This window comes from Podarcis raffonei, chromosome 1, assembly GCF_027172205.1.
Source record: "Podarcis raffonei isolate rPodRaf1 chromosome 1, rPodRaf1.pri, whole genome shotgun sequence".
NCBI lineage: Eukaryota > Metazoa > Chordata > Lepidosauria > Squamata > Lacertidae > Podarcis > Podarcis raffonei.
In genome coordinates, this window is record NC_070602.1 from 88,627,175 (window position 1) to 89,203,890 (window position 576,716).

Consider the following 576,716-nt stretch of genomic DNA (forward strand, 5'->3'; position numbering starts at 1 on the left):
CCTACTCCAAGTCCAACTAATCTTTTAAATTTCTCATCAGATCAGACTGGCAATTGTTCCTGATAAGGGCAGGATATTGGGATATTGCTGTTTCCTCTTTTGCATAGCTTGGCTGACTTAAGAAAGAAGACAGATGCATTTTATTCGAGAACAAGATTTCACCACCATTTGATGTGTCTCATGAGGCTCAAATCAGGTGCCATTTCACAAGGGGACTGAATTAGCAGATAGATGATAGATAGATTGATAGATAGATGATTGATGATAGATAGATAGATGATAGATACATAGATGATAGATATAGATAGATAGATGATAGATAGATAGATAGATAGATAGATAGATAGATAGATAGATGATAGATAGATAGATAGATAGATGAAAGATAGATAGATGATAGATGATAGATAGATAGATGATAGATAGATAGATAGATAGATAGATGATAGATAGATAGATAGATGATAGATAGATAGATGATAGGTAGATATAGATGATAGATAACTAGGGCAAATTGAGTGGTACATTTTGCCCTGCAACAATCAATTGACATGAATAAAGGAGGATACCTACCTACTATTGAGTTAGCATGGAATCATCTTATTTTTTTATTCTCACTGGCTGTTTTTTAAAGTGCAACCTCCCCTCTGAAGCCAAAATCACATTGCATGACCACACTATGAAAACATTTTTGCTCCCTCTTATCTTCCTGCCGCTCTTTCTAGGAACCTGCACTAGTTAGTCAAATATTTGTTACTTTGATACATTTTGTCAATCACAGACTTCAACCTGGCTTCCATTGCTCACTTTTGAGGGCAGGGCACTGTTACTGTCTTGATAAAGGATCTGTGTTACCCTTGGCTCTCTGGGTTTTTTGGTTAAAGGTTCTGAGCCAGTTTTACCAGATAGGCAGCAGCTTCTCCTTTGGAATAGAACCTGGCCCACAGAGAGACATGCTTCCCTTAGACTGGGTGTGTGTGTCACCAACTCTGTGCCACATGGGTAACAGGGCACCCACAAAGGTATTGGGGGGCCCAGCAGAGCCCCAATAGTTTTCACCAGTTTCCTTCCCCCCTAGCAATGAGGATACATCCTTTCTGTGGTGGGTTCATCTAAGATCAGGTGATCATCTTCTGCTAATTCTGTGACATAATGTGGGTGGATGGATGTTGAAGAATCCACCCTAAAGGCAGATGTGAAACCTTTGCAAATAAGCTTTGCAGTGCAATGGCATATATGTCTACTCAGAAATAAGGCTTACTCCCAGCTGTATGACAGACAAAACTTCAACAGTGTTAGGGGTTTTATGGTGAAAAATGATTGTGTAGAACCATAAACTCACTTCAGATAATAAAAACCATAGACACCCTTCCTAATGCAAAATCAGTGCCAATTCAGACTGTGCTATAGCCTCTTCAAAGAATTTGTCTCAAGACATGCCCATCCCCTTGGTCAAATTATATTGTCTTCTTAAATTCCTGACCTGTGGAATACATCTGACTTAACATGACATCAAAATTGCTGTACCTGTGTGTGCCTCCCACACCATGGTCATGAAAAGAAAGTCATTCTTCTAATCTACACTTAAACAATGGGTTTGTGGTAGAAAAATAATGAGCCACACAGTTTGAAATGTCAAAAGCATTAATACAGGCTCATCTGAGAATGAATGCTAATTTATACTTATTACTGAGGCACATGGTGTGGTAGGAGCAGGTGACAAGCACTGAGTAGAGAAATAGACAAACATAATATTTGTCAAGAAGCACCTCTCTCTCTCTCTCTCTCTCTCTCTCTCTCTCTCTCTCTCACACACACACACACACACACACACACACAGAGCTTGTGTATATCAAGTGGGACTAAGCCAGAATTTCCCAGAAAATACAGTTCTGAAGAATTAGCTGAGAATTTTCTCTTGGAAAAACCGCTGGAGAATTTCAAGCTGCCTTGGAGAATATGGGTTGTATCCTACAATGTATCCTGTCCATGCAATGCCTTCCACCTATACAATGAAACCGTCCCCTCAGTGGCGTAGCGTGGGTTGTCAGCACCCGGGGCAAGGCAAGTAATTTGCGCCCCCTAACCCGTGGATTTGCGCCCCCTAACCCGTGGATTTGCGCCTCCTAACCCTACCCCCCCAGATGTTGCACCCGGTGCGGCCGGCCCCCCTGAACCCCCCACACTACGCCACTGCCTACCAGGAGTATCTGTACAAATTCCATTAGGAAGCACCCTTGTATACCAGGTACAGCTGACCCTATCATCTGGACGCAGCTGGCCCTACGTCACACACCCTTGTTATCCACTGAGGAGAAAAGAACCTTGTCCAAAGGACAGATCTGGCTATATTAGGTTATTAGGGATCTTTGTTGAATCTGAACTTTGGCTCCACACAATACTAGCATCATCCAAGCTTGGAGGGCAGCCATGCATCCTCTTAAGTTTGACAAGGCACGGCAGGGAGTGAGTTGCTTAGTGAAAACTTCATTCTGGCCCAAGTGGGTGGAATAACATTCCCATAGCGCAAAGAGGTTTGATTCTCCCTAGTTCTACAGAGATGATGGTGCCCACCTCTCTGTTCTGGGTTGTGACATTTTTTAGAGGATCTGCAAAGAGCTCTCTATGAAATCTTGTTTGTTTGGGGATGGAGGCAAACTTGTTAGGGTTGATAGCCACATGTGGCATTTGGTCCAGGCAAGCAGAACTGGTTGGTTAAACATCTGATGCATTATTGGGTTAAGGGCACTCTTTATTCACCTTCCACTTCCTTTGGCATGGGAGGCAGTGGCGTAGCGTGGGTTGTCAGCACCCGGGGCAAGGCAAGTAATTTGTGCCCCCTAACCTGTGGATTTTAGCACTTGAGTGCGAGCGCACCCCCCCCAGATGTTGCGCCCCGTGCGGCCAGCACCCCTGGGGCTGGGGGCGAGCGAAGGAGCCAAGGACCCCCCCCAAAGGCTCAGCAGGAATTTATTAAATTTATTATTTGCGGAGCCCCCACGGGCCGAGGCAGCCGAAGCCCCCTCCCCTCGGGCGCCTCCACGCCCCCTCCTCTCCTTGGGCTGTAGGTGGAGTCCGCGCTCCGAGGCGCTCCAGATCCGGGCTTGGCAAGCGCCTCTCCTCCTCCTGGCCAGGTCCGGGGGCTTCCAGCTGCGCTCCGTCCTCGCCAGCCCCCCCCCGCGCCTGAGACTTGCGCTGAGAGCCGGAGCCAGCGGCGCCCCCTTCCGCCGGGAGACCCTCGCCCGCCCGCCGGCTTCCTCTCGGAGGGTTTTGGGGAGCGCAGAGCGCGGCGAGGCCCCTTGGAGCTCTCCTCCCTCCCAGTCGGCAGAAGCAGCCGCCGCCTGTGGCTGGGCCGAGGGGGTGGCATCGGCGTCGGAGTGCGGAGGCTGCCCATGCCCGGCCAGGCGTTGGTGGCGGCGTCGGCGCTGCTGCAGCGGCTGCTCCTCCTGCGAGCAGTGAGTGGAGCGCAGCCGCAGCAGTGGCGGGGGGGCGCGCGCGCGCTAGGGCGCAAGGCTGGCGGTGGCGGCGGGGAGCCCGGCGGAGGAAGGAACTTGTCCCTTCCCTCTGGACTCGCGCCCCCCCAGATGTTGCGCCCGGTGCGGCCGGCACCCCTGGCACCCCCCACGCTACGCCACTGCGTCCCCTCCCCACAATCTGTTATTGGGTTTCCCCCAATCCTCTGGATCAGATTTGTAGGATGTCTATGAGGCACACAGGGAGAGGAAAGGGTGGTGAAGTTCTATTCTTCAAGTGTAAATCATAGGGCAAAGGTATATGGTTATGGCAAAGGCTGTACACAACAAAAAGGAATTCCAGCCTCTCTAGCTTGTCCAAGAAATCGTCCCCTTTCTTCATTGCCTCCATTGCTGCTTTCTTCCTTTGTCAACTTGAAACTGATCCAATGCAGCCCTCTGTAATATTCACTTGCACAATAGGATCCTTTCTTTCTGGCTCCACCACAATGCTTTAGTTTGTATGCTAACCTTCAAATTACTGCTAGGCTGATCAAACAGCTTCCCCACAGCTCTGCATGCAATTTTCTCAGAGATGACTGCAGAGTGGTACACAGCACCTCTGTCCTCAGATCAAGTTGTCACCTCTCTCGCACAGGGGAGAAGCTTAGACATTAAAAGGCTAGTGAAAAGGAGACCTTGCCCAAGCAACAATGCACATAATCAATCTACCTTCTTATCCTCACTGCTCCAAATTACTCAATCAAAAAACAACAAATACATTTCAGGCTGTGACAGATATAATTTAGGCAACACTTTATTTTAGCATCATCCTCATAAAGTTTCTTTCAGGATGTTTAAATTGTCATTCTCTGTATATTAAATCCCCCTCCCTCAATAAAGTGAAATACAACTTTGCCCATTCCTTTTACAGCAGATTTGTTTATCTCTATGAGGAATGGGGGACTATTTTGCTAAGACCATTAATTTTATGACGCTTGTGTTTCCAAAGAAATGCAGTACGCTATTTAGGTTGTTGTATTAATGCCTAGCTATGCCCAAACTATAAACCTTAAACTTTAAGTGTGTTTACTATTCTTCTCCAAATATAATTCATGGCTCAGAACAGTTATTTATGCCAGGTGTTCATATATTCTCCTGTGGTTGCATTGGATAGATAATTCCACTACCCTCCAAGTGAATTCACATATGCCTCAAGATACCTGACACTTTGCTTATTGTCTTATAAAGTCATACTGAATTCTATAATAATAAAAAGTCGGGTGTGGGACTTTGAATGCATCACGCGACAACATTTTCCAGGAACAGACCACTCTCCTTTGGGGAAAAACTCTTGCAGGCCCTTGATACAAATGAAAAGCACAGCGTAAGTCAATGTGGTGACCTTCAGATGTTGGTGAACTACATCCTCCTTCATCTCTTGCCATTGGCCATTTGGGCTGTTGCAAATGGAAATTGGAGCCCACCAATATCTTGGGCTACCATAAGTTATACGGGTCTATAACAGCTTGGAAATTTGAATTCTGGTGGCTAATTCAGATAACTTAAATAACCTGTATAGTGTACAGGCTAGACTAATAACAGGAGATTTAATGATTAGTAATGTAATCTGAAAGGGACTCAGGTGCCATAGATATGCTGTACTAGAGCATATTCTCTGCCCAACAAGCAGGGCTAGCCACTCTTCTAATGCCTAATTTGTGGCCTCAAAGCAACTTGGTACAACAAGCTAGTTTTATTTATCTCAAATTATACTATAACATCCTGGCACAAATACAATACCGCCCCCCGAGACATTAATTTGTGAATGCATACCTGTCAACAAAAGTGTGATCTTGTTTTTTCTCCTTCCCTCTCAACTAACTGTGCATGTTAATATCTTTCAGAATTGGTTTTCCATATATATATTGTCAGGAAGATCTAAGAAAGAAAGAAAGAATCAGCCATGAAGCATTGGCAGCAGTCTGTGGAGAGCCAGGAGCAATATAAAAGCTAGTAAGGTAAAGGTAAAGGGACCCCTGACCATTAGGTCCAGTGTGGCCAACTCTGGGGTTGCAGAGCTCATCTTGCTTTATTGGCCGAGGAAGCCGGTGTACAGCTTCCAGATCATGTGGCCAGCATGACTAAGCCGCTTCTGGCAAACCAGAGCAGCACACGGAAACGCCGTTTACCTTCCCGCCGGAGCGGTACCTATTTATCTACTTGCACTTTGACGTGCTTTCGAACTGCTAGGTTGGCAGGAGCAGGGACCGAGCAACGGGAGCTCACCCCGTTGCGGGGATTCGAACCGCCGACCTTCTGATCAGCAAGTCCTAGGCTCTGTGGTTTAACCCACAGCGCCACCTCGATCCCTATAAAAGCTAGTAATCAAGACTAAAGAGCAACTCAGGATTGAAGGACATGCCGAGGGATACAGGGACATGCCAGAGCTTGGGGAGACCAATGGAAGGTTTACTAGGACAAGGAAACCTCTTATAGTCCTTTGAGTTCAGGAGGACCCAATAGGCAGTCTGGGGTCAGTCCAGTGCTTCAGGAGGATATGAAACAGCCTAGGGCTAAAGCATGCACTTTGCTTTTTCACCACAAGGGGCAGTCACACACAAAACTAAAGTCTCAAGAGTTCAAGAAAGAAAATTAACATATTCTAGTTCTCTATTTCTACCATGAATTAAGTGGGGGGAAATAACAAGTTTTATGGGAAAATGGTGATTGCCAAGTGATGGTGATTAATAAAGGAAGAAACCTTGAGTGGAAACCATTACGTACTTAATGTCCTTGTGTTTTATCTGTTTGTATTTATATTTTGCCTCTTTTCCAAAGAGCTGATATCAGGATGCATATCTGGAAGCCGTAGATTACATCATACCAGTCATACATCTGAAAGCATTTGTCACTGTGAGACAAACATTCAAGCTCCAAGAAGTTCAAACCTACAGTCAAAACACTGTAGGTTTGGAACAAGCCAAAGTTGAGTCATAACAACATTTTCATAGGCACAAGCGCCTACCTTGAATGCTTTCTATATTCCAGATGGAATAAATCATACTAAACTAGCCATGTTTCCACATCTCTGGTCCTTGTTCTTACATAGTTCCCTTGAAAGGTTAATTGTCAATCTTGGGTCTGCAATAATGCTCTTCCCAAGCTCCCAAACTCGACTACTGGCATAAAAAAGATGGGTGATAAAAAGGACTGTTTTTCATTATTTGGGGAAAGGTCAAGTCCATATAATTATTCATGACTGAGTAAACAGTATTTTATTACACATGACCAGAAGGACTATAAATATGAGTCTGCTGGTTTTTAAAGCCCTGATTCTAAATTCAGTGGCCGTGATCTTAGATAAAGGCTAGCCTAGGACTGAGTTCCAGTGAAAGGGGACTTAAGGAATGAGAGAGTACTTGATTTCATTGGGTCTTAACCATAGCTAATGTTTGTGGGTTGGGCCACAGAAAACAGATAAAAATACAGATCATATTGACTTCTATAAGCCACAATTCTGTACAAAGTTAGACATCTGTAACGATTAAGGGCTCTAGCCTGGCCCCATTCATTGGTCAAAGAAGAGAAAGGTTCAGGGAGCTTCCTGACTCCCCTGCCAAAACAGTTCAGTTTCACTCATTACTCCCAGGAAAATGGATATGGCATTGCCACCTAAATATTTCTGCCTTGGAGGTATGGATCAGGTCAGTTTGTATCTGAATTCAAACTGGTTGTATTCCGCAGACATCCCTCTAAATAAAAAGGAAGGTGATTGTAGAAGTTGAATCATCAGTAGTGCTTTGTCCTGCTTTCCCTCAAAACAGAGGGTTCTGGAGAGATATGTTGACTGGATATTTCTGTAAAAAAATTTCTGCTATCTGAGTGTACAGATGAGGTTCTATTTTCAGGGAACAAGGCAGGCTAAAACATCCTTTTTTAAAATAGTGCTCTGAAGATCATTCTGGAGAGACTTATAACCTTCATAAAGCTGAAGAAGGACAAACACTGTTGCTTTAAAACCCCTTTAGGAATTGATCATTTTTTTTTATTCTCTATCCCCACCCCAGACGGTTATAATAAATCCCTTTTTCCGTAGCAAGATTCCCCGATAAACCTTTCCTCAGCACCTAAGAGTGAGTGGTATATGAATAACAGATAGGGAAATAGATAAATAGTTATAGATAATCACGCCTCGTATTTAAAGGCATGTTGCCATTTTACTGTGTGCTACTATGGCTCTAAGGGATGATTCTCAGAAAACGTTATCACTACATGCAGTGTGGCAAAACATGCACATAATATTAATTTAGACAGAACTTCTCCACAGGTTGCATGGGTGATGTCTCATATTAGCAATACTGTACAGAGACTAATCTCTTTTTTTAGTTTTGTGTTTATTAGGGATGTGCATTGGCTCTGTGGTGATTTGGGGAAGGTTTTGGCATTTCCAAATCACATCACACTGTCAGCAAAGTATGTCTCATGTTCAGGGGTTTGCTAAACTTCCAAGTGACTTTACGCCTTTGACTCTCCCCAGAAAGGATGACCATTTATTTGTTTATTTTCCTAAGAAACAACACCAAGCTGACTGAGGGAATGCCCAGAGTTTGCGAGGGGAGGGGGAAGTGAGGGGATTTATGACTGATAGGTCTAGCTAATAACAACAGCAAATCATTTTCCAACCACAATCTGATCAGAGGGATTTGGGGGAGGGATTAACAATTGTGCTCATTTTTTCACAATTTTATGCCTGCTTCTATGAAAGTGAATGGAGAAGTCTCCATTACATTCCCACCTATTAAAAACAAAGAATGTGGAAGTGGGGAAGGAACCCCACTTCCCACTAATCACCTTTGGGGGTAATTGGGTCATTGCTGGGGGGGGGGGACATAGAATGGCCCCCAGTGCTGACTCCTGTTGCCTTCACTTCCAAGTTACCCCTCTGTGCCAGGAAATGATTGAGAGACCACTTTCCCAACCTAATATAGTGGTGCTGCTGCCCTTTGAGTTCAAACATTTTTGTCTGAAAGCCATCACCCTGGAGGGGGATCATAGTTGCAGAAGTTCCACCAGAAAGCATGTTGTGTAGGGCTGTCTTAAACCTAGGACCAGACCTATGGCTGAGAAAGAATGACTGACATGGACAGACACACAAAACTGGCTAACAGCAGGCTTCAAATAATGAGATGTGCAAGATGCCCCGAATGTGTAAAATACCTTATCAAAGCAGCTGCAGTGCTATGCTGATGCTGTAACAAGAAAGTGAATTGGAATTAAGCCACAAAGTGTTTCCTAAAGTGAAATGACAGGTACTTTGGGCAGGTACTGGCTTCAAACTTCTCTTTTGCTTTCTTGACGAGTAGGTAGGGGTAGCTCATCAGTATTAAGGCTTTGTGGTGCTTCTGCAGTTCCAGAAGAACCTGGCCTAATGTGCTGTGTACTTCCAATGGGACCCATCAATCGTGCAGTTCTCCCAACATTAAAGCCACAGCTTTTGTAAAGTAAAATAACACCTGACAAACAGCTATGCTTGTTATTGCAAAAATGAAAGCGAACCAGCAGCTGCTGGGGAAAATTGTGGGTTTTCTCATCCTTAACCAAAAGCAAACAGCAAGCAATCTCACCAAAGATCTGTTGCTGGGCCCAAGGTTGCTCTTAACTGCCCAGCCTGCAGACATGAAATACACCACGGAGAATGGCTCCTGTTTAGAATGTCCTGGAGACATCCTTTTGCCCTGCTGCTCTGTTGAATAGCCCCATGAGATAGGACTTGGCCTTGTGTGTTGTGATGGTGCACTTGAATAATAATAAAAAAGAGGCCTTTCCGGTGCAGCAGATTATGTGTCGGCTTCATTAGAGATGAATCTCTTCTTTCAACATGCTTGCTAACACAGATGCTGAGCAGAGCAGAGCAGGCAAAAATGCTGCCTCCTCTGAAACAGCTGGAAAACTCTTCCATCAGCTTCAAAAGGCATCAGGCAATTATAGCCTTGCAGGAGTTGCTTAGTTCACGAGCCACAAACTATCTCCCCCAAAGGCTCTTTGTGCTCAAACAGGCCTACAAATGGAGGGTGGTGATGTCATAAGAACATAAAATGAGCCTGCTGGGTCAGGCCACGACTGTCTAGTCCAGCATCCTGTTCTCACAGTGGCCAATCAGGTGCCTGCAAGCAAGATCTGAGTGCAGCAACACTCTGCTCTCCTCTGGTTCCCAGAAACTGATGTTCAGAGGAATAATGCCACAGGCTGATGGGAACTCATCACCTCAGTGTACATAGGCTCAGACCCTCAGAGCAAGGGGTGTGATGTGGTGGTGGCTGAGTACAAATTGTGGATTGTGTGCAGACAATCCTTCTAGAAGTTCTATTCTCCAATGGCCATAGCAAAGTGATCTATGTTCAAAAATGAGTTCTGGGCACTATGGGCAAGGTAGGTATCTAGTTGTTCACTGAAACTAAAATGGCTCTATCCCCCCCCCTAATATCTATGAGGCATGGGGAAAGTGCATTCAACCTTATGTTCAGGTTCTTCCTTATTTGGGGCAGTAAGGACACCATTTCTAGAGACATTGTATAGTTCAGAATAAAGTGTGGAAATTGCCATTGCTCAAATGTTCACTTATTGTCAGGACCTGATCAACTTCATGCAAATGTCAGTGGCAGTTGTTGACATCAAATTTCAAAGCTGCAATAATTTGCATCCAAGTAATGTTAGTTGGAGGCCAGCTCCATTAAGTCCTGTGAACCTTACATCCAATTCTATCCCCCCCCCCCCGTGAATCTGTATCCACATGAGAATTTACGAGAAGCCTTTCCAATCATATTGCTACTTGCTTGTTTTTTCCTTCAGAGAACATCCAAAGTGACATTTGTCTCCCCCCTTCCCATTTGTATTACGCTTTCAAGAAATGCACTTTACCATGAACTCTTTTGCTATGCAAGCATCAGGGTGAGCAATGGGAAAATAATGATACATTAGTCATTGGGGAAGCAAGGAGCCCATGGTTTTCACATTGAAGCTCTGACTATTTTTCTGCATGCTTTTAAGACTGGGATGTGTTCTCATCATGTACATAATACAATGAATGCTTGAATGGTTCTTTTTTATTATTATTATTAAGAGATATCTTTCAGAAGCATTCAAAAGCTCTTCGTTCAAAGCCATTGTTCGCAATGCAGGTTGGTTTCCCATTGCTCAGCTAAAAAAAAAGCATGGTCCTGTGTAATTCATGCTCGCTTTTGTGCTTTCTCATCTGGCATTCAGAGGTTAATTAGCAGCAGCTAATTAAAAAAGGTAACATTCCTGGACTGTTGTGAAAGTGATAATGGTCCAGGGATAAGGACAAATAAAAGGTAAGTTCATTAAGGTTGAAGAGAGTTAATGAGAGTGAGAATTAAACTAGTCACAAGAATTGGGAAGGAGTTTCCTTCCCTTTTCACTATAGAGTAAAGATAATCAACCAAGGGCAAATTATTCCCATCCCTTAAACTCAAAAGAGCCAGATTCATTTAGGTTTGTCTCAGATGGCAGATACCTCAGTTCCAGAACCTTTTAGATGTCCTTTTCTGTAACTTTCCCAATCCTGAGCAGCCTCTTTGCCTCTGGAATGATGGCTACAACATTTGTATGTTCCTATTTGAATACCCCTTTAAAAAAAACCAAAAAACCTCCTTCTGCAAACCTCAGGGATTTCCTGATGCTTCCCTTTTGTCATGAACTGGCAGGACAACAGGGAGGAGGAAGGGGATCCCAGCGAGGGCTGTAGCCGGGACTGGAACACACTGGGGCAAGTTGGGGTTGGGGAAGGAGAGGTTGCTGTAGGAAGTACTCACAGGGTGACAGAAGATGATGAGCGGCTGGGGGTCAGTGCACAGGAACCAGAGCAGCAGGACCCATCACCAGAGCCATAGAGGCCCCTGTCTCCACAAACACAGCAGGTTCTGAGGCATAGAAGCAGCAGGTGTGGTGCTGCAGGAGGTTGAGGCAGGCAAAGGCCCACAGCTCAGATCACTAGCTGGCCAGGTGGGGCTTGCTAGCTCTGGGAGGAGGTGTGTGATTCCTCAGCTGGAGTAGACTCAGGGCAGGTGAGGGTCACATGCTTCATCAAGTCTCATCAAGCCCAGATGCTGTAATCAGCAGACAAAGTATTACAGGGCAGCAGGGCTGAGGTACTGTGTCTGCTCAACTGCCCATGTAAATAGACTTTAACACTCCTGAACCTCAATGGGATTGTGCTTCTGGGTTGTCTCCTCACTGCTGGACTTTGGACTTGGACTGGCCCTGAACCTCGTTTCCTGTCCCTTGGACTCGACATACTGACTTGCTACCAGGTAGGCCAGGGGTTCAGGACACCTTTTGTGCATGGAAAGCTACAGAAGTGTTAACACTCACGAGCTGGAGATGGGAACTAGTCTTAAGTCGGAGATTCTGACTAAACCTCAGGAAGAACATTCTAACTGTAGAAGCTGTTCAACAGTGGGACAGACTCCCCCAGAAGGTGGTGGACTCTCCTTTATTGGAGGCTTTTAAGCAGAGGTTGGATGGCCATCAGTCATGGATGCTTTGGTTGAGATGGGTGGGATATAAATAATAAAATTATTTATTTATTTATTTTTCCTGCATTGCAGGGGGTTGGGCTAGATGACCTTAAAATGCTAGGTCCCTTCAAATGCTATGATGGTGGTGGTGGTGGTGATGATGATGATCTGTTGTTGAGGAATAGACTGAGTTTAAGTCAAAATAATTTTCTGAACTGTTTCTTTAATTGCATCTACAGTGGTACCTCGGGTTAAGAACTTAATTCGTTGTGGAGGTCCGTTCTTAACCTGAGGTACCACTTTAGCTAATGGGGCCTCCCGCTGCTGCCGCACTGCTGGCATGTGATTTCTGTTCTCATCCTGAGGTAAAGTTCTTAACCCGAGGTACTATTTCTGGGTTAGCAGAGTCTGTAACCTGAAGCGTCTGTAACCCAAGGTACCACTGTATTTAAATGTAATCAATCCAAGCCCTGTTCCTTCAGTTTAGGGTGGCTCTTAGAGGTTGGGTGGGTACATTGCATGTTGTGCTATTCCTCTGCTTAGTTTTGCTATGAGATTGCAAATGTGAGATCTGAAACATTGCTGAGTAGTGTCCTGAAAAAAAAGGAAAACAACTTAAGCTTGCAGGGAGATTAAATTATCCATGTAAAAATAATGGGTGGACTTTGTTGTGTGCGTCCCTTGTCTTAATGGCTGATTTCCTGTTCACCTGGAAAGTATCACAGTGAAAAATCAAGTTGCCAGCCTTTCTCCAGAACATTTGCCATGCACCATATTGTGTGGTGTGCAGTACTTCCTGAGGGTCTTATCTTGTACATGCTTCTTTATGCATTGCTTTGAGCCAGGGCTTAAAGTCTGGAAGAGGTTGAACTATAGCTACTTAGAACTAAACATGGGCTTGATATGATGATCAAAAGATAAAGTCGAATGGAATGTGTGCATAAGCTGTGGTACACTTCCTTTGGCAAAGAATGTGTGAAAAAACTACTACAGGAGATTATGTGAAGGTAAAGCATCTTAGACCTACTTTGTATACTTACCCTTTCTGCCACCCTGTAATAACTGCAATAAATAATATATTTGTGTACAATACATTCTCCTGGGGAGGTTAATCAAAAGATGCTCAAAGAACTCTCAGTAACACTGTGGGATTTGGTGCTGTGTCTTTCCAACTCCAGGATGTCCAGATTTAGCACCGGAGAGCAGTGGCAGTGAATGAGTCTGCATTTATGGCTCCAGTGTGCATCTCACTGACCGCTGCTGAAAAGGAAATAGTGGAGTGAGCACATTTAAGGCTTAGAGCATTAAAAAGTCATTTACATTATCACTTAATACACTGGGAGAGAGAAAGCCCTCCATTTTAGAGGCTTTAAAAGACAGCTGTGCTAAATTGGATTTGCCTCTGGGAAGCAGCAGGAGATGTACCAGAACCACAACACTGTTCTTGAATTTGATTGCTCCTTTTGCAACACCATATTTTTGGGGAAGGGAATGCATTAATGTTTACTATTGCAATAACATACTAGCTAAGGTATTCAAATGCCGTTTGACCCATTATCTATTGCTGAGGTTTACCACATTCTCTTTCTGCACCAGACGAGTGTTTTGTGCTCTTTAATATGACGGGGGGCAATGATTGGTGATATTAAAATTTATTTCTTGCCTACTTGATTTGGCAGCGGGTCTTACTGCAGGGAAGGACAAGCTGGAACCATCCAGATGGTGCTGGATTCTAACTCCCATCAGCCCCACTCAGCATGGCCAATGGTCAATGTTGTGAACTGTAGTCATTATCTGGAAAGCCACAGGCTCCCCACCAGTGTCTTACTGAATTCATGTAAACCTGCTTCAGAGTGTACATGCAAGAGATCAGGGTTCCTGTTGCATTCCATTGCTTACAATGGACTGAAGCTTACTGCTTCTACTTCTCTCTTGTCCAATCTCTTCTTTACAGGTTCCCCTGTCTCTGATTCTGATTAGTCTAATCATCTGCTTGCCATCTTGTGCTGATCTCCACCACCATCCTGCCCAGATTCAACCTTCCCCTGCCTTTTCTTACATCTCATCTCTGGCTGCCGAGCCATCCTCCTCCTCCTTCTCCTCCTTGATAAGACTTTCTCTCAGTATCACTGGAAGCTGTTGAGTACTGAGACAATAAGCACACTGAAGAGTTGGAGGCGCTATGGACCATGGAACTGACTGCGTGAGCCACTTCCACAAGGTTTCTTGACAATCAGGCAGCAATGACCTGATCAGAGGTGGAGCTAGCTGCTCTGGCACCTGGAGTGGCGCACATGCTGTGCACCCTGGGGTGGGGCTAGCCACCTGTAGCAAGCAGCGAGCGTCCCATGGCGATCGGCAAGCATCCCATGGTGTGTGCCACCCATGGCGAGTGTCCCAGGGGGTGGCACAGCAATGTCACCCCCCTCAGGGATGATACCCAGGGCAGACTATACCCACCGCACCCCCTTCCTCCACCACTGGACCCGATCAATGTTTTCTTTGTTATAACGTTTTCAGCTGTTTCCCACTCAAATCTCCACGTGCTTCCTTCACATTCTTGCTTTCTCCTGTCTACCTGCTGCAGGCGCAAAACTCTTAGGCAAACTATCATGGTTCCCTGTTACCAGTAAAAAACGGCATTTCTTGCTGAGCAGGAAGAAGTCATTATTCGCATGTACCTGAGTGTTTACTGTTCTCCTGGGTGAAATTAGGAAAGAGGAAAAACTTTTAAAGAGAGAATTCTGAGAGTGGTACAAGAGAATGAATCACTTTGCTGTCTCTGGAGCCAGGTGGAAATGTTAAGTAAAAATAATTAAGTCAAACAAAACAAGCTAATTATGTAAATACACACTAATAATTTTATTGTAGTGAGATTCTAAGCAAAGACCGCTGAAAGGAAGGTGTTACTTAACAATAAAAAAACAAGCACAAAGAGTTTGTTCTCCCATTAGAGGAGCATATGAACTGTGGTGTCCCAACTGCTTTTTCACTTATAATGATCATTAAGGTGGTCATTTTTGCTGATGACACCAAATTACTTAAGGCCACCAAACAAGAAACACAGTTCCAAAAGGATATCTAAAAAATACACTTCAGTGTAAGCAAGTGAAAATTAAGCACACTGAGGCAAAATATACTCACCTTGCTTATATGTTAACTGATGGTGAAGGTACCAGGAAAGAGATCTTAGGATCATGGAGGGCTATAGTTGGAATGGGTGGGCCATAGCTCAGTGGTAGAGCACATGGTTTGCATCCAAAATGTCCCAGTTGAATCTCCAGGTAGGAGTGGGAATATCTACTATCTAAAACTCTGAAGAGTGACTGCCAATCAGTGTTGGCAGTGCTGCACTAGATGGACCAATGATCTCAATATTGTGGTCAACAAAAGCATCAATCACTTAAAGCAAAACAGAAAAACTTCTTAGCATCTCCAGGTCTTTCTGGAGAGAGTATTTAGAGTATCTGAAATTTTCTATTGTGCAGACGGACTGACCAACTGATTAGACTGACACACACCCCCCCTAGATACTTTCTCTAATACACACTCACACCCATCACAGCTATGTCCTTTTTTGCCAATAGCTTCTCTCTAAAAGGTTACCTAGTTCTTCCTATGAGTCCACTATTGTTGTTGGCATCTGTCTGTCTTGGGACACAATGGAGGAGTGCGCCTTTGGGGATGAAATTGAACTGTTGGAAGGTTGCAGCACCTTCTGTGGTTGTAACGATAGATACAGGAGAGACATGTTTTGTTGCAGCTGGGACAGATGAAGGCAGTTGTGCTACTGCAGATGCACCATGGTGTTTCTTCTCCCTATACTCCTTCCAGTCATCATTCCTCCTCTGATCACTGCTATGGATACACAACCTGATTCCAGGCACTGTGGTTGCCTGCAAGGGATTCCCACATGGTGGGGTTGCTGTTGGCAGCCTTCATGTCTGGTTTGCAGACATCTTTGTAACACAGAGATACCTGATACTTGATACCTGAAGCCAGCTCCCCATACAGCATGTCCTTGGGGATCCTGCCATCTTCCATTATGTGGACATGAGCAAGCCAGCATAGATGCTGCTGGGATGGTAGTGTGAACATGTTAGGAGTGTGGATTTGGGAGAGGACACCTTTGTTTGAGACTCTGTCCTGCCATGTGATGCCCCCAAATCTTCCTGATGCAGCATATGCAGAAGGTGTTAAGGGGTCATGGGTATAAATTGCCCATAACTCACTTTGATAAAGCAGCACGTTCGGCATGCAAGCCTGGTAGACCTTCATATTGGTATTGATTGTTAGCATCACATTTTCCCATACCCATTTGGAGAGGCAAGCCATTGCCGTAGTTGCCTTGCCAAAATGCTTGTCCAGCTCAGCATTGATGGAGAGCTTGTTGGTTATGGTGGAACCCAGGTAGACAAAATCACCTACCACCTCAATGTTAGATGCTGATGTGTGGAGTGCTGGAAACATCCTGAGTCAACACCTCATCAGTCTTTGGTCTTCATCAGTCTTTGGTTGAACTGAAGGCATATGAGAGCACCAGAGAGAAAGATGAATATGCTAAAGAGAGTCAGATGAGAACACAGCCCTGTTACACACTGTTCTTTATAGGAAAAGCATCTGAAGATGTGCCATCATACTGGACAGTGCTGCACATGTTCTCATGGAAGACCCACTAAATATTGTAGTTTTCTCAGGTTCTCTGTGGACAAATGATAGCTAGAGCAAGTTCCAGAGACAGAAGAGCTGTTTCAGAAGTCTTTAGCTCTCCCCACTGACTATCAGCAAATCAGTAACTTGGATCAAAACTATCACAGATTTGAACCCTAAATAAGGAAACTTGTGGGAAACAAGGCAGTTTGTTATTCTGAGGATCTCTGATAAGTGAATTGGATAGCAGCAGCAATGAGGTTTAGATCTTGATCCCCTGGGTGAACAATGTTAATGGCAAGAGAGACTTGTTCTGGAGTAAACTCCCTAATTGGCATGGCAACCTGCATCACTTTTATTATTTGGTTGATAAAAATATAAACAGCTAATTAACTCTTTTGGGATTTGGTGGGATATGGATGGAGGAACAGGTAGGCTTCTTCATGTAGTGGAAAATGACACTCGTGAGGGAGAAAGAATCTTTATTTGATCTGAAATGTTTGAGACACAAAACACAGCTTGATTTTTAGCAGAACTGAAATAAACAAATTGTATCTGGATGTCTCAAACATACTCTGGTAAGCAGCAAAAGTGAGAGCAAGTGACATTGGGATTTACAACAGGGATGGGGAACCTGTAGACCTCCACATGTTTTTGGACTCCAAGCCCAATAGCCACAACCATCATTGGCCAATGGTCAGGGATGATAGGAATTGTAGTCTAGCCACACCAGGTAGGCCACAAGTCCCACATTCCTGATTTAGAGAGATGAAGAACCATGAGTAGTCCATATGCATAGATAAATGAACATAACTTTGCTCCTCACAAGTCTTTGTTGCAGGCAAGTTTGGGAGTAAGGCACAGTCTTAGAGGGTCTTTGTGACTGGAGCAGGGGAAATGGAATCATAGAAATCTAGATTTGGAAGAGATCCTAAGGATTACTTAGTCCAACCTGCTGTAATACAGGAATAGCCAGGTGTTATGTACTGAGTTGAATAGGATCCAAAAGGCAGCAGTCTGATAGGTCCTAGAACAATAGGATCCAAAAGGCAGCAGTTGGATTGGTCCTAGAACAATAGGATTCTGAATGCAGCAGTATGATTGGTCTGCAGGAGCCACCCAATCCAGCTCCAGATGGAAGTGAATCCACAATCTGATTGGCCTACAGGAGAATTCCGGAATTAGCCAATCACGTGCAGCCCATTGTGTAAATAATGTATATAAAGCAGATACTTTGGGGGGACTTCCATTCCTCCTCAGCACTATGAGCTGAATTAAGCGCATGAAATCCACTCTCGACTCAGAGTATATTTCACCAGGTATGGCTCTACCATTTCACAGGATGAGGCAGCATGCAAGCATTAACCTCTCTCTTCTTTGAGGCCTTAGTGCAGGCCTTGGAGCTGAGGATGCCTATTAAAACTGAGGCAATGTGTTTGTTCTCTCAGGTGTGCCTCATAGTATTTTATGAGTTGCTGTTTATTATCTTTTGAAGAAAGAAGGGCTGCTATTGTTGAAGTCGTTGGGGTGCTCCACTGAACCAGTGGTGCTTGCTTCTGTCTGCACAGGTTCAACTTGAAAAGCACAAAAGATCTTCATACAGTTGAAATGCAACCTCCAGCTTTTAATTAGAAATGCATGCTAAGAAATAGTACCAACTTTGGTTGCTAGGAATTCCATCAAAGGAAATGAAAGAAGTATTGAGACTCCACTTGATAATTCTTCACATTCTCACATCTCCTATGTGAATCTGTTACAATCAAACCTGAAAGACTTGCTATCGCCTCATTTGCTTACAGAGCCAGGTGACTCCAACACAGGAGCCAGATATATGGAGAAACGTGACTCAAAGAAGTAGGAGGCCCAGGGTTCGCTCTGATTGTTTAGAAATACGCAATCGCTTTGAGGTCCTTTCCCCTAGCATGGAAGACGAAGAGCAGACTCCATTTGAGGATCTCTCCCTCATTACAGTCGATCAGGTATATGAAGACGAGCAGCAAAGGCAGTCTTCAGGGAATGTGCAGGCGACCTTGGAACGGACAGCTCACGGAAGAACCCCGACCAGACCTAAGAGGAGGCGTGTAGTGGTGATAGGGGATTCCCTACTGAGGGGAACAGAAGCAGTGATCTGTGGGCCTGACAAGATGTCTCGGGAAGTGTGCTGTCTCCCCGGGGCTAAGATCCAAGATGTAACTGAACGACTGCAAGGAATCATAAAACCCACTGACAAATACCCCTTCCTCTTGGTTCATGTGGGAACCAATGACACTGCAAGCAATAGCCTCCAGAAGATCAAAAGAGATTACGAGGCTCTGGGCAGGAAATTGAAGCAATTAAATGCACAAATTGTCATCTCATCTGTCCTCCCAGTTGAACGACGTGGCCCAGGGAGAGAGGGAAAAATAGTGGAAGTGAACAACTGGCTTCGCAAATGGTGTAAACAGGAACGGTTTGGATTCTTAGATCACGGAATGCAGTTTCTTGAAGATGGACTTCTGGCAAGCGATGGGCTGCACCTCACAACGGTTGGTAGGAATGTTTTTGCAAAAAATCTCAGAAACCTCATCAGGAGGGCTTTAAACTGACTAATGTGGGGGAGGGAGACAGTGCTCCTGAAGGTAGGAGTCTATCAATTGATGAAGATGATCATCCAAATGTCATAGACCGAATGGAGCAAACAGCACGCAGACCTAGTGGTGGGAGGAAAAAATCCTTAAATAAGAGACACGGGGGAATGATTAATGGACTTCAATGTCTGTACACTAATGCGCAAAGTATGGGAAATAAACAAGATGAGCTTGAGCTCTTGGTACAGCAAACTAAATATGACATAATAGGCATCACTGAAACCTGGTGGGATAAGTCCCACGATTGGAATGTAATAATGGAGGGATACAATCTATTTCAGAGAAACAGACCAGACAAGAAAGGAGGAGGAGTGGCGTTATATGTCAGGGATGTGTATACCTGTGAAGAGATCCAAGATTTAGAACCTCAAAGCCAAAGTGAGAGCATTTGGGTCAAAATTAAGGGAGAGAAGAATAACAGTGACCTCATTGTGGGAGTTTACTATAGATCCCCAAGCCAAACGGAGGACATAGATGATGCCTTCCTGGAACAGATGGCCAAGCATGCAAAAGGAAGGGAGATAGTAGTAATGGGGGACTTCAATTACCCGGATATTTGTTGGATGTCAAACTCAGCCAAGAGCATAAGGTCAAACAGATTCCTCACTGGCCTTGCAGACAACTTCATTGTCCAGAAAGTGGGAGAAGCTACAAGAGGAACAGCCATTTTAGATCTGGTCCTAACCAATGTTGATGACCTGGTTAGTGGGGTAGAAGTGGAAGGATCATTAGGCGCGAGTGATCATGCTCTTCTGAAGTTTACTATACAGCGGAAAGGAGCAGCCAAGCATACTAGGACTCAATTTCTCGACTTTAAGAAAGCCGACTTCATAAAACTTAGGGAAGTGCTGGGTGAGATCCCATGGACAGTAATACTAAAAGGAAAGGGAGTTCATGATGGCTGGGAGTTTGTTAAGAGGGAGATAGTAAAAGCACAACTTCAGGCAATACCAATGAGACGGAAACATGGAAGGTGCCTAAAGAAGCCAGGGTGGCTATCTAAAGAACTTTTAACTGAGTTAAGATTAAAAAAGGATGTGTACAAAAAATGGAAAAGGGGGGAAACCACCAAAGAGGAATTCAAACAAATAGCCAGCACGTGTAGACACAAAGTCAGAAAAGCTAAAGCACAGAATGAACTCAGGCCTGCTAGAGAGGTTAAAAGCAACAAAAAAGGCTTTTATGGGTATGTTCGTAGCAAAAGGAAGAACAAAGAAACAGTGGGGTCACTCAGAGGAGAAGATGGTGAAATGCAAACAGGGGACACAGAAAGGGCTGAACTCCTCAATGCCTTCTTTTTTTTTTTTTCATAAAGATTTTTATTGGAGTTTTACAGAAAAGAGAGATAAAAATTCACAGAATAAAAAACCCTAGATTACAAAAAAAAGAAAGAAACACCAAAAATACAAAAAGAAAGCACAACTAATTAAGAAAAATTAAATTTAAACATAAAAAAGTTAAAACCAATCCATTTTTCAAATAACCTCAATTTCATATGCTTATGTTCTTGACCTCCTCACGCCTCCCCCCTTTTGTATTCCCATTCAAATATTTAGTTCAGCAAATTCTTACCCTTTTTCAAATGTTAAACTTTATACCATAACATATACTATATCCATATTTTCAAGCATATCAATACCTATTTTTTTTTGCATAATCTTATTAACTTTTATCACTAATTACCACTTATTGCCAATCCAAGCACAATTTTAGCATTCATTAATTTTATAATATTTCTGAAGATAGTCTTTGAATTTCTTCCAGTCTTCTTCCACCAACTCTTCTCCCAGGTCTCGGATTCTGCCAGTCATTTCCGCCAGTTCCATATACTCTATCAACTTCATCTGCCACTCTTCCAGGGTGGGTAGCTCTTGTGTCTTCCAATACTTTGCGATGAGAATTCTTGCCGCTGTTGTTGCGTACATAAAGAAATTTCTGTCTTTCTTTGGCACCAATTGGCCCACCATGCCCAAGAGAAAGGCCTCTGGCTTCTTAAGGAATGTATATTTAAATATTTTTTTCATTTCATTATATATCATCTCCCAGAAAGCCTTAATCTTTGGGCATGTCCACCAAAGGTGAAAGAATGTTCCTTCACTTTCTTTACACTTCCAACATTTATTGTCAGGCAAGTGGTAGATTTTTGCAAGCTTGACTGGTGTCATGTACCACCTGTATATCATTTTCATAATATTCTCTCTTAGGGCATTACATGCCGTAAATTTCATACCTGTGGTCCACAACCATTCCCAGTCAGCAAACATGATGTTATGACCAACATCTTGTGCCCATTTAATCATAGCAGATTTAACTGTTTCATCCTGTGTATTCCATTTTAGCAGCAAGTTATACATTCTTGAAAGTGTTTTAGTTTTGGATTCTAACAACTCAGTTTCCAATTTAGATTTTTCCACCTGGAAGCCTATTTTTTTATCCAAGTTATAGACTTCTCTTATTTGAAAATAGTGCAGCCAATCTCGCACCTTATCTTTTAATTTCTCAAAACTCTGCAGTTTCAGTTTATCTCCTTCTTGTTCCAATATTTCCCAATATTTCGGCCATTTGGCCTCCATATTGGACTTTTTCAAAGCCTTTGCTTCCATTGGTGACAGCCACCTTGGGGTTTTATTCTCCAGTAAGTCTTTATATCTTAACCAGACATTAAACAATGCTTTCCTGACAATATGATTTTTAAATGCCTTATGAGCTTTAACCTTGTCGTACCACAAGTATGCATGCCACCCAAAAACATTGTTAAAACCTTCTAAGTCCAAAATGTCTGTGTTTTCAAGAAGCAGCCATTCTTTCAGCCAGCAAAATGCGGCCGATTCATAATAAAGTTTCAGGTCTGGCAGGGCAAAACCACCTCTTTCTTTAACATCAGTTAGTATTTTAAATTTTATTCTGGGCTTCTTGCCCTGCCAGACAAATCTAGAAATATCTCTCTGCCACTTCTTGAAACAGTCCATCTTGTCCAAAATTTGCAAAGATTGAAACAGAAATAACATCCTTGGCAGTACATTCATCTTTATAGCCGCAATTCTACCCAACAAGGAAAGCTTCAAGTTTGACCATATCTCTAGATCTTTCTTCACTTCTAACCAACATTTCTCATAGTTATCTTTAAATAAGTTTAGGTTCTTAGCTGTCATATTAACCCCCAAATATTTAACTTTCTTTACTATTGTTAGGCCTGTCTCCTTCTGAAACCTATCTTTCTCAATCGGTGTTAAATTTTTCTCAAGAACTTTAGTTTTAGACTTATTCAACTTAAAACCAGCCATCTTCCCAAATTCTTGAATCACTTCCAAAACTCTTTTCGAACTAGATTCTGGCTCCTGTAATGTTAGAACTAAATCGTCTGCAAATGCTTTCAGTTTATATTGCTTAGCTCCGACCTGAATACCTTTTATCAAACGGTCCCTTCTAATCATATTCAATAATACCTCCAGGACAGTGATGAATAACAATGGGGAAATTGGGCAGCCTTGTCGTGTGCCTTTCTCTATCTTAAATCCCTCTGTCACCATATTATTCACAATTAATTTAGCCTTTTGTTCTGAGTAAATTGCACTTATACCATTTTCAAACCCTTGGCCCACCCCCATCCCCTGAAGATTTTTCTTCATAAAATTCCAAGAAATATTGTCAAAGGCCTTCTCCGCATCTATAAAAATTAAAACTGCTTTAGTGTTTATATTCACTTGCAGCTTCTCCAAAATGTTAATTATATTCCTCGTATTGTCCGACAAGTGTCTACCCGGGAGAAAGCCAGCTTGGTCCTTATGAATCTCTTCCAATAGTACTTTCTTTAATCTATTTGCCAAAATGTCCGCAAATATTTTGTAATCCACATTAAGAAGGGATATGGGGCGGTAGTTCTTAAGTTGCGTCTTTTCAGACTCAGTTTTTGGTATAAGTGTAATATATGCTTCCTGCCACGACTCCGGCGCCTTTTTCCCCTCTAATATCTCATTGCACACCTCCGTTAGTGGTCGAATTAACCAATCTTTCAAAACTCTGTAGTATTTGGAGGTTAAACCGTCTGGTCCTGGAGATTTGCCCAGCTGCATATTCCGAATGGCGCCCTCCACTTCCTGTTCTGTAATTTTGTCACTCAACATTGTCCTCTTTTCTTGAGAAATTTTTTGTAGTCCATTTTTCCTCAGAAATTGGTCTAACTCAGCCTCTTTCTGTGGCCCTTGTGTATAAAGTTGTTTGAAAAATCTCTGGAAGCAGTTTCTAATTTCCAATGGGTTCTGTATAATCTTTCCATTTACCTCCAAACTTGTAATAGTATTTAATTTCTGTCTTTTCTTCATCTGCCATGCAAGCAGTTTCCCACATTTGTTAGCCGATTCGAAAGACTTTTGTCTCATCTGTTTAATTTTCCATTCCACTTCCTGGTTTATCATTCTCATATATTGTACTTGATATAACTTAATTTCCCTCAGAATTTCTTGGGATTTTGGTTTCGCTCTTAATCTCTTCTCTCCTTCTTTTATTTTTTCCAAGATTTTATCTTTTTTCTCATTTTGGATTCTCTTCTTTATTGCATTCTGTTGAATCAGAAACCCTCTCATGACCGCTTTACCTGCGTCCCAGATTGTTCTTTTTTCCACCATAGTGTTTAAATTTATCTCAAAATAATCTTTCAATGTTTTTTGGGCCTTCTTAATCACCTCCTGGTCTCTAAACAGGGCGTCATTCATCCTCCATCTGAAGGAGCCGATTAACGTTAGTTTCATCTCCATCTTTACTGCATTGTGGTCGGAGCAAGTTTTAGGGCAGATTTCCACTTTTCGAATCTTAGGTGCCAGTCCTCTAGTTATCCATATTTGATCAATTCTTGTCCATGTCATGTTGGCTTCAGAGAAGAATGTTCCCTCTCTTCCAAGGGGGTTCTTAGTTCTCCAAGTGTCAATCAGATCCATATTGTCAGTCAATTCAAAAAATGTTTTTGGTAGTCTTCCATCTTTAGTTATCACCTGTCTTTGCGACTTATCCATATTAGTAGATACCACTCCATTCATATCTCCCATCAAAATGATGTTATAGTCCATGTAGTCCAACAATGTCTCATGCAATTTCTTAAAAAATTCAGATTTCCCCTCATTTGGTGCATATACTCCTAGAATCAGATATTTTTCACCTTGTAGTTGAATCTCAATTGCGATAAACCTTCCTTGTTCATCTTTAAAAACAAATTTCGGTGATAGGCTCTCTTTAGCGTATATAACAACTCCTCTCTTTTTAACTTTATCAGATGAAATAAATTCTTGACCCAACCTTTTGTTGATAAGAACTTTCCTATGGAGCCTTACCACATGAGTTTCCTGCAAGCAAATTAAATCCAATTGTTCCTTTTTCAATATATGAAATACTTTCCTCCTCTTCTCCGGAGAATTCAAACCGTGAATGTTCCAACTTAGTAATTGCAGAGACATAATGTATTTATTTTAGTTTCCTCCTGCCGCTCCCAAAAGCTCGTCAAGTTCTTGCGGTGGTATCTTCTTTTTTTTTGTCAAATCCCAAAGGTGGTGGTGCTATGTCAACTCCTGGTCTCAAGGCTTTTGGCAAATCTGTCGCTTCCTTTTGTAGATCTTCTTCAAAATCTCTCAGAAATTTTTCCTTGTCTTCCACTGATCTAATCCTGTACTTTTTCCCCTTAAACGTAAAGGACAGTCCCTGGGGGAACTCCCATCTGAAAGCAATAGTGTTCCTTCTCAACAGGGCCACCAAGTCTCCGTAATTGGTTCTCAAATCCAGAAGGTGTTTCGGAATATCTTTAAAAATCTCCACTCTGGACTCGTTAATCTCTAAGGTCTTCTGAAAGTGAGCACTCAATATTTTGTCTCGTTCCTCTTTCGATCGGAGGGTCACCAAACAGTCTCTCACCCTGTTTTTCCTCCCTCCTCTTCCAAGTCTGAAGGCGCTCACTATCTTAAAATCTTTGTCCAGCTCCAAATTCCAAAATTTCTGAAATTCCTGTGAGAGATAGTCATTCAGGTTGTCTTTCTCAAGTTCTGGCACCGCCCTGATCCTCAGGTTCGTCTGCCTCTCTCTCAATTCAACCATAGACAATAAGGCCTGGTGGTCCCCAATCTGTTTACGTATTGGTTTAATTTCTTCCTCCACAGCCACGGCTTTTTCCTTTGCCTCCTCAGCTATTTTCCTGGTAGTCGCAGATTCCTCCAACAATTTTTCTATAGCTTTAGTATTTGAATTGATACTAGCTGTGTTCCCTTTAATTTCAGCTGACTGATCTAAGACCTGTTTACTTAGGCCTTCCAATTTTTCATAGATTTTATTCAACACAGATGTAAATTCCCCTTCTGAGGCCATTCCTTTTGGCTCAATTTGCCCTGGGTCTTCCTCCTGAGTCACAGGGAGGCCAGGCACAGATGCCCTGCGTTGCTGGGAGACTGAAGCAGATTGTTGCACTTTGACCTTGGATCTTGTTGCTCTTTGGTCAGTCATTCCCCTTTATCTTCAGTCAAGGTCAATTCCCACAGTCAAGCCTTACAGTGGAAAGTCCCCAAAGTTAGCAGTGGAAAATTCCTCCAGTCAGATACTAACTTCAATAGTCCTCTAGGGGGACACAGTAGCCACCATAAAGTTCTCAGTAGCCAAACAACAAAGTCTTTTGTAACTTTCCGTGTCCCCTCTTTAATTGAAACTAAGTATTCAGCCCAAATAGAACTCAAAATGCAACTTTTTGCAGAGTTAGATCTTAAATATTTACTGTATCCACAGTCAGTGCGAGCTCAAATGTAGCAATCCTCTTTAATCTGACAGTCCGTTCCCATGAGAGTTCGAAAAAAGTCTATTTAAATTCCCAGAAGATCCCCAGAAGAAATACAGTCACTTTCTTAACTTCCCCCCTCTCCACTAACGGGGGAGTTCTTTCTTTTGGTGCTTTAGAGTTGAAGTTTTACAGTCCGCATTAAAGTAATAGCACAAAAAGGTCTTTGCTTTAATCTTTTACAAAACGGAAAGACGGACTTCCTTTTTACACCTTTCCGCTTCGGAGCCCAAATTCACAGATTTTTTGTTCTCAAATCCAAGTTTCTTAAATCCCCCTACTCACGGGTGTTCTTTTTTAAAGCCGAATTTCAAAGGAAGAAGGTCAGCGCTCTCCGGCAACAGCTACGCGGCTTCGCTCTGTAGACGCAGCAATCGACCCGTAGCACCGCGCCGCTCCCGCTGCACACCAGAGCCCCTTGCGGGGCTCCCTCGCAGAAAACGGGGGGCGCAAAAGGTGCCTGCTGGGTCCCACGCTCGCAGGCTCTTTCTGCCTGCGATTTCAAGTCGGGTCCCCGCTTCGCCGTAGCGGGACAGACCCTCTTTCTACTGAGCTTCTCCTCCTACTCAGAAGGAGACCGCCATTGCCGTTGGCGCCGCCTCCGGAAGAACTCCTCAATGCCTTCTTTGCCTCAGTCTTCTCCGATAAAGAAAACAATGCCCGACCTGAAGAATTTGGAGCAAATGATTCAGCAGAGGAAACACAGCCCAGAATAACTAAGGAGATAGTACAAGAATACTTGGCTAGTCTAGATGTATTCAAGTCTCCAGGGCCAGATGAACCGCATCTAAGAGTATTAAAAGAACTGGCAGATGTGATTTCAGAACCACTGGCAGTCATCTTTGAGAATTCCTGGAGAACAGGCGAAGTCCCGGCAGACTGGAGGAGGGCAAATGTTGTCCCTATTTTCAAAAAGGGGAAAAGAGAGGACCCAAATAATTACCGCCCAGTCAGTCTGACATCAATACCAGGGAAGATTCTGGAGCAGATCATTAAGCAAACAGTCTGTGAGCACCTGGAAAGGAATGCTGTGATCACCAATAGTCAGCATGGATTTCTGAAAAATAAGTCATGTCAGACTAACCTGATCTCGTTTTTTGACAGAATTACAAGCCTGGTAGATGAAGGGAACGCAGTGGATGTAGCCTACCTTGATTTCAGCAAGGCATTTGACAAGGTGCCCCATGATATTCTTGTAAAGAAGCTGGTAAAATGCGGTCTTGACTATGCTACCACTCAGTGGATTTGTAACTGGCTGACTGACCGAACCCAAAGGGTGCTCATCAATGGTTCCTCTTCATCCTGGAGAAGAGTGACTAGTGGGGTGCCACAGGGTTCTGTCTTGGGCCCGGTCTTATTCAACATCTTTATCAACGACTTGGATGATGGACTCAAGGGCATCCTGATCAAATTTGCAGATGACACCAAACTGGGAGGGGTGGCTAACACCCCAGAGGACAGGAACACACTTCAAAACGACCTTGACAGATTAGAGAACTGGGCCAAAACAAACAAGATGAATTTTAACAGGGAGAAATGTAAAGTATTGCACTTGGGCAAAAAAAATGAGAGGCACAAATACAAGATGGGTGACACCTGGCTTGAGAGCACTACATGTGAAAAGGATCTAGGAGTCTTGGTTGACCACAAACTTGACATGAGCCAACAGTGTGACGCGGCAGCTAAAAAAGCCAATGCAATTCTGGGCTGCATCAATAGGAGTATAGCATCTAGATCAAGGGAAGTAATAGTGCCACTGTATTCTGCTCTGGTCAGACCTCACCTGGAGTACTGTGTCCAGTTCTGGGCACCACAGTTCAAGAAGGACATTGACAAACTGGAACGTGTCCAGAGGAGGGCAACCAAAATGGTCAAAGGCCTGGAAACGATGCCTTATGAGGAACGGCTAAGGGAGCTGGGCATGTTTAGCCTGGAGAAGAGGAGGTTAAGGGGTGATATGATAGCCATGTTCAAATATATAAAAGGATGTCACATAGAGGAGGGAGAAAGGTTGTTTTCTGCTGCTCCAGAGAAGCGGACACGGAGCAATGGATCCAAACTACAAGAAAGAAGATTCCACCTAAACATTAGGAAGAACTTCCTGACAGTAAGAGCTGTTCGACAGTGGAATTTGCTGCCAAGGAGTGTGGTGGAGTCTCCTTCTTTGGAGGTCTTTAAGCAGAGGCTTGACAACCATATGTCAGGAGTGCTCTGATGGTGTTTCCTGCTTGGCAGGGGGTTGGACTCGATGGCCCTTGTGGTCTCTTCCAACTCTATGATTCTATGATTCTATGATTCTATGATTCTATGATTCTATGAGCCCTGGAACTGGGTTTTACCTCTGTTGCACCTTCTCATTTCCCCTCTTGCCTTTTCACTTTCATCAAGAGAGACATGGACTTTTGAGCTGAGATTTCTACAGTAGTAGCTGGGGCACATTGGGACTGGTAGAGTGGAAGGGAGGGAGGCCAGCAGTAGTTGGAGCCAGAACCAAGAATTGGCAACGTGAATGCTTTTTAGTTTTGTCCCCACCCTCCTTACTGAGTTCTACAAGAGCATAGCTGAGACCTAGGAGGAGGAAGGTGAGAGCTAGTGCCACACCCTAGACTAGCTGTCAGTAAGAAGTCAGGCAGGCAGGTGAGAATTGACTGAAGGCAAATTGAGGTTGGTGGAGCAATGCCCCATTTGTCCTAATGGAGAAGACTTTACTGGATTTCTGAATGGCACCTTTCACCAAAATGTTTTCTGTTGCAGGCTCAATCCACTACCCTGACTATCATACAAACATAGGCAACCAATTGGTTGGTTGGTGTTATTTTGAAACAAGTACTCTGAAGAGCCAGGTGCAAATATATTTTAATAGATTGCACATGGCTGCTTCCCCTTGGCAAAACCTATTGGTGTTTTGCAACTTTCTGACTAGTTGCAGGGCCTTAGCCAGACCTAGCAGAGTAAACGCAGAATCCACGGAAGCAATTGGCGACTTGGCTGCAGACAGGATAGACGAAGCAGGAACCGGGAACTTGTAGTTAGGTGCTTATTATATTTACAGGAACAGAACACGGATCTTTAGCTAGCTCTCTCTGACACGACTCACAACTCCTACACTCACTGACACACTGAACCACTGAACACCTGAACTCCAAACACTGAACTAACACATTCCAGTTAGTAGGCCATTAATTATCACTTCCTTGAGAGAGCTTGACCAATAAGGGAGCTGTCTCTATGCCTCTGTTACCACCAGGCAGACTTACTCCTTCACATGACCTTCTGGCTGTCTGCCAAAGCTTAATTGACTCTGTGTGAGTAGCTGCACGTACACAGTTTCCCAGCACAATCCACTACCCTGACTATCATACAAACGTAGGCTACCAATTGTTTGGTTGCTGTTATTTTCAAACAAGTACTCTAAAGAGCCAGGCGCAAATATATTTTAATAGATTGCACATGGCTGCTTCCCCTTGTTTTTCTAAGAGGTCACTAAACATATTCTGTTCAAGGTATCTCTATTAAAATGCTACAGACCTGCTCTGCTTGCCTGCTGAGTCCATCCTGTTTGTTCCTTCCAAGCTTCCTATCGGAAAACAATAGCCCCAAAGCAGACTACTGGGAGATGTTTTATTTTTGTGTCCTAAGAGAGCTGTAACTTTAAAAGACTTAAGCACAATAAATAGGGTGCTTTCTGCAATCTATCTACTTCTACTGCAGTATCTGTTGAAAGCTTGTGGGTGAGACTTTTTAGTTCTTCTCACTGATCCCTTTCTGCAAGGTACAGGAAAATGTGGTTCTTAACAACTTTCTATCTCCCCAGGAATCCATTTTAGAATTATACAACTGAAGGGCTAGAAGAGAACTTAATAGATTGTGACATGATATATCTCCTTGTTGGCAACTGATTTAAACAGCAGCTACACAGATTTAGGGTTTAATATCATACCAGGTAAGGAAATTCTGTAAGAACAGTTTGGTAGTGGAGTAGTTTTTGTGAAAAATATATTGACATTCCTTTTGTAGGTTAGAGCCAAAGCTCATTCAGAAATGCATATGCATGATTCAGTGCCTGGTCACTAAATGACATTGCAGCCGTACTTGCTACTGAGCATGTGAATTACCAGTGCTGAAATGCATTAAATTTGAGATGATGTTAGAGGACAGGAAGTTTCTTTCTAAGGGGTAGTCCACATTCATATATGCATTATCTGACTTGATTTCTTGATTCACTAGCAGCTGAGTATGTAAATGGTTTCTACCAGTGGCGTAGCGTGCGTTGTCAGCACCCGGGGCAAGGCAAGTAATTTGCGCCCCCTAGCCCGTGGATTTGCGCCCCCTAACCCCCAAATGTTGCGCCCAGTGCGGCCGGCCCCCCTGCACCCCCCACGCTACGCCACTGCTGGTGAAGGCGCTGCAATTGTGCGTAATTGCGCGGCGAGGTAAAACCAGAGTCCCGAGAACAATAAGCGAGGCTGCCACAAACCCCCGAGGGGTATTTAGCTGGAGGGTCGCCGCCGCCCGAAAGAGAAGCAGCCGGAGGGCCCTGGAAGAACCCGGCTCGGAAGAATCCTCGCCACAGAAGGGCGACTGGCGATTAGGAACTGCGCTAGAGGGAGCGTGACTATCTCTCCAGAGGGAAAGGCCGCAAAGGGCGCCCCACATGCCGGTCAAGGAAGGCTCCCCTCCTCCAAAGCAGACCCGATCCAGGCGGCTCCATAAAGCTCCTGGAGAGAGGCGGGGGGGGCGCGGAGAGACAATGCCAAAACTCAGGGGGCTCCTTGAGCAGAGACACTTGCAGCAGCTTAAGACAATTGCCAGAGATGAGCCCCGCAGGGGGAGGCAGGGTCCTCTATCGCCCACCCCAGCTGCCCTTCTTGTATCTACAGCCAGTTTGGCAGGGGGCGGTGGAAGGGTCTGGAAGGAGCGGGGACCACCGCGGAGCACACATACCGGGAGCTGGAGAGGCGAGGCCCAGCGTGATAAGCCGAGAAGGGGCCAGTCCGGAAGGCGCAGCTTCACAGCCGAAGCTGTCCTCGGCTTGGGGAGCCGGAGAAGCTGTCGGGTCAGGGCCCTGTCGCAGGCCTAGCCGCTCCCGGGATCGGGGCCGCCAGCTCAGCGCTGGAGCCGAGGGAGCCCCCAGGCAGGCCTGCGAGCAAAGGCAGAGCCGCCGGGCGGTGGCCGCTTCTGCAAGGCGGCCGGAGAAGCGGGGACCCCTCCCCTCCCCGCGTCCCCCCCACTCGCTCCCCCCTCTGAAACTTTGCTAACACTTCCGCGCTGAGCCTCTGACAATATGGGCGGGCCGAGGGCACGACGCGGCTGGGCCCTCTGGACTCGCGCCCCCCCCAGATGTTGCGCCCGGTGCGGCCGGCACCCCTGGCACCCCCCACGCTACGCCACTGGTTTCTACTAAAAGTGTTGGCTGTATTTAATACCCAACACAATTAGAATCACATGAGGGAGGCTTCTAACTTCAGAGGTTATTCCTTCAACTCATGAATGGAGAAAGGTGGTGGAGCTTTCTACCACTCTTCTATCACTTGATGGCACTGGGCTCAGGGGCTATGTCAACTCCAGGTTGGTGTAGTCCAGAGCAAGCTTTTGCCAGCTCCCATGACTTCCACCCAGTGGTGCGAGCAATGAAGAAGAGGAGTTTGGATTTGATATCCCACTTTATCACTACCCTAAGGAGTCTCAAAGTGGCTAACAATCTCCTTTCCCTTCCTCCCCCACAACAAACACTCTGTGAGGTGAGTGAGGCTGAGAGACTTCAGAGAAGTGTGACTGGCCCAAGGTCACCCAGCAGCTGCATGTGGAGGAGCGGAGACGCGAACCCGGTTCACCAGATTATGAGTCTACCGCTCTTAACACCACATTGGCTCTCAGGGACTTGGATGTGGTGGTGACTCTGGTGCTTTGTCATGTCCTGCCATTGCTCCACTGGGATTTGGATGCTTTTCCATACTCATCCAAGAACAATGTCTCAGAACCACATCTAAGGAATAAGCAGCCAGAGAGGGGAGTTGTAGAATTCTGAAAAGTGGAGGGTAAGGCAGGATTCAGCATTCCTCAATTCTGCCTATGTCTGTCCTGTATGTCACAGTTTTGTATATTGAAAGCATAGTCTGGATTGGGAATACTGTGAACATATAGTTCTATTTTATATTATAGTGCTGCAGTGGAGGGATTTGGGCCTGATTGCTCTAAACGGCAATTCCAGCCTCCTGACTGCTATAGGCTGGTTTATTGTGATTGCTTATTGAGGGGAATTAGCTATAATGTTTGTTTGTACTCAAAACTGTCCAATGAATTTAGGTACAATAAGTGTTGTTGTTGTTATTAAAATTACTCTGACATGGAATCATAAAGACAGCACAATGAATGGTAGATAATTGGGAAATGCCATAAAGGAGGTAGAGATGACAGGTTTTCTTCTCCAGATAAATTTACTGATGCTAACCAGTGCCTTATAAATACAGATACTATCACATCTCCATAATAATAAACAATGGGTAGCAAATTTAAGTCAGGAGTCATAGTCTTGTTAGAAGAGAAGGACATGGTTTTGATCAATGGAGAAATAAGGTTGTTCTTAAAAGTCAAGGCTTGTGGGTTCAACAAAATGAATCTTGCATCTGATTGACTGAAGCTTTATTACTGCTCAGTGTTATTAGTGAAGGTTTAATATTGCCTGGTAGTTAAAAGATGACACTTGCAGTCTCCCTGAGCCCGGATAATAAACATCCTGCATTTAATTCCTCTTCCTGGAAGCTAGTGTGAAGGTGAATCAAAGTGTTGTGATACTGTAATCAGGCAAGATTGAAGTGCTTGTAAACTGTGGCAGGTTGTATAGAAATTCATTCAAGTTTCCATGCTAAAGAAGAATTTGGTGTGGTTCATACACGCTGCAGAGTGTGTTGCATTGGTCCTCATGGCAGAATTTCTTTATTTTGTCCATAAAACAAAGCCTAGTGTGTCCAGTGTCCTGTTTGTTCGGTGTCGTCCTGGAAATGCTTCTAAACCTCAGACACTAATATCAAAATTGAATAGCCATTCCTAGAAAGGCCTTACCTACTCTAGTGCCATCCAGTGACTATGAAGTGCACAGGTAATCCCTCATCCCAGGGGAAAGGTTTGACAAGGATATTGGTTGGACTGAGCACTACTTGATTCTCCTCCTCTCCCTACTTTTCTTTTGAACCCCTCTCTTGACCAGTTTCCCCACATCTGGGATTCAGAGTCAGAGACATTTGGCATCACACTGCCTATGCATTTCTCATTGAGCCCCCGCTCCATAATACTTAATATATCCAACTTTTCCAGGTTAAAAAAAATCCCCAGAAAACCAGTAATGTGGGAAGAGGAGAGTAGCATGTCTGGGAAGAAGCAGGACAGAAACAACACCCTAGAATGGATAATCAAGAGAGGATACCTGGAATTAGTCAGAAAAGCTACACGAACAGTGAGGGAGATGAAAGGCAGGAACATATATAATGGTCTGCTGAAGAAGTCACAAATAGAGGGGAGAAGATGCTAAGGTGTCAAACACAGCCCATGAAGGAAACAGCAGTGACCAATCAAAGCTAAGTGAGTCAGGTGTAATCAGGAGCGAGTAGCCAGAGCTTCAAATGAGAAGAGAGGTCTGAGCAGCTTTGCAGTTCTTGTTGCCTTAATTTTTTTCCTGGTCCTTTTCTAATATTGCAGCATATTTTAGGTTCTGATGTGAACCCCTGTATGTGTTTTGGCCAACGGTGGAAGGCTGAGGGTGGGGGAATGACCCTTTATAAATTTTCAAGAAGTAGGGCTGATTCTACCATTTGAAACTGAGACACCAAATCCTGTGCTGCAGTGCAACTTGCTTCTGGAGAACATACTGAATCTCAAGTGCCTTTGCTTACCTTGCTGTGCAGATTTCTTCCTGGTAGCTGGCAGTTGGGTACAAAAATGAATGCCACGTCTTGCTTAACCCTTGGTAATTGTCCTTAGAAGGGGTGTGGCCCTAAGCCACTGCCCATTCCCTGATGATAGTTTATTAATTTGTAGTACAGTGGTACCTTGGTTCTCAAATTTAATCCATTCCGGGAGTCCATTCAAAAACCAAAGTGAGGCCTCCAATTGGCTGCAGGAGATTCCTGCACTCATTCGGAAGCTACGGAAGCCATGTGGGATGTTTGGCTTCCGAAAAACATTTGCAAACTGGAACACTTACTTCTGGGTTTGTGGTGTTCGGGAGTCGATTTGTTTGGGAGCCAAGCTGTTCGACTACCAAGGTACCACTGTATAATGAAAATATGTGCCTATGAGACAGAAATCATAGAATAGTGAAGGGTTGTGGTTCGAGGACCCGACCCCCGCGATGTGGAAAGAATACACAAGGACACGTTATATAAGGTTAATGGGCAATGAAAGGCCACAACTTTATTGATTACAGCAGTGAAAAGGTATTGGCTTAGGCATTGGATCTCTCAAGCAAGTGGGTTTATTCACCAGTAGGTGGAGCCTGTTGATGCTAATCCAACTATAGGCTCTCCCCTGATGTCACCGAGGGTCGTGCCATGGCCTCCCGCCAAGCAGGCATCGGACAGAATACACGACCGCCAGATTCCTTTAACGGAATACCCAAAAATTGAAGGCACAGGCGATGGCCACACCTAGCTCTTCGACACACCACAACACATTATTCCAATGCCTAACCTACCCACCAATACCACGAAAGTTGTGACGATTGCTACGAGGTAGGCGAAAAAACCAAAAAGCCTAATGCGAAATTGAAAAACTCCTTCCAGGCCCCCTAGACAACCAGGGCGACCAACCTAAGGTCCATAGCAAGGCCAATGACCTAAGCCCTAACTCAAAGGGAGTGGAGGGTGGGTGACTCGCAGCGAGACGACAAAGAATGAGGCCGGGGAGAGGCTGGCGCCACAGCAAAAGGCTGCTGAACACGCCCCCTCTCAGGCACCTGGTTGGATGCCTGCCGAGGGGCGTGGGTGCCAGCCAGGTGAGATAGAGGCAGGGGGCTAATGCCCCCTGCTAGGGGCGGTGCTCGGCTCCCGCCCACAACCACTCCCCTCTCTTGCAGGGAGGAGAGTCTTTGTAGCTCAACAATGCAGAAAGTCGCAGGTTCAATTTCTGGCATCTCTTGTTAGGGCTGGGAGAGAACCCTATCTGAAATATGGGAGAACCACTGCCAGTCAGCCTAGCCTGTACATAGCTTGATGGATCAATGGTCTGACTTGGTTATAAGGCAGCTTTCTATGTGTGATACTGAACATTCTTCACACAAGAGTGTGGCAAGTGAAAGCAAGTGGAAGTGTCACACAGAGAGACACCAAGTCTGGAGAGCAGCTCTTGTTTTGTGCTCCAGGAGGTGCCTTGCAATCAGACCCCAAACAGATCTCCCGATGTGACTTTTATCAAGTCGACACATTTGCCCTCATGCACTTCAGAGGCAGGTGCTGCAAACCATGATTAGTTACTGGAGTCAGGAATGCTGTGCAGTGATCAAATGTCCTGTGACAGCACTTTTAGCAGTGTTTGAAATCAATAAATCTGAGTTGTGGGAGCATCACATTTTATTACTGTCCACAACATTGCTCCTGCTGCAATAATTAATTGCCTGCAAGAACAGAATGAAACCACTTTTCAGGATTAGCCCCCCCTCCCCCCTGCTTTATATATGAAAAAGAATCATGGCATGAGGCGCTGGTCTTCCACACAAAATCATACAAAAGGCTCTCTTTATTAAATATACATTATTTACAGTTTAAGTCTTTCTTCTATACAACAAGAACCATAGAAAAAAAAAGCTAAGGCTATTTTTTTAATCCCCATACAGTGTATTAAGACATGGTACATGGTCTACAAAACTGACTTGGACTGAGGCAACATCCTAGGGGATTTCTACCTTGAAAAGCAGACAGTGGGAAAAGAGTTAGTTGCATTTTGGTTTCATATATTTTAGTGTAACTGAAAGACTATTTTGCATGTGCTGTGTATTTTTAATGTGCTTTTTAGTGTGGCTTTGGACAGTCGGCAATTCAGAGGAAATGGGAAGCACAGCATCCTTAAGCTTCCTGTTCTCTGGGCACTTCTGTACCATGCAAGCTTCAACCTTCATATCTCATCCTGCCACAAGATAGGCAAACTGTCATTTTCTTGGGAATTTGCACATCTTGCAATCTGGAATATGAAGTTATGTGTTGGAAAATACATGAAGGGAAGCACAGGACAGGAAGCATTAGGTGTTTGTGTTCCCTGCTTTGTTAGCTTCACCTAATGCCCAAAGTGACTCTTCTTTTGCTGTTGTCTCAGATGATGTTTGTTGTTCCTTCGTTGAAATCAGATACTTGGAAAACCAAAAACAAAATTTCAGAATTTGGCAATAGATTCAGAATTCAACATCAGTTTTACAAAAAAAAAAAAAAAGCAATCTAGACAAAGAAGACACTCCTGGTGGGCCCCAGTGCAGCAGATAATAGTAAAATGTAATGATATGGAAGATTTGCAACCACCAATCTGTGTTAGATAGATGTGTCAACAATTCAATAGGTTTAAGGTCTAGGATAAGCACTTGACTAAGCTTGTAATTTTTTCAGCTATGCTAGAAAAAATTGAGCCAGAAAAGAAAACTGGGTATCCTTCCTTACTAGTAGCAGTTCAGGCATGTGAGAGCCAGATACAGATTTTAAAAAACAACACCTAAACTGAGACAAGCAGTTGATTTTCAGCATCCAATTGCTTTGTTTCTGTGGTAGCAGATTCTGCAATATATGGATTCATTTCTGTTCTTATTAATGCAAACCTATAACAGGAATGGGGGAAACTGTGCTCCTTCCATATGTCTTTAGACTCTAACTCTCATCTGCCACAGCCAGCATGGCCAGTAGTAAGAAATGATGGGAGCTGTAGTCCAGCAACAGTAGACTACAGTTCAGGTTGGGTTCTCAGTTGGGACTGAGAAAATACACACGCAAATTCATTCATAGATGTGACTACAAGATTACAAAATCTTCCCTAGCTCTCCAGTCGCACGACTGGTTTGAGAACTGCTGATGGCATAAAGTTTCATGAGCTGATGAGTCTGACAAGTCTGCTCAGCCTCTTGGTGAGGAGGTGTTGCAAGACAGCGGGGGCACCTCCAAAGTCCCCAACGAAGGTGGCTCAGGATCGATGCCCAGTCTGGATGGGCGGTGGGGGCATAAGCCTGCATCAACTATCAGGAGCCAACCCTGCACCAACCCTGCACCCAGGCTTGACAAATGGGAGTGCAGGTTTGGATGTGGGCTGGCAGAGCAGGAGGGCTTCCCTTAGGTCCTTGCCTACGCCATTTAAGCAGCCAGTCTCTGGGGTCCTTACCTGGGAAAGTCTGAACATACACCACTGTACTACCCACATAATGTGACACCTGAAATATTTTGCTTTCAGTAATTTTTGCATTCTGATTCAAATGGAGCAACGGAATAGCATGACTGAGTTTCCCCTCTAGCTGGATCTCATGTGTCTCTGGTAATGGCTGGATTCCTTGATTTGTTAGTTTGCTGTAGATTCCTTTCGGTGTATCATGGGATATAAATAAAAAGAAATGACCTGGGCTGCAAGTCTTGCACATGTTTACTGGGAACTAACTACCATTGAACTGAGCAGAACTTGTGGGGATTTTGTTACATATCCTGTGGAATTGCTAAAACTCATGGATGCAATCTATGTTTTCACTAGGAAACTATCCATGTCAGCATATCTCTGGCTACCAGATATTGAGATCAAACATCATTCTCTGCTTGTAAGTTTCTAAGATGCATCAGAGTGGCCACTCTTAGATACAAAATGCTAGACTAGGTGGACTTTTATGTTCTTATTATCTTATTATAAAAATGGCCCTAGGACTCTCAAGTGCTTATAAGGATAACCTATATCAATGTCCTTTTAGGAATGAGTCATGGAAATCTGTATTAGTTTCAAATCCTCAAGCTGCTTTCTCTGGTTTGATGCCTGTGAGATTTTAGAAAAAATACCTTTAAACTGTAGCATGAAGAGATGTATCCAAACATTACTGTCAATAAAAAAACACACAGATGTGTTTGGATTCATGGATCTCTAGCTCTGTCTCATACACGCCCCAGCTATAGAGAGTTACAACATCAGCCCCAAGACAGTAACAAACACTTTGCCACAACAGTACCACCATTCTTACTTCGCACTGAGTACCCAAGAAGATCAGAGGCAACGTGTGAGAATTCTGAATTTACATGCAACCTCTTAACTTATTCAAGGTTAAGGGATCCGCACACCCACATGACCAGCACCGTGACTATGTCAAATATTTTGAAATGGAACTCACAGCCTCTGTATAATACAGTGGCACCTCGGTTTACGAAATTAATCCATTCTGGAAGTCCATTCTTAAACTGAAACCGTTCTTAAACCGAGGTGCGCTTTCCCTAATGAAGCCTCCTGCCTCCGTTGCCCTTCCACCCTTCGGATTCCATTCTTAGACTGAGGTAAAGTTCTCAAACCAGGACACTACTTCCAGTTTTGCGGAGTTCATAAACCAAATCGTTTGTAAACAGGGCTGTTCTTAAACCGAGGTACCACTGTATGTGGCACAAAGAGCTAGGTTATTTCCATGTTGGATTTATAAAGCTCTCCCCCCCCCTCACTGATTCCTCAGTGAAGCCCAACAGTTGCTGGACCAGCTTGTAGTTTTATTTCCTGACCTGCAAAGAGTTGCTAGGATGATAACTGGGAATCTGTGTCTCTGTGGGCAGCTGCCTTGTGTGGCGAGTCACCAGGGAAATGGGTTTACACAGCTCCCTTTGCATGAAAGGGTCCAGCTGAGAGTGGCTTCACCCATCAAGACTGGTTATTGGTTCTCCTTAGCAGGAAGGCATATAAAGGCTTCCTTTCCTGACTCTGCCAACCCCCATGAAATCCCCTCTAAACGCTGACCTCTGGCATGGTTCCTGGATCCCACTTGACAGTTGCAAGTGGCTCAGCCCACTTTCCCTTGCTGAAGACACTTCTGTGCCTTTGGGCGAGGACCTTGCTAGTCAAATTAATAGTGTAGCTGCATCCTTAACCGTAGTTCACTGGGAAAATACTCTGCTATGCAATATTGGGTTGTTTTTCTTTTATGACAAAAGTTAACTTAAACTGTTTGGTTTTTGATTTTGACAGTGTGTTTGCTATAATAAATAATTGTTTGGGGTCTGGGGAAACTCTCCATTACAGAAGAGGAGCTGAATAAAGAAGATTAGTCTGCAGGGAACTTCAAGAGAGATGCCCTGTAAAATGATCACTCTTTAGAGTCAATGTAATTTACAAATTACAGCTGTTTTTCAGGCAGTGTGCTCCTTTTTGTTTAATTCTCACTGCTTTGGGGCAGAATTCACAAAGAATCTATTTAGCCAAATGCTAAAATAATCTTGTCTTGCTATCCCTTCTTCACAGTGATCAAGAGGAAAGGAAATAATTTAACCCTTCTGTCTCTGCTGTTTGAGGTGAATAGCAAACTGTGCCATTTTACTGAGATGGCAAGCTTTGAAAATAAACCTTATAGCTGCAAAACTAATGGGAATTTTAAAAGAAAGCAAGAACAATAGAAGCGACCCAGCTGACAATAAATTTCCATAAATTTTTGTATAAGTACATTAATGGGAACTGGATCAGGCAACCTAAAGTCTCAAAGGAAGCAGATACTTTACACGGAACCTAAGAAAAGTCCTGCTGTATTAGACCCAAGACCACATCTCAACTAGCATTGCATCCAGCATCCTTGTTTTTCACAGTGGTCAACTAGATGCTCACAAACAATAGCATTTCCCCACTGTTGTTCCCTAGTGACCAGTAGTTAGATCCTGCCAACTTACAGGCACCATGATGACAAACGCTGCATAGCCTTATCCTCTCTGAATTTGTCTAACTGCTCTTTAAAGCATCTATGTTGGTAGGCAATGGTTACAACCCGTGACAGCAAATTCCATAGTTTAACTATGCACTGTGTAAATAAGTATCTCTCTTTCATTTTTTTTTTAATCTTCCAACATTCAGCTTCATGGGATAACACTAAGTTGTATTATTATTATAAGATGGGAAGAAAAACTCTCTCTAGCCTCTTTCTCCACACTATGCATAATTTTATGCATCTCTATCATATTCCCCCAAATTGGCTCTTTTTTTCCAGGCTAAGACCTTTTCTCCAGGGGGTCTTGCTCTGCTGCTGCACCTGTTCCTGGTCCATTTTGAGGTATGACGGCCAGAATTATGCATAGCTTTCTAAGTATCGCAATACATTTTTATAATGGCATCATGGTTTTGGAAGTCCTATTTTTGATCCCTTTTCCTAATGCTTCCTGCATGACCTGCAGCATGAAGAAGATGTACACGTCCAAGTACTTTCATAGATTTCTTATTACTTGTTAACTGGCAGCAAGGTCTGCAAATTGGTTCTGTTGAAAAGGACTGCATTGGAGGTGACATCAAGTGATTTAACTTCTGCCATTGGTTATAAATCACAACCCCCATCTGCAACCCGTCACTTGATGTCTTCAGCATCAATATTCATTTATGAACCAGGCTCTTGTTAAACTGAATAGATGTAGTTCAGTGAACATATATATAAGGGCCAATTTTACCAGAGTTATACTCAAATTTCATTTTTTTGACCATTTGCTGTGTGGGTGAGAAATATGCCAGCCCAAAAATTTTGTGTGTTGAGAAAAAATTATCTGAATATTTTGAAAGAAGATTGCACCTTACCTTAACTTTATGAAGTGAGCATAAAGTTTGCTTTTTAAACTTAAACTTCCTGCTATATGAACATATTGGAATGCTTTGAGAGTGACACCGCATCAGGTTCTGCCATGTTGCTTCCAAGGCATGCTGGGAAGTGTGGCTGGTGGGGAGTGATGTTAGGCTATCTCTCTGAGGCTTCTCACTGGCCTCAGTTCTTGGCAAGACTCAGTGAGGTCAGTGGCAGTCCCTTTACAAAAACTTCAGAGAAGTCCCCCCCCCCCATCAATGAAAACAGCGGAAAACAGACCTGATTTTTGAGTGGAGACAATATTTTGGGGAAAGTGGGAAGGAAATTCAGTCTTACTGTATGGTTTACATTATTGCAGAATAAGTGGCTGGCCACTTAATTTTTTAGTCTAAATTGCAGCGGGGTCATCAATTTGTATTGTGACTTATACCCATGTGAATGTGCCTGAACTCTGAGATCAGTTGCAGAGGCCCTTTTCTCTGGTTGGCTGTTAGGAGCTATGATGTTGGAAGGGGCATTTTCAATTGTAGCCTCACATCTTTCAGATTCCTCTCCTGAGAACTGTCTATGGCTCTTGCATTAGCAATTGTTATGCAGACCTTAAAACTTACTCTTAGCTCGGCTTTTCATTGAACTACGGTGTTTTCATGCTGGCTTGACTTTTTAACTGCTTTTTAACTTTTTAAAAATTGTTATAGATTCTCTAGGGAGGCTGTTTTAATTACTTTTTAAAATCTGACATATTGTACCATTTGAGATGCTGTTGTTAGCTGCCTTATGAAGGTTTACCCTGGAAAGCTAAGTATAAAAGCATAAAAGCATAAAAACAATAAATTAGAACAAGTATCTAGAGCTTGACTATGCACCCACATTGTGACAGGGAATGTCATTGTACGGTTTCCAAAATATGAGTTAAATTCACAAAACTAAAGGGTGAGTTTATGATGGTGATGTTGAAAACTCTTTTCGCCTCGAGCAAGCTCAAAAAAAGTTATATACTAACTGGCTTTCTGGATCAGCCTACGTTCCTTTGAACAACTTCAGAGGTTCTTTAAATCATTTTAGTTAAGGACAGCACCCCAAAATGGCATGAAGACTGGTATGCACCAAGGAGATTCATGAGAACTGAATGGAGTTTCTACAAGGCATTCAACTAGTAATGGATGAGGGGTTGGGGTGGGGTGGCAGCGCTCACCTGACCTTCCTACTAGTTGCTCTTGCATACCACAACGGGGAGGGAGAGGGCCAAGTTGGAGCAAAGTTCACTGCTCCTTATATCCTCCTCCTTGGTATGTTGCAGTGATGCAGGCAACTGGAGGTCAGGTGAGCATCACTGTTCCACCCTGCTGTCCACTACAGGGCAGAACCTTTGGTGCACAAGGACGTAATGCAGTTCACAACTCCTGTGTTGTGGTGTGATAGATGCTTGATGTGCTCAGTTCCTACACACACCCATTTTTGCAGGCAACAAAGCAAGAGGACCGCCAATGTGTGACTATTCATCTACACCATGGGCCTGAAGGAAAAGCACTTAACATTTTAAGGCATCAGTTTGCAAGCTTCAAGAGCTCTCTTGTGAACCAAAGGATTCTCCTGGAGAGGTTTGCCTGCTCTGGGTGGACAGCTTGATTCAAAAAAGCATTTGAACTTAAATACGTAAAGGGGTTGTGGCCCAGGTATCTTTTAACAGCAGAGATGAGACTAGTGAGGGAAGATGAGAACATCATCTGGAGAGTCACAGGTTCTTCATTCCTGCCATACAGTTAAACGTGCTAAAATTGTTCAACTAAACTAAAATTGTTTAATATCCCCATTCCTGATGTAAATGTTGATTTGCTTCACATATGAATGAGGGCCCAAGTCTCTTTCGTGTCAAACATATGAACTAGCAAGCCTACAGGCATAAGGTGGAAGCAGATTTCAAGCTGTCTCTAGTAACATTAGGATCATTTGTCTGTCTAGTGATACCAATGAACAAACAGGAGGTATACCGCCCTTTAGTGAAATGGGCAACTGATCTATAGCTCAGCTAAGTGAAACTAGGGTTACTAAGATTTATACTGATTTAATTCTATTGATTTCAGTAGGGCTAATTAAACTTGAATCCAAGTGCTTCTGCTTAACTGAGTTGTGTATTGGGCTGTAAGTTGCTTTCCTATACAAGAACACCTGCAATTAACAACACAAAAACCACAATTTTATAGTGAGCAAATTAAGATAAGCAGGTATGAGGGGGAAACCCAGTCAAATTTAAATATATGTGCATATAATCTTGTTCCCTTAAAAGCCAGGATTCAGTTCTGTTTGTAAAGGAAATGCAGTCAAATAGGCAGTTAAGGACCCTAAAAGCTGATTTAACAGACTGCTTGAATGCTTATTTGGAAGGAAGGCACTGTGTTCAATAGGGCTTACTTCCTAGTAAGTGTATGATTTGGGCCCAAGTTGTTCATTTGTTCTGGAACTCTTGGTAATTTCGAGGGCTCTTTAATCTTCAGACAGAGCAAGCCAACCCTGTTTTGCGCCTGACTGGGGGTGGATGGCTTAACTGGGTGGAAGTGTCCCTCCATCAGCCCTGTTGACCTATCAGCTGCTGCCTGAGGAGTGACACTAGTGTCTCTTTGATGGTACTGAGCATCCCCTTCTTTTCACTGAATGTCCAGGGGGATGGAAGCACCACTGGTGGAATCCCTGCTGGTAAAAGCCTGTGGAAAGCCCTGAAATGGTGTTTTCAGGGGCCGGAAAAGGGGCAGGGCTGTGCAGGCCCAGGATCCACTGGATCTCAAGGTGGTCCAGCTGCTGTCCTCAGGCTGCCCCCACCCCACTTGCACCCTGACAGCTGTGTGTGGCAAAACTGTGGATGTAGTAGCAGCCCTGGAGCTTCAAGAATCCAGTCAGATTTGGAGGGAAGATTGAATTGCTCCCCAAATCAAGTATACATAGAATGGGATGGCAACATGTTTTCACCCATTCACAAAGCAAGCAAACAAAAAAACTTCCAAATTTGTCAATTAGAAACCACAAACTCTGTGACTGAAATGGACAGAAAAAGTAGTATTCATGTACTCATGTCTCAATCCAGCAATGGAGATCTGCATACTTGAAGCAGCCTTCCATTCACATATCTGGTGTGGATGTCAGCTGTCCTATTGACACCAGGGGTCTTTTGCTATTGTGTGGGAATGTGTGCTCTAACCATTTTTTGCCAAGACTAGCTGTTCATAACTAGGGCATCAGTGGGTGCTGTTTTCCTAAGGCTAACAGGAGAGTGGGGACAGTTTTCACTGCTATTATGGTTGGGGATGGAAGGGGTTAAAGCTCCCCTCCCCATGTGCTGCAGTTCCAGCAAAAAATTGTCCCCTTGTCTTTTTTATATATATATTAAAAAAAACTTTACATGCTTTCTAATGACACTTCACCCCAATTTCTTTCTTTTCCTCAAGTTTTTGTTTTTAACTGATAAAGCTTAATATTTTTGGCAAGAATGAGACCCCTGATTTCCTATATAGCGAAAAGCAGCCCATACCCTGCATAATGATTCAGCTCTGCTTTATTCCCCAAACCCTCTCTTTTCATCCCATTAGTGTATCTGCTTGGGGCTAAATTTGCTACACTTTAGGCTGACTTTTATATTGAGATGAAGAAAAGAATATGTAGTAGAGCAAAGTGGTGATTTATAACAGCTGTGTTGAGTAACGGGAAAATATGGCACAATAATTTATAGGGAGCAAAGTTATTGAAATAAAAATGTGAATTCCACTGCCTTGCCTTTCCCCTTTTCAGAATGCAATTAAACAGGTTACGAATGAATGGCTCCCTGTTAGCAAAATCATATAAAATAAGATGACTCGGCCAAAGAACAGTCAAAATAATGAGGAAAAATGTGGAGTCCTTAGACAGAGAAAAGGACTCATTAATTACTGGATTGTTTGGGTCGCTCTCCCTCTCCTTCCCTTCAAAAAATTACTCAGAATGCAATACAGAGAAGTTTTATTTGGGAGGGGGAGGAAACTGTTGGTGGAAAATCTCATTGGCAAGAGGGACACTTTAAAAAGGCATAAGTGCCTCTGTTGAGTGTCATCAGAACCACTCCTGTCATGCTAAAGAAACTTCTAATAATCAAAGATCAGAGAAACAAAAAGGATAAAGGTTGTTGCTTGTAAGGAGCTAATCATTAGGTTCAATTGAATGTGCTTTGTAAAGTTGAGTGGTTGGTGCACAGATCATTCAGCAGGATTAAGGCTGGAGAACTTCCTTTCTAATTATGGTCAAGGACAAAAGGGTGATTTTTCAGAACTCTGAGCATCAGGCCCAAAATGCCTTTCAGTTCTCCTCCTAGCATGTATCTATGAGTTCAGTGCATCTACTGTGAATTCCACCTCTCAGTATAAGTAAGGCATACTTAGAAGCCCTATTTGATCACTGCCATCTGCAACAAATTATTGGAAAGTTCATATGACCATTGACCTAGGCTGTGATAAGAGTCCTAAGTCAGTGGGTTCTATGTTTCACTTTTGGGAAGAACAATCTTTGCTGCTTAAACCATAGAGGAATAATGTGGAACTGAAGCACGTAATGTGAGGGAACCTGCCTGATTTGAAAGATCTGATTACCTAAAGAATGACAGCAGAACAGAAAGGGAAATGCATGCAGTAACAACACCACAATCATCGCTATAAGGAGATATTAATAGAATAAAGAGCTCAAATTCAGTTCTGTTGTTCAGGGAGGGGAACAGTGCTGCTGAAGATGACAGCAGGAAGGGAAAGAAATTATCAATCAAATTAAAACATCACATTAGAGTCTTGCCCATCCTGTGTAGAGTAATTTGGTCAAACTTGGACTGTGTAGCTCATTAGAGCAGACCCAATGAGCAAACCCACCTTCAGAGATTTACTATATCACAGGATACTGCAGATCCTCCTGGGCTATAATATATATCACTTACCCCAGACAAAACCCAAACTTTCCCAAAACCTTCAGGTGGAGTACAAAATGCCTGCCTGCTCTCTATTGGAAATCGCATTAGTGATTGTTTCTATCCTATTGCTGTTTCTTGGTTGTCATTCTTGAGATGTCAGTGGATGTAAGAGTGAATTGGGAGCAAAAGGACACAGCCCTACAGTTTTTCCTGTGATGGAAAGGAACAGTCTTAATGTGCCAAGCTGAAATTCTAGATTAATTGGAAGGAAAAAATGCAGCACCAGTTTCCTGCATCATCTACTTTTCTGTTTCAAGCCCAGTCTTTTGCTTAATTTCATACAGAATTGGCTTTAAGTGAATAGATACAAAGTAATGGTTGATCCCACTACTTTTAATGCTTTGCCACTAGATTATGACTAAGTATCAATTCTAAACAGCTCCAGTCAGGGTTTATGGGGCGCCCTAACATGTAGCAGGCACCTAAACCATTGAAACCTAAAAACTGCTCGTTTTCATGCTTCACTTAGTGTTATATTCCCATAGAAGGTACTGATTTTAGCCAACCCTATGTGATGGAAGTTGCAGTTGAAGTATAAGCTTTGGAGTAAATTGTGCCCCAAAAATAAAATGTAATTGTAATGTTTTTCAGGGGGTGAGGGGGGCTGCTATGATAAAAACAAGGATTTAGAGGGTTTCCATCTTTTATGAAAGTTTTGCCACTACTTCAAGTGGTAAGGTATCTGCAATACGCAGCAGCCTGGCACCATTCCTTATTGCAAACAAAAAAGTACATTAGGTATAACTATGTCATAAAGTGCATATGAAGAGCCCTGATGGATCAGAACAAAGGACTATATAATTCAGCATCTTGTCTCCCATAGTGGCCAACCAGATGCCCATGGGAAGCCCATGAGCAAGTTATGAACGCAATAGTCTTCTCTAGCTTGCCATCCCCAACAACTGGTATTCAGAGCATGATGCCCCATTGTTAGCATGATCCTCTATGAATATGTCTAACCCACTTTTAAAGCCAGTCAAGTGGGCAGCCATCACTACAACTTACGTTTGTCACTTCCATAGTTTAACTATGTACAGATAAAATAGTACTAATTATTGTATGTCCTGACTCTCCCACCATTCAGTTTCATTGGTTGACCCCAGATCCTAGTACTATGAGGGAGGGGGGGAAATTTAGGGGGAGGGAGAGAAAATGGCCAACTGCCTCTAGGCAGTTTTATAGATTATTTCTGTAAAAAAGAAAGTCTGGAACCCTCTGGCATCTAGTCACTATCATGGTAAGACACTCCACAACTACAAATATTAGTTTTTTTCTACTGCCCAAAGATTGCAAAAAATCTGCAGAGGCCATTTTCACTCTTCCCCCTGACAGTGACAAAATTCACTGGGCATAATACTTGGCCCAGGAATTATTTTTGTAATTGTTCATTGCTGTTGTTTAATCAAGGTTGGTACCTTAAAAATGAGAATATTGTAGTCAAAAAGTTACAATAAAATAACAGGGACGCAAAGGTAGGGTTAAAAGATATGGAGAAGGGGCAAAATCATTCCAGATCCTCAGCTTGCAAAATCAACACAGCACCACCAACATGAAACAGAATTATTATGCCAATTTGCAAAAGACAGGAGGATTTGTCCCCTTTTAAACACACAATTAAAGATATGAGATAATTTGGTCTTAGTCTTTCCCACTACCTTGTTGCAATAGCTGTGATGCTACATAGTTAGCTTGTACACTTTACCTCTAGTATATATCGCTCAGGTCCGACATGAAATGGCAAGTTAAATGGGTCCAGAAAACAACATTTCAGAAATCCAGGAAACAAACAGTCAACCATGCATGTTATGTGGAACTTAGGTAGAATGTATAGTTGCTTGAACTGTTAGGCGTTAACTGTGGTGGGTTTCACAAAGAGAGTGAGGCACTGCCATTGCTGCCAATCTCCTCTGTGCAAAGTGGGTTCTTTCCAAAAGGGTGGGGAAATTCAAAAGAAATGGATGGGTGAGAAAATAATAATAATAATAACCATCATAATCAAAGAAATGCCAAAGTGTAACATGGAGCTGGAGAGTCTGTCAGATGAAATATTCTCGTTTGCACTCGCTCACTGTGTTCTGCAAGTCAACATCAGTCTTAAAAGAACTGTCAAGGTGCTCTGGATATTCCTTTTCCTTTGTCTGGCTGCTCCGATGTGTCTGTTTGTGCTGGTAAAGGAATCTGCTCATAATAGCCACAATGCAAAAGATGATGAAGATCACAACTGCTATAACACCTGAGGAAGAGGGGAAAGAAGCACAATTATAAAGGGAGAAGCAGCAGCGGCTAGTGCTTCTTGGGGCTGGCACTGCAGAAAATAAGCAGGCCAACAGTAATTGGAACGAGAGCTAATGACAGGCAGAGCCAACTAATTCCAGGTTCATCCTCTTCTCTATTGAGCTGCACAAGGACAAGAGCAAAACTGAGATAGAATAGAAGGAAGCTGACTGTCAGGGCCACCCTTTGACTGGTAAGAAGGCAGGCAGGTGAGGGATGGGTGGTGACAGATTGAAATCAAAGGAACCAGCCTCCACTGAGGAAAAGCAGAGTGCTGTAGTTGTTCAACAACACAGAGATCAGTCAGGAGCAAGTCATAGCACACAGCACAGCTCATGGAGGTTTTCAAACTCCAGATTTTGCTTATAACTGCACAGTTCTGCAGCACTTGAAATTCATGGTGCCTGATCTCATTGCACTGCACCTGGTATTATGGCCATATCAGCAAATAGTGCTGATGCACAACACACATCATTGGGGAAGATTTCACTGCTGTTTCACCAGATAAATTATTGAATATCTATAGCCCTTTTCCTTCTGTTGGGGGTAAACTGTCCTGTATCCATTATGAGACTTGAACACAAATCATTAATGCTTTTGTTTTAGGGACGCAGGTGGCGCTGTGGTCTAAATCACTGAGCCTCTTGGGCTTGCTAGTCGGAAGGTCTGCGGTTCAAATCCATGTGGCGGGGTGAGCTCCCATTGCTCTGTCCCAGCTTCTGCCAACTTAGCAGTTCAAAAGCACACCTGTGCAAGTAGATAGATAGGTACTGCTGTGGTGGGAAGGTAAACGGTGTTTCCTTGCGCTCTGGCTTCCGTCACAGTGTTCCGTTGCAACAGAAGAGGTTTAGTCATGCTGGCCACATGACCCAGAGAGCTGTCTGTGGACAAACGGCGGCTCCCTCAGCCTGAAGTGAGATGAGCGCCACACCCCATAGTCACCTTTGACTGGACTTAACCTTACAGGAGTCCTTTACTTGTTTACCTTTTCATGCTTTTGTGTTCCTAGAGTAGCAAGTGGTAGCTGCCACGTGGTTTGGGCTGTCAAGCACTGCAATGGTTTTGGTTTTGGTTGGTTTAGCTAATCAGGGCGGTTCACAACATAGCAACATTACTAGAAGCCACCACAGTCCAAATGAGAACTCTCCCCTCTGTTTTACCAAAATAGGCACTTGTCAGCAGATCTCTCTAAGTTGTGGAACAGTTTTTGGACCAAAATATAGGGGAAACCCCTAGAAAAGGCTCAACTGAGGCAAATTCAGCAAAATCTCTATGAAAGGAAGGAATTAAGACTTTCATGCTTTCATGTTTTTCTAGCTGCAAGTGGGTGCCTAATCCACTGGATTGGGACTGTCACATTTAATGGATACGGTTCTAATTTAATTATTCTTTCATGGGTATTGTAATTCTTGTTTCTTAATTACGAAGACCATTGGGTCATAAAGTTTGATGACTTTTAACATTGTTAAGTTGTGTTGAGATAGGGCTGGGCTGAGACAAAGCTGATGATTTCTCAAGAAACCCATAAGACTATTCAAATGGCTAGACCTGTATATCTACCTCCTTGGTTTTACCCTATATAAGACAATAAAGAAATGGAAAAGTATTCTAAGACTGGGCAGATGGTAGCTTGATAATGTTGAACTGTAATTGCCTTTCTCTGTTAGGACCAATCCCTTTCTTAATAATTTTTGAAAATTTTGTCTTTTTCACTGACACAGTGCACTGAAGATGTCACTGAGCTTTCTCAAGCTCTCTTTCCTGGACAGCTCAGGCCCATCCCACCCATATATCAGAATCATTTTGGAGTCTTTCCTATTTCCAATTCTAGGCTTCTTCATCTAATTTTGGGGCTTCTGTTGCTTCTTCTCTTGCCATGTCAGAAGAGAGAGGGATTGATTCCCCTGAGCAAGATCTCCATTTGACTTCTAGTCAGCCAGCACCAATCTCAGGGCTTTCTAGCAGCTTTAAATATAGGTGCAGGCATATCTAGGACTCCATGCAGCTACTCTGGAAAAATAATCTACACAAGTTAATCCGATTTTGTTTTTCCACTGGATTCATCTGCAAGTATTAGCTACCGGGCTAAGTTCAAGGTTTTTGTTTTGGTGTATAAAGCCCCATTCAGCTTGAGATAAGGAGACCTGAAAAATTCTCTCATGTCATATACAACCAACTTCTTTGTATGTTTTGTAATCCTCCTTTAAGTGACTATAGAAGTCAAAGCCTATCAAATTGTTCTGTTTTTTATAACTCCCTGATGAAGACTTTGTCAAAGCTTATTTGGCCAATATTGTTACACGACTTATTAGTACTGGATTATTGAGGATTTATTACTAGAGAGTTTATTACAATGGGTAGCATTAAAAAAGTTTTGTCCCCAAATCTGTTCTAGAGGTTGGGAGAGTCCCCAGAACAGATTTAGGAGGTCAATGGGGGAGGACGTTTCATTGTGCAAGGATTTCTCCTTGCACAATGAAACATTCAGCTTAGTGCTATATTGTATACAACCCAGTGTTAATTTTAATAAAGAACTTTGTATTTTATTCACATATATTTCCCTTAACATTTTTTCTTAAGAGTTTCTTGCTCAGTTTGTTTGTTTGTTTTTTAAAGAAAAAAATAGGTTACCTCCAATGACAGCTGAATCACTCCTGACTGCATTGGTGAGTGGCTCTCTCTCATCTGCCTTCCCAAATGGATCTGAAATTCATTAAGGATAAAAGAATCATTTTTTATATGCAACGGGCTGGACTCAGCAAATGGGTCCCACTAGCAGAAGCCCAAGCAAGGACTTCTCCTGGTCCAATGGGCTAAAAATATCCAGAATTTCTGGTGACACAGCAAATGACTAGACCAGCAACACCATAATTTCCTGCTCCTGAGTTTTAATATGTGAAGGTAACAAAGACAAATGTGCAACTTGCTGGAAAGAGAGAAAGGAAATACTGAAAGAGATTCCATTAAAAAGAATACCCTAGTGTCAGCAAAATACATACAATTAGACTGCAAATTGATTAGAACACATTACAGTTCTTGGGACAAAACCCCATTTAACACAGTGAGATTGACTTATGATTCATGCAAAGGATTACACTTTTAGACAATATGCTGTTTATAAAAACGTTCCTGCCAGTTTTTAGTGACATGTATTTGGATACATACCAGTTTCATAAAACTGAAGGCTGAATAGCAGATAGTTGTAACTGTGTGTTACCTTGTAATATAATGAATTCTGTTGGCTTAGCTAGGATTATGACAGTTTGGTTCTTTACTTGTGGGGGTGGAATTATTTGGTTATAAAATGTTGGATGTGTATTCTCTTCAGTATTATTGTATTAGAAGTTATGGAGTGGTGACACAAAATGGGAGCGGGGACAGAGAATGATAGATTTCTAGTGGGAATAGTCTTAATTTGAGCACTTAGTGACCAGAAGAAAATCTGTCCATAGATGGAAAGTACAGTGAGGGTCAAAGAAAGAAAAATTCTGGGGTGTGTCCCACCCACCCCAAATCTGCTCCAGAGGATATGAGGAAACAGTATAGCAGATTTGGGTGTGCACAGTGGGAGGAAGTTTCATTGGGCAAGTGTAAATGCTTGCACAGATGGAACAAGTTACTTAGTGCTACACTAGATCCAACCCCTGGTCATTTTTCCCCTCTTCGTAACAATATGTTGTCTTCTTACTGCAAACAACATTAGCTTTCTATTTTCTACCTGTGAACTTTTTGCTACACCAACAATGATCAAATGAGAAGTCTTGCAAATCGAGACAAGCTGTGTTTAGACACTTCTTCAAGCTGGGTTACTGTCATTCACCGCACCATTCACTGATCATCTGGGCATGAGACGAGTCCAGTTGCAAAGGGACTTGAGGATGGGAAAGGATCAACTAGTTTCAACCCCAGCTCCAAAACGTTCAAGAACTGAGGATCAAAGGGCTGTCAGCTAGTTCCATGGGGGAAAAAAGAGAAATGTGGCTCGGAAGCTGTTCGACTTCCAAGGCGCATTTGAAAACAGAAGCATTCACTTCCAGGTTTTTGGCGAAATGTTCGGCAGCCAAGACGTGCGAAAACCAAGGTCTGATTGTATTTCAAGGTGCTTTAAACATTTATTCCTTTGAATATTTTAATGCAGTTATCTATATGTATTTAAATATATGTAACTTTGAATCATTTTTATGTAGCTTGTTTAAAAAGGCAGTTGAGATGCCTGTGTTTAGAATTTTGGCTGACAAGCTTTAACATTTCTTGGGGTTATGATTCACTCAGTTAAAAATGAGATTAGGGAAGCACAAAGAAGTGTTTGCTGCTGAGAAGCAGATGGTAAGTAACAAAAGGCACTTCCCCAGTAGAGCCCAGGGAAATTCTGAAGTCAAGGAAATGAACAGTTTCACATAAGACTTTAGTAGAATGCTCTTCTTAAAATAGATATTACTTCCCAAGATGATTTTACCAAAGGTCACCATAAGGGACTGTATTCTATATTTCAAAGACTGCTCTAACACAAGTAATAGGTACTTGACTTTAATGATGGACAGGCTGGCTGAATGGAGTATGCTATTGACGAAGGGTTGTCACCAGCTGACTCAGAGTAAGCCATAGAAACCAGAATTAACTTGTCCACTGCTTTCAGTGGGTCCCCCTCTGAGTATATGTTAGTCAGCTTCATTCAACCTGTGTGTGTCAATGCCATCCTGCTGTTCCTCTCAAAGCAAATTGTCATTAATAAAACAATACGATGCAGTGAATCTATGCTGATTGCTGAATATCCACCACTATCACCCCTTCTCCTATGCAAGGCAATAGAGATCTCTCCTCCCCCTCTCTCGCAGTGAGAAGGACGTGTATCACCAATAGGCTGTGGTGGTGGACAGAAGGTCACATCCACTAATGACCCTTGTGGTAACAGACTCCTTGTTGGAAAGGTGGCATTCACCGCCCCCTAATGTTTCCTGGACATTTGTGCTCTTTTCCCACATTCCATCCCTCTATACAAGTCAATTGAGAGATCTCTTTCACTCCCAGGGAGAAGAGGATGCACCCCCATAAATCTGTGATGGTGAGGAGAAGCCCATCCACAGCAGTGACCCTTGGGGTAACAGGGTGCACACTGGGAAGTGTGAAATTTTCCCCAACCTAGTCTTTCCTAGGGATCCATGTTCTATTTCGCTCCTACCCCCTGAGTACTATTGTACTCATCACAAAAGAGCAAAGTGTGTCCTTGGAGAACTACTGTAGCTATGGTTCTGATATTTGGTAGGCTTCATCCCCAAAGAAGAGGTGCCCATGCCTACAAAATTTGGCAAAAAAATAAGAAACCTTTTATTTTTATAATTGATATATATCAAGCCTTTACACAGAAACCCCTATTATAGTGATTTGGAAGCCTGCATTTTGTTTTGAAAAGATCTGCTTCAGTCCCAGATAATGAATCAAATTGGAAGACATAAGAGTGGTTTTGAAATAGACTGGGCTGCTGCCCAGTGCTGTGTTTACAAGTCAAATGTTGCGGCCAATGCGCTTTCTCTCTCAGCTGTCATGTCAGCTGATATCTTCTGACCATATAATCTTAGCATTTTCTTTATCATCTATGATGTAAGCAAGCAAGAGCAGACTTAGGAGAGAGAATGAATGTTTTATTTACACAAGCCCAGAAAAGCACTCAGTGATGCTGCCAGTGCGTCAATGCAAGATATGCTTCCCCAGTAAGTCACAGCTGAAACAAGGCAATATGGACATTAAAAGCAGCACATAAAGAGGAACATATTCACCAAAGGGGAAGTGATTCATAATTTGTTTTCACTTTGCAGGGTGTGAATAACATTGCTTTTTTCCTGAGGAATGTCTCAGGTACAAGACACGATAAAATGGGGATCTGGTGCAAATGCAAATAGTGTTGAAATAAAATAATCTAGGAAATATTATTAAATTGCTATTTCCAAAGTGTGGACAATTTGCATGCAAATCTATTATGTGGAGAGCCAAATAACAACCAACTGCTAGATGAATTGTGGTGTTTAGCTGTATTCTGTTCAGCTGGTTTTCTCATATATAATTTCAAATCTTGGTTGTTGTTTTTAGATCATTTGAAAAATTGCCAACCATGACATTAATATTTGTAATATTTTCTGTATGACAGTGATCTAGGAGCAGCCATTTTCATCCCTCCATCTATGGTGATACAAATACTAGCTTCACAATGTGTTTTCCTTCCCAACATACAAAACACTTAAGATTCCCAGGGGGCTATTTAATGACTGCAGGCAAGAAATGAACTGCGGGGATCATCATCAGCAAGTAATATGACTCTCTTTAAAACCAGAGAGGATAAGAGACAAGCAGAGAACAAAATGCACACCCACACATAACACAATGTCTTGAATCAATGTGGCCACCAGTCTACAATCTTTCCACTCCTTCTCACCATTATTTTGCCAGGACCTGACAATACCTGAAATGCATTTGGCTTTTTCCAGTGGGTGTACCAAGGGTTTGAAAGCCCCTCCCTAAGGCTTTTGACCAGCTTTGGTGACTGCTGTTGTTTTATGGATGGGTGCTTTTTGGTTTTGATCATTGATCCAATATTGTACTGTTACTTTGTTAAGGCACCTTGAATGCCTAATTTGAGAAGGTGAGTGTGTGTGGTTAATCTCATAGAAATAAATAGTTTAAAAAACCTGCTGCACATTCAATTCTATTTCAGCTCTCGTGGCAATCTCTGCACTGTAATCCAGGCCCTTTCCAGTATGAATACGCCCCATCAATTTCATTCTCCTCCATTTCTCAGGGTATATATTAGCAGTCATTTCTTACTGTTAAATTTTATTTTTATGCTTATAATTAAACTCCTGTTCTGAACATTGGCAGCATGAGAGATGTTATTCCTGTGTTCTGCAGAAGTGTCCAAAAAACACAGCACACGTGTATTTATTTCTCTGCCACAAGGACCAGGAGCACAAGGGAATGGCTTACTGATTGCTCCTCAGGGCTACAGCCATACAAATAGTGAGAAGAGGTCATTGCTTTCAGAGCTGCTAATATCACATAAGTAGTGGACCTGCATATGGAGGCAGCAGTGATATCATTTTCTCCCTATTTCATTGGGAGAAGGCAAGTTGGGTGCAATTTCTCATAGGTAGAGCAAGCCCAAAGCTATTTCTTCTTCTTCTGACCTTCCAGACAGTAACCCTCCTATCTCAGCTCCAGTAAAACGGTTCATGGACAAATCAACTGGGAATTCAATGAAATGTTTCTGATTACTCTTGCACATGTTCATGAAACCTGCAGAAATTTCATTTCCATTTCCTAATCTCAGCCAGTCACTTACAATAGTGTGAAGTTAGCCTGCATGAATCCACTGGTAAGATATGAAGGACTTCAACTAGTATAAATCTAGTTGCATGCTTCAGATTTACTGAGCTGGATGATACTGGGGTCCCCTAGTCTCAACCAAGGGAAACTAATACCCCTTTCTTTCTTTTTGTTACACAGCTCAACATTTTCTAATTAAAAGTAGAACCATCAAACAGGCATGCTATTGAACAAACATCCTGAACAGTTTGTTGAACATACCTGATGAAGAGTATATCGTAGTTGCTGTATTTACATCGACTTCAACCAAAGATCTACAGTTTGATTCGGACAAGGAACCAACGACTGTCACAGGTGCTATGCTGGGATGCCGTAAAGCAGCTTTCAGGGGAGCTATGTTGTTGTACTGGACAGATGACATGCATCCTATGAACCCAAAGGAGTTTGCTTTGGAGACTTCTGGATCTAGTCCCTGACTATCTGTAAAATACAAAGAAAACTGAGGTTATTTTGCTTGCTTTTTGTATATAAAAGAAAAGAAAAAGCATTTATGATAAGTGAGTTTAACCACATCCAGTGCTATTTTTCTGGAAAAAGAGGTTCGTGAGTTCAGCATCAACACCTCCCTTGTTCTCTGATAATGCCAGTGGTACCCACCTGAGAGGTGCCAGAACTGAGCTGGCGAGTTCCAGCTGAAAAAAAGCACTGACCACATCTGCTATCATAAGGAGTTCTACTTTTTGATAGTCACCACTTCTGCTTAGAGAAATAGCACAGCTAGCCTTTCTCCTTGGGTGCGGGGATGTGCAAAACAATCAACATGAATGCATAATGTAAAACCTGGAATAATGCTTCTAGTTCCCCAAATTAGGACTATATGAGCATAATCAGTTGGAGAATCCTGAAGTTAAGTTTCATATGACCAAACATCAGCAGTCTGGGATACCCAGTGAAGGGCCCTCCAGATGTTGTGGAGCCATCAGCCCCCATGGTCAGTGATCAGGAATGATGCCTGTTCTAGATGTGTTTTCCGTGGCAGCTGCTGACTCTGGAATGAAGGAATGGGTTTTTACATAACCTATCCTTGATGTCTCTGATAACGGCTATACTTTCCTCCTGCTGATTCACGGCTATGCTCCTGCTTGTGCTATTATGGCTGTCCCTATTATTTAAGACAGGATGTAAGTGAAAAAGGAAACCTTCACTCTTGAAAGATCTGGAAAAGGGAAATACACTTTAAAAACTAAGCTGTAAAGCTCAAAATGGGCCATGCTATTTTTCAAAATAATACTAGTCTTCTACAGCACCTCTGGACTATTTTTTCTCTCATTTCTCTTGGGGAGCCAATCTCTTGTTCACCACTCTTACAGCACTATCCTATGCATGTTTACTTTGAAACACAAAATCAAAGAAATCTCTTGGAGGTGGTGACTCTGTAAGATAACTTATAGATGCAAGAGAGCATTGACACTTGCAAAGTGCAGTGCTCCAATAATGAAGGTGCCACCTTGGATGAAGATGGTGTTATTATCACTGGGACTCCAAAGCCACTGACCTTTCCTTTTGCAATAACCCATTCCAGGATATTTAATAACCATAAGTTTTCAGGGGGCTAAAGTTTTACATATTAATTCAAATTCAGCACCTCTGGCTGCATGGTGCCCTATAAGAGAATACCAATGGCAAAGAGGTGAAAATGCCACTGCCTAAGATGTCATGTTCATTTGCTGCTACAGCCTGGGGGTGTGCGAAGCATTAATCATTCACACCCCATTCTTATTAATCACTCACAAACTCACTGACCTCACTGCCCTTATGCAATCACAGAACATTGCAGCTGTAGGCTGGACCACTGGAGGGAGAAAGCCCAGGCAGAATCCGCTTTCTAAAGACACACACAAAAAGTATCTTAAAGACCAACAGATTTGTTGCGGCACCAGCTTTATATTGTGCTTATTTTTATAATGTTATGTTACTATAAATCTGTTTGTTTTTAATGTGGCACACGACTCTTCTATAGTTTGTTGCAACAAGCTAGCATTGCTGAAGTTTTTGAAGGATTTCATCTCTTTTGGTGGCCCTTCCTTATCAGAATGTTGCTACATATGTCTCTAAACATGGGACGCGGGTGGCGCTGTGGGTAAAACCTCAGCACCTAGGACTTGCCAATCGCATGGTCGGCAGTTCGAATCCCCGCGGCGGGGTGCGCTCCCGTCGTTCGGTCCCAGCGCCTGCCAACCTAGCAGTTCAAAAGCACCTTCGGGTGCAAGTAGATAAATAGGGACCGCTTACCAGCGGGAAGGTAAACGGTGTTCCGTGTGCTGCGCTGGCTCGCCAGATGCAGCTTGTCACGCTGGCCATGTGACCCGGAAGTGTCTGTGGACAGCTCTGGCTCCCGGCCTATAGAGTGAGATGAGCGCACAACCCTAGAGTCTGGCAAGACTGGCCCGAACGGGCAGGGGTACGTTTACCTTTACTATGCCTCTAAACAGATTTAAATAGGATGTTTCTTTAGATAAACCATTTTTAAAAGTATACTGAGGGCTACTTACCACATCGTAAGCAAACATTAAAGCTCAGGAGCATGAATACAGGAAATGTGTGTGTTGTTTAGACTGATAATGGGCATGACTGATAAAGGTAAAGGACGGTTAAGTCCAGTCAAAGGTGACTATGGGGTTGCGGCACTCATCTCGCTTTCAGGCAGAGTGATCCGGCGTTTGTCCACAGACAGCTTTCTGGGTCATGTGACCAGCTAAGCTACTTCTGGCACAACGTAACACTGTGTTGGAAACCAGACTGCACAGAAACACCATTTAGCTTTCCACCACAGTGGTACCTATTTATCTACTTGCACTGGCATGCTTTCGCACTGCTAGGTAGGCAGGAGCTGGGACAGAGCAATGGGAGCTCACCCCGTTGTTCAGATTCAAACCGCTGACCTTCTGATTGGCAAGCCCAAGAGGCTCAGTGATTTAGACCACAGCGCCACCTGCATACCCTTGCCTGAACATGACCCACACTAAGGAGCACTGACAGGAGCCTTAACCATCTAGTCACTTCACATTCTTCCCAAGCCTTTTGTAGGAAGTTTGAGCATTGACTGAAATCAGACTAGAAGCACTTTCCATAGTTCCTTATTGGGAAAGCTGTATGCCTAGCAGAATGAAGTTCCAGTGCAAATAGTAGGTTTGGTATGCCCACCCAATACAATTTAATAATATAATAGCTAGACTTCATACTGCCCTTTCCAACTGGTGACTGCAGATCCCTGCCTGGCTCACTCACAAATTAGAAGAGAGAGGCATAGTAATTAGCAATGAATTTCTGCACTGGAGCACACAAGCCAGGCAGACAATCAGCCTCAGGCATACTTGCTTCCGAGCACAGCCACTAAACATAAAATTGGGTCCTTGGGGCTCTGTGGGAAGTGAGTCTGCAATTAGAAGGCACACTGGCCATATCCTCAGCACCGCTGTGGGGAGCAAAAATACAAATGGTTCTGAGTTTGTTCCTCATTCTTTAAAGGTGGGTGCAGACTAGGGCAGGGCAAATTGGTCACTTTTAGTTTCTCTCAATTTCTCATTGTTTCAGTCTTAACTTCAGACTTCCACATTGCATTAGCAATGCAATTTAAAAACAAAAAGTCCTCGTGAAAATTTATCCCAATACACACATTTTTTGCAAGGAATTTTCCCCAGTTCATTTTTTTCTCTTTGTTATTTTCACCAATATCTTTATGCACATTTAACCATAGTAAATACAGTTTGTACACACTACATGGCTGGAGGACAGCACTGCAAAATCTGGAGAAGTGCAAATTTTGAAGGATGGCTATGTTTCAGAATAAGTTCACCTTTAAATGTGAACCAAATTTCTCCCTCATCACTAAGTCAGTGCAGCATCTTTCTATGAAAACTGATTCCAGTTATATGTGAATGAGGCACAATTATGTACACATGTGTGCATTAAACCCACACAGAGATAAGATGCTTCTCAGAAGAGGGAAAAAGACTCAGAGTCATCAGCTTTCCTGGAAAGTGCTGCAATGGAGCCACAGCTACAAAATGCCCGTCTAAGAATCACAAAACTGACAGCTCACGAGGAGATTTGCTTTGCCTATCTAGTTTTAGCACTTCCCCTTTTTAGTGTGAAATCGTATACCTCTGAATGTACTTAGGTTTCATGATGCCAGGTTTCCTTGTTAAACTGTACACAAAAGCCACACATTCCTTGTGGCCTTTTAAACTGTGGGTGGGGGTACTGTTTTTATTTGTTACTATGTTATGTATTTTTGAGCTTTTATACAGTAAACCACCCTGTGACCCTCAGATTAAGGGTGGTATAGAAATTTAATAAATAAATAAAATTAAACAAATCACTATCAAGTCAATCTCTTTCAACTCTACAATTCAATGATTCTATGAAACCAGCATAAGATTTCAATGTTAGCGTGTTTCTGCACCCTTAAAAAGGCAAGTTGATGTGTGTGTGTGTGGGGGGGGGGAGAATAGGCATAAAATAAGTTGGTGCTAGCATCATATCCGCCTGGTGCCTCTGAAGTGGAAGCAGTTAGTTGTCTTTCCTGCCCTCACTAAGAAACCGTATTTCTCTGGGCAAAATCAAAATGGTCTTTTGCTCTCAGGCATAATCACTTGTCTGCCCCAAAAGAAGGTGTGAGTCACATTCCAGATATAGCTTAATAAGTCGTTGATGAAGATCAGGCTACACCAAACTTACTGAAATTAACTGAAATTAGCAGCCCTTTGAACAGTAAAGTAACATGCTCCAAGTATAGTATTTGGGCTTTTATCACACATCACCATCACTTCACAAAAACTCTTGACAAGTTTCTGCTGAGTATAATGCGCACATGCGAACACTCATTTTTGCCCACACATTTCTTGAACATCCTGGGAGAATGGGTGTTTTAAAGTCTAAAGATGACAGTGCTATGAAGAGGGAACTTGAAAATTTTTGTTCAAACTCAAAAGTCATCCGTGCAACCCTTGCAAAGCAAAGTGTCACAACATGACCGCTCCCATTTTATTTTCATTTTGTTTTTTTAATCACCATGTGGAATACTGTAATAAGAAAAGACTTGATGGATGCAACATAATGGGGAGCTGTAGATGCCAAACAAAGGAATACAAGATTCTTTTGATAGCAGACAGCTGCAGTCAATTGAGAGAGCAACTTTTCAGGCTAAAAATAAAGCTGCAAGAGAGAATCTCAAGGGGGAAGAGGGCGGAGACTTTGCAACCTTCCATTTTGACAATGTTCCCTAAAGAGATCCTATAGATGCTCTCTGGAGAGTAACACAAGACACAGCAATTAAGTAATATTACTGTGCAAACTCTATTTCTGAAAATAGTAGCAATCTCCAGAGGTGGATGTAGAATGTTTTTCTCTCAACGTTAAGTGACTTTCCCCCCACTCAGCTCATGCCGAGATCCATGTAGGTTTGTGCTATGGAGAATGAACTTTGCCAGGAAGCTGGCTAAGGTCTAGCTTGTCATGTTCTCTGAGCAAACCAGGACTGGTAAGCCAGGAACAAACCTTGGGTTCTGCTTGTGGTTTGCTTGGAGAGAAGCAAACCAAAAGCCAGAGACTGGATGACAAGAAAGCCCTAGGACCACATCAGCAGGAGGAAGGATGCCACAGGAACTTTTGAACAACATGTACCAATATAAACTATGGTTTAATGTGATGCACAAACCACAAGCTGGAACTCAAAAAACAAAGGGCACCATGAGTAATTCTTTGTTTCTGGGTGGGCAAGGAAAGTGTGTCAAGGGTAGGGAATCAATTAAAAACAATCTGCATCTTTACGCGTTTGTGATAAAAAGCAGCCTATCTTCCTTGACATGATACTGATTTTGAAGAGTGAAGAAAGTAATAGTTCCTCAAGGTGAGAGAACAAAGAGTTGAAAGGAAAGAAAGTTATGTTTTCCTCTGTTTTATAGAAAAATAAATAGATAATCTATGTATAAGCAAGCAAACTGAGCCCTGGGCCAGTTCAACACACAAATGTGCTACAACTATCTGCCTTCCTCTGCTGCCTTTCTGCAGAATATGGGAGGACAGGTGGGAAAAGAAGAAAAAGTGGTTGGGCCCGCTGGTGAACCTACCAAGTACTTCTTTGAAGTGGAATTCTTAAAAAGACAGAAGACTGTGCTGCTGCCATGTAAGCACATGGATTAGTCTTTCATAGGGCCATGAATGATGAAAAACTGCCAAGAATGTTCAAACACAACAAAACAATTCCTTGAATCCACAGCTTAGAGAGCCCTGCAAAGATAGTCTGAAAACAAGAAGCCAGAATGCTTTAAGCACTAACAAGCATTTAACAGCTCAGCTTTTTAAAGACAGAGCATACTTGAGGTCATACATAGATAGAAAAGGGAAAGAGATCTTTAGAGGAAAAAAGAACTACTTTTGAATTTATAAGGTCCAGATTAGGTAAGATTAGAAAACTGATACCTGTACAATGACATGCTTCCAAGCAAAAAGGATATTAGGAAGAATATGTTGGAACTGCATGGGTTATGTTTGCATATATCTGTGTAAACATTTAATATGTAACACTCCATCTGAGGTCTGAAGTGGTATAGTACAGTAGCAGATACATCGTGCAAAATTGCTGATCATGTGCTTCAGTACTTGGGATGAGGTTAAGATTATTATAGGGGGGGGGGGGTAGAATGTAAAATGTTCCATGAAATTAGAAAACTTTACAGCTCCTTTCAATTTCTTCACTAAAGTCAGCCACCCAAACTCTGAAAAGCCAAAAACACAAACTGCACCATTAGAATATACAATGGGAAACAGAACAAAATGTTAATAAGGAATATTAAAGGAAATAAACATGATGTGTTCTTTAGCCCTTCTTGGGATCACAGGTGTACTTCAAACCGTCATCCATTTAATGAGAGTGTAGGGATGTGAGATCACAACCAAGGGCAGTCGCTGAATTGCAATGACAGCAATTCAGAAATCAACACATGGTCTTTTGAATAAGGAAAGTGCTTCTGTAGGAACTCAGCTCTGTAATTTCAAAATCTGTTATTTCATCAATACTGTTATTTTGGAGATTTTAGGTCATGCTTAAACAGCTACCAGAGAAATATCTGTGATTAGGGTTGTTTTATTTTATTCTAGCTAGGGTGGACAGATTTTTCCCTAGCTTATTTTCTTAAGTCTTTCACAGTTTGGCAGTGGCTTGTGTTCCATTCCATCCATTCTCTGATTTTCTTCATGAGAATTTCTGTAATTGATTTCAAAATAAGCTTCTATTCATTCAGTGAACCTTTCCCTCGCAGGTAAGCTATGCACATGACTGACTGTGCACATTAAAAACCACCCCTTTATTATTGAATGGAAAGCACAGTAGTTTAAAACTAAGCTCTTTTACCGTCCTTAAAAATTCCCAGATGAGAAATGCAAACGAAGGGAAAACAGATTGCCCGGAAGGAATGTAATTAATTTGAGGAAAAAGCCAGGCCGGTTTCATAAGTTTCACCCCAATCCAGATAAGTAGAGCCACATCTTGAATGTGCATCCAAGAGTGGCTATAGATTTTAAAGCACTGAACAATGCCTGCCTGTTAACTTCAGCTTAATGGAGCCTCCAGCTAATCTATCAAGTGCTTTAACTAAAAGAAATGGTGCTGCATCGTGCACATAATTGCATGATTAAACAGAAGTGTGGGAAACTGTGTGGAAATTTTATCATTCTTTTACATGTTTAAAGATATGGAAATCACATGGGATGGCCTTGTGTTCCTTACTGGAACAGAATAGCGAGCTTTCTGCAGTCAGGGTCAGGAGTGTCTTAAGCTGGGGTGCAAAGATCCGCCCAATGCCCCCCCTCAGGTTGCCCAGAGTTGTCAACCTTTTTTTAGGGGGGGGGAGACCCCAAAGTTTCTGACCTTTTTTAAGGGCAGGCCAGCAAAGCGCGCATGGCAGAGTTGGCCTAGCTGGCCACCTCAGCCACAGCAGAAGAGTATGAGGTGGTGGCAGCAGAAGCAGAACAAGGCCAGGACCAGGCACCTGGGGAGGGAGCAAGCAGAGCCCAGCGCAACAACAGTTGAGCCCGAGGTGGTGCTGGCAGTTACTGAGCAAAGCCGGGTGCCTCGTGTGAGCAGCATGCACTCACTGGACCTCTCGACGGCCCACCAATCCCAGGCGTGCAAGAGGGAAGAGCTGGCTGGCCGCCTCAGCACCTCAATCGCCTGCAGTAGAAGAGCTGAGGTGCTCCGAAGGGCTCTGCTGTGCCCGGCAGCAGCTGTCGGCTCTTCCCAATTCCCAAACTCCAAATCTCAGCCCCAGACTCATGGCCTGGCACCCCTGAGAGCCCAGCACCCGGGGCCCCTGCTCCCCTAGAGCCTATGGGTAAGACGGCCCTGGTCAGGGTCAAAATATGAAACCAGCCATCCTTTTCTAGCATTAACTTCTTCACTGCCCATGTGATCTATTTTACCTTACATGAATTAACCTTTAATGCACGAAGTGAGAGAGAGTGCATTTTACTGTGCACAATGGCTTATGTGCTTGGCTTACCTGCAAAATCAGGAGGAAATTGACAGAAATTAATGACAGAAGAGATCAAGCTGTATTCTTGGAAATGCAGACTGAAGGAATGGTGAAAATGGAACCCATCACTGTGGATCTGTGACCAGGCCCAGATAATTTAGAGACCCCAGATCCAAGGTGGAATTTAGAGGAAAGGAATTTCAGAAGCATCTTAATTTGAGCCAGCATGCTGCAGAGGACTAAGTGTCAGACTACAATGGTTCCAAACCACAAGGCTAACTGGATGGCTTTGGACCAGTCCCATCTCTCAGCCTTACCTACCTCAAATGGTTGTTATGGGTAGGGTGGAGGTGGAGTACAACATATGCCACCTTGAATTCCATGAGAAGAAAGGCGTTTTATGAATGCAATCATTAATAAAATGAATGAATGGCTAACAGTCAGAAATGCAAGAGGAGATGTGCAAAGGTGGCTCCAATGGTTATACAGAGATGAATGGTTATACAGAGATAGATAGATAATTTGCACAAAACATTCTTGTGTCGAAAAGAATAAAAATGGATAGAATCAAATACAAAAATAGAACTGGAGCCCTTCTGATGCAGCAATGTAACCTGCAATTCTGTCGGCTTTTTAAAAGAGTGTTTTTGCAATCATTATTTGTCTGTTCTAAAATTAGCAATAATCACAACTTCCCAAGAGGATCTGTGAGCCCAAGAAGATTGGCAAACTATGGATTTAATTCTTGCACTTCTTTAAAGGTCACAGGACACATAGCAATGGATTAAGGGCATTACTGAGCACGATACACATCCTGTGCAGCTTCACTGAAGCAAGGATGTGCCACAGCTGTTGGACCAGTTCACTTTCAAGGCAGTTCCATGAACTAATTCGACAATTTATAGCACAGAATGTTGAAAACACAGGGAAGGGGTGGGAGTGACTTTATCACTGTAGTTCTATATAGTATTTCACAGTTTTCATTAGTCTAGCCTCAAGGAAACCTAACACCTTTCTCTGAAAGATAAACTAGATGTATGCATAAGAAGTGCACATCATAATTCCAGAAAAATATCCTAAATCTCTTAGCAGTGTGTATATGAACATACATGACTGCTGGCTGCACACAGGTGAGTCCAGGTTCACATTTGTAACCTGCCAAAGTATGGGCTAGCCCACATAAACTCATGCCTAAATACATCTGTTAGGCTGCAGTTCTCTAAAGGATTGCTCTAATCTTGTTGTTTTTGCATATATATATATCCATAAATTGTCAGCATCCTACACACAAGTAGGAACCTGGCAGAGACACATGCCCGGCTGGCATGTTCTTTCCTTCCTGGACAGTTGTTCAGGAGCTTCAAAAGCTTTCTTCAGCTCGAACATCACAGCGACTGATACCAAGAGGCATCAGAACACTTAAGGATTCTGCAGAGTATTGGCAGTTCACGTGACAGACTCAGTAGCACAACTTTTTGGCTAAACTACGTTTATTTATATATAATACACTCAGAGCATCTTGACTCAGCTCCTTCCTCTTCAGCATCAAACAGCAAAGAGAAAGAACAAAGGAACAAACGCCCTACATCACGGAAGCACAGTCATACAAACATCCTGTCTCTGTCACTTCCCACTATGTGGAATGAAAACATACATTGTCATGTGATAAAAAACAATCCCATGACTGCAAGCACGGGGCAAGAATCCTAACACACACACACACACACACACACACACACACACACACACACAAACACAGAGTGTTTGTCTTGCAACCTGGGTGGAATCTACACCCATATAAAAAAAACATTCTGAAAATGCTTTTTTTAAAGTGGTTTTTTTTAAAAAAAATACATTGAATTTTCTATTAGGCTCACCATCACCATCTAGTGTCACATTGTATACATTGCACTTTAAACATTTTGTTTGCAGCTGTATAGCTGAGTCCCTGGTTCCCAGTTTGTATGCCAGTGAGTGACTTCCCCCAATATAGACACAGGTCTGCAGCCCAAAAACCCCCTCATGTTTCCCTAGCCCTTCCCCAAGCAGCTTCCTTGTATGCTATCATCCCTAATTGCCACCCAACACCTTTTTATGAGGTTGTTTTTTCCTCTTTCACAGCAACATCTCTGAACCTGTGTTATTTTTGCTAATACTTGGCTCAGACAAAACAGTGTCTCATCGCTCAGCAAGGGGTCCTGTATTTAGCTCTCATTGCTAGACATCTCTGAGACGTAAGCAGCATCTCTGCTAAGCACAGCTCAGCTACAAAGAGACAGGCTGAAAATAGGGCAAGGCCACGTGTTACCCCAAACAATACACTTTGCATGCACAGTGTTGCCACTGACAAATCAGAAAGCCATCAGCGGTGCCTACCTGTGACTTTCCCCAAGGTCAGAGATTTGATGGCTCTGAAATCCGCCTCCGAGGAAAAGTTGTGCTTGACTTTGAGAACCTGGTCAATCTGAAAGGGAGGGGATCAATAAAAGTGATTCCATTATTACAGCACACAGAGAGACCTCTGATGAATCTATAGCACTAGCTCTGCTGCCAGAACACAAGTAATATCTGTCTCTGCTGGGTATCAGTTTCCATGGACAGCAAAATAAATGCACCTTAATTCTACAGGAAAAGCTAAAAGGCATGACAAGGTGTCGTTACAGCAGGGTTTTCAAGAGAACTTCCCTGCGGGAATCTGTGTATAATATCTGACAAGTGGTTTCACCCCCGCAGAGAACTCAGAATGATTAATCTCTGATTGCAATGAGAACAACAAAAAGAACTTTGGGTAGATGTTTCTCATCCAGGTTTAGCCCCATTGGGGGAAAGGTATAACGGTGGATATAAGATTGAAATGTGACATGAAGTTTTGTCTGTAAGTTCAGAAAAAAAGCTGGCCCATCTAGTGTATAACATTAACTTTGTTTACACTGGTATGAGCCCAGTGGTGAGATGGATGAGAATGTGGAGCTTGACTCAAAAATCTCCAAAAGGGCTTCTTTTTAGTGCCTATGATATGATCTTATAAACAGCAAAACTGGATTAACCCAACACGGGGTTCCTCTGACGCAAACTTTCCAAATTTATGACAACAACAAGACTTTAAGAGCAGCTCACCGGCTCATAGGACTTCCCTCCACCTGGCATTTTTATAATTCATTTGCCAGGTGGCTTTGAGAAGCTGCAGATCAGCCATCTCGTGGCTGGATTTAATCTGGAGTCCTAAACTATTTGATGTTTTTTTTAAATGGTTATTTTATAGTAGGGTATTTCTACATCATACACCACAATGAATGTTTCATAGAACAGCAGCCCATATATACAAGAAAATAAAGACATACATGATACATATTGTGTCAGAATTCAGAGCTTGATTACAGTTCATCAGTCTTCCCTTTTGTTTATATCCAAACAAGGAATCATTATAACAGCAGCTCACAATTAGTTTTGCTAATTACAAATTCTCTAATTTGCAATTAAGGGAACTAAAGCACAAGCATTGTATTTTGAGGAAGTGGGTTCAAAAGTTCTTAGCACAAATCTGAACAGAACTCATATCTATTGAATTGTGCTTACTCTCTGAGCCCAGGATTCTTCAAATGCAATGTGAACCTTCTTACAGAGGTAGGAAATGGCTCATCAGAGGGGTAAACTCGTTTCTGATTTCCCTACTCTGCCCACAACTTCTGTAGGATTTAAATGAGCCATGAAGCTAATTGTTCCTACCTTTCCTATATTTGGGCACATCTATCTACACTGATCTATGATATGGGGTGTTTGTTTCTTCCTGAATGTTTTGCTTGACCTGCTCTTTGGTCTCTCCTGTATCTGTAATCAAGTCATGCACAATGTAGCCCTGCTCAAACTTGGGCAAGAGCTCAGTAGTCCTTGCCTTAGTCATACTTCAAATCATGTCCATTCCTTCTTACGAAGAAGCTGGAAAACACGTTTAATGTATTATGTTTCATCAAGTTTGACAGGTGAGGGAGGAAAAGAGAAAGAAAGTAAGTTGCAATCCTTCCCCCAACTCCACTTTCCTTTCTCTCCATCTTCAACCTCCATTCCATCACTGATGCTATTGCCTCATACACAGCAAGAGAGAGGCTTGGCCTTCTTCAAAGAGGTCCTTGCCATCTGCTCTCAACCTTTTTATTTTAGAAGGAGAGGGAATGTACTGGAGCTCTCATTAGGAGAGGGAGGAGGTGCAGTTAGCCTCTCTTCCACAGGATACATGTTGGTGGTGACCAGGTCACCCATTATCTTAGGGAGGGACAGGATTTGCCCTTACAAATGAACATCTCCCTCTGTTGGAATGATTGACAATAGCCCTCTTCAGGTTACCCACCCCACCCCACCCTGCATGGGTGGTCCCAATCCCTCTCTCATGTCACTGCCACCTGTCCTGTAGTCCAGGTGACCACCCTACACATGTTGAAGTGACTTTGCTGAACCTTTTAAGTCAGTGTATGTGTGGGAAGCCTTCTAGAACCCTATCTACACTGTCTTGGTTCCCACAGAAGAAAGTTGGGGTGTGAATGAATGAAACAACAGAGAAACAACAACAAAATCTCCCCTGTTCATGCTATAGCGTGACAGAATGATGAGACTTAATGTTGAGAATTTGCTTTTTCGAAACACGGACAGATTGTCATAAATTATGCTCCTCCTTTCCCCACTGGGAAGAAGACAGTCAAACTGCAGGAAGATGGTGGATTGTAAAATATGGTGGGCAAATTTGGATACCTGAATAGTCAGCTCTCTTCCATCTCTATTTAGCTTCACATGGTGTAGCTCTCGGTTAGCAAAGTTTCCAGAATCAATAGTGAATATAAGGGATCTGTCCTTACTCAGTCTGTATCGGACTTGCAAGCTTCCTTAAAGAAGAAGAAGAAAAAAGGCAGGGAGAGAAAGATTTTGATCTTAAAAAGCACCCATAACTAAAACCATTTAACAAATTGCTATGAGGAAGCACAGAATAAATACAGACCACAGAAAGCTCCTGTGGAGAAAAAAGGACATTGGGCAAGAAGAAATAAGGTAGTTTGTGCACCAGTCAAAGAGCTGCAGGTCTTGAAGGCTTCCGATGGAACTTCTACCAAACCCTCCCTTCAACAGAACCAAAGAGTTGGAAGTCTGAAGTAAAACCTTTAAATCAAGAATCCTCACAGATTCTAAGCATCTGCATAAAGGTTTGCAATTGATCAATGGACAAGATCAAACACCACACCAGCAGGCACAGATTACCCTATCTAACATTTCCTTTGCAGCACCTCTGATCTGCTTTGAAAGGTCCCTCAACCTTCCAGAGCTTACCCATCTCCTGGATCCAGTTCCACCCCTCAGAAAACAGTGGGTTAGACTTGTGAGTTGTGGTGTTAAACTATGAATGAAACCATATAAATCCAGCAGCTCCTGGAATCCTGTGACTTTCAGCGTTGCAATAAACCAAGTCAGCTTGCCTTGGCCAAATTTATACCTTTGGTTCATTATGTTGTACAAAGTTACAATCCCATTTAAACCATCATGATAAATATGATCCTTTTAGCTATCTTAGAACAATTCAGTATGCACTTAGAGGGGAAAACTTGCAGAATTTAATTGTTTCATTTAAATACGAGACAGAAAGAGAAATGCATACACAAGGACTCTTTTGTGTATTCTTGGATTTAGATTTTCTAGTTGATTTGAGTTCTATGCCACATTATGCCTCCAATAAGTGTATGTGTGCAATCTATTTTATTTTAATTTCTGTATAATTTCTGTCTCATAATTGTAATTAAAGCAATCACCAAATTATGGTTCTGGGAGCTTTATTACAGTCATGGGTTGCTTTGTCATCCTGTCTTTGGCTTTGTATATCAGCACACATGCAAGACACGGGATATTGCTTAAGCTATGTCTTGCTGCCAAGTTATTACCAAGCCAATTTCAGAAAATCGCTACCAGCTTATTTTGTAGCTCTACTAATTAAATATGAAACCAAGAAGTGTATTTCAAGATCATCAAAGCAGGGCTGGGCAAGTAGCTGCCTAGGGGCTGATTCTGACCTGCACAGCTTTTTAATCCGACTATGGGGATGTTCTACTCTCTTGCTTCAGCTATATGAAGGTGCTGGCCTGGGGTCTGAAGGCAGGGAAGAGCTGGATGGAGGCTAGTAAGCTGAGGCTGAATCCCGATAAGATTGAAGTGCTGTGGGTGGGCAGCTCCCATGTCTGGGAAGTAAATGTGCAACCTTTACTGGGAGGGGGTGAACAGGTGCATAGTCTGGAAGTACTCATGGATTCCAGCTTATGACCAGGAGTACTTACACCAGTTTAGGTTGATTAGACAGCTAGAACTGTTCCTAAGATTGGAGTGGCCTGGGCTGGGTTGTCCATGCTGTGGTGACCTCCCATCTGGACTACTGCAATATGCTGCATGTGGGGCTGCCCTTGAAGATGGTTTGGAGGCTGCTTGCTCATCTGGTAAGTGGGGCAGCCTGATAGGACCATGCGCCACCTGTCCAGAAAGCACTGCACTGGTTGCCAGTGAGCTACTGGGCCAAATTCAAGGTGCTAGTGTATAGAACCCTAAACAGCTTGTAACCCAACTGCCTAAAAGTGGCTTTCCCAGTATCGACCACCTTGGACCTACAATCAGCAGGTGAGGCCTTGTTGGTGTTGAATTATACCAAATACATGAAAGTCACAATAAAATGCCACTAACAGTGAATACAAAAATATATGGGGAGCTTAGAAGTGAGCAGTAGACCTGATGCATACAGAAAGCAAGATCAGCTTGGATCAAGTCCCTTCAGTGAACTCAGCTGGAGAAACACATGCAGGAAATTTGTTTGTCTCTCTGTTTTGGTCATGTAGAAACTGGGCCTGATAAAGCATAGGAGAGTGAAAGGTGTTACATACCTAAGTTTTAGAGGGCCAAATTACCTGCTGGTCAGGAGTGGAAATACTTTATATGCCATCTCAGCACTCCAGTGCACAACCATCAGATACTTTAGCAGCTTATTAAAAGAGTGACCACACTTTCACATCACATCATCACACATGTGTGAGTGATCATTAAAGAGGAGAAAATAATTAGTGGAGGTGTTGATTGAAGGAGGAAAGATAACATCAGTAAGGTAATTATTAACACTGCACACTCCATATGTGCCATTAAAAATATGCATGGCAAGTATTTTGTGATGATTTATTGTGGACAGGAATACAGAGAGAGAGAATATTTGCTGTGTTAACTCTAGATCATGTCCTGATGGACACAACCAGTTATTACCAGTGCCATTCAGCATGCATTATGTTCCTGGGTGACCACTGAGGTCTCGTACTACAGCATCGTTCCTTTATAGCTTGGATATTTTAAAAAGGTCTGCCTCTTTCTGTGAGAACAGCTGGTTGAAAAATCTGCTCCTTAATTAGCCGCCCATTCCCTGGGGTCTCATGATCTGTAAATTTACTCTTCAGAGAGTGTAGCAGCTACTACTGTGGAATAATGGGACCAATCTTCTGTTTTATTTTTGCAGAACTATACTCAAAGCAAATTAGGATGATAGTTTGTTGTAGTGAGAGTTTTGTTTTGTTTTGTTTTGAAGCTCAGGGCAGATTCAGAAAACCCAATGCACTTTGAGATTATGGATAGGAGAACTGAATTTCTGAATACTTACCTGGGCACATGTATTTCATGCACGTTCATAACCAGCCAAGCCCAAGCCCTCCCTGAAGTTTAGGTTTGGTTTGTCATAGGCTTTGTGCCAGCTCTTGCATTAGCTCTCCCTGCTGCAGTCCTTCCCTTACTCACTCAAACTTAGCACTGGTTATTAAGGATTCTGTAATCTTGGGAAACTTCATTTTCCAAGGATGTTAGTGTCCAAGATGCTGTTCTGAGCATGCTTACAGCACCCTGGGTATGAGGATAACTGGCAATGTAGTTTCCTAGGGCTTCCAGATCCTTCTTAGGAACTTAGGGTATTTGGGGAAAGTATTTTTCCTTAGAGGTACTGGTATATGGAATGTTGTGGCAGCACTGTTCTTGGAAATAATGGGGGCCTCAACACTAACCTTCCTCATTGCAGCCGTGACTCCCAGGGAAATTCAGGAAAAGGGGAAGAAGCAATGTTGGGCTCAGGGACTTTAGAAAAGTTGATGAGGACACATGAGGAACATTGGGAGAGGGTACTTCGATGCCGCTGTGTCTTGTTCTTGATGAGGCCCACTATTTGGAATGTGATTGGATATACAGTACAGTGGTACCTCAGGTTACATACGCTTCAGGTTATAGAATCCGTTAACCCAGAAATATTACCTCAGGTTAAGAACTTTGCTTCAGGATGAGAACAGAAATCATGCTCCGGCAGTGTCGCGGCAGCAGGAGGCCCCATTAGATAAAGTGGTCTTCCGGTTAAGAACAGTTTCAGGTTAAGAACAGACCTCCAGAACGAATTAAGTACTTAACCCAAGGTACCACTGTAATACATTTTATTTATTGGAGGTGTGCAGTGAGAAAGGGAATGGTTTGTTTTAGATGTCACCTGTCACTAGCTAGCAGTAAGTCTATTGTCTTTCTGGAGCAAAAGTCTTTGAGAGCTTGAGAAGAGGGACAATGATAAGTGGTTATGATCACAGATGTCTGGGAGGGTGTGTGTGATACACTATATAAAATTAACTCTAAACCACATGGTTTGGCCACTGGTAAGGCCTAATGCCATTGCTTTGGGTTTTGAGTTTGAGCAGGTGGGGGTCAAATTTGTCACCTCCATTAGAATGCATCATGCTAATCAGCCCTGAATGCTTCCCAAATACCACTTCCCAAATGTTGTAGTTCCAGCTTTAGTCTTTTGGTCTTGTTTGTCAAAATTCTTCTCTGTGTCTCTGTTTATTCTCTTCCTGTGTGTCTGTGTATTCCTTCTATCTCTCTTTTACATTTTAAAGTCTTGTGTTAATACTCTCCATTCAGGTTCATAGTCAAGCTCATTTGTATGAATGAAAGCAGGAATGCTAAACCATGCTTAGTTGATGTGACTGGAAAGAAGAGGAAGAGGAAGAGGAAGAGGAAGAATTAATCTGGAGCACAAGGATATGATTTGTTGTGTATGATATTTAGAAGTAATTCATTACTTTAAAAAAAATAAAAAGAAAAATAATAAGTTTTATTTAAGCTAAGTGCAAGGCTTGCTTGTCATCCTGGATCTGCACACCAAACTTTTACAAATCTCGCCACAAACATGCTTCGGAAACAGCTTTTAATAGTCTCTGAACATGCACAACCAAGATCAATTAATATGGATGAGTTACCCTCCATATGCCTTAATTACTTTAGTTAAGCACACAATCAGGACCACTGCAAAAACTATCAGAGTGGACTCTTCTCTTTACCCACACTTTAAAAGTAACACATTATGTGTCACAAAAATCAGTGTCCTGGCTGGGCTGCCAGGATTCTGTATACAGATTAGTCACAGAACACTAGAATTGCTTTTTCCTTTCTCTCTCTAATCCAAGCAGAGCCTCATGGCTGCTGAGTTTGGTTCTCTTGAGCATCTATTGGCCTTTCACCAGCCTGCAGTGCCCTAAATATATATATATATATATATATATATATATATATATATATATATATATGGGGGCCTCTAGGAATTCAGCTAATGAAGAAGGCACCTTTCAGCTCTTTCCCATCATCTGTACAGCAGCAGATACAGATATCTGCCAAGCAGCATCCTTGACTGAGGCTTGGCCTGCTTCGCCTCCAACTTGCATACTCAGGGATTCAGGCTGCTAGCTACTAAAATTAGAGATGCTCCAAAAGATTTAGGCACACTCTTCTTAGCTTTGGATTTTACACATTTTTCACAGGTTCCCACTTTAATCCTTATAAGTTTTTAATATTAGCAGCAGCAGTTGAACATTGCAATAAATACCAGCTTCCTAATGAGAGTCAGAAAATAAACAGTAATTTCACCATACACTCTGGGCCAGTGCAAGACAGGCATAATGTCCCTGATTATAATCAGGAGCATATTGCAGAAACCATAAGCTTTCTTTTCCCACCTGGGGTGAACATGTGAAAAAGCAGAAACACTTCTCTTGCACCTTTTAATAGTTGTAGATTGACATGCAATTTAGTGTAAATGGTCATGCAACTACCAGTTAGCTCAACTGGTTACAGCATGGTGCTGATAATGCCAAGGTCACATATTCCTTCATTGTACGGGGTTGGTCTCAGGGTCCCTTCCAGCTCTGTGATTCTGTTATACATGCAGCAGCCCTGTTCTCTTTTCATCTGGCCCCTCTGCTCCTGCTATTTCCCTTTTATAGTACCCTAACAATGTTTATGATCATAGTCCTGCAATCACAACAAATCTCAATAATTTTTTGAGTAGACAGGTATATGTTTGCACTGCATGTGTTTTATATTATCTACAATATAAGAATGAGAAATCCTCAATCAGCATTTGAAATCAGAGGTTGTAGCTAACTGAAAACTCCGATTAAGCGGGGACTCTGGTTAGCTGTAAATAATTTTTAATCACTGTTTTGGAGGGTGAAGAAACACATTCTCATGCTCCAGTCACAGCACTGCTCAGAGGGATCCATCCAGATCTCTGGTTGTTTTGCACAGCTAATAACACATGAACAGAACCAGATCATGACTAATATTCAGCAATATTTCCCATGGCCAGTGCAGACCTTCTTCTTTAAGGAGTCTTGGCTTTAGCTAATAAGCAGTTGTCTCAATGAATTGGCCCTCATCCAAAGACTTATTAGCAGCAAGTGTATATGTGTACTACAGTGTGCTCAGAGAACAAATAAGGATATGCATTCCTATCCAAAGATGGATGGGGCTGGGAATGTGATCTTTTAACTTCTCTATTCAATATTTTTAATTGCATTTAAATATAGGTAGTTACGCAACTGGAGCTTTCAGAAAGAGGTGAAATATATTTGAACAAGTAAATAAAATTGTGGAGAACTAATTAAAATGGCAAGAAGGAAAGTGATGCAGCGTACACATTTTAATCTATGCATGTTTGTGTGTGTGTTTATGTGAGTGTGCCAATATTTATTTTAAGATGACTCCCCCCGCCCCACAACATCCTTTTCAAATTAATAGAGATTATTTTCTCATTTGGGGCTTTGGCTATGTTCATTGTAAGTACATTTATTTAAATGCCTCCAGTACTTGCTTAAGTTCAAATTTTCATAGAATTGTAGAATTGTAGAGTTGAAAGGGACCCTGAGGATCCATTGCAATGCCAGAATATGCAGCTGTCCCATACAGGGATCAAACCTGCAATCTTAATGCTATCTATGCAGTATTTTTACGGGATGGGTCACATTTTGGTCATGCTTGCTTCAACAGCACATGAAAATGGGAGTTTCATGTTTGGACTGCAAACACTGCTGACAACGTAATGACGCAGGGTGCTTAGTCTGACAGAGGGACTATAGTTTGCAGGGCTATACTGGGAAATCTCAGCTTTAACCTCCTTCTCCCATTTCTTTTTCTCTCCAAACACTCTGTGCTCACTCTCTCCACTGCTTATTCTCTCATTTCTCTCTCTCTCTCTCTCTCTCTCTCTCTCTCTCTCTCTCTCTCTCTCTCCATCTCTTTCACACACACTCACCATGCCATACTATACTATACAATGCACCAAGACCATTCCATATTATCCCTCAAACAATTCTATAACATGAGAATGGGCTACTGCTGGATGTATATAACATACAGCTTTCACAGGGAAAGAACTTTGGAAGGTTCTTAATTGCCAACCAACAAAAGCTACCTACTTTTAACTATGCACCTCCGTTTACCACTCTGGCAAAGAAACAAGGCATTTTCCAATGAGGGCAAAACATGTTGTTTCCATGGAACATTGCAATCTTCTGAAAACATCCCAAAGGAACTAGTAATACCTTTCATTATCACCTTTACTACTAGTGTATATGCATTACTATTCATAGTCTGCTTTGTGTTATAACAGCAAGCATAAACTGGCAGCATAAGGGAAAGCAGCACATCAGAAGGCTGCTTTAAATTTAAATAACTTCCCTTTCAATGAGACTAAGAGGGGGGAAATGGAGCAAAGTTAGAACTGACAAAGTCATGAGGAAATTACAGACAGCTGGGAAAGAAATGTTGGCAATGCAACCAGCGGTGTAGCTAGCTGCTTGAGCACCCGGGGTGGTGCAAAAGCCCTGCACGTTGCCGTTTTGGGCAGTGCAGAGCCTGCAGGTGCCTGAGCCACCGCGTCACTCCCCAGGAGAGATGTGTGGCTCAGGCACGCTGTAGGCCAGGCCCCGCGGTCACCCTCCTCAGTGATGACAGCCACACACAGCACACACCCCTTCCTATGCCACCGAATGCAACCTACTCCATGATGCATCCTCTAAAAGTGACTCTGAAATAGTTGTGAGTGTGAGAGTGTGCGTTTTAAGACAAGTGGAAGTGCATATCTGCTGGATAAGCTGAATTTTACTGATTCAAAGGACCCAATTACTGATACAAAGTCTTGCCTGACGTTTTGCAGGCTTCACAAATAAAATTCTAGTGAACGTTTACACGGCAAAATTACCCGAAGAGCCCAAAAGGAAGTAATAGGCTGCCATCTCTTCAAACAAAACATTTCCTATTCTAATTAGTTCATTTCACATGTGAGCATTCAGATTTTCTCTCCCTTCTGCTCTACATTGCTCACATGGGGAGGGGGCACCACTGCTACTTAGTTATGATGACAGTTTTTTTCCATTCCATGCTACTTCACAGCCATCATTTAAAATAATAATAAATGAAATGCCCTTTTCAAGGCTGCATATTCTCCCATCTAAAAATGAAAAATTCAAACATGGCAGTGGTGGCTTCTAAGCACTGGAGGGAGGGACCCAAGATCTATGCTAATACTCATGCAAATAGGGCATTTAATTTTAGCCCTTCTTACACATGGGGCTTATCCACATTTAACTTTCCTCCATGTTTTCCAGGCATGACCTTGAAGCTCCATGTCTGAGCATCTTGTGTGGAGCTGAAGAGGTGAAAAGTAAAACTGATCAGTCAAAGAATGAACATTTTTGACAGCAGATGGCAGTAGCCCTACAAACTAAGCACATGTGCATGCACACACACACCATTTCACTACTGTAGCCTTAGAAACTTCTTATGCAGCTGCACTGTCAAGGGACCTTTGGCTTTGCACTCTCACTTACCATTCTTGGAAAGAATAACAGCTAAATAGTCGTGAGAGGAAGCATTGATGTAGAACAGGAGGCTTGGAGCATGTGTTGTCAGGAACGTAAAGGCAATGTTTTCTTTCGATGTCGAAGTATCTGCATATATGGCTGAGGATGTTGTACTTGCATTTTTGGTCACAGGATAAGGCTCCTGGAAAATGTAGGTAATGGAAGTGCCAGCTTCAAAAAGTGCAGAGACATCTAAAAATACAAAGAAAAAGCAAGAGAACATAAGACAAGCCCTGCTGGATCAGACACAAGTTGGTCCAGCCTTCTGATTCCAACAGTAATCAACCAGATAGCTAAGGGGAGCCCATAAGGGGAGCCCATGCAACAGATATTCAAAAGGAAAACATCAGGAAAGAGTCTGACTCAGAATACTAGATCAGAAATCACTGGAAATGTGGAGCATTCAGCCATAAATATCTGCTTGCTGTCTCAAGCTTGTTTGCATGTGTGCGCACACTGTACATTTTTGCTTATCTACAGTAAGACGAGAACACAATATAGGCAATATAGAGCCAACTGCAGGTCAGCTCTGGAGTCGGCCTATAGATGTGTCTTTATGGAAGCTTTCTTCATTTTATAGTTGGTAATTTTTTTTAAACGATTTAATGTATTTCTATTAAAGATTTTCTAGATTTACAAAGGTATGTGCAATGTCTCCCTCAATTTTTCCCCCCATGTAACAGTTTTAAAAACAAATCGGTTTCATTTGTTGCAACATTAGGAAGAAAAGGGGGAAAGAGGTGGAGAGGGGAAGATGAGTGGGGGTGGGGTGGGGTGGGGTGGCAATGTTTTATTTTACTTAATATATGTGGGGTTTTGTGTCAGCGTTGCTTGTGCAGGTTCTCTGCTGTTCACTTGTGTTCCTTTGGTGGTGAGAGAGGTTGGGCTTGGCCTAGGGTGTGGCTGTTCATTTGTGGTTGGCTGTGGTGGTCTTTGTTTTCATGTGTGAGTGGGGTGGGTGGGTGTTTTGGATCAGGTTAGTCATATTGATTTGTATGCTGCTGGTGGATTTTTGTCATTTGGTATTTAAATGTCAAACAAGATGCTTAAAATATGTCTCTCCCTAAGGAAGATACAGTATGACACCAGGCAACTGGGCCAAAATGAAGCATTATAGTGAACATGCAGGGCATCTTCACTGATTTGCTGTTGCATCATGGGCTGCATAGATGGTCAGGGACCAGTCTGGAGTAAAGAATGGGGAGGATGGTGGAGGGCATACATGGATGAGATAGAAGGAGAAGTAGAAGAAGAAGAAGAAGAAGAAGAAGAAGAAGAAGAAGAAGAAGAAGAAGAAGAAGAAGAAAGAGTCAAGTGGACAAGTAGGTTCTTGAACTAGGACAAAATCCCAGATGGCCATGCTTTGGAGTAAAAGCTAATGGGAAGATTACCTCCAATGCATCATTTTTCATATGGCTAAGAATGAGCAGCAAAATTTCAAATAGTTAAAGGGCAGCATGATATATTCACTACCAACAGTGAAAGCAGCAACGTAAGTTATCTTTGTGTGCCTTTTACCATCTGAGTCCCTACCTATCCTGAGTCATGCATTTCAAATTCCAGATTAGCAATATCTAAGGAAAGTTAAGAAAATATGTATTAATGTGAGTAATTCCAATAAATGGTTCTTTGTTGACTTCTGATTACAGGCTTCTTTAAATTTCACTGTACAAATTTCTGCTAACACAAACATGTTGTTTTCATTGTCCCTTCTTCAGGCAGGTCCTGAGTATTTTATTTGATGCACTTCCAGCAATTTTAATCAGCCCAAGCTCCACTGACTTCATTGGGACGCTGCCAGTTTTACAGCAGGTAGGTTCTGTTCCCCTGCCTATTGGCCAGGCATTTGTAATGCAAGAGTAGCGGCTAAAACGGAAATGTTCAAACGGATCCCGGCTGTGATGTTAAGATAGAATAAGATTACGGGGGATTATCAGGACATTCCCCAAAGAGCTTCTCATCTAAAATATGTGTTCTTTTCTCTCCTTTCGTATAGGAAACATCTGTTGAGAAATGGCTAAGAGGCTATTGTCTTCAGTCCCATGAAAACCATTCCATGCCTTTTCCTATCTCATTTTACTCACAATTGCCTGACTGCTGAATATTGATTTCCTAGGCTGCTCCCAAGGTGAATGATAAGATGAATCTCTGACTCACAGAGTTGTCCTGTTTGAGCTTGGCAAATAATTAGAGCTTGATGGAATGTTCTGCCGAAGCTGCAACTTCAATAAAATACGGGATTTTGCACGTCCCAAATAATTCATGTGTGACCCAGGTCTGAAATTCTAGGCTGATTGCAACAGCCTGTGCAGCTTCCTCTAATCCACTTTGGGACTCTGGAATTTAATTATATACTGTTGTCCTGCAACCTACTATGTATCTGAGGAAGGAGGCAAGGAGCAAAACCTCCTCTTTAAATGTCATGGGGCAAGTGTATGCATTTATTTAGATCTAGAACCTCCATACATTCAGCACCACAGTGGCATTCCAAGGACTGCTTACAATCTCATGGTAAAATGCAATTCAATGAACTCAGACCAAAACCTCCACCCCACCCCAAACAAGCAACAATAGTCATATTACAACTTTATAGTATAAGGTAGAGTGTCAGATGACTATCTCAGTATATGAGTACATAGAGATAGGAGCAAATAGCCATGGAGCAGCCATTTTTTTCCCCAACACAGTGTTACTGGGAAGCATGCTATGCCATCATAAAGTTCCCAGTACTATTTGTAAGAAACATTCGACTGCTCATTTCAGCAACATTCTTTTTATGCTAAAATAAAGGCAGTGGGGGAGAGATGGAACAACCACAAGGCCAAACTGTAAGCATTCTTCTGCCTCATATTTGTCACCCACCGGCTGAATGACTATCTTCCTATCCAATTTTTTTTGGGGGGGGTTCCCCACCCCACTCTCTGTGACCCCACAATGCCTAGAAATTCAGATTACCATATCAGCCCTGGTCTTGACCATTCTCAGATTACCTGTTGACATAGTGTTGGACTAAAAATAGCAGTTACGTTCTGGAGCAGGAGACAATTAACACTCCTCCTTTCCCCCCAATATTGGTTCTAAATTCCAAAGACACCTTCTTAAAATGGATGCCTCTGCATTTCGAGCTTCTTGATTCCAAGTGAGTTCTATTTAACTATTCCAAAACTAAAAATTAAATGGGGAAAAACTTAATTATACAAAATTTGCCAAGAGGTTTTAATCAGTGGAAAGTGACATTAAAAAATCAGCATTTCCCCACAGTGCAGTAATAGTTTCCATCCAATTTCTTTGTATAATGAATTCTGATCAACTTTCACTTCATGGGGGGAAATATAAGAACCTGCTACACAGCCATACCTTCTCTGCAGAATGGTCCTTCATATGGAGAGCTGGTGCAGTCACACAGGTAGCCATTTAACTTCTCCACACATTTACCTCCATTTTGGCAAAGGTTACCATAACTGCTGCAATGCCCAGGGCATCCAGGTTTCACACCAGGGGTGACTTTGGCCCTCTCTTCAAGATCAAGTTTCTGCCCATTTAGGTGAAGAGAACGAATACACCCCACAAAGCCCTTCTGTCTGGAAGCAGTTGCTCCTAGTACAAAGGAGACATAAAACACACCATGCTTTTATTTTCAACACCAACCCTTTACCAAAGCAAAGCCCTTATTAAATGTTTTCTTAAAAGGGGCTGTGAGAAGCCAGTTCAAAGACTGTAAAATATGATGTCCAGTGATGCCATATTGATGTGCATGAACACTCAGCCTTATGGAGGGTGAAGGACACATGCAATCTTGGCCTCATATATCTAATGGGCTTCCCTTTCAGCAGTCTGGTGAGAGTCCAAGCTGCAGGGACAGCAAAAGTGGAGACTTGTTAAACCTAACGTGGACAATAGCTTTGGGGGCTGAATATATTTGTTCATGAAATCTTAGAACTGTTTCATACATTCCAAATTAAAAGCAAGTATTCTTGCAAGTCTCTACAGTGTCTGAAAAATGTGATCTGGGAAGCCTAAAACACCTGTAATAAGGATTTTACAGTACTTGCGTTATACCCAGAGCTAATTACAGTCTCCTTTGCATGCTAGATTTTGAGATATTGAAGTGACTTTCTTATGATCTCTGTTTCATTAAGTCGTAACACTGGGTGGTGACTGGCGGGGTGGGGGGTAGTCCAACTCATGTTGCCATCATAAATCAATGTATGCTTTGCTATTTTAAAGCCCTTAGCTTAATCTTTACCATAGGTGATCTAAGGTAGCAGATGAGCAAAGACTTTAGTTGCAGAGTTCTGTATAGCCCTAATAGTCAAGGCAATGTTCATTTTGTAAGCATAGATACATTTCTGTCCAACACTGGAAATGCTTCTATTCCAAGAATTGTGAAAGGCTACTCATTGGTCAAGTGATATCTGTGACTTATCCCATTTCCTATTCTGATAAGAAGCTTAGACAATTGCAAATAATGTTCATCAGAAACAAATCATGGTAGCCAAGGTCATCCATCTAATCTATTTAGAACTATTTGAAAATTATGGATAGACATCGTATCCAACCACTCTGAAAAATCTAAACAGGGAAATGTGCTATTGCGTTGGAAGGACCATCCTGTCCTCAGAGATGTAGTTATGGAAGGGTAAACCAGGCGCTAGCGCAGGGCACAAAATGTAAGGAAACAGTGGTGGGTGCTACTGGGCATTTTGGGGATTAGGAACTTCCTTTTTGATGGTGTGATATGAGTTGGTTAGTTAGTTAGTTTTTTTGCAGGTATAGAAAAGGGAAGAAAGCATCTATAAACATCACTTAACTGTCCCTACCTATAAACAGTTGACTATTGAGCTGCAATCGGAAATGTCCTTCAGCTGGGGCCTCCAGAATCTTCTTTGGAAAGTCATCCACCCGAAGAGACGTTTCCTTGAGATTCCGTTCAGCATGTACATAATGCCACTGGTTGTCATTCAGGGCTGCAGGAGACTGGACGGTGATGCCTACTGGACCATTTCCAACATCTACTGTGAAGGTAATCTCTTTAGGAGCTGGAAATAATAAGGTGAACTATGTGACTTTCTGCTGTGTGAAATAATATGAATCACAGGACCATTAATTGATTTTGGTTGGCTGGTTGGTGGTGGTGGTTTGCAAATAAACAACCACATGATATGGTTCACTTCTACTCTCCATTATAGAATCCTTGCTTATAAATCAGATGACTGGTAAACTATTTGCATTTCATGAATTTTAATGTACTGTGTTGCTGCTCATCTCTCTGTGTTATTAATTAGTGCACATGGTGCACAGTCACTACTGTAGGAACAAATATTGGATGGAAGAATAACCATAAGGGCTATGAGAGGGAGGGGGGAGGGAGGGAGGGGGGTGAAGCCTCACAAAGATTTGGAGGCCCACAATTAAATCTAGCATAGATGCTACTGCTTCCAGATTGTTCTAGGTTTGAAAAAAAAGCAAGATGAAAATCAGGTGATATCATGAATAAGCATAGCTATAGAGTAGGAGCAGAAAGAGTGTGAAGGAGGCTAGTCTTAATGGCCACTCAATCATCATTTAATGTATATTAATGCAATATCAATAAAGATTGAACTACAAATGAAAATTTCCAGGATCAGTTGGTTTTCAGGGGTCCAAATTATTTCCTGAAACTCATTGCAGAGTGCCTACTCTGAGAGCCAGTGTGGTGTAGTGGTTAAGAGCGGTAGACTCGTAATCTGGTGAACCGGGTTCGCGTGTCCGCTCCTCCACATGCAGCTGCTGGGTGACCTTGGGGTAGTCACACTTCTTTGAATTCTCTCAGCCCCACTCACTTCACCGAGTGTTTGTTGTGGGGGAGGAAGGGAAAGGAGAATGTTAGCCGCTTTGAGACTCCTTTGGGTAGTGATAAAGCGGGATATCAAATCCAAACTCCTCTTCTTCTTCTACTCTTGCATTTTTCCCAGTGTCTAAAGTACTGACTTCCCTTCTCTAGAGCTAGTTTGGGGCATTTTGTTACCACCCACTTTTCTTTCCAGCATGGTCCTTCCTTCCTGAATAATAAATGGAATGGATTGATAGCTTAGTAGCAGAGCACATGGTCCGAATGTAGAAAGCCCCAAGTTCAATCACTGACCTCTCTGGCTAAATGAACTCTGGAAACAGGAGTAGGAAATGCCATTCTCTGCGGTCCTAGAGATTCACCTCCAATCATAGTAGACAATAATTGGCTAGATGCATTATGACTCTAACTCAATATATTCAGTATTTGTTGATGTCACTGTGGTATGCAGCTGTTCAAACTCAGTTATGAGATATGATGTAAGCAATTCAGAACAAGGGCAGGAGACATTGGCCTCACTCTGAATTGACTTTTGCAAGAACAGCAACATAGCTATTTTGCCTTCCCTATGCAATGACATCATATAGTCAGTTCAGAGTGATGTTGTGCTTCCTATCTTCCCACACAAAAAAAATATTGAAAGGGAGGAAGTTTTTCCAGCAATAAAAGCAAGCATTTTAGATGCCCTAGATTTTTGCAATTGATTGTCATTTCATATTAATGTCAAACTATTTTTTTATATTTTTAGAATTATTAATAGTGTGCTAATATATATTAGCTAGGGATGTGGAAAAATAAATTATTGAATATTTGCAATCTTTGAAACAGTGTGAAGGTCTAAGATCCATTCAAATCTGCTAAAACACTAACCACTTAAAATGTCACACTTAAATTTTCCTCTTTAAAATATACCGTACCTCTTTAAAAATATACATCCTTTTTAAAATAAACTCAGTGGGTTCTCACCCTTAAAAAGAAGTGAAATAAATTTAGGGATTTTTTTAAAGAGGTATAATCAATACATGAATTATTCTGCTTATTAAATCACTAGTGGATGCTTGAAGCTGCACAACCCAACTTGGTAAAAACTGAACAGAATGAAAGGAGGTTATAGAAACTTTGTATTCCAAGCCAAAGCAGAGAATCTTACAAGTTAGTTAAGAGAAGATGTGCTCCTCAAAAGATTTATTCCACAAAATAAATCTGGAACATATGGCTCATAGAAAAAAACTTAGCTACAGAAATAAAAGAAACTAAAAGAACTGAGAACGACAACAATGCTCTTCTCACATATCTCTTGATAAAACATAAACTTGCTTGAAGTGCCTCAGGATTTCTTTTGTATTCTTATTAAACTAGGTCTGCTCCCATTTGGGAACACTTGTTAGCACCACTCACATCTTTTCTGGGTTGTCTGCAGTGAGTCATCTGGTGGGTGAACCATGTCTGCAGGATCAGGGCCTGGGATGTAGGTTTCATCAGCATCAGATTTGGGGGTACAATCAAATCCAGTGCTGAGTGAATAGGGATTGAACAGGCAGCGTGGCGGCAGAAGTCAGCTGTAACCCTGTCCAAAAATGGATAGGCACAGCAGGCTCAGAAAGCAAAGCTGAGCCAAGCCTGCTACTCCCTCCCAGAAACAATAACCTCCCTCTGACATACTTCCTTTATGGGAGAGCCTGAAGTGAGTTCGGTCAGGGAACCGAAATTAGTCTCAGCATGGCCTCATTATCAGTTATTGGGATAAGACTGAGCCATGAGTCCTGGCATGGCTACCTCTGTTAAAGCACCGTCTCTGCAGTAATTGGCTCCTCTGTTCATATAAATGGGAGAGGGCTTCCATCAACTTGCCCTCCTTCTGCAGCTCCACACACCATATCCCACCTAATTTCCAAGAGTCTCTCTAGCAGCAGATGGGGAGATGGACAGAAAAGAGATTGAAGAAGGAAGAGGGAGGCAGGAAAACTCCAGACCATTAATGAGAACAGCTAGGATTTAAGCCATGGATTTTAATAAGCAGAGGCATGTCTAACTCTGAATTGGTTCAGGGTGTATACTTGAACCCTCAGCAGCTGATCTGGGGACTACACACCAAATATGGCTATTCAGCTGCAATATTTATTAGCTCAAAGAAGCTGACAATCTATCTTCTAATGAAATCACTGGTTCCATATTTGCCCACATTTTACACCAGCTGATTCGTTATTCTTTCATCAAAGTGCATGCTAAACTATAATATTGATGGATTGCATTATTTTGACATCGTTTTATGTCAAAGCCTTGCATTTTTTGTAAAAAAAAAAAATGGCCCTTGAGAATGAAATATAGTACACTGAAGTATCAACCAAATAGGACTTTGATGTGCAATTAACACTAAAGCATACCTCATTACCTAGTGATAATGCACCTCGGCATTTACCATGGGTTTAATGAATCAAAAGGCCTTGGGGGCCTTATTTTATTAAATTTTATGTTGAAGTTATTATAACCATATTATGGAATGATGGCACTTCATTCCACGTTTGTTCAGCCTGATGGAATTTGGAACAGAATGGCCTTATTGCACTCCAAAGTCACAACACTGTTCTCCCCACATCCATTTCCATTAATAGGCTAAACCAGCAGAATAAAAGATAAGGTAAAACTACCAATAAGGTATTTTTCTCTTTTTAACGTGCTGGGCAGTAATTGCAAGTCAGTCCCCAAGTGAGGCTGTGTGATTGACAAGTGACGAAAAGAACCATTATGACCGTCTGTGTGTTTTGGATCCCTCTCACTTCATGTTCATTTGCATGCCAACTACTGTCCAAAGGCATCTTGCATAAGTACTGTTTGTCATTGGCCAAAACCATCTAATACCAAGAGCAACTGATAACTGAGCTGATGAATTTTTTCTTCCCCTGACTATGGAGAATTGAAGCATTGCACACACACATACAGAGAGAATGAAAGAGCACCTACACACTTTTAAAATGACTACATAAGGAAGTTTCTGAGAAGCCCCCTCCTGCTACTGCTGTAACTGATGCCTTGATCTCATATGTGCTCATCAACTAAACAGCTATTTTGCCAATACATCATATATGACATACTTTCCTCCCAATATTTTACTAATAATGCCATGACAACATAAAATTCATTTGCTGGACCAGTGGCCCATCTGGTCCAAATGCCCCCCAGTTATTGTGTGCAGAGAGGCAGTTAAGGGTAACTATGTCTGAAAGGAGGCCTTGTTCAAGCGATTGTCCCAAAGTCCACCATGAAACATGTTCATATGTGACCAGTTTTTACTTATTCCCTGGTGATGCTTTAGTGCACATGAATAAGATTATGCATACTCATACTAGTGTGTGTTCATTCTGCTTCTTTGTATAATGGTGAATTTATAAGCAAATGTAACAAACAAACAAAATCCATTTTGTAACACAGAGAACTTTACATGCAGCTGCTTGCCTCCTGCTCCCATTAATGAGATTTTTAACTGGCTGCAATTATTATACTTCTTACTTCATTTTGCATTGCTATTTTGTTGTATTTTATTATCATTTTATTGCTTTTTCTTTACCGCTGTTAGCTACCTTGAGCACCATTTGCTGGAAAGAAGGGGTACATATGCAACAATGAAATAACAAATAAATAATATTTGACAGTCAGCCAGAAGAATGATCAATTCTCAAGGTGCTGCCAGCTGTAAAACTGAAATCATTCTCAATTCTTGCTTATCCCACCCAGTCCTTAGAACATTTCTCCTAGAGTTCGGACCTCTGCAGTTTTGAAAACCTAATTCCAATCTCTAAAATACCACCACCACCTTTGTTGTTGTTAAACACACCTTAATTCCTACATATTTTTTTTAAAAAAGAATTCAATGCATTCAATTGCAAATTAAAATATAATTCAATATATAAAAGGATGTAAACCAGCAATAACAGACATCAGTTCCCAAGCCAAGAAAATAACTCACTAGAAATATTAAACAAATGGGCAATTGCACACACCCATTCTCTGATGGTTAGTATGAATATTGTACCATGATATCAGAGTACACACTCACAGCTTATTTCAACTCGGATAAAGTCTTTCATCCCCAGATTTTCCAAGAAGACCCCGGACACAGCTGTCGTCTTGAAGAAGAAGGAAATGTCTGCACTGAATTCTGCGTGGAAGGTGGGGAACAGGAGGTAGGATGCCTCAGTGTTGAAAGAGGCTGCATTCCAGAACTGTCCTGCAAATAGCAACAACCTTCTCTATAGTTAACCGTAAGCAGATAGTGGACAAAAATGCAACAACAACAACAACCCAAAGGCGCATCCTTTTAGCTCATCATAAAAAGACATAGCCTACAGAAATGAAGCCAGCTGTACTAAAGGAAAGAAAACACAAAATACACAGAAAAATGAAAAGCTATGGATGATACCCAGCCATTGTGCTAGCAGGAGCCTGTTCTTAGTGGAGCACAACAGCTGAAGGCATTGGGTCTCTTTCATTTTGCTGAAGATGCTACATGACTACTGTTATCATTATGCACAGTGACAGGTAAAACTTGGCACGCAATCACCTGCCACAATGTCAGCTCTCCGAGTTCTTGTCTTAATGTTATGTTGGATGTCATCCAATGGATGCACAAGTAATATACTGTATATGCCGCACACAAACTTATACACAAACCCCAACTTTTTTTAAAAAAAAGTACTAACAACAAGTTTCTTTTAAAATGGTCTAACACGTGCCTTTAAACAAGCCGGACAGTGATATTATTTTTAAGAGTCTGGTTTTTTAAAGTGGAATTTATATTCAAAGGAATCACACATAGGTCTTGTGCAGCCAGGAAATGGATACTGAAAAGGGCTCGTACTCACTATCTCCATAGCAACGCAAAGGGCCAATTCTCCACACAGCTTCAGAATTAGGTCTATTTGTGTCGGTGACAACAATCTGGTTCACAGGCAAGTGTTCTTTGAAGGAAAGGAAGCCAGTATCATTGGTCCTGGATATATATATGTATATATAAAAAGGCATATGAATAGAAGCTGAAATAGTTGTTTAATTATTACTTTGATTTCTAAAAGCATGTCCAGTGGATTTGAAGTGTATGTAGATAAAATGCATGTAATAGCTAATTAACACATGGATAAGCAGTTAAAATATCTGACATCTGACATCTACTCACTACTCCCTCCACCTCCATTTTTATTTTTGCAAACAGTCTGATTAACCAGAGTAGAAATTGGATATGGGAATTCTGTATAAATGCCCATTTTTGGTTCCCTGGAGATGTTTCAGGATCCCAAGCAAAACCACTGTAGATGACTCTAGCCTGTGTAAATGTCAGGGTAGAAGTACTCTTTAGCGGCTTGCTCCTATTAGCCATGGTGTCTCTGCAACAGCATAGAGGAATAGAAATCATAAAGCAAATGCAGTGCCAGCTCTCATGGTATTCCACCATAAAGTAATAAGCAACACACAACCTGAAACAACCATTGGCAGGGTTAGAATTCCAAACAGGTAGCTGAATCTGCAGTAACCAATTTGCAGCATGCAATATAATAAGGGGTCAATACATAAGGCTTTTCCTTAGCACAAAAGAGAACCAAGCAGCTCTTCCCCATTTGCCTGGAACAGGGTGCTATTTCAGCAATGATGGCACAAGTAATTGATGCTACAGGCAGCAATCATTTAATGCATGTCCGATTGATGCACAGTCATGCACACACTCATTGCTGTCAGCCTGGAAGTGACCCTAAAACAGGGCAGAATGGGGTGGAACGGGACAAGGCTTATGTACACTCAGGGATCAGGAATGGAACCTTCATGCAGAATGGTTGCCGCTTGTACTTCAGTGGTGTTACACAATTGCTCTGTAATTCCACACCTTGAACTGTTGAAACCAATTTAATGTAATGTTCAAACACCTGCACCAGCTGAAACTCACAAATGGTTTTCAAACATTGCCAAAGAGGATTCATTTCAATCAAAATTATGTGTGATGCCTTTCAGTGATGATTCTGTGTGATAACATATCCACATATAGTAAATGGCAACCTTTGTTGTAGGGTAGATGGCCAACTCATGTCCCACAATTCTGGCCTTTGAATTGTGCTTCCCCATGCTGTATGGTAGAACTGGTGCTCAGAATTACTTGGTTCCAGCATCCAGCTAAATATTTGTATGCTGGAAAGCATCAGTGAACCTATGTTGTGCACTCCAGATCGGGAGAAGGAAAATGCACATCCTTCTGTTGTTGTTTTTTTTAATGACACAACATAAAATAAATCTTCAACAAATGAATTACTAAATATTTGACCACAACTCAGAAGGAGTGAGAGTGGAGCTTCTGTTTGAGTTTGCTACATTTGGGGGGAACAAGCTGGGGTTATCTACATTTTAAAAAATGGTGGAGAAGAAAACTTTCAAGAATTATATTTTTTAAAACAACAAAACATCCAAAATGCCATCACCAACATTGCCTATGATGTAGGTGGTAGGATATGCACACACACACACACACACACACACACACACTCCATAGCAATGAACACTCAGTCTGGTATACACCAAGTATGAGGAACACATATACCTGAAACAGAGGTGCAACCTTGAGTTAACATGTGAAGATCATGGTGAGGAAATGAGAAACAAACAGGAATTTATTATGCAATAAAGTATTTATGTGAAAAGGCCCTTAGAGGACATTATACTCCTTAATGCTATCCCATATAATTTGATGTTAGCATGTCTCTCATCTGGCATTTAGATAAGATCTACAAAGTTTTAAACTGCACATGGAACTCTAATGAGAATTCAACACCCATTCAACTATTTTAAGCACCTGGGAAGTCAGAAGAAAACAAAATAGGTTGTTACAGTGCACATGAAATTTGTGTATGAATTACACAAATGGAAGTCCCCCGTGCTAGGTTTGGGACAGACTAAGGAGCGGCGGAGGGAAAAGAGCCAAAATGACAGCAATGCAAGCAGATAGTTTTAGAAAGCAGAAGCCTTTCTGCTATATTCTATGATATTTGTGTGTGTATCAAAGTCTTTATAACTCAAGGTAGCATACCTGCTGTTCCAGTCTCTTGTCCCTTACTAGCCATAGACCTGCTTTGTTTCAGCAAGGTTAATGTATCATGTGCTTTCAGACAGCACCTTGTCCATGCACACCCAGAACTATGTGCGACATCCAAATGGTAAGGAAATTAACTAGTCTACTGGGCTGAACTCATTACATGTTTCAAATGTGACCCACTATTTCAGATTTGCATTAAGCAACTGAATAAGCAACAACAGAGTTATTAAATGACAAGTAAGAAATTGGGCAGCATCCTTACAGAACTATTTTTTCCCCTTCTATGTTGATATTCAGAAAAGCTCATTCTCTGTATTCCAAGTTTCTGCAGTATTATAAACTGGTCATGTCTCTAGATGTGATATTCACAGTCTCTCCCCTCCTGCCCAACAGATGGTAGGGTAGTGGTGTCATTAAATATAATTTCATCCCTTATGGTACCCCTATTGGTATATCTTCTCCTTTTGCATTAATGAAACCTCTAGTGGGTAGCTAGGCTCAGTGGCATAGATATTTAATGAAATTTGTGAAAGATACAGTACACTTGGAAAATATGTACTATCAGCAGATGTCTGCAGCTATGTAAATGGGAAACAAGCCAATAAAACAAATCCTGAAAGTTTGAGACCAGCACACTATAGATGATTAAAAATGCAATGGAAGATAGCTTAATGAGATTCTTCCATGCACCCTGTAGCCATGGAAGCTTCTGAAAGTTCAACAAGCATTATAGTAAACAGGATGCTATAGTTAATAATGGAATAACTGTGGTGTTAGAAGGTTAATAACATTAAGGTCAGGCTTATCTAGAAAGCTCAATAATCCCAAATGGTGGCTAGCATGTTATCCTCCATATGTTGGTTGACTTAAACTCCCATCAGCCCTGGCCAGCACAGATTATCAGAGTTGGAGTTCAGTCACATTGGTGATTCACAGGTTGCCCATTCGTATTCTAGCTCAAGACCCTCTTGTATCTGACAGAAGCGAACACAAAAACACTAAAAGGTCTATCAGTGCAGGTTGGTATAACAATGCAATTGCTGCTTATTTACTTTGTTACCCACCTTAGTGTCCTGATCAGAAACAGCCCTACCAGTAGTGGAATGCATTCTAATAAAATAATAGTAATTCTGAACATCAATTCTATCATACTAGGGAAGCACAGTTCAAAGGACACATGATTGTAACAAAAGCAGGACATGAGCCTGGGCTCTCACTTGACTTCCAGAGTGACAAGGGGTCCTTTGCAAACATATGGCCAAACAAGATACGTTGGTAACTGAGTGATTGTTTTATGGAATTAAATTCCAGATGCTGGAGCTCCTGAAGTAGCTGAGTGGGAGGGCAACTGCCTTGCATGCAGAAGGTCCCACGTTCTATCCTTGGCATCCCTCCTGATAGGACTAGAAGTGAGTCTGTCTGAAACTCTAGAGAGAAATTGTCATTGTAGACAATACTGAGTTAGATGAACCAATGAATGGTCAGAATCAGGGCTTGTCCATACTTCCATTTGTCCCACCACTCTTCCCCGGGAAAACCCAATCTTTACCACTGAATCGGAGCAAACCTCAATCAGCTTTTCTCCGGATTGGTGTCTGCTCTGATTTAGCGCTACATGGTGGGTTTTCTGGGGGGAAGTGGCAGGGGGAAATGAAAAACTGCTCAGGCCCATGCCCAGAAAGGATGGGACAAGTGGAAAATCACTCAGACCCGTGCTTTCTAGGCACAGAGCAAGCACCCATCTGGACAAGCTCTCTGTATAACACCACTTCTTGCATACATCTCTTCCTAGATCAGAACCATGTTGTGGGGGAGGGAGCTTTAACATTTTGCCTCCACTATATTTCTGATATGGATCTCTCTCCCCTGTGCACCTATTGCTGCTTATCTGCACAGGAGAGAAGCTTGTATTGGTGCCAACAGTGAGTATGCTTTGAGAGTCTGCTGTCTTGCAAGGCTGGCTTCACATGTATATGCATGCCTTAAATCCTCTGCGACTCCACAGGGATTCCTGTGATGCACTTTCCATCTAGGAGAACTCTTGCTGATTTCTGTCTCAAGCAATGTTAAAGAAGGAAAAGGTGAACGTGTCTTGTTCACTGCTCATCTTTGGATATCCATTTATGCCTACTCTCTGTTTCCTGTTTCTAAACCAGTCACTGATCCATAAGAGGACCTCTCCTCTTAATCCATGTATGCTAAGTTTACTCAGGAGCCTTTGGTGAGGTACACTGTCAAAAGCTTTTTGAAAGTTTAAGTACACAGTGTCAATTGGATCACCTCTATCAGTATGCTGGTTGACACTCTCAAAAGACTCTAATAGGGTAGTGAGAGAAGATATGCCTTTGTACAAGTCATTCTGCTTCAGGAAGACTTGTTAATTAAACTTTTAACCATGCTTTCCACCACTGCAACACTGAGCTCGTTCCCTTATAAAGGAAGAAATCCTGCCAGGGTGGCTTGAGGAATTCAATTTCTGTGCATTCTGATGTATATTGACCTGATAAACACCTCCCAGACTAATGTGCAGGTCAAATTGCAATTATCTCTTGGATTTTGTAAGCAAATGTGTACATTAGAATAAAATATATTTAAAAACACATACATGGGGATATATTCTTGTGCAGATTTTTTAATAAAATATTTCAGACTAATGTGGAAGCCAGACAGAACAGACACATGCAAAACTGACACTGATTGATATAGATGGCAAATTATATCAGTGCAGCATAAATCTGTGGTGAACTAAAAAGGGGGGATATTGCAGAAATAGACAATGAACAAAGCACCACAGTCAAAATTATCTGTGATATAGAATGGCTTCTATGGTAGAAGAAAGAGATAGATGGTAGCTATTCTATATATCACAAATAATTTTAACTGTGTGGTTTTTTAAATTCATTTTCCAGTTCTACAAAATCTATTTCCCCCCAACTTTACCATTTTCTTACTGCATTATAATTTTTCTGTAATATAGGTCAGGTGTCAAAACTGAAGAATTTTTATTCTTCAAAGTGTAACAATTTGAAGATGGGAGAGTTTCTACTTGTTATGTGCTGTTTTTCAGCTTTCTTCCCTTCCAAAAATTCCAAACCAAATACTGTATAAATTATTTAACTGAAGGTAATGTGCAGAAACTTATACTTTGTGGAACTGCTTTGCTCAAGAGAATTATATATTTACTGCAGACAGGTGCACGAAACCAGAAATGAAAATGCATTCATACAGTATATACACAAGGGTCATTCCCACACATGGAGCTCTTCATTCAATTCAGTGAAGGAGACCAATCTGCATTTCAGGCAGAAGAGCTGGCAAACCCAAAGGTATATACTTTCCCCAGAAGGTGTTGGTGTTCAGGTCTTGGCTTGCCTCTGGGGGTAGAAATTCTACATAGTTTGGGAATGCCCATCAAGAATGTCGTATATGCCTTTGTAGTCCTAGTTTGATGCAAGAGTGGTAAAAAAAGTGCTCTTGGTCAACCTTCTGGAAATTAACTGATATAGAGCTGGATGCAGACTAAAAAAATACTGTACTGAAACCTTAGGCCATAAAATTGTATACAACTCTCTCTGAAGGTCTTCTGGGTTAGTACCAGCACTGCAATTTCAAAGCAATCACAATGGAGACCCCAAAATGGGAAGCACAGAATCCACCCTCTTTTATTCCTACTAAACTTGCACAACCCTTTTCATAAGTTTATGCATTAATTTATTCACTTCTGTTTTATTGGTGTAGGGCAAATCTCCATAGTTACCATTCGTCCTTATCTGCATCACAGTTACAGAAGTATCTCAGATCCAGGCAGCTTTCCTCCAGTCCACATGCACAGCGCTGGGCTCCAGGAGGAGACCCTCCCCAGTAAGGATGCTTCTCATTGGCTCGACCAACCCACCAAACAAATGGCATTCCATCTGGGGAAACAGAAAGAGCAGAACTGCCATAAGAAATCTGAAGTCAGAGAAATCTGTCGTCAGAAAAATCTGAATCGAGAAAAGATGTAAGAAGTTCTTGTTCTTGCTACAGCTGGGATGGGATATCATTCTGCATCTGATTTAAAATAAACATTGGAAATCTGAAGGTCAGCATATTGAATCCAATGTTTCAAATTTACATATTCAGCCATACCTAATATGTTTTTGTACATCCTGATCTTAACTAAGAGAGTGGTGATTTCAAAGCATCCCGTGTTTTAAAATATATTTAAATGAATGATATCACCAAACTACATCCCGTGTTTTAAAATATATTGAAATGAATGATATCACCAAACTACAGTGGAACCTCGGGTTACATACCATCCTACTTACAAATGCTTCGGGTAACGAGCTCCACTAACCCAGAAGTAAATGCCCCTTTGTTGCGACCTTTGCCCCAGGATGCAAGCAGAAGTTGTGCACCGGCGGCATGGCAGTAGCAGGAGGCCCCATTTGCAAAAGTGCACCTCATATTAAGAACGGTTTCGGCTTAAGAACGGACCTCCGGAACGAATTAAGTTCGTAACTGGAGGTACCACTGTATTCTCTAAAATGGGAAAGTTACTCGTTGTATCACAGAGGTATATAAAACCATTTAGTTCCCAGAACAATTTGAGGAAGCGCCAAAAACAGGCATGGCAAACGTGGTGCTCTACAGGTGTGGTCGGACTCCAACTCCCATCAGCCAACATGTCCAATGGCCAGGTTGGAAGTACCATGTTGGCTAAACTCTGGTCTACAGGAGATGAAAATATTTGTAAGGGTAGAGTTGATAATCAAACACTGCATTTTTAGAAACCTATATAAAAAAAAGAATAACTGCACATTCATTATGCACATTAACAGAAAGCCAAAGTGGCAACCCAGTCAGATGGGTGGCATCTACAAAAATAAAGTTGCTGTTATTAGTAGTGTAAAGTTCCGCCAGGCTTCCTTAACTATGCTGACAACTGATGGAAGTAGGTAGAAGGAAAGTTTGAAAGTAACTGCAGGACTTCATTTGAGACTTCATTTTGGTAAGGCTAAGTTTCAATGTTGACTATGGCCAATTCTAAATTGTGTAGGGTGCCTATGTTAGTACAATTGGCTCCCTGCATCAGATGTTTGCTCTCCAATGTGTGGGACTGCCATGGACAGTGCTATGACAAACAGATCAGAGCTAGAGGCTCCGTCCCTCATTGAGTGAGCAGCATAAATATTACCAGATCTACTTGTGTATCTATGTACACATCTATACAATGTGTTGTGTTAAACACATGTTCACAGAGCTCCAAATATGAGGATCTTTATTTAAAATATTTTGCACACCAGACACTATTGCAATGGTCATGAATACTATTAGAATAATAGAATTGGAAAGGACCCCAAGGGTCATTTAGTCCAACCCCATGCAATACAGGGATCTCCTTTCTTGAAACACCTGTATTACATTTTGGAGACATTTAGCAATGGCCAATAAATACCAATATAAACTTGCTTGATTTTAACTTGACTAACATAGAATAAAAAATGGCTTCTACAGCTTATGCTGCCAACACATGAATATAAAATAATACAATCAGTGCTTTTTTCCCTAAAAAAATGTTTAGGGGTACTCTCATTTTCCTACTCATATTGAAATACAGTCCTCGATGAGGTCAAACTTAGATTTATAAAATATTTAGGGGTATGCGTCCCCCTGCGTCCCCCCAGAAAAAAATCACTGAATACAATTATTAGTTGTACATTACACAGCCCCATGTTGCCCAGAGTATGCACAGTTCCTAGAAGAGATATAGACATAGGCAGAGATATACCTTATACGGAGTTTTGCGACAAACTTTGCAGAATGAAAATAAGACTAAATAAATCACGAAAGGTAAATAGCTGGAGTTTGGGCCTTGGGGGACTGTAGGTGAGTGAGATCCATGAAATAAAAAAGGCAGAAAGAAACCCAAAGCCGTTGAATGAAAATTTTCCAAAGATTAACATTTCGAAATAGAACTTTCTGATCTCTACTCCTCAATTCATTTATCAGCTATAAATGTAGCTAGGTATTGATACATGAAAAATAAAAGAACTGGCATGCAAAAATGATTTGAATTTTATGCAGGCTAGCTTCTAGTCTATTGAAAATGTTAGCAAGAGCTAATTGCATTATATGTATTCAAAACAACATTTTAAAATAATAATAAAAAACATGAAACATGAAACGAGGTTAATTACTAATTGCAGTGGACTAATTAAGAGAAGCTTCAGCAAACCGCTCAGTCAGGTTTGCATTGCCCACTGCTTTCCCACAGATCCTATTGCTTTCAAATTTCAGTATTGCAAACAATGAAACAAAGAGAGAATAATGATTATCAGGTCATCACAAATTAGGAAACAAGGGCTTTGCCTAATGCCCAATGGTACTCATTATAAAAACAGAAAAGACGACAATATGAATTCCCCTAGCATATATCTTTCAGTTTTGCATTTTTCGAACTTGTGAATACAAGTTGGAATATTAATGTGTATTACTGTCAACACGTTCTTTTAAAATTATTGTTGCATACAATTACAGCACAGAGAGAGAGAGATGATGGTATGCAAGTGGATGGCAAACTATGATACCTTCCTATCCCTTTCTATGCTGGAAACCAATCATCCAGCTAGCAGGGGTGCGCATCAGAGTAAGAAGAATCTTACTCTGGAGCAAAATGGGAAACCTCAGAGGTATTTTGGGCTTGCCAGAGGCAAAGTGGAATCTCTATGAGATGGTAAAATTCAAAGGGAGGAACCCTGAAGTGTTCCATGGCACCTCATCAATCCAGACATACACAGGCACAGGCACACATACAAAATGCTGCAGAAAAGCAGTTGCTGAAAGTGAATGTATTGTGTTTAAGCTTACTATAACACCAGAATAGAATAATGAGGGAAGGGAGAGCAGACACCAGTGTGGGGAAAAGGTATAGAGGGAGAGGTCTTTTGTGACAGATCAGTACATTGTGAAATCAAAGGCAATTTTACTGACTAGTGCTCTCTAATCCCAGTGCTTTCAGGAAGGGAATAGCTTTGCAAGAGCAAATCTTATGTCTCTAAGTTTATGGATGATGTCAGGATGGGAATGAAGAAGGTTGAGAGGAAGAGTTCCTCTGTGACTAATCAGAAGGAATTGTTTTACTCAAAAAGTAAACCCATTATTTCTTCTCACCACAAAATAATATTTAAAGGAATAATAATAATAATAATAATAATAATAATAATAATAATAATATAATTTATTTTCCCCCAACCACTCTGGGCGGCTCCCAACAGAATATAAAAAACACGATAAAACATCAAACATTAAAAGCTTCCCTAAAAAGGGCTGCCTTCAGATGTCTTCTAAAAGTCAGATAGTTGTTTATTTCCTTGACATCTGATGGGAGGGCGTTCCACAGGGCAGGGCCACTACCAAGAAGGCCCTCTCCCTGTAACCTTACTTCTCACAGTGAGGGAACCACCAGAAGGTCCTCGGAGCTGGACCTCAGTGTCCGGGCTGAACAATGGGGGTGGAGACGCCTGCACAAATGGCCCAGGACCAATTCATCTGCAGTCTGGCAGGTTTCTTACTCAAGGAAACTTTTCTCAGGCATATTGCTTACAGAACACTTGGGGAGATTAAGGAATTTCCATCCTAAAACTGTGATGGCTGCCCTTGTGGGACAAGTACTGCAAATATTCTTCTGGAAATTGGAGGAGCCATGCCTCAGAAGGGACAAATTTTAACCAATCCTGCCCCATATTAAAAAGTTATAGATCCTGTTCTTTTTTAAAGCAAACCAACTTTAACGACAGCCAGCACGAAAGCCTCTGGACATATTTGGCAAGTTTTATTCACTTTGAAAAGGCTTCTAGACCTGCAAATTCCATCCACGTCTGTCAAAAAAGCCCCAAATAGCTATAGCCATGGACTCAGACCCTTGAGACAAACTGGGCATCTTCTCAGTTAGTATCAGCTGCAATGGGCTGTTTATGTCTATATGCTGAATTAGGGTTTAAGCCAAACATTGTGGTTGGGGCACACTCCTAATTTATACCTACTAGTGCTACCTAGTTTTGGAACCAATTGATATTCTATAAGATGAGTCTTTCTTTTCCTTGAAGGGCTAACGGGGGGGGGGGGGGAAGTGCACCAGATCCTGCCTAATCAACTGTTTGCTATGCCTTTTATAGAAATTGCAGGAACATCCAAGTGTATTTAGGATTAGCAATCTAATTTAACTGACAATTTAAATAGACACGACAGAAGTTATCTGCCTAATTAAAAATGTGCTAATTCGGGGGAAGACAATATTTAGCTTTAAAATACAACTTTGTGTGGCTATTAGGAAATAATGGTGAACATTAATCAAAGTCAAGCTGCATATTATTGCCTCTTGGATAGGATCATTAAACTAGAGCATAATCATATGATAAACAGCCATCGCTAGGGTATTAAGAATGAACAGTTTTATAACGTCTTCTCTGTGTTTGACTATATCTATTTTATTGTACTAAACCAACCAAAAGATATATGAAAGTCTTTGATAGTAGTAGACTTGCAAAGCTTGAGTCATTTAAAACCAGGCTAAATAGAGAACTTGCTAATACACTGGAGGGAACTATCTGACAAAGGATAGGGAATAGACTTCTATGGTCTAATGTATCTTTTTAAGTATCTCTTGTAGCATCTGATTCTGCCACTAAGAAATGAAATAGTAACTCACTTGAACTGCAATAAAGAGAGGAATGAGGGTCATAGAGACCCTCATATAGGTTCAACGAAGAACTTTAACACATGCTTTAGAAGGATTTAATTATGCTATTCCTTGAGTGTATTTGCTTAACATGCTGTTCAGAAGCAATATAATTATACTGTTATGTTTTTGTTGCTCCACAGTGTGCCCTCATATATGCTTACCACAAACACCTTAAGTGGACCAAAATAAAAACAAAAGCTCCAGCAAAAAGGGTCTGTTCTAAGGCACTGGCTCTCAATGGCAAAAGATACAACACACATGCCACCTACCTTTTGCGTAGACCTTAGTAAAGCATGATTCAATTTATTTAACACAAGATAGCTACCCAACATATATGTATTTACTATATGTATTTACTTTTACATGCTTGGAATTTGCCAATGCTGTGTGTAGACATAACAAGTTTCAAATTCAAATTCTTAGAACAGTTATAACACAATTAACATCTTGGAGATTTCTCCTCAAAGATGGCGTTTTCAAGGATCCACAATCCCTTCACTGCTAAAAAAAAAAAGTGGCATCTGAACTCATAGCAAAAAGGGATAAACCTTTGAGACATTAGGGAAATTTCCTTTAGTCAAGAGAAGAATAAATAATTTTCCTAGCTGACTTATTTTAAAAGTCTATTACCTATGCTTTATACACTATTGCAGGGGAAGCCCGATATGCTCAAGATCAGGCATAGGCCAACTCAGCCCTCTAGATGTTTTGGGACTACAATTCCCATCATCCCTAGCTAACAGGACCAGAGGTCAGGGATGATGGGAGTTGTAGTCCCAAAACATCTGGAGGGCCAAGTTTGCCTATGCCTGCTCTAAATGTTGTTGCATTCCAATTCCCATCAGCCTCAGCCAGCATATTTAATGGTCAGGGATGATGGACTCTGGAGCACGGGGGCGTGCATGCACACACACACACACACACACACACACACACACACACACGACAACCTCTACACCACTCCCTCAGGCCCATACTGTAGGGTTGTGTGTTGGATTCAGCCAAAGCCTGAGTTTTGTACCAAAGTTGGCTGATTTGGGGGAACCTGGGCATCAGTTGACTTGGGTTAAGATAGCCCCAGTTCACCACAGGATGGCACAAAGTGATTCAGGGCTGTCAGGGCATAGGAAGGAGAGGCCAGAATGGACAAAAATAAGTAGAAACCATGAAAAAGAGGGACCTCCAAGGCTACCATGTCTTCATGGGACAAGGTAAGGGTGAGGATGAGTGGATACCTTTCCTGCACAACCTCTACCTCTTCCTGCCAAGCCTTTCCTTGTCTCCTCCACCTGAACCACCACCACACAACGAGGCCACTTGTGAAGGAGCAGCACCACCCAGGATATAACCCCATTTAGTACATGAAAGGATTCAGTCCTGCACAGCATGAGTTGCTATTCAGAAGGAAGAAGCACTCTGCAGGATCAGACCTGCCTGCTCTTGGTCAGGAACAGGCGAGTAGGAGATGCAGCACAACCATAAATAATACTTGTATTTGTCTTACTCCCTCATTCTCAATTTTAAAGCACTGGGTTGAATTTGAAAGAAACAAATCACCTTCTCTTCACTGAAAGTTCAAAGATATTTCTTTCTTCATGAAGAGCACATTAAGTTCTGCAAGCCACCCATGGTCTCGCACAGCAGGAATTTAACTTTACGTGTCTATGAATAAAAAACCACTTGTGGCAAAGCACTGCAGCTTGATTCAATGTTCATGTTATTTTCTGTAACATATTTATTTTGTCCAAAATAGCAGATGGAAACCAATTGCACCGATAAGCACATTAAGAGTTGTTATATCTCTCCCCCCCTCCCAATTCCCATTCTATAAGACAGAGAATTCACTCATAATAGACCCATTAGGGTTTTTATATCAGGCGCAGCAAAGAGAGAACTGGGCTCAGAAAAAAGAAAGCGAAGGGGATGGGAAGAAAAGAAAGCTGATACAAAAAGCAGAACAGCTATGGAGAGTTTGTTTCAACAAATGCTGTTCCACACAAGCTCTGTAGTCATCAACCCCCCCTCATCCAATACAGTTTGATAGAAGATACATAACTGTCAACCCCTGACCTCTTTATTTAATTCCTGCACATGAGGAAAGATGTATGGCTGCTGCAGCAAAAATAAAGCTGCCCTAGATCTATCTTTCTTCTCTGTAACATTTAGTAACTGAAAAGCTGTATGTGATATTGTCAGACTTCTGAGTTTTCATATTTCTATAAATATTAGTCACTGAAGTGGTGTAAGAGGCTAGACATTTGGATTGCAATGACACTGTCATGTTTTTACTTGCTAGATGGTGTGCGGGAGAATGGGGGGGGGGAGAGATGCTATTTTTGTCACTATTCCTGACACATTTTTGATAAGCATTTATTTTTCATTTATGTATACCCTACCTGACAAAATAGAAGAGTATAGAAAAATACGAAAATTGCAAGCCAGCTTGCAAAGTCACATTTTGCTATCATCTATTAGACTAACAGAATCCCTAACATGGCAATCTTGTACATATCCTCTCAGAGGTAAAATCCATTGAGTTCAATGGAGATTATTCTCAAGTAAATGGTACAGTGGGACTGCAGCCTCAAAGACCAAAGATTTTCATTTCCAGAAAAGCAACAGCTGTGGAAGGCAATCCTCCTATCATTGACTAAGGTAGTCCAGTTCATCTTGCCTGTTGTCAATGATGAGCCATCTTTCCAGCCAAACTTTGAAATTTGGTGTGCTAGAGCTGAAGTCCTTGGGATTGTTGGTATACCAACAGCTATAGAAAACATATTTTGAGAAAATATTGTTGAGCTATACAGCTTGGCTGCATAATGACAACATTTAAGAATGGTGTGTTACCTTAACTAGTACTGTGATAATGCCATCTTATATTTAGTATATATATTTAGGCTATATGCATTTTGATTAACCTCTTGATGTTACAATTTATTATTATTGGGCAATGAACACAAAATTTGCCTTGTTTTTGTACCTGTGCTTTTTTGGGGGGGATGATATGGGTGGAATTCAATGCAGTGCTAATGGGGTATGCATGTGAGGAATGAGGTCCTCTCCTATAATAGGACTTTCCCTTTCTCCTCCCCTTGTGCACCCCAAAACCTGCTCAGGAGGCTCATCCAGCTCTACAGAGCAAATTTATAGGGTATAGCAAGGTATAGGGGGAGAAGAGGTGAGAAAGACCCATGGCATGAGCAGACCTTGTTCTGTGCATGCAACAACTTAGCTGAATCCTACACCACACATTCTTTGTGAACTTTCTGCTTTGAACTGCAACTAGCATTCCAACCAACAGAGTAGAATACCAGCTCTGCTGTCCCCATTCTCTATAATGGGAAATCTAATCAGCAAAGTAGGTGAAATTTTCAGAGCACAAGAGTCTCCCTGATTGTATTAAATCTACCAAATTGCAAGAAAATGGGGCCAGTAGCTTTTTGTCGGGGAAGTAAAAGAGATTCACTTTCCTCCACAATCTCTTGAGGGAGCAGATGTGTCCACTGCTTTCATAAACACATAGAACTGTAGAGCTGGAAGAGACCCTGAGGGTCATCTAGTCCAACCCCCTGCAATGCAGGAATCCCAACTAAAGCATCCATGACAGATGGCCACCCAACCTCTACCTTCCAAGGGAGTCCGTTCTACTATCAAACAGCAATTACCATCATAAAGTTCTGCTTGATGTTTAGTCAGAATCTCCTTTCTTGTAACTTGAATATACTGGTTTGGGTCTTATCCTTCAGAGCAGGAGAAAGCAAGCGTGCTCCATCTTCCGTGTGACAGCCCTTTAGATAGTTGAAGATGTCTATTGGTTCCTCTTTTCCAGGCTAAACATACCCAACTCCTTCAGATATTTCTCATAAGGCTGTTATGGGCCCTCATACCCTCCAAATGTCCCACTTTAAGTGGGGCACCCTGGAATGACATAAGCCACCCCAGCTTTTGATCCCAATACCAGATGTCCCATTTTGGCTTCTTTGGTATGGTCACACCAAAGCGCAGGACCAACAGATGTACTTTTTTGGTTCTGCGCTGTGGGTGCGAGTCAGTTGGCTCACACCAGAGTGCAGGACCAAAAAATGAAAGGAAAAATTACTTTGACCTGCACTTCGCTACTCTTTTCCCTCATTCTGTCATGGCACTTTCAGAAGTATTTCTGCTATGCTGGCGAACGAGGAGGAGGCTACATTTGCTGGTGCAGAATCTCCTGATGCCACTTAGGCAGCCTCCCTGTGGACACAGTACTCCTGGTGGGGTCTGACCAAGGCAGACTAGAGCAGTACTATTACTTCCCTTGATCGGTCCACTATAGTTCTGCTGATGCAGCTTAGAATAGCACTAGCTGTTTTTTACTGCCGTATCACTGTTGACTCATGTTAAACTAAGACCCCTGGATCCTTTCCCCATGTACTACTTGCCAGCCAAGTGTCTCCCATCTCATAATTGTGCATCTGGTTCTGTTTGCCTGACTGTAGAACTTGAAATTCATTTTGTTTGTTTGGGCCCAGTTCTCCAATCTGTCTTCAGATTCTGTCTTCAGTGGCGTTAGCTACCCCTTCCAATTTAGCGTCATCTGCAAATTTGAGGAGCATCCTCTCAATTCTTTCATCCAAGTTGTTTACAAAGATGTTCAAATGGAAGGGGCACAGGAAAGAACCCTGTGGCATTCCACTTGCAACTTTTTTCCCAGGATGATGAGGAACCATTAGTGAGCACCCTCTTTGGTTTCGGTTAGTCAAACAGGTACAAATCCACCTAACAGTAACCTCACCCAGCCCAGATTTTACCAGCATCTCTGCAAAAATAACTTACCTCAAAATAATGAAGAGGTGGCCAGTTGGTGTATTTTTTTTAAAAAAAAAACACAAAACAAAACAACTTTGCAGCTTCCCATCATCTTTTCTTCTACTGAGCTCGTTTTCATCTTCTGATAGGCCTTATAAGAATCCAACAGGTTCCCAATAGGTCTAACATCATGAAGCTGTCTAGAATGCTGCCTGCTGAGTTCTGAAGATCTCTGGTGTTTTGTTTTGTTAACGCAGAGAAATGCAGGATTTTTTTGAAAAAATACCACACAAACAAACCTTAAACAAAGCTTTTAAGTTTAAAAACTATCCTCCACTGCTGTGTTTAACAAAAACAAAAATCCAGAGCTTTTCACTGCTTTGCCAGCAACATTTGAAGCAGCCTAATTTAAGCCAATGGACTTAGATCACAAGAAAACAGAGAGCTATTCCATTCAGAAACATATATAGACAACAGGCCAACAGAGTTACACATGAATTTGTGGGTGGGGTATTGACATCACATTTTGACATAGGAGGGTAACATGATCAATTCACCCTGCTATTCAACCTACACACTGAGCCAATGTTCACTACCATTTATAGTATGAATATAAATCTGGCATGGCTCACATGGAATTACTTTCAATTTAGGTAGCAAGAACATAATTTTGTAGTTAGCTTTCAATGTTACACAGTTAGAAATAAACAGGAACTCTATATTTTTAGTAGTGCTATATTCAGAATATTTGTCAAGATTGCTTTGAAAGATTCTCTAGAGAGTCTTCTGATGCTGTTTCAGACAGCGGAGTGAAGGAAATTTGAGAGAAACTGAATCTAGCATTAAGCTCCCTGGCTCTTTGATAATTGGGCACCATAAAGCAGGCAGAAACCTAAGAACTCTCAGTCAATTGGTACAAGTAAATTAAAGGTGTTTTTCACTGATGCAGAAAATTAACACATTGTTAACCCCCTGCTACAGTATATAAGGGACCTGTAAAAATGAGCTTCTTTTGACATGAATAGTCTTAATGGCAAGGCTAGGAAGGTTGCTGAGGCTGCTGTTCATTGACCAAATGAACAAATGATCTGATTCAGTATAAGGCAATATTAGCAGATCACTAGGCACCCCCTGCATGTTTTTACACAGCTGCATCTCACAGTAATCAATAACAGGTCATACGGGAAAGGATGAAGGCTAGGAGAGATGGTGCCCCAGAAGACTCAAGCAGTGGTGTAGTGGAACTGGAATTGGAATACAACACAATTCCACCCCCCCAATAGGTTTGCTGTGCTATACAAAGTTTTCAGGAGTTGGAAAAATAACCCCTCATCAACATCAGTAAGCTGTTGGCACTGTTTTAAGAAACTGTCAGACACCTTAGCACTGAAAAATAACAGAATACTTTGAACTGCATGAAGAATAGAAGGGTCACTGATTCTTTTCTGCAGGCTCCATTAAGATAAAAACCACAGTGAAATTCAACATGCAGGGGTTTGCTGTGACTGAAGAATGAGAGTGCATTTATTCCCTACTCAAAACAAACATAACTGCTCCAACATGGATTGGAATATCTAAAGCATTGGCTATGCTTAGAACTGTCAAGCCCCCAAAAGCTGTGTTAAGGTAAGTGGCTACTAAATGTCTACTTTCTGGATTCTTTTAAAGAGCTCTTTGCAACTATACAAAAGTGTATATTCACTCCTCAATGAGTATCTTCCATTTTGTTCCATTTTGTACATTTTGATGACCAAGATGGACATAAGCCTGGTCCCACAGATGGAGGCTGGCTTACCTTTAAAAACAAAAACAAAAAAACCCTTCTCTTTCATATTATTTGTGTCCTGCAACATATTGACTTAGACATGACTTTTGGAGGGATAGCCAATGCTTCCAGGGGTTGTTGGGTTCCAGCTCCCATCTGCCCCAATCTGCATGGCCAGTGATCAGAAATGATGGGAGAGAGCTGTCTTCCAATAACATCCAGATAGCACCATACTAGCTACACTGAGGTTCTCCTTAGGATATTTTTCACATTGTTGATATTTACAGTAAGTCCAAACTACACATCTCTCTGCCCCAAACCATCTATCTTTTCACATATCATGCCTCCTATGGGAATGCCACTGTTTAACATTAAAAGTTTAAAGTTAGACAGACTTCTCCCCTGCCCACACTATTGCTCTCCACTCTTCAATTTACCCAGATGATGACTGGACCCCACTGTAACTTAATTCCTTCACCTGCAACCTAGTGACTTTATTTCATAATACCAATATCTCTTGAATGGTCCAACCTCTTTGGAATCTTAAGGCAAACTCTACCACAGACCACAGTGGTCTACTGTGTATAAGGAAGTATCTCAAGTAACATTGTCCTGAGCTGTATATTTACTCTGTGCTAGGAGTAATGACTGGTTTATACTACAAATGGGATAGATAATCACATTTAAACAAAGGATACATACTATTGGCAGTGGATGAGCAATCACAATTTGCTCGCTACCCCCTGAAGTGCAGAAACAGGCTTATTATGCTTCTACTAGGTCTATCTGAAGACTCTGCTTCATATGCCTCAATTTCCAAAAAGTATAAATGTGGATAAAGTCAACACACATGCAGATATTTAGCTTTTTGCTGAAATGTTTTCTTGCGAGGCTAGCAATCTTTGTACTATGCAACCAGCAGTGTTGTAATGCACAAAGAAAAGAGAGATACATTATTTCATCACCATTCCTGGAAAAAGAGCTAGGAGTCAAATCCATTTTCTAATGTGCAATCCATTTGGAAAATTGGTCTAAATGTACATTATAGTTGTGCATTTCCTTGTAGTATGCTGGTTGAATTTAATAAATACCCTTTGTCCATGGGATTGAGACCAAGCAGTGATTCAAAACAATGATTCCATCCCCCTAAACCACCATTGCTAGAGGGAGCTCCACTGACTATAAAAATATATCCCTGCAATCCATGTTGTGAGGGCTGGAGTTAAAATGTCTGTTCTCCCACATAGTAGCAAATAGGTGCATTAGAGAAAGAACCACTCTTCTATACTCATGTTCTTCAGGTCCTTCCCCTTTTCACTCACCTTGTGTTTATATGAGCTGACCATTATTTCTATCTTGGCCATTATATATCATAAGGGCAGGAAAAGAAAGCAAGACTACTTTGTTTCCTATTTGACATGTACTTAAGGAACACGAACTCTTCCCACCCACTTACTTGACCTTCAAAGTTATATATAACTTTGCTCCACCCATGCATTCTGATAGCATGGAACATTCTGGGGAACTTTTCTCATTCGTTCTTTAAAAATAAACCCACCAGTATTCCCTAAATTTTGCACCCACCAATTTTGCTCAGAACAATAAACCACCCCAAATGAAATGCCAGCATCAAAAATGGAGAAGGTTCTTATTTACCCTTGTTTTTGTCCCAACAAAGGAATTGCGTCCCATACTTGGTGAGTCACCAAAAGTGTTAATACCTCTCATTAAACTTCTTTATAGTCTAATGTGTTAAAATACATTAAAGAGCAACTGTAAATAAATAATTGCTGATTCAACACAGCTGTCAGCCTCTGAGTAATTCCAGCACTGGAAAAGTTACAATTAATGTCAGTAGTTAATGTTCTAAGTGGTGGAAAGGGGAATCATGCTGCAATAAACAAATGCAGTCAATTACAACTTAAGGGCATATACAAACCACTGCACCATCACGACTCAGCTGTCCTACTCACAACCTGCAATTATGTCTCTGTTGGTCAAAGCAGCAGGGATGTCATTTGTCATCCCAGGGTGTGCTCAAGGGCTGCAAGATTGTGCAGTTTGGAAAAATGCAGCTGTAGCAGAACATATGTATAGGCAGCACCATGAAATGAACTGGCTATAAGCCAGCATGCTAGGATAAAAAAAAAAATGCCAAGAGAATAGAAATGAGAAAATTCATAGAATACTCTACCCAGCAGACTCTTGGCAATACATCCTGACCAATTTTAAAGGTCAGCATGACAATAACCCATCTTCTTTATGGAGCATCTTAATCAGTTTTGAAATGTTTTTCTTACCTAGTGAATAATGAATTTTCTAGCACCCATCTTTTCTACTTAATATATGTTACTGGTCTTTGCATCCCAGCTTTAAAAGAGGCCATAACCATGTGCTGTATGGATCCATTCCACATACATGGAAAGGAATTGGAGTTCATATGTGCCTGCTCAGTACTAGAGAGAATCCAGTTTCACTTCTTCTTTTCTTCTTTTTTGACACATTCTGTGTAAAAGGGTTATCACATTTTCAATGTTTGCACAATTATTAATTCCAGCTTATGGCTCTGCATAAATCATCCAACATGTGGGGGTTTCTTTTACTCATTTTCTTCCAAAACCTCATTCCCCAACATAGCAAATTCAGCTCCACTTCATGTGGCATTCACCATTATCCATCAAAAATGAAGTATTTTCTGATTAAAATTAGGAGGAGGAGCTAATGATTTTGTTGGCTATTCAATTAACAAAGAAATTCCATGTATATTTACTCAGAAGTGAAGATGGAGGATCTTCCTTTTTAAAGTAAACAAACCAAATTTGCATGCCTCAAGCTAATACATGGATAAGAACATAATCGTCCCTTGGGTTTTGCACTTCTCCGAATTTTGCAATATGGTTTTCAGCAAAAACCAAAAACTGTCAAAAGTATCAACGTGCATATTGTTAAGTACAGGTAGGGTGCAAGGATGTGGTAAAAACAAGGAGTCAGCACTATACAGGCAGTTTCTGCATCTTCAAGGCTTCTCTGATAAGAGGACAAAGTGGCCTTTAAGTACACAGCTTTGCATTTAGGCAGAATACATCAATGACTCTCAAACAGCTGGTCCACTTAACAGTCCCATGTAAAACATCTGCTTATATTCATGCATACAAATGAGACTGTCAGCTGGAAAGCCTCTGTGGACTGCTTTGGACAGTACATTTTTGTACTCAAAACTTGTTTACACAAACAGAATTACGTTTCAGTGGAACACGTGGGTACAAAGCTGTGACTTCTGCCGCTCATCTTGTACTGGGAAAGTGTGTTGACTTCATCCAATTCTCTCCTACAACCTGGGTCCCCATGGTTACCTTCAAGTTTCTACTACGTGCTCTGATAATGACACCAGTAGAAGAAAGACTTGGGTTGCCCTGTGCCCTGTTAGATACACAATTCACCCACACCTTCTCAAATTCAGCTGAACTTTCCTTTTACAGCCAATAGAACAGGTAAGCTCAAACTCCACAAAATGTCAACTCCCTAAATAAAGACACTTAAATAAAGGCATCTGATGGATTAGCCACTGTCTCGTAAGACATCCAAAAAAATGCTGCCCAGAGAGATTTCCTTTGGCTGTCACACCTTATTGCAAAGTCAAAGGAAGAAAGCTAAGGTTACTGTTGTCTCTCTGAAGATGCAATATGCTGAAAAAGCTTGTTATTCCCTAGACTTGCAGCTTTACTCTGGTTTTAATACACAGTTAAGGTCATCATATGTCAAGCCAGCTTGGCCTTTTGTAGCAATTTTTTACCTTCCATTTGAAACAGCCTTAGGCTCCTTTTTCTAACCAATATAGCCCAAAGATTTGTTTATTTCTTTTTTAAAAGGCAGCATGTCAGTCTAGGCAAAAAGCTGTCTGCCAAAACAAAACAAACATGTGCTATGTTCTAGGCTGTTCTTTAAAAACACACATAGATCTTATTTGAACTTTATATAGCCTCACTTTTTGGTGGGGGAAAAAATACATGCAGCTTGCAAGCTTGCAAAGGCTCTACTGACAGTGATATCAACATACCATCTGTTTGCTACCTCTTCCTTTCTTTCATAGGAGGTGTTATAGGTCAGTCATAAGGAAGGATTTATGGCATTGGTTTGCGACCATTCTTCAGACAGTCAAGCAACATTTCCCTAGGGATCAAACACCTAAATATTTTTAAATATTCACAACTACCAATTTAATTACTAATGGGTGATAGATAATACCTTAGATAAGTTTAAACATACCTAATTGCTCACCAGCCTAACATTGTCCACACTTTTAATCAATGACTGTCTTTGCTTTCTTTCTTTGCTTCCAGAGCAAATATCACTTTCTTTTGCTTTACTTAATCTGAATGCTAGTGAGGCAATGTAAAAACAAAACAAAAACTAAATCTAAGAATGCATTTTATCTTTGCAAATGCCAGTGTGAGTTGACCTGATGCACAGCTCCAAAATTAATATGCAGTTCAAAACTTTGTTGTCTGCTGGCTTTCAGAGTTCCCAATTGTTCTAATGCAGTTTTCAGTTCAAAATCCATATCAAAGTGTTTTTAAAAATGTGTATCATTGGGTCCCTCAGTCTATAGTAAAAGGGAGAACAACTGTGTTGTTGTCCCCCAAAACTGACTGAGCCAGGACCCTACCTGAAGGAGCATCTCAACCCCATATTTCAGCCCAGACACTGAGGGCCTTCTGGCGGTTCCCTCACTGAGAGAAGTGAGGTTACACGGAACCAGGCAGAGGGCCTTCTTGGTAGTGGCACCCCCCCTCCCATCAGATGTCAAGGAAATAAACAACTATCTGACGTTTAGAAGACATCTGAAGGCAGCCCTGTTTAGGGAAGTTTTTAATAACTGATGTTTTAATGTATTTTTTATCTTTTGTTGGAAGCTGCCCAAACTGGCTGGGGAAACCCAGCCAGATGGGCGGGGTATAAATAATAAATTATTATTATTTTATATGAATCAACTGGCCCACTTCTCTCCAGCCCCACTTAGGATTGTCCGGTAAGACTGCAGGATATACTTACTTTTCTGGGAGTAAGTCCTATTAATCTAAATGTGTTTTACTTACAAATAAACATGTGCATGAGAATTGGAAAATTGACTATTGAACAATAAACCACCTGGTCATTTTCAGCCCACTCTCAGTTTAACATATTTAATGATGATGATTGATGATGAAGATGATGATGATGATTTGTATCCCAGCCACTCTGGGTGGCTTCCAGCAGAATAACACACACACACACACACACACACACACTCACACACACCCCCAAAACATCAAACATTATTCGGAATGTTGTTATATGTTTCTGAATGAATTCCAATTTCTCAAATTTTTGAAAGTCAAATCCAAGTGACTTATGTTTGTCCAGCTGGGAGGCAGGTAATGTCTAAATGTGTTATGAGTATGATGATGATTTAAAAAAAAAAGTAAAGCAATTATTTCTTATGCCTTGGGAAGAATGCATTCAATGGCATTGCTCAAATGGGAATTTATCTTTTGTTTCCTTTGAAAGAAGAGCATCAAACTATGGTTTCATGGTTGCTTTAATGGAGAACAAGACAATGGCTAAAAGGAGAATAAAACCAGCATGTTGTCCTTTTGTATTAAACTGGTAGAAAAAGAGTGTAAAACATTTTAATATGGCTTTGAATGTACAAATGTCATTTTTGTCACCTAACTAGTGTTGCAGTTAAGGGGCCATAATTGTCCTTTGGCTATTATCTTAAATACATGAGGAATGAATTTGAATGTTTTCACCACATTATATCCGGGACATTTTTTATAGCTAATTTCTGGGTCTGTGAATTATTCATAATACATTTCAAACTGGCTCTCTTGGATAACGTAATTGACCTTGTCTGTATGAAGCACCAAGTGCCTTGCTCTGGGATAATTAAATCTGTGATGTGGTCCATTATTTAATGAAAATGTCTTTTCATTAGCTTAGGTGATATATTATTGCTTAAGCTGGTCACCTAACTCTGCAATTAGGACCTGCACATTCTCCCAGTTTTGCAAAGAGCTATGTACATTCAGTTCAGCAACAACTTTGTGCTAAGCAGCTTGTGAAAGACCTTCTGTACAGTATAAACACCAAAAGTCTGCAGCCAAATTAAACTGCAATGCAATAATAGGTTAGAACTATATAGCTATCTTCTGTATTGCAGGGGGTTGGACACAGATGACCCTTAAGGTACCTGGAATCCAGATTCTTATGTTTTACTTATTTTAAAACATTTATTTCCCAGTTCAGTAAAGTTTTATGGCACTAGCCAAAGGCATTTATTTCCTGCTATATATTTCAAAAATCTCTAAGTCAAAAAAATAAACAAAATATATTGATAAAGTGTGTTCTCCTTCATGGAGAGCACGTGTTGTGGTGGGGGCTGCCAGGACACTCCAAAGTTGTGGGGCGGGCTAATTGATCGTTGGCCACTGATGCGATTGGGCTTCCCTTGTTGTTGGGAAGAAGTTAATGTTGCCATTTGTTGATTGACAGCCAGAAATGCTAAAACTCCTTGCACGAGGCTAGGGCTTCCTCTTTTTGCCCGTGCATCGGATTGCCCATCCCCCCCTCCCTAGAATTAGGGTTGTTCTCTTAGACCTTGCTATGCCTTTCATGGGGTTGTCTGCTCTTGGGGCAGGGGCCTGATAGGAATTTTGTCCATCTGGTTGATTGGCTGGGGCCATTTGGTTTTTGCCTACTGCGTAGCAAATCGTCACAACTTGTAAGGTTGTGGTTAGGCATTGGTCTATGGTTTGGTTGGTTGAGGGGCATGGATTGGCTGTGCCTGCCCCTCTAATGCTGCTGCTGCTGCAATGGATTCCGTTAAACGAATCGAGGGCTAACTATTGCTTGTCCACCCTGTCAAGGGGGCTCAGGCCACTGCAAGAGCTCCTGGCTGCATTTGGGGTGGGCTGAGGTCAGGTTCCCTGCTCCGTCACTACCCCCAAGTGTATTCTCCTTTTCTGACTTTCGCAGGCGTGTGGAATGTCAATCTGTCCCCCACGGTGGGGGCAGGTAGTCACAACCAATGCCTAAGCAACCACTCACATGTTTGTAATTTAATAAAGTTGTGGCCAAAATTATGCCAAAAACCTTAAACAAAAATTCTGTGTCATGTGTGAGTTATTGGGGTGGCCCTGGGGACCTTGACACGCAAAACATGAAAACAAAATGAGTTGAACAGCAATTTAGAAACACACATAATCATATAAAACAGAAATTCAGAAGATGCAGACATCTTTTTAAGTCTTATCCAATCAGTGTATATGCTAAAATGTCCAACAAAGGAGTAAGGATGCCAGCTTTCCCAGTGGACAAACCAGCCAAGGGAAATAATTTGTGCTAGTCCTAGAGCTGACTCTTATTTATTTGCATTTGCCTACTGCATCATAATGTAAGTTCTCAGCACATCACTCATGTCTTTTCTTCCCAGATTTGTAACAGGTGCTAGATTTATGCAGCCTGCTATACCTGGACTCTAGCATAAGTCCTCACTCAGGCTAAAAGAATCCCCACCCCCTAGATAAGACCACTACTTGGGACAAAAACATTCTTCCACTTGATCTATCTTTATTACACTTAATAGTGTTTGTTTCTTTTAGACTTTGGATTTAAAACTGTTATACTTAGCAATCTTATACTTGGCAATTATATATTTATATTGCTTATATATCATTTATGAACATGCTAATAGTAGGGGGAAGTGGGACAGATTGATGCAGAAAAATTCAATCTCATATTTTATGTAACAAAAAAGAGTAAAAAAATGCTTTACGCATGGCATAACTAATCAATATTATAATAGCAATCAAAAGAACCATTGTGGTTAGAAGATAATGAGAATATAATGACTTGAGTAAAAAATGGGTTTTGGATCACTCTGACCCACCTACAAGGCACTTTGATACATTGGATGGGGCACTTTGATACAAAGCTTAAATTTTATGAGAATAGTAACTATTTACAAAAAAAAAATGGAAAAAAAACAGTTTTTAATGTGAGAGATCATAAACAGCCTTGCAATTTGCTACTTAAAATCTAAATAATGTATCAAAACTAACAGTATTCCACACATATCATAGACTTTATGGCAGGTTTTCTTAACAAAACATAAAAACATATTAATCTTTCCTCAAACGCATATCCATTTAAGAAAAAACTTTGGAAAAACTTTAAAAGGTATAAGAACCCCCATTAGGTAGTTAAAAATAGTAATTTAAACAAAATGCTTAGAACAAATAAGATAATTACTTAACGTTTAGCTTCTATTGCACATTATATCCACTGAAGTCGATAGAAAAAGTATAAAGAGATGATGTTCAATATGTGCCCTTTGAGAAATTTGGTTTTGGCAACTGCAAAACAACATCCTTAAAATCAACACTTGCCTTATGTTCCCAATCCTGGGGAACACAATCCTGGAAATACAATCACACAAGATAGTATCCCCCCCCCCCGAGATATGGCACTTGATAATCAGTCATATTATATTTAGAAATGACTTAGGCCACGTAGTAAACAACAGTTTTTTCTTTTCAAATTTAATGAGTAGGAAATTTCCAACATTTATATTCTCAGGTTTGGGAACATCAAAATTTATATCCTCATCTTCTGGATCAGATGCAACTACAAAATCTTTGTCATATCAATGTGCTTGGTGTATCAAAGTGCCCCAACGGACATTTAAAAAAAACTAACACTTATTAATAAAACCACTGAACTTATTTAAAAATCACATGTAATCCTGATTACTGAGTGGAATAACTTACCTTCGGTATTTTTAAATCTTAACTAAATGATGTAAAACAGCGTTGGAACACACACATTTCACATAATTTTTTTAGCTGGCCTCACTAAAAACACACCTACTCTCGTCAAACGCCAATGGCTAACTGGCGGGCGATGCAGTCACAACTGTTGTACTCACACATGTATAGACATGTTTTAGTGATGTCACGACACAAATAACGTTTCTCAAAATTGAAATATTGTTGGGGTATCAATGTGCCCCTTGCATCAATGTACCCCGCCTCCCCCTATTTATTATATCCTTTTTGTTTCCTTGACACTTTAGTGGATATCCTAGAAAAAAGTAACTTTTACTGGGGCTATATAGTGTGTATTGATTTCAAGTCCCTGTGCAGAAATTAATTTAACTTATGAACTCCAGTTTTAGAACATTTACTAGCTTTGCTTGAGGAAACATAGATAGGGACAAAATAGTCGTACTTCACGCCATTGCAGGGCTGTTACAATGCATTTAAAATGGCCTGTTCCCTGGTGTTCTTTTAGCCATTAATCTTTGCAAAGGTGTATGTTACATAGACCATAAATTTCATCCACAGGAATCATGGCAGTCTTCTGAACAATATGGCTGGGGACCTCCCTGTCTTGTAGAAAGATGAGATAAATTGCCAGGGGTCAATTTTTGGAGGCGGAAGACAGTCTCTCCCTTTGGAAACATCAGTTGCAGATAAGGTGATTTTTTCCTGACACAGAGAGGTGTGATTACTTTGTCTATAAAATTCTGACCTACTTAGAGTCTGCTTATGTTCTGAAGACTGATTGGAATCCTGCCTAATCAGTCTACATCGAAGAAGCAATTTTCTGATTTCTGAAATCAAACTGTATATAACCAAGCAGGAATCAAGTAAGCTGGACATTTTATGCTCTGCTTTAGAGCTGATGGCTTACCAGAAATAATATTGACACACTCTGGGGAAGCAACAGCAGGAGCAGCAGCCTTCACCATTTATAGTAAAGCAAGCAAGGATGGTAAGCAGCTAATATTCAAATATGCTGCTTTTGCTACCCCGCTGAGGAAAGCTTTCCTCATTCAAAAATAATTGTAGCCATGGACTTTAACTCCTCTATAAATGGCGAAGCTCACCGACAGAAGGGGCTACAATCCAGTGCAGACTTCTGATTCTCCTGACAGCTTCCCAAGACACTGTTGTCACATGCAGTTATTGATTCACGCTTGCATGCAAGAAAGGGTTAACTTTGGGACTACACTGGTACCTTGGGTTACATACGCTTCAGGTTACATACTCCGCTAACCCAGAAATAGTGCTTCAGGTTAAGAACTTTGCTTCAGGATGAGAACAGAAATCGTGCTCCGGCGGCGCGGCAGCAGCAGGAGGCCCCATTAGCTAAAGTGGTGCTTCAGGTTAAGAACAGTTTCAAGTTATGTACGGACCTCTGGAATGAATTACGTACCTAACCTGAGGTACCACTGTAGTAACTAGTGGGAACTAGTTACAAACAAACAAACCAGAATGTTGAACCTTAGTGTTACTGGCTAGAACACATTGCTGCAGCCCAACAAAGCGGGATAAAATATCTTCCCTCTGCTTGTGACTAATTAAACTCAGACTTTGTCCCAAGCTCACTTTTATAGTCAAAAATTAAGGTGCCAAGATGAATATCACCAAGGGAAAAGAGAGTTCTGACAGTACAAGACAGCTTCATGTGTAAGAAAATACATTGGCTATTTCCTTTCGCATGCATTATGCTGATTTTTCTGAAGGTTACTTTCTCAGTCTGGGTGTCCCTCTGAAGACCTGATTTCATCGGTAAGCAAAACTTGTCAGAGCAGCTTTCAGCTGAAGGAACAGATGATAGTAGAAGGGAGGAGAAATAGTGTACAACCCAGGAACCATTATCGTCTTTGCTATTCCATCAGCAAACTGCCACAGCTAACATTATGGCCTCAATTAACTGACATAGGCTGAATAGAAAGAAAAATTGGGGTGTGTTGGGAACACTTGCCTACTGCAGACAAAACCACCAAGAACCCTTTTCATGCAGTATTAATGTGAATGTGGAGGAAGTGCTGAAGCTTGTTAATTGAATGCATAATGTCTAACCTTCAGGTAAACTGTCACTTTTGGAGAAGTGAGGATGAGAAAGTAAATGCCTCAGCCATGATAAGGAGACAGGTAGTGCATGATGTGATCTGGTGGCCTTTCAATACATGGTACAGTTTCAGGAAGGATAGCTCAGTCTTTGGGCCTGACAGGTGTTTGGATATTGTGTGTAATATTCAAAACTGTCAATTAATGAAATGTTCAGATATACCAACCCGCCCCAACCTAGTGCCCTCCAAATACGATGCACTACATGACTGGGAATAAGAAAATGTCATTTGATTCTGCTGCTAAGAGAAATTATCACTCCCATTTGAGCCACAGGCTTTTCCAAAATCTATCTAGCTGTTTTCTTAAATCAATCTTTAGTTTTAAGTATCACATGCTAGAGAGACTGAAGTAAATGGAGAGAGAAAACTCTCCCCATTGTTTTCTGTGGTTTGTGGGGGGTCAGGCTCTATCGGAACACATAGCACTTCCTGAAGAAATGCTACTTCTTGGCCACTTTTCACAAATAATTCATGGCAGGGTATTGTCAAGCCTCAACAAAGTAAAAATCATCTGGTATATACATTTCTTCAAGATCATATCATGTTTATAGAATATATTTTGGTAGAGGATAATGTTAAAATACTTTAGTGTTAACTGACTATAAGGATGTAATAGAAGATACATTATACCTCTGCTCTGGTCTAATGGAACTAGGCAGAAGTAGTGTTCTAATCAACCCCCTTAAGTATAAGTCCACTTGACTCAGGAGTCCACCTAGTTCAGTATCCTGTTCTCATGGTGGCCTACTAGATGCCTATGAGAAGTCATCAAAGCAAGCTATGACTGCAACAAAACTCTCCCCACTTCTTTCCAAAGTCCTGGGACCAACCTGAATCACCTCAGACCACTGCAGACTGGATCACTTTGGAAGCTAACCCACAGGACCATGATTTGCACAATTAAGCAAAACAGAGGAGTAAATGCCCCATATAATAGTTCCTGCAGAAATATTTTTCACTTGGCAGAATAAAATGAGAGTGACTGTCCTTGGTGCTACTGCTGTAGAGGTCTACTTATCTTAGGATGGAAGACCCCCATGGCTAAATGTTTCTACATTAAGATTTCAATCCCTCTTGAATCAAAGAGTTTTGAAACAGACCCAAACTCCAAAGTTGTTCCTTGTTTTCATCCTTCAATCTGCCCAGTCTTGCATACATTAAACAAAAATCTCTAAGGGACTTGTGATATATATATATATATATATATATATATATATATATATGAATGATCCGTTTTGTTTCAGATCACCAAAGACTTTCCTTGGCAGGACTCAATCAGATCATTCCAAAATCAATTTGAAAAAAGTGAATTTCTTTTATTGATTTTTTAAAAATACTTCATGAAAGTCAAATAAAGTTTCCACAAATTGCTGCAAGGCACTTTCTGTGCAGTGGTACTGTCTACTCCTTAGTTTCACAAATATTTAAAACAAGACAGAAAAAAAAGATGAAAAGCGCCTTTTAAATAAAGTTTGCATATCATTACATATAAAAGATCTCCAAGACACACAAACTCAAAAAGGTGGCCAAGTCATAACAGTTCTGATAAATTTAGTGCTGTATCTGCCAAAGCAGTTTGTCCATTTTGCTTTTTCTCTCTTGAGAAAAGAAAATTCTCAGACTATTGCAGTGATAAGCATATTGCAGTTAGAGACTTGACAAAATCACAGTTGAGTTCTTGAGAGGAAACCTTGGATTCTGTAGGGAGTGACTGATCACATTTGTAACCCATTGTCTCTTTTCTTATTCAAAGGGCAAGGATGAACTACTCCTCATGTCCAATTACATACCTTATAGTCACTTTTTCTGTAGATATTTGTGATATCTTAAAAGTGCACGAGAGTATGCAACTGGACATCTGGTGCAATGGGAAATTAATATTACTTAGCAGGGAAGGATGTTAAATGTGCACTTCAAAACGCTTACTGAAATGGTCAGATAAAAACCACAGGCACACACACACACACACACACACACACTTACTTTGATTTACATACATTGCATGTTAAGAGATTTTGTGAGCCAGACATGTTTCAAATATGATACACTGATGTTTCTGATTTTTAAACTAATCTTAAATTGGTCAGAGTTATAACTCCTTGCCTTCAGATTTGCATCATTCTGCCTCATCTGGTGAGCCAGTTGGGGCTACAAGTTGGTGGATTCCTTGGGCTGTAGTGCACCATCATAGACTGATTTTGTCCACTCAGGCACTTGCTCTCTTAACTGTCTATGGCCCAGCATCATGGCAAATGTGGAGACTGTTGGCAAAATAATGAATCAACTCCCTCCAGTCCTCCCTCCTGGTGCTACTATTTGTGAAAGTTCAAAGATGACAGTGAAATGCAATCTCACATCTCCATCTTCATGTCTAGTTCTGCACTCTATTAGCTGGCTTGGCAGTGGGGAAGAGCAAGAATATTGGTGTGACAAAATTGCATTTGATTGTACATAAAGTCATAACAGCTCTTGCAAATAGAAAGAAGAGGAGAGGGTAATATTAGGGGTTGAATGCTCCTGCAACCTGTCCCAGTAATAATAATAATAATAATAATAATAATAATAATAATAATAATAATAATTTATTATTTGTACCCCTGGCTGGGTTTCCCCAGCCACTCTGGGTGGTTTTCAACAAAGATTAAAAATACATTAAAATGTCACACATTAAAAACTTCCCTGATGTCTTCTAAATGTCAGGTAGTTGTTTATCTCTTTGACATCTGATAGGAGGGCGTTCCACAGGGCGGGCACCACTACCGAGAAGGCCCTCTGCCTGGTTCCCCATAGCTTTGCTTCTCACAGTGAGGAAACCACAAGAAAGCCCTCAGCACTGGATCTTAGCGTCCGGGCAGAACGGTGGTGGTGGAGACACTCCTTCTGTTAACAGACCAAGGCAGCTCCTCTTTCCTTGCCTCAATTTGTATCAAATGTTCTGAGTCTCCTGACTATTTCCCTAAGCACAACCTAGCTGTTCCCTCTTTAATTCTGCAACCCTTTCCTACAGGGAGCTGAAATTAGCACTTCACTGCTTACTTTTCTAACAATACTCCATAAGACAATATGGCTTCTAACATGCATCTTGTTGGCTGCTATGAGGAGGAAGAGATGCAGGACTATGGGCATTTGGACTGATTCATGACGTCTTCTCCTACATTTCTACATTATTGCTTAGGAAGGTTTAAGAAAAAAGTGGCAGCTTCTCTCCCTGGAACCCCCTAGGCCCTTGCCATCAGGGGATTATTTCCACAGGACACATTGGCCATAGACATGACCTTGACTTTTGTCTGACACTTAGGTGCAGTTGATTTAAAGGTTAAGCTATCTAATTCACACATTCCAAAACTATACACAAAAACCAAAATGGACACCATCCTTCAAAATTCACACTTCTGCAAAATTTGTAAGGCAGTTCTCAGGCCAAGTAATGTGTACAAAAATGCATACGGTAGGATAAAGAGTGTTACAAGTGTATATATTTCTAAAGTTATAATATACATTACATAAGGGAAAACCACTTTGCAAAAGTGTTATATTAGGCAAAATTGCATACAAAGATGTGTGTATTAGGATAAATTTACACAAAAATGCTGCTGAATTTTCAGGTGGACTTGATTTTTTTAATTAAAAAAAATGCAAACTGATGTGAAAATCAAGAACAGGAAAAATGAGAAATTGAGAGAAACAAAAAATGACAAATTCATCCATCCCTAGTTGTATCTCAGCAACATTGGGTTGGCCATCAGCTTCCCACCCCTGCACTTAGTAAAGGTCAAGGGATTTCAAGTCATGATACTTTCTAGGTTTAACTGACTTCCCCCACCATTTCCATTTCTTTCTTTTTTTCCTGTAAAGTATCAGGATTGTGTGCAGGTTGCACATTGCGAAAGATTCTTTCCATGTATAGTCAAACTCTCCAGATTTATTTGCCTTAAGGGATCCTCCACATTTATTTTCTGAGTATATTCTGTCACCAGCAACGCCATATATCAAAGACTGCAATTTCTGGAGGCTTCTCAGACCAGATGAAAATATCACCCGGGAGCAAACAAATGAGATACTTGAAGCAGAGCATTTAACCACTGCAAGGCATTTTCCTAGGGAGCCTTCCCTTGAGAAATGATAAAAACATGTACCTATCTATGGATCACCTTGTTGGTGAGAGCTCTTTTTAAAAACCTCACCCATTTTACACACACACTTAAAGCTAATTGATCTTTGGGACGCGGGTGGCGCTGTGGGTAAAACCTCAGCGCCTAGGACTTGCCAATTGCATGGTCAGCGGTTCGAATCCCCGCGGCGGGATGCGCTCCCGTCGTTCGGTCCCAGCGCCTGCCAACCTAGCAGTTCGAAAGCACCTCCGGGTGCAAGTAGATAAATAGGGACCCGCTTACCAGCGGGAAGGTAAACGGCATTCCGTGTCCTGCGCTGGCTCTCCAGATGCAGCTTGTCACACTGGCCACGTGACCCGGAAGTGTCTGCGGACAGCGCTGGCTCCCGGCCTATAGAGTGAGATGAGCGCACAACCCTAGAGTCTGTCAAGACTGGCCCGTACGGGTAGGGGTACCTTTAGTTTTTTAAGCACACACTGTTCTTAAATAAAATAGTTATTGGCTACTCCTTGAGAAATGCTTTAATTTTAACCATCAGGACAGCGAAGAACAAGCAACACTTGTTCATTCAGGACATTCTTGTAAATGGATAACACCCAGAGAAAAAGTTTGATTAACTAATCAGATCTTTGTGAATTCTAACCTGCTTCATGCCAATGTGTAGACAGGAACTTAGACATCTCCTGTTGTTGTCGTTAAACCTTCTGTGTGTTATCTGTCCAAACTAAACCCAATTGTGTTCAATGGTGCATGTTCCCAAGTGAGTGTATTTAGAATTGCTGTTTTAGAAATGTGAATTTTTTTGTTTACATTATATATGTATGTATTATTTAAATGAATATTTTCCTGTAGATTAGAAAAAAATCAACAGATTAATGCCGAAATCATACAGGACAGTCTTATGAATATGGAAGGATGCTTTGAGTTTCTTGGTTTCTCATTTTCTCAGTCTTAAAATTCACATTTCTGCATCAGTTTGCAATTAAAAAAAAATATTCACGATTTTTAAAAAAATATATTTTAGTGCACAGACATACACACATATTTTTGCAAGCAATTTCTCCAGATATCACATTTCTGCATCATTTCCACCAATATAGGCACTTGTATGCACACTTCCCCTAATATAATCATTCATGTACACATTTTGTTTTGTTGGAGAACTGTTTTACCAAAGTGTGAAGGTGCATTTCAGAGTTTGCATATTGTTTCAGGAAATGCAAATTAGGTGGGTTCTCTTTAAAATGTGAAGAGAACCATATTTATTCTCCATCGCCACTTATGAATGAGCATATGTGAAAGAGGCATGGATTGGAAAGAGACTGATTTGTTCATCCCTTTTTATATTAAGTGCTAAATTTTCTCATTTCCCACTCACCCCATAAGAAACAGCTCTTTGGCAAAACACTTGTGGGAAAATGTGTGAATCCCCACTGTTGGACAGAAAGGTTCACTCCACACTGAGAAACACAAACACTGCTGGGCTGCCTGCCTTGAACACATTTTTATTTTATTTTAGGTACTATAAGCACTCTGCCTCACTCGTCTCTCTCTTTCAGATGGCCTAACTTGTGATGTGCACCACAGCTTCTGCCAAATGACTCACTTCACAAAATAATTGCCACATGGTAGATCAAATACCAGGGACACTCAGAGCTGGAGTGAAGCCATACGTATTCTTCTCTCACAGCATGCATGCTGAAAAAAGATCTTCTTCACATGTCCCAGGAACCAATTTTATCACAACTGTTTATTTTAGGACGGCATGCATGTGCAGGACAGAATATGCCTTTATTTTGCTCATGCTATGTGTGTGTGTGTGTGTGTGTGTGTGTGTGTGTGGTTACACATAAGCCCTATTCAGAGAAGACCCACAAAAAGTAAACTGATGTAACTAACTTCAGTGCATTGATTTCAGGACTGTCAGTCTAGCATCCTTTTTCTAACAGTAGTTAGCTGTCAGCCAATAGGACCATTAAAAAAGAAGAAGAACTGCCTCCTCATTTCTGGTTGTTGGATATTTAGCATGAAGGATCAGCACTAATATACATTACTAGGACTATGTTTGCCAGCTGCTATTTAAATTTTTTTTTTTCACTTTTTAATGAAAAAAAACAATCTTACAGTATATATCAGGTATGTACATTGGCTTTGTGTGGATCCCAAATAATGAGGCAAATTGGGGTGATCTGAGATAGTCTTTTGCAGAGCTATTTTTATAGAAACAGAGGTCATAGCTGTCAACTTACAGATTTGAAAATAAGGGACCAGCAGCCTCGAAAATAAGAGATCAGCAGCCAAAATAAGGGATTTTGCTTAGCTTATACAGAAATCCAGCACTCATGGAGCCATGCTGCTTTAGCTGCGACTGACTGTGTTTTCAGTGGCGTAGCATGGGTTGTCAGCACCCGGGGCAAGGCAAGTAATTTGTGCCCCCTAACCTGTGGATTTGCGCCCCTTAACCCATGGATTTACGCCCCCTAACCCTAACCCCCAGATGTTGCGCCCGGTGCGGCCAGCCCCCCCTGCACCCCCCACGCTACGCCACTGTGTGTTTTGCAGGGGGTTGGACTAGATGATCCTAAGGGGCAAAGCTTACAGGCAGAATTAGAAACCAGGAAGAGGACCTCTTTAATAAAGAAGGGAGAAAGTTTATAATTTATTTGAAAAGCTATTGTAAAGAGTTACATACATTGGTAGGATTGACAGAAAACTTGTAGTAAAAATGTGAACTATGGATGGACAAATGATTTATAAAAATAGAGTTATGAAAGGGATGCAGAGGGGGAAATCACTACATTAAGATGCTGCACTGGTTGGAGGGTATGCTTAGCAGCACGTCGGGGCTGCCGTCGTCCTGGTGTGAGGAGTTCCATTGGTCCTTCCTCGCCCGAGACAGAGGAAGGGAGGGAGAGAGACTCTCGCCCACACCGCCTGTGAACCCAGCATGAGGCAGTTGCAGTGCTGCCGCGGCCGCTGAAGCGCTGCCCTTCTGCGTCCCTCCCCATCCCCTCCTCTTCCTCCTCCCTCAGGCCGCTTCCTCAGCCGCCGCTGCCTCCGGCTTCCCCTGGCAGCGCGGCGGAAGTCTTGCAAGAGAGGGACTGCCTGCCCGCCTGCCGCCACCCATCTCCTCATGACGCACCCTTGAGGGGGAAAAGGGAGAGACGGAGATGGTGGAGGACCCCGAGCCGCTGCTTCCCTCCCAAGCCGGGCGGGCATGAAACCCCAGAAATTTAAGGGACATCATCAATCCGGGACAGCAGCGGAAAACGGCGCTGGGATAAGGGAGTTTCCTGCCAAATAAGGGACGGTTGACAGCTATGACAGAGGTGCCGGAACTCACTATGAATGCCTCCTTTGTTCTCTTAGAATGGCAATGAGGCCCACCTGAGAGGTTCCAACCTGCTAAGTTGTTCTGCTTCTTCAGTGTTTCCAAAATTTGGACCACATGATTTTTATTCTGTACCCCCAAAGTGGTAATATCTTTCCATGTGGGAATCGCTTCACTTATCTGCCTAAAATTTGACAGTTTTCATGCCCTCAAAAGGGGTAGAGCATGCCTGCAATTTTCATTCAAATTTGGTGGGGGGGGGAATAGTCTTTTTCCACTGCATGTTTAGTTCAATCTACTGTGCATAACTAAAGAGGGGTATACTGAAAATCCAGTATTTTAACAGGAGTGTATTATAAAAAACGGGACACTAGAATAATAGCAAAACTGTTTGGATACAAGACGGAAGGTAGGCCTTGGACAAATTTGTAGGAAAAATGAGCTCTATTTATTTTTTGAACAATAACAGAGATATATGGTTAGAGACATATATTGGTCCACATATATTGTTTCAATTTGATTAGATTGTGAGTACTTTATGTGAATGGGGGGGGGGGAGAAAATCAATAAAGTAAACCTTGAAGTATGTCTTGGGAAGTTCCTACTTTATTTGACAAATTGATAGAATTGCAATATAAATTTGAAGTTATCAATTAATTTTACATCCAGCAACAGAGGAATGGCAAGCAGCTTTATGCCAACAGTCTAATCAGACATTTCTGTGTCACACCTGCAGCAGCAGGGCAAAGTCATATCAAGAATGAATAAATACAGAAAGCAAACCAAAGTGAAGACTTAAGCCATGCATGCATATAGAATGGTAGGTAGAAGCAGAGGAAAGCAGCAGTCTTGGCGAGCAAAGAGAAAAGATGTATCAGGAAGCTGTAGATCTAAGGAAGAAAAAGATGGTGGAAAGGACTTCTAGAAGGAAGGCTACAGTAAATGATAGACTTCCTAGAACAAGCGTAGTCACATAGTGCCTGTCGGATGTTGTTGGTCAACTATGACCACTAGTCATGCTAGTCCAACAATATCTAGAGGACTTTGTTCACTCTTTGTTCATGCCATACCTCATTCTGGAAGACACTATCTAATACAGGGGTCAGCAAACTTTTTCAGCAGGGGGCTGGTCCACTGTCCCTCAGACCTTGTGGGGGGCCAGACTAGATTTTTTGGGGGAGGGAATGAACAAATTCCTATGCCCCACAAATAACCCAGAGATGCATTTTAAGTAAAAGGACTCATTCTACTCTTGTAAAAACACGCTGATTCCCGGACTGTCCGCGGACCGGATTTAGAAGGCAATTGGGCCAGATCTGGTCCCCGGGCCTTAGCTTGCCTACCCATGATCTGATACACAGTGCAAGATATGGAGTGTTATGCAAGAATAGACAGCATTGACTAGATGGATTTTAAATCTCTATAACCTCAGAATTTTTGGAACAGTCAATTGCATTTTCTTATGTAGGTACAAACGTTCCTTCTTGTACCCCACTGCTGGAAGCTTTTCATCATGGAATGACACCTGTGCTTCAATTATCCTTGTCCTGAATGTTCTAAATATAGAATGGTGCTGTGGTTTTTAACCCAAGGAAGCATCAACATTGCGATTCTGACTAGTGGAAGAAATGAGGCAGCATCATAGGATAACAAATTCCTAGTCAATCAGTCTCAGAATGAAGATTCTAATTATCCGGGTAACAATAACAGTGCAGAAGAGGTACCTGACATTCACAAACCATTCTCAGAAGACAGGAGACCAAGGTCCTTATTGCTTTATATGGCAATGGCATGACTTTTGATAGTGGCAACTGACGCATCTAGATTGATAACGTGGAGATTACATTTTGAAGCAGACCCTAAAGCAATAATAAAATTACTATTTACTGTTTTTTTGTTTGTTTTTTGTTTTGTATGTGTATGCTTTCATGCCACATCCATGATAAAAGACGGATGGAAGAATGGTTTCATTTTGCCCTGTGAAACGCATTATTCTAAAAATTCACAGGCCAGCAAAAAGAGAAGAGGAACAAAGTTGTTGGCATTTAAGCAGATACAGTGGTACCTTGGGTTAAGCAGATACAGTGGTACCTTGGGTTAAGAACTTAATTTGAAACTGTTCTTAACCTGAAGCACCACTTTAGCTAATGAGGCCTCCTGCTGCTGCCGCACCACCGAAGCACGATTTCTGTTCTTATCCTGAAGCAAAGTTGTTAATCTGAAGCACTATTTCTGGGTTAGCGGAGTCTGTAGCCTCAAGCATCTGCAACCTGAAGCATCTGTAACCTGAGGTACCACTGTATAGCAGTCCAAGCACCTGTGCAATGTCCCATCTTCATCTGTGGTCACCTTCTATACTGCAGAGAATACTATATTTTCTTTCATTCCTTGCGCCAGTCCCATTCCTCCTGCTCTTCCCTTTCTTATGTGGATATTTGTGAATTTATGTTAGTATGTATTGTTGAAGTTGCTTAATATTTTTTTTAAAAAAAAAAAGAGAGAGGGGAAAAAGAAGGCAAAAAGCTACTACACCACATGAAGGGAGGAAACAGTGCCTGATTCCAGCAGGCAAACTTTGAAGCAGTGTAATTTAAAATGGATATATACACCCGTTCACAGATATTTCCAGCTTTGTCTTGAAGACATAATCCTCATCTTTTTATTCTCCCCCAACTGCTAATTACCTGCTAATTAGTAGAAACTGTGATGACTGTTAGTAGTCTGGGATTTTCTCTACTAAACTGGAGTTCTGTTGCCACCCACAATTACTAGGTGTTCTGCACTGTTGATGAGTAAGAATGAGCTTTCACTTTTTCCTCCACTACCAACATTAGTAACATGAAGACTACACAGTTCTTAGAGCAGGGCCTGATTGAATGGGTTCTGTTGTCGCATGAATATTGTGAAGTACTTCTACAGCACCTGGGGCCTTTATCATCAAGGGTATCTGAGCTTTCAGTTTTTAAAGTAAACTGCTAGACCTTACATTTCAAGAGCAGGTTTGAAAGCATCATGCCACTATGTGGTAAAGGCGGAGAGAAAAGCAAGGGTCTGGTTGTTTGTTAGACAATGGGCTGTTTTCATTATGCTTTCAAATATTGGTGTACTTTCAATTTTGGGGAGAAGTTATGAGAATTTACTTCAATATATTTCAGATTATACATTGATAAAGGATAAAGAAAAATTCATAACAAAAATATTATAAATTAAGTGCACTATGTAAGCTATTTTTTTTTTAACTGACCTAATTTGGAAAAAAGAAAAAGCATCTTATATCCATTATATACCGGTACTTAATTGCTTGTGAACCCTTGATTCATTATGTATTTTCAATGTGACCACTAGCGCTAAATAAATATATTGGAATCTTGGCTTACAGAAGGCATTAGTTTAATCAAATACATGTGCTGTTCAACATGGGTTCACATGGGTTCACATGGCCAGTTTGTAAGATAATTGCAGAAAAAGCAATTTTCAGCTTCCAGGTGCTTAATTACACACTGGCTTGTGTGGGGAAAATGAGTCCACTTGACAGCACTCTAAAAGTCTTGTAGGACCAGGTTACAACAATGATATCTGAGCATGATGCTTAAAAGCAATTTACATATTAATATAATGAATGATGAGCTGAAACTCCCTGATTCAAATTCCAGCTGAGCCACAAACTCAGTGGTGGCTACTCTCCGCCACTGTCTTCTCTTTGCTACTGGTTTAACTGAAACCTTCATCCCCTTCATTAGTTACCCATGTGAACAGATCTCCATGGACAGAAGAGTTGATCAAATACAGTAATCACACACAGAAGCTTAAGTGCATAGAGTCCCACCTTTAGCAACATTGAAAACAAGAGAGGTGTGAAAAAATGGTCTACTTGGATTAAAGAGTAACATTCCATAAGTTTCTTATTGTGTGACCTGTGGACATACAGTATGACTATGATCCTCTGTGTATTTGGCAGCCATGTAAACAGACCCTCTGCATACTGACATACATGCATAAGCTCCCTCCACACATGAGGGAATCGCACCAGTGATTGTCAGAGATAGGCAGAGTAACTTGCAACTCACTAACATGGTTTCTGTGCTGGAGGTGGATAATGCAAGCTCTTCTATACATCACTTGATCAGGAGTGAGGAACCATAGAACTCAGGGCCAAATATGACTGTTCAGGTCTCTGTTCTGTCTGGCCTTGGTATTCTCCTCTTCCATCTCCAGGCCACACCTCTCACTGGCCTGGCTCTACATTTTGAACCCCGTGGAAAATATTGGAAAAGAGGAAGCATGGTGATAGCAGGTTCTGACAATGAGCAAGAAAATGCTTTCCTGATTGTGGAAAGGGCCAAATAGGGGCAGGATCGGCTTGTCACACCAATAACCCACAAGAGTCCCCCCTGAGATCCATCAGAACCAATCTCTTTCCAAAAGGAGAAGGACAAAGTGAAAACAAAATGGTGGCCTCCCTCTTTGCAGGAAACAGAAGACCATCTCATCCCATCCCTTTTAGTGGGAATGGCAACTCAACCGAATAGCAGCGATTTATATAAGTATTCTCCAGGAGATATTTCTCGTTGCCCTTGGAAAATCCTGAGCCCTCATGTTCCTAAACAGTCCATCCAATATCGAATTAGTTACTCCACTGAACATGAGTACAAATGGTTCCAAGCTAGAAGGCATTAAAATGATTCAAGTAATGTTGTCTAGAATATGAATGACTAATGGCCAATTTGGTTTCACCTTTCTGGAGAAGTAGGTAGGAAAAGGGTAATGGTACAAGTTTCTGTGTGGTCCAAAAAGCCTGGTCTGTACAGACAGAAAAGCTAACTGAAGACAAGTAGGGCATCCCAATGGGCATCCCATGAAGAAAAACAGTGCTTAGCCTCTGCCCCTCAGGTCCTGCAATGCTATTGGCCTGGCCCTTAAATTCATGTGTTACGCAGATACCCTGCCTGACTCTCCATCACCGTCTGGTCCTATAGCCCTGCGAGTGACAGAAACCCAGGGAACTGGTGTGGAGGCCTCAAATCTCAAGGCAGGGATGTCCAGATCTGACAGCTCCTAGGGGTGTGGAGATCTGGAATCCTGGTTCTCCTACTGCTTTGAGCAGACCCCAAGTTAGAGATCTGGGCAGCACTGGTTTTGTGTGTGTGTGTTTTAGTTAAAAAAGCAAGAGATAGAAAAGGAACCCTAGCCATTCCAAAAGGCTTAGCAGCAGCTTTTTCATAAAACATTTGGAGAAATTTATTGCCCCCACCAAGCTAATGAATGGTCAAAAAAGAATTCTTTGAAATTTCTAGCACATCTCTACTTCTTGCATTCTTGTGGTCTCTGAAAGTTTTTGATTCATCTAATGGAATACTTGAAGGAACCAATACATTTCTGAGGAAAGCACCGAACTGCCTGCTGATCTCTAAAGTCAACAACAGAGGGCAACTGGAAACAATCCTAAGAGGTCTGCAACAGTTTATGGCATGGATTCCATAAGCACAGGTTTCCTTTGAAAGATTATAGAATGATAGAATTGTGACCTCAAAGGTCACTTTGTCCAACCCTCTGCAATGCAGGAGATGAGGCGATCTTAGAGAAGCTAATCTATATATGGAAGCAGAAATCAAAATTAAGTTAAAATATTTCTCAGAAAATACATTGCAACCTAACAGAAGTTGGCCAGGAAAAAGACCATACACAACTAAGACTATTTTACAATGCTGTAATATTAGGGATTTGAAGACAGACTTTTTCCTCTTTACTTAACCGCTGAATGCAACAATGCATTCTAATCATGGACATGCACAATGCTCCAGGGTTTCTCTTTAATTTAAAGGCCTCTTGCACACAACTGAGGACAAGCTGTCTCAGATACCTTGCAATTTCCCACAGTTCACATGGCTTATTTATGTGCATATTCCATATCTTTCTAACTTCCATTGCCCTGGGCTAAACATAATTAAACACACAAGGAGGGGGCATAAACAAAAATGGATTTGGTTGGGGAAATTGGTCGCATCACTAATGTGTTGGTTGTGTTCTCACAAAATACACCTGCTTCTCTGATTCATCATATAAACAAGAGTTACTGGAGGAGACTAACCCTTTCCAGATCATCAGCAAACTAAGAATGAGCAGCATATTTGAGTTTTGTGTCCGTTTCACATACACCCAATCAGAGCACATTTCCCTTTTTGTGGGTTTTTAAAAAATGCACTAAAATGCATTTAAACTGTATGCATTTTGCACACATTTTGTAAATATTTCCCTAAAAACACATCTCTGTATGTTTTCCAATGCATTTCCACCTAAAATATATATATATACACACACTCATCATTTGGTGTTAACAACAATAACATCTGTGCTAATTGCAACATGAAGTGGCTAGGGAAGTAAAATATGTTAGCAAATTCAACAGTGCTTAGTTTGCTTTTGGTTGTTAGTTTGTTAATGCTGCTAATATTGTTCCGTGGATTATGAATGCTGTAATGCTTTGTGAATTTTATAATATGACTTTTCTTGTGGCTGTGCTGTTTAGCCTATTTCTTAAGTTGTTTTGTTAATAGTGCTTTATAGAAGGTGTCTGTTTCGCTGATGATTTGTAATTGTTTTACTGATGATTTGTTAATTATTTTATCATTTATGCTGTAACTGTGATGTTCTACTGTGCTATTATTTATTGTATGTAAGCTGCTTTGTGACTCATGTGGCTGAAAAGTAGCAAAGAAATATAATAAATGAAAGGAATGAAGAATTCCAAACTGTATTTGTTACCACCAGTGCTGTTTCTGTTCTGCTGCAGTTCAGTTTTTGCCAAATACTATGCTGTTCATCTTATTGCCCGATATTTAATGAAGGTTGATTAACTTCCATAACAATTTATGTAACTTGCATTCATTTCAATGTTTAAAAAAATGTGGAAATTATTTAAAATAAAGTAACTAATTATGTATTGTTTCTGGACAATGATGTGAACAAATTGATTTCTGTTCCTGACCACAGATGAACACATGAACTGCAGCTTCCTTCTCCAATTTTGTCAGAATTCTCTGACATCCACAGATGTGGCGAACAAGGATACATCATGCCATGATCTCTTTGCAGATATTTTTCTACCACAGATGTGCTGCATCTCTTTCTGTAGTATAGCCATACATGGTGGTACTCTGCTTCTTTTCAAATGGAAATATCCAGTATAACACTAGCCTGTGTGTGCATAAGAAAGCAGAGAGGAACCTGACTTTGTGTTCTACTTCTCTTCTGATTTTCTTCTTCTCTTTTTCTTTTTTACTGTAGCACTGTCAAATCTTAACTGTGCAAGCACCAGTAGCTAAAGAGGAAACATTTCACTTTATGACACTTACTTGGAGTGTTGAGCAGACGTGACTTTTTGCAGTGGTAAGCTGTCTCCTGTTCACAGTATTCGGCACTATTTATCATGGCCTCCAGCTGCTCCATGCTGCTGTTGTAGTTGAAGCTCATGGCATATGGTTTCTCGGGATCTGCCCCATGGACTCGAGTCAGCTCAGTATTGTTGTGCTGGACTACAGTCCAGATCTTATCTTCTGTTAAGTGAAACAAAATGAGGGAAAGATGAGAAAAGAGGGAAAAGTCAACAACAGCATCTGGTGCATTTCCCTATAGATACTGGAGTGTGTGTGTGTGTGTGTGTGTGTGTGTGTATTCCAAAAAGGGTACTTTTAAACAATGAGACATATACCAAACTGGTGCTGAGGACAATGTAGGCTTCAACTGCTACCATAAGCGAGACAGATGCAATTCTGATGTTTTCCAATTATGGCTAAGAAGCAGGTATGGCAACAATCCTCCCTAGAATTTGGTTTGCTGGCATTACTTGCAAAATTCCCAGTCTTCACACTTTCTGAGTCAACATGGGTCAACAAAGCACACGAGTTGTTTATCCATCCAGATAAGTGATATCACTGGACTAAAGATAGTACTGTTGTCTGGGCACCAGCACTGCAATCCTCCAGAACGACAGAACTCTCAAAACTGCTAGATACTAAGGCAGATTCTCTGCTATTAAGTGCTGACCTTGAAGAAACATGCCTGATGGAGAGGCAAAATTGGCCTTCTATTTTAGTGCAGTGTAAAGCCGATAGCCCTTTCTTTTATTTTAAGCATAAAACAGAACTGATTTAGCTACTTTTTAGCTACCAGCTTCTTGAATAGGGTAAAAGGAAACTTTTAAAAAAGGCTCTGCAACAAAGTATTGTGCCTTTCCTTACAACTAAGGAAAGAGAAGGAAAAGAACAACTGTGCAGAGATGGCCAGCAATTAAATTTGCTACAGGGTTGAGCTTTGAACTATTATGGAGACCAAAGGTTAGTCACAAACACCATCCAAACACACCAAACTCCTGTGCTTTAATAGCTAGCACATTATCAAATAATGAAACCAACACATGCTTATCTTGCGGGGAGGACAGAAAACAGGAAGGGATGGAGACATTGCAGAAAATACACCTCTTTCTCTATATAAACCAAGCTTTTCAGTGCAAACGAGGAAATAAGAACATAAGAAGAACCATGCTAGATCAAATCAAAGGGCTATTTACAGTAGCATCCTGTTTCACACAATGGCAAACCATTATGGCTATGGAAGTCTGGAACCGGAGATGAACTCAATAGTCTTTTCCTGTTCATGTTTGCCAGCAATTGGCATCTTGCCTCTATCTGGAAGTTCCATGTCACCATCATCACCAGCAGTTATTGATGGCATTATCCTCCATGAATTTGTCTATCCCCACTTAAAAACCACCTAAGATACACTTTATAAAACTATCTAAGATGCCCCCCCCCACTGTTTAGATTTTTGATTTTAAACAGCAAGAAAATATTGGTGTGAGGCAGCTCTCAGGGCGGCCATGACAGGAAAGAGCTCTCCTTCCTTCTCCCTCCCTTTGGTGCTGCCTCTGGCCAAGCAGCAGCCAGCCTCCAATTCAATCATCTCATCATAAAAGTGATAGAATACTTTACAGCTGTGACACTTTTATCCTATACACCCTTTAAAGACTTACCATACCATTGACTGCACAGATGCATGGATACTACTCTCCTTCATCTGCACCTTGTAAATGTTCACTAGTTATGGTTACTTCCTACTGTTACTATTACAGCTGCATTAGGCTCACTCCCCGTGAGATCTGAATTCTGATGCAGAAAGCCTTCTTTCTAACCTTCTGCCTCCCCCAACCCAATTAGGTCTTTTTTGGCGGTGGCAAATTTAGTACAAGTTGCACATTACAGGTTTAGAACGAAAAAGCTGGCCTGATGGTTGCCAGTATTTTTCTATAATTGGGTTCTGTAGCGCTTTGAAAGGGGATGAAGGAGGGGAGGCGAAGCAAATGCACGCTAACTTTTAAAAGGAGTTTGCTAATCCACTAAAGTGCCTCTGACAACACACTGCATTTTAGCAGTGGGAGTTGCAGCTTGCTGTGCCACTTGAAAGACTCTTGCTGAGCCTTCCCTCTTTAAGCCACAGAGATTTGCCACCCTGCGTGTCACTAAAACTGCTCATAAAAAGTTTTGTGTAAGAAAGGGAAAACAAAACAACCCACAGTAAATCACACGGATAACATGCTAACTCTGGATGAAATGGATCTGCTGATGGGTACAAATTATCATTCTCTTTCACTCCCAAAAGAGATGCTTCCCCCCCCCCCCGGGCTCATATGCTGTGTGCACTTAACGAAAAATGTGTTTGGAACTGCAGCCTATGTTTTTTACAATTGTCTAAAATATAAAGAGAATCTTGCTGTGAAAAAAAAGGAGAAGATAGACAGAAAGGGAGGAAGGGAAAGAGTGCTTTTTAAATGGGCTGGTTTCACAGAAGTCCAAAGAAAAAGACATGGAATAATATACCAAAAGAAACAAGGAGGAAATGGAGTGGGAGTATCAGAGGGTGGTGGTTTTGGTTTGGTTTTTTTGAGGAGGGTTCTGTAATCATAATGTGCCTTCCTTCCAACAGACTGTCTCAACTAGAAACTGGCTACAACTTTCACAAAACAAAAGTTAACCCTGTGCTGGACTGGCTGGACTAGATGGGGAGCATTCACTAAAAGCACAGTGGATGGGATTGAACCAATGAATCTCATCAGCAGAAGCCTCAAAGGCTTCTGCTTGTGGATTGGGGTTTTTCTCCCCTCCCCCTCCCTCGTGCCTCCTGAAATTGGCTTGGGGTGGAGTGGGATTGGGAGAACCCCTGGAACAGTGTACAGAGAGAGGAAGGTGGATCATTCTGACTGGCAAGCAGGAGAGCACAGCACTCCAAATGAAAGGCATTACCAGCTCTGGAGGAAAGACAACAGCTAAGGCTCTGGAAGTGAGGAAGTCAGTACACAGCAACAAAATGAAATATGCACTGGGTTGGGGAACCAGTGTGAGGGCAGAGAAGGGGGGGAGTACATTGTGGGGCCTTGCAAAATTTAAGGCATTAAGGAATTCTATGATGCAGTATTTGAACACACACAGAGAGAGCACAACTGCTTGATAAAAATGTAGGTGCTTTTGAACATTTGTTGTCACTGTTAACATGTGAAATTTGGTTGGTGTGTGAAAGTGTAGCATTGTAGCAACTCAAAGGACCTGCAACCTCCTCTGTCTGCTTGGAGATGTAATCCCCGATCTCAGCAGTGGTAGAGTACTTCTTTGCAAAGGAATTAATTGGCTATTATGGGACTGCAGGTGCTGCCTCAGTTGAATTGCATGCTTCCTTGCATTGTACCTCTGCTTCAGAAATAATTGTGGAAAGGGCCCAGCCGGACAGGCTGCGATTCGTAGACTATGTAAACAGGCCTTGCTCGCTTTCCTCATTGCAACACAGAATAACATTAACACATCCATGTCCTATTTTCCACCTCTCTCTCTTTAATTAATTAGGTCTCCCTGGAATTGTATGTGTGTGGAGTGAATGAGGAAACAGTTCTCCCACAAGCTCTCCCTTCATCTCCCTCCCAACACACACAGCTTTATTATTTCATTACACTCTTGGATAAGTTTCAGACCAAGCTGAGGTAGAGCAGCTGAAGGACAACTAATGTTCCTTGCATTACATTAACCTGGAAAAAAGTTAATTTAAGCCAGCAAAAGCCAAATATCCTAAGAGCTCGTTAAATTGTTTTGCAATGTATTAGTGACAATGCTTCACTTCCAAGCTAATTTTGCAGCCTTACAACTTAGCAGCCATTTAATGGCTCCATTTATAAAAGAGTTGCGGTGGGCAGACACCTCTGAGGGATAGTTTTAGAAGTTAGGGATGGGGAAGAAATTCAGTTTCATTCATGTTTTGAACTTAAAGGTAAAGGTAAAGGACCCCTGACAGTTAAGTCCAGTCACAAATGACTCTGGGGTTGCGGCGCTCATCTCGCTTTACTAGCCGAAGGGAGCTGGTGTTTGTCCGCAGACAGTTTTTCCGGGTCATGTGGCCAGCATGACTAAGCCGCTTCTGGCGAACCAGACCAGCGCACGGAAATGCTGTTTACCTTCCCGCCAGAGCGGTACCTATTTATCTACTTGCACTTTGGTGTGCTTTCAAACTGCTAGGTTGGCAGGAGCAGGGACCGAGCAACGGGAGCTCACCCCATTGTGGGGATTTGAACTGCCGACCTTCCGATCGGCAAACCCTAGGCTCAATGGTTTAGGCCACAGTGGCACCTGTGTTGTGCTCTTTCTGGATTTGAACTTACATAATGTGCAAATCCAGAAAGAGCATTTGAACCTAAAACAGCTAAACTTTGAAATTCAGTCTTCTTCAAATTTTGCAATTTAGTTATGCACCCAAAAGATGAAGGGGAAAGGGTGCCTTAAAATGCATATAATAGTGAAGATAAACACATGGAAGTGCACATTAGGGGAAACTTGCAAAAAAATGTGTACATTCGGCAGAACTGCATGTAAAATCCATAGATTAGGAAAAATGTCCACTAAAATGATGATTATTTTTCATTAGGACTTAAAAAAGAAATACAAACTGATACAGAAACATAAACTGAACATAAGGTTGGAAAAAAGGAGAACTTGAAGTATCCTTTTTTTATATCTCATATGCAAAAGCCTATTTCTTACATTATGTAAAGGTTAGCCAAAGTGGTGCGTACCCTCCAAGTTTCCCAGGTTTCCAGGGATAGTCCTGGAATTATAGAAGCCATTCCAGTTTCTGATTTGATTCCAGAATGTTCCAGTTTTCCTGTTTCCTCCCCTCCATGTCTTGGAGGACAATTAAAAGTGGTGGAGAGATCAGACCCTCCACATCCTGTCCTTTTCGGAAAGATGAGCCTTTGCTGTGTTTGTGTGTGTAGGTGCAAAAAACGGAGTCCTGTTTACACAGAAAACAAAACAACTGCACCAAACGAAAGAAATGGTGAAGCTGACATACAAAGCCCTTTCTATAATTCTGAAGAAAAATGTAACCAATTCGCTTTAAATTCTTTAATTACAATGCTTCAGCAGCCAACCATTTTTGTCTTATTTTTTAGGAAACACATGGATTGTTTATTCCTTTATTGTTAATTGAGTCTTACGCTGTCTGCTCAGAAGTAAGCCCCATTGTTTTCAATAGAGTTTGCTCCCAGGTAATTGGGTATAGACTGTGCAGCCTTACACTGCAATCCTAAACATTTTTACTCAGAAGTAAGTCCCACTGAGTTCAATAGGATTTACTCTTTGATATATTCCTGACCATTCTCACATTATTATTATTTTTATTATTGTGATTATTTCCCGCCTTCTTTCCTGACAGGGACTCAAAGTTTAATTGGTTCAAGGTGACAGATGTATATGCGCAAATGTGTGAGGTGAGAGCAAACACTGGAGAAGCTTCCTGATTTTGAACAGAATATCCCTTTTTTCATCTGAGAAATGTTGAATGCTTTGGTGATGCTCTTCAGATGCAGCTGGACACCAGCTCTCATAAGCGGCAGGCAGAATGGGCACTAGTTAGAAATGACAGGAGTTGTAGTCCTAAGAAATCTGGCATCATGTTGCTGCATCATGTGTTGCCAGGGGACGGGACAGAACAATTCCTCTCTTTTTTGTGCCTTTCCTAATTTTTCCTTCGCTCTTCAAGCTGATGAAGCTTCTCTTTCCCCTCCATTCTGTACTCAGCGTGGGATAGGATAACCAGCATTTGCAAGGAGCTAGCTGCTTTCTGCATTCTAGGCACATATGGTGTGTGCTCAAATGCTGTCTTTTTAAAAACATGAGAACTGCTCTCATGAATAAATTTGCATAGCCCAAGACTGCAGAGAGACACAATCGGGGAGCAAATAATAAATACTATCAAGCTGCCAGTACCAGGGTGTCGCCTAAAAACAAGCAAAAGTTTCCAGAAAACTCAGAGAGGTCTAAGAATCCGGCCTGGATTCTTGAATCTGTATTTAGCTCAGTGAGCAGAAGGTGTTTCTACAAGCATAAAGCAGGTTAAAAAAAGATAGTCTGTACAGTTTTATTTAGACGGCAAGATATAGCAAAAACAACAAAAAAAACCAAACCAAAAATTATTCTGTCTCATGAGCTTAAGATATTGATTATCGCCAAATTGATCTTGGTGAGTAGCTTGCAAAGATTCAGCTAGACTGGTAAAGAAAAAGTGATTTACATATATGTGATACAATATCGTGCCACCAGACGGCAATGGGGAGTCCTGTTTTTCTCTACCTGTTTTCCCTGTTTAAATTTACAATGCTTTGAACTGAAACGCCCAAGTTTCTACTGGTCTTGGATTCAGGACAATCTCAAAGATTAGAGATGCCATTGTTCCAAAATTAAGCCTGCAAATAATCTACATATAGACTTCCTGATCAATGGCCATGCTGGCTGGGACTGATGAGAGCTGTAGTTGCTGTTGCACTGTGTGGGTCACATAATTCCCATCCCCTACAATGCTTTCCAAAACTTCTACCGGAATCAACCTTACCAGGGGCTGGAAGAAGTCGTGAATGCCTTACACAGCTGCTCCTGCCAGGGGCAAAACTAGGCTTTATTTCACCCAGGTCAAAGACCCAGTTTGGCACCCCTCCCCCCCACATTTGTGTACACACATACACACATACACACACAGTGCAAATCTCAATGGCACCCCTCTGGAGGCTTCACCCAGGCAAAAAAACCTGATGGGACAAATTCCTGAATTGCAGGGAATTGGACTAGTCGACCCTTGGGGTTACTTCCGACTCTGAAATTCTATGATAAATTAGATTACAGAAGAAACTCAAGGCTGACTAGAGAATGAATGCGCCACCTCTTAGAATATAATCGCTTTGAAAGTGTAAGTCAAAGTTATTTATCTCTGGGCAGCCAAGTGATTGCTTCTTTTACATGTGACAATATTTCAAGAACAAAGACTCTAAAATGTAGGGCAGGCCCCCACTTGGGTGGCATGAAAAAGCTGAAAGGGAGGGGCACATCTCATGGAAGAACAGCCCAGGCAAGATACATGGGCACATTTAATACCCTCAAGAAAAGGATTATAATTTATTCCCACTGGATTTGTGGAAGTGACTGCTCTCTCATTTTTTTCCATCTTTGTGATGAACTGCTACTTGGTTCTATTATGTTTTCCATGTGTGTTAGTTTAGGATGTCTTGTTCTATTCTAATTTCCCATGCCCAAGTTAAATGAATACTCCAGTTTACAGAATTTTTCAGAGAGCTGTAGGTTGCATATACATGGCTGTATTCAATACTTTTTGCACACATTGCAGTGTGGACCCAGTGGCTGGGGGTGCTAGAAGGCAGATTGAGTCTAGAAGGGTGAAAAAGCTCACAAAATTGGTAAAGCAGGGAATCCACTTTGCTCTTGGCAGGACAATCTATGCCCAGGAAAACCAAATTCATGAGGATATAACCTCCCAAAACTGTAGGTATGAGAGGAGGAAAAAGAAATAGAAGAACACACCAAATAATATCTATATATATGAGTGCTTACATATTCTCTAAAACAGGAAGATACCTTAAATCTTTCCACGGTTCCATCATGTTCTGAATAGCCTGCATTGACTCTGACAGCATATAAATTAAACCAGGCAAAAAATAAGAGAATTTTGTCCCACCCAACCGCAGAAGTTCCCATCTAGTTCTCATTTTTTATTTGTCTAGTTTGAAATATCCCTATGGAGAATGATTTGCTCCTGGAAACAAAATCATTTTCCTGTGATTTAGGATGTTTGTCACTGAACAAGATTATTCAGACTGATTAAATTTCAAACAAGCCAAACATATGGTAAGTACTACAGGAGCAAGAGGAAAAAAGTGCTCTGTGAGCTGATGCAGCACATTTGTTCCATGGTGCCTAGCAATGCTGCCCAGGTCTTCTCCTTATAGAGGTTTGTGACTGGGCATACAGCAAACACTCTGATGTGATAATGAGCTGCCAGCTACAAAATCAAGGTACTGTGGAAAAAGCATGGGAGTGCAGAGAGATGGGGGGAAAGACCAGAACCTCATCATGTCAGCTTCAGTTTCCTGCAATTACTCACTTTCCCCATTTAGCTTAGGTATGGTTACATAAGACAGATGTTGTACTAGAAGCAGGAAAACCTGGGTTCAAATCGTCATTCAGTCCTGTAGCTCACTGGGCAACCTTGGTCTAGTCATTGTCTCTCAGCATGACTTCCTATCTCACATGTTTTTGAGAACTATGTATGCCATTGTTGCAAGCCTTTTTCCACCTGGTCTGGGAGGACGGAGCTCTGACTGACTCCAGCTACAAAAGCTGGAACAGACTCTTGGGCTGGGGGTGTGTTATTGGGGAAGGTGTTGTTGCTGCCATTGTTTTTGTATATTTATTTTAGATTTTGTTATGATTTATGTGGAAATTGTTCAGTTTGGTTGCATATTTTTATTTATTGTTTATTTGTGCATGTGTGTTGATATATATATATATATATCCATGTTGTAAGCCTCCCTTAGTATGGTTTGGACTGTGGATAGGCAGCATTCAAATATGCATGGCCAATGGCCAATGATGTTCAAGTCTAGCAACCTATTACTACTCCTGATGTGAATGTCTCTGGAGGAAGGGTAATAAAAAATAGTCATTTGTATAATATATTTCTCCCAAACCGTAGTGGGCAGTGCCACTTACATGACCTCTAGTTGGTTGTATCACTGCTGCCTTCTGGGAGTACAGGGGCAGGGACAGGGGTGAGGGGCAAGCGAGGTCATCATGGTGGAAACCAGTGCTTCTGCCAGTGTGTTTGTATTATATCAACCTCCACACTCCTTCCCTCCCTGCATCACTCAGTAAATAGCAGCAGTGAGGCAACCAACCAGGGTCAGGTGAGCAGCAGTGCCCCTCCATGCTGTCCACTATGGCTCTCAAACCAGTACTTCAAGTAGGAAACTCTCCAGATAGAGAGTTACATTCTGTTGGTTCGTTTATTTCCAGCAAACAGCCTACATGTTCCATTGGTCAGTAAGAACATGAAAGGATGTACTGTCTTATATACAGAGGCTGGCAGAGGAGGATTCCTTAATGAACTGAACTTCTGTACCAGGATCAGGAGCTTCTGGGGGTTGGCGCTGGAAGAGAGTGTTTCCACACCTCTATTTGGTCCCAAAACACTGTGGTGAAAAATTGCCCAAATACGTCTACTATTCATTATGTGCTGCTGTTAACTTCTTTTGCTGAATAAGTCTGCTGCTCAAATTGCCAGGTAGGACAAAGAAATGTCCTAGAAAGAACAAGCTGAATGACAGCAGAGTCCCTATTATTTGCCAGAATGTTGATGAAACATATTGCTGACTCACATTGCATCTTTCTCAACAGCAGCCAAGTACTGCGTAAACTAAGATAGCATCTCAGCCTCTTCCTTTCGCCCTTTTCGTTCACTGGTTTCATTCAACTTCATTCATTCTCCTTTAAATATATAGCCCCTTTAAATGAGCCACTTGGGTAAATGAAATCCAAGTACCGTATTTTTTGCACCATAACACTCACTTTTTTCCTCCTAAAAAGTAAAGGGAAATGTCTGTGCGTGTTATGGAGGGAATGCCTACAGGTGGCATGCCTACGGATTTTCCTCCTCTAAAAACTACGTGCGTGTTATGGTCGGGTGCGTGTTATAGAGCGAAAAATACGGTAAATTCTGGGATGTGTGATTTATATAAAAAAGGTCCGGAGACCTCCCCCCTTTGTCTATCAGCCTTCACCAATATAGTGCCCTCCAGCTGTTTAGGATGGCAAATTCCATCAGCTCCAGATGGCACAGCTGTGACGGCTGAGGCCGATGGGAGTTATCATCCAAGACTTCTGAAAAGCAACAGGAGGGTGAAGGCTGCTGGAGATGGAATATGTGCTCTTCTTGTATCCCTAAATGGTAAATTTAGCCTTACTTTTAATGGATTCATACCCAGTGGGAATTTAAGCACTGTTCTGATCACACATGATTCCACCTGGGACACACCTGTACACAGCATTCACAAGGCCCATTCATTTTATTGCCCAGCTTTGATGTTTCACACACAACTATTTTATGTGGATTATTTCTGCTTTCCTTGGAAAATAAGGAAAAGAGGACCACCATTGGCACTACAGTCCACTAAATAGAAAGCTCACACCAAGAGAGCTTTCTATTATGAGGTAAGAGACCTCATAAGTCAGTTCTTATTCTCTTTATGGTGGTGGTACTCTCCAAACAGACTTTTTGATCACTGGCAGTTGCAAAAGAAAAAAGGATCCGCATTGCTCCCGCTCTCAACTTTCTCAAAGACAACAACAACAACAAGGCTTTCAATAATGGATAAATACCTGGCCAAGTTAAAATTAAGCATTGATCTTGTCATACCAACTTCTAAGTGCTATTGATTTTTTGGCCTGGGGTCTGAGAGTATGACAAAACTGCAACACTGGGAGAAACATAGCAGCAGAATGACTTTGGGTATTGTAACCAAATAGTTCAGACACTGAGGTTAAAACATAGTCCCCTTGGGGTGTGTGGAAGGTTCATTTTAAACATTCTTCAGTATATAGTAGCAGTTAACAAGCCAGTGCAAGACATGGAGTGAAGGGCTATAGATTTAGTAATAAGCCAAATTATCAGTAGCATCCCTGAAGTTCTAAACACAGAGGGAACAATCCATATCATATTAGGCTGACCCAAAGGTCGCTTTTGTATTAATGCTTACCAACATTATTGTTTGCCTTGCTGCAACTGGATGTGTTTGCTGTCTATTCAATTGTCTATTACACATTTTTGGGATACAAGTGAATGCCTCATTCCAGCCCACTCCATCTGTGAAGGGGTCTTCAGAGAAGATAACAGAGATCTGTATTCTCCACCTCACCTCCACAATTCCTTGCTCCTCAAGCACCAGGCCATTACAAGATATGAATGGCCATGTGTGCTTCCCATATCCTGTCCTGCCCTTTCCCTCTGCTCCATCAAGGAATGCAGGCCTGCATTCTTTGACTGAGCACAGGGAAGAATGGACAGCAATATGAGATGGGAGCACTCTGCACCTCCACATAATGGGCTGAAATGCACCATGTGCACAATCTGCTGGGAAAGGGAGGGAGAACAGGGCTCTACTTTACCCTAGGAGAATCCCTTCCAGCTGTTGTGCATGTATACATGGGTTAAGAAATAAGTCTACTGACCCTAACCTCTGCTTAAAAAAAAAATTGGGTTAAAGTTTTTTATTGTGTGCCTCAATTTTCTCTCTCCCTAAACTCCACCTTGAATCTAGGGGTAAAGAAAAGGAAACATAGGAAGTAGGGAGGGAAAAGAGACTAGAAAAAAACCAAGGGAAAGAAGGTATGATAATCTCTTACCACATATTTTCCTTACAAGTGAAACTATAAACAAAGCTTTTACCACACCTTTAAGTCAAATAAGACTGAGTAAGTTGTGCTTACAATTCTGTGTGCGAAGTTTGGTGCAACAAATCCAGACAACATCTGAAGCTCGTTTCAGAAGAGAAAAGACCTAAAACTGCACTTTGCTTATGACAACTCTTTCATGGTGTGTGTGTGTGTGTGTGTGTCACATTTGAAGCTCCAATAAATTTTAGGCCACATATTTTATAACGAAAAGATTATAATTATAATTATGACCAGTGCTAAATGCAGATGAGATGATGTGATGTTCTTACCAGTTATATTACAGTAGACTAAAAGCGGTGGAAGTGGACCACTTGCATCAGAATCTATGTGGAAGAAACCAGACGTTTTCCCTTGGTGCCGATAGGCTTCACATGACTTCTCATAAATAGCTGAAAGGAAGAGAAATAGATATTTGCAGTATACACATCAAAATAATAGCTCAGGTAGTTTGGGACAATTTAGTGCTGTGCAGCAACTGCCTATCTCACTGCATGGCAGCTGAAACTATGCAGGGAGCTGGTTATCTGTAGTGGAAGCCTAAGGAGTAAAGCTGACCTGACAGTACTCAGATTCACTGTGAATTAGCTAGCAAGGGTATGGCAACTACATGCCCATTCAGTATACAAATCTGTCTTCATACACAGAAGTGGCTGTCGCACAGTGAGATTATAAGCAACCACCAAGCATTTCTGTGCCATTTTAAACTACCCACAGATTGTCCTGTTTAAGTGGAAGCAAACTCAACAGTCTTTAATTGGGCTCTGTTTGCTGGAGATCTTCAGTAGGAATGCAGCCCTCACAGAGAAACTGGCTGTGTTGTTTTCTTTCATTAAATCAAGATGCTATCATTCAAGAGCAGTCAATTTTTGTCACATATAATAATCCTGAAGATGGTGCTAGAATTTGAAAAGGGAGACGGATGAGGAGAAACTGTTAGGAAACAAGCAGGAGTCAATTAAGGCTTCAATCCTATACCAATTTAATTCAATTTGGGTTGCCATGTTTCAAAAAGTGAGGTTGTTGACCTTTTTTTTGCAAGATCTCCCTCCAAAATTCAAAATTAAGCAAACAAAAACAAACAAAAAATTTGTTTGTTTAAAAAATTGGAAAATTTAATAAATATCTTTTTTTTAAAAAATCAAAATTAAGTCACCAAAAACTCAACACTTCCAGGAATTCCCCCCCCAAAAAACATTTTTGCCAATCTTCAGAAATTCCACCCGGATGCTATTTCTGATGGGCAAATCCCAGATATGTCTGGGAAATTCTGGACTTACTCCTGAGTAGACATTATTTAGATTACATAGTAAATAATGGTTTAAGAGATAAAGTCCTTGAGTACAAGCTAAAAGTGATGGACAGTAAACTGCTATATACTGGAATATTGATGTATTTCCTTTTTCTGATCCATGGATTCTGTGCATTGTCTCCTTTCACCAATCCAAAATTCCAACTCTGCCTACATATATTATATACATATGTCCCTTGATTCCACATAACTAAGATGAAATCAGTTGTTACCATACTATATTAATTTGATTTCATTAGCCATAATAGCATGCTTCCTATATTTCCCCCTAGTTAAATGCTAAAATGCACACACTGCCACACATAGCGAATTGATCAAGATGTTTTCCTTCCATAGGAGATGAAAATATTTTGGAAACGTCTTGCAAGAATGAAAGCAAACACAGATGCTTGCCCTCTTGTAATAAAAAGAATAAAAGCTTATTGGTGCTAATTACGACATATAACATTTGCATTGGGGGTCATTATTGGATGTTTCAATGTCAAATTTCTTCTCTGCAATTTTCCACATTTCACATCCAACAGTCATACTAGAACTTTGTGTAGAAGTTGCATGCTAGCACAGATTATGAGAGGCTAGTGGGACATCATAAGATTCCCATTTATTTTGCTCCTGGCTCCAAAAATGCAGTGATTCCCCTGGCTATCAAAATCATGCAGTTAATAGATTAGCTGCTTCATACCATAATATTGTGGTGGTGGCGGCTTTCATTTGTGTAGTAATTTTGACTGGGAAAAATGATAAGATGTTTACACACAAATCCCCAGGATTTTACTGGTGTAGCATGTCTGGCGAAACATAAACCCCTCGAGGTATACTATGCTACTTTTCCTAGTAGCTTTCTTTCTGTGTAACTGAAGTAAACAGGTCTTTTCAAATAGATGATCAAATCTAAATAACACTGCTAAATGGTTAAAGAATGTTAGTAATGAACAGTCCTGCTTTTCACTAACCAACTAATGATTTTGTAGTGTTTATACACACACACACACACACACACACACACACACACACAGTGGTACCTTGGGTTAAGTACTTCATTCATTCCGGAGGTCCGTACTTAACCTGAAACTGTTCTTAACCTGAAGCACCACTTTAGCTAATGGGGCCTCCTGCTGCTGCCACACCGCCGGAGCACGATTTCTGTTCTCATCCTGAAGCAAAGTTCTTAACCTGAAGCACTATTTCTGGGTTAGCGGAGTCTGTAACCTGAAGTGTATGTAACCCGAGGTACCACTGTATATGCTTCCTGATCTTATGGAACTGGTTCAGCAAAGAGAGCAATTTTGCTTGACACAGTAGTTGGGACAAAATCATTTACAGTCAGCATATTAACTGGAAGCATCAGGGTTCGATTTACTTCATGTATGTTTTTGAATCAAAAGATGACCTTTAGTCAGGGTCATCCTGCTGTGTCCCAAGTCGGTTTTTTCCTGTGGCTACCACTGATTTCTTCAAAATTAAGCATCACTGGCTTTAAGGTATGAGCCTGCTTATCTAGGGAGCCCTTCCTAGATGTCCCAAATTCCCCAGAAAAGTGTACAGTTGGCAACATGGAGCAGACCTTCCATGTGGTTTATGCCTATGTTCTGGACCTCCCTTTGAAGGAAAGACCAGCTTACTGCTTCATTCATGTCCTTTCAGAAGTTGGTTCAAGACTACATCTTTAGGAAACCATTTTCATTTGTAATTCTGGGTTTTAACATCTGGTTGTTTTTTTTGCAGTCGTATTTTTATTTCCTTCTGCATTGGTGCTACATTTTAAATAATGTGTTTAATTGTTAATACATGGCTTTATTGTTGTGGTTAGCAGCCTTGAGGCAAGAAATGCTAAAAACAAATTTGGAAATTAGCACACAGTGGAGAATTGTTTACACTGCTAGATGTGGCGGTTTGGGGATTGGAGGGAGACATAAAACGAGTCATCAATGAGATAGGAAGAGTTGTAAGTTCAGAGGAACTTGAGGCTCAAGGAAAATAGCAACATTTAGTTCTGTCTCACCACTTGCTCTAATGAAGCTTCACATGGCAAAAGAAAGAACTAATCTGGTAGTAGCATTTTCATACCTTCCAACATTTCTCTGATGGAAATTATCAACAGCAGCAGCAACAACAATTTTATTATTTATACCCCACCTATCTGTCTAGACCCAGCCAGTCTAGACGGCTTCAAAACATATATAAAAACATAATAAAACTATACAGGGCTGCCTTCAGATGTCTTCCAAAGGTTGTACCGTGGTGCCCTGCAAGACGAATGCCTCACAAGACGGAAAACCCGCTAGACGAAAGGGTTTTCCGTTTTGGAGGTGCTTCGCAAAACGAATTTCCTATGGGCTTGCTTCGCAAGACGAAAATGTCTTGCGAGTTCCTGCGGGTTTTTTCCCCTTCCCCCCCCCTTTTCCCAAGCCGCTAAGCTGCTTATCAGCTGATCCGCTAAGCCGCTTAACAGCTGATCCGCTAAGCCGCTTATCAGCTGATCCGCTAAGCCGCTTAACAGCTGATCCGCTAAGCCGCTAAGCCGCTTAACAGCTGATCCGCTAAGCCGCTAAGCCACTTATCAGCTGATCCGCTAAGCCGCTAATAGGGCTAATCCGCTAAGCCGCTAATGGGCTTGATTCGCAAGATGAAAAAACCGCAAGACGAAGAGACTCGCGGAACGGATTCTTTTCGTCTTGCGAGGCACCACTGTATAGTTACTTATCTCATTGGCTTGGGGGTTGCATAACTCCATACCTTACAAAATTTCTCAGAGGGAAACAAGGACGTCCTAAGGAAATATGGGACATTCTGGGATTAAATCAGAAACCAAGAAGGCTTCCGTAAATCTGGGTTAAATCTGGACATATGAAGCTGCCAGATCAATTAGTCCTTCTGTCTTGGTGTAGCAAGTTTATACCAACTGGCTGCAGCACTCCAGGTCTTCAGACATGTCTCTTTCCTACCTCTACTGAGAGATGCTGAAGTTTGATCATAGGACCTTTTCCATGCACAGCATGTACTCTGGCAATGATCTATGGCTCTTTCCCACACACAGAGGGGATGTACATCAGAGAGAGAGTGGTGGGAAGTATGTAAAATTGGCAATTCTCATACAGTTCACTTATTGAATCTGTGAATGTTTTCACTAAAGGACACCTTATGTTGCCACTTAGGGGCCTTGTTAAATATACCTCTTATATTGCATTGACAGATACAGGGCAGAAAAATAATTAAACAGAAATGTATATACTGAATTGGCTGTGGGTTATGGATGTTTCTAGAACCTGCTCTACATCACTGGCCTATTAATAATTTTTGCTTGCTAGAGCAAAATCATATGATTTCTTTGAAATATGAATGAAAGATGTGAAGTCACTCATTAGGAATGCAGGCAGATGGTATAATGAAGCATTATTGCCAACAAGAGTCCTTTGGAGGCTATCACACAAACCAACGGTGGGGGAATCCACATCCTGAAAACCAAAGCAGAGTGTAACGTACGCACTGGGCTTAAAATGGCATAACACTCTCCCAGAGAAACATAATTGTTTTCAAAGAGATAAAAACAGAGATGAAATGAAGGAACTGATCCCTTTTCATGTTGTTGTTTTTTTAAAATATTCACACTCTCAAAATATAACATTGTGGGCCCATATTTCACTTCCTTATCTTTGATTTCCTTAATTAGTTTTCTGGCACCAGAAATACAGTATCATGTGGCTATGATAGCCAGAGGCAATGAGAATGTGTGGTTTAGGATGTTTTTTCAGAGCCATTCAGGAATAACATGTGGTCCCTCCCACACGTCAGTATGTGGGTGGCTGCCATGCTAAAACAAGAGATTCAGGACTTTACACCTGCGGTAGTAACACAATGTGTGAACAATACCCAATTTTCTTTGTGAATGTCTAAACTTCCTCTTAATCTTCTTCTGTCTCTTTTTTCTTTTTTCTTTCTTTTTTTGTTTGTCGGAGCTACAACTTATTTTTTCCAGTGGTGTAGATAGCATCTGGTTGTTAAAATTTGAAATTTGGCTCTTCTTCACTGTATTGATTATGATTATTGATCTATCAATCACCTTATAAACCACCATTTTGTGCTGATTTCCACATATTTATTTTTTTAAGCACACACAAAAAATGCATTGAAAACAAAACTCAAACCCTAACAAGCAGAATCTTGTGGCAAAGACCCCTTTATCCAGCTGGGAAAGCCTGTTTGAAGAAAAATGTCTTCAATTGTTTCTGGAAAGTGAAGATAGTGGGCACCTTCATATCTCAATAGAAACACTATGCCACAGAACAGGGACTTCTGATCTTTTTCAAGCTTGCAGGAGAAACCCTTCCCCAGAACACAGTGATCTATTGGGTGTTTAAGGGATAAGGCTTAGTAACTTGGTCAGAAGTTGTATAGAGTTGTATAGGGACATATAAGTTAGTAGCAATACCTTGGACTTGGAGTCCAGGAGCAGAATGACAGCCAGTGCAAATACCGGAAGCAGGATATTATATGCTGGCAGTAATTCTGCCTCCACAAGCAGGCTAGTCACTGAATTTTGCACCAGATAGGGCCTCCAGAACTAACCTTCATTCCATCAGTGATGGTCAAGCAATGCAACAGGGTATATCCAACTAAGTCATATTCAGAGTAAATACAGTGAAAATAATAAACATGAGTAATATAAAGCTATTTATTTAAACTGATATATTTTATGTATTATTTAATTGGGCATAACCCATTAATAAGATACTGGGTTGCAATCATGTAAGCCAATCAGTGCTAGGGAAGGGATGAAGGAAAATATAAGAGAGACATCTGTGACAGCATTGCAATAAGGTGTGGAACAAGAAAGAAATACTCAGCAGAGGGTGACAATTTGTCAACACCATTAGCTCAGTAGTGATGCCTACCCAACAGCAATAGCTCATTTAAAATGTCATTTTCACCATAAACCAGTGACAGTATTCTGAGGGCTGAATGGGATTGGCAAACTCACAGTTTGTGACATTCTCACATTTCTCCCCTGAGCATGCTGCTCCTCATATACTCTCGATTTCCCTGAATGACATCGTGACCCACCTTCTAGGTTAGGCTCAAAGCACTGGCCAGGTGTTTGTCTCCTCCCTCTCAGTTTCTCCTCATATTTGGTCCCACATGCTACTTCTTCCTACACAACAAGATTACAAAGCTAGAAATCTTCATCTGCACCTTGCTGCTGCTGTTGCTGAGAAAACTCTAACACTTTGGTCATCTCCTGCTTGAGTACCGCAACTGTCTCCTCTATGGCCTTCCACTGACAAACATGCCCAGCCTTCTCACTACCACCATTCACTTCACTGTTCAGCTTATGTAATACCTTTCATTAAGTCCTTACACGACATTCATGCTAGCTTGTGAATCCAGTGCAGAAATTCCCCATTATTTCAAAGCCCTTCATGCCCATGTCCCCTTATTTCTCTGCCCGGGGTTCCTTACATCCAGATAGATTCCTTCCCCTGTGGCTGAATGTCACTGACAATGTTTATCTGCCTACTCTGACAGGCATAATCAGGCATCTTTGTAATAATGGGTGCTGGATGAAATGCCATTTTCAGTAACAACAAATAAAGGAATAAGGAGTGGAAGGAAGGTTTCTCCCTCCCTTCTTGTTGCTCTCATAGCAGAACCATTAAAAGGCAGGCGGTGAACTTAACAGAAGTGACTGTCATGCTCACCCTCCTAATACAATTGTCATGTTAAATGCCAAAAAGAAATGAAATCTGTGCTATTGAAGAACTGAATTTGACAGGCCCCACTGTTGACAGACTAATAAAGTCCCTGCTGTGGTGTTCTGGGATGACAGATGGCTCATTTTCCTCTTGTTAAAAATACATATTTACTGATATGGTACCAAAAGAAAAGAATACTACAGTTTTTCTTGTGTGCAAATATAGCTTTTTTAAAAAAAAATCAAGAAATTTAGAGCCTAAAGTTGACTGTACATGAAGGGTTGTTTTGATTACATTATTATCTTTCCAGAAGGCCAGTTCTTTTAGTGTGATGCAGAAAACACAGGGAAGAGTCTTATGGCACCTAAAAACATTATTGGTGCAAAAGCTTTAATGGGCTTTTAGAATGCCATCTTGGGCCCTGGTGGATAAGGGAAATGGTTCATATCCTAGAGTTCCATTTCCATTTTTTGTCTCTTTCTCATCACAAGAAAGATGCAGAGAAAGTTGAGTTTGGGGCAAAGAGTCGAACCCCCTTCCCTCTGGTGTAATAAAACCTAACAAAGAAGGAACAATGAACACTGAAAGAGAAAGAGCTCATATACAAATATTATTTTTAAGGGACGCTTTTGTGATTGGTGTGTGTGTGAGAGAGATGCTTTTTTGACACTTGAAAAACAAATCCACAAATTCAAAACCTGAGTTTCAGATTTCAGACTTTGATACAACTTCTGGCCCTTTTTGCAACCATTTTTTTCTAGTCCAATCAAATTTTGTGTTAAAAGTTTTCAGTATCGATGTCATAGTCATTTCAGCTTTTAACAGTGCACAGATCCTGCTAGTACATATTTGAAACACCCAGTAGCGGCATAGCTAGCCGCTTGGGTGCCTGGGTGGAGTGTACGTGCCATGTAAAGGGGGGGGCAAGGGGCCTGTAGGGCGGGATAGGGCAGGGTGTGCCAGAATCCCAGCGCCTAAGCCCCATTCCACTCCACGGCTCTGCAGGCCTGTGTTGCTTTTTCGAGCAGTGCAGAGCCTCCAAGGAGTCCACACGCTGTCTCCCCCATAGCTGTTGAGCTGTTCAGGGGGAGGTGGCTGGCAGACGCAAGCCCCACGCTGCCCAGTGCCCCCTGCCCACACCCAAGTTAAGGCTCTGACACCCAGGATATGTTTTAATATTTACCTAGGGTGCCACTGAACAGATTCAGATGAGTTAATGGCTGTGCATATGTGTGTGCGCCCACATGAGTGTGCGCATATATATATATATATATATATATATATATATATATATATATGAGAGAGAAGGGGAGAGGGAGAGAAAAGGGAAACCAAGGTAATTCATTTTTCTTGTCTTCTTTTCAAGGCATAGAATGTGTTTACTTCATTTTGACATTTCCCCTTCCAGTGAGATGGCAGCCATTTGGAGTATTATTCACACAGGTAGAAGCAAGGCTTCATGTTTCAAGCTGGGTTTCAAAAAATCCACATATGCTTTATTGATTGGGAATAAAGGGTGATGGGAAACAAAACTAGCCAAGCACAGCTGGCTCAGCAGCACTTGTCAGTGTGAGAAATTCAAAAATTATTCAAGAGCAAAAGTAATAGAATACAAAAAGAAGAAGAAAAATCAGGAAAAGAGGGGGGGAAGCTTACTTTGGGTGAGGGGATTCTTAAAGGTTGAAATCCTATACATATGTTCAATGGGACATACTGAATAGAAATGCATAGGGTTACACAGCATATATCATGTGGCCCTTTGCAGAGCCAAAAGTACATCTCTAGTGTATCCCTTGTTTGAAACATGAGAAGCAAAAACACAGAGAAATGCACAGTCACAGTGAGAAACTTGGCAAGTAATTAATAGTAGAGATAAACATATAGGATTTAGATGGCATCAAAATTACTTAATGGTCAAGTGTCTCAAATGGGAATTATTTCAAAATCCATTATGGAATTAAGAGTCCCAATTTGTTCTGTTCCAGATGATGGTTGCACAGAAATATTGAGTGGTAGCAAGAGTCCAGATCTAGGATAGCTCCAACTGGAGCTCAGGTTGGAGAGTCACATACAAGCACAGCAGACTCAAATGATGCTTCAGCCACAGATAACTTACTGAAGCATAAACAAAGCAGCAGCTGACTATGGGTGGCTAGATCCAACTCCACAGAAGGAAGATCTATTAACTATTGGCGCCAATGACACCAGGGGAACTGTGGTTCTGTTATGGCTTCCAGGCTAGAGTCCTTGGTCTCTGAAGATTATGCTAACAGAACACAAGCTTATCATGTTGTGGAGATGTTTGGAAGCTGACCTCCCTGTACATTTGGGCATCTGTGGGAGTGAAGTCACCTAGAGTTGATGTTGAGGCTAAAACCCTTCCCTACTGCATCTCCTCAGAGTTGATAACTTCACCCCTCAAATATTGCACAAACGAGTTGCCAAGGTTACAGTGGGCCATGATGTGGGCTGCGGGGGGAAATGTGAGTGCTTTGCAATAGGCTTGGAAAACAAAGGTCGCCTGGGTGACAGTGGCCAATGCAGAAAGTGAAAGGGGGGAGTTGTTTCTGCAAGTGGTGCTGGGAAGAAGGAGGAAGTGGGCAGAATGTCATGTGGCACTGAAAAAGAAGACATCTTCACCATGAGGCAGAGGCAGCATGGCTGATTCATCTGCTTGTGGGTCTGAGCTGGTTACTCTTTGGAGGACAACAAATGACTCTCCTGTGATATGAATTCCCTGAACCCTCTCCATCTAGATGCAGGTTTAAATATGTGTAAATAATCTATATTTCATAAAGACAATGCAGTCTCTGCTGTGCCTAATTTCTGACGGAAACACAAACCCTACATGAGTGCCTGGAACCCCCTGGAATCTTTCTACCACTTGGGGGTGATTGGGTGTGGCATGTAACCATACCATCCCTTCTTAAATTGGTACTTCACAAGTGACTAAAAGGCATACCTAATGGTCTATACATGGCAGCCACTAAAACTGTTTGTTCCATTAGGGAATTATGGTCTGCCTACTGTTGGATGTATCTTCTCACAGCAGTCAAGTACCCCATTAAGATGAGACATTATCAAGACATGATAGCAAGAGAGGCACTTGCTGACACTATGTCGCTAAACAATGTAATAGCAACTTAGTAAGCACACACTGTTCTTAAATAAAATAGTTATTGGCTACTCCTTGAGAAATGCTTTGATTTTAACCATCAGGACATTAAAAAATATAAGGAATGTAAATTATACCACATGTAGTTAACACACACACACACCTTTCTTTGGGTCAATGTGGTTCCTGTTTCATGGAAACAATCAAGATATCCCAATCAAATTTATTCCAGTTAGAAATGTCATTTTAGTGAGAGAAAATAAGCCAGGTTTTCATGGTGGCTGGGTGGGGGAAAGTATTCATCTATCAAATGACACTTACCAAAGCAGAACGTTCAGTCTACCTGAATATTGGTACATCTGAGTATTTCATTTCAACGTAGAGCCAAAATGAATGTTGAAATGTTGGCATTTCCTGTGGGATGAAATTTCCATTTATGGAGCTGTGTTAATATTCTGCATATGTTATATTGGAAATTGTCTGACATTTCCTTTTCTTTTTCTTTTGGTAGAGAACATCCCTCTGGCAGCAAAGGAAACTTGTTAAGAGACCTTTTTTGTATGTATAAGATTAGCATGTACTGATTCAAATATCAGGGACTGTAATAATTTTTGTTAAATATCTCATAGCATGATGTTTGGACATGCTGACATCTTTCAGAACATAAGGGAGAAGTTATTTCTGTTACATCACCAAGGAAATATATAATCTATGGATGGCAGGATGAACTCCAGAGTGGAGAGATGAATGTCAGTAGTGACAGTGGAAGAAAGGAAAAACAAGAATTTGTGTTTCAGGAAGCAAGGGTGGAGATAGGATGGAGAAGGAAAAGCCTAAAAAGAAAAGGGCAGAAAGCTAGGCTCTATAGACAAGACTTGCCACTCTAACTTAGGACATGCCATGGGAGGAAGGAAAAGGTGATTTCAGGGCTAGCCAACCCAGTGACAAATCATGGAGAGGAAGGGTTAATTGAAGATCTGTTCAAAAGTGGAATGGACTCTCTAGGGTTGTTGTGGACTCTCCTTCTTTGGAGAATTTAAACCAGAGGTTGGATGGTCCTCTGTCATTGATGTTTTAGCTGAGTTTCCTGCATTGCAGGGGGTTATACTAGGGTCCCTTCCAACTCTACAATTCTATGATTCTATGAAGGAATAGAGGATTAATGGGGAAGCAAGACTGTTTAAATAAACAGATCTCAAGAGGGCTCTGAGAATAAGAAAAGCTCAGAATTCATCCAAGTGGAGAGCTTACAAGGTGGTTTCTAATAGCAAGAGAACCCTGAGGCTCTGAAGACTCCTGTGATCTGTAGTGGGAAAGTGGAAGATTTCACAATGTTGAATATAATGCAGAAGAAAACATTTCTATAGTCAGCCAGTGTTAGGGATTGAATTTTCTGAAAATCATAATGTCAGACTTATCTGTACAGTATTCCCCCCCCCCAATCCCATTTCACTCCTTGATCTTAATGAGACTTGAGCTATTGGCTTTATTGGTTCCATTACAAATACCAACATTTATTTCATATTATATGCATTATTATGCACTTAATGATGGTGAGGATTCCAGTTTGCTCCACGTTTTGGAGAGCACATATTCATTTCACCAGTCTTGGATCAGTGTGCAGATCAGGATGTTGAACTGTGGATCAAGCTGCACACTTGACAAACAGATCTTGGGGAAAAACAAATGTCAAGGAAAAAATGCAGAAAAATTGACTTGACTTTAAATTAGTCCATTCCGCATGTGCATTTTACTTTGTCCTTCTCCAGGTGCTTCACCAAACTTTAGCACCTGAGAAAATGGAACTAGCAACCATTAACAAAAACAGAAAAAAACCAAAAATGCTTCAGACTCCATGAGGACAATAAGAGCCAATGCTCCAGTTTAGGCTTCTGAGAGACTATTCAGAGCATCAGTTACCATATGTCTTTGTAGTGCTACTGATTCTCCTCCCTACACACAAAGAGGACAGTTTCATAAAATGAAAGCATATCTTGGAGTTGGCAAAAATTGAATTGCCGTGATCTTCATTTCAAAAGTGCTGCTCTGAAACATGCCTATGTTTCTAATAAAACAAAATTGCATTGCTATGTGAAAGTTCAAGTCTGAAACACTGCAACCCAGGTCTCGTTCAAGCGCAGCTCACCACAGATTGCTTTCAAAAGCCAGAACAAAAATACTTTTCAGAATCATTACATGGTTCATGCAGCATGTAAAGTGGGAAATGAGTATTTTTAAAAACTCAAACATCCATACCTAGAAATATGTCAATTTAGTACAAATGTTCTGTTGGGTAAGTACATTTTCATCTATTTCTGTGAAACAAATACCTTCAGCTATTGTTCATGTTGAAATCTGCCAAAAAGAACCCTATCATCCAAGCTCTCGGGGTTCACCTGTACTGAATGCAATAAAGGAACACCACCGCAAAAGAAAAGAAAATGAAAAAGTGCCTCCATCTAGCAGAGTACAATGGGCAAATGAATTGCAGTTAGAGCCACGGGGGGGGGGGGGGGGAGGCAGGCCACTCAGGGATGGGACATGTGGATACACACCATGTTGATTTCTATCCCACCCTTCCTATGTAGCAATGTGATATTAGCTAGATACCAACTATGTGACCAAACAGGAATGTTCTCCATATATGCCAGTTAGCTGGGGTGCATGTTGTTGTTAGGGATGCGGGTGGCGCAGCAGGTTAAACCACAGAGCCTAGGACTTGCCAATCAGAAGGTCAGCGATTCGAATCCCCACGATGGGGTGAGCTCCTGTTGCTCGGTCCCTGCTCCTGCCAGCCTAGCAGTTCGGAAGCACATCAAAGTGCAAGTAGATAAATAGGTACCGCTCTGGCGGGAAGGTAAACGGCGTTTCCGTGCGCTGCTCTGGTTCGCCAGAAGCGGCTTAGTCCTGCTGGCCACATGACCCAGAAGCTGTATGCCAGCTTCCTTGGCCAGTAAAGCGAGATGAGCGCCGCAACCCCAGAGTTGACCACGACTGGATCTAATGGTCAGGGGTCCCTTTACCTTTACTATGTTGTTGCTAATTATTGCATTTGTTAGCTGCGTTTCACACTACTGTATACTGCAGGCCATGGAAAGAATAGTCAGATGGGGTGCTGTGATTCTCAGGTTAATTTGATTTGGTCTCTTTCAGCAGGAAATGAAGCAGGTACGAAGGAGATTTGTTTCCATCTCAAAGCCATTGCCTGCAGCCCACTAATTTTATGCAACACCTTCTGCCTCTCCCTGTAATTATTTAGACAGTGAGGAAATGAGGCCGTGCCTGTTGCCTTCTTTCCCCAGCTGCTCATGTTATGTGGCTTTTGATAGTGGCCTCCATTTTGTCCTCAGAATTCAGCCAAAGATATGTTTGACTGAAGTGGATGAACATAGGAAATGACACTCCTCGCCCTGCTTTGGTTCTATAACATAACCAACCTTGTAATTAATTTCTCTATGCTTGGCCTTCTGACTAGGGAGGTCATGAGGATCCAATAAGTTATTTCCTCCTCAGGAAGCTAGCTTGCAAAAATGATTATTTTTGTTATAGTTGGAGCACTCCCCAATCAGCACCCTATGGAAACAACCACCCACCCCCAACTTGGACAGCCACTCCAAAGGGACCCGGCTGAAATGGATCTAGAAAATCAGTTTCCTTCCAAAGTGCCTGAGAATCTGGTTTGCCGCCACCTGCTCAAGAACCTTGCCCAAGAAGGGGCAAGTGAGATAATGAGATAATTGATTTATAAACAAAACGATACTATGCTACAGGATTTTGAAATCCTGAAGACTCTAGTTTAGACAGAGATAGGATCCTTCAACCAATTCAGAATTGCAAAACACAACAACAACAACAACAACAAATGACACTTCCAGGATAAGCTAAAAACCTCAAGTGATATAACTTGTTCTCAAAAGGCAAATCCATTCAGGAAGGCCATTCTTCTAGGTCAACCTTCTAGATCGACTACCAGCATCCTTCCAATTTAACTACCTATATCTTTGTTTGAATACCTGCTCAAATCTACTAATCACTAGAAGTTTCCCCGACTTTACTCAATCCATTTTTGTTCTGATGCCTTCTCATTGGTCATTTTTTTTCAATTCCCCTTTACACACTTTTGGATTCCCTACCAATCTTTCAAAGATCAGGTTTTAATTTTATTTTGGTTTCTTCTTTGCTTGCTCTCCTCTCCCTGAGCACCCCTTGCAAGACTCTTTCAATATTATCTCTACTCACCCCATCCAGGCATTATCCAAGTGCACGCCAGGAACATGCTTAACTTGCCTCTAGACTTCAGGCTTGGTGAACGATCAAGGTCTGTCATCTTTTAACAAATATTTGAAATTACTGTGGGCATAGATGTTTAAGCTCAGTGTCTGGGCCCCAGCTTTGTATACCTACTTACAAGTAGGTCTCATTGCATTTTGTGATTTATTTTTTTCTAATGTAGGACTGGGGTGTGGATTAACTTCCAAACGTTCCATTTCTTGAGCCTGTGTAACAGAAACACTTTGCATTTTTGCTAAATGATAAATTCCCCTCTGTGCTTTTACGCTACAGTCATTTAGATTGTGATCCACTTACAATTATGACAGGTTGTTCCTGTGTAGCCAGTTTCACCACAATCACAATGGAATGTTGTCCAGGATTGGGAGCATTCTCCTCCATGTTCACAGTAGTCTGGTAGACACCTGGGTGAGGAGGATGAGAAAGGACAGTTCAGCAAGAGCAACAACAAAGGTATTAGTTGCTTTTAACCAGATTACATATGCAATGAAATGTGCAACATATTGCCCTTTGCATAACTTTCCCTATCCCACTATGTTTCCTATGACTACAAACATTGGTGCATAGATGGAAACCATTCCTAGGTTTTCTGCTTAGCTTGAAACAAAGGTGTTCAAAAGAATAGCTTGCACTGAACAGAATGAATTCAAAACCAAGTCAAAATTAACACCAAAAAGAGGTTAGCTTTGTGTTCTTTCTGTGTCTAGGCAACATAAAATGTATGTTTTATTCTGGCCTCCGATAAGGAGTAGTAATGTAAGATGAACAGAGATGCAAAACTTTCATCATGTTTTCCTTCCAGTAGCACCTTAAAGACCAACTAAGTTAGTTCTTGGTATGAGCTTTCGTGTGCATGCACACTTCTTCAGATACACTGAAATAGAAGTTGCCAGATCCTTCTATATAGTGAGAAGGTGGGGAGGGGTATTACTCAGAAGGGTGGTGGGAATAGGTGATTGGCAGATAGCTGTGATGAGCCTGTTGACGATTCTTAACGACTGCAATAGGTCTTACAGGAAAAAGCAAGGGGTGAGAAGGTGAAAAATGGCTTTGTCATGTATAATGAGATAAGAATCCAATGTCTTTGTTCAGACCAGGTCTCTCCATGGTTTTAAGTTTGGTAATGAGTTGCAATTCAGCAGCTTCTCTTTCCAGTCTATTTCTGAAATTCCTTTGTAGTAAAACAGCTACTTTGAGATCTTGTATAGAATGTCCTGGGAGATTGAAGTGTTCTCCTACTGGTTGTTGCCATCAAATGCCAACAGTGTCCTTCAGCTCTCTATATTGGACAAACAGGCCAAACCTTACGCCAAAGAATAAACGGACATAAATCGGACATCAAGAATCACAAGACAGAGAAACCAGTAGGAGAACACTTCTGTTTTACTACAAAGGAATTTCAGAAATAGACTGGAAAGAGAAGCTGCTGAATTGCAACTCATTACCAAACTTAAAACCATGGAGAGACCTGGTCTGAACAAAGACATTGGATTCTTATCTCATTATACATGACAAAGCCATTTTTCACCTTCTCACCCCTTGCTTTTTCCTGTAAGACCTATTGCAATCGTTAAGAGTTGTCAACAGGCTCATCACAGCTATCTAGTGTATCTGAAGAAGTGTGCATGCACACGAAAGCTCATACCAAGAACTAACTTAGTTGGTCTTTAAGGTGCTACTGGAAAGAAAAAAAGAAAAAAAAATGTTTTGACTATGGCAGACCAACACGGCTACCTTTCTGTAACCACAGCTATCTGCCAATCACCCATTCCCACCACCCTTCTGAGTAATACCCCTCCCCACCTTCTCACTATATAGAAGGATCTGGCAACTTCTATTTCAGTGTATCTGAAGAAGTGTGCATGCACACGAAAGCTCATACCAAGAACTAACTTAGTTGGTCTTTAAGGTGCTACTGGAAGGAAAAAAATTTTTTGTTTTGACTATGGCAGACCAACACGGCTACCTATCTGTAATCATGTTTTCCTGTTTGCACTGACATTTCGGGTGCTAAACTGAGTATCTGGCTATACTAGGTTCAAGGATATATGAGTAAAGAGAGCTATTAAAAATAAAAATAAAAAGAGAATGGGTTGTGAATAATATACTTTATGCTCTCCCCCTCACTCTCACCAGAGCTCTGATACCAAGTACTAGTGAAATGAAGAAAGCAACATGAACTGCAGTAAAGCACAGTCAGTCAACAGAAGTGGGAACAGTGGGCGGTGGACCCAACCTGAGAGCTCCTTTCAAAGCCTTAGTTATGCAGACATAAATGCAGAATCAGCTTTGCTGGTACTCTTGAGGGCTAGGTTCCCCCTCAGAATAGAACTTAAAGCAGATTTCTCCCAGGTACTACACTTTAAATATTTATGAAATTTTATTGGGACAAAGAAAAAGGCTGTTTGGAGTTTTTCAGACTCTGGCTCACTCACTTGGGAGGAAGATCCAGTCTGAACTCCTGGCATCATTCCCATGTTAAAATGATATCACGTGACTCCAGGGCCCTGGTGATTAAGATCCTCTCCTGGAACATAGCAGGCTGGAGAGGAAAGGCCAATGACCCTGAAGACATTTGTTTTATCAAGTTATTTGACATCATCTTATCACAAGAAACCTGGGCTCACTATGAAATAAGCTTGGAGGAGTTCAATTCGTACTCCCTCCTAGCTCATAAATCCAACATCATGGGCCGATATAAAGCGGGACTAACCCTTCTCTGCACTCAGCAGCCTAATCTTGAGATCATTTCCCTCCAGCCATGAAATCATTTCCCTCTAGCCACATGACAACATTGCCCAGACGTTCTTATTGAGATATTCAAACTTGGTTCTAATTATAATCAACGTTTATATCCCCCCTTGTCCTGACAAGCAGACATTGATGGGCTATTGGAACCAACTCACATCATTTTTGGAAAAACTGGAGACCAAATTCCCCAACATTTATCTGCTAATTGCAGGTGACTTCAATGCAAGAGTGGGTAAAGACAATTTTGAGCTTGTGAGAGAGATGGGTTTCAACAATGAGGATCCCCTGCCCGAGCTTCTCTCTGTCATGTGACATTCCAGAGACACCCATATAAATGAAGCTGGAGTTTGCCTTGCCAAGTTGTGTGTGCATTTCGACAGAGTGATCCTGAATGGTTCATTACCAGGTGACCTGCTAGGAGAGTTCATGTTCATCTCCAGGAGAGGAAATAGAGTGATCTACTACATCTTAGGCTCTTCTGCTCTGTCAAACCAGGTTTAAACCTTTCAGGTGGGCGACCGCATTGAGAGCAATCACCTTCCTGTGATTCTAACTATTAACTTCCCCATCCCCATGCATCCTCTGCAAGAACCCCCTGCCAACAGAACTGATCCAGCTCGAGCCATGAACTTTATGGTGAGCAACTGCACCCCTGGTGATTATTCATCTTTGACTCTGGCCACCAAATTTAACAATCCCGTGCTCACATCTGCATTGCCTCTGACTCCTGATGCAAGCAAAGATTTCCTGCTTAGAGTCCCTTGGACCACAGACTCACTTCACAAACTGTTCCAAACAGAGTTCATGTTGGAACATAGAGCTTCTATAATTAACTTGGTAATCCCCAAAGAAGCTATTGAATGATTTGAAATCCTAATAACATCTCTGAATGAGTTTTCAAAACAACAATTCAAAGGGTGAAAACAACCCAAGGAGCCCTTTGCTGTGATCTGGTTTGATAAGGAATGCAGCGATCTCAAAGAACACATCCAGAATATCTTCCGACAACACCATAAGGAAAAAGCCACTGCCCTACCCCCAGAATATTTCAACTATAAAAACTTACCGCAGCATCTTATTTTGAAAAAAGAGGTTGAATCTTATTTTGAAAAAAGAGATCTGAACATGCCAACAAACAATGGAAACATCTCCACTATGCCATAACCTCAAACAATGAAAGTTGATTCTCGTCCTTAGTTTCTGGGGCATTTAACATCAATCTCCTCTCCACCTATTTCGCCTAATGGTTGGTACCACTACTTTTCAAGTGCCTTGCATGAAGATCTTTCCAGTGGGACAGCTTGTCATCATTCTATGCAAATTGATGCCCCAGAGTGGCCTCCAGTTTCATCAGATGAAATAAAAATGTTAATAGGGCAGTTAAAGCAAGCAGAAGCTGCTGGCCCAGATAGGATAGGTCCTAATGTTCCCCACTGAGGTTGGGAATTCCACCCTTGTTTGGCCAGGACACTCCATATTTACACCAGCTTTATGATCCCCACCTACACAGAGCTCTTTCCCTCGCAAGATTTAACGTCTTACCGTCTGCGGTTTTGCAAGGTAGATTCTCAAAAATCCCATACTCTGAAAGATACTGCCCTTGTGGCACAAAACAGGTTGAATCCATCACACACATTCTATTTTATTGCCCATTTTATGCAAAAATAATAATAAAAATGATAAGTATTTGGCCCTCTTATTGAAGGTGGGGATTAATCGCACTGACTCTTCCAGGGTGTCTCATGTGTTGAACAATTGTAGTAATGACGTTGTGGAGAATGTGGCAAGATTTTTGAGTGACGCTATGGAATTATGTCACCATAGGTCCTAAGGGCCATCTTCGTACCTCATGATGTCTGGACAGTTTTATCCTAAAGTATCTCGTACTATATTTCATTAATTGTGTTGTGTTCTGATCCATGTATACAATGCACTTTTTTAATGCCAATAAAGGAGATTGATTGATGATTGAATGTTATCAGAATAGCAAGGATGAAGTGCTACTGCTCACAGTAGATTGTACTGAGCTACATGGAGCTACGTTTGGTTTCCATGAAAAACAACTTTGTAATTTGTCCTGCACAGCATCACATCAAGGTATTTTTCACTGCCCCTTGCAGTCCCTTTTCTCTCCCCACCCCATTCATTTTCAAAATGTAGGTTGAAATCTTTTTTTTTAATGCCCTTAAGAAGGATTTAACTTATTTTGTTTATTCAGAAACAAGCTGACTTTGCTTATGATTTTAGTCAGATAACTAACACTTCTTTTTTTAAAAAAGGAATTTTGTGCTATGTGATTCTACTGAGGGACACAGTACTATAGTTAGCATTGTGAGGTTATTGTATCTAATTAGCTAACAATTATTTGTCTAATTACCTCATAATTATTTATCAGAATTAGCCTAGCAGAGATATTACCCACACTAAATATATAATCAAGGGCTTGATATCCTGTTGTGCATTTGCTTTCACCACCTTTACTGTGTGTTACTCATGCAGAAACAGGGCCAACTCCACATATTTTTCTGCCTAAGCCAAAGGACAAGATGGTGTATATCCACTCCACCCAAAATTCATGTGCAGAAGCCTAAAAGCCTGACAACTGAATTTTTCTTCTCACTAGCTTAGGAGGTGCAGGTCAGGAATACACAGCTCTATCCAATCCCTGCCTCTCATTATCTGCCACCTGAGGCTGCTACCTAATGGTAGTGCTGGCCCTGCCCAGAAATGTAGCTTTGTTTAAAGCTATAGCTAAAGTACAATTCCACACCTTGACAGGGAAAACTTTGATTATAAGTGAGATGAATAAGGATCTATTTATTCGCATTGTTGAAAGGCATAACCCACAGTTAATATGTATCTCACTCTGTGTAGTATAGATATTATGTGTGTGTGTGTGTTTGTGTATGTGTGTAGTCTTTGGTTTTGTGACCACTTGATCCTTAGAGGAAATGAAAAAATGACCTATACAAAAATAGTAAATCCAGATGAGTTTCTTATCTGGCAGGGCCAATAGTTTTGGAATACAAGTTATCTCTCTCTCTCTCTCTCTCTCTCTCTCTCTCTCTCTCTCTCTCTCACACACACACACACACACACACACACACACACACACACACATATATATGAGATAACTTGTATTCCAAAACTTTTGGCCCTGCCTGATAAGAAACTTATCTGGATGTACTGTTTCAGTATAGGTCATTTATATCCCCTGTGAACAAAATTAATAACAATTATCTCACACGACACATATTTTTGACATAAATATCAATTTATGTGTGTGATAGCGACAGCACAAACATGCTTGGGTTTTCAACCCCTCCACAGTGGCCTTGTAACAATACTGTGTTATAGAGAAGTGTCTCAATGAAATTGCCTCTGTTACTTATGTCTTAGATTCTGTTTTATAAATTCTGCTTTCAGGCAGGAACTAGCTGCTGCTGGCATCGTCACCTCCTGGACACAGGCATCCAAGCTATGTCCAAGGACAGGTCCAAAGAGACAAAATGAGGATACTGGACTGTAGTTTGAGAGTCCTGGATTCTTCCAGAGAGTTTATCTGGGCAAATAAATGAGGAATGTCTCTGATTGCTTGTGCTTTCTGGATAACAGTCCTATTCCTACAGTAGTATCCTAGGAAGAGGGGGCTGGGAATAATAAAAGGAATAATCAAAACTATGGGGCCGTGACCCATGGCATTATCCCTCTTTCTGTCCATGGGAGTTATCAGAGAAAGTGGCTTCCTGCTGTGGCTCCTTCCCCAGCTTGTTCTGGCTTGATTGCCTAATTTCACACTGTCCTTGCTCCTGACAAATAATAAACAAACTCTTGCCAGATAATTATCACAGAAGGAGTTCTCGGCTCTCTGAGAGCTGGCAATGCCATTTCTCAGTTTTATTATGCCTCCCTGTCAGGCATACTTGAGGAACAATCAGATAGGGAAACCCAGCCATCTCCAACTGCATGATCAAGCCTCTATATAAACATGGCACTGCACAACAAAGGAACCTGGGCTACAAAAAAATGAATGCTTAATTTTAGTCTAGCTTATCTGAAAATTCCATTATAGGAACATGGGAAGCTGCCTTGGTCCATTCTCATGATGGTCTACACTGACCGGCAGCCGCTCTCTAGAGTTTCAGCCAGGAGTTTTCCCCAGTCCTGCCTGGAAAGCAGGGGTGCGGATTTCAACAAATGCATTCTCCAAAATTCTCCAATAATTTGGGGGAGAAGTCAGAATAAGAAACTGGACGAGTTTTTGGAAGATTCTTGTCCAGAGAAACTGGTTCAGGTTTATTGTCTATGGTTCAGTCCCTGCCATCTTCAGCTATACATAGCAGTTCAGGCAACAGTGTTGGATTAAAAAATAGCTGTGCAATCCTATGTATGCCTACTCAAAATTAAATGGGGATTCCTGTATATGACTGTAGCATTGTTCACTGAATTGTGAAGTTGCCAGACATAAGTTGACTGACATAAGGCAGCTCCATATGGTCATATGTCCATCCCATCCATCTCACTTGACAGTTGCAGGACATGGCAGCTTGTTTACTTGCCTGTGCTTCACTCAAGAACAGCCCATGCATAGCTCAAGGGAGCCATTCAGGCCCTTCTAGCATCAGGGCCGGTTACCCTGTTACATTTAATTCCAAGGCAATCCACTGATCATGAGAGAGCGGTTATGCAAACAGTGTCAACGCTGGAAATTGTGTACTGTCAGGAAGGGAAAGGTGAGTGCACAATGAAAGTTCAGGATCCCCAAAGACAGGGTGTTAAAGGTAGTGAAGGAAGGAGTGCAAAGCAATGTCTTCTCTCGACAACTTTTTCTAGCTCACTGCAGGTTAATTATTCCAGGGCAAAGACAATATTAAATATTTGCTTCTTCAGTCCCAGCAAGGGAATTTGATTTCACTATAAAACAAATAAAGTTGAAACACACAGGGCATAATTAGAAAGAAGATTCTCCAGTTTCCATGGCCAGTTTTAAAGAGAAAGAATTCATAAGTTGAGATCAGCTGTATCCCACAAATTAAATGTTAAAGAGCTTGCATGTGCAAAAACAACCCCCTGTTTTCATTTTTTCCTCTCCTTTTCATTTCTCTCTCTTTCTTTTCTTAGCCTGCAATAGGATGTAATTTCCCACTGGATGCTTTCTATAATACAACACGCACAATTTTGAGCAGAAAATGCTAAGTCTGAAATTAAATTTCCAAGCATAAATTCAGGTTGGTTTAAGAACATCAGGGCAGGCAGAAAGGAGAATCATCTATTTTAAAAGCAATCTCTGATTAGGAGGAGTGCTCTGCCAAAAATAATTTCCCTTTTTTGGTGTTTTGTTTGTTTGGTTGGTTGGTTTTGCATTATTCATCATTTAGTGAGGAACAGAATGCACTTGAAAATTATCAAACCGGGGAGAAAGTTCAGTGAGATTAACATGGGTGGGGTTCTGTTTGGATTGAACATCAGGGCAACAAATAGCTGGACCTGAATTCTTTTATCTGTATATATTAGAAAGTGTTTTGTCTGTTCATTTATTTGTTCTCTATAGGGTTAGCTGCTTCTCAATATATTGCCACCAAATATGACATAAGGGTTTGTGAGGTGGAGGTGGCAGACTTCATCACTGTTTGGATACTGGGAGCCATTTAGAATCAATGTGGTGGTCCGAAATGTCAGTTTGACCTGACTTTGCCTGTTTTTTGACATAGATTTGGCTGCCACTAAAATATTAAACTCAGAATGAGAGTCTGGGGTGGAGGTGGGGCATCTTCATTGACATTTGAATGCCAGCTGCCATTCTGAATCAAGAGGGTAGACTAAGACAAGACTTTAGTGTTACTTCACCCAATTTATGGTGGGCCCAAACTAAAAAAAACCACACCATATATATACAAATCACAATTTTTGGGGTTTCCAAAAAATTCTGAACAGCAGAAGGGAGTGAGTTATTTGAGAGTGGGTAAAAATAGGTCGCTGTTCAAGAACAATGGGAAAAACAATAAAAGGTATGAAAAGACATGGGTAAGGAAGGGGGGAATGAGGCAAATTACAATTACATGAGGACTGAGGGGATAGGCAATACATCACAAACATCCCAATTCAGATTTCTGGGATTCATTGCAGAACTTCATTTTTTACCATTACAGGAAAAGATGGATTATATTTAATTAACCATGTTACAACCCACCCACCCCCTGCCTGTCTGTGACCTATGATCTTTGTACTTGAAACCAATGATGACAAACTAATAGGAAAGTAGTGAGACTTCCCAGAGCCATTTCCCCCAAAATTTGTCCTTCTGTATTTTCATCTATTTGCTGTTAATTGGTTTCACCTAGATTTCCACAGAGGCTGTGATGATAGCGTCCATCACCCAGTAATCCACCAAGTCCCTTTGAAACCTTCTGAAATTGCTTTTGTAAACTTAGTGCCTTTCCATAGAACCTGTGGTGCTTAAAATATCCGTTACGTGTTCATCAAAGTCATCCGTGTGCTCGACAGAAATTTCATTATCCTTATTGTGGTTTCTGGTAGAAAATAGAGAGATAAAATTCCTCTTCACTGAAAAGCTGGATCATTCTATTCATCTATTTTATCAGCCAACCAGCGACAGAGCTGAGATTTACTGCCGAAGAATTTCACAACTTCAACAAGGTAATTTTACAGAGGTTTTCAGTTGTAAGCACTGGGGATGCTTTTCAAAGAGGTTGAAATAACACATACAGAACACCGCAGTACAGAATGATGGACTCTGGGGCTCTCATTACATTAATTATTTGGTGACTGGTATTCTAGATATATTCTTGTGGAATCATAGTGTATACTTCTTTAATGCAAAATGTAAAACTCGAAGTACAAAAAAAGCAGGTACTGTACAGTGTTGCAGTGTGGTTTTGTTTCTGTTTTCACTGCGTAGATGCCAGTATCTGTGCTGATCCTGAAAGTAAGTGTAGACCAGATAAGCTTTAGAGAGTCCCCCCCCCCCACTGGAGTGGTGTAGGAATGGAGTGGGCAGATATCCAGTCTTTGTGAATTCTGATATTAATTCAGGGGTGTGGAACATGTGGCCCTCCAGATGTTGCAGAGCTACAACTCCCATAATCTCTGAGCATTGGCCATGCTGACTTGTGCTGATGGAAGCTGAAATATGTCTTCAGGGCCAACGTCCTCCTGACTTGATCTGTGCCTGGATTAAGTACAGATCTTCACGAAGAGGGAGGAGGAGGAGGAGGAGAATATAGCTATCCATGGGACTTTACACTTCTCCCAATATTGCAATACAGCTCTTGGCTCAAAGAAACATGTCAAAATCCACGTAATTTTTAAAGAGATAGAACATATACCAAAATAGTATTTAAATATGGATTTGCATGCAGTTTTTTATGTAGATCTTTTTTAAAAAAATAATTTGCAGGTGAGTGTAGAAATGGAACAGAATGGACCTATGAATGAACACATGCTGCAAACAGGAAACAGACAGGTTCATCCATCCCTAAGGGTCAGATTAGTATGATGGCACATACGCTGGGGTTAGCTGGAACCCCTGAACCCCACCCAGGTTTATACCATTTATTTTAACAAAAGTATTAGTTTCTTTATCATTTATTTGATCACCCTTCAAGTATGCATGAAACCCATGAAGCCATGTCTGTCAGGTTCCCTGACATCCAGGAATACATATTTAAGAACCCACATTTGTCTTTCATAACATACGATGTGACCCAGAGAACTACAGCTCGTGTAATTTGGATGTTACACTATTTGTTTCTCCAGCTTCAACAGTAATGTCAAAAGTGGGTCAGATTGCATGTATGGTGAAATGTATGGTGAGTTGTCATCTGGGGGTTCACCTGATTATCAGCATTCCAAGTTCTGTGCTATCTGTATCTTAGCTAGAAGGTAACACGGGAACAATATAGGTAGAATTTTTCTAGGCTTTGTAACTGAGTACTATTGCAGATATGACTAAGTGAATGAAATGCTTGGGAATCTGTGTCATTCTCCCACAGCAGAAGTGGTAGTTATGCCTGCATCACTGACTCAGAAATAAGAGCCTCGGAAGCTTGCAGGGGGAAAGATCACTGGAGCAGCAGGAAGGTAAGCAGGAAAGTGATCCTCTTGCATTTGGTTTTTCCTCATTTTAAAAGGGAAAGGTCCCTGCCCTTGATTTCTTGAAGAAAGCCTGAAAAAAGTAGGATGCTTTCAGAGACAAGTTCACTCATCTTTAGTTAGACTAACTGAACTAATATCCATTTTAGATATTTAATAAAACTGTGTCCTAATTTATTTTAATTGTGGCCTCTTTCATTCCTTCTGGCATATGGGAGCAAGGACTTTACAGAAACAAAGTCTTTTCACCTAGCTCTGAACACTGCCTCTACACATACACACACCTCCCACATCCATCCCCAAACCAAGAAATTAATTGGGAGCTTAAAGCTCAAACTAAAAATAAGCAAGATATATTCTGAAAATTCAGGATATATTCATAATGAGGTACAATTGAAAAGCACAGATTCACATATATGACCTCTTCCGCCCCCTCCACTGAGAGACTTTTGCAACTCGAACATAGATTAATTCCTCACTTAGTGTGAAAACTGGCAAACAAGACCACAAAATATTACAAGCTCATAAGCACTTTTACTAAGCCACACAGTTCACTTCTTTTTTAACCCACTCTTCATACACGCAGTCTCAGGGTGGGGTATATATTAAAGTACAAATTCAAACAGTACAGTAATTCCAAGAAAAACATTAAAATCAATCATCATAATTTCTACATCCCTATTTTATAGTGCAAATTAATGCATGCCTATTCAGAAGCAAGGTTCATCAATTACCAGAGGACATGCTAATAATAATACAGTGGTACCTCAGGTTACATACACTTCAGGTTACATACACTTCAGGTTATAGTCTCCGCTAACCCAGAAATAGTACCTCGGGTTAAGAACTTGGCTTAGGATGAGAACAGAAATCGCGTGGCAGTGGTGCGGTAGCAGCAGGAGGCCCCATTAGCTAAAGTGGTGCTTCAGGTTAAGAACAGTTTCAGGTTAAGAATGGACCTCCGGAACTAATTAAGTACGTAGTCAGAGGTACCACTGTAGCTATGCCTGCAGAGCTTCTTTTCCTGGTCATCTGAAGTGAACTCATCACTAGCAACTTGGAAACTGGATAAGGGGGAAATCACACTTTGGTACAACAGGCTAGTTTTCAAGTTACTTCCTAAAATTCTGAAATTTCCACAACATGAATTGGGAGGGGGGTATTTTATTTTTAACTATGCTTCTAAAAACTGCTACGGTGTGCACTAACCTGCAACCTGTAAAGGATTCCATTTAAGCAAAACAGAAAGTGTGATAAGGCAATGACATGTTTTGATCATTCAAACATCTCCTTTTCTTTACCATCCCTTTACAACTTCAAAGCTATCAAATTCTGTTTGTGCATAAAATTTAATCTTTGCACAAATCTGCAGCTTGATTTAATTTGCATACTCCATCTCCCACAAACTAATATGGAGGGGGGAGAGAGAGAGAGAGAAGGAGAGAGTGAGTGGAAGAGATGATGCTTCGTGCAACTCCAAATTCTTCCCAGCAATACTTTTTCCAGTTACTCTATTTCACCTAATGTTGGAGGATTAGAATTTTCACTTACAGCAAACTGTACTTATAAGCCACTTGGCTGAAAGAAAACAAAACACACAAGAAGAAGAGAGAATAATTACCTGTCTTTGATGCCACAGAGATCAATGCGCAAATCACTAAAATTCCCCAGGGAACCTTGCTGAACTAAAATGAGGTCCTTGGGCTGGTTATCAATAAAGATGAGTCTCATGCAGCCTTGAAAAGCCGTAATGGGATTTAAACATTTTGAATCGGTAAAATTGTCAGGGCACCCTGTGGGACAGAGAGGGGAGAAAAGAGTGAGATGAAGAATACTTAAATGATAATTTATTTCCTTGGGGGTTCACTGATGGAAGGTCTAATTATTCCTAGTGTTCTCATTGCCTGCTCGATGTGAGCAAGTTACAAATTCTATGGCAATAAATAAAAATTAAAGAAAGAAAGCAGGCAATAATGCTGACAGAATACAGATACTTGGAGAAGCTCAAAGTTTTTGCTTGTCTTTTTTTAAAGCTACAAAGTGCAGTCAAGATTCAGTAAAAGAGTTGCCACTGTTTTCAACTGGATGTTTGAGGATTGGATCTGAAGGGCAGAACCTACCAGCAGTGGCGTAGCGTGGGTTGTCAGCACCCGGGGCAAGGCAAGTAATTTGTGCCCCCTAACCCGTGGATTTGCGCCCCCTAACCCTAACCCCCAGATGTTGCGCCCGGTGCGGCCGGCCCCCCTGAACCCCCCACGCTACGCCACTGCCTACCAGGAGTATCTGTACAAATTCCATTAGGAAGCACCCTTGTATACCAGGTACAGCTAACCCTATCATCTGGACGCAGCTGGCCCTACGTCACACACCCTTGTTATCCACTGAGGAGAAAAGAACCTTGTCCAAAGGACAGATCTGGCTATATTAGGTTATTAGGGATCTTTGTTGAATCTGAACTTTGGCTCCACACAATACTAGCATCATCCAAGCTTGGAGGGCAGCCATGCATCCTCTTAAGGTTGACAAGGCACGGCAGGGAGTGAGTTGATTAGTGAAAACTTCATTCTGGCCCAAGTGGGTGGAATAACATTCCCATAGCGCAAAGAGGTTTGATTCTCCCTAGTTCTACAGAGATGATGGTGCCCACCTCTCTGTTCTGGGTTGTGACATTTTTTAGAGGATCTGCAAAGAGCTCTCTATGAAATCTTGTTTGTTTGAGGATGGAGGCAAACTTGTTAGGGTTGATAGCCACATGTGGCATTTGGTTCAGGCAAGCAGAACTGGTTGGTTAAACATCTGATGCATTATTGGGTTAAGGGCACTCTTTATTCACCTTCCACTTCCTTTGGCTTGGGAGGGGAGGTCTTTGTGGGGGTGCTTTAGGCATTGCATGCACACCTTATTGAATTCTGGATAGCAGAGCCATGGTGTGCTTGTTGAGTCTGAAAAACCCAAGGTTCATGTTGCAAGGAGGGAGAATGACTTTCCAATCCTTTGTTGTGTGGCCATAGATTGTACAGTAGTATCTCTGGTTACAAACTTAATTCGTTCCGGAGGTCCGTTCTTAAGCTGAAATCATTCTTATCCTGAGGTGCGCTTTTGCTAATGGGGCCTCCAGCGCACAATTTCCGTTCGCATCCTGGGGCAAAGTTCGCAGCTTCTTCTGGGTTAGCGGAGCTTGTAACACTGAAGTGTTTGCAACCAGAAGTGTTTGTAACCAGAGGTACCACTGTAACTGTAAACATGCCCAGGAGATGGGAGGGGTCCAATCTTTCCTTATCAAGAACTCACCTACTCAGACTCCTATGATTTGACCCAGGAATAGGCAAACTCAGCCCTCCAAATGTTTTGGGACTACAACTCCCATCATCCCTAGCTAACAGGACCAGTGGTCAGGGATGATGGGAATTGTAGTCCCAAAACATCTGGAGGGCTGAGTTTGCCTATGCCTGAATGTGGTTAATTGTGGCTTGTTTGTTTTTTGTTTTTGCAGATCCTCCAGTTTCACACACATTTTGCATCTTGAGCCTTCTTTATGTGCTTACAAATATTGTCCCCATCTCTCAGCATCTCAGGCCTGATATGATGAGATTCTGCCAGGTTATGCTTTCCACACTTTTCACAGTGAGTCCATCTCTCTGAATCCAGGACTTCTTAGTGTTATCATAGAATAGGAAGACCTAATCCGTTATAAGCTTCCATTTCCCTTGTTGCGCTCGTTCTGGTTAAGCCCTTGCAGCCCACTAAAATGTACCAAGACTGATTTTGCACATTTCCCTGCCAAAATGGGGAGACTGTCAAGTCAGTGACAAATTATAATATATGACGGGTGGCTCATTTGGGCTTGCTGGGTCACAGATTGTGCAGGTCCATCCAGGAATCAGTTCCACAGCACTTGAGCAAGCAAACTGACACAGGAATAGAATTAAAGGTTCTATATGCCTGGCTAAGCCATGGAATGACCATCGGCTAATACAATTAGGTAATAGTAGCAATGAATTGACAGTTGGCAGATGTCTAAGTATTGGCTCCATGCTGCCTGCTGATAAGGTATGCCCTAGAAACCCTATGCCACCTTTTTCCATATGGCATTTAAATTGCGCTGAGCTTTACACCAGCTTGCTAGGGTCATGTCAGCATCTGGGCTAAGAGTACTGCTACGCTGAGGGAGAATTGGAGAGGGGAAATGAAAATGTCATCTGAAAGCAGTTTGCACTCCAGATATAATCGAGGAGCACAGAGTAAACTCTGTGAAATATCATAGGTGCAAAAGTCAAACCAAAAAGAAGTCTTTAATCCCACCACATCCTGCACAAAGGTTAGCAACAGAAGCGTTGCCACAATATAAAAGCAGTCATCATAGCCAAACAGGGTTAAACTGAGGCAAATGTTGTCCTACCCTTCACAGCATAGTGGGTGGGTGGGTGAAGGGGGGTTAAGACAATGTTGCTGTTGTTATTTTTAAAAGATGCACGCAGCCCATCTTTAAACAGAAGGAAGGAAGGAAGGAAGGAAGGAAGGAAGGAAGGAAGGAAGGAAGGATTTTTTAAAAAAAAAACTTTCAATTTAAAACTGGAATGCAACACTTCATAGTTATAAAGAAAACTGCTAATTTTTGCGTTCTATGGGTTGATGTTTTCAAAGAGTTTATAACACACATCAATTTTGAAGTATATACATTTGTAAGTATTTTATATTCAAATGCAAGTACCACTTATGGTGATTCTAAAATATTATATTTGGCAGTATAATAGTGCAGAAGAACAATTATTTTATTGTGATGCTGCCTTGTCTGAACAAGCAATATGTGACTGGCTCATAGACAAACATATTTGAAAATATGGGAGCAAGCAGTGTCTCCTACAAGCCAAAATTCTGGAGCCTTAGCTAATGTCACACAAATAGAGTTTTTGTGCCCACAGTGATCAGTAGCCAAAACGAGGGAATTACATAATGACCAGCCAAACCTCCCAGAAACCTCTTATATGCTGCTAGACTAGAACAGACCATATGATATATACAATGTGTACACATCATACCTTTAAAGCATATTTCAATCGCATTCATTCCCTCAAAGAATTCTGGACAGTGCAGCTTACCTCTCATAGAATTGCATTTCCCAGAAAACGCTTAAAAAACTATAGGGCTCAAAGTTCCTTGAGGGAAAGAATGTCCTTCAAATGCCATTTAAAGGTATAGTGTATATGCAATCATAGACTCATGTTTGTAAAAGCTTCTAGATCAGATTTTCTTTGGTCTGAACAATTCAGGTTTCTACTATCCCAGGGTATCCCTTTAGATATTTTCTCCCTGGATCCAATCTCCACTTCATTAACAGCAGCTCAGCTAAACAAAGGATGATTGTTAGAGGGCCTTCATCCAGAAAGTGATAAACTGTCCTCAGGTTTATAGGTCCAAATCCAGAGATTCCTACTAAACAGATACAAGGGAGTGTGTGCATAGTATTTCTGGGTCAGGTGTGTGTTGCCAAACAATTAATTGGCACTATCTACTCTAATTATGGGACATGGGTGGTGCTGTGGGTTAAACCACAGAGCCTAGGACTTGCCGATCAGAAGGTCAGCGATTCGAATCCCTGTGATGGGGTGAGCTCCCATTGTTCGGTCCCTGCTCCTGCCAACCTAGCAGTTCGAAAGCACATCAAAGTGCAAGTAGATAAATAGGTACCGCTCCGGAAGGGAAGGTAAACGGTGTTTCCCTGTGCTGCTCTGGTTCGCCAGAAGTGACTTAGTCATGCTGGCCACATGACCCGGAAGCTGTACACCAGCTCCCTCGGCCAATAAAGCAAGATGAGTGCCGGAACCCCAGAGTCAGTCATGACCGGACCTAATGGTCAGGGGTCCCTTTACCTTTACCTTACTTGGATTATGTTGTTGTTTTATTAATTAAATTAGTATACCACCCTTTAGGTAAATAGGTAAAGGACCCCTAGATGGTTAAGTCCAGTCAAAGGAGAATATGGGGCTGTGGCGCCCATCTCGCTTCAGGCCGAGGGAGCCGGTGTTTATCCACAGACAGTTTTCTGGGTCATGTGGCCAGCATGACTATACCACTTCAGGTGCAATGGGACACCGTGATGGAAGCCAGAGCACACAGAAATGCCATTTACCTTCCCACCGCAGTGGTACCGATTTATCTACTTGCAATGGTGTGCTTTCGAACTGCTAGGTTGGCAGAAGCTGGGAAAGAGCAACAGGAGCTCACCCTGTCAAGCAGATTTGAACTGCTGACCTTCCAATCAGCAAGCCCAAGAGGCTCAGTGGTTTAGACCACAGCGCCATCCAGGTCCCTACCACGCTATTACTCACAAGTCTCGGGGTGGTTACAACATAAAATCACAGTATAAAAACACAAATTATGTAATTAAAACAAAAAAAACCCAGTAACCCCCTCCTTCAAAACACATTTGAAAAGGGCCTTGGACATCAAACAGTCAAAAGCCTGGTTAAAGAGGAACATTTTTGCCTGGCACCTAGAGGTGTATAATGAGGGCACCGGGACTAGAGCATTGAATCAAGGCATCGTATTTCCTCCTGAAGCAGGCAGTCCGTATTGAAGCTGAATGTTAGAAGATTCAGGGCAGATAAAATATAAGGGCCACAAATATATGGAGGCGAAGGCTATCCATGGCTACTAGTCACAATGGCCATGTTCCACTTCCACTGGGTAGGCCTTTGAATACCAACTGCTTGGAATCAGAGGTGAGGGGAGTCCTGCTTGTGTGCTTCTCAAAGGCATCTGGTTGGTCACTGTGAGAACATGATGCTGGGCCATTGACCAGCAGGCTGTTCTTATGCTCTTACATTTCCCCCCAAAGAAAGTGCACACACTCAAATGAGCACATGCATGCGCACACATTGTCCCCACCACCACCTTTTGTGTCCATATGTGAGCTCAAATAGTGGCAGATATACAGATGATATGAAGATTGAAGAAAGTGAAGAGGACATACTCTCCTCTGGTATTTCTCCTTCTCCAGCAATGTAAAACTAAGTCGAGGTCACTCACCGAAACAAACAAAAGAAAACTTATCACATGGTCTGGAGATCATTTACAGGAAATGTTTAAAGTGCAATCCAGAGCAGTTTAGGTATGATTAGTTCTGACTGAAAGTAATGAAAAAATAAGCACTTATCCCTGCACTTCTCCTCTGTGGATTTCAATTGGAACTCAGCATGACAAAACCCTGTATAGATACATCCATCATTGACGTGAAAAGGTGTGATCCACTCCTAACCATTATTATCTGCCTTCCCAAAACTTTCTACCATCTTACTTATATCAAATTCATCAGGCTGCATACAAAGCTGACACATTTTCATTTCAGAGGCGTCTGTGTATTTTGGTTTCTCAGTATATTGTGACTTATCTATTTTGACAGCTAACCCCAAAAACATGTAGCTTTCCAATGGTTTGGGAGACATGTGATGATTGTTTACTAACAGATCCTCTTTTTAAAATAAAATGCATACAAACATACATACATAAAATGTAATAGATAACAACATTGGTTCTTTTAAGAAAAACAACTAACCAAAATGGACATCATTTTTAGTCACCACAACAGCACTGGAAAGCAACGTACCTCCAAAATAGTAGCTGTGCCCTGAATAAATCTGTGAAACAGTGGTTGCATGAACTGTAGATGCTACATCATTATCGAGAGTTAGGGTGATGCGATGTCTTCTAGCATTGATGTTAACTGCATGCCACAGACCATCATACAGATTGCTGCCTGGGAAACAAGGAGTGGAAAAGAGATCAGCTACTCATGGGGGACAAGAAGGAAGTGGAGGAGGAGGGGAAGCTTGTGAGTAATTACTGTCCTTTAGGGAAATAACAAAACTGTCACTCAGGCAATGTCAGGGGGAGCACACACACACACCAGGTATAAACAAGCTAACATTAATGAAACTTGTCCCCAGAGCCAGAGTCCTCATGCACTACATGAAGCTGTTACATATATAAATATCTCTATTCATTTCAATGAAGGGGATGGATACCAGTGTATATCCTTGCACCCCACTGAACTAAAGAAGGAAGCCTTTGATTTAGAGGCGCTGTAAATCCTCTGTTCCCTCTTTGTCCCACTAAAGAATTGTTGAATTTTAGACTTTTGTCTTCTGCTTTGGGTTCCCAGTTGTTGTTGGACTACAACTTCCATCATTCCTAGCTAGCAGGACCAGCAGCCAGGGATGATGGGAGTTGTAGTCCAATAGCAGTTGGGGACCCCAGTTTGAGAAACACTGTTCTAAATGCATGCTGAGGAGAAGCATTCCCCAAGCTGTACTGAAGCTCCCATCAGCCCCAGCCAAGTTAGAGAAGGCGGATCATGTCCTTTGTTGGAAACGACTCAATTTCTTTAAACCCTTCCACCAGTCTATGTGACTGCATAAAGCAGGCTGGGGTTTATAAGCTTGAATATAACTATTACAAGGACAAAAGGATAAAAAATGGGGGGGTGTTACTTACCAGAACAAGGAGAGCAAAAGCTAAAAGGATTTTGGTTTGGCTCTACTTAGGATTTCTGCCAAATAATTCTATGGCATCTTAAAGACTACTTATTTTCCTTTGTATTGTAAACTTACTCCATTGGATGCAAGGAAGTTCGTGCATATAAATGCTTATCTTGTTCATAGAACTTTGTCTATTTTTGCTGCAGCAGTTGCTGCTCTAGATTTTAAGGGGCTAGATTTGTTGTTGTGCTTTTACTACTTCTTGTCTTTTGAGTTGCTATATCAGCATGCAATAACCTTCACACTATTATCAAGCCAAGGGCATGCTGTCATGTCAACTACAAACCAGCATACTGTTGAAATTTTCCCTCTCGCTAGATTTGGCAGAGGGAATAAAAGATGGTTCTTCTAAGCTTGAGTTGCCCAATTTTCACTTCCCTTTAAAACAAAGGATACTGTTTTGATGTCATGTTTCATGTTGGAAAGCCAGGGACTGGCCACCTATAAGGCCTACAAGATCTGTTCCCTGCTTCTCTCTCTGGCTCCTTTCCACCTGACCTGGGTGGGTGGCACCCTGTCTGACTCCAGTTATAAAGGCTGCTGAAAGATGTTTGTAAAGCACTAGTCCATTTGGTGCATAATGGGGAGAATTTGGCATGGACGGGAGATTAACACACCTCTGTTTTCTGCAGCATTCTACAACACTTCTGCTGTGATACTTCAGTTAAGGTGATACTTGAATTTAACTGGTTTGAAATGAAACAGTTTGATATTGATGTAGTTTTCTGTTACTGATCTTACTGAAGAGTTTATTAAATAGAATGGTATTTTTGGAGACTGTATTTATTATTCATTCATTCATCCCCCCCAAAAAAAAAACCCTATACCACCAATGTGGGAGGTTTTTAGACAGAGGATGGATGGCCACCTGTTGTGGATTCTTTAGCTGTGCTTCCTGCATTGCAAGGTGTTGGACTTGATGACCCTTGGGGTCCTTCCAAGCTCAGCAATTCTATGATTCTATGCAGTGCTTTTCCCCCCTTAAAAATGTTTAGGGGTACTGTCATTTTCCTACTCATATTGAAATACTGCTCCTCAATGAGACCAAACTTAGATTCACAAAATGTTTAGAGTTTGGATTTGATATCCCGCCTTTCACTCCCCTTCAGGAGTCTCAAAGCGGCTAACATTCTCCTTTCCCTTCCTCCCCCACAACAAACACTCTGTGAGGTGAGTGAGGCTGAGAGACTTCAGAGAAGTGTGACTGGCCCAAGGTCACCCAGCAGCTGCATGTGGAGGAGCGGAGACGTGAACCCGGTTCCCCAGATTACGAGACTACCGCTCTTAACCACTACACCACACTGGCTCTCATGGTATGCCTACCCCTTACACTGGTATGCCTACCCCTGCATGCCCCCAGAAAAAAGCACTCATTCTATGATTTTTTAAATGCATCAACAGCACTGTATCAAGGAAACCCTGGGTGAACAGATGACTTTCAAACAGGCATCTAAACGTCAACATGGTAGGAACCGGCTGACTTTCACTGTGAACTCATTCCAAAGGGCAAATCATGTGTTTAGAGGAACTTTAATTGTGATGTTTTTTGTTAGCTTCCTAATGTGGATCCAAACACTTGTATCATGGCATGTGTTTGATAAATCTATGGCTATGTTTTCATTGTATGTAGGTACAATAACATATTGATTTGTTTACTGTTCTTTTGAGCTGCTTGGAGCTTAATTTGGAAAGCCAGTATAGAAACAAAGAATCCGAAAGAAAGTAAATGTTTCTATTAGATGTGCAATACCTGCACTAACTCCTACATATTTCTCTGTTCCTTTCTGGATGATGAGCGACATCCTTCCATGCTGGAGGTATAACAAGAGTAAACCGGAATCTTCTGACAGCTCCGTGGATAGCAGCAAACCATCCTTGTTCCACGTCCGAAACTGGAAGCTAACTGACAAGCCATCAAGCTGGGGAGTGCCTGGTAACAGCAAGTAACTGTTGTTGGAGCTGTCAAAGGTGATGGGAGTGATTTGTGGTTCTGAGCAGGCAAAAGTCACATTACCCTGGAAAGTAATAAAAACAAGGGGAGGGTGAGGAGGGGAAGGAGACAATGACAGGCAACCATCAAGCTCTTTTCCCATTCAGTGGCTCTGAATATGCTGCAGTTATCACAACAGGAGGACAGGAATATCATGTACCTTTAGGATTGTGTGTACGTGTGTGTGCAACATATAGAACCAGACAGTTTCTCAGTTATACACTTCCTTGCTGATTTCCATCCTATTGGTGTGGAGAATGAGTGCTTTGCTGCAGTTTTAAACAGGAATAGGAGTGCATTTGCACATTCATGCCCTGGGCCAAGGAAATACACATACACATACACATACATAGTGTTGCACTGGCTGGAAAACAGAGCTTAGACTTGGCAGTGGGGTGAGGGGGACATCCTTCTACAAGCCTTGACTGGGTTGGTGGCCATAGAACAGCAGCCGAATCCATGCTTTGCATAGAAAAGATACCAAGGTCAGGGTCATTTAACAACAGGGTTGGGAAATATCTCTACATGAGACCCTGGGTCACCACAGCCAGCATCTTTACTGGACTTGATGGACCTGCAGCCCAGTAAACCATGAGAATAAAAAGTCTTCACAACTTAAGAGGGAGGAGGGGAAAAATTTGCTGGGACCATTGGCTAGGTTTCCCGGGGCTGAAGAGCCAACTGTTCCCTACCTCCTGATGTATAGGAGTCCAATGCTAGTCCTATATGCTGCCCTACACAGCATGTGCCTCCATCAAGCTCAGTGGGGCAGGATGATCACAGCATTGTGGAGGTGTATCCACATTAACTTTGTATATGAATCTTCTTGGTGAGTCAGTTTGGTTTATTGTGTTTAGCAAACAGCCCTTACACACAGAAAATAACAACAACATGAATTAGGGTTGCCTTATTTCAAAAAGTGAAAATCTGGACAGAAAAATTGTTGAGCTGTTGTTGGCCAAAGTTGTTGAACTATTTTTTGCAAAATCTCACAAAAAGACATTTTTGAGCTATTTTTAAAGGAAATCTCCAAAAAAAGACACTGTCAACATGGGTTGCCATACGTATGGATTTCTTTGGACGTTTAAGTGATTTCCTTCCAGACACTCTTTACGACTGCCAATTGCTGGCTATGTCCAGGAAATTCCAGACGTATGGCAAACCTAACAGGAATACTGCTACTATTAATGGTTTACATTTCTACTCCCTTACCCCTAGTGGATAAATCATTTTCTGTTCCCCCCTCAAATTTTGTTACAAGAAATTTAGATGTTCTAAAGGATATCTCTATCTCGACGCTGGGCAGCAAAAACAAGTCTTTAATCTTTACCTTGAACTGATATTTGTTCACTTTCACTTCAAAACCAAAACTAAACAAACTCTCACTTCCAGAACACACTGCTTCCAGATGACTTTAAGTTTAGTGTGGTGGGACAAATCCTACCATTTATTTTTCTGACTAACTTTCTGACGACTTCTATTCCAGTGAGTGTCGGAGCTCTCTGAGCTTGATCTCAACATTGGTTCAGATCTAAACGCTCTCCTGAATGGCAGCTGGACTCCCAGTGCCTTTATTCTTGGCAATTCCATTGTAAATTAATTCAAGCAAGGAATATATCAAGCAATCAAGAATAAAGGAAGAGAAGTGCATTCACAGCTTTCAAAGATAGTACACAGGGTTTTGTGGACAGGGGGAGAGCTGCAACTCACTTGCTTTTGAACCAAGGCACTTTGTGAAATATCAACTGAAATCTGATAAACCCATTCAAGTAAAAGGCCTTCCGTGTGGTGCGGTCTCTCATTAGAAATTATATCTCATTCTAACAGTATTATTAGAATGAACAAAAGATGAGTGATTTGCAGGAAGCTATACGGCGCTTGGGGATTCCCTTATTGAAAAGCTAGGACAAAATGATGGAATAGCTTCTTATCACTTTCAATAGCTTTGAACAATTCTTAGTTGACAAGGGGAAATTAAACAAAGTTCTGGAAAGATGTTTAATTTGCTGCTAACTGAAACAAAAGCTTCAATGGGATCTTTCTCTCTTTTCCTAGATTACAAGACAAAAGTACACTGGAACAAGGAATAAATGCATTTCAATAAGTCCAGTTTGAATGACTTCTTATCTTTAACACCTCCAAAATGATTTCAGCCAGAAGGTGGAGTGAAAACCTAATCAAAAACCATATAAATGCCAAACTATGCCAAACATTTTCTCAATAAAACATCTGCCACATTTGTAGGGAGTGGGAAGGGTGGAACTGGGGGGAGGACCTTGGTGGGGCAAGGGTATTCTCAATACATTTAAGGGACTTTCAAGTGTGGGGGCTTTACAGTGAGTGTATTCAGAAATAATATTTTGTGGGTGACTTTCCCATGCTTGTTGAATGAGTTTCAAAGTTGTATTCACACCATTGTGATTTTCCATTGCAATGTCCACAAGAACCACACCTCAAGGTGTGGGAATGGCTTGATGATTACATATCTGAAAGTTTCTTACTCCTTTCCCTCTTGACCACACCACACTCCTCCCCTCACCCCAGTCGCTCATTCTACACATGCATACCGTCTTCCACAGTTGAATAAAGGCTAGTTGTTGTGCAATCCTAATTATGTCCACTCAGAAGTAAGCCCAAGTGATTTCAGTGCTACTCACTCCCAGCCAAGTGAAGTTAGGATTGCAAGCTTTGGTCTGTAGCATTCTCCATCCCGTCAGAAACCTCTATATTGTCACCCAAAACACCCACAAGTTTTATAAACTTGTGTGTGTGTGTGTGTGTGTGTGTGTGTGTCTTAGTTCTTAGTGGAGAAGATCCAAGAGGAGGAGACAAGGCTTTCTGCATAACCTGTGAGGCAATCCTGGCCATGTGTGTCCTTCCAGACCTGGAATAACCCAACCCCATTCCCACAATATATTGGATGTTATTTGTCAGGGACCGTGCTGAGAAGGGCTTCACTGAGGAAGAATGATGGGAGCCACCCCCTCCTCCTGATGCCGAATCTTCCCAGGAGCCAGAGGACAGTATAGATTTGGAACAGTGGTTTGCAGAGGGGCATAGTTCAGAAGGCAGAAGCTGGGAAATACTGGATGGGGAACAGCTAGCAGAAGAAACACTAGAAGAGAGAGAGAGTTAACAGATTCACAGTCTCTGGATAGTATCCATTCCTGTCTCCCAAAGTCCAGGAGAGCTCAGAAAATGGCAGAACAGAAAAAACAGCAGCTCAGATTAAAAAACATAGGAGTGACGTAGATTAATAGGGACAGGAGAGGGTGTGATTCTTAATTGGGAGCACCGCCATTTCTAGGAGAGATGTTCTTTGTTCTCTCACTGCGATTATTAAAGTTTCTAACTGGTAAGAAGACACATTTTCCTTGGTTCTGCTTATTTACTGCCACGTTGGCGGGAGGGACGGGGAGCTGATTCCCTGAAGCCTGACATTATTAGATGTTAATCAGCCAACAGCCTGGGTGAAGAGAAATGTTTTCATCTGAAGCCTAAAGGTGTGCGATGAAGGTGTCAGCTGAACCTCCCCCTGCCCCCCCCCAAGCTAGTGATTCTTGAGCTGCTAAAGATTTAAGTTCTCCATTTGTTCCCTGCTCACACAAGTCATAAAAGCATGTTAAGTCTTCCCTGGAGTGTGCAGAAAGCACAGAACATTCACAGCCCAATAATGGGGCTCTGAAGGTTGTGAGGCAATTTCAAAATTGACCCTTAAAAATATGATTGCTTTATTGTTTCATCTGATGAGAAGATGCCATGGGCACTGCTTCACTTTATCATAATCCAATCCTGGCTGAGGTCCAGATAAGATTGCCAGATGTCACTTATTGAATGTGATGGTTGTTTAGTGCAAAGACTGTCTTTTGTTCCAGTACATCCAGCCTTGCAGAACATGATATTCATTCCATATGTCAGAACGGCAAGAACTCTGTTAAAGTTCGTACAACAGATGGCCAAATTGCTACTGTGGGCTTCCCCCACTTTTTCTTATTTTGGGAATTTTGATGTATCATGTCAAGATGCGGAGTCAACACAAATCTGAAGTGAATAGGGTAGTGATAGGGCAGTTGATAGCAGCCATGGCTCCCAGTACGATTCTGAGCACAATTCAAAGTGTTGGTGCTGACCATTAAAGCCCTAAATGGCCTCAGCCCAGTATACCTAAAGGAGCGTCTCCACCCCCATCATTCAGCCCAAACATTGAGGTCAAGCACTGAGGGCCTTCTGGCAGTTCCCTCACTGTGAGAAGTGAGGTTACAGGAAACCAGGGCCTTCTCGGTAGTGGCGCCGCCCTGTGGAACGCCCTCCAATCAGATGCCAAAGAAATAAACAACTATCTCACTTTTAGAAGACATTTGAAGGCAGCCCTGTTTAGGGAAGTTTTTAATGTTTGATGTTTTATCATGCTTTTAATATTCTGTTGGGAGCCACCCACAGTGGCTGGGGAGGCCCGGCTAGATGAGTGGGGTATAAATAATAATATATTATCATTATCATTATCATTATTCATCTCCCTGGATCTGGATCCTAAAGGAACATGGTTGTGGTAAGCAGACAGATTCTTCATTTGTAGATCTGACTTACAAGATTTCACTGTTTGTCTGATATCACTGTTTGGTAACACTTTATACACCCTCATTCTTCATAACTGAATTTTGCTTTCTTTGGAATTTGGGAGTGCAGATGGTTATCCTGCAGCCATTGCAGGTTTGTGCCAGCAGAGGGTCTATGAAGCTCTTAGAATGAACATCACCAGGCACATCTGGACTGAGCTGGTCAGCCTCTTTCCTAGCAATCTTCCTTAATAATAGTGTGCAACCAAACATGGCAGGGGTAGATGTTTCCAGGGCTAGTCTTGAGGCTTAACAACTTTGCCTATCAACTTAATGCCCCATTTTGGTTCTGGATGGCAGATATATTGTGGCCAGTTCTCAGTTCAGGAGGTTGCACAATGGAATGGCAAGTAGTTTGTCGTCTATGTGGGTAATTTAGTGACCTTGGTCTTTGCTACAGGTTACTGAACATTCCCTAAATGAATGTTCAAAAACTGTTGACTTTCCTTTTTCTAAGGAACAAAGTAAAGATACAGGAACTTTGTCCTCCTTTTTATCTGGTAACTAATTGTGCAACCCTACTGGTACGTTTGCACACCCATATCCAAGACAGATGAATTTTTTGAGGTGACTGGATGTATATGATAAATGGAATACAGTACAGCCACTGCTTCTGCGCAATTGAATACATACAGTAGGGGCCGTGCTGGCTAGCCAGCTTCCTTTTCAGCACTTCTCACTGATGGATTTGGTGAGATTAGCATGAATGAGGGTCAAAACCACGTGAAAAAATGACACTAGATCTTAGCTTGTCCCTAGTGCCTTCCCTGGAACAGTTGCTATTACAGCTGAACTCACTTTAACTGTAAAAGAAAAGGATAAAAAAACCCCTCAAACTTTTCCCTAACTGTGAAATAGAATAAGAAGTTTCTATCCTCCAGAGGGAAACTAGAAGATCAGACATGTCTAGCTGCTAAAAACTCCATCTAGCACTCATCTGGCATTTACGAACTCCATCGAGTCCAATGTTTCCAGTCTGATTAACGATTCCTTTAACAGGTACTGAAATGTACTCCAAAGGGGCTTCTGCTGCTGTTATTACAATGTGAACTTCCTAAATTCAGGCAATTAAACAGAGATATTTAACATTTCCTTGGTAGATACTGCCTTGACCCTCATCCACTTGGGAAAGAGGTCTGTCACTATCTATTTTCAGGGGTAACATGGCAAGCAAGGGAATTTCCTTTGTTGCAAACAGGCCATTGTAGAAGCTATCAAAGCAGATACAAATTGTTTAGTTAAAAACATTAAACGAGAGGCAGTGCATATTTGGAGCATGTCTTGGCATGCAATATCGCCTTTAAAAAGAAATCACCTAACAGAACCCTAAGGAAAAGGAAAGAGGAGGTCTTAGCATTCATCCCGAGACTGTGTATAGCATCAATGAGTGAAACTTAATTCTCTATTTCTTGCCTATTTTGCTGATTACTCAAGTGTGGATTACTATTTTATCAGAAGAAAGTTGAAGTCTGTGAGTGCGGGTGATGAGGATAATTAAATTCCAGCAGTTACAAACCCAGGAGACATAAAAGTAATCTCTCAGCTCAGTGTCCCATCCTACGCTGATGCTTCTAGATTTAACACCCGGGTGAGTGCTGAGGGTGCCTTTCAGTTAGTCTGGATCTTCAGCTCCTTAACCTTATCATCTTGGGTCTTCCAGAAGGAAGCATTTCTAAGCATATTAATAAAAAGTGTATGGATAATACAAGCATTGTGTTGGAATACCACAGTTAGGATGCCACAGAAATTCTTTGTGTGAAGTCTCATGCACAGCATTCATTTAAAGCACACTGCTTCCTCCCCAAAATCATGGGAACTACAGTTTAAGGGTGATGGGGATTGTAGCACCATGGCACATAAACTACAGCTGCCATATTTCTTTGAGGGAAGCCATGTGCTTCAGATTTGCTGAAAGTGAAAGGTGAAGCACAAGGCCTCCAGTTAACCCAAATAAAGTTGAAGCAGGGTTGGGATTTCTTAACTATAATACTTTTTGTATGCACATACGTCCATATTGGAGCAGTTATGAAGGGTGCTCACATGTAAAAATACCATTTCCTTCTTTAAAATATTTGGGAGAAATGGTCATTTCTTTCTTGGCCTCGAATTACTCAAACTTTGATAGGAAAGGCCACAATTGATATGCAAAAGTCCTCTCCATAAGTGATGAGATACACACATGCATTTTTCATTCAGTATCTGAGTACCTGAGTATGTAACGATTTCATAAGAAATAATCATGATGCTCTCATTATGCAGGCAAAAAGTGAAGAAGAATGTAGCTATTCATGCTGATTATTAGAAATTGTTTCAGAGATAATTTTTAGCCTTGCTTTGAGAGTAGAAGTCAGAGGAGAAGAAGAAAAATCGCCTTAAGGAAGGCCTGTACTTACTTAATGGTCATATAAAGAGGATAATGGGGTCTTTTGTCAGCAGAGAGGACACTTCAATTATTGGGATGCTCTTAATACAGAAGCTCTACTGTACATAACTAAGCTAATATTTTCAGGAGAAAAGAGGTGAAGTCACTGAATGTCATTAAAGAGCAGAGGTTCTCATATACTTGAATTCCTTTCTTGGGAAACTTTTATGTCCCTGCTCAGAAAAGTATCAGATAACAGAACTGAAAGGGCTCAACAGAATGATATTTCATCCCTTTGAGAGACTTTGAGGATCATATGCTTGGCTAAGCAATTCTGAATTTTCTTTATCTGAGTCTCCTAAGCTTTTAGGTCACTGGCCAACAGCGCAACAAAAGATTTTACTGCCTTCACGCTTGCAGTAACCGAGCATTATCACTTCATTACCTGGTCCAGTAGCTGAGATGCAACTGCAGAGGACAGCAGCAGCCAATTTTAAAAATCATAAATCATTCTACTAAGAAACAAAGGTAAAAACAGAAAAGGGAATAATAGACAAACATAATATAGATAGCTTGATATTTCCCTCTTTTCAATAGAGAAGGAAGCAGAACCAAAGGCTTGTCTTTCAAATTCACCTTGCCAGACAGGACAACTAAAAGTGGTGAAATAGCACAAAGGCAGATTTAATACTTTGTGCCGAGTCAGGGGTATAGTGGCCTAAAACCTATCCAGTTTTATTCACTAGGACTAAAATGTTTTAATACTTTCATTAAAACACATCATTAAAATGGAATGCACTAGGGCTGCATTCATACCAGACATTTAAAACACATTTTCCCCACAGAAAGAATCTTAGGAACCAGAGTTTGTTATGGGTGCTGGGAACTGTAGCTCTGTGGAGTGGGCTAAACCACAGTTCCCAGGTTTCTTTGGAAGGGGTGTTTTAAATATGCTTTAAATGTGTGGTGTGTATGCAGCCTTGAATTCTGTTTGCCTTCCATGTTCATTTCTGAAAACCAGTCCTTTTCAGATGATTGGGATCTGCCTTTTACATCCTACTGGGCATTCTCAAGTCACTGGGTGTAGCTCATTGGGTCATGGCCACAGATGGCTGGTTTACAGAATGCAAAAGTAAAGTAGAATATATTACTATGGACTGCAGGTAGAGGACGCCTTTTTTTTTAAATAATCCCTGCAAGCAATACCCCAGCACACCAGTCTTCCTGTGCTACTTTTCTACTTGAACAGAATTGGACTTGGGGGATGCAATTACATTTTTAAGTTAGAGGACTTGAATAGCTGTGAGGCTTGCCATTCAACTGTCCATTGACTTTTATTTGCATTCTTCTGTTAGAATTAATTGTCTTTTGTACTGTTAGGAGAGATAAAAGGTGTTCAATAGCTTTTTTAAAAACTGGGGGAGTGTTTGTGAAGAAAATCAAAGCTGAAACATGACTGGAGTTAATAAGAAGTAAATGTTTTTGTTGCCATGTTAAATAGCTCTGAATGTGCTATAAAGATATAGGATTTGGTTTGACCTCACCAACCTCTGCATCTGGCTATAGAAAAATAGACCCTGGCAGCTTTCTAATGGGGTAATGGGTCATCAGCCCACCAAAGATTCCCCACCAGATCATAAATGAACAATAATTCAGCAGATCAGCATTCTGTCCCATTATCCAAAAATAAACATCAACGTTCAGTCAATTTCTTAGCTTCATCAGTGGCCAACGACTAGGAAAGTTTTCTGCCAGTGTCTGTTCAGCAACGCATACCGCAACCACTTCCAGACATAGCTGGTTATATTTTAAGCCTGTCTGACTCCAGGCAAAAGGGAATGAATTGAATAGTCTCCTTCCATTCATAGAAGAATATTTGATCTAGGAGAAGATTCCACTAACGGAAGAGTAGGCAATTTCTGAGGATAACCCCTGCACCCTTGAATACTTGCTCCAGAGGGTTGCACGGCATGGAAGATTTAGCATCCTCCACTGGAGCAAATACTCTTTCGCAACCAGAATGATTCCTCCTGTTGAAAAAACTGGCACCATTGGATACAGCCCCCAACCTTTTGTTTCCTTGCCTCTGACCTGAAAAAGTCCTCTGTGTACTGCTATCCATCTGACGTGCTTTGATAATAATAAGGGTTTTGAGATCAAAGGTACTCAATATTTCCTTAAAAGTGAGATTAACATCTACGTGAGATTTAATGTGGTTCAAAGCACTTTACTGATGGTGTTTAGAATTCACAGAAAGAGAATGCATTATTAGCTTAAATTCAGCTGTCACTGAGAATTTTTCTTTACGCTTTTGATACTACCCATTTTGGTTCATTTCCCCAGACAGCCCGTTTTGTTGCCAAAATGACCCATTATTCAGAATTGTCATTCCCACAGTCTGCACTGGCGCCTGACCCTGAAGCCTCAACGTTGCATGAGGGAAAAACACATGCCTGCTTGTTAAAGAAAACAAAAAGTCCTTTCATTTTGCTGTTAGATCTCACCAACACCTGAAGCTCTCCCTGGCATTTCAAAATTCAAGCTAAGTGGTAGAAGAAGAAGAAGAAGAAGAAGAAGAAGAAGAAGAAGAAGAAGAAGGGAAGAAACCTTGAAAGGTCTCAAGAATCTTTTTATGTTGGTGGTATATTTGTAAATTGCATAAAAGCCTATTTATTGATTAAATAATAACAACAATAACAACATAATGTAAAATATCTAAAGTGGTGTACATAATGCTGCTGTGCTTATATTATCAGGATAACAACTTATTTCAGATAGGGCCGGCCTACCTATGAGGCGAACTAAGGCAGCTGCCTTGGGCAGCAGAATCCCATGGGGGTCCCCAATGGAGAAGTGAGGAGAAGCTGGTGCATGATCCAGGTAAGCAAGACTTTGGCAGAGAGGTGGTGGAAGGGGACAGCACCTTGTTGTTTTACCTCAGGCGGTGAAATAGGATGGGCCATCCCTGATTTCAGAGGTTGCCAACCTAGTGCCCATGGGCACCATGACACCCATGAAGGCTTCCAGTGGTTCTCCAGGGTAGGTACTCCAGACTCTGAGCTTTCATTTAATACATAAAGAGTCTCTATCTCTCCCAGAAAGGAAGTTAGGTGGCAAAATCATTCTAAGTGATTTATGTGAAATAAATGGTGCAGCTACCTTGTATCTTTTTCTGGGGGAAAGCTCTGTTTTGTTATTATCCAACAATTGTAAATGTGTGTGTGTGTGTGTGTGTGTGTGTGAGAGAGAGAGAGAGAGAGAGAGAGAGAGAGAGAGAGAGAGAGAGAGAGAGAGAGATATCCATAATTAGGACCAGCATGACAAGGCTGACTTCCCACGTAAAACATAAAGTTGTCAGCAGTGGTTATCTATTTTTGTGTTGCAGACATTTTGGTTTATGCCACACCCGCTCCATGGCAGCCTTTATGTGACTGGCACCCCTAACACTCTCTCAGTTTCTGCATCTGAAAGGTACCCTCTAGTCCATAAAGATTGGTGACCCCAGCCTTATTTTGAAAGAAAGAAAGAAAGAAAGAAAGAAAGAAAGAAAGAAAGAAAGAAAGAAAGAATACACTACTTTGAAATTTCATAGCAGTTTCCAAATTAAAAACACATACAGGAGTACCAGTTACATGATACAACAACAACAAGGCAGAAACTAAAATGATTTAGGGTATAAAGAGATGCAGTAATGGCCAGTAAACAAAGCAAAGCATACAACACAGCAATGGCTGGTTTTCAAGGGGAATTTTTTAGCCAACTTTGAAAGGGTAGCAGGGAAGAGGCAGCACAATCTTTCCTGCAGAGGGCTCCTGCCCCTGGTGGATGCTCATCTAGCATCCCCCTAAAATAGGATCTGTAGCAGGACCTTGTCAGATTATCTTTAGTGGCAAGATGACCAAAGCCTCATATGGGAGGAGGCATTCCCTGAGATTGTCATATATATTGGAAGCATGTTTTTTTCACAGAAAGAGCTGGAACCATTCCAAGCCTATGAACCTATTCTTTTTATAGCTGCATATGCAGATTGTGAGATTTCCGCCATAAGATAGTAGGAAGCTATTGGGTTTGAATTCTTGCTAGAACTTTGAATTTGGTTGGCCACTGTTAGAATGGGATGCTGGACTAGGAAAGGGCAGAGTCAAGGGATAAGTTTAGAAAATTATGATCCTATACACATTAGCCTAGGAGTAAATGCCATTGAACTCAATGGGACTTGGTGAGCTCCATTGAAAATGGGACTTACTTATCAGTGGACATGCAGAGGAATACACCATTAGGCAATCTGTGTATGAGAGAGAACCTGAAACTCAGGAGGCAATCCAATGCATTAACCATGGACCTGAAAATCCATTTTCAAAAAGTTTTTCTCAGAATCTTATCTTTTTTATGGCATGTAGTACCTATGATTATAAACCTTCTTCCCCCCTTCTATTCCCTCCATCTTGTGTAGCTTCCTCTAACAATTCTGAGTCCACTTAAATCGGGATCCCTGAAGCTTTCAAACATGCCTTTCAATAACTCTTAGCTTTGCCCCAGCCTTCAAGCACATCTTTTGAAGAAGCAAATTGTGTGCATGACTTGCCAGATGTAAGATAAGAGCCTTTTGCTTGGTAGAGCAAGCAGTACCTGTCAACAGCGACAATTTCAAGAAAAGAACAAGTCAGCAAATATGTATTGGGTTCTTACCACGATGTAGATCTGTGGCTTTCGCCTTTTCGCCAGGTCAATGATATTGACTCCATTGTAATAAAGGTTCTCAATGCAGCCATGGAAATTTTTCTTCAGAAACGTTCCTGGTTTGCCTGGGACTGGGATTCCTCCAAAACTGAGCTTTGGGACAAGAACAAATTCAACACTCTTATAAAAAAAACTCTAATAGCCATAACATGGAGAAAGAGAGAGGGAGGGAGAGAGAGAAAGTTCTTGCTTGTGAGTACACAGGGAAAAACAGACCATAGAAAACAGAATAAAGAAGTTGTTTCATTGCAATATCCTTCATTGTCAAATACTAAATGACAAAAAGAGGACAAAATTTAGAAGGACAAATTTCATTAGATGAAGACTTTTCATTGCCTACCACACTTATATGGTGTATTTATTTTGCAGCTTTTCTGTAAAGCAACTTCATGCTCAGAAAGAAGTTTGGCTAATCATCAGTATGCCTGATAGGACAGGATGAATCCTAAAATAAAATTAAGAACCAGACTGGCAATGACAAGCAATACTGGAGAATGTTTGGAGTGAAATTCATTTAGAAGACATCTGAAGGCTGCCCTGTTTAGGGAAGATTTAATGTGTGACATTTTAACGTGTTTTTAATCTTTGTTGGAAGCTGCCCAGAGTGGCTGGGGAAACCCAGCCAGCCACGCTGGGTACAAATAAATTATTATTATTATTAATTATTATTATTATTATTCCCCCACAAGAGAATTCTAAATTTGCTGGTCATTGCTGTACCCAAACCTTTGATGCAGTGTCCCCTTCTTTCTCCACCCCTAACTGTTTAATAAGGTTTCAAAAACCCAATTAAACATTAGTCCTGATCCCCAAATTGACCCAGGGCTGGATCTGGGGTTAGATGGCACAGAGCAGGTTTGCCTCATCCAGTAGTGTTTGTTTGCAGGGGTAGGGAGGTCTTTGCACAGGTCTACTTCTGAGTAGAATTGAGAATTCCAGTTCTGCAGCAGCCATGATGAAACCTTGAACCAAGTGGTCTTCATGCTGGTTTAATTAATCCCCCCCCACTAGCTTCATCAGCTGTGGCTCTGCCCATTGCCAGCAACCAGCAACCCTGACAGAAAAAAGGGAAGGTGTATGGTTCAGTAGAAGATTATCTGCTTTACAAGCAGAAGGTCCCAGGTTCATTCTCTGTCATCTCCTGGTACAGCTAGGAGAGACTCCCTGGAGGAAACCTTCAGCAGCCACTTCCAAGTCAATGTAGACAATATTGAACTAGAGAGATGGACCGATTTGGACTTCCGGTCGGCGCCAGCGTCTAATGGCTGCCTCCTGCTGAGCTCCGCTCCAGGAGGCTGCTTCGCGAGTTCGGGTCTGACCGCTACGGCGAAGCGGGGACCCCTAAAATCTCAGGCGCAGAAGCCTGGGAGCAAGGAGGCTCGGTGGGTACCTTAAGCGCCCCCCCCTCACTGCAAAGGAGTCTTTTTAAAGGCTCCGGAGCGGCATCGGGGAGCGCGGTACTGAGAGCCGCTACCCAGCCCGCGAAGTGAAGCCGTGCTGCCATTGGACGGAGAGCGTCGATTCCTTCCTGACATTCGGAACGTAATTGGATTATCCGTGAGTAAGAAGGAACAAAATTTTAAAAGGAAATATAGAAATTGGCTGAAAACGGAGAAGGCAAAAAATAAGGAAGTCTGCCTTCCTCGGACTGCATGTAACCAAAGCAACGAAACAGGAGGCTGCAATTTGACAGGAAGCAGCTTTAAAAATTGACGGACTCGAACATTGGACTTAATCCCCCCTTTTAGCAGGCAGGAGCAGGGGGGGAAGACTTTTGATTTATCTTTCCTGCATGGAGAAAGTACAGAAGGGGAAATTTCTGCCGTCTTGAGCCCTTGGGGAGGGCTGCCTGGAAAGTGAGTCACCGGGACTGAGAGCTGTCACTGGAGGATGCTACAAAGTTACAAAGTTGGTGCTTTGCCCATTTACAATAAGTAAAGACTTTACTGGTGGCAAGTCTGGTACTCTGGAAAGTTACAATTTGCCATTATTTGGATACAATTAACAATTGGTTATTACTTTTGTTGCCTTTGAAGGGAGCTTCTGCTGTTTTGCAATAGGAACTTTGGACTGCTCCCTCTAGAGGCTGCAGGGAAATTGTTATTATCTTTATTGCAAGGAATAGACTTGTGGAATTTTCCAACTGAAAGTAATTCCCGTGGGAACGACCTTGGGATGAGTGGCCCAACAGAAGAGAGAATAACAACAAGAGCTAAGAGTAAAGTTGAACTCAAAAGAAGGGGGTCAATTTCAAATCCAGCTGCAGCTGCTACAACTCCCTCTATGGATACAGTGACAGTGACAAGGGCATTAGTAAAAATAAATGAATCTCTGGAAGCGCTCACAAAGCAGAGCACTGAAAATTCCAAACAGCTGTCTGAACTGTCAACAAAATTGGATTTAAATACAGAGACAATAAATAAATTAGTTAAAGAAAATGAAATAACTAGAAAAATTGCGGAGGAGGCTAAAACTTCTGCAGAAGAGGCAAAAAATTCTGTAGAAAATGTACAGGAAAAATTGGTACCGGTCAGTAAAAAGCTGGATGAACATGAAGCGGCCCTCTCTTTAATGGAACTACAGAGGAAAAATAGAAATTTGAGACTGAGATCAATTCCTCATCTGTCTGCCAGGTAGGAAACCTGCTTGGTCCTTATGTATAATATCCTTTAATTCTCTTTTCATCCTTTTCGCCAAAATACTCGCAAATATTTTATAGTCTGTGTTGAGTAACGAAATAGGCCTATAGTTTTTTACTTGTGTTAGATCAGAATCTTGTTTGGGAATAAATGTGATAAATGCTTCCTTCCATGTTTCCGGGATTTCTTTTTCTTTAAGAATATTGTCCATAACTTCTTTTAAAGGCAACGACAGGATGTGTTTCATCTCTTTATAATATCTTGCTGTAAATCCATCCGGACCTGGAGCTTTCCCTTTTTTAAGTTCTTTTATAGCCTCTTTTATTTCATCTAATTCAATTGGGGTATTCAGCCTTTCTCTTTTTTCTGTCGGGATCTTCTGCACCATTTTTTCTTTTAAATATCTCTCTATTTTCCTCAAATTATTTTTTTCTGTTCTTTTATATAGATGTCTGTAAAAGTCCAAGAATCCTTTTCTAATGCCTTTTGGGCTGTCAATTTCTTCTCCCTCCACGGTGATTTTATTAACTGTGCTTTGTTCTTTTCTTTTTTTGATTTGCCAAGCTAGCCATTTTCCTGATTTATTCGCCGATTCAAAATTCCTTTGTCTCATTTTTTTTATATTCCATTCCACCTCTTTGTTGATTATCATCGCAAATTGTGCTTGTAACACCTTTATGTTCTGTTTTATTTTCACATTATTCGGTTTGTTGACCAATTTTTGTTCATTGTCCATTATTTGTCTTAAGATTTCTTTCTTTCCTTTCTCTCTATTTTTGTTTTTGATGGAATTCTGCTGGATAAAGAATCCTCTCATAACCGCCTTGCTAGCGTCCCATACTGTATTGATTTTCGTACCTTTGTTGAAGTTATTAGCAAAATAGTCCGTCAAAGATTTTTGAGCTTTCTCCACAATTTTTTGATCATCTAGAAGGCAATCATTCATTCTCCATCTGAATGTTCTTTCTTCGTATCCTTGTAATTCTAGTTTTATTGGACTGTGATCTGATATTACTCTTGGTTGAATTTCTATTTGCTTGATTCTTGGAGTTAATTCATTTGAGACCCAAATTTGATCAATTCTTGACATTGACTGGTTCGGATCCGAATAAAATGTAAATTGTTTTTCCAGCGGGTGTCTCAATCTCCAAATGTCTATTAAGTTGCAGCATTTTACCAGTGAGAAAAATGTTTTTGGAAGTTTTCCTTCTTTACTAGTTCCTGCTGCTCTTAGTCTGTCCATTTCCAATGACACCACTCCATTCATATCACCCAGTACAATTATCTTTTGGTCTACATATTCGAACAGCTTTTCTTCCAAATTTTTGAAAAAATCTACCTTATTTCCATTTGGTGCGTAGATCCCGACAATTATTATTTTTTCGCCTTGCCATTTGATCTGTACCGCGATAATTCTTCCTTCTTCATCTTTAAAGATTTGCTGGGCATCGATTTTACTCCTCACGTAAATTACCACTCCTCTCTTCTTACTTTTATCAGAAGAAATGAACTCATTCCCGAATCTTCTATTGATCAAGACTTTTCTATGTTTTTTTGCCACATGCGTTTCTTGTAAACAAATTATGTCCAAATTTTCCTTTTTTAAATGCTGTTCAATTTTGTTCCTTTTTTTCCTGTCATTCATTCCATTAATATTCCAATTCCAAATTTTTAATGCCATTTTTGCTTCTTAAATTAAATATAATCTTTTTTTTCCCCTCTAATTTTATTGTTCCTCTACTTCTCCTTCTTCCTCTTCTTCTTCCTCGTCTTCTCCTTCTTCCTCTTCCTCGTCTGTTTTCTTTCTTCTCTCCTCTTTTTCTTCACCTGCTCTTGTGACCAGTCCTCCTAATGCTGTTCCTCCTACAGCTCCTTTTTCTTCCTCTTCTTCTATTCTTAATTCTTTATATTTTCTCTGGAACTTACTTGTCTCTTCTGGACTGGTCAGTCTATGTTTCTTGCTTTTGTAAAAGAATGAGATTCCTTCAGGAAATTCCCATCTGAATTCAATTTATATTATATTCAATTAGGAATATAATTAATATTTTGGAATATCTGACTGCCAGAAATGAGAAACAAGCGATGTTAATATTTGTTGATGCGGAAAAGGCCTTTGATAACATATCTTGGGATTTTATGTTGAAAAGTTTAGAATATATGGAAGTAGGGGCGGAATTTCTCAATGGAATTAAAGCAATATATACGGAGCAGAAAGCTAAATTAATTGTAAATAATGTGATTACCGAGGAAATTGGGATATCTAAAGGCACACGACAAGGGTGTCCACTTTCACCATTGTTATTCATCATGGTACTGGAGGTCTTTCTAAAATCATTAAGAGAAAATGAGGCAATAAAAGGGGTTGAAGTAGGCCGGAATGAGTATAAAGTGAAGGCCTTTGCCGATGATCTGGTTATAACGGTAGAAGACCCTTTAGAAAGTATGAGAAATATACTTATAGAGATAGAGAGATTTGGACAAGTGGCAGGATTTATATTGAATAAGAAAAAAACCAAAATAATTGTTAAGAATATGGACTTAGATAAAATTGAAGAGATACAGCAGCAAGCAGGTATAGAAGTGGTGAAAAAAGTGAAATATTTAGGTATATGGATAACCCCCAAGAATATAGATTTATATCAGAATAATTACATACCAGTGTGGAACGGGATAAAAAAAGACTTGGATACGTGGGGACGAATGAAATTATCATTCTGGGGAAGGATTTCAACGATAAAGATGAGCGTGCTACCAAAACTACTGTTTCTATATCAAACAATTCCGATAATCAGGGGGACTGGGGTCTTTAAAGATTGGCAAAGAACAATCTCAAGATATATCTGGCAAGGAAAGAAGCCAAGAATTCAATTTAAGTTATTAACTGATGCAAAAGAAAGAGGAGGCTTTGCCTTGCCAGACTTGAAATTGTATTATGAAGCCTCAGGTCTCTGTTGGTTAAAGGAATGGATAAAATTAGAAAATACAGAACTGTTGGACTTAGAAGGATTTGACAACAGATTTGGATGGCACGCGTACTTATGGGCTGGAAAGAAGAAAATCCATAGAGGTTTTGGAAATCACATCTTCAGAGGATCATTAATAGAAATATGGGAGCGGTATAAAAATCTACTGGAAGCAAAAACTCCACACTGGTTGTCGCCATTAGAGGTTATGGCTGTTAAAAAAACTAATATGAGAAAGAATTGGATTACATATGGAAATTTGATTATTAAAGAAGGGGGGAAATGGAAAATGAAACCATATGAAGAAGTGAAAGAATTTATGTATGATTGGTTACATTATTTTCAAACAAATGAAATGTTTAAGAAAGATCTCAAAGAATATGGATATATAGAAAAAGATTCTAGATTTCAAATAGAAATAATTAACAATGAACATAAAAACTTATCCAAAATGTACAAAATATTGTTGGAATGGCATACAAAAGATGAAGAAGTTAAATCAGTTATGATAAAATGGGCCAGGGATATCGGACATAATATACAATTTGATGACTGGATAAAACTTTGGAAGGATGGTATTAAATTTACTGCATGCACTGCATTAAAGGAAAATGTTATGAAAATGATATATAGATGGTACATTACACCAGTAAAATTAGCAAAAATGTACAAAACATGTAAGAAATGTTGGAAATGTAAAGAAAAGGACGGTACATTTTTTCATATGTGGTGGGAATGTAAGAAAGTGAAAAGCTTCTGGGAGATGATATATAATGAGCTGAAAAAAATGTTGAAATATACATTTGTTAAAAAACCAGAGGCTTTTCTTTTAGGAATAATAGGAAATGAAATAAATAGAAAGGACTACAAAATTTTCCTGTATGCAGTGACAGCGGCAAGAATATTATTGGCCCAGAATTGGAAACAAGAACAAATACCAACGTTGGAGGAATGGAGAACAAAGCTGACGGACTATGCAGAACTTGATAAGCTGACAGGGAAGATTAGATATCAGCGAGATCAAAGTTTCATCGAGGATTGGAAAAAATTAACAGATTATTGGGAAAGTATAAGTGATAACGAAATAACGTTAGTGGCATTTAAAGAAGCTCTGTAATAGATTAAGAAATATTGCAAAAAAGCAGAATATAAGATGGGGGTAAGCATAAAGGTAATATTGAAATTGGGAAATGTGTATTAAAAAATTAGAATTCGAATGATTATCAGAGAAGCAGAAGGAAGTCAAAAAATTGGAAATGTATCACAATTTGTTAATGCGAAATGATTGTATGGAAAAATTAATAAAATATATTTAAAAAAAAAAAAAGAGACTGAGATCAATTCCAGAAAATGAAAAAGACAATCTGATAGAATTTCTTACAAAAGAATTTCTGGAATTTTGGCAGGACGATTTGAAAGAAGAGGAATTTAAAATAATAACTGCTTTTAGACTAGGCAGGAGACAAAACAGAAAGAGTCCAAGAGACTGCTTGATAACCTTGAGATCTCAGGAAGAGAGAGACAAGATACTAAACTTACATTTTCAAAGACCCCTTGAGATTGAAGATTTTCATGTGCAGATTTTTAAAGACATTCCTAAATACATTTTGGAAGTGAGGACTTACTACAAGGATTTGGTCACCTTATTAAGAAAGAACAACATACTATTCAGATGGGAGTTTCCACAAGGCCTGTCTTTCAACTATAAGGGAAAGAAAACCAAGATAAAATCAGTGCAAGATAAAGAACAATTTTTGGCAAGGAACCAGGAGGACCTTTCGAAGGGAACGGTGGAACCCACGGACTTAACAGAAGTACCAGACATTTCAAACTTATCCTTCGGGATTAAAACACCAACAGAAGAAGACATGCTGGGAGCAGCTGGGGGAGTAACTAAATAAATAACAAGATGTCTCTGCAAATTTTAAGCTGGAATTGTAATGGACTGAACCTCCCTAGAAAAAGACGTGAGGTTTTTCATATTTTGAAAAAAGAACAATTGGACTTGATTTGTTTACAAGAAACTCATGTGACCAGAGTTCACCGAAAACTACTTATTAACAAAAGATTAGGACAAGAATTTGTTTCATCGGACAAAGTGAAGAAAAGAGGTGTGGTGATTTATGCAAAGGAAAAGTTGGTTCCTAAATTTGTATTTAAAGATGAACAAGGAAGATATTTGGCAATTGAAATTCAAGTTCAAGGAGAAAAACTATTGATTATAGGAGTTTATGCACCGAATGAAGGGAAGTCAGAATTTTTTAAGAAATTGCATGAGACATTAATGGACTATAACATGATTAGAGGGGACCAGCTGGTTAAAGGGGTCCAGGTCGGAGCTAAACAGTACAAACTGAGAGCATTTGCAGATGATCTAGTTTTAACCTTACAAGAGCCAGACACTAGTACGAGAAGAGTCTTAGAGTTAATACAAGTATTTGGTCAAGTAGCAGGCTTTAAGCTGAACAAACAGAAAACGAAAGTATTGGATAACAATTTAACAAGTGCAGAAAGAGAGAAATTCCAGAATGATACTGGTTTATTGATAGCAAAGAAGGTGAAATACCTGGGGATAAATCTGACATCTAAGAATGTGAACCTATTTAAAGATAATTATGAGAAATGTTGAAGTGAAAAAAGATTTAGAAATATGGTCAAGTTTGAGACTTTCCTTGTTAGGCCGAATTGCTGTTATTAAGATGAATGTTTTGCCGAGAATGTTATTTTTGTTTCAAACATTGCAGATTGTGGACAAAATGGATTGTTTCAAGAGGTGGCAAAAAGATATATCTAGATTTGTCTGGCAGGGCAAAAAGCCCAGAATAAAATTTAAGATACTAACTGACGCAAAAGAAAGAGGGGGGCTTGCCCTGCCGGACTTAAAATTGTACTATGAATCAGCAGCTTTTTGCTGGCTGAAAAACTGGCTGCTTCTTGAAAATACAGACATTTTGGACTTGGAAGGGTTTAATAATAGATTTGGCTGGCATGCATATATATGGTACGACAAGGTTAAGATCCACCAAGGTTTCAAAAATCATATTGTTAGAAAAGCCCTATATAATGTATGGATCAGATATAAAGACTTGCTGGAAAACAAAACACCCAGGTGGTTGTCACCGATGGAAGCTAAGGAAGTGAAAAAATTAAACATGGAATCTAAATGGCCGAAATATTGGGAAATTATAGAGTATGAGGAGGGAAAAGTTAAATTGCAAAGTTATGAGAAACTGAAGTTCAAAGTAAGAGATTGGCTCCATTATTACCAGATAAACGAAGTTTTTAAACAGGACAGGAAAATTGGCTTTCAGGTGGAGAGGTCGAAATTAGAAACAGAGCTTTTGGAACCCAGTACTAAGAATTTGTCAAGAATGTATAACTTGCTGTTGAAATGGAACACACAGGATGAGATGGTTAAATCAGCTATGATTAAATGGGCACAGGACATTGGACATGACATTATGTTTGCTGACTGGGAACAGTTATGGACCACCGGTATAAAGTTTACGGCATGTAATGCCTTAAGAGAGAATATTATGAAAATGATTTATAGGTGGTACATGACCCCAGTCAAGCTTGCAAAAATTTATCATTTGCCCAATAACAAATGCTGGAAATGTAATGAAACTGAAGGTACTTTTTATCACCTTTGGTGGACGTGCCCAAAGATTAAGGCTTTCTGGGAAAGGATTTATAATGAAATGAAAAAGGTGCTTAAATGCACTTTTGTGAAGAAACCAGAAGCCTTTCTCCTGGGCATGGCAGGCCAATTGGTGTCAAAGAAGGATAGGACGTTTTTTATGTATGCGACAACAGCAGCAAGAGTACTTTTAGCAAAGTACTGGAAGACACAAGAACTACCCACACTGGAAGAATGGCAGACGAAGGTGATCGACTACATGGGACTGGCCGAGATGACTGGCAGAATCCGAGACCAAGGGAAAGAGACGGTGGAAGAAGACTGGAAGAAATTTAAAGTTTACCTTAAGAACTATTGTAAAATTAACGAGTGCTAAAATGTTTTGAGTAATGTAAAATAGAATTGCAGCGACAAACAATTGGACATGGGAATAAGGATTTAAAGGAAGTGCCATAAGTAAATAAAATTAGAGGTTGTTGGAAAAATTTTAAAACAAGGATGCAGAAAAAGGAGGTATGGGGAAGTCGCTGAAAGAAGGTTTAAGGAAAAGAAGGTTAAGAAACTATACATGTTTATATGTGTGTTTGTTTTTGTTTTGTTTTGTATTGTTATTTAATATGTGTTGGAAAATCAATAAAAATTTATTTTAAAAAAAAAAAAGAGAGAGATGGACCGATTTGGTACCAGGCAGTTCCCTACAATGCTTTAGTGGGGGATGAAATTCTATCTAGCACAAGGTAAACACTGCTACCTGGACAGGCAAGCCACCTACTTGTTTGGTCTGAACTTCAATTTACTGACCCTCAAGCAGTAAATGACCAAGCTTTAAGCTGGTTCAATAATTCTACTTCATCACCTGAATCAGATTTAAAAGGTAAACAGAGCTGGATGACATATTGACGACACCTCACCCCAAATCTCCAAATGAGTTCACTGTCTTCATATATTAAATAGTGGGGGTGGGAAAGATGGGATCCTGTGGCACACCACAGCAGAGAAACCAAAACAGAGCTAAGCAGTAGTCCCCCAGCATCAACTTTTGGAAGTTTTCATCCAGTGGGAATAGCTTTCCAAGATGGATACCATGACTGATAGTAGCAGAAACTGCTGAGAGGCTTGGGGGTGATACAGCCTCACCCCAAACACCCACACCCACATATTTCTTTTGGCATAGGTCAGAGGGTCCAGTCTTCTTATGTTCAGTGCCCAAGTCTGAAACTCATTTGAAATGCATACGGTAAGGTCATATTTGAGGAAGAAGGCAACAAAACCTTGTTTCAAGTACCTCTGCACTATGATAGTCATGTGTAATTTTAAGGCCCATATTAAATGTAGTACTGTCAGAAGGAATTCTATTTAAAGACTAGCTCTTTAGCTGGGGCTCATTATTTCTTGCTTCAGACACTTTGCAACCTCTGCTCTTTCTTCCTGAGGGTTTATTATTATTATTATTTTTAAAAAGTCTCTAGCTCAGGGATCCCTTTCTCTGGATTTTTTTAAAACAAGAAACCAAAAAACCAGGGCAATCAATATCAATCACACTGCACCTTATTGGAAAAAAACAGTTTCCTTAGTGATCAGTAATATTTTTAATTACCAGACTAATTGTTTTAGTTCCCTTAGCTAGGTCTTTAATCCCTTAAGTGTGCTAAGATAAAGTTTCATTAGTGTAGTAGTTGCTGGGGTGAAGCAATGGAGATATTAAAGCTAAGGAACAAACCTAGTTTCTTTTTCTGAACTGGTCTTTAGGTATAAATTGGCCTGATGCATACTGGGATCAAACTGATTTGTATTATGCTTGGAACTTAACTCAAAGAAATTCATGGGAGAAATTCTACGGACTGCAATAAGGATGGGTGCATTTCCATGTCACTTCCATATGTGTTCACTCTTGTCTGTTCCTTTCCCATTTCTGCATTAATATTTAAATATATAATATTATGGAAATTCATAATTTAAATAAGCACTTCTAAACATATTTCTCCCATAGCGTGTATGCAAAATATATTGTGATACATTCTTTGAATGAAGAACTGTGTTTGAAAATTTTTGAAGCATGAAAGTACATTGATAGCAGACCAAGTTAGTTCAAATTAGATTTTTTCAAGCACCCGTGAAACAGAATAAATCAAAGTATATCACCGTTGCAAAGTTACACATGGTCAAGTTCCACCGAATCAGTGGAGCTTCACTATGACCCAGTTCACATGTAATACCAAATGATGGTTTTATGTTGCATGAGTGAGAGTCATGTATTCAAGCCTAACTTGTCAAATGTTCTAACTCAAGGGCAAAAATGGAAAAAAAGTTAGCTAAAGGGGGTGGAGAGAAAGAGAGAGGTGAAGAGAGTGTGAGCTTGAGAGCTGTATAATCCTCCTAAAATGGTACACATTTCTGTTCCAAGGCAGGGATCCATCTTGGCGCAGAATGATGCAATTCACACCTTTGCTGTGTTGCATTTGGTTGCTCATGTCTGCCAAGCCTCTTGGACTAATGAGATTCCTCTGTATGTGTAGGCTGCTTGCTTTCCTCTTTCTCTGCCCCCTTTCCTAGCAGTTTAGATAAGTCTGCTGCTCCTTCTGCTGTGCTTTTGCTAAGTAGGTTTTGTGAGGAGTCACGTTAAGCAAGCATGATGTTCCTTGGATGCTTCGATCCTGTAGCCAAATGCTGATGTTGCTTGATGTTGTGAAGAGAGAGCAGGGGGCGGACTTTCAATCCACACTTTTGGCTCCTTTCCTCTTTAAAGGATTTGTTCCCGGTTCACTTTTAATTCAAGAGCAGATGGCTTACCAGTGGCAAATTACAGGTGCTTGGCTGACCTTGGCTGTCATCCTGTGCACATTGTGAGGATGGCAACCCCCACACCCTAACACTGCAGCAAGGAAGGGAGCTGTTCCTATCTTCTAGCAGTAATTAATAACTGAACTGCATCATACCAGATGTGGTGTTTAGGGGAGTTTAACCCCCCCCTTCAATGTGGCTTGGAGACAGTGCAAGACTTGCTATTTTTGTGTGCGATTAGCTTTCTTGGCACAAACTTTCAGGATAGGAGAATAGAAAACTGCCTTATACTGAGTCAATCTATTGGTTCATCTAGTTCAGTAGAAGAAGAAGAGCTTGGATTTGATATCCCGCTTTATCACTACCCGAAGGAGTCTCAAAGCGGCTAACATTCTCCTTTCCCTTCCTCCCCCACAACAAACACTCTGTGAGGTGAGTGGGGCTGAGAGACTTCAGAGAAGTGTGACTAGCCCAAGGTCACCCAGTAGCTGCATGTGGAGGAGCGGAGACGCGAACCCGGTTCCCCAGATTACGAGTCTACCGCTCTTAATCACTACACCACACTAGCTCTCTGTTTGCATTGACTGTTTGCATTGACTGGCATCAGCTTTCTCTGGTTACAGGCAGTGGACACTCTAGGGCAGGCATCTCCAAACTCGGCCCTCCAGATGCTTTGGGACTACAACTCCCATCATCCCTAGCTAACAGGACCAGTGGTCAGGGATGATGGGATTATAGTCCCAAAACATCTGGAGGGCCGAGTTTGGGGATGCCCGCTCTAGGGTCTTCTGCATGGAAAGCAACTGAGCTACAGCCCTTCCTCTAATTTCATGTGTGCACTCCTTCTGCAGTAATGGAGTAAGTAAATCATTGTTTGATAAAATAGCATCCCTGCTATCACTAAAAAAGCCAGGTTGGATTGGAAAGCACATCTCCCTGCATCATTTCTCTTAGGACAGCATACGCTACACAAAAAAAGTCTGACACACCTCATAATCAATGTTCAAGTCATCTGAATCTCCCTTGGTTCGGAAATGCTGCATATACTTGTCCACCGTGAAGTTCACCTGCTTATTGAATCGCTCGATGAGGACCGAGTGCCAGTGCTGGTCATCCAGGAGACTGCCCAAGGTGACGGACGTGTGACTGTTGCTGAAACGCAGCTTGGCATCTCCTGCAGGGGCAGCGAAAAGACACAAATTGCAACTGATCCATCGATTCTAAGTCTCCGGTACCATGCTCCCGAAATGATTAGCAGCTAATACGTTTTGACTGGTGTATGTATGCAGCCTTGACTTGGCCACCACCCCTTGCAGAGAAGCAGCAGCAATACCGTTATCAAGAGCACAAGATAATATCACCAAGGCAACAATCGGTAAACAGACAATAAACATCTATAAAAATGGCAAAAGTAGTTTCTTTCCAAAATAGGTTTTATCTTAAACAATTGCAAATGCAGTAATAAAGAGTCCACTTGTGATATACCCCATCTTTGTTCTAAAATAGTGTTCAGGGCACCTTACAAAAATTCCACTCATGCCTACAATATATGCGCGCGTGCACACACACACACACACACACGGAGAACATAAAACTGTATTTTAAGAAGTAGCCGATAATCAAAAGAACCATTACAGAAGGATTAAAATGATCATGTAGTGCAGAAATCATGGGTGACTAGACTGGTTGGGTCCCCATGACTTCTTGGAAAAGTGTGCCATTTTCTCTCACATGGTAGGACCCTACAAGCAGATTAGCATAGGGGAATAAGTCCTTTGGGTATTCCAGCCCCAAATCATGTACAGTTTTATAGGCCAATCTAGAGCTTTTATTATAGTGACAAACATACTGGCAGCCAGTAGAGATCTTGAAGAACCAGCAAAATATGATTACTATGGTCAGTCCCCATCAATAAATTGACCATGTATATTGGTTCTGTTGTGACAAGCCAATCAGCATTCTATTTTGTACTCCCTCACCATCACTGTTACATGCTTTACATTGCTTCCACATTCCTGACACGTAAGAGCAAAAAAGCAGAGTGACCCGGTGCTGCCGCAGGACTAAGGAATGGGAAACAAACCCTAATTCACACTTTCTGAACCAATATGTGTCGTGAAATGTTCAACATGTTTTGCATCACAAACACACACACAGAGCTGATAGAGAAATTACAAAACTTAGCGTTGTATTCAATGTAGCTGTATGGTTGGGGTATGTATGTGCAGTCCCTGGGCACTTTTCTTCCAAGGAAATATTGGTGGCTCTTGACTTCAAAATGTTTGTCCATTCCTTCAGTCCTAATGCATAGAACTTCAGCCTAAATGGCCTCCCTCTCTTTGTAATATCAATGGGATATTCTGAACTCTCTCATGAAAAGCAGAGTGACTAATAGTGTCAAAGAACTCTGTTTAAAACTTCCTTTCAACAATGGATATTTTACAATTGTAATGCACTAATCTCCTTTAGGTATAGGAATAATAGGCATAATTTCCAATGAAAAAATAAGAAAGAAAGAGATTAGCTGAGGACAAAGCATGTTAATGGGTTTATGTAACAAGGGGAAAGCTCTCGAAAGTTGTCACAAACATAATTAATCAGAAAAGGGAAGATGAGAAAAGGCTTTAAAAAAACTAATTCTCCTTTTAATGCTTTTAGCTCAGTATCTTCAGATGAAAATAAAATCTACTTAAATATAGCACATATCAACTGATCATAGAATCAGATGTCACCTCATTTTAACCTAGACTAGGGTTGCAATCCTACACACACTAGCTGTGAGTCAGTCACTCTGAATGGGATGTGTTAGATTGCATCTAAAGGTTCAAATCTTATATACACAACTGGAGTAAGCCACACTGAACATAGTGGAACTCATTTCTGAGTAAATATACACAAGTATAGATCAGGGTGGGCATAGGGTAGACTGTGGTCCATTGATGAACCATTAACCAATTTCTGGTAGACTACATACCATATTTATGCAAATTCAATGCACCATTGAATCTAATGCACACCTCAATTTTCAAAACCTTGAAACCAAAAAAGTATTTTCTGGCACCATCAAATCCAATACACACCCTAATTTTCCAGATATAATTTGGCCAAAAAAGGAATGCATTACATTTGAGTAAATACGGTAGTTGTTGAGTTTATTGCAAATAATGCTAGTTGAGGTGGCAAAACAATTAATGTTCTCAAACTAGAGACCATTTTCAGGATACTTAAATGGAGTTGGCCTGTTAATCCCCTCTTTAAAGATTTAATAAACTTTGGTACCTATTGGGATTCTATTTCTTTTAAGTGCCCACTATGAACTTTATTGAATTTAAGAGTGTGCTGCAGGCATCCCCAACCTGCAGCCCTCCAGATGCTTTGGCCTACAACTCCCATGATCCCTAGCTAACGGGACCAGTGGTCAGGAATGATGGGAATTGTAGTCCAAAACATCTGGAGTGCCAAAGGTTGGGGATGCCTGGTTTACCATCTTTGCAAATCTTCACACTAGGGCAAGGATGCTTGCAAGGTCAATTTGGAAGGATATTTGCAGATCAATCTGACCTGGTTCTCTGTGATGGAATATCGTAGATGCTAATTCATACACGGATTATCTTCTCTCAAATCAAAGCATTGTTGCAGTTTTGCTATTACTACTGTTTGAGAATTGAAAATGCCTGTTTTTTATGTTTTTGTTTTGTCTGTTGTTTCTTTTGCTTAACATGAAATTTCACAGAAAACTATTAGACTCTTTCTTAAGCAAAACATCTGAACAATTTCATGAGAAATAATTGGAACTTTGAGAAGAAATTTCTAGTGGTGGGATGATAGGTTACATGTGCCCATGCTGTTGGTGAAGCATTCCCCATTAATTTATAAGTGGCAAAATGTTAATGTACATAAAAAAGGCCCCAGAGCAGGCCTTCAGAGCTTGTAGCCTACTATGCTAAACTGCAGAAGTAAAACTGCAAAAGGAAAAGCCTTGTTCTGCTGTCTACCTGCCAAATTGGAGAAGTAGGCACTGGGGGCTATCAAGCACTCAACAGGTCACAACACAAGGTTGGTGGACTGCATGTGGCTGTATGAATCACTAGTTATGTAGGCATGCCTAAAATTCACCCATCTAAAAATACAGATTGAGAAATATTATTAGTTGCTGCCTTAACTTTAGCAAGCTTGTCACTATGCAAGATGTGTGTCTTCCGGTAAGGAAACTTCTTATGAGAAAGCACTATTGTGCAGAAGAACTAATATGATGAAATTCATTTTGTTATTTTCAAATGTCTCTCTAACATATACTGCCTTGGTTCTTGCTATGTATTGTTACAATCTGTCTAGTGCTCTTTTGCCACCCACAATCTTCCTCCTACTTGCCTGATGCCCCTTATTCATTTTGTCATTTTAGAATTTGATCTGTTTTCTCAGGAGAGAGAGAGAGAGAGAGAGAGAGAGAGAGAGAGAGAGAGAGATCGCTATGCAATGATGTTTTAAAATAATTTCCATCCATGTCTCTGATTAAGGGAATTTTAGGCCTGGGGGTCAAATGCATCCTTAATGGACCTTGGGACTCTCCTCAGGTCACACTCCCTCTTCTCTGAGCCATATCCCTCACTAGCCCTGCTTTGCATCCTGAGTTTTTTGGGGGTTTCTTTTGCCAGGCTGTCCTTGAGCTCTGATAACACTTCTCGCTTGCCTGGATAGAAGATAGATAGGGATGTGTCAGTGTGAAGAAACTAGTCTATTTCAAAGATGTTAAATTCGCATTTGTTATTATGCCAACTTTTGCCTCTGATCCCACCCACCAATGGTTTGTACACAAACACACACACACACACACAGAGAGAGAGAGAGAGAGAGAGAGAGAGAGAGAGAGAGAGAGAGAGAGAGAAAAGCAAATGAGGCCCTCAGCCTGAAAAATGTTTCCTGCCCCTGGGATATAGTATAGCAGATCAGGGAAACCATTGCAGAAGACAAAATCCTTTATTTCTGAAGTAGGAGAATGTGGCTCAGGAAATATCACATGATACTGAATTATTATGATTTAACCACAAGAGACAGCTCTCTTAGCTGACAATAATGAACAGTTGCACTAGGTTTACATTTCAAAAGGAAGGAAGAAACAAGAACCAGAAATAGGAAAATAGGAAGGGTTTATTATTGTTGTTATTGTTACTGTTTCTCCTTGGGGAACCTGATGCTGTCTTTATGCTTCACATGAACTCTTTTTCTATACACTCCAGACATTTACTCCAGGCTTTCTTATTTTCCTTGCTTGATTGCATACCGATAGCTGAATGCGGCACACACAGCTAACGCACCTCACCCAAGGCAGGGGTTCAATTACAGGGAATCAAAGACCTGTTTTCTGCGTGGACAGAGATGACCCAGTGGAGTGAAGAGCTGCAGCAGCTGTGAAATGAAACCTTGAAGTGGACAGATGGGCAGGAGCACAACCTCTGAAATGATCATCTGAAAAAGAATCATCTTCTAACCAAAAGGAGGGAGGGAAGGAAAAAGCTTTGGTAGGCAACACAATTGAATCCTTGCAAACTTGTCTATTTTAAAGAGTAGGGAACAGAAGCAAGTTTACCAGCTGTTAGTGGCTTTAGTTCATTAACTATTTGTCTCTTAACAGATTAATCTGATAGCTAATTCATGAGAATAAATAAGAGTTGCCCAAACCTGACTCTAAGAATATATAACAAATAGATCTGGATGAATACCAAACACAAGGAATCACCAATTATGGCTATTCAACCACATCTGTAGCAGGAGGAATGCTCTATACAGGCAACTCCCAATTTATGCGGAGGGTTACGTTCCAAGGCACTGTGCGTTTAAGTGAAATTGTGTATATTTGAAACATCTTTGAAAAAACACCCCATTCCACCCTCTTCCCCATTCTGCCCCTTTTGGTGATGTTTTTGGGTCACTTACAAGTTTGGCACGATTTGAGCATGCACAGTTGTGCACATATTGGACACACCAAAAATGGTTGCTTTTTGGTCTCCCTTGTCCTTCCCAGTAAGCAACAGTGCCCCTTCTGCTGCAAAGCTAGCATTGCATTTCTGCCACACCAGGAGAGCCACTTTGGGGTGCGGCATATTCCAGTTGATGTCCTTGGAAGTATGACATCATTCGGGAGAAATGCCTTCCTGTCATCTATTACCTAAATTCGGCAAAATGTCCAGGAATATCTGGACGTATGGCAGCCCAAGTCAGCAGTGTCGTTCTTGCTGATTTACCTTAAAAATAGCTAAGAAACTTTTTTTGTGATTTTGGCAAAAAGCTCAACAAGTTTGGGCAAAACTAAAAAAAAAAGAAGACAACCCTACTATTACCTCCTTACATCCTTGGCACCACCTAGTCCCTAGACATAATTTTCTATATATGCCTAAGCACACTGAGGTGATGGAGAAATTACATTGTGGTTCGAGGACCCGATCCCCGCTTTGAGGAATAAAGGCACGTGGACACAGTGTATAAGGTTAATGGGCAAGAAAAGGCCACAACTTTATTGATTACAGCAAGTGAGAAGGTATTGGCTTAGGCATTGGACCACGGAAGATTGACTCCACCCACTCGGAGAGGGGTGAGCCAAAAGAGGGGTTATCTACCAGTAGGGGGAGCCTGTTGATGCTAATACAACTATAAGCTCTCCCCTGATGTCACCGAGGGTCGTGCCATGGCTCCCCGCCACACAGGCATCAGACAGGATCCACGACCACCGGATTCCTTTAATGGAATACCCAAATTTGAAGGGGTAGGCAATGGCCACACCTTGCCCTTCCATACACCAACAACACATTCCAATGCCTAACCATCACCCGAGCCCAAGAGGCTCACCGCCAATACCCTCACAGCTGTAACCAATCCCTAATACTGCTGACGATGTTACCTAGCCAAATGTCATTCCCCCGATCTGAAAGATGAACCCCGTCATCCCGGAACAAGGCCTGATCGCCTATCCGGATACCATCATGAGAGATAACTAGGCCATTCATAAAACGCACTTTGTGGGCAATCACACGATTTAAGAGTTTCCTGGATTTCTCAAAGGCCATAATGCCATTTGGCACCGCGCCAAACCATTCTCTTTAGGAGCGAAGACCAGAACAAGGTTGTTCTGGGACATAAAACAACAAGTTTGTCCAAGTCTTTTTTCATGTTCCACAACAAGTCCACATTCTTTCTGCTGACGAGGTCATTCTCCCCCAGCTGAAGGATAAGGATGTCAGGGGGACGAAACACAGCAACTCTTTCTTTCGGCAATGGCATGAGTTCCTCATATTGTTAATCAAATGACTGTGGCATGCATACTTTTTATTGAAATCTTTGGGATTTCTAAAGGCAAGGCTAGAATGAGGTTCCACTGCAAATTTTAGAGAGGGAAAACTGATCCTATTGAATAAATAATACTGCTATTGCCCCAAGAATGTCACATAAATCATTATTGCCTTTCTAAAATACTAGTTTCTCTGTGCTTCTGCTGTTTGCAGAACAATCTCAAAATGAATCAAATGATCAAAGCCTTAAAGAAATCATATTTCCTAACAAGCTGACAGGCTAACAAGCCAATTTTTATTGATTTTCTGTAATGAACATACGCTGAAGCAGACCATGTATAAAAGCAGCTAAGGAGATTTGCAATGATACAATCTAAGCAAATCAACCTGCATCAAAGAGAAAGCATACCACATGTAGGTTAAGAAGCAGCGAATAGGTAAGGAAGCAGCCAGGTACCTATGGAGAAGGCACAGCTAAGTGGAGTCAAATGAAATCTGTGTCTGCCTCCAGATTAATGTCATTCAGGCAGCAGGACTGAAAGGAAAACACCTCTAAATAGGTAATCCAGTGCATAGTTAAGCACATTTAAGGTTGCCGTCTTTGAGCAGCGGGATTCAATCTCATGGAACTGTTGAATAAACATGCTTTAGGACTGTGCTCCATGTCACACTGAGTAAAAGAGATCTCGCAATCCGCAACTGTGTGCTGGATTTTCCCAGAAACTACTTGTCATGCACTTGTTATCTGTTCTTCCAAGGCTGAAGTCCTATGCACACTTATTTCGGAGAAAGCGAGGGGTATAACTGCCTTAATTTGCTCATGTCTATTTCACACACAACCCTCTGAAAACCTGTTAATTCCCCATTTGCAACTTAATGTGTGATTTAAACAAACACATACACAATTTCATTTTAAAAACTGCTTACAATTTCATACAGTGGTCCTAGGGCTGCTTTTTATTTTGTATTTATCTTTCGGTTTGTGGTTTCCATGCTTAGAGCAGCTAGAAAGCAGGTTGAAAATTGCTCCTAAAATGGTCTAGGAAGTAAGCATACATCCTTGCATGCTTTGGCTTAGTAGATGGCCACAACCATCTTTTCCCCCATAGGCATTATTTAGTAAATTTGTATCCAACTTTTCTATCCAAAGGCTCCCAGGGGCAGCAAACACAAACATGATAAAATGCAATTAAAAAGCCACACAAACTTATTTAAAATATTCAGAGACAATTAAAAGCATCTAAAAAAAATCACATACTCCTGGCAGCTGAAAATGTCAAGGGACAGCACATATCTGTCATTTAATGCCTAGGTAAACATTAATGTTTTACCACCACCCAGAAGGCTCTATCATGAGCCTTTGCCACCAACAGTCACAAGACCCAAGATGTTTAATATTGGAAAAAAAGTAGTTTCTTAGGCTGGTGTGTCTAGAGCTGTTTAGAGCTTTACACACAATGACTAAGATACTGAGTTGGGTCAGGTCACTTCTGGCAGCCAGTGCAATACTTCCATACTTATCAATTAGAATGACATGCGGTCTCTTCTTGGACCACTGAACTGCACTAAAGTCACTGTGCTTTTTGGTTGCATCTAGCAGCTGGGAAATGGTAAAGTTAACAGAAATAATAAAGAGCAGATCACATCATTCATATTCTGAAGGGGTATAGATTCTGGAGCATGCCACCCCACACATTGCTTCAGGAAGTATGGACTTGGCAGCTTAGTTCCAGATTTCATAGCATACCACCCTCAAATCCTGCCCCCATCCCTAAGTGAATAGGGATACTTATTTCAGAGTATTACATTAACATACTGCTCATCTTACTGATTTCCATGGGACACCAACTACACAATCAGGCAAAGAACTTCAGCCAAGGAATTTGATTTGAACATAGCACATAGATTGATGAGAACTTCTTGAAGATATCAGAAATAACTGATGGCCAGAACATTGCAGGTTATTTGCAAACGTTAGTTCTAGGTAGTTAACATGCAAGTTATGTTCATGGGCATAAACAGATGTCAAAATGCAGTAGGCTAACACAGCACACCCAAAAGCTCAATTAATGGCAGCTGTAGTATTATTTTATAGCATCTGCAGAGTGCAGATCATGTAGGGAGCCAATAGATGTATAACTTGTAAAGAACCGGCTCTGTGCTGAAGCTCAGGGGGCTGGGTCAGCTAGCATGTTACCTGCCACAGTGCTTATGTATAGATATGCCATCTATACAGCAAGAGTGCTTAGGACATACTCCTTCAAAACTCAGAACCATATTTTAACAAATTATTTAATAAACAACAACATAATATGTATGCTAATAGATTACTCAACTTCTCCCAACTCTTTTTGACCAACCTGTCCTTAGAATTGGCAGATTTAAGGAAAGGATGATGAAGAAGATGATAACAACAACCGCCATGCTGAAAAATATGCCGAAATGTTTGAACATACCCAGGTTGATGTGCAAAGAGAGCTTCCCTTTCTGCAGCTCCAGTGTAATATAATCTCCACGCTGCCCTTCTCCATGAAATAGGACCCCATCTCCTTGCATGCTCTTGAACTTGAGGGAAACAACATCTTTGAAGGTGCTCATCAGTTTTTGGTTGAACCTGTAAAGGAGGGAGCTCCTCCCATCAAAGTCGGCAATATCCGATTCTACAGGGGAAAGAAAGCAAGTAAACATTAAACAGGAAGGATCAATATTTATGTACAGGTGTCCAGAACAAAGCCCTCCCCTGGCAGCTTGCAAAAGATAATTAAAAACTTTAAATCAATGTTTGAAATGCAAATGAAATGAACCAGTTGAAAAAAAGAAAAAGACTCACAGCATTTGTAGCAAAACGTAATTTGAAACAAAGTCATTTAAAAGAATTAGGCCATGTGTACTTATTTTGGGAGGGGCGTGGGAAGCGCTGTGGGTTAAACCACAGAGCCTAGGGCTTGCCGATCAGAAGGTTGGCGGTTCAAATCCCCGTGACAGGGTGAGCTCGGTCCCTGCTCCTGCCAACCTAGCAGTTCGAAAGCACGTCAAAGTACAAGTAGATGAATAGGTATTGCTCCGGCGGGAAGGTAAACGGCATTTCTGTGTGCTGCTCTGGTTTGCCAGAAGCGGCTTAGTCATGCTGGCCACATGACCCAGAAGCTCCCTTGGACAGTAAAACGAGATGAGCGCTGCAACCCCAGAGTCGTCCACGACTGGACCTAACGGTCAGGAGTCCCTTTACCTTTACTTATTTTGGGAGAGAGCTCCAAAGCTGAGGCCACTTGCGTGTTGAGTCCCACAATACCACCCCCCAAAAATTCACACTTCACACATCAATTTTTTGTTTAAGGTTTTTGGCATAATTTTGGCCACAACTTTATTCAAAATACAAAAAATGTGAGTGGTTGCTTAGGCATTGGTTATGACTATCTGTCCTTGCCCTCAAGGACAGAGCTGGCACTTCCGGACACCAATGGAAGCCAGCGTGGGAAACAAGTATTGGGGAAGAAAATGAAGCTGGGCAACAGTCCCTCACTTCTCACCCTCATGTTCCTGTGGGGCTTGCACGGCCCAAGTCCGATGCCAGGGACAAGGACAAAAAGAATGGCAAGCCCCTGGATTCCTTTAACGGAATTCCCTTTCCGCATCATTTGGAGGGGTAGGCACTTACCCCTCCAAGCACCAATTTAACCAATGCCTAACCGCCAACCTTACAAGTTGTGACGATTTGCTACGCAGTAGGCAAAAACCAAATGGCACCAGCCAATCAGCCAGATGGCAAAATTCCTACCAGGCCCCCGCACCAAGGCGGACGACCCCATGACAGGCATAGCAAGGTCAAGCGATCAAGAAAAAACCACCCTATTAAAGGGAGGGAGGGCGGGTGATCCGATGCAAAACGGCCAAGAGGACGTCCAACGTCTGGCCCCTGTATTTAAAGACTCTGACCCCTCCTCCAAATTGGCAACAATCAAAACTCCCCAGCAACCCAATTTAACCACTTAAAGGCTTGGGTTCCTCACCAAATCTGCCTAGTCATGGGAGGGTGGTTTGTTCCCCCAACCGCAACACGTGCTCTCTGTTAGGGAGAACACGCTTTCTGAAAAGTCTCCCTAGCACCTGTCTCTCTAATGCATTTTGATGGTGGACTGATGAGGAGAAGCTCAGAGGCACGTTTCCATGGGTGTAGGTAGTTTGTCAAACACCCTGTTCAAGCCATTTGCAGAGAGATGTTAAAAATCCTTGTCAGAACCCCTGCTAGTTGATCGGCACAGTTGTTTACCACAATCCCCAGCACCCCATCTGGACCAGGGGCTTTACTGGGATTCACCGCCCTCAATGCAGCTTTCACTTTATGGTCATATAGAATGAATGGCTGAGAGTTTATAGGCTGGAGGGCAGGAGCTACTATACCTGATCTTTTAACCTCATAGCGGGAGAAGAAAATATTCAGCTCCTCTGCCGACGAGTCATCAGCCTTAACTGTGTTCCTCGTATTGCCCTTATAGTTGGTTAGGTGCTGCAGTCCCTGCCACACTTGTTTTATGTTGTTATCGGCTAAGCAATTCTCCACTTGAAGCTTGTGTTGTTGTTTTGCCACCTTAATGCCTTTCCTGAGCTTTGTTCTTGCCCCTCTGTATATATCTATGTTCCCTGCCTTAAAGGCAGAGTCGCGGGCTTTCAAGAGTGACCTTACTTCAGCAGTCATCCAGGGTTTACAGTTCCCATACAAAACAGGTCTCAAAAGCAACTCAACAGAATAAAATACAGATAAAATATACAAAATAATACAATGTGAAGCCATGTAGAATAACAGAATTCCAAAAATGTTTCCCCAACAGCAAAAATAATGACAAGTTCTACTGCACCCCATAATGAGATGAGCACCAAAGTATAGGCTACCGTAACTACCAAATGCCTGAATAAGTAAAAACATATTTTAACCTGGTGTCTAATTGCAACAATGATGGCACCAGACATGTTTTCCTTGGGTCAGTAATCCACAAAACTATTGTATGATGTTTATATGTCTCTTCAAGTTGAAGCCAATGGCTTCAAGTTACAAGAAAGGAGTTTCCAGCTAAACATCAGGAATAACTTTCTGATGGTAAGATCTGATCAACAGTGGACCGACTCCCCTTTTTGGGAGGTTTTAAAGCAGAGGTTGGATGGCCATCTGTCATGGATGCTCTAGCTGAGATTCCTGCATTACAGGATGTTGGACTACATGATACTAGGGTCCCTTCCAACTCAATGATTCTATTATTGTTCTAGGCATCCCTTTCAAAAAAAAGGTTGTTACCTGAGCCACATATAGATAATGAATCTTAATCTGAGCCATATATCATTAGGTTAACATTTGAGAACATTTCCTTTACACAAAGTGAGCTGTTAGGGGTGCTGGGACATCTCCTAGCATAGCCTAATTAGAGTGTGAATCATGTTGGAAGATTCCAGTTAGACAAAAGGAAATACTACTTCACGTACCGCATACTTAACCTACAGAATCTGCTACCACAAAGCGTAGTGATGACCAATAAAATATAATTGGAAAAACCCCTTAGTGATGACCACTGACTTGGATGGCTTTAAAAGGGGATTGGACAAAGCAATGGAAGACAACGATATCAATGTCATACAATATTGTAGGAAGTATAAGAGAGAGAGAAAAGGATGCTGAGTGTTTGGTCTGATCCAGCAGGGCTCTTGTATGTTCATTAATATCGTACCTTGGTTCTCGAACACCTTGGTACTCAGATGTTTTGGCTTTTGAAAGCCGAAAACCCAGAAGTAAGCTGGTTTTCGAACACAGCTTCCGATTGAGTGCAGGAAGCTCCTGCAGCCAATCAGAAGCCACACCTTGGTTTTCAAATGGTTTCAAGAGTTGAACAGACTCCGGGAATGGATTAAGTTCAAGAACCAAGGTTCCACTGTAGTTCTTAAGTAAGGAATCCCTAAATTAAAATCTTGCCTGTCCACCAACTTAATACATAGCCTTAGGCAACATGCTACCTCTCACTCCCAGTCCCAATGTGCAGTATGTGGACTTCTCTTGCCTTTCTCATGTATAGATCATGAGCTCATGTTTGGCAAAGGTCTTTGAATACTCTACAATGCTAAAAATCAGTATCCTCACATGGGTGATTTGTTAATGCACAAATTGGACAGGTCATGTCTTCACCAACTTTTTCTTCTGATGTTTGTGGTGGCATGTGCAAAACTGTGTGAACTTCTGCACAAAAGCATTTCTTTGCAATGATAGCTGCAGCCACATCAAGCCACATAATGCCCCAGCCTTCTCCCTTTAGCAGCTATATTTGACATCAACTTCTCAGAATTCATAAAGATACAAAACCTTGATCCTATTATCTGATTTAGTAGAACTGAGGCACAGCAGCCATCTAGAATAAAATAATTTCAATACTACATTGTCAAGCCTACAAATCTTTAGGGATTTTGTAGTCTTTGAAAATATTTGTGCATTCAAGTTCAGTGTCAAATCAGTATATTCCGCTGCCTGAAGCAGAGACCAAATGGTGACCATCCCTCGATCTCTTTAAAAAGTCATCCTGCACCATTCAGATACAAATTCTGGCCTTTTTTTATTCCCCACTCATGGTGGCACCTGAATCAGGATGCATCCTCCCCTCACATGGCAGGTCTTACCCAGCCTATGACTGTGTAAATACTGTACCTTTAAAACACACTTGAAGCATATTACTTCCCTCAGTGAGTTCTGGGTCAGTAGTTACAGTTCCCAGCAACGCTTAAACCACGGTGTCCCAGATTCTTGAGGGAATGAGGGCTGTGAATGTGCTTTAAAGGCGCACACAATCTAAATTCTTACTGCTTTGAAACAATACATCCACATCTTTTTTTTCAGACTGCCTTCTTGCTCTTCTAAGATGCAATTGTGATATTAACCAGTACAATCTTTGTGCTTTTTGCATCACATTCAATCTTCTGGTGCTTATTCCCTATTTGTTTTTCTTAACACTCTGCTTACCCAACCCCTCACGCCAGCAAAAAGATAAAATAAAATCCATCAGTTGGTGACTGGTTATTTCCAAATGAGAGGGAAAATGAAAATAATCCCCCTGATACTGACAAGGAATAAGTTGTGGTTTTCCTGGACCATACCAGTGAGAATTGCCTTTTTTTCATTTCATGGCAGAGAAAGGGTTTTAGTGAGCCGATTCTGATTCAAAATAAGGTGAATGGCACCAGCCTGACTTACTGCGGGAGAAATTCAATTCACATTTAAAGGTGAGCTTACCTAAACTGACCATGTGTACCAAAACACAACCACCCCTTGAAATTTGCACTTCTGCAAGTTTCGCAACACAGTTTTCCAGCCAAATAATGTCTTCGTACAACTAGGGCAGGGGTCAGCAAACTTTTTCAGCAGAGGACCAGTCCACTGTCGCTCAGACCTTGTGGGGGGCTGGACTATATTTTGTGGGGGGAAATTGAACGAATTCCTATGCCCCATAAATAACATTTTAAATAAAACCACACATTCTACTCATGTAAAAACACGCTGATTCTCGGACTGTCCGCGGGCTGGATTTAGAAAGTGATTGGGCCAGATCTGGCCCCCGGGCCTTAGCTTGCCTACCCATGCTAGCTAAACAGGGCTGCCTTCAGCTGTCTTCTAAAAGTCAGATAGTTGTTTATTTCCTTGACATCTGATGGAAGGGTGTTCCACAGGGCGGGCGCCACTACCGAGAAGGCCCTCTATCTGGTTCCCTGTGGCTTCACTTCTCGCAGTGAGGGAAGGCCATCGGAGCTGGACCTCAGTGTCCAGGCTGCACGATGGGGGTCCAAGTGTTGTTGTTGTTATCATTGTTGTTTGTCCCAGTAATTTCTCTGGGAAAACCCATTTTTTATTGCTGAATCAGAGGAAATGACAATCCACAGAAAATCCAATTGCTGTTTGCTCTGATTCAGTGGTAAAATATGGGGTTTCCCAGGGAAAGTGCCAGGACAAAACGAAAAAAACCAAAACATTCAGACACTCAGCTTTAAATCCTGGACCTGTGCCTAGAAACGTGGCACAAAAGGCAGTCTGGATGAGCCCTGAGAGAAACCAAAACTGGCCAATTTGCCCATCCCTACGAAGGGGTAGTGGGAATTAAATGCAGAAATGCAATGTCTGCCCAATGACAAGGCAGAGAAGAGCTTCCTATAAACCAAAGTTGGAGTGGGGTTAACTCTACTACAAGTATTAATGGTTTGTTGTTACTTGGCAACGGCATATTGTGTATGTTCTCATCCTTCTGTATACATGGATTCAGTAGAGCAGCATTGTCGTGTGGTGGGGGAGTACATTATGTCAGACTTCTGCTCCACTGTTGACATGAAATCTGTGGGGGAATGAAGAACCCTAAGCAAAACAAACAGATGACACCTACAAAGCTAGCACTCGTGACATTCAGAAGTCATCAGTGACAGTTTGCATGACAACAAATCACTGGCTTCTACTTAAACATAATAAGAACTTCTTACATGTCAAAAACCATACACTTCATGCAGTTTGGAGATGAAGCAAAGCTTAAAAAGATGACTTTCTGAAAAGAAAAAAAATGGCATCAACTCCCATTAAGGGAGTGGAAATCAGAAATTTATTGTGACAAAGCGGGGAGGACCATTGGAACACTTAGGCAAAGTGTACAGAAGTAGAAACAAGTGTGACCTGCAAGATATATGTGTGTGTGTGTGTGTGTGTGTGTGTGTCAGAATATACTCACCTCCTAGCCGGAGTGTTCCTGTTCAGGTTGACAGCCAGCCAATTGTGCCTTCCTCACAGATATTATAAGCTCTTCTAGTCCCCCTTCCCTAATTTTTATTTTCCAACTGGAGCTCAACATTTTGTGGCCACTGAGGATGCTCAGACCTCGCTGGGGATTTTTGGGTGTGGAGTGGGGAGTTCCCCTCAGGCTTTTCAGACCTAGCATTAGCAGCCAACATGGTGGGATGATCACAGGTCTCAGGAGTTCTACTGCAACTAAGGCATGACTTTGATACTAACGATGGTCTGTGATATTTTGTCAATCCCCCCACAAAGTAGCTGAACCTGATGAACACTCCAGGTCACACTCCAGGATCCCTGCAATGTCACAGAGGATACTCAGATTTCTGGCATCCCTAAAGGTATTGCCATAGGTTTCTTGTTCAACCAGGCTAATCCCAATAGTTACTTTATCCATTTTCTCTTACTCTGCTATGAAGACTTCAGCTATCACTGCTTTCAGTTCATAAGCATTTCTCTCCAGTACATTAATTTTATCTTATGGCATGAAAGACACAATCAGTGCAGGAAAAGAAGAGGTAGGATAAGGGAGGTTTGCACAATCATTTTCTCCAAAAGCATAATATGAAAGCACAAGGTGAAGTCAGGCTTCCTAACTTCTGAAAGCAAAGAGTTTCCTGCAGTCCTTGAATTGTAATGCTCTTCCCCTCCCCTTCTCTTTCTCTCTCTCCCTTACATACACTTCTTCCTAGTCAGTTAGCAGAATTTATGCTGGATTGTGCTGATGCTTTTAGACTACTATGTAAATTGTAGAATACAATCAGCATTTGAAGTGTGGCCATCAATCTCTTCCCATTAAAAAAAAATGCTGCCATTGGTCAGCAGAATTTGCCAGTGATAAAGCTAACAAGACCTTTCTGAAATGTAATGATAACCTGTTTTCCCTCCAGGCATCCCAAACAATCAGCTTGCCATTTGTCTCCACTTGTCCTCTGATATAACTCTGGCTGTTTGTCTTGTCATCATGATCAGATTGCTGTTTGGGATTAGGGAGTAAATGGTTTCTGCATTTGTTCTGTATATAGTCTTGTTGGCCAGGTTTTCTTTTCTTTTCTTTTCTTTTTACTTTAACACAGAAAACAAAATGATATGTTATCCTGGAAAATCTATAGCCTTGTTCAGGCAATTCAAGATTGTATGGAGCAATGAATAGAGTGCATGCAAGGCACGCTGGCCCCACCCCAAAAGTTCTGCCAGCCCTCCTCCCGCATTATCCATCTGCTGTCAATAAATGGGAAGCCTCTTGAATGCATGCAGGCTCCCCTGTGAACCAAAATAACAAGGAGAGTATTGGGGCCACGGTGAGTGGGTAGACCTAGTGCATATGGCTTCCCTCTCTCTTTAGTTAATCTTAATTGAGTGTTGGAAATAACACCAAAGGGTGTTGCAGAAAGAAAGAAAGAAAGAAAGAAAGAAAGAAAGAAAGAAAGAAAAGCAACATGAGCAAATTTTGCAACTGTCCCTGAGATAAGCAGCTGAACTCTGGATGATATGCTCCATTCTAAGACAACTATAGTGCAATACTACTGCTGCTGCTACTACTACTGCATTATCCTTATTATACTTATTGTAATACTTATTATTATTATTGCAGCACCATCTGTGTACATGACACTTTACAAAAAACTGATTTGAAAGGTTCATGTTGCAAGGAGCCTACAACCTAACAACGAATATAGGAAAAGACAGGAAAGGGAGGGGAAGGAGAAGAACACATAATTATATCAACTGTATGTATTTACTCTTACTGGCAGATTGGTGTTTGAACCAAGTAACCAAAAGCTCCATTGAAAAAAAGTAAGCGTTGAAGAAGCATTTGAAGGAAATAAGGGGAACAATTGCACGGAGGGCTTGTGAGAAACAATTTCATGCATAAGGGCAGAGTTTGTTTCATGAGACCCTAGGGGAACTGATAGAGTTGGATGGATGAAAGTAATAGGGAGATAATGTTGGGGATGTGGTTTAAGTGCAGAGAGTAAAGGGGGGCAAGACCACAGAGAGTTTGACAGAGGAAGCCTGCGTACATTTTTAAAGAAAGGGTGTCATGTGGTCAGAACAATGGGAGAGGTCCACAATTTTTGCATGGAACTGTTGAAAACAGGCGAGTAAGCAGATCAAGGTGAGATAATGGGAGACTAGGAAGAAAAAATGTCAGAAGGCTAAAAAGACATTGGTGGTAGTTTTGCTGAGAGAACAGAGAGGAGAGCTACATTTTTGTAATAGAAGTAATGTGATTTGGTAATGGTCGTAATATGGAAGAAAAGGAGAGAAAGGATACAAGCAAGGCTTCGTGCCTGATTAACAAAGTGGGTGGTGATGTTGCCAATGGTTGAAGAGAGTGAATAAGAAAATGAAAGCTTGGAAGGAAATATTATAATTTTGGTGTTGGGCATATTGATCTTGAGATTCCGATGACACATCCGTGCAAAAATGTCAGATCAATACTTGTGGTTTCGATCACTGTTTATCTTGATCAATACATTTCAATACATTTCAGATTGGTTGTCTACTGCATAAGTATATAGGGCTTTTTAAGCAAAATGACATGACATGATCAGGAGAGGGTGCATCTAATGAAACACATGCTTTGATTTTACCCTTGGTGTTCTAATGAGACACTTAACTCAAAGCCCTGTTCTCCTGGCTTTGCTCCTAAACAAACGGTAACAGCTTGGCATTCACCCAACTGCTCTTCTAATTAATTCACAATCAGGTTCCCTTTTATTCCCTTGTCCAGCTCATCACTTTTCATTTTCTGTGCACTTGAGATTTAAAGAAAGGAAAAAGCCAGCAGACTCTGAAATATCTCTAGTGGGAGAGACCTCACAGTTCCTGCAGTCCATACTAGGGTTATGTCCAGTTTTGTCACAATTGCTCTCTAGATATAGAAAAGGTTTTGGCCATGTTATAGAGCAGGGGTGGGGAATATCTTCCAACTACCCCTATCCACTACCACCCTGTGGGCTATTTTGATAGGCGAACAAAGCTGTCAGCCACCTGACAGCACAATGGTGCCCAAAGTATTTTTTCCCCTCTTTGTAGATGCTGCTTGAGGGGAACAACTTTTGTATTGTTGGCTTGTAAACACCAATCCCAGTCTGCTTTTTGTTAGCACTGATCAGCTATGGGTGCTGAGATCAAGCCCACTTTAGGTAGTGAGTGGCTGCACTATGCAGTTCACCATCAGGAACTCATTTGCAGAGATGATTCCAGAGACTTGTTGGTGCCAATCAGCTGACTGGTGTTGACAGCAAGTCCTGCTTGCCAGGAAGGAATCAGGAGTGTGCTAAGACTCTGATTGTTCCTTGACAGTCATGTCCATACTTGCCCAAACCAGACAAACCTGTCTAGACCCTGAGGAGTAGTTGCAGCAACAGGAGATATCTACCCCCTGATGTTTTATATACCCTTCCCTGACTTCTCCTGCTCGGAAGTCACTGCTGCTATTCCTGCTTCAAGCTCCTCCTGGTTCTAGGGGACAGTAGGGAGGAGGATGTGGGGAGTGTACTGACCCATCTGCAGGCTGAAAAGCCTCTTCTTCTGCCACATCTAGAGCGTCTTCCTCCATCTCAAACTGACCTGACTCTTTCTCCCCAACCCTGTCCTGGCTCCTGCCTTGAGAGCGGCATCAAACCCCATAAATTGTTGGTTCCCTCTCTTGGGTCACTCTCCTGGTCCCCTGCCCCCACCACGCACTTCAGAATCCTGTTAGTCTCTGACAACATCAGACACTTTTTTGGGTGGGAACAGCATGGGTCACCTTAAAAAAGAGAGAGAGAGGCACTTTGATGCACTAGATATGTCACTAGTCCTGTTCTACCAGGAAACACTGGAATACAGAAAGATTCTAGATGTACTTCCAGCTTGCCTCCAGCCAAAGGACTTACTTCTATTATTACTGGGGGGTTTTTTGCAAAGCTTTCCTCAAACCTTTCACCTCCTGCCAATGTTACCAAATATTTGCACTCTGCAGTAATATTATTTGCTCATCCACAATCCTTCTGCCCTTGTTTCCCCTTCTATTTCCTCTTCTTTGACAACATTAGGCTGTCAGATACAAGACTTTCCTCTTATTTTAGCCCTGAAAGCAACAATAAAGAATATGTGGAGATCAAGAATCATTAGTCCTCTAAGTTAAAAAAAAAATACCTATCCCTTTAGCATAGCCTGACTGACCTTTTGTAAAAATCCTTCCTTTGAAGAAGGCAAAGAGGAAAGGGAACCGGCAATAGGAGTACGTTGAAGCAGATTATTCTCTGCTGCTCAGCACAACACAGTCTCTTCACAAAAAAAGCAGGACATAAAAGGATCATATAAAGAGTTGGATCAGGACAATGTAAACTGACCTGAGACCTGGGGGTATAGAGCAGTATACAAATTTTAATCTTAATCATCAACATCTAGTACAGCATCCTGTTCTCACAGTGGCCAACCTGATGCCTGCAGGAAACCTGCACGGAGAGTCTAAGCATGAGAGCCCTCTCTCCTCCTGGGGCTTTCAAGAAACTGGTTTTCAGAAACATTACTGCCTCTAACCATGGAGGCAGGGCATAACCATCATGGCTAGTAGTCAATGATGGCCATAGCCTCTGTGAATTTGTCTAATCCTCTTTTAAAACTGTTCAAGTTGGCTTCCCTACACCCCTCACATGCACACTTGGTACAGTGCAGTCTTTCCCTTCCCAAAGAGCCTGTCAACAATGGACCCTGGGGGAGACAAGAACTCAAGACTACTAAGGCATTTTCATAACCTATTCAGGAAGCTGCTTTTTCTCCCAGGCCCAGTTTTTAAGAGCTGATGGTGACTGACCCCCCCCCCCCGCAGTTTGTACCACTTCCCCTTGTTCATCTGTCACTTCTGAGTACAGAGCAAAGGTAACTGAAACCATTTCTATGTGCTGAGCACATAGAAATATATATAAATATATGAGAGGGAAACATACATTATTTCACCACTGGCCACAATGGCTCTATTCAGGTGTTCAAGGTGAACAGGCGTGATCTTAGAGGAGGGAGAGGGTTGCAAACACTTCCACAAGCCTTGCTCACAATATCCTAGAATGTACCAACTCCACTTCAACCTTCTCACATTCAGAAGAATGGATTTTATGTGCATTCAGGTTAACATACTAAGAATCCCCAGTGAAATTTTGAACCTTTTAATTATACAGTGGTACCTCAGGTTAATTACTTAATTCGTTCCAGAGGTCTGTTCTTAACCTGAAACTGTTCTTAAAATGAAGCACCACTTTAGCTAATGGGGCCTCCTGCTGCCACTGCGCCGCCAGAGCACGATTTCTGTTCTCATCCTGAAGCAAATTTCTTAACCTGAGGTACTATTTCTGGGTTAGCGGAGTCTGTAACCTGAAGCGTATGTAACCTGAAACGTATGTAACCTGAGGTACCACTGTACAAGATAATAGTTAAACTTTCACATTATTTGATAAGAGTTAAACTTTCATATTATTTGACTTTCATATTTACATACCTTTCCCCAACTCAGGGCACTCCTAACTAAATGGTATTTCTGTTTTTCCCAGTCTTTGGGACCCTCAAAACTTTCATCTTCATCTGGCATTTTAATGGGCATCTATCTTAAAGCTCCAGCTTCTACAATACGCTTATGCAAATAAAACTTCAGTTGATTGCTTATTAAGAAAACATTTCTTTCTAGAATAAAACTATTTCAGTAACAACTTGCTACGCTGGCATTTTGCTGTGTTTTTAAATAGTCATGACTAGGATATAATAAAAGGCAATCACAGGCACATGTTTCTCCATTATTAAAAATTAATTTAAGGCTGATTCGCCCATCTGCAGCAGAAGAAATTAAACTTTTAAAATGGTTGTGCTTGCATATATTATAATTCCGCAACATTGTAGGCCATTCCGCACATTGCTAAAAGGGCAAATGAGACAAGCAGCTGTTTTGCGGGTGGCATTACACTGTTTGTCAGAGAGTGGCAGTGACTACAGTTTCCTACTGAGTATACATCTGGTGATGAGTTCAGTTTGTAGCTATGCAGTGAGTGCAATGGTCTAGCAACAGAGGTTGTAAACAGAGGGAAGTTTACAATGTGGTACCCAGCAGTTCAGTAGAAATGTGGCATTTCTGCCAAATCATAGGAAATACTTACTGTATGTACACCCAAAAACTTCAACCCGCAGGCCAATATTCCCACTTGGACTCCATTTCAAAGGAATGAAGCGCACAAAACGAGCTTTCACTGAGTGCAGAAACTTATGCTGCATGACACTGTCAGCATTGCTGTTCCCTTGGAAGACCTGCAAAGAAATAAAATTGGTTAAGTTATGGGTTTTTCCCTTATTTAAAACATTTATCTACCATCCTTCGCCTTTGGGGGATTTCAGGGTAATGTACAAGCCAACTTCATATTATATATTTTAAAAAAAAAAAACACCAAGGGAGTATATTAAAAACAAAACTAAGAATTACAGCAGATTAAAATTCCTGGGTAAAAAAGAAATCTTGTGATGTAGCTGCCAGAGGGGAATATTCATGGAGGGTCTTCCACAATACGGACCCTACTAGTAACTACTGACCAGTCAATATCAGGAAAGGTCCTAGGACATATAACTAAATGGTCAGCCTGTCAGCACTAAGAAAAGGATGCTTTGATTACTAAGACCCAGCATGGGTTTCTAAAAAATAAGTCATGCTGATACATGTGAAAAGGATCTAGGGATCTCAGTAGACCACAAGGTTAACATGAGCCTACAGTGTGACATAGCAGCAAAAGAAGCTAATGCTATTCTAGGCTGCATCAACAAAAGTATAGTGTCCCGATCAAGGGAAGCAATAGTACCACTCTAGTCTGCCTTGGTCACCTGGAGTACTGTCTCCAGTTCTGTGAACCACAATTTAAGAAGGATTTTGACAAGCTGGAACATGTGCAGATAAGGGGTCTAGAAACCAAGCCTTATGAAGAATTGTTGAAGGAGCTGGGTATTTGTAACCTGGAAGAGAGGAGATTGAGAGGAGATATGACAGCTGTCTTCAAACATCTAAAGGGCTGTCACAAGGAAGGTGGAGCTTCAAGTTACAAGAAAGGAGATTCTGACTAAACACCAGGAAGAACTTTCTGACAGTAAGAACTGTTGTGTGGAATGGAATCACTCAGAATGTGATGAACTCTTCTTCCTTAGAGGTTTTTAAGCAGAGGTTGGATGGTGATCTGTCATGGATGCTTTTGTTGTGATTTTTACATTGCAGGGGCTTAGATTAGATGACTCTCAGGATCCCTTCCAACTCTACAATTATATGGTTCTGTGATTGCTTCATTTGGAAGTTACATAATATGGCTAGACTACATATTTATCTAAAATTGAAGATGGCAGGTAGATAGACTTATGCCTATGGCAATACTCTCAAGGTAATATATAGCCTTGCCCCACACAATAGTTGTGATCACAAGTCAAAAGCTACTAAAATCTAGGATGCTGTTCATTTAGCTGCACTTTAACCTGTTAATATCAGAATCCATTAAAAGGGGGTGTGCTGCTGTGTGAAACATTTTTGTCTTTAAACTGGGATTAATGTGTGTCTGCAGTGATGCTGATAGGAAACAGACAATCTCCTCAATTCCTCAACCTTTGGCAAAGCATCTGTAAAAAGCAGAAAGAACATTGCAGCTACACATGAGAGGAGAAAAGGTTCCCTTGGAAAAAAAGACTGTCCACTCATCAAGGCATAATAAATTAAGTGGCAGCATCAGGCACTGGCTGATGTGTCTATCTCACTTGATAGCACAAGCCCCAGGATGCCAAAGTCATAGCATCTTCACAGATCTGCACAAGCTGGCTACCATAATGACTATGGCGATTATCTTCCCTCTCACTTTATTAGGCAAGTAATGGGACAGGTCTGAACTGTAAATGGAAGGAAGGAGAGTTGGCACACCAACACGAACGGTGCGTCAACAGACTGGAGGTTAACTGCTTTCCCAGGGAGTTATTTCAAGTGGCTGCTAATGCTTTCTCTCCTGCCAAAGTCACAGAGCTGAGCTGAACCGAAGGAAAAGGAAAGACTAGGGAGGTGCAGATCCCCACATCACAGATGTTTTTTTAATTTGCACTGTTGCATTCCTAATGCAAGAAAGTGCAGAGGCATAACTCTGCCCACTGCCTTCCACTGAACAAACAGGCCACTTCACACCCACTAATTGAGGCTGAAATGCTGCACATGAAAAGTGTAATTAATTCCAATGAGATTTAGTGCATATGCAAAATTCTACGATCCATTTGACTATGCTGGGATCATTGACTTTAAGAAGCAGGCCTACCAAACTCTTTGCACCTTGTGAAGTAGTATATTTGGTTTATTACTTCATATCTTACAGCTATATAACTCTAAGACAAAGCTGGCTACAGGCTCAGGGCTTTAAAGGCAGAATGGTGACACCCTGAGTTCAGAATCACTTTCCCAGCAAGGCTGGATGGATACTGATAAATATCCTGAGCTTCAGCAAAGGTATTGGACAGGGTGGGGTGGGGTATGGAAAGGCAGATAGGAATGATAAATAATTTCTGAGCTCAAATTCTTATCTTTTATTTTTTAAAAAAAACACTAAGTGCCTACAAGGTTTAGAAAAAGTTAAAAAAGAAAAATGCATTTTTTTTCTTGCAATTCTTGCAATTTCTGCAAAATGAGCCAGCCTGGCTGCTCTGTGTTTATAGTCATTGAGTGAATTCAGAGCTGTGATTGATGATGAGTGGGCACCAGGAATCCTTAATGCTGACAGTCATGATCTGTCATCTACCTAGGTATAAAAGTCTGGGATTTCTTGGGACTTCTTATCATCCAAGCAAGTCACATTGTTTAATTCTGAACATTGCTGCCTCGCCTTTTCTTCCCCTCTAACGTTGCTACAGGCCTATCCCTCCAACACTCAGGCCCTGGTAGGGGCCAGTTTGAAGAGTTCCTAATCTGATGTGACCCTGAAAAGGTGCCTCAGCCAGCCATGATGACCACAAGTAGGATGAACAGAGGCAAAGGAGGACACAACTCGTGTAACTTTCATATTTCTGAAGAAGATTTTTCATGCTAGCAGGTCAAGATGTTCCCCTTCTTAAAAAGCAAGCTATTCCTGCTTAAGTTACACCTGCTTTTAAGCTTTAGCTTTATCATACAGGATAATCCTAAAAACAGAGGTGGCGAACCTCAGGCCCAGGGGCCAACTATAATCATCCAAGCTTCTCTACCCAGTGGCGTAGCAAGGTCAGGTGGTACCTGGTGCAAAAAAATTATTGTCCCCCCCCCCCATTGATTTATTTTTATTTTTATTTTGCCTGCAAAAATGGTTTGACTTGCTTTCATTTTGGGGGGAAGCCAGAGTGGTTGACATTTTTTTGCGGAGATTGCATGCCTTGTGATAAGGCAGGTGGACTGTTTTGGCAGTGGGAAGCCAAACCACACTGTCTCTCACAGACGTTGACTGCTGCACAGCATTTTGTCACCCCTCTCAGAGGTGACACCCAGGGCAGACAGCACCCACCTTGCTCCACCCCGTCTCTACCTTTCCCTTAGGACTCTCTCTCCAAGCCACACAACTTCTTCAGCCACACCCTCTTTTTCTATGCCTCATATCTCATTGGCCTCAACTTCCCATTCTCCATGGCTGAAATGTGCCCTTGAGCTTTGATATAGACTCTTTGTTTCCTAGACAGAATACAGTGGTGTGGGTGTGTAGAATAGCTTACTATATAACAGTAACATTTATAGTCATTGCTCCACCCACATTTGTCTCTGTCCCTGCCAGCAATTGACATGTGGCTCTGAAATCTTACTTGGAAGAGAATGTGTCCTGCATGCTGTTAATAGTCCCCCTCTCTGAGATGGAGGATCCTGGGCCTCTTACCATTCTATGGAAATGTATGTGAAGCAAGAAAGAGATATATGGATTGGGGGAAAGATATGGAAATTAAGTATGCCAAAAGCTATGCTCTATTTTCCTGCAGCTATGTTCCTCGCAACTTTAGGCATAATTCTTGGTCTTTGGAGACATCTGTCAGGACCTCATCCTACACTCGAGTAGGACCCTGGGAATAATGCTCCCTGACATTTTATATACATTCTTATAAGACTGTGAGAAAGAACCTGCCAAATTATCTAATCTACACTAAAATGAAAATATTCTCCTTCCTCCTACCCAAATTCTGTCAAAAATATCATGCAATACAGATAATGTAATTAAAACCACAACAACCCACCACTAAATAGCATTGAATAACAAGCTTAGTATATCATTTATTTTTTTAAAAAACACACACAAAAACCTTTGTTGTTTGGAAAGCTTGCCAAAAATATGTAGCTGTTAAATTAGTTAATTAGGTTGTTTATTTGGAGCCATACGTATAGGTCTGGCCATTTTAAAGACGTAAGCAGAGAAAATGGAGTATTTTCCCCAGTTGACAAGGTTACACTAAGATACTACCCTCCATCTCAATGTGTTTTGATTACATGATTCACTCAAGCAGAAACACCCATTATGAGCTGCTAAATAACACAAGTTCTCTGCTTCAAATCCCAAGCAAAATACTAACAATGTAAGTTTTTGCTGCAAAGCAAATTCTCTTTAGCACCACCAAAGTTTGTAATACTCATATGAAATCATTATTTTTTAATTTAAAACAAAAAAAATTTTTTCCTTCCAGTAGCACCTTAAAGACCAACTAAGTTAGTTCTTGGTATGAGCTTTCGTGTGCATGCACACTTCTTCAGAAGTGCATGCACACGAAAGCTCATACCAAGAACTAACTTAGTTGGTCTTTAAGGTGCTACTGGAAGGAAAAAATTTTTTTTGTTTTGACTATGGCAGACCAACACGGCTATTTTTTAATTTGTTATGATACCCAGGCATCGATTGCATGACCACAGATTTAGACTGAAATTCCAGAATGTACTTTGCTGGAAGTAAACTGTATTGAAATTAATGGAACATGGTTTCAAGCAATCATGGCTGAGAGCACTTTGTGTGATCTCAGAGTGCAACTCAGATTAAGCAGAATATTCCACCTTGACTTGGTGGCCCAGACAGCTAGGCTTCTCAGCTGGCTTCAGCTCTTACTTTGAGTTTACAAACTAGCAGGGCAGGTGCTTAGTTGGAGACAGACATTCATCCTTTGCTTAGTAGTCAAGCATCTGCTTTGAATACAGAGAGTTCAGGTTCAATCCCTGACATCTTCAGGTGGAGTGGGTAAGGTCTGCTGTCTGAGACCCCGGAAAGCCACTGTCAATACTACTGAGCTAAATAGATTGACCAATGGCCTGACTTGGTTTAAAACAGCTTCCCATATTAAAGGACTGGACTCAGGCTATTCTCAATCTAAAGGTAAAGGTAAAGGTACCTCTGCCCGTACGGGCCAGTTGTGTCCGACTCTGGGGTTGCGTGCTCATCTCGCTTAAGAGGCCGGGAGCCAGCGCTGTCCGGAGACACTTCCGGGTCACGTGGCCAGCGTGACGAAGCTGCTCTGGCGAGCCAGCACCAGTGCAGAGCACGGAAACACCGTTTCCTTCCCGCTAGAAAGCGGTACCTATTTATCTACTTGCACTTGGGGGTGCTTTCGAACTGCTAGGTGGGCAGGAGCTGGGACCGAACGATGGGAGCTCACCCCGCTGCGGGGATTCGAACCGCCGACCATGCGATCGGCAAGTCCTAGGCACTGAGGTTTTACCCACAGCGCCATCCGCGTCCCCCCGTTCTCAATCTAGGTCTGGCCTATTATAATACATTAACACCACATTCACCTTTACCAGCAACATTTGTGCCATCAGTGCCTTAAGAATGGTCAGAGCACACACATAATATTTAGGGGGATCACTCAATCAAGCCATAGGTTCATTCTTAGGTACTCACAAAGGGTGCCTTACACAGTTGCAAAAACATGATATCAGTAGCATAGCTAGTATGTTAGTGGGGCTGGTGGTGGAACACTATCAGGAACCCCTTAACACATTTTTGGGAGCTAAGAGGCTATTTGAGTGCCCCCCAACTTATTGTTACATTGTGTAAACAAGACAAGGCAGGTCTCTGTCTATACATAAACCTTGTGTGAGCCAATTGTATTCTTAAGAATGCGGTGAATATGTTTAGTGTCTAGCAGTGGGGAGCAATGCTTAAAGCCTTTGCATATTAGTCTCATCAGTAAGAGGTTAACCAGCTACCACTGTAGTTCTTATTCCTATACTTTTAAATTAATTGGCCAGCTTTGTCCAATGAGATGACCCCAGGGAGATCTCTCTTATTCCACACTATAGTGAATTCAAATGAGAAAAAAATATGATTTCATTATCTTACTGCATTTCACAGGTAACAGTATGATAGCACCTCTAGTCAGACCTCTAAAGTAACACCATAGCAGTGGATATGGGGTAGAAGGGTCAATTTCCCTCAGGAGAATCCATCTCTACTTAATGAGCTAAAATCCTTGGCATTCTAAATTCTCTTTAAGAAAACGGAATTATAATGAAGTGCTTATGAAATATTTTGACCCCAGAAGAAATCTCATTTTCACCTTATATATGTTCATTGGGGGGGGGGGCAATAAGAAGTTGTGTTTTGGACTTCCATGGGTGGGGGTACATCCAAAGACCCCTCTGTTCATTCCCACCACCTTCCTCTCCCTTTGCACAAGTGGCCACAGCCACTGGGATGTTCAATTCCCATTTTATATTAGGGATTAAGTCAGTGCTACAGCACACTCTTCATTACCCCCAACAATGACAAAGATGCCTCTCTCTGTGCAGTAAGGCAGCCTTCCTGGATTCACAGACAATACCCCACAACAGTGAGCCAGTGGTCCCACTCAAGAGCACCTTGGTACAGAATGAATAGTCCAGCAGTTTATTCTGGCAACTTTACGTCAACCTTCTTGCAGGAGTTTAAAATATATTGTTCTTCCCTTCCAGAAACATCCTGCTTCCCTGGGTGTTGAGGCGACAGAGTCCACTCAATAAGGTCTAAGTCCCAGGCAGTGCTTATGCAGCCTTTCAGGGACTCAGGAGGACTTCCTGTTACACGGGAGGGAACTGCCACATGGATGAGCCTGAGTTGGAAGTTCTTTGTGTTATAACAAATACCATAAGCAATAAAATCCTGTGTTAAGTACATTGTATGGTATTAAAGACTGAAGTACTCCTATTTAAGATGGCATGTGGGCACATTTTCTTCTCCAGACTCTTTCCCTCTTGAATTATTTTAAGCTTTGTTGCTTCCTTCCATCTGCACAGTTTTAATTACGTAACCACCAGGCATCAACACAAAACCTTGCAAGGTGCCTATTGATGCCTGTCAATAGCTGAATTTTTAACAACAGGAAGCTGTGTAGAAGTTTTCAGACAATCTTTTTAAAATGAGAAATGTCCGTTTCTCATTATGCTCCTAAGCGTAAGTGAGAGTGGGAGACATGTGAAGTGGGATCTACAAATGACATTTGGCTAACGGAAAAAAGAGAAGCAGGTATAACACAACACTTTCAAGAGGCGTTAGAAAAGCTGTCTTCAGCATTTCCGCAGGTAATAATCTCAGCAAAAGCTCCCTTGAAATATGACTTTGTGGATATTACCTCTTTAAGATGGTTGTATTTTACTGTGTAAACCAAGAGAGACTCTCAGTTGGAGCTGAGTTTACAGAATAAGCAGTCACTTACATGCTTTCTCTCCATACAATACTTATAACTTGTTTTAATAGTTATAAATCATTGTAAATAGGTTTTAGATATTGACAAGTAGGACCACCAACAAAATGCTGCAGTATACCCCCCACAAAAACCTTGTGCTCAGTTCCTCTTTACTCTGGATTCCAGGATTAGAAACTCTTCCCCTTCAGTTGGGAAGAGAGAAGAGGTGCAAAAAGCTTACCTCTGTGAGTGAGTGTGGTGGTGGGGGGGGTGATATAGGTTCTTTTCAGCACACAGATAGGGTTCCTGGTGAGGTAACGTATGTACACTGTTTTGCTGTCCCCACAGTAGCCATTTTGTGTTATGCCCCATACCCATGACGGCCATTTTATGACTGGTGCCCACATAACTTTCACAATATTCCGAATGTACCCACTGGCCCCCGAAGGTTGATGACTCCTGGGGCTCAAGCAAGCTGATTCACTCTCTTTCCTTCATTTTATCCCCCCCCCACACACACTCACAATCATGTGGCTTCTAGTTACCACTGAGAATACTAAGTCCTCGTTGGATAGTTGTTTTTGAGGTGGCTGGCCCTTTTTAGCTTTTAAAAGATATTTCAAACTTCTAGAAATGTCAGGGATCCCTGGAACATTCTGATAACACCCTATTGTTTTGGCTCAGTTCCTGCTGGTTATTCAGAGTAGATAGGTCCAAAGATCCATTAATTTTAATAGGTCTAATCTGGGTAAAACTTAGTTGTAGACCTTTCTAAGTTTGTTATTAGAATGAGAGAGTTACAAATGTTTGTTTTCTGCAAGTTGTTTTGGGCAACTTGGATCCTGAGATCCAAGGATCTTGGGTCCTTAGCAAAATATGATAGCATGGCATTATCAAATGGATAGCTGATGTAAGTCCAGCACAGGTTAGAGTAATTGCACTGAGTATCAAGGAAAGTTGGAATGGAGAAAAAGTTTGCAGGAGAAATACTGTCAAATGAAACCAGCTGGGACAGCTCAGTCTTCCAGTACTCTTCACTGTATTCAAATATCCAGTAGATAACTGAAAAAGATTTAGATTAGAATTTGATCTCTTTATGAAACCAAGTGTAGCTACAAAGGTAGAAAGGGAGGTTATGTGTCTTTTTCAAAGTGTTAAAATTATGCATGGTGTGGAGAAAGCAGATAAATAACAGTTTTTCTCCATCTCTCATTACACTAAAGATTAATACTAATGGATCTATGCCATTGTTGCACTGTGATTCCACCATAACCATGACCCCAACTTGACAACCGCTGATACAAAGCTAAAAATAAAGGAGAAGGGTAGATTGCAAACACAAGTTTTCTCACAATCTCCTATAGGCATGAGACCACAGGACTCCACTGACTAACACTCCTAATGAAACTCAGCACCACTGCTGCTACTTAAGGCACCACACACAACCTGCAAAAACAAGGCACACTATCCAGGTAATCAAGGAGGACCAGTGACCGTGCCCATTTTATTAATTTATTTATACACCACTTTTCATATTAAAACATTGTACCCTCCTTTGAGCCCCAGCCAATCAAACCTCACTAGGTCATGCTACTGTTGGGAGCAATTCACTGGTAGATCACACTGACCTGGACAGATTATATGGGGAAAGGCAGTCTCAGAGATAACCCAATCCCAAACTCTCTAGAGATTTATAGGTCTAAAAACCAACAGCTTAACCTTGACTAATCAGCAGCCATTGCCGATCCTCACCACCAGCAATATGCGGGTGCGTAGGAAGTCCCACATGGCTGCATCATCCTGCGCTACCAGTGGCTTCTAGTCATCCAATTATAAAATTGCCAACAATAGCTTGGCCAGAGCTGGAAGTAAGTTCTCCTTGTCACTTGGGTCACTAGAGCTTCCATTGACAAAGACAGACCCAAGAGCACCCAAACTTGCCTTTTGAGAGAGAGTGCAACCACATTCTGAATTCCCTGTTCCCAGACCCAGGAATTTCTCACTCACAGTGCCTGCCTTATCAGGATTCAACTTCAGTTTATTTTGCACCCCTTTGCACAGGCAACTCAAGGAACTAGCCTTGGTTTGTAAGTCTGAGCAATGGAGCTATGCTTCTCCATTATTCCTGTTTTACGCAGAGCACCTATTTTTTGTAGTTACTTGATAAATAAAATCACAATTAATAGTCTCTTCCTATTCAACTAGTTGTTGATGATAACATGGATGCTGCTTTTGTCACTGAAGGGGACAATTTTGTCATGTTATTAAATTGTCATGCATCAAACAAGGATTCACACCTAGAATCCATTTGATGCTGTGCTTTTCTCAAGACTCCTAAACTTCCATCACCCACAGCCATCTCTTAGCATTTAAATCAATATGTTTTGTGTTCTCTCTGCCCCGCCCCATCTCTCTCCCCTGTACTTAAAGCTAACAAGTGATAGTGCTTGACTTTTGGGAGGGAGAGTGGGGAAGTGTGATTTTTAACAGGATGCAGATTTCTATTTTGAGCTTCCCCCACCCCCGCCAATTTGAAGGGAAGCCAAAGCAAACCTTACAAATGCAGAATGATTCACTAGGGATCTTTACAACAAGAACAACATGATGCCGACAAGCTGGGGTGGGGAACTTCCAGTCTGTGGGCCAGGCATTTTCAGGGAAGCCACATCCACCTGCCCTTTACCTGATGCCATACATGATATTGGGGTGAGCAAATAAGGGCAGGGCTTTAAAGGAACAACCAGGAGCTGAAAGTGGACTCCTGGTTATTCATTTGCTGTTAGCTGCCCATCTGCTGATAGGCAGTAGGAGTGTGCCTTGCTCAAAGAGGGGGGAAATGGCTCCCATTGAATGGAATGTGCTTCTCCCTCCCACCTCTGATTTTTTAAGCTGCCCCATGTGTCTCCCTTCTACCACCAACATAGGAGATAGAAAGGAGCGCCCCCCGTGCCCTGTGGAATGCTTGCAAAACCTTTTGCTACCCTCCCTGTGCTTTTCTTTGCTCCTCTGACACTGGGCAGGATCACAAAACCCCTTCCAATCTGCAACACAGGAAAGTTGAAAGGAAGGTTGCAGGGCAGGCATGGGGTTGGTTGATTTTCTGTTCCCCTTCACCATCCCCCTGTCACCACCACCATTGCTGTCAGAAAGAAGAGAAAGAAACCAACGTTTTAAAATGATCAGGAGGGACACCAAATGCAGGATTGCCAGCTAGCCACATTTTGATGTACGCAAAGAAATACTTTTTGCCATCTAAAAATGGAGCCTGCAAGATCCTCTAAAGTTGCCTATCTGCACCGCTACTGAAGGGTGCATAACAGAGTCTTCCTAAGATGGCAATGCTGAACTATTCTACAGAGTGCATACAGATTTGTGAAGTGGGAAGTGACATATGGTATAATTTGGAAGGGCTTGCTGGAAGGCAGTTAAATTGTGAGCTAGTGATAGATAGAGGAGTTGGGGATCTTTCATCAATGCCAGGCTGTCAGCTTTGTAGGCAAAGTGGCCCCACTGAGAAGCAAAACTATCTCTGCATACTCAGCTGAACCCAGATGTTTACAGAACTACAAAAAAATTAAAAGGTGCCCACAAAAATCTGTGCATGTATACACTCATGTGGCAGAGGAAAGTAAGCTGCAGGGAGGAGTCATTCAAGCAACCTCCTCCCTCCCCCTGAATGAACCTGGAGATTACCAGAGTGTGTGTGTCCATGGCTTGGCTCTCCCTGTCCATAAATGGTGAACCAACCAAAGGAAAGCATAGGCGCTCCTGCCACAGAGACCACGTCTTTCATCAAAAATTATATTTGTTCTTAATGGAGCCCCTCTCAATATCTGTTGCAAGATGGGAGATGGAGGAGATCATTAAGCAAGGACAAGAGGGGGAGACAAAAGTAGCAGAATAAACAACAGAACACGGGGTGGGGGAGAGAAGAATATCAGATCCAGCAGCACATTATGGACACAGCTCAGCATGTTGTTATAGATCTCACTTGCAGAGACTAATAGTGTTACTCAGGGAGTCAAGAACAAAACTCTGCCACACAAAAGTAAGGTAAAGGCTTCCTTAGCTATAGGTTTAGCCAGTGCACTGCATTTCATCTGAAGATCATAGGGTGGCTTCCAACACAAATTACAAAATGTGAACAAAAAAGACATAAAAAAGAAAAAAAACTAACTTCCCCCCACAAGCACATTTAAAAGGACATAAAATGTTCATCAGCCCAAGGCCTGGTTAAAAAGAAACATTTTCCCTTGGCACCTCAAGATATGCAATGAAGGTGCCAGGCGAGCCTTCCTGGGGAAAGCATTCCACAGAGGTGGAGCCACCATAGAAAAGGCCTGTTTTCATATTGCCACCCTCCAGACCTCTCTGATGTCGATTGCTTTCCTCTTCCCTTCCCATTTTGTTTTTCTTTTATATCTTGTCTATTAGATTGTGAACCTTATCTTTTAATGAATGTGCAGAGCACAGATATTTCTAGGTGCTGTTTAATAATGACCACTCCCCACATCAAATGGGGGGCATACTTTGTGTGGACGTGCACAGCACCCCTGATCCTACATGGCTCCTAACAGTATTGCCTGGCATGCCCCGCCCCCGGCTGGGTACCTCGAGGTTCCCACCCAACCTTGGACCGATCCCAGAGGGGGAGGCATTGCCAGGGGAGTTGGCCAGTTGGGGGTGGGACTTCCCTACCCACACAATAGACGGTGGAACTTACCTGGGGGATCACAGTCGGCTCCATAGCTTCTCCCACCCCACCCTCCCTCAGTTAAGCTTTCCTTTGCAGGTTAACTTCTTCTTCACAGGTGTGCTGGCGCTGCTATGTATTGGTCACTGTTAAAGGGCCGGAAAGGAATTTTCCTGCATTGGCAGGTTTTACCTTCCCCATAGCAAAATGTCACAACTTTGGCGGTTTCTGGACTTGGGTGGAATCCTTTAGTCTTTCTTCCCTAAAATGGGGGAGGGGGACCATGAAGCAGTGACCCACGCCTCCCCCCTGCGGTGGCAATCCCAGGGTTCCCCGTTAAAGGGGTTGTTCTGAGGGGAGTCATTGGCCATACGCCGAGAGGCTGTCATTGGTCTCCCCCACGTTGCGGTGAATTGGGGGGCGGGCTCTCTCCTTGAACAGACGTTCTTCAGAGCCAGTCCAATCCCCACTCAATCTGGATAACCCTGATGTCTCCCAGGCCCCCGGCTGGGGACTGGGAGGGATAAACGCCCAAGGCCTAAGCCAAGGTCTCTCTATACCTGAATCTTAAATAAAGTTGTGGCCAATTTTCATCCCATAACACAGTGTCGTGTGTCTTTATTCCATGTGGGAGCCAGCCTTGGGTTGGGGGGGTCTCCGCCTGTCTACGCAATGATAATAACAGTAATACTAATAACAGTGCATTAAATAATAATAATAATGGTAATATTGCAAACTGATCAATGCCAACCCAAAATACAGTCATTTTTGCACTCCCCCTTCACAATTCCCTTGGCACCCACCTAATTTAATTGAAAAGCACATTGATTCTTTTCGGGCACACAGACTGACATGACCTTAAAACTGAAGCGTGGCTCATTATATGGTAACAATTGTTCTTGATACAGTTTTTTCTCTTCACCACCCACATTCACAGCAGCACAAAGAACGATCTGGGCCCAGTACTTTGCATCCAGACCATTGTGCTTTCCCCCTTATTAATTTGACACAGACAGCAAACTTCCTCGGGCTGCAATCGTTAACTCTCTCTCTGACATTTGTGGTTACAGATGCACGCAGTCAGAGAAATGGCACTGCAATTAAATAACTACTAACCAATGCAAACACATCATATAACACCAGGCTATGATGCAAATGTTCTTGGTTTCTATTTTAATAAGACCAGTGACACTGCCGGTTAACAATGAAGGCAATAGGCACATTATAAGCTGGCAGGCAGACATTAGGTAACACAGAATTCACAGCCTAGGTCTCTGTAATGAATGCGCTAAAGGAAAGCATCTGAAGTGTACTCTTCTTAATATGCTTTGTCTCTTTTTCACTTGAAAGCCGGTAGAAGGAAGCCAGATTAGTTTACAGGGTTCTCCCCCTCCTCCCGTAATACGGAATAGTAGGCTTGGGGGTGTAATTTACTTGCTCCTGAAATAAATAGTAACATAGGTACAGTTCTTAAGGTGGTATAGTCACACAGAGTGCCTATTCAACACACCAGCAGAGTGTGCCAATGGAACAGAAATACACCAGACAGTTCTAGGTTTACTTGCACTGTAATGCAGTTGCACTGCTTATAAATTACATACGGTTGTAACATACAGACCTTCTAGGAGCATACAGTCTCCTGGCAATGTTTGAACACATACTAGGCTCAGGGCAAGGGCCAGGAGCAAACTTGCTTCAAATTGTATTTATACTTTAGATTGTGCTGAGTCACTCTCGCATGCTTAATTAGCTGCAGGTGCAGGACAAACACACCCCAAATTAAGCAGCACACCTAGTTTAACCCTTTCTTGTCTCCCCCTTGCATACATAAACCCTTACACACTAACATACAGTGGTACCTTGGTTCTCGAGCAACTTAGTTGTCAAACAAATCGGCTCCTGAACACCGCAAACTCGGAAGTAAGTGTTCTGGTTTGCAAATGTTTTTCGGAAGCCGAACGTCCGACGTGGCTTCCACTTGAGTGCAGGAAGGTGCTGCAGCCAATTGAAAGCTGTGCCTTGGTTTTCGAATGGTTTTGGGAGTCAAACAGACTCCCAGAATGGATTAAGTTCAAAAACCAGGGTACCACTGTATTTGTCATAGGGCAGTTGATGGCCCTGTGTGGGGAGGGGATAGTCTAGTTGGAACAGAATTAATATACTGCTATTATATTGGCTACAGCAGAGAGGACACCATAAATAAATAAATAAATAAATAAATAAATAAATAAATAAATAGACAGACAGACAGACAGACAGACAGACAGACAGACAAACTTTGCTGTCTCTACCTCACCACCCTGCTGCCTGGGAGTCGTACAGGGAGGGGCTGCTGAAATTTATGGACCTGTGCCAGCAGACCAGAGGTTCCACTCCACTCCTATAGATTGCAAGGAAGCCATCCCCCTTCTGGTTGTGGGTGTCAGGGGCACTGATATCAATCTTATGTGCCCACCAGCTCCTGATCCTCTTCCAGGTCCTCTGCCAGCCTGCTTCTACACACTGTCATTTTACCTGTGGAATTTTAAAGGATTTCAGTGTAGGATGGCAAAAACATTCTGAGAGATGCTAGAGGTAAAGAAAGCCATAGATGAGCACTCAGATTATCCTGGCCTCTGCAGCATAGATTGTTTAATAGAATGGGGCAGTGCAGCACTTTTAAAACCTTAACCGCTCTGGCTATAAAATACAACTCCACTGGGCTCTTCTTTTAGAAGAGTTATGACAAGTATAATCAATAAGGCTTGTTAGCATATGGTGTGAAAGGGTCCAGAGGACTCCTTCAACTCCCTGGGTGCATCATTTGAAAGGGCAATAGGGATATATCACTGCACTGTGCAAGACAATAATTCCATTCAAAGTCCCAGGTTCCGAATGTTTCATATGAAAACATTAAATATTGTCAGAAATTCTCTGTCTTTCCATTGTAACATTGGTCTTCACAACAGGACATAAATTCAGCGCTGATTTAAAACTGATATAAAACTGCAAGATGTTTCAATGAATTGTTGCCATTCATTAATCACCTATCCATATGTTTTTGTTGACTGGAACATATAATAGCCTAGCATACTAGAAAGCAGAGGCTTCTGAGATCTGATATTTTCAGTTTAGACATTAAGGGCTGCTCTTCACTAGAGCACTCTTCACATGATCATTGTGTGGCCAGCTTCCATGCACAGGGATCATACACGCAGCTTGCATGCAAAGGGACAGGAGTGGGGCTTTCCATCCCACTTCAGTGTTCGAAACTCCCACTGTTCTAGGCACATTTTGCGACAGGGAATTTCATTAGTGCAAGCAGTTTCTGAGCTCTAGGCGCAGTAGTGCGCCTAAGATTTCAGATTAAAACTGCAGAGTAGAAGGAAAGGATGACCTTTTTCTGCCTCCCCACTTCCAGCTACTCTGTGAAGACAGGAGAAGAGACCTTCTGAAGAATATTAGGGGCCTGGGCAGGGGAAGGACTAGACTGGCCACCCCCAAACTCACCCCTCCAGATGTTTTGGGACTACAGTTCCCATCATCCCTGACCACTGGTCCTGTTAGCTAGGGATAATGGGAGTTTTAGTCCCAAAACATCTGGAGGGCCAAGTTTGGGGATATCTGGACTAGACCATGTGAAAAATGAACATAATATTTTAGCTGCAGTTCATTCATTTCCAGCTTTGTATTCTTGTTATAAAAAAGTACACCTAGGCTTTCCATTGTTATACCCATAACCTAGGTTTAAGGTACCATTTAGCTCCTAGCTTTCATATCTCAGTTTCTCCCACTTCCAATTCAATGCCCATATGAAAAGCCATATTTACATGCAGGGAGGAACCTAGGACAATCCTTGGGTAGCAGCCTAACCTTTCTTGTGTGTGCTCATCATGTATAAGACTATATGTTGTGGAATACATTGTATACACATCTTAAACATAGAATCTATGGGACCCCCCCCCCCCGCATGTCAACTTGGATAGCTCAGTTGGTTAGAGTGTGGTGCTGATAATCCCAAGGTTGCAAGATTGATTCCTGTGTGGGACAGCTGCATATTCCTGCATTGCAAGGACAGATAGACAGACCTCAGGATGGCTTCCAGCTCTACAGTTCTATGTAAAGTTGCCCTACGTTTGGACCTTGCTTTGTGTTTTCTTTCCATGTAGAAATCCCTTTCCACATGGATCCTATCCAGTATTTTCAAAATATCACCTGGCAATTGGAAGAAGCAACCTAGTGTTAACAAAAACTCTGGATGACTTCTTAAAGTAATCAGCAACCCTCCTGTTGCAACATTGCCCCTGCCTCCAAATCCATGCAGATTAGTAGTGAAAACTGTAGCCAGACCACCAATCAGCAATCTCTGAATCATATACCTATGAACCAATCACTGAATTGCCTCTGTTGATCTCATGGAGGCTGTTACAGTAAAGTCTGTCAATCCTGAAGGTATCAAACAAAAGCATGCAATGTCCAATTGAGCACAAATGGACAGGGGGCCACATTCACTCAGCATGTGGGTAAAACAACAACTGACCTATGCACAAACATTTTAAGAACCATAAATCCACAAGACTGGCAATCAATCAATCAATCAATCAATCAATGGAACTACTGGTTGCAAAACACTTTAATTTAGATAATAACAGTCCATCTGATTGAACAATTATTGCAATAAATATGCAATCTGATCCAAGAACATTGGTAACAAGAAAAACCATCTATTTTATTGATTTATCTGGTTATAAAAGTATTAGATACTGCTAATTTGTACAATACAACATGACAGTGTACGACAATATATACAATAAAACATCATTAAAACAGTACAAAACAGTCTGCATATATACTACAGCAAATACATCTAAATATTCCCTCCTCACTGCACCATTTGATTCACATCAGAGCAGCTAAAGAAGGTGGAAGCCTTAAGAATATATATGTTTTCCTTTTCAAATATATCTCTGTTTTATTAGTCAATGCAATAAATGTTTAGTTTTAGTGGTTAACAGCATCCTTCCAAGATCCAGAGCAAACATGCCTGAAGTGCTGTTTGATGCTTTAAAAATACTCTCTCGTGTGTGTGTGTGCGTGTGTGTGTGTGTGTGAGAGAGAGAGAGAGAGAGAGAGAAACATTCTTGTAATGCCCTGGAAGATATCTGTCATAAAGACATTGCAGATGTTCCTAGTATGCTTGACACCACAAAAAAATGCATCTGTTAACACACAGCTTCTTTTATGTCCCATAAAGATACATTTTGCAGTCCTCTTTTCTGTCCTATGTCCTTGCACCTCCAAAGCATGAATATGGAGAAGCAACAACCAAAGCTGCCTTCAGACCCTGTTTGAACTTCATTCATTTAAAGCAGGGATGGGGAACTTCCAGCTCATGAGCCAAACTAGCCTCACCAAGTTTTCTAATTAGACCTGTGAGGCAATATTTCCCTGACAGGCCTATAAGAACTGCTGCAGCTGCTACCACCCAGGAGGACTCCCCTGCTCAGCGCCTGAGGGCCCCAGTCCTGCCACTCACAACCTGGCTCAGGGCGGGGCCTGATGGGCTCTATAAAGGACTGCTGCCACTGCTGCTGCTGGGCAGAGAGGGCTCCATTTTGTTTTATTTTTGTTTTTTGTTTAAATTGCTGTTATTTTTTACCTATGTCATTTTAAACTGATATTAATGCTGTATTCTTAGTTTTAGATTTTGATTTATGTGGATATTGTTTCCCATTTGGTTGCGCATTTTTTTAATGTGGTTTATTTATTGTTTATGACTTTTGTAATTATGTAACTCTTTTTATGCTGTAAGCTGCCTTGAGCATTGTTTTTTAACTGTGGAAAGGCAGCATACAAATAAAAAATGATGATGATGATGCCACAGTCACCTGCCCCACACCTGTTGACGTAAGATGACCAGTGTGAGGCAGCCGAGGATGCCACAAAATTCTAATTCAGAGGGCCAGGCCCCCCAACTTATATGGCAGCCACGCACACATGCCACAGGGCATGCTGACATCATGTGCACATGCTGCGGGGCATGCACGCAGGGCACACTGACAACACACAGCCCCAAACTCCCTAAATCATGGGGGCAAGGTAGCGCATGTGGAGGCAGGTAAAATCACAGCTGTAGGGGAACACCTCTAAACCTTAGAATGTATTCCTCTGCAAGCAGGGCTTGCATTCAGTGCCTTTTAAATTTGCAAGTGCAAATCCTGCTGGAATAAGTTCCACACAGGAGCTCCTGATCAGAGTGTGGCCAAATCCCTGTCAAATGCCAAGCCAAGGTGGTTTTAAATTGAGTGCCAAATACACAGCTCACTAGGATCTGAGCTTCTGCGCAAAGCAAATCCCTGATTAGAGTAGGGGTTTCATTTAACAATGAATTTTAGTGCTGCTTTCTGATGGAATTTTTGCAGCTGTAGCTTGAATTCAACATTTGGTTGAAAAGGAAGAATTAGGGATGCACTTTGAATGTGTGACTGATTCTTTCTTTGATTTTTGAATCAATTGCAGCCATACAATGTCAGGTGACTGAGAAGCTGATGGCCCCATACACCTGTCAGAAGCGTCCCATGTCTGCTTTAAAGGCATGTCTAAACTTAAAATGTTAACCACAGTTTTCATTGCTTCCTGCTAAAATATCCCGAGAATTGTAACTCTTGTGAGGAGATTTCTACCAAATAAGTTTTAGCACCTACAGAAAACTATAATTCTTTGGTAGAAGATACACTATCTCCTCCCAAACCAAATAGTCTTAATGTCTTCGACTTTTCATTGTATGACTTACTGCCTAGTTCCGCATAACTGCCACCGCCATTCCATTCTTAGGTATCCCTGTACTTCTTGAACCCAAAAATGAAGCACCCTAGGCTCGATTCCGTACTTGCCAGGCCTCATCTCAGATTTGGAACAGGATTGCACTGTTGTTTCCTATGCCTTAAATATTAACTTCCTCCCAGGAATACAAGTCTATGAAATGGTATATTGAGCAGAAACCAAATCAAGGCAAATAGTATCTTCTCAAACAAAACAAAGGTGACTCAAATGAGCACAGAGATAAATATATCACAAATGAAAGGAGAGAAAGTTCTCAAAGGAGATGAATCCAATTCTAAAAGTAACATAAAAGAAATAAATAGTCGCTTTTTAATTTGCAAATTGGAAACAACCCCCCATTCAAGTTGTGCCTTATAGAAGAAACATTTGAAGAACTCTTGGTGCTCTGGTTATTTTACATAGATGATTAATCTGGTTGAAAATTCTTAAGGCTGCATTCTCAGCCCAAGGGATATTCAGCCATCCCCTTTAATAATCTATTCTAGAAGGCTTCATCCTCTTATCACTTTCCTGATTTGCTTTCTGTCTCCAGAGGTCTGTAATATATACAAGTATTACCTAAATCCAAAAGCTAAAACTGATTGAATTTTATAGCACTGTGTTATACACTGACGAAAACAAAACAGCGCATGAAAACTGTACTGGGACTTGGGATGAAATTTTCATTTCTATTTTTGTTCAAGCATATCCCCCCACTTTCTTAATATACAGGTAAATTTGTAAAGAAATGCTTCAAACAATAGCAGCCGAATGGATATGCAAGCTTAATATGTCATTATTTTTAAATACTTTAAGAACCTAACTGTAGTGGAATGAAAGCTGAGAAATAAAGCTGCTACCTTCAGCAAGATGAAGCTGCATGGAATACTGGTACTGGCTATGGATGGTCACCCCTCAGTTTCCCATCTGATGGTAGGACCCCACATCCCTCAGCATGGGTGTAAGGTCAGTTCCCACTGGTCCTCTGCAACATTGAGTTGGGTGAATGAAATCAAGTGCCTACAATTACAAATGCATAGATGCTCCACACAGTTAAGAGCTCTGCATGATCAAGGGGCACAACAGCAACTGCATTCGTGCCTGTGCTCTTTTTGATACATTCTGCTCAATGTGCAGGCATTGATTGATACACCAATGTCAGGCACAAAGGCAGCAGGCTGAGGTCCGCTCGATTCACACAGTTAATATATATTGGATGAAAACATGGAAAGGCATTCAGAGTGCATCAAAGAGGGTGGGTGCTCTAGTATACAAACAACTGGAAGCTGACTTGAAAAAGGCTTCCAAATAACTTTGGAAAACCCATGCAGATGGGAAGGGAAGGGAAGGGAAGAGATGGGAAGGGAGGGAAGGAGGAGGAATGTCTGGGGTTCAGGCAATCAGCCGCTGCTCTGAATACCTAAGCATACTGATGATTACCTAGAGTACAGAGACTGCTCCTGGACAAAAAGGCAATTCATTGGAGCCTACTAATTTCTGTCCTTCACTACAAGAAGAAACAGATGTGGATAGCATCACCGTCTTGCCAGTAGATGGCGGGAAGTGTGTCCTCACTTTCCTGCTTAGTAGGAAGGGACACTCCATCAAAATATTGAAATACCTGTCTCCGCCTTTTGTTTTGCCCAACAGAATTTTGGTGGATCTTGGAGCAGTTGGAAAAGCAGAAGGCAGGCAGAGGGAGTGTTCTCATGTGTTTTGCATGCACCAACTCCAAACATATCAAAAACATAAAGCTCCAACACAGGGATGCTTGTATATTTATACACACTCACCTGATATTCTTTTCTCATGTTAAAATATGTTATCACTGATATTTTGTTTTTGCATCTGCTTTATATTGCTGGTTTTAAAGTTTTTGCACTGATTTAGGTGTTTTAATATATTTTTAAGTACTGCCCTTAGTTGAGGAGGAGGAGGAGGAGAAGAAGAAGAAGAAGAAGAAGCAGCAGCAGCAGCAGCAGCAGCAGCTGTGTAAGGCTGTACAGCTCTCAGTACTGGAAGTTTGATATACATAACAGGGAGTGGACATTACATTCTCCTTTGTCAGTTTCCAAGAGCATTCAAAGGAAGACTTGCTTCCACCATGGACTTCCATCAAAAGCGCTCAGTGGGAACTAGTGTCTGGGATCTTCTGACTAACAATAAAGGAAGATGTGGCTTCATCCTGGGCTGAGTGAAGTCCACACCACCCCCACCCCACTTGCCTCCCAGGTCCTTATTGGGTCTCTCACCTTACAACCCAAGGAAGACCAAGAATGTGGGGGGAATGCTGCCCAAATTCATATTTCACATGTTATTTCTGATTATATGTGAATATATTTTTTAAACTTGATTGTTTTAGGCATACAACAGCTTTTATAAGCTGTTCTGAAAGCATATTGGGGATATAGAGTGGGTTAAAATATTCTAAATAGACAAATCTGGCTGCATTGTTGAAGGAAGAATGTCATTATCCTCCGGAGTTTGATCAGCTAAAGCAAACTTATTCTTTTATTCTTAAGCCAAATACGACCTTGCCAGTTCTCCATCTCCCACAGCACTTTCTCACTCGGAAGAAGTTCGGAAAAGGGCAACCAAAATGATCAAGGGAATGGAACAAGTCCCATGTGAGCGAAAGCTTTGGGGCATTTTAGTTGAGAGAAACGACAAGTAAGAGGTGACTTGACGGCGGTGTGTGAAATTATGCATGGCATGAAGAAAGTTGACAGAGAAAAGTTTCTCTTCCTTTTTCATAATACTAGAACTTGGAGATATCCAATTAAGTTGAACACTGAAAGATACAAGCCAGGCAAACTAAAGTATTTCTTCACTCAGCATGTATTTAAACTATCGTATTCACTCCCACAAGAAGTAATGATGGGCACCAACTTGGATGGCCTTAAAAGAGGATTGGACAAATTCATGAATGATGAAGTTATCAGTGGCTACTAACTCTGATGGAGATGTTCTGCCTCCACGGCTGGAATCAGTAGGCTTCTGCATACCGCTTGCCGGGAATCACAAGTGGGAAAGTGCTGGCCCGGTTTTTAGTTTTTCCATAGGCATTTGGGTGGCCACTGTGAGAGCAGAATGCTGAACTAGATGGGCCATTGACCTGATCCAGTAGGCTTTCCTTACATTCAGACAATCAGCCCACCTTCTGCCCTCAATAACTGCCTCTAGTCAGTCACTGAGTAGCTGATCTAGTACAGTGGTACCTCAGGTTACAAACACCTCGGGTTACAAACACTTGGGGTTACAGACTCTGCTAACCCAGAAATAGTACCTCAGGTTAAGAACTTTGCTTCAGGATGAGAACAGAAATCGTGCTCTGGTGGCGCAGCAGCAGCAGGAGGCCCCATTAGCTAAAGTGGTGCTTCAGGTTAAGAACAGTTTCAGGTTAAGAACGGACCCCTGGAAAGAATTAAGTACTTAACCCAAGGTACCACTGTACAGTGGTACCTCGGGTTACAAATACTTCGGGTTATAGACTTCCACTAACCCGGAAGTAGTACCTCGGGTTAAGAACTTTGCCCCAGAATGAGAACGGAAATCGCATGGCAGCGGGAGGCCCCATCAGCTAAAGTGGTACCTCAGGTTAGCAATGGACCTCTGGAATGAATTAAGTTCATAACCAGAGATACCACTGTAGAAACAGCAGAGTCCTCACTTTATGAGTCAACAAGTGACCTGTGGGACTTCGGGGTTGGCGGCTCCGGCAATGGCGGAGCTCCTCCGATCGGGAGGAACTTGCTCTGTGAAAAGCAGGGTCTGACCGCCACAGCGAAGGCGGAGACCCATTGAAATCACAAGCGGGAGAAGCTTGTGAACCTGGGATTTGGCTGGCACCTTTTGCGCCTCCCCTACTCGCGGGGAAACCCGGTTTCGGGAATCCGGAGCGACGTGGGGTGAGTGGCGCGGTGCTTCGAATTGACTGCTTCTTTCACGGAGGGAAGCCGCATTGCTGTTGGCGGAGAGCGCTGACTTTTTCCTGTGGACAATTGGATTTTAAACAACTACCCGTGAGTAGAACGGAATATTGGATCTTTAAATACCTTAATTTGGCACCGAAACGGGGAAGGTCTTAAACAGGAAGTCCGCCTTCCCCTTTTGTAAATAGATTGAAGCAAAGATGTTATAAGCTAAAGTCTTTGAAAGTTTTTGGCAAAGAGTTCAAGGACTATCTAAAGAAATATTACAAAATTAATGAAAGCTAGAATGATGTTGGACTGGAAAGTAAATGGTTACTATTAGCAATGGTTAAGACAAGGAGAATAAGGAAGATTAGCGTAAATCTAATGTAAAATAAGGGAAGATTTGCTGAGTAATTGATTAGAATTTGGAATACAGAAAAGGGAGGCATGAGGAAGTCGAGGAAGAAAGGTATAAGAAATTAAGATATGAAATGGTACTTGTTTTTTGTTTTGTTTCTGTTTTTGTTTTTTTATGTATTTGTTGTTGTTATGTTATGTTTGTGTGGTTATAAAAACTGTTTAATAAAAAATATTTTTTTAAAAAAAAGAAAGTTTTTGGCAAAGGATTAAATTTTCATCGGTTAAAATTACAACCCCCCCCCCTTGAAAGCAGGAGAAGAGGGGGGAAACTTTGGACTTAGCAAGCCTGCAGGAGAGTGTGAAAAACCAAATTACCACTGCTCCAAACCTGGTAAGGGCTGCCAGAAAGAGTGAAGTTTTGGGAGAGTTCATTGACTGCGAACAAAACATTTTTGACAGCTAGTTAAATAAGAGAAAGATACTGTTTCCATTGTCCCCTTCTGCATTTAAAAAGGAGGAAAAGTAACTGGAAATTGAAACTATTTTTATAGCTTGAATTGTGTCTGAAAGGATTGATACAAGTGGAGACTGTTTCCCTCTAGAGGGAGTTTTTGAAACTGTCACAGGAGTGCAACTGGGGAATCACCAGTTGCAAGATAAGTAATTGTGAGAACCAGGGATTGACCTTGGACCACTCAAAATGTTGACAGGAGAAGCCATTGTGACGGTATTATGCAAGATAAGCTACTCGCTGGAACAGCTTTATAAGAAGACGGATGACATGTCTTTTAAAATTAACAACTTGGATCAAAAAGTGACTAATTGGAGTCAAAAAGTGAGTACCAACACAGAAATAATTCAGGACTTGGTACAAGAATCTACTTTGGCAGGACAAATTGTGGAGGAGAAAGAGAAAGCTGTGGTTGTTGAGCCTAAAGTAATACAAGCGGGATCCTCAGTCTTATAGAAGCAAATTGAGGATTACAAGTTGAGGCCTTCTATGATTGAATCTAGAAAAAGCCAGATTTTGAGGATTGGATCCCGGCTTGAATGGAAGAAGGAAAGTTGGAAGGATCCCTCTATGCAGGGATCTACTGACTTTTGGGACATGGACTTGGGTCTGGAGGAGATTGGAGTTCTGGGGGCCTTTGGATTCAGAGGAATTTTGAAACATGTCATGAAACATCTTATAGACCTCAGCTTCAACTATGGAAATTTGGCTGACCTGCCTGGAAGGAATAAAAGCATTTTTAGGTTGGAGTCTTCTCGAGATCTGCTCTTTGGCATTAAAGAATATGAAGAAGACCTGCAGAAGGGACCTGGAAAAGAGTTAAGAGCCTCGGACATAAGATCTCCAGGTTGATGGACTATATGGAATTGACGGAAAGGACTGGCAGAATCCGAAACCAGGGAGAGGAGATGGTGGAAGAAGATTAGAGAATTTAAAGTTTATATATAGTAATACTGTAAAATTAATGAATGATAGAAAAATGGTGGAAAGAAATTTTATGGCCTTAGCAGAAATGTTATAAGGAGTTAAGCATATATAAGTATTTTAGTTTTAATGATAAAAAATATGTTAAGATATTTATAATATAACATAAAATAGAGAAAGATGGAAAGGATATGCTGAAACAATTAATAGAAGTGGAATACAAAAAGGGAGGTGAGAGGAAGTCAAGGAAACAAGGGAATGAAAGATAGAGTATGGAAAAGGTGTGATGTATGTTTTTAAATGGTTATTGTTTTGTTTTGTTTAGGGTTAAGGTGGGTTAGGGTTTTGTTTAGTTTAGTTTAGTTTAATATGTTTAGGTTGTGTTTTGTATTGTTTATATATTGTATTGTATTGTTTTTTTCTCTTTTTTGTTTTTTCTCTTTCCTCTTTTTTTCTTTTCCTTTTCCTTTTCTGTAATCTTTAAAAGTAATAAATATTATTTTTTTAAAAAAAAACAAGTGACCTGTTGACTTATATTTCACTTCAGTTGTAAAAGGGTACCTTTGAACAGGACAAAAAAATGCATTGACTAAAAAAAAATGAGATACTTTGTGAAGCAAAATTGCTTGGGTGCATTTTCCTATTCTGCAGTCAACTAGCGAAAATAAAAGATCTGGACTAAGTCCAAGGGATGAAACCAATTATGATAAATAGCTAAATCTGTGAATACCTATGAATCACCTGACTGTAGCATAATCACTTAGAAGTGATACCCCTGAGGCTACTGTTAAAACATGGCAGTGAAATCATCACTACTTTCATCAGGGTAATTATAAATTATCATTGTCATTCTGTTTCTAGCCTTGTCGGAACAAAGTCTCAGGAAATTCTTTTCATTTTGCTATGCCTAGCTTTAGTCTGATGCAAAATTTATTACTAAAGAGCTCTAGGTTTCATAGTAAACTTTCTAACACATCATTTCTACACATTTACAACCCAGTCCACAGTTTCAGGAAGAAACATTTAAGTTGATATATATATTTATTTGAATGGGACTAACTTGGTATAGATTATTGGTGTTCGTATGTCTGAAATCCACAGGTGCCAATATCCTTTGAAATAACATTTTCCTCTTCTGAAATAGCAATGGGTCATTTAGCTGCCACTCCACTACTTATTCCCTGGGAAATAATATACCCTAGATTTTATTTCAAATCTGATGTCCTTTCATGATTGTCATAGTTCCTCCTAGCTTCATGACTCACAATCAAAATCATGTGATAAACACTGCTTAACAATTTCATGTGGGGATTCAGCAGATAAGTGAAAATGGGTAAAACCAAGCATACCAAAATAATAGATGTCTTTCCACCACAATAATCAATCTTATCCCATGTGTACATAAACTGAGAACCATACAAAATGCAGTCTCCCAAAATGTATGGAGACAGCCTATTCACATACAATTTGTACGTGCACAGACATCATTTTGACTCTAGAATTGAAAAGATGGGGTGAAGGATAGGGCCAGTAGACACAACTCCAATTCTTCTCCCGTGTGTAGAGAGGAACACACATGTAGGTCCTATCTAGATTCACTGTACTTCATACTTGAAAACTTTGCCAGTCACAGCAAGTGTTAATTGTAGTAGCTTGCATATGAATGAGCAACTTTGAAGAAGAAGAAAAATCACTTTCATTTTACATTGACCAGGCTAAATACACTTCAATTAAACAAGAGCATTTCCACATTTATTTCAACAAAACCTACCAACACAGAGTTTCCATTGTTCTCAAAACCTTCACACATTGCAGCATTCTACAATCTGATTGCTGTGAAGCCTGACAAATTTGTGTGTCTGTGTGTGTTATGTTTCATCTCCTCATTTTCTTATCTCTTTTAAAGGTCGCTTGCTTTCAGTCCTTCTTTATAGTTTTCATGCTTAATCTCCTTTATTGACACAAGGTCATGAAATACTCTTGTTGTATTGAGGATATACAGACACACTCCATTAATACCCAGTCAATGCATTATTTTCAAGGATAATGCAAATGATGGCATTGAAAATCAGCCTTATATTTAATTTTATTATCTCCATCAGCACAAAGGGTCAGATTCAGCAATCTGTATACATAAAAAGGTCTATTTATCCAGGTGCATAAAGTCTACATTCTTGCATGTATCTGTATAATGTCTATGCCCCTTACTTGTAATAACCTTTCTAATATAAGCAGGTTTCAGTGGCTGGCTTTTAGATTTTAAATGTAAAAAAAATCCAATGAACTTCTTAGTGTTCTGTGTGTATATATACATATCCCCTGTTATTAAAAACATCTATTTCTATAAGAAATCACAGTATCTATATCCTCTGGCAAAAGGTCTCTTTTTTTGTTGTGGTGAACATTTCAGAACAGAGAAATGCAGCCTTTATTTTGAAGACTAACATTTAAATCCATAGCCAGTGTCCAGCTAGCTGATGTCAACCTATATTTTTGACACTGACTCAAGCCGGTAATTCTGATAAGGCAAAGGGAAGCTTTTCCCTATCAAAAAAGATTTGGGTCACAACAAGAAGCTGCTTTTCAAGTAAACAAATCTAACCTTACAAGATATTTCAGTGGCCCAGTGACTGTAGCGTTTTATCCAGGATACCATATCATACACTACACTGAAATCTCACTGGATTAGGGAGATCTGCAATTTAACTACTCACTGTGACTGTATACTATTTCACTGTCACCTGCATACACAACCAGAATCAAAACACACAGATTCCCCACACAGTTTATGGGAGTGTTCACATTACTGCCTTAGCATAAAATAATGGTGATGTTTTTCTGAGTGCTTCACATCTCCTTCTTTCCTAGTGGTTCATATCAGCATGGCTTCATTAGTGTCAGATTCATTTCTGTTTGTGTACACACCAGGGGGTGTGAATTTCTTCATCATATGCAAAGGCATTCATATCTCAGAGATAAATTAGGATTGCCTTAAGGATTCCAATCGGTGTGAAGCTGGCTTGAGAAACAACACCTCAAACAGTAGTATTTTATAACAAAGTACAAGAAACACATGCAGTTTAGATAACAATGTGTGAATACGGATTAAAAACCCAGCCCTGGAAATGGAGTTAGTGAATAGTAAAAGCCTATGTTACTAAAAGCCAATATTGTTGGTAGCAGTGATCAAACATAAGCACATTATGGATGTTATTAGCTGGTATAAACCTGATAGGATTGGCTAAAGGCAAATAGCTTGGGCAATTGTCATCACCTTTGCAACAGCCAGTGTATTCCCAACCCTACATGCAGTTCAAACCTACACACACACACACACACACACACTCACTGTTTGTAGTGGGACTTGGTAATGAGACTGCCACCTAAGACTTAAAAGGGCTTAGTTATCTTTTCTGATGGCTTACCCAGACAGATCATTGATAGAAAATAATATGACTACCGTATATCCCAAACTGAACCCACAGAATTTACAACACCTTTTATCTAGACTTACATACATTTTCAGTAAAGCGAGAATCTTCTAAGGAAAGGTTTTGACTTGCACATATGAAAGCTAGAGCAAGTGGATTGTATTAAATTCTTGGTGGCCTCATAAGCTGGACTGACTTTCATTCTCAGTTATTCTGTAGCAGTAGCTTCGGAGGGTAACTTTCTGCAAAACTTTCAAGATGTAAATTTACCGTACTTACAGAACATTTAATAATCTCCATTCTACTTATGGAACACATAACAATCTCTATCCACAACTATCCACAACTTCCTTGTATTCACAGATACTTGATAGTTACACTTTACTAATTGCAGCTAATATACTTAACACCTGAAGCAGACCTTGCATTATTTTCCTGCTCCTTTTAAAGCCGATCAACTAGAAATTTAGGACATCTTTTGCAAGGCATACATTTCACTCCACCTCCTGTTCTGTTTTCGGTCTTTTGAAATACTTCACAATCAAGTGGGAGGAGCTTGTTGATGCAAATACAACTGGAAGCTTCCCCTGATGTCACTGGGGGTCGTGCCATGGCCCTAGCCACCAGCAGGGCATCGGACAGGATCCACGACTGCTGGATTCCTTTAATGGAATACCCAAAAAGGGGAGGGGTAGGTGATGGCCACGGGACGCGGGTGGCGCTGTGGGTAAAACCTCAGCACCTAGGACTTGCCGATCGCATGGTCGGCGGTTCGAATCCCCACGGCGGGGTGCGCTCCCGTTGCTCGGTCCCAGTGCCTGCCAACCTAGCAGTTCGAAAGCACCCCCGGGTGTAAGTAGATAAATAGGGACCACTTACTAGTGGGAAGGTAAATGGCGTTTCTGGCTCGCTAGAGTAGCTTCGTCATGCTGGCCACGTGACCCGGAAGTGTCTGCGGACAGCGCTGGCTCCCGGCCTATAGAGTGAGTTGAGCGCACAACCCTAGAGTCTGTCGAGACTGGCCCGTACGGGCAGGGGTACCTTTACCTTTAGGTGATGGCCACAGCCACCCACCCACCAACCCACGACACATGTCCCAATGCCTAACCACCAATACCATAAAAGTTGTGACGATTTGCTACAAGGTAGGCAAAAAACCAAGAGGCTGGGGCCAATCTGCCAAATGGATAAAAACTCCTACCAGGCCCCCTGATCAACCAGGGCAACCAACCAAAGTCCATAGCAAGGTCAAAGCATAAATATGACGTAAAGGGAGGGTGGGCAGGTGATCCGACGACTCCAGGGAAGCAGAATGAGGCACAGGGCTGCCGCAGCTGCTTGAATGTGGCACAGAGCTACCAACTTGGTTACCTAATTGTATAAATCCTGTTGCAAGCCAAACAGTCTGGCATTTTTCTCTGCAACTTCAATAGATTAATGAGTTCTGATATAGATGATGTGTTAGGATGACAACTCATGCTCGTAAACTCATTTCAGTCCTGGTTTGATATTAAAATAGGTCTTAACAGTCTTACCTACATTTGATGAACTTTGATAAAAATGCATAACTTTTATTTGGACCAAGTAAAATTTATGAGAAGAAACCACATTTGTCATTTGCCCACACCAGAGGAGGAGAAAGGACATTAACTCATTAGTCCAAGGTATGTCATGCAAACCTAGTAGCCTGTAGATGTTATTGAACTACAACTCACATCAGCCCTAGCCAACAAGGTTATGGGTGCTGTATTTGAGGAAGGATTATCTAGGATTACATGCAGTTACAGTGGCTCTCTCATTACCATCTTGGCTGTGAGTCCTGGAAGATTTGTTCCTTGCCTTTCTACCTGGCTTGGGAGGGTAGGTCCCCAACTAATTCCAGCTACAAAAGCTGAAGTTGCTGAAGAGGCCAGAGATCATACTCACTGTCTCTTACTGCAGACCCAGGTCAGCGAACCTGAGCTTCCACAGCTGCTGCCAGCCATAAACCACCACTGGTAGGATTGGCAGCAGCAGCAATGTTCTGTGCTTATGATAATATTTTATTCTCTTGCTAATTATCCTGTTTTAAATGTGCATTTTATATTTGACTTCCTTTAGTAATGTTTTCTTTTGGGGGGAAAAATTAACTTCTCTGTGTTAGATGTGCATTCTGTAGTTGACCTCCTTTATAATGTTTCATTTTGAAATCTTTAAGATAATATTTTGGTTTCCTGTTAATTATGTTGCTTTGAATGTATACTTTATATTTGACTTTTTTCAGTAACGTTTTATTCTGGAATGTTTTCTTTGATATTTTAATGCAGGCTATAAACTGCATGCATTCCCCCCCCCCAAAAAAAAATAATATATAAGGTTGCATAGAAATTAAATGAATAATAATAGCCAACACTGTAAATGGAATCCCTGATCCAGACCATGTGCAGAGGAGAAATGAAAGTGCTCTCCACCACAATAAAGAGTTTCAAAGCTTTGGTGTCTAGACCCTGAGGCCTCCCCCAAACCAAAAGGGTCCCCTGGCTGTGCGGCTGCTTAAAAGGGGTAAGCCACACACCCCAGACAACCGGATTGGGTGGCCGGGGACCGTGACACAGCCAGGATCTCTCCAATGACGCAGGGCTTAGCCCCACCCCCAGCTGAGTGCAGAGGGCACGCGGCCTGACCGCAATACCGCCCCACCTGGAAGTGGAGCAGCCTTACTTGAAACAGTCTTAAACTGGTTACAAATAACTGCTACAAAATACAAAATAACACATTGCTCATAAACAAGCAATCAATGCAGTCCAATCTTTTTAGTTCTTAATACAGTTCAATAACTTTCATCTGACTGATCTCAGAGAGAGATCCTGTCCAGGCAACTTGCTTGTATCACCATTGCAGAGCTTCAATGACCAACTAAGAAACTGGGTTCTCAGGTTTCAGCTCACGTGAGATCGATCTCTGCTTGGGTTTCCAGGATGAATCATGAATTAACCTGAATGGAAACCTCCACCCTTTTCTTTGTCGCATTTAGCTAGAGATAAACTTCTCTTCCCTAATGCAAACCTACCTGCTTGGCATTTTAGATACAATGAATTCAAGCACTGTGTTTTATGCATATTAAATTTATATCTTTAACACTCTTTAGTTAAATTTAGCACAAAAAAAGGTCTGATATAGCTTTCATTATTTATACCCTGTTAGTTAGTTAGCAAACAAAAACCACGTTGAATGTGAACTCCATACATTTATGTACTGGGAATGCTTTTGCCATAATATCTGCAAGCATTTCTTTGGTTGGACAATACTGAATTTTTATCACTCCTTGAACAAGCGGAGCCTTTACGATAGCTGCTTTATATCTTGTATTGTTTATTTGTAACACATTGCTCTTAAACAGCAAAAAATGTGTTACATATAAAATACCAAGTGACACATTATAACTGTTTCCAGTATAGGTCTGGAGAGCAAATTCATTTCTGCTTTGCACATGGTACAGATCAGGGATTCTGCTTGCAGTACCTCTTAACAACTGGTTGGTCAAAATTAGCATTACATCACAAAATCTAATTGGCTAATTAGTTGGGGGTGGGGATAGGTTAAATTTGCTTAGCTAACTTTTGCCCAGAGCTCCAGTGACTGAGGGAGCAATTTGGGTGCAATCTATCCCCATTTCTAAAACCCTGTAGTTAATCCATGTATTGCCATTTCAAACTGACTGCTTGTGGTGCATGTAGCAAGTTTATCCATTTAAGGAATGTGTATCTCATAGATGCATTTATTTGTCTAATCATTGTAAATTGTTTGCTAAGAACAAATTAATGATGCATTCCTTTCCCCCACCATCTCTCCCTGGAAAAATTACTTTACAGTCTGTGCTCTGTAACATTTCCTCAATTTAATTCATTTGTAAATGGTCATTTGCTCAACAGAGCTCAAAATAATATGCAACTGGAGAGAAATATTCCCCATTGTATATATATTTAAAATTTATCAAGTATAAACTCCTGCCATATAATCCAATCTTAAATAAAGTAACTCATGATTATATTTGAAATATAGTCATACAGCAAGTGTTATACTGAGCTTTTCCAAGATCCACGCTCAGTTATGAAGCTCACTGGTGGCCTTCAACCTTCACTGTCTTCCATATAGTGAAGACTTGTGAGTATAAAATAGGATTTCCATATGTTCCACTCAAGTCTCACTGGTTAATTGTTAGACTATGTTTAAACATACATACATACATACACATTTCTCCTCTGGCATGACTGCAATGGCAGCTCATGCTTTCATTCTTGATAAAATGAATCTTATTCCGTTCTCTGAACCTGACAAACTGTGGTTCAACTTGACTGTGGTTTGTTTGAAATAAGCCATATTCAAGCCATGGTATACGGAGCTGGCTTGTTTCAACAAACCATAGTGAGTTTGGGATTCAAATGTATCAATAAACTCACTATGGTTAATCAAAACTGGAAAGGGGGGCTTCCAAACACCTTCTCATGACAAGTCCAGGGCATGAGAGAGGGGGAGAGCTTGGAATAGGCTAGACTGAATCTCATTGTGATAAACCATTGCTTATTGTGGTATCTGAATACAGCCATAAGATACATGTACAGTGGTACCTCGGGTTACATATGCTTCAGGTTACAGACTCTGCTAACCAAGAAATAGTACCTCAGGTTAAGAACTTTGCTTCAGGGTGAGAAAAGAAATGAGGCTCTGGCGGCGCGGCAGAGCAGCAGGAGGCCCCATTAACTAAAGTGGTGCTTCAGGTTCAGAACGGACCTCCGGAACGAATTAAGTACTTAACCCGAGGTACCACTGTATGTGATATACCAGTGACACAATATTTGCTGGATCTGTGACCACTGGTTATCAAAATATGGTTAAAATAACTTAGCTATTGGCTGGACGTGGCACTTTTCAGGCTGTACTTAAAGATTAAGCTCTTGTCTTCAAAGCTGAAACATTAGCACTTTAAATCACTTGCACCATCACCTCCTCATATGTAGGTCCTAATGAGAATATGAAGCTACATTACTTAAAGAAACAACTAGGTTCCTAAAACATGTCAATGGTCTAGGAATGAGCAATCCAGCTGCCATTAGACATATGATGCATGAGGCAGTGATGATAGGGAGGGAGCAGTTCTGCAGTTTCAAGGCTACTACACATAGACAAATGTCCTCTTTATAATGAGGCAATCTGCATTAGCAACTGATCCACAGATACACTTCTGGTGTGTGGGAATGCAAAAATGCTGCCCGACACAAGCACAGAAATCTACAGCTGGAAACATGTGAATGATTCACCCAGTGCATTTGTCTGTGCAATCTGTATCTCTGGGAACAACTGGCAAAGTTATGCTTAGGACTGAATGTGGTCTCTGCCTGTATGAACAAACCTCATTCATGATGGGGTAACTGCTACAGAGATAGCTCTGTGTGTGAGTGAGTGATTCTGTAGGCAAAGAGTTGCAATCCTACATGGTTTCCTCTATGTAACATAGCATTCTAAATACTGGAAAACACTCTTAAAAGCCAAAGTCTGACATGTGACACAAGGACATTAGAAGTTTTGAAAAGAAGGTGGCAACCAATCTTTTACACAAGTGTCTCAGTAATGTGCACATCAAAGAGCAATTCCTGCATAGCATATGCAGGTAAAATAACATGTTGAATAATTCAGTACTTAAAACACCGAATAAGATCATTTACTGATTCAAGTACTAAGTCCTAAGCTTTCTGTTTCCCAATCAATTGTCAGCAAGTCCATGAACAGCCGACATCCATATTGAAAATATAATTATAAGCCTGGCGTACTGTATACAACAACATCCTTTTGTAACAGATTACTTAAATACAAATAGGTTTGGAAAATTGGTTTTAAATGCCTAATCTGTTTTATCTTACACCCCAGCTGCAGAATTTACTAACATTGCAAATGCAAGCTGAATGAATACATATAAAGACTTATTTGAATGCAACTTGCATATGACCAGCATGGTTATCTCACTACTACTAAGTGGGGTGAAAGTTTGGCGCATACATTACAATATGGCTCATCACTGATATACACAAAAGCCAGCTCCCATGGTTCTGTCACATTGTCTGTCTGTGTGTTTCTGCATGTGTTTCTGATATTCAATGGGACCACAGCACATGGGAAACAGGAGTTTAATCCTTCTCTTTCCAGCTGCAATCTCCACAAAGGTCTCCCCACAGCACAGTAATTACCTTAGGGGAAAAGTTCTTATTGGCAGCAATAGGATGTTTTTGACTCTAAGAGTAATTTCTATGGTAGGGAGTGATCATACAGGGTCATGGCCTCAGAGAGGAATGACAAAACTCCCCCTCCTCAGAGTTATTTTAAAAAGTCTTCTAATGATGATGATGCATGCTACTGTACATATTTAACATATCATGTAGATAGGCCCTGGGCTGTATCTAAGCTGCAGTGCTATCCTTCCTGAGCATGTCAGCTGACTTCTACTCAATCCCTATCCATCAGGACTTATAAAGCTTGGCCACAGAGTTTGCTCCAGAGCCTAAGAGACTTATCTTAGGGTCAACCTAAGTATCTCTTCCCAAACTTTGATTGTTGCTCTGGAACTTGACCTCATCATGATTTAGATCACATCCCTGCTTCTGACATATGCATCTTCTCCCACTGTCCCTGGATTCCTCCTGCAGTATGCCTCAACAACGTTATGGGAATGCACTTCTATTCATGCAATTATTATTTTTAATTTCCTTTAGTAAACATTATTTAATTAAATTCTTCTACCCTCAGTAAATTTATAGGAATCATTGTACTCAAGTGTGTAAGGGCCGTGAGACAAATTCTTAATTTTGTTTGTAGTTGAGCTAAGGTCAAGCTTAAACACACTGTCTCAAACTTTTGACTCTCCTGTGCCCAATACCTGCTTCTTCAAAATTCCCTTGTACTTTTAACCTTCCTGTGAACTTTTGATCCCCTCTAAAGGAAAATCAATCATTTTACTTCCCTGAAAGTCTTATTGCATCACACCCTCTAACATCAGGGAAAGAATTCTAGAAGAGTCATGAATGGCAAAACTTCATTTCCCATCTCCCTCTTCTCCTGTGATATCATGTGGAACATATTACTCTCTGGAATGACCTGAGTAAACTTGTAATAACTATATTTGTTAAGCAATTCCAGCATGACTGGGTTTTTAAAAACAAACTTGCTCTTATCTTCTGCGTTGTGTGTAGTTCTATAATATGGGTGACCACAAGTTGTATTCTATTTTTTAATTGGTTTAATCTGTTCCAACTGGAAGAATATGGGATACATGAAGTCAATGTGTGGGATAGGGGTGCTAGGCTTGATGACCTTGAGCTCTTTGAAGGCCTTACTATTCTATAATTGTGTTGCCCACAAGAAACTTATTTTTCCATTGTCAGCATTAGCAGAAACTGCCGTTATCTGCAGGCCATCTATTCCCATGGTGAACAGTAATAGAAATAAGGAATCACACAGTGTTACAGAATTACTTGAAAGTGTAACTTTGCCTGACCTCCTTCCAGCTTTTTTTAAAACAAAAAACATAGCCATGTATAGTATTTTATGACCCTTTTTGTGATAAGATTTCATTATTCACCTGATAGCATCTAAACTGCTCAGATTACAGCATCTCCCAGCAATTGCAATTGTAACTAGATACTTTCAGGAATGTTGATCAGGGAAAGAAACGCTTAAGGGCTATGCAATAGTACTGGGAACAGAGTTGAAGACATTGCCTGAGAAGAGCCAGGGTGGTGTACAATAGAAGACATGCCAGTCATTCACCCTCTCGTCTTATTTTTTCTCAGTCTAATGGACCACATATGTTTGTTGTGAGCAAACCTAAAACCTAAACCTTAAAAAAGGGAAGAATTCAACATAGCACTGAACAGATTGCACCTCAAGGCAAACATTTCTACTTGCCTGATGAAATGATCTCTCCCTTTCCCCTCCTGTGCACTTTTCTGGGGGTTATCCCAACCCCTGAACAAATTTGGGGGCTGTGCAGGATGTATGGGGAGAAGAAAGTGGGGGATACCCTCAAGATAATAGAGGTCAGTGTACAGGCTTCCAGTAGCAAGACTGGTTAGCTGAATCTGCCTAATAAGGTGGAAATACACATATTCTACCTACCAGGGAATTGCATAAATCAAGCACAGATTTCTCCTTGGACCTTATTAGGATCTACCAGCTGACCTGTTTGATTATAGGGCCACTGGAATAGACACCTGGAATATTTTCAAAGGATGCTATTGTGCAACTGAAGCTACCATACCACATGATCCAGTGTCAGTGGATTGGATTCAAAGTGGCATTAGCAGAATTGTGAGATTGCAGCAGTTCCAAAAAAATGTTCATGCAGGTACCTCTCTCCAATTTTGACCAATTTTCCTTTCCACTATAGCTCCACACTAATTCTTAAGCATTTTGTGAGGTTTCCTCAATCCTCAGGAAAGGCTTTCTCTCATCCCGTCTTGATGCAAGGACACCCAGTGTCATAACCTTCTCATTTTCAAAAAAATACATTTAGAACCCCTTCTCTTGTGTTCATCTTGCTACATTAAAGCAGCAGTACAGGAAGATGAAGATTCAAATGCAGAAAGGTAGAGTTCATGTGCAACTTCTACTTTGTCCATGGAAGAAGAATATAATATGAAATTACATCTCCATTTTGAAACTCCAGAGTCTCAAACTATCCTGAGGGGTCACAATGATTTATTTGGCATGTTTTATTCACTGCACTGACTGACAAGCCTTCTTGATTGTGGGAGGGTACCAGTCCATTGTTTATAACTGCTGCTTTGCTTGCTAACCATACTAAGAAATGATGTTCAGATATGTCATCAATCAAATATATATCATTGGGTAGGTCAGACGTGGGGATGGTTGTGATTGTAATAATTTTCCTGATTAGCAAGTACTTCTGTTCCAATTTTGAATGTTCCACTTACATTGCTTTACCTGTTGTTGTATGGAACTGCGGCTTTTTAGCTGATATACTCCCATTTCATGCTGAATTTTATATGGTGGGAAAGAAAAGTATGCTGGGCATGAAAACTATGGGAAAATCACAATTGCCCACGTTCTTTTGCTAGCCTTAGAGGAAAGTCCCACTCAAAATACTGTGGGATTTTCAGGAAAAGTGGTCACCCAGGAAGGTTGCAAAGTACAGAAACATTATTATTATTTTATTGAAATAAAGGACACCCACAACCAGCCCTTGGCTACCTTGAAAGTAAGATAAGCACACACACACACACACACACAGAAATCTTTGCACCCACCAATGAGAATTTCATTGAAATTTCCTCTCCCTTTTGATAATCCTCATATGCAATTTATTTTCTCATCAACTGATAGGAAATGGGAAAAAAAAATACAGGGTACTGTATTGGCATACCTAATAATGATAAAACATTTTGAATGGAAACTTGCTGTCCATTTATCTGATCATCCTTAATTTTCATTTGAAATTAGTTTGCCCTCAAAATGCACTTTGTGGGTATCTGAATAAATAACAACCCAATATAATTTGCATCATGCACAGGTGATAACTAGGGAGAGGACTTCATTGGTTGTGATGGCCTACATTTGAACCACCTTCCCAGGTGCCTCCTCATAATGTATTTTTTGTACCAGATTAAAACCATTTTACTTCCCACGGCCTTTTAATTTTGTCTGAGTTTTGTGGGGTTTGCAGGTTAACAACCACACTGTTGCTTTTCCTGCCAGTCATATTTATTTCATTGATTGAACAGTATGTGTTTCTATTATTTTATCATGCAGATATCTGCTAGTTTATCAGCTATCCTAGGAATAGCAGTATTATCAATATATATTTAATAACTTTGTTCGTCACTTATTCTTGCGAAGGCAACTCAAAGCAATTTACAACCAAAACAAACAAACAAACCACCCCACATTAAAACAGAGGAAAAAATACATTGAAAACATCCTAAAAGGCCACAGATAAAGGCCAAAGGCCTGGCTAAAGAGGAAAGGTTTTGACTGGCACCTAAATATATATATAAGGATGGTGAACATATAAACTCTGGAATAAATGAATAAAATAGGGTGAGATCCAATGGCTCTGCATCCCCTCTGCACACAGATTTTGGAGGGCAGGGCAGAGGAAAACCAAATGTCCCATTGCACAAGCAGATTTACATTGTGAAAGTGGGTGGACATGTCTGTATGTAACCCATAATACAGAAAGAGTTGACTTAGCTCACAGTCATCAGTTAACATTAATTAATCCCAATGGAACTCATGCTGATTCATCTTTCATGTTATTATGAGTTAAATTAAAAGATGAACTCATTCTTGGGAGAGAGATAGCTTGACAAACTACATTTCAATTGTGAGCCCTATGAGGATAGTGTTGGGTGAAACTATAGCAATACTTAGCATCAATTTCTTGAGTGTTTCATATACCTCCAGGAATCCTTACAACAGCACTGCAATGTATGCTTGCATTATTATGTCCACTGGTGGCTTGCATAAAGCCACTGAGGAAATTTATGCAAGATTTGTGATTTGAATGAGATGCATTCCTGTCTACTACTCATTTTCTGAACCACAATACCACACAATCTCTCACCCTTATTTCACTAGAAATGGTAGGTTATATATATAATGAATGAATCAAACTAAATAAGAACTTAGCATGGCACACATAAACTTGCTGGTCTACATATAGCAATAATTCACAAAATAATCCACATATTATTATTGCATACAATTACAAGAGCTGAAGGTGATTCTTTTTTTCATGTGAACAAAGAATGGCCTGTGGAAATCACTAATACCCGACATTAAAAAATATGGATGAGGAACAGGAGTGTGAAGTGGAATGATGAAGGATGCCACAACTGCTATTATTTCACTAAAAAACAATCCATAAGATTTACCAAACAATATGTTGCACATTGAGACACACTCTTTATCTACCATTTTGTTTTTTGGAGCCTTTGGGTCTATAATACCACATGAATTCTTTGATCCTTTCTTCATAGCCATAAAACTAGCAACAGCCTTTTTCAAGATTTCAGCAATTCCACTGAAAACTCCCAGCTATATCCCTACTGAAGCTCGAAAAGATGCAATTGTTTCCAATCAACAGTACATCCTCAACAACTTTGGAGATGGAAAACATGCATTTGGGTTTAGAATGCTACATCTGTTTTCTGCAGGTTGTTGATTATACCATAGCATTGATCCAAAACCTTCAGACCTACCCAGATGATGTCTTCTTCTCTGTACTGCTTCCAATTGCGACCTGTGTCGCTGAACATCAGAATGTAGCTTGTTGTCCAGTCTGAGCTTCCGTACCTTCCTTGAGTAGCAACACCTGTAATTTCCACTCTGTCCCCTAAATCGATCTGGAGCCATTGTTCCCTGCTAGAATCCAATGGGGACCAGCCACCAGCTCCTAGAAGAGAAGAATCAGAGTTCTCTTGAGTAACTCAAAAAATAAATTTTATATTAACACATTTTGATAAATGATGATTGCATTATACCCGAATGAGGGCCTGACATCTCACTGGAACGGGAAGAAAATATTCAGGATGTGTTATGAAAAACATATTATTCCATGAGTCTTTAGGATGCCATATTTTGCTTGTCATGTTGACTTTGGATTCCCCAAAGGCTCAGCTCTGTGTAAGTGGCTGAGACTACCAAAAATCACACAGCTCTAACTGGTGGGAAGAGATAATAATGCTAGGGCATAAGGAACTCGGATAATAAGAGCATGGTTCTTAATGGGAGCAGCAATATTCACTGAGGCAAAATATTGTATTGAATCCACAGTAACAGAATGCTGTTATAAATAAAGTCACACAAGGCAATGCTTAATTGTAATCAAGACACATCAAGTTCTAGAACTAATCTTAAAGGGCAGGACTCAGCTTTAGAGCAAGTGAACTGCTCATAAAACAATAAAAGCTTCTCTAAGCATCTGCAGAATGTCTTGTGGTTCCATGCTTTCTGAGGACCACATCTATATACATGTTTCAAATCTGCTTCAGTGTTCAAGGAACAGCCCTTCAGAAACAATGGGTGGTTGAGGGAAATTTTATTTTGGTTCTAGGTATTACATTCCTTTGCTTCCCATGGCTCAGTTTCTGCTGGGGAGGAAGGCAAGAGCTGGCTTAGAAATTTGCTAGTTTCAGCTGAGGGCTGCCTCAGATAGGAGGAGGGTGGAGGAGAGAGCAAGAGAGACATAGTGTCATAGTGAGCGAAGACATTCTGTCAGACAGAGAGAATGTGAGTATGTGTGGAGAGATAGAGAAAGGATGAAAAGAATGGGGAAGGGGGAGGAGGCAGAGGAGGGGTGCTCTGATGTTCCCAAACCACGGCAGGGGCTAGTAGGCAAAATGGGGGCAAAGAAATGAAACCAAGCATATAGCAAGGAAGCTAGAGAGAAACAGGAGTAGTACAAATATGATGTCCATGGGATAAGTTCCAAAAAAAGAAAAGAAAAGAAAATTTGAAGTCAGGTACTCATGAAATATAAGTATCTGATAGCTCAGCAGGTACAGCACAAGACTTTTAATCTCAGGGTCATGGGCTTCAGCTGCATGTCAGACAAAGGATTCCTGAATGGTCCCTTCCAATGCTACAATTCTATGATTCTAAGTATTCATAGAAAATGAATATTCTGTGCAAAAATGATTTGCCAAGGAAATAAAAGGACAGAGGTACTCTCTCTGAAAAGGTAGGTGCTTCATGTTTGGTGGATGGAAGGGTACATGAGAATGCCAGGCTCTTCACACTGTGAATTAATGGGTGATGGATTGTTGCCCTGATTAAATTAGGATGCAGGGGATGTGCAGGGATAGGACACAAGAGGATTAATCCTGATTATCCCACATCTTTCTCCAGACAAGATGAAGACTGTGAGACCAGATCAAAGCTCTTTGGCAACAATAGACTTCAGCACTAGCTATAACTTTTCCATCCCTGCCCCCCACCCCCCACCCCAGAAAAACACCTGGCAGCAGGGTTTACAGAGCAGATGGCATTATTTACAGGTAAGATTGAGTCCCAGAACTGCTCTATCACTGCACACAGAATCCTACAAAGAAATGCATTCTCCGGACACAGAGGGGGGTGGACTGTAAAGACACACAAGGCCTTTGACAGAAGATCCAGGAAGAGAGTTCTGCTACTCATCTGCACTCCCTCTACCACCTTCTTCTTCTTCTTCTTCTTCTTCTTCTTCTTCTTCTTCTTCTTCTTCTTCTTCTTCTTCCTTTTTCTTCTCACATTTTAGCCCTCCTCCTTCTCATCTCTTCCCATCCATCTTACTTCTGTCTATGCAATCATTTACCAATCTGATATGTATGCACTTTATGTGTTACAGAGTTAAAGGACCTGTTGGAATAGCTCTAATTAATAATGCTATTTTAACATGTTCAATTTGCATATTAATAATGTGTAACCTTTTGCCCAGCATTCATTCCCAGACTTGCTGCATTGCAGTTGTCCTCTATTTTGAAATATCACTCATTGTTCACTCTAGCCTAGGATGAGGTTTACTGCTAGTACTCTCCCAGGGGAATACACTGACTGTGCACAGAGATGCTTATGGAACTGGCACCTCTCAGAGGAGAGGCAGGCAATACAAGGATCCTGGCATCTTCTCCAGCTCAGATTAAAATTCAAGGCAAAGAATATCACTCAATTTCCCAGCCCTTTCAGCTCTCCCCAAAGCCACTTCTTTCTTCCTTTTGAGCGAGGCTTACTAGGCTGATATAGAGCCAGAGTTGGCTATAGAAAAGAAGGAAGAAAAGAAATCTCATCTGTCCCTCCTTACCTAGCATGGTAAAGAAAAAGTGATTTACAGTGGTACCTCGGGTTAAGTACTTAATTCGTTCCGGAGGTCCGTTCTTGACCTGAAAATGTTCTTAACCTGGAGCACCACTTTAGTTAATGGGGCCTCCTCCTGCTGCTGCCCCACTGGAGCATGATTTCTGTTCTCATCCTCAAGCAAAGTTCTTAACCCGAGGTACTATTTCTGGGTTAGCGGAGTCTGTAACCTGAACCGTCTGTGACCTGAAGCGCTGGAACCTGAAGTGTTTGTAACCCGAGGTACCACTGTATATGTGTTGAATGTACGATATAACATTGTGCCACCTGATGGCGATGTGGAGTCCTGTTTTTCTCTACCTGTTTTCCCTGTTTAAATTTGCAATGCTTTAAACTGAAATGCTTCTTTACGTGTCTAGATCCAGCCATGGTCACAGGCCAGAAAATGAGGCTCCTGTAATTCAAGGGCTATTGCTAATCTGAGCAAATCCAATGTAAGTGCACAGGATGAAGGAAGAGAGGGAGATGGGGGTTGCCCAGTGAGTATATGATTGGAGCTGCTTCTCTGCTAAAACACAGCAACACTCTAAGCCAGGGATGAGCAACCTTTTTCAGCAGGGGGCCTGTCCACCATCCCTCAGACATTGTGGGGGCCAGACTATATTTTGAAAAAAGAAAATGAATGAATTCCTATGCCCCACAAATAACCCAGAGATGCACTTTAAATAAATGGACACATTCTACTCATGTAAAAACACACTGATTCCCAGTGGCGTAGCGTGGGTTGTCAGCACCCGGGGCAAGGCAAGTAATTTGCGCCCCCTAACACGTGGATTTGCGCCACCTAACCCTACAAATCTATGCCTATGAATGATGGTCCCTCTCTCTCTCTCTTTCTCATATTCCAATTGATTCCCATTTCCGCCGATCGATCCCCGAAGCTCTCACCCAGCGAAATCCGTGCGTAATTACGCTTCGCCATCCCTAATCCTGCCACTTCCACCGGGAAATCATGACGGTGCGTTTCTCTTCTCCAAACTTTCCCCGGCCCTTTGCCGGCCGGCGCAGCCCTTTTGGCTACGAGCTCCCCTCCTTCTCTGCCCGCTTCCGACCCCACCTCCCCGTCCAGCCTCCCTACCTCCTGAAAAAAGGCGCCGGCGCCGAGCAGGACACCCCCCGCGGCCATCGGAGAGAGGCGGGGCCGAGGGAGGCGAGCCAATGGGCGAGGCGGGGCAGGGTAGGTGGCCACGGGGGCGGGCGCTGCCGCAGTCCTCGGGTGGGCAAGGTAGGAGCAGGCGGAGGCTGGCTGGCCGCTCTGACAATAGGGGCGGGCCGAGGGCACGACGCGGCTGGGCCCTCTGGACTCGCGCCCCCCCCCAGATGTTGCGCCCGGTGCGGCCGGCACCCCTGGCACCCCCCACGCTACGCCACTGCTGATTCCCAGACCGTCCACGGGCCAGATTGAGAAGGCGATTGGGCCGAATCCGGTCCATGAGCCTTAGTTTGCCTACCCATGCTCTAAACTCTCCATCCTTCTGCTCCCAGCTAGCCACACACAGCACAAGGCTTCATCTTTAAAGCAAATATTACAGGTCTGGCAGAACGACATCATTTTCACCTGACCAAATCCCAAGCAAAGACTATGAGCTTGTTTCATCCATGGCAAGTGAGGATGCAACTTTAGCTACTGGCACCTCAGTGCAGACATTTTTGTCAGTGCGTCCTTGACACTCCCACTTGGCCATGACAGATGTCAGTCACATGGTGATTTCCTTACTCTCTTTTGAAATCAGACTACTTTCTGTCATCTACATTCTAAGGGGGAGGGGGAATATGACCACACATTGAGAACATAATATTCTAAAATTTCATCATATACTATCCATATGTAATGGAAGACTACTGAAGCAGCATTGTTTGCTATTTTTGAGCAGTATTGTTTCATTGTCTCAGGCTGCAATCCCAAATACACTTTGTGGTTTGAGGACCTGATCCCCGCTTTGTGGAATGAAGACACACAGACACTATAAGGTTAATGGGCAAGAAAAGACCACAACTTTATTGATTACAGCAAGTGAGAAGGTATTGGCTTAGGCATTGGACCACGACAGATTGACTCCACCCAATCAGAGAGGGGTGAGCCCAAAGGGGGTTTATTCACCAGAAGGTGGAGCCTGTTGATGCTAATACAACTATAAGCTCTCCCCTGATGTCACCGAGGGTCGTGCCGTGGCCCCCCGCCACACAGGCATCAGACAGGATCCATGACCGCCAGATTCCTTTAATGGAATACCCAAATTTGAAGGGGTAGGCGGTGGCCACACCTAGCCCTTCCACACACCATCGACACATTCCAATGCCTAACCTAACCGCCAATACCAATAAAGTTGTGACGATTGCTACGAGGTAGGCGAAACAACCAAAAGGCCTAATGCCAATTGGAAAAATTCCTACCAGGCCCCCTGGGCAACCTGGGTGACCAACCTAAGGTCCATAGCAAGGTCAAGAGAAAAACTAAGCCCTAAGCTCTAAGGGAGTGGAGGGTGGGTGACTCGCGACGAGAAGGCGGAAAATGAGGCGGAATGGCTGGCACAGCAGTAAGTTAAACTGCAAACCACGCCCCCTCCAAGCCGCCTGGTTGGGTGCTTACCTGTGGGCGTGGTGCGCCAGCCAGGTGAGTGGGGCAGGGGGCGTAACGCCCCCTGCGTGATGCAGAAATCGTGTCCTGCCCACAACACCTCCCCTCTTGGATGAGGAGAGGCTTTCTAGTAAGCCATATTGCACTTAGTGGGTTTTACTTCTAAGCAAGCATGTGTATGAGTGCATTGTCAATTATTTCAAAGCTTTTACTTGCTCTAAGCTACTTTGGGCAGGTGTTGACAATAAGCTGGCACAAACACAAATTCACAAAGCTTTTGTTTGACAGAATTAATTGGGTATGGAGGCGGGAGTGCAGGTTTGTTGTAAGATGCATTTTTGATCCATCCAGATCTCCTACAAGAAATTCTCAGCTCTGCAGAAGCAGCATGGGTGTGAGGTGTTGTATAAGGTGCCAAAGTAGATATTTCTCATTTTGCTGAACACAATACATGTATTTTACACAATTAATGCAAAGAAAGCTGAAGACAGGTTTGTATCTGTAATAAAGCCTCCTCTTCACCTCTCCTCACTATTTCATTCTCATGTTTTCTTTCTTCTTCTTCATTTGAAATAATAATAATAATGTATGTGCATATTTTGGCATGTTTAGAATGTGGTGATTTCTTTCCTGCCATCTGTTCTACCATCCTCTTGTGACATCTATACTCCAGGGAGCATATGCTAGTCGTTGAGGGCCAGGAAAATGAAAGTTTATTGCTACAGCATCTGCAGTAGCACAGAGATGAAATAGGAACAGGTTAAAAACCCAGGCATAGGACTAAAGTGCACTGCAGATATCTTTCAATGATATTACTCTGTTATTAATAGCAGCTCAGCCGAATATGTGGTTTTATTGCATCTGTTTAGATTTCCCACCACTGCTGTCAGAAATATCCACACTGTCCCAGCAATCATGATAAAATTGAAAGAATAGGGTAGTGAATGGTGTTTCTTTCTAATTCAACAGTTTACAAAATAAAGTCATCGGGGTCTTGTCCTTCCACCCTTCCATTTGCCCATAATCCACTGACATTGCTGGGAAAGATGTGTATCGTCACAAAGAAGAATTAAATTCCACTCAACAAGTGTGCTTCTTTTTCACTACAGGCTGGGATAGGTGATGGAAAGGAAATGGTCTTTTATTTGAGCTGTGAGCCAAATATGCAATATTACGTGTGACCTTATATTTTCCAAGGCAACAACATGTAGTACAAGATAGGCCAAGAGAAAGAGACATTTTTCAACTTTTTTCAGCTTAAACAAGAACAAACTATGTAAGACAAAGGTACAGATCACACACAAAAATGAATAAAATTTGTTGTATGACAATTTAAGAAGAACTGAGTGTGACTGAACTAGCTGGGGCATGTGGGAATGCATGTGTCTCAGTTGCATTTGAGAAACGGGAACTAGAACAATGTTTGCTTTAATTCACGAATATGCATGAATGAATTCCCCTTTATTTAAAGGTTCTGTTGAATTAGCACCCACTCTTCCTCTATAGACATGATAAACTTCTATTGCAATGCTCTCACCTCTGACAAATGTAGCAGTGATAATTCTGGAAACCATTGTGCTGACTGCAGTGGAACACATCTCTTTTGACTCAAGTACAAATTCTGCCAAATTCTACCCAAAGCAAAATTCAAGGTGAACATGAGGATTTCTGCTTTGCACCCAAAGAAATGCCTCCCATTTTCATATCAGCAGTCTGGGGAAGGCTATTGGAGAAAGGCTATCTTCAGGCCAGAGGATTTGCCCTTTAAGGCTCCAAAGTCCTCTCAACTGGCTGAAGCCTAGAGAAGGTGTGCATAAAAGAGGCATAAAAGGCTTCAGTCTGCTCCCAGCCTTTGTTGGAGCCAGTTTCTCAGCCGGCAACCTTGCCACTTTCCCTATGGTATCTGGCATAGGACCACAACACAGGACGCCGTTTCCAACATGGATCACTGAGCACACATTGCTCCAAATGTAACCCCCATCATAGATCTTTTTACAAAAGCTTTATGATATTGGCAGTCTTACTTCCATCTCCTATCCTAATCCAAACGCCAAATAATAGAAGAGCAGATTGAAATCAACTCTGAAATTAATATGTACACTTCTCCCCACCACAAAAATAAATAAATAAATAAATAAATAAATAAATAATAAACAATCAAGTAAGAATTAGATTAGACTATAGCAGAGATGGATACAAGGTTGACTCAATCCTTTTTGCCAACTAAGACAGGGGCCACCTTGCTGGCAGCCTCTACTTAACATCAGCTGCTGCCGCTAAATTGCTCCAAGTCTCATGCAGCTTCACCAAGCTTGGGTTGAAATATAATAAACCTTCACTAAGTCTCATGCCATGAGTCTTGGCTTGGCAAGACTTGCTGAAGGCTTACACTAGGGCTCACTCCTTCAGTCTTCACTTGGCGGCTACGCTAAGGCAGAAGAAACCTCAAGATCACCATGCACTGTTCCTAATGCTCCCATCCCATGTCTCCTAGGCTCTGCTCTCAGCCATCTATTTGGGCTCAAGGATCTCCCTGGTCTTCACAGGGGTTACAGTGAATTCCTTTCTGCATCCCTGGCTTCTTCCCTTGCTCCATGGAGTTCCATGGTCCATTTAGTGATTCCCTTATTCCTGCACAACCATCTTCCTGAGATATATGCCTTCTCTCTCACAGCTGTCACACCAGGCTGTTTAAATGGCCCGGCCTTCCTCTGCCCTAACTTCCTCCAGGCTCCACTGAAGTGTAGTGTAGTGGCTAATATTCACCCACCAAAAGGGATGAGGCTTGCCAGGAAGAGTCAGACTGAAGGGACAGAACCGCCAGAGAAAATTTGGTTGAAGCAAATTAGGCCTTGGGCCACAAATGCCAAGGGTAACCTGCCTCAGGATTACAACATCTATTTAGGGTGCTAGGAGAAGGTAGGGGTCTTCTGAAGATTGAAGATGAAAATATTGCGTGTGAGGAGAAAAGCATGATTAAGTTTGGAAAATTAGTGGTGTTAACTTGCCTAATTTTCTGATTATTCTCATTTGAATCTATTATATTTAGTAAATCTGAGCCAAACATTTCCTTTTTCATTCAATGTTTGCGTCTTACATATAATTTTTAATTTTAAAGTCACAGCAACAGTTCCCCATTCTGAATAACAGTTATGAATGCTTTTTAATTTATTTATTTAAAAAATGAAACTTTTAAAAATGCCAATCTTCAAAAGTCAAATAAAACACAGTAGCACTGAGCCAAATTTGACACCTGCAAATTAAGACGATGATTCAAAGGTATTTACTGAGAAACTGCAGATAGAACTGGGCTTCTAAGTTGTTCTCTTACTTTGTTATTTCTTTTTGTTTTCTTGCACAGAAGCTCCCCTGTTGCACCTCATAAGCATGGAAGGATGCCATTTTTAAAATAAAAATTAAAGGCCCACCTGCACAAGAAAACCCCTTGCAGAAGCATAATGAGGCTTGTTTAGGCAGACTCCCCTGAGTATTAATTATTCTTTCCTTGAACAACTCAGGTCTGTAAACTTCTTAAAATGCAACAATTCATTATTTATTCAAAAGCTGATATTGTATTGTGTGGGGCAGTGCAAATTTGGCTAATAAACTTTCTGCTAATCCAGAAGTAGGTCAGACTTGATTTATCTTTATGAATATCAACCCCCCCCCCATACACACACACACACACACACACACACACACACACACACACCAGCCTACTTAAATACTTTCCTGTTTTTCTCTGGGCTGCTGCTAAATGGCTATAGGTATCCAGAAATTTGACATTATAATTCATGTTTGTAGTGCTGATCAGGATATGTCTCTAGAAAGCTGACCAAGTCAGAATGAAATCTTCCGCTTGGAACTTGACCATTTTTGCTCCAAATCATTGCACTATGTTATGCAACTTTGCCTACAACCATGGAGGTGAGTCAGTGATAGAACTGGTCTGTGCCAACAGTTACAGACAAGGGTGATAGGAGGGCAGTGTGAGTCTTCTGTCCTCCAAGCTTTCAACTGCTGGCATAGGAATCCACCGCTGGCTGACTTTAGCAAGGCAACCTTATTCCCATGATGCAAGCTCCGTCATGAATCCATTGGTTTAACATCTGACAGTTAGTGTGAGAACTGAGGTGGCACCAGAGGTCTCAGAGCCCTTCAGCCTCCTTAATATCTGCAGTCTTCATTAGATTGTCTTCCAGTGATCACCCAGCTGTTCCATAACACTATTGTGAATTACTAGGGACACTGTTGTGGAATGCCCTTCCAGAGATGGTCAAGTGGTATGTTTTCTTTCTTGCATTTTTAAAAATAAAATATTTGCAACTTCCCAGCAGCCTCACCCCACCCCAGATATTTTTTTTTGCATCCTCTGATAAACCTATCAGAGACCTGTAAAGGCCTAATAATGTGGTGCTGTCTTGAATGCTGCCTGTGATGTTCTGAAGAGCTCCATGTTTTGTGTAGTTAAAGCGGAGGAACATAGGTGGGTATTTTTATAGTACAGTACCTTAAATGAGGCTTTTAACACTTTTTTTAAAAAATCCTCCACTGCTGTACATTAACAACAACAAAAAACAAAAAACAAAAAAAACAATCCAGAGTTCCACAAGTAATGTTTTCAACAGCCTTGCTTCTTGCAAAGCCTATGGATCTAAAGAACCATAGAGATATTATATAAGAAACATAGAAAGAGTGTGGGACCTAATCGGACTGGGGACCCCACACAGAGGCGATGCCCACTCCTAGTACTTGGTGGCATGCAGCCTCTGAATATGGAAGACACCCAAAAGAACTGATGATGAAGCATGCATATGAATGCAGGTCATTGTGTTTCATACCCAACACTATAAAATAGCATAAAAAGGTAAAGGGACCCCTGACCATTAGGTCCAGTCATGACAGACTCTGGAGTTGCTGCACTCATCTCACTTTATTGGCCGAGGGAGCCGGCGTACAGCTTCCGGGTCATGTGGCCAGCATGACTAAGCCACTTCTGGCGAACCAGAGAAGCACGGAAACGCCGTTTACCTTCCCGCCGGAGCAGTACCTATTTATCTATTTGCACTTTGACGTGCTTTCGAACTGCTAGGTTGGCAGGAGCAGGGACCGAGCAACGGGAGCTCACCCCGTCGCGGGGATTCGAACCGCCAACCTTCTGATCAGCAAGTCCTAGGCTCTGTGGTTTAACCCACAGCGCCACCCGCGTCCCACATAAAATAGCATAGAAACATACAATATAATCAAGAGCCTTCCCAGCCACTTTGATCTGAGCTAAGCAGGAACAGAGTGAGAACCTTGATCATGTGACCATTGCAGATCAAAGCTACATGGAAAATGCCAGTCATGGGAAACTTTATCTGTTAGTACTACTAGACTTGACTTCTTTGTAGTTATTGTTATCAAAAAGTTTAAAAATCACTGTCTGAAGCCATCTATATATCAAGATAAACATGAAATAATATACAATAAGTACAAGTTATTTTAAAAAACCCACACCCACAAAAACATATTCAGATGTATTGTTAATGATTGGGTCACATCTCAGGGAAAATGTTAAGCAAAACATATCTTCAGTGGACACCTAAATGCAATGATGCCATGTGCATGTTTAATTTGGGTTAGTAATTGATTCCAGAGGCCTGGAGCTGCAAAACTGAAAACCCGGTTTCTAGTACAAACTAAGCACGCCTCTGGGGCCTGTGATACCTTCAGCAGTGTTCCATCTGAGAAGCGCAGTTGCCTAGGAGGTATATATGGGTAAGGCAGTCCTGTAGATAGCAGTGTTGCCTCAGTTTGTTACAGCACCTTTCAATTTGCTGATTGCAGCTACAGTTCAGAATCAACTCAGACTCTTTCCAGTACAAGAAAAAGACAGCCTGCTGTCTCCAGCTAAATATGCAACAGCTTTGGAACAATTTTGTGATGTCTGGAAATTGTGTGCCTCTTACCGGGAGCATCTACTTAATGGGCCCAGTGAAGTCAAATACCAAATAATTTAGGGCATCAATAAAAACAACTTAAGGTTCCAGAAAATTAGCTGTAGTTTGTCACAACATGGGCTTTGCAAACTCACTAAGCACAGAGAAAACATGGATGGCAACTGCGTGAGCAGGGGTGGGGGGCCACTCCATACTCTGGATCACTATTTTGACATGTTTGCCAGCTGGTACGTGAATGCAGAGCATGAAATCAGACTTGGAGCAATCCAATGTTGGATTACTCTCAGCTGATACTGGCTGAGAGAAGATGGCCCTTTTCCCATCAAATAAGCACAGAACCACAACTCAATTCATTTCCCTAGAGCTTAGGTTGTCACTCCAATATCCAGGCTCCATCAAATAGTTCCTCTGTGTTCATCCAGGCATAATGCCTCTAGATAGTCTGCAGCCAACCTGCAGCAATCTTTGGCAGTATGTTGAAGCCCTGAAAATCAGCTCTTATTTTTAATATTTAGCATGCATTTAATGGCAATGTTATATAGAAGCCAAAGGTGCTTAGTTCCACCATGCAAAGGGCAAATAAAGGAATGACTTTGGAGTTCAAAATAAAAATGAACAGGAATACCCCTATGGCTTTGAGGAGGTTCTTTTACACAGCCACCTAGAAATGTGGACTGAATCTTTAAGGTTGCTTCGGTCGCATCAGAGCTGATGCAGTACATCTCTTTCTCATATTAGTCTGTCTCTAACACTCCTTCACCAATGTCAGGTCTTAAATCATGTGGGACAAGTTTGAGACTTGGCTCTTCCTTGCTAGCATTAGCTAAGCTCCCAGGAGGGAAGTGCCTGGGTTGCTGACCTGGGGCAGTGTGGGAAGGAAACCCACAGAGGGAATGTTAGGCCAGGGTCTAGGAATCCCAGATTATCATTTTCTTCCACTTGTATGCAACTGAATGCTAAAAGGGAGCAGACTTCTCCTATAATTGCTAAATGCTATGGTTTCCTCCAAAGAAGTGCAAAGGAGTTCAGATCACTTCCATGCATGAGCGTCTGCCACTTCCCACTATAATTTCCTAAGTTGCCTTGAAGTCGTGCTACCTGTGGGATATTAAGGGAGGCTTCTGCGCAGGCTGACTGAAGGCTCTACACAGAGCAGCTCCAATGAATTATGCATCACAGCAATATTACGACTGTCAGTGATCTTACCATCCCGTCTGATGAGCTTTGCAAAGATGGGGCTGTGACTGCTGGAGAGCTCAGAGGAGCTGTCAAAGGATGTCGCAGGTAACGAGAATACCAGTGGCTCCTCACAATTATCTACAGAACAAGAGAAAGTATAGCAGGCATCAAATATAAAAGTAGTGCACCTTTAGCCTATCAGGGTTTCCCTCCCACTTTCAGTCTCTTTCTTTCTTTCCCTTGCAAAGCTGTCTGGCCACCATTAATGAGCTACCCCTAGAAGAGATGATGCTGTTGATGACACATTTGTGAATAAGAGCATAAAGAGGCTGCATTTATATTTTATGCTGTTCACATGAGCTTTCAACAGTTCTTGTGGTAGCTTATGAAAGCCAGTGATGGGCTGTATCTACACTCCCCACACCCTTGGTACAAACCTGGATGCTTGCAATTATTTCAGAAGGTTGTATCATGGGTAAGGCATTGGATCTAGCCAGTGGGCTGGATCCCTCCCTCTCCCACCCTCCACAGGTTAACTTCGACAGGTTAACTTTGGCAGTCATAATGACATCGGGTGATTGACATCTGCCGAAGTTCAACTGAAGAGAACCTACAGCAGCATTCTTTGAAGGTGCAGTCCCAGTGCCAATCAGCAAATTGGAGATAGGAGTGTGCCTTCAAAGAGGCTTACTCCATCAGCACAGAGCAGTTTTTTGTTGGAGTGGCTTGTTAGAATGGAGGGAAAAGGCTCCATTTTAGCAAGTGGTTTCAATTCAAAACACTGTATCCACAATGCTATGTCTGGAAGGCTGGACACCACTTTGTGCAACCAGGATGAGTATACTATGCCAAATAGCGTGGCATGCCTTTCCAAGTGGATGGAGCTTTCTGCAAGTCCTGTTCCAGCACTCACAACCTCTTCAGAAGCACATCTGCTGAAGCGTCTACAGACAGCTGCCTCACTGCATAAGTAAGGACGGGTAAAGAAGAGGACAGAATTCACAGTAAAATAATGTTTATATTAGGCCTCCAACCAGTCTTCATAGTTCATATGCAAGATTCTGAGTTGGGCAAAACTCTTTCTCAGGACAAGCCCAGTGCTAAGCCTTTGTTTTAAGATGGCAAAGAGAGAAACTCTTTCAGACTTAATTAGTGTATGCCACAAGTTGTACAGGTCTTCTCCACAGTATATGAGGCCCAAATATGCATCAAGAACCAAATAATTCAATTTTATTTTGTAGAGAGTGTGCATTTTAGAATGTTAGTCATGTTGTGTGGGTTTTTTTTTTTTCTTAATGATTGACTTAAACCATGAAATTTCTATTGCTCCTATAAGATAATCAGTGAGAATATTGGATAATTTGGTCTAAAAACATCCTCATCACTGAGCCACAGATTTCCATATACTTTTGAACCCACAATGCAAATGAAGCTAGTGACAAAAAAATAAAAATGCTTTGCTCATTTCCTATTCTACTGCATGCCTACTGTCCTAGTTAGTATATACAGCCATGAATTTCACTCAAGCATAAACCCACAGATATTCACTGAATCTCCCTTGGAGGGAAACTTGAGTATATAATTAGTGGGGAAATCCTGCAGGTTAGCAAAATCTCAGACTTCACAAGCATCTTCCAGCTCTTATAAATATGGCTAAATACATTTTAAAATGTGTTAATGCTACATTAAGGTTAGGAGAGTCAAGGAATGGAAAGCTTCAGGCTCTCACAATAACATTAATTCACTGCATATTTTAAATTAAAATGTAAAACAGAGTAACCGGGGTGTTTTTTTCTAGGGATAGATCTCCTGAGTTGTGCCGAGCAATCTTCCAAAAGGTAATCCTTCTCTCTGAAGACCACTAATCCATAAATAGATTATAAATGCTGGACCTTTGCACACACATCTATGAGTAACCTGGCAAAACCAGGACACTTCAAGCAGGAGAAATGGGGTTGTTTCAAGGCAGTGAATCGACAGTAGCTTTCCCTTACTGTGATTCTTACAAAATGAGCCCTTTGCATGGGCTTTCACAACAATTTATGCCAGAAGCTAGTTCCAGAATTTACAAAGATGTCAGATGCTCAAAAGTGGCATGCTTTATCTTACTTGTAGAATTTGAATTCACTTGCAGTTCTAACATTTATAACCACAGCATATGTTTCAAGGAATACAGCAGCTTTTACTATTACAACTTATTCAGCATTGTCCTCACCCCCTCCAAGATGATGCTCTGCACACTGACAAGCCTTCAGAGTCTTCCCTGCCTAGTAAGTCTTCTCCTTTGAACATTTTGGAAATGTCTCCTTCTGCTGGTGCTGGTCCCTTGCTAACAAAATATGAGCCCACCTCTTTTGGGGGTTTTGTGTGTGTGTTTTTAAATAAATACTTTCAACTTCATTTGCTAAACTGGTACACTCCCAGCATCTAATAAATACTTGTTTTGATTTTATTTATTTAAATATTTATAAATCACATTTTCATAGAAAATTTAACAAAGTGCTGTACAACATGAAAGCATAATACATCCCTCTATATCTATAATAAAAATGTAACTATGTCATCACACTGCAGTTCTCTTAGCCACAGACAAGTGGTGCTGTGAACAACAGTGTGTTAAGGGGCAGTGGATAGGCAGCCCAGACAAACCATGGGATAACCAAAATAGGCTGCACCAAACCCCAAGCTCTACTGGCTCCTCTGCCGGCCAGCTTGGGGGCCCATGCCTCAGGATCCAGAACCTCAGACCAGTTAGAACAACTAGTGGTCAAATTCTGCCTCCCTGGCCAGCTTAGGGATTTGCTGCTTCTGCTGCCTCCGACCCCTGTTCTAAGGGGTTCGTATGAGGGGAGTGGGAGTTGAAAAGGGGTGGGGGTGGGGAGAATGTGATGGGGGAGGGAGGGAAGGTTAGCAAGCGGTGTGAGATGATGTGCAGCCCCTAATAGTACGACAAGAACATCAATACCTTCTCAATAAAACTGGATAGCAAAAAGAAAAAGTTCCAGAGGACTGTTTCAAAAGTACAGTTCTGCAAAGAAAGCAGGGGTGACTGCTAGCTGACTTCTATTGGCAAGGAGTTCCACAGCGCATGGCCTGCTACACTCAAGGTTCAGTTCCTGGTGAAAGGTGACTGAACTTGAGGGAAATGAGGGGACCAGAAGTGCCCCATCTCAGTGGGTGAGGTGAAGCATAAGAAATCAAAAAGTCATTGAAATACTTTGGGCCCAAGTTGCTTTGGGCTTTGTGGATTAACACAAGAATCTGAAAAATGGTCTACCTCAAATCAGCAAGGAGTTCAATTCTCTCAACAAAGAAGTAACATGTTGCCACTACCCTGCTTCTGTAAGCAATCTGGCCACTGCATTCTACACTAGTTGCAGATAGGGCATCCCCACATAAAGTGTTTTTTTGACCCATGTTCATGCATTTGTCTTACATGACTTTACATACGTATGTTGCACAAATAGCATACTCAAGCATAAGAAGAAAGGACTTAAAATAATACCAGTGAATAGTCAAAATGATTTCACTTAAAGGTTTATTCTAGGGAAAAGAAACATGCTGGGATTGTTAAAATTTATGATTACCTAAGCACCAGCACAAGGAAGTAAGTGCTGCACATCCTTAATCTCAAAGAAAGTGGCATATTCCTGAGGGGAATGAGTTATGAAATATTCAGCTTAGAATGTAAATATTCAGCTTAGAATGGACCTCACAACAAAACGTTAGAGCGGATATCTGGTGTATGTGTCTTTACAGAGCATCAGTCTGTGGGGACTGGGGGGGGGGGAATCACAAGCATCAAAGCTACGACTCTTTCTTCCAAACACATACGTTACAAAGACATAGCACAGCTGTAATGCTCACCACCTGGATGCTGAAAAAGCTATCCTCAATACTCCATTGTTTGGGCAATAGAAGAGAATCCCAGGTTCTTGTAAATTCATAAAATACAATCATTATCTCAGTAATCTTTACAAAAATGCTAGAAAGTGGGCTGTATTATATTTCAAGGAGGGGATCAGTCAGAGACAGAGACACCTGCTTCAGTACTCCTCAGGAATTCATAGCAAAGCAGAGAGCTGGGTAGCAGTTAGAATGTTGGGCTAAGACTTGAAAGACCCAGCTTCAAATCCTAACATTGCCATGAAATTCACTGGATTATCTTTGACCAGTCATTTTCTTTTAGCCCACCCTACCTCACAGGGTTGTTATGAGGCTAAAATGAGGAGGGGGTGAACCATGTGCTGCCTTTATCTTATTGGAGGAAAGGTGGGAAATTAAATGTAATAAATCAATAATTGAAAAATCAAACCAAGGTGGTCACAGTGCAGCCTGTCATCTAGTACACTTTGTTGGCTCTCAGAATATACATATTTTGGTGAGTTGCCACCACAGCTTCTCAGTTGTCACAATCGGTTTCTCCAAAATGAAGTACTCAGAACTAGGAAATCAATTATTTTTCACTGTCAAGGACCCAGAAACTCAGCAGTGGAACATATGTGAATTTCCCACCTGCATGAATCAAGAGTTTACATCCTATGAGTCTTCTGAAGGGATTGGGTAATATTCTGGAGTCATGATTTTTGCAACTTATACATGACTTTGAAGCCTATCCTTTGTCATTTATTAAGACTCAACTCCTTAATACAGTGTAGACCATTCTTCAAATTCCTTAAGTAAATATGGAACACGGCTCAAATAATAAATTGATTCATTTCTAATGAGAGAATCTTAAAAATCCTAGATAGAAAGTGTTTCCCTTTTAAGTCAGATGTATATTGACAACTAACTAATGAAAAGGGGTGCTGAACCAATCACAACCAAGAGAAGCAGAAGCAAACACCATATAATCTGCAAAAATAAAGGCAATTGATGCCACTATGGATGAAGTAACAGACAGTGCAGCTAGCTGGCTTTCATTATTGACTCTTCTGGATTCTGGCTTCCAACGTATCATTTTATTCATTGTTAAAATCCCAGTAAATTTTGCACATAATGTTGTGATCATGCGGCATGCATAGCTTTGATTGAAACTGTAAATTGTTTCCATATAGTAGGCAAGATTCATATTTTTATTTTATTTTAGGTGAGATAAAATCCCTCTTAGCATTTCATGCTTAATGCCCCACTTTGTTTTAAAGACATAAATGTTGCATTTTTCTACAATGCTTTCAACATTACTTAGGAGTGTGATAACTCCCACTTTTAGCATCAATGGTTTCCTACCTTCGCTACCAGCAATTTGAATTTACTAGCAAGAGAAATAATACATTGCAGCTGGAAACTGACCTAGTACTCTTTGTAGAGCAATCAAACAGGAGGCACTTACTGATAAACAGCATTCTGTTCCTCCTGCTGCAATGCAATAAACCTTCAGTTATTAACTAGTTAACTTTCTTTGCAATGGCTTCTACTGATGGGAATGGCCATGGCTTAGTGGCAAGGCACAGGCTTTACATGCAAAGGGTCCAAAATTCAATCCCTGGCATTCCCAGATAGGGCTGGGAAATACTCCTGTTTGCAACCCTAGATACCTCTGCAAGTCAGGGCTCATTCACACTGAACTTTTGTCCTGTGCTATCTAGGCACAGGTCCACATTTTAGAGCTCCATGTTTGAGTGGTTTTGGGGTCCCCTACACTGCTTTCTCCAGGAAAAGCCAGTCTTTACAGCAAATAGCAATTCAGGATTTCTGAAGATTGCATTTGCTCCCATTTAGTGGTACAGAGTGGTTTTTTTGCAAGGAAAGTGGGGGGGGGAGTGTTGGGAAAAGGAGCTTTGCCTAGAAATGCAGAGCAAAGGTAAGTGTGGCTGAGCCCTCTGTGTATGCAAGAACATAGGAAGAGTTTGCTGGATCAGGCCAATAGCCCATCTAGTTCAGCATCCTGTGGCCTACCAGATGTTTGTGGGAAACCATCAAGCAGCACAAGAGCACTATTCCCTCCTGTGGTTTCCTGTTAAGTCCGCTCACCTTCAATGGTAGATGGTGTTGTGGCCAAGCCACAGCTGCGCCCGTGATCCAGCAAATGGCTGGGTCGGATGGCCTGCCTGCTGGTGATTGGCCAATACTGGAAAGTTTAGGGTGAGGGTTCTCCTGTGACTGGGGCAGGCCCAACTGGCCAATGGGCACCTCTTGGGCTTGCTCCCAGGGGGACTAAATTGTGGCCTATCTGGTCTCTCCTCCCCAGCCTTTTTCATCAACAGTGGTACCTCTGGTTATGAACTTAATTCATTCCAGAGGTTTGTTCTTAACCTGAAACCATTCTTAACCTGAGGTACTGTTGAGACATTGAGTTTGTGCAGTTTTTGGAGTAGACAATTAGTGGGTTGACAAGAAGCCAAGTTAAACAGAATACGTGAGAAAGTCTGCTTGGAGATAGGGAAGCCTAGCAACAGGTGGTGATGGGCTAAGTTCTTCCTTATAAGCAGTATGACACAGCAGTTTTGTTGTTGGAGTGTTGAGTTTGGAGTAAGAGTGTGAATCTCGTCTGTGTATATAGTAACTTGTACAAAGCTGTACTCTGCCGTATATAATAAAGCTAACTAAAATCAAGTTACTCATCAGCAAGTTTTGTTCCTGTTCATCATCCTGGAATTCGCTGATTTGGCAGCTGGTAGCAGGAGTTATGGTTGAGATCCATCAACAGGTACCACTTTAGCTAATGGGGTCTCCTGCTGCCGCCACGCTGCTGGTGTGTGATTTCTGTTCTCATCCTGAGGCAAAGTTCTTAACCCGAGGTACTACTTCCGGGTTAGCAGAGTCTGTAACCCAAAGTGTTTGTAACCCGAGGAGTTTGTAACTCGAGGTACCACTGTATAACCAATAAAGTTGTGGCTTATTTGAACCCATAAATCTATATGCTGTTGTCTTGTCTGGTTATTTCACTCCCTAGGGAATTGTGTGGTTATGGGGTCTTGGTGCGCAACTGGTATTCAGACACATTTGTGCCACCAGCTGCGGAGGCAGAGCATAGGATCATGGCCAGTAGCCATCGATAGCCCTCTCTTCCACGAACTTATCTAATGCTCTTTTAAAGCCATCTAAGTTGGTGACCATTGCTGCCTCCTATGGGAGCAAGTTCCACAGTTATCTATGCACTACATTAAAAAGTACTTATGTATCCTGAACAACATTGAGACAACATTGAGCTAGATGGACCAACAATCTGACTTGGTATGAATTAGCTTCATATCTTTTAGACTTTGACGTATGAATGTAACTCGGCTGACCCACTTATTTCTACAGCATCTCATGTACTCTTCTTTTGTCTGTGCTTTCTTATTATGCACAAATAGTGCAATCCATATGTATGAGCAAGCCTGGCAGAGCTAAAAAATAAAATAAAAAGTCTAATTAAAAAGCTTGCCTTATTTTTATTGATGAAGTGTTCTTCGCATCAGGCATAATAGTCAGATAATGGATCATCACTCAGGATGAGGGATTGATAAATCAGGAGATGGATATATTCACTTGCAGACTAGAGATGATGGTTTGAAACTTATGAAAGAAAAAAGGGGGAAGCATGTAGGAACTACAGATTATAAATGGGAGTTGGAATAAATATTCCAAGTAAGGCTTCATTTTTATACAAACTAGGATGATTGCATGAAGTAATTCTCATGCACTGAAGAGCATTTAAGTCCTCATTTATTGTGAGCGATATTTAAATAACAGCTAGAGATGTATGACTCCACACATCTTTGAGACATTTTACTAATCTTATTGCAGCCACTTTAACTTCCCTCCAAAGTCTTACACATTTTATTTTGTCTAAACAGGATTTTTAAACATGCCTCAGATTTCACTTTAGACAAAAATCAATAGTATATTTGATTAGCACAAACATGAATTTCATGGCTGTTACAACTGCCTGGAATCTTTTATATATACTAATAGTGCACTCATCTTCTTAGTGTGGATCCTTGTGGAGTCCAAGGTGCCATCCATGCCAAGGTGCCAAGAGGGAGGTACGAGCAGGCACCCCAAGCTTTGTAGAAGCACAAAAATAGTAAAAACAACCTAGTAACCCTAAAGTGGACACACACCTCAAAAAACCCAAACTCAATGAAGACTGAGCTGTTAAGATTCCTGCTCCATGATTGCAGTCATGAGATTGTTGTCTATCACATGATGGTGTATGTTTTCATTCCAGTGGGAAGTGACGTAGACAGGATGTTTGTGTGACTGTGTTCCATGAAGTGGGACTATTGTTCTTTCTCTTTGCTGCCTGATGAGAAAGAGGAAGGAGCTAAGTCAGAGTGCTCCGAGTGTTTTATATGTAAATAAAAGTAGATTAGCCAAATACTAAGCTACTGAGTTCTGTTACACGGACTGCGAAAACTCTGCGGATCCCTAAGTGTGCTGATGTCTCCAAGGCATCAGTCACTGTGATGTTCAGGCAGAAGAAAGCTTTTGAAGCTCCTGAACGATCGACCAGAAGGGAGAGAACATGCCAGTTGGGCATGTGTCTCTACTAGGGTCCTACTCGAGAGTAGGATGGCTCATTGGGCAAGGGTATGCTGGATGCCTGTTGGAGGTATAGAACAGAAAACTAGGTAGGAGGGTGATGGAAATGGGGAGACTGGCAATTGCAGTTCTCACAGTTTCTCACTTTCCCAATCTGTGGAAGTCCTGTGATGTTTGCTCCATTAGTGCAAAATTGTCAGCTTGTGAGATGGAAAGACCTCCCCTCCCTTCCACTGTTTGCTGTACTGGGCATTCTCACAACTTCCTCCCCCCATTAGAGCTAATTACAAGGAGCACTGTGCAGGGAGGAGAGGAGGAAGTCCCATTACACTAGTGGAAGTCTTTGCACAGGCTTTCACTAGCAACACAAATTAGCTGCACTCTCAAATTCAGCTTTCCACATTTCTGCAGCCATTTGTGATTTTATTTTTTTAAAAAAAGCTCCTCGTGAAAATTCTTAAGAATTTTAGTGCAAATTTCCCTCAATAAGCACATTTTTACTTGCACTTCTGATTAATTTTTGCAAAGTTGTATGTTATTCTCAGTAATTTGTTAATTTTTATGCACACTTTGCCCTAATATATGCATTTCTGTAAACATGTATTACTTACAAAACTAATTTAAGTGCTGAAGGATAGCTGTGATTTGGTTCACATACTGTTTTGGGAAATTGCCAATATGATAGCTTTGGCTTTACGTGTGTATTGAATCAAATTTCTACCCCATCCCTAATCCTGGAAGAGGATACAGCTGGCTGGAACCCTGAAGAGGAGCATTCCACACAGCAACATTTTGTTGTCAGTCCCACTACTTAAGTTTGGATTTGATATCCCGCTTTATCACTACCTGAAGGAGTCTCAAAGCGGCTAAGATTCTCCTTTCCCTTCCTCCCCCACAACAAACACTCTGTGAGTTGAGTGGAGCTGAGAGACTTCAAAGAAGTGTGACTGGCCCAAGGTCACCCAGCAGCTGCATGTGGAGGAGCAGGGAATCGAACCCAGTTCACCAGATTACGAGTCCACTGATCTCAACCACTACACCACACTGGCTCCCTTACAATTCTAATTTTCAGACTAGTACATGATCTTGCTTTGAAGTTTACACAGCGTATTTGCATAGTTCAACTAAATGGGAACTCTAGAGCTGCAAATATTATTTATTTATCTGTCACATTTATACCCCACTTTTCCTCCCATGGAGCTCAAGTTTGCACATATGTTTCTCCCCCTACTCAATTAATTCACACAACAGCCCTGTGGGGCAGGTTAAGCTGAGAGGCAATGACCGACCCAACATCACCCAGTGAGCTTCATGACTGAGTTGGGACTTAAACCCTGGTTTCCCACATCCGAGTCTGACACTGTAACCACCAAAGCACCAGACTTCCTGGAAAGGGTGCTGAGAATTGTAGTTCTGTGAGAGGTAAGCTACAATTCCTTGGCTTGTTGGGGGGAAGTCATGAGCTTTCAATGTGTGGTGTGTATGCAATCTAGGAATCTGCATTGGTGTGAAGAAGAAAACTAGGTAGACTTTGCAAACAAAATTGAAATGGCAAAAGTTGAAGGTTGCTCCTCCCCCCTCCCGACAAAGGTACATAAATGGAGAAATACACACAATTTTCATGACCTCAAAGCAGAAGGGGCTTTGGAAGAACTTTTGGTAGTTGCAGATAGGACAATCTTTACCAAGTCTAATTTTCAATGCCAACTTTATGCCATATTTTGTGTATTCAGTTCTCCTATTTCCCACCAATGTTTTATGTCTTTCTCCTTCCTCCTTAATTCTAATTTCAGTTACAAACAATGGAAAGGGGAGAAATCAAGAACTCATACTAAGTAACCAGAATATGAAGAAGTTGCAACGAAATCCTATTATTTTTTACTTAGGAGTAAACCCAGTAGAGTTCACTTGCCTTCAAGTGCCCTCACAGCATTGCAGTTTTAGTCTATGTATACTTACTAAATCCTTGCCAATTCTCTTGATTTTTATAGCTTGTTAGAACTGCAATATTTGAGTGGGTTTCTGGTTTCAGGATTGCACACTTTTACTGCAGAATTTATGTCTCCACCTATATAAAATACTTCTCTTTTTATCTCCTGGAAACTAGTTTCCATTTCTTCCCATGCCCCACAGTTCATCCATACTGACAGAAAGTAACAACATTCTGTTCAGTCAGAATATATATCAAAATGAGTGAAGTGGAGAACATATTCAAATAATTGAAGAGAGGTATTTGGAAGTGGCCCAGAATGTGCACACCTCACTGCCAATTGTGCAGCACCCCTCTTGAATGAGACTGTGATCTAGGAGCTCATTTGCCAGCCATCATCTCTGAAGAGAACACAGGCCATCTTCGCATAAGAAAGAGACTTCATTACAGCCTGGCAGCATTTAGTTCTCATGGAACAGCAATGGCAGCAGACTGCAACTGGCAAGGGACCTAAGTGACTCAGTCTTAGAAACACATGACAGCCCTTGTCACAGAGAGGAAGGAAACGTCCCTGGTTTTTCAAGACAGAAAAGGAAACTTGGATTTAGCTTCTGTCTGTAACAGGATCTTTTTTGCTGCCGTCAATGATCTTTGCATTATGAAAGATTCTGACATTCTCCAAATACTGAAATTACACACTGAGCAATGCCTTCAGGCAGCATGAATCCAAACTCCTCAGCCTCCTCTCAGCCTCTCTTAAAACATCCAGTCAAAGGAAACACACACACACACACCACACACTATACTTGTCTTTCATTATGGAGTTCTACTGTTAGGAGGAGTTTCCCATTCTGACCCTGGACAGATCCAGATCTAGTTAGATTCAGCAAAGTTCTTGTATCACGTGTTTTTGGGTGGGCCCTGGTAAAATCAAGTCAGCAGTTGTCATCAGTCAAATTGGCACATGTTGTCCCATAATTCTCCTACTGGCTGTCATGCTACCAGGCCAAGTTTAAGGTCATTGACATATAATGCTCTGAACTCCTTGGAACCAGGTTACCTCCAGGAACACCTTGGGAGAGCCATTCGTACTACTGCTGTATGCTTGTCATATGTCTACTGAGATGAGGGCCCACTAAGGAAGGCACTCCTAATGAACATCGGGCAAACACATACAATATTGGCATTGAGGCACCATCTTCATAGTCCTCTGTTCACCCAAGCTTTCACTGATTAGTGATCCAGCTAAGTTGATACATTAAGCTCATTTAATGATTTGTGATGCATTTTGCTCTTCTTTTATGAATGCAGTTTTATCTTTGATTTTATGCTGTTGATCACTATGACTTTTTCTTAATGTTAGTGGTATAGGGTTTTTTTGTTTTGTTTTTTTTTAAATATAAAGTTTGGGCCTCTCAATCCTATGATTCTGCTAAAGTTGCAACTGCATCAGTGTTTGGTGAATTAAAACTCTGTGCCTGTAACCTTGGGCAGAACTAGATAGCATTCCTTCTGACTTCAGCAATTCTTTGAATTATGACCAGCAGTGCTGTGTGGCAGCTTCTGTGGGTCTGGACAGGAAGCACCAGAGGCAGATTACCAGGAAGGCAGATTGGTGCCATCATCAGGACAAGATCACATGTTCTCCCTTTGCACAGTGCTGAAGCAGGCCCTAACTGCCTTTGGTTGGCACCCTATAGGTAAAGGGTAAAGGGACCCCTGACCATTAGGTCCAGTCGTGACTGACTCTGGGGTTGCAGTGCTCATCTTGCTTTATTGGCCGAGGGAGCCAGTGTACAGCTTCTGGGTCATGTGGCCAGCATGACTAAGCCGCTTCTGGCGAACCAGAGCAGCGCACAAAAACTCCGTTTACCTTCCTGCCGCAGTGGTACCTATTTATCTACTTGCACTTTGACGTGCTTTCAAACTGCTAGGTTGGCAGGAGCAGGGACCGAGCAATGGGAGCTCACTCCGTCGCGGGGATTCGAACCGCCGACCTTCTGATTGTCAAGTCCTAGGCTCTGTGGTTTAACCCACAGCGCCACCCGCGTCCCTGGCACCCTATAGCTTCAGACTATTAGCTCTAACTCACACCACTTCTGCACAACCTGTACAACTTGATGCATATCTGTTGTACTGGAAAATAGCAGAATCAGAGAAGTAATGTTTGCATATACTAGTAGGGGAAAGAGAGAGAAGCCCCGCTTGGTTTTAGGAAAAATTTGGTATGCCCAAGGATCAAATATTGTTGAGATTAAGCCATTTTTTGAGACTGGAATGCTTACGCCAGATGCCATTAGCAAGCTGTCAGTGCTACATTAGTCCCTTTATTTAACTGTACAGTGCCAGCTCTGATACTAGGGGAGCTAGGGAAGAATCCAGCCAACGAAGTGAAGAAAACAAAAACAAGCCAATGGATGAATTCTCTCTGCTTAGCATGTCATTTGAGGTGTCAAGCTGGAAGTCACATCTAAACATGTTTAGATGTGAAAAAAGTTGGGATAAATAGGATGTGTGAGTGCCAGGTGCACCCTGTTTAAGGCAAGAGCAATAGCCTAGCAGGACAACACACATTCTGCAAGCAAAAGAATTGACCAAGCCTTGATCTGTGGCATCTCTAGGGTGAGAGGGGAAAAACTTAGGTATGAAAGCCTGGAGAGCTCATGGTTTGAACTGGTATGAGGCAACTTCCAATGTTTATGTTCTTATGGCAATGTCTAAATGAAACCTTACACATACCTTCCACCAGAAAAAGGACCATCTGTCCTCAGGTTGGGATTAAAATAGCTAATGGTCAGTGCTTGTGTACTCAGACACCGCAGCTAGGTTTAATATAAGGACTATAAGTATAACCTTCTCAACCAAAACATGTCTTGCTTCCATGATCACTCTATTAGTCCTGACCACTCTATTATTCCTGCGTTTCCCCACAGACCATGCTGTAATGACATTTTCTTCCATTCATATATCTAATCATTAGACGGACTGAAATCCAAGGAGGCAACTGTCTGGCTGGGTATCAATCTTTCATCCTTTCCTTGCTAAATCTATTTTTTGCACACTGTAAATCTGCAACCCTCAACTCCAAAGCAAGCATTGGAAATCGTGATAAAGACATAAAATGGCATAAGTATTCCATAGACATGTCCATGTGTTATGAGGAGTAATTTTAAAACATCAATAAAGTTTGAACCGCATGCTGAATTTTCAAATTCATCATGGTCAGATGAGCTCCGCTTTCATCTTTCTCTGCTTCTTCACTCAATCCTTCAAATTATGACTGCAGACGATTAAAAATAGAAGAGGCACACACTGAGTGGTGCTTCCTATTTCATATATATATATATATATATATATATATATATATATATATATGGAAAGGAATCTTTTCAAACCAAGTAACATGCAGAAAAGGCACACTAAAAAGCAATTATAATTCGGATGGAGCTTGACTGCTTTCCATAGGGCTGAGAGAGGCTGTTGAATTTGCAGACTGAGTGCGGATTAGCAGAGATGAAGGCAGTAGTAAGTGCCCATGTACCATTGCATTTAAAATGTAATGTCATTTCATGGGATGATAAGTAATCATTTCATGTCTCAGTAACCTCAAACAAAAAATTGCACTTCTTAAGGGAAAAATCCATTTTCCCCTCTGAAAAAAAGGAGGCTGTAGTATGCAAGTGAATACTTTAGATAAGGAGACAGGCTGGAAGTTAAGGTTTCCATTGTTAAGCAAGGGTAACATTGCTTTGATGTTGGATGGATACGCACACACACACACACTGCTTTTTTCTGGGGGTACGCAGGGGTACGCATACCCTTAAACATTTTGTGAATCTTTGTACTTTTGCCCATTTACTATATTTATTTTTCCCAATTTGAACTATCAAATGGTGATTTTCTTGAGTCAAAATGAGAGTACCCCTTAACATTTTTAAATAAAAAAGCACTGTGTGTGTGTGTGTGTGTGTGTGTGTGAATATTGCCTGGAGGTTGCTTTCCCGGGGCAGTGCTCTTTTTATCTGTCATGGTGTCACTTTTTAGAAGCTGCTGTGGAAGTCTGTTATTATAGCAGACTAATTTGTGTTGGCTTGGTGTGATCTTGCCTATTGACACATCTCCCTTTAGATTACATTTTAAACACTTGCAAATATATTCCTTTAGGATTGCCAGTGCTTGTCAACAATGTAATGGCAGCAAGCTCCTAACAGTATTGATTACTTTAACACAGAATCCAATGACCTGTAACAGCACCCAATAGGGCTTTGGATCTTGTCACGGAAGCACAAGATTTCAATTGCAGTGGAGCTCTTGTTCTCCTCTGTAGATGATAAGGAGAAAGACATGTGGTATTATTCTTAGCTTCTAGGCTTTGCAGCTAGGGCATGTAACTGACACAACCTGGAGGGTTGTGAGGCTGTGGGATGTGAATACTTCCTACAAGAGCTGTACTGAAATCTGCCTTTCAATATCCCATTTGTGAAAGACCCTTTTCTTTTTCCTTCTAGTTTGAGGGTTACCTAGTCATTGTGAGGTGGTTGAAGATGGTGTGTTTGCCTTTTCTTTCTATTTAACATTCATATCCCCCACTGTATAGCCTCTCTGCTGCTTCTCTGGGGAGAGCATTCCACAAGAGGGGAGCCATAGCAAAGTTGCCACTCTCTGGATATCACATGGAGGAGGAACACAAAGGAGGGCCTTAGATGACTGATGCAAGGTCTGGATTGGTTCATATGGATAGAGGAGGTCACTAAGACCTGAGCCATTTAAGGCTTTATAGGTCAAAACCAGCACTTTGACTTTGGCATGGAAACTAATTGGCAGCCAGTATAGTCAGGCCAGGTTTGGTATAACATGCTCAAACCATCTTGCTCTTGTGAGCAACATGGCTGCTGAATTCTGATCAGCTGAAATTTCCAAACCATCTTCCAAGGCAACATAGAATATTTTGCAGTAATCTATCCTAGAGCTTGCTAGAGCATAGACAACAGAAATTAGGCTATCCCTGTCTAGAAAGGAGCACAGCTGGGCCACCAGCCAAAGCTGATGGAAGGCACTCTGGGCCACTGAGGCCACCTGAGGCTCAAACCACACCAAAGAACCCAGAAGGACCCCCAAGCCTGCTCCTTCAGAGGGTGTGTAATGTAACCCCATCAAGAGCAGGCCGTCTCCCATCCATCCAGTCTAGAGAACCACCCACTAACAGTGCCTCAGCCTTATCTGGATTAAGCTTCAGTTTGTTGGCTCTTGTTCAGCCCATCACTGAGGCAAGACAACAGTCTGCCACACCTGCAGATATAAAGAAATAAAGCTGTGTGTCATCAGCATTATTGCTGACAACATACTCAAAAACTCCTGATGACTTAGCTGTAGTATCTTTTTCAAAAGATACACACTTTATGCATGTTATTTGATTGCCTAGAGAACTGTACCATACATGTCATAGGAGAGATTATGTACTTACTCTTAACTTGCTGATCTCAGCCTGATCAACCTTATGACAAAATACCCCCCCCACACACACACAATGTTAGGTTGTTCAACAGCAAGTGCTAAGCAAATACTGTGAAGAACATGTGCAAACAATTGTTCACAGCAACCTCTGGGCTTTCCTCATCCATATTCATACCGTTCATACTACAGGAAGCAGGAAAATTGACCCCAAAGCAGGCGATAAGTAAAAAAGTGATCGGCAGTAAATACAATCTCTTTATGCTAGGGCAAAGTAAATTGAGATAACACATTAGACAGTCTGCAAACCACAAACCACTTATTTTATTCTGGGTTCAATTTCACTGAAATGCCATTTGCAATTTCATAGCCGTGTTCTAGAGAAACCCTGAAGCAAGGGAATTCTCACTAATCTATAATTATTGGAAATATATGGGTCATCTGAATGTCTGGCATGTCTGTAGACAGGCACACAATGAATCATCACAGTTCATTGACTTTTATTATCTCTTACATTTCCTCCAAATTGAACAAGAACCTGGAATATGTTAGTGGCCTTTTATGTGGAGACTATCACTAAAGCTATGTTTTCAGGACATATTCTTGGAATGGTTTTTTCCTGTCACAAGGTAGTACACTCACTGCAGGTTCATTTAACTGAATAAAACACCTGAGATGCTAAGCTTGACATCAAATTCCACCTAAAATTTGGATTTGGGACAAGATAGGCACCCTGTTCCTAATTGGGAAATTCCATACGTAAGGCAGACACTTGGGGACACTATTCCATCCATCATACTTTGTCATCATCTATGAGTTGAATGGCAATTGTCTGAAGCAGGAAGCATCCTATACGCTTGCAGGTTCCTTGCATGATATATGGTATATCAGTGTACATAAGATGATGCAGGCTCCTTGCTTCAGATAGGACCTATCTGCACTATACATTTAAAACTGCATCATACCACATCATACAGCTGTCATGGCTTCCCCCAAAGGATCCTGGGAGCTGTAGTTTGCAAAGGGCACGGAGAGTTATTAGGGCACCCCAATTCCCCTCACAAAGCTACATTTCCCAGAAATCCCAGGGAAGAAGGATTGACTTTTGAACCACTTGGGGAACTTTGGAGTGTTTGCGTGCGCGCACACACACAAACATGCAAGAAAATCATAATCGCCATCTTTCAGTGTTATAGAAAATGGTATTTGTTCAGTATAATGTGGGAGCTGATGTCATTTCCAACCACAGGAGCTAAATTTAGAATAACTTGGGGACTAATTTGATTAATTTATTTTGAGAGATGACAAACCGACAGCTTAGCCTTCCTTCCTAATTGCTTGTCAACATATTGTATAGACAGATTTCTCCCCCTCCCTCCACAGTGAGTTACTAAATCAAATGTCACATACATAATTATAATGCTATATATTTATCAGTGCATATTAAGTTAAAATAACAAAGAACAGAATTCAATGTTAGCATCTACTCAACATGGGAGGCATATAATTTTGTTTAATCTCAAACCCCTTTGAACTTGTTTTCTCGTGTTCCCCAAGGTTTATTCATTAGCCCATGTCCCATTTTAAAACATGACCCCATACAGGACTCCTTTCCTCAGTTAAACAATTAACAAAGCCTGGTGTGAGTCATTAATCTTTTGGTTCATGCACTCCCAAATCTCTGGAGATGCACCTAGAGCTGGTATTTATTTTGAGCTCTTTGAAATGTGAATCATTCCTGCAAACTCCTGAAGCCTTGAGACTCAAAATCTAATTACCTGCAAATGTTTGCACGAATAAGTATACTATTCAAACATATTCCCTGGCTTGGCAAAGCCTTTTAAAGATCAAAGAGCCCACACTTGCCTTGAGGCTTGTCACAGAAAATGCATATTAACTTTTAATAGAGTCACATGGTTGAAAGCCATGCACAACATTCTGAAGGATAAAGTGACACCCCTTTATGGTGAAGAGAGTCGCTATCTGCGATGGCCCTGTTGATCAAAGGAACCTAGAAAAGGTTCTAATGAGATCCATTGCCAGAACTCTGTGGTGTTTGGCAAACAGGAAAAAGAAAACTAACATCTGCCTGGGGTAGCATGCTACAGATCTCCCAGCCTCCTGCCCTGCCAAGGAGAACAGTCCCTCATGTAAGCTAAAAGTAACTTTCTTCTTCTTCTGTGCAATGTACATTGCATATGGAGAGATTGATGAATATCTGTTGGCTGGGACATATGGGTCAGCCACTGGTGTGCCTAGACAGATCACTCCACAATGGAACAACTAAAAAGGAAACCATGTGCACTTGGAGAAAACTGACCACCTGAACCCATTCCATTCTGGGTTCAGAGGAGGTTTGGGCAGCGAATTGCTCTTGGCTGCTATGATGGATGGCCTTCATCAAGAGAAGGCCATAGGAGTATGGCCTATTAATACTCCATACTTCCCATGCCTTCAACCATGATATCTGGCTATAGGTTGAGAGTGGAAGGCACTGTGTTATGCTGGGTTCACTCTTACCTCGTGGACTGTTTTCAGAAATTAATACTGGGGGTCTACACCTCAGCCCCAGAGTATTTATGTTGTAAGGTGATTCAAAGGTACCTCTTGTCCTGATGCTATTGAACATCTATATGAAGCCACTGGAAGTACTCATTAAGCAATTTAAAGTGAGGTGTGCCAATGACACCCAACTCTATATTCTCTGTGGAGAACATGGACTAGTGCTTGGACATGGTGGTGGACTGGACAAGGGCCAATAAGCTGAGACTTAATTCTAACAAGTTGGGGACCCTGTGAGCAGGAGGTTAGCTATTCCAAAAAAGACACACTCCCTCTGAAAGACCAAGTGCATAATCTAGGAGTGCTCCTGGATCCATTATTATCACTGAGGGCACAGGTGGCCCCCATGTTTAGGAGTGTGTTGATTAGCTTTGGCCGGTTCACCAGCTGTGACTGTTCTTGTGCAGTGATAGCTTGGCTACAGTAACCCATGCACTGGTAATCTCAAAATTGGATCACAAGTAATATAATCTATGTGAGGCTGCCCTTGAACATTGTCCCAAAGCTGCAGCTGGTGCAAGATATGATGGGAAGCTCCCTGTATGGCACAGTCTACTGGAAACATGGCATTTATGCTGAAAGCATTGCACTGTTGCCAATTTGCTTTTGAGGAAATTCAAGGTGTTTATGTACTATAGGAGCCAGATACTTGAAGGTGCATCTCTCTCATATAGAGGATACCTTCTGGTCCTATGATTCTGTGAGCTTCCTCTGGAATGTCAAATGGGGGCTGAAATGACAATGTAGAGCTGTTTCCCCCAAGCTTGAGCCCATAGGTGCTTTTGGATAACATCCCTCATCTTGCCCAGGCAGCATGTTCAATGGGAATGGGAATTGTGGTCCAGCCACATCTAGGGACACAAAGCTGAGAATCACTTCAAAAACAGAAATCAAAACAAAAACAACCCAATAACCCACCCACTCCCGCAATGTTTAATATGGCTGATTGACATCCAATGCCCTAAGGCCTGGTTAAAGAGGCCTGCTTAAAGAGGAACATTTTTGCCTGGCACCTCACGGTGTATAATGAATGCACCAGGAGAGCGTTCCACAAAGGGGGGGGCAATAGTAGAAAAGGCCTGTTCTTGTGTTGCCACCCTCCAGACCTCTAGTGGAAGAGGCATATGAAGAAGGGCCTCAGAAGATGATCTCAGGGTCCAGGTAGGTCAATATGGAAAGAAGCCATCCTTGAGGTATTGCAGTCCTGAGCCGTTTAAGGTTGGATCAATATAAGTTCTTGCTTGGAGCTATTAGAATTCATTCCTTTTTTAAAAAGTATGCATTTTTCAAGGAAAAGGCTTCAAAATCTTAAATCTGGGGGAATCTTGCTGATTCAGAACTCATGACCCATGAGTTCCCTGCCAACTCCATCATTCAAAGTGTTTGCCAGCAGTGCTACTTGACTTGTTCTTGCTATTTATACCACAAAGCCCTGCCTCCAATCACATAGTGGTGCTGGTGGGTAAGTCTTTTGGGAACGTTCGAAGCTACTTTATGCCTCATCAGATGATTGGCCCATCTACCCTGACTGGCTGTCACTGGTGGAGGAACAGGAGGGTGGAGGGAGCGGACCGCCCCGTCACCACTATTCCAGTAGGGTGCCATCGTGCCCCGTCCCCGGATACAGACCATGTACCTCCCTGTGCCCCGGGTGCCAGGACCCAGAGGGGGTGCCAGCCACGCCCCCGCCTGCTTTCTACCCCCAGTAGTGGAGAATGCAGCTTCGCCACTGCTGGCTGTGGACCTCCAGGATTTCAGACAAGCATTTCTCCCAGCACCGCCACGATGCCATGGATTGAAACAGAGACCTTCTGCATGCAATGCAGATGCTTCACCACAAACCTAGGGCCATTTCCCCTTTTGCGATACAAGCCACCAAAAAGGCATCAGCAGTGGAAAGGATTTAAAGGCTAGAAGGAGCAAACAAGGTGTTAAACCTGGAAAAAACTGGAACAGCTGCCTCCTGCAACCTGTAAAGGGACTTGGGGTTCATCAGTTCTGCATTTGAATGAGGCAGTATCCGCTACTTCCAGACTCCGGCTTAGGTATATTAGCATGAGGCTCAGGTTGATGAGGTCATTTACTGCCTAAGGCTCTCAACAATAATAAAGCCAGTTCCCAACTGTTCCCGCTGTTTGTCTTGCTTTCAGTGACTTGATTAAGTGTGTTCAGGGTCCAAACTCAGCAAGCCTCCTCCCTCTGCTGAGGGAGAAAGCATTTCATTTTTCAACCATCTGCTAAAGACTCCGCAACTCTGAAAATCTGGAAGGCCTGGCGGAGATTAAATATTGAAAGTGTACTTTAAAAAAACCCTGCATCAACAGATTGCAGAAGGGATAAATAAATGGTTAGAACTGCATGGGCAAAATGGTGTTTTACTGCAAGTGCCCATGTAGCCCAGTCTTGTCTTCTTTGACTGACAGTAACCCTCCAGGGTCTGAGTCTCTCCCCAGATTTTTTTAACCAGAGATGTCAGGGATTGAAAGTGGGGGGGGGGGTGCAAATCATTTTCTCTGCCACTCAACTTTGCTACCTTCCAGATCAGATGCAGCAGTGTCATGCCGCAAGATCCTGAGACGAAGCAAGTGTAAAATTGGTGTGTGCGCACAGGGAGAGGTTGTCAGTCCTCTACTATAAACCTCAGAAAAAGTAATGTTTTGTAAAATCTTGGTTCATTTGTTCCATTGGTATTGTCTCTCCCATTGCCAATGACCCTACCTTGCCATCATTACTAGTACCAATAGTATTAATAGTTAAGGATGAAGGATTAATTCAATTTAACTTTGCATTTAATGGGAAAACTACCTAATTAAAACTTTCCAAAATAATATGTGAGCTGAAATGGACCCTTCATTTGAAATGTGCATTTCTATGAATTGTGCAAAGTAGCTCTCCAGCCCATCGTCTCCCAAGCCACCCTTGCTCCCACCATGCGATGGCATCAAGTCTATTACAGTCCCAATCCAGTTCTAGGCTGGCTCAGCTATATATCTGCCTCTCCACCCTTATGCCACGGCTACCATGTGCCACAATTCTGAGAAATGTGATAGTTTTCCTGCTCCTCCTCTTGATAGTTAGGGGAACAGGGAGTTAGAGTTATTTTCTATGGCTACTAGTCTATGGGACATGTTACTGCAGCAAAATAAATGAGCATGAATGGATTTTATTGAGGATTTGGGTGCAATGAATCTTCCAGCATCAATGTAGCTACAAATAGCAGATGAGGTGGCAGCCTAGTCGGACTCTCAGCTGCACCCCTTCAGACTGCATAGGACAGAGGTGCCACAAAATTGAGTGCTACTCCACAAACAGCAAAAAAATAAATAAAAAAAATGCCTTGCCTTGGCCTCCATGCTCCGGCTGCTGCTAGGTTAAGTTATTAATCTCAAATAAATGTTGCTTCTTTGTTGCATAGGCCAAAGGGTTACAGTTTCAGGAGTTGCAGCAAGATTCTGGGGAAGGAAACACTGTGAACAATGAACTTTTTAGCTACAACTGATGTGTTGAACTTTCCAGGAGGCCATATAGGACAGAACAGTGAAGACGGAAAAAGAACTAGTGTTATGGTACTAGTTTCACGTGCACGTTCTATCAACTGATGGATGCTTTGTCATATTTCCTTGCCCCTAAAAGTTCACTTCTTCAACAAACAAACAAACAAACAAACAAATCCAGGGTTTAGAAGACGTTCCCTATCCCATTGCTGTTGTTATTTAGTGATTTAGTCATGTCCGACTGTTCATGACCCCATGGACCAGAGCATGCCAGGCACTCCTGTCTTCCACTGCCTCCCGCAGTTTGGTCAAGCTCATGCTGGTAGCTTTGAGAACACTGTCCAACCATCTTGTCCTCTGTCGTCCCCTTCTCCTTGTGCCCTCCATCTTTCCCAACATCAGGGTCTTTTCCAGGGAGACTTCTCTTCTCATGAGGTGGCCAAAGTATTGGAGCCTCAGCTTCAGGATCTGTCCTTCCAGTGAGCACTCAGGGCTGATTTCCTTAAGAATGGATAGGTTTGATCTTCTTGCAGTCCATGGGACTCTCAAGAGTCTCCTCCAGCACCATAATTCAAAAGCATCAATTCTTCGGCGATCAGCCTTCTTTATGGTCCAGGCAGCACAATGCCATACCTTTGTATTCAGGAGATGTTCATCTAGTTTCTGCAGTCTAACTCATCAGAGATCTTTGAGGAATAATTCCTCCTAAGCACAGAAAGAGTCTACAACCCACCCTTACTTGGAAATAAGTGCCACTGAATTCATTTTAGCCTACTTCCAAGTTAGTGAACACAGGCTGAAAATGACCTTCAGGTGCCTCCCCACTGTATGGTCCTGTAACATTGAAAAAGAGAATGTTAACAGAGGCACAAAAGACGTTCAGTACTTTCATCCACAAGAGCTTTGCTATGCATATGCTATTGTCCCTCTTTTCTGTATTGCTGTAATCCAAGTATTATTGTAGTTTCTGCACATTTGCAGGATCAGCACTGACAATATCCATCTCCCCAAGGGCTATTCTGGGGAGAGGGGCGGGAATGGTCCTTGGTGAGCCATCTTTGCATGCGAAGCTGAACAAAGGTGTTATTAAAAGATATTACCCAGCTCCGGGAGAGCTTAGCTATGCAAATGAAGCGCTGTCCTAAAAAAGACAATGACAAGAAGAGGCGCCTTTCCTGAGGGATCCAGCATTTAGATCTTTTGCAGAAAAAGGAAGCACTAATGGGTATGAATAAATTTTATTTCTCAGATGTAATCTGCATTCTCACAACCTTAACCCAGATCCTGGCTTTTAAAGGAGATGTATCTATTACTTTGAAACATTTTTGCTTCCCCCAACAAAAAGGGCTCCCAGAGTGCCTTACTTAAGATCAGAAGCAAACAGGACAGTGCCTGCCCACAGATTTACAATCTAAGGCTGTGTGCACCTGTGTATACCTTTAAAATACATTCACACTTTCTATAAAGCAAGCGTAAGATTTTTTTAAAAACAAAAATGGTGAAAGATGCATTCATTCAGGAGCAATCAGGAGGAGGTTCCATACAGATCACTGCAGGGGCAGAGTTGTAATAGGTGGGGTCAGAACCCTTGAAAGGCAATATCCCCCTCCCACTCTTCCTCCTCTTATGTCTCTCAGTGTCTGTCCCACCTTTGGGTAGTCATACCTGCATTAAAATCTCAAGTGTGAAAAGCACTGAGCATCCTTCCTTATCCTGTGTATGCTCTGTGTACATTTTGTCAGCCACATAAGCTGAGCCTCTTTCCATAGTCAAAAGTTCCTCGGAGAATTGAACAACAAAAACCAACAGGGCTTCCATGCTGAGACACAACACTGCAAGGGGCTCCTCGGGGAAGGAAGAGAGTGGTCTGCTCCTCTTGCAGGAGCTTGCTCACCTTCTGTGCTGAGAAGGAAGAGGCTTCTATTCTTCCCCCATTCTGCACAGAACTGCAGTGGGTTGGAGATTTGCAGCTCATGAGGTGGGCTGTTGAGGAGCTGGGGGGAAAGCTGAGCAGGAGACACCATGGGCTGGATGGGAATTATTATGGTCCAGACCTGGTCCAGTGGTTGGTGGTTCACCACCCCTGCTATAAAAAGGAACAATGTTTTTCTAAAGTCCTGATATTTTCAGCATTTTCCCTGACAGCAAGAGAAAGATCTATGCAAAATCATTCTAAATATTATGAAGCATCTCTGATTTGTATATGAAATTGCTAACACAAATCACTTGCTTATATGAAAAGCATAGTGTGAGAGAAGAGTGCTGATGGATGAGTAGGAAGGTTGGAAAGAAGGAATTTCCACATCCACAGAGTATCCCACATATGGTAGCTTCTGTGTACTATCCTCATAAGAACAGTTTGGGCTCAAGGAACCCAAATAGGCACCTCCTCCCATACGTCCTTCCATTTGCCTTAACATCATGTACTTTCATTCTATGCCCCCACTATTAAAATCTTAGTGACCGAGCAGTAAATTATATAGGCTTTACTGGTGGTTACTGAGCTTTCTTCCAAGGTATGTACTTCAAGCCCCCTCCTCATCTTTCTTCACAAAAGCATGTGTTGGATGTGAGGAAGATTATGAATGATCAACCGGTGGCCAAGATTTAAGTGTTTGCATTTTGGCTATTTAAATGTTTGCCTTATTGTCCTTTTGTTTTGGGGAGTCCTTGATGTAGTCTATGTGCGCTTTTGATGTTGCAATGCAGTAAAAGTATGTTCAGTATATGAATGACTGCATTTGACATTTTATCGGGGCTTATCTGGGGATTTAAAACTCAGATGCTTTGAAGGTCTAGCAGTGCATGCACTTTAAAATAAATAAGGAAACAGACAATGCGCACGAGGTATCGTTCACACAAACCAGAGTTCATGCATAACCTATAGATCAGCTCCACTTCACTTCTCTCATGCAGTTGTGTCAGGAAAGAAGTTGACAACCCTAACAGAAATGAATCAACTGGCCTTCACCCTGTCAGCAAACAAAAAGCAAGCTTTCTGCAGAAAGCCATCATCTGGGCATACACATTGACAAGCAACAAATAAGCTTTATTTTATTTACCAGCTGTGTGCAGATCCTACTAGTTCCACCACTCCCCCCCAACTGAAATTCACCTTGATTATTTACAAAGCAATGAAAGAAATGTGTATGAGAAGTTGTGTTCTACTTCTCTAAAGAAAAGGACCGCCTTGTGGGCAAGATGTAAAAAAAGGAACAATTGCATTCCGACGCTTCAAGCACTATCGGCACTTGAGGAAACTGGAGATTGGAAAAAATGATAATAATAATACTTAATGGTGAAAAGGCACCTGAAAAGTCAAACTGGGATAACAAAAGCAGAACTAAACACAAGCAGCTTCACTCTTGCCTAATAAGGGGTTTGCACAGAGGAGGAACTAAAGAAGGCTGTGCCACTTCCAAAGGATTGTAAACAATAGATGTGCTTCCTTCCAAACAGTTCCATGTAGACATTGTAAAAGAGGATAAAAGATACACCACAGAGAAAGTTGCAGCCTGAATGAAGGTGGATTCTGTTGCCACTGTTGTCCAACATTTGTGTTTTTCTTTCCAATTTTATTTAGCCAGTCAATAGTCTGATTATAAGCAACAGGGTGAAATATTTCCTCAGTAACTGGTTTTCACACTGTTATTCGGGGATATGGAGAGCTGCTGGAGGGAAGAGAAATTAAATTTCATTAAAGTACATTTACTTACCTGATACAGAAGAATTGCCTCCACATGGAAGCTTTCTGCGGATTTATTTTTCTCTCTCATTCTACTTTTAATAGAATACAGGACAAGGCAGCAGTGTCTATGCCAGTGTGGTTTCTCATCCACACCAGTGAAGACTGAACTGAACCCACCTATTTAGTTCATACCCTTCCCTTTCTCCATGCTTTCCATGCGCTGCCTGTTACACTTTACTCAGCATACACACAGGGTGTGACATTTGTCATTTTCCAGCTACAGGAAGTGTTTGAGGTACAGTTGCTCATGAACTTGTTGCACAACATTCTTGTGCACCTCAACGGCCGCCTCTCCCCATATGAACTGACCTGGGCCCTGCAATCATCACCTGAGGCACTCCTTCATGTGCCTCCTCCATAAGAGGTCCAGAGGGTGGGTGGCAACACAAAAACAAGCCTTTTCTGCAGTGGTTCCCTACTTTTGGAATGCTCTTCCCAGGGAGGCTCACATATACGCTAAGTGAAAACATTCCTCTTCTCCCAGGCCTTTGTTGAATTAGCCAATCTTTGGACTTTTAAACTCCAGATGCTCCAGAAGAAGGTGGCTTTTGAAAATGTAGCATGCAAGGGAGTAGTAGTTTGGATTTGATATCCCGCTTTATCACTACCCAAAGGAGTCTCAAACCGGCTAACAATCTCCTTTCCCTTCCTCCCCCACAACAAACACTCTGTGAGGTGAGTGGGGCTGAAAGACTTCAGAGAACTGTGACTGGCCCAAGGTCACCCAGCAGCTGCATGTGGAAGAGCGGAGACGCAAACCCGGTTCCCCAGATTATGAGTCCACCGCTCTTAACCACTACACCACACTGGCTCTCAACCGCCACCTACCAGATGAACCATAAACCCCAGATTCCCAGCTTTCTTTTTTCTTCTTAAGTAAGTTTCCAGCATTTATAGAGCCTGCAATATGAGACAAAATGTATAAGCACCATTCTTCTCGTCTTGTATGTTAAACTAGCCTGCTTCTGACTTGCTTCTTGGTGTTTTATGTTGCCCCTTCAAATGGAATATCCCTGCAGAATCCATGGGGTCTGTGGCTTCCCTGAGAAAATGGAATCCCAATGGGCAGAGCAAAACAAGTATTTGTATTGAAATATGCACTATGTACATGCAGAAAGGTGTTTAGTGATGCTAACTGAAAGTGTGCTGAATATATGCTGAATATATACATACTTATTTTTTTCCTGAAGACAAATGACTGCTTGGACTCAGCTTGACCTGTATTTGTCTTTCACTATTCATCTCTGTGTGATACAGTCATGGTTCTGTATCCCATTTGTCAAACAATGGATGCTATTTTAGGTCCACATGACGCAAGCTGCTGCTTGAACAGCAATAGGTAAAGCCATTCCAAAGGAATTTTCACTACTTTGCAGGGTATCTTATACCCACAACATTTGTTTTTTGTTGTTGGACAATCTGTCCATACAGAATGAGAACTGAAATCCATTTAGCTACCAGCTGTTTCCCTTTCCCTCAACAGACCACCCAGTGCTTTAAACTGGCAACGCTTGGAAATTAAATATGAAAAATAAATCTTCACCATCACCTGCCAACACCATCGCCAACATCCAACATCATAGAAAATTAGCATCTTTATTACAATTTTTATTCTATTAGTTAAAACTATTTCAATCCTGCCTTTCATGTAAACATCACAAAGCAGTTTACAATAAGCAAGAGAGAGAGAGAGAGAGAGAGAGAGAGAGAAGAAAAGAAAAAGAAAAAGGAAAACAAGAAAAAAGAAAACCCACCCATGGAATTTACTTTAACCCACAGAATAAATAACTCTGAGCCAACTCTGAGCCAAACCCAACATAGTAAGTCATTATGGTCGACTGGTATCAATGTCCAGTTAAGGTCTGCAAGAATAAAACAAGTTTTAGCAAATGATGAAATGCCACCAGTGTTGGCACCTGCCTTAATTCAGAGGGGATCTTTTTATGCAACATCTTGAACACAAGACAAGCAGCAAAACATTGTTCCTGAAGTGCACCCAGTCACAGAGTTGGTGAAAGCATGCTACAGAGAGGTAGTCTTATGTACTCTGCTTCAGAGAATACATGGCCAAGAAGCTTCATATGTTTTCATAATACAGAATATAGACACACTGAAGAAGCGTTTCAGTTTAAAGCGTTGTAAATCTAAACAGGGAAAACAGGTAGAGAAAAATGGGGCTCCACAGTGCCATCTGGTGGCACAATGTTATATCAAACAAACAATGCATATATATTGCTTTTTCTTTACCAGTCTAGCTTAGTCCTAGGTCACAGGGTGGAAACTCCCAAGTGTTCTCTTTCACACTTCATTCTTAGTTATTTCATCCAGGGATGAACAACACACCTTTAATGTTCTTCTGAACCCAGGCTTGGCCATTGTAAATTCTCTATCTTGACTCTTAGAACAAAGGCTATACTGTAATATTCTCAGCTTCCTTTGAAATTCCTTATAATATGTTCTGCTGCAGCAAATATTCACATGCTTTGTTCATTTTCAGAGAAACCAAATGTGTGAAAACATCTGGGAACTGCTGCAAGATTCACCCATCATCACTATTATCACCCAAGATGGGAAAGCACATCTCAAAGGATTTTTTTTTTTAAAAATCACAGTGCAATCCTATGCAAGTCTTGTCAGAAATAAGTAAATTCAGTAGAGCTTACTTCCATGTTACTGTGCATAGGCTACAGCTTTAGACTTTTTCATGAGACAGATGCAATGGAATTCAATAGCTACAACTACATGAGCACCCAGCAGTCTTGTATTTGCCCTCCCCACCCACCCCCGTCCTCACTTACCCAATCCATAAAATGTGCACAAAATGTATATTGTGATAAGGCATCATAAGAGAAAATGCAGTGTGTTCCTGAGTCTTAGAGGTAGAGTAGGTTCCAGAATAAAAACAAAGAACTGAAAATAGTGAAGGCACAGCATTCTAAAACGGTGTGTGTGTGAGAGAGAGAGCCTAATGAATCTTTTGACAGAATTAATGACTGTAATTCTCAGTTTTTTCCTGCCTGTTCTTCTGTCTCTAGAGACTTGCATAGTTCCGATATAAATTTACATACTAGGATCTCATCCAAATCAAACCAGATGCTCTTGGATCTAACTCAGCAGTGTCTTAAAAATTGTCTGGATCTCTACGTTCCTTGTGTGGAGATGAAAGTTTAATTTAGCTATGATTGCATACTAGATTCCACGTGACTTTGGTGCAAGATGTTTTATGGGAAGAATCGCAGTCCAGTGGGGAAGCTAATATATTTGTCCTAGGAAGTCATGCCACCTGCTCCATGAAATGCAAACTTCACTCATCAACACTAGCTTGTTGATCAACTCTTACAGGCATACTTGTGAACATCAGCCACTATTTGATGTATCCGAGGGCTCCCACAATTATTTATATATAACATAGGAACAGGCTGCTCTTTGGGCTGATGTTTGCAGCATATGCAATACATTTCAGACAACTTCAAAAGACACCATCACTTTCACACATGACTTAAATCGGGCCCTGTGCAAGACATGTGTTCTGCATTTAGGTAAGGATCTCATAACAGCCCTTTGAGAGTTGGGTTTTGCTCATTGTTCAGAGGAAAAATATAGAACTCAATGAAACCAAGTCTCAGTGAAATGAAGTGTGTTTTTAACATCATCCCCAAGTATATCAATTTTCTTCCAAACATATTGAAGAGAAACTCTTAAAATCTGAATGGTGTCTCTGGAGGAAATGGTGGATTTTTTTAAAAAAAAACAACAAAATGTGAAAATCTATTTTCTGATAGGGAAGAAATTTATTAAGAAATGTCAACCAAGCCAACAGATAATTAATATTGCACCAACTATTCATTTGCATGAATTGAATTAGGGTAATGTCTTCACTAATCTTTTACTAATTCAAATTGTGAGCTGAGTAATGTAGTAATTATTTGTGATGTAGTATTACATTGAGGTTACTGGGGCATCATTTTTTGACTCTTACGCAGAGGTTCTTACAGTGGTTTATATTGGGTGACTCTTAGATCAAGAGGCATTAAAGAGAAACATCCAGATATAAAGAGAACTTCAATATATATCCATGAAACAGACAGTAATTGCTCCCAAAACACGCAAGAATGTAGTATCAGGTAAAGATGTATTATTTACTCACTAGCTGTGTTTCTTTTCCTTTTCATGTTATTTTTTCATTGTCTGCACTGAAATGAAATGGATTCTATTTATATTTCTGAAATCACTTTCCCAGTAAACAGGACACTGTTAATAGTAACCGAACACCTTTTCTGACACATTTACACGTACAATTTCTTTGGTAGAGTATAGTAGGTAATAAGTAAACAAAAGTGATTGGGGTGGGGGGAAATCAAGGTGCCATTTAAGAATGAAAGACCTGATTTGGGGGAGGGATAGTTCCAAACACCTATTATACTTTTCAAACCACATGTGAGTATTCTTTAAAAGCAGAAGCAGCACACCAAGGGAAACGTATCATACCTTTCAGTTGCCCCATTTTAAGTAGAGGTGGACCTGCTCACCTCATGCTTTTCCCAGGATGCCCTGATTTCATGTGACCTGTGGATGGGGGTTGTGGAAGCAGCTCCTGCAGCAGCAGTGGCATTGGGAAGGGAAAATGAGAGCTGGAGTCAGTGGCGTAGTGTGGGTTGTCAGCACCCGGGGCAAGGCAAGTAATTTGCGCCCCCAACCCATGGATTTGCGCCCCCTAACCCGTGGATTTGCCCTAACCCCAGATGTTGCGCCCGGTGTGGCCGGGCCCCCCTGCACCCCCCACGCTACGCCACTGGCTGGAGTACTCCTGCCTCCTTCCCAACATGATTAACTGGGAGCTTATGCTACTAGGTTTTTATATGCCTAGGGGAGCAGGAGGAGAGACAGGCTGAAGCTGCCAGGCAGGTGAATTCAGCTGGCTGCTCCCCTACTCTTGAGGAGGCCACTGTAAAACAGTGGGAATCTTGTACCCATTGCCTGAGGTGGGTAACGGCAGCAGAAGAAAGGACTAGGAAGAGTTACCATGGCTGCTTAGCTACTATACTGGGTTGGCACTTGCGCAGCAGAACACCCTATCATTACAATAACTGTTATGGCTCAGCCCTGTGATTTCATTGGCATATAAAATAACCTCTAGTAGAAGTAAACAGGTAACTTGTGTCTGTCTAGAATGTGTGTGTGTTGTTGTTGTTTTTTTTGGGGGGAGGTGAATAGGATTGTAAAGAGATGCTCAACATGTAGCTGTTCCTCTTCATTAAATGGATTGAAATGTTTGATAATTGTATCTGCTAATATGTTTGTTAATTACAGGTAATTTGAGGTTTTGGAAACTCATTAGGGGGGAATTACACTTACCGGTGAGCAATTGGGTTGTGCAAGAGCCTCCCAATAAGCTCAAGTCAAACACTTGGAGAGAGAAAAAAGATGCATTTTAGTGTGTGGCTAACCTTAAACACAAATAAAGCACCTGGTTTTTTGGAGTAGAATGCTATATAGAGAAAGAACAGGTGTCTTTACATTGCCAAATTATTCCAATACAGGGTTGACCAGATAGCTCTATAGAACTGAAATGGGGACTTTATCGAAGTAAATTAATAGCCTACAAAATCATAATTATCATGGCCTGTATAGCATACATGAAGCACTTCACAAGAGATCTCAAGGATCAACCACCCTGCAGCTCCCATCATCACTGACACTTGGTAATGCTGCTTGGGGTAAAGTGAGTATTGGTCCCAAACCTCTGAAGTGCACAAATTTGGGGAAGGATGACACAGTGAATGTGAGATGTCACAGTGCCATGGTGCCAATCAGTTTGGCCTAATGAAGATGCCACTGTATTGCCCTCACACTGAGCAGTAGAGATGGTTGGTGCAGGAGAAGGAACAAGTTCCTCAAAACAAATCTTGGCCATCCAACAGTGTACCAGAGTCAGACTTTAACCATTATCTTACTCCACTTGTTAGTGTCATGAGCTGGCAGGAGGACAAAGAGGAGGAGGAAGAGGATCCGGGCAAGGGTTAAAGCCAGGACTGGGACATACCAGGGCAAGCTGGGGGTGGAGAAGGAAAGGTTGTTGTAGGAAGTACTCACCGAGTAATGCAGGGTGATGAGGGGGTGGGGGTCAGTGCACAGGAACCAGAGCAGCAGGACCCATCACCAGAGCCAGAGGGGCCCCTGTCTGCACAAGTAGGAGAGGCGTAAGGAGCAGTGGGCAGGGCGCAGGCTCCAGGAGGCTAAGGAAGGCAAGGGCCCACAGCCCAGCTCCCTAGCTGGCCAGCTGGGGCTCACTAGCTCTGGGAGGAGGTGTGTGGTTCCTCAGCTGAAGTGGAATTGGAACAGGTGAGGATCACATGCCTCATCAAGCCCAGATGCTGCAATCAGCATGCAAGTACTTGGCAGTTATTTGTTTATTTTTGTTGCATACAAAACAAGGGAGGGTTTCACCTTTTCTCACAGGCAAGGTATAGTTGAAGAAGGCACAATTGTTTAGTTATAAGCTGCTTTGGGTTGTTCTGAGCAAGATAAGGTGACTGACAAATTTCATTAATAATAATAATAATAATAATAATAATAATAATAATAATAATAATAATAATTATTATTATTATTCCTTGCTAGCTCCAATCCAAGTTAAGGGTGGCTGATTTTAAATTTAATACCTTTAATACCTTCTGGATTGGTATCGCTGGTTTTACATACATACATGAATCCATCATAATAATCATATTTTTTATTTAGCTAGCTTTTCAGCATTACTTCTGTTGTGTTAAACTGCTTTATTGTTGATCTATTGTTATGTAAGTTGCCTTGAACTGGGGAAAGGTGGGATTTATTTTTTTAAAAAAAGTTTGGAATAAACAAAATAATAAATATTTCTATGGTCAGAATAAGCAACACTGCTATTTAAGGAGACAATCATAAATATAAACACTGTACTCTTTATAGGATAATAATTTTGAGGATACTTTCAGACAGATGCAGGCATTGTTGTCAAGAACATAGAACACACACAAACACATTTGCAGCCTCAAGATGTAACTTGTGATCTGAACAAGTTGATCATCTTTAAATGGCCCCCCTTGGCTTCAGCTGACATGGATTGTGTGAAACAAGCACAACTTGCTTGCCTTAGGAGTTGCAAGACATAATTGCTAAATGGCTTGCATGTCTCTGCAGATAAATGACATTTGGAGGGGGAAATTGACAATTTGATTCTTTTGAAAGGAAACATGGGTTACTGAGTTTGTAAAATTCTTGTAGAATTAGAATTTACTCAGAAACCCCTACCCCCTCCCTTCACATGGCTATCAATGCACTTAAAAGACTTCTGTTCTGGTTCCATAAAGACACTTCTCTCCATCCCTCATTCCTTTGCCTCCTTCAGACTCTTAGAGAGATCCCTATAGTGGAATAAGTCTGTTAGACTCACATTAATAGGCCCCTGAAAGCACAACACATGGACAGGGAAGACAAATGTGGTCCATTTAACTTGGAGTTGGACAGTTTGCAGAGATGAATAGCAAGAGTTTAAATGGGAGAGCCAAGTCTTTTCACTTAGCTAAAAAGGAGTGAAAACAATATTTTCAGGAGCTTCAAAAGAGCAGTGCTGAAACATGTCATTCCCCCCTTAATTTGACAATTGAATCCTAATTAATTACAAGAGCCACTCATTTTTGTTAGGATTCATGTGGATTCCCATGCAAGCCTTTTGCAAAAGATTGAAGGCTGTGCTTGGGAAACTGCTCCCTCTGAAGATCTGAGTATTTTGACATGCATTAGGGATACCTGGTAGAACTGCACAGATTCTGCTTTTCTCTGAGGTATTGTAGTTCTGCCAGTGTTAGACAATTATGCCAAACCTGAAGTCTGAATCTATTATCCCATTTACTTTCAGCTGGGGAACAAAAATCATTGATAGCTGGATGTACAAATTCTTCTGCAAGCTGCTTGGTGCAGGGAAAACACTAGCCGAGATACAGAAGCTAGCCCCAAAAGCTAGTCTGGAGGCTGGATACTTTATGTGCATTCAGAGTAAAAAGGTAAAGGTAAAGGTACCCCTGCCCGTACGGGGCAGTCGTGTCCGACTCTAGGGTTGCGCGCTCATCTCGCTCAAGAGGCCGGGAGCTGGCGCCATCCGAAGACACTTCCGGGTCACGTGGCCAGCGTGATGAAGCTGCATCTGGCGAGCCAGCACCAGCGCCACACACGGAAACGCCGTTTACCTTCCCGCTATAAAGCGGTACCTATTTATCTACTTGCACTTAGGGGTGCTTTCGAACTGCTAGGTGGGCAGGAGCTGGGACCGAACGATGGGAGCTCACCCCGCCGCGGGGATTCGAACCACCGACCTTGCGATCAGCAAGTCCTAGGCACTGAGGTTTTACCCACAGTGCCACCCGTGTCCCAGGACATTCAGAGTAGTGATCATTAATTAAAATTGCCCATTTCCATCCACAATGGTTGGTCTTTTTGAGCCTTTCTGGAGAATCTTGTGAAAAAGCTCATGGAAGTCATTCTCTTTCACCTTCACTAGCCTTCCCTCATTTTCCTATCCTCCCTCCCCCCCCCATTTTCCACATGCCCCCAAACTTATGTCAAAGGGGAATGTTCCCAGGGTATGGTTTGAAGGCCCATGAGGTTACCCCCTTACTGAAGCTAAGGATGCCTGGGTCTAGTCATGCCAGGATGTGAGACCATCTGGAAACCATGCTGATTGTGTTGCAGTATTGCAATTCAACAGTTCAATTTAATAATAATTGATTTATTGTATTCTGCTTTTCTAACAACAGTTCTGAGCTCAAGGTGGCTCATAATAGTAACAATAAGCAAATATTAAATAAGTATAATCACAGCAAAAATGCAATATCATATAAATATGACAGGAAACAACAAGAGAAATCATCAAATGGTTAATACAATTCAAGACAAATCCATAGTAATATAAACTCAGTCCTGACTCTTCCCATATCTGCTATAGTGGCTCCATCATAACAGCAGATGGAGTAAGAGCCTTCCTACTAGGACTTACAAAAATATAAAAATGATCTCTCTGTCTCCACACACACACCAAGTCTCTCAGTATGAAAACCATACTTTATTCAAAAAAAATGAAAAGAAGCTCATTCAGATGACATCTCAGATAACAGAAACTTATTTACAAACAATTTTTCACAAATTACAATTTAAAAAGTTATTAATATGTCCTCAGTCCAATTAAGAAATACATGGCAGTCTGGCTTTGTTAGATTTTCTCCTCAATTTAATTTAGGATTGTGAGTGTGCCTTCATGATACTTGTTCTGATTTTCCCCAAGCGAGAGAATGTCCCCTTGTCCTTGCAATTCCAGCTTCCATTTCAGTGGCATAGTGTGAGATGGATTAAGTCTCCAATGAGTCTTTCATTTGAACAGTCCCATAAACTTGCTGAGGCATCGCAAGGAGAAACACACACCAGTATATGGGCTTTAGCTTTTATGAATTAGCCAAATTCACCCAGGGAGAAGCCAGATGAAACTCCCCATAATTAATATTTATGGCTTAGGTCAGTGGCAGGAAGGGAATGAAATGAAGACCTGGACATTCACAGAAATAGCGGGGTGTCTGTGTATCTAACCAGCAGCCCAATCTGATGAATATTTACCAGACACCCCATTCCAGTAGGCTTTACTTTTGTGGATACTTACACCTAGCATTGTAGCTGTAATTGTCTTTTGATTCATGCAGTCCATAGAACAGGACAGGTTGGGGAGGAACCTAAGGTGTGGTAGGCCACACCCCTCCCCATGCCATCCCTCTCATATACGCCTTGTGTGCCCTGGCTGGGAGGTATCTAACTGTGATAATGCTTCCCTTCACATGACTGTGCATTGTGGCCTGTGCTTTTGCACATTCTTCATTCAACTCAGCTCACAATAACTGTGTAACATACATATTTGCATGCACAAACTTAAGCACAGCCAGGAGAGAAAGAAAAAACAACAATTAATCACTGTTGGAGTGGTGATCATGCCCAATTTTAAAGCCCATTGTTTTGACAAGTTATACAAAATGAATATTAAAAAAGAATCAGAAGAGGGGGGTACAATTTAAAACAGGCAGATAATGAAAGATGGCAGCCCGTTTGAAATTAGTTTTGCTCAGCCACACTATATCAGGACTCCCAGGGTTTAATCAGGGGGAAGTAATTCTGTATCAGGGAAAAGGCTTTAGAAATATAATTACAACGATATTGGTTGGCCCTGATAAGGGCTTCAGAACTGATAACACCCAACCAGGAGATATCTCCCTCTCTCTCTCTCTCTGTTCTGCCTGTGCTGTTATGATTACAACCTTGCATTGGATTTAAGAAAGAAAAAAATAATAATCACTTTGTTGGACTTGTAATCTTTTTGGGAAACAAAAGGAAACAAGAAACTACGTACTACCAGCAGAGTCCGTTTAGCACTCATGCCTGCAGATACTTGTCAATTAAGCAAAACCGAAAACACTAGTTTGTTCAGCTGTATAGATATTTATATTCATGTGATACATGCCTAACTGTACATTAGACAGTTAGAAATATTCAGGAGTATATTAGCAGTATTCAGATCATTACTTATGTTAGTAAGTAGAATGATATTCCACCACTTTAAAAAATTTCCACTTGCAAGTTGGCAGATGAATTCTTTCAAAGTTTATGTCAATACTCAGATGAACTCTTGCCAAAAAAAAAAAAAAGGCAAAACATTTGGCAGGAAACACCCACTAAATTTCTCTACACATGCAGTTTGCACATCTGGAAGGAGAGGTTCCAAATAACAAACAGAGTTTTGAATCCTTGATGAAGGTATCTTTGTTATCTCTATCATGGGAGTGTTGTGCTTTTAGCTATAGTACCTGGCTTGGCTCACATGTTGGAGCCATTCATTTTGTTTTACTGCCTCCTCCCCCAAGTTACTCTGCCATTGGGTACACTGTTCATCGCTGCTTGGTGCTTGTGGTTCAATATAGTTGCAATTATGTTTGCTTTCCCCCCCATGTGGTATTGGGGAGGATCCCATTCAGAACAGAAAGTTGTACTTGATTACCCAGTAGCATCATGGAGAGTCAAAAAGATATGTGCAATCATTTAGCAATGTGCTACCTTCGTTGTATTCATTTACTGTGCAGGTTCTCAAATTTGGGGTGGCCACAACCTTCTGTCAGTGTGCAATTTCCTCTCTCCTCCCCATTTTCATCCTCTGGCCGTACTCCATGACTTTGAGCATTTATTCCATTTTGGTTCATATCACATATTAGGGATTTCCCCAGAATACTTTGGAGTATTTAGACAATATTGGTCAGTTAATTCCACTGAATCTAGTATATTTGCCTAGGATTGAATTGCAGGTGTTTTTATTTATTTAATGAAAGACAGTATGCAGGCATCTTAAATGAACAGATAGATAGCTGCCTCTGACTACACCTTCCTGACTAGTATTCCCCATGCATAAACAACATACATGTGTTGCATTTACACTTTCCATTTTAAAGTGTATACACCATATAATCTCTCTCTCTCATATGACATGGCCCTGATTTTATACACACCAAAATGAGGCATAAGGTAGGAAAAGCTGCAGTCAGCTAACAACAAAATGTAAGATTACAAACTCTAGAGTCAGCACACAACTACTGGAGACTTCTATTTTCTTTTTTCATCAACAAACCCATTCAAATTATATTGGCTGCCTTTTAAGTTTTATCCAGTTCAGTCCATGCTAACATGAAATTGGAGGTATTTCAATGCTTCGTGTGTGTGTGTGTGTGTACAGATACATCTTCATATGCAATCACTGGTAGAAGTTTGGATTTGGCCACTTCATTTACATGAAATTGTGCTTTTACAGCGTGCCTAATGTCTCATACTTTAATTAGTAATATCATTTCCCCAGGCTGAGAGCTATCAATCATGGTGCGGTTAACGTAAGTTTATAGCTGTCTAAATATGGATGCTTTGATGAGTCAATCTATTGCCTCCCTATAAAAAGTTGGTAGGGAATGGAGATTTCAGAAAATAAGCAATTTCAACTGCCCCTCGAAACTGAGCAGAAAAGTGAGTATTTTTTAGGCATACATTTTTAGTATATAGTTTAATGCTCTCTCAGCAAATCCTTTGTCAATTTTGCAATGGGTTTCTTTTCTTTCCTGCTCTGCCCAAGTCTTGATACTGCTCTCCAAACCCCACCTGGAGATGTTGAACCTGGGACTTTCTGCTTGCAAGGCTGAGGATCTAACACCGAATTCTGTATGTATGCTTACTCAGAAGCAAGTCCCACCAGGACCACAGTGATCCATGTGACGGTCACCTCCAGGCTTGACTACTGTAACTTGCTCTATGTGGGGCTGCCCTTGAAACTGTCCCAGAAACTCCAGCGGATGCAGAATGCTGCAGCAAGGCTCCTCACGGGGTCCCTGCCATGGAAGCATATTCACCCAGTGCTCTACCAGCTGCACTGGCTCCCAGTGGAGTATAGGGTCAGGTTTAAGGTGCTGGTTTTGACATTTAAAGCCCTATATGGCCTAGGACCCCCGTACTTATGGGACCGCCTCTCCTGGTATGTCCCGCAGAGGACCCTAAGGTCCATGAAAAATAATAGTTTGAAGGTCCCAGGCCCTAAGGAAGCCAGACTATCCTCCAGCAGGACCAGGACCTTTTCAGTGACAGCTCCAACCTGGTGGAATGCTCTGTCCCATGAGACTAGGGCCCTGCAGGACTTGATCTCCTTTCGCAGGGCCTGTAAGACAGAACTATTCCACCTGGCCTCCAACTTGAATTAGCCTGATCCTCTATTCCCTTTTCCCTTTCCTCTTCTCTGAAGAAACTCTTTCTGGGACCCCACATTTAAATTCTTCCCTGGTCTCCTTGCTGGCCCTAGTAAGACCAACTTGGCCAGTTAGCCCTGGTGATCATTTGATGTCTACTGACTGGTTTTTTATTTTGTTTTTTCCCAAAATGACCCCTGAATATTTGAATTTTATTGATATTGATGCTGCATTATATGTTGCATTTTATGCTGTTTTATGCTGTTTTTAAGTCACATTTTAATCAATGTTTTATATTTGCTGTTAGCCACCCTGAGCTCGTTTTTTAAACTGGGAAGGGCAGGTATAAAAAAAAAAAAGTGTCCATAACATTGCCACCTTAGGCTGCAATTCTATAAACACTGAACTTTGAATATATCCCATTGTGCACAGTAGGATTTGCTTCGGAGTAACATGCAGAGGATTTCATTACATACTTCTAAGGATCAAGTATACATATAATTCACATATTTTTTCATCCTGTTTCATTTCTTTAGAATCATGTGAGAAAATTCCAACCTCACATAACCAACCTGTTTAAGACTAATTAATGCATGAAGGGGTTAAGATCATAGAGTAAGCTGTCTTGCCAAGCTTAGCTGTGTTACTCCCCCTCACCTTGGGAGGAAACATTATCAAGCTCTTTGTTCTCCCATTCCACCATGTGAACTCCTACCAATAAAGAGGTCTGAGCTGGTTGCTCAAAGCTAAGACTGTGGCTTATGCAAGCCATCTTTGTGTTTCTGTACAAATAATTTAGGAATATTCACCACTTTGGAACCTAAATTTTACTTCCTGTTTTCAGACAGCTGTATGGAAAAGGACATGGATCTGACCTTTGTAGAGTTTGTAAGTAAAGTTAACTGATGTGTGGTCTCTTTATATGCTAAGGTAAAATGGGGAACTTTGGAATCAACTTAGAAGGGGATGTTTTAAAGGTCTAACAACCTATATTTCTGTGCTTTACTTTGCTACATATTTTTGATTTTAAATCTTTCCTGGGGTTCTCTCACCAAAGAGTCTTGCCCCAAATGGGATCTAGGCATTATTTTTTATACCTATAAAAATAGGAATTATTTTTTACACCTATTTTTACTTTTACCAAAATTCCAACACCAACATTAAAAATATTTGACCATGCAAATTTTGAAGTAGTATACAACTTATCCTTCTACATTTCTATCCCACAGAGAGTATAATAAAATTAAGTCTGGATTTCTTCCCACAGCAGATTTGTGATACTAGTTTTAAATTTAGACTTTTGATCAAATGCATAATGAGAATAACAGAAGAAATAATTTAAACAAGTTTTAGAGTGAGAGGAACCAAGGAAAAACTTTATGTGCCTGTTCTCTGAGACTGGAGCTATCTAGATGTTCTGAAGGAGCAAAGCACAGAAGTTGCTTTTGTATTTTTCTCAAAATTAGATCCTCAAATAGTTGAATGCCACACCAGATTCCATGCTGTACTTCAAAGCTCTACATCTTGAAAATTGAAATGGCAGCAGAATTTTAGTAATATGGCAGCCATTCAAAGGCATTGAAGAAGACCAGCAAAATAAATGTGAAGCATCCAGAAACCTGTAACACTCACAGTGAAAATACAAAATGAGTGGACTTCGGTGTTCATTGTAATATGGGAAGTCTAGCTGATTTTTGAGATTTTTAAACCTTGAGAACCACTACGAATTAAGAAGTATGAGATTCATCTTTCTTCTGGATTCAACCTGTGTGCTGATCATGAGGAGTGTTATAGACCAATCACTTGTGGTTAAAAGGTTTCCTCAACTAGCCTCTGACATGTATTTATTTATTTATTTATTTTAATTTAAATAATTTATATAGCACTTAGCTACAATAATCTAAGCAGGATACACAAAATACAATACAGAAAAGACCTCAGTTATTGTACTTTTAATAGCATCAAGGTTCATTTTGTTTGGTGTTCTGCCCAATGCACTGGACAGAACACATATGCACACCAGGAGACCACCACACAAGAATAATCTTTATGTAATTGTAAATGTGGTCACATCATGATTGCTTTGTTGAAGTGTTTTATCGGTAAAAGTAAGATACAAATGAACTGAGCTTACAGCAGATTGAAGCTGGTCCAATTCCAGAATAAAGTCTGAAAATGCTCCTGCTGAAACCAGAACTCAGGAAGAATGAAATGCAGGTCAGAATGAACCTACTAATCAATAAAGGGATAAAAATTGCTCCTTCCTGTTTCCACCACTTCGCCCCTTTCTTATTATCTAGCATACTGTTTTCTCTCTCTGAAGTAATGATATCCTCCAATCAAAAATGATTTGTCTGTGGCATTTAGCTAAGAGAATGCTCTCTTTATTGAAGATCTTCCATTGTATTTCCTGGCTGGGGATACTGTAGTGTTTATTGCACTCAGTCGGTGCATTGATTATTATGTTAAAGGGAAGAGAGTTAATTTAATATAACGCTTCTAATTGGTTGACAGCCCTATAATCCATAGAAGAAATTGAACTCGCCTGGATGGAATTTCTAATGGGGCAAGAACATGGTCGGCATTAGGATGTGGGCTTGTTGTTTTTAGATTTGCTAAAGAGATATTTCAACCATGCACTTGCTATCTCTGCTAGCATGACATCGCCAACCTCATGGGCTGAGAACCCAACTCAAACACAGAAAAAGGCATTTCCTGTGTGTATGTTTCCCCTTACACATATACGCCACACATTCTCCCTAGGAAGTTTGCTCTTGCATCTACTGTGTCAGCATTGATTTCCTTAAACCCCCAAAGTGTAATTCCATCTTTGGCCTGTGCTCATTATCATTCATCAGGACTTCTGCTCTTGACAGCCCTTCAGCTGTCATTTCAGTCCTATGCCATTTCCTTCCCGAGAACCCTTTTCAATTTTCCACATTGCTAATAGAGCCTGAGGTGAAGGTAAAAAATAAATATAATCATTTGGGTCCGTCAGTGGGATCGATAATTTTATGTGCCATGCATTTTAGAATCTGTCCTGTTACAGACACATATTTATCAGCAGAGGGGCCATATTTAAGCCATCACACACTGTCAAATCCTCCAAACAACAGAGCTTAAAATTTATAGAACTAACTAGAGGCAAGCTTCACGTGCAAAGAATAGCTTGACACTCAGCTAGGATAAAGAGGGCTCGCAACGATTTTTCTGTAAGATGAGCAAAAAGGGTACAATCAATCAAAGTGCCACCATTTCTGCTGCCTCCTTTGCCCACTGAACTTTCATGTGATCCAGGAGGGAATTATTTCCAAAAGAAGGATTGCATGAGCCATTTGGTAGTCCATAATGTAAACAGTAAGTTTTGGAACAACAAAGGAGAAGCAGGCTTGAGCATATCGTTCTCAGGTCCAAAAGACAAAGAGTATTGATAAAGAAAGACAGGTAGGCCAGTTCTATGGTCCTACTACAGCTGTACCAACCTAGCAGTTCGAAAGCATGTCAAAGTGCAAATAGATAAATAGGTACCGCTCCGGCAGAAAGGTAAACGGCATTTCCGTGCGCTGCTCTGGTTCACCAGAAGCGGCTTACTCATGCTGGCCACATGACCCGGAAGCTGTACGCCGGCTCCCTCAGCCAATAAAGCGAGATGAGCGCCGCAACCCCAGAGTCGGCCATGCCTGGACCTAATGGTCAGGGGTCCCTTTACCTTTTTACAGCTGTACCATGACTGATGCTAAAATAACATAGTTGCATTCTGATCTGCACTCCCATACACAAAGTTGGTAGGGCCAGTTCTTTTTTATTGTTGGTACACAAGGGTACGCCTACCCCTAAACATTTTGTGAATCTAAGTTTGGCCTCATTGAGGGGCAGTATTTCAATATGAGTAGGAAAATGAGAGGAAAAAAAGAACTGAGTAGGGCAATAACTGTTTAAGAAGCAAAATACAATGTTGCAACACAAAAAGCCAGTTTTGCAGTGCTCCTAAAGTAACCATGAACCATTCACCAATCATGATGTTGCTTGCTGATGCCCCCCCCATGCTAACCATATAGCAAAGGCACAAGTTGAACATGGGTGATGTCATCCTATCCTATCTACAGCCCCTTCCACACAGAAATATACAATCAGGCTTCCAAGAAGACTCTGCCCCTTCTGCCAGAAACAATCCATGGTAAGAAGGACAGCAAATAATTCCTACAGCCACAGGCTCCCCACAAACTGGTGGTCTTCAGGTATGGCAGGACTATAATTCCAGTCATCCCATATCATTGGCAGTGCTGGCCAACCACATCTGAAAAGCATTAGTTTGGGAAAGGCTGATCTGAAATACAGGCATCACTTGTGCAGGTGTAACATCACACTGTTTTGCAACATTCAGAGAGCCAGAAATTCATCATACCTGCTCCTCGTGTTTGGGACTACAATTTTTTTTTAAAAAATAATATTTATTAAAGATTTTTTAAAATTATAAAAAAGAAAAAACAGAAAAAAGACAAAACAAAAAAATAAAAAGAAAAAATACATCCATCATTCTCAAGTTTTTAACTTTCGTTACCTTCTTTCTTTGACCTCCTCCTTCTCCCCTTTCTTGTATCCTGGTTAATAATTATCACAGCAAATCCTATCCATAATTCATAATATTTTGTCCTTGCATTATCTTAATCTATTTTCATCTTGTCTTATAGCAAACCTTGAAACTTAAAACTTAAATCTTATTTTTACCGACTTCTCATAACCATACCATTAACCTAATTCTTTAAACATTTTTACTAGAACCAAGTAGTTCCATTTCAACATTTTTCTAGCATTCATCAATTATTTTAAAGCAGTCCTAATGATAAAAGAAAAACAAGTAAAACAATCCAATCTTCATCCAGCGTCCCTTCCTCCTGGTTCCGGATTTTGTCAGTCCTTTTTGTCCCATTTATCTAGCGCATTAACCTGGTGTCCTTATATCCGAGGCCCTCAAGTCTCTTCCATGTCCCTTCCGTGGCTCTTCTTCATATTTTCCTTCCACTCGTAGGAACTCCAGCTTAGTAATATTTTTGACCCAATTCCTACAATTCCTGACCATTCCCTATGCTGTTTGGGGCTGAAGGGAGTTGAAGCCCAAAACAGTTGTAGCAGGGAAGTTTCAGAGAGTTGTAGCTGGGCTTGTTAGCAGGGGTTCTGCCCTTCCCAATTCAGACAAAATTATCTGTGAATTGAAACATTTGCTGACCAAACAGGTAGACTTTTTACAGAATTGTGCTGTATTTTTTTCTTAGTGTTCTAGAGCCAAGCATCTGATCAAATTTATCAGTCTTACCTAGCAGTTAATGTGCCGAGTAAATTATTCATGTAGCTGCATATTGAACAAATGACAGTCTGGATATGCAGGTATTTTTTCCCCTCCTTTAAGCTATTCATTCATAGAAGAAGCAAAGAAGAAGAAGCAAGAATCCATTAATATATTCTGATGCCTCAGGGGAACTATAGTCTGGCATGCATTAGAGGACATGTAATATTGCATGTAGGACTAGGAGGGAGCTGAAATGAGAACCTGAAGGCCTAAATATATATATATCAGGGGCAGCAAAAATCAGAAATAAAAGTTAATCCCCCAAAATATTATTTTTCATGACAAAATAATATGTATATTTGTACTAGTTGTAAAATATTCCTGAGGCCTGAATCATAATACAGTGGTACCTTGGTAGTCAAATGCCTTAGTTGTTGAACAAATTGTCTCCTGAACATCACAAACCCGGAAGTGAGTGTTCTGGGTTGCGAACATTTTTTGGAAGCTGAACGTCTGACACGGCTTCTGTGGCTTCTGATTGGCTGCAGGAAGCTCCTGCAGCCAATCAGAAGGCACGCCTTGGTTTTCGAACCATTTCAGGAGTCGAACTGACTCTCAGAATGGATTAAATTCAAAAACCAAGGTATGACTGTATCACATGTCTGTATAAATGACCATGTGTTCAGAGGGAGAAGGATTTGCACCTGCTGATTCTCATCAACTTATGTGCTTTCAACAGTTTAAATGCAGCCTATCAATGTACAACTTGTACAACCATACACTCTGTTCAGAACTTCTACTATGGTTGTGCCAGTGGTTGTGCTCCTCCCTTTTCTTGTCCACACATTCATAGCCATGGCTACACATACATATATTATCACCTGATTTATCTCCCCTGATCTACAGTACATTGTTCTAGGGAGGTTTCATGACACCCACTTCCCAAGCACTGAAAGAATTCATGAAGGAGATCACAGGGCCGTGTGGGCTAGTCTTGCCCCTTGCCCATGATGTACATCATGCCCCCTCACTCTGCTCCCACAGTGGAAATCCTTTCTCATCATCCCTGCATTTACCTAGCATGGCAAAAGGCTCTATGCACACATGCACATAGGTCTCATAATTGTGAGGAGGGGATCAGGCCCAATGAGGGCCCCCATCTCAGGTTATTGTTGCCCTCCTTTGTTGACTTTTGGGGAGGTTTACTCGCTCTCAGAATTTCATAAATGGCACTAAGATTATTTGATTTGAACAGCTTATATGTTACTGCATTTGTAGGCCATTTCATGACTTTGGTGCTTGTTCTGTATGCATGATGTATCCTTGTTAATAAAAGAACATAAATTTACACACGTGGACCTGCTCACAAACACTCCAATACATGCTGCTTGTGGAACGAGCACTGATGTAGATTTTCACATATACTAAAACACACACACACACACAAAAACCCAAACAAACCAGCAACGTGCAAACATCTATACAGTATGGGCAGCACAGGTCAGGGCTGTCTCCTTGACGAAGAAGAAGAAGAAGAAGAAGCATGACACATTGAACTGCCACATCTTTTTATTGGATATATCTTTCTGCATTGGGCAGGATACATAATAAAGGAGGAGATCCCCATCAGAGGCCTTGGGGGTAGCAAATATTTGGTTACTGGCTCTGTATATTTTGTACAGTGCACTGAGCATGACCAGACAGAGGCCATATTGAAAATGATCACATCCAAAAACAAGAATGACTGAATTGCAAGAAATCACAACAGCTAAGCAACAGACACTCCAAAGGAGAAGCGTTAGATGGCACCTTTCCCCCACATACTGAACTGAAAGTATATCCTGGTTCATCGCATACCAGTATTTTTCTTGATGAAACAAGGGGGGAGGAGAAATGAGCAGAAAAGCTTACAATCAAAACCGAGTGATGCAGGCAGATTTGTCTTGGTGGCAGGTAGGAGTCTTGTATAACTCCCCAGAGCAAATAGAGTAATGAGGTTAGTGATGAAAAATAAGCCACTGTGGAAGCAGAGAAAAGCATGCAAGAGAGAGGGAGGGAAAGAAACGGAGCTGGCAGTAGCTGTGGGTCATTTAACTGACAACTGTGCATTGGCAAAGAATAATTTTTGAAAAGCAAAGAAAGCCTCAGGATGTTTGCAAGCAGCATGCATAAATACAGAGAGCTGCATTCTGCTAAGAAGTTCTTTGGCAAGCTTTCTTGCAATGCTAGTTTAAGGCTCCCCCTTTGATGTCTCCATATCAGGGACATGCATGGTCAAATGTTAAGTTCAAGAGGACAAACTGATTTCCCACGGTATCTTTGGCACAACAGCTGGAAGACTGGAACGTCAGCAATGGGACTCACAACTCTGGAAATATGACTGTTGAAACAAACTTGCCTCATTTTTCTTCCTTGCAAGTGAGGTTGATGGTTTTGACAATTTAGCGCTGGCAGAGCTGAGCAAAATAGAAACCAGGAAAGTGACTAAAGTTGTTTGCTTCTAAAAGCACCTTTCTCCTATTAATTATATAGATGTGGCTTGCAATAAAAAGTTATGGAATGGAGTGCTCCTGTTTACTGCTTGAAGACAGGCATTCATGTGCCCTCCTCTGCAATATTCCATTCCATTATGCCCTCCCCCCAGCCTGGTTTTTCTGGTTCCTCCTCTCAACAGTTAGGCAGCATTCCAGGGTCACTGAACATGCTCTGAACTCATTGGGTTGTTTGGGGAGATACTGATCTGGAGGTCAGGTGGGAGCTGAAGGCCATAGGACTTCTCTGACACAGCAAGACCATGGAGGCTGTACCCACTCAATACATGCCATGAGTTAATCCCAAAAATGGTCTTGACCCCTGGTATCCCTTCCAGTAGGCAGGCTGGAGGTGATAGCAGCTATTCCAGTGCCATGCCAAACACACTGACATCTGCAATCGATAAAGTTGTGGCCTAATTTTAACCCCATAAAATGTTCTGTGGTATTTGATTTTACTGGGATACCCTGATGAGGGCGGTTCACGGCACTTGGGGATGCAAGACGTCATACCAACCATAATACATCACTCCAGGACACTATTGAGTAAATACACAAGAGAATCACACTCTCTAAATCTATAGGGAAAGGGTCATGTGAGTACTGTAAGGGGAGTATGAAGGATATTTCTGCCCTTCCTTCAGGCAGCAATCATAGCTGGAGGATCTGGAGTCAAAATATGCTGTGTGCAAATATCATGGTCATTAGGCATGGTTATCTGACACTTTTTTTTTTTAACCTTTCACAGATCTAACACTTCTCATGTATAAATACAGCTGTCTTAAGTTTTCAGAAGGATCTAGACATGTCTACTCAGAAGCCAGTCAGTCTCATTGTTTTCAGTAGAGCATACAATATACCCAAGTAAGTAGATTGTAGCATTTATGCGTCTGAAAGTGACTATGTTGCAGATTTCCATGCCCTCCTCCTCAGCTGCAGTAAAATGCAGATATAGAGACTCACAACCTGAGAACCATATCTGTATGTTCAGTCCATTCAAATGCCTAAGTCACATCAATGAGTACTCAATAGGTTTGAATGAAACAGAGGTTATAGAAGCAGCAATTTGATGGTAAAGCTGCCATCTGCTGCTGCCAACACTACTCCATCCAGTAAAGTGCTGTTCAGGAAGATAAAGGGACTGTTAGCACTGGGGTTTATTGCAGGGCTTCACTTTTGATTTGTACTTAATATTTGGTGGCATTCAATTTTGATCAAGTTACTATTCAATTAAATTGTATTGTTGGTGTTTAATGTTGTGCATAGCCTCGAGTGCCTTCAGTAAAAAAGGCAACATTAAATGCCACAAAAGAATATATTTGATCCAATCCTCACTTCATTTTTGAGGCCTCCTGGGATTTTCTTCTGCTTCTACCTTGCTTTGCATGTATGCATGTGGCTTCTGGTCTAGTTAAAGAAGAATTCCAGGATAACCCCTGATAAGCTTATTTCATTTCAGAATTATGCATGAGTAGTGTTTCCTGTGTCTTTCCTTAAGCCCATTACAAGCACATAGATGTTTGCTCTTTTGATGGCAGATCAGTCTCCGAAGGGGATCTTTCATCGAGATGTTTTTGCCTATAGTCAGTCATCCTCCAGAACTGAAAGTCAAGAGGCAGAGATCCATCTCAGATGAACCATTTAAAAGAATCTGAAAGGAGCCTCATTATTACTAACCATGCTGCAAAAGCAGCCAGAGGTATGAGATCCCCATTGTGCCTACCTTTGACAAACACAGGGGTGGGTCCTTTACCCAAAGTACCTTAATGAAATGTTTTTTCTGCAGTGAATATCTTATGTAAGATAATAGCAAGAGCTGACAGCTTCCATTATGTACTCGTTTATCGATAGAAAATCAGACATCCCATCCAAGATATTTCACATATCAGTGTGTCACCCTGCTTTATGGGTTTTTGTTTGTTTGTTTGTTTAGTTTAAGAGGCGATAACAGATACTTGGGCAAAGGAATGAGTTCCTGTATTTTGTGCTCTCTGCACAGATGTGGGCATCCTTTACGCATAATGCTGTTACTCTGCTTTGTCACACTAGTGCAACAAATCCACTTTGCTGTTACTCTGCTCCGTCACACTAGTGCAACAAATCCACTTTTACTAAAAACAGGCTTCTGCAGTTGGGAAAGTGACAGGAAAATGCACCAAGAAGTGTAGGATGAGCTAGTTATTATCAGATAGCCATATAAACATCCTGTGGGCAAATTAGGATGGGTACTCATTGTTATGTCACCTCCCTATCAATAAAATCACAATGGATGCGTAGTAAAGACTGTGCATAGCCTAACCTCCACACAAGCTTCATGCAAACAAATCAGGATAAATCCTAAACAAATGGATTATCTACTTTCCCCAGGATTTCCCAGGTGAGCTACCGCTGCAAGTACCTGCCATTTTACAGTCATTTTGTTCTGCCAACTGTTTCCACATATTACATTAATCTTATATGGAAATATATATATGGGGAATCATGTCCCCCCTTCCTTACATCTTAATCTTCTTGAAAATCATAGGCTGCAATCCTACCTTCATTTACCTGGGAATAAGCCCCATCGAAATCAGTGGGAAATGAGCTGGTTATGATGGAAGCTTTAATCTTTACAGTTGCAATTTGCAGTATATCTTAAAGTGTCAGAAGCCAGTAGGTGGTTCTGATTTCTTCTAGTTAACATAGTATTATATGAACTCATTGGCAAATGTGTGTGGTTTTTTTTATCTCAGCAGGTTTTTTCCTGCTAAGCATCTGCTGTTTTATGTAAAGGTTGTGCTTTACATGGAGTCCCCGCCTTTGTTGTATTCTCAATGCATTTCACTATATTTTTTAATCATTTTATATGGCATTGGGGCTTTAACTTTTTATAAGCCACACTGCATCGTGCATTAGAACTAGAAAGATGGGACACAAATCTCGGAATACATACATACATAAGTACATTTGTTTTCCATTGAAGTTGTTTTCAGTTGCTTTTTGGTCTGATTAAATATAAAAATTTAAAGTAAAGGACCTATAAATGAACAGGTTGCCACACCCAAAACCACCATGGTTCGAAACCTGTATTTCAAATGGATGAACAAAGACAGGAAGTTTAAAGATTAAGCGGTACTCTCCTTTGCTAAGTCCCCCCTCCCACCATTTTCCATTCACTGGCCTCTAGCCTCCCCCCATCAGCAGTCTTGAGTTCCCCATTTAAACACCAATGGATTCTTCCCTGCTCCATATTGTTATTTTTAACTGCAGGCTCTTTTTGAAGTGATGGACTGTGATTGACAGCAAACGGATCTGTTCTGTCACTTGTCTACGGAGGTTTCTGAGCCTTTTGCGAATGCGAACTGATAAGTCTGGGTGTTCAAGGGTGTATTGCAATCCAAACCAGTAAATATTATTTCTGCTGATCTGCAGTTTTCCTCTAGGAAGCCATGGGGAAATGGAACCATCCACTAGCTGCTCAATTTGAGAATAGTTTATACAAATAGCCTGTATTATCATATGTAATTTACTTTAAAACTACATAGGAATATGTTATGTTAACGTTTTCCCCCTCCTTTGTGCTCAATTACATGACAACAGAAGCTAACTGAAAACCACCAGTTTCCAACTACAGTGGTAGCTCGAGTTACAAACGCCTCAGGTTACAAACGCTTCAGGTTACAAACTCCGCTAACCTGGAAGATTTACCTCGAGTTGAGAACTTTGCCCCAGGATGAGAACGGAAATCGTGTGCCAGTGGCGCAGCGGCAGGAAGAGGCCCCATTAGCAAAAGCACACCTCTAGTTAAGAACAGTTTCAGGTTAAGAACAGACCTCCAGAACGAATTAAGTTAGTAACTAGAGGTACCACTGTATCTTTATACAGTGGTACCTCAGGTTACAGACTCTGCTAACCCAGAAATAGTACCTAGGGTTACAAACTTTGCTTCAGGATAAGAACACTACCTCAGGTTACAGACTCTGCTAACCCAGAAATAGCACCTCAGGTTATGAACTTTGCTTCAGGATAAGAACAGAAATCGTGCTCCAGTGGTGCGGTGGCAGCAGGAGGCCCCATTAGCTAAAGTGGTTAAGAACCTCAGGTTAAGAACAGTTTCAGGTTAAGAACGGACCTCCAGAATGAATTAAGTTCTTAACCCGAGGTGCCACTGTATAGCTCCACTTATATTAGTCAAGAGTTCAGCAACACTGACCCAGATAAAGCATCTGAAACGAGCTAGTCCCTTAACTAAAACAAATAACAAATTCACTACAATATACACAACCAAAATCACAACCTAACTATGATGAAGTCACCTCAGAAGGTGGGTCTGAGCTGCTGTGGGAGCTTTCTTTCTTTAAAATGCCACCTCTTGAACATCCTCTACCATGCTTTATTAAATGTCTGAAGCTTCTTCCAGCGATGAAAATTGTACTTTTATACCTTCCCTGACTGAATGTGTCAGGTTTTAACAATTCTGCAGCCAGGTTTGAGTTGGGACAATTCTCAGGTTGGAAAGACATCTGAGTACATTTGTACATGTGATCTCGCCTTCATGTCTTAACTAGGCGAATACAAATAATACTTCTTGTTCCACTGGAAAAGTTCACGGATGTTATTGGAAGCCACAATGAACATATGCCTCAACTTTTTACCTCAACCTCTCTGGTATCAACATGAAAAAGTGCAATTTATTCTTTGCTTGCCTCCCTGTGTGAAAGATTGTGATTTGCCCTCTATTAAATATTGAGAGCTTCATTTATTGTGTGCCCCTCCTCAAGCTGTTTGGCTTAAATTGTACCCCCACTAGCAAAATCACATTAAGAGCAGATTGGAGCAAATCTGACTTAAAAAAAGAAGCCACCAACGAAAAAAGCCGATTTTCTCTGTATTCAGCCATTTGTGGGATTAACTTTTCTAATGAGTTCTTATGTGCACACAGGTTTTGCTTGCTTGTTTGTTTGTTTGTTTTCCAGGCTAGTAGAGCAGGATGAATTATTCATGACTCCCAAAAGCAAAAAAAACAACAATAAAAGAAACTCATTGCAAATTCAGCCCCCTTTCTTTCTGGTCACAGGAATACTTTCATTTTTTGACAGAAGAATTTATTTTGCTGGAGTAGCTCAACGGTACGATTTATAGAGAGCAACATAGTACCAGTTTGGAGTAAATGGAATGTAGTCATATATTTTTTTACATCAAGAATGAAGGGATTTTTTTATTATTATTAATGGTGGAGCTTAATTTGATTCTCTTTATATAGGATTACTCTTCCCCCCCCACACACACACCTTTTTTTCCTCTCGGAAATATGCTGTACTGCAAGAACCAGAAGCATTGCTCAGATTATGGCAGGAAAGATATGGTGTGCATGACCTTCTTGAAATCCATAGTCCCCAAACATTGACTCTCCCTCTTCACATTTAGTCAATGAATGCCCTCTTCTAATACCAGTAAGTAAGGGAGCTCATCACCACAAGGTAAAGGCAATGGAGCCTCTCCATCCCCATTTAAATTAGGCAGCTTTAATGGGGGATTTGAAATATTCATGGAAGATAATCCTATCTATGATGATTAGCCACATGAAATATCTGTCTTTGGCATATCCTAGAGATTATCATTTGCTAGGAAGCAACAGCAGGAGAGAGAACTATAATAATAATAATAATAATAATAATAATAATAATAATAATAATAATAAAAAATTATTTATACCCCATCCTCCCCTGCCGAGACTGGGCTCAGGGCGGCTAACACCAAATATATAATACATTAAAAACACAAAATCAAACGATTTGTTTAAAATACAATTCGAAATCATATTTAAAATCAAAATCAAATTAAATGGGAACCCACAAATCATAACTGTAGGAGTAAGGAATTAAATGTTCACAATATGTTCACTCATATGGGCCGATAGAAAGAGCCAAGGAGGCCACTTACATACATGGTCCCATAAAAAGAAGGGGGTCAGACTGGGTCCAGACTGAAGGCCTGACTTCAAGTCCTAGATGTGGACTTTCTGAAGGCATCTGCTTGGCTGCTATTGGAAATAGGATGCTGGTCAACTAGATGGCCTGATCTAGCAAGGCTCTCCTTAGGTTTCTATGCACATTTTGTGAAGGTGAGCCTCTGTCAGGAATAGAACAAAACAAAACATGACAATCTTTTGGACAGGAAGTTTGGAAATCTCATCTTGAAAGCCATATGATCAGAAAAACCACATTACTAGGGCTACATTTCTAGAGACCTCTAGAGTATTTCTCGCTTATAGAGCAATACAGGAGCAGGGGGTGGGACTGTGGTGAGTATCCCTGCTCCTGGCATTGCATGAGCTGAGTAGCCCCTCACTCAGGTGCCCATGTGTATGGGACAAATATCTGTAGGGAGGAAGGCTTTGCGTGGAGAGCTGTGTGCACAGAGGCCTCCACGTGGCATGGAACCCCATGCAATCAGTGTTCTAGGCTGCATGGGAGGCATCACAGTTACAGCTATACTCGTGAGGGCCATCTCCATACAGATGTTCATGCTGTATTCACATACACTGGGGTGGGGGCACCTATTGGTCAGTTGTGGGGCTATGTGACATATTCTCAAATTCCATTTGTTTTCAAAGCCCAGTCTCTTGGAATACGCTCCTTGGTCAGATCAGTGAGGAGCCCAGCCAGCCAACACGGTGCTGCTTTGAGGGGCTCACTCACAGCACCCTGGAAGATACTCAGAACAGCAGTTCTGGGCTTGCAGGGTGCTGTGAGCTGTGGTCTAAACCACTGAGCCTCTTGGGCTTGCCGATCAGAAGGTTGGCGGTTTGAATCTGTACAACGGGGTGAGCTCCCGCTGCTCTGTCCCAGCTCCTGCCTACCTAGCAGTTTTAAAGCATGCCAGTGCAAGTAGATAAATAGGTACCGCTGTGGTGGGAAGGTAAATAGTGTTTCCATGCACTTTGGTTTCCGTCACGGTGTTCTGTTGCGCCAGAAGCAGTTTATGTTAGGATCGTCCTACTCTTGTGTAGGACCCTGGCAGAGACACATGCCCAACTGGAATGTTTTCTCCCTTCTGATCGATCGTTTGGGAGCTTCAAAAGCTTTCTTCTGCCCGAACATCACAGCAACTGATGTCAACAGACACCAGCACACTCAGGGATCCACAGAGTATTTCGCAGTTCACGTAACAGAGCTCAGTAGCTCAGCATTTGGCTAATCTACGTTTATTTACATATAGTACACTCAGAGCATTTTGACTTAGTTCATTCCTTTTTCTCATCAGACGGCAAAGAGAGAGAACAAAGGACAATAATCCCGCTTCACGGAACACAGTAACACAAACATCCTGTCTCCGTCATTTCCCACACTGTGGAATGAAAACATACACTGTCATGTGATAGACAACAATCCCATGACTGCAGACACGGGGAATGAATCTCCAACAGTTTAGTCATGCTGGCCACATGACCCAGAAAGCTGTCTGTCGACAAACACCGACTCCCTCGGCCTGAAATCGAGATGAGCACCATTCCCCATAGTTGCCTTTGAGTGGACTTAACCATCTTGGGGTCCTTTACCTTTTACCTTTTTCTCATGGCACACTCTAGCGGTAGCAAAGCATATTTTATAACTTTAATGCACCCTTTGCAAGTTTGTGTTGCAGCTTAACATCCCTATATAGCCAGCGCAGACTGGCCAATTGCAGCTTGTGCTAACCATTTTCACAACCTCTGAAATGTCAACTGTTGGAGAAGAGCCATATTTTTTATTAGCAAGTCTTCATTTTAGACCAACTTCACAGTGTTTAGGCTTGGACTGATAACTATGAGGATTTACAGTTGACGCCAGTGAGCACTGCGCCTTGTTGAAGATCTTAATTTAAGCAAACATGTATTTCTATATTCTATATATTCCAAAAGAATAAGCAAAGACGGTTCACTAAAAAAAACAAAAACGCCTAGCTACAGCAAAACCAGAAAAAAATTATGATGAAATAAAAATAACCATAAAAATAGTCACATCAGTGGCTTTTCAGTGAATCAAAAACAGGGCAATAGAGCAACAGTGGCAAGTGGAGAAAATGGCTGCAAGGGGGGATGCTGTCTTGTCATAATTTCTGATTTGGTCTTCTGGGGTTATTTTCTTATTCAGGTGGCACTGCACATGTGGCAAAGCGGTCATCTTCAGTTCAAGCTTGGGCAGTGGCAGGGGGATTAATGGATGGGAAAAGGTTCTGTGGTGGTTGTATGAGTTGTCCCTAAACCATTCTGAAAAGTCTGAAAATATTCACACACAGGATACAATATCTGGAACTGTGTATGAGGTGGAGTTATTTAATGAGCACTGCTTCTATTAGAGAGTGACTTTGGATAAACATGTGAGTGCTCCGGGTCTCTGAGACCACTCAAAAGATCCACAGGGTGCAGAACCTAATTGAGTTAATTAGTGCACTCCTGTTGATAATGCAGGGATCTTTAAATAAATTAGAGATGGAGCTGGCTTTTCACCAACCATTGACCTTTGAGATGACCTTGTGCAAATTGTTAACAGTTGTATTATCTCTTCCCCGATCTGCGGAATGCAGGTAAAAGGTACAGAGGAAAGCCGAATAAGGCTTTTAAATAGTTAATTATATTGGCTATTTATATGTCCTTAAATGGAGCCTTGGGTTCACCTTCAACTTCCTTCAGAATTTATCTCTGCAAGTTTGTTTCCAAATTGGGATATGCTATAGCCACCTGTCTTCAATTGCCATTATAACTTCTTTCATTTGAAATAATTTGCTTTTAAGTTTGAACCAATCTGTATAACAAAGTCTTTTTTTCTTGAATAACCTGTATGTGTGTGCATGTGTGCGTGTATACACACACACAATATTTAGGCAGAAGATTTAAAATGTATTTGATGTATTTTAGAGAATGGAACAGGAAAAGACCCTGACAATGACAATTTCTTCTAAGGCTACTCCCTACCTCCACTTTCTGCTGCAAACTATTTTCATAGTCTTCTATGTTTCATTTGCTGGCCAGGCAGCATTGTGAGTTTATTCTAATTATTGTTAGTTATTAACAAAACAGGATATCAACACACAGTTTTACCCTGGTTTGTATTAACAAACAATATTTAGAAGAAACCATAGTTCCCTGAGTTCTGATATCATGGGGCAACTATGGTTTATTTTGAAGCACAACCAGAAGAATTTGCAAAGAAGAAGCAGGTGGGAAAGGTGTGTACAAGAATGTTCCTATCATGCTAGTATTATGTCTGAGGTGCCACAGGAATGTGGGGGGTGGGATGGGCAGAAATCACATCTCTGAATAAATCACCAGTCTCACCACCTGTACGTGAGAATGAGGAGCAGTGCCATCCATTCTAAGAATATCAACATTCCAGCTCTATACTCCTTGAGAACATTGGCAGAAAAGAAGAGATTTGGAATGTGATGGTGGCACACCTCTAAACATCACAGTTGGGCAGATACCCCCAGCACATGTCCTTTGGGGTGGCAGGCCTACAGCAAACATAGTGTAAGTTCCATCCCTAAGATAATAAATGATCTAAAATTCGTAATGTGTTTCTTCTTTTTGAACCATGATTCTGGGGAAAAAAATAACTGGCCTAAGTCACTTGGTACTTTCTGTTCTGCTGTGCAATGTGACAATGATGGTGATAAATTGTTGGGAAAGGACATTGAAGGAAAAACCATAAATCACTGACTCCTCTAAAAATCTATTCATGAGCCCCCGTTTTCTGCTGTTATAACTATATAAATCCCAAGCTTTGGAACCTCTATGGGCAGAGCTCTGATAGGCCTATGGAAGATTTCCTGGTGTGGGTCACTCAGTGTGGGGCTAATTAGAGCTGCTTAGCTTGCCTAAAAAGACTGAGAATGCAAGGCTGAGTGAAAGAGTACTTTCTGTTTCATAGGTGTTTCTTTGTCCCTCTTTTACTCATCACTAATCCCCACTGGGATCCCTTTCAAGGATCACTATGGCAGAGTATTCCCAAGGCCACACTGTCGGTGGGATCATTCAACTAAAGGCTGGAACTAGAGATTACACGGTAAAATGGTATTCCTAGCCTTGATTTGCCATTTAATGTGCATATAGGATCAAGGGACATTTGTAGAAGTGAAATGGTTGGGCAAGAAGGCTACTTAACTCATTTCCTACCCACTGATTTCTAATTTCAACTCCTTCTCCCCAGAACATCTTCCCCCATCAGGCTCTGAGATGGAAAAACTCTCAGTCATGAGAACATGGACGTGAGGAGAGTTTGTTGGAGGTAAAGGGGTGAAGGTTCCACCTTCTTGCCTGCCCTGTTTCCCCTGAAAATCCAACAGATACAACTCTATTTACATCAAGTGGTTGGAAAGCCACTGAGCTTCAAATCAGGAAGTCCTCAATGCAAATTTTGCTTCTTTGTTTAACTCTAAGCAAACCAACTTCTTTCATCTGCAGCATGGGGAATTATAATTCTAACAATTTACAGAATTCTTATAACAGTAATTTCTAGATAAGGCATGTGAATTATAATACAGTGGTACCTCGGGTTACAGATGCTTCAGGTTACAGATGCCGCCAACCCAGAAATAGTACCTCAGGTTAAGAACTTTGCTTCAGGATGAGAACAGAAATCGTGCGGCAGCAGTGTGGTGGCAGCAGGAGGCCCCATTAGCTAAAGTGGTACCTCAGGTTAAGAACAGTTTCAGGTTAAGAACGGACCTCCGGAACGAATTAAGTTCTTAACCCGAGGTACCACTGTAATCTTATTTAGATAATGCACTTGCGTGAAAGAGAACATTGCCACCTTCCTGGTGAAAATAAAAAGAAATAAAAGGCAGAAGCAGTTCCTGATGGAAAAATAAGAAACAGCTCCTAAATGATTTCAGGCATTCCACTCATTTGTAATAAATTGCCTTTGTTTTAAAGAGTAAATATTGAAACACCTACTGAACATCTGTCTGTCATGGCAATTTTGTTATCAGGCTCCTCAGATCCTGGTGCTTATTCTTTTTAAACTGCATAACAGCTAGGATTATTAAAAATAAAATACAGCAGTATTTTGGCACCCACTTCTTTCTCTGGGTTCTATATTGCACTGTTGTCATCATTTAAAACTCAATCAATTCTACTGAACTGCTGAGCAGATGGCAAGACCGGCCCATAAGAATCTGCACAGGGCAATTAGAAAATGCAAATATAAAATTAATACAAGGGAATTAATTATCAGTGACATCTCCCAAGCACTGTATATACAGAAATCTGCCTGTTTCTCAAATACTAGCTAGACATGTTGATCACTGCAATGATGCTCTCTTCTTTAACTGCCAGGGCCTCTGAGATTTAATTGGGAAAGCAGAGTTTAATTATATGGGGATAAACCCCACTGGGGCTTCTTATTTATGTTGTGAAAAGGCCAGATGAAGAGTTCAGAAAATGTTAGTTTGCTCAGAAGATAACAAGACGCATCTTTAAAAGAGTACATTACAAAATTGGTCCAGAATCAAAATTGCCCCCAAATTAACCATAGAAGTAGCTGCTGATGCACATTCAGATGTGCTTACTCAAGTGGAGCAAAGGCTTGACAAGCGAGGAATTGGTAAATGGGTGTGTGTGGGTGTGTGGGTGTGTGTGTGTGTGTGTGTGTGTGTGTATATATATATATATATATATATATATGTATGTATGTATGTATATATATGTATATATTTGAAGAATTGGGAAGAAATTGTACCAATCTCACACAAGTAGTACAGGTAAAGAAATCTACAGCCTTCTGCAAATGAAGATCAATTCCAGCACCCAAGCTGACTTGATTGGATACCACCTTTCCATAAAAGGAAGCCACGAGGGTATGACCCGACAGATGTTCAACTTCCAGGAGGTGGCACATTATAAGTCCTGAGAGAATGTAACTAAGCAGCCCCCCAAGCTGATCAGCAATAGGAGGTGATTGGTGAAGTGTCTGTTGGGATACTGCCAGGGAGATAAAAGCCATCTGAGCCCCCAGCTCGGTGCCGGACGATCCATCGACCTCCCTTAGTCACGCAGTATCTAGCAGTTATAGCGACACGAAGCCTCAAGAAAAGATAGCCACATTCTTGGACTTGTGCACACTCTATCAGCAGAATTCACACAACAGAAGTTGCACAGCATGAGAGCAGAACATGCATATTTACAGTTTATTAGGCGTTGGTCAGAACAAAGAAATCATGACCGTCTGCTCCGACTGCTCAGGCAAGACAGGCAAAAACGAAACGAACTTACAACATAAACATCCTGTGAGACAGGAACTTACGCAGGCTGTTATACAAACATCCTGCTCCCTTTTAAGGTGGAACGGAAATATCCTAACATCCTCCCCCTTTCCGTGTAACCTGTAGTACCTGTGGTTCAACCCAATTGCAACCTTTGTGCGTAAACCTTCAGTTGTTCTCTGTTAACAACCTTAGACAACAGATCAGCAGGAATTTCATTTCCTGGCATGTAGGACACCTGAATGAGTCCTTTCTGAATACACTCTCTTGCACGATGTAGCTTAATCTGCAAGTACTTGGTCCTTTGCTTGCAACTCTCCGAGTTCAGCAAAGCCAAACAAGATCTATTGTCTTGATACACTTGTATAGGACATTTCACAGAAACCCCAATGTCCTTAAACAGTTGCATCAACCATTCACAATCCATGAGTGAAAATGACAGAGCATTGAGTTCTGCTTCACAGGAACTTAGGCTAACTGTTGTCTGCTTTTTGCACAACCAGTCAAACAGGCAGTGGTTGTACATGTAGCATACTCCAGAAGTGCTTGTACCATCCGTGGTGTCACTTCCAAAACTTGCATCTGCAAAGATTTCAAGACCTCCAGTCTTCTGACTGGTGAACCTCAGCCTGTAGTGCATAGTCCCTTTCAAATACCGGGCTATGCGCTTCAGAGCTTTCCAATCCTGAACAGTAGGATTGTTAGCATGTCTGCTAAGCAGGTTAGTGCTTACAGCAATGTCAGGTCTCGAACATCTAGCAATGAAATTCAACTTGCCTAGAATGCATCTGTACAGCGTTGTGTCAGAAAACGCTTCAGCAGTACTGTCTACCTGGTAACCTGTCACCATCGGTGTGTCTGCTGGGTTTGCATCAACCAAATTCAACCTGGTTAATACATCAGCAATTTTCTGTGTTTGGTGTACCAGAAAATTACCTGCTTGGTCTCTCTCCACCTGCAGAGAAAGATAGTTGGATACCTCACCAAGATCCTTCATGTCAAAGTGCTCCTTCAGCTGAGCTAGGGTGCTTTGGTAAAAAGCCTGATTCTTCCAAAACATCAGAAGATCATCAACAAAACATAAACAATACAGTTTGTTTTGCCCCTCCTCCTTGACAAACACACACGGATCAGCTTTGCCCTGGTGAAAACCTAGAGAAAGCAACGTTTCAGTGAGTTTTGTGTTCCAACACCTGGCACTCTGCTTGAGACCATATAAGGATTTCCGCAGTTTACAGACCATTCCCTTCTGTATCTGCATCCCGTCAGGTGGAAGCATGTACAGCTCCTCCCCCAAAATCCCGTACAAAAAAGCTGTATTAATGTCATGATGGGAAACATGCAGTTTCTCCTCCGCAGCGATCTTGAGCATCAGCCGAATGCTCTCATATTTGACCGTGGGTGAGTAGGTCTCGTGGTAATCCTGCCCTGGTACCTGTGAAAAACCTCTGGCAACCAATCTGGCTTTGTGTCTGACAACCTTGCCATTCTGGTCTGTCTTGGCCTTGAAGACCCATTTGCTGCCAACCAGTCTCATCCCTGGGACTACCGGTACCAGTTCCCAAGTCTGGTTCCTGTTTAAGGAATCAACTTCAGCCTTCATGGCATTAAGCCAAAGCTCAGCATCTTTAGAGGTTAACTCCTGGACCTCTTTGAAGCTTGAAGGTTCCCACACCTTCTCCGAGCTACTAAGAACAGCAGTTGCCATCTTAGCAAACTCATCAGCAAATCTCTTAGGAGGTTTGCCTTTGGTCGCCCTTTCAGACCTGCGAACCAGACGCAAGTCTTCTGGACTCATCTCCTCCTTCTTAGGAGAAAAACGACCAATGGTGAACAGTGGTTCTTCCAGTTCATTGTCAGACTCATCAGATGGTCTGACTGAGGCCTTTGCGCTCTTGTAGTCTGCTGTGTCATCACTGTCACTGACAGCAGCAGCAGCGCCGCCCACTGAACTGGAATCCGAACTCTGATCATCATCATCATCATCATCATCATCATCATCATCCTCAGTTTCCTCAGCTTTCTCAGCATGATCTGCTTTCTTCACATCACCTTCATCCTCCTCTGGGTAACTCTGGAAAATTCCCACATTTTCCCCCCACTTAGGATTGTACTCAACACTCCTTGTGAACTTTATGGATTTAGAGTTAGTCATCCATACTCTGTATGCACCTTTTTCGTACCCCATGAACAAACCATGTGCCCCACGCTTCCCAAGCTTGTTGCTTTGTGGGGTGTGTACCCACATGTCAGAACCAAAGATTCTCAAGTGCTTGGTGTTAGGTTTCTTACCAAACATTTTCTCATAGGGAGTGCAGCCAATAGGTGATGACAGTCTGCGATTAAAAGTGTAAACCAAATTTGAGAGAGCCTCCCCCCAAAACTTCTCAGGGAGGTTGGCATCATGCAACAAGGTTTTTATCCCTTGCAGCAACGTTTGATTTGCTCTCTCCGCAAGCCCATTCATCCATGGCGATCTAGGCGTTGACAAGTCATGCTGGATTCCCTTCTCAGTCAGGAAAGCTTCAAACTGCTGAGAAGTGAACTCCCCGCCCCGATCAGTAAACAGACAGCCAATCCGTTTACCGTGAGCATTCTCCAACCAAGCACAGAATGCTTTGAACCTAGGAAATGCTTGCGATTTCTGCTCGAGCATAAACACATGAATGTACCTGGAAAAAGAATCAATTAGAACCATGAAGTACCTTGCTCTTCCCAAAGAGGGCGCTAGAGGACCTACCAGGTCTGCATAAACTAGCTGGTAGGGTTTGGAAGCCTGCCTGCTAGACTCCTTGCCTTTTGGAGCAACCTTCACCTTGTTCTCTGCACAAGAGACACATTTCATGTGAAACTTACAGGGTTTGATGTCCAAACCTTCAACCAACCCAGGCATCTTGGCTAGCGCTTGCCAAGAGAGGTGACAAAATCTGCGATGTGCATCATGAATGCATCCTGCATGAAGAACCTTGTTAGTTTGTGCAACACAACAAGTATCAGCATTAGACACAGCAACATCATCATAAGTTAGACAGAACAAACCATCCAACAACTTTGCATGCAAAAAGTCCTCTTTGCCTTTTCTGATGACACAGACAGTCCTCTTGAAGGTAATTTCAAAACCACGCCGATTTAGCTGTGGGACACTAAGCAAATTGTCCGCAGCTCCTGGAACAAAAAGAACATTACTAATCGTAGTATGCAGACTCTCAAGTTTCACAGTCCCAACTCCTGTAGCTTGCAAAGTCCTTCCATCAGCCAGGTGGATCTCTCCATCTTGAGGTGTGAAGGAGATGAACAGATGGCGGTCTTTGGTGATATGGCGCGTGCAGCCTGAATCCACAATAAACCTGGCTTTGGCTTTTGCCTTTGGTGAAGCAGTGCCAGCAAACAAAACCTTGTTTTCCACTGGCGTGGGCTTTTGCTGCTTGCCCCCCTGCTCCTGGCCATCAGACTTGCCTTTAGCCTTTGGTGAAGCTGTGCCAGCAAACATAGCTTTGTTTTCCACTGGCGTTCCACCCCCCTTCTGCTTCGGGCCATCTGCAGGCTTCTTGCTCTGTTTACATCTGGTCTTCCGGCCTCTGCATAGGCTCTGACCTTGGTTCTCACGAGAAACTGAGCTCTCAGCTGCCGACTCCTTGGCTCCCCCTGGAGGCTGGAATGCTGCCTGGGATGACGTGGCAGTCTTACTCTCCTGCAAGTGCCGTGAATCTGGGCCCATAACCTGTTGTTGGGATACTGCCAGGGAGATAAAAGCCATCTGAGCCCCCAGCTCGGTGCCGGACGATCCATCGACCTCCCTTAGTCACGCAGTATCTAGCAGTTATAGCGACACGAAGCCTCAAGAAAAGATAGCCACATTCTTGGACTTGTGCACACTCTATCAGCAGAATTCACACAACAGAAGTTGCACAGCATGAGAGCAGAACATGCATATTTACAGTTTATTAGGCGTTGGTCAGAACAAAGAAATCATGACCGTCTGCTCCGACTGCTCAGGCAAGACAGGCAAAAACGAAACGAACTTACAACATAAACATCCTGTGAGACAGGAACTTACGCAGGCTGTTATACAAACATCCTGCTCCCTTTTAAGGTGGAACGGAAATATCCTAACAGTGTCCCCCTGTCCTCAGAGCTGTCTATGCTCCAAACCACTTAACTGCCTGCACTAAATGAACCAAAACAGCCAAATAAAAAGTAAACTACCACAGCCAATCAAATTAAGAGCAGTGAAATAAATGGGATAAAAGGTACAATCAGAAGTCATTCTGTGTGCACTGAAAAAAGTCCACTCCATGGGTAGGCAAACTAAGGCCCAGGGACCGGATCTGGCCCAATTGCCTTCTAAATCCGGCCCATGGTCCTTTTATTTAAAATGCATCTCTGGGTTATTTGTGGGGCATTGGAATTCGTTCATTCCCCCCTCCAAAAAAATAAAAATAAAATATAGTCCGGCCCCCACGAGGTCTGAGAGATAGTGGACCGGCCCCCTGCTGAAAAAGTTTGCTGACCCCTGGTCTACTCATTCACAAGTGGTAACTGGCAAAGCCCATACTGCTCATGGGGTGGGGCCAGGTGCAGATTCCTGGAACGACATAGAAGGAAGAATTCATGGCAGGGCCACCTTTATAGGGAACTTGCTCCCTTAAGCCTATTGGCCAAAATAGGGCATGTTGTAGAACAACCAACTTCATATAACCAAGGTGCTTAAGTCCAATTAACACATGAATGAGTTAATGCCATATAGAGTAAACTGTGCTGCCAAGCTTAGATAGGTCACTTCCCCTCGACTTGGGAGGAAGGAAGTGAAGTCTATTGTTTCTCTCAGTCTACCAAACTCAGACTGCATGGCCTTTTTACAAAGCCATCATTGTTTTCCTAGATAAATAATTTAGGAACTTTCACATATTACTAGAGCTACATCAAGGAAAAAACCTATTATGTGTTACTTTCTAAAATTATGCTTATTGTTTTCAGACATTACACAGTTACACTAAGGAGATCTCACCAGGCTATTCATGGGATAATAAAACAAGCTTATACAGTGGTACCTTGGGTTAAGTACTTAATTCATTCCGGAGGTCCGTACTTAACCTGAAACTGTTCTTAACCTGAAGCACCACTTTAGCTAATGGGGCCTCCTGCTGCTGCCATGCCACCGGAGTCCGATTTCTGTTCTCATCCTGAAGCAAAGTTCTTAACCTGAAGCACTATTTCTGGGTTAGTGAAGTCTGTAACCTGAAGCGTATGTAACCCGTGGTACCACTGTATACATTGATTCATCATGGATGTGTGTGGAATCATATTTGCTCTCCCATGAACCAAAATGTGGGAACAGATTGGTCACATTCTAGGGCAATGGTATGCATGCTTAAACCCCACACTCATTTCAGTGAGATTGTAGTGTGTTTGACAGTACACTGGACTATGGCCAGATAAAATTTACCCTATGAAGAGAATAGTATGAATTATAACAATGCTTCCTAGGATTATGCTTTCTAAGATTCCCCAGAGGTTCTGTTCTCTGCTCAGCTCTTTAAAAAAAAATCAGATCTAAACTAGGGGTAGTCAACATATTGCTCCCCAGATGTTGCTGGACTCCCATCATCCCTGCCCATTGACCAATTTTTTCTGAGTCTAATGGGAGTTGGAGAGCACCACACTGGGTACCTCTTCTGTAAAATAGTCAGTGTGGTGTAGTGGTTAAGAGCGGTAGTCTCATAATCTGGGGGACCGGGTTTGCGTCTCCGCTCCTCCACATGCAGCTGCTGGGTAAACTTGGGCCAGTCACACTTCTTTGAAGTCTCTCAGCCCCACTCACCTCACAGAGTTTTTGTTGTGGGGGAGGAAGGGAAAGGAGAATGTTAGCTGCTTTGAGACTCCTTAAAGGGAGTGAAAGGCGGGATATCAAATCCAAACTTCTTCTTCTTCTTCTTCTTCTTCTTCTTCTTCTTCTTCTTCTTCTTCTTCTTCTTCTTCTTCTTCACAACATCAATGTTTAAGTAAATGGGCATCACATGTGTGCACAGATCTATTCTATTTTTATGACAACAATCATAACAAATCACAAACTACTGCTCCTTAAACAATGGAGATCTTAGTGAACTGAGATATGTGTGGGTGGATTGCTCTCGTTAGAAAGAAAGAAAAAGCTTCGCATACATCAGTGCTTGCTTGTAAACAGAAGTTTCCATTCTGGATTCCTTGTTTATGAAGAAGGATGGCTGAACTTTTCTCAGATTACAACCAAGTGTCAAAAGTGTCAAAAATAAAAACAATCTATAGAAGGGAAGATACAATGGATAATTTTGTCTTCCTCTGAGGGGCGTTACGCTATGAACAGATAACACACTTCCATAACACCATATGTACATCCATACCCACTAAAGGGGGTGTTGAGTTTGCCTAAAATAACATTTCAAAATAAGTTCCAGTTTGAGAGAAGTATCAGAGAAACAAAAACTATTTATATTAAATGAGTAAAAAATGTATTATGAGGAGGGTAATAATGCTTGCAAATTGTTTTTGCTTATGGCAGAAAATTCCTTCGCTTACAAACAAATGAAGGTGCCTTGCACAAAAACCTTTGGGTGTATTTCCCTACAATTTGGCAGTCTTAATCCACCCTGTAGGAGGTGCTATGGCTACAAATGCCATGCCTGAGAAAAGGGGAAGACATTATAGCTATCTTTAGATTAGTAAATATAATAAAAATAATTAATTATTTGTACCCCACCCATCTGGCTGGGTTTCCCCAGCCACTCTGGGTGGCTTCCAACTAAGATTAAAAATACATTAAAACATCAGTCATTAAAACTATCCCTAAACAGGGCTGCCTTCAGATGTCTTCTAAACGTCAGATAGTTGTTTATCTCTTTGACATCTGGTGGGAGGGCATCCCACAGGGTGGGTGCCACTACCACTAAATGGGAATCAGTAGATCTGGGAAGCTTTGTCTTTAACAGATCTCATTTCGTCCCAAGTAACAAGTCAAACTGGAAAGATCCACAGAAGCACTACTTCTCAATGCAGTGATGACATATTGTAGATTTAATTCTCCTTTAGAGTCTTAGGGGGAATTGAATGTAAAAGATGTAAAATGTATCTAAAAATTCACTTGAGAGCAACAGCATGTCATCAAGTCTCAGTACTCCCACTGGGAATTGCAATGTCCATTTCAACCCATGTGGTGACAGAAACATCCTAGACAGGCAGTCTTAGTCAGCTCAAATCACTTGTTGAAGAGCACAGACAGGCATCCCACAGAACAGCTTGTGCAAATCCTTAAGAGAGCAGGGATCCAGCAATGCATGGATTCCAGAGTGAACCCCTGCCCAGATCCGCACATTGGTCTCTAGATCAGATCCAGTGTGCACACGTTTGAATCACAACTGGTCAGTGGTTAGGAAGGAAATACATTTTGAATTGGGATTTGTGAAGTCTGGTGTTGGTGTTTGTGTGTGTGTGTGTGTGTGTGTAGGCAGATTTAACATGATGCGACCACAACTGAGGACAATTGGTGCAGGGCCAGCCCTACCATTAGGCAATTTCATTGCTAGTATTAAAGTAAGATGCAAGTCTGGTCAGCTTTGTACAAGTGAAGCGATCTCATTCTTTATCTCAGAAAGCAAAATGTCTTGTTGAAATACTAAACTGGTGTCCATTAGACATCCATGTATCATGAAAGCTTACGTACACTGCTAATTAGAACAATAAGGCATGAACAAAAGGCTGTTAAGGTCTGACAGTACTGGCTTCTCCTGTATCCAATTCAAAATGCTGGTTTTAACCTTTCAAGCCTTATGCAGCTCAGAACCCCTATAGCCAAAGGACAAACTTTCCCCTTTCAGACCTTCCTGGACCCTGATTTCATCATCTGAGGCCCTTCTCTGCATGCCACCTTTGTGAGAGGTCCAAAAGGGGGCAACAAGAAAATGGGCCTTTTCAGTACTAGCCGCTCCCACCAACAATTTATGGAATGCTCTCCCCAGGGAGGCCTGCCTGTCACCAACCTTGTCATCATGTTGGCACCAGGCGAAGACATTTCTGTTTTCCAAGACATTTTGGCAGCACCAGTGATACAACTGCATTGTGAAATCCGCTTTTAATCATGTCTAATGATTCTATTATTATTGTATTTTATTTTTATTGTAAATCACTTCAGGACTTCGTTAGTTGGAGACAATGTACAAATGAAATAAACCTAAACCAAAGCTAAAAAAACTATTTTGTTCAAAAAGAGAACTCCTAAGCACACAGATGGTTGTAAAAGACTTTCTCCGTGGAGAAGTTACTGCTGCCATCACTTTAATGGCAGAGAGAATGGTGGATTGTTTTTAATACAAGAAACCTATTTGCCTCCTACTTGGATATCTCCTTAATTTATTGCAGAAACTGTGAGATCAATACATAATAACTGTGCAATTTAGGAAACATGTTACAAGGTGTCACAAGATTATCATTCCAGTTAAAATGGAATATCAGTGTTGAGATCTTTTGAAGAAAATGAGGACAAATTTTCATAAACAGAAAAATGCCAACTGAACTGGTCCTGGATCTGTCTCTTATCACTTCAGCAGTATTCTTCACTGTCAGATATATTGTAGTATCAGATATGACCCTTTGATCCAATAAAAGTTAATAGTTTGAAATCTTCCTCAGTCTACCATTTCCAGGGAACAACAGAGCCACAGTAAGGGGAAGAGAATCTATAGTTCTATATGGACCAATTGTTTCCTCCTCCTACATCATGTGCTCTGATATACAATCCTAGTAGTTTCTGCAATACACAACCCCTCCCAACTTCTCCTCCATTTTGACAGTATCATTCCCTCTCTTGCTCCCATATGCCAGCTAAACCTGTTCTGGGAGTTCTGCTGACTCTCCAGAGCAGATTGAGGGGGCATAGCAGAAGAAAATTCAACTCAGTTGAATCCTGCCCCCTGGTTTCTGCTCACTTTTTGTTGTTTAGTCATTTAGTTGTGTCCTACTCTTCTTGATCCCATGGACCAGAGCACGCCAGGCACTCCTGTCTTCCACTGCCTCCCACAGTTTGGTCACTCACTGTTATTTTACTATCCTATGGAGCCTGAGATTTCTTCCTCTCATTTGTTATTATAATTTGTTCAGAATAAGCAGATACCTAAGAGTGTACAAAATAAACTATGGAATATATCCAGGTAAGTCATACCTTGAGTAAACCCACTGAATTCAATGGAGATGACTAAAGTAAGTCCATTGATTTAGTTGGATACAACCCATTGTGTGCATTCATGTGTGTATGTGTAAATAAACACACACAAACATCGTTGTTCATTTAAAAAACAACCATAATCCCCTCCCCCCAAATAATCACAGGATAGTCTACTAAATACTAAAAGAGGAGCATGTGTGTATAATGGCAACTGTGAAAAGCACTGAATGAGGACAAAAACTCAGATAACTTTCCCAGGGCTTCTTCTTGCAAGCTTACCTTTATATTCACTTGGATTAAAATGCTGTTCATTGCATATATGATATTGCAATTACGTGTGTGTCTATGTGTGTGTGCGTTGTATCTATTTCCCAGTAATTAGTATCCTGGGGAGGAATTTCATTGCTACTGTAGTTATTTAATCTAATAAAGTGTTGTTATGAAACCAGCCTTGAGGTATTTCTGGAACTATATTAGAATGAAGTAACTTTAATGTCTGTAAGAATATCCATTGACCCTGACCTCAGATCCTGTAGCTGGAATTACAATATTTCTTGAGATGTTTTCTTAGCAATCTTGTATATCCTCATCAAGAAAATAACCGCAGGCACACTTTCATGATTCAATTACAAAAATACAAAGAGTGTGGGAATACTGCCATGTGCTAACAAGAAATAAGAAAACAGTAATCTTACACTGAATGTCAGCCATGCAGAAATACATAAGAGAAAAGGAAGGAATCCCCAGAGATTTTGTTAAAGCTATTCCTTATTCTGCAAGAACCTCTGCAAGTACCTTGCCTAGGGTACATTATGATCTGGATTGACATGGGGCTAATCTAGTAGGAGTCTGGTAAATCCTGCCTTAGTGCAAAGGCTGGATCTGAGTGACCTCCTTCTGATCCTTTCAGTCCTGCGATTCTCTGTTTCTACACTGACTAGAGTTCAGTTTCTCCAGCAAGAGAACTTGACTTCCAGTTCCAATTTGTGCTTTGGGAAACTGGACTGTTCTAATTGATTGCTACTATAAACTAGTAGGATTGACAGAGAATAGATAAATTGATGGCAGTTTTGATATGGATGTTATCATTTATTATAGTATTGGGATGTATACTGCATTCATGGAAGGGGAGTTTTTTTTTTGTTCCATGGAAATTGCTGCTATCCATTTGGAGCTGACTAGTGTTTCAATCAATTACTGAAGTGAACCTTAAAGCATCTCAGATTTGCAGGAGACAAATTCACACTCTTACCGCAACTGGTAATTTGTGCATTAAAAGTTCAGCTCTGGGTCATCAAATTTGGCATCTTTCTTTGTGGGCTGTGTCCTCTTCCTGTGGCGCTGCTGAAACTAGACTTACAGCCACATCATTTGTGGCTGTACTCATGGGCAAGCTCCAGAGAACACAATGAAACTTACTGCCAAGCAGGCATGCATAGCATTTGTCGTAAAGCCACCAAGCCAATGTCACCCACTCCTAACTTAATTTTGTGCATGACCGTTAAGCTAAACCCCAAGAAAAATTAGCGGTACTGTAATTACTGGGTTGAGTCCAAGTTTCCTCTGAGCAGAGCTCCTCTGAAGAAATTACCCTGTTGGTGGATGGAAAGGCAATTTTCACAAACCCTTCATTGCCCTTTCAGCCTCCAGTGCCATCCAAAATCTGCTCCAGAGGGTTGGGAGCCTTTAAGAACAGTGAGACAGGGCCATCCTCCCACCTTCATTTATTCGGAACCTCCATTGGAACAGAGTCTATTTGGTAAAAATAAAGAGTCTTTCCATTTGCAGAATGGCAGTTCTGGATCTAATCCTGTACATATTCCTAAATACTGGGGGCAGGGAAGTGTCACCAATTATGTTAACGTCTGAAGAAAACTTACAAAGGGTGATTCAGATATTTTAAAGGAAATAATTTTAAAAAGTGATTTAAATTGGCTATAGCTGTCTGATTTCAGTTCTGGGTTTTGACCAAAATGCCAAGGCCTGTCTTACTGAACAGTGAAAACTTTTCCTAAGGGCTGAAGTGAATTTCACTGCAGCATTTGTTCATGCTCTCAAACCATTAGGAAACAGAAGAAACATGCAACTCTTGGTGCTTCGTGGAAGAATCTTTAACTGAGCTCCTGGGAAAGAACATCCAGTCTAATTCATTGCTCAGTGAGTAAGTAAAAACTGTACAGTGCAGTAAAATGGTCAATTATTGTGCTTTATAAAGATTGAATCCCAAATATATAGGGAGAAGTTTGTGTGTTCAATGTGAATGTTCATTGGCACTGGGAAATTAAAAGTGTCACCCATGAAATAGTAAAACTCATTAAAGCAGAGTATCCTTTTAAAAGTTACAGATTAACTTTATTACCAGCTTGGTGATAGCAAGTCTGCTTGCTTAAATCCACTTTCTTTTGGCATTCCTGAACATTATCAAACCATATTAACCAAAGTGTGATTAGAACAAGGAAAAACTTTACTTTATTAAAATCAAACCTGAAGGCACATCCACTGGGAAGGCTGAGACCAATTCACAATGCTTACTGCATTTGCCTTTTCCTCTTTATTTAAAGCCTTCTATTACTTGTGTAGATGTGTGAAATATCCTTCTTTTCATGCCCCCGCCCCCACCAGCTTTTAAGGTATGGAATCAAAAAGGCAAGAGTGACCTCTAGTGTTCACAAGCCCATTAGAACTTGAGAAACAGCTAGTTCTCTCCCATCACTGCATGAGGAATGTCATTTGTTTTAAATATATCCCCACCATTTTAAACTCCTATAAATTGCATCCAAGGAACAACACACAGCGAAGCAACATTTTTTTAAAAAAAAAGTCTAGCAAAATGCATCTCTTTAAAAAGAGGTTTAATATTCTAGAGTAATTCCTGGAGTACAATTTGGATCCTCAGCTACTTCAATGGACAGATATGACCTCTGTCACTTCCCCTGGCATAGAAGCACTTGCACAAACTAACTCATATCTAGCAGTGTTTTCTGAAAAATTCCATTTAAATCCTGAATTTTAAACACTGCCACTGTATCCTCCTGTTCCCATCATCTTCTAAAGCAAAACATTGGCATATATGACACTCTTGGGCTACAATTCTCAGCGGACTTCCAGGGGATTGATGCCCATTTAGCTCAATGGGACTCAGCATGCTAATTGCAAGGTTAGCTATCCACAGTCATGCTAAACGATCATCATGGCAAAAGTGCCAAGGCTGAATCCAAAGAAATGTATATATCCATGCTGGCCTCCCTGTTTCTCCCTTTTGCAGTGACACTGCACTTCACAGAACATCTTATCACAATAATTGTCTCCTAATGCCCTGTACAACAGCAAAAGGGGGTCAATACCCCCACAACACTTAAGCTGATGGGGGTGCATGGGGAGGACAGATGTTATGGGGATTTCTTGTCAAATGGAGGACACGAGGAGCCAAACTGTATGCACAACGGCTTTTAAAAGCGAAAAGGTATAAAAAGTACCAGTGTCTTAGTCCTATCATCAGATTTGCACCACTGTTGTTTTTCTTTCTTTCTTTTAAAATCCACACCAATCCCTTCATGTTATGGACTCATTCAGTCACATGGGCTTCCTAAGTCTAAATGCCACTGCTGTGTCAAGATCTGGCTTTCTACATTCCAAAATATAGTTAATCTGCCCTGGCATGGGAAAAATAGACACCAGGACTGATAGGTGAAGCAGCAAGATGCAGTTAGGATGGTTCAGATATTTTCCCATGCCCTGACTAAAAACCCCCCAAACCAAACCAAACCCAAAAGGATTCCAGTAAGGGATGGGAGGTCGTTCCATGAAGGTAGGATTACACAGAATTAAGAGGGGTGCAATCTAGTTTGGCAAGCAGGGGCGTGTAGTTATGAATCCTTAAACACTCAGCAGGAGAAGGCAACCGAGGTGACTAAAGGCATTTCCTTGATATCATCAGCCGCATGAAAAATGAAATCTTAACGCAGGAGTATAAATAAACAGCAGTTCAAATACAAGTAGTAGGGGGAGGTAGGGGAGGCACTTTAAAAAAAAGAAGCCCGAGGCACATATATCTATTGCAGAGGGGAAAGGATGTGCAGATTTCCTGCCATTTCAGGATGGAAGGCCCCCATCACCTTAGTTCCTCAGTGATACAGAGAGGCCGATTTGCAGGGAATGCACTTAAGCGAACTTTAGACGCGGGAGCCACGCACCTTGCGCTCTCGCTCTCTCTCTCTTTCCCTCCCCTCCCACTACTACTCCACAGATCATCCCCCCGTTCCAGACCTCCCCGTCAAATGTTGTGTAAGCACCGGGTGGCTGCGAGATACAGGGCTTCCTTTGATACTTACAGTTGGTAGCCGCTAATCCAAGATGCCAGAAGCTGAACAGCAGCAAAGTCAAAACGCTGAAGAGTTGGGGGATAGGATCCATTTTCTCGTGCCGTCTCTGCCTGCGTAATCTCCAATTTCAGAGCGTGGCTGCTGTGCCTTGGCTCCCTTACTCCATCCGGCATCCAGGCACCCTTTTGGAAGACGCCGGAGAGGGAGAATGCGAAAGACACCTCTCCCCCTCCTTACCCAGATCTTCTCGAAAGCAGCAGCAGCAGGTCCAAAGAGACACAGAGAGAGAAAGCAACTGCGCCTCAACGCCAAAAGGCACTGATAAGGCAGGTCCTGAAATCCACCTCCAGGAGCTGCGATAGGGATTCAGCCAGCCTGGAGCTGAACAGCTCCTTATAGGCGCGAGGAGCCGTGCGCGCTCACTCCACCTCCTGCTCAGCCTCCTCCTCCCCGTCACACCTCCCGCCTGCTAGGGAGGATCCTTTCTCATTACTATTATCAAGCCCTGATGATAAGCGTCGGAGTTACAGGGGAACTTGGCTGCCCAGAGCATCTTTCTCTCTCACTCACTCTTAGTTAGGGGGGCTAGCCAGTGTATCAGCCGCGACGGCGCGGGGTGGGGGAGAAGGAAAGCACCCAAATGAAGGTGGGGATGGAACGGAGGAAAGGCGGGGGGGGGAGCGATTTGCAAATCTCTGTGTGGCCCTGTCTGCAAAGGAAGGAGAAGGGAGATCTTAGAAGATGAAAGGTGCAGGAAAGAAAAACCTCCCCCCCTCTATTTATCTATTTTAATATTTGTTTCTTTTTCCACACCGCACTGCATTCTGTTTCTTTATTTATTGCAAGTTGAAAACTAGGAAATTTATTGTGGCAGGAGTTTCTGTAGCTCATTTCATAGGCTGCGTGAAATGGACAGCGTTGATCATTCTGCTTTCTCTCTCTTTCTCACACACAGAGGGAAGCGGGGTGGGGGGAGGAAGGATACCGCTGATGAGGCTCTTTCTACACAGAGGGGGGGAGGGGGTGTCTTTAGCACAAGATGAGATTTGAAAATGAATGAGGGGAACGAACGAATGCCGATCTACTGGCTGGAAGCAGGGTTACCATATATTTTCATGTGTTGATAATCTACCCGTGCAAATACAGAAAAGCACATCAAGCCATTCATTGCAACCAAACCATAGCACCTGTGAAAGTCAGTTCCTGAGCTGGAAACCGAGGCAGTTATTGGAGCCAAGTTTCTCTTTGACTGCTTGATTCATTTCTGACAACTGTCAGAACCGTTTTGCTATTATGTAGGAAAGGAGGAAGTGTCAGACTGAGTTTCCCCCTCCTTTTCTTTTCTTTCTTTTGGATCAGTGATTCCAGGTGGGGGAAAATGTTGTCTCTCATTGCTGATCATCCCACTGCACTTCTGATGTCCTTTCTAGAACCTTAGCTTAATAATTCCCAAGGCTTAACCTTGTTGCTTTACTGCTGCTTTGGATCACGTCAATTGCAGGCTGTATCAAAGATGGATAAAAATTACATTAGTGATCCCAACTTTAATCCTTGAGGAGAGAATTTATTTGGAGCATTAAGGTCTTTGTTGGAAGTAATTTGCTGGTCTACAGCCATAATAAACAAACCAGAGAAGGGTCAGAAATAATTAGCGGTTTTTTAGATCACTTGCCCATATTCTTATGATGGGCCCATGGAGAATGGAGCTCTAAATTGCTGGCATGCTGAAAGAAAGAAAGCCGTGAGAGAAAACACACACTTGGGCTGTTTTGTGGGAAACTGCTTGCTTAGTGATTAGATAGCCTGGAGAATTAAAAAGCAACAGCAAAAGAGGGTTTTGAGCTTTAAATGGACAATCAAACAAAAGCTAAATCGCACTTCTCCATGGGATTTTTTTGAAAGAAAGAAAGGACAAAATGCTGCTACAAGGATTCCTTATGAGAACTTTATATGAAAGAGAGGAGAGAGGCAATAGAAATCAAAGTCCTGTGATGAGGTAGGGAAAATTGGTTAAGTTTCTAATGTTTTCAGTTGCAGAGGAAAGATAAGCACATGGCTAAGTGCTAACACCCCCAAAGTGATGAAAACAACCAACAACAAAGCATGAATCTCATTGGATTCCTTGAAATCTCATGATTTATAAAATAAATACCATTTATTATTAATAATTATGCCCATATAATATCACCAATGTACAGTCATGGCACTTTGCAGAGTGACAGAGAAGGACAGTGGGGGAAACAACAACTGCCAACCTCACAAGCAAAAGTTTGACAGAAAGGAACGCAAGAGAGGGAACACTGGAGAAGATAAAGGCTGGCAAAAGGAACAGAGGAAGAATAAATCCAGAAGCTCATGGCATCCATTTCCTTGAATGCATGAGTGGAGGGGGCAGAATTGGGGCTATTCCCATTTACTATACCCTCAAACCATGCATATTCAGATGATCATGTGGAAAGGACCTCTATGGAGGTTCAGCTATGCACGTGAAAGAATCTCTTTACGCACCTTAAGTTGAATGTGCATATTTGGTGTTGCATGTTCTGCAGTGTTCTGCAGGCATCTCATCATGGTGCTGCGATTACGAGATCATAATGCTGCTTCCCTCTCTTTATGTTCACTGAGCAGAGATGACTGTACTTAGTGCTGGCAGGAGTTAAGCTCTAAGAGGTTGGGCCAAATGAGTTATCAAAGAGGTGAGCTTTGGAGGAATAGCTTGGAGGCAGAAAGAAGAAGCCACCATTACCCACTTGCAAGCCGTTGTAGCTGGGGTGGTGGTGCCATAGATGACTATTGCTTACCTGGATGGGGCAGCAGTGGGAACACCAGATTAGGCTCTTAACAAAGCCACGTGTGTCTACCTTTGATGTAACAGAAAGGAAATAAAACAAAGCTCTCTGATTCTTTGGAATGTGGAGGTAGAAAATACAGGTGGGGCCTGAAACAAAATGTTCCTGCTCCATGTTTCAGCCAATCAGACATGTTGTTTTCAATGAGACTCCATTCTGCTCCCCCTTCCACCCAGTTTTCCACCCCCACAACAGTCAGCCAGCATTCTGTGTACACCAGGCTTCCTCCACCTCGGCCCTCCAGATGTTTTTGGCTGACAACTCCCATGATCCCTAGCTAGCAGGACCAGTGGTCAGGGATGATGGGAACTGTAGTCTCAAAACATCTGGAGGGCCGAGGTTGAGGAAGCCTGGTGTACACTATACTCAGTCCTTAGTAGCCTTTCCCTCCTCTTTTAAGCTACCCCCCTCCCTGCAAGGAACTGATGGGCAGCCTTAGGCAAAGCTTCCTGAGATACTCAAAAGGGAACCGGCCATTCTTCGATATTTTAAATAAACTATTTCCTGCTTAACTATTCCTTTTGCCACTGGATAGGGATACCACCCAACCTTTTCAAGCCCCAAACCTGGACATACGTCTTCCGAGATGCATTCCTGGGAGAGTCACATGACCCACGCCTCACTCTCACCCTGAAGAAAGCACTTTTGGGGAGTGAGATGGCAGCTCTAGATTGTGCGAGCTCATAGCACCCATCATGGCCACTGAGATCTTGCAGAAGAAAACAGGATTTCCCATTTTTCCCCCGGGGCACTTCGCAGGCATGGATAGGGCAGGTCAAGAACTGGGCTTTTGAAGTGCCACAACCCCCTGAGCTGATGACAATCCCCCAAAAAATGAACATAAGGAAACTGTCTTATGTTGAAAGAGTCTATTGGTCCATCTATTACACTGACTGTCAGCAGTTATTCAAGGTTTTGGCCAGGAGTCTTTTTCAAGCCTACAGGGATATGCTCTCTGAGGATTGAATGTGGGCCTCATGTGCTCTGCAGCTGAGCTTGGGCCCTTCCCTTAAGGAAAGTGCCACATGGTGAGTGGGGTATTTAGAGAAGACTCCTGGGTTTTGCAAAGTATAGTTTCCAACTTTGTTGTTCTTGTTTATTCATGTAGTCGTGTCCGACTCTTTGTGACCCCATGGACCAGAGCATGCCAGGCACTCCTGTCTTCCACTGCCTCCTGCAGTTTGGTTTCCAACTTACCTGAGAGTATAGTGTCTTTTTACATGCTAATGGATAAATCCTGCTTTCCCACCCTATTTTGGAAGCCTGGTGATTTTCATTCAGGCTGATGATACATATTAAGGCTTGAGCCAAATCTACTCAGTTTGCCTCTATTCTTTGATAAGAACTAACTTGAAAGGTGGACAAGGTAGACAGTGTTTGGTCTCCAAATTATGCTAAGGTTAATGAATCCCTTGTACAGATAAAAAATTATAACTGAAAAATCCTAGCTGGGAATAGAAAGTGCAGTAAAATTATGGTCATTTTGATCTGTTTTTCTCAGTCAGTTCATGCTATACTTTACTCTTCAAATAACCTATATTTCAACCATACATTATAACAACAGCAACAAATCCCTTGCAAAACCACGAAGGATTGGATTCAAAATGTCTCTTCCATGTATAGGAGAGCTTCTCCTGTGTGGTGTGCCAGATTTAGCTCAAGATCCTTGTGAGAGAAAAGTGAAATAAAATTCAGAGCCATGCCTCTGCTTGCACATTGAAGTTGCATAATCTCTTGCACAACTCTCAGTGTGCTGTTATATAATATGTCACATATAATATGTCACATATATAATATGTCAATGTCACACAATAGGTACTTCCACTCCTATTTTATGAACAGGAATAGTTCAAGAACATGCTGGCAAATTCAGATTACACAATTACAGTTGATTTGCTTGTGCAACAAACTTGCTTCCTTCTGAAACTGGATGTTGTTCCATAAAGAGAGTATAGAGAAATGTACTGGAAAGCAACGCAGAAGGAATGCCCAATAAAAAGTCAGCATTGTCTAACCTCCCTGCAAACTTTGTGCCAATAAATCAGGATGAATGTTCAATAACCAGCTTGCCTGAAAGTGACTGAAGTCTGATGCTTCCTCTTGCAAAACTGCTCACAGAACAGTATGGCTGCCAGAGTTTCTTCCACCAGCATAGGGGTAGAGAACCTGTGGCCCTCCAGATGTTGTTGGCAGGCCCAGCCAGCATGGCCAGTGGTCAGGATGGTAGGAACTATAGCCCAACATTTGGAGAGCCACGGGGCCCTCCCCTCAGTCTTATCTGGATTAAACCTCATTTTATTGGCATTCATCCAGTCCATTACCAAAGCAAGAAAACAGTTCAGCACTACGACTGCCACACCTGCATATGTAAAAGATCAGTAAAGTATTGTGTCATCAGTATATTGCTGACCACGTTCTCCAAACCTCTGGTTCCTGTTTTCAGGATATTTCTCATATATGAGTTTGAATACCCTTATTTCTTCCTGATAGTGACTAAAGTGGAGTGATTCATTGCTGAGGTTTACCATGTAGTCTTGTGCATGCATACTACAAAGTCCTACTGAATTCTATAGGACTTACTCTGAGGTATGAAATTTCATAATGCTTCCCCACACACACACACCGATTTGTTCAGATGGCACATATGAATATTAGCTCTCTATTTTATTCATATCTTGGGATGTCTATGCTTTCCACCAAAGCATTTGATAATGCATTCTTATGGGTTTGTAGGTTAATCCATCAAGCTCATTCAAATCAGCATTAGACCACTTAATTATATTCATGGCATAAGTCAGTTTCCAGGCTGCCCAAGTGCTAATTGCTTTTAGCTGTAAGATCAGTTTCCAGCCTTTTGAGGAGTCTCTGTCTATAGAGTTGCTGTTAAGAGGATTCTAAATTGGAGAAGGCTACATGGTTGATCCCAAGGAGCAGCTGGGTATATATCAAGCATAGGTAACATATGGGTGTTTACAACATGTTCCCGTCACTCCACATCTTTGCTTTTATCTTTCTAGGCTCAACAACATTCCCCCCCCCCATCCTAATTGGAAAATCTGTCAGTTTGCTTATTAGCATTCTGCTATTTTGGTTTCTAAGCACCACCATCCACTGCACAATCCTATCTGTATAATGCAGCTTTTGCCAAGCTGGTGCCATACTGGCTGGGGCTGATGGGAGTTATAGCGCAAAACATCTGGAGGGTGCCAAGTTGGTGTGGAGTAGTTCTTTTTTAAAAAAAATTATTAACAATTTCAACATAACAAATTATCAAAACAAATCATCTTCATTATTTCCCCCCTTTTTTCCCTCCCACTTCCCCAGCAAACCCCCCAAGACTTCCCTCAGCTCCTCTCTCTGATTTCTCATCTTATTTTCTGCATATTGTAAAAATGTATACATCCTTGTATTATCTATCTACTATATTAACCCTCAATAAATTTGTGTATGTTTATTCAAAACCTGCCAAGGAGTCCAGTTCATTCTGTTGTCTTTTTAAATAATTTGTAAAAAGCTCCCATTCTTCTTTAAAGTCACAGTTGTCCTTATCTTGCAATTTGCATGTCAATTTCACCAGTTCTGCATAGTTCTTTTGCCACTTTTCTTTTGTCGGGGTTTCCTCATTCTTCCATCCTTGTGCTATCAAGACTCTTGCCACAGTGTGGAGTAGTTCAAGCACCTGGAGAAGGAGGAGGAGAAGGAAGAGAGGACAGGGTGAAGCCATGAGTGGAGGGGGCCCTTTTCCTATCCCTAGGACCCCCAAGAAACTCAGCAAACCTGCTGCACCTGGAACTGCATGTGGAGAGTGCAACTGAATGGGACACAATTGTGGGCAGCCTGAGGAAGAACCATCTACCTTGGCCTTGCCCATGAAAAGCAAGCAAGACTAGGGTGATGTCTACTGCTACTTTTTGTTGTGATATTTTTGTGGGTGAGAACCTGAAGCCTGAGAGGGAGGGTCTGTCAGAAGCAGTGCTATTTTTCTAGAAAAAGAGGGGCTAGAATTCGCCATGAACACAATGGCACCCACCTGAGAGGCACCAGAAAGTTCCAGCAGAAAAGAAGCCCAGGTCAGAAGGAAAATGAATTGATAGTGATTATACGTGTGTCTGTAATTTTGATATAATGCAACATTTTTATATGCAACTGTGTATTTTTTAATATTTTGTTTATCTTGTCTGTTGTTGCTTCTTTTTGTACACTGCTTAGAGATATTTTTAATATATTGGTATAGAAATGAAATGGTCAGAAACGAACAAGAAAAGAATGTAACTGGTTTCCTTTCTACTCCTGAATTCCATGAAATAGCCATCAGTATAATGGCATGCATAGATATTCCTCTTTTTATATCTCTTCTGTTTCTTTGTACTTGTGTTGCCAGTACTCAAGGGATAGTGAATTAAATGGGCATGGAATAGTTATTTGCATTAGGAATCACCATACTGATGGAGTAGGACATGGAGAATAACTTCAAGAGATCTAATCTAGAGCAATGACTAACTGATAACAAATAATTATTATATGTCTATGTGTATTTTAAAAATATTTATGCCAATAATTCTGCATTATCCCATGTCAGGGAACTGCCATCGGAACTAGAGGAGGAGGCGAGACCCCACAACGATGCTGGAGAGGGGCCAAGCAGGGAGAGAGGCAAGTCTCCTGTTGGGGAAGAAAATCAGCGCTACACCAGGGATAGAGGGGGGCCAATGGGGGAAGCAGAGAGCAGGCTCCGGGACTCTTCACTGGACACCAGCGGGGAGAGCACAGGTCCTCCGCTACCCACGCCCTCCCTGCGCAGAAGACTTCCGCGCAGGGAGAGTAGGAGGAGACTGGGCGTCAAACAACTTTTATGTTGGAAAAGGTTTAAGAAACGCCCACTGACGGATTCTGCCAGTGACTGAACAGCCACGGAGTGGATGGCTGTCCAGCGAGAAATGGTTTAACCAGCCAACCTAGCCCAGAGCGGTGGCTATTTACGCACAAGCAACCCCTAAAGCCATTACATCCCATAATAATTATTTTCTATTATTCTGTATTTTTGCATCCCCCCACCCTAAATTGGCCTTTTCCATTTTGTACTTTTTGAACTTCATCTTCAATTACTTCTTCCATTAATGCATCATTGGTATTTATTCTAGCAGACATTATATGTCTCCATGTAGCTTATTCTATATCTCCCTCCTGAAGTTGTTATTGTATTTCTAGCCTCCTTCAGGGGTGAGTCATGTGAATAACATATTACATGATTACTGAGAGCAGAACTGGGCACATGATTACCTACCCACCCAACACAAATGCATTGATAAAGACTCTTTGCAGTGAAGAAGCCTATGAATGAGCAGCTGCCAACAAAATCTGAAAGACCAATAAATAATGTGACCAGGACTCCCAAACACAGCACAGGTACCCCAATTGCATGGAAACCTATGAGCAGACAGGCCACATCAATTCATGGATGCCTGGGGACAGATCCAGCAATGTAGTCCCATTCCTGGTTAAGCATGCAATGTTGACTTTATTAGATTCGTGTATGAAGGGGGCTTGCCATGGTTCTGTTTTTGTCCCTTGTTTTCCATTTTCTGTGGAATTGTTTTTGACAGACAGTATATAAGTTGTTCCTGTTTGCATTTCCAACTCTTACAGCCCCATGAGCTGTGCTCTATTTCAATTCCTGCTTCTGTGTATTAAGGTGATCCATAAGTGATGCCATAAAATTACTTGTACCAGACTTGATATTAAGCTTTTCCCATTCTAGAGTTAATGAAAAATGCTTTTCTGTGGAAATTCATGTATACTGTGATTTTACCAATTCCTGTTTTGAAGACTATTAACATTGCCTCCTATTTCATTCTTTCCCAACTTCAAACCTACAGCTTCATTAACTGTGGCAGCCCTGCAATATACTGTGAGATGAATGATTTCAATTTTGGAAGTATCCATGGTTGAGATTTTCGATATCATTTTCATGTCTTGTTATTTCTAACACTCAGTGACTCTCACACATTAAAGGATTATTATTATTATTACTGTTAATATTACTACTAATACAATTATTACTGGGAGCAGCAGTAGCAGCAGCTTTAATAGCTGAAGGAGAGGTCTGAATAGACTAATCCATGTCTCAAAATACTGTTCACAAGGTCCTTAAAGCTAAAGGGACCCCTGACCATCAGGTTCAGTCATGGACAACTCTGGGGTTGCGGCGCTCATCTCGCTTTACTGGCCGAGGGAGCCGGCGTACAGCTTCCAGGTCATGTGGCCAACATGACTAAGCCACTTCTTGCGAACCAAAGCAGCACACGGAAACACCATTTACCTTCCCGCCGGAGCGGTACCTATTTATCTACTTGCACTTTGATGTGCTTTCAAACTGCTAGGTTGGCAGGAGCTGGGACCTTATGATGAGCCACATTGCCATCTTCATAGAACCATAGAACTGTAGAATTTGAAAGGACCACAAGGGTCATCTAGACCAACCCCCTCCAATGCAGGAATCTTCTGCCCAGTGTATGTCTTGAACCAAACACCTTGAGATTAGGAGTCTCATGCTCTACCAACTGAGCTATCCCAGTTGTCATCCCTCATGTATGTGTTGGCACTTCAACCCAACCCAGTGTAAGACATCAAGGAAGAAAGAGGGCTAGTTTACACACAAATACTCATAACTTGGCGACTATAGCATCATTTGATCACTTGCATGTGCAGTTGAATAGCTATCTATGGTAGCAACTATCATAAGGAGAACTTTCATATTCAACTATGATTCATCATGCAGTGAGTGATATCATATATATATCAAACGATACAAATGAACTGAGTGATGTACATGCATGTGTGAATCAGCCCAAGGAGGTTCTCCTGTGTCAGATGCTGCCCCTGAATGTGCAGCTTTGCAGTGTGCAGGAGATGCATCTTCTCTGGTCCCTTTGTGCTGCCTTCTGTAGACTTTTCCTATCCTTTGGGTCAACTAAGAGTGTGGGTTTCCATTGGGTCTGTCCACCCAGCCTGACCTAAGTTAGATCATGTTTCAGTTGCCATACTCCTGTTTAATTTTAAAGCCAATCCATAGACAGGAAGTCTTAAATTCATTAAGAACAATGGCAAAGTAACATGTGAGGAAGAAGAAGAAGAGAATAGTTTGGATTTGATATCCCGCTTTATCACTACCCGAAGGAGTTTCAAAGTGGCTAACATTCTCCTTTCCCTTCCTCCCCCACAAAAAACACTCTGTGAGGTGAGTGGGGCTGAGAGACTTCAGAGAAGTGTGACTAGCCCAAGGTCACCCAGCAGCTGCATGTGGAGGAGCGGAGACACGAACCCGGTTCCCCAGATTACGAGACTACCGCTCTTAACCACTACACCACACTAGCTCTTGGAAGGAAGGAAGCCCATATTTATATGCACAAAATTGCTGGTCGAACTGAGGAAGAGGGACTTTAGTGTAGTGGATTAGAGAAAAGTCTATGAGAGTCTTACAAAAGGACCCCAAACAAAACAAAGTAGAAAGAGGGGTGGCAAAGGAGAGCAGCAGCGATGCTGAGGGATCCATTAAAGGCAGAGTCTCAGACCTGCTTATTACAAAGAAATGGGTAGATAGGTTCAAACGGATAGGTGAAATGTGGATAGGAGTTATTCCCAAGCAAGCATGTAGACAAAAGAAACTATTGACACATGCTACACCTGTGTTAGTGCTGCCTACACCATTTCATTTATAATAAGCCCTACTATTCCCAGTGTTCCATTACAGCAGATGGCTGCACAAGATGCAACATGCTGTTCATTAGGGGACAGAGCTTCTCTCCCATCTCCTTAAAAAACAATAATCTTTTTTCTCCTGTTCTCTTGGGAAAACAAAACATGCAGCACACAGTGCTCATACTGGAGATGCTGGGAGAAAACTAATGCAAGTGTCCCTGAAGGGAGATGAATACACCAATTTGGTTTTCAAATTGGAAAGCCCTGTTCATTCATGCTACTCCAGTCAAATCCGAATGAAGTGTTTGGTACAAGCAGTAAGATTCACCGAGAGCCAAGAAGTTCAGTAATACTTTAGCCTAGTGGAGGTAGGGTGGGTGCCTATAATTTCCAAACACTAGAAATTTAGAGAGGTGCTTCCCTGTGGTCAATATCCTTTCGTGTTTACACAGAAATAAGTCCCATTCAGGAAATGGAAAGACTTTCTGCTAGCAACTTCAGCCCATTTTATTGCTTCTTCTTGTTATTGGCTAGGGGACTGGTGAGAGACAGCCTCTGGTATCTCCTAAGCAGGCATTTTCTCCCTCACCTGAGTAGCTGCTACTATGCAGTGGATGACAAGCAGTCATATCAGGATTCAAAATAAGGAGACTAATAGCATCAGCTGTTGTATTTCTTGTTCACACCTTGCTACCCACTTCCCAAACAACACAAATCTTACATGAATTGTTTATTCACTATTGGTATGTAAGAAGTGGGGGACCTGATGCAAACAAGAACAGAGATGCTGCTTGCTGTGGGTGTAGCTTGTCGTGTGTGGGGTAAGGAAGCCTGCATTGACTGAAATTCTGTTTTCAGACAACTCTTAATGCTGCAGGAGCCCAATCTTTCATTGTATCTCGTTAAACAAGTATAGAACAAAATGGAAGCTAGGGGTATGTTAACCAATGATAGCAGCCTGGTCACAAGCTCCCAGAAGCTGCATCTGGTTGGCCACTGTCAGAAGAGGACTAGAGAAGCTTTTGGCATGAAACATCAGGGCTTCCTCAAGTTTCATAATACGATATAGGACCAGAAGGGCCTTGGGTCTCATCCAGTAGTTAACATCCTCTTCTTAAGTTCTTGAACCTGGAAAAAAAATACAAGGTTCCTTACAGGGAACAACAACTTTCATATTACTGCAGCTTTCAGCAGTCTTCTGTATGTTCCCTATTGAAAATAAGTCTGGATGAGAAATACAATGCAAGAATAAAGTAGCTTTTTATTGACGTTTGAAGAAAGGGGAAATGACTTGGGTCCTCATGCCAGTGGGAGTCCTTTCTGAAGAAAAAGGGGGAAAATTGTTGTCTGAACAACCATTATATACTGGAAAATGGCAAGCTCTTTCAAGTTATTAGAAAACCTTATAGAAGTCTAGGCCTTAATAGACCTCTGTATACCCTTGTGGTTTTCTTCTGACACCTCCAATTTAACTGGGGTGTTCTTTCCAATGTTGTTCTGTTGTTCCGGTGCTCAGGCAATAGCGGATGGTTTTGTTGTCATCATTGTTGCTCTGATCACTGAAAGGCCTGCTGTGTAACTATTTTAATAAACAAAGCCAGTCCGATAGTTTCCGCACGCCCACCTCCAAAAATGAAATCTAAATGAATCAGTTAATAGACATACTCTTTTGGATGTTAGAACTAGAAAAGCTGCTGCAATATTTACGAGGTGAATTTCATTTCGAGGAGCACAGTCAACTTCCTAGGGTGGGGGTGTGATGTAAAGCAGATATCTCAGTACTGAGTTCTAATGTTAATTAAGACTCATGTTAGATTTTTTATTTGTTGGAGCTAGCATGGGGCTTTTCTGAGATGAGCCTGGAGCCTGGGACACCTAAAGAGCAACACACCCAGCTTGTTAGTGCACAAACACAATTGTAATTATAAGATGTAACTCAGCAAGCTCATTGACCTCCCAAAAAACATGGTTCTAGAGATGTTGCCTTGACAGCAAAATGTTCAGTCTTTTTTCTGTTTAGAAATAATAGGCAGAGTGTTATTTTCTTTCTTCTTTAAGAAAAACACTCTTCTGCTTCCCTTCCCTTCCATTTTTCACATCCCTTTCTTTCTCCTTCTTTCTTGTAATCCCACCCAGCTCTGATTTTCATTGTCATTTCCCCCCCATAATCGGGAGCTAAACTGAAAACTGCCATGGTTCGTAGGAAAGGAAAGGAATGTCCCCCCCTTGAGCTCTTCAGCTTTGCTTTTCCACATTATTATGTTATTTTGGAAGCCGATCTGTTTGCACATTGTTGGGTCCATTCCAAGATAATGTTTGCTATGAAATTTCCCTACTTAGAATATAATGCTCCAAGCAGAGGCATGCCGTCCTCACGCCTACAATGAAATCTGTGTGCTGCTGAGATGTCCCCTGAGCATTGTGGTGACATCTGTGGGTTCCCACTATGGGCATTTCACTAGAGGCAGAGGATACTTTTGAAATATGCTCTACTTACAACTGCCTCTCAGATGCGCAGTTATTCTGTTGTCATACCAATGGCGCCTATTACTGCTACTGAAATAAAGGAGATTTTCTGTGATCATGTTAGTTAGACAAAAGGGTCCTTCTATGACCTTCTCCTCCTTAGTCTTCCTTTGATATTGTATCGATCCACACCCACAGCTTACATGATTGTGCTACATTCATATGACAGTTTATTCCATTTTCACGCTTCCCTAACTGTTAAATTCCACATTATATTTGAGCTTCCACGTGATATAGAAGCAACTTCCAGACCTGTAGTGGAATATGACACCAGTTTAGCACTCATTTCTATATTATTTGCAAACAGTTTTTTTTTCTTGGAAGCAAATAACATGGATATGGATACTAAATTTGTGCTATATTCCACTATAGTTTCAGAAGACAGAAACGTTTCTTCATGCTTCTAATTGTCAGCATTCATAAGTGAGGCTTAAATCACACCTGAGCCTCTGAAACATTTTTATAAATTCATATGAATTGGAAGGCAGGGAAAAGGGCATCTGCAATGAAATGTACACCTTCTTCCTGCAATTCCTGCAGCCCAGCTTGTGCCAAATGTGTTGCTCTGCATTCCTGAGGCCAAGAGGATGGTCTTGTCATCTGGGCAGCCCAGGACCTTCCTATGCACTGTCTAGGCCTGTACCTCAGGGAGGTAACTTCAGTGCTGCTAATGCAGCAAAAACAATGTGGGAAGCAACAGTTACGAGTTACCTGTCTCTGCGACCACAGCAGGCGCTGTGATTCTGCAGCATGTTGACTTCACCCCCAAGGCACACTCCATTGCCTCTTGAGACAGATGCCAACAAAGTTTTGAGAAGTGATAGAAGCAAGAACAAGTATCGTGGTGGCCAACATATCAATATTTGGACTTGCAGAAAAGAAGGGTGCATTACAGAAAATAAATGAGTCAGAACACAACAGACACAGTCTTTGTCTTCTTAGGTGGCTGGGTTGAGCGATGTCTGCCTCACATCTTGGAAAGCTGTTGCCAGCCAGTGCAGAGCAGTTCAGATGGCTCATTGATATGACTCAACATACAGCAGCATGTGTTTAGTGACCCTTCTGTACAGCCTGAAAGAGGCTGAAATGGCAAGAGACATTTTGCGGTATATTTCGTTTGCAAAAAAATGGATGTCTCCACTAATAGCACCATTATAGCCAATATTTATGAACAGAACTTTGAAGTTAAGCACCTACCCATGTATTTTCAGGATGAAGGCCTAACACAGCGTAATGTATAAAAGCTAATTCCAATCTGTTCCATATAATGCTGAATTCAGAGGAGAAGGAAAAAACTTCAAACTATGCAGATCTTGATAGATGTAAAAACTAATCAGAAATGGAATGATCAGAAGACCTAAATCAATGTTTCTGCTGTTTTTCATTTTCTTCTTTGATAACAACACATTATTAAGAGATCTTATCTTCTTGCACAGCCACATGGGAAAAAATCCCAAACCCTGCATCTCATCTGATCCTCTTCTTTCCTTTAAATAGCATGGTAAATAGTAGCATTCAGATATAGAAAGTATAAGGAGATGGAGGGCAGAAATAATTAAAGAGGGTTCCCCCCCCAATGCAAGATGTGATTAAGAGGCAGTTGAGTTCCATTTTCTGTGCATATATACCGTAATTGAGTCACATTTGTATCCTATAGTATCAAATTCTGTATTCATGGAAATTCATGTACCCAAGCAATACCAATTTCTCATGCTCAAATATTTAAAAATAGCTTGACATAGTCAAGTCAAGGATATTGTAATTCATTGATTAGGCTGTACTTCAAAAACTGGTATTTATATGTCTCAGTTTAGGGCTGGAAAAATATAGTGCTTAAAGCTGAAAACATACCTTAACCACTAAAGGCCAATTCAAATATTTGCCTAGGCCAGCATCTAGGATTTGACTTGAGTTGCTTTGTAGCAAAGGAATAATCTGGAGACTCAAAGGGCTGTACTACAGCTGGAAGCCTTATTTGTGGATCATTTCAGGAAGTAACCACAAAGGGTCGCATTTTGAAAGACCTCAACAGATAGTGAAGAAACACTCCAGGTTCAGTGCTTCCTCCATCACCTGCCAACATCCTCAGATGATTCCTCTTCAGAAATGCTCACTGGCTGTGGAACATCCTTCACTATCAGTGGTGTGTGGCCAGTTTACTAGGGAGACAAGGCTAATCCCCTAAATGTTTCTTTGGCATCTCATTCCCAAAGTCCGGGAAGCTTCTGCACAGCTTAGGGAAGAAGGCATCACACTCTGATGGGTCCAATAACCCCACCACCACCTTCCCAAAGCCTGCCCATCTTTGGGAAGGAGGCAGGAGGGCTCCAGCATCTTGTCAGAGGCTTGGTGCTTCCTTCCCAAAATACACTTAGGACACGGTGGCATCATATGTGACATTGCCAACTCAATTACCCTCGCAAGGGGTATTTCTGGCCCTAACTGTCCCCCTATGAAAAATTTCACTTCATGCCACTGTTCACTATAATGCTAGTGCTACAGCTGGAGGAAGATATGGCATGCCAGTGTAGTCAGAATGCATGTTTCAGCAACAGGACTTCCTTCAGGAACACATACGCACCTTCACCAATATGTAAAATGTGGTGGCCAGCATGGTACCCTTCAGATGTTATTGGAATACAGCTCCCATCATCCCTGACCATTGATCATAGTGTTTTCTACACCAATGTTAGCACTCAGTAGACTTACGGTCAGTGCTAAACCAATAGTTCAAGTTATTTTCCCTCAGAGCAATGTATTGCTGACCAGTCCTAGTCTTTCTTGCACTACTCAATATTCTCCCCAGGGCCACAATATTTCATGTGGTGTCTTAGACATATGACCAATAGTGCCTTCCTGCTTGCTGATCACTGAATCTACCTGGTGATGAGATAAATTATGTAGCCAGTCTCAGTACTCGTATGCAACTTTCCTAGGATCTTTGGCCTTGAACAGAAAACCCTAATATTGTTATATCAATTCTAAAGAGCAACAAGCAGTCAGAAATGAAGTCGCTGAATAAGGCAGATAAATCAGATCCATTGGTGGTAGTGAGACTATCCAATGATTTGGGCAAATTAAAGATACATTCCAAGGTGATTTCTACTGGACTACTTTGGCAAATATGTGGTTAAAACTTTCACTAGCCAAATTAAGTAGCGGATCAAACACTGAATGGGATGCTCGACTCTGCTGCTTCAGTTATGAGAGGGATCAAAATAACATTTCTGTCTTGCTCAAATACTTTGTTGTTGTTCAAATGACTACTTTTTGAAAACATAAATTCCCATGAATTGCTGTTGGGGGTAACAGACAAATCAGACCATCCTATCCTCAGAGATTTATGAAACCAATTGGATTCCAGAATTCTGTAAAAGGTCAGTATATACACACTGAGCTTGACAGCATCTGTTATTGTTGCAAATGAACAGCAGCTGAACAGCAGATTAACCTTGGCTATCAATGCAGCAGTTCTCAGGAATCTTCTCTTATGGTTTCGTTGTCTCTGGTTTATAGTAGGCCTTAGGCAGGTGATATGAGACAGAAGATAACTAGAATGCCAATGGTATTTGAGTCAGGCCAGCACAACTGATAGTAGCATAGATCTTTTTTAAAAAGGGATGTGACAATGGCAACACACACATTATTTTCCATCCCTTATTTTGGGGAAGACAGTGGAACTAAATTTCATTTTTCAGTTCCATTTACATTTGGAAAATGGGCAATGCCAGATTACAGAATTTATAATCTGGATTTGCAATTGGGGCTGCACTCAAGACTTCCAGCAATATTTACCCGGGGGTAAGTCCCAAAGAATTCAAAAGGACTTATTTCTGAGTAGACAGTGTTAGGATTGCAACCTGAGATAATTAAAACTCTGTGCAATGTTTGGATGATAACATCTCCCCCAAAACCCCTCTGTGTTTATCCTTGGTCATTCAGACCTGAGTACAAGGGAGATAGACTTATCTCCCTTGAACTCAGGTCTGAATGACCAAGGATAAACACAAAGGAATTCTTATTGGCTAGTTCTCCCACACAATTTTCACACTTTGGACTGATGAACGTTTTCATCTTCTGGAAAAGGCTCCAACACCTTATTTAGGCTGGTTTCTGGAAGCCTGGATTATGCTGCCGTTGATGGAGAAAGGCATAGTATTGGGAACTTTATCTGGGCATTTTATCATTATTTTATGTACTTGCTTTTACATTGCTGTGATTTGCACCCACTTACTGAATTATGAAGGAAAATTGTTGTTGTTGTTGTTGTTGTTGTTAATAAATATATTGCTTAATGCCAAAAGCGGCTTCTAAGTGGTTTATAAAGTGCAATACCAAGTTACACAATGAAGCAATCTAATTAAAACATTACAATAAAAACATCCATAATAAACACACACAAAAGAAAATGTCAACAAACACAGTGATTAAAACAGGAGATTCAGGTTGAATGATCTTCAGAACGCCTGTGTAAACAGCAGCACCTTGAAAAGCTGGAGGAATGCCAATACAAATGAAGCTAATGATCAAACAACAAATAAATGTTGTGTGTGCATTAGCCTTCTTCAAATGTCATGTACGAAGGTTCTTGAACCTGTAAGCATGATAGCTTCTTCAAATGGGAAGTAGATAGAATTTTACAACTAGGTTTTGGTTGTGTGGGATTTAAGAGCACCTTCGAACCTGATGGGTCCCCTGAACCTAGGAGAACTGGTTTCCACAATTTTTCTGAAAAGCAGGAAACATTATACTAACCCACAAAGGGGGGAGGGAACACATATCAGTTTTACAGGAAGGTTTAACTCTGAAAATATTTGTTGAATGAAAAAATCTCTGTAAATCCACTGTCAGTGGCTAAATAGCTGTTGTGATAATCTGTAATAATTCCCTTGAGAATCTTTACCTTGCTGCATTTTTATTCCAGATCCATTTAGTTCTGGTGGCTTTATATTTATTCCCCATCCTGCATAAAGATAAAGCAAACATCTCTGCCTGCAGTTTTGAATGCGATTAAAATTAGACTTGGACGCAAAGAGAATTGACACCTGAATAATGTTATAAATGTGTCCAAAACCAGAATGCTCATCATTGCTTCCAAAGGATTATCTTTACGCCAGCTTTGCAACAGAGTCCCCTGTCATTTTCTTTTTGTTCCCTTTGGAGAGTTGATGGGAACACGGGATGAAGGATAAGAATAGAGGTAACTAAAACAACAATCGTAGGCAGCAGGGAGAACAGATTCTGAGGTGGAGGATCTGGAAAGTGCCTAAGCCCTGATGTTTGCTGCAGCCAAGACAGAAGTGGGGAGGGGCAGCTTTTTCCATTCCCCCCACATTTTCTTTTAGAAAATCCCTCATGCTGACACACCAGTGAGAGAACTATTCCTCCAGGGGCCATGTGGTTGTTGTTTTTTTTACTCTTTGGGGAAATGGGATGTACAGTGGTACCTCGGGTTACATACACCAGGTTACATACGCTTCAGGTTACAGACTCCGCTAACCCAGAAATAGTACCTAAGGTTAAGAACTTTGCTTCAGGATGAGAACAGAAATCGTGCTCCGGCAGCACAGCAGCAGCGGGAGGCCCCATTAGCTAAAGTGGTGCTTCAGGTTAAGAACAGTTTCAGGTTAAGAACAGACCTCCGGAATGAATTAAGTACGTAACCAGAGGTACCACTGTATTGGGTGGGAGATGAGAGGTTATTGATTCTTGCACATCCAAACCTTCCCTTCATCTTCCCCAACATGCTTTTTTCTGAGCAGCTCCTGCTGAGCACTGCTAGGAGGAGGAGGATGGTGGTAGTTTCCCCCTGCTGTACTGGGGAGGGGTCTGTTCACATCCATAGCATCCTACAGTCCCTCTCAGGGAGCATAGGATTTCTCTCTTAATACAGTGGTACCTCGGGTTACAGACGCTTCAGGTTACAGACTCCGCTAACCCAGAAATAGTACCTCGGGTTAAGAACTTTGCTTCAGGATGAGAACAGAAATCGAGCAGTGGTGGCGGCGGGAGGCCCCATTAGCTAAAGTGGTACCTCAGGTTAAGAACAATTTCAGGTTAAGAACGGACCTCCAGAATGAATTACATTCTTAACCTGAGGTACCACTGTACTGCCAACACTAATTTATCTGTTTATATAAAGTATAGGTTCTTACTGACATATAGCCAAAGCTGATATACAGGTGTGCCATGTTGTATACTTCCTGCTCCCTCCTTCCTGAATGACTCCCTGCTTCCTGAATGACTCAGGGATAGAGCCTGATGGCACAGTTTCTTATTTCTTTGGGTGAAGGGGTTCAGGAAACACACATGTACACCCTAAGGATACACTACAACATTTTATCCATCCCAATGTACACTGTTTTCTTGCTGCGGTTCTCTGAAATGACATTTTGGCGCGTCATTTCAACCAGATCTGTTTAACCCATGGAACTGCAGCCATGAGAAAAGCACACTGCTCTTCATGGATGTTGTCATATCCTTCACAAAAATTGAAATTTGAATCAACCCAGATCAGTGTCTTCCATCCCAGATCTTCCCTATTTAAAGCCTTTGCTATGTTTAACTATTAAAAAAAAAATCATCTCAATTATGCATATTACACTCATGCATTATGGGCAAACTCCCTCCTCTTTATCATATAATAATTTGTAGCATGTCAGGAACACCTAGTAATTTAGTATTAAGGATCACTTCTCTGATATTGTTCAGCTAATTGCCATTATCTCCTTTGTCATCCACTACAATGTGCCATGAATTCTTCGCTGTATTGTCAGATTAGTAATAACCTTTCTCCCCCACTAAAGGGATCATTTTGTCTTGTTCTTTTGTGTTGGGCCTTCTTTCAATTTCTCATCTCAATTATTCCTTTGCTTCTGAAGGCACCTTCAGCTATTGATGGAGTAGCTGATCCTTGCAGGGAGGTGTACTTGCCCTTCCTTTGCTCTTTGTCAAGGAGGTTGGGCCTTATTCTTCATCTCCACCACTCTTGTTCTCATTCCTTACCCACTTTTTTCTTTCCTTTTCCTATCCACTGGTCAGGATATGTGAGTCCTGACCAATGGTGTCCCTTCCCCCAACTGCCTGACAGCAGGAGTAATGACATCACCTGTCAGAGAACCAAGGTAATTGGTTGGTTCTCTTTGCTCTGGCAGGTGAATGAGGGGATGAGGCTTTCAAGTAACTGTGTATCTGACTATGCAGTTGTACCTTGTTTGTTGAATGCCTTGCAACTCGAATGTTTTGGCTTCCGAACAATGCAAACCCAGGAAGGTCCTGGTTTGCGAATGTTCTTTGGAACCCAAACATCCGACGGAGCTTCCACGGCTTCCAATTGAGTGCAGGAAGCTCCTGCAGCCATAGAGAAGCCGCACCTTGGTTTTCGAATGGTTTCGGGAATCAAACAGACTTCCAGAATGGATTCAACTGTGTATGGTTGCTCTTTGGTATGTGTGTTTATGTGCATAATAATAATTGATCAGCACTGATAATTGCATTTTGGGACTCTCCTTGCGAGCGTGCCTATGAAGTTGTCAGGATGAGCACCAGCACTTCAAAACATACCACTAGCTCAGCAATCCTATAAAAAACAGTGAGAAAAGGAATAGCTCAGGGCCTCCTGAGTGCTCCCTGAGTGCTTCCTCATGGCAGCTGGATGAACTGGTGGAAAAATTCTCAAAATAAGGGGGAAGACCAATGTAAGAAGAGAACTTACAGTGCAATCTCAATTGAGAAGCCACGTTCACAACTGAAAGAATGGTCCAAAGCAATCAGTTTTGCTGCTCCCTGTCCTTTCATTCCCTTGCTTCTCCATCCCACTGATGCTCCTTCCTCCTCCTCCCCTTCCAGCTGGAGAATGTTAGCAAATTTCCCCCACAGCCAGCAGACAAAGATACAAGAAGGCTACAATGGTCCATCACAATGACTCAGGTGTGGGCATATATTAAGTCTCCCCAGCTAGAAATGGACATAGCAGTGGCTTTAAGCCAGTGCTTCTATGGTATGCTTACTGCTAGTTCAGTTGTGGAAGAAGTACAGTTCAATGATGTGCCTTTTATATTATGTATGGAGTGGTCCCTGACTCTCCAAATCTAGAATGTCATTTCTTGAGTGCTTAAGCAGAGATGTAAGGGCATATTAAGCCATCTAGCTGACTGGTAAACTTAGAATTAATGTGGAATTTGCCTCAGCACTGTACATTTAGATCACAATACAACTTCATCGTTGATTCATTACCAAAAAAAAACCACCCCTGAAAGCAAATAAGAAGGGAAAAGAGCAGAGAACAATTAGAGATAAATATTCCGATTAAATATGTATGCTTTCATTATTACGCATCTTTTCTGGCTTTTCTATATTTTAGAACTTGTTAACAGTGTCTCCAAATCATTAAACATTCAGATTTTATAAAGTACAGCTTAAAAAAACACCGATGTTTCATAATCTGAAGTTCCTGGTTATGTCTGAACACTTAACTTTATTGGCTGCTGAGGGCTGATTTGCACAGCCCTTTGGGACTTGTTTTAAAAATGTCTGTTTGAGTTTTATTTTCACAGGAAGAACAAAATTGTTGAAGAAAAATTGAGCTATCATTTGACTAGAACATGGAAGGTACTAAGAAATGAGATTCTGACCAAATATCAAAAAGAACTTTCTGACAGTAAGAGCTGTTTGACAGAGGAATCGTCTTCCTCAGGAGGTTGTGGACTCTCTAAGCAGAGGTTGGATGGCCATCTGTCATGTATAATCTGGTTGAGAGTCCTGCATTGCAAGGGGTTGAACTAGATGACCCTCAAGGTCTCTTCCAACTCTACAATTCTATGAATTACTGCTTTCTGTATAGCAGTGACCAGGTGCCACAGCCACTTCTGAATGGGAGCCAAGCTTGGTTTCAATCTTCTGTGGCCACCCACCAACTTAATTTACTCAGAATGCAATCTCCCAACCAATCCATCTATGGAATACAGACCTATAGGCTGGAGCATTGCATAAATGAAGGTGGGCCCTATGGATGGGAGCTGAGTGTGTAAGAGGTTGGGAGAACTCATTTGGCAGAGCACAAGGCCCTTTAATCTCAGGCTCATGACTTTGAGCCCCACATTGGGCAAAAGATTCCTGCATTGCAGGGCATTGGACTAGATGACCCTTGTTCTCCCTTCAATTCTACAATTCTATGAATCTAGGTCAGTGGCCCATCTGGCTGACTGCTAGCATCAGGGCTGCTTCCTGCCCCACTGCATAGCTTTTCTCTTAAAAAATGAAGTTCTGCCTGCCTGACCTTTTTCAGAAGCAACACTGCTTTGGCTACCACTCTCTTTCAATAGTCAAAATGAAAAACATTTGAATGTTAAGCACAGCCCTATTATGTACCGGCAGACAGCTAATGTCACTTCTTCACTGGAATTCTTTTCTAATTGGCCATCCACCTGTGGAGATTTTTGTGGGGGCCTATAGCTACCCGAAGAATCAATAAGTTGAGCATTTAACATTCTTGATACCCAATAGAATCATCTGCCATTTCATTCTTTAAAAAAGAACCCTGAATTACAGCATCATTGCAGTGCTCCTGTTTAATATGAATTAAGTTTTTTTCTGCCTGATTAAATAGGTTTCGGTTCTAAACGTTTAATTCATTTCTCTAATGGAAAAATTAGAGCTTTCAGCACTCTAGATTTAGAAATGTTTTCCCTGTGAAATTAGGTTAGGCCTTACACTTTTGTGAGGGGGGGAGGAGATCCCAATTTCTTCCTTGTTGTCGCTGACTCTCTTGTTGCATAACACATTAATAGTAAAGTCCTTAAATGGCCTTGGGGTTTACATTCCATTTAAAAGAAAAGAGAGGAAGTTCAAAATCTAACCAACATCTTCACCAAGTCATAAGAATTTGGATATTTTGCACAGTCCCTTGGGTCTAGGATCCTACTAGTTCAACTCATAGAATTTTCTGGGCAAGCTTGGATCTGTCACTACTACTGTTGGAAAATTTCTCCTCCTAGAGAAATATGGTGAAATGGTCCACCTGAATTTCTCTACTCACAAGTAGTGCGAAAAATTTTGAGAGGCCATTTGTGCATAAATCTAGACTTGTCTCTGGAACATGACAAATGGCTGAGACTATAAGAGTGGAATTTCACATTTTAGATTCAGGAAAAAGAAGACTGATCAGGAGGGATATGCTAATATTTATTACCCATTGTATGCAAACCGTACAATAACCTTTCATGGTCTTTACTTTACTCAGAGTAGACCTTTTATAATGAGTTGGCCTAACTTAGTCACATTCATTCATTCCAGTGGGCCTACACTGAATAAAAATTAGTTGAATGCCACAACCTTGTATTTGAGAAGGAGTCGAGAAAGTGTTTAAACTGGGGGGGGGGGTTCTCTTGAGTGGGAGAAAAGAGATCTGCTTCTGCTGAGCTTGAATAGTAGAGAATTGCTGAGGGAACATCCTCTCTTCCTGTGGCTCATCAATGTGAGGATGCAATTCCTCCCTCCCCTAATCCCTGCCCAGTCAGTGAACACTTACACTCTCATTTATCCAAAAGGATAAACAAACCTTATGGGAAATGTCACCTTAGCCAAAAAGAAGACATATCAGAGCAGTAAACTAAGTAACTTGCCTCTGGTGTAAGTTACTGAAGCTTAGTGAGACTCTTAGGAGAGCAAAATCTCTTGCTGCCTCCCCTAGTAGGATGACATCACTCTCTTCCTCAAACTGACCTTTCCTTGTTACTTCCCACATGTTTCCAGACATCCAAAGGAGGGTCTGTCTTGGTCACCCACCCCAGGCTGTTAAGCAATAGCTGTGAGAGAGACAGCCCTGGCCAAAAGCAATCTATCTAATTAGCCATTGGAAGCTGATCATTGGAAGCCCCCCCAACAGACCTTGGCAACTCAGGGGAGTGGCCATATAGACAATATTTTTATCCTGCACACCCTCCATTACCTACATACCCTCCAACATTTCTCTGATGAAAATAGGGATATCCTATTCTATTATTATTATTATTATTATTATTATTATTATTATTATTATTATTATTTCTGGCTGGGTTGCCCCAGCCACTCTGGGTAGCTTCCAACATATATAAAAACATAATAAAACATTAAACACTTCCAGAATTTTTTCAGCCGGAACTTACCAGAACACAGTTCTGGCACCTCTCAGGTGGGCGCCATTGCCATTATAAGAGAACAAGGGAGGTGTTCATGGTGAGTTCTGGCACCTCTTTTTCTAGGAAAATAGCACTGCATAGCTCCATACACTCCAACATTTCTCCTATAAAAATAGGGACAACATATTGTGGTGCTATGGTTTAAACCACTGTGCCGCTTGAACTTGCTGATCGGAAGGCCGGCAGTACAAATCCCCATGATGGGGTGAGCTCCCGTTGCTCTGTCCCAGCTCCTGCCAACCTAGCAGTTCGAAAGCATGCAGTGCAAGTAGAAAAATAGATACCACTCTGGCGGGAAGGTAAACGGCATTTGCGTGCACTGCTCTGGCTTCGCCAGAAGCAGCTTAGTCATGCTGGCCACATGACCCAGAAAAAACTGTCTGCAGAAGCGGACAAACACTGGCTCTCTCGGCCTGTAAAGTGAGATGAGTGTCGCAACCCCAGAGTCGTTCACAACTGGACTTAACTGTCAGGGGTCCCTTTACCTTTACCTTTAAGGAAAAGTGGGACATTCTGGGATCAAATCAGAAACCGGGACAGCTTCTGTAAATCCAGGACTGTTCCTGGAAAACAGGGACACTTGGAGGGTCTGCAGATGTACACCACCCACCAGCTATATATAAATAAATTTAAATGAACAAACGAACGAATGAATGAATGTTGGACATGCTGGCTGGGGCTGATGGGAACATGAGTCTATCCACATCTAGGGGTCTGCAGTATCCTCATCCTTGGTATATATGCAAGGACTTCATTGCGGAATATGAAGCCGTTCATGCTGGCTTTGTGCTATCTTCTGAAATGTTCCATTTGGCACATGAAGTTAACAATGCTGTGTTTAATAGGAGTGGAATGGCACTTTAGCTGTAGTAGATCTCACATTACCCGACCTACATCTAATCCTAGACTTGCCCTGCTGTGTAATTTTATCTAATGCTTGGAGAAAATTAGCAAATGAAGGCACCTTTCGTATCTGCATATTCAGCCAGGCAAAGAAATGGAAGGTGCTTCACTTGCAGCGGGCAGAAAAACTACTTAGAGAGCACCCCCCCCAAAAAAAATACATCAGACAACAATTTCCCAGCTTTAAAAAGAACACCTGATTATTCAAGCAGGGTTTCAATTGTCTCCCCTTGTACATCCAATGTGTTATTTTAGGATTTGTTATGTAGATTGTACTCAGGCGACTGAAATCTCCTTTCTGTGTAATCTCCTGGCATCGCTTTTGTTCCCATCTAGCAGATAAAAAAGAAGATTTCACACAGCCTTTTACTTTTCTCATTTGACACATTTCTGTAAATTTTGTGCACACAGATCCTTAGTAATGGCTGGGGGGGAAATAACTGGATGTAATTGGACAGAGGAGAAAAATAATGTGAAACTGGGATCTCGGCTATTTTGAACGTCCAGCTGTCAATGGTTTCTGTTTTGCTTTTGTTTTTTTTAAAAAAAAAGTCAAGTGAAAGCATTTTGGTTAGGTTGATCAAGACCTTTATCTAAAGAACTTCCTGGCTGATTTAAGAGGTTTTTCTTGTTTTGTGTTGCTATGGAAGGCCAGAAATGGGAACAAATAGCCAAGGCAGAACCACAATGACTACCGCCATTTTTATTCATTATTGTTTGGGAGGGCGGCACAAACTGATCATTTAATATTTTTTATTGTCTTCTTTTCCTGGATATTTTTTTTAAATTAGTACTTCTTTAAATGATTTCATGTCAGCTGTATGTTTGTGAGTGGGCCCCTGCAGTCAAATCTTTCACTATATGAGGGTGTTCCCTGAGCCTTGATATCATGAAGTGGCAGGACAACAGGGAGGAGGAAGAGGATCCTGGTGGGGGTGTAGTCGGAACAGGGACACATTGGGGCAAGCTGGGGATGGGGAGGAGAGGTTGGTGTAGGAAGTGCTCACGAGGTGCTGGAGGATGACGAGAGGATGGGGGTCAGTGCACAGGAACCAGAGCAGCAGGACCCATCACCAGAGGGGCCCCTGTTTCCATGGACACGGTGGGCTCTGAGGCGTAGGGAGCAGTGGGATTGGGCCTTCTGCTTGCAAGGCACAGTGTAAGTGCAGCAATTGAGCCAAGCCAGTGCTGCTGCTGTGCCCACGCTGCTTCAAACTCCCTGTCATCTCTCTCCATTCCTCTCCATAAGCCCAGCCCCACAGCTGATGGGAAGTCTGGTCCTGCTCCTTCCCTCCGGCTGCCCATGACCTGACATCATATATAATACCAGGTGTGGGGCAGGTAAAGACATCACTTCCTGATGAAAGTGAGGTTTGCAAGTGGCTGATCGCCATTTGCCTGCCTGGTTTCAATACAGGGCTGAAGGAATCAGGAAGCAAAACGGCCAACCCAGTTTGGCTCTATTATTGAGGTCTAGTTTAGCCATGTGTGCGTGTGGTTATGCAGATTGGTGTATGGGTCCTGGGTGTTTTGTTTAGATGAGTTAGTCAATTTCAGAAATACTATAAAGATCAGCCTATTGTGCATTTCCCACCACCACCACCCCGGACTGGAAATCATCTAGCTCCTTCCGTTTCTCTGCTGCCATGGCCATGGACAAATGAGACTGATCCTCGGAGCCTCAGGTAGTAGGCTGCTGTTCTTAGCTTAACTGTGGAACTAATTACTAGACTGATTAAATACATGCATTAATAAATGTACAAACACAGAAACTGCAACTTAATTAACTTCTTAAATAGCAAAGGGCAAAACAATACATATGCAGTTCTGTGACCTTTTCTGTCACCTGCGATGTTGAGACGGTTCCCCGCCTCCCCCGACCTCAGAGTTTCCTGAATTAATTGGGTGATATTATTCATCTGCAGCTTTGCATTTATTATTCTTTTTTGAAGATTATCCCCTAACTGTTACAGAGTCAAACAGTTTGTGTGAGAGAGATAAGCAAAATATTTACTGCCTTGAATTGACATACCTAAACAGATGAATCACAAGAGGATGTGTGCAACCCATAGACTCCTTGTGCAGCTGTAACTTTTGCGCTACCAGTGGGCACCTAATTGGGAACTCTGTGCCCCTCATGCAGGCAAGGGTGTTTTTTTCTTTTCTTTCTGCCACGCCTACACAATGTAATCCTTATCAAAAATGCCACCCCATATCCCCCTCCCTTTAATCTGGATTTACCTTCTCAGACTTGTCCTATCCCTGGTCTGAACACAACACACATTTTTATTGTACACCTCTTTGCATACCTCACTGCCATTGCTAGAACTATTCACCTTTGCACACCTTGCCACTATTGCTACAGCTACCTGCTGGACCAACTTTCCCCATCTTCTTCCATAATGCACATACTTTCTAGGGTGAACCCAGGTGGAGGAGCCATCATCTTTTTTGTGGGCAGCAGCAAACTTATATCTTTGTTGATAATAAAAATATAAAAACAATAGTATTCTGTATATCCCACCTACCTTGGTTGCGACTTCCAGCACATATAAAAACATTAAAAACTTCCCAATACAGGGCTGCCCTCAGATGTCTTCTAAAAGTTGTGTAGTTCTTGATCTCCTTGACATCTGATGGGAGGGCATTCTACAGGGAGGCCACTGCTGAGAAGGCCCCCTGCCTGGTTCCCTGTCACTTTACTTCTCGCAGTGAGGGAACTGCCACATGGCCCCCGGAGCTGGACCTCAGTGTCCAGGCTGAATGATGGGGATGAAGATGCTTCTATAAACCCATGTTAACCCAAAAACATAATTGTGTGGGCTGCATTCTGGAGACATTGTTCCCGAAACATTGTCTGGATCAGGTGCAAGTGAAGTTGACATTCAGAAGGGGTGTGTGGCACCCTATCTCTTTCACCTCAAAGAATTCATTCCAACAAAATTTCTTACCTCCAGTTTTGACCAATGCAGTTCTTTCAGGCTGGCATTACCATAGCCTTTGCAGGGTTTTCATTAATTGAGACCATTTGTTATGAGACAGGCTCAAGATTCAGGGCCAGGAGCTGAGGCTACTTTTCATAATGCATGGTGTTGGAAAGCAATCACACAGGAGATTTCTTCAGGGGCCCAAGAGCTTCCCTAAGTGAACAGCATAACTCACCTACAAATAACAGAGGACTCTAACACCTAAAAATAATTTATGTGGTTGTCAGACCTGAGGAACTGAAGGCTTCTCCTGGGAGGCAGTTTTAAGAAGGAGCTTTGGAAATCACAGGTTTGATAAATGGCCCCACAATTAAGCATTTCCACAAGAAGCAGAAAGAGGGAAGCTAATGTGTAAGAGAATTGGCCTCAATGCACTTCACAACAGCCCCATGGTGTGGGGTGCCAGAGTAAAAGGAAAACAGCTCTGAAATGCAATTTATTGTGAAAGATGCTCAGAGAAGAAGAAATCATGTATAAAGGCTGCTCACACCACACTGAAGTCAGTGGGATGTAAACAGAGCTGCACTGAATATCTCCCAGGATTGGTTTTTGGTTAGAAACTATGGGACATGAGCACTGTTAATGAAACATGCCTATTGCAAAAGAGATAGTGAAAGACATGCACCAAACAAGTTTATTGAAAAATTGCATTTGTTAATAGAAAATGAATTTCCAAGATAAGACACAACTTTATATACTGCTTTCATTCATGGCACCAGGCATTTTGATTATTGTTGTTGTTTAGTCATTTAGTTGTGTGTGACTCTTTGTGACCACAGGGACCAGAGCACTCCAGGCTCTGGTCCATTATACATCATGATAAAATGTGGGTTTGCAGATGAAATGGGCTTCCAGGTGAACAACATGCAAAAGTGACAGATTCTGGAAACCCACTCCTGATTAAAATCTAGTGAGATTTAAAGGTGCTTTCTCAAATAGGGCCCTGCTCTGCTAATGATGGTGGAGGCAGGGACCTTCAGAAGCCCTTTTGTCCATGCAGAAGTCCTCTTCTAAATCACACATGCTGTCCCTTTTACTGCAGCTGGTCATATACTTAAAAGGTTTGTTTATTTCACTGTATCTCTGTTGTTCAAAAGGAACCAGCACTGTCAGAAGTGGTTTTTTTCCCTCTCCTTTCTTTCTATTTTTGCCACTGCTTATTGCCCAAAGTTATAACAGGGGGGAAATGCAATTTGTCTGTGATAGATCTCTGAAGAAGAGAGAGGAACCAAGTTGATGGACAAGTGGCTTTCAGTGTTTCCCACAGACACGTCCCTCTTTCAAACCAATTGTAATGTCCTTGACCTCAACTTTCAAAACATGGATGGTCCTTGATCATCAAAGTTCCCAGTGTGGGGGAAAAAAATACAAACTCATCTTTTTTATATATAAATGGGTTTAACTAAGAAGAGGCTCTCAAGAGGCCCAGCTACTTCCAATAAAGCACTTTCATTATGTTCTCGCCTAACCAGTGTCACCATTTTGCTCTCTCAGCAGCTGAGAACAGTTAGAAATGTTCAAAATGTGTCTTCTCCGAGTTTCATGCTGTTGCATGCTCAAAAGGAGCAACAGGGATTTCAAAAAGCAGACAATGTTCCTCTCCTCTCTATTGATACTCTTGTTTTATTTTTGCCTTTTAAAAAAATAATCTTTGCAGAGTTCAGCAACTCAAAAAAACCAGCATGACTTGTAGCAGTTAAGACTGGGTCTGCTTCAAAAGAGGCTAGAACAAAAAGCATTGTTTCAAGGGCATTTACCATTTTCTGCATCTTAAGGTCAGTGGAACTTCAGCTGGGAGCTGTACACAGGCGTTTTGCTGACACAATGAGTCGTTTTCCCAGTAATCACCTCTTAACAACAGGCAGGTGGGTTACTTGATAATATGGATACATTTCATAATCATAAAGCGGCGACTCACATGTCGCTCCATCGTTCTACATGAAAAGCAGCAGTGGTCCCACGACTCCATTTCTTTACATGAAATGGCCCCTTCCCCTCTAGACAGGGCAGGTGGTGGAGAGAAAGTCAGCTTAAAAAGTTTGACTACGTGTACATGCATTGCTTGTGCTTACAGGGTTTCCTCTTGTGAACTTCTTTAACAAGCCAGTGAATATAATTTTCAGGCTACTTCAGCAAGAAAATTAGCCACAGTGGGTACACCTAGCTGCTATTTCTTTGATTAACACCAGTGAATTAGTGCCGTTGAAGGCAAGGCTGTCTTCTGGTTGCTTGCCATCACCTTCAGAAGGAGGCTTGCAAAGATGGAGCTCAATAACTTCAGGTGTTGAAGCTATGAAATGGCAATATGAGGTGAGACACACACACACACACACACACAGAGAGAGAGAGAGAGAGAGAGAGAGGTCACACTTCACCCCACCCCTTCTTGGACTGCTATAGTAATGTGAGTGATGGGAGGTCAGTGAAGTGCTGCACCAACTGCTTCTGCTGTTTAAGGCATCAGCCACCAGACTAACAACCAGGGCCGTCTTACCCATAGGTGCTAGGGGTGAGGGACATCTGGGTGCTGGGCTTTCAGGGGCACCAGGCCAAGAGTCCAGGGCCCAAGAGTTGAGTCTGGGGAAGAGCCCACCAGTCGGTCAGAGCACAGCGATGGGCTCTTTTGCTGTGAGCAGCTCTGCGCCGTGAGTTTGGGGGCAACCGAGCCAGCGAGACGCTGAGGCAGCTGGCTGGCTTTGCCCTTCTGCGCACCTGAGACTGGCCAGATGGGCGGGGTATAAATAATAAATTATTATTATTATATGGGACTAGGCAACCTGGGGGAGCACCGGGCGGATCTTTGCACCCCGGCACCGCATATGCTTAAGACAGCCCTGCTAACAACCAATCCCACTCTGTGTCAAGCAGTACAAAGAGAGGGGGAAACTAATAATCAATAGTTGTCAATAATTTTTAACGATGCCCACAAGGGGCACTGGAGAAGTTGTTGTGAAAGTTTGGCTGGCACATGCATAGTTGCCTATTTTTGTGTCTGCCTTCTCTCTGGGGCCAGTGCAATGCTACCTCCCCATGGACGGCTTGGGGGGAAGGAGCAGGAATACTTTAACAGAATGGCAAAATGTGTGAAGTGGAAATAGAAATCTAGCATTGCATGCTTCCATGTTCAGAGACACATTACTCTGATTATTAGAGTCAGGGGTCACTTTTGCCTTCTTTTGACTTCACAGAGGCTTCTGGCTGACCACTGTTAGAAGCAGAATAGTGAGCTAGACCTTTGGCTTGGCCCAGCAGGACTCTTTCTCTCTTTCCTATAAAACAAGGGGTGGGGCGGGATGTCTAGAAAATAGCAAAGCCAGCTATTCTTTCCCAAAACTCACAATGTTCACAAATTCCAATCTGGAAAATGCATTATCTACAGTCAAAAGACTACCCTTTGAAATTCTGCAAAGCAGATGTTTGTTTTTTGCTAGTTCATTATTTATTCATAATGAGCATTATTTTGCAGTTGTTTTGATTGCCGTATAATGAGAAGGTGTTGCAAAGAATGTAAAACTGGTGAGATGTGGAGGGGCCCTGGAATCAGCTTCATTTTGCAGTGGTAAAACAGGGATGGCGACAATAATGTGGATTGGGGAATAGGTATTTGTCAAATATATATTTGATACTAGTTTTTCAGGCTTAAGAAATGGATGGAGTTGAAATCATGGTCTCTAGGTAGAAAACAATTGTTCTTTGTTGCCTCAGCTACTATCACAACCAAGCACAGGAGAGAAAAGATGTTCCAGTTGCATGCCAGTTTACTGAAGATGTCTTCCACAGTCTCCTTTGCTCTCCAGTATGTGCAGCTTAGTTGACCTCAAACAGCACTCTTGAATACTGTGTGTGTGTATAATGTTCTAATAATACACACTCCTCCAGCTAGTCAATGAGATTTAGAGTGATCTCTGAGAGCACTCCTTTCAAAAAAAATATAAGTTATTAGGCTATATTTAGACATATGACATGCAACAATTACGTAAAATGAGTTAAAATGAAACAACAGTATATACTCAGATAAACATTTCTGAATATATAAACAAATTTGTGTTAAAGTATATATAGCATAATTAGTATGGATATGACATTATGCATAATTATGTGTGTGCTTAGATTGTTGATCATTAATACAAGTTTTTTTGTATCAATAACATTTTTTTAATTGAAATATTTCCCATAGGTAACAAAAGTACTTTCATTGCCTCCGTTTTTAAGGCTTAGCATCCTTCATACAAATCAATTACCGTCAGTTTGAGACATTTATAACCATTTTAATTTATGGGGATTTATAGGGAGTAAGGGTGAAAAGAGAAAATTAAAATAGATATTTAATGCGCACCAAAGTGCTGTAAACTATAAGTACTATTCTGCCATATGCTTGAGACCTGTTGAGCTGTCAGCTTTGGATTCTTTGCACTCTTCTGACGGAGAGCACATACTCCCACTCTGAGTTATGAGAAGTTCCAAGACTGCAGAAATTTCACAGGTTCAGTTTGCCTTGTAAGGAGTGCACTAGAAGCTGATCAATGTTTTATAACATATGAGCTTATTTAGCAGGCAGCCAAACTCCACAGCACTCATCAGAACTCCAGGGAGGCAGGTAACAGCCTACTGTGCTTAAGTTTCATGTAGCTCTCTTGATCTCTGGGTCAGAATGTTGTGTCTCTTCACACAGTAAAAACTCAATTACCTCATCCTTAGCTGGGAGGGAGGGAGGCTTACCCCTCTTCTCTGATCATCCCCCCCCCCCAATGTCCAGTATCAAGAAGCTACTCTCTAACAATTTAGTTTCCATGACAACACATTGCCTGCACTTTACCTAACAAAACCATGTGCCAGGTTTAACCAGCTTTAAGCAGGCCTTCTGACCTGTTAACACTCTTCCATCCATCCTCCAGTGTGACGACAGTGCACAAAAAGTCGAAGGTAGCATTTCTGTCACTCATCCATCCTGGTTTACTTCTGCATCAAGACTAATCATGCCAAAATGTCTGCTTAGGCTAACATGATTTAGCTGGCTACATCCAAGACAGTAGACTGTGTTTTCTCATTTTGCTGTTTGGACTCTTATTTTCTTTTTCCTTGAAGGGAGTAGTTTATAGACAAACACAACAAAAATGAGCATTGTTGAAAAGAAGGAATAAAAATAATAAAATGAAATTAGATGTGTGTTTTCCAGCTTGCAGAAATTAATGGGCCCTTTCTGTTTGCGTATGGCTTTCTTTTTTTAAAAGTCACACACAATTGGATTTAATTGGTATGTACATTTTGCATATTTGAACCATCTTAGCTACCGCTGCATTTTCATAATGTTTTCTTCATACTAGTTTTTCAAACCATGCAGGGATCATGTCGCATGCTTGGATTTTCAAACAACAAGAATAGCACATTTTTCTCTCTCCAATCGAATGTCCAGAATGTCCAGCCCCCCTCCCTTTAGTGGTTCCATAAAACAAGATAGAACCCTTGTAAATTACTATTTCTTTGAGGACAGAATGGGAAGAGATTAGTGGTGCAGTTTGAGCAATGAAGTTTCTCTTGCTTTGCACAAATAATCATAATAATAAAAATAAAAGATTAAAATGTCTGTATCCAAAGCTCAGCCTCCAATTGTAAATAAGAACACAAATGAGGGAATCCGCCAACTCCGATAAAGCAGATGACATTATACATTTCATTACATGAGTTTATCTGCAAAGCAGGATGTTTTGCTAATCTCATGGACACAGGCCAAATGATTCGTTCTTCCTTTCTCAGGTCATCTTGCAAGGATCCTGATTAACGTGTCACCAAATTGTGAGGAGGGTAGAAGTTTCACTAACTTTTACATTACCCACAAAGCAAGTCCTAATTTTGTTTATTTTGCACGTGTGGAAGTATGTTATACAGTGGTACCTCAGGTTAAGAACTTAATTCATTCTGGAGGTCTGTTCTTAACCTGAAACTGTTCTTAACCTGAAGCACCACTTTAGCTAATGGGGCCTCCTGCTGCCGCTGCGCCGCCGGAGCACGATTTCTGTTCTCATCCTGAAGCAAAGTTCTTAACCCGAGGTACTATTTCTGGGTTAGCGGAGTCTGTAACCTGAAGCGTATGTAACCTGAAGTGTATGTAACCTGAAGCGTATGTAACCTGAGGTACCACTGTAGTGTTCATACTGTGGTCACATATTGCCACCCACTCATGGCTACATCCAGTCCCCTGCTCCCATCCTCTGACTGCAGGCTGCTTTGGAACCTTTTTTTAAAAAATAGACACTTTTCCTGGAAACACGGTGGTCATCTCATAACAGGATTTTACATTATTCTGAATTTTCTAAATGAAATATTTGAGGAGAATCCTATTCTGTTGATGATGATGTTGCAAATCAGCCATGCAAGTCTAACATCATACCTGCTAACTAATCTTATTTAACTTATTTGCTTTCCTGTTTTCTCCCTGGCAGGTTGACATTCCTGAAAGGCGCCACTTCAAGGTAAGAGTAGGGCCTAGCAGGTGCAGGTTCAATCTCCACTCAGCCATGTACCCCTCCCCTTTTGAATTTTGATTCGTTTCCGAGCGTCTCCACCCCCATTGTTCGGCCTGGACACTGAGGTCCACCTCCGAGGGCTTTCTGACGGTTCCCTCACTGCAAGAAGTGAGGTTACAGGGAACCAAGCAGAGGGCCTTCTCGGTAGTGGCACCCGCCCTGTGGAACGCCCTCCCATCAGATGTCAAGGAAATAAGCAGCTATCCTATTTTTAAAGGACATCTGAAGGCAGCCCTGTTTAGGGAAGTTTTTAATGACTGGTGTTTTAATGTATTTTTAGGATTTTGTTGGAAGCCGCCCAGAGTGGCTGGGGAAACCCAGTCAGATGGGTGGGGTATAAGTAATAAATTATTATAATTATTATTAGTAGTAGTAGTATTCCACTTTTCCAACAATTGCATTGAGCTCAAGAGCTGCTCATAATAATAATGGGGAGATGGGGAAACAAATTCCATGGGAAACCCAGATATCTATGAAAAGAAGAGCTCAACGTCATGTTAAAACAAGCATCTCATTCCCTCCCCTCCTCCTGTGTGTTGTTCCCCTCCCAAGAGCTGATTTGTTGGGGGGGGGGAACAGGAGCATGGAGAGGGAGAAGAGGGAGAAAGCCCTCTGGCTCCCACTAGTTGAACTACTTAACTGAATTGGACCTGATGGCTTTTCTCCATGTGGGATGATGATGATGAAGATGATGATGATAATTCCCCAGCCACTCTGGACGGCTTCCAGCAGAATATAAAAACATAATGAAGCATTAAACGTTAAAAACTTCCTGTTTTAAGATAACTCCTTTCCACCTTCCTTTGGAGCCCCAAGACAAAAGTCCATTACCTCTTTTCTTTCTCCTCACACCACTAGCAAGGCACAAACTTTTAAAGTTACCTGTAGGGGAAGAAGAACAAACAACCCTCAGACAAGCATGTAAGCCTCCAGGTGGAAACACACAGATTCCTGGCAAACTCTTTCCCCAGCTGACTCTGGCAAGGCATGGGCTTTTAAAATTACCTGGAGTGGCTCACTTGTTCATCTTGGGCCACTGCCTCCCAGTCTAACCTATTTCACAGCATTGTTGCTAGGATAAACCTGGAGAGAACTCATCAAAATCATGGATAGTATTGATCTACTCTGCCGGGTTGTTATAAGGATCACTCATATAATGTGTTTGTGTGTGTGTGTGTGTGAGAGAGAGAGAGAGAGAAATTCTTTGAACAATCTGAAGTCTTACATAAATGCTAAGGCTGAGCTTCAGCCATCGCCATTAGATGACATAATTTGTTTTAATGCCAGAGATGTATTGATAAACAACAGAGTGGATTATTTTGTATAGCATGATGATAGAATGCCCCTTATTCTGCCCATTGTGATGTTTCCCTGTAGAATTTGTCCACATGAGTTATGAGCTACTTTTGAATTTATGGACTTTCAACCCTATTAAACACCTCCCCAATGATTCAGGTACTGTTTTCCTTTGATATTAATATACCCATTTTATGGTTTGATCAATACGGAGCAGAGGCTAAAATAAAGCCAGCCAAGGGTTGTAAGGTTCATCCTCCAGATTGGTGACAGCAATCATTTCAGACTGGCTGTATCTATATTTTATATTGGGGAAGAGGGTGCCCATTATTTACAACAGTGTCATTTCTTTGCAAGAAAACAGAAATAACGTAGCCCAATAAATCTATTTGAGGGAAGATTTGCTAGGTTGCCTTGTAGATAAATGCAACCAAGTTGTGTGAGGTACTGTAGTTGCTTTTGGGGTCAAGAGTTTGGATGGTGCTAAATGCTAGAAGTCTTTTGAATCCACTTTCAAAGCTTGTTGGGACTCTTACTTCTTTATTAGACAAACTCCGGGTCTATTATCTTAATCATACAGGTTCCTGTGAGGCTTAATGGCACAGTTTCAATTACATACAGTCTTCAATTCTAGCACTCCCCATCTCAGGCAGGAGAACATTTAAGGTTGTGCAAGTGGCTGAGGCGTGCCTTCTCATAGTCCATTAAGTCTAGTTAGCATTTCCCCAGCTTTGGGAAGGAGATGCCAGGGCTCTAGGACCCTTTCAGAGCCCTCATGTCTCCTTCCCAAAGCTGGGGAAGCTTACTCACCTTTGGAAAGGCAGCACAAGGACTGGGTGCCATAGCACCGATGTCTGCCACGGCCTCAGGCATACCCCATCTTATTGTTCTGTGCTGGCTTGGAGCTCCTTCATCTAATGCTGCTGCATGTGCTGCTAGCTCTTCTGGTCCCTTTTCTCTGTTCTGGCCCCTGCCTTATAGGCAGTCTGTGGTTGAGTTAGCTTCTTCATGCTATTCTGGCAGCCAAGCTTCATGATCAGGGCCATCTTACCCATAGGCACTAGGGGTGTGGGGCACCTGGGCGCCGGGCTCTCAGGGGCACCAGGCCAAGAGTCCAGGGTCCAATATTTGAGTCTGGGGAAGAGCCTGCCTGTCGGTCAGAGCGCTACAGTAGGCTCTTCTGCTGCAAGTGGCTCTGCACCGCAAGTTCGGGGGCAACTGAGACAGTGAGACGCTGAGGCGGCCGGCCAGCTCCGCCCTCCTGCTCACCTGGGACTGGGCAACTGGGGGGGGAGCGCTGGGCGGATATTTGCACCTGGGCACGGCATATGCTTAAGGCAGCCCTGTTCATGATCTGCAGATCAGTTGTGTCAGATCTGTGTCTGAGTCAGGGTTGTTCCTAGCTATCTCTCTACAGTGAGCAAAGTTGAAGGAGGATGGCCTCATTTATAATTATTGATATCAGAGCCTGACCTTTGGCTGTTGCCTGGTCAACAGTGCAGTAACATTTTTCTTCTGAATGCTAGACTCCATCCCACAATTCTATCTCCTAATTCCAGCTGAAACCTAGTCCTTGCAATTCATCTGGCATAGAGAAACATCCATGCTCTTGCCAAATTACTTCCCTCAATTCACCATCCCATCCACAGGATGTCAACTGTTTTTTGGGGGGTGTCAACAAAATTCAGGTGTGGGAGCCACAGTTTTCTGTCCCTGCTTCTTTGTCAATGGTTGTGAGGAATGAGAACAGAAGATTAGGAGAAGAAATTATCCTCAAAGCTAGCCCTAGGAGCCTGTTGTGGTAGACTTTAGTCAGCCTACAGAAATCATATTCTCCTCTTCTGATTCCTAGCTCAGTAGTTATAGAAAAAAACTACAGTCACTCTCCCTACCCTAACCCAAATTGAAACTGTTAGTTGTGGCTTGCAAGGCCACTTTTATTGAGCAGGCTTCTTTCACCAAATGCAGAACAACTTACACAGATGAAGCTACATCTCATAAGAACATATGAAGAGCCCTTCTGGATTGAACTAAAGGTTCATCTAGTCCAGCATTCTGTTCCCATAATGGCCAGCCATATGCCTGCAGGAAGCTCTTACTTAAGATGCTGTCCAAAGGAGACTAGTGCTGAAACGCTGGACTCCTGCTTTTATGACATCACCAACCTGAACTACACATAGCCCTGTCCAGATCCTGAACTCTTGCCTTGCTTCAACAAAATTCCTCCACCTCCCAATTTGCCACCTTTCCCTCCCACCCCCATTGTCAAAACACTTAACCGTAAGGCTGAATCTTAGGGTACCCACAATTATAGCTTAGCCCTGGCATAAACTTGAAGGGTGGCTTTGGTCTCATTAACTGCCTTGGATGTTTTATGCGTAAAGGTTGATAATTCTTTTTAAGACCTAGCTGAATGGTGGTTGGAGGATGGGAATAAAACTAAAGGCACCAATGCAAGGTGAGAATCAGGCATGGGGATGGACCAAAGCATAGAGTTACAGGGATAGGTTCCATTTTTTTTGGTTAACCCTAATGGAAATGTTTTCAAGGGGCTCTTCACACAATATGGTCAACTTGTGGAGGCTGCATCAAGCCACTGATCTGTGGAGTGAGCAGTGTAGAATGCACTGGACTTCTTCTCTTCAGTGGTGGTATTTAAAGTGGGCTTCCCCTCTATTTGTGCACAGTTTATGTAGATGGTGGGCTAAACTATTTATCTGCAAATGAATGGTAGGTCCTTCAGAGTTAATAAAACTCAACTGGATTCCCAAAGGCGAAGGCATCTCGCCTGCCTGTGTTCATCCTTCCTTATCTTTATAACACAGATGGTTTTCATCTCAGCCTCAGCCCGCAGCTTCTGATGTTGACAATTTCTTTTTCATCAGGTGATTGTTAACAGTGGGGAAATACTGTAAATATTTCTCCGTGTAGGTAACTCAGAATCACCTGCCTGTTTAACTAATGACTGAATCACAGTGGGAATGCAGTAAGTTGTTACAAATAATAACCACACATCTTGAGTGCGTATGAAACCAAATGAGAAATTCTTCGAGATTATTACAGAATGTATGCCAATTTGCCAGCTGGAGTAAATCAACATACCTTCTGGAGAGCAATTAGAGAGTGGCTGTCTAACACCAGCTGAGAATACAGCCCAGGAAATGTAGTTAAACTTTGGAATGAGGAAGCAAAAGCATGGTGGCACAAGGCAGTGTGAATAATAGTGAGGAAATGCGAGTGCTAATACATCATTTTGCACAGAGTAGCCAGAGCATGGGATTTAGCCATATAGAGGATTTCTGGTGGCAATTCACTGGACTTATGGCATCTAAATATGCTCTACCATTTCCATGCAAATTATTGCCAGAAAGTAACATCTGTATCCTGTTTTTTAAAAAGAAAAGAAAAAAAGGGTGTTGGTACTCACAATGAAGTTGTTACAGTAAGGGCCACACTTTTAACATTTGGGGGAAAAGGTGCCAGTACTATGTACCCTGGACCGCCCTCAAAAGAAAACGCTGGATGTATCCATGGCCATGATGATTCAATCATTACTTCTTCCACTTCAATCAAATAGGGACACCCTGTTGACTCCTGTGCAAGTTGCTACCCAGTGTCAGAGTTCTGCCACAGACAAAATACATTGAGGGGCACCTGGCATCTATTTTGTGCAGCTGGGATTATTAGGCTGGTTTTCTGATTATTTTGATAGTGTGGTATCTGTTTTGGATGTGTATATGGTTTTACTGTTTTTGTTATTGATCTGTTCTCCACCTTGAGTCTTTTTAAAGAATAAGACAGGATAGTTTTGTTTTGTTTTTGTTTGCTTGCTTGCTTGTTTTTTTAAAATACATAATCTTTCTAATCCTGAAATCTGCTTGTCCCCAACTAGCTTAAGAACTACAGTTCTAACCAAACCCATCATCCCCCAAAGTATAATCATAGTCATAACACAGCAATCTAGACACTGATTATTCTATGTTCCTTTAGTATTAGTTTGGCTCTGTGCCTTCCTTGAAGTACAACTCTGTGCACACAGAGAGCAGGAATCCATAGTTAAGGAAGCAACAGCAGAACCACAGAGAATTTGTTTCAAGGTAGAAACAACTTAGCAACATAATCATCTGTCTTCCCCCCCTTTTTTTACAATGTTTACAATGCCAGAGGTTTGTTGATTTGTCTCAGCGCTTATTTCTGTGATACTAAATTTGATTAGAATGAACTTTCCCTCCGGGTGCATTGGCAAACCATAAAGCAGCGATACACCGAAACCCATTATAAACTCAGAATCTATAAATAAATGTAGAGTTACACAACAATGCAGTGCAAGGCACACTGAGTATTTTATTATTCAATATGTCTTTTTGCTAGTGGCATATCTATTTAATTTTGAGAGATCCACACTTTTCTAAACCCAGCAAGCATTTAATAACTTGTACTTTGTGACAACTTTTGCATAAACAAATATTTTTAAAAAGAAAAGTCCAGGTCTTAGTAAGGAAGAAAACCCCAGAGAGCAGGAAAATAATAATAATAAAATCTACGTTTCACTATAATAATTTTTCAATTTAGATAGAAAAAGTTTTGCAAGGCATGACAGAATATTGGCTGCAGAAACTTGAAAGTCCAACTTTGCATTCATAAATATCCAGCCACGCACACACAGGCACATATTGGTGACCTTCAGGAAGCAAATAACATGCTCTTTCATGCAAATCTAGGAATGCTTCATGCACAAAATGGAAGCAGACAATTCTCAGACTTAGACAGGTATCTAATGCATTAATTCTTTTAGCACAAAAAATAATATTCATGCAACATAACTGCCCCCTATCCTCCTACACACACACACACACACACACACACACACCACCTGAATCTGCTCTGGAGGGTTGATAACAGAGATAGGGGAACATGGGGGAGAAGAGGTGGAAGTTTCTGTTGCATCAGATTGAATCCTTACACCAGTGAAATAATTTGTGTAGCACTACATTGGATTCAAGCCTCAGTCTCATAAACTTACCACTATTACAGTTCTTTGTTATGAAGCCATCATACTTAATTGCAATGGCTTTAAATGGTCCACATATTGCTCTTGCCTCCCAAGGGGGCATACTGTAAATGGGTTTTTATCCCCATAACCATTCTGTGGGGCAACATCGGCTGAGAGAGTGCAGCATGCATTTAGCTTCAGAGATGAGCAAGAATTTCGACCTAGTCTTTCTTATACAAGTCTGGAATTTAAATTGCCACACCATACTCATTTGATTTTTAGCAAATATATGCTCCAAGTGACAGATTAAGGATGGATAAATCTGTCAATTTCAATTTTTCCCTTTGTCTTAAATTCATTTCTCCACATTACTTTGTGGAAACTCCTCATAAAAATTCACCAGCATTTTAGTGTGATTTTCTCCTAGTATAGACGTTTGTATAGAATTTTGCATAATATACACTTTTTTTGCAAGACAATGCATTCTTATATGTTATTTTCACTAATGTATGCACTTCGTTGTATACTTTACCCTAGAAGATGCATTTTTTGCTCAGATATCTTAGAGAACTGCATTGCAAAATTCAGAGAAGCGCAGATTTTGAAGGATGGCTATCTTTTGATTTGTGCATTGTTTGGTTCAGTTCAAACTTTCTGAATTTCTCACTCACCCCATTTCAGATATGTATTTACCAGATTGCAGTACATTTTTAATAGATTTGTCTGAAGTGCATACTTGTCATAAATTCTAGCACCCTGATTGTACAACCAACCACACAAAAAAGGAGCCCATTGAGTGTGACACATACCAAATGATATACTCTGACATGAAAAATGTACATCCAGAGATCTCATCTGTTGCAGGCACTGGACTAGATTATTTCTAGAACAAGCAGCTGTCCATGTATTGCATATATAATATATATAATATATATTGTATTATATATGGAGGGATGCATTGCGTTAGTTATAGACAACAGAAAATGGAAATAAAACCTTCCAGCTGAAGTTAGTCCAGGGGCAAAAGGGACTGAACATCTCTTTACATGCTATCAGCATTTCCAGGATGTTTAACTCAGGGTCCTTAGCCCAAGAGAAAAGTTCACATCAGTTATATCTTAGACCAAGAGTTGGGTACTGGATCTAGCTAGTGAGATTCCCAAACCACTGCTGTGGCACTTTAACAGGTAGGTGGAACCTTTTCCACCTATCTATCATATAAAATCCCTATGATTTCAGATGATCCATTTTTCTTTTGTAGTGTGGCAAAAGAAAATCTGAGCTCAGCTAAGCAGACCTTGAACTTACTGTTTGGGAAGAAGTTGATTGTACTACAGAGTTCCCCATGGTTTAGGCTAAGGACAAGGGTTACAAATTCCAGGGGAAACCACATTTTAGGATGATTGAAAAGAAATACAGAGAGGTAATACTTAGATAAGGAGTCCAAGATCTCTCTATCCACTTATTTCGATAAACCAATTTATCTTTAAGCGTATCATATGGAATCTTTCCTACCTTGCACATCATCCTCCCCACAATGAATTAGCTCACAAAACATGGACCAGGGTAGATCAGAGAAAAATAAAGAGGCCAGATATGGAAACACATCCCCACCATCCAGCTAATTCAATGGCACCCAAAAGAGCAGGAATCATGTGGAGCCACATCCATACCCAAATGTCCCTTTGCATCAGCATCAGTTGAACATGAAGATGACATCCAGGATGGTAGATAGCTCCTGAAAACTAACACAAATGTCCTATAGTATATGCTAAAAAAGACTGCACAACTGATCCAAAAGAGATGGACTCAAGCCCAAGCTATTCAGTGTAAAGCTTCCTAGAACACTCTTTATTTCACCTTGTGTTTCTCCCCCCGCCCTCAACCTGCTGAGCCATAGCACTAAAAACAAAGTTGATATGCTAAGCACTAAATTTGTAATTCCTAATTAACTCATTTTGATAACTGAGAACAAGTAGGTCTATCAGCAGCTCATCATCCTCCATGGAGAGTTTTAAATATCAAGCTTTTGGATTATCGCCACTTGACAAATTAAAATTTAGATTGTCCCCATCTTTTCCTTGTTTAATCACTCTGTTGATTATGTTTCTTTTCCTTAGGCTGATTAGACCCCAGTATTTCTCTCCCCCCACCAAAACACCCTGATTATTAGAGGCTGATGTTGCTTTAGATGGCAAAACTTGTAAATAAATCTTGTTTCTCTAACAGTGACTTATTTCCCTAATGGTTAAGCTTAGTGGGTCTTGTGATCCACAGTAATTTATTTCTAAGCTGATGGTCAGGTTTACAAACGAGGGAAAGTCAAGGTAACACTCCATTCAAGTTTCAGTTCCTTAGGATCAGATGTCACTTCACCAAAGTGCAATTATATGTGCACATTTATTTAGTACCCTTGTATGCAGTTCATCAGGCCCTGGATGTTTGAATTCATTTAAAGTAGCTAGGTGTTCCCTTACTACCTCTTTTCCTATGCTGAGCTGCAACTCTCTCCCTGCATCATTTATGTCATTATCACCATGTTGGATACTGTCTCCTTTTGGGTGAAGACAGAGGCAAAGTAGGTGTTGAGCAGTTGCTCCTTCTCTTTGTCCTTTTTGCTGGCTTCCCATTGTTTACATTATTTTTCTTCTCAACAATCCTGTGAGGTAGTTTAGATGGAGAAAGAGTGACTAGTCCAAGCTTATCCAGTTAGGTTTATGGCAGTGCGGGAATTTGAATTCTGATCTTCCATGTTATGGTTCAACACTCTGACCGCTACCCCACATTGTGATAGAGTAGAAGCTATGAAAGTCAGCTACAACCACTTCTTCTGCTGAGGAAGAAGGATATCTGGTTTGCATTTCTACCTGCACAGCAAAGCTGACTTTGTGTGAAGCAGCATTCAAAAGTTAAAATAGCATTTGTCTAGCAACCATGTAAACAATGCCCTCCATATTGAATCATGATATGGACCATTTGATCCAAAGTTATCGCTGCAGCGGAGAGGGTATGAGAAGAGTATGAAGTTCTTACAGTGGGCAACAAGATGTCTATGGGAAGTTGGCAAAAAGGGCATGAGTGCAATCATGTTCTTCTCATTATCCCTAGCAGGTAGTATTCAGAGGCATACTATCTCTGACAGTGGAGGCTGAACCAATGGCATTCCCCTTCTTAAATTCCAGCTCATCTGTAAGTTCCCTATGCAGCCACACTGGGTTCTTTAGATGTCTCCCACTTTTATTTATTGTTTGAATTGTCTGCAATCATGCCTCCAATATTTCACCTTTAAGAAACTCCCATCCATCTTGGACTCCCTTCTCTTTGAGTATTTCTGATCATTTCTGATCTCACCCGGTAGGTCCTTAAGCTTTCTGTAACCAGCTTTCTTAAGGTCCAAAGTGCATGTCTGAATACACTCAACTCTCCCTTACTTCTGTATCATGAAACCCAGGAGGCCATGATCACTTCCTCCCAAGTTTCTCAGTACTTCCACCTCATAAATCTGTTCCTCCCTGTTGGTGAGGACCAGGCCCATTTTAGATTATCCCCTTGCTGCTTCTTTCATCTTATGGGAAATTAAATGGTCAGTGAGGCAATTGAGAAACTTTCTAGACCTTATATTCTTAGCAGAGTTTCAGTCCCAGCAAATACTGGGGCACTTGAAGTCTCCTGTCACTACTAGATCTCTCCTTTTTGAATGTTTGGTAATCTGCTCTAGGATACCATAATTCAGGTCTTTAGTCTGGCTTGGCAGTGTACAGCAGACACCCATAGCATGGTCACTGTTGTTTCCCTCTCCTACAATTTTTACCTGTATACTTTCAACCTTCCATGCTCCAGATCATGAATCTTGGCTACAATCTAGACCACAATCCCTTATAGAATTATCAAGGTTTAAATTCCACTGAACTCAGTGGAAAGTATTGTGCTGGCAATCCCCAATCACCCTGGTCTGGCACTTCAAAGACATTTCATGGAGAGAAGCTTGTATCTTTCTGACACTATAATTGAATTATGATGTTCCTTTAAATCTTTTTCAAGAAGAACTCAGTAATTTTACAAGCCCTATCAAATTAAGTTCATTTTAATTAATATAGCATTAGATTAATGCCGGCTGCACTGAGTTATCAGCTAGAAACAGCAGAACTCCATCTGCAGAGCACAAAATGGTAATGGGGTATGAGCACGGTTTGGTTTTTGGTTTTCTTTTTTAAAAAGAAAAACATGCATTCCTAATCTATACAAATAGCAGCAAGATAAGGCTAATTGTTGATGCCTTGAGCATTATTTTAACTGCTGTTCCAAAAGCATTTTTTTAAAAATATACTTGATTGTAGGGTAACTATTAAAAAAATTCCAAAACAATAAATTTGTCTCCCCATGCCTTGTCCTTGAATTTCAAAATATAAACATATGTATAGCTGTATCCTTAAGCAAATGGAAAGAATGTTCCTAGCAGAGTTTATCTACTAATTTATTATAAACAATGACCAAGTATATAAACCGTTGGGTTTGGGCCTCTCTGCTCAATGCCCTTCTGAGCTGTAAGCTCCCTAGCGATTCTTGAGCAAGTGATGAACTCTCACAGGTTTATAGGCTGTTGGTGCATGATACGATGGTAGGATGTTGTATGGCATTTTGTATGTGATATGTGTCATGTTTCATTTGCCCATCAACCATGTGAACTACTGGGATGTTAGTGCTGGGATAGTGCAACAACTATGACTTGCAGTGATCAGATGTAATGCCCATAATCTACCTAAGGCTATCAGGTACATGTGCTGATTTCAGAGAAAGACTTTGGCAATGATTTGGAATACACACAAGGGTATTCTCTGGTGAAAACCAATACCAACTGACATTAATTACAGTAAATAACAGAGGAGCAGACAGATGTGAGATGTGTTGCATTTCTCCTTGCTCTAGCTGACATCACCCCCACCCCTGTTATTAAAAAGCACTTTCCTCTTTCGTAGGAACCCCAGAGATCCCCATTGCATTTATTTCTGGCAGTATCATCCTCCTGCCCATGATTTCAGGACCTTCCTATATTATTTGATTATCCCATTTCACAAAACACCTCCTTTGTTGGCATGTTTTCTAATCTAATGAAGGGTTTGGCATGCCAAGAAAGTGAATCTTTTTTCTAGACGGAAGAATAGCAGCGCCATCAGGTTAACGTTGTCTCCAAGCAACAATAAACCTATGATTATCCAAAGGCCAAGCTGGCAACTGCCGAGACTGCTAAAAAGCCATGCTTATTGCCACTGTTTTCTTGACAGGCCTTCTGGAGGGAAAGCAGCAATGCATTGGCAGATGGAATTCCCAACTTTTATCTATGTTCTTGCTTATAAGGCAGATGAGAAGTGGTTCAATTCAATAGCTAGGCAGAAAGAGCTGAAATCAGAATGCCTGCAAATCAACACCCTCCCCACTGTGAAATACACCTGCTCTTGACAGACTTGTTACATATTTTGTTTGAGAAAGGGTGATAGCATGCACATTTTAGAATGGGTGGGGTCAAGGATGTCCAAGATGATCCAGGTAGGTTCACATGGAGAGAGGTATCTTTGAGGTATTGCAGTCTAGAACCTACAGTTAAGTCACGGTTGTGTCCTTCTCCTAGAAGTCTTTCCCATATACTTAGCAAACCCCAAGATTTGCAAAAGTACAACGAAACTTCAGAAAACCCATAACTCAGTGGCCATGGAATACTAAACATCTGGTGATGAAATGGAAAATCAAAAGGGAGATACTCTGTGTGTGTGTGTGTGTGTGTGTGTGTGTCCCTGTGTCTCCAGATAGGTCTGGTTGACTCAGTATAAGCCAGCTTCCTATGTTCCTATATCTGGAGGATGCAACGATATTCATAGACCATCATCATAACAGCTGTGACATTAATCAGTTACGTAAGTCAACAAGTTGTTACAGAACTAGGTAGGCTTGCCAGAGCTTAACTATTCTCTATAGCAGTGGTGGGAAAACATTTTTCTGCTGGGGGCCACATTCCCTCAGGGACAATCTGTTTGGGTGGGGGGCTTGATATGGACAAGGACAGGAGCCCAAAGTGTAGGGCCAAAGCTAAAAGTGAGTTTAGCTTTTTCTTTTCTCTCTCTTTCCACACATTTACCCCACTTCCTCCACTCTTTGACACCTGCATGAACCTAGGCCAACAGCCATATCTAGTCCTCAGGGCAAAGGTTGCTCACCCCTGACCTAAAGAATGGAGGAAGAGGGCTATACATATCATCCTTTTCCACATGTATCTGTGCAGAAGAATTGACTTGGGCCAATTCATGAAGCCTTTAGGAACCTCAAACAGAGCATTCTTCATTTCTGTGAAATGTCCCTCACATGACTGTTTCAGTGGTTGTGAAATCCTTTACCCCCTCCCCCAGTACTCCAGAAAAGAAACTTCCGTTCCCCTAGCATTGCAGGTACACCACCATCTTAAATAAAATAAAATAAAAATCTTCATTTTTGTGAATTTTGTGGAATGGGGTTGAGGTTGGGGGCAAGAGGTGATACCTCTTGTCTGACCTCTTCAACATTTAAATTGAATTCAATGCTAGAATGACAGCTGTCTCAGCAGAAAGGTACAAAAAAATGGACAACTGTGGAAATTAAATTACTCTTTTGCCTTCAGAAGCAATACAAAAAAGACCATAGGATTAACCCTCATTGGCATTGGTTCACGAGGAACGGAGCTACAGAAAGGTTTTTTTGGAGGATGGGGGATTAATTTACAGATTACAATTCTGAGTTTGATACGTTGAATAAAAATTGGGTCTTTGTGCTCTTTGCCCACATCACAATTTGGAAATACAAGTAAGCAAGGAGAAGGTGGTGGGATGGAGAAGACGTCAAGAGAAGAAAAAAAGCAGAGATATAGCAAAAATGGAGATAATGTCTGTGTCTCCAAGGTTTTTCCTTGAACTGCTGTTTTAGAAGGATGGTTCTTTCCTATTGAAAAGATGGTTCTATCCTACCACATCGGCCACTACTGCCTTCACGCAAGCAAGTGATGGCACTTGGAGAATGACCTCATTTGAAGACCTTATGACATTGGCTGGAGAACATTGGAGGAAATGCTCCTTCAGGTATTTGTGACCCAGTATGTATAGGACCTTAAAGGTAAACAACAGCACCTTTAACTAGGTTCAGAAGTCTAAAATGCCACCCAAGAAGCTCATACAGGAAGTTCTTGGCCAAATCAAATGAATTTAACAATAGTCCTGCTGGATCAGACCAGACATCCATCTAGTCCAGCATACTGCTTCCCTTGACAGTCATCCAGGAGGCATTTCACAGCAGCATTGCATTCTAAATGTTAATATTGAAATAGGAAAACAGTTGGCACAGTTTTAGCACAGATAGGGAGGGCTAACCTTAGCTTTGTCTCTGAAGTGGGTGGAATGGAATAACATTTAAGACTATTCTAGACTAATTTATTTTAATATTACATTTTTTGGAAATTATATCAAACACACATGTGAGAATTGCACCAAGACACTAGAATGACCGAAATAACACAAAGCCATTAGTCCGCCGTTGTTAACATAAGGACATTTGAATTGATCTAGGTGCAACCATTTTTCTCCTCAGGAGATTCTATAAAAGAGAACAACACAATCCACATAATGAAGAACCGGTCAATACTAGTTTGATTGTTGTGTTTCCTGATTTGACAGGTAATTTTGGACCATGACCATGAGCTCCTACATTTTATTAGTTCAATCTCTCCAGGATGGGATATCATCTATGCTTCTCCACTTATTCTCTGGCACAATTCTGGCAGCAAGGGAAAAGAATCAAGTCCTGGTAATGAGAGAGAAGGTTAATGAGGTGGCCTCAGCAAGCCTTCCTAGGACTCTTCCCTATAGTAATAATTAGGAAAACATCAAGAAGCCTTTAGACTTAAACACCATTCATCACTCCACTGAATACATACAGTGAAAAATATATCTTGCACATGCGCCTACTCACAAATGCACAGATATAGGACTATGATAAAGGGACCAGCTATAATGTGCATTACAGCATATCTGAGATTAGCTGTTAGATATTTTACCGTAATGGCATTTCTAACATCATTTTTCTTTTCTTTTCTTTTCTGTATGCTTGTATCACATCATGCATTGCAGGAATGAAAATTTCTTGTTTCGGAACACAGCCCCAGACAACAGTAACAGCAGTAGTTTTCTTTCATTGCAGCTCAGCCGTAGCCCATTAATAAGAAAACTCATTTCTCCTGTTTGTTTATTTGTAGAGAAATGCCAAATGTATCCAGTTTCTGGATGATTATTTCTCTAAATGGTCCCCGAGCACTATGAGTTGTGATGAAACCATGAAAAGGGGCCTTCTAGGCTTGCTTCCCCCATCCTCTGGAGGGCCAGAATGTTGTTTTAATATATTATTTTTACTACCAGAACTTCTGCAAAGTACAAAATATGTTTTCCCCCTATTTTTCAGGTTGGTGTCACGATGAAGCACAGAATATTTAAAAGAGGCAACCATTATTACATATAATTGTAATAAGGTTGTGTTATCTAAATAACACAGGTGTAAAGCCAAAGATTTCACTAGGCAAAAGAAAGTCAATTTCCTTGGGAGGGGGGCAGACCAATTTCCACCATCTCTAGCCTCCTGCAATTTGTAAAAGCTGCTCTCAATGGTATCATCAAGTACCAGCTTTTGGTGATGATGGAGACTTCAGATGCCAGCAGGGATGGGGTGGGAATCAGTAACTGTCCTCCTTCTGTGAGTAAGCAAAAATATTTTCTGTTCATGCTGTGGAGGCTTTGGGTCCAAGCCACTGTGTAATAGAATCTCTTAAATTTTGTCCTTGAGATACATCACACCACAAGGAATGTCATTGTTTTTTAGTCGTTTAGTCGTGTCCGACTCTTCATGACCCCATGGACCAGAGCACGCCCGGCACTTCTGTCTTCCACTGCCTCCCGCAGTTTGGCCAAACTCATGCTGGTAGCTTCGCGAACACTAGCCAACCATCTCGTCCTCTGTCGTCTCCTTCTCCTTGTGCCCTCCATCTTTCCCAACAGCAGGGTCTTTTCCAGGGAGTCTTCTCTTCTCATGAGGTGGCCAAAGTATTGGAGCCACCACAAGGAATAGGAAACAACAAAGCAGGTCACTCCTCTCTTCTGATATTTAGGTGGACCCAGTTTAATGAATATCAGAAAGATAATCAGCATGTAGGATCCTCATAGAATTGTAGAGTTGGAAGGTCCCTCAAGGGTCATCTACCTCAATCCTGCCCACAGCTGTCCCTGGGTGGGCTTGAACCACCAACCTGTGCCCTGTTCTGTGCCCAAATCTACCCTCCCATTTCTCAAAAGTTTTCTTCCCCAGCAAATGAAGTTTCCATTTCTCTGCCTCATCTTAGAGCGGTGTTACGTTTCCATCAAGTGTTGCAGAATCAGAAGAAGCATTCTATTTGTTCCTTTGCTTGTGTTTGGTTAGTGAACCCCAACTTGGAAGGCTGACTCCACATTAAGCTTCATAGCTTTCTTTCTAGAAGGGCTTGAGACTTAGCTTTTTTTCCCCATAGAAAGCTCTGAGTCTGTTTTGAGTTCTCCAACTCCAACAGAGAGTTCAGAACTCTGAAAATGAAGGTGCTCTAATTTGATTTAGGATATGGATTAGGTTTCAGGACCTGGATTGTTTTTTGAAGAAATGAAGGTCAATGGGCAAAAGATGGTCACCAGGGCCAAAATACATCTAATGGCTGCAGTCCATTGCTGGGTTATCCATTAATCAGATGGATGGTCCACCTAGACTTACTTCTGTCTCTGACAGCTGTTGTACCTGTCAATCACATTTTTATTTTATTTTATTGCTTCATGAGTGGGAAAGCAAAAGGGCAGGTGTGCTGTCTGTTACAGTCAAAGTTCAACTGATGTCCCTAATTTCTATGAATTTGTCCAGTTCTCGTTAAACCCCAAATGTGCCATCAGCTGTCACCAGATCCCATAGAGGTGGATAGCAGTTCCAACAGCAGTTGTGCCTGGCTGGAGAAGACTATCTTGCATATTTCAGTCTTGCTAACCAGCTATGAAATGCTTATGGTATGGGAAACGTTTCCTATCTAGGGGACTATATTTACCAGAATGGCCACCAAACCAGATGGGCAGTGTAATATTTTCCAGCTTTTATGTTTCATCCACTGCACACAAACATTTTCTCACTGTTCTCCAAGCAACCGTTCAGCAAATTTGAACCAGCTCCATAATGTGTTTCAATAGAACGATGTCCAATAGAAGGATCAAAGCTCAGTCACTGGAAGATTGACATCTTCTCTTTTCCCACATGGCACCACATTTCTATAATCTCCAAATTCAGTGGGTCATGATGTCACATGCTGGTGATCAAAGTGACAGCAGCATATGCTAAGGAGCAAAACTCTGTTCCAGTAACACGGCTGCATTACAATGAATTAGCACTGCTTATCACTCTTGGCAAGGAAACTTATTTCCTTCATAACAATTCATTTATAATAAAGAGGAAAATGAAATAACATAACAAATCCAATCAACATGCAAATTTACACCCATGCTTACAAATATATGCAAAATGTTTAAAAAGTATTTTGATTCATTTAGGACAGAAAATGGGAAAACAGGAAGTAAGTGATGGGGGAGTCAAATTGCCTACTTAAAACATGAGTGGGAAAGCTTTACCTTGTTGAGACCATGCAAAAAGCAAAAACCAGCTCACTGATGACAGTAAGCAGACATGGAAGAAACTGTAAGTAAGAGAGACCTTGCAGTTCTCAACCTGTGGGTCGCCAGATGTTGTTGGACTACAACTCCCATCATCCCTGAGCTCTGGCCTTGCTAGCTAGGGGTGATGGGAGTTGTAGTTCAGCAACATCTGGGGACCACAGGTTGAGAAAGGCTGCCTTAGATGGTGTGGCTGTGATGGGAAGCAGTCACATCCTCCCCCACTTGGGTTCAAGTACCACTGCAAATGAGTAGACCAAGATCCATGCTTATTCCACTGCATTTCTAAAGAAAAAGTACAGAACTCAGTGGCACAGCACACAGTTATCATGAAGAGGGTTTTGAGTTCAATCCATGCTGAATCCTGTTAAATAATCTTAGGCAGAAGAACTGCAAAAGACTGCTACCTAAAGAAGCTGCTACCAATAATAATAAAGGAAACTAGTCTAGATGGACTAGCTCAGTATAAGGCAGTGTGATCAGGAGGGTGAACATCTCACTATAAAGTTGAGATGCATACATTGCAAAAATGTTTGGGGAACAGAAAATACTTTCTGTTCACTGTTCATACAGCCCAGGCCCAAACTACTGTAATAGCCACATTCCAGGTATGTTTCCTCTGTCTTACTGTGTTCAGTGGAACTTAATCCAAATATGGATTGTCCTCAGACAACTACAATCTCTCTACCCAATGTCCTCAGACAACTACAATCTCTCTACCCAATGAACTTTGCTGATCTATTGCAAGCCACCCAAAGATCGACCATAGAGCATGAACTACTTTCTGCCCACACCTCTTAATAAAACTTCCAACTTCCCTTCTTCCTCCATAGGCAAATTAGGTTCTTCTTGAGCTTCCTATCTTTGTATATCTGCCATTTCAAGCCTGTTTTTGCATTTGTATTAGGCAGCATATTGCAAAATATTTGTTCTTTAGATCCCTAAGTACCTCATTCTGGCAACTGTTGGGTTAGACTCCAGATAATATGCCTTGAATGGAGTTTATGTTTATATATGTAATTTTGTTCTCCAGGCAGCAGAATACATTCTACATAGAGGAGCCAAAATGCAAACCACATTGCAATGTGTGCTCTTTCCCCTTCCTTTCCTTTAATTTTTTTTTTTGTTCCTCCCCTCAAGGTTTTATTACTCTTTTTGACATTCCAGCCAGGTGCTCATTTATCAATGTGTAGCCACAATATGCTACACCAACATTAGGCAAGAAAATTCCAGTGTAGAGCAGGGACACAGGAGACACTTGGTCTGGTTCACATTTCAGTGTTAATCTCCCTAATGTACACTTCCTGATATATTTCACAGACTGAAACCAAAGTGATCCTCCAATTTGTTCCCTTCTCTTAATTTTGAGAAGTATTTCTCCAATCAAATAATATGTACAAAAATGCATATATTAATAGAAAGTGTGCATAAAATTGCATGATTCATGAAAATAACTTGCAAAATGCATCAAATTGAGGAAAATTGGTTGCAAAAAAATATGTACTTTAGGAGGGAAATGTACTAAAATGCTGATGAATTTTCATGAGGGGTTGTTTTTTAAAATTGCAAACTGATATGTGCATAACTGAACTTCAGAAAAGTGAGAAACTGGAGTAACAAAACTGGCAGATTCACCCATCTCTAAGGCAGACTCATCTCATCAAGGCAACTCTTTACACCACTCACCTTTCCTCAAAGACTAATTTTTGGATATATATCAACATTTCTGTCTACCTGAACTGAAGCATCTCTGAGAGTAGAATTGTGATGCCTAAACATTAAGAACTTAACTGTGTGGGCATATATACCACAGAAAACTTGTGGCTCTCCAAATATTGCAACTCCCATCATTGCTGAGCATTGGCCAGATTGATGGGAGTTGTAGTCCACCAACATCTGGAGAGCCACAAGTTCCTCACCCATGCAATATATAACACGAATTAAATCCCCTAATAATGATCTTTGACACTCCTGACCCTCCAAACTAGCTTTCTTTTATTCCTCTCCATGCATATTAAGCTCAACAGAGCTCTTAGCCATTGATAGATTTTCCTACCAGGCATCTGCCTAATGAAAGTCAACTCAACAAGATGACTCTGGAGGGAGGTGGAAAATGGATTTTCAAGTATCACTACAATGAAAGGCTTCAGAATTGGTATCACTACCTAATTTGCCACATTTATCTGAGTCTGGTGATGAATGTGGGGGATTCCGTGCTTCCTAGAGCTTCATCTGAGCCAGATATTAGCCCCAGAATCTGTTTTCAACCTAAATACTCAGTCCTGGGCCCTGAGATATGAATTATTACTGCCAGGAGGGCCCTGAGCACTTGGAGTAGGCCATTCCTATACCTCTGAGTAACCACAACTAAAATCAACATATTTAAATTTAGGCACAAGTCTTTCACACAAGTTTGAGTGGGTGGTGGTGGAGAATGGAAGTAGAAATGCACAAGTTCTTCAGATGTTATAGGGCAGGGGTGGCTAAGTTGTGGCTCTCAAGATGTTGTTGAACAACAACTCCCATTGCTCCTGATGTTGGCCATTCTGGGTGGAGCTCATGGAAATTAGTGGGGCTGATGGAAGCTAGAACCCAACAACCTCTATACAACACTGTTTTTAGTGTGATGTGGTGCACAGGGCACCAAGATGAGGGGGCGCAAAATAATATATAATGAATTGTTGTGAAAATAAGAAATATTTAGGAGGGGCACCAAATTTTATCCTTGCTCAGGGTGCCGTATTACCAAAATCCGCCCCGATCTAGAGGAACACAGATTTCCCACACCTGTTAATGGCATTCAAAGCAAACAGGAAATCTGTGTCTTTTGAACTTTCTATCTCCCCCACTCAAACTAGGTGTAACATTCAAAGCAGCTCCCAAGAGAAATTATGAAGAGGTTCCTAAGGATACCAGTTAGTTCTACAGCCTTCAGAATATGAAGCAGGATTTCTGTAGTGATGGAACAACAAAAAACTTTTTTATTTAGAATCATAGAATAGTAGAATTGTAGATTTGGAAGGGACACCAAGGAACATCTAGTCTAACTGCCTGCAATGCAGGTATGTAAGAGGAAAATGGGGGGGGGGGGACACATCATTACACAGCACACAAGATAGTTTTATTCCAGTATTTCAAAGAATGCCTGCGGAGAATAAAGCATGTGCCAGCCCTGAGGCCAATATCCGTATCCCTGCCAGCTTCACTCCAAGCTTCACTCATTGAATGGGAAGGTCTGGAGGGACATTCCTGGTGTGATTGACTGGACCCCTGGGTTGTGTCGGGTTTCTGATTGCAGGGAAGGTTCTGAACACAATCAATTGCTTCAGAACTTCCAGCACAATGCATGAACTATAGTGTGGAGCTGAAAGGGATAGGATATTTGGAAGTAAGGTGGATGTGCCTCTGTTCCCTTTATTCCCCCCCACAAGCTTTGAATGTCTGAACAGGGTTAGGGCTCTGATATTTGGTGCTGAGTATATAACTGGTACACCCATGTACACCCAGGAAGTATTGCAAGATGATGTGATTATTTTCAGCAAGCATAGTTGCCACATTTTACATTCATTTCCATTTGCACTGCTAGGGGGATATATACTGTTAAACCATACTTATGTTACATCACAATGCTTTCTGAGGAAATGCTATAGCTGAGCAGTAGGTCACATGCTTTAAGTCCTTTGGCATCTCCAGGTAGGGCTGGAAGGACTCCTATATGAAACCCCTGGAGAAGTCTACTAGTCCATGCAGTGGCGTAGCAAGGTCAGGTGGTATCTGGTGCGGATTTTTTGTCACCCCCCCCTTGAAATTTAAATCTGTCAAAGAGAGCCATGCAGGAGATCCCTATGCAGATCCCGCCTTTTCCCCCTCCATCCCTCCTTCACCACTCCAGTCAAAGAGAGCTGCGCAGGTGATCCCTATGCAGATCCCGGGTTCTCCCCCTCCCCCCCCCCGTCAAAGAAAGTCACACAGGCGATACTGTTGCTGCTCCTGATCCCGCCTTACCTCATCAGAGACATGGCTCCTTCTCGCCTCCCTCCTCTCCTCTCCATCCCTAAACCAGCATGTGATCTGGTGTGGTGTAGTAATTAAGAACAGTAGACTCGTAATCTGGTGAACTGGGTTCGCGTCTCCGCTCCTCCACAGGCAGCTGCTGGGTGACCTTGGGCTAGTCACACTTCTCTGAAGTCTCTCAGCCTCACTCACCTCACAGAGTGTTTGTTGTGGGGGAGGAAGGAAAAGGATATTGTTAGCCGCTTTGAGACTCCTTAGGGTAGTGATAAAGTGGGATATCAAATCCAAACTCCTCCTCCTCTTCTCTCCCCTCAAACCAGTTGGGGTGTGGATCTCTCCCTCCCCCCAAACCAGTTGGGCCGCGGAGCTCTCCTAGGCACTGCTTCTCCTCCTCCCCACCCCCAAACCAGAGTGCCTTGCCCCTTAAATGAAAGGCAAAAGCATGCCTTGCCCCATGAGCAGCACAGCTTCCACCATGGCGTGCATGGCCACACAGACACACACAGATCACCTGAGCAAGGGCAGGACATGGACAGACAGGGAGAGCAGGGCCTGGCCAACTGTGTATGCGCCCGGCCACAGAGGTGGGAAGGGGACGCGTCGGCATTGCGATGCAACTCAACCCCGCTCAGTTCCACTACACAGGCAATGTCAAGTTCAGCTGGCATTTTGTCACCCCCCTCATGATGGCACTCAGGATGGTCCACCCTTCCTACGCTCTGAGTCCATGTAGACAATACTGAGCTAGATGAACCAGCAGTCTCTGAACTTGTCTAAAGCAACATTCTATCTTCCTAACTCTCTGCGTATAAGAAGCTGTTGGTTTGCAGATGTCACTTAATAAAGGTTAGCATAGGTGTATTATTTTATGACTACCCAGAGATTGCCCAATCTGCAAGTTTGCAATCAATTATACATGAAGAGATTCCTGACTAAGTGATGTCTACGCATGCTTTATGACAGGTCTTAAGATGCTCACAGGGCAAATAGTCATACTGAAAGTACACCTAAGTGGCAGTATTGAAGGCAGCATCGGTCAGGTAACCTTTGTAGTTCAGCAGCATACATTAAAAATCTTGATGCATTTGAAAAACATGGTTAAAGTGCTACTCCATAATGACAGATGAATTGACGTGTTGAAATGAAATCAGTGAAATGGCTTGATCAGTGTATTTGCCAGGTATGACAGTGAGACTTTTAAATGACTCCCTGATATATTATTCATACTTTTTATAAGCGTGCTAGCATCTCTTTGTTCTGATACATAAATGCATGAGCAATTAATTTAAACTGATGTCAGTCCCCCAGCTCCTGGCAGAGATTGCCTCCATCCTATCACCTTGTGTTAAGCAGTTCGATGGCTGCCAATAAAGTAGGAAGGAAGGGCATATTGTTTGCCATTTCCTATGCCAATTATAAGTAAATTATTTTTGGAAATAATAATAGCATTCTCCAAAAATAACTTATTTATGATTTGTAGGATCCTCAGGGCACCTTCTTGACATGGAGTGCTGCCACAGTAGGACAGAGGCATGCAGAAGCAGTTAAAGTAGCATTTAATACTATGTATGCATGGTTTATACATAAACAAATTGGGATGTGTAGATTGGTGTCCTCCAGCTGTTTTTCAAATCTCATTCTGCCTTCATCAAAGAGTCGGGCATGGAAAATATTCCAAACATAGATATGCTATTCTGCAAGGGGAGGCAGATTTTATTTTATTTTTGTCAAGAGAAGAATGATGAAGTACTGCCTATTTAGCCTTGTGCTGCTTCAGACTTGAGTCACATTTTGACTACAAAGTGTACCTACTGCTGTAGCTTCTCCTTTAAAATGTTGCATGCAATGCTGCCATTCAACGTAGTGGCTCCTTGGTAAGTCGAGAGGTGTATTTCAAAATAATGTGTCGGCGGCGGGAGACTATATACACACAGCATTTTATTCTAGAAGCGATGGTGTTTGGATACTTGGTCCCCCCCCCCTAAATGGTCTACACACAATCTAGATCTATTGCATTTGTTTGTTTGTTTGTTTGTTTGTTTGTTTGTTTGTTTGTTTTGGCTCCTGAAAGCACTTCTTGAGACTGGTTTTGTTCAGAAAATAAAAGCTCATTCTGTATTACCATGAAGTGTGTCCATTTGAAAACAGGTAAAAAGAGGTATAGGTGGGTCTGACAATGGAGGTGGGGGAAGTGTATCCAATGATGTGGATGAGGGTATAGCAGAATGACAATACCACTTCTTTCTTCATATACCTGCAGTGTGTCTAGGGAGGAACAAGTGTAAGTAACCTACTGAAGGGGAGGGGTTTCAAATGTGTATCAATTAACCATGCACACCCTTGTGGACAAGAGGATTTAGGAACCAATCTAGATTGAAAGCAGTATGTTGAGGACAACTATGAGCAATTCCAGATGGAGAAAAGCTACATTTTTATCCTATGAATGGGTTAACCAAAAAATGCCAAGACAGCAATCTCAGACATACAAGCTGTGATGGAGGGTCTGATTCCCCATCTTTGTCTTGGACTTATGAGGCAATAATGTTAAATTCTGGAGTAAAATCTCCTTTTTCTGCTCAAAGCGCTGAAGATTATCATATGAAGTTTATGGTACTCAAGTATACATTTATAAAATAGAATAGAATTTATAAAATAGAATAGAATTCTAGAGTTGGAAGGGGCCAAGCACCTGCAATGCAGGAATCTCATCTCAAGCATCCATGACAGATGGCCATCCAACCTCTGCTTAAAAACCTCCAAGGAAGGGGAGTCCACAACCTCCCAAGGGAGTCTGTTCCACTGCCTAACAGCTCTTACCATGAGAAAGTTCTTCCTGATGTTTAGTTGGTAGTATTGGATATACTCCAAGCATCCGAAAGCTGACTCCTTAGTCTTGCTCATTATAAATACATTCACATCTGATGTGATGACAGGTGAAGCTTTTAAATTCACACAGATGGTTAAGAACAAAACTGTAAAGATCACATTTGCTTTCTAAGACCTCTGAGGAAGTTGCAGCTGGTTGAGGAAAATGTGTAGCTTTTGCTTTTCCAATAACTGTCTTATGTCTGACAAAAACTTCGCCTTTTTCTGGGTATTAATACAAATATTTTAATTGGTTTCAAATTAAATTATAAAACGATGCCATATATTTTTTTTTATAAAAAATGCCCTCTGCCAGATCCTTGTCAATGGAATGTTTCAGACATTTAAGTTCCTTTCCCCCTCCCTCATTACTTATATAAACAGAAAATATAACTGAATTTGTGGGGAAGGGAAAAGAAATATAGGCTTCAATCTTATACAGGCTCACTTGGAAATAAAACTCATTGAAAACAATGATACTTCTTTTTGAGCAAATATGTTTAGGATTGCTATGTAAGTAGCACCTTATATTAATTAGTTACTTGGAGTGTTGTTGCTACTATTCAGCTGATCTGCTGAATGAGTGTGTTTGTGTGTGTGTAAGTGTAAAGGCACACTTGGACCTTTAAGTATAATGCTTCAAGTAAAAAGTCAGGTAATACAGATACACTGCATGAGCAGATTGTAAGTTCACAGAATGGATTTTTCATGGTTCCTCCTGCTGCTGTAGCCCCCTGTAACCCCTCTTGAACAGTTATACTGTGTCAGTCCAACAGAGATTATGTCCATGTAATTCTGATGAGATTGAATCCATTGGGCATGTCCTCTTATATTGCCCACTATATCATGATACCCAAAGGGAACTAATTGAACCATTAGACTGTGTTGTAGGGTGAGGCAGCAATGAGAGGAAGGATTCACCGGAAATTGGACAGAAAAGTCTTTAATAATAATAATAATAATAATAATAATAATAATAATAATAATAATATATTATTTATTATTTATACCCCGCCCATCTGGCTGGGTCCCCCCAGCCACTCTGGGAGGCTTCCAACAAAACACTAAAATACAATAACCTATTAAACATTAAAAGCTTCCCTAAACAGGGCTGCCTTTAGATGTCTTCTAAAAGTTTGGTAGGTATTTTTCTCTTTCACATCTGGTGGGAGGGCATTCCACAGTGCGGGCGACACTACCGAGAAGGCCCTCTGCCTGGTTCCCTGTAACTTGGCTTCTTGCAGCGAGGGAACTGCCAGAAGGCCCTCGGCGCTGGACCTCGGTGTCTTGTGCTGTCACACAGCAAAACATATCTGAACTTAGTAGGCTTGCAAAAGAAGTTTGATATATAGATATTAAAGGACCCAATGGGTGTGGACTAGTGCATGGGTGCAGCAAAATCAGTTCTGAAAATTGTGGCCATATGGAAATGACATAGGACCTGCTCCTTGGAAAACAACTCCAGTGCTGGTCACTAGCCGTGCAACCCATTGCTTGTCTACTCAGAAAAAATCACATGCACACACCCTCCATTAAACTTAATGGGACATATTCATGGGTAATTATGTAGGGAAAGGCATGTTTGCCTTCCAAGGAACAACCAACCTTAACTCAGACTAAAGCTAATTGGCTCGCTCAAAAGCCACTCTGTAGTCCATCGAATATGAATAGTTTCCCCGTAGCCCAACAATTGCCGAGATTAAAGATGTCATCAGCAGAGAGATCTTACAGGCATCCCCTTTCCTTTGATTCCTTGTGATTGCCTGCCTCCACTGAGCAGTAGAGCAAGATTTTTTTTTTCTTGTTAGGCTAATATATAATTCCTCCCAGAGAAGGGATGCTCTGGAAGAATTCATTCCCTAACCTGTAAACAGTAGTTTGATGAGACAGTTCACTGAATCACTTAATGACTGGATCACTTCATCTCTTTAAGGAGCTGCAATTCACTTAGTCTTTCATGGATATTTTATAAATCATCTATTGGAAGGCGAATGGGAGGGGGGCTGCTTCACTGTAGAAAAAACTTTGGTGCAAAGGGAGATGGAAAGGGATGCAGCTGGGCTGCCCTCTAACTCGACTCTTCAAAAATATTACTGGTTCCTTCATCATCCTTTCTTTTGTTATACAAAATGTCAGATAAGCTACTGATTTTCTTTAGGCTGAATTACAATCACTGCTCCTTATAGGGGGCTTTGCCTCAGGATACCTCCATTGTTTTTTGTAGAAATAGTAGAAATATGTTTGTTTGCTGGGTTAGCTTTGTAGAGCCCAGAAGAAGAGGCTCCTCACAGTCTTTAGTTTTTATTTTTATTTTTTCAGAATGCCTAGCACACTGACATGTAGAAGATTAAATCGTCATAGCCCAATTATTCGGCCTCTTAGGCTGCAATTCCATACACAGTTAAATGGGAGAAAGTTCCATTGAACTGAATGGGGCTTTCTTCTAAATGGATATTTATAAGATTGCAATTCTAATCTCATTGATCCTTTTGATTAGGCAAAAGACAATTGTAAAGTGAGTGACAGTGTTCACCCAAAATATTTGGGGGGGGGAGGGGAATGGGCTAAATATTATGGATTTGTTTTCAGTCCCTGATTCAAATTCTGGTGGAGATTCCCAAATTCACCGTAATTTTACCCAGTCACACATATTTGTATGAACATTCTTTGTAATGTGTACATTCTCAGAAAACATCACCCTTCTCACACCAAACCACATTACTTCCATTTTAATATTTTCCATTAAAATGAGCATATCTGATCTTCAAGCATTCACTGAGTGCTCATATTAATGATATTTATTTACCAAAAGACAGAAAATTTTGAAATGAACAGCTGATATTTAAGCCTGTCCTTTTCTACCCCGTAAATAAAATAGAATAAAATGGGAAAGTGAATATAGTAAATTCTGTTACAGAAAAGAATGCTACAGTGGTACCTTGGTTTAAGAACAGCTTAGTTTATGAACAACTTGGATTAAGAATGCTGCAAACCCAGAAATAGGTGTTTTGTTTTGTTTTGTGAACTTTGCCTTGGAATAAGAACATGTTTCGCTTCCTGTTGAGTGTGTTCCATTTGTAAATTGAGTCCCCCGCTGCTATGCGAAAGCGCGTCTTGGTTTAAGAATGCTTTGGTTTAAGAACAAACTTCCGGTAAAGTACAGGTACCACTGTATTTCGTTCTTCAAAAGCATCTGGATTGTTATATATAGACAAGTGAAAAATTATGTCGAGATTGTGAGATATTTTAGATATTGTCCCACCTTCAAGTAGGATTCTGTATACAGAAGAGTTTTCTGTGATGGAAAGGAGCGATTAGTACAAGCCTGTTATAATAAACACAGACAACTATATCACAGAGAATGAATTCAGAAAGACTAGATTGGACAAACTGGGAGGATATGCAGGACCCTCAACATCTCTTGTGATTTAAACACCTCTACATAGAAACCACTGAGCAAATGATTAAGAAGGCGAAGATTACAGAAGATGGATAAGGGGACACTCAAGAAGGATGTTGCTGTCATGAAAAGAGACTACATTGGGTCTAAATGCACCTGGTGCTAGACAGACAGAGAGGAAATCATTAGTTGTCTCAGATCTCATGGCATGCAAGTGCCTTTCAAGTTAAAAGCATTTAGTCATTTAGTTAAGTAATGCATCATACCTGAGGTGTCAAATTCTTGCAAGTTTCCATTTTCCTATCAAGATTTGCATATTCTGTGAGAGACAGCTAAGCAAGTCATGAAAACTGAAAGTGTTGTTCTAAGGTGTTTTAAGAAAACAACAACTCCTCGACACCAATCCCAGCTGAAGCAGAACAGGGAGTGGTGCAGTCACTGATACCCTACAGGGCATAGGTCAGCAACTAGAATGAAGTCTCTCAGTCAAACTGAGCTAAGCTTAAACAGGGTCTCATTAAAGTTACATGAAATGGGATGCGGGTGGCACTGTGATCTACACCACTGAGCCTCTTGGGCTTGCTGATCAGAAAGTCGGAGGTTTGAATCCCAGTGACGGGGTGAGCTCCCGTTGCTCGGTCCCAGCTCCTGCTAACCTAGCAGTTCGAAAGCATGCCAAAAAGTGTGTTTCCGTGCTTCTCTGGTTTTGGTGTTCCATTGCACCAGAAGCGGCTTAGTCATGCTGGCCACATGACCCGGAAAAACTGTCTGCGGACAAATGCCAACTCCCTCGGCCTGTAAAGTGAGATGAGTGCCGCAACCACAGAATCATCTGAGACTGGACTTAACGGTCAGGGATCCTTTACCTTTTTAAGGTTACATAAGACCCTCTTGAAGCTTTCTCTCACCCCATATTATTGTAAGCAGGGATACAATGTAGACTGGACTGGATATAATAAGAAACTGTGGAAAGGGAACTGAAGCAAGAAAACCTGTTGAAGGGAGGGAGGGAAGTCAATGCTCGGCAGAGTGTTGGGAAAGAATGTGGGCAAATGACTGTTGAATATTATTGTACTTTGTTTGCTGGAACTAAATGAAAAACTAATAAAAAGCATTTTAAAAAATGATTATAAGTAGGGAAAGGGCAAATTGCAGTGAGGACAAGGTGTGCTCCATACGCACTGAGCTTGTTTGTGTTTAGCATGTGCTGTGGTTACATTTACCTATTTCAAAAATAAAGTATTCTAAGGGTTCCCCCCCCTTTCAAACTGTGGGGAAATTTCCTCCTTCAAACATAAGGCTATAAGGAGCTCTGCTAAATCAGATCAAAGGCCTGTCTAGTTCAGCATTCCGATTCCCATAATGGCCAACCAGATGCGCCTGAGAAGTTTACAGGCAGGATGACATAGTAGCCATCTTCTACTGTTGCTACCCAGCAACTAGTACTCTGGGTACCACCATCCAGTCGCCACTGACAGTCTTAAGGGTTGGTCTAATCCCCTTTCAAGGCTGTCTAAGTTGGTGACCATTGTCACACCTTGTGGAAGTGAATTCTCTGTGAATAAATGCTTTTTTGGTTGTCTCGCAGATCAAGTCATACCCTTCCATCATTATCTCAGATGTCTTTTAAAAAACCGATTAGACAATCAAGATAAAACCATACATGATTTATACTGGAAGGTAGAATATTTATACCATCCTCCATACTTGACATATAAAATTTGTCCCCCATTCGCAAAAGTCTGCTAAATTGCTCTGGAACAATTTGTCAGGGCCCATAATAAATTTCACAGCATAAGCTGTGTAGATGTAAAATGACAAATTTAACTGCATTTATATTAAAGCAATTTTCTGCCCATCAGAGAGATGAGCAAATTAATATGTAAACCATTAACTTACAACCAGATGCACTATGCACTATCACTGAAATAGGTTTTTTTTTAATGTTATCACTTACATTTTATGGCTTTCTCAAAGGAAAATGCTTAGAAAAATTACAATCACTGCATTTAGAGGAGGCTCATTAAGAGAAAATATACTTTGAAGCAAATCATCCATGAATTATGGAGACGTCATGTTCACAATCATTTCAGTTCTATGTTTTAAATTTGTTTTTCTTGCTTTTTGATTCACCAATGTACACTCAATATCACACAAATACTTATCTAGTACTTTTAATGTTTTAAATATGGGTTTAGATGTCAAATATTAGTCAATGTTCTGTATTGCAGATTAGTAAATACACTGCAAGTTAAGTTTTGTGGCACAGCGGAGGATCAGATTGCATAAACAGTGGTGCATCTTTGATTTGCTGAACCTAATCTAACTAGAAACAGTATGCATCCTTGTTCCTAGGTCAGGAGTGGGGCACATCAGGCCTGGACAGGGCAAATGCAGCCCTCCATTTATTTCTGTCCAGCCCTTGGGATTCTCCCCAGGTCATAGACATCTGGGCCATATCCCTTTCCCAGGACCACAACCCCCACCAAACCTGTTCCATGTCTTCCAGCTAGATTGTCCCTTGAAGTAGGATAAAATCTGCTTACTTGAATGGAACATGGAAAAAATTCTATGGTGCATGTGTATAGAAATTTCTCACTTTTGCGTGACTGGGTTTTATTTTATATCCTGGAATTTAGCCTATTTTTCAAAGGTAACTATCACATCTGTTGTTCTGCCCATCTTTGCCTCTGGCTCCACCCACATTTTGCCTATGGCCCTGCTCACCACTGGCCCTGCAAGTGAAAAACATTCCCCACTGCTGCCCTAGCAGTATAGCTGCTTCATATGTGACAGCTAAACCAAACCGAAATCTTACTAATCCCCTGGTCAGGTGGTGAAATGGGAAGGGATTGCATTCATTAACTCCCCACCCACTCCTACTTCTCTTCCAAATAGATGATCAGTGGAATGGCAATTTCTTTTATTAGACCCTGTTTAATTGGGGGGGGGATAAGAAAAACTTTACAATAACAGATGATTATAAAGGACTTAAAATTATAGCAATGCCTGAGGAAAAGGTTAAAAATGGGCACTCAGAAAGATTCCCCACTGGCAAAGTCACCCAATGAGGAGCAAATGAGGATGGGGGAATTCAATTCAGTTTGCATATTTAGGCAAACCTACCTAATTTACACTTCTTGAAACCAGACGCAAACCAAAACACAGCCATCCTTTGAAATTCGCACCTGTCCAGCAAAGTAATGTGTACAAAAATGCATATATTAAAGTGTGCTTAAATTCCTAAATTAGTGTAGATAACATAGAAAATTCATTAAGGGAAAATTGATCTGGAGTTGCAAAACAGCTGTGCTTAGGTCTTTAGGACGTGAAATTCACACTAAAATATTTCGTGGGGACTTGTTTTGCCTCTTTTTAAAAAAATTAATCCCCCACGTTTCTACATCAGGTTAAGAGTGGAAAAATGAGAAACTGAGAGAATCTGAGATTGACAGATTCATCCACCCATGGGAATGACTAATATGATTGCAGCCTAGGAAACATAGCTAGAACCAGAAGAGGCCACAGATTAGGTGGCTGACTGCAGCAAGGAAAAACTATAGGTACTCAAGCAAAATACACATATCTATTAAAATGACATTATAAGGCTTGCATATTGATCAGGTCTTCTCCTTTAGTCAATCCTCATAAAGCAGGTAAGAGACTGAGCTACAAATCAGGAAGTTCAGAGCTGAATGTTTTCTCTGCTGTGAACTCAGTAGGTTGCCTTTGACGACAACCTTTGTCAGCCTCAATCTCTCATGTGCAATGTAAGGGTGATAAGTGTCCTACCTTACAGGGTTATTTAAAGGATTATTGAGATAAATGTAGGTATAGTGTTTCAGACAATCAATAAGGCAAGGATCCTCTGCAAACCTACCTAGGAACAAGCCGAGGGAACTCAATGGGATTTATTTCCAAGTAGACATGCCCAGGACTAAACTCATGTCCAACTCGCAGTGAGGTAGAAATTTCCTGAGTGTAATCTTTAAGAGATGCATTTAAGCATGGCTACAGTATTGATTTAAGATCCAAAGATTTGTTGCTGTTCTACATTTTCTACCACTTCTGTCATTGCAATGTCATCAGTTTAGATTTAAAGACAATATAATGGCTATCCTACTCACATATTTCATTTGCTTTGTAGGAATCTTAAATAGCATTTCTTGTTAATTTCCAGTGGCTTCTTATGATTGAAAATATGAAAGAAAGAAAAAGAAAGAAACTGGTAGTTGTTATGATGCAAGGTGCTGCACAACTACTAATAACCTGACCTATAAAGTAATTTTAGCTGGAAGCTGCAAGCTTGTCTAGTGCCATTACTTCAATAGCAAATTTAGCATTAACATATGTGCACTCTTAAAATCTCCTGCTATTATTGTTGTCATTTTCGTTTTCTCATTCTTCCTCAAAGAAGCTCATGATACTCTTACTGAGATTGCTGGGGACATGTGTCTCTATGTACCTATGAAACCTGCTTTTCATTTTACAGGGAATAAGCCCTTACAGAACACAAATGACTGGGTGGTGCTAGAAGACCTATTTGTGATCCTGGCTCTATTATGCTGGATGATAGGCTACTGTCAGCTTAATAACAGCTGGCCCAGAAACCAGCACATTTACTAAAAGACGCAGTAAGACTACTGTAAGAACTCCCGCCGGGCTCTGAAGGCTTGCGGATAGCTTCCTGGAGAGCGAGAGGGGTCGGTGCACACTGACCCCTCTCGCTCTCCAGGCTTCAGCGAAAGCCTGCATTCACTCCATAGGACGCACACACATTTCCCCTTCATTTTTGGAGGGGGAAAAGTGTGTCCTATAGAGCGAAAAATATGGTAATTAGTGGTGTGTTGTTGCAGGGTACTGAGGATAACAGAGAAATGGTCAAAGCTTTTTCTTTAAAAGGAGGGGGAGCAAAAAGGGGGGAAATAATGTTTTATTGATAAAATAAAAGTCAAGTTGCAAATTAAATTATGGAGGTTTCTCCCAGGAGGGAGGGTGAGAGTGATGGATACAAAGAAAGATGAGGTGGCAGTGAGCCAAGTGCATGGTGATGCTTTGATACAAGAGTAGCCAACATGGTGCTCACCATACGTTGTAGCACTCCAGCTCTCACCATCCCTGACCATTGGCCACGATGGCTGGGTTTGATGGAACTTCCAGTCTAATAGCCAATTGCTAAGTTGCACAGTGTTGTGTTGATTGAATTGGGAAGCAGAGGAGATTTGGCTTTCATTCTTTCAAGAGTTCTCACGACAGTGTGTTTAGTGCTAGGGCACTCTTTCCCACTCAATAGAAGGCATTGATGGGACTAGCAAAATGAATCCTGTCCTAAGCTATTAGCCTTTGCTTGCTAACATTTCTAGATAAAATGGAGACTTGTGATAGTGTGGAGACCCAAAATGCAGGCAGCTTGGTTCTCTCACAACAGTAGTACCCACCTTTTATCCTAGCATCACCCTGTCAGGTAGGCTATACTGAGAGTTCAAGGTCACCCAGTTAGGTTTCTGGATGAACAGAAATTCAAACCTGGGCCTCCCCAGCCTAACACTCTAACCAGTACAACAGCCTGTCCTATGCAACAAGAGAATCAGCAAAGGTCTCATTGAAAATTTACCTTAATGATTAGTGGTTCTGGCTTTCAGACATGCTGCTTTTTGTTGAACCAATCAGCAACCATCTTCAAAGTAAAACTAGTTTTTGAAAAGTTTAAGAAATCATGAGTTCCTCCTAAATGAAGTTCACAGTTTTACTCTCTAATCCGTGAATTCAAGATACAGGTAGGTAGCCATGTTGGTCTGCCGTAGTCGAAGCTAACTAAAAAAATTCCTACGAGTAGCACCTTAGAGACCAACTAAGTTTGTTATTGGTATGAGCTTTTGTGTGCATGCAAACTTCTTCAGATACACTGAAACAGATTGGCACCCATTCCCACCATCGTTCTGAGTAATACTCCTCCCCACCCTCTCACTATATATAAGGGTCTGGTGATTTCTGTTTCAGTGTATCTGAAGAAGTGTGCATGCACACAAAAGCTCATACCAAAAACAAACTTAGTTGGTCTCTAAGGTGCTACTGGAAGGGTTTTTTAAAAAATTGACTGCGAATTCAAGAATGTTTGCATGTATGTGTGGCAAGAGATTTGTTTATCTACTATAGGCCTTTGCTTTTGAGGAGCTTTGTACTTCAAATCCCTAACTAAGAATTATTTTGTGATAAACTTATCTAAGCTTCCTCATCATTAACTCTCTTACATTATAGTGTCTGAAGATGTTTATATGGATTAGCTAAGTAATCTAGTATGAAGCACAAACTGCAAACCAAAGTGAAATTGAGTTCCCAGCTGACTTAGGAAAGTAATTAATGATTTAACTGCACAACTGTTAGCAGATCTATAATACAACTTAAAAGCTAATTGAGATCTGAACAGCCTGAGGAGAGGGTGAATCAAAGTGAAGCTATAGTGCCCTCTGAGCATTTGGTCAGCTGGCCATCAAGTAGAGTCAGAAAACATTCTCCCTGGTTGGCTTAGATGAGGCAAATGTGAGCGTGTGATGGAAACTCCTGGTAATCTTTAAAGCTATTTTTTGGTTATTTATGGCCAGGTCATCAAAGGATTAGCTTCAAAACACAAGAGTGAATCACACAATTTCCTCTTCTGGCTGGTTCTTTTCTTCCCTGCTTCCATGTTCCCTGTGCTCAGGGCCCTCCATTTTGTGTCGAATCCAACACTGGCAAATCACCAGCAAGAGTCAGGAAATGTATTATCCTCTCCTCTACCTCTCCAGGTTTTCTTAATTTGTCCCAGTAGAATACCTCTGCTCACTGATTTCCTCCATTGGCAGCTTATAACCACCTTAGTGGGTAAGAGGAAAAGAAAACTTCCCTTTCACTCTGGAGAAAAATGCTGTGTAGTTTTTATTGGGATTCTGATTCATCACAATCCTAGAGCAGAAATCTACACATCATGGCCTTTAGCACAGAATCTGGAATGTTGAGATTTTGTCTTGAAGGTACATGAGGATGTCTCCTCTGATCGGTAAGAGGATACACTGATTATAGTTAAACCTCTACAGACCCATGTATGTGGGCTAGCAAAGTGAAGAAAAATGGCTGGTACCAGTTTTTAACAAAGCAGGACTTGCACATAAAGAGCCCCTGTAGGAGTTTAAATTCCATTGTTAGGCAGATTTAGTGAAGTATAGGAATAGGCTTTTAAACCTTTTAATAGGTTCCAGCTACTTGAGGCAACTGCCCCCCTTTACCCCTCCTGCAGAGAAACAGACCACATACTGAAGTAAGAATTACAAATTACAAATTAATGGTTCTTTTTGAATCCATTTTTAGCTGGTTCTTTAGGAGAAAGAAACACACGTAGACCCAGGTAGTTGCAACTCAGCACAACATTTTATTGTATACATTAAAGTTTCAGTCCCTAACACACACATGCACATTCTCAATCATACTCACCAACTCTACACCAGTAGCTGATCAGGCTATTGACAAGAGGACAGGTGTTGCGGCGCTGGGAACCTGGCATACCTTTTCACTGGAAAGTCCCTTTATATACTTTCAATCAGACATTCCAGCTCTGGTGATTCTCAAAGTTCCTTCTCTGTTCCTTCTCAAAGATGTTCATCACGTAGTTCATTACATCCTCACTAGTCAATCTTGCTCAATACCCATCCTTTGTTATCAGTCTGTTTGTATGCCACCTCTCTTGAGCTCAGCACTTCTTCCTCACCACTTGCCAACCTTATCAGTCCCACAAGTCTTAATGAGACTCCATTTTAGAGGGGTGTTCTTCAGCCTAAAAACAGGCCTACACTCATTCCTCCAGTCACACCATAAATCTCTTACTGAATATGATTGTTATACTCAAAGTATACCTTACTTACAGTCATGTATTGTCCTTAGCAACAATAAGAAATGCAGGTAAAATATCCTTAGTTGAAAATTCAGCAAAAGCAGCCTCAGACACATGTCTGATGCTAGCATCTATGTTAAGGCATGTTTGCCTCCGTACATACAACACGGGGGAGAGAACAGGAACAGAAAACAAGCCTTACTTCCTCCCTCTCAGGAGAAGAGCGGATGTGACATCAGTGAGCCTACTCTTGCAATTTATAACTCTGTGGTCCTTAACACCTTCATATGCTACCTAGCTGCTGTCTCCGGAAAAATTTACACATCACTTGGGAGGACAGGCAAACTAATGCCAGTGTACTGGAAGAAGCAAAGATCACTAGTGTTGAAGCAATGATTCTTCAACATCAACTTCGTTAGACTGGTCATATTGTGTGGATTATCGTCTTCCAAAGCAACTACAGTGTCACCTCTGGTTAAGTACTTAATTCGTTCCGGAGGTCCGTACTTAACCTGAAACTGTTCTTAACCTGAAGCACCACTTTAGCTAATGGGGCCTCCCGCTGCTGCTGCTGCGTCGCCGCCGTGCGATTTCTGTTCTCATCCTGAAGCAAAGTTCTTAACCCGAGGTACTATTTCTGGGTTAGCGGAGTCTGTAACCTGAAGCGTATGTAACCTGAAGTGTATGTAACCTGAGGTACCACTGTACTCTATTCTGAACTTAAAATGGAAAGTATAATGCTGGTAGTCAACAAAAGAGATTCAAAGACTCTCTCAAAGCAAATCTTTAAAAAGTAGTATGCTGTTGCTGTTGTTTAGTCATTTTGTCGTGTCTGACTCTTCGTGACCCCATGGACCAGAGCACACCAGGAACTTCTGTCTTCCACTGCCTCCCGCAGTGGTCAAACTCATGCTGGTAGCTTCGAGAACACTATCCAACCATCTCGTCCTCTGTCGTCCCCTTCTCCTTGTGCCCTTCATCTTTCCCAACATCAGGGTCTTTTCCAAGGAGTCGAGTTTTCTCATGAGGTGGCCAAAGTATTGGAGCCTCAGCTTCACGATCTGTCCTTCCAGTGAGCACTCAGGGCTGATTTCCTTAAGAATGGATAGGTTTGATCTTCTTGCAGTCCATGGGACTCTCAAGAGTCTCCTCCAGCACCATAATTCAAAAGCATCAATTCTTTGGCAATCAGCCTTCTTTATGATCCAGTTCTCACTTCCATACATCACTACTAGAAAAAGCTGCTGCAGGAGAGGGACTGTGAGCAACATCATGAGATGTTTCTAGGACTAAGGTGAAACACTGAAGCTCCCTTGCTATTTTTTTTATTTTGGATGGTGATGTTCTTTAAGTAATCCTGTTATATTTATAGTAATGAAATGTGGGGGGGGTTGTATCTTGTTATTTTTGTTTTAATTCAAAAGCATCAATTCTTCGGCGATCAGCCTTCTTTATGGTCCAGCTCTCACTTCCATACATCACTACTGGGAAAACCATAGCTTTTACTATACGGACCTTTGTTGGCAAGGTGATGTCTCTAATTTTTAAGATGCTGTCTAGGTTTGTCATTGCTTTTCTCCCAAGAAGCAGGCGTCTTTTAATTTTGTGGCTGCTGTCACCATCTGCAGCGATCATGGAGCCCAAGAAAGTAAAATTTCTCACTGCCTCCATTTCTTCCCCTTCTATTTGCCAGGAGGTGATGGGACCAGTTGCCATGATCTTCGTTTTTTTGATGTTGAGCTTCAGACCATATTTTGTGCTCTCTTCTTTCACCCTCAATAAAAGGTTCTTTACTTCCTCCTCACTTTCTGCCATCAAGGTTGTGTCATCTGCATATCTGAGGCTGTTGATATTTCTTCTGGCAATCTTAATTTCGGCTAGGGATTCATCCAGCCCAGCCTTTCGCATGATGAATTCTGCATATAAGTTAAATAAGCAGGGAGACAATATACAGTCTTGTCGTACTCCTTTCCCAATTTTGAACCAATCAGTTGTTCCATATCCAGTTCTAACTGTAGCTTCTTGTCCCACATAGAGATTTCTCAGGAGACAGATGAGGTGATCAGGCACTCCCATTTCTTTAAGAACTTGCCATAGTTTGCTGTGGTCGACACAGTCAAAGGCTTTTGCATAGTCAATGAAGCAGAAGTAGATGTCTTTTTGGAACTCTCTAGCTTTCTCCATAATCCAGCACATGTTTGCAATTTGGTCTCTGGTTCCTCTGCCTCTTCTAAATCCAGCTTGGACTTCTGGTGCCCTGCTCGGCATAGTTCATAGCTTCTCTGAGTTATTCAAGCCCCTTCACCATGGCAAGGCAGTGATCCATGAAGGGGGAAAAAGTAGTATAATGATGGACAACTGGGACACACTGACCTGCGAGTGCTCCAATTGGAGAACAGCCTTTACCAAAGGGGTCATGGGTTTTGAAGATGCTCGAACTCAGGACGAAAGGGAGAAATGCACTAAGAGGAAGGCACACTTGGCAAATCCTCACCATGATCAACTCCTGCCCAGAAACCTAAGGACGTGTGGATCTAGAATTGACCTCCACAGTTACTTACGGACTCACTGTTAAAACCATGTTTATGGAAGGCAATCTTACTCGGCTATGAGTGATCGCCAAAGAAGAAGAAGAATACTATCTAGCATTGTCAGGTTTAATTGTAAATCTGCCACATCCTCCTCCTTCTCCTTCTTGGCTGTACACCGTAGAAAGAAAGATGACTTAAGGAACAAAGCAAGTACTCTTTGGTGATGTGACATTATCTACCAGGAGCCAGGAAAATAACAGGCTTTGGAAGCCTTTTTTGAGTGAGGATACAAGTGTGGGGTAATTGAGCTAGAATCTTAGGAACATGGGCAGATATTTGCTTGATCCTTGACTGAGCTATGCACTAGCTTGTGCACAGCTGTATATGCATATGTTCCATAAAAGTATTTGTGGACAACAAAGAGGAACAGAAGCCTAGATATACAGGAGAAGCCACTTTAAAAATTACAATAATAACTTATTCCTCATGCCTTAATTCTTTTGTCCCTCTTATCATATGTTGTTTTTTAATCAAGCTGATTGATGTCAGATATTAATCCTATAGCAATGCTGTATTTGTATAATTAAAAATGACTACTGGAAAAACAATCCATAGTGGTAACCTCGTGTTTTCTCCCCACCCCACCCCCATTGTCAGCAGCAAAGCATTCGATGCTGATCATTCTGTAGGGATTACAAATGGCCAACAGTTCTTCCTCCCCAGTTATTAATCCTAGGAAATGCCCTGAATTCCAAATGCTGCTGCCTGAACTGCTGTGCATTTTGACTAATTGCATATTAATTTGAACACAGTTTGCCAAAAGTAGAGCACTGCTACTGGGGTGAAGGGAAAGATAGGTGAGAATGAAATATGTCTGATTTGATATTGAGAGGCATGTGGTCTGAGGTAAAATTATGAGAAACAAGGAAACATTTTTCGCCATTAGCAACTTTGTTCATTATGGCAGCTTCCTATGCCACCCCTTAAAAAGTAAACAATAAACGGGCACACCTATAAATTAATCCCAAAACTTAAAAGCTCACTTCGGAATGGATAATACAAGTTAGCTATCTGTGTCTTTCATGACAGTCAATAGTGTGTATCAACCTTGCCTATGAGAATAGTGTTCTGGAATGCTTTTCTGTTGTAAGCTCATGCCTTAACAATAGATATGTTTCCTATTCACCACAAAAAATATATTGGGTGACTATGATATGTGAGTTTTACAACACTCAGAATAGGATGCTTTTCACTGCTTTAACTATTGGTGTTGGTGAGAAAGAGATCTCTCTTGCCCAGCATTTCTTGGGAACTTTAGACATTATGTTTCTCATTTCCACATCATTTTGATTTGGGGTGTGTGTGCTTAGGGAGATGTGCAGAAATAATTCCAGCAAAGGGAGCTATTGTACATCAGATCACACTGCTTTTCTCCCCTAGTATTGTCTGCTCTGGGTAGCAGTAGCTCTCTACAGCAATACACTCTAGAAATCTACAATTCTGAAGGAAACTGAGAGGTGTATTTGGTTCTCACACTAGCTGGATTAGCTTGTTTTGTTTTGTTTGAAAAATGGGGACTTTTAAGGGAGTTTCCAGATACATCACAATACTCTGGAGAATCAAATTAATGTCTGTAAATGTGTGTGTAATAGAGGAATATTCATGTTAATAATACTGAGGGATTGGTGTTGTTGTTGTTGTTGTTGCTGTTGTTGTTTTATTAACCCCCAGTTCCTAAATGTTTGTGACTGTATTGTTTGCTTTAGAAATTTGATAGGAAGGAAGTCAAATTCAGAGAGGTGCATTCCTTTAATCTTCATGTTTTTGTTTGCTTTGAATTGAAATCAATCAACACTTGGTCCCAGTGCAAAAGCTGTCACATTGACTGAAAACTGGCTAAAGGTGCTTAAATGAAGACAGGAGATAATGGACGATGCATCAGGGCTGAGACAAGGCGTCCATTGGCATGCATCAAGGGGATTGTTATTTTGGCTTGCTTTTATTTAGCAGGATTATTAATGATCTAGGAAAGGAAGAAAACAACACATTAATTAAGTCTGCAGATGACACTAAATAGACATATAGAGCAAGAGCTATTAGTATGAGGAGACTATTCAAAGATAGCAGAAATAAGTGGAATGGGATCTATATATGGGACTAAAAATAATACTACTGGAAATGTGAATACAATATTGTTAAAGGTAAAGGTAAAGGTACCCCTGCCCGTATGGGCCAGTCTTGCCAGACTCTAGGGTTGTGCGCCCATCTCACTCTATAGGCCGGAGGGCCAGCGCTGTCCGCAGACACTTCCGGGTCACGTGGCCAGCGTGACAAGCTGCATCTGGCGAGCCAGCGCAGCACACGGAACGCTGTTTACCTTCCCGCTAGTAAGCGGTCCCTATTTATCTACTTGCACCTGGGGGTGCTTTCGAACTGCTAGGTTGGCAGGCGCTAGGACCGAGCAGCGGGAGCGCACCCCGCCACGGGGATTCGAACCGCCGACCTTTCGATCGGCAAGTCCTAGGCGCTGAGGCTTTAACCCACAGCGCCACCCGCGTCCCCTACAATATTGTTACACTTTATTAATTTATTATTTTACATTTATACCCTGCTTTTTTTCTATCATGGAGCCCAAGGATCCAATCCAGGCATAGGCAAAACTCAGCCCTCCAGATGTTTTGGGACAACAACTCCCATCATCCCTGATCATTGATCCTCTTAGCTAAGGATGATGGGAATTGTAGTCCCAAAACGTCTGGAGGGCTGAGTTTGCCTATGCCTGATCCAATCCAATCGAGATTAGATAAATATCTTGAGAAATACAATTTTCTCCGCTTGACAGAAAGTAGAAAATAAGAACCCCAGAACCAAAACTGAAAGGATGAAAAAATAACTCTGGTTTGGGAAGATGATATAAAACCACAGACACTTGTTGGGCTACCAAAATACTCATCATTATGGAAGGGAGACTCTTTAGCCATGGGCTGAATCCAGAGAAAAGCACCAGGAATGGGGCTGAGCACTAGCAACCCTGGCTCCCCCCTAAAAAAAAAAAAAAAGCTCAATTGTTGGTCAAGGGACCGTGCTGAATGTGGTAGGCAGTGGCAGAGGGGAGACCCTAGAAAATTGTGTTGAGGCAACATCTATGTGTTGGAGCTCTCTTCACCAATGCCACCACCTCCTTCCTATTTTCAGGGATGGGACTTCTTTCTGTTCCCACCCAGCCCAGCCCAGCCCATTCAGCAGGGTCCTCCAAACTTCAGAAGAGCCTTTCAAAAGGGAAGAGGTGGATAACTCAACTTTCACTGGCACTGTTACACCCACAATTCTGTGGATTCAGCTGTGTATGTACATAAGAACAGAGGTGTGGTGTTTGCCCATTCTTTTGAAAATGTCTGTACAGGGGGAGAGAAAGAGTTAATAGGTAGACCAATAGAAAAGCCAGAGGCAGAGTCTACCTGTTTATAAAAGGGCTTAGCCCGAGGTTTAGTTGGTTGGTTGGTTGGTAGGTAGGTAGGGAAAAGGCAGTTGGGAAACCAGTTGGCAGACAGATGGAAATAGAGACACAGTTAGTGCAGTACGTTCTTGTATGAGGGGAGGTAGAAGAGTTAGAGACAGAATAAAGTAAGGCTAAGAGGGTAAAGGGTAACAGCATTTCAAATGCATTTAAAGTTTATTTGTGTTTGCAATAAACTACAATTTTCATTGTTAACTTAAGAACCTGACTGAGACTAAGTGATTTACCGGGGAGGACCTGGTTGGTGGCAGTGGATTAGTAGTGTACGGGTCAATAGTCCGTGAGACAACTGGGGGCTCTGTACAAACGCCACAAGAGGTTTTACAAATGGGCCCACAGCCATATGTATTTTATAATACTGTTTCCCTTTATAATACTGGGTTTTTTAAGATTACTATTTGTTTTTTTAAAAAAGCTATCCAATGTAATCATATTCAGTGTTTCTATGTCACAACTGCTGCTACCAGAAGAAGAAAAAAATATTATGAAACCTGACAACAGAAATGTACTGTCTGATTCTAGATACACTTAACTGTAGTTAGAGATTTAAAACATGTGCTCATCTATCATCAACTTGTATGATAGATCTATTTCTATAGATTGACAGTTTCTAGTCTTTAAAATCCTACCACATGGGTGCACTTTGTTCAATGACAGATGACATAAAATCAATTTATGCATAATAAAACAGCCAAGCAGGACTGAGGCGAATTGCTTGAGGATGTGAAAGCACAATGCAAAACAAGAAGATGTCCATGTCTGATTTAACAGACAGACAAACTTAACTGAAAAATCTGAGCAGGACACTGTTTGGCAATTATGGTTGTAGCCTGGAGTTTACAAATCTATTGGGGGGTATCAGGAAAATCATTCTGAGCAGTGTGTGTGTGTGTAATTGTCTTCCTTAATCCTAAATGAAAGATGCAAAAACTAATTCAGGGGATCTCATTGTACAATCTGATATGCAAATGAGGAAGACTTGGATAAACCAATCCTAGTACATTTGTTTGTTTGTTTGTTTAAGACACTATGGGTTGCTTAAAAAAAGAGGCCACTGGACAATGACAATTGCCAAGGAATCTGACCCTCTTGCAATAGCTGACACAAACTTTATTGCATGATCATTATCTAGCATGTGAGGCCAAAAAGCTAGGATTTTGAGAACTAGGAACTTGCAGATACATGCATAAAATACATCATCTAAAAAGAGCTCATGAAATGGACAGATGACCAGTCTTTAGGAATGGGGATAAAACTTCATTCATGTCTCAAATAAGGGCAATCACATCAAATTCATAGTTTCTGAAACAGAAAACAGAGCCATACTTCAAAATCCACATGTCTGAATTTTGCCGTGCAGTTCTTCAGTGTATATTAGGCAAAATTGCATACAAAAAAGTAAAGAACTGAAGTTAACATTGGAACAGTTATAAACAGGGAGAAATGGAAATTGACATATTGGCCCATCCCTACTGGGCTCCCATGATGGAACAATGGAGTTTAGAAGAGTTTGGATTTGATATCCCACCTTTCACTCCCTTTAAGGGGTCTCAAAGTGGCTAACATTCTCCTTTCCCTTCCTCCCCCACAACAAACACTCTGTGAGGTGAGTGGGGCTGAGAGACTTCAAAGAAGTGTGACTGGCCCAAGGTCACCCAGCAGCTGCATGTGGAGGAGCGGAGACGCGAACCCAGTTCCCCAGATTATGAGACTACCGCTCTTAACCACACCACCACACTGGCTCTTATGATGTTTGGACTGCTGAACTGCAATTGGTGGATATTTTAAAATTATTTAATAAGTTAATATTTTGAAGAATCCCCTTTTCTCACTTTCTTGTGACTTTGTTTTAATGTGCATCCTTTCCTTTCCTTTTTTCACCAGTGACTCTTTAACTGTACTTGGCATTCTATGTTCGGCTTCATTGTTAAGACTGCATTGTCATTCTTTTTGTGAGATAGATTTTATCAGCCATTGTTCATCAATTTTAGGGACTGTTCTAATTTTCTGCGCTGTCTTGTGGGAGCCTCTTTCCTTTTTAACAAATCAGAATCCTCAACTGCTTTTATGGCTAGCATCTATTGTGTCTGGGAACAAACGTTGCTGTAACAACTTTTGTGAATGGTAAATATGTACTAGATTGTGTTGAATAAAAGCAGAGAGAAAAAGTTAACAGACTGAAACAGGTTCCTTCCATAGAAACAGGAAGAAGGATAAAAAAATAGAGGACACAAATAATTTCATCTTGGGAAAAACAGGTCAGGTTGACTAAGTTTTCAAAGGCTGCAGCCTGACTTTCCATCGGTGTAACTTACTGGGAGGAGTAAAGTGAGCTGTGAGGTAAGATTGTGCAAATCCACTGATGAAACATTTGCACCATGCCAGCCTTGGCCCTCCATCTCCTGGAAAGCCATAACAACCATGATTATGGAGGTCTGCCATCTTGCTGACTGCTACTGCTTTCTACAGAGTAAATTCTATGAAAACAGAGCAGGACTTTCTTCTGACTAAACGTAGGAAATTGTGTTGTGAATCTTCCCCATCGACTCTTTGTCTAGTTTCTCTGATTCATTCCAAAAGATAAGTAGGAGTGAGGACTAATTGGTCCCTCTCTGTCTTCCAAGTTCCAAATTCTCTGAGTGGTTTACATGAAAATACAATTCACGAAAAGTGAAGTCAAAAAGCAACTAAAACCAGTATAGAACACACCTGTTCACATAGTATAAGCAATTAAAAATAGCATAAAATGCAGCAAGAAGTTTGGTGGGAAACTGAGGTACTTTTGTGGTTGATAATTAAAATGCATAGTGAAAAGGCATGTGCTGGTACTTTATATGGTACCAGCACAGGTACACCCAAATCTCTCTAGGGAGAGCATTGCATAACAAGGCACCTAGCAGTTACCAACCAGAGAAAGAGAGAGAATTTCTAATGCGTTTAGTGAGCCTGACCTATCTAACAGAAATGGCCATTCCAGCAAAATTGCTCTCTATGAGGGCTGGTACTACCATTAGGCAGAGTGAGGCAGGTGGCAGATTCTGGGAACAAAAGCAATATTGCCCGTCATTCACTTTGGTTGCCATGTGACTGTTCCTGGGCCTCCAAAAGTGACTTACTGCCTCAGGTGTGATGGAGGACACTGTCCCATAATAAGTGTTAAAACAAGTTTTATCTGCCAGTGTTGTTTTTTCTGCCAGTGTGAGGGAAGCAGAGGGGGCACCATCTAGCCTTTTACTTCCGGTAGAAAAATGTATCAGACCAGCCCTGCTCCCTGCATGCTTAGGCAACAGCAGTGCAGAGCACAAACACTCTACATCCTTGTGTATGTTAGATGCTTACTGTTAGATGCAGTGCCAGATTTGCATATAAGCTAAACAAGCTATAGCTTAGGGCCCCACTCTCTTGGGGACCCCCAAAAAAAATTAAAGGAAAAATGACTGGATGTACATTTCCAAAATATAAGATAAAAACAAATAAAATAAAACCTACATACAGCAACAGTGTTTTGTGTTGTGTATGGACCTATTCGGTCCATAAATTGCCATACAGCATATATTCAACGCAAAAAACAATTTGTTGTTGACAAAGGACAGCTGGACATATAAAGGGCCCCATTGCCTTCAGTAGCTTAGGGCCTCATCAAAACTAAATCCAGCCCTGGTTAGATGCCATGAACTTTCTTACGGAGCTGAGCAATATTAGAAATTAAAGGCTAGAGGGACACCCCCCCCTAAAAATAATAATAAACAATTTGAAGAAGTGAGCTTGAGGAGTAATGTGGAAGGAGAAGGCAGAGAAGTACGGAAACTTCAGTCAGACACCACAGACATAAGAAGCAAGGCAAAGAGGCAACACATAGACCTTGAGGCAAATGAATGACAAGAGCAAGTGCCTCAGGCAGGGATTCAGAAAGAAGTGAGATCCAAAAGGTAGGATAGGAACAAGTCTATGAAGTGAACTTGAAGACAAGAATATACATTTTGTGTGTGTTGAATATAAAGACTCCATGGAAGCCCATAGTGAGTACTGACTAAGTCGAGAGGCTGGACATGCCCAGAGTACAATTCCTAGCCCCTTTTCCTACATGGAGATAGTGGCTCTAATTGTAGTTTGTGAATATAAATAGAGAACCAGGAAGTGAAAAGTCTTCAGGGTTACATGATCTGGAATAAATGGATAAATTTTCTTTATATCTGGTGAAGGCTTGCGGCTCTGATGTGCATGGACAGTGCCATATAAACAGGAGCTATCCTATTCACCTAACAGTCAAGGAATGTTCTTCATGCTCAGATGGGCTGTGCACTGCACTCAACATTTTTCTAGCCTTGAAGTAAATGGGGCAGCCCTTGCTCACTGGGAGATTTGTACTCATATTGGAACCCTACTGAGCTTTGGAATGTGATCTTAGCCCTTCACACTCTGCCTTATTCAAACATTAACTGAGCCATCCATCAAAGTCAACGATGACGATGACAGTCCCTTATTCAAAAATGCAAAGATTTCGCTATATAATGAAACCTACAATTTGCATTAAAATCAAACTTACAATTCATAATCAAAATACAACAGAAGCCACACTAGTCATTCTTACTGTTACAAAATCTGCCCTTCAGTTTCTTGAAAGGCTTGATCCTCAGTGAAGGAGACTTCCATTTCTATGCAGTTTGGGGGCACTTGCAAAAAATTTTTAGAATGTGGGTCACCAGCCAGGACTTCCTATGGCACCCACAAAAGGTCTCATCAAATATCCCCTCAGAGACCCACAGTCCATGAGACATTTGCTCTTCCTGCTCTGTTTCTGTCTGCACCTGCTTGCCCTCTCCTGTACAACACATCAAACATGCCCACAATTCATTGGATGCCCCTTTCCTTTCTGAACAGAGAGGTAAAAAGAACTTCTATCTGTGATTAAACATGGCAGTTGTTGATGTAGGTTTCTTTTTTCCATGGGGGTACATGCCAACACCATTTTATGTTCCTATTTATTTTTCTACTCATTTAGATGTGGCTCCTATAGTCACCATTTTGGGGTACCCCAGACACATAACAGCAGCCATTTTGTGGCTGGCACCCACAATATTTCACCATAATTCTAGCGGTGTCCATTGGCCCTCAAAGGTGGGCAACTAATGTCAAAAAGAGGATACCAAAGTCACTTTATGCACTTGCAGTGGCAGGAAGTTCCACAAGTGGGGTGTCATAGCAAAGAAGACCATGTCCTGTGTTGCCACACAATTGGCAACAGCCATAGATGGGGTCATGAGAGGGGACTCCTCTGTAGTTCTCAAAGACGAGTTTCACAGTTACTGGGAGAGGCACTCCTTCGGGTATATAGGACCCAATATGTTTAGGGCTACAGAAGTATAAATAAACATTATTTATTATCATCCAGTCATATAACATTTTGCAGAGTACAAAAAGACAGATCTGTGCCAGAGAGAGATATATAAAAAGTGTTAAGGGGAAGAGATACAGGATAACAGAAGAATATGTGCTTTGTTTAGTTCCATGTAATTAGGCTTAGTTACACAAGTGCAGAGACTAGGATGTTACTCCAAGGGCTTCATGAAAGGTGGCTATTGAGAGGAACTTGACAGTAGGGAAAGAGATGGATGTTGCAGATGTGCTGTGAGGCAGTTTTATGCATAAGTGTGCATGCCTTATGTATGCACATTATGCCAAACGGAACTGAAAAAGTTCCGTGCACTAATCCTAGAACTGTTTTTTAAAAAACCCACCACGATAATATCATCTAATGCGATTAACATGGCTCTTCTTTACAGCTGTCTTATCCCCAACAATATGGTATTCGCATACGCAGGAAATTGCCTTCTTTTCTGGGCTGACATGAATACTAAACTGCAGTAATTAAACTGGTGTTCTTTCAAAGGGAATTGGCTGCTCTTCAGAAGGAATTGGGGACCATGGATGTGTAACGTCTTTCACAGGTGCCTAAAACCATTAGCTGCCTGCAGATGGAAGATCTGCAAAACAACAGACCTGAAATTCATGTTGAAACAAATGTGCTTCAAAACAAATGCGCTGCCACAAATTCTCAAAATCCTCCTTTGCTGTTGAACTTTCTCCGAGTGTTTTCTACGTGCTTGGATATTCTCTATATATCCAATATCTGTATTTGTCATCCAGTCATATTAGATTTCAATACTTGATGGCTGACAGTGGATATTCTGCAGAATTTGATAGTTGGCATGCAGTGGTATTTAGCCTTATGCAGTATTGTATAGTTGACATAAATAAACCAGAGTGGTTTGCAGGCTTTCTGTTGACAGGGAATGCCATCCGTTCTGCATATACCTATTACAGACCCCCTACAGGTTGCAGGAGACTTGGAGACGTTTGTAGAGTGTGTACTTAGCACAGAAGGAACAGTGCCAGACCTTAGCATTGGCAATAAAAAACTGAGTCATACCAAGCACCCATAGTTCTTCTGTGGTTATACATAGTGCGAAAAGATCAGTAGTGCTAGGTAAGCTGTTTTTCTCATTGGAAGGTTGTCAAAGATTCTCCAAAGGACCAGTCTTCCCTGGAAAACAGCTTGGAGAATCACTGTTATACCCTGCTGGGTTGTATTTAGGCTAACATGAACTAGTTTTTTTTTTATCTCTGCTACTTACTATATTTTATCTGATCTCTTGAATTATAGTTGTTTCATTGTGACTATTGTATTTGATTCACTACAATAACAATAACAACAACAACAACAACAACAACAACAACAACAACAACAATAATATATTATTTCCCCAGCCATGCTGGGCGGCTTCCAACTGAATATTAAAAGCACAATATACCCTGCAATCCATACTGGGAGAAAGGAGATAAAGGGCAGAAATAGTTCCATTAGCTCAAGGACATGTGGGTGCACAATGGAACTTTATCTCCTTGTCCACTCCATGTGCACTCCCCCTGTAGCAGATTTGGGGAGATTGATGTAAATCATGCAGAATGGAACTATTCCCCACCTCCTCATGCACACCCTCCTGGTATCTGCTCCAGAGGGTGGTGAGAAACACCAGAACAGATTATGGGCGGAGGAGACAGGTAGGGAAGTTCTGCTGCACATGTACAAATCATGGATACTGGGCAACGATTCTGATCTTTTTTTAAAAAATAATGTTTATTAAGTTTTACATTTTAATCATGATAATAATGTTTCATATACAGTCGTACCTCGTTTTGCGGCCGGGATCTGTTCCGGAGCCCCGGCCGCTAGCCAAAAAGGATGCAGGGCAAAGCGCCATGTCTGGGCATGCATGCAGAGTGGTTTGCATTTCTGCACATGCGCGAAGCGTGTTCCGGTACTTCCGAGTTTGCTGAGGACGTTTGCCGGAAGGGACGCTAGACAAGGCAGATGTTCGCGGAGGTATTACTGTAACATAAAAAGAATACAATTCCCCAACTTGCCCCCCTCCCCGTGACTTCCCTCAACTTCCTCTTCTGGTTTTTAACATAATAACTTCCCCTGCTTGCTATATTATATCTTCATATTAAATTCTTGTATCAAGTGTTGTTATCTCTTATCCTACTATCCTCATTTTTCTAATTTTTATACTATTTTTTTGTTAATTGTGTTTACTCAAACCCTGCTAGTGAGTTCAGTTCTTTACATTGTTTCTGTAGATACACCGTGAATGGTTCCATTGTCTTTATCTCTGAGTCTTTCTGTTCGTTTCGCCATTTCAGCATATTCCATCAGTTTTTGGAGCCATTCTTCTTTAGTTGGTGTTTCTTCATTTTTCCATCTTTGGGCTAATAACAACCTAGTCACAGTTGTAGCATGTATAAATAATTTCTTCTTTTCTCTTGGTAATTCCTAATAAGAAAGCTTCTGGTCTTTTAATAAAAGTCAGCTTAAACATTTTTTTAATTTCATTATAAATCATATCCCAATAATTTTAATCAATTTGCAATTCCACCACATATGGAAATAAGTGCCTTCCTTTTCTTTACATTTCCAACACTTATTGGAACCTATTCTATACATTTTTGCTATTATTTATTTATTTATTTATTTATACATACCCCGCCCATCTGGTCTGGCTGAGTTTCCCCCAGCCACTCTGGACGGCTCGCAATAGAGTGTTAAAAACAATACAGAATTAAATATTAAAAACTTCCCTAAACAGGGCTGCCTTCAGATGTCTTTTAAAAATAGGATAGCTGTTTATTGCCTTGACATCTGATGGAAGGGCGTTCCACAGGGTGGGCGCCACTACCAAGAAGGCCCTCTGTCTGGTTCCCTGCAACCTCACTTCTCGCAATGAGGGAACCACCAGAAGGCTCTCGGCGCTGGATCTCAGTGTCCAGGCTGAATGATGGGGGTGGAGATGTAATATACCATCTCTGATTTTTTTTTAAAAAATCATGCTTTGTTGTTGGATACTGATTCCTTTGAATTTGAAATGTGCAACAATTCATTTCTATTTTATAGCAAGCAACCATACACAGAAGAGTATTAGTATCCTAGTACTCCTGCTCAAGGCTTTGAGCCAGACAGCTATACCCTCTCCTATATAAGTAAAGATACATTTGCAAAAGGTTCAAGATGGTCAATTTATTCTCTCTCTCTCTCTCTCTCTCTCTCTCCCCCCCCCCCCCACCGCCCAGGTTTCAGTGACATTTAACATTTGATAGTTTCTGGAAGATTGGCAAGCTCAGTCCTCACTAGACTATTGTTTTTATTTGTTTGTTTTAAGGGTGATGGTTCTTCCTTCTTTTTAATATGTTGTATTCCTCCATAGCTTGGGGTTTACCCATGTACACCAATTCCTTTCTCTTGTTTCTCCATGGCCCTGTTTCAGCTCCAGTCCTGTTGGCACCTCACCACCTGAATTTGCAACTAGCGCAAATGACTCTGCACAGTCCTGTGTACTTCTCTGCAAGCATTTTTGGTCTTCAAAGTATCCGAATTGTCCTGAATTTAATCTCCAGGCAAACTTTTAATGGGAAGAAAGAGCTACGGTAACAGACAGGGAGGTCAGATCCCATTCTGCTAGCATGTTGTGTTTTATGCTACAGAGTGCTGATGGGAAGATACCACATAAAAGAAATGATCTGCCTTTTCTCTAACCTTTGTGCTTCCTGACTGGCACAAACAGATGAAATTAAATGTTTTGTGAGCTTTGCTAACAATGTGCCTTGGGGTGGCAAGCTTGAACAGGCAAAGACAAATAGTGGGAAGGGGGGAAAGGAGTGAGGTTTTCATCCCAAATGTGAATGTTTACAAAAAGAACCATATATATAAAAAAGCCATTTCAAAGGCAGGAGTTAAATTGCTATCTTGCAGTTCCTTAGGGCAGCATCTTTGCATTGCCATGTTGTACTTGTGTCAGCCAGTTTTCACACAATTAGGGCATGCAAGCTTCTCACTATCCCAGTTTGGCATTATTATGTTAAACCTGAAAAAATGGAAATATTTCTGGTCGGGTGTATATGTGTAGGACAATAACTATTTATTTATAACAATTATAATGGGTTTTTTTTTATAAAAAAAGAAGTCTTGATAAGTGTGTGCTCCCATTAAGCTTCATCAAATAAACAAGGCTGCAATCTTACACCCACCTTCCTGAGAGTAAATCTCACTGAATTCAGCAGTGCTTACTTCTGAACAATAAAGCTTACTTCTGAATATAGGATTGCACTGCACTGCTAGCTCGACAGTGGTACCTCGGCTTACATACGCTTTAGGTTACACACTCTGCTAACCCATAAATAGTGCTTCAGGTTAAGAACTTTGCTTCAGGATAAGAACAGAAAGCGGGCTTCAGCAGCGTGGCGGCAGCAGGAGGCCCCATTAGCTAAAGTGGTGCTTCAGGTTAAGAAGAGTTTCAGGTTAAGAACAGACCTCCGGAACGAATTAAGTACTTAACCCGAGGTACCACTGTATTTGTAAGAAGATTGTGACAAGATGTAGTACCACCCTCTTTCATAAGCAGTTAAAAGAGGAGCAGCTCAACCCTCCCTCCCAAAAAACACAAAATAAAATTCACCAGAAGCCAAAAAAAGAGAGAGTCCAATAGCACACTCTTAACCAGATCTACTCAGAAATAAGTCCTGTTGAATTCGTTGAGGCTTACTCCCAGGTAGGTGGAGTTAATACTGCATTCTGGATGATGTCCACACTAGGAATGGGCAAATCTGTCAGTTTTGGTTCTCTGAGTTTTTCATTTTTCAATATTTAATTCAGTTTTGCACATCCCACAATATGTGATTTCTTTTTTAAACAACCAACCATGAAAATTCTTCATTGGTCATTGTGAATTTCTTCTAATAAACCTATTACTGTATGCAGTTTTGACTAATATGCAAGCTTTTGCAAGGAATTTCTCCTGATATAATGCATTTGTTTTGTTTATGTCATGTTCACTAATATATGCATTTTATGTACAGTTCACCCTAGTGATTGCATTTTTGTATGAATTACTTGGCTGAAGAATTCAACTGCAAAATTCAGAGATGTGTGAATTTTAAAAGATGATTTATTTCAGTTTACATCTTGCCTAGAATCTTAAGGAGCGATTCTTGAAGTGTCTCAAGAATTCTGTGAGTTTTGGATTTTTCTACCATGTCTCATTTTTCCCATCTTAAATTCAGGTCTTTACATTTCCAAAGCAATTTGCTATTTATTTTTTGGGGGGGAAAGCTCCTCGTGAAAGTTAATCACCACTTTAGTGAAAATGTCTCCTTATGTGCTTATTTTTGTTTGCAATTTTGATTAATATGCTCATTTCAGCAATATTTTTTCTTAGTACAATGCATATTTATGCGCACTTTCCCCTAATACATGTATTTTCGTACACATTGGTTGGAGAATTACATTGCAAAATTTGGAGAAATGTGAATTTTGAAAGCATAACTAAGCTTCAGGTTGTGTATTGGTTTGAAAAGTGAAAATTAAGTAATTTCTCATTAAAAGGCAAAGAAATTTGAATTTATCCTCCATGCCTATGGAAGTGATTACTCTGAAAGCTTGACGAAGCTTTACAGCCAAAACATTTTAATTTATTTATTTTGTTTATTTTAGCTCTTGAGTTTCTTAAAATAGCATTTTGGCGTCTCAGGAAGGCAAACCAGAGCATTTGGAACAGACCCTGTACCAAAATTTGATTGCAGATCTGTAAACATGGACAGACTACTCACCATTGAAGCTGTTTTAACTAGAGTCTTTCAGCTCTCTCACTGCACAGCAGTTAGGATAAAGCACAGTGCCAGCAATTCTTTGGGAAAGGGGTGGGGGCGGTGGCAGGAGAAGAAAATACTGTTTCTGACAGTTGCCATGTGCAAATGCTATGGGAGTCCTGTGGGGAACCCTAAACTCAATTTTCCTTCTTTTGAAGAAAGCTCTGGGGTCTGGTTAGGTCTTCCTGACATTTTAGTTTCCTGATGGGAAAATAAAATGCCCCTAGCAGCATAAACTCATACTTTGAAATAAGTAAAATGCATTTTAAAACTCAATGTGATACAAAGGAATTTTATGTGGCGGGCATTTTTTTCTTCTTCTTCTTTTCTCAATGAGCAATGACAGTGGAGAAAAAATTAGGTACAACAACCTCCTGTTGTATGCCACATTCTGCTCTGAAGCGATGTAGTTTAATGCTACTAGTGTGCTGGAGGCCTGTGTTGCCCCAAAACAGAAAGAGAGAACTGGCCCACAGATACAAACACATGTAACACATGACATTCACTCTCCTGGGACTCATAGCCCTGGGACTTAGCAAAAGAGATCTCCCTGTCCTTCAGCTCACTAATCATGTTCAGAAAGAGTATCAGGGCTGAGCAAACTAGCTGGGGTGGGGAAAAAAACAGTTTTGCTTGTTTTCATGAGCTCGTTAGGCAGAAAGTTTCGGGCAACAACACATGCCGAGAGCAAGAAGTGCAACCTGAAACCTAGATCTGAGGAATCCAGTTAACCTATTACATGCTAACTAAGGGAGAAGCTGTGTGCAACTGTGGCTGTGATTTTTCAGGATGATGGTGATGGTGATGATGATGATGATGATGATGATGATGATGATGATTTACTATTTGCAATCATATGTTGTTGTTGTTTAGTCGTTTAGTCGTTTCCGACTCTTTGTGACTCCATGGACCAGAGCACACCTGGCAATCCTGTCTTCCACTGCCTCCTGCAGCTTGGTCAAACTCATGCTGGCAGCTTTGAGAACACTGTCCAACCATCTCATCCTCTGTTGTCCCCTTCTCCTTGTGCCCTCCATCTTTCCCAACATCAGGGTTTTTCCAGGGAGTCTTCTCTTCTCATGAGGTGCCCAAAGTATTGGAGCCTCAGCTTCACGATCTGTCCTTCCAGTGAGCCCTCAGGGCTGATTTCCTTAAGAATGGATAGGCTTGATCTTCTTGCAGTCCATGGGACTCTCAAGAGTCTCCTCCAGCACCATAATTCTAAAGCATCAGTTCTTCAGTGATCAGCCTTCTTTATGGTCCAGCTCTCACTTCCATATATGGGAAAACCATAGCTTTAACAATACGGACCTTTGTCGGCAAGGTGATGTCTCTGCTTTACATAGAATTCTCTTCATAATTTTGGTTGAATGTGTGGAGGCTCAAAGCAGGGACAGCAGACATGGTCCCGATCCCTTCCTCTCAGAGCTCAATAAATTAGGACTTCCGGGTTGGCGCCTCCAGACAATGGCGGAATTCCTCTGATCGGGAGGAATTCGCTGCGTGGAAATTAGGGTCTGGCCGCCACGGCGAAGGCGGGGGCCCATAAAAATCACAGGCGGGAGAAGCCTGTGAATGTGGGATTCGGCTGGCACCTTTTGCGCCTCCCCTACTCGCGGGGAAACCCATTTTCGGGGATCCGGAGCAACGTGGGGTGAGTGGCGCGGTGCTTTGAATCGACTGCTTTTTTCACGGAGTGAAGCCGCATTGCTGTTGCCGGAGAGCGCTGACTTTTTCCTGTGGACAATTTGATCTTGAAACAACTACCCATGAGTAGAACGGAGAATTGGATTTTTAAACGTCTTAATTGGGCACCAAAACGGGGAGGTTTTAAACAGGAAGTCCGCCTCCCCCTTTTATAAATAGACTGAAGCAAAGAGGCTGCAAGCTAAAGTCTTGGAAAGTCTTCTGTAAAGAATTAAACCTCCATCGGCTAAAATCGTTAAACCCCCCTTGGAAGCAGGAGAAGAGGGGGGAAATTTTAGATCGCCTAAGCCTGCAGGAGAGAGAGTGAAGAAAGATAAATTACCACCGTTTTGAACCTGGAAACGGGCTGCCAGTAAGATTGACGTTTTGGGAAAGTTCATTGACTGTGAATAAAACGTATGTTGACAGATAGTTAAACAAGAGAAATATATTGTTTCCATTGTTTCCTTCTGCGCTTAAAAAGGAGCAAAAGTAACTGAAAATTGAAAGTAATTTTGTTGCTGGATCTGTGTTTAAAAGGACTGATACAAATAGAAATTGTTTCCTCTAGAGGGAGCCTTTGAAACTGTTACAGGAGTGAGGTGGTTGTCACCAATGGAAGCGAAAGCTCAGAAAAAGCTCAATATGGAGGCCAGATGGCCGAAGTATTGGGAAATTTTGGAACAAGAAGGAGATAGACTGAAACTGCAGAGTTTTGAGAAACTAAAAAACAAAGTGCAAGACTGGCTTCATTATTATCAGATAATGGAGGCTTACAATTTGGATAAGAAAGTTGGCTTCCAGGTGGAAAAATCTAAATTGGAAACACAACTGTTAGAACCCAAAACTAAGATTTTGTCAAAAATGTACAATTTGCTGCTGAAATGGAACACTCAGGATGAGACTGTCAAATCAGCTATGATTAAATGGGCACAAGATGTTGGACATAACATTATGTTTGCTGACTGGGAACAGTTGTGGACCACTGGGATGAAATTTACGGCATGTAATGCCTTAAGAGAAAATATTATGAAAATGATATACAGGTGGTACATGACCCCAGTCAAGCTTGCAAAAATTTACCATTTGCCCGATAATAAATGTTGGAAATGTAAAGAAAATGAAGGTACATTTTTTCACCTTTGGTGGACGTGCCCTAAGATTAAGGCTTTCTGGGAAATGATCTATAATGAATTGAAAAAGGTATTTAAATATACCTTCTTGAAGAAACCAGAGGCCTTTCTCTTGGGTATGGTCGGCCAGTTGGTGTCAAAAAATGATAGAACTTTCTTTATGTATGCTACAACAGAAGCAAGAATACTTATTGCAAAGTACTGGAAGATGCAAGATTTACCCACTCTGGAAGAATGGCAGATGAAGATGATTGACTGCATGGGATTGGCAGAAATGACTGGCAGAATCCGTGACCAGGGAGAAGAGTTGGCGGAAGAAGATTGTAAAATTACAGAAATATTGTAAAATTAATGAATGTTGAATGATGTCGGATAGAAATTAAGGGGTTTTTTAGCTGTAATGCTTTGAGATAAGGATTTGCTGAACAAATAATTTGAATTGGACTACAAGAAGGGGAGGTATGAGGAGGTCAGGGAAATATGTCATTGAAAACTAAATATTGTGAACTATATGTGTTTTTAAACTTTTTTGCTTTTTGTTTGTATAAAAATTGGAAATTTTAATAAATATCTTTTAAAAAAAAGAAACTGTTACAGGAGTGGAGCTGGGGAATTTTCCAGCTGCAGAGATAAAAGACCGTGAGAATCAGGGATTGACCTTGGACTGGTAAGAATGTCGACAGAAGAAGCCCTAGTGATTGCATTATGCAAGATAAGTGCTCCATTGGAACAGCTTCATAAGAAGACGGATGTGTTGACTATTAAAATTGATAATCTGGGACAAAAAGTGACTGATTTGGGACAAAAAGTGAACATCTATACAGAAACTACTCAGGAATCGATTCAGGAATCTACTTTGATATGGCAAGCTGTGGAGAAGGTGAGGGAGAAAGTTGTTCTTGAACCTCAAGTAATACAAGTGGAGAGAGCCCCAGCCTTACAGAGGCAATTTGATGAATATAAGTTGTCTCCTGGTATGCCCCACAGAGAAACTTACGGTCTTCAAATAAAAACATCTTGAAGGTCCCAGGCCACAGAGAAGTTAGGCTGGCCTCAACTAGAGCCAGGGCTTTTTCGGCTGTGGCTCCGACCTGGTGGAACACTCTGTCACAAGAGACCAGGGCCCTGCGGGACTTGACATCTTTCCGCAGGGCCTGCAAGACAGAGCTGTTCCGCCAGGCCTTTGGCCAGGGCACAGCCTGACTCCCTCCCTCGGCAATCTTCGCGGAGCTCTGGCCCAATGGTGGCCAGTGGCTTGAATTTAATTAATTTTATAATGAATGATTTTAGAGTGTTGTTTGTGTTGTACTTTTGTATTGTTTTATTGTTGTTAGCCGCCCTGAGCCCGGCTTCGGCTGGGGAGGGCGGGATATAAATAAAAATGTATTATTATTATTATTGTTGCCTTCTATGACTGAATTTAGAGAAAGTCAGATTTTGAGGATTGGAGCCCCGCTTGGATTGGAGAAGGAAAGTTGGACAGATCCCCTTATGCAGGGATGTTCTGGCTTTTGGGACCTGGATTTGGGTCAGGAGGAGATTGGAGTTGTGGGGGCCTTCAGTTTTGGAGGGATTTTGAAACACGTCCTGAAATATCTTTTGGACTTTAGTTTTAATTACGGAGAATGGGCTGACCTGTCGAGAAGGAATAAAGACATTGTTAGGTTGGAGCTTCCCCGAGATCTACTCCTCAGCGCCAAAGGAAGGAAATTAAGAACAAGATCAGCAGAAGATAAAGTAAAGTGTATGTATAAATATGAAGAAGATCTGCAGAAGGAACATGGAAAAGAGTTAAGAGCCTCGGACAGAAGATCACCAGGTTGATGGACCATATGGAATTGATAGAAAGGACTGGCAGAATCCGAGACCAGGGAGAAGAGACGGTGGAAGAAGATTGGAAAAAAGTTTAACATTTATTTATAGAAATATTGTAAAATTAATGAGTGTCAGAAAAAGGTTGGAATGAAATTACATGGCTTTAGTAGAAACGTTATAAGGAGTTAAGTACAAATAAGTTTTATGGTATTAATGGTAAGATAAGGTTAAAATAAATTAAGATAATTATATGACAGAAAACAGAGAAAGATGGAAAGGATTTGCTGAAATAATTAATAACTAGAATACAAGAAAGGGAGGTGCGAGGAGGTCGATGAAATAAGTAAATGAAAGACAAAGACATGGAAATATTGCATGTGTTTTTAATTGTTTTTGCTTTTGTTTTTGTTTTGATGTATTGTTTTTTGTTTTTTATGTATTGTAATGTATTGATTTGTTTTGTTTAATCTTTCTTTTTTTTTCTTCTTTCTGTAATCTTTAAACTTTTAATAAATATTACTTAAAAAAAATTAATTAATTTGTATTTATTTATTTCTGGTATTTATGGACCACTTTTGACCATAGATGGTCACAAAATGGTTCCCAATCTATCCATGAAAACTAATTGTGGAAAGGACTGCTGACACTGGGTGAAATCCAGTTGCTACCCTTCGTTCACAGAAAGACTCTTGATCCAGCATTCACCTCTGCTAATGGAATAGGAAATGGGCCATTTTGGCCAGTTCCACTCTCCCCCTGCAGTCTCTCTTCACTAGCAAGCCACCATTCAACCCGTTCTGAAGAATCCCCCAACTCCATGGAACTGATTTTCAATGGCTGCAGGGGGAATCTCCCCCAAACCTCTCCCTCTCCTTTTCCATTAGTGGAGACACCTGCTAGATCAAAAGCCCTAGCGCCAGTGTATTGATTGGATGCCATCCATTCTCTCCTTCTTTATGCCTGAAGCCATTAATAGAGTGATAATGAGAACAAAACATCATTGATGCTTCTAAGCTTTGTGCATATGCTGTTATTCAGTGTTCCCTCAGTACATTCCAGTGCAATGGCTTCTCCTATGAAATCATTTTCTTCTTTTTATTCATGGTATCCATAGATAACAGTAGAATGACGTTTGAATAGGGTGGTGGAGAAACCCCGCCACCTCTGAAATGATCATTAAAACAAATCCCTTCCAAATGTACTGAGACCATGCCAAGTTTCAGCACTCGGATATTGTATTCTTTTATTTAACCCCAGGCTAGCACACAGCTGTACACCTCATCAGAAAAGACAAACACTGTGGCTGTTTGTGCATTAATGGGCTCATTTATTCACAGAGAGATCAGGATCATTATGTATCTGCGAACATGTTTTTGAGACATACATTTGAGTGCTCTCACAAATGGAATTGCCAAGGCAAACCAAGATGAAGCTGGTAAACAGTGAAAGAAACTTATGCAGGATTGATAATATCCCATGGGACAGTCAGTGTTTGTGAGTTCAGGGATATGCCAAAGTAGCAATGATTTACTTCTTCTTTTTAATGCGGCAGAAGAATAGAACAAACAAACATCTGTGTTTTTTCCTCCTGCAAATCACTCTGCTTTGCTAAATTAGAGGTTAATTCGGCATGCTTCTGTGCATCCTCCAGCCATGCAGAAGGCATTGGATTCAGTTATTGTAGCATCAAAGACCAGGTGTATGAAGCAGCAATCGTTTAACCAGGCCTCTTTTATCCCAGATTGCTTCATTATTCTATGCATGTGTTTTTTGCCTTCCTTACCATATGTTGGTGTTTTTTCAAGCACCTCTTTGCAAATTGGTGTTCAGTGTGCATGGTTTCTGGCACTAAGCAGCAAGGGGACACAACTCCCATGGGTGTCCTGAATCATTCCTTCACAGCAATGGATAGGAAAAAGGGCTAGCCAAGCAGGTAGAACTGGATTATTGAATGAGTAGCGAGGGAGTGGTTAGGAGTGCTAGGTCTGACTCATTGTTTTGGTTTCCCATAGAAATGGGCTGGGGAAACACAGGCCCGCTGGTCAAATGTGGCGTGTAAGGTATCTCCATTAAACCACTTGGGATTCTCCTGAGGCTACAGCCTTGCTCAACTGCATTTGCCAGCCTAGAAGGGGTCCTTGAAGTGTGATAAATGCTTCTTGCTTGCTTGGCTGGAGATGAAGAAACCTCTGACTTATGTGTGTCTGAAATGTAGCCTCTGGCCTCACCCACTTTTGCTCTGCTCACTGCCACTGCAAGGCCCCTGGAAAATTCCCCATGAGGCTGAAAACTCATTGGGCTGAAAATGTGTTACTGCCCATGACAAAGAACAGAAGATCTTAAAAAGAGCTTATCCCTCTAACATGCCTAGGCTGAAAACTGGGGTATGTGTCTTCCAGAATGCACTCCTGTGTGAGTCATACTTTTTTGTGTTTTGCTCTCACACATTTTTGGGCTCTGTGCTCTCATGAGAGAACATGGTTCCCCAAAATGAGATGTCCCAATTTAATCAGGAAAGTTGAGGGGTATGCTAGTCCAGTTCCTATTTCCATCAGTGGTCAGCCAGATGTCTATGGCAGTGGTGGCCAAACTTAGCCCTCCAGCAGTTTTTGGACGACAGTTCCCATCATCCCTGGCCACTGGTCCTGTTAGCTAGGGATGATGAGGGTTGTAGTCCAAAAACAGCTGGGGGGCCAAGTTTGGCCACCACTGGTCTATGGGAAGCCCACAAGCAGGAGGCCCTCTCCTGTTCTTGCTTGCCAGCAAATGGGAAATATGTAAGTGATATTCTGCCCCACTTCTGCCCCTGGTTATGACCACACAACCCTATGTCCACATGGTGCTGCTTAACCCAAGCAAGGTCAGCAAGTGTTTGTTTCTTCAAGAAAGAAGAAAGAAGAGAAGAGCTAGTTTTTCTTATTCTTGGCTGGAAGACCTGCTCCCTGTCTTTCAGGCCTGGGAGGGTGGGGCCCCGACTGACTCCAGCTACTGCCACCCACCATGAACCACCATTGGCAGGAGTGGCAGCAACAGCAGCAGATATATTCTATGCTTATGATAATATTTTATTCTCTTGCTAATTATGCTGTTTTAAATGTTCATTTTATATTTGACTTCCGTTAATAATGTTTTCTTTTGAAATGTTTTAAGATAATATTTTTGTTAACTTTGCTGTGTGCACTCTGTAGTTGACCTCCACTGTATTGTTTTATTTTGAAATCTTTAAGATAATATTTTAGTTTCCTGTTAATTATGTTGCTTTGAATGTATACTTTGTATTTGACTTTCTTTGGTAATTTTTTTCTGGATTGCTTTATATGTTTTAATTTAGCTTATAAACCACTTTGAGATTTTTTCCCCCTTATATAAGGCGTTGTAGAAATGAAATGAATAATAGCAATGATAATACTTCTCCCCATCATCTTCATCAGGTGATGCTGTGCAGGGACCAAACCAGTGCCTGGCAGCTGTAATAGGCTGGAGGAGGGCTAGTAAGGTCAATATGCATTCTGCCAAAATGAAGGTGCTATGGATAAGTGGATCTCTGGCCTAGAAATTAGGTAGATGGCATCTCCTGGATGGGGTTGCACAATCCCCACCCCCAGCTTGAATTCAGGTATTTGCATTTCCACAGCACTACTTAGCACCATCGGGTGATATTTGTTATGTAGCAATGCAAGGAAGGGCCTTTTAGGTGGTTATGTGTCTTGCCTTTTGAATGCTCTTCCCATTGAAGCCTGGTTGGCACCATCGTTCTGTATTCTGGTACCAAATGAAAACTCACATGTCTGCTCAGCCTTTCGCTATCCATTAGTTGTGATGCAATTACATTGGCACCTTGGTTCTCAAATGCCTTGGTACTCAAACAACTTGGAACCCAAACATTACAAACCAGGAAATAAGTGTTCCGGTTTGTAAACGTTTTTCGGAAGACAAACGTGCTCCGTTTTGAGTGCCACACTTCCGTTTTGAGTGCCACACTTCCGTTTTGAGTGTTACACTGAGGTCTGTCTGTTTTTGCTATTTATTTTGCATTTTTGTTTTTGCAGCTCTTTTTGTTTTGTTTTTTGTGAAACCTAGTTCAGCTACTGATTGATTGATTGCGTGACTGCAGTACATTGTTTATTGCTTTCATTTTATGGATCAATGATCTCATTGTTAAATTGCTGTTTTAGGGGTTGTTTTTAAAAGTCTGGAACAGATGAATCCATTTTGCATTACTTTCTATGGGAAACTTCACCTTGGTTTTGGAATGGACTTCCAGAACGGATTATGTTTGAGAACCAAGGTACCACTGTAGTGTTATGTACGAGCTGTTTGTTTTATTGCTCTCATTATCTTATAGTAACATAGTGTTTTATGGATGTACCCCACCCCATGGGCTGGAATTGCTTCAGTATCAAGTATGCAACCCAAAGAAATCAAGTACTCAGAGCTGGTCAAGGCAGCCATGGAAGCTTTTGGTAGGCTTCAACTTAAGTTCCTGATCGGTACTAAAGTTGTTGTAATAAACCCATATCTTGCTTAGACCTCTCCTCTGGATTTCGCTGAGTCCCTGAAGAATCTTAGAGCTGGCACTCATGCTGGAAGTGACCTGTAAAGCCATTTTCATTGTTTGGGGGAAAGCAAAGGATAAATATTTAAAACCCATCTTTCCCAGAGACAGAGTTGAACTCTCACATCAGCTAAAACCAATAGATTTGTTTTGCTTGATAGGAAATGTATTTTGGTACTGAGAACTCCAGAAGGCTAAAACAGACTCTTCTTGTCCAGACAGGTGTTTAGGGGGGTGTTTATGTTTGCACACATTCACTGAGAAGATGCATATCCATGCAGATGTTGATGATGTGTGTAATGAGCATTTATCTGACTTTACCAGAGGGTAACTTGGTCCTCATGAGGAATGGGGAATAAAATCAACTTTGCTCACGTTTTGATGAGAAACTACCTAATCTACCAATACATGACCTGAAGCACACCGGTCCCTTAAAATTTGCACTTAACTGAAATTTATGATGCAGCTTACATCCAAGTAAAATGTGCAAAAAATAAATTATGCTATGAAAAGCGTGCATAAAAATGAACATGTTACTGAAAATAACTTACAAAAATCCATTATGTTAGGGGAAACTGTTTGCAAAAATGGATGTGCCAGTCAAATCTGCATACAAAAATGTGTGTATTGGGATAAATTCACACTAAAATGTCGATGATTTTCACATACATACTGCTGCTGTAATGTGGAGAACTAAATTTAACCTTGGAAAAATGAGAACGTGAGTGAACTGAAACTGAGAGATTTGACCATCCCTAGTCCTCATAGAAAAAGGAGGGAAAGCATGATTGGGAACCTTGGCTGTATTCCTCTTCCTTTTTGTTATTCTTTGGGATTGGTATAACCTCTGACTGTGGTGCTGGGTAGATTTTTGAAGATGACTTTTCTTTCAAGTTTTTTTTTCTTTTCAAAAAAAGTGCTGGCTCTTTGATTTGCTGCGGAAAGGACTGCAGTTCTTCCTCTCATCAGTGTACTTCTAGGGGGCATACTGTCATAATTCAAATGTCTGAAGGGCTGGAACAAAGACAGTGGAACAGACCTGTTTTCTGTTGCTCTAGAGGAAACAACTAGAACAAATGGGTGGAAATGGCAAAGAAGCGGATTTCACCTAATCGTGTTGTCTGTAAGAGTTATTTGGCTGTGGAACAGATTGCCCCCAAGGGCGGCTATTCAAGGAGAGGCTGGATGGCCCCATGTGAAAGGAAGGCTGTAACTGGAGACTGTGGCCTTGGGCTAGTCTATATTATTTTGTTTTGCTTTTATTGATATAAAAACGTATTTATATGTCACTATTCATAAAAAATTAGAATGATTTACAATTATAAGTTAAATCATACAATAAAATGCATTTTAAAATGTCAAAATCAGAAACTGGCCAGCCATGATAGAAAGATAATTGCCTGCAAAAGCCTGACAGAATAGAAAAGTTTTCAGCAGGTGTTGAAAAGTTAAAACAGAAGGTGCCTGCTGAATCTCTGTTGGCATAGTATTTCATGATAATAGGCCGATGACACAAAATGCTTGGTTTTCTTGTTGCTGTCAAATGAGCCTAGCCAACACGGGGAGTCTCTAAAGTCCCTTCCAAATCTAAAATTCTATTATTCTATAAGAAATTGCTATACCATGTGGATTGTACCATGAAGTGTGACTGTCCCATGAACTGGGAAGCTTAATATGAAGCCAAATCTACTAGGAAGTAAATTCCAGTGAAATAATTATACCTCCAAGTAAATATGCTTAGAATCAGAGTTTAAATTTCTGCTGGAAGCTGCTATGCATTGTGGGTTGGGGGAGGAATACCGTCATTTATATCCCGCCCTTCCTCCCAAATTAGCCCAGGGTGCCAAAAAACAAGTGATGAAACATTTCTTTAAAATCTTTAAAACAGTTGCAATACCATACCCTCAAACATTCCTCAGATGAAAATGGGGTCATTTCTAACTCCCCACCAACTGACCCTTCTCAACCCCTGTATGCTCCCTGTACACACATGTGAGTGAATCAGTTTTGAGTCTGCCTCTTGGAGGGGTAAAGAATGTGCCAGGGGCCCAGAGGGGATGAATTACCTTGTGCAGCCTGCAAGCATGGACGTTCGTGATGATGCAACTTGAGATGATTCCTGTTTTAATTCTCAGCAGGGCAAAAGTTGCTGTGCCTCTCTAGAATGTGGTTTCTTTACAGAATTGGCTGGGACCTTCTTTGTCTGCTTTGCTCTCTCAGGTAGTAAGGGCCCCTGGCTAGCAATATTTGGTTTCTGCCTTTTTTTCATAAATAGGCCACAACTGAAGGCTCACTGCCTGAGACTGGAAAGCAAAGGCATAGCAGACATTGAAAGCAAAGGCAGACATACAAAGCAAAGGCAATGCAAGACACTGGAATGGCTTACCCACACCAAACTCTCATGGCTTGCTGGCTCAGGACTGGGGCAGGGAGTCAACCCTGGAGTCCTGACAGCCTTGTTACCGTATGGGATGGACAATATTGTTATCTTCTTCTTCTTTGGCAATCACTCGTAGCTGAGTAATATTATCTTACATAAACACAGTTTTATCAATGAGTCCGTAAGTGATTGTGGAAGCCAATTCTGGATCCATACGTCCTTCCACAGTGGAGACATTGGTTTCCAGGCAGGAGTTGATCACGATGTGGACTTGCCAAGCGTGCCTTCCTCTTAGCACATTTCTCCCTTGCATCCTGTGTTCGAGTGTCTTCAAAGCCCATGACACCTATGCTGACAGTGAAACTCAAAATGCACATATATAACTGATGCAGTGTTTGGAATTGTGGGGTCAACATCTGCCTAATGTGAGCAGCAATAGGCTAGTATCACGGCTCTTGGTTGCAAAGGTGCCTGCATTGAAGGTAGGAAGATTTCTTTAATTTGTATATTGAAAAGCATATGAATGATTTGGCCCAATAAAGTTCCACGTGTTGTTGTTTTTCTTGTGTATCTGAGCAATCAACGTTTTTAACTATCAGAGTGTTGCAAGAGAAAATGTTTTACAGTCCAGGGTGTTTGTTTATGGAATGCTGGCCCATACAAACCTCATACAATAGCCAGTTCATTGATTTCAGTAGAAAATGCTTGCACGTTAAATTAAGCACATGATCTGCAAAAGCTACATCATGTCTGTCATTAATAATGACATGTTTATTTGCTGTGCAGTATTATTCAAGCCATCTTGCTCAATATACATTTGCAGGGACAAATTGAAAATGTGCAAAACAAATCAGGCACACAGGCTATTGGAAAACTAGTTTGTTGATCGTATTAAATGTGGAATAGTCTCTTTCAGAGGATTCATAGGTGAGCCACCCACAAGTGTATTCACTAAGCTTGCATTCACATGGCAGTTTATAACATTTCCCTCATGTTTCCCTAACTGTTATTTTCTGCATTATATTCACACAATATAAAAGCCATTTCTGGAAAACTAATGGCATATAGTACATATTTAGTGCTCCTTACTGTGTTTTGATTCTATTAAAAATCTGTTTGAGGCCCCCTTACCCCAGAAATCATGGGATATAAGTGTCAAAATTTTGGGTGGTATACTTGCTTCAGTTGCAATTCCTGAATTGCAGAGATTAGAGTTGTTGACCCTTAGGGTACCTTCCAACTCTACAATTATATGATGCCAGCATACAGTTCCTTCCTGCTGTTCGCATGGGGATCATGGAAGCACAGAAGCATTTGCATGTTAAAAGGGTAGGGGGTCAGGGAGGGGGAAGCGACACTATTGTATCACACCATGCCCACCAGTGCAAATGAAATTTAGCATGACATGCTTGTATGTTTGTCAAATGATCACAGTCCTGTAACAGGTGCTGCTATGTGAAAGAAACATTAGAAAATGGGACAGAAGCACTAGCATTCTGATCTGCAAAACTAGCATAATATTATCCATGTCTGAATATACCCTCCACAAAAGTATAACACAAATAAATATAGCAAGGTGGTTTAAAAATGTATTGTTAAATTATGCAGAATTCTGAAAATTAAGAGAGAGAGAAGTAGATAGTGTCATCTTAGAATGTCAGAAGGAATCACTGGGTGGCTTTCTAAAACAGATTACAAGGGCGGAATCTATGCTCTTTTTTATAAATTACGCAGAGCTTTGCAATAGAACTAACTGTCCACAACATAATTGCTTGATCCAGGGCTCACGGAGTCCAGCCGTACCACTCCTGTGGCTGAAACAATGGAAGAAGCTGCTGCCTAGATCGTGGCAACCCTTTGTAAGACATTTCAGCAGAATACTTTCTTCCTTTTTTTGTGCCAGTGAGAGGAAAACCAGTGTCAAGTGGAGGCATGTCTTCCCAAACGGTACCAGGCAAGGAAACCCCTTGTCAAAGGAATCATGACAGCTGCCACTAGTTGTGTGACACATTGTGTGAGCCAGTGCTATATCCTAGTCAATCCCAACTCTAGCATGTTTTTAGCAAGAGGGAAGCTGAAGTAAGTGCTGGATAATATTTTAGGTGTACCAAAGAGATAGAAATTTAGTATCCAGTGGCACAGTATGGGGTGGTTGCCCTGGGCACAAAATTGTTAAGGATGCAAAATTTGAACACCGAGTGCTGCCTCAATACAGCTGTGTGCTTCTGTTGATGGGCTTCTCCGTGTGTACCAGGAAGTGACCTCTCCAGAAAACGGAACAACTCTTCTTTTCTTATCTCTGTCACTGTGATCTCCTGGGTGATGTAGATGCAGTTAGGCAGTTAAATGCACATGCATACTCTGTCCATTTCCCTCCCTTACTCCCACTCCTCTGTGCAGCCCTGGGTGTTGGCAAACCATGCTATGCCACTGGTAGTATCAGAATCAAACACAAAACCTGTTGATCTTCATGAATGTGTGTGTGTGTGTGTGTGTGTGTGTGTGTGTTTTGTTGACCAAAATAGACCATCAGTAGCCATTTGTATGTTTTTACCACTCAGAAGGTAGAAAAACAATGCAACTGCCAGAACACAAGGCCAATGTAAGGATATTAATGCTGTTTATCAATAGAGTCAGGTCTCAGGGATAGCCATTGTAGGGCCCTCCAGATACTGTTGGACTATAATTCTCATCCACCCAAATTAGCAGGGCCAATTGTCAGGGATGATGGGGGTTTGAGTACAGGAACATTGGAAGGATCAGTTCCCCCGGGCATATGTGAATATTGCATTTAAGTACTATAAACAGGTAGCTTTGCATATGAATGGGAAAGTGTGACGGATGTCAAGAAGCTACTAGACACCCACATAAAAACACTCACAAATTTATGCAGGTCTCCACTCTCTAGTACTTAAGTGCTGTTTCCATTTTTCCATGTAATAGTGGGGCCATTATTATGATTATTTCAAAAAAAATAATAAAAAAATAGGACAGGCAGATGTAAATTCTCATTTTCAATGCACTTTGTACTCACAAACAATTTCCAAAGTTGGTCAGAAAATATAATAGCAATTTTCTTGGTTGCTTCCACATCATATTATTATGCTTTAATGTCTTTTCTGCTGTTTTTCTCAGTACAGTTAGCGATCTTATTGCTGACATTAATGTGCATGAAGAGAGAGAAAGAATAGTGTTATTAGAAATGGGGCTAGTGTTCCATGCAAATCTTCATGACAAACACTGTCCATAAACCTCACGAGATGATGAACTGTATGTGGCAGAAGAGACAAGTGATTATATTGTAAGGGTAGGGATCTGCACACACACATACCAAGTACAGCTGTGAAGCCATTAACAGAGATAGAAATAAATTAAGAGGCATACACAAGGGATGAGAACATAATATTTTTTAAGAAGGCATTTGAAAGAAATGGAGAGTCAATGAAGTGAAGAAAGACTTTCTAAAGTACCATATTTTGCTTAATCTACTGTATACGCCTCCATTCAGTCTTTGCCACACTTGCATGCAGACAAAGAACATTTCTACGGGAAAATCTAGGAATAAAGTGAACACATATCATGAAATAACATAAAAGTAAAAAGCATAATTTGTTGAAAAACCTTGAGCACTTTCAGATGAGCAAGACAGATATTGTAGCATGTGCACATCTATATGCAAAGCTGCAGCGAGATGAAACAGTGATGTCTCCCACACAACCATCTTCCACTTTTTCAGCCCCTGACATCCAAGTGACCAGGCACAAAATGATTGTCTTCAAGTGCTACTTCTGGTTAGCCAATGCAGGAAAGAAGCTGCACTTGACTGAGCTCCAGGGGGGCTCTTTGGAATTTCTTAAGTACTTAAAATTGTATCTTGCACCAAGACAATCCAAATTCCGCACCCCAAAAAAACCTATTCTGCAATAAAGTATGCAAATAATCCACAACTGAACAATGTATTCTTGCTTGCATAATTTGTTCTGCTATGTTAAATTTATTTGCATATTTTATTCCGATTTCTCTAGTTACTTGAGGTGCATGAAGCTATGGAGCCGTCACTCTTGGCCACCGGAAATCATGCCCAGGCACCCCTCAGACTTCTGAGGTTTTAGCGGGCATTGTCCAGACATTATCAAGCATATCTTCACGTCTATATGGACATGTCTGGGCACCAGACTGCAGTGGGAAATGGAATTCCAGAAGGAAGGATTGGTAGAACAAGCTAGGAGTCAGGATCAAATAGAAGACCAGAAACACAAGTTATTCTAGACCATGGGTAGGCAAACTAAGGCCCGGGGGCCAGATCCTGCCCAATCGCCTTCTAAATCCAGCCTGCGGACGGTCCAGGAATCAGCATGTTTTTACATGAGTAGAACGTGTCCTTTTATTTAAAATGCATCTCTGGGTTATTTGTGGGGCATAGGAATTCATTCATTCCCCCCGCTCCCATATAGTCCGGCCCCCCACAAGGTCTGAGGGACAGTGGACCAGCCCCCTGCTGAAAACATTTGCTGACTCCTGTTCTAGACCTTAGGCGGACATTACTGCTTGAGTAAGTCCACTGAGACAAGTAATCCTCTTGTAGCCCTTCCTGCCCAGGAAGACCAATGGCAAGCCTGGGCAGAGTCAACCTGGGAGAGTTTTTCCCCTCTTAGAAGATCTAGTAACCCGTCTCACCATGTGGGACAGTGTTGCAGGCAGGAAGCTGAATTGTGTATGCCATAGTGCCTCCTATAGGTTTGCTGTATTCTTGCAGAAGTGCCACATATACAAGCCTTTATCGTGAAGGTTGGTGGAGCTGCAGTGTAATGCCAAGCACTTGGAATGAGGCTTAAAACTAGAGGTTTGGGGTCAATGCAAAGCCTATGAAATTTCACCTCTGAGGCTTTCCTACAACATTTTGTAGGTTGAGAACCGGGGGTGCATCTGCATTATCCATAAATTCCTGTGCGGCATTTCTACTACTCATTTTGGCTTGCTCCTCTGGATTGCTCATACATATTTTAGAAGTCTGAGTCACGCATTTGGACTTTGGAGGGCTAAAAACTACAGTAAGGACAGCAGTGGACCATAATGAAGATGGAACATCCTTATGAGGATGCTGCACACATAGGTTAGAAAGGGAGAATATATAGCAGTCATAAGATTTTATGCGGAAGGCAGCACACTGAAATGTAATAAAGGCAGTTGATGGACAGCCAGGACAACAGTGATACACATTAATATGGGAAATGTAGGGCCCAAAGCCATACAAATTACTAAAATCACAGCAGTGGTTAGCCTGATATTCAAAGCTTGCTACCAAGTGAGTTGTTCCTTATACTGGACACGAGCATTTACACGTTGAACTGTAGCAAATTATGCCCCCAAAGGATGCCATTTATGATGATAATATATGCTGGTGAGCACATATTTGCCAAACTGCACAAGCTACATTTTAAAATGTTATCTTGATTTTAAAAAAATAAAAATGGCAGTTGATACTGGAGAAAGTGGAGAATGCAAAAGCAGAAGACAACCTGTGAAATAGCTAAGACATAGATCCCTGCTGCAGGAGATCAAGATCAACTAAAATATTATCTTAAACATTTCGAAAGAAACCATTACTAAACATTACATAACCTGTTTCCCCTGATTTGTCATTATAGTAGCAGAATGTTACGCAACCAACTCACCCTTAATTTAGGGCTGCAACTGTGGCTCTATAATTATGTTGTTGCCTGTTACAAGGACCCATTAAAGGTGAGAAAAATAAGAAAGATCAATTTTAGCACAGACAAGTTGTGAAAACATGGGAGAAGCCTCAGCAAATCAATGGAGTGAAGAAAAGGAGGTAAAGGGCAGTGGGTGAGATGGAGAGTGTCCCTATATAAATTAATGGGTGCCCAAAGGACTGTGTGATCTAGCTAAATATAAAAATGCATGGAAGATCAGGGAGAGGACAAGTAAAGGGATGATCAGGGAAATGTAAAAAGCAGGTGGGAGTGTATGCAAAATGAAAGAGCTGGTGTATACTACTATACTGAGTATATACAAAAAATGTTTCTGCCTCCAATATAGGCCAAGGAATACAGAGAGATAGGCTGTTATCTTGTATTTTTATCTTGTGAACTGCACTGAGATCTTTTGACGAAGAGCAGTATATTTGCCATAATTTGGCAACTTCAAATCCAGGTTTTCAGACATGTATAAAGGCAACATTATGGGAGAGGTGTTTCCAGCCTGGAAGCCCATGTTTGTTGTTGTTTAGTAATTTTGTCGTGTCCAACTCTTTGTGACCCCATGGACCAGAGCACGCCAGGCACTCCTGTCTTCCACTGCCTTCTGCAGTTTGGTCAAACTCATGCTGGTAGCTTCGAGAACACTGTCCAACCATCTCGTCCTCTGTCGTCCCCTTCTCCTTGTGCCCTCCATCTTTCCCAACATCAGGGTCTTTTCCAGGGAGTCTTCTCTTCTCATGAGGTGGCCAAAGTATTGGAGCCTCAGCTTCAGGATCTGTCCTTCCAGTGAGCACTCAGGGCTGATTTCCTTAAGAATGGATAGGTTTGATCTTCTTGCAGTCCATGGGACTCTCAAGAGTCTCCTCCAGCACCATAATTCAAAAGCATCAATTCTTTGGCAATCAGCCTTCTTTATGGTCCAGTTCTCACTTCCATACATCACTACTAGAAAAAGCTGCTGCAGGAGAGGGACTGTGAGCAACATCATGAGATGTTTCTAGGACTAAGGTGAAACACTGAAGCTCCCTTGCTATTTTTTTTATTTTGGATGGTGATGTTCTTTAAGTAATCCTGTTATATTTATAGTAATGAAATGTGTGTGTGGGGGGGGGTTGTATCTTGTTATATTTTTGTTTTGCTATGCTTTTATGAAATTGTTTCTATAGTGCTCGTTTGAAATGCATCCCTGTTTTTTTGTTGTAAGCCACTTTGAGCATGGTTTTATTTATTTATTTTTGCAGAAAAGCAGGATACAAATGAAGTAGATGGATGAAATCTCACATTGTATGGACACACTGGCTTTCTGAGTTTAGTTTGAGTTTAGTCTCAGATGTGGCAGCAGGATAAACTCTCTCTCGCTCTGTGTTTGTTTGTGTGTATGTGTGTCTCTTTTGATATCTGTTGAACATCAGTTCTTGCTTAATCCAGACATGTTCACTACCTCTTGAATACAATAAGGTGGGGAATCAAAATGTATAAAGAAAGAAAGTAACTGTTTTTGCAGATAAAGGCTAAACAGCACCATTCTACACCACATCTACTTGCACAATTGTACTTTGGGTAAATAGCCCATGTTTACCTCACCTCTTAAAATTACAGTTTTACTCCCAACTACTCAAACTGCACTTCCTGAGGTCATTTATTACAGCACAACACCAGCACTTCCAGGGCATTTCTTCAGAACAGGTGACTCCTGGTTGAAAAGTCATCTGTATCCAATTTGTATTTTGTGTCAAGATACAAGATTTTAGTCTAAGCTAACTCTTTGATGGAGTGCTTAATAACTACCACGAAAAACTGCAGTGGTTCCTAGCTATCAACAGTATTTCTGCTGGTCTTCTCTTCCTATTATTTATTTGCGGTGATCTTTCATGGGGAAAGTATTGCTTTTTCCCATGTATGTTCATGCGCAATTTAAGATGAGAAGAGCAAAGTTGTGTTCTGCAAATGGGGAGGAATGGGAGTCAAATTCAAGTGGACTCAGAAATGAGCAAAGGAACCTCCCATCTTGGCTTATTTCCAAGTCAGTCTTACTCAACTCAGAAGTGGCTCATCCCTCTCTGATCATCACCAGGGCAGAATGTAGAACACCTCCCAGGAGGCCTTCACTAGGTGAGTGAATAGGAAATAGTAGAGAACTACCAAGCAAGCAGAAGATCTAGACTCTTCTGCTATAAACCCGATTCCTAAAGCGGAGTCAAAGTCAGAATGGGTCTGAGCTGCTTCATCTGCAAAAAGCTCTAAAAGGTTCTCATAGTGAGCTACTGAGGATGCTTACATACTAGATGAATGAAAGCTGAACTGAAACAGCCTCTACACCACTCAGAAGAGCTCAGCTGGGCATGACTGTACACAGGAGCAGCTTAAAGGGAAACTGGCACCCGTACATCTGACATATTTCCCCCCTGAGTTTTCCTGCCATTTCCTCCCCCCCGCCATTGCCACTCCAGTGTGATCAACTTGTTCACATTGTTAATACTAAACCTGAATAAGTCAATTGCAAAAATCACCCATTCGCTTTAATGGAAGTCAAATTGGGGGCCTTGTTAAAAGTGCCAATTCATTTACAACCCAAGCATGATTTGCATGTCTGTGTGCAGTCATTTCAAACAGCAATAAAGAAAAGGATGTTGCTCCTTTTCCACCTCAGTTACTCTGCAAAACCATCAAAGAATGGAACAATTGGCAAAGAAATCATATTATTTTAATCACGCCTCTTGCAGAAGCCAAACGTGTTTCCTTCTGTGTCTCTGTGAAACTAGGAGGCCTCCTTGTTTAAGCAGGTTAAGCAAGGTGCTAAGAGCTCCTGTCCTGCTTTGAAAGAACAAGCTATACAAGAGGACCCCTATGATTAATATCTGTGTGGAATTTCCCACAGGTAATTGGAAGGCTGTGTTTCAACAAAAGGCTTAAATGCATGTTGCTTATTTTGCAAATCATGTGTTCCAGGAACTATTCTTCCTTTCTGTCAATACCCATTGTTTGTGGCCCTTTCCCACTTCCCAATCTACTGATTAAGCCTATGAAAGCGGAGGTGGGGATGGGAGAATACTTGTATCGCTACCTCTGTGCTGCTCTTGCTGTCCCTAAATCCAATGCTACATAGTGGATCTGAAACAATGGTTTCTTTCCAGCTTGTTGCAGACAACTCAAGGTGCAAGCTTGCACGTGTCTGAAACTTCCTATGGTGTGAATTGGCATGATTGAGTGTGAGCTTTGTGTGCTATTTCTGCCAAACCCAATGAAGGACGAGTCGAGAAAAGGTAGATGAAAGCTATAGAAATGGGAGGGAGGAGCTGAAAACTGGGAGAGAGGGGGAGAAGGGGTTTAACTGCTGAAGGTGCAAAAAGACCTGTTGTAGAAAGAGAGGTAGAAGTTAATTTGGCACCCTTCCTTCTAAAGTAAGTTTGCCTCCCCTCCCCCTTTTACATCTTCTGACACCCTTTCATCACACTATGATACACTTTTACTCTGCCATAGCAATTTTCTTGTTATAGTGGGAGAGACTCTTAATGAAATCAACTGATTCTTAGATGGATTTCCACCACTATTCAACAGAGGGCATCTTTGACATTTAGAAGACATCTGAAGGCAGCCCTATTTAGGGACATTTTTAATGACTGATGTTTTAATGCATTTTTAATCTTTTGTTGGGAGCAGCCCAGAGTGGCTGGGAAAACCCAGCCAGATGGGTGGGGTAGAAATAAATTATTATTATTATTATTATTATTATTATTATTATTATTAGCCTTTAATGGAAAGGAGCAGCATAGCTGCCAAGAGTAACCTGGGCCTCCTAAAGACCTCTGCGATGATGAAAGAAGGAGCAGGCAAACACCATAAGATCCCAAAGGGCTGGAGTTGCAGAAAAACCAACAAAGGGGGGAAGTAAAGAGATGCATACCTATGAACGGGCGAGTGCAGTGGACTTTTCTACAAGAAAGGGGGGGAACAGAAATTGGTGTGCTGAGATGGACTTTTCTACAAGAAAGGGGGGGAACAGAAATTGGTGTGGTAGGGTGGAAAGAGAAGAGAGTTACAGGTTGCATAGAAAATGGGGTAACAAAGAACCGGGGATCGTAAGAGATGTATGGATAGGAATTTGAAAAGGTAAGTGAAAGGGATGTAGGTCAGTGGTGTGTGCACTATGGAGCGAGGAGAGAAAAGGAAGGAGAATGAAGAGAGGCGTGTCCAAAGTAAGAACACAGTGCTGCAGAGAATGAAGAGAAAGTGAGCTGAGGAATTCAGGGTCAGTAGAATGAGCGAATCAGTTAAAAAATAATAGTAAGTTAAAGCCAGTGCTTTTTTTCTGGGGGGACGCAGGGGTATGAATACCCCTAAACATTGTGTGAATCTAAGTTTAGCCTCATTGAGGGGCAGTATTTCAATATGAGTAGGAAAATGAGAGTACCCCTAAACATTTTTTAATGGGGAAAAAAAGCACTGGTTAAAGCTAACACAAAGAAGTTTCCCCGTGAACATAGCAAGTTGTCACTCTTCAATTGCATATATAAATATGTCCCCAAGAATGGTTTCAGTTGTGTACCTCTGCCCTGCAGTGAACGTTCCTATGCAATGCCCTGCTTGGGACATCCTTTGGCAATCTTTTGTCTTTGTCTGATGCCAACGAAGGAGGAGGAGGAGGAGGAGGAGGAGGAGGAGGAGGAGGAAGAAGAAGAAGAAGAAGAAGAAGAAGAAGAAGAAGAAGAAGAAGAAGAAGAGTTTGAATTTGATATCCCACCTTACACTCCCCTTAAGGAGTCTCAAAGCAGCTAACAATCTCCTTTCCCTTCCTCCCCCACAACAAACACTCTGTGAGGTGAGTGGGGCTGAGAGACTTCAGAGAAGTATGACTAGCCCAAGGTCACCCAGCAGCTGCATGTGGAGGAGCAGGGAAGCGAACCCGGTTCACCAGATTACGAGTCTACCGCTCTTAACCACTACACCACAGGGTGAAACAGCTCTGAGTCTGACCTGAAATTATGTTGTTGCCTCTGGAAATGGCTTTACTGACACAGAGAAAAAAGCAGGGATCAGCCAATATTTTTCAGACAAGCTTTTTTGACAATCTCCCCCCCAGTCCCTCCTGAACAGCTGGATCCTGGCTGCCCCAATTCTACCATCCATAAATTTTGGATGCAAACTGTGCATCCAGATTTAATTTTGTTAAATTTCTCTTCTAAAAGAGTTTTCTAATAAAGCTGTTGGAGAGTTTCACCTCCCCTCTGAGACTATATTTGGTAAAATGTCCCTATCCCATTTTGGTACCCACTAATAGTGTAGAGAGTTTTGTGAGACCATTATTACTCATCTCTAGATAATGTGAGTTGGTGCTCAGTGTGGGCTGTCCAGATTATGAAATTAATGTCTACTATGTTGAGGTACCATCCTATCAGATGGTGCTATGTGAGCTATATAATGTGAGAAGTTGCTTGAAAAAGCCATGCAGGGCTTAGCCATGCAGAAAGTAGGGCTGGATCTACACTGACCTTTTAAACATCATTATAACCATAGTAGATATATCGTTCTAAAATGTCACAGGGCATACTGGTAAATTTAAAATGTTCCTACCTTGTTTCTTCTGCAACAACACAGTTTCCCTTTCTGCTGGTTCCTGGTTGCTCTGCAGCACCTTCTGGTGTCACATTTTAATAATGCATTATTAACGTTACAAGCAAAATGTAATGTGACCATTACATTTTGAAAATCCTTCCTTAATTCTTCCTTAATGTTATAAACCATGAGTGTAGATCAGCACCAATGTCTGGTGGACCCAATGCCACTATGGATACTGGATGCATATGCATATGTCTTAAGATACATACACGAAAGGCTAAGGTTGACATGCCAGGAAATTGCATGATAACATAGCATGCAATTTTTAAAAAGCCTACTTTCAGTGTTTATTTTTAGCTGCTTGGGATAAGCAAAGGGAGTGTAAGCTTAAACAAGCTGTGTCATTTTGCATCACATTGTTACTTAGATTTCTTAGCTTATATTATAGCCAACTCTTATCTTCAAGCCAACCATTTAAATAGAATATTGTGTAGAAAGAACCTGTAATTTAGCCTGGCTTTTGCTTAGCTTGTGAGATGCAGAATGTTTCTGAGCTCTGAAAATGCACCAAATTCTAATCAACAAAAGTCATCATGGTTATTTTTTGTAATTGCTCCCTACATCAGCTTATTTTCATAACAAAACATTTGACTTAGTGCAGGAACAGATGTATTTGTGACTATTTGTGCTGAAATACCCAAACATTACAGTAAAGCAGCAATTTACAGTTGGCTGACTGTGTCTCATCCTTAGCAGACAATTAGTGAACAATGAAGAACTCATTATCTTCTTATTTCATTACAGTAAAGAAAACAAACAATTAAAATCACTGGTGTAAAAAAAATATAATCCATCCCCAAACAAACAAACATCTTGACTTTCCAGAAGCAGTGGTGCATCTGCCATTTCTGAAGCAGCAGGTTTACGAAACACAGCAAATGAACACAACAAATGCGCTGAAATGAATGTGTCTCTTTCCTGAATGCTTTTTCCTTTTACTCTGATGCAATGAAGACTGTAAGAAATCTGAAAAGAACTACAAATGCAGGGAAGGTTGTGTTTAGCTTCTGAAATGGGGAATTCTGGGTCTCCAAGTTTTCTAGACTTGCCAACAAATCTTTTCAAATTGGAATTTGGGGTTCCATATTGTGCTTAAATCACTTCCAACTGTTGACCCAAAGTTTCCGGTGAGCACTTTGAAATCAGCCATGATTTTGATGAATCACAAGCTGTGATCACATAAAAGAGCTTTGCACATTCCAGGTTCTTTATGCCAGAATGCCTGTATCACTACAATGATTTAAACTTTTTGCACCAAAACTTTATCTCTTCCTGTGATATTTTAAATTTCCCATGACACGTCTTCTAATTCTGACAAGCAAAGCTGTGGAAGCCACGTCGGACGTTCGGCTTCCAAAAAACTTTCGCAAACTGGAACACTAACTTCTGGGTTTGCAACGTTTGGAAGCCAGTTTGTTCAGGAGCCAAGCCATTTGACAACCAAGGTACCACTGTATATGTGTATTGGACAGGGCTTTTTCCCATCCAGAACTCACCAGAACTCCATTCCAGCATCTCTTAGGTGGGCATCATTGCCATTCTAAGAGAACGAGAGAGATGTTTGTGGTGAGTTCCAGCACCAATTTTTCTAGAAAAAAAGAGCACTGGTATTGGGAGACAACTTATTGTATTAAAAAAGTACTCTGCATGAAATCAGTTCTTCATTATTACTTTGCATAATGCATAGATTTACACTAAGATTGGTTTGGAGGCTAAGCTGTAAAACTGTGTTTCAGATTAAGCCAACCAGTAGGGTTGAAGGCAAGCAGTATGGTTCATCACAGAAGATATAGTGCATTGTGTGGGACCAGTTTTGAGATGCATCCCGGCACTGCCCTCTGCTCTTTCACTGCAACTGGCCAATGAGCCCTTTGCTTGCCCACCTAGCAGCCTGCTTCTGTGGCCTACCTGCTGCTATCACCCTCCACTTGCCCACCTTGCAGTCTTTCAATACAGTATTTCAACTCGGGAGACACTCCCCACTGCTAAGGGGGCTATTATGCCCACCTAACAAGGCTGTCTTCCAGGGACTCAGCCACCTGCTGCTGTTCTGCTTGCCTACATCTCTGTGTTCCAAAGTAGCACTTAGTGTCTGTCTGGCTATGGTGTCTTGTTTTTCTTTGACTTAGCTGCCTGGGAGATGGGGTAGGACCCTTCAGATTATTATTTTCAAAGAAATTTTCATGGAACAGGCTAAACAGGAACATGAGAATTGATAGGATTGAGCACTCAATTGACTGTACAGGCTTTAAAAAATGGTTCAGAAAAGCAAACTTCAAAGATGACTAGGACAAAAAACCTCATATTTTGCAGCATTATTATTCTCATGAGGGACTGGCATGTCTCCAAATTTGATGTAACTAGTGAAAAAGCAGAAAAGGTAGAGCCGTTTAGCTTTCCTACAGCAAGTCAATAGGAGGACTGAAGTTTTGGATTCCTGAATTTTGAATGGATTTGAGTTCTGAATTGGTTCTGAATTGGTCTAAACCATTGGTGGGTTGGGTGGGGGGGGGAGGCCTTGCATATCCCTGTTCTTTACTCCTTAAAAAAAATTGGAAATGAAAAAGGAAGGAAGAAGAGACAATGTTACTTTTTATTTTCCATTATACTAGGCATGTTTAATCATCTGCATAGGACAGCTTTCCTTAACCTGGAGCCATCCTGACATTTTGAATGGCAATGTCCACCATCCCTGACTATTTACAATCCTAGCTGTGATTGACGGGAGTTGTCATCCAAGAGATCTGGAGGGTGCCAGGTTGCAGAAGGCTAGTGTAGGTACTTGTCATAAACATGTATTTCTGGGGAAGTGTTTGACCCAAGAAACCCTTAAACCAGTAGAAAAAGTTGCCCTGACAAGGGGGCATTTTGACTTGGGTTTAAAGAACAACATGTCAAATAACTTTTGTTGTTGTTGCCTGAACTTATTACTGTTGGTCTGAACTCAAAAGGTACAATGCAGCTAAGAAAGAGAACAACGTTCAGCAAAATACACCTTAAAAATAGAGGATGTAGCTGGAGACAAAGCAAACACCATATAAAGAAATCTGGATATATATACCACCAGGAACTTTTACCTACAAGGTTCAAACAAAGAAAAAAGGGGTCATTCATCAAAATACTTTCCTCCGCAAATGAAAGTCTTGCCAGGGGGCCATCGACAAGCCTTTGCTCTGAAAGAGCAGGAGGGAAAAACCATTTCCAGCAAAGGTAGAAAAACAAAAGCCAACACTTCAAAGCACCCACTCCAATACCTCCATCACAAAGAGTCACACCAAAAGAGGTAAAATAGATGAGCACACAGCTGTAGATATCAAGAGTGAGAAAACGGCTATGAAGGGAAAACCTCCGGCCACACCAAAATACAGGTTTCCCAGCTGAATTACATGGAGCATGCGTTTCTTCATTAAACTTTAAAAATGGAGGGGGAGTTCTTATTTACAAGAGTCAGTAGGTTCAAAGTAAATTTGCCTGTTACAAAGGACAAGAAAAACACAACATGTTGAATTTATCCAACACAATTGACCTATCCATACAAGGACTTCTACCTGTGCAATCAGAGGACTTCCCCAACCCATCTGTTCTAGGATTTTCCCCAACCCTCCAAAGAAGACCCAGCATGCATTTGATCTATAACTGTGCCATTTCCTGCCATGATCAGGAAGTCACTTGGGTTATTCTGAGCTGCATCACCAGTAAAATCAAACCCAGTTGCAGCCCCAATTAAGTAATCAGTTGTGCAACAAGTTATTGCACCTCCTACACACCTATGAACCTTCAAATCTTCTCCCACTGCCACCAGTCGTTCACCTACCTGTGAAGTCTCTGGCAGTAATTGGCACAAGTGATGTGACTAGATAGGATCTGGGCTGGTGGAAGTCCTAAGACTGGATGGATGAAAGAAGCCAGGGAAGAAGGTATAGTCCAAGAGAACGAAAGGATGACAAGAAAACAAAAGTCAGGAGTTTGAGTGGGGGAAAGAAAACTGCATGAGAGAATGGGCAAAGAGTGAAGGCGAGCATGCATTGCTGAGAGGTTAAAATCTGCATATTGATTTTGCTCTAAGTAACCAAAGCTTGGGCCATGGGCTTCTATATAATAAACAATGATCTCGTTGGAAAAGTGAAATGCCCAGACTATGCATAACGAGTAAGACTCAAGGAGGATTTTATTAGGACCACATCTCTAAGCAAACTGACCTAATTCTCACCTCCCAGATCCCAACATAATTATCTGTTGGATTTTTGTACTTCTCCAAATGCTGCAATACAGTTGTCAATTTAATGCGTAAAAAAGGAAGTTTTAGGATAAAATGCATTTAGAAACATGTTTTGTGGAAATGGTATGGCTAAATGAACAACATGTGAAATAGACAATACGGGAGGGAGGGGACGGGACTGGACTGATCTGGCCATTTCTAGTGATGCGTGGAATCTTTCCAATGAACTGTTTCCACTTAACAGTGAAATTCTGCAAGCTCCTATTTACCCTGAGAATATTTTCCCCTTTATTGCTGACTGCTTTATAAATCACTTTATTTCCATAATATGAGGGGGGAAACAGAGGAAGGGGAGGGGAAACTCATAATGAGCTTATATTTGTTTCTTCCAATTTAAGGAAATGAAACGGAACAATCAAAAGTCACACAATGCCATTGCTTCCAATCACCTCTTCCCATCCCTCTAGGGGATATATTTATTGCATATTTTGATGGCTACAATCAGGAAGCTGGTGATGAGTCTATCAAATAATAATGTAACCACCGAGTTCATTTATGAAACTTCACAAGGACCAGCCGTGAAGTGTAAATAGGAAAATCGCTATCTCCAGACGCCCGGAATGATAATTGCAGTGACAGTTGCCGCAAAGGCAGCCCCAGTGTTTTGGCAAAAATAAATGAAAGGCAGGTTTCTCTCAGAAGATAAACATCCGGTTGTAGTTCTGGAGAGATAAAGCCAACGAATGTGAGTGTTTAGCAAATGTGTTGCTTATCACTCAGGTAGCTAGGAGGGAAGGAGAGGAATTAAGAAATCAAGCCCCAAAGAGGAATGAATGTTGAACGCTGATAAAAAATATTGATACAAGTTAATCGTGCGGATGCGCTGGTGTCTTCTCAGTGTGAATTGTAGCTCAAATGACTCTGTAAATTAACTGCCCTAGATTGTGAAATAACACTTGCTTAACATTCTGTCCCCCGTCCCTCATGTGGATATTAGCTGCACTCAGCATTCATGACTTATATTTGTATTATGTTTTGCTCCTCGTAAACATCTCTCTCTCTCTCGTTGTGAACCCGTCCTATCATTTCATCAGGAAATGGAATGGAGAAGAAGAAAATTTCATTACAAGTGCTGCAGCTTTGGAGATGAACTGTAGATGACTCTCATTTACCCTCCTACCCTGTTTTCGACTGAGATGAGTTTGGAAATGGAAGCATTTAGGGGGCTTCTTTTAAGAGTAATGGCATGTCGAATAATATAAAGTACCAGTTATTGCCAATCTCACTTATAGGAGATTGTATTTTCTATCAGCCCAAACATTTGTCCCAACTTCATTTGTTACTGTGGCGCTCACTGATATTCTGTTTCACTAGTTGTAATGAGAAGTTCATAAAGGCTGGATGTTTAAGTCTCTCTGGAGGTCTACTTCTGACAGAGACTGTGGTTCTCAGGCAGGATGTAGCTATAGAACCTTGTCTAAAACAGCAGCTGATGCTTATGGTGGAGTGTTAGAATATCCAGCCTCAATGCACAAGTACTCATTCATCCCAGAACATCCACATACTCATTTATTCCTCTGTATTTGTTCTCATATTTCTACCCACATTTGGCCAACTGGGTCCTAAAATGGCTTACAGAAGAAACAAATAGTGAATAATGACTCTCTATAAAACAAAACAATTTGATACAAATAATCTATCACAGGCATAGGCAAACTTGGCCCTCCAGATGTTTTGGGACCACAACTCCCATCATCCCTAGCTAACAGAACCAGTGGTCAGGGATAATGTGGATTGTAGTCTCAAAACATCTGGAGGGCCCAGTTTGCCTATGCCTGATCTATTGCATTGGTAGTCAGTGTGTTGCCTTCCAGATGTTGCTGGATTACAGCTCCCATCAGCCCACATAAGTTGGACTACAATTCCCATTAATATTCAAGGGTGATGGGAGTTGTAGTCCAATAACATCAGAAAGGAACCAGGCATATCTGTATTTAGATTTCCCATTATAGTGAATTGGGGGGGGGGGGAATACAGTGACTCCTTTTATATAGAGTGGCTCAGAAGCTGAACGGCAGATTTAAGTAGATAGTGGGCGAGCAACTCAAAAATGTATCAATTTTTTAAAAAAGGCACAGATACACGGTGAATCTTGAGGCCTGAACACATCTCTACTAAATATGCACAGATCTACTTTTGCACTCTCTTTCACTCACCAGTAACTTTGCTGGATTGCGAGATAGAAGCATAGAATACCTTTGGACAGTGTGGCAAATGGACTGCTGGTCTTGGACAAAGGAAACTCAGGCTCAAATTCCCACTGAGCCATGAAGCTCCGTTGGCCAGTATCTCTCAGTCTAGCCTATTTCGCTTGGTTGCTAGGATAAAATGGGGGAAAGGAGAAATATTTTTTGCTGACCTGAGCTCCTTGGAAAACTGCATGATAAACACATTATCTCTTTCCCTGCTTCCCTCTTGAGAAAATGGTCAGTATGCAGTACTTGGTGAGGTGTCACATCGAAAGAACAAGAGTGAAGAACCCATTTAAGAAAATACTACTACACTATCTGCATCATACATCTAAAGCGCTATCATACCACTTTAACAACCAGAGCTCTCCTCCCCCAAAAAATATATTAAAAATTATTGCTATTCCCTGTTGCTTTTTTGTTTTGTTTTTCGTACTGCATCAGATATGAGAACAGAATATAGTGTCAGATGCCAGTAGAAAATTTATACATTTTTTTAAAAAAATAACAAGACCATCCTCTGGAGAGTTGCAAAGCCAATCCAGCCCCACCCATTGATGATTCATGACATGTCTAGATCCACAAACATATGGCGGATTCTGAACATAAGTGATCAAAAGAAAATCTATGAGGAACCAATAATAGAAATATGTTCAGTGGAAATAGCAGATTAGATTGACAGTTGAGTAAAGAACAAATGGTTCTGGCCATTTTCATTATGAGCTGAAGCTACATTGGGTGTCAAGTCTAGGGTCCTGCACTGCTCACAGCCCTGGAGGAACCCACAAACACACTTGTATACAGTGGCAGATAACAGGGGTGGCAGAAAGCAGGCAGTTCCTGTGGCATGGACATGAACATCTGCCTCCTCTGGTGCTCCAGGATCCTGTCCCTTGTTGAAGGCACACAGCCAGATCCTGTCTGCCAGGTGGCTTTTGCAACACAGCTGCACCATGGGAGGAGTGAGGAGGAAGCGCACCAGAATCAGTCAGATCTTTGGCTCATATGCTGCTCTGTCAGTAGCACCAGACCGATACTTCTTGTCTCCTCCAGGTTTGCTTGGCAAGCTTTTTGTTGCTGTTGTCAAGTCCAGCCAGTGAGACCAAGTCATAGACATCTTGAGCCACAACCCCAGCCACAGTGTGCTGGGCTTTAGAGTAGGGGTGAAGGATAAATTTGGTTCAGTCCACATGTTAATGGAGACATACGTAATTCTCACTGCATGAAATGATAAGCCACTTTGGGTTGCCCTGACATATATAATAAATAATAATATATTAACCAAAACGCAGCTAATCTACAAAATGTGCACTTATCTGACACAGCTCGCCAATCAAAGGATGGGTACAAAAGTGATTATATTGGGGGAAGATATTTTCTTAGTGGAAATAACATACAAAACTGTATCACGTTAGGGGAAATTGCTTGCCAAAAATGTATGTATTAGTGTATATTAAAATGCTACTAAATTTTCATGAGGGCTTCTTTAAGTTAAACCAAAAAAAAACAACAAATTGTAAACTAATGTGGAAATGTGGAGAACTTAAGACCTGAAAAATGACAGGTTTGTCTATCCCTAGTTGTAAGTCATGCTTGTGCACTGGAAAAGGAGATGCACAAGGCTTTCCACCCAAGAAACCCCATGCTTAGCTGTTAATTGTTTTTGCTGAGTTTCTCCGCTCTGCTGCCCAGCCCTCTACTGGCTCACTGCTGCAATTAACATCACAATTATGCTCAATTTCACTGAGAGTTCTCCTTTTGCAAGGAAACAAAACATAAAGTCCATCCGTGGCTTTCGGGAGCCTTGCCAGAGCAGGGAGGAAACCCTCCTCTTCCACCATCAGTCCTTTCTCCCTTAGCAGCCACAATATGTCCCCCCCATTGCATTTAATCCACCATTAATGAGCAATCAGAAGTCTGTCCCACTGTGTTCAGTGAGATTTGCTCTATCTCCAGAGCAGCTGTCAAGCCAGCACCTCCCATATAATGGGTGATGCTGTACATAAGCCTAGCTGGGGCAGGTTACCCAAGGAGCCATTAAGAGCTTAACTGGCCCTATGTAACTGTTGTTACAGGCTTGATTCTTAGATCTGAGCAACTTGTCATTTAAATAGCCATGCAGAATACCTCAGCTCCTTGTCTGTCTGCTCCAGAACCTGATCATCAGCCCATCTTTAACTATGTTTGTCACAGAATTCTACTCAATATTGATCCAGAGCAGATTCCAGTGTATAGTTAGCAGAGTAAGAACTTAAACACGTTGCAGGATTGCCAAAAATAGACCAGAGAAAATTGTATTTCATCCAGCAGAGCTTTACTGCTGCTGAAGGCAAATGACCATAATGTTCACAAATCCAGTACATTCAGGACTGGCACTGTCCATAAGAAATCCAGTTGCAGCAGACTTAATTTAAACTTACAATAATTTATAATAAGACTAAACCTTAATACTAAGCATACTATGTACAGAACCCCACACCAGAAGGAAAAGAGATAGAAAGAGAAAGTGAAACCCAGGCTGCTTCTGGCCTTACTTTTATAGTCAGCAGAGATAACAGAACCAGTTTAAACCAACTATACTCAGCTTCTCTGAAGGTATAACTGAAACTTCATGAACTTTCCACTTGTTTCTTTTACAGAGAGAAGCTTCCAGAACCCTCTTGAAGATGTCTGCACATCAGATCAATACTTTCTGCACTAAGAAATGCAAACTGACAATGTTCCCTGCATCTGGCATGTGTACTTCAATGCTCTTCTCAGATGTGACTCATAGCTGTCTTGAACCATTTGCCTATCAACCTACCGCATATCTGTCAACTATCCTAGAAATATCCTGTCTGGAACATCCTGTCCCATCTCCCCACAAAAAACATGGCACCCCAAATGGCCATGGTTTCAGGCTGAGATCTTACCCCCAGAAGAGTTTTTCAGGTCCACAATTTTGCAGGGAACCTTGCTTTTGGGCACTGTTTTTGTGTATATGAACTCAAGTGGGTCACATGATTCTCAGGGGAATGCAGTCCCGGAAGATGGCACCCATTGTAGGGTATACCTACTGGCCTCTTGACAGCTAATAAGACAGTGCCCTGCAGCTTAACTCAGGACTGCATAGTTCCATGGAATTTGAAAACCAGAAATAAGAGGGTTTTTGCGTTTACATTTAGCATCCAGGAATTGGACAAAACATGGGTGACATTTTGAGGTTCAGATGAAGACATACTATAAAATGAGTGTGTCTGTGTGCTTTTTGACAGTAACTGAAGTGATAACAAAACTAAGAAGTCTCTTTCATCTCAGCTCTATTTTGTACTCAGCGATCTATGTATCCCTATGTACAAAAATAGGCAAAAGGAATAAGTTGAATCATGTAACAAAGGTTATAGCTCAGTTTATTTGGAAGCAATTCCATAGGATTACCGCCATATAAATGTCAACGTCAAGTGTTTATTACAAGTATTGCATTACCCAATGTGTGAAAATGGTAATGTGAGTAAAAAGCAAAGTGTGTACAGCACAGCCATAATGTAATAACTTTCCCAGCATTAAAGAAAGCTTAGAATGTCAGCGAAAAGATTGAAGGAAAAGGAGAAAAGGAAAGCATTTTGTTGTGTAAGCTGATAAAAACAACCGGATGTCATTTGGTTTTGTCGCTTTTGAGTCCTAGAAAAGTAACGTCAGATGGACTAAGCAAGCTGTAATTCCACACAGATTGTACCAGTTAACCACGTTCAGCCTATGCTTTGCAGATGAAAGAGGATTATACATTGTTTGCTATTCTTGACTTTCCAACACATTAAGGAGATCTGGATGGGCAGAGTTGTTTTTTGGCCAGTTGTATTAACTGCTTACAGCTAGACAAATTAGTTCAGATGCACAAGCATGTGTACTTTAATCGGTTTGGAAATAAGTCCCATTTATTTCAATTGAATTTACTTGCCAGCATGTATTCTTTAGGATTTACAGCTTTCAGACTTTTACATTTATCCCCTGCTGATTGCCACTCCTTACATACAACTGTGCTTCAAATCAGCAATTCCTTCTTATAAAGTGGACCACGTTTCTGTAGTGCCAGCTGTTTGTGCAGCTGTACCTTTGTTTTAAGTGATGGCTACTAGATTAGAAGTTTCTTGTAAAGCCAGCTCCTCTTGCACTCTCATTCAGTTGCGCAGGGTGTATGAGGAGAGGGCAAAGGGAAGCTGTTACTAGATTTGTTCAGTGTCATTGAGACATTTGTCGCTCAAGGTACTGTCTCGAGTGTCACAAAACGTGTGGAAAACTAAGAATGACTTGATGTTATCTAGAAATGTGTCCTCTTTCCCATCAACCTGTGTGGTCAGAAAGAAACCTAAGGTAAGTAGGGATGGATGAATCAGCCAATTTGGGTTTCTCATTTTACCAGTTTCAAGTTCCGTTCACCCCATTTCCACATCAGTTTGCTATTTATTTTTAAAAAGAAGGGCACACCAAAAAATTGTCATTTATTTTGTGTGTATATACATTTTTGCCATGTATATATTATTTTTGTGGACTATTTTCATGGATATAAGCATTTCTGTACGCACACTTCCCCCTAACTTACTCATTTTTACACATTTTTTTTATTTGAAAAACTGCATCGCAAAAGTTGGAGAAATGAATTTCTAAGTTGAATTTCTAAGGATAACTGTGTCTCAGTTTGTAGATTGTTTTGGGAAGTACATATTAGATAGGTTCACATTAAAATCTAATTTTAAAAAATCCTACCCCTACTCATGTATAGCCTTTCAAGGTGATTCACATTGATTGGGAAGATGGGTTTAGGGCACAGTAGTTACTCCTAGTAATTAATCTTGAGGAAAACTGTGGTGTTGTTTAAGTTGTGGGTTTTTTTTTTCAACTTTGGAAAACTGTAACAAAGTCTTTTCTTCTGAGGCATGCTTGAAAAATCCTTCTCTCTCTCTCTCTCTCTCTCTCTCTCTCTCTCTCTCTCTCTGTGTGTGTGTGTATAAAGTTTTGCAGTTAAGAGAATGTTGAAAAAACTATCCCCTATCTGGAATGAAAAATAATTTTAAACTTCTGAATTTTAAAAACCATTCATGCCTGGGTGTATTAAGAAAGCTGACTTTAGTTTCCAGCTTATCTTATAGTTAAATCAAACCAGCTTATTCCTGAAGCAAGACACGCTGCAATTCAATTTGTGCTGTTTGAGACTGGCAAAGCTCTGGTAAATATTTTATTATAGCTTTTATTATTTTTTGTAAATGAAGTACATAAAGGATCTAAAGAGATTATAGCCATTCCAGTATTTCTATTCCCATTTTATGACACCTCCCCTCCTTCAAACATTAGGTGAAAAATTGTATAAAGTTTATCCATAATGTGCAATGATACAGCACATAGATTCTAATAGAGTGTGTTACCATTTGTGGCTTTCCTTAAGCAAAGTCTTATGAAAATGGATTTTCCTGTGCGCTGGGCTGGATGTTTGGACTTTGGCAAGGTATATGAAGAATATTAATAACCGTAATCAAAACACAGTTATTTTCTCCGTAGATTGCAGGCCTCTTGTCCTAAGATCTGGCTCTTCAGCACAGTTAGATCCTAGTTAATTACTAGATTTGTCATCAATAACTGGGAATGGATTTTAATTTGCAATCAGGACCTGATGTGACACACAAATGAAAATTGCCAGGGCAGGCTGAAGTAATAATTAATTAACGTTTCAAGAGCGTCTGGAGTATGCCAAGTTCTAAGCATTATTTGAATTATCATTGCTAGATTAAAGATGAGCCAGAATAAGAATTACTGCTCAATTAGTAGTAATTGAGCATGCACTTAACTGTTGCAATATGAGTGGTTCTATTGAATGTTGCTGTACCTGGCCAGCCAGAGCATTGATTTTGTTATAAATTACAATCTGAGATTTGTGTTGCAGAATCAAGGTCTGTTTGTGACAGCAGGGAGTGGAAGGTGGGGAGATTTAGGGCTACAATTCAGGATTATTATTATTATTTATATGGCTGTAGAGTGAAATTTGTAAAAGAGCTTCAGGCCACCTTCACACCATATTTTTAAAGTATTATGATACTACTTGAGCAGTCATGGCTTCCCACAAACAATCATGGGAACTGCAGTTTGTCAAAGTTTGCTGAGGAGTTGTTAGGAGCCCCCTGTTTCTCTCACGGAACTACAATTCTCAGAGTGCTTAAACAATCAATCCTTTTCCCCAGGGAGTTCTGGAAATTGTTGCTCGGGGGGGGGTTGGGGGTTCCAATCAATGCTCAGCACCCTTAACAAACCACAGTTCCCAGAAATCTTTGAGAGAAGCCATGGCTGTTTAAAGTGATACCAGCACGCTTTGAACGTATGGTGTGAATGTGGACTTTGACAATATTAGCTTTCTTTCATTAAAACAGATATACCTCACTCCAAATCATGTCAAAATCGATTGTAAATTTCTATAGCTATCACTGTGCATCAGCCTTCCCCAACATAGTGACCGCCAGGTGTGTTGGACTACAATCCCATCATCCCTGACCAGTGGCCATGATAACCGGAACTTGAAGTCTAAAACATCTGGAGCCCCCCAGGTTAAGGAAAGCTGCTGTACGCAATGGAGTTTCCCAGGGAGGCCACATATCAAATGAGACGTGAGATAAATGGTATGCATTATAATAAGAGTCAATGCTATATTAGTTAACTGACATAATCTAACTAAGCTTCTTCCCCTGTCCTCAGTACTGAATGTTAGCTTTAAGGTTGCCTGCTGACCCACCTAAAAACTGTGCCCAAACTAGACTTCTGGGAGCATCACCAGCCCCCCAGTCAGCGAGTCTTTGGAGACCATGAGGCCACCAATATTCTGGGTTGATACCTCTGAGTTGGAAAAGGATGAGTAGTGAATTGGGTAAGTCTCCCTTCATTGCTATGAAGGCACAGATTGCTTACGAATGTCCTAATTTCCCATCCCTCTTACTTGTACTGTGCATGCTAGTTCTAAACTGTGCTGCATGAATCCCACACATTAATTCTATCCTCCATGAAGACATGAAAATAACTTTTAAACTTTAATAATAAAAAACCCCACTGCAAGTACTGCACACACACCGGGGGAGGGGGTTGCTCCCAGATTTCCTAACTTGCTCCACTTCCTGGAATACCCACAATGTAGTTCAAAGTGCTTCACGCAGAACCTTTCCAGCTTCCCTGCTTATGCCACTTTCTGGAATATCTATGGGAGGGCATTTTGCCAAGATGGCACAATGTCCTGTGGGTGTTCCAGGAAGAGAGGAAAGCTGAAAAGGCTATGGAGTGCAGGGCTGCATCACAATGATTTTTGATTTTTAGATTTAAGAACATCCACAGACCCCTTGTAATTTTGGTTTAAGTTAAGTGTCAAACCCCCTCTCTTAAGTCCCTCAACATTCTTCCTCCTCTCTCCTATGTTGAGGGGCAATTTCTCCCTCACTGAAAATGGCTGATAGAACCGCAGATGAAATTTATCAGCACAGCTCTAAATTGTCAGTACAGTATAAATCTGTCAAGTTCTACTAGTGAAACATCACTCAATTCATCAAAACTGCAGAGTACATGGGGCGGGAGGTGGAAGCTTTCCCAGTCAGGGAAAGGAACCAAAAATGCCTAACTGGCCTTCAAGGCAGCCAGTTAACCCTATACTGAAGATAGAAGGATCTGAACATTTTGATTTTCTTACTTTCTCATTTTCCCAATCGTAAATTCACTTTGCACCATTTCTTTATCTTCATGAAAGTTATTCAGCATTTTAGTGCAAATTTCTCCAAGTAAACTACTTTGGTATGTGTGCAGTTGTGACTAATGTACATGCTTTGCGAGCAATTTCTCCTTATATAATGTATTTTTGCATGTAATTTTCCCCAATATATTCATTTTTATGCACACTTTAATGATACCTGTGGGTATAGGGCAGTATACAAATTTAATATTTAATAGTAATAGTAATTTATGTATTCTAATAAACATTAGTTGGAGAACTGCATTGCAAAATTTGGATAAATGTGATGGCTGTGTTTTGGGTTCTGACAATGTTTCAGAATGTACAAATTTGATAAATTCACCATGGAATGGGAACAGAATCAAATTTCTCCCCCATTCCTATGTTATACTGACAAAAATTGGCTGGATGGGCAGGATAACACAACACCACCTAAATGTCAAAGGAAGCAAATACTAGTGCAGGCTATCACACTTCCCATTTCCAGGGACTGGCTGATGTGAGGTTGCTGCACTAACCCTCATTACCTGTTGATCTATTCTTTGAGGGGAATGAGAGAAAAGTCATGCACCTCATAAAAAGCATGGAAATGAAACCATAGGTTGGGAGAAGTATTTAAGCAATAATACAGAAGAATAGAATAGATGTAAGCGCTGAAAATCCCCAAAGCATAGAAGCAAAGATGCATAGACTGATAGCCTTGGAGAGGGTCTGTTAGGCTTCATGCTGAATGCAGGAAGTCAAAAGTTATGGCTGTTGTCCAGTCACAATAGCTGTTGTCCAGACACTGTGTGAAGCTTCCAGGGAAGGAAAGTACACAAGCCCTCCAGCTAACTGGAGCAATTGTCAAACTGGAGGCAGTGGAGTGTGCCTCCAGGGTGAAGTCAAAGTCCTGAAGAATCATAGCGCTTGAAGTGACTACTCTGGGGTGCAAGCCTGGGCAGTGTGTATGGAGGTTCTGAGTTGCCCAGATGACAAGACTCCACACTCAACCTTGCTGATGTGACCCAATGAAAGCAGGGCGATACATTTGGCACCAGTTTGGCTGCAGGAGTTGCCGGAAGGAGGCATACAGCATACCATCCAACTGTCTTAGGGACTTCTTAGCCTTTCCTTCTCCCAAAGATGCAAGGCAGTGGGTAAGGATTTTTCCTTGGGGTTTGCTCCTGTAGCCTTTCTCACAAAGGCAACAGAAGTCAGCAGAAGGTTGGGGTCCAAGTTTTTCTTCTCCTGGATGGGCTACTTTCCCAGGCTGACAAGCCCCATCTTCTCATTTCCCTCTACAACACATGCAATAAACACCTTCTTGACCATTGGACCCATTAGTGGTCTCCTCCGCTCCATCCGCTGAAGCATTCCTCCTAGCATTCAATGGAAATCTATCCTCCTGTAGCTTCAGATCTTTAGACGACTTCTGTGTGAAAGCCCTTTGGGTATTTGAAGCCTGCTATCATGCTCCCCACCCCTTCAGTCTTTCCTTCTCTAGGCTAAACAAACCCAGTCTCTTCAACCTTTCATCATAGGACTTGTTTCCCATACCAGTGATCATTCTTGTTGCTATCTTGTGAACTCATTCTAGTTTGTCTATATAATTTGTAAAGCGTTGTGCCCAGAACTGGATAGAGAATTCCAGATGAGGTCTGATGTAAAGGGACCCCTGACCATTAGGTCCAGTCGTGACCGACTCTGGGGTTGCAGAGCTCATCTCACTTTATTGGCTGAGGGAGCTGGTGTACAGCTTCCGGGTCATGTGGCTAGCATGACTAAGCTGCTTCTGGTGAACCAGAGCAGTGCACAGAAACACCATTTACCTTCCCGCCGGAGCGGTACCTATTTATCTACTTGCACTTTGACGTGCTTTCAGACTGCTAGGTTGGCAGGAGCAGGGACCAAGCAAAGGGAGCTCACCCCGTCGCGGGGATTCGAACCACCGACCTTCTGATCGGCAAGTCCTAGGCTCTGTGGTTTAACCCACAGCGCCACCCACATCCTGAGGTCTGATGAGTGCACAGTAAAATGATCAGCCAGATTCAATGGAGTAGTTCTGCCAGTGGGAGCCAGCACAAGGGCTCCTACTAACTCAACATTGCAATCCCCTCTTTCCTTCCTACCCCGGCACCCCCTACCTTTAGTTGGCTCTGAGAGGTTGGGAGAACGCTGCAGAACAATGCATTGGGAGAGGAGAGGGGAAGACATTTTACTGGACAAACAGAAAATGCTTGCACCGGAAGACTATTTTATCACAGTATTGAATCCCTCTAATTATGCTGTGACTTGGAAACCATGGTTCTAGCAATGGAACCTGAAATTGCATTAGCGACTTTTGAGGCTGCATCATATTAGTGACTCATTTTCAGCTTGTGATTGACTATAAGCCCAAAATCTTTTCCCAGGGCCAGCTTGCCCATGAGGTGGGGCAAGGCAGTTGCCTCAGATGGTGGATTTGCCCACCAGTAGCAGATCCACCTGTCCCCTGCGTATCTCCTTTCACACCCCAAACTGCCTCAGACTGTGGGGTGGGGGTGTGCACACAGTGGGTGGGGGGGCAAAATTTTCAGTTTTACCTAGGGCAACAAAATCTCCTGGGCTGGCCCTGCCTTTTCCACATGTAGTAAATTCATCCCAGTGATTTCCTATCCCATATATGTGCATTTCATTTATTTTATTGTCTAAGTACAGTACTTTGTCTCTGTGGAGCTTTCTTTTGGCCCAGTTTTCCATTCACCCGAGGCCATTTTGAATGTTATTCCTGCCTTCCGAGGCATCTGTGACGTTAACATATATGAGAGAGTGCTGGAGGGGAAATAGTTAAATAGGATGCTCAGACAGGATCCAGGGGGTGGAGTCAGCGGGTCTATAAAACTAGTTCTGAGAGGAGTTCGTTGGGAGTTGTTGGTGGGTAGTTGGTTGGATTTAATGGGTTGGCTGGTTGGGAAAGGCAGTTGGTAACAGAGAGACAGGGCAGTTGGTCCTTGAGTGTGGGGAGGTAGCAGAGATAGAGAGAGGAACATAAGATTAAGAAAGTAAAGAGGAACACTGTTTGGAATGCTGTAAAAGTTTTGTTTTATGTCTGAAATAAAATACACTCTTCTTTATTAATTGAAAAGCTGACTGTGACTGAAGTGATTTTACCAGGGAGGACCTGGTTGGTGGCAGCGGATCAGTGGTGTACGGGTCAATAGTCCGTGAGACGACCGGGGGCTCCGTACGAACGCCACAGCATCAGCTTGGGGAAGCTCTGGAAAATGAGAGCTTTCTTTCCCTTCATATTGTTATTAGGCACCTTTATTTGTGCAGCCCTTGCACATCACATTTCCACAGGAAATTTGGGGGGAACATATTGTGTGACAGGGCCTTCAGCTGCAGCTCTTGCGATTTTTAATTTTCTCACATATGTATGGTCCTTGGGCCTGAACAGGCAGGCCTCCCTTGCCAAGTATTTTCAGACAGAAATTGAGCCTGCTTGATTTACACCAGAAAAGCGAAGAAAAGCTAAGTGCAAATGCAGGAAGCATGGTTTCGACTTCCTCCCCTTCTAAATGCTAGACCACATCCCCTGCTAATCCAAGTGGCTATATCTGCCATGCACAGATGGGTGCACAGCCCTTGAAGGTGAGAGATAAGGAAGAAGCAAAGGTTCCCTGAAAGCAGAGGGAGGGAGATGTAAATGATTTGTTGAACTGAAAGCAGCAGTAACATCAGGAGGGAAAAAATGTATGGGAAAGGGATGAGAGGGGTGTTCAAAGGGGGATGGACAGCCATCTCCAGTTGTTCCTATGCTCATTAGCTAATGCAAGTACCTGTATTTGCAGACACACATTGTGAGGATGTGCATTATAAGACAACATCAGTGCCTGCAGCATAAGCTGCCAAAGGATTTGACACACCTTTGTTTGTTTCTGACCCACCCTGCACCTCAGTTCCTGAAATGAATAAAAGGGGGGACCCTAAACAATACAGGCAAGCTTTATTAAAAACCACAGGAAAGTAATAAGAAGATATCCTTCACAGCTTGCAGATGCAATGAGCACTGTGAAAGAAGGCCTCATTGCTAGGGTAATTTCATTGATTGGGTCGAAAATGATTATCTCCTTTTTTTTGTTCTGTTTTTAAAGTGAAAATTATCATCTTCTTTTTTTAAAAAAAAAAAGCAACAATACTCTGCTGGAAACATATGGCTGCATAAGCTGCTATACTTTCGTTAATATCTCTAAAAGGGATCTCTGTTGAGGTTTTGGTAAAGTGCGGATTTATTAAAAAGGAATGAATTAATTAATCATCTGACTAATGGTTGGACAGTCCTAAATTGGTTTCCAGTCTTAGGTGCATTTTGTTATTACTATGATTGTCAACAATTTTGTATTATAAGGTAAAAATAGCTCTGAGTAGGGGACTCTGACAATAGTGTGATTATTAATAACAACAGAATGTTCTAATAAGGTAACCATGAGAGTCTGAGTGCTGTGTGGTGGGGTTATCCATTCATACTTAAAGTTTTCTCATTCTGAAAGCTTAATTATGGATAAAATATTTAAGGAAGGCTAAAGTTTAAGTGGAGTTCTAAAAACAAACTCTATTTTTAATTCCCTGTAGATTTAGAGTTGCCCTACTCTGATAGGATTTTGTTCCCTTAAAAGCAGCTATTAATGAAATTGTAAAATAAGTTTAAAGGGTTGAGTGTATGATATAAATTCATCTGTGAAAACTATGGATTTACAGATTTTCCCCAATCTGTTTCTAAATCTTCAGCAGATACGCCACCTTCCTCTTTTCCACAGCAAAATTCTGACACAAATTTTATGTTCAGCACATGCTGTTTACTTCAGTATGCATTTGGATATGTATTCCAATGCATGTGGCATGCATCGCTCAACATGTGGCATGTACTGCCACAGATTTCTGCACACAATATCCCCAAACACCAGCCTTTCCTTGGACTCAGGAAAATAGGTATTTGGGGTGTTTCTAAGGACAAATTGGGGGGGAGAGGTTTGGAGGAAACCACAACAAACTTTTCAGTGTCATGACAATGCAGCAGGGAGTCTCATGCTCTTACAGTTGAGCTATCATCTCCTTTTCATTCTCAGGTAGTCTTAGACGTCAGCTGAAGGGTTCGAGATAAGCAAGTAGGAATAATACAAACATTGCACACAGAAAGAGAGAGCAAGACAGTAATTTCTAGCTTACCATACATGGATACAATTCCTCAATTATGCTGAGCGCATATATTACAAAACATGACATTCTAGCATGAGCAGAGTTGAAGGGAACATGCAGAATTCATCAGGGCAAATGAAGAAAAAGGCAAAACTTAAACTCCCCATATTATAGAAGGCATATTAAAGTATCATTGACAATTGGGAAGAAAACACCCAATTAGGATGCTGGATGAAGTTTGCCCACTAATATTAAGAAAAGTGGGTGATATTGTTGTATGCCCTGTGCCGGACTTTCCCTACATTATTCCCATCTCATCCTATTGGTAAGAGTCAGGTTTGAGATTCCCTTAATAGCATCAGGAGTTGCTTTATACTGAATCAGACCACAGGTCCATCCAATTCAGCATTGTCTATTATAGGTGATGTCGTCCAGATGTTATTGATGTTAACTCCCTCCCCGCCGCAGTCTGCATGACCATCTGTGAGGGATGATGGGAGCTGTAGCACAGCAAAATCTAGATGGCCACTGATTGACAGGAGCTCATTGCTGTTCAGACAAGTCTTTTCCAGCCTTATCTGGAAGTGATGGGGGTTGAAAGTGAGACCTGCACACAGAGTATTGTTCTGCTCCTGAGCTATAGCTCCTTTGATAATTCTTCATTGCTGATGAATGCAAACAAAGTGTGGTTTTTTAAAAGGCATTAGTTCAGCAAGAGTGCTGCAGTCAAGAAACACATGGCATAAAATCAACAGTCCATAACTGGCTCCAAAGACAGATTTATTGTCATAAATGATGCTAAAGGGCCCTATGTATTTTGAGCGATATCCAGTTCTAGTTCCATCACAGTCTAATATATGAAGGTGCATTTTCTCTCTCTTTTTCTTTTTGTCGAAAATATGGGTTTGGGGCAGCTTTCTTTTCATATTGTGAAATTATTCCAGATTTATTTTCTTTTTGGATTCAAAGTTTAATCCTTTCTCATGAATGATGCTTCGGCAGTGGCGCCCTCCTAATGGAATGCCCTTCCATCAGATGTCAGGGAGATAAAGAATTACACAACTTTTAGAAAACTTGAGGAAGCCCTGTTCAGGGAAGTTTTTAATGTCTGACAGATGGGCAGGGTATAAACAATAAAATAATGATGATGATGATGATGATGATGATGATGATGATGATGATGATGAAGTGGGTGTAGCCACTTCCTACTTGGAAGGACAAAACAGAGGTCTCCTTCACATGCACACATGGCAGCAGTGTTGGGATGCATACTACAACCATGTGAACAGAGCTGTTTACCTGAGCCTTCCCCACTTGATTTGTATCCTCCAATCTGTCAGATTGCTTGGGCCCTAGGATATAAGAAGGCATCATTCTGCCCTGCATTTGCCACATACAGCACTGTTTCTAGTCCACTGCAATCCATGTTCTGCCAGAAACTACACTATGTGCCTTGCTGTTTACTGTGGCAGAATTAAGTAACTCAATTAATTACATAATTAATTATGTAAGTCACATTATTTTATCCCATTCATCTCGGTGCAAAGGAAACACAGTGCAAACAGAGATGGGTGGGATGTAATCAGTTATGTATCACCTGCTGACTGAAAGCAGCAGCTTATTGATTGTATTTGCTGGATTGATTTCCATTCCAGACATGAGATGAATGAAGAAACATCACCAATTTCCCCTCTCAGTTCTATTTTCATTTGAATTCTAATCTCCAACAATCCTACTCATGTTGCTGGTTATGGTATTCACATCCACCCATGGGGAAGGGTCATAGCTCATTTGCGTTTTGCAGGTTCAATCCCCTGTATCTCCAGATTGGGCTAGGAGAGATTCTGTGCCTGAAATTCTGGACAACTGCTGCCAGGCTGGACCCATTATCTCAGCTGACCAATGGTCTGACTCAGCATCAGGCAGCTTCCTACAAACGATAGCCATGTGGGATAGTGAAAAGTGGCTTCGCAAGTAGTAAAAGGTCACCAGCATTCATTCTCAGTTCTTTTGAGCTTATTTCCTTCTCTGCCCCCCAAAAAGTGCTGTGATAATATCAACCATCTAGGATTTTCACTTCCAAATCTGTCCATATTGCTGTTACTTTTCACAGTTGCTTGGTTTTGCTTGGATGATGTTTAGTAATTTAACACAAAAGCTCATGAAATCATTACAAATGGGCATGCATTCTGGCCACTCAAATGAGCTAAATTCAATAGTCCCTATTGTATATTTTGGCTTCTCCACCTATCCCTCTTCATATATTTGTAAGTACTTCCCCAGTCTAATTGTGATGTGCAATGACATGTAATGTTAAGTAATATTTTTGCAGATGCACATTTAGAAGAAAGAATATTGACCTCTTAGTCAATGACAGAAACATTAATTCTGTATAAAGATTTTGAGATAAACTTATCTCAATTGCACCGCAAGGCTGTCACTTGAATTCTATATGGAATAATTGTTGTCAAAACTCTATTAACTATATTTGTTTGGTGGTGGACCTGAAAATCCTACACATTTTGAAATTCCTTATATGCATATACTAAGCTCTTAGCTAATGCTTGCACTGAAAATTTTGAAGGCATGCAGGAAATGTCGGATGTCTAATATGCAGGAGATTGAGATTCTATATTGTAGAAATTTCCTGTTTTCCCTGTTCTAGGGTTTGCCATCTATATCATTTGATGGAACACAATAGATTTGCAGGGGGAGAGAAATAAGGGCACAATCAGATCAGTGTTTAACTGTGTTAAATTACTTTGGGTTCAATAGGAGAAACTTAAGCATGTGTTTTTATTCTCCTACTGATATCATGAATCTAAATTTGGCTAGAGAGTGTCTATATCTTTTTATTAAAAGGTTCAGGTATTTCCTTTTACAACTGCATGCATCTCTTGAGCAAAAAGTAAATACTATGCCAGAAGGCAGAGCTGAATCCACTATGGCCAAGCCATTGAATTCAGTGAGCAGACTGGTTAGAGCAGCAGTGTGTACCATAGGAAAAGTGGGTTTTCATCAGGAGGGAAACTGAGTGGTCCTTTAACTGGTGCAATGAACTATAATTTTGATAGATGTGCCTTTTAGCAAAGAAACAGAAGTGTCATTGTTTGCCTTTAAAAATTCTCCCTCCATACATCTATATCATAGGTCTTCTTCCTAGGCTTAAGAAAAACCAGGCAGCCAAGGAAAAGATTTTCCAACGGCAACTTTGTTTTAAATGAAATTGAAATATAATGAAAACAATACATTTTGAGGGGGGCAGGTCAAATATAACAATCTGTCAACTGCATTAAAAAGAATGTATTCCTCCTAAAAAAAAGCTTGTAACTCAGGAAAGTATGTTATTATAATTTTGCTGTCAAATCCTGGATTTGGAAAGGAGTTGATTGCAGTGGCATTGCTTGGGGGTGCCAGGGGGGCCATTGCCCCGGGCGCACATTGGGGGGAACAGTGTGAACCAGGCATGCCCCCCCTGCAGAGATCTGGCAGCAGCAAAGACTTGGAAGCACAAAGGGTGCAGTGCATCTTCTGTGCCCCACACCCTCCCAGCAGCGAAGGCTGGGTGAGCACGCACACACACACACAGCTGCCTGGTGCACATGTGCACACTCGCCCTGGTCACTGGCAGAGGGTGCCATGCCCCTGGTTGACTGGTCCTTTCAACAAACACTAGAGCTTTGTCAAGACAACATGTCAGTGCATGGAGTGTGGAGCAGGAGTGTACTAATAAGTCTTTTTCAGATCTTCTGTGTTCATATTCCCTATTGGTAAAGGTAAAGGACCCCTGGATAGTTAAGTCCAGTCAAAGGCTACTATGGGGTGCAGCACTCATTTCCTTTCAGGCCAAGGGAGACAGTGTTTGTCCACAGAGAGCTTTCCGAGTCATGTGGCCAGCATGACTAAACTGTTTCTGGTGCAACGGGACACCGTGACGGAAACCAGAGTGCACAGAAATGCTATTTACCTTCCCACCACAGTGGTACCTATTTATCTACTTGCACTGGTGTGCTTTCGAACTGCTAGGTTGGTAGGAGCTGGGACAGAGCAATGGGAGCTCACTCCATCACATGGATTCGAACTGCTGACCTTCCTATCAGCAAGCCTAAGAGGCTCCATGGTTTAGATCACAGCGCCACCCGTGTCCCTATACAGAAGACCTGATCAATGTGTGGATGATGGGAGCAGGTACCATGCTACTCCCATCTCCATGCAATAGTACATCCATCATATTGTCTGCATTAGGCTAATAAGCATTTCGAACACCTCCTTCGGTGGAATCCCTACAAAATGACCAAGATCTGTCATCAACCTCAGGTCCTTCAGGTGTTTTGGATTGCACCTGCCAAAAGTCCAAGTGAGCAGAGGCTCTAGATTGATAAAGGCTGCTCTATAGTGTTTGATTTGCCTGGTCCAGTCACATGCTGGGCAATGCCTAAGGGGCATGCATAAACCACCCACAAGGCTGAGCACCTGGGTAACTCTATGCCTCAGTTCTCAGCCTTTTAGGATAATGAATAAGCCCTCTAGCTAATCCACCACACTGCATATGAAAGATGAGCACTGACAAGCATGCAAGACATAGCAGGCTCGCTGAGATTTAAGGTCTGTCTTCTAACGATTAAAAATTATTACAGCATTCATTGCATCATAAAATGCAGTTTCTTGCACCTTGCTTTGACGTTACTGGCTGATGAAATTTAGTGCTGGTATGGAGGAAAGATAATTCTTTTTTGTTCCTGTTGAAGTTATGCTCATCAAGGATAAGCAGTGTGGCTACATTTCCATTGCAGGTAATGTCTCTACCTTGCTACCAAAGCAAATGTCTCTCAAGGACTGATATTCATAAAAGGCAGTAGTTTCTCTACCCCTGTTGCCCAGTCATATGCATACCTTAGACATATTTGCACCTAAAACAATGAATAAATAAATTAAACTAAAATGAGGCCCTCACTCTACTGGTGGACTAGCAATGCAAAAGAGATTTGCCTGTCTGGTAAGACTGAAACCTAAACAGCAGACAGATTAATATCACAAAAGATATATCCTAGAATTGTAAAAATAAAGAACATGCTGTGGTAAAATACAAAAAGACCCAACAACATCATATCCCATAGTTTATAAATCTTCTGATGGCTATATGAGATGGGAGTCCAGATCCATTTTGTCTACCTATTTTTTCAGTGCATTTATTCTTAAGACATATGCATGCACACAAACCCACTGACAGATGTTGGGATTTGGAGGGGGGCTGCTTTCTTGTTGTTTTTTTAAAAGTCCAGTGAGACAAACATTTCTAAAGAAAGCACAAAAAATGAAAGCAACTCTGTTGCATTGGCACTTGCCAGCCAGCACCTTGCTTAGGATACTTAATCACCGTTGCTAAGCAATTGAAGGAAGGAATGTTGACACTCCCAGCAGGGACTCGGAAGGGGCACCTCCTAGATGAGCAGAAAAAGCAGGAGAAGCTGGGTGGGGAACGATACTGGGGTATGTTTGTTAAAGCACTTTCCTTGTGTCTACACTACTTAAGTCACTCCTCAAGTGTGCTGCCTTTACAGCATAAAACACAAGTGGCCAGTTTTGTTTGTTTTACTCAGAAACCACTTCCTTGAGATAAATGAGATTTTCTTCCAACTGAGAAAAAATTGTGATATTGCAGCTGCCGCCAGCCTTTTTGATTTTTCACGTCCCCAACATTGCTTGTATGCTTGTTACTACTAGGCTTTGATTGATACAGGGTTTCCCAAACTTGGGTCTCCAGCTGTTCTTGGACTACAACTCCCATCATCCCTAGCTAGCAGGACCAGTGGTCAGGGATGATGGGAACTGTAGCCCAAACAGCTGGAGACCACAAGTTCCTTACCCTGGCCTGAAATGTGGGTTTTAGGACCCACCATATTTGTGTGGCTGATTTGTTGAACTGTTTTCAACACCAAACTTTGAATTATTATAGCCTGCCCTGGGACCTGTCAGTCAAGGACGGATAATAAAAACACGTATAAAAATAAATAATCGGTTTCAGCCATCAAACATGGACAATTGTGACATATTGGTTCATTCTAGAAACTGTACGTTTTTGTACATTTATGGAACCATAATTATACTTTAGAAGGACTGGACTCTTATAGTGCTTAAAATAGAAGACATTAGTTTTAATTTAGCCCAGTTCAAGGTTTGGCTAAGAGTCAAGAAGAGTGGAGCCTCCAGCTTCTATATCAGCTGCCAGTCTGAACTGCTTCATTTTTGAAGCAAGGTCTCCAGCCTTCCTGAACAAGCTGAACCAGAAACATGTTTGGTGACTTTAAAAAACAAAAAGTTTCCTGAAACCATGTTATCAGCAACCTATTGGGTTTTGAACCTCCAGAGATGCCATGTTCCAAGACTAGCTAGCACTGAATATTCTTATTCTTGTGAATCCTGTGTGAATTAGATGTGCTGGAAAATCTGATCCCTTTTGTTCCATCCTTACAAGCATGCCCTTCAGCAAACATGTGAAGATACAGGCATTGCATATTCCAGAGTCTTCAGCCAATGTCTCTTGGCTCGAATAGCTCCCAAGGGTCTGTTCCAAAGCTCAATGCTGCTCCTCAGTTCACTGAGGAGCTGCAGGCAATGAAGTGGAAAACTTGCTCCAGTGCTAATCAAATGTGCATTAGGTCACATAACTCTGCCTACCAAGCAGCAGTGAAGGTGATGAAGAATTACTTGGCCATCTCCATTGCATCCCCAAATAACCAGCAGAGTTGCTTCAGGTGCTACAGAGGCTGGTTGTACCAGAAGTACTGGATGGGCACTTGCCAGCATGCTGTGATCAATTTGCATGGCATTTTGAGGTTAAAGTCACTCAGTTTTATAGGACTGTAATTGCAGTTTTATAGGACTGTAATTGCAGTTCCAGCTGAGGTGTCCATTGCAGTGCCTTCCCATGCTCTGTGGGATCAGTTTCAGTGTATGTGTCCTCCTCCTCACCATCATCATAATTTATTATTTGTAACCCACCCATCTGAATAGCCCAAACCACTGGGCCCCAACCACACATGTGGATAGGACTCTTGCAATGATGCCATAAATTTCTTGTTCTTTTGACCCTTGGCCATCCTGCCCAGCAAAAGCCAAAGGGCAAAGTGTCCTCAATTTCCTGATGACACACAGCTCTACTTCTCCACTGCTGAAATATTCAATTGAAGGTCAAGTTAAAAACAAAGAAACTTCTTTTCCAATGTATTCATGTACATAAGTCTCTCTCTCTCTCTGTGTGTGTGTGTGTGTGTGAGAGAGAGAGAGAGAGAGAGAGAGAGAGAGAGAGAGAGAGAGAGAGATCTTGTCCTAAAGTAACTTGCTAATGATGGTTACAGATAGTTTAGCAGAACAGAAAGAAGGTGAAAGCCTGCGTGTGGTGCTGGAGATACTGCTTAATCATTTTGAAACAATCCTACAGGGACATGTGTGTGGCATATCATCAAGGACAAGATCAGTGAATAAATGAGCACAAACACCCCAGAGTTACAGAGTGTTAGGTTGTAAGCCTGCAGGCGGTCTGCTTCACCCCTTAGGAGACAGCATGTTTTCATTTTATATAAGTTGGAGAGTGTTACATGCAAAGGAAAAGAAAGCCAATGGAAAGCCAATGAGTTGCTTGGAAGATTAAAGAAGAAGTGGCAATGTCCATAAGGAAAACAAGTTGGTCTACTGTGGCATGGAATGGTGATAATCTTACAGTATTTCCAGTCATGTTGACACTGTCCACATATGCAGAAAAATGATAACACATAGAACACATATCCCCAGTCTTATGACAGTATAAATGTTTCCCTTTTACAAGTCAGCTAACATACTGCAGCCTATTATCAGAAATACTCTCAGGGACTGCATGCTGCCAGTTGCCCATCCATTCTCCAATGTAATAACTGGTTAAAAGAGCAATTCTTTCAGTCTAGACCAAGAAACAAGCATAGCTGCTTTGGTGCGCAGGGAAGATTATGCCAGTATAAATTATTATTACAATGCAAGCAAGTCATACAGATAAGCTTAGCCTCCATCTCCTTATATATATTAGCAATAAAATCAGTTATGCCAATATGAGCCTGCCAGCTTAACATGTGAAGATCTCATACTGCTTGTCTACATTCCATGTCAAAACCAACCCAGGTAGTGATTGCATGACTTAGGATAGGAATGAGTGTAGCAGTAAGACCAGTCCTTAAGCAGCCACAAACAGCTCAGTGCTCACTAGGCACTGACTGCTGACTGATTGAGATGATAGAAAACTGGGCGGAAAGGAGGAATAGCATGGAGAATCCTGAAGAGGAGCACTCTGCAGTACAATATTTGTCCTGTATATAACAATAGCAATTCTCTGAGTGCTGGTTGTTATGAGTCTATCCATGCATAAGAGGGAGGTATCAGCAGGCTTGGAGTAGTTTAGTAACCCAATGAGAACTCAGCATGCTCAATGACCATGGAATATGGACCATGGAATATGTGGCAAAGGTTGAACACAACGGAATCCACAACTCAATTCACTCAATCCACAATTCCTGGAGTCTTAAAAATCAGTAACTGAGGGGTGTGGTGTTTTTGTGTGTGTGTGTGTTTGCACAGCTCTGCATGATGCATGTTTAGTATCCACAACTTGGATGAAAAGCAGATAGATACTTTCCATTGCCTTACAGTTTGCTTAGTTGTTTGCCTAAACCTGCAAATTCTGACACAATGATTAAGACTAATGAAAATTCAGCTTGCTTCTAGAAATTTCTTGAGAACACCACACAGTTGAGGAGTCCTCAGACCTGTTGATGCCATGAGCCACGTTTCTACCCCAGTGGCATGCTGTTCCATAGCTCTGAAAGGCAATGGATCAGGCAGTGGAAAACAAAACAAAACATGATTATCGTGAGCTTGCCGATGAGAAAAGTGCAATGGAAATGTTCACAAATATCTCAGCTATTGTCAGACAAATGAAAACATGCCTCACCCAAAGAGAGATAACGAAGGAGAAGAGATCATTAAGAGATGTTTACTTTTACTTTTTACAAGTGGAAGGGTAACTATTTACTTCGTGAATAAAAGCCAAAGTCATTGTTCATTAAACGAATGAACCCAAGTGCCCTAAATTTTGCCAGAAATTGCATGTGATTTATAATTGACTGGCTCTCAGAGAAGGACCTTAAGCCCTGCAGTAAAGCTCCATGAAAGGAAATTTATCACTCGCTGACAATTATTTTTCCCCAAAGACCTATGAAGGAGGAACATGGATCACTGGGGACTCAAAACAACTGGGGCTGCCTATCTAACAACCGCCTTCTGAGGATCATGGAATTGGCCCCGTGGGCAAAGAATGAACTTTACAAGTTCTTCTAGTCCTCAAGAGATCCTGTTAAAAATTTCACTGCAGTTCAAAATGGCCACAAGGGGAAAAATGCAGGTGAGCTGCCTGGAATGGAAGCCCCAAAGGTTTTTTAGAAACTATTATGTAATGAACTTGAACTTAAAATAACACCAATGATGATTACATGCATCCTGTTATCATTTCTACACACGCACACCCCGGAGAACTGAGGGGTTTTTGTGTGTGTGTGCAGATTATGGTCATATGCAAGTGAATAATTATTTGGATTATATAGGTAGAGTTATTTACACACACACACACACACACACACACACACACACACACACTTTATAGTTGTATTGTAAATCAGTAGTCTTTTCTAATTCTAATTCCTAGCTCCTCATCATATTCAGCATAGCTCAGAAACAAAGTACATCTGATGCTCAATACATATTTGCATTTAATAAATGCCATTTTTGTTGTTTTTGGTGTGTGTGTGTGTGTATTTAAAACCCCCAAAGAATTTACAACCACAAAAATAAAGTGGATCTGAAAAATATTCACCTCAGTCTCAAAACCAGGGTAAAGAGTTGCATCTTCTATTTCACCCAGAAGATGTATGTTGAAGGTGCCAGAAACACTTCCGTTTTGAGGCAGTTCTACAACTTAAGGGCTGCTGCAGAAAATGTCCTCTCCTGGGCTGCCACTACCTTGAGCTTCTGAGGGCAAAGGAAATAGAGCGCCCCTTTGCCCATCTGAGCACCCAAGAAGCTCTGTAGAGAAGGAGCTGGTCTTTCATATATTTCAAATAGCATCAGCTGGGTTTTCAAAATGTAATTATTGGGATCATGGCAGAAGTGCTCTACTCCCTTGCTCAAGCCCCAGGGAAAATCCCTTCTCTGAAACCACCAATTACAGTATCAGCTCCAGTGAAGGGATTTGAGCACAATAAAACTGCTACAAAATGTGGGGAGCAGTTATCATATAGCAGAGTGCTAAACTATACCTACATGAGTATTAGAGAAAAATGCATTCATTTCTATCCCAGAATCCTTTGCACTCTTGGTTCTTGTTGTCACACCTCTTAATTTTGCAGTCCAGCCAAGTACTTCTGCATAAAAATCCATATACTAAGGGAAAGTGTGCATAAAAATGCATATCTTAGTAAAATCAACATACCATATGCATTATATTAGGAGAAATGTAAATATTAGGAAACTATGCTTTGCATCGGAAACTATGTCTTTGAGGGGAAATTGCACACAAAATGTGTGTGTTAGGAGAAATTTGCATTAAAATACTGCTGAATTTTCATGAGGATGCATTTTTTTAAAAAAAAAATGCAAATGGATGTGTAAATGTAGACAACTGATGTTAAGAAGGGGGCGGGGGAGGTAAATGAGAAAAACCAAAATTTACAGATTTGCACATTCTTCCTACCTCCCCCCTGTTTGCAGACCCATAAAGGGTGACTGCTGGAGAGTTATGGATATGCAGGTCTGGGTGTCATTTTCTTTTGCTGAACTGTCATCTAGATTCAAGCAACCAACAGGGTTGTGTAGTCCTTTGTCTTTGTGACAGCAATAACATTCCTCATTTGGGTTTCATGTGGATACATTTGTTTTAATGGCTTTATAAATATACCACTCGCAATGAATCCTGCCACAAGCAAGCATGCAGTGATATTGATGGGGAGTTCCTCAGATTTTATTTTTTTTTAAGCAGAAGAAACACACGAGGCAAGTGAGATGTCAGCACAGAACTATCTTTTTTTCTCAGACACCACTGACAAAATACACAGCAACTTATAAACTTTGCTCTGTGAGTGCACTTACTTGAGCAAATAGCTTTAGCTCATAGCTAAATGCTTCCTTCTGCACTTTTACCCTTAAATCACTTTATAGACCTACTGTATATTGTTGTTCTCAGCTCTGAAGTATAGCTTAGAAGACCATTGGGGTTCCTCCTCACTCACCCCCATTCACGGTCTCATCCTGTTTTGTACAGAGTTAACATATACAGACTTTACGGATCTGCTTCATTATTTGGATTTAGCAGGAAGAAGGTAGCAAAAGTTTTACCTGGTTTGTTCTAACCTCTTCTTGCTAGATAATGGTGAGCTTTCACAGCCATTTGAGAGTGGCTGTTTGCCACACAGATTGATATCCAACATTTAGTGAGTGTGCATGGGGCCAAGGGTGGGGGAGAAAGGGAAGGTCCACTTCATGAGTGGAAGATATGGATAGGTATATCTGCACATCACCCACAGAAAGTTGAGAGTTTTAAATGTCCACTGATTCTGTTAATTCATTCTGAGACCACCGGGTATAGGGCGGTATATAAATTCAAGAAATAATAATAATAATTTACCAAGGTGTTACCACTTTCTGGCCCATCATATTCTTGGGGACCTTTGATATTTGTAGGGCTCACTCTGAACCTCAAAGCAAAGTCACCAGTGTGGTGTAGTGGTTAAGAGTGGTCGTCTCGTAATCTGGGGAACCGGGTTCGCGTCTCCGCTCTTCCACATGCAGCTGCTGGGTGACCTTGGGCTAGTCACACTTCTGTGAAGTCTCTCAGCCCCACTCACCTCACAGAGTGTTTGTTGTGGGGGAGGAAGGGAAAGGAGAATGTTAGCCGCTTTGAGACTCCTTAAAGGGAGTGAAAGGCGGGATATCAAGTCCAAACTCTTCTTCTTCTTCTTCTCTTCTTCTACCAGCCTACAGCCCCAAAATGGAAGCAACAAGAAATACCAACGAAAGAAGAATGGCAGACGAAGATGATGGACTTTGCAGAATTGGTGAAGCTGACCGGGAAAATCTGAAACCAGCATGATCAAGCTTTCCAAAAAGACTGGAGTAAATATATTCAATATTTGAAGGAGCGTCTTAAGCAATTAACAACACTAGCAGGATTGTAAAAAGACTTGTAATGATAATGGTTACTACCTTTTTACATTTATCTAAAAATTGAAATAGGATGAATGAGTGAAACATAAAATGGAAAATGTATAAATGCTATGATATAAAAATGAACTTCGAAAGACATGATGCGGGAGGGAGGGAAGTTGATAGGTTCATATGAGCAAAAAGTAAAGTAGAAAATATGGATGTGTTTACTTAAAATGGAAATGTAAAAAATATTATTTTAAAAAGAAATTACCAACCTACAAAGCATAACACCAGTGCCTGAGGATGAGAGATTAGCTACGGTTAATAACAATGAAATGGCAGCTCAAATGAGAAAAGAATGCCTGTTACTATGCCATAACTTAAAGGAACCCCTGTATTTCCCGTGCTGAGTTGGAAATTAAGTTCTATTCACAATAGTGCATATATATATATATATATATATATATATATATATATATATAATCTCTCAAAGGCTGTGTCAAGTTAAACCACACTGATCTCGATCAGAGCATTTTTGTATTGCTAAAATCAAGGTCATTGTTTAAGAAATTGCATACCAGTAAAAATATACATTTCAGGTTCACAGAAGTGCCACCAGCACTCCTTCATTATCTTTCCAACCTAAGCATTATTCTATTCTTTCTCTCTAATTTTCTGATTGTGTCTGATTGTCTTGTAGAATTCATAACCTCCATTTTTCTGAATGGTTCAAGTCCCATATTGCGCTGGGAGAATAATTCCTACAGTGGTGTAATTTAGAATATATTCTACCCACTGTGATGGATTCTGCTGCTACTTACACCTGCTGCTTTCATCCCTATGTGACTCTCGAGATCCACCACCATTGATTCTAAACTTAAACCTACATAACAGAGAGCAAAAGATGAAAGAATGTGCTTCTCTGTGTTCAGATGTGGTTTCCCCCTCTGATTTCTCTCTCTTGTGTTAAAAAAATTCCCCTTAGATGATCATCTATGGAGCCTTGTTAAGCAGTGGGGCTCTGTTCTTTAAAATCAACTGCAAAAATATATTTCTCTCCTTAAACTGCCTTTTGCTTACTTGTATAGTGCTATTAATGTTTTCAGTTTAATCTGTTTCTGAGCAGGATCTATCATATGTTGAGGAATGTGCAACCTAAGCCTCATGGCTGGGAAGAGAAGTCAGAGCTGTTGATATTATCTACATTGACATGCTTTGAAAACCAGTTCCTTGGTTTCCCCTTGTTACTCAAAGCTGCCCCTAGAACAACATGCTACAGTTTCCAGCTTTTGATTAAACTTAATAAATAAAATCTGGTCCTTAGTTCCAAAGAGCAGAAGGTGTGAGGTCCAGTAAGAACAGAGTTAATAGCAAATACAGTGGTACCTCGGGTTAAGAACTTAATTCGTTCCAGTGGTCCATTCTCAACCTGAAACTGTTCTTAACCTGAAGCACTACTGTATCTAATGGGCCTCCCACTGCTGCCGCACCACCACCACACGATTTCTGTTCTCATCCTGAAGCAAAGTTCTTAACCCGAGGTACTGTTTCTGGGTAAGTGGAGTCTGTAACCTGAAGCGTCTGTAACCCGAGGTACCACTGTATTTTCTGTATGCTTTTAGTTTCTGGTGCAGGTAGATATGAGAGAATGAGAAAGTACTAGTATGGAGTACGGGTCCACAAAGAGAAATCGGTGTATGAGCAATCCCACAAGTCACCATGTTGCTTTGCCAACACGTACTATGCAATCCTTGACTATATGGAATCTGTGAGGGAAGGAGAAGCATATGCTGTTGTATATGTAACAGTGCACTGTAGATATACTATACTACAGACTGCCACCCCTACTTGTTCCTCTCAACAATCACACATGTCCCGCACCTGCCTGGCTGCCTACCAGCTGTAGCTTGCTCCACTGATCTCCCCACATTTCCTCCAAGCCCCACCCCCTTTTAAAGAAGTTGTGGTGCTTCACAGCAATAAGCACGCATAGTAAGCAAAAATAGTGCCTAGGTAAAAAGTAAAGGACCCCTGGACAGTTAAGTCCAGTCAAAGGTGACTATGGGGTGTGTCGCTCATCTTGCTTCAGGTCGAGGGAGCTGGCATTTGTCCACAGACAGCTTTCTGGGTCATGTGGCCAGCATGACTAAACCACTTCTGGCACAACGGAACACCGTGACGGAAGCCAGAGCACAAAAAAACACTGTTTACCTTCCCACTGTAGCAGTACCTATTTATTTACTTGCACTGGCATGCTTTCGAATTGCTAGGTTGGCAGGAGCTGGGACAGAGCAACAGGAGCTTACCCTATTGCGCAGATTTGAACTGCCGACCTTCTGATCAGCAAGCCCAAGAGGTTGGGTGGTTTAGACCACAGTGCCAGCCTATATAAGCATGTGGGAAAAGTGAAAATAGTGATTAAAAAGTTAAAATCATAGAGAAACCTGCTTGGTGGCTCAATGATGGATTTCATATATATACACACACATACAGATACTCATGCACACACAAAGCTGGTGGGAATTGAGCTAGAGGCAAAAGGAAAGAAAGAAAGAAAGAAAGAAAGAAAGAAAGAAAGAAAGAAAGAAAGAAGCACCTGCGTAGTTTGATGAGCCTGCAATATGCCGATATAGTTCTGCAGGGGAAATGCAATAGTCTACTTCTCCCAGAATCAAATTTGAGACATACACCCAATTTGATGGCAACTCCAACCTAGCGTCAAAAGCTTCGCTAGACTGAATTCAGCATACAGTGCTGACTTTTGTACAGCTTCCTCAACAACAAAAAGTTAGTCAAGTCTGTTGGCTAACCATGGCTGTCAAGGACTGAGTCCTATGAACTGGACCTATCACTATCCAGGTTTTCAAAATGTGACAAATTGCTTCTCCCCAAGTCTTGTTAAAGACCACACAATAGCCATATGTTCTCGTTGTCTTTTCCAAGCAAAACTACAATGTAACTTGGTGTTATGACATAAAAAGTAGAAAAGAGAGCACTCAATAAAGATAAAGGAGCGTCACTGTGCCAATTTGTAAATGTTCTCAGCCTATTTATACACTGTCTCATCCTATGTCCCTCATGAATAGAACATGTGGATTGTATGGAAAAATAACCCTCACATCTTATATGGCAGTTTTGAATGCTAAGTTAGTGGTTAAATGTTAAGTTTGTTTTATTCGGACAGTACACTACACTTTAAAATGCCATGTAGTAGACAAATATAAGAACATAAGAAGAGATTTCTGGATCAGGCCAATGGCCCATCTAGGTCAGTATCCTGTACTCACAGGGGCCAACCAGATGTCTGTGGGAAACCAGCAAGCAGCATTCAAGCCCAAGAGCACTTCCCCCTCCTTTAAGTTCCACCAACTGCTGTTCAAAAGCATTGCTGTCTCCAACTGTGGAAGCAGAGCATTGTCATCATGGCTAGTAACATTCAATAGACCCTTCCCTCCACAAATTTGTCCAATCCTCTTTTAAAGCCATCCAAGTTGGTGGCAGTCACTATCTCCTGTGAGAGTGAGTTCCATAGTTTAGAAAATGGATACTGTGAAAATCATCTCTACTGGTGGTGAAGTAGGGTGGGTCCTAAAAAATTTTATTGGACGAGAGCAACTGATCACAAGAACGCTACTGGAATTTGAATGAATACACAACAAATGAATGCAAGGACTCCCATGTGCAATGAATTTGGAAACAGGATATCATAGGAGGTAGGCTGTCTTCTGGGTGCAAAGATTCACAATGTGAGGAGATATGGCAGCCATCTTCAGATATCTTAAGGGATGTCACATGGGAAAGGGAGGGTAGGACTCGAACCAATGGCTTCAAGTTGCAAGAAAGGAGATTCTGACTAAACATTCAGAAAACTTTCTGACAGTAAGATCTGTTCAGCAGTGAAATAGAATCTAATGAGAGGTGATGGACTCTCCTTCGTTGGAGGTTTTTAAACAGAGATTGGATGACCATCTGTCATTGATGCTTTAGCTGAGATTCCTGCATTGCAGGGGGTTGGACTAGATGACCCTTGGGGTCCGTTCCAACTCTAAGATTCTATGATTCCTTCCTCTCCACCCCGACATACCCCCCTGCATATCCCCCAAATCTGCTCAGGAGGTTCAGGAGAACCACCCAGAACAGTGGGTGAGGAGATGAAAGGGCAGAAATGCTTGCACAAGTGATCTCTGCCACAATATTGAATTCCACCCATTAAAGTTAAGGGACATGTGTAACTTAGGTTCATTCATTTCATTGGCTCTAGACTGAGTAGCAGTTAGTTGACTACCACCCAGAATTCATTCCACGGGTTTATATGAGGCAGTTTTATGTGGGGTGGGGAATGCCAGCATAAAGTTATATTTCCCCATGATTTTATCATGAAGAATGCTTCTCATGAAGACACTCCAATCCTAAGTTCACTTATATGGGAGCAACCTCAATTGATTTCAACAGGACTTTCATCTGAGGAGACATGGTTAGGGTTCCACCGTGAGTATTTGAATAACATTGAAAACATCCATAGCTTATGTCTCAATATCACCATGTATGAGTACTATGCATAAGAACAACTATGGAACAAGACATGAAAATTTCTCTTGAGCTTGGCATTTCCTTATGAAAATGGTTCATTTCAGCACTTTCTCGCTGAGAAGCGCTGGGGTTTCTTGAATGTTACAGTTGCTTGATAAAAGGAGGAAATACCTGAGCAAAGGAGAATAAAGTGAAAACTCCAGTACATTATGTATCTTTTTATCCCTTTTTAGATATACTTGAACATGTTCTTAGGCCAAAATGCTACATTTTCATGATGACTGGAATTGAAATTGGCACACTAAAACTAGAAAGAAGATGCCAGATGATCTAAAAGTGTAGATATCTGTTCATTTTCCTATCAGAAAGAGCTCGTGTAAGTAACTTCTTTCAGAAAGTGCAGGAGAAAATTTTAAGTTGCGACACATTAGTGCTATTATCTTACTGCTATTTCTGAACTGTCATTATTGTTAATTTCTTTTTCTGTCTCTGTCTCTCTCTCTCTGAAATGGTGATAATGGACTTTTGCACTCAGATGTGTTTGATTCTGGGCCACTTACAGGAAAGCTGTGGAAGAAGACAACAAAATAAATGCAGGGAAGGAACCAAAAGAAAAAGACATCAGGACAGGCAGAACATTAATGAATATAAACATTTTCCACAAATAAGTAATCTGGCATTTAGAAATAGACATTTTAGAAGCTAAAAAAGGAAGTCCATATTTCAAGTAGATTGTCTTCCTTCTCTCTTTGGCCAGTGCAATTAATTTATCCTTTTCTGCCAGTTTCAGACATTTCAGTAACCATTCCCAATCAGCTGGAGTTTCTTGGCTTCTCCAATTTCTAGCCCATACAATTTTAGCTGCTATCAACAAAGTTCTTACTAGTAGAAACATAAATATTGTTTGGAGGGCATTTGGAGACTTAGCCTGGCTTTTAAACTATACAAAGCCAAATCATGCATTATGGTGATCAAATGCCTTCTGAAATTCCCATGATGTCCTTCACAATGGGTTACCCTCTATTTCCTGCAAGTTAATAAAGCTACACACAAGAACTGTGTTAAATATTGCTTTGAGATTTGGATTTTTTTTCAGGTATATAGACTTTCAGAGAGCTTTGTACTATAATTAGATTTATGAGCTGTATTTTTAAAAAAATAATAATAAACCTGATGGCATTTCATTTTATAATTAAAATATGTCATGAAAACTGAAGGCACCCTTTTCATTATTCTTCTGATAGCACAACATCGGTTACGCATTCTTGTTCTTTGTAACTGTATATAACTGGTTATACCACTACCTCAACTTTGCAGCAACCTAATAGTGGCAGCAATAGTGCTATAGAGAGCATGGGGGAACATGCCACTGTTTCTGCCTACTGCCTCAACACTATCTGTTTTCATCCCCACCCCCATGGTAAAGCTCAAGGCAGCACACCTAGCATTCCCAAGTGGTTTCCCAACCATGCCGTGTCCAAACTCAGACCTGCTTAGCTGAGGAGGTTGAACTGTATGATTTCCGGTATGCAATTACCTAATCCGGACCTCTGGAACTAATGTACATACTAATGTATATACTCTGTGTGTGCATGTGTGTGTGCATGCATCTGTTGTTCTGTTGTGGAGACAGTGGTGGAGTGAGCCTTGAAGGGTGAAGTCAAGCTATTGGAAGGTTGCAGTGTCCGCTGTGGCTGTAGATACGGCTGCAGGAGAGTTGTTTGTTTGTTTGTTTGCAGGTGGGGCAGATGAAGACATCTAGTTGCACGGCTACAGATGCACCATGGCATTTCTTCCCTCCGTGCTCATCCCAGAGGTCATTTCTTCTCTGGTCACTGCTATGGATACACAACTTGAGTACCTGTCTCCAGGCACTGCTGTTGTCTACAAGGTTCCCACATGGCAGGGTTGGTGTGTGTGTGTGTGTGTGTGTGTGTGTGTGTGTGTGTGACTACTGATAGGGATGGGCAGTCTATTTGCAGCCCACACATGCAGCACAGGCTGAAAATTGCCTCTCCAAGCCCTACCTGAAGATGCTGTGGACTGAACCTGGGATATTCTGCATGCAAAATGATGCTCTATCAAAGAACCACAACATTTCCACAAAGGCTGATGAACAGCACATATTAACTATTCCCCTTTCATTCAGTATCTGTTCCATTTTTCTTGCAAACATTTGAACTCCTCTTTTTCTCAACTCCTTATATTAACCAATGCCTGCTCCAGTGTCTGAATGATCATCAAATGTCTGTTTCCCCAGTGATTTTGTCCTCATTCATATATATTCTGATGAGCTATCATCTGCCATTGTTCTTCTGTAATCCATTATCCCGCCTTTCCCTCTCTCAAATGTCTTGACAGTATTAATCCCTAGTTAGAACAGCATGATCCAGATCAGTCATTTTAGAAAAAAAGACACACAAAAAACCCACCATTACATGCCCAGCTCTGCTAGCAGTTCAAATTACAGCCCTGTTCGCCTTTGATTACTATGCCTGACTTGTAAGGCAATGTAGAGAATCCAATGGGAACTATTGCATTAAATTCCAGTAATTGCAACAAGAATTCAGTTTGTTTTCATTTGCTCCCTTCCTTGTTACAATTTGTGCTACAAGAATGGGTTTTGTGCTAGGATATTTGCTGCTTATCTCTGTCAGAGTAATACAAGGTCTGCAGGGCTTAGTCCATGAGAGCAGGATGGGACACTCAGGAGGGTGTCCTGTGCAGTTGTTGTGGCAGTTTATGACTATGGGGCCCTTGAAGGACTGTTCACCGTAAGAACTGAGCCTTTGTCACTTGCAGTGCCGATACACCCTGGCCATTTTCTTAAGGGGACTGCTAATGAATAAGCCCCACCCTCAACAAAAAGGCAGCAAAGCTTCATAACTAGAATGGAAAGGTGGGCTCCTCAAGCTTTAGAAACAGTGATAAACTAGCCATCAGGGTGGAAGCTGTAGGGATGTGTATACAGTGGTACCTCGGGTTAAGTACTTAATTCGTTCCGGAGGTCCATTCTTAACCTGAAACTGTTCTTAACCTGAAGCACCACTTTAGCTAATGGGGCCTCCTACTGCCGCTGCGCCGGAGCACAATTTCTGTTCTTATCCTGAAGCAAAGTTCTTAACCTGAAGCACTATTTCTGGTTAGCGGAGTCTGTAACCGGAAGCGTATGTAACCTGAAGCGTATGTAACCCGAGGTACCACTGTAGATGCTAGGAGAGGATATATTTATTATATATTATCCTTCCTTCCTCATGTTTGTGAGTTCAGAAGAGTACAATCCTTTGCAGCTTAAAAGAGAGGCTTAGATAGGCTAATTTTAGCTTTTCAGTTTAAGTATGGATGCTTTAAGGCAGACTCGATTCTCCTTGTATTTCCTCCTTCTCTGCCCCTTAAAACAATAATCACATAAACAATCTTGTAAAAGTTTTAAAAAAAATCACTCAATGAGTTTTTCTTGTTGAAGAATAACAGATAATAGCAGCTTTGTTCAGACAGTCTTAAAATGGTAATCCAGTTGGAAACACATACTTTAGTCCAATTTAAAATGGTGTCTGAGGAATGGAGCCCAGACATGCAGATTTCCCCATATTGCTGCAATGAGGTGAAAAGGCAAAGAGCAAAGGAAAAAGAGCAAAAAGCAAAGAGGAACTGCCTAGGCCAGGTGAGGAGATTATATGTATGGATGCACGCTCCCCCTGACAGGGCACAGTGGGAGTTTCTCTCAAGAATCCTCTCTAAGAAACTTACAGGAAGACTCAGTGCTTCAGCTCCTATCATGTGCCTTTCTAGCAAACATGCATTGTTGGTTTGACTGCATTGTAAATATCCCACAGATGCAGAGGTAGGCAGCTAAAAGAAGGGATTATGAAAGATAAACCAGGAATTGTTCAAGGAAATTAGAGCTGATGGAGCAAGCCAGGAATCGGAGCCAAGGAATGAAGCTAGGGAGTCAGAACTGAGGAACACTGAAACACACCAGAGAACACAGTTGTGGCTCAGGCAAACAGGCACCCTATATATAGCAAGGGTAGGAAATCTTTCTTCAGTGTAAGGACCACACCACCCTCTGGGCAGCCTTCTGAGGGCCACGTCCCAGTGATGGGTAGAGTCAGAGGCCAAAGGGGATGGAACAACAAATGTATTTTTTTACGATTGTGCAGGAGGCTTGTCTGCCTCCACACCCCAGAAAAAGGCTCAAGAAACAATACTGGAGTGAAAGGTGATATTTGTTAAAATGTAGCACTGAGCCTTGGGCTTGCCAATCAAAAGGTTGGTGCTTTGAATCCCCACGACGGGGTGAGCTCCCGTTGCTCGGTCCCTGCTCCTGTCAACCTAGCAGTTCGAAAGCACGTCAAGTGCAAGTAGATAAATAGGTTCCACTCTGGCGGGAAGGTAAACTGCGTTTCCGTGCGCTGCTCTGGTGTCAGTGTTCTGTTGCGCCAGAAGTGGCTTAGTCATGCTGGCCACATGACCCAGAAAAAATGTCTGTGGACAAACACTGGCTCCCTCAGCCTGTAAAGTGAGATGAGCGCTGTGACCCCAGAGTCATTTGTGACTGGACTTAGCTGTCAGGGGTCCCTTTACCTTTACCTTTACCTTTACCTAGCAAGTGAGCAAACCAACATTAACCAATTAACTAAATCCTCACCTGCCTGTACATCTTGAATTTGGCTAACTCTGGTAGGGAAGGCACCTGGGCAATACATACTTAGAGCTTTGTGCACAACATGAGGAGGCTGCAAATGGACATGGCAAGGAACCATGAGCTACATTTGACAGGTTCTTCCTCTTTTGTTCTGCAGAAAGATTTTGAAATATGCAATGGAAATAGACATTTGGTTTGTCAAGCATGTTCTCAGCACAGGAGTTGGATCTTTCTGGTGGTTAGAATGGGAGGTGCTACTACAGAGACATTTGACAGTGGCAGTGGCCAAAGTTCTGTTATTTCATATCAAACGAATGCCAGTTGCAACTGGCTGGGAAAGCTCCATTACAAATCCTTAAGCCTTCTGAGGCCGTTTGCCGGTGCTGATAGTGTGTTTATTCAAGCCGTGTGCTCTTTTATAGGGTCAGACCCACTGACAGTTAATAAAGATTTACTACATTTATATGGTTCCCTTTTATTATCTCCTGAGCTGCAAGTAGCATCCCAGAGGAAGCTGCTGTTGTATTTATATACCTCAAAGCAGGAATAGTGTTCTGATATTGCAGAGCAATGGTCAGGCTTTCGATAGTGTCAAGAAATTCCAGGAATCTCAATGTAGCACTGCTCACAGCTATAACAAGTATTCCATCAAAACCTAGATATATCCATAAGCTAAATATACTTACTTTCTTTTTCAGATTTGTAGATTTCTCTGTTTTATTTTATTATGTTGTGGGGTTTTTTACTGGTTAATGGCTAAACCAAGAAAACAAATGGAAACATGCCAGTATATCTTGATCTGTAAATGAAATCAGCAATAGCCCAGTGTCATAGGGAGAGAATGTGCTCTGAGCCAAATTCAGAGAGTGTGAAGAAAGAGATAATCTTGTGAAGTTGAAATTTAAAATAGATACAGTTTTACTTTGGCATCATAGCCATTGGCATAAATAGCCACTGAAAGGCCAGGAGTATTTTAAAATCGAATGAAAGGGCTAAATCATTATCTGTGTCTGTTATTTCTCATTTATTTATTTCACATTTATATGCCACTTAATACTTTAAAAGGTCCTAGAGTGAAGGCTTGCCACAGCCCTGTGAACCCTGTAGAAGATTGGGTTGGGTTCTGTTAGTCATGAGACAGGGCTTCCACTTGCACAATGGGGCTTTCCCTCCTGCCCCAGAAATTGGCTCTAGGAGGGTTGGGGGAATTCCCAGAACATCACACAAGGGGATGATTGTCTCATCTGGCAAGCTGCAGTGCTTGCACTGATGGGACATTCACCTACCTTTGAAGGTGACTCGGAAACTGCAATTAATCCAGAATGCGGCAGCTAGACTGGTGACTGGGAGTGGCCGCGAGACCATATAACACCGGTCCTGAGAGATCTGCATTGGCTCCCAGGACGTTTCCGAGTACAATTCAAAGTGTTGGTGCTGACCTTTAAAGCCCTAAACGGCCTCGGTCCTGTATACCTGAAGGAGCGTCTCCACCCCCATTGTTCAGACACTGAGGTCCAGTGCCAAAGGCCTTCTGGCAGTTCACTCACTGCGAGAAGCGAGGTTACAGGGAACCAGGCAGAGGACCTTCTTGGTAGTGGTGCTTGACCTGTGGAACACCCTCCCATCAGGTGTCAAGGAAATAAGCAACTATCTTACTTTTAAAAGACATCTGAAGGCAGCCCTGTTTAGGGAAGTTTTTAATGTTTAATTCTGTACTGTGTTTTTAATATTCGGTTGGGAGCTGTCCAGAGTGGCTGGGGAAACCCAGCCAGATGTGTGGGGTATTATTATTATTAATAATAATAATTAATAATTGAAAAATGCTTTTCAAAGAAACCTGCAAATGAAAGACTTGAGAGGTCAAGTAGAGGCCAAACAGGTCAAGTCCAGAAAGTAGGGCGGAGTAGCCAATGTTCTTCAGAAATGCATGCCTTGTTAGGGGTCACCCACACTTCTCTTTTGCCCCACACTTTCTAGGCATGGGTCCCAGCTTTCCAGTTCTGTGTCCGAGTGCTCCGCCCCCTGCCCTGCTTTTACCACTGCTTTCCCCAGGAAAACCCACTCTTTAATGCTGAATCAGAACAAGTGGCAATTTGGGTTTCTCATGAATTGTCATATGCTCTGATTCAGTGGTAAACATCAGGTTTTCACAGGAAAAGCTATGGGGCAAAAAAAGAAAGGTCTCAGACACTGAGCTTTAAAGCCTAGAATCACTACGCAAAAAGAAGTCTGGATGAGCCCTTCGTTTAGCCATCTCTGACTTGAAAGCTTCACTTGCATTGAACCGAAACAATAACACTTCCCATTATGGGAAAGAAATGTTTTTGGACACAGTGGGACACCCAGAGCAATGACAAAAAGGGAAATGCTCAGCTTCTGATAGCAGCAGATTACTGAAGACTGAGCAAGGCATTTCCCCAGAGTAGAAAAAGAAGAGATGCAAAAAGAAAAGAGAGAGCACAACCAGCCTTCCTTGCACATATTAAATGCCACTTTCATTTTATTTGAGTTGGAAACCTTTCAACTGGTACAGCTTCTCTGAGAAGAAAATGGCCACTAAGAGGCTCCAGAATTGTCATGTCATTTAAAAGCTGATGGTTGCACCCAACCTCTAGTGGCAGAAAAACTCCTCAAGATTCCCATAATATATCCCATGTTCTTGTCAAAAACATCTGTTTTCTAACAATTTCAAAGACAAAGGGAAATCCTCAGCTTTCTGCATCCCTGTGTCTTATGGGAAACTGGCTGATGAAACATAAGATGACCCACAACACTGGAATTTCCCTTCACAATTAGCCTGTACTCCTTGCCAATGACTAGTATGCACACATGTAAGCTGAAGTTATGCTGGATAAAGAAACTGATGCATTTCAAAATGGGGAAGGTCACTGTTTATACTATGTATTTCCCCTTTGTAGATAGGTTTTGCAAGTTTCTGTATTGCTGCATGGAAGCTGCACAATCCATTGGACCAGATTTAACAGTGGGGAGAAAGAAATAGGCCCAATTTCTATGGGGAGCAAAAGCTTTCTCAACCACCTTGCTTGTTTTCATTGTTTTGTCATTCCTATGTCTTATGTATGCCTAAGAAAATTGACCCATTTAAATCTCATTAAATATTAGGAAGAACTTTCTGATGGTAAGATCTATTTGACAGTGGAACAGACTCCCTTGGAAGGTGGTGGATTATCCACTGCAAACATTTGCTACCCTAATCATGCAGGGCAATGAAGATGGTGATGAGGTCAGCCAAGCTAGTGCTCATCCCCATTTTCCCTTGTGTGATTCCAATTGCATGGGAGATTAGAATGGTTTAATAAGGATAGTGATGTCTTAGCAATCTGTCACCCTACCGCATATATATTTATTTCTAGACTTTGTTCTTGTCATTGTGAAAGTGCAATTTGCTGCAATTCTCAGTTTGTGGTTCTTCTTATATGCTACCAATGAGCATAGAGTGAATCAGATCACAAAAAGGAACCTCAATATATCATCCGATTGTTGCATCCGTAACCTTTTTGATATGCAGTGCAATCTTATCCATGTCTACCCAAAGCTTCACTAGTAATCCACATGGAATTTAATGGGACTTGCTCCCAGTTAAGTGGGTGTATAGGATTGCAGCCAGAATCAGTGTTTGCATTGGACTGGGTATAGGATTGCAGCCAAAAGGGTATGAGATTGCAGCTACAAAGAAGGCAGTGTTGTGCCCTGGCAAAATCAGCGTGCAAAAAAATAATCTTGATGCAATCATGTAATCACACTGAAATTCTTTTTTCCCTGCTGTGGTTTAATCAATGCTCCTCTGTGCTGGTGAACAGTGATAACCCAGAAGGGGAAAGATAGGAGTGAGGGAGACACAGGGACTAAAAACTACAGCAAAGTGCAACTGGCAATTCTGAAATTAATTTTTAAAATTCTCCCAAGACAGGCAGACTGAACACATGGAACAATAATGGAATGGGGTGGGTGTGTGCTCATCCTTAATACGTTGCCAGCTTGAAACTGCTTCTATTTCTAGAATCAAGAAAAGCGGGGTTTCATTCACACCTGCCTTTGTGTCCCCCTGCTGATTGCTGGAAATCATTTTTTCTTTCTTTCACACATACAGCGCTCTCTCTCTCTCTCTTTCTAGGGGGGTGGGGGGCAGGTGGAATTGCCACTCAAGCATCAGAGGATAGTGAGCAGCTGTTCAGAGAAGCCAATGAAATTGGCAGTGTTGTTAAAGGAGCAAAGCAAACAGGCAGAAATATTTCTCGTAGGGAAAGTTTGCTTTCAGAGCCCTTGCTAGCACTGTAAGGCATCAGACTTCTTGAAACTGGGAGCAAGCCCCAAATGCTAATGTCTTGCTGGTGAGCAGTCTACTTTCTGCCATGATGCAAGGTCACTTTTCCAGAGAGCCTGAGGGTAGCATTGCATCTTAGCAGGGGTCCTATGATACAGAAGCCAAAGAGGGACCCATCTGGACCTATACTTATAGCATTATAGAGTCGGGTGGCTCCCACTTTGACTTCTTCTCTGAGCAACTCATCCGTCAGCACTGCCTCACTTGTTTTTCATGCCCCATCCCTCTGCCTGTCTGCCTGCCTCCCAGCTCAACCCCAGATTACCATCCTCATGAGGAATCTGAAACAGGGGAGCCATAGCTCATGATAAGATAAGCGTAGCTTTCCTGGGAATGAGAGTGTATTTCCCAGTGGGTTGCAAGATGTGCATGTTGTTTCTAGAAACAATTGGTGCTGAATATATAGTTGACTGTTCTTTGCTGTGACATTGCAGGCACCCTAACACTTCATTCTTTGAATAAATCTGAATGTGACTTTGGTTACCTGAGCCCTGTGAAATGGACATCATGCTAATTCTATGTGTGCTGGTGATTTCTGCTGATTCACATTGATGGAAGGAAAATCCTCTGCCTAGTGCTTCAGACTTGGGCCACATTCACATCATACATTTACTGTGCTATGATACCACTTTAAACAGTCATGGTTTCCCCAAAGAATTATGGGAGCTGTGCTGAGGGTTGTTTGGAGGCCCCCTATCCTCCCCCCCAGGTACAATCTTCAGAGTTCCATGTGAAGAGGGATTGACTGTTAAATTCTCTCTGGGAATTGCAGCTCTTGGGGGCTATATCCCATCTTTATTTTCTACGAGCTTCATGGACACGGAAGTCCAGCTCCGAGGGCCTTTTGGTGGTTCCCTCACTGCAAGAAGCAAAGTTACAGGGAACCAGGCAGAGGGCCTTCTCGGTAGTGGCACCCTCCCATCAGATGCCAAAGAAATTAACCACTATCCAACTTTTAGAAGACATCTGAAGGCAGCCCTGTTTAGGGAAGCTTTTAATATCTGATGAATTATTGTATTTTAATGTTTTGTTGGAAGCCATCCAGAGTGGCTGGGGAAACCCAGCCAGATGGGTGGGGTATGTATGTATGTATGTATGTATGTATGTATGTATGTAAAAATAAATAAATAAATAATTGGTTTTCCCTTCCTCATTTTATCCTCACAACAACCCTGAAAGGTGAGTTAGGCTAAGAGACCGTGATTGGCCCAAGGTCACCCAATGAGCTCCATGACTGAGTGGGCATGTGAACCCTGGCCTCCTGGGTGCTAGCCCAACATTCTAGCCCCTGGACCACACTACTACCTACATCTTTGAAGTGGAAAGAGGAATTGCATTGCTGTGTTAGCGCCTGGAATCTCTTGGCACCACAATGACCAATGTGCAGAATATCCTGGGATACTGCTTGAGTATCCTCCAGTGCAGTGCTGCAATTCTACAGAGCTCATCTTGCATCACAGATTACAGTGGCTGTTTTCCCTCATGGCTTTCCCAGAGCACTTCAACCTCAAAGTGTCAGCTGAAGTGAGAACACACCTCCCGGCATTAATTGTTCTTCATTCCTAGCTATTTGCACATTATCAGTGAGGTGCAACATCACCCTCCTCAGCCGCTTTTCTGAATTCCATGAACTCCTAAATGTCTGTGCTACACTTTCCCCTTTCCTGGGTTTTACAAGCAATGGCTTATTTGTCTTTTCCTTTAAAAACAACTACAGAGAAATATAGAACTGTGCCAGACAGGAACTATTATCAGACTCCTGCTCACATTTTGTGAGATAGTGTGTTGAGTTTTTCCCTACAAATTACTTTTGAGTTCCGAGCCTCATTATTTCCTCAAGTTTTGCACACCTCATTGGCTTACCCATGATGCCATCCATTATGTCAAAGCTCTGTGATCACAATGTTCCCACAAATCACCCAGTGGTTCTATTTTGCCTAATTTGTCTATTAAATCAGATTTTGTCTATTAAATCACAGTAATGATATAGGCAGTATATCATGAGATTTAGCAAATAAACAAACAAGCATAAAATATATACATCCAAAGCTGCCTGTGGCATCTGACGTCCGAAGCTGGATTTGCTCCGGTCCCTGAAGATTAGACTGTGTAACAAATATCTTTCAAAAATCCTTGATTTGTGATTATAAAATCTCTGCAGTTAAGGCTCTGTCAACACAGCCTTTCCCCCAACAGTCGTGGGAGCTGCTATGGCTCTGGAAAGAATTAATTAGCTGATTCACCGGTGTCTCTTTTCCTGACAGTATGTCCTTTAGCCAAAATTGAAACTAATAGAGTTTTTTTAAAAAGAGAAAGAGGTAGGGGAAAAATATATTTACTCTTTGACCTATTTCACTTCTGTGTTAGACCCCATTAAGATATTATTAATTGATTTTATATTTACACCAGCAGCAGTCAGTGCGGCGAGACTGCACTGCATATATGACCCCCTGACACCAGATTTTTCATAGCCCTCTTACAAGTTTGTGCAAAAAAGAACAAGCACAGGTTAACCTGATCAGAATTCCAGAACTAAGGAGGCCACCATAAAGGACTTGATTTTACTCATACACACTTCAGCATGACCTCTGAACTAGAGCCTAGTGCAGGCATCCCCAAACTCAGCCCTCCAGAAGTTTTGGGACTACAACTCCCATCATCCCTAGCTAACAGGAGCAGTGGTCAGGGATGATGGGAATTGTAGTCCCAAAACATCTGGAGGGCCAAGTTTGGGGATGCCTGTCCTAGTGTATAGGGAAGGGTCATGTGGGGGGGGTAACGCAGTCCTAAATCACTTTACACCATACCCCAACACCAAAACCTTGAATTGCACCTGGAAACATATTGGTAACAATGGAATTGGCTGAAAAATAGTATTACATATTCTACATTTCTGGTCCTCATTAGCATCTGGGTGGGCACATATTTCACCAATTGAAGGTCTTCATAGTCAGCTCAATGTAAAGCGCATTGCACTTGTCTGGCTTGGAAGAAGCTAGTGCTTGCATGTTTGAGGACAGGTCCTGATGCTTCGGATATACAAGCCTGAGCCGATAGGCACCCCCTGACCATTGCTGCCACCTTCAGGTAGCTGACATTGAAATTTTGCAAGATGCTTGCTCAGCCGCTCTGAAAGTATAACATAATGGTTCCCTGATGGTGTAGGGAAAGAGGGTTTGGAGACTGAATGGGAGACAGTCTATGTCTGATCCTATTGTTCATCCATAAATATGCCTCATCCCATGTCTACATTAGTCTGCATTTAAAAAAACAACAACCCACACAAATTTGCATTAAAGCACTCTGATTCAAATATATTCTTCTTTCAACATTAATATTTCTAAATGTCTCTTGTCTCAAAGTATGAATTTGAAAGCATGTTTTGTTATGTATTTTGAGCCAATAACTAAATAGGAACATTTGGGAAATGCAAAAGCTGATGGATAACTCAGTTCCAATCAGCATATTAATCCCAGGAGGGCACTTCATATCAGAATTCACAAAGATCGAATTTGTCAAGCATCCCCATTTGGGAAGTTGGATATGTTAGCAGCAATATATTATGCCACTTGTGACAGTGAGAAGTTAAATGAAGTCTTCTCAGGGCATTCAGAATCTTACATAGCATTCTGAGGCATTCTGAATCTCATAAAGATGAATTTAGTTCCAGTGCTATGTGTGATTATTATCACAAGTAGTACCATCTTTCATGACTGTGGGATCAGGGCGAACCCTAACATTAGGCCGCATGAAGTGGCATCCACAGATGACAGATGCTGATGGGTAAGGAATAGCAGCAAGGATGTCCAAGGCAGAACAGACCTGTGTTTGCCACATGGTCTCCCCTATGCCTTCTGTGAGTCTGCTGCTTTCAGGCATGTTGGAAGTTGCTGTCTGGACACCAGAGTTGAAGTATGATTCACCTGCTTGTATGGTGAGCTTCTGCATGGCACATGTGGGGTGCCATCTTATCCTTTCTCTAAGGCAGCAAAATGTTTTGGTCAACCCTGTGTGTGGTTGTCAAAAATGTCCCCTTAAAAAGAAAAAAAAATCAGTTCTTCAACTCTGCATGTGTTATGCTTAGGCTGGATGAAGTTTAATGAGAGGCTGCCTTGCTGCACAGCTCACTGCTTTTGAGACATTCCCATTTCAGTTTTAAAATTATTTTAACAGTTTCCTCATCTTGCTCCTTTTTGAATCTATGATCTGTGACTATCTAAACTATCTTACCAATTGTATAAAGTTATGTAGTGGAAAGGCCTAAAATGAGTTTCCCTCAAAACCTTAAAAAGCTCTTATAGCTGTTTCTTACGCCACTTAGCTTGGAAGAAGAAAAATCATCTATCAATAGAAAGGTAGCTTTCCCTAACCTTATTTTATAGTTTCCCAAACCCAAACTAAGGACTTGATTCTTTGAGTTTAGAGTGCCAAAGGCTAAGCAGTATTTGAATTTACAGGGCCAGCCCTAGTATTGGATAGATGGTACAGCAGCAAATAACAGGAGGTGGACAATGGTGATGAAGTGTCATAGTATAAAGTTGTGCATGTTACAGAAGGATGTCATGATCAATGGTGTCAAAGGCTACTGAGAGATCCAGCAGGACCAGGAAACAGCTTTTACCTCAGTCTCTGGCCCACCAGGGATTATCGACCAGTGCAACCAAGGTGGTTTCAGTCCCATAATGAGGCCTGAATCATGATTGGAAGGGATCCAAGTGGTCCCCATTTTCCAGGAATGCCTGGAATTGTTCAGCGACCAACCGCTCAATCACCTTGCCCAAGAATTGAAGATTTGAGACTCTGGTGATAGTTGGCCATATTGTCCAGGTCCAAACATGTTGGTTTATTTAAGAAGCAGTTTAATAACCATTACTTTAAGCAGGTCTGGGATGACTTCCTCAATGGGTAGGAGAAGAAGCCATTTTGCCCTGAGACAACAAAATGTCTTAGGCTGGCTTGTGAATTTATCAGTGATTCAGACAAAGGAATCCAACTTTGACCAGAGAGCAGTGAGGTGAAGGAGTGGATCAACCACCACATCCTATGTTCTGCTGGTAGTGTTGGCCAGGGTGAAAAGTAGAGGGCATTAAACAATTTTTTTGCCACACAAGCTCCAGGTTGTCCATTTGGAATATTGTGTATGGTTCTGGTCACCTCACCTCAAAAAAGGATACTGTGATGTTGGAAAAGTTTCAGAAAAGGGCATAGTCAACACTCCTAGAAGGAAAGTTTGCAGCATGTAGGACTTTTTAGTTGAGAGAAAAGGCTAGTAAAAGGAGAAATGATAGAAGTATATAAAATTATGCACGGCAGGGAGAAAGTGAATAGAGGAATTTTTTTCTCCCTCTCTCATAACATTATACAGTGGTACCTCAGGTTAAGAACTTAATTCATTCCGGAGGTCCGTTCTTAACCTCAAACTGTTCTTAACCTGAGGTACCACTTTAACTAATGGGGTCTCCCGCCGCTGCGGCACAATTTTTGTTCTCATCCTGAAGCAAAGTTCTTAACCCGAGGTACTATTTCTGGGTTAGCGGAGTTTGTCACCTGAAGCATCTGTAACCCGAGGTACCACTGTAACTTATGGACATCCAGTGAAGCTGAATGGTGGAAGATTGAGGGCAGATAAAAGAAAGTACTTCATCATACAATGCACATTTAAAATATGGAACTCACTCCCACAGGAGGCAGTGATGGCCACCAACTTTGATGGCTTTAGAAGATTATGGTTACATAAATTCATGGAGCATAAAGCTATCACATTCTACCAGCTGTGATGGCTATGTTCTACCTCCATGATCAGAGGCATTGTGACTCTGAATACCAAGTGCTGGGAACTGCAGGAGGGGAGAATGCTGTTGTGCTTAGATCCTGGTTGTCGGTTTCCCACAGGCATCTGATTGGCCACTGTGACAACAGAATGCTGGACTAGATGAGCCATTGGCATGAGCCATCGGGCTTTTCTTCTGTACTTAAGTTGTCTAGGTACCACTGTTGGGAATGTTGCCAGTTGTGCTTTACATGACTGCAGCAGGTGCCTTCACCATGGTGGAATTCCTTACAGGCTGAGGCCAATGGATAACCCCCTCCACAGCAGTACAAATCAGGGGATTAGGGTTGTGTTATTTGGCTGCAATCCATACGAACTTACGTAGGAATAATTGCCATTGAATTCAGTGGTACTTTCCTCTGAGTAGATATGTCTGGGATTGCAGGACCAAATGATTTGCTAGCTTCTTGGATTGTATTGTCTAGCTCAACTACTCCAACATAATGCTGGAGATGTTTCTGCAAAATCTGAATTGCACTGATGGAAAAATCAAAGTTCCCTTAAATTACACTCAAATGTATGCTAAATACATTGGGTGAACTTCAGCCTTAGCTACCCATCTCAAAACTGGAAATCAATGTCCTCTCTCAAAGGAATTATTTGAAAATGAATGAGAATGTTATTTGCCGAGCAATTTGTACCAGGCAAATCCTACATAAGTGTCACATGCTGTAATAATTCAAGGGGACAAACTAAGTTGAAATCAGTTATATAATAAAAGATGTGGCTAATTTCAAGTTTATCTGGGGACTACACCATCTGAACAGGGAGCCCTGATGTATGGGGGCTTGCCATTATTAGTCAGTAACCTTTAAAAAATGCTTTTTGCACCTGTTCAATGACATTATGCATCTATTCAATATGTTCTAGGTCTAAACCTGAGCATGGAAAACAGATGCTGCTAGAGCTGAACCCTGCTCAACCCTGGAGCACATTCAAGTCCACATAGTACAATGAATGATTCCTAACAACTGTTCCACTTTAGAAACAAGAGTAATTCAGATTTCAAAAACACCGGAAGGAATTTGGGTGAGGGAAATTTCAGAAGCATCCCTCCCCAATAATTTGTGGGTTCTGTTTTGGAACATCCTTGTTCTGCTCTTATAGCTTACTAATATCATAACATTATTTTTGCTGATCTTGCCACTATTAATACCTCTAATGGACTGAAGAGATCTGTTTTCAGCAAATTTAGACAAATGCATTTTATTCACTGCAGGAGAAATCATTGCTGAATATCTGAATAACAATGGCAAGCACATGCCATAGATGACTTTCTTCAAACATTTAATTAGCAAGATTGGATTTGAACACTAAAGTCAATTGTTTGTCTTTTATTTGCCATAATCGTTGCAGACTATGTAATGTGAATAATGAGAGATCTTTATTGTTTTAGTGTAACAGCACTGTTCTCCTATGGAGAATATCAAAACATTTTCCATGGTGTAATTAAGGATGCCTGATAAAGACAGTAGCAAAAATATGGAAAGTGGATTGCATAACACAATCCTGTTCAGTTTAAAGTTACATTCAGAGTCTGAGTGCCCTGAATGTTTCAGTATATGCACTGGATCTTGATATGAGAAAGTTCTTTGAGGTTATTTAATATGGAAGTGGTGGAAATATTGCTCAGGCACCACCTCCTGCTTCACCCCTACTCATCACATTGCCTAATCAAGGATAGTGTTCTACAATGTGCTATTTGCCCACATACCCAAAATGAAGACTCAAGAGACATTATTACACCAATAAAGTGTTAATTGCACTGACTGCCTATATGCTTCAAGGCCCAATTCAAGGTGCTGGTCCCTTAAAGTCCTTAATGCAGCGGTCAGCAAGGTTTAGCTCGCCTGGGCTGCTTCACTCCAGTGGTGATCTGTCCATGGGCTGGATCGCACGCGCCCGTCAGCGCGCACCCCCGCGATTTCCGGTGTCTGTGTCTGTGCAGGTGTGATTTCCGGTGTCTGCATTTGCGCAGATAAGATTTATGGCATCTGCGTCTGCGCAGACGCGATTTCCGGCGCCACAGAAGTGAGTCCCCGTGCCGTGCTGCACCAGTTTAGCACAGCACGCCGGGACCCACCGAGTGGGAGGCTCAGTTCGGGGGCAGCTCGGGGGCCAGTTAAATGACCCTCATTGGGCCGCTTGTGGCCCATGAGCCTTAGGTTGCTGACCCCTACCTTAATGGCTTGGGGGTGCTTATGCCATATGACCCTGTCAGAGATTTACAAGCAGTGACAGAAGCCCTACTTGTATGTCCATTTGAGAGAGAGGTTAAACTGGTGGCGATGGGGATTGCCTCTCCCCCATGGGTGCAGCTCTGCTAAAAGCAACACCTGTGGAATTCTGTCTGCTGTGTAACTGCTAAAAGGCACAGAGCTTCTCCCAGGAAAAATGGTAGAGAGAGAGACAATTACTATTTTATTAGGATGATGCCCTATCTCTTAAGCAGAGGAATATTAATTTTATCAAAAATATAGCCTGCCAAATCTAATTCTCTCACTTATCAGACATCATTTCCCCCACAAAGAGACTACACCACAATATTAACATCCTAAATGTATGGCCCATTCTAATCCTTGTTCTGCTGACCAAGCATGCAGAAATCTGTGTCCTCAAAAGTAATCTCTTCCTCCATACCTTGATATTAATCACAATGTTTGCAGATGAAACTGAAAAAGTGTAGCAGTTCCAATTTACTTGTCTCACCCTTGTTCAGTACAGTCTGGATACAGGCCATCGCCAATCTGAAAATAGCCCAGTTTACAGTCAGCAATTTGACTTCAAGCAGATCAATTTATTCTCCTCCACCATCCTGTCTAAATTTCAGGGTTTCTTTCTGATGAATATTAAGAGGAGTGCTAAAAAAAGGGAAGACTCTTCTCGCAGGAAGAACCTGTCAGGCTCAAGCAGGAAAAGATTCCCTCTTGGGATTTCTCTACTAGCAAGTTTAACCCAGGAGAAAAAGCACACAGACTGTGAATATTTAAGTGTTGTTAGTCATGTAACTAAGATTTTTGGGATGTACGCATAGTATCATTAATACTGATAAGCCAATATGCTGGGGTGGGGGTGGGGATTTGATTTAGTTCATATTCAAAGGTGAACCTCCCTGATTCAAAGTTTCCAAAATAATATGAGAATAAATACAGTACTCTTACAAAGTCGCACGTCCAAATTTTTAAGTGAAGTACTACAGCCGTGTAACATATACAAAAATGCACAAAGACTTATTTTACCGAAAATAAAATGCAAGATGCATTATTATTAGGTTAAATTATGAATATCAGGCATAAAACGTGACTAGTAGGAGAAATTCTCACTATAAGTTTGATAAAATTCTATGAGGATTTTTTAAAGTAAAGTTTTAATATCATGAAATGAAGCAGAAATGTAGAGAACTGTATTTAAGACTGGATAGGGGAATGACAATCTGAGAGAAACTGAAATTGACACATTTGTCCATCCTTACCTGCACATCCTTTTCTGCACATGTCTTCATGCCAAAAACAGAGACATTCTGAGTGTGCAGGGCTGCTTAATCGCATGAGGGAACTTGGAAGATGCATAAATCCCACACCATGTTTCAGCTTCTTTTCTCAAGTTCCACTTCCAGCTTTATGCTAAAGTGCCAGAATGTGAGGGATGACACATTCCCCGAAGAATTAAAAAAGAATTCCATTCTGAAAAGACAATCATGCTTTAAAGGACATTTTTAAAAATACTGATATGCAAGGAATGATTGGTGTGAGATCATTTTCAGCTGACTGAGGTCATGTGTAGTCAAGAAATGTCAAGTGTATGACACAAGCCAAGCAAAAAAAAAGGTCACATGCCTGGCAGCTATTATGATTATTCATGATGGAATTACTTTTCTTTGAACTCCTCATTTTTGTATTTTGAAGTAAAGAAATGGTAAATTCCCACAAGACTCACATCTCAGCAGCAATTAGAAAATTTCAGCAAGCTCCTTTTCCTCTCTCAGACTCTCAGATCATTCTCAGGTAGCATGAACATAGGTATCATCATGTTTGCATTTGTATGTCTGCAAGATTTTAATGTTTTTAATTTAGTGGCACAATCTCATGAATTCCTGCAGAGGTACTGCTAATACCCTCGTTCAAATTAGTCAGATTCCTAAACCAAGTTCAAGAGGGTGGTAATCATTCTGTCATGTTCAACAAGACTCTAATTGAGATACAAGCTGGAAAAACAATGAAGGATGGTGGACTCTTTTTCTCAGGCCACATCACCAGCAGATGCCACCTCGTGATCTCAGGCCTGACCATATATTTATAATATGTGCCCATATGAATGGCCCTCAGGGTCCCTTCCAACTCTACAATTCTATGATTCTGTGATTCTATGAATGTCTAGGCTATAAACCAGAAGATGGTACAGCTAACTTGCAGGCTTTCCCTGATGGTTGAAAGTTTTTTCACATTGCGTTGCTCAGTGTTATAACTTAGTACTATGTGTTAGAACTTTGATACCCATCTCTTACATTTTAGCTATGATTTTACGACTGCATAACACCATTTCTTCAGCAGTACATAAAATGTATATATGCATGAATAAATAAATAAATTCCCATCAAGAATAGAAACTGAAGGCAGATTTTCCACTGAGTCAATCAATGCAACCCAACATCTAATTTTTAACACACACACACACTCCTGATAATTTACCCTCTTCAAGCAATATTTAGCTTTGCTTTATTCAGATAGTTGCAAAGGCCTCCAATTCAGGCTGGAGGATTTAAACACTCCTATATTGATCCACTGCTTTGGATACCAGGCTGGTTAAAAACACTCATACAATAAAGTGTTCAGAGCCTATAAAGCTGGAGAGGGAGGGAGAAGGAGAAGGAAGAGAGAAGTGAGCAACTGGACCAAGTTGCTCAGAAAAGAAAGCCCCGTGACAGAGGATCAATAGGAAATATTGTGGTAAAGGTGCTGAAGGAAAAAGAAGGGTGGCGGAATTGCTGCAGAGGAAATGCTAAAGAGTGCACTAAGATGCCGCGGCTGAGACCTTGCGGTAAGGGAGGCCAATTAGTACAGGATGTGCCGCCTTAAAATGGTTGGCAAGCCTGCAGCCCTTCTTCTGCTTTAGTGCTCAGAGATAAGACAGACTGCACTATGTCTTTGGGGCTATTCCAAGAAAGTAGGTCCTGTCTCGCTACAGTTCTTTCAGTGCCTTGAATAAGAAAACGTCCTGGAACAGGATTCATAAGAATGGCCCCCAGTGCAGTAGCACAATGCTGTATTTTAAACCAGATTGCCATGTTTGCCTTCTACCTTCTTCTGAGAGAAGATACTGAATCTGCACACATTTACATTTGTTTTTAAGCTGCTTTACCTGGACCATCTTTCCCTAGCACTCTGCCACACCAGGAAGTAGCATGGCAACTAGCACAGCAAATTACTACAGTCGGTTTTATGAGCGTTGTACAGAAAAGTTCTAGATAGTTCCAGGGTCCCTTGTATGAATACACCATAGTGAGTTGAGTGGTGGAGGGCAAGAGCCAGGCTTGAGTGGACCCTTGACATAGTGCCATCAATGTCCCCACCACCACCAAGTCCCTGCTTACATCCCTGCCAACACTGTCAATGGTGCCAACCAATACTTGGGTCTCCTGGTGACATGGGGGCAGGGATTGGTCCTAACAGTGCTGTAGCTATGAGTTACCCACTCCATTACATGAGGTTACCTAGAGGTGGTGCAGTAATATGATCAGAGAAAAGCAGTTACATAGTTGCAGGCAGCCACCATAGTATATATCTCACATTGCAAAGCCCAATTGCATCGTGGAAGTTAAAGCAAAGTGGTTGCTTAGCTTCCCTCATGCTGCTGTGCTGTCACTACTTCAAGGTAAGTCTATTCAGGAGGAGCAGGTGACTTGTGGCTGCAGCAACAATTGCCTATACAGTGGTACCTGGGGTTACAGATGCTTCAGGTGGCAGACTCCGCTAACCCAGAAGTAGTACCTCAGGTTCATAACTTTGCTTCAGGATGAGAACAGGAATCGTGTGGGGGCGGCAGCAGCAGTGGGAGGCCCCATTAGCTAAAGTGGTACCTCAGGTTAAGAACAGTTTCAGGTTAAGAACGGACCTCCAGAACGAATTGAGTTCTTAACCCAAGGTACCACTGTATGCTGTTGGAAGGCCCTAGTGGTGCATGGCTGATGGCAGCTGTCCAAAGTGCTGAATCTGGTGCCTGATGCAGTGTGCTAGTTTACCAAAATTTCTCAGATGTTTATCCATGTAGCAGGTAAAGAGAGACATTGGTTGAGCAACACTTGCTTAGCTGTACCATACAAAGCCAGGATTAAGGCAAAAATGGGTCAAGGTCTTTGATATGGTAGGGGTCTGGAAGGGTGTGTGACAACACACCACAAGAAAGTGTATTTGTGCTTACAGGACTAAGGGCACCTATGGCATTGTAGTGATGACAAAGCAAAAGTAAGTGAAGTGGTTATGGGTATACAAAATGTCTTTTGTTATTCTTTGTCTTAATAAAAATCATTTTAGAAAATGAATTCCAGGTACCAAGGTCAAGAATCAAAGAGAGGAAAAGATGGCAACAAGAACTAGGATGCTGACAAATTTTCACCAGTGTATTGTATTGTTTAACTAATTATTTTGTGCTTTTACCCTGTATTTTTATGTTGTGAACCACCCTGAGATCTTTGGATGAAGGGCGGCATATAAATTTAATATAGCAATAGCAACTACAACTACAACCTATCTCTATTCTCATCAAGTGAGCTTGAAAAAAAGCCACAGGAGAGTGATCTTCATGGAGACTGCTTATTCCCTTCCCACATATACTATCCATGAAAATAATTCCCATGCTGCAATTAGGCTTTTAAAATAGCCTCCTCTTGGCTCTAACAGGAGGCTCCCCCCCCCCCGCAAGCGTAAACCTGTGAAGCAAAGTGCAGAGAAAAGCGAACACATTGTAGGTCAGATGAGAAGAACCCATGGACTATATCTAGTTCACCATTCACTAGTTCCTCACCTCTGGCTTGATATGCTGTACATTTGTGTCTACTTCTAACACCATGTTTTGGACCATGGTTACTGAATTTAGGCTACCCACGGCTACTGATAGTTTATTAACTGGTTCTGTACAAGCGATGGCAGGGGCCTTAATGCATGCCAGTGTGTTGTTTTTGTCGTTTTTGGTCAATGGAATGGAGAAATGTTGGATGCTGAATTATAAGCTTGACTGAACTTATGGGTACAGCACAGATTTAATTAGCTGAATGCAACACAGTTTCTACATTATTAAGATGTGATCTGACCCAGGCAACGTGACTAATTAATTTATCTCAGAAAACTGGAAAATTCACCTTTACTTTCTCAAATATTAAAAATATATTTAACTCTTCTCCTCTGCGCCATCTTTAATAAGGTAAAAATAATTCTCCTAGATTGTACCGCTCCCTGAGGCCTTCTGAATACCAATTTTTTTAAAAAAACCAACAACAACCCCACCTTCTCATTTGACAGAGTAACTAGTTTTGCGGCTATATACCAGGGAAGACACATCAGTTAGCTTGTCCTAGTCACTACAGATTTACCTGAATACATTCAACTTAATTAAGAGTTCTCTGCTCCTGTGAAGAAGAAAGGAAAATCTATCTACAATCTCTGTTGAAAATTTGGCTTTAAAGGGTTTGGGGGAAATCATCATGTACTGGGGAGGTTTCTCATTTCTAATCTGGGTATAATGTTTATTTCAGTCTCAGCTACTGGTGTTGTTGGTATATCGTTTTTAAGCAAGTCTTTAAAATATTTTAAATTGTAAAAATTGTGTTTTATGCTGCTCACAACCCTGGACTCTCATAGAAGAAAGGCTGATGTAAAAATGAAAATAATGATAATAGCAGCAGGAGCAGCAGCAACAACAGCTGAAAGATCCGTGGCTGGAAAAGGAATCTTAGCTTGGCCAGATAGCATAAACTTTAGTTTGGTCAGTCAGAGCTTGGAGAAAACTCTTAACAAATGCATAGGCCTAAAGGCTAAGGTTGATACTTTAAAGAAGATACATGCATGTCTATCTTGGTACTTTCCCCCTTTATCTAAGACTGTTTACAAGTAATGTCACTTTTCAGTTGCCTTCAGACCAATCTACTTTGCTCTTCTCTGTGTTTTTTAAGACTTCCAGCTCCTGACCCCACTCCCACCCCACAATCAGATAAAAATAGCAACTACAAGATTGCACAGCTCTTCTAGGCCTGCTGAATATCTAAATACCGCTTTCCCTTTGGTTATTAATGAAGCAAGTTCATACGTTGCTTCCCCCATTATCCCATGTAGACGATGTGCTCAGCTGCCAAGATTGCAAGGGATAATAGGCAGTGACAGGCAAGCGTAGGCAAAAACGGCCCATTTCGGCTGTCATTTTGTCGTACTTGAAAACCAATGAACATCGTGATAATATAGCTGTCCCTTAGACACATACCACTGAAATTGAGGGTAGTGTTTAGCCAAGCACCAGTCCATGTACTGGACTCTAGTCAGGCTGAAAATTTAGCCCATCTTGGGAAAAGAAGACCTCTTGGTATTTAGACATGCATGGCATTCCCCTCATGTATAAAATGTACTATCCTTTTAGGGCAGGCTTCCTCAACCTCGGCCCTCTGGATGTTTTGAGACTACAATTCCCAGCATCCCTGACCACTGGTCCTGCTAGCTAGGGATCATGGGAGTTGTAGGTCAAAAACATCTGGAGAGCCAAGGTTGAGGAAGCCTGTTTTAGGGCTTATTTCTTTCCTTCACCACTAGTGCCATTTCAATTTTACTTGCAGAGGTTTGTGATTCTTGGGCTTCACTTCCATATGTCCGAAGAAGCTGGAAGATGGAAGAATGTGTTGACCTGGAAATCTAACCAGTGCATGCTTGGCTTAGGGGCAGGGTGAGGATTGTCAAGTCAGTTTTGCATTTACTTATGACTTGTATTCAACCACTGATGAATCTGAAAAGAAGGTGATATAGTAGGATGGTCCATCTTTTACAGAAAAAGGAAATGGGTTAATCTACTGAGTGTGCTTATTCCCGTGAGCATGTGAGTGTAATAGCAGCCAAAGTTTAGACAGAAATATCCATGTTTTCTAAGCAGGCTATAGACAGCACAGCAGTCTTCAAACCCTCTCTCAAATATTCTGTTGCACACAGACAAACTGAATGGCTCAACAGGGACTGAAAGGTTTCTCGTCAATGGCGCATGATGTCAATATTAACAGCATGCTCTAGGACATAGTCTAATTCATAATTTACTTGCACTCTTGATTGATAATCATGATGTCCAGTGGACATCTGGAAAATTAATCTGGTCTATCGAAATTAATTGGAAATTGGAACAGGCAAGTCCTATCCATCCTTACACAGAGCTACTCGAACAGTTACATTTATGGTAGGGAGGCATAATGTAGCATGCAGCGCATCTTATCATTGGTGACATATCCAAAACAATAACTCAAAGGTTGGGTGCAGTTCTGCAATTCACCCTGTGAAGAAGGTAGGATGTAGCCTACCTTGATTTCAGTAAGGCATTTGACAAGGTGCCCCATGATATTCTTGTAAAGAAGCTGGTAAAATGCGGTCTTGACTATGCTACCACTCAGTGGATTTGTAACTGGCTGACTGACCGAACCCAAAGGGTGCTCATCAATGGTTCCTCTTCATCCTGGAGAAGAGTGACTAGTGGGGTGCCACAGGGTTCTGTCTTGGGCCCGGTCTTATTCAACATCTTTATCAACGACTTGGATGATGGACTCAAGGGCATCCTGATCAAATTTGCAGATGACACCAAACTGGGAGGGGTGGCTAACACCCCAGAGGACAGGATCACACTTCAAAACGACCTTGACAGATTAGAGAACTGGGCCAAAACAAACAAGATGAATTTTAACAGGGAGAAATGTAAAGTATTGCACTTGGGCAAAAAAAATGAGAGGCACAAATACAAGATGGGTGACACCTGGCTTGAGAGCACTACATGTGAAAAGGATCTAGGAGTCTTGGTTGACCACAAACTTGACATGAGCCAACAGTGTGACGCGGCAGCTAAAAAAGCCAATGCAATTCTGGGCTGCATCAATAGGAGTATAGCATCTAGATCAAGGGAAGTAATAGTGCCACTGTATTCTGCTCTGGTCAGACCTCACCTGGAGTACTGTGTCCAGTTCTGGGCACCACAGTTCAAGAAGGACATTGACAAACTGGAACGTGTCCAGAGGAGGGCAACCAAAATGGTCAAAGGCCTGGAAACGATGCCTTATGAGGAACGGCTAAGGGAGCTGGGCATGTTTAGCCTGGAGAAGAGGAGGTTAAGGGGTGATATGATAGCCATGTTCAAATATATAAAAGGATGTCACATAGAGGAGGGAGAAAGGTTGTTTTCTGCTGCTCCAGAGAAGCGGACACGGAGCAATGGATCCAAACTACAAGAAAGAAGATTCCACCTAAACATTAGGAAGAACTTCCTGACAGTAAGAGCTGTTCGACAGTGGAATTTGCTGCCAAGGAGTGTGGTGGAGTCTCCTTCTTTGGAGGTCTTTAAGCAGAGGCTTGACAACCATATGTCAGGAGTGCTCTGATGGTGTTTCCTGCTTGGCAGGGGGTTGGACTCGATGGCCCTTGTGGTCTCTTCCAGCTCTATGATTCTATGATTCTATGAACTCAGCCTCAATATTCATATTACTTTCTGAATACTTCCCTCATTTCAAATTCACCCTTACTCAGGGTGTAAATCAGTGTCACCATAATAGATTTTAGAAGATAGCTATACTATTCTGCACCAGAAGGGTTCTTCTCCTGTTATTTATCACTACATGGTTTCCAATCAGCTGACCTCCTCACAAACTATATAATAAATGCAAAGGAATATGGAGCCAGATGTTACACCAGAATATACATTCGCACTCAGATTGTAGTTAGATTTTAAACCAGATGTTTCCCAGTACCCATAAAATCATAAAGCATGGGAGAGAGTTAGGAAAGTGCTAGTTTTAACTTTTAAAGTCCTTTGTTGTTTGGGAATAGAGTCCCTAAAGCATGAGTGGGGAACCTTTTTGAACTACAGCTTCTATCATTACTGACCATTGGCTAGTGCCAATTTGATGCCATTCCAATACCAAGGAAAGAACTTCTGCAATCTTTTGTGTTGTTTTTTAAAATGATGATGGTGATGGTGATGATGATTATGATATTTATACTCCACCCAGCTGGGTTGCCGGATATTTATGATATTTTAAGTTGTGAACTGCCTTTATATTTTATGTAAGTGCTATATAACAGCAATATCAGCAATATATAAATACTTCTGTAAAAATAAATGAATGAATATCTTTAAAAACAACAACTCAGCAGGCATCTTAAGTAAGTTTTCTGATTGGTGATTAACTTTAACTGATTTTTATCTGTACTGAATTCTTTTAATCTGACTGTACCTCATTTACACACCATGCTTTTATGTGGTATATAAATGGTTGAATAAATAATAAAATAGCCAACTTGAAGAAAAGTTGTTGAGATTTTATTTATTTATTTATTTATTTATTTATTTATTTATTTAGCAATGTTGTTGAGCTGCCGACTACAGTATTCCGGTTATGTCTGGGAAATTCCAGACTTATGGCAACCCTACTCATTGTGAGCAATCTTAGCATGTTCCATGCTACTGTTCAGGACTTGGATGTGGCAGAACCCTCTGCTGGAACCCGAGTGGGGTTGGGTGTTCACTGCTATGGGCTTCTGTGCCTATGAAAATTGTGGTGGCTCTTTCAAGTGGTGTTCTTGCCAGTCAAAAGCCACCAACACATGACCCTGAAATGGAGTACTATGTCAGTGGGGCAAGGGAAGGTCACCAAGGGACCTGCTGGCCCATTTCAAGGTCAGAGGCCCAGTAAAGGCCCAGAGCTGGTGCAGTGCACTGCGTGTTCTGGCCAGTGCAAGCCCAGGGCTTTGGAGTGTGTGGCTGGGTGTGGTGCTGGGTGTGGGTCCAATGCTCCATTCTGGTCCATTGCTTCCCAGCCAGAGATAGAATCGCTCTTTCATGGCATCAAGTCTGAAGCCTAAGCATTGAGCTCCTTTCATGATTCAGTTTATCATTTACATTATGTTACCTTCCCTTACATATGATTTCTTGCCTCCAGAAAAAGAAAGTCGCACAGAGTGAAAGGAATTACTGCACATTGTGTAACTAAAGATTTGGAATTGCAACAATTTGAATGCTTTCAACTGGTGTTTAATTGAGGGGAAGGGAATGGGGATGCAAATAATTCACTCACACTTAAGGGTTACGATTTTTCAGCATATGTTCATAATTTGTACAGCAAATTCACTGGGATTTATAGAAATACCAAACATCTGGAAATGCTAAGCTTTCCCCCCTTATCCTTTTTTGTACCCATCCCTTGTTCAGAACTTCAAAAGAGCAATGTGGATGTTTCAAGCTTAATAATAAACACTGACAATTCTGATTTTGATATTGATGATTCTTTAATATTGCTGATTCCATTATTTGAGGCTGACTGAATTCATGGGACCGCTTGATTAATGGCATAGGCCAGCTGTATACAAAGTGACATATTTCAGCCAGCAATGTTTTAAAAGCTAAAAAAGAAAGAAAGCTAAAATACTTTTCAGAATTGTCCAAGTTCAGTTAAGGAGTCTTACAAAGAGAGATTCAAAAAGTGGTTAAAAAGGGAGGGGGGATGCATAGCCTAAGAAAGCGCTCACAAGAGAGAGAGAGAGAGAGAGAGAGAGAGAGAGAGAGAGAGAGAGATAAACTTGCAGGTGGATGATGAGCTTACCCAAAGTTGTTAAATCATAATGATAAATATTTAAAATATTTTGGATAGAAGAGTGGGGTGAGCATAGAGGGGTGGGACATATGAAAAATGCAACCTCAGAATTGTGACCCATAGGAAGAGCTGTAGCTCAGCAGTAGAGCATATGCTTGGCATTCAAGTGTCAGATTAAGCCACCAACATCTTCAGGTTGGGCTTGAAGACCCCTACCTTAAATCATGGAGAGCTCCTGCCATTTGTGTAGTCCTAAGCTAGATGGACCAATGTCTTCAATCAACAGAAGGCAGCTTTCTATGTTCCTGATGCAGGTCTACAATGGAGGTGGTAGGTACCTAGGGAAATGAATGAGGGCCGACAGCTCAAGAGCCTATAAAGCAAGTCAATGAATAGGATGGGATAGGAGAGGCAAGAGCCCACAACTAGTCAGGATCAGGATATGGGGCAGGAGATTGCAAACAGGAAAGTGTTGTTGTGTTCATGCCCTGCTTGTGAGCCTCCCCGAGAACAGACTGATAGATTGAATAGGTCTTTGGTCTGATTGAGCAGGGTGCAGCTTATATTAAATTTTGGCTGGCTTTTACAGGCCTGCTCCTTCCTCCGCATAGGAGAAATTGAGCATTGTATTCAATGTTGCACCGAGCTTTGCAGGTGCACAAGGCAACTTTGAAGGGGAGCACAAGGTTAGGACGAATTCTTTGCCCTCTCCGCAGTTCCTCCTCTGTCTTAGTGCAATGAGGACTTCAGGCATGTTCAGTGCCTTTTTGGTCTCCTTAATCAAAGAACAGAACCAGTGCAAGGAATTGTTGGGCACCATCTGCAGCCCACACCCAAGCAGAGGACCCGTTGCAGCTGTTGAGGTGCCTGCTCTCTTCCTCCTTGCAGTTTCTGCCTGTTTACTGGTCCTCTCTGATCATGCAACCTGTGGGAAGACAGGGAAGATGCCTCCACTTCTGGACAGTTCTACGGACTGTAAGTACTGTAAGTAAATAAATTGTATTTATTTCTTGTTCAATTTCTCTCAAGGTGACACACATGGTTCTTTCCCTCCCCAATTTATCCTCATAGGTTTGCAGGTAGATTAGGTTGAGAGACTGTGGTGCGCATTCTCTCTCCTCTCTTTCTCTCCAATGCAGTCTTCAAGAATGCTCAGAAGCCTTCATTACAGAGAGTGAGGAACAGCTTAGAAAATAACCCCCAGTCTCTTTGGTTGCTGATTTACCTTCCCCTACTCAGCTTGGTAAGTTTGAGGAAATGTGAGAAAGTAGCTGAGAATGGAAATGGTCAAATTAGTGGAGTAGTGCTGAGCCATTATGAGCTAAAGTGAAACTGAGAAGAAGAGCTCAGCTGATAAAGTCTTGGGGATTTCCCAACCATTTCCTATAATTATTGTCCATCATAAAGGAGGAGAGCGAAACTGCCAGTAATAGGATAACCATCACTCTGGAGTTAGGGCTTTCTCTCTCTTTTTTAAAAGTTATGATGGACCTCGTTTCAAAGGTATACACTTCTCAAGAATCAATTATCTTTTTTCACTTTTTGTTTCTTGAACATTAGAGGCAAAAAAGGCAACTGTTAAAAGAAGGGACGGATACAAAGACTTCATGAACACTATGCAGAGCTATCTTTATAACCTCTCACTCATTTTTTAATAACTGGTTTCCCCCCCCAATCATGCTTTAACCAGGTGTCATGTTATGCTTTTATTATTATTATTGTTGTTGTTGTTGTTGTTACTTTGGCTTAACTTGGCAGTTTAGAAGGCTCCTGTCTCACTTGTACAGGTGAATCCAAATTGGTTTGTAATGTTTAATGTAATGTAATGTTTTAATGTAATGTAATGTTGTAATGTAATGTTTAACCAAGAGATCCTAACAATGATAGGGAGATATTTTTCAAACTCAATTTATTCTACCATGTTGCTGAAAAGGGGGGGAGGAGAGAACGCAACAGTTGATGCTATATTGTGAAAATATTTCAGTGTCCATTAAAATGTGTTAGACTGGAAGAACAAAACTATGTGAGTTTCTTGTGGCATCTTACTGCATTACAGCTCTTCCCTGAGCATAGCTTGATATATGTGGAATACTGGCTGGGCCCTTATTTCACTTTAGCTCGCCAGGTGTGCTATCAGCTCAGAGTTCATTATTCCTGTCTTGTGGACTCAGCAGGTTAGGAGCTTCTGCCCAAGCTTCCTCAGGACCAATTTGTTTTATTCAGCTACAGTCTGGTCGGGTTTATGCATCGAACTTGTAAATGCTTCATATTTATTTGAAGAGCAAGCGTTTACATTGTCTCCCCATGCTTCCTTCCCTTGCCAGCAATTGCCCATCATCACCATCATCACCCATGTATATCACACTTAATGCCCATATAGGCTTCTAAGCAGTTTACAAGAATAAAACCAACACCACCACAAACATTATCATATTTAATGAAAATACATAATGAAACAATCCCATTAATCCCTGTTGTTCCCAGGGGCTGCCAAAGAAAGCGGTGATGCAGAGCTGCTACTTTTCCTGGTTGTCCCATGTAACACCTAGCCTGGCCTCCTCTCCAAACACCCGGATACACTTTAAGCAAATGGCAAGCGCAAACACTGCAGGTGTGCAAAAATGTGCCTCATTCCCTGTGCCTGCTTCGGGATATTTATTTTATTTATGATTTATAACATATATAATGTGTGTGCCTCCATGCAATTACTATTTTGTGGGAGAGATTCAATAACATGCCAGAAATTTAGGTTTCTGCAATTGGTGGATTAAAGTGTTGCTTGCTGGGAGGGAGAGGAGGACGGACAAGGGAGTGAGGAGGTCGAAATGGCAGAAACAGACTGGCAGGAGCACCAAATCAGTTATGCTGGTGTATTTGTACCAGCTAACCTTCCCACTGTCTCATTGCTTTCAATCCTGGTAAGCAACCACAACCCACCCACTGGCAAACTAATGTTGCAGCTCTGCGCTACCCATCAAACTGCCTGTGTGTGTGTGTGTGTGTGTGTGTGTGTGTGTGTGTGTGTTTTCCACAACAGAAACAGAATCCAGTCTTCAGGGTTTTGTTTTTTTCTGAAAAGCAAGATGAATGTATGCATGTGAGAAACTGCACAAAGATGAAGAGATTCAGTAATGCTGAAGAATAATAATAATTTATTATTTATACCCCGCCCATCTGGCTGGACTTCCCCAGCCACTCTGGGCGGCTTCCAACAAAATATTAAAATACAGTAATGCATCAAACATTAAAAGCTTCCCTAAACAGAGCTGCCTTCAGATGTCTTCTAAAAGAAGAAGATAAAACAAGAATGAAGATCTTTAATAATCAACCTTATCTAGTACTTTAAAAAGTGATTCTTTCTCATAACCTCTTACCCTTATTTGCAGAGGCTGAAATGCTATGAACCAAAAGGAAGCTAACAATCACTAAATACTTCTTTTATTTTTTTTGCTTTTGCAGATTTAGCTTTGATGCAATAAAGCAGACTTATGTGGAAAAGGGCACAGCAGGCTGTCAATTTATAGGCAAGTATATATCAGCTGTAGCCGAGAGCATTATACATTTTGCAAACCTGTTTAGATTGTTTTGTGTCTGGCATATGAGATGCGGTTCAGTTTTTGAAATTATATTTATGGTTGTATTGCAAAGACAAAGACCGCTTCCTTTACACAGTCAGACTGCTTAAAGCTTACTGAAGTCAATTGGATTTAAGCTGCCTAACTGCACAGGAAGACAGCCAAAGCTTTAAAGCCTGATCACTTCAACTGGCTGTAGTTACTTTAGCATTAATTGCAGTTAGCTGTGTGGATGTTTCAAAACAAGCATTGTGCTGCAAATTGGTGTGTTAAAACTCAGTGTGTGCACCGGTGTGTATTAAAGCAATGATTAGCACTATACTGATATCCTAGTAAAAATCCCTTTATACTATGTTTAGGGCAGGGCCTCTGTAAGCTCTAGCGAGAGATGAGGGATATATTGGATTCAAGTTGCGTTACATGATTCACACTTTCTGAAAAATACAGGAACCAAAACATGGTCGTCCTTCACACTTTGAATTTTGAAATGTAGTTCTACAGCCAGGTAACGTGTACAAAAACACATGTGATGGGGTGAAGTGTATATATAAGTGCATTGTTCATTGAAAATAATATACAGAGTTTCATATTAAGGAAAAGGTGCTTGAAAAATGATATATAAGCCAAAACCACACACATGTCATCATCACCATCTGGGTGACTTCCAACAAAATATTTAAAAAAGTGAGAGAAACACTTATATGGAGAAATGTACACTAAAATGCTGATAATTTTTCATGAGGATGTTTCATAAAATCATCACCATTTTCACAAACCGATGTGCTAATGTGAAAAACGGAATAGAATTTTGGGAAACGGAGAAAAATGAAAATGGATGGATTTACCCAATGAGCCCAGCAACCCCAGAGTCGTCTGCAACTGGACCTAACAGTCAGGGGTCCCTTTACCTTTATCCCTGGCACAGTATATGTCCTACCCTATAGAATGGTTTCAGAAGATTGCTTTTGACTCATCAGTGTGATGAAAAATGGACAACAGTGTGAAACTGGGATGCAGGATGTATCTCACAAGTGTCCTGTGGACCTTTCTTCTCATCCAGTGCTCCAGACAGCTCTTCCCCTTCGCCGAAAAGTTCCATCTTACTTCAGTGGTTGACGTCTGGCCAACAGATTCCCACACTCCATTCCCACGAGCCACAATGAAAATTGCTGACATTTCTCAGACAGACACTCCAATTAAAATCAATGTACTAGATTCGCATCTTGTGTAAATAATGTGTGTCATTGAAGTCACTGATTGGCCGTTCACCAAGCATGAAATCAAATCCATAAGGCTGAGCAAGAGCAGGATCTGGCCACAAGCCATGCAACTGATTGCTTCTCTGGATGCTGGAGAGCCACAAAATTAAAACTGAGTTACAGTATTAATTGATTCAGGATGGCTCTTTCCCAGTAATTATAGCCGAGGGGGCTCTGTCAATACAATTTGCTCTCAGGTGTCAGTACTTTGTCAAGTAGAATGGGTTTAGGTGCACATAGCATAATGAGTGGCTTGCATGAATAAATCAGCCTTTGTCCCCCCCCCAAAAGAAAGAGAAACTCTCCAGACATAGAATCTGAAGGAAAATAATCAATGAAATATTTGATTTGCTATTTTATTGTGTTATAATGGTTTGGTATTTTGCACAATCTATGGCATGTTAGTTAACTGAGTGATATGTGAGAAGCTTGCCTCCCAATAATATGTGTTGGTTTATACCAAGTGAAAGCTCCTTAGATGATACCTGGTAGGTGATAGCCATTTTTACAAAACCAAAGATGATCTCTTGTGTCAGAGTCTTCACCCCAGTGGCTTTAAAATCATTCCACTTATCTCAGTAAGGCCACTTACAAATAAATGGCTTGGCCGGGTCATTTCTCTGTTCATTACAATATCATTAACAATTCTGATTTTTTTCACACTATCCATCATTCATCAGTTAATGCTGTGAACTGCCCTGTGATTTTCAGATGAAGTGCAGTATACAAATCAATCAATCAATCAATCAATCAGTAAGTCAATAATCAGGATGAGTGGGAAGCTAGGAGAAACCAATTATTTCAGTCATGGAATTAACCAGTGCTATTTTTCTGAGGGTATGCAGGGGTACGCATACCCCTAAACATTTTGTGAATCTAAGTTTGGCCTCATTGAGGGGCAGTAATTCAATATGAGTAGGAAAATGAGAGTACCCCTCAACATTTTTTTTAGAAAAAAAAAGCACAGGAATTAACATCAAATCACTAAAACCACATTTTCCTTCTGGTCCAGCTGCTCTGCTTTTGGCAACTGTGTGTCAAGCAGATATGAATATGGCAACTTTAAAAAAAATAAAATGAGATGCAGGGAAATTAGAGCCATACCGAAGCCATCCCAAATAGGTGGCTTGTCAGGTCACTGGCAAGAGTAATGGATGGGCTTCCCCAGTGTACCAACATAGTCCTAACCTTGTCACCATCCTGACCTAACCAGGACCTTTTGAGGTGAGCTGCAGTGATGTCACTTTTGGTGGAGGCAACTCAGATGTTGTTGGACTCTAATTCTCATCAGCCCCAGTTGGCATAGCTAATAGTCAAAGGAAGATGCGAGTTGTAGTAAAAAGACATCTGGAAGGCCAAAGGTTAGCCACTTATTTTCTACACACACTCTCTATTTAGCTATCTTTTGCTGAGGCAAATTTCTGTCCACACCTGAAACCATTTTTTTTTTTTTTTGGTAATGTACTATGTGGGAGTCAGGATAGGGAATGAAGGAAAGAGGGGGGGGGATGCAATGTGTGATTTCAGCCATAATTGTCAGTTTCATTTTGCAGACTATAATTCACACATCTGTTAATTTGCTGAGACTGGTCATTCTATTTCAAGTCTCCATCTTGCCCTTCTTCAATTCCCCTTGCATCTCTTACGTCCTCCCCTTAACTTTTAAATTATGTTGATGCTACTGGTTTGTATTTTGACTTCACGTTTCACTGAAAGGGGCATGGATTTCTGCTCTCTGCAGTTAGCTAAGGTATTTTGCAGCTTGGAATCAAGGAATGAAACCACACTTAAAAGAATCTTGTGGTGGAATCCTTTCATTTAAAGAAAACAAACAAACACACCAGTTGTTCGATTCACATATTGAAAGCTCAAGCGGGAAGGGATGCTTTCTTGCTCTCTTTTTCCTGCAGCAAAGAGTGCAAAAAGCTTCATTCTGCAACACACATGTACACCCCACTCCTGCTGAAACTTGGCTAATTGCTGTGGAAATTTATCCAAGAGTTACAGAGCCAAACAGGTGCTTTGCTCAATTTAAATGTGTGTAATCTACTATAGCTCTCATGTGGTGCTCACACTGTCAACAAATGATGTTCTTTTAAGACAGGAACTGTTTTCTAATGCGACTTTTTATATGGAAAACCTGGCTACTGTATTCCACATGCAGTTTATATTCCACACACACCAGTCACATTTTCCTTAGCTGTGAGAGCAGGATGCTGGAATAGATGGCCGATTGGCCTGATCCAACGGTTTTTTTTAGAATCTTATTTTGCCAGGCTCTCTGATCACAGTGCTTGATGCACATCGAGGTAATATATCTCCTTGTTGTGTTCTGTTCTCTGCTTCTTCTGCTACTGGTGTTTGCTTGGGCAATGCTGAACCTCTGAGTCCTTCTGCCTCTGTACCACAGGCCAACACACCCACTCCTGTCAAATCAGCTCTGCAGTTAATTTCTGTGACTTTTGGTGCCAGTTGAGAAAACACATACCTGAAGCTGACCCCTGCCCAATGCAATTCATCATCATTCCTTAGCTCTGCCACCTACCCTTCTGAAATTTTGCAGGTTGCTTCTCTAGGGGTGCCTGTATGATGTCTGCAGTTTTCATCTTTTTAGTTGTTGTTCACAAAATCCTGGAAATGGAAGAGGAGCAAATTTCTTTTACTTTCTTCTCTCCCAGTTCAGGTTTAAGGTTTCCAAGCAAAGAAATCCTGCATCTAACCTTCTGAGGTTTCACAGATATCTTATCTAGGGGGACCTCTATCTGCAATGTATGTGATATTTGTTGTCTAGAAAACAATATTGGAAATTAAGTGAAACCCCTTTTTTTTTTTTTTTAGCACTCCACCCACAGGAAAAAAACCACACCATGTAAGATCTCCCTTTGCAGGAAAGCCAATGTAGCTATCCTTCTGACTCTTGGGTGTATTCCACTGATCAGAAGGGGGGGGGGATGACTACAAATTTCACTCACTTCAACCCCCAATAATCAACAAGTCATGCACAGTACCTTTAAAAAAAATTTAAAGATGTGCATTGCAATCAAAAAACAAAAACTTGGGACTGAGCTGCTTTGAGGAATGTGAAAAATATTAAAAGTACCTACATTGGCTCCCAGTACATTTCTGAGCACAATTCAAAGTGTTGGTGCTGACCTTTAAAGCCCTAAACAGCCTCGGCCCAGTATACCTGAAGGAGTGTCTCTACTCACATCGTTCTGCCCAGACACTGAGGTCCAGCGCCGAGGGCCTTCTGGTGGTTCCCTCACTGCGAGAAGTGAGGTTACAGGGAACTATGCAGAGGGCCTTCTCGGTAGTGGCGCCCACCCTGTGGAACGCCCTCCCATCAGATGTCAAACAAATAAACAACTATCTGACTTTTAGAAGACATCTGAAGGCAGCCCTGTTTAGGGAAGCTTTTAATGTTTGAAGTTTTATTCTGTTTTTAGTGTTCTATATGATAATTTATGATAATTTCCCTCAGATGTAGGTTATGAGAACATACTGCTGTTTCTATTTTTGTTTCTGCACCATTCTATTTATATGACAGAAATTTACCCAAGTTATACACTATCAGGTCTATCTTTAGAAATGCCCATCAGAAACGCCCCCAGTCCTATTTTTTGTAATTGGTATGAACTAAGTCAGACTTTTTCCTGATGCATCAAACTGGAGTCCAAACAAAATACTGTGCTTAGTGCACCCCCTCATCTGAAGTAGTATGCATATTATATCCAAATTGCCTCTTTTTGGGGGTGCTGCTGCTGCTGAAGGAAACTGAGGTGCTTCAAATTAAAACTCTTCCTGTTATGTACTGAAGTTCTCACCCTGGGCCAGCAGGGGGATACTGTAGATAGTTATGCAAATGAAGGATCGAAAGTGACGTTCAGTGATTGGCTAGTTACAGAAAATGGTTACTGTTGCATTCTAGTGGAGCTCTATATAAGCAGGCTGACTGAGCTCCTCAGTTCAGTTCTGTTCCAGCTTACAAATAAAGAACTGCTTTGGAAGAATCACTGTGTCGTCTGATATGTTCGTCCACAACTTAACACTTCCTTCAGCCTTCAGTGAATTATATTGCTGAAGAAATGTTTAAAAACTCCCATCCTTTTTTACATAACCATGCTATATTGGGCTCAGCTGCACCTGATTGCATTCTCAAATGAATCCAGGACATTAGGCATGAGATCTAAGCCACAGTTTACCAAGCACTGTTTTCTTGTAACTCGTTGTGTTTTAGCTAAGATGCATCCATCGAAAAGGCAGAATTAACAGCCCAACTTGACTCCCACTGAGGAAACGTCTCCTTTCTTTATACTCTAAATTCCTCCACCTCTTAGAATTCAAGTAAAGGTGGTTGTTCTGATTTTATCACATCTCTGTACTCCCTGTACTTGGCATTGACCTTCTAAAGAACAGATGCTTTTGTTTTTATAATTAAGATAATGATCACCTAATAATTAAGAAACCGTTAAGATAATATTAACTCATCAAGGGTGTAGCAGGCTTTCTATTTCAGTAATGGGTATGGAATAAACTATTTTCCTGGGGGTGGGGACTGAAAAGTAGTTCAGTTTTCAATCCTGTGCACACATTGAACTCAGTGTAGTTTGCTTTCAAAATATTATAATAATAATAAGGATTGGGCCACTCCAATTTTGCCAAGCCCAGTTTTGAATCAAGTTGAGGAGAGGTTATCCTTCACTGATCCTCCTACCTCTCTCCTTTCCAGAACATCCTGGGTTCTGCAATTCCTTGAAGATTTTCTAATTCCTGCCAAAATACTACCGCCTTCAGGCAAAAATGGCACCCACATTAATCAGATCCTGAGGAGGAAACCGTTTTGAGCTATATTTCATCTGCATAATATTCTTAAATGCTCTCTTTTTTTAGTTAAAAAAGAGACTGCTTTTTACTTCTTTCAAAAAATGTCATACTATTGTTCAATTTTAACTTAACATTCAAATGTATTTTCCACTGAAGCACAAAAGAACACAGTGGTACAAGCTTAGTTTTCATTAACAGAAAGTAAGCCTTTGTAATCATGCTTCTTTGAAATTATTTCTTCAAAGGGTGCAAGAGATCTAATAAACTCTTTTTTTCAGACCTTGTAGGAGGCTCATACATTGTACTTTTGTTGCCATTGCATAAGCCTTATGTGTTTTACAGACAATAAAAGAGATCACTGAATATTAATTTCTTTAACAGCTGGACCCTGCACTTTGACTGTGAAACAGGTCCCCTTGCGATATTCATCTGTGTCCTCCTTCTTCATCTTTTGAAACCACTTGAAAAAACTTTCTTTCAATACTTGTTGAAGACCTACTGGTGGTTACTCTTGGTGTATAATTCTCATTGTGACTATTATTTTCTTTGCTCATCTTGTTATTCGTGGTCCTCGCTCAGACAGGTTCTGAAATTCCAAGCATCTTTCTATAAGGTGGCATAAATGATTGGTTAGGAAGGATAGAAATTTCCTGGCTCTGTGGTATCCCTTTCAAATGACACCTTATTGCATTTTATGGTAGAAGAGCATGTCAAATTTCGATTATTGCAATGTGTTGTATGTGAGACTTGAAGGTAGTTTGGCAACTATAGTTAATACTATATGGCAGCTACAGTGCTAACAGGCCCAGACATATGAAACACATCTGGGTTTTTAAAAAGCTACACTCTCCCCAGTCTACTTCTGAACCCAATAAATATACTGGTGTTAACTGTTACAGTTTAGGACTAGGTTACCTGGTAGGACTATTTTCTCCTACATGAGTCTATCTCCAGTTTAACTTTTAATTTGTCATGCCCCCTCTTTGGAACTATTTTCTGAGGGAAACCTACCTGGAGCCATACAGTTAAAGACTTTCAATATTTGCTGAGGCTTTTTAGTTTCTGTGTTTTTAACTGGTATTTGTAGCAAAGATGCCGGTGAAGTGCTCAGAATCAAACTTCTCAATTCACAAAAGACCACCTCAAAGGAAATACAAGCTTTTCAGTCTCTCAGTTTATTCTCTGGCTCATTCAAATCCAACAGTACAAGAAGTGCTGGCTTATCTTCACCTCCAGGAGGGTCTTATCACCAAAGCACCAGTAGGTGTTCTCTCTAACACACACACACACATACACATTTAAAAAACAGAAGTTCCAGATTTTTGTGTTCAAAGTGAACTCAGAAGTGAGCTGAGATGAATTTCTCTAGAAGGTTCTCATCTGAAAACTGAACATTCCACAGGTCATTGTGCCATTTTGTTTGTAATTTAAAATACATTTTTATATTTAAAAAATGGTTTAACCATTGCATTTGACTAAGGCATGCTCAGAGCAGATCCACTGAAAGCAAGAGTCAACAAATCCATTTATTTCAGTAGGTCTACTCAGAGAATGACTTAGCTGAATACAATCCATACAGGGAATTCTCTGTGCAGAAACCAGTATCATTTTTAACAGCCTCATCTTGTTTCTACTAATAGGCAGTTGACTACCCAGGTTTGCTATTAGTGAGAATGATAGCCTTTCATAGAGACATTTAGATAATGCATTCTGAACTTTGTCAGGAATGTGCAGGTTAATATATCAATTTCATTCAAATTAGCAAGTCTACTAGTTACATATACTCATTGAGTAAATGAGTGTTGGGACTGTGCAGGTGTTAATTGTATTTGTTTTATTCTCAGCTGTAAACTAAGTTTTCAATATTTCAAGGAGTCTCTGCCTATAGAGATTGCTAGTAAGAGGATTTTAAAACTTGAGTGCCTATCCAGTTGTTCTGACTGATCCCAAGATATTTATAGGTAGAATTACTATGAAGTGTATATGACATATTAGTGGTTACCAGGTGCTGCTGATTTGCAGGATCTTTACTTTTGTCTTTAATTATATGAAGACTTTTACATTTTTCAAGTGAAATGACATTTTTACATGTTCTCTGAATTTTTTTTGTGGCTGTTATGAGGCTGATGAGTCTACTTGGAGATTCAGCGAATAATTTTATGTTATCCATATAAAAAGGGTGTATAATCCTAGCTCTTTTCTGCCTTTTCTAATCAGTCGATACTCAGAGCCAGATACTTTTAGCAGAGCTAAGTGTGGTGCAAGAGCCAGACAGAACTATACTGGGAGTTCCCCTGAGAAATGCCCATTTAAATCTGAATACTAGGAGAAGGGAGATAACTGTTAGAAGGTGTCTGCTTTGCATGCAGAACATCCCAGGTTCCATCCCTGACATGTCTAGGTAGGGATAGGAATGTCTCCTGCCTTAATCCCTGGAGATCTACAGCCAATCAGAAAAAACAGAAAAGACTCCAAGTTCACCATTCCCTGCCCATCGGCCTTGCTGGCTGGGGCTGATGGGAACTGGAGTACAACCATAACTGGAGAACACCACCTTGGCTACCCCTGGACATACCCCTGGACCATTGATCTGACTCAGTATTAGGTAGCTTCCTAGGTTCCTATTATCTATCTCCATGTTGTCCAATTCTATATTAATTAACCTGCAGCACTATAACAGTAGGATTCAATTTATACATCTTAGTGCTTGAAGCAGCCAGAAGTGTAACACAGCACCAAAGGCCTTGAGCAATCAGTGTAAACTGCAGACAGATTACCGTATTTTTCTCTCTATAACACGCACCCGACCATAACACGCACGTAGTTTTTAGAGGAGGAAAATCCGTAGGCATGCCACCCGTAGGCATTCCCTCTATAACACACACAGACATTTCCCCTTACTTTTTAGGAGGAAAAAAGTGAGTGTTATGGTGCAAAAAATACGGTATATGTTTGGGAGTAGATTCTTGATCATTGTTTATACCATGAAACAATTAATCCACATTATGCACCACCCTCTGGTGGTAAAGGAAAGGATTTCCCTCCCACTCTTCCTATTTAGTAGGGTTCTCACAAGGTCATATCTAACTAGTTATCTTAAATAAATTAAAAAGAGAGCTTCATTTAGCAGTGGCAATGTTGTTATTGTTAAGTTTCCCCCCTGTTGCCTGTGGATTGTCTCACTTCATGAGTTATGTGAAATGATATGCTAAGTTTTCTGAACATTACATGTTCTGTATATTTTTAAAAAAATACAAATATGCAAGGTGATGCTTGGTTTAGTTCTTGCTGATAGTAAAATGTTGAGCATTTTACATCCAATTTATTTATTTATTTATTTGACTGGCTCATCTTAAGGTCATGTTCATTCTCGTTGGCATTTGTGCTGGTGTGAGAAAGGTGGTAAAAAAAAACCCTGAGGTCAGCCTCCAAGGCCTTCATGTGAAATTTCATTTTCTGTCTCTCCACCATTTTAAGTTAATTTCACACATCTACACATCTAGTGCAAATATCTGTACAGAGGAGGCCTTCATGCATGTAGCAGTATACCCAAATGTGTCCATGAAACCTCAAAATCTGCGTGGCTGGATATCCAGGTCACACTGAACTTGGATGAACAAAGATGTATGTGTTAAGGATACTCACCTCATAGATATCTGTGCTAGTAGGGTGGATTTTCCAAGCATTTGATGTGAGAGTGGAGCTACACAGTGCATCCCCATTCCCCCACATGCACGTTGATTTTGCATGTGAAAAATGCTTGGAATATACAGAGAACCAATGCACATGCGTAGTATTCTAAAGGTTTTTAGGAGCCAATCATATGCAGGGCCAAAGTTTTCCTTCTTTAGGATGAATCTAGGGAATCACCCTTTTATCATTAAGATGCCTCTAGGCATTCATCAGTGGCTGATCTAATCTTCACATTGCTCTACAGGTGTGATTGACAAAGAGCAAATCTACACCATACATTTTAATCCCATTCAACACACATTTAAAGCACCTAGCTTCCCCCCAAAGAATCCTGGGAATTGTAATGTGTGAAAGGTAGCTGTGTGAGGGTGAAATGACAGTTCCTAGGGTTCTTTGGGGGTAGACATGTGTTTTAAATGCGTGCTGAATGGGATTAAAATGTATCTGGCCATTTTTAATCACAGCACTGCCCAATTGGTACTTAAGGGAATTTTCCACACACACACTCCAGGCCAATAGCAAGTGTGGTGGATTTTCATTTAGTATTACACATGGTTTGACCATTAGGCTTAATCCCAAAGATTACAAAGAATGTGTGGACATCACTGGAACTCTTGCGACAACCAGTTTTGCTTAGCTGTTGGGGAACGTTGAGTTTTACCTTACACCTGTCTGTTCCAAAGGAATTGACTCAATAAATGTATTATCAGATTTCACTGTCTCTCTTTGCTCCTTTTGTTCCTCAGGCTATAGACAATGTGTAATATTGATCTCTGTACTTATGGCATCTAAAAATAGTCATGTGTAGGCTATTTCCTTTGGCAACACAACTGCCCGCTACAAGCATCCTATTGCTGAAATGACCATTTATTTTTAGTTTTCATTCTTGTTTCAATCTTCAGAGTTGTTGGAGGCCAATTTTCTTTCTATTGTAATTTCTCCTTCCTTTTTTGTCCTGTTTCTTCCCTTCTGTCAGTCACAAGTCTTTTTTAAAGTTTAAAATACAGCAACTTGACTTAAAATAAAAAAAATCCATCAACTGACATTTCCACATCAATTTTATTTGGGCTTCAGTTTGAGAGTAGTGTCTTGTGTTCACTGTCAGCACCTCTCAGAAGATAGTTTTGTACTTAAGTTATGGTATCTGAAAACAAAACACATATACATTGTGCAAGTTATGATTTACAGGATAGTTGAAGCATATCTTCCCCTTTACCTTCTGTGGCAGCTTCATTAGCTGTTGTATAGTTGTCGTATGGGGTATAGTTTGGAGAAAATTGGGGGGAGTTGGAGTTTGGGGATTGTGAATTTAATCAAGAGTACGCCTAGTTTTCTTCCATAATGTGCATATATTTTGTTCTCAGATATCACAAACAAAAAACAAAATGTCTCAGTAGCTTTGACTTTCAAATACATACACTGTCACATTTACCTCAGCTATTGTTCACATCAGGCCTGAATTAAGGATGCCCTTGGCACAGCACTGATGCCATTTGGCAGGTCCAATGCTGTTGCTGATCAACTCTGTCTTCCTGCGAAAATGCCCCCAGCCACCTGCCCCATTCTTCAGTTTTACCCAGCAGTACCAGCATGGAGGTTAGCAATTACCATTTTTTTATTTTCCCACAAAGCACTGCCACATACAGCTTGACTGCATTATGTGCTGTGAAAGTGCTTCTTTAAATGCCTTAGCAATTTGCCCCCATCGCTTAAATTAACGCCGACTTTGGTTTCATCGTGCCATGCCCTTAGTAATGGTTTCCCTCTCTTTTGTTCCCCACAATAATGTGTATTGTGAGATTGATGAATTTTTAAACACTCTTTGAGCTAACATTAAGAAGAGAGTATCTGACTCCAAAATGGCGGGTCTTGTTGATCGACACTCAGTTTTGTGTATTAATGACATAGAAGAGGTGCTTCAAGTTTCCCCTGGCACTCTCTTTTATTATTACTCAGCAAGCCTTCTTAAGAGGGGAGCCATTTTGTCTGTTGTGGTTAGTAACATTATTTCACTCTTCTTACTAAGTGGACTGGATGCCCTTTTTACTGACATCTGGAAAGATATCAGATGCCAGTGAAGATGCATTACCAACATACTCCAAGAGAATCTTTGAGCAGAAAACTTTCTTAGCAGAAAAGAAAGAGGAAGAGAGTTGTAGGAAAGCTTTAAAAAAAATCAATCAGGGATGTCCACCATTTCAGGGTTAAAAATCTCAGGGCTCCTTGCATTTCCTACACTTATTTTAAGGATGGACATTCTAGTCTTCTGTCAATGGCCTATGGATTGAGAATGTATTTTACCGCAGAAAACATAGCAAGACAAAATAGACTTTTTATAAAGTTTTCTTTGTGCATTTTCCTGTGTTAATGTTTAGTGGACTGAACATCCTCTGAAATGAATACATGCATGCAAATAATGCTTGCACCACCTAGCTGGAAGGGTTTCATAACTATGAAGCATATATATTTGGGAATAGCCCAGATACTGCATTCAAAACCTAAAGATTGATACTGCATGTTATAGTATAATTTCTGTGGGCAGTATCCTGCTAAATAAGTGGCTGAGAAGAATGACTTTTGCTTGTGCGTCTCATCCACCTGTTTGTGTATTTCACCATCCACAAATCTGCTCCAGAGGATTGGAGGGGAATCCCCATTTAAGGAGTCATGAATGGGAAAGAAGAGAGGAAAGTTCTGATGTGCAAGAGGAAGTCGTTCAACTTTTGATATCATTTTTTATATCCTAGAATCACAGACATAGAGGAGACAAACTCCTGGTAGATCTCTGTTAGGGGATTGCTCTGTGAATAAATTCAGAACCAATCAATTAAAAGTTGTCTCATTAACTATGCAATATCAGTGACATTTCAGAGAGCTTTCCCCAAGATTGCAGCAATATATAATCATGCAAATGCTTATAACTGTAGTGCCAATAAACTTTATTCAGAATTCCCCTGCTCAAGCATCTTGTGAATCAGACTAAAGCATTCCAGTAAATCATGCTACAATAATAATATGATGATGATGATGATGTTGAATATTTTCCTGCTTGCAAACTTAAGAGGGAAGAAATCTATGAAGAAAGTTATATTTGATACAATTAGCAAAACCCACTGAGCCTAGAACATGGAGTTTTGTTGTTGTTGTTGTCATAAACGAGACTAGGTGACTGCTGCTGAGCGATTAATTTGCTGGGCAATGATTAAAGTATTTTATATTTCTGTCTCCCTGGCCATATGCAAGCACATCTGTAAGAAAGTAATAGCAGGTGTTTTGTTTTTTATGGCTTCCTTCTGTTTGTTTTTGACAAGTCCATTTGTTATTGTATAAGTAAATGAATAATCTCAGTGCACATTTGATTGGAATGGAGTACCTTGTCTATTTAATATCATTAGTATTCTCCCTGCACTTACGTATATGGACATTGCATTGCTGGAAACGTTTAGCTGCTGAGAATAAAAGTGTTGTGTATACCCTATTTGACTTGATCCACAGAAGATGAAACATATTAGCTGTGTTTCCCACCATGTTATAATTCTTCACGCAGCCTGCTTTAAGTCCTATCTTCTCATTTATTTAATTTCTGATTTTGCCATGTTACCTTTCAATCATAACATTTCTCAAAGCAGTCGAAAAATATTTAAAGAAATAAAAATTGTCCAGTAGCACCTTAGAGACCAACTAAGTTTGTTCTGGGTATAAGCTTTCGTGTGCATGCACACTTCTTCAGATACCTGAAGTGTTACCTTTTCGCATGCACACGAAAGCTTATACCCAGAACAAATTTAGTTGGTCCTAAGGTACTACTGGACAATTTTTAAAATTTAAAATTTATTTTGACTGTGTCAGACCAACATGGCTACCTACCTGAATCTCCTTCTCAAAGCAGTATTTGACCTCTACCACATTCCTTGCATGGTATGAGAATTGATATTTTGCAAAGTCATTTGGTAGCCTTTACACAACATTTAGTCTCACCTCAGAGTACGCATAGCCTCTCAGGTAACCTGCTAGGTGTATGTTGACACTTGGGTTAGATGTTATGTCTCAGAATACGCAGAGGTCTAATGAGGAAATATGCTAGTCTTCAGCTTCTCTATAGTACCCATTTCAACACGAAGCCATTATATTTTATAGCATGGTTCATCAGGTAAATCGTCCCCATTATATCGGAAATCTTCATATGCCTGGTTCCATGTAGGCTCTTCAGGTAACGGGAAGTGAAAATCCATGGAGGCAGCTCTACAACTGCCACATAGAAGAAATAGTAAGTGGAAGCTGTTTTAAACAGCTTCCAAGCCTTCCAAGCAGAACTTGTAACATGTCTGCCCACACTAAGTCAGGGAATTAAGTAGATTAATATTTGATGCTTCTTCTATATGCCAAATTGTTTGATTGTTTGCCTCTGGCTTCTCAGAAACTTTGGCCAAACCACAAAGTCTTTCTTTGAACCATTTTTGATTTAGCATAATTCAGAGGAGAATGAGCAGTGGGTTGAGAAATGGGTAGTGATTACTGCTTCAGTGAAAGTGTTACCTAACACACACACCCCACACACCACAACTCATTGCTGTATCTAAACTATGAATTCCTAGCACATCTCACAAGGTAAAATGTGTTCAGTGATACTGACCAATGTCTTGAATATTGTGGGGGAAGTCCTTTCACAGAATTTTAAAAACACACATCAATGGGTAATATCCAATGTTAGTTGTAGTCAGAGTAAAGTAAAGGTAAAGGTACCCCTGCCTGTACGGGCCAGTCTTGCCAGACTCTAGGGTTGTGCGCTCATCTCACTCTATAGGCCGGGAGCCAGCGCTGTCCGCAGACACTTCCGGGTCACGTGGCCAGCGTGACAAGCTGCATCTGGCAAGCCAGCACAGCACATGGAACGCCGTTTACCTTCCCGCTGGTAAGCGGTCCCTAATTATCTACTTGCACCCGAGGGTGCTTTCGAACTGCTAGGTTGGCAGGCGCTGGGACCGAACGACGGGAGCGCACCCCGCCGCGGGGATTCGAACCGCCGACCATTGATCGGCAAGTCCTAGGCGCTGAGGTCTTACCCACAGCGCCACCCCAATGAAAATAATGAACTTAAGTAAGTAACTTGAAATAAAACCTGTATATTAATAAATTACTCAACTTCATTGACAGTACTTTCAGTGGAAATCAAGGTGTAAGAAGTCAAAGATTTGTTGCTTTTTGATATATTATGGAACAGCCATTACTCTTAATTTAGCATTTGAGTTTACCATATATTTGTCCCAGTGTTCAAAGTACTGAACACAGTGAGTTGACCTTTAAAAAAAACAAAAATAAAAATAATATTGCTGAAAATTCAATAAAAAATCATGAATATATTGCCTTTGCCTACAACTCATCACCATTGATTTGGTGGTGATTTAGATATGAATTTTGGCAATTCTTGTACATTAAAATGCTGTTAAAACCTTAATATTGCTCCTTTTACACTTAATGGAGGAACAGTTCTACTTTTATCATTCTGTCTTGCTTAATCAGTCACAAGATAACCAATCATGGTCTTCATCAGCTTGGACAGTATCACTGGCAAATTTTGCTTTGATGATACTACTTACCTGTTGGCAACCAACAATTTGGTTTGAACCTTCTTTAAGCTGAATGGTCAACCAGTAGCCGAGATGCCACTGGTGATTTATATTTCTACAGGCAATTTCCATTTAATTTTAAATAGTGTATTAGAAGTAAAACTCTCCAGAGGAAAACAGACTTGGTAGATCCAATTATCTATTATCATGCTCAGACAGTCTAAGTGTGATGTACCTCTCATTGGAAAAGGATTTGGATTGGCAATAGGAGTCAATGAAACAAATTAAGCTCCAGTTCCTTGTTTGTATTTGAAGGTCAGTTTTCCTGTAACAAAATCTTGATGCTGAGCAAAATTGGCCATAACCTGAAGAGCCACTTTAGGCACAGTCAATGAGTTATTCATATTCAGCTGGACTTCTGATTTTTCTAAGTATCTTTTTGCAAACCAGTTTGTAGATATAGGTCTAACCTTTGACAATATGCAGAGAATGGGCATTGTTGTGAAGGAGTGACCATATTCTCTTGTAGGTTATAGGATCTCAAGACATGGCTAAGTTCAATTTCTTGCCTGCATTCAATTCAGAGCTGCAGCCAAAAGAGTATGCATTATGGTGGACTGAGCTATGTAAAAGTCAAAGCTAAGGGAAAGAAAGCAGCCCAGTGAGGCCTGAAGATGCTCACTGACCATGGAATGTTGATGTTCTGTTGGGATGAAATGGAAAACTGGTTGGAAAGTGAACAGAATTAGGAACTGTGAAGGAAGACATGGCTGACAGAAGCACATCACACTGTGACATTTTGTTGTAGGTCCCTCCCAAACCTCAACTTATGAGCTCTCTAAACGCAATAATTAGAAAACCTAAGAATGGCACTTACAATGGTAGCAGCTGCATCAGAACGAAGGCTAGTGTGCAGGAAGAACCTTTTCTGTTGTTGTTGCTCACATTTCCTCTGTATAGAGGATCTCATTGCATTTTAATACAAACTGGTTTGTAGGCTTTGTGTATGAAAATATACTACTTTTTTGTAACTGACAACACTTTATTGAAGTTGAGATGCAAAATCATGCATTAAAAGTCCCAAAGAATGAGAGAGAAACTTCTTAGTAGGGCTTAACTGAAACCACCAATGCACTGCCTTAGAAATCTATGAGCACTGTAAAAGGTAAAGGGACCCCTGACCATTAGGTCCAGTCGTGACCGACTCTGGGGCTGTGGCGCTCTATCTCGCTTTATTGGCCGAGCGAGCCGGCGTACAGCTTCCGGGTCATGTGGCCAGCATGACTAAGCTGCTTCTGGAGAACCAGAGCAGTGCACAGAAACGCCGTTTACCTTCCCACTGGAGCAGTACCTATTTATATACTTGCACTTCATGCTTTCGAACTGCTAGGTTGGCAGGAGCAGGGACCGAGCAACTTAGCGATATTTTCATCCTCTGGGGACAATACATCTTCCCTGACGGGCTCTCATAAAATATTTTAGGGGAAAGGGGAAAATCCATGGACTCTATTTTTATTCTCTCATTTTCCACTTCATCATGGATATGACATAGGGTTAAGGTTATGATGCAGAACTGGGTGATAGCTGGCAGCTTGTTTCTTGTCGAATCCTGGCACCTTCATTAGGAGAAGAGAATGCTGGGAACCAACAATGAACAGCAAACAACCGCCTTCAGCTTGTCTGTGTTACTTATAGTCCACATGAATCCAGGTATTTGGAGTAGTTAAGGAAACAATTTAGAAGGACTAAAATAAAATCCCCTTAATGACTTTTGTCCCAGGAGAATGGCAGCCATGCATTCACTGGAGTAACAGAAGGTTGACTCATCTTAAAGTAATGAGCAAGCCACAGGAAGACAGCCAGCCATGTGGCTGGCAGAGCCTGCTGGAGGCAGGGATCCTATAGCTCATTTATGCTTCAGCAGGGAGAATTTTCTGACAGCAGATTATTTATTCTTACAGAATATACACTTTCCCTGTGTTTTGAGGCCAACAACTGCTTAGGAAATTAAAAAGGCAAACCAGGAGGAAACTTGCAGGGCACGCACTGTTGTTCTGAAGACTGAAACAGGGTAGTGTGGAGGACCTGTAGCCATTTGGTGTGTGTCCCCCACCACCACCTCAAATTAATTCCTCTCTGATTTTGGAGAAATCATTGAGGACTTGGAATGGAAGGATCTATAAATTTTAGTTCCCTCAGTTTCACATTTTTCCAATCTTAAATTTGGTTCTTTGCATTTTGAAGCAATTTGTGATTTATTTTTAAATTCTCACAAAAAATCATCAGGATTTTAATATGAATTTCTCTGAATAAACACATTTTTCAAGCACTTTCCAGTATTATATTGCATCTTTGTGTGCTATTTTCACCAATCTATCCATTTTTATGCATGCTTTCCAACAATACATCAGAACTACATTGCAAAATTCAGATATGTGTGAATTTCAAAGAATAGCTGTGTTTCTATTTGCATATTATTTTTGGAAAGTGCAAATTTGATAGATTTGATAGATTTGGCTTTAAATGTGTACTGAATTGAATTTCTCCTCCTTCCCTAGAGTGGACTTGCAGAGAGGAAACAGAATCAATACACAATTGGGACTGCTATCATCCATCTGTGAACTAGTACGATAATAAATTAATAATAATAAATTTTTATTTATACCCCACCCTTCCTGGTTCAGAAAACCAGGCTCAGGGTGGTTAACAACAAATTTAAAACACTTAATTGTAACACAACATAGAAGCAGCATAAAATGCAGTATAAAAACATGAATAACAATAAAATTCAAAGTTCAAAAATCAATTTGTGGGAAATCCATCCAATGAACATTAGATAGTCACCAGGGCTAGCTGGCTGAATTAGTCCTACTTGGGCCAGCGAGGAGGCCAGGGGAGAATTAGCTGTGGGGTCCCAGAGTGGGTAATCTTCATAAAAGGGAAGGGGGAGGGAAGTGAAGGGAAATAAAAGATCAGGCTGAATTCAAATTAAACGCCAGGTGGAAAAGCTCTGTCTTACAGGCCTGGCAAAAGGAGGTTAAATCCTGTAGGGCCCTAGTCTCATGGGACAGAGCATTCCACCAGGTCGGAGCCATCACTGAAAAGGCCCTGGCCCTGGTGCAGGATAGTCTGACTTCCTTAGGGCCCAGGACCTCTAAACTATGGTTATTCTTGGACCTCAAGGTCCTCTGCGGCGCATACCAGGAGAGGCAGTCTCGTAAATATGAGGGCCCTAAGCCACAAAGGGCTTTAAAGGTCAAAACCAGCATCTAACAACAACAATATTGAAAAGCAAAAACAAACAAACAAAAACCCCTTAAAATGTAACCCTTACAATGGTAAAATGTAAAGGCCATGTTTCAAATATTATTTTGAACTTCAATTCTCATTTTTGGGTGGCCAGATCTGGTTTCAGATATATCCTATGTAAAATATGTTGATGATCTCTTATGTCTTATTTTTCTGCCCAGTCAATAGGAAATCTTAATGTATTTCTAGTCGTCCCCATTCTGGTGCTCTTCAGATGTTTTAAACTACAAATCCCATCAACCTCAGCCAGTACAGCTGATGTATCCCATCTCAGCCCTGCTTAACTGCTTCATAAGTGATCAAGACTGGACACTGTGGTTTTCTTCGGCTGTGCATACAGTACCATGGCTAAAGAAGAATCCCCGGTGTTCAAAAGCTTCCAAGAAAACATGTAACTCCCATTATTCTGAAGGTATGCTCTTTGCACAGTTTTAGCCATCACATATTCAGGTGAACATCAGTGTGCACCAATAGGAACTTTTTTTCCAAGGGTGGATACTTGTTGCAAGTGTGGCAGCAGGAAAAGGTTAAACCTCCCCTCTCTGCATTCTGCCTTCTTGATGAACATTGTCCCACCCTTCATTAAATCAAGAGGGGGATAATGAACTGAACTGATTGAAAGCAATGCAATTAGCATCCTGTGTAGTTAGGCCCTCAAACACACCTTTAAAAAAAATCACTTGGTTTGCTTGAACAGAATTTGTCATGTTTACTCCATGTTCTGCCCATGCTAACCCCCAACCCACCCCCCAAAATACATTTTGCAATAGCAGGGATGTTGACAGGAAGCAACATAAACATCTCTGCTGGGATGGCAAACCCCACAGTCTCTGACTGTTTGCAGAGGTGATATCTGAGTGCTAATTTGATTCTGACAAACTGTGCCTGTTTCAAATTGAGGCACCCTGTTACAAAATAAAATCCTGTATAATTCTTGCTTTGTGGGGAAGTTCAGAGGTTTGGGACTCTAATCTGAATTGATACAATTGGGATCTTAACAAAAGTTCTGTACTCACCCTACTAGCCCCTGGCTAAAATTTGTACCATTTGTCTCAGGCCTAAAGCTTGTTGTATCTTAAGACTCTATCCATGGCCTCACTGGCTCCTGTTTTTCAATCTCTGATATATTGTGTAAGATGGAAAAACTCAACCAAAGTAGTCAGTAGTTCTAAAATGAGAGAGTTCACTTTCCTTACTATGGCAACTCCTAGTGTCTCTCCTTCAGGTCAAGAGCTTAGATTAAAAATTTACATGTTCCCACTTCCTTGTTTTTCCACTGCATTTAACTTCAACAGAATGATTTTCTATTTGGCTGACAAAGAACAACAGTGAGGTAAATTGACCGGTTCATTTTTTGAATAGCAGAGACGTACGGTGTTAACACTTGACTTGCTGCAATCCATTTGTCAACAAATAGGCCATGATCCTTAGCAAGAAGTGTTACCTCCTCCTTCTCAATAACACTTTAAGGAGTGTCACCCTGTGTTCAGCAGCAGGGGCATGGGCACATGGTAGATTTCTCCATCAGAGTTCAAAACGGTCACTCCTTTAGTTTCTACGAGGAGCCATTTTTGCCAATAAGGAACTGTGCTTCACCCTTCATCCTCTCTACTGTGGCAAGCTACCCATCCAACCTGACACAGCTGTATGGTGTTAGCTATTACTACAAGCTGGTGCTGAGTAGGAATGTTTTGGCCATATTTGGCACACAGGAACCCCCTTTTTTTGCTTTCTCCACACCTTTAATCCAGGGACATGGTATTCGTTCAGTCTGGATTGCAAAGTGCAAATCCACTTTGCTCACAACAGATAGGGTTCTGTGAGCAGAGAACAATCTTAAAATTGGCAGCTCTGGTGCAAAATCTGAAACATTCTGATGGTGAAGGGTGGAGGGGCTGTGGAAAGGATTTCCTCAACAATAGATTATACCTGAAAAGCAGCATGAGCAGACACATAGGTCACAGTCTTCCCTGTTAGGGTGAGATGTATTGCATTTCTATTATTGTGTTTATATTCAGATTATCGTATTTCTAAATTTGCATATTCATACGTGTGTGTGTATCTACAGACAGAGAGAAATCTATGTCCTTTTCTGTGGCAATCTATAAGTGGCCACAGTGGACTCCATGGAGTGCCATGACAATTTGAGAATCTAACTTCCACTTTCCTCCCAAACACATCAAGGTTTTGCTTTGCAGCCAAATCATTTAGAGACAAGAAGCCTCAATTAAACATCCAACCCAGTGAGGGAGGCATGGGTTTAAAAACAATCTGCTGCTGGATTTAAAAATCTCTGCTGGATTGCATTATTTATTAATTTTTTTTTATTTTAGCATATGGGACATTTTAGATTTTTTGGAACCATAGACTAGCTTTTTACTCTTCCTGAGGATTTATTCCTAGTGTTGCTATCTCAATGTGTGTGTGTGTGTGTGTGTGTGTGTGTGTGTGTGTAAAGTTATTGTTTCTTTGCACATGATATTTATTTGCACATGATAATTGACTTCTTGTATGTAATCATTGTGTTTGCCCATTTATGAACACTGAAACATGATAGAAATGAAATGCAGGGTGTCAAACAAATGAAAAACAACCCTTGGCAAGCTAGTTCAAGATTGGACAGATGGCAATTCTATCTGCATCAATATTAGCTGCAAATGAGAATGACTGACAGTCCAACTCTGGAAGGTCCAATTAGATTTCAGATTCCCACTGAGAAGAATTTTGGGGGGAAAGTCTTCAGTAGTATAGCAAGTTATTAGTTTAGTCCCAAAGGAAACTAGCTTGGCCAGCCTGAAGGGGAAACGCAATTTCATTCCATTTATACAGCAAGCATTGGAAATTGCCAGATGTTTCAAGATGCAGGGAAAACAACACACACACACACACACACACACACACACACACACACACACACACACCTTCCTTCCTTTCCACCAGTCTTGGCATCTGACATCTTCCATGTCATACTGTTTGTGCTGCTTCTTCCCTTTCAGGAACCATTTCAAGCAGTCTTTCTAAGACATATTGATAAAAGAGAGATTTACTGCAATTATTTTTAGCTGGCCCGACCTGGCACTTTGACCTGGTCAACACCTCTTTAGGCTGGTGAATGTTCATGGTGCTTTGCTCTGCAGCATAGCTGAGTGTTCAGCCAGGTGTATTTTTTTTATCTAGCCACCGGGCAGGTGGGAACTGCAATTAGCATCTCACCCAGTCTCACCTAAGGCTCTTACCTGAGGCAACAGTCAAAGGGTAGCTCAGAATTTTACTGTTCTACAGGCCCAGAGGCTAAGTGAGGTAATAGCCATCATATATATATATATATATATATATATATATATATATATATATATATATATATGCATATATATATATATATATATATATATATATATATGCATGCACGCATGCTCTCACACATTCTTGCATGTTGGGTTTAAAAGGATATAATATGAGGAACAGTTTCAGGTTTGCTTCTCCTTATCTTACAAACCAACCTAGTTCGTCCCTAGATCATTATGATTTGTACACAGCTCCTTGTACTTCTTCAGCATCCTGGGTTGTTTTCAGACATGAAGAAACTTGTTGCACATAATTCTTGTCCCTCATCTGCCATTTAGCAGAATGAAAATAAACAGATACAAAGGAAAGGAAAGGGTTAAAAGTAGAGGGCTGGTTCCTGGAAAAGAGAGACAGACTACAGACAAGGATTTGGGTTGAACCATCTATGCAGCAAGTTGGAATAGCTTTGTGATAGGCCATCTGTTGTTGTTTAATCGTTTAGTTGTGTCAGACTCTTCGTGACCCCATGGACCAGAGCACGCCACACCTGGGCAAATCGGGTCCTCCCTTAAAGAGGGCAAGTATTGCAGTGAGACCTGGTAATCAACACCCTGTGTTGTGGGTGGGTACAATTGGTCAGCCACAACACCCGATTGGTAGGTCCCACATAGCTGGGTGCAATCTGGCCAATGGGACGCAGTCCAAATGGTTCGAAGGACCTATTTATACTCATGCACGTGACCCAGAGCTCCCACTTTTGGTGCGTGCATTGGGCCACCCGCCCACCTCTCCCTACTTTTAGGGTTGATGGTATGACCTTGCTATACAGCCGTGCGTTGTCTGTCATTGGGACAAGGGCATGGCAGGAATTTTTCCCAACTTGGCTGATTGGCTGTTGCCATTTGGGTTTCGCCTGTCCTGTAGCAAATTGTCACAACTTGTAAGGTTGTGGATAGGCTCTGGTTCAGGTGGTAGGGATGGGAGAACACTCTCGCCATCCCTTTGTGAAGGGTATTCCATTAAAGGAATCCAGGGACTCAATGATTTGGTCAACCCCAGAGAGGGGGTTTTGCCCATTCCTGAGTCCAGGGGGACATTTGGGTGGCAGAGATAGCCTGTTCCTGGCTTTCCGCTTATCCAGGTGTTCACCCTCAGCTGACCTATGCTGGAATCCTGGGTCAGCACTACCTGCATGGCAGGGAGCTGGTCAAACCAGAGCCAATGCAACCAGTCACTTTCTGTAATCGATAAAGTTGTGGCCTAAATTCTGCCAAAAACCAAAACCAAAATTTGAGTCAAGTGTGAATTTATTTAGGGGGGAGGTTTCTGGGTCTGAACACACAAATACTATGCTTGTTCCATTGTGTTAAAAATGTATTCCTGTCATGGACTGGCTGGATACAGAGCAGTGGTGGGAGACACCACCTGGGGAACCCCCAAGGGAACCCCCAGTGCTCAGAGCCAGGGGACTGGTGGTGGGAAGGTGATGAGTGGTCAGAGGGAGAAGAAGGAAAACACTGAATAGCCCCGCCCCCTGAGGAGAGTAAATGGGGATTGTTATGGAGCCTTTGTTAATACAGCTGTACAGTGGTACCTCAGGTTTCAGATGCTTCAGGTTACAGACGCTTCAGGTTACAGACTCTGCTAACCCAGAAATAGTACCTTGGGTTAAGAACTTTGCTTCAGGATGAGAACAGAAATTGTGCAGCAGCGGCGCAGCGGCAGTGGGAGGCCCCATTAGCTAAAGTGGTGCTTCAGGTTAAGAACAGTTTCAGGTTAAGAACGGACCTCCAGAACGAATTAAGTTCTTAACCCGAGGTACCACTGTATATATGAAGGCTCCATCACTCTTTATGCAGATGCCAGGGGATGGAGCTACTTGGCATGACCCAGCTCTCATGTGCAACAACAATGGAGCTATACTGCTTGAAGAGAGCTTGTGATATAAAGCAAAGCTGTTGCGTAAACTAAATTCAGGTTTTACTGATATCATTAAACTGCACTTCCAGGGACACATGCTTCAAGTTGCAAATACGGGGCAATGAATTATATAGTAAATCTGGAGGGTCAAAGATCTGCTTGAATTTCAGACCATCTTGAAAAACTGGGATTTGGTTTGTGGATTTGATGTGTGATATTTATTTTTTGCTGTTTTATTTGCATGCTCCTGCTCCTGAAAAGCAGCATCAAGCGGTGATCGTCTTGTGTGAATGTGCCATCACAGAGCTAACACCACAGGTGGAAATTCCACGTGTCTTTATGTCGTCTCAAACATGGCACTCTCCAGTGGAGACAGTTCACATAGTCAGCTGTCTTGAGACCTCAAGTGAAGTGAAATTGAGCGATGAATATTCATGTGCGAACTTAGTCACAGCCCTTAGTGATGCAGCTGAAGAGAACTTGAAGAAGAGATTTGAAAGCAGAAGATACAGCCACTGCGGGAATTTTACCCAGGGCACTGTGCTCTTAAGTGTGCTGCTAAATAGCAGGAGAAAAGCGCAGCTAACGCACACCCATGTAAGCAATTTTCAAAAGCATTCCCTCCCCTCTAAATAAAATGTCTCACACCGTGTGAAAAGCACAGTTAGGAATAATTGCTAGACTTTTAAAAAAGAAAAAGAGGAAGAAAAGGAAACCGTTTTTAACTTACCTGAGCACAAATAAAGAATGTGAAATATTTCTTTGCCAGCAGAGAACACTTGTTTTTATTTCCCAGCCTTCATCCTCCCATAAAATGCCCAAATGGGAGTTTATGAAGCTTTCCAAAAAATTTCTCACCCTTGGGTTGAAAACAAGCATGAGAAATTTCAGTCCAGAGGGTAATTATTTTACAAAGAGTTCAAACCAGGGAAATGTAATGGGGGTGCTTCATCAACCATAACTATAGCTGTATTGCTGTAATGCCCTGCGCACGGCAGCAAGAGTGGAGAATCACTCCTGTTTGTCACAGAGATAGCTTTTATGGAGGGTCTGAAGAGAAGGTACCATGGAGAGGGGCAAGGGAGGCAACACTGAAAAGATACTCCTGGGTGCTGTCTAGACTGGTCACTTGCACATAGTTTAAAAGGAAGATATGGAGCTGCATATGCATTTGCATAAGCCAATCTATTTTCATCAATGCAAATTAAGAAATAATTACTCTCATTTAAATATAAATATATCTTACTATGCTGGGAAAGCCTGTGGTCAGGAAACCAGTGTGCCTGCTCAATCAGCTTCCAGGTACCCATGGTGGATGGGCAGTTTCAAGGCTTCTGGTCTCCTTCCTGAAGTTTCTTTATCCTTAGATAAAGATGCCCTTCACACAGAGGAAGCCTTGAGATAAAAGACTGTCAATTAGAGGACTCTTTTGTAAACATGGCCGCTGTAGCCCTGCCTTGGAGCATATGCAGTTGGACTCTACATAGCATCGTGTATTTTCCATTTGTAGTCCTGCAGTCAACTGGATTGCTTGAGAATGTGGAATTAAAGCATGCTGGAGTTAAACCATGTCCTTCTTTCTGGTATCAACTGACTTTGACATTTAAAGGAGTGTTATGCTGCTTTAAGAAACATGGCTTCCCTCAAAGAATCCTGGGAACTGTAGTCTGTTAAGAGTGCTGAGGGTTGTTAAGAGACTCCTGTTCCCCTCAAAAAGCTTACAATTCTCCATATTTCCTGGGAAAGGGAAGCAATTGTTAAGGAAGTAATTGTTAGCTTTCTGAGGGGACCAGGGCTCTTAGCCTGGATCCAGCCAGTTATCATCAATTTACAAAAAGCTACAATAAAAGGAAGGCAGAGGTAGTTTTAGCTGTCATTTCTAGCATATCACAAAAAGAATCTCTTGGAGCTAGGGAGGGTAACCTGTGGCCATCTAGATTACTTTTTTCTTTTGGGCTTCCTTCAGTCCCAGCTGACATGGTCAGATAAGGCAGTTGTCCAGCAACATCTGGGAGGGTCCAGGTTCCCTATCCCTGCAAAGAGCTTAATGTGACTGATGGCAGCCTCACCACATAGACCAGTCGCTGTGGAAGCATCATATGCTAGCTGAAAGATGCAAAATAAATTCCCCACAACAAAATCCTTATATTGACGTCTAGCAACAATGAAGTAACAATTATGTGGTTCAATTGTTTTCCTTATTATAACAACAACAACACTTCCAGTAATTTAGGAACAATTTGAAGGAGCCAGTGGCTTTCACCTTGACTTCTGTTTTCCTTCCCCCTCACTAAAACTGGTAAATGATACATGTGGGAAGGGTGGAAATTGCCAGATTAGCTGCAAGCCATTACAAATTGAGGTGGAATTCAGAGAAGGCAGGGCGGTCTCAGGTCATAATGACTTGGAACTTTTCTGAACAGAAGGAGTTCATTTCTGTACTCCTGTCCCAAGTGAACTTCTCTGTTTCTACTCTAGAACTATGCTGCATGTTTTTTTGGTGCTAGATAACTCCAGATCCTATGCCTTCTCCAGACCTTGCACAATGCCTCAGGGGACTTTAAGTTTGGCCAGAATAGGCCATGCTGGTAACAAGCTGTGAACATGGAGGGTCAATGCAGTGTCACTACAGAGTCTTTTTGTTCCATAGAGTCGCTGTTTTTACATACAAGGTATCACACAGTCTCTATTATGGGTTGCTGATGTGTGTTGAAAGTGGTGCAAATGTGGGAGGGAGCAGTCTTTCTCTCCTCAGGATTGCCAAAGTGCTCTGCTGTCTAATGAGCCGATGTCTCTAATATTAATGTGACAAATCTGAAATGTTTTGCATCCTTTCTAGTCTGATATTCCTCTGCTTTTGTCTCCAGTTCTACAAGCAGAAATAATTTGAGGGGAAATGGATGCTTTAGATGCCGTCCAACATAGATGAGAGTTAAGGAGATCAAACACAATTCTCTCAGGAAGTGTGTATTTCTGATTCAATTTGCCACTCCACTTTAAATTGCCTCCTGTGATACATGTGTTTGCCTGCCTCTAATGAGATATTATAGTTCTGCCACAAACTTTGTTCTCTGCGTTTATTTAAGGTGTCATTTATAATACAACACAGATCTGCTGGTATGCAAACAACTTGGATGCTTAGAAGGAGAGTATAGCAACATCTCCCTTCTACAGAATCTAGCTCCAGAGAACTAGCACTGATAGAAGCTGAAAATAAAAACAGAAGGTGAAAATTACAATGAATTTAGCAGCTCAGCATGAAGCAATGATAAACAAAGAGGCTTTTTTTACAAAGTAAATGGACTGTGTTTTACACAAATGATTTTAATTCCAACTACCAGATCCAGGCACTCTCAGGAAACTGATGTTCTAGATCCATTTTAATTGGGGTTAAGTTCCTGTTTTGGCACAGAAACTGCTTTGGTCACCCTGTATGATGACCTCTGTTGGGAGAGAGACAGGGGAAATATGTCCCTGTTAATTTTTCTTGACGACTCAATGGCTTTCGATACCATCAGTTGTGGTATTCTTCTGCAGCTGCTGTCCCAGTTGGGGATGGGTGGCACCATTTTGCAGTGGTTCCAGTCATTCTTGGATGGTCATTTCCAGAGAGTGATGCTTGGGAAGTGCACTTAGGCCCTGTGGAATCTTCAAATGAGGTTCCTCAAGGTTCAGTTTTATCCCCAATGTTTAACATCTACATGAAACTGGTAAGAGGTGTCATCTGGAGTTTTGGAGTATGTTCTCAGCAATATTCTGATGACACTCAGCTGTAATTCTCCTTTACATCTGCAGGTGTAGCAGTAGATGTGCTGCACTATTTTCTTGACTTAGTAATGGACTGGATGCGAGCCAATAAACAGAAGCTCAATCCAGATAAGGCTGAGGTACTGTAAGTGGGTGGTGCCCTAGACTGGAAGGCTAGGAGGTTGTCTGCTCTTGACAGGGTTACACTTGCTCTGAAGGAGAGGGTATACAGCTTGGGGCTCCATTACTGTCACTTGGGGCTCAGGTGGCCTCAGTGGTACAGAATGTTTTCCATGAGCTTTGGCTGGTGGTCCAGCTGAACCTCTATCTGGAGAGGGGTAGCCTAGTTTCTGTCACCTCTGCTCTCATAACCTCCATGTTGGATTACTGCAACACATTATATGTGGGGCTATCTCTGAATATGGTTCGGGAACTTCATGTGAAGCAGAATTTAGTGGCCAGGTTGCTCACTGAGGCAAGAGGGTCTGAGCATATAACTGGCCTGACTGCACTAGCTGCAATAGTTTCCAGGCCCAATTCAAATGACTGGTTTTAACCTATAAATCCTTAAATGGCTCAGGACCACAATACCGCAATGACCACCTCTCCCCATATGAACCAACCTAGACCTTGCAATCATCACCTGAGGCCCTGTTTTGTGGCAACCTTTTGGAGGGTGGCAACATGAGAACGGGCCTTTTCTGTGGTGGCTCACAGGTTGTGGAATGCTGTCCCCAGGGAAGCTCAACTGACACTGTCATTAGATATCTTTTGGTGCCAGAAGAAGAAAATGTTTCTCCTTAACTGAGCCTTTGGGTGAGTAACATTCTTTGTACTTTTAAATATGGTTTTGGGATGTGGGGGTTATCAGTTTGATTTTGTTCTTATACTTTTTGAACAGGTGCTTTGTGTTCTCATTTTGTATTTATATGTTGTGAACCACCCTGTGATCTTCAGATGAAGGATGGTATGCACATTTTAATAATACTAATAAATACTTTACCTCCTGGCATAGCACTGGGACAGATGTTGTTGCTTCTTCTCTCATCAGGAGAAAACAATAAACACAGAGTGGGACAGCTCCCTCCAGAAATACAGGTATGCAAAAGTCCTAAGCGTATAGAATTTTTTTTCCTTGTTTCTTGCACACTTTATTTAGCCTATATAAATAGGCTTTGCAGATCATTTATAAGCTGCCTTGCAGGGAAATTAAAACAAAAGTTAAAATTTTAATTTAGAATCACTTTTACAGCTACCACTGATGTAGATAAAAATTTATGGTGACACAGCTGTGGAGTTCTTAGATTTAATTAGAGGAACTGTTTCCTCACCATGCACAACTTTTGCATTAGCAGGGGTTATGCTGATTGGAAGCCATGTGCATTAAATACTTTGTGCTTGGTTTCCTGGTGTGTACTACTACTATAAAGTGAATTTGTAATGCAAATATTTCCCCTTGACTTAACATTTATCTGAAATCTAGATATTTTGATCCATCTAGATCAGGGTTGGGGGACCAGATGTTGCTGGGCTCCATCTCCCATTTCCCCTGACCACTGACCATGCTGGCTGGGGCTGACGGGAGCTGTAGCATGACAACATCTGGAGGGCAACAGATTCAACACCAAGTATGTAGATTTCCCTCCACAAATTCTCCAGGGCTTTTTATTTTCTGTGTAAAATAAAATAAACGAACAGGAACGCTCTGCCACAAGAGACTAGGGCCCTGCGGGACTTGACATCTTTCTGCAGGGCCTGCAAGACAAAGCTGTTCCACCAAGCCTTTGGCTAGGGCACAGCCTGACTCCCTCCTTTGGCAATCTTCACAGAACTCTAGCCCAATGGTTGCCATCAATTTGATTTGAATTAATTTTATAATGAAATGATTTTAGAATGTTGTATTATTTTATTGTTGTTAGCCGCCCTGAGCCTGGCTTCGGCTGGGGAGGGCGGTATATAAATAAAAAAATATTATTATTATTATTATTATTATTATTAGGAGCGCAAACATTCCATTGGTTATCTGACCTAAGTTTCAATTCCTGCTCCTAATCAGCTAGTGGAGATTAGGCAGGTGAAGAACACAGAAAACTCTTGTTTGTCCACCAGTTTATCTATTTACCCAATATTAATATCTGCTTTGACCATCAGCAGCTCTCTGGGGTCTCAAGCATGCCAAAAATGTGCTGGATTTCTAAGGTATGGTTCCACCTCAGAATTATCAGAGGTACCACTGTCTCCACACCAGCCCTGATTAGATAATAATATGAATATGAATGCTTGAAAATTTGTCTTGCTAAGATAAGCTCCCCGTGCCACCATGTTCTAAGTGCCATGAGTTGAATGCAAAGTCGTTACTCCATTTGACTGCTGTGCATCAACATGGTATACACTAGTGGGGGAAGGGGGGCGGGGCGGAGGGAGCGGACCACCCCTGGCACCACTATTCCAGTAGGGTGCCATCGTGGCAGGGCCCCCCCCCGGACACGCGTCGTGCATCCCCCCACGTGCTGGGCACCACACCCCCACAGGTGGTGCGTCACGCCCTTGCCCCTGGGATGCGCACCATGCCCCTGGGGGGCCCCAGCCACACTCCCCCCCAGTAGGAGAGCATGCAGCTTCACCACTGATGGTATAGAGATGTGGGTGGCACTGTGGTCTAAAGCACTGAGCCTCTTAGACTTGCCAATCAGAAGGTCAGCAGTTTGAATCAGCACAATGGGGTGAGCTCCTGTTGCTCTGTTCCAGCTTCTGCCAACCTAGCAGTTCGAAAGCACGCCAGTGCAAGTAGATAAATAGGTACTGCTGTGGCGGGAAGGTAAATGGCATTTCTGTGTGCTCCGGCTTCCATCACAGTGTTCCGTTGCACCAGAAGCAGTTTAATCATGCTGGCCACATGACTCGGAAAGCTGGCTGAAGACAAACAACAGCTCCCTTAGCCTGAAGCGAGATGAGCACTGCACCCAATAGTTGCCTTTGACTGGACTCAACCATCCAGGGGTCATTCACCTTTTCACCTTTTCAACATGGTGAAGACAAAATCATTATGTTGTATATTTCCTTTCAGAAAGTGTATGACAGTGATGTTTTTATGATGATTTATAATGTACTGGGAGAAAGAGAAGGAACTGGTGGCAAATTTTACTGAATATGATCCAGACTGCAAAGTCCCATTGATTTCTAGAAGAAAATCAAACATGTGCATAAATAGCTTCACTTTATTATATTTATCTATCCAATTGAAATGTGACTTAAAAGCGCTACCTTTTGATGGGGTCATTTCCTATAACTGTCATCATCACACCAAGCCCTTATTGCTTGGACAATTCACCGTGCATTTACTTTTATATCCTGGTCTCTGAAGTTTATTACTAATTTAAAATATTTATATTGCATGCTTTGAGTGAGAGATAATATGCTGCCCTTTACTTTAGTATCATGTTGTACAATATTATAATAGGAATAAATTGAATTTAAATCAGCAAAATATAGGAATATCCTACAGATAAAAACATGAATAAAGGCACTGGAAGGCATTTTAAAATTATCTCATCAACATGTATTTTAAAATGACTAGCAATTAATCCTAGCCAAGCTCATTTCCCAAAAAAAAATCATAGGCTTATATCCAATTGTGCATCTCCACCAGCACAAAACACTTCCATTTACACAACAGGATTTCTCCTTGCCCTCCAGTCCCACCACCACCAATGTGTGCTCCCCAAATCCCCCTGGGAGAAGACGGGGAAAGCATGGGGCTTCTGTAGGGAGATGAGGAAAGAGAAGCCCTGTTGTGTGCCCTGAAGTCTATTTAAATGACGTTGGATTTCATTCTTTACATGCCATGCTGGAATATTCTCAGCTTCCCTTACCATTAGTCTTTTGCCTGACTTACAAACATAGAATTCCTCCTGAAACTTAATCTAGTTCTTGCAGCTCTTTCTTCTGTATCACAAGATGCTTTATTAACTCAGACATGGCAACAAATTGGCTCAAGGAGGATTATCTCAATACCTATTAATTGCAAAGGATTTACATCTCCATCCAGAGCTGTTCACAAGTTTGAATAGGGAGTCATGGCCTGGCCTGAGCCTGACAAAACAGAGAGAGAGAGAGAGAGAGAGAGAGGGAGGGAGGGAGGGAGGGAGAGGGAGAGAGAGAGATCAGAATCCAGTTCAATACCAACCAAAAAAGAAAGCGTTTTCGGACATTGATCTCTACCTCAGTTGGTTCAGAAGTCCTGCTGGGCTGTGAAACTAAGGTAGGAGTAAATAACAGCGGTAGGTTTGTCAGGACACATAACTAGCTTCACTATCTGTCCTGTGGTTGATTGTCCCAGCAGTACTAATACCATTTTCTGTTTGTTTGTTTGCTTGCTTGCTTGCTTGCTTGCTTGTTAAGTTTTTCACCTGATGCTCCAGAAAGTAAAAATGGGGGATAAATTCACAGGGTGGTGGAGAGCTGTGCACCACCAGCTGTTGTGAGAATCCCGTATAGGCTTCAGGAAGATAAAAAAGCAGAGAAGAGGAGGAATAGAGTTTGAGAGAGAAATGGCCAGTGGCATACATTAATATGGTTAAAAATTCTGCTACCCCTAACTTGACCCTTACCCAGTGGCGGAGGAGGAGGGGGGTAGGGGGCGGATTGACCTGGCTACCATCTTTGAAGGGGTGACAAGAAGGCACCCCATGGGGGGCTCGCCCTGCCACCATCACACCGCCCCAGCCGCGTGTGGAGGATCCTCTGCTCATGACTGCACCCTCTACCGCCGCCCTTACCAAAAATCAATAAGCTGGGCAAACAGGGCTGGGCTAGTGCAGTTTGTTTTGATGAATTTAGTGTCTGTAAGTTACTTTGGGTCCTGTGAGGAAAATGAATAATAATAATCATCATCATCTCCATATGAAAATTTCCTCCTCTTCCTTCTTTAGCATTAGACATTAGCATGCAAAATACACATACCCTGGACCTACTTAGACTTGATAAGGAAAACAGTTAAGTTCTTACAACCAGCTAGAATAAGTAAGTAAGGAGGCAGGCAGGTTAAAGGCTGACTTGGGATGGTAGAGCGATGCCCCATTTGCCCTAATGGATCAGGTCTCCACCCTTTGAAAGTCAAGTGCAGGGAAGAGCCTCTAATGGAGCAAATGGAATATTATTTCCTAATGGAGGGCCTGATCTAAATGGAGACTCCAGCAACGAGCAAAGACTTAAAATTATCTACCTTCCATACCAGGGTTTCAATCTAGACTGACTGCTCCATTCTGGCAATTTGTGAAAGAAAAAAAGCTTCCACTCAAGGGAAGACTGCTTGATAAATGTCACATGAGCTTTCTCCCTTAGTCTGCATCAAGATTCTTATTTCCAAGAGTCCTATGATTTCTTATCACTGTGTGCACTGTCACCTCATGTGTCAATATTTCTGTTTCATTCTTTAAGAACTCTTATCCCACATTTTTGAGAGGGACGCGGGTGGCACTGTGGGTTAAACCACAGAGCCTAGGACTTGCCGATCAGAAGGTTTGAGGTTCAAATCCCCACGACGGGGTGAGCTCCTGTTGCTCGGTCCCTGCTCCTGCCAACCTAGCAGTTCGAAAGCACATCAAAGTGCAAGTAGATAAATAGGTACCGCTCCGGCGGGAAGGTAAACGGCATTTCTGTGCGCTGCTCTGGTTCACCAGAAGCGGCTTAGTCATGCTGGACACATGACCTGGAAGCTGTACGCCGGCTTCCTCGGCCAATAAAGCGAGATGGGTGCCGCAACCCTAGAGTTGGTCATGACTGGACCTAATGGTCAGGGGTCCCTTTACCTTTATTCCACATTTTTAGCCACCCCAAAAGTTTGAAATGCCCCCAAAGTCACATGCAATATAGCAATAACCACACACCATTTAAGTATTAGAACAGATGCAAAATGACAGTAGCAACACACAAAAAATAGACTTGTATTGAAATGTGCAAATAGGCTCTGAAAGTGAGCATGACCTATAAGAGAGGCCACCACTCTAGATGTTTAGCTAACACAGCCTGGAGCACACCATTAAAAGGTGGCAGAATAACAGTAGGTAGACATTATGAGCAAAAGCAGAATGCATAAAAGTGCAAAGCTAAATGCATTTTTACAACTATTAAGGTAACAAGCACCAGAGATGCCATCTCATCTTTCCTAATTAGATCTGAATGCAGTGAGGTGTAATTTTTCCTCAAGTTTCTTTTTACCTTCTGTTTTTCACTAATATAATTTAAAAAAACCCTCAAGAAAGCTTCACAGTAAAGCACCCCACCGACTGAGGACTGACATCTTTGCACGCACAGAAGCTCCAAAACAAAACAGAAACAAAAAGGCAGGGTTCCAGAGCCCTGCATGTAGCTTTATGAGATAATAGGATTCTGCAATGCAGTGCTATGCTTCCAGTCCACTGAACTGTAAAATCCACTTTAGAGTTTTATGTGACTTCAGTCCAATGAACAAAATAATCCACTCCAGAATTTATATCACTCTAGGCCAGTGAACGGCATAATCTAGACTTTGATTAGAAATTCTGGGTAGACTGTGAGTGTGTTGTGGGTAAATGGTTGTCAAGGTGTCTATTCGGTCAGAGAAAGGAGTTATCTTGTAGGCAGCTAACAAATGAAAGTTCAGGTTAGCGTTCAAAGGAGCTTATTTGCTCGTTGCAGCAGAGCAATATCCCCAACTACTGAGACTGTCTCCTCTTGCTTTGTTTTTGATTCAGGTTTATGGGGAGCAACTTGGCAGCTCCTATTGTCTTTATTCTCCCTGTTTTTTAAGGGTTCTCAACAGCATTTGCTAGGAGAACTAGATTAGCCCTGCATGGATTTTAAGATCTTAGATAGTTATCTAACAATGTTTATATACTGTTCAATGAAAAACAATCTCTGAACAATTTACACCAAATGGTACAAATAATTTATTGGAATAGCAATAAAACAGTAAACATAATAAAAATAATCAAGTATAGGTAAAGTCAACATTTTATAGGGAAAAAAATGAATGCAATAAAAGTATATGTCTGGGTTGAATTGCCTAAACAAAACTGTTTTTAGTAGGCAGCTAAAAATTAAGCTTAATGGGGGGGCAGAAGGGCAGGAGATGCCAAATATCTGGGGCAGGGGCCCCTTGGGTCACCCCTTAACAATGCCCCTGGTGATTTGTGGGTAATATCTGTCAATAATTCATGTGGACACCTAGGACGGAAATGAGAATCCTCACTAACGAGGTAAGAAAACTAGTGTTTCCCACCTATGATGATTTAAGAATAACAGAGCAATCCTTAGGTTAAATAAATGCAAATTACCCCAATTCTAAAATCTAGCCAAGAGTGGGGCTACTGCTGGCTGAGATGGCCCAAGCCTGGCAGAGGGGAAAGAAGCCTTGAAGAGTTTGACTTGTACCACGCTTTTTGCTGGCCTAAATTCCACCAGGTTGCTTAGCAACAGGACTGAGCTGAAAGAGGTTTTTAGCTGGTGTTGAGTCTCTCATTGCCTTACCCCATCTCCAGACCCCACTTTTTCATATTTACACCTGTGTAAATTCCACCGACTTAAGTTCTGCCAGGTGAGCCCCAGCTGAGCCAGCATAGCCACAGCTCAACCTTAATTGTGGGAGTTCACTGGTGTATCCCTGGGTGAGTCAGGACGCAGGAGTTACCGTGGCCTATCTGCAACTGAGCCACAACTCAGCCAGGACAGCAAGTTCCACCTAGTCCAAACTCATTCATCCTGGCAGGATGCAAATGACACATTAGAAAAGCAGAAACTTGATTTTCATGACAAAGTTAACTCTAAAAGTACAAGAGTCAAGAGTACCTTTTAAATCTTCTGGATTACACACACTCATACTCATAATAGATTAGTACAGCTAGCTGAAGTTCTCATCTACTTTAAAGTTTGTCCGTTATAACCCCCATTTCAAGCATACCACATACACAAAAATATATTAACCACAATCAAGATCACCCATGCAGAATTCAGAGGGTACCTATTTCTCATCTTATTTCCTGTATCTCCTGGAAATTTTAAAATAGTGTAAAAATGTCTCCCAGAGTTTATTGATCTTTTGCAGGGTAATAATAACTTAATAAAGTGGGATATTATTACACTGAAATGGATCAATAAACTCAGCAGAGATGCATTTGTTTCACTATATGTTTTTTTGCAGCAGGTATGCAGCATGGAAAAGAATTACAAGGCAGAATCTAGAAATGCTGCACTTTTAAACTCCACATTATCTTAAATGTGGGGTGGGAGGACATCTTCCCAAAAAGTTTGAGATTAGCCAGAGGGCCTTTTCTTCACTCTCCACTGTCCACAGAGCTTCAATTACTGAGACAAAAGGTTAATTTGTTAGCAATTCACCATAATATGGAACACTTAGGGAAGAAAACGGAGGCAAATTGAAGACCACACTGGATTTCCTTAGGTTAGAGGTCATCTGAAAGCCAGAACTAAATTTTATGCAGTCATTTTTGTATTATTTTTATTTTATTTAAAAAAACTAATTTAGCACCTGTATTTATAATCTCACAAAGGAGCCCTGGGCAAATTGAGACATGCCAGCAAAAGGCCACTGAATGAGGTTCCTACCTGAGCGAGGATTTGAACCTCTCTTTCATTAAAGTCTGGTGGTCAAACTTGGCATTATGATGGCAGCACATAGTTCCCAACTCCATTTCCCCTTATTATGACAACATAGGGAAGCATATGATAGAGGGATACAATCGGTGGTATACATAATACCATCAGTAGTTCAGGACCGCAAAAGTCTATTTAGGCATTTTTACACATGTGATTTCAATTGTCTGAGAGGGGAGTGGATGTCCCTGTGCTCCACTTGTTTTGTTGAATCGTTGTTGCCACACCTGTAATCCTCCATACAGTGGTACCTTGGTTTACAACCATAATCCATTCCGGAGGTCTGTTTGTAAACCAAAACAGGTTATAACCCAAGGTGTGCTTTCGCCAATGGGGCCTCCCCCCCAAAATTGTTCGTAATCCCCCCAAAATGGGTTGTAATAAAAAAAGTTGCAAACCAGGACATGCACTTCCAGGTTTGATGTGTTTGTAATCCAAAATGTATGCAAACCAAGGTACCACTGTATGTTGGAGCTGAACTAGATTATATTCATGGATATTGGAGCATGTATCATCATTCTGTGCATGAAAGGCATTGTAGTCTTCCTGCAGTTTGGAACTGTGATCTTCCAAGGTTCTAAATCAGGGAGCCTCTATGAGTAAGAACAACTTGCCATGGTAAAAGTTCAGCCCTCAGCATGTGACATGGCAGGGAGTAGTGTGTCTGTGCTCTCTTCCTTAAAAGATTGAAATCAGGTGTGTGGGGGTGTCTCTATAGGACTCCATTGTTATGTAAATAAACACAAAGACAAGGGTTTGACCCTAAATAGCTCACAAGTGTAGAAAGAAGAGTAGAAATGTGAGGATTTAGGCTTCTTATGTTGAAGCAACCTTGAAAGACAAATGGGAAGGTTTCTTCTTGGACAAAGCTTCCAGAAAAAAATGGGAAAAGCATAGCGTTTCAACAGTATATTTCCTGGTGTTGGTGGTGATGATGGAGCGCGCTCTTTCTTCCTCTCTCTTTCTCTCTCCACTCCTTCCACTTATACCTTACACACAAAAACTAAACAAGGGAAATTGTACATCATGTTCAAACAGTCCATAAACATGCAGTTATTATTCTGGTCTGATTGCAGTTGCCTGCTTCTACCTTTGTTACCTTTGTTATAGGAAAATTGTTATAGTTATATGATCAGTATCTTACACTTAACACTGCCTATTTATGGACATGCGCTATGACTAAATCACAGGAGGAGTCATGCAGTCATTAATAACATGCCCTTGACTTGAAATGTTAATAAGAAAACCGTATGAGGCTACTGATGTATTGCAATGGAAAATGGTTACAGGGAGGGAAATAATTTTCTTACTTCATTCTAGTAATCAGCTTATTCTTAAAGTGTTGCTCTGCATTATCAGCATCATTTAATATATGTAAAGAGTCTAAGGTGCAGTAGCTCTTTGATAATCACTACAGTTTAAAAATCAATTGTAGAATAATAATAATGCCAGTTGCCAGTCTTCTATTGTTGATTGTTGATTTTCAATATGATTGTATATTATATGTTCTATTTTAATAACAGACCACCCATGGAATATTGATTGATTGATAGCCATATACACATAAAATGTTTCTTTTGAGACTTCCCTATATCACACAGCTAGAGTTTGGGCTATTAGGGAGGTGGTGACTGACAACAGCCAGAAAGCTGTGGCCAGATGGGATGGAAGTAGGCAGTGTCCTCTGCTCATGGCAGAGTCAGACTTGGGCTTAGCTAAGCAAGTTGGAGAATGTTGCAAGCTGGCTCCTGCTTTAGGTCCCTGTCCAAATTCCTGATCCATCATGCTGGAGGGTGGGGTAGAGGACTGAAACACCTCCACCAGCCATGGAGAGTAACTATGAATTCTCCACCAATGCAGAGCTCCCCATTCTGCCTTCCAAAACTGCAGAAGGGCAGAAGTACTGCTGGCAGACCCTCTAAGTGTCCCTATTTTCCAGGGACAGTCCTGGATTTACAGAAGCCGTCCTAGTTTCTGACTTGATCCTGGAATGTCCCACTTTTACTTAGGATGTCCCTATTTTTATTGGAGAAATGCTGGAGGGTATGGAGCTATGCAACCTCCGAGCCAAGGAAATAAATAACTATACAACCTTTAGAAGACATCTGAAGGAGGCCCTGTATAGGGAAGTTTTATTATGTTTTTATATATGTTGGAAGCTGCCCAGAGTGGTTGGGGCAACCCAGTCAGAAGGGCAGGGTGTAAATAATATAATTATGACAATTATGGAGCAGGATGTCCCTATTTTCATCAGAGAAATGTTGGCGGGTATGAGCTGGTGGAATTCCTAGCAGCAGTAGCCCATGGGAAAACTTCAAACTGCATCCTGAGCCACCCCCTTTTCTGATCCTGACCTGAATCCTATGCCAGCTCCAAACTAACACAGCATGGTGCACCATTTCCCCAGTCCCCGCCTTCCACCTTGGTTGATGTGAGTGGCAGTGCTGTAGATACGCCGTGGCTGCTCTGATCTGTCACACCTTGCTGCTGCCTGTCCAGGTTTAGGATTACCTTGTTAGCCGCTTTCCACATAGTATGCAGTATTCATTGCAGCTGTTTGTTATACATTAAGAATGTTGTGGTTCTAGGTAAGCCACTACATGCACAGTAAATTGTGCAAGGGGAATTTTTGTCATCAGTCACTCCATTGATAATAATATTTACTTTTCAGGTGTGGGCACATCACTTTCATAAAGTTAAAATTCCCATAAGTCTTGTTGGCATCCGTCGTCTCGAGAGACACTTCCAGGGGTGGCATCAACCTACTGTGTTAGCAGCACTGAAGTGATCTCTCCAGGGCACAAGCCTCAGCAGTGTGTAGAAGGGTTCTGGGCTGCCCAGACAACAGACCTCTTGGCTGATGTGCCCCCAAAGCAGAGTAATGCGTTTGGCTGCAGGAGTTACCAAAAGGATGGTGATCCAACTGTCTTAGGGACCCCACTCCGGATTTGTGTAGGGTTTCCTCCTTAGCCTTTTCTTCTCCCAAAGGTGTTCCACAAGGCAGCAGAGGTTTAGGATCAGAGGTTTCCTTCTCCTATATGGGCTGCCTTCCCAGGTTGATGAGCCCCATCTGCCCCTCACTTCCCTCTGTAGCACATGTAGAAACTGCCTTCTTGACCATTGGACCCACTATTCGTCTCATCTGCCCAACACACTGGAGCCTGTCTTTGCATTCAGGGGGAGTTCCTACCTCACCAAGGGTTTGAGACCCATCACCTGGTTTATCTGGCCAGTCAAAGCCTTTCCCGGGGTGTGACCGCTGTCACATGCTGACAGCTTCTAGGAGCCACAGGTTAGAGTTGAATGCAGAGTAGGAACCAAAAGTGTACAAACTAGCTCAGAAGGAGCACAACATGCCCCTCACCAGAGGCACTACCCCTCCCCTTATACCCCATTTAGATTGTGACTATGGGCTTGCAAAAAGAAGAGACATGAAGCATTCTGAGACTGCAATCCTATACCAACTTACATGGGACTAGGCCCCCTTGAACTCAATGGGACTGATTTTTTAATAGACGTGCATAGGTCTGTTAATATATGCATGCCCTCATGGCCTTCCCACATTGCCTACACTCCTATCTCCATGCTCATTCCCCCCAAATCTCTTTCTTGCTGGCAATGTTTTTTAAAGAAAGGGACTTGACACCTGTTTGACATGGCCAACAGAAATGACAACAGAAACCAAGTAAACAGGGCTAATGAGAGATCCAAGAAGAAAGAGACGGAATATAATAAATTACCAAGTGGGTTTGCACGCCCTCACCCCGCCCCCCAATATCCACAGGATATAACATACTGGAATTCTTGGGAAAGGTTTGCATTTCTGGCCCACCCTATGTCCTTAAGACAGGGGTGAAGACCCCATTGCTGGACTCCCTCAGCCTCCACTAGGAGGTCAGTCTTGCTGGACTCCAGCTCCCACAATCCCCATCCTGCAGGGCTGGTGGTGGGGGGCAATGGGTGCTGGAATGCAACAACATCTGGAGGGCCACAGGCTCCTAATGTCTGCCTTAAGATATAATTAACATAATGAAGACAATACTGGCAACAGACCTTCTCCTGGAGTGCACTTAACTAAGATGATAACTCATGTCTTGGGTTAATACAGATTTCAGGTAATTCAGAATGTAATGAGATGTTTAGATTTAGTATAAAGGATAAAGCTTGCCAGAAAAATCAGACTGACACCCAATTTATTGATGCTAAAATTATCCCAAACCAAGAGACCATAAATTAAATCTTTTTATGGTTTGTTGAAACTACTGTGTACAGTAACTGAATTGTAGCGGGCAGAGAAGGGGGGCAGCAGGCCCCGTGTTAATTGGAATGGAGTTTTTCAGAATAGGTGAAATGAATAATGATGTGCTTCATTTAAATGACTTGTTAATATTTACTCTGCAAATACCCAAGGGGAAACTTGGCTAAGCTAAAATAGCCTTTAATTTGCATTTCTGTCAAGCATTACATCATTCCCAACTAGGAATAGTGCTCTCCCCTTTATTATTCTGCTTATCTCACATGTGTACTGCATTCTAACAGATTAAGAGGCTATGAAAGTCTAAGTTCTGTAAAATGTTTCTCATATTTATGAGGAAATAACAGGCCTGGCAATCGAGATGCCACTAAGCAAACCCGAGAACTTGCCTGAAGATCTGAAATGGCGTGTGGAGTTCACTTTTATTCCTCATGTTAATATGATATGAAAAATGCCTAGGGATTCTAGTATGTTGAGAAATGTTCTTTAAAAAATAGTTATGGGGAATCTCAATATCCAGAGAAAATAAGTCAATAATGACCTCTGGCTTTATTTGCACATCTGCACCTCAACATCAGCTGGAATTTATTATTCTTCAGGTGCTTTCAGACTGTAAAATTTAGAGCTGGCTTGCACAGCGTCTCATATTTTATAAAATTGTTTACTAGATAGGCTATTTGCAGTGTTCAAACTTAGGAACTAGATTACTTTTCCATGAGTGCAATGAAAGTGTGGAAGATGGAGCACTGCATCACTGCCTTTGCTCCATGGGTCTCCTCCCTCTGGCTGAACTAAAATGTTTGTTTGTTTCAGCTTAAAAATGAAAAATAAAATATCAATAGGGAAAAAGAACCCCAATATTTTTTCAGGAACCAAGAGAGATTCTTACATTTCTCAGCCCTTAGAGGAGGCTTTCCTTAACAAGTTTTGGAGAAACGTGTTCGTGCTCTTCCTGTAACAAACTGGTCCACTGCAACTTAGGGTGATGCTACATCCTGACAATGTGTTTTATTTTATTTTTTGCATTTTTATCTTGTAAACTGCCTCTCATCTTCAGTTGAAGTGCGGTATAGAAATTTAATAAATAATAATAATAGGTAGGCAGATCATCACATCTGGGGCAGATGGAGGTGTTTAAAAGGCCATAGGTAAAGGTAAAGGGACACCTGACCATTAGGTCCAGTTGTGGCCGACTCTGGGGTTGCAGCGCTCATCTCGCTTTATGGCCGAGGGAGTCGGCATACAGCTTCCGGGTCATGTGGCCAGCATGACTAAGCCGCTTCTGGCGAACCAGAGCAGCGCACGGAAACGCTGTTTACCTTCCCGCCAAAGCGGTACCTATTTATCTACTTGCACTTTGACGTGCTTTTGAACTGCTAGGTTAGCAGGAGCAGGGACCGAGCAACGGGAGCTCACCCCATCGCGGGGATTCAAACCACCAACCTTCTGATCAGCAAGTCCTAGGCTCTGTGGTTTAACCCACAGCGCCACCCACATCCCTTAAAAGGCCATAGGTTGTTTAATTATCTGAAGGCCTGAGAGAAGAAGGATGTTTGCCTAGTGCCTAAAAATATGTAACAAAAACACCAGGCGAGCCTCCCTAGGGAGAGCATTTCACAAGCAAGGAGCTACCGCAGAAAAGGCCTGTTCTTGTGTTGCTACCATCCAGACCTCTTATGGAGGCCACTTGAGCCCCAAGCAACAGCAAAGGATCCAGGAGTACCCCCAAGCTACATACCGACTTCTTTGGAGGGAGTGCAACCCCATTAACAGCAGGCAACCTTCCATCCATCTGGTCTAGGGAACCACCCACTAACAATGACTCAGTATTATCTGGATTGAGCTTCAGTTTATTGGCTCCCATCTCATCCATCACCAAGGCAAGACACCAATCCAGCTCATTCGCTGCTGCACCTGCAGATGTAAAGGAGAAGTAGAGCTTTGTGTCACCAGCATGTTGCTGACAATGTACTCCAAAACTCCAGATGACGCCACTCAGTGGTTTCATGTAGATGTTAAACAGCATGGAGGATAAAACTGAACCCGGAGGAACCCTACACTGAAGGCTCCATGAGGCCAAAGAGCACTCCCCAATCTTCACCCTCTGGAAACAACCATCCAAGTAGAGTCAGAAGTACTGCAAAGCGTTGCCACCTACTCGTAACTTGGACAACCGCTGCAAAAGGATACCACAGTCAGTGGTCTCAAAAACCACTGAGAGGTCAAGGAGAATTTACAAGGACACATTTCTCCCGGCACTCTCCGGACAGAGTTTATCATACAGGGTGACCAGAGCAGTTTCTGTGCCAAAACCAGGCCTGACTGAAATGGATCTAGAAAATAAGTTTCCCCCAAGAGCGCCTGGATTTGGTTCGCAACCACCTGAGAAGAGGAGATTGGTAAGTGGCTGGTAATTACTTAGATTTTCCCAATACAGGGAGGGTTTATTGGTGCAGAAACCACCTAGCTTGACTTAATGGTGAAATGGGGGGCAGGGGGATCTGAAACCTAAGTTGTGGAATAGCCTCCCAAGACAGGTTTATTTCGCCAACATTTTTCCCACTTTGAAGTGGGCTCTTATGACATTTTTATCCCAGCACACTTTTTTTTTAGTTCGAGCCAAGTGCTTGTGCTATTGCTGACACATTTTTTTTAAAAAAATGTTCTCTTATTACTGCTCTAAGTTGGGATGATTTTTTAAAAAATGATTTTGGTATGGTTTACAGTATTATTTGCCCAGAAATTCAGGGAATACATGCTAAAACAGCACACAATACACAACATTTTAAAATAGGAGTCTGGCGAAAAGATATCCACCATTTGATTTGATTTCTGCTGGGATTCAGTGCTGACATGTTGCACACCTAAAATGGATTTCACAGATCACACTGCTATATTCCCATTTTACCGAAAGATGCTGGACAGTGGGCATGCTGTAGTGCTAACTATAAATCAACAGCTAAAGCCTAAAGAGGATGCAACAAAGATTTGTGTCCTGGGACCCTGCTGTTAATCATCTGCTCTGTATAGCACATCAACCATGACACTGCTCATTTGTCAAGTGTTATAGGGTTGTGGTTGTATGTCCCCTCCACACACACCTTCTTAACTTTCTGCATAAGTCCATGATTCACTATGCAAAACTACCAAACAAGTTCTCTTAGATTCCTCCCCCTGCCCGCAACCCACATTTTCATCCCATGCAAAGAGACTGTGTGAATAACAACAGGATTCTAGGCATGCCTACTCAGACGTAGGGATGGGGAGAAATTTGATTCAGTTTGCATTTGAAAGTAAACCTACTTTATTTGCAATTTCCAAAAGAAAGCACAAACAAAAACATCTTGATCATTTGAAATGCACACTTTTCATAATTTTTGCAGCGCAGTTGTCCAGCCAAGTAATGTGTATAAAAATGTGCTTGCTAGAATGTGCATAAAAGGCATATTTTTGTGAAAATAATATACAAAATATTTTACAAAAATGTGTACAATGAGCAAAATTGCATACAAAAATGTATATTAGGTAAAAATTGCATTAAATTGCTAATGGCTATTTATGATGATTCCTTCAAACAAGAATTCATAAATCCCTGCTCAGAAGTAAGTCTCATTGAGTTTTGCACTTACTTTCAGGTAAGTGTGTCTACAATCACACTTACTTTCAGGTGTTTCTACAATCCAGCAAATTGAAATCTTCAGGCCATATGCCATGCTGCAGACCCAGTTCAGTGCCGCAGTAACTGGAAGCCTGTGTGATTTCAAACATACACAGTTGAAGGCAGACTCATCGAAACTGAGCAAGTTAAATCCAAGCAAAGTGCAGAGTGTAGAAGCTCCTTTTGCACTGAGTCTGCTTAGGTTTATTTTAAGGTTACCAGATTTTTTTCAATGAATCCGGGGACACTTTTCAACTTCCTACTAAATAGATGGATCTTGTCAGGGGACTGATTTGTAAATCTGGGGACTGTCCCTGGGAAACGGGGACATCTGGTAACCTTAGCTTATCTGGCCAGAAAAGAGCTTTGCAGCTCTCTGCCTTGCTTGGTGGACAAGACTCGCTCAGTGTACTGGCTCTGGGCTGCTCTTGCGAGATCTCATGGGACAATCCGAGTTCCCATAGGATCTAGTGTAAGCATGACTAGGCTTCCAGAGCCAGTATGCTGAGAGGACCTTGCCTGACAAGCAAGGCACAGAGCGAGCTTAAAACCCCTTTTGTGCCAAGTAACCCAAGGTGTGTGTATAGGACCCATACACACAAATGCTGAATGTGTGGCCGCTGGTGGGTACGGCCAGCCAGCATTTTCTGCATGGTGTGTGTGTTGTGACTTCTGCAGAGCCCTAAAGGACTTGAACATAGAACCTTATAGCCTGAAGTTGCGATCCTGCCTGTTGAATGCACAGTATGTGCTCAAGCATTCATAGACCTGTTCAGGCACCAAACAGAATAGGAGTATGCAACATTAATTAGTTATTATTCATAGAAGGAGCCTGCTTTCCTCTTTTTGCTACCTTCTGCTTGCTGCATTTAAAACTCCAGCTTAAACCACTAACCTCAAGAACCCGGACTGGAGAACACACCCTCCAGGCTCAGATTCAGATGGAGCTTCCTCCCGGTCTTGCCCTGACAGACTGTGATTTAAGAGAATACAGATTGTTCCCTAATGCTGAGGCTTGAAAGAGCCCTATTGTTCATAGGCACTCCTGTCACTCTGGAGCTTGTTCAGCAATCTAGTATTGTAACTGAACAGCAGTTGTAGTTTCACCCAAAGTCATTCATTCTCCATAAAGAGGAGGAATAGCATCTCCTCTGTGAATGCATTTGTCATCATCCTTCCTGCCGCCATAGTCAGTTCCATCTGCCGAGAGATAAAGTACAGGAGGAGAGGTGCAATCTGTAAGGTTTCTAGTTTCATATTTCAAATGCAGAGAAGAAGGCAGCTGTGCCCAGATGAGACAGGGTTCCTCTTTCCTTTCTCCTCTTTAAGCGTTTCCCACTGGATCTTGCTGTGATGCAAAGCAGGAAATCTTATTTAACTCAAAAGAATTGCCTAAAACTGAGGGAGAGAATGCACATGGTTATTATAACTTTATTTTGAGTAAGAAAAAAATGATTTGATGATGGAACTTGATAGTCTTGCTGGGACGCCATTGACAGCGGCTTTGGTCCTATAGAACTGAACTATACTTGGGCTTCTAACTTTGATTGTTTGGGAATGAAATGCACCTCTTAAAGGAAATACTATCAGAGAAAATATTAGAATCCACTGATCTATGCTTTTGTACAACCTCATACATGAGAGGAGAACTTGAAAGCATAAATGTGTGGATGAATCATGACCAGGCAAATGAAATATAAATGGTAGAGTGGAAATGAATAGCATATTGTGAAATATTTAAACTTTGTCACAAAGAGGTAGTTCCTGAGGTTTTTTTTCAGAGACATTCTCCCTATTTTCCCAACTTTAGATCTCTTTTTTGGGGGGGGGGGGAGAAAATTATTACAGCAAGAACAGTGTTTCCCTTGAACCCCCTGGATGCTCCAGGTTCTTGTCTAACTTAGTGAATGCACTTAGTGATGGATTCCTCCAATATATCAAGAGTGATGAACTGTAGCCTCCATGACCCATGCATGACTACAGTGGAAAGCCCAGAGGAAACAGCACAATGACTGACATGATAAAAGATATAAAAGGACTAAGTCACGTGGGATTTGGCAAAATTGTTCATGTTGTGTGATAGAAGAAATGAACTTTCTAAGTTAAAGGGGCAGGAAAGAAGGCTATTTGATTCAAAGCAAAACATGATGGCCAGTCAGCTACTCTTTCTGAGCAAGGTTCTTCTAGTTTAGGGATGTTCAATTGAAAAACTAGAACCTGGACTTGACATTTCAGTCCATGAAATGTCACCTCGAGGCTTTGCATTTGCACAAAATCAAACCTGTTTTAGACCCCACCACCATTTATATGATTGAAGTTACCTGGGACCTTCATAGCCTTAATTTTCACGCTACTGTTCTGTTCCATGTTGAAGGAAGGCATGAGATCTATGAAGAAATCAAGAATTGTCAAGTCCAACCTCATGAGCTGTAGAAGAACATGTTGCAAAAACCTGGAAGCATCATTGTCCTAGCACATCTGAAGATTTCAAAGCTCCTCACATGAACTATCTCAGTAGTCCTGAAGGACTGCCTGCAACCATAAGACTCAGAAGCCCTGTACTCTCACCCTCCTCTAAAGTCAATCAGGTTAGTGGGCACCAGGCACAGGATCTTTTCATTGGTGTCCCAATATTTGTGGAATTCCTTCTCCACAGTACCCTAGTTGCCCCAGTCTCTTGTGGCATTTAACTGGTCTCTTCTTTTTATTCTGCCATGCTGCTTACTGCTCTAATTCCTGATGTTCTAGAGATGTTTTTAAGCTAATGTTATTTATGAGTGTACAATTGCTTTGGGTCTTCATAATTTTTATTGTTGCCTTGTGAGAGCTTGCCCTACAAGGCAAGATGAAGACTTAAACTGGCATTCAACTAATTTTTGAAATTAATGAACGCAACTAAGTTAGGCCCATTCATTTCAGTGAGTCTACTGTGAATACCCCCACTATTAAATAAACAGTGCCAATATTTCTGAGGTTCTAGCAGGTGTTACGTAGTCTATGCCCTCTCCCACTAGTATCCTCACACCCACTCATGTGCTTAAAGTTATAAAACAAGAGTCCCAGCACCCCCAGGGAGGATGCTTTTGCACCTGGCCTCTGGAAAGATGCAAGAAAGGTGGGCCAGCTGCAAAACTTGAACGCAGGAGTAGTGCTGTGAGGTTGGCCAGTGAACCACCATAATATCATTTGCAACATTCCAGCCAAAATAAATATGGAAACAACTTAACTTCCATTCCTAACAACTTGCTGAAAGAGCCCTGCTGAATCAGACCAAAAACCTATCTAGTCCGTCATCCTGTTTCCCAGAGAGACCAAACAGATAGCTATTGGAATCTCATAGGCAGGGCATGCACACGATAGTTGTCTCCTGCTGTCACTCCCCAGCGACTGGTACTCACAGAAACATGCTGCCTCTGATTCTGGAAGTAGAAGGCATCATGACCAAGTGGGCCAGCTTGTTTCCAAACTTGATGGGGCAGATACAAGCAGATGTCCTTTACATGCTACTTCTGGGAGGACTTCCTTGTCTCATACGGAAAAGCACTTCTGCTATTTATTATAGAGGCTTATTAGCTATAAATACCTTTGCTAGGATGTGATTCTCCGACAAGAAAGGACCGGGCGTGGATGCATCTTTTCTTTAGACTCCATTCCCGTTTCGGCATTCATGAGCAGTCTCCACTTGCTATTTATTTGAGATGGTTTGATTCCAGAAGAGTTGACAGCTTTTTGACATCCCTAAAATTATTGTGAAAATAACTGCAACAGTGACAGCGTCATTTAGGAATCTAATACATCCCCAATCCAAACAAAGTTACAGATCTACTGTAAGTAATAAAATAATGGGAAAGCAAATTACTTAGCTGAGAGAGTCGAAATTAGATTGTACCATAGTACCAGGACAGAATACAGAAATGTAACTTGTACTATATCTTTTATTGGTTTAGTATTTTTGACTCACCTGTAATGCTTATGACCCATCTATCAGATGTCTTTCTCTAGTGCATCTTTTCTCTGATAGGAGCCCATGGTTGATCAGCTAGAAGGTTGACCAGGGTTTGTCTGGAGCATCCTTCTTTTGGGCCACAGAATGAACAAAGCAAATTTTCTCACTGCTAGTCCTATCACTGACACTATCCCTATCACCTCATGTACTCTGTTTTCTAGAAATTAAGTTCCATTCACCTATGTTTCTTGATGATGCCATCAACACCAAGTGCATATGCAAAAAAAAGCAGCCATCACGGATCAAGCCCACAGGTCAAGTTTTAATACAATGTTACATGGATTCAAAGCCACAGCTTTCAAAGAATGGATTTTTGTTTATTAGATTCAATTTATGAAACGCTTCCCATTAAGTATCTCAAAATAACTTCCCAATAAAAACATGAACAATAAAAGCATTTGGAGACAATCCCATATACTGTATTAAAAGTTCCATGTATACAATTCAAAACAATTCCATTCTCCTTCTGTGTGCAGAATAAAAACAAAAACGATTTCACGTATAAAAGCAATTTCAAATCCAGTAGAAATACAGACTGGGATAAAGATCTCCACCTTCGAGGCTTGTTGAAAAGGGAAAGTCTTCAGATAGTTGCTTAAAAGACAATACAGGTAGTGCCTTTGTGATATGTAATGGAAGGGAATTCCAAAGTGTAGGTGCCACCACACATAAGGCTTGATGCCTATTTGTACAAAATGGACCTTCTTATAACACAGTATCTCCTGCAGAACGCAGTGATCCCATGGAAACAAAGTTTTCATTTTGGAAAGATATGGCATAACCATTCACTTCCTATTCCTCAGAAGCTTGCTTGTATTTGAAACAGCCTTTTCAAAGGTGTGTTTAAGAAGCATAGCCTCAGTGTGGGATTATCTGGAACATTTTTCTGGCATTTAGCAAAGCATGAAGTCACCTCATCCACGAATCATTCAATGGAAGCATCTAAGCCTGTTACATTTTCTTCTCTGGCAAGATTGTGATATAAATAATAATGATTTACTGTATTCCTGAATTAGATAATGATCTAGCTATGATGCATCACTGGCACAGCTGAAAGCACCGACAAAGCATAAACTTCCATAAATAAATGCGCAGCTGTTCTATTTGCCTCCTATGTAACTATTCCCATTTAAGTAACATATGAGCTCCCCTCACACTTTCAATTAAAAATAGTATAAGGGCTGGATCTCAAATGTAAGTATATCACTTAGGGCTGGTTCACACATGGTTATTTATTACTTAATAACTACAGTATTAAAGCCCTATTCCTTCCTTCCTTCCTTCCTTCCTTGGTTAGTACAAATGTGTCTGTTGGTAGCTGATTTTGTGATTGAAATGTTTACGTAGCACTGCACTGTATGAAACCCAAAACAATTAAAACAATTAAAATGACAATTTAAAAAATCAGAAAGGGCAAATTCAGGAGAAAGACATATCTAAAATATACGTGTCTTCAAGAGCTGTTGGAATGGCAACACTGATGAGGTCTCCCATATTGCAGGGAAAGCATTCTGCAATTCTGGTTGCAACAACTTCCATGTTGCCACAAGCCAATAATCATCAGACCATGGCAAAACCTATTGGCTTCCACTTACGATCGCATCTTGTAAACTGTTATGTGGCCCATTGGTGAAAATTAATATGTGAACAAGAACAAATGAATGAACAAATGAACAAATAAAGAAATAACTAGTCTTTGGTCCAGAATATCTGAGGAATCACCTCCTTCCTGCCTGCTCCCTAAGACCAGAATGAGAGACACTTCTCTGTGTCCCACGTAGACTGAAGCCATGGTTGATGGCAACAAGAGATAAGTTCTCCTCAGTGGCTGCACCAGTGCTATAGAGAACTTTGAGTATGCTGTATTTTTTAATGGTTTTTTGTGTTGTTAATGCTATATTTTTAATGCATTTTATTGTTTTGTTTTGTTTTATGATTTCATTATTTGAAATTTTTGTAACCTGCCGGAATGGTGCATAAGCTCCAGAAGGGTAAGACAGACAATTTCTATATAAATAAAGAAATGAATGAATAATGGGATCAGATTGTGCAAAATGGGAACTTAGCAAGATTAGAACTGACCATGAGTCCTCTAGGAGACCACATCACATACTTCAAGCCTCTGGCACAGTGGGTGCACCAGACATGATCTGAACAGGGAAGGCAACATCTAGAGTGACACTGGCATCATTTGGCTTGCTGCGGGAACTTACTTTGCACGTTAAGAACCTCCATCCTGGAAAATAGGGAGTGAAAATAATGTCCACTGGTTGTGCCAGTCAAAATTGGGGCATCTGAATGCAACGTTCTCGAAAGGCCTGTTGGAAATATCTTAGCTACTCTAGGAGGCTACATTGCATTCTGCAAACTTCCTGTATGGCCAGCTTCCTGCACATCACTCTTGGCCATGCCAAAAGCAGTTAGAGCATCTGGAAACCAGGCTAGAATACACAGCTAAGGTACTAAATCCTGGTTTCAGTCCAAAACTCTTTACTGCCTTCGTGTGTAAGTAGACTTTATTTCTCGATTCTTATTGGGACAAAAGGAAGGAGCATCTGTACCTGAGAACAGCATATGCATACAGATGCAGGAACAAACCTTTAATCGCTGGAAACACTTCCCAAAGCCTTGTTTGGTTTCCTAGACTTCTTCACACAGTGTTACAAAAAGCAGTGTTCTCTCCTGCTTTCAAGTGATCTGATCAATCTGGATTAAGGATTTTAGAGGCAGGAAGGAACGGAAGCAATTCCTTTTCCACTGGGCAATAGTTGACTGTCGGATAGTTCTTGGTCACTCACCCTTAAAAAAGCTTCATTTTCTTCCCTTAATAGGGAGGTCAATAAAAACGGAGAACTGGGAAGTCTGAGTAAACACCTCTGACCCAATGACAGCCTCTGAAATCCCTCTGGTTCTAGGAGTGATATTGCTTTAGCAAAGAGGAAGGTAAAGAGGGGCAGAACAGGTGAGTACTCCAATTATTAATGCAGCACATCTGACCTTAACTGTCAACATTCCAATCTCATACACTGCTGCAGAAGAGAGAAAAGTAGAACTTGCAAGGTGTGGCGGTGTGGATCAAGGTTTCCTCAGGAGGTGTAGGCTGCTACAGTTTTGCATCTCTGTACTCATGAGGATATCTAAGAGCTAGAAAACAAAAAATTGCAGTAAATCTCTCCAAAGGGAAAAGCCCTGGAAAAAGACAAGGTC

At 41.5% G+C, this 576,716-nt stretch overlaps 1 protein-coding gene across 4 annotated transcripts; it reads right to left on the reverse strand.

The window, feature by feature from the left end:
* Nucleotides 1-35,771: 35,771 nt before the first annotated feature.
* CNTNAP5 (contactin associated protein family member 5) lies at nt 35,772-348,434 on the reverse strand. 4 transcript variants are annotated; one of them, XM_053402908.1, is made up of 25 exons: nt 348,036-348,434; nt 276,060-276,170; nt 263,699-263,892; nt 224,315-224,462; nt 211,834-212,037; nt 203,084-203,268; nt 190,021-190,164; nt 178,114-178,378; nt 175,433-175,582; nt 169,448-169,619; nt 157,261-157,367; nt 142,829-142,948; nt 131,082-131,282; nt 93,806-93,962; nt 87,839-87,966; nt 87,034-87,204; nt 81,970-82,188; nt 80,507-80,746; nt 77,117-77,341; nt 68,667-68,797; nt 66,300-66,387; nt 55,651-55,869; nt 50,707-50,778; nt 47,871-48,034; nt 35,772-36,410 (listed from the first exon to the last, which is right to left on the reverse strand). In XM_053402908.1, the coding sequence occupies exons 1-25, from the start codon at nt 348,115-348,117 to the stop codon at nt 36,303-36,305; spliced, it is 4,005 nt and encodes a 1,334-aa protein (XP_053258883.1). In that variant the 5' UTR covers nt 348,118-348,434; the 3' UTR covers nt 35,772-36,302. The 4 variants fall into 4 exon arrangements, with proteins under 4 accessions (XP_053258883.1, XP_053258870.1, XP_053258875.1 ...); XM_053402895.1 differs by lacking the exon at nt 35,772-36,410 and having other exon boundaries at nt 46,182-48,034; XM_053402900.1 differs by lacking the exons at nt 35,772-36,410; nt 276,060-276,170 and having other exon boundaries at nt 46,182-48,034; nt 348,036-348,130.
* Between the last annotated feature and the right edge of the window lie 228,282 nt (nt 348,435-576,716).

Excerpts from the sequence above, each read along its gene's own strand:
- CNTNAP5 (XM_053402908.1), bottom strand. The coding sequence starts at position 348,117 with ATGGATCCTATCCCCCAACTCTTCAGCGTTTTGACTTTGCTGCTGTTC. Across the intron at positions 203,269-211,833 it reads CTCTTTGCACATCAACCTGG|GAGATGCCAAGCTGCGTTTC; the intron begins GTATGTTCAAAC and ends CTGCCCCTGCAG. Across the intron at positions 178,379-190,020 it reads AGCCACAGATCTACATCGTG|GGTAATGTGACTTTTGCCTG; the intron begins GTAAGAACCCAA and ends ATTACTTTCCAG.